Genomic DNA, 576,716 nt, shown 5'->3' with positions numbered 1-576,716 from the left:
CATCAGTGCTAAACATTAAAACCAAAATGAAATTAAATCGGATCAATTGAACTTATTGCAAACATGTGCAGTACGTATGTGTAGACCTACTTACTTCGTTCGGTTAACTACTTGTATCCATCGCCCCCTTCGGTCCACTTCTATCGCTCGTTTTGGAAAACAATAAAATTGTACTTCACTTCCTGTATTTGCGTAAGTATTGGAACATCCGGCAACACAACGATTGCGTTTACTTGATCTCCTTTTCTCTGCCATTTTCATCGGAGTAACTACACGCTCACTCATAACAGAACAGCTACTGCGAGTCTGGAGTCTGCCTCACTTGTTGTTCTCCGCCCGGCCGCTAGAGCGACACGCACGGTGCCTATAGGGAAGGAAAAGGTTACAATTGGATGTTACAGGTAACTAAAAAAGTAAGTATTAAGTCTACAACGCGAAAAGTCGGTTGGAACACTAAACACGAAACATTTAACGGCAGTTGGTAACCCGCATGAAGAAGCTTAGCTATGAATTCGCGACGTTGATGTTCATATGTCTGACACTGAAAAAAGATATGATTTACAGTACCTACTGCCCGACCGCATGGACATAAGTTACTTTCGATAAGATTAAGGCGATAGAGATGAGCAGGCGTACAGACATGATTTAAGCGGAGCCGTATGATTGTAGTAATATGACGTCGAGTGTAGTTACCAAAGGCGAACCACGGTTTATGAGGAATATCAGGCATAAGCGTGAATAAGTGCTTACCTTTCAACTGGGAAGTTCGGCGCCATTCTGCACACCACTGATCGTGGATGAAGTGACGACAGTGTTCCCATAAGTCTGTGTGTGGAACTGCGATATAGTAGTCTAATCCAGTACCCTGGGCGGCCTCTTTAGCTAGGATATCTGCTGTGACGTTACCGTGTATTCCAGAATGGCCCGGAATCCATGCGAATAATACATTAACATTACGGAGGGACAAGTCATAACTTAATTTGCGTAAATTTTGAATGTACCAATTATTGGTATGTTCGGGATTGTCTAAAGCCATCAAGGTGCTTAAGGAGTCAGTACAAATGAGAGCTTTTAAGATTCCAGAATATTTTATGTACAATAAAGCCTGGCGTATGGCGAAAATTTCGGCCGTGAAAGAAGAAGCGAGGTGTGGGAGAGTGTATTTTTTGTTCACATCCAGTTGGGGGGAGTAAAATGCAGCACCTACACCAGTTGGGGATAGATTCTTTGAACCTTCAGTGTAAAAAGTAATATATTGCTCTTGGTTATGCCTACTGAACGCAAATTGAAATAGACTGTTCGTGACATGACTATTTGTTCGTAGTATTGGAGGACTAGTTTCGAAGATAGTGTGAAGAATGTCGGGTTTAAATGTACTAGCTCGAAAAGGTATAGAGTATTTCGGGTGGTATAATGTTTGTACCATGCTAGTACGAAAGTGACCGAATTGGTTAAATGCCCATAATAGAGCCGGTTGATGTTCTTCATTAACATTCCGGTTTTGATAATATTCGTGTAACAGCTGTAGTTTCGGGGGGATTGGGTGGCGATATTTATTTAATTTGTTAAGAAGATATTTGCTAGCGAGTAGTCGTCGTCGAAATTTTAATGGCGGTTCCGATGCTTCAGCTAAAAGTGCGTTCGTTGGGGAGGAAGACATAGCTCCCATGATTAAGCGGAGTATTTTAAACTGAAAGGAATCAAGTTTGCGTAGTTGGCTATTAGATGCTATATCAAGAAAATGACAGCCATATTCGAATACTGACCGGATGATATATTTATACACCGTAAGAAGGACATATGGATCCGATCCCCAGGTGCGTTTAGTGAGAGATTTATTGATAAGGTATTTAGTTTCTAATTTGGAAATAATATATTCGATATGTTCTTTCCAGAGTAATTTGTTATCAATTTTAATGCCTAAATATTTGATCGAAGTTTTGATACGAATCTCATAGGAACCAAAGGCAATTGGCGTATGATCATAATTTCGTTTCTTCGTAAAAATCATTGCAGAGGATTTTTGAAATTCTGTTTCTAAATTATGATGTAGGAGCCATCTATGGAGGATCGTTAATGTACGTTCAATGGTAGTACGGGACTCAAGTGCCGATTCCTTAATGGAATAAATAACTATATCGTCAGCATATTGTAGGATTCTAGCCTGTTGAGAAATCACCCGCTCTAAGTCAAAGGTATATAACAGATATAAGATAGGGCTCAAAATATCACCTTGTGGGAGACCTTTAGAAGTGTACCTAGAATCGAGACTCTGGCCATTGGTCTTTAGAAAAATGTGACGATTGGTGAATAATTGCCGTATGATATTAATAAACGGAAGAGGAAATTGCCACTTATGTAATTTGGCAAGAAGTACTCCAATGTCCACATTATCATATGCTCCTTTTATATCGAGAAATATAGCCGTCAAAACGTCACCTCGACTTCGAGCGAGTAATAAATCTGTAAAAAATATATTAAGAGCGTCTGCCGTACTTCGGCCTTTCAAAAACCCAAACTGATACACTGGAAGTATATTATAATATTCTAAACACCATAGAAGACGGTGCAAGAGGATTCGTTGAAAAGTTTTACGAAGGCAGGAACCCAAAGCGATCCCTCTATACACGTTTGGGTCTTGAGGATGTTTACCTTGTTTTAATAGGGGTATAATTTTAAAATCGTTCCAATCGACAGGAATTGCATGGCTGTCGAGTATGGCGTTAAATGTATTTAGCAGCGTTTGCTTAGCGTGGAACGGTAGATATTTCAACATTTTATAGGTGATAGAATCTCTGCCCGGACTAGTATCTTTTCGGTGTTCAAGTGCCATATCTAGCTCATGGAGGGAGATATCCTGTAATAGACTAGAAAATTTTTTGGAGGAAGGTATTAAACTATATTCATAAGAATTTTCCACGTAATCTGGTGTTAGTTGGTGGTAAAATTGGGCAATTCCGTGAGGGTGCGAATGAGAAACAGAATTTGTATGAGTATTACTTAAATGTTGGATGGCTGCCCATATATCTTTGAGAGGAGTTTGTCGATTGATAGATGTGACAAATACTTTCCACGCTGTTCGTCGTTTTTCATTAAAAATAGTCTGTATAGAAGCGACTATTTTTTTATATTGGATATAGTGATCATAGGAGCCAGATGTTCTATAAGCTTTTAAGGCAGCTTGTCTGCGACGAACTAAAGACGCACATTCGGAATCCCACCAACGAATAGCATTTCTCTGCATTTTAAAAAACCGCTTGTGTTCAATAGGATGATAAGTATCTAAATAAGAATGAATAAAGGATAATAGTAGATCATAGTCAAGAATATGGGGAGCTGGAAGTGTAGAGCGGATTTTATCTGCAAGAAAGGTCGTGAATAGCGTAGAATCAAAAGAGCGGAGATTACGGGATGCAGTAAAGTGAGAGACATTCCTGATAACCTGTGGGCCTATATCTATTAGAATGGGAAAATGGTCGCTTTGATGGGTATCATAAATTACATTCCAATTTGTTTTATGTGCCAAATCTACTGTGCAAATAGTGAGATCTACTGCACTTTTATTAATGTTAGGAGCTGTTAAACGAGTAGGAGAACCGTCTTTGAGGATAACCAGTTCCTGTTTTACGGTGATTCTTCCAATATTCCGCCCTTTGGGGCAACTAGATATGCTCCCCCAAAGAGAATTGTGGGCATTAAAATAACCACCGATTAGGGTGTTGTTTTGTGAGAATTGTGAAAAAAATTTGTCCCATTGGACATAGTTACCTTTTATCCATGGCGGGCAGTATATTGAAACCACGGTCCAATCTTGAATTTTTACTACAAGGGCTTGAGTGCCCGGTATGATATAGTTTAATGGAGCTTCCTGAAAGTAGATGTCTTGTTTGAGTAAAATGCATGTACCTCCAGAGATGGGTGCATCATGCCGTATGACCGTAAAACCTTTCATACGAAAATGAAAATGAGATTTCAACCAAGTTTCGCTCAATAAAATTACCGCAGGATCAAAAGAATTTATCAAACTCACTAATTCATGTTTCTTATTTAATATGCTCCTACAATTCCATTGCAGTATCCGCATGTTTTACTTGGCAGTAGGGGAAGGTCCCACGTATAGAAGAAACTCATCATATACTGATTTTAACTTATGCTTCCATGGGACGTTTGGGCCCATTTCTTCGAGTATATCTGCAAATTTATTAAAGGCGTTTCGACATTGTTCATTAGAATTAACGTTTGATTTACAATGTAAAGCCATGACAGAGGGAGATGCCGATATTGGCGCGTGGGGATCCGAAGGTTGCCCTTGAGGACTTGGCTTCCGTGATGTAGATGCAGTCTCGGTAGGAGTAGCAGGTATCAAACGCACTATTGGAGTGCCAGAATGTTCTGGAAACGTTTTCGGATTACTTATTAAATTCAGATATGATGCACTGTCATAACCTGGTGTGACAGGTGGGCGGGGGGGTTACTAACTACCATAGTAAATTTACGCTTTCGAGGGAGAGTTTCTTCCGATTGGGAAGATCTAGTGGGTAAAGGAGGGAAATGTTGGGGCATCATAAGGGGGTTAGATATGGACTCTAATGGGGCAAAATAGTTTTTTACTTCGAAATATGATTTGTTTTCAACACTCATAATGCGTTTAATTTCTTTCTGTTGTTTGTGGATTTCACAACGTTCAGCCCCCGCAGGCTGATTTTCTGCACAATTAGCGCATTTAACTAGTTGGTGAGTGCAATCTTCGGTAGAGTGATTTAGTGAACATTTTCCACATCTCGGCTCCCTGGAACGACAATTAGTGGCGGTATGTCCATACCGCTGACATCGTTTGCATAATAAAGGAGAAAATATGAAGGCCTGAACCTCTAAAATGACCTTAAAAATGGACACACTTTTCGGAAGTTGTTGACTTTCAAATATAACCTTCACAGTACCTGTAGGAAGATATTCAGTTTTCCCTCTTTGGAGGATCGACGGTTTAGACGTTGTACTTTCACTACCGGATATGGCGATTCTAAATAGGTGAGAATGTCGGATTCGGAAATAGTAGTATCTACTCCCCGTGCTACTCCTACGCGATGAATATTCGATGACAGAATAAAAGCTTTCAATTTCTTTTCCTTCAGAATTGGATGAAAAAGAAAGGCGTTTGCAGCCTTGCTAGACATGAACGTAATTTGGATCCTATTTCGTCCATTCCTATGAATGGCCTTGACTTCCCCAATTTGCTTTTCATAGAAACTCCGACCCAGAGTCATAGGATGAATATGTCCGATTTTATTTTGAGATTCGGTCGATTCCACATAAACTATGTAGGGACCAATATGAGTGTTAGAATATTTAGATACAGGAACGTGCTGGCGCTGATCCATGTCACGTATTGTATCTTGAGTACTGTCTCGTTGGGTATCCGTGTTACTAGCGTCCATGTGTAAATCCTCACTTATGGCATCCTTGCCATTATCAGGTCTGCCTAAAGGGCCACCGCCACTATGTACAGACATAGTACCCCGAAAGATGATTACACTATACAAGCACCTATACAACTACAAGGGAAGAATTACTAGGATACAAAACACAAAGCACTCTACTTATCTAGAGACGTGAAAAGCCGCTGCACCAGTGACCGGAGAGAGACGTGTGCACTGCACAACAGCCGAACACCGAATCGTGACTTCTTCTGCTTCTTTGTTCTTGGACTCTGCGCAGCGCACTACGTCCAGTCTGTTCTGTTCTGTTCGTGAAGTTGATTTGGCTCGTTATTTCACCCAGACACAATACTGCATTATATTTGTACTAGTTCTACACGCGCACACATTTTCAATAAAGTAGTACACCAATGCAGTTTACAATGTTTTCTGAGTACGAAGTACTTGAAGATTGAGGGAAGTAGGCCATGCAGCGGACTCACAAAATGGGTTCAAAGCACTTGAAGTAGTTCAGGAAAAGACGTATCACCTAGACAACTGAGAGTGAGGAAATACGTATACAAGACTAGGAGATATAGGAAAAGCACAGGGACACAAGGTATACTAATCTTCACGCTAGAGTGGCCGTCTCAGCGACTTCTACAAAACATACACACCGGGCCAACATATAAGGGATAAGCAGGAGAGGGCAGTGGAACGACGGAGGGGTGGATATATGTGAGAGTGTAGGACTTTGGACAGATGGAAAGAAATATCTGAGCAACGTACATGGGGGATGTAGAGATCGCAAAGTGTCAGTGAAATCGTAAACAAAGGATGAAGAGGGGCGACAGTGTGTTGATATGAACATCAATGAAAATGTACACGCGATCGGTGGAGGGGAGATGTGAATAAACGGTAGCTATGTGTCTTGGTTGAAGAGGAGGCGTTAGGGAGGGCGGGAGGCAAATGAGAATATGATGAAATATGTAAGTTGTGTCAATGTATTGTGGGAAAGTGAGGTTAGAGTTGTAAATTAGAGTGATCTAAGAACTGATTTAAGATACGTATGATTGTGGGAGAGGGCTTGTATACGAGACATGCAATTGACGAGGGCAGTGGATAATTGTATTGTATTAAGCTGGAGTACAGGCATCGGCGAGGAGAGTTGTACGATGGGCATTGAAAAAAGAGATGATTGATATCAGCATCTACAGATCCACAATGACATAGGGGATGTGGTTGTAAGCGAAATCGATATTTATATAGAGGTGTAAGGGAATGATTAAAGCGAAGACGTATGATATTGATGATATGACGACGAGTGTAGGTGGCGATTTGATACCAGAAAGTAGTAGGTAGTATGGGTTGGAGACTATGATAGAATTTGCCCTTCTGACATGCAGATGTTGTCCATGTGTTTTGCCATATTTGTCGTTGTTGTGATTTGAGGAGAGATATGAAATCCGTGGCTGGAACAGAAAATGTAGCTGGGGTTGTAGATAAGAGGGAAGCCTCTTTCGCTAAGCGATCGGCTCGTTCATTGCCTGGTATGTTCTTATGTGCAGGTATCCAAATGAGGGTTATTTGGACACCTAACTGGTGTAAATTGAAGAGGATGTGTTTGACATTATAAACATACCAGTTCAGCGTAAACTTGTTAGATTTTAGTGTTTGGAGCACGGGGAGAGAGTCAGTGAATATATTAGCAGATTGTATGGATGAATGTTTGATGTACAGTAATGTTTGTCGTATAGCAAGGAGTTCAGCCGAAAAAATAGAAAAGTGGGACGATAAGTGAAACAATTCAGCATACTGAGTCTGTTCGCAATAAAAAGCAGCGCCGACACCACTAGAATTTTTGGATCCATCAGTATAAAAATTGGGACAGGCATTAGTGGATGAAATGCGAACTTTTTTAGAATGTAGAGGAAAAAATGAAAGCCGGTAAGGGAGCATAGCAAAAGAAGATTCTTTAGAATGAATAATAGTAGGAGTATATTGAATCACGTCGTATGCCACAGAATAGTAATGGTAGCACATGACTACGAATAATAGTAGATTTAAAAGGGGAGACAGACTCAAATGCCCAAATTAAGGCAGGGGCTCGGCAAGGATGTGTGATAGGTGTTGAGAATGATTGAGCGAGTAATTGTATTTTGGGTAGAAGGTTATTGGAGAGCACTAGAAGTCGTTTGAGGAGATACTTAGATGCTAGAAATCTGCGTCGAAGGAGAAGAGGAGGGTCACCAGTTTCAACTAATAAGGCATTAGTAGGTGTGGTAGACAACGCACCAAAACAAACTCGTAGTGCTAGATTTTGAATTGTGTTGAGGCATTGAAGGGCAGATGGTGATGCAAGATCAATTATATGTGCACAGTAGTCGAAACGAGCACGGATGGAAGAGCAGTAGACTAATTTTGCTGTAAGAGGATCAGCTCCCCAGGAACGACGTGTAATGGCTTTTAGGAGGTTAATATACGTGGCAGTACAGTTGCGTAGGTGTTGTGTATGTTGGGAAAATTGTAATTTACGGTCAAGGATAATGCCAAGATATTTATGGTGCGAACGTATGGGAATTTCATAAGTATCGAACAGTAAAGGCTCGGAGTTGTAAACCCGCTTGGTAGTAAAGATTACTGCAGAGCATTTATCGGGTGATAAAGAGAACCCATGAGTGTGTAACCAGGACTGAACTTGAATGAGCAGACGTGTTATGCATTTGCGAGCAACATCTACGTCTTTATGGGAAAAGTAGAGAACTATGTCGTCGGCATACATAAGAATTCGGGCAGACTGGAGGGCAAGTTGCGCGAGGCCGGATAAATATAAAGCAAACACTATTCCACTGAAGATATCACCTTGAGGGACGCCGACAGTAGCTTGACGAGGGGATGGCGTAGTGAGAGGAGGTTTGAAGATTAGAGTGCGAGACGTTAACAGATGACGTAGAAGAGTTATGAAAGTGGTTGGGATGCCTTTCTGTGATAACACATCTCACAACATATTCAGGGGGACGGAATCAAAGGCACCTCGTATATCGAGGAAGACAGCAATAGTGTGTTCTTTTCGAGATTTAGCTAATAAGATGTCTATTATAAGCATATTGATCGCATCCTGAGCATTTCGACCTTTACAGTAAGCATACTGATACTTGGGAAGGAGGGAATAATATTCTAAGTACCAGAGAAACCTTTGGAGCATGAGTTTAAGAAATAGTTTGCGTATACAAGATGGCAAAATTATTCCCCTAATATTGTGAGGGGAGGTCATTGGACGTCGAGGCTTTGGAACCGGGACTAGGAAAAAAGTGTTCCACTCGGGAGGAGGAGTCGTAGTATGTAACACGAAATTAAAGTACTGAACAAGCACGTGTAGGGCTTTGGTCGGCAACTGTTGTAACATAGCATAAGAGATATAATCAGGACCGGGAGTGGATGATTTGCAGGAGTTAAGAACGGACGTGAGCTCAGGGAGAGTGATGGGACGAGAAAGGACTGAACACTGACGAGTGGAAGCAGAGATAGCTGGAGTATAAGGTGGAAGTGCATGATCTGGAGTGAGGGACCTTAGAAAGTCATTCAGAATAGTCGGCGGGATTTGAGGGCGTGGGACGTGAGTGGAAGCCCGGGTGAGAGCACGGATAGCATTCCATAATTGAGATGCAGAAATATGGTTATGGAAAGAGGATATAAAAGTTTTCCAGGCCTGTCGTCGCTTTTGATTGAATACACGTCGGATATGAGCAAGATGATGTTTGAGGCGAAAGTAGTGTGAAGGGGTTAGAGTTTTACGATAAATTTTGAAGAGTCTCTTGCGTTTAAGGATTAATTGGTGACATTCACTGTCCCACCACTTTAATTTAGAGGCACCAGTTGTCATGGAGTTTGATGGTGGTGTAAAAGGATGGTATAGGTCCAGATACTGTGTTATTATTTTGAGAAGTGAGTGATAGGATAATTCTGTTACAGGGAAGGTCTCCAATTGGGTTACCATGTAAGAGTTAAAGCACGAAGCATTGAAATGTTTCATGGAACGTAGCGGAGCGATATAATGGTCGTTAAGTGGGTTTTAGTAATATACCCGTGGCCATAAGTAATGAGGATAGGAAAGTGATCACTTGTATGAGTGTCACTGAGGACCCGCCACGTGGTTATAGAGGCAATAGAGTTGCGGCAAAGTGATAGATCGACTGCACTAGGCAACGAACCAGGAGGAGTGAGCCTGGTAGGGGAACCATCGTTCAGAAGCAAGAGATTATGTTGAGTTACAGCATGTAAGAGGCCTTTGGAGGTGTTGAGCGGGGCTCCCCACTGAGTATGATGAATATTGACATCTCCCAAAAACAACAGTTGGGTATCAGGTGGAAACTGATTAAAAAATTTGAACCATTGGGCAAAAGAGATATAGTTATCAGGGGGATTATACAAGTTTATAACATATGTGTTCTGATATATAAGACCTAGGGAATAGGTATTTGGTATTATGTATTGTAGATGTAATGGAGTGTACGATAACGAAGTATGTATCATAAGTGCGACACCATCAAATCCTGGTCCGTCATGGCGTTCGATAGAATATCCTGGAAAATAAAAGTTAGTTGTGTGAGAAAACCATGTTTCTTGCAAAGCGACTATATGAGGAGATGTTTCGTGCATGATAATTTTGAATTCGTATTGTTTATTTTGTAGGCTCCTAGCATTCCATTGAAGGATGCGTACTACCATTATTAAAGATAAGGTGTCAACTGTCGCGAAGTTGACTAATAACTGGTAAGATATTGGGGTGATCTCCAATTAGTTGAGTAAGCTGCACGAGAAGATAAACTTCGCCAATCAATCACTCCCATCTTCTACTTCTCCTTGGTATTAGTTGTTGTTGGAGGGGTTATGGGCTCTATTATTTCACCCAGCCACAACACTTATTATAGTGATATAACACTTATAATGCGAAATCACACGCAATTATTCTCACTACGAAGGTCACACGCAATTAGTCTCACTACGAAGGTCATAAGAACAGAGTTCAGCATCATGTATATGTACACATCTTAAGTAGCGCGAAACATAGCAAGGGAAGTGCTTAGAAGCAAAAATCAGTGGAAGCAGGAGTATGTAACCGTGCGAACAATAAAAAGACAGTAATTTACAAATGAATATGAGAGTCATCCAAATATTGATTGATAGCATGTATTATAGCAGGAGACATATCGGTAAGCAAACAGGAGACATTGGTGGGGAGAGATTTCTGAAGACTGATAAGACGAGAAATAAAAGCCGGACGAAAAGAATCATACACAGGGCATTGGAATAATAAATGATTTACCTCAGCGCATAAACAGGAGGAGAGGGGGGAGAAGTTAAAGCGATGTTCATACAGAGGATTAAGGGCATGATTAAAGCGAAGACGAATAATATTTGTAATGTGACGGCGAGAATAGTTACCCTTCAAAAACCAAGGATAGGGAGGAATACAAGGCTGGATATTATAATAATAGCGACCTTTATAAGAAGCTGATCGAGTCCAATCTTCTTGCCACTCACGATAAGCGGAATGTTTAAGAACAGGGCAAAAATTGGGTAGAGGAACTGCAAGTTTAAGTAGGGATTTTCCATCACGAGCAGCTCGCTTAGCGAATAAATCCGCCTGTTCATTCCCATAGATACCTATATGACTAGGGATCCAGACGAAAGTGAGAACCACCCCAGATTGATGCAAGGTATAAATGAGACTTTTTACATGATACAAATATCAGTTAAAAGAAAGATGAGAGGACATGAGCGACTGAACGGCACTAAGAGGATCCGTATATATAGCTGCTTTAGGTATAGAATGATGCTTAATATACATGAGAGCTTGACGAATAGCAAAAAGTTCCGCAGTGTAAATAGAAAAGTCATTGGGTAAACGATAGAGTTCAGCAACATTGGTACTGACAATATAGAACGCTGCTCCAACGCCAGAAAAGTTTTTTGAGCCGTCTGTATATATGTTGACTCCTGAATCACTTAGAGCAAAACGTAGTGTTTTAAAAGGAGGGCCGGTCAACGAATAACAAGGAATAGAAGAGGAAAAGGAAGATGTAGGGAAGATAATGATAGAAGGGACAAAAATAAACAGTCAAAATGTACTGAATAAAAGGGAGAAGAAGGAGTGCGTAAGATAGTATTTTTATAGGAGAGAAGAAATTGATATGCATACAACAAAGCAGGCATCTTACGACGGCGGGCTTGTGAAAGAAGGGAGTATTCATCTAATAACTGCAATTTAGAAGCAATGGGTGTTGAGCCAGGGCAAATCTTTTAAGTAAATATTTAGATGTTATCAGTTTACGGCGAATGGGAAAAGGGAGTTCACCGGTCTCGACAAGGAGAGCATTAGTAGGGGTAGACAACAACGCTCCAACACAAGTTCTCAGGGCTTTAAATTGTATAGTATTTAAGTGGTTAAGAAACGAATCCGGCGCGGTATCTATAACATGCGCACAGTAGTCGAGTCGAGAGCGAATAGTAGCTGAATATAACAACTGAGCTGTGCCAGGGTCAGCACCCCATGATCGTCTAGTAACAGCTTGGAGAATTTTAATATGCATATCAGAAGAATTACGTAACTGAGTAATATGATGTTTCCAAGATAACGAGCGGTCTAGCATGACACCAAGGTATTTATGGGAGCAACAAAAAGGAATGATATGAGAATCGAAAACAAGTGGCTCAGAATTAAACCTACGCTTAGAGGTAAAAAACATTGCACAACATTTGGAGGTGGAAAGTTGAAGACCATGGAAAGTAAGCCATGTAATGACTTGCTCCATTAGCTGATATATATGGTGACGACACACATCAATATTACTATGGGAATAATAAAGAACTATATCATCAGCACAAAAGAGAATGCGAGCTTTTTGTGTATCCAATTGTTCAAGATTACTCATATACAGGACGAACAGCAGACCACTTAAAAATATCTCCCTGAGGAACCCCGACAGATGACAGACGACAAGGAAGTGTAGAATAAGCGGATTTAAGTGAAAGTTTCCGATGCATAAACAAATTACGCAATATGTGGAGAAAATGAGCAGGAAAACCTTTCTGTGCTCCTTGAAATTTGATTGGGCTCGGTATTTAACTAACACCCAGTTCCAATACTGTATGAATGAAACACTTCACAACACTCAGAGCCATTTATTTATGATGACTAATAAACACTTTATCTCACAGACTTTAAAGCTGGTAAAACTGTAAACTTCTTGGTTATTACGACGTAGGGATCGTACTTTAGTATGTGGAAGTAATACAACTATTCAGAAAGTACTTTAGGATTAGGACAATGATCACTAGCAGGAGAGAAAATAGACCTAGGAGTAAGCACGTGGACACGTGGTTCGTTTCAACCGTTGCCTACGCTATAATACAATGCCTGGAAATCTTAGATTGGATATATGATCGAAGCTGGAAATAGAACCCATGAAACGCTATCGAAGTGGTCACACAGTAGTTCATTGCTAGGATCACTTTCTTGCCCCCTGTTTACCAGGTTCGCGCCTTTAAACGTGTGCATTGAGTTGGTTGTGAATGTGTGTATTCGTGTGATAAAAAGCACTCGCAGTTTCAATCATGGTTTATTGCTGTGTTCCTTATTGTCTCTGACGAGAAATTAAAGGTAGTGGAATTTCATTTCACAAGTTTCCAGTGAATAGTGCTTTAAAAGAACGGTGGCTTGTTGCTATATCTCGCGGAGAAAGACAAACCGGGATCTCTGTAGGTTCCCACAGAAACATCGAGGATGTGCAGTAAACACTTCAGAGAAGAAGACTTTAGTATAAGTACATCTAAACAGACTCCAGCCTAATGAAGTCCCTTCAGTTTTTACAGAGTTTCCCAAACACAAACAAGTCTCTTTAACAAGTTTCCAGTGAATAGTGTTTTAAAAGAATGGTGGCTTGTTGCTTTATCTCGCGGAGGAGACAAACCGGGATCTCTGTAGGTTCCACAGAAACATCGAGGATGTGCAGTAAACACTTCAGAGAAGAAGTCTTTAGAATAAGTACATCTAAACAGACACCACTAACTAATAAAGTCCCTTCAGTTTTTACAGAATTTCCCGAACACAAGCAAGTCACTTTAAAATGTAGGAAAGCTCCCAGGAAAATACAGCTCGAAAAACCGGAAAGTGAAAATGAGTATATAAGAAATAAGAGAAAATGCGAGGAGCAATCGGATTCTCCTGTGCCTCATAATACTGGAGAAAATCTAGCCTGATAAATGTAGGCAACACAACAGAAGGTACACAGTTCTCTCCTGTCCTAAAACCAACAGTACCAAAATACATCACCAGGAAATTGAGGAAGGATATCAGAAGAAATAGAAAGCACGTTACCATAATTAAGAAGTTGCGCGTAAAAATCCGTGGATTGGAAGCAGAACTTAGACTCTTGCAAGTCGAGTTTATAAAATTCAGAAGGAAGCTGACGGAGGTAATATAAAAGCAAATTTTTTGTTAGAGCAGAGTTTTGGGAAAAAAGAAATGTAAATACCAGGAGACTACAGTTAAAATTTCTGTGCCGTTACTTTCAAGGTCGCCAACGGGTTATCGACTTTTCAGAACAGTCAATATTTTGCATCTTCCTCATCCAAAAACATTGAAATCGTATGTTGGATACACAAAAGGGGAAACGGGTATAACTTTGCTAACTAAAGCCCGATTACTGACAGAAAACTGTCGTTAGTGAACGATAACGAAAAACTTGGTTCCCTTATAATAGATGAAATGTCCATAAAGCCGTGATTAATGTATGACAGGCAATTAGTTCATTGGACTGACTGACATTGAAATTGAGGCTCTTGGAATCGAAGGTAGGTCGGCCAATAAACTACTCTGCATTTTGTTCAAGGGACTCTCTACATATTACAGAATGCCGGTGCCTTTCTATTTCACAACTTGCAAAATTAACTTTGGATGCGTTAAATGCTGTTGAAGAATGTGGTTTCGGAGTGATCAGAATTGAGACCGACAATTCCAAGATAAATGTTTTTATGGTCGAAATATTATGCGGAGGAAGCATTACGCATGAGATACAAAATCGAGCTGATGAAACTATGCCTCTTTGCCTAAGTTTTGATCCTAGTCACGTCATAAAAAACGTGCGATCCCAACATTTGTCACGAGACTTCTTTGTGTAAACAATGCTGCCGTGACCGGCATCATTTGAGAGATCTTTTCAAAATTCAGAAATCTTCAGTTATGAAGCTGGTGAGGAAACTAACCAGAAAAGTAGTTCACCCGACACATTTAGAGAAAATTAATGTAGCAAGAGACAAAATTGTATTTTTCCCTGACACGTTAGCTGTTTTGAAGTGTATGGCGGTGGTTTGCCCGAGAGCATTAAAGAAAGGGACAGTTTAAAGAAACAATTTTTATGGAGTATTTTATGAAGTGGTTCGATGAAGATGAACGACTCAGTTGGTTAATAAATAATTTCATGTCATATATCAAGAAAATTCAAATGCATCCAGAGAAAGAGAAATGATTCACGAGGGAAACGTATCAGGCGTTGGTCTTGACTACCTAATCCACTGTGGCCTGCGTAAAATACCTCATAAGTATACACTTTCATTATGTCTTGACGAGGAGCCTAACAGGCGATGATATCGAACATTTCTTTAGCCACCTACGACTCAAAGCGGGATACAATGACACAATGGACGCAAGGCCATATCTTAACGCAATCAAAACAACGTTCCCTACAGGAATTGTTGTGGCATCAAAACATGGCAATGTTGAGCTGAGGGATGAAGATAAGATCTGCTTGTACGAACCAGTTTACTACAATCAAGAATGTGCCAGATGGATTAAAAATATAGAAGGAATGAAATTCGCGAGGATGTGCAAATTCCGCAGCTTCCTGAACACATAATATCTACCATCACAAAACCCTTGCAAGTTAAATTACATGAGATCAGTGTGAAAAATTCTTTATTGTTAAGTGTTCGCTAGTGTATAAATATGATTAATTTGTTTCAGATTCAACAGCTACAATGCCTGTTATTTCTCTAGCTATGGTAGCAGTACACATACAGTAGTGCGTGTGGAAGAAGAACAAACAGAATGTGAAAGCTGTTCAGAACATATCTTTCTCCAGCTAGTAAAAGTCCAACATTGTTTCCTATTCACTTTCAAGATCGAGGAGCCCTCAAATACCCGAAATCATCGTTTGTGGCTCTTCTGCAGTACATGCCGGAATTTATTACCTCTGCTGTGCAGTATTTACCCCGACGACAGTTACTGAAAATGTGTACGTTTTTTCTGAAAGCCAAGTTCATCAGTAAAATTATGTGTAGAGAGTGTAAAGACGCCCAACTACATCTTTTTCTACTCCAAAAATTTCTGAGACCTCTATTGCTTCGAGCCACTCAAGTAGAAGTGAGAAACCTTTGAAACTTGATACGAAGCCACTGAATAGGAAAGTTTTAAAACTTTAGTCACCTATCTAAGCCTATGAAGCACAACTCAATAAATAAAGTACTGTGAATACTCAAAACAACTTTCAGCTTCCTTTATTTAGGGTATAATTTACTTATAGCAATACACGGCCATGCGAACACAAGGGGGCAAGAACGCGATCCTAGTGGCTGAATGGTGAACTAAAATGGCACCCGTTTTCATTAGTGCATTTCAAGGCCTTATATTATAGCGTAGGCAACTGTTCCAACACACGAGTTTCTGACGGTCACCGACGGGTTCATGCAACGCCCTGTGCGCATGCGCTTATTTGGGATTGGTCAGCGGCTGGTCCAAAACTTGATCGTATAAACAAACAGTTTAGCGCGTATCACCTTGCCCTGTTTAGTTGTATGTAGATTCGTGAGAAAAAGGAAGGGGTAAATTACTGAAATACTGACGAAATTCACTATACATATAGAATACGGTACAACAAGTATTTTAAAAATTAATAAAGAATGAAAGACACACACATGGTTCATATTCGTTTTAATTGGTTAGGGAGGGATACCTACCTCGAAGCCTTAGGCCTATATTTCACTGTTAAGGAAATATGATTGAAGTAAATTGGATCAAAGAACTTGGATGAAACATAAATGTTTATACATATCCAAATATTTGCGATTAAGGAAATACAGTGAGATACTGAATGATATTAAAGGAGATTGTGGTTGAGGATGTAAGGAAGAAAATAAACGTTTCCGGCTCCCAATACTCGACAGAAAATGCTGTGTGAGGGAACTGCTGATATTGCCACATTTTTGTTAGTCATCGTAAATCTCAAACTACAAACTTAAAAATAAATTTACAAGCCGCTTTACTTCGCACCGATACAGATAGGTCATGGCGACGATGGGATAGGAAAGGGCTAGGAGAGGGAAGAAAGCGGTTGCTGTCTTAATTAAGGTACAGCCCCAGCATTTGCTTGGTGTAAAAATGAGGAAAACACAGAAAACCATCTTCATGGCTCCCGACAGTGGGGTTTGAACCCACTATCTCCTGAATGCAAGCTCACAGCTGCGTGCCCAACTCGCTTGGTTTAAAATAAATACACTTGCACGTTCTTTATTATTTATCATCATAATTCACTGTTATCAAAGGTCATTGTCACAACCTTCGTTTCATAGAAGTCGCGGGTCCAATTCGTGGCCAGGTCCAGTTAATACCACGAACGCGGGATCTGGGTGTTCGTGTTCGTCTCAATACATGCTCATGCTCAATACATGACACACAACTTACTGCCAACCAACCAACCAACCAACCAACCAACCAACCAACCAACCAACCAACCAACCAACCAACCAACCAACCAACCAACCAACCAACCAACCAACCAACCAACCAACCAACCAACCAACCAACCAACCAACCAACCAACCAACCAACCAACCAATGGAGAAACACGTAATAGCAAATGCATCCCTCCACAACATGTACAACACAGTTCGCTTCCAGGCCCCACTTGGGTGAAAAGAAAGCAGCGGAACAAGTGGTAAGCAGGTTTAGGTTTTGATGTACCAGGATTACGTACAAGTTTTAAATAACTAATTATGTGGGGGTGACCCTGTCATTTTCTACCATTAGAAAATACAACAACTATAATAATCGCTACTGAGTTTGGACGATGAAATCAGAATGACGCGATTAGAAAGAACCTCGAGAATTCCAGTAGCAACAACAAAACTTACGCAAATAATTTTCTCGCTTCCTTGGCGCGTATAACTGCATATCCAACCAAATACAGTAGAGGCAATACGCGACACTTACGGATTTAGCCTTGATAAAATGGGTGACAATTCGACGGTGGCGCTCCTAGTGAATTGACCTTAAAAAAATCACGCTAAATTCAAATATCAATGGAAATGTATATACGGAAATGGATAAATAAATTACGTCTAGAAAGAAAGTGTTGAGATATTAACTTCGAAGTTGCTAAAGCAATTCTGGATAAATGAATGAAGAATTATTTAAAAGGTTATTATTCAAGTACTGAAAGTAGACATATAAACAAGATGAGAAATGGACTGCTGTGAAATTGCTTGATCCTTCATTTATGCATTACTTTTTTAGCTTTAGCATTCCTGCCTGAACTCTTACGGTTGGATTTGTCTTTTTGCTCATTTAAAAGCATTGTATCATCACATTAAGACACTTGTCAATAAAAATATCGGCACATTCCTTACACATATGATGCAATGAATTAACATTTAATAGCTGGACAATTTTCCTCTTAACATATAGCCTACTAACAGAAAGAAAATCTATAAAATCCATCCTTTAATCTGAGAAGAGGGATAAAATAAAGAAAAGTATGAAAATGTTGTCGATAGTGATGCTTTGAGGAATATTTACCTACAATTAGAGTAAAAATGTAACACACCCTTGGCTGTATAGTCGAGGATTCTTAAAGTCTCTGGCCTGGAATGATCTGAACAGATATTATAATTCTTATATAAGTGTAACGTCCCTTCTTTCTTGTACACCTTATCCTAATCACTTCTGTGACATTTCAATACCCACAGATCACACCTACAACAACACATCGGTATTGAAGGTCAACTGCTGAACTATACAATAAAATATGAGTATTACATTTTAAGCCAGTTAAAATATGGTTCGAGCAGGACAGAAGATTATGAAGTACTATAAAGATCTCTGTCAATGGAAGAATATATATGCAAACACAATATTACTTACATTTTCTTGTCACGAGGGAACCTGAAGAACGACCGCGCATTCTTCTCTACTTCATAGTTACGGCAGCCAAACACAGCACATACCTTTCCCCTCATGTTGAGAGGAGATATCAAGGAATGACACACGCTACTATTTAATTATGTCTACTCACGGAAAAAGCATAAATAACACCAAAAACTTCACACACAAATACACGTGCTCTTATGACAGAATCAGTAGTTTTCAGGTCTACTCGCTAGAGAGAGCCCCAATAGCTGTCCTTCGATATCTCGCTCAGTGTCGCGTATTGTCTCTACTGTATTTGATCCAACTCATCTCCACTGGATGAAGATTCAACGAAATCCCCGTACCTTTCAATTTTTATTTCGTACTTATTAATTCGTTATTTACTAATTATTACTAATTTATTATTTCTACTCCTTAGTTCACAAGTACCTTAACAGACTTCACTAACAGATTTAGAAATAATTATTACCGCTTAGAGGTTATGGCAATGTTAACAAACCACATGGGAGAAGAACAAGGAACAGAACAGGAGTGGAAACGCACGTGGTCTGTCCAGTGAGTTTCCTTTCACGCGCATGTATTGCATTGCGCATGTCCGTAATACCGGTTCATGCCACAGGCCTCCAACGAGTTCTGGCAGTCAATAACTGCAGTTTGAGGTATGTTGGAACGCCGCATTTGAGTACATGCATCAGTCCGGGATTGGTTTAGTGTGTGTTGGAACGCTTTCTCTCAATAGCGCATGCGTCGGACGGTCAGGGACTCGTGTTGGAACGAACCTTATATCTTCACGCTGAAGTAACCCATCTTGGCGTCTTGCTACTATGACATACTGGAACGGGTCTACAATTGGGAAAGACATAAAATATAACTTAACAACTAAAGGATTTCGTATTGTGAATGGGATAACACAAATGGGAGGATTGTAATTTAGATACTGCTCAATGTGTATATGAAAAGGACCAAGAACGTGTGTTATTACGAACGACGTGTTACCCTAAACCTTACCTACTGAATCTGGATCTTTCTAACAAGAGAACAACGCACTATGACACATGAGATAGAGTCGACAAATGACAGTAGCAGTTAGCGCGGTTAACGGAGCGGTTGTTTACGGAGCGGAGGCTCCGGGCGCTTTCAATCGGTGCCTCCGGAGAACCTCCTATTGAATTACAAGCGCGTGGTTTAAACTTGGTCCGGGAGAAATGAACTAGCATTTGTACAGGAATGTATAACTTGTCGCTATTAATGTAATATACTACGCACCTTCGTTAATACTTTAGTTATTTGGTGATATTACAGATAGCATTCTTACGTACAAACATGATCATTATGTAACAGAACCTCCAATTGAATGACAAGCGCGTAGTGTGAACTTGCTACGGGAGAAATGAACGAGCATTTTCTCAATAATTTATAACTTGTCGCTACTATTGTGCGAAACTAGGCCCCTCAGTTAATACCTTAATTATTTGGCGATATTACAGATAGCATTCTTACGTACAAACATTGAATGACAAGCGCATGGTGTGAACTTCGTACGGGAGAAATGAACGAGGATTTTCACAGGAATTTATAACTTGTCGCTATTATTGCGCGAAACTACGCTCCTCCTTCAACTTAATACTGGACCTACTTGGCGGTATTACACATAGCATTCTTACATACAAATATCATTATGTATTATCTTAAATATAAACATGGTATAATGTAGGCCTTGTCCGTGACTTTATTTTTCTGCTGGTGCCCTTACATCGCACCGACACAGATTGGCCTTATGGCGACGATGGGATAGGAAAGGGCTAGGAGTTGGAAGGAAGAGGCCGTGGCCTTAATTAAGGTACATCCCCAGCATTTGCCTGGTGTGAAAATGGTAAACCACGGAAAACCATCTTCAGGGCTGCCGACAGTGGGATTCGAACCCACTATCTCCCGGATGCAAGCACACAGCTGAGCGCCCATTACCGCGCGGCTAACTCGCCCGGTGTGACTAAATAAATTCGTTATGAAACAATTAATACTATTATCATTGCATGCCTAGCTGAGTGGCTCGGACGGTTGAGGCACTGGCCTTCTGACCCCAACTTGGCAGGTTCGATCCTAGCTCAGTCCGGTGATATTTGAAGGTGCTCAAATTCGTCAGCCTCGTGTCGGTAGATTTAATGACACGTAAAGGAACTCCTGCGGGACCAAATTCTGGCACCACGACGTCCCCGAAAACCGTATAAGTAGTTAGTAGAACGTAAAGCCAATATTATTATTATTATTATTATTATTATTATTATTATTATTATTATTATTATTATTATTATTATTATTATTATTATGTCCGACTCGTTGGCTGAATGGTCAGCGTAGTGGCTTTCGGTTCAGAGGGTCCCGGGTTAGATTCTCGGCAGGGTCGGGGATTTAAACCTTCATTGGTTAATTCCAATGGTTCGGGGGCGGGGTGTTTGTGCTGTTCCCAACATTCCTGCAACTCACACACCACACACAACACTATCTTCCACCACAATAACATGCAGTTACCTACACATAGCAGATGCCACCCACCCTAATCGGAGGGTCTGCCTTACAAGGGCTGCACCCGGCTAGACATAGCCACACGAAATAATAATAATAATAATAATAATAATAATAATAATAATTATTATTATTATTATTATTATTATTATTATTATTATTATTATTATTATTATTATTATTATTATTACATTTCACCATAAGACAAGCTCTAAAAATCGCGTTGTGGAATACAATTTAATAACAATTGTGACTGGTGACAGTATTAATTATTTCATAATTCATTATGCATCATCATCAACAACAACAACAACAACAACAACCGCCTTCCTTCACAAGTATTGTTTGTTTCCATGCATAAAGACAAGGACGCCAGCCTTTTCCGGCTGAAGAGAGTTTCTTTTCTCGGTTATAATTTCTCCAGCCTTAGAAAATGATCTCTCCGCCGGAACGGATGTTGCTGGTACAAGATACCATAAGGCTACATCACTAATGCCGGCACTTTTGTTTTCTTTGCTCCAATATGTCACTGGATTGGTAGTGGAGGCGCGGGAACATTCTCAATGTACTGACGGACACTTATCATAGCGTCAGTCGCTGCAATTGACACCCCCTCAGCGTTCTTCTGAAATAAAAAGTTCAGTAACCCACCACCGAATGAGCTGGTCCCTGCCGCGCCTTCCTCAGAAGGGCGATGCGCTAAGTAGTTTTGTTCATGCTTCTTAAGAAATGCAGCAATTTCCGATTCCGCTAGCTTTCGGGTCTCTTCAGCCTTTTCTGGTGATCGAAAAGCAGCTTTTTTGAAGCGTGGGTAAAAAAATGTTGCCAATTTGGAAACGGAACGAGGCTCGTAAAGGAAAAGACTCTCTTCTCTCGCCGAAAGGAGAGAAGCAGAGAACATTTTGGACACTTCATTGGTTAATATTCCCTGCTTCTTCCTCCCGTCCAGAAACAATCCATGAACCAGCGGAATGATCTGCGAGCAGGTGACATATTGATCTCCTGATAATACCTCCGTCATTGTCAGCAAAGGAGAGGCAACAAGGACCATATCGTGTAATATTCGCCACTCGTCCGCTAAAATAAATAAATAAATAAATAAATAAATAAATAAATAAATAAATAAATAAATAAATAAATAAATAAATAAATAAATAAATAAATAAATAAATAAATAAAAATAAATAAATAAATAAATAAATTATCAACACGTTAATTTCGTTAGTTAGGATTTCTTCTGCTCAGAGGAATGAATATCCGCCCTGAGCAGAAGCGGGAAGGGTATCATGGTAACCATGATATCAGAAGAGGGGGCTGTAGTGTTAGGGGAACGGGGGAGAACACTTTGCCCTGTGGAAAGGTGATCCGCCTGGGGCAAATTGTTGGAAAGCAGATAGAGAAGTAGTAGGATGGGAGGAGGTGATTGATTGATGACTTGAGGATTATGGGAGTAGATGTGTTTATGAGAAGAGTTGGTAACAAGGGAAGGCTGAGAAAATTAGGTAAGAGTTGATAAACGGGGAGGTTTAGTAGGCTTGAGGGTAGTGTAAATTGAAGAAGCTGGTATATAGTTTAAGTTTATCGTGGATAGATGAAATGAAGCTTAGGTGGAAGCAAAAAATACACTGACTGACAGAGCAAATGCAACACCAAGAAGGAGTGGTCAGAACTTTATGCCAATTGCAGGGTAGACTGACGTCACTGAGGTATGCTCATGATGTGAAATGCGCCGCTGTGCTGCGCACGTAGCGAACGATAAATGGGACACGGCGTTGGCGAATGGCCCACTTCGTACCGTGATTTCTCAGCCGACAGTCATTGTAGAACGTGTTGTCGTATGCCACAGGACACGTGTATAGCTAAGAATGCCAGGCCGCCGTCAACGGAGGCATTTCCAGCAGACAGACGACTTTACGAGGGGTATGGTGATCGGGCTGAGAAGGGCAGGTAGGTCGCTTCATCAAATCGCAGCCGATACCCATAGGGATGTGTCCACGGTGCAGCGCCTGTGGCGAAGATGGTTGGCGCAGGTACATGTGGCACGTGCGAGGGGTCCAGGCGCAGCCCGAGTGACGTCAGCACGCGAGGATCGGCGCATCGGCCGCCAAGCGGTGGCAGCCCCGCACGCCACGTCAACCGCCATTCTTCAGCATGTGCAAGACACCCTGGCTGTTCCAATATCGACCAGAACAATTTCCCGTCGATTGGTTGAAGGAGGCCTGCACTCCCGGCGTCCGCTCAGAAGACTACCATTGACTCCACAGCATAGACGTGCACGCCTGGCATGGTGCCGGGCTAGAGCGACTTGGATGACGGAATGGCGGAACGTCGTGTTCTCCGATGAGTCACGCTTCTGTTCTGTCAGTGATAGTCACCGCAGACGAGTGTGGCGTCGGCGTGGAGAAAGGTCAAATCCGGCAGTAACTGTGGAGCGCCCTACCGCTAGACAACGCGGCATCATGGTTTGGGGCGCTATTGCGTATGATTCCACGTCACCTCTAGTGCGTATTCAAGGCACGTTAAATGCCCACCGCTACGTGCAGCATGTGCTGCGGCTGGTGGCACTCCCGTACCTTCAGGGGCTGCCCAATGCTCTGTTTCAGCAGGATAATGCCCGCCCACACACTGCTCGCATCTCCCAACAGGCTCTACGAGGTTTACAGATGCTTCCGTGGCCAGCGTACTCTCCGGATCTCTCACCAATCGAACACGTGTGGGATCTCATTGGACGCCGTTTGCAAACACTGCCCCAGCCTCGTACGGACGACCAACTGTGGCAAATGGTTGACAGAGAATGGAGAACCATCCCTCAGGACACCATCCGCACTCTTGTTGACTCTGTACCTCGACGTGTTTCTGCGTGCATCGCCGCTCGCGGTGGTCCTACATCCTACTGAGTCGATGCCGTGCGCATTGTGTAACCTGCATATCGGTTTGAAATAAACATCAATTATTCGTCCGTGCCGTCTCTGTTTTTCCCCCAACTTTCATCCCTTTCTAACCACTCCTTCTTGGTGTTGCATTTGCTCAGTCAGTCAGTGTATATTGAAACGGGAATGCCCTGCGAGCATTCACGTTTCATTCATTTATTAAGAGGAACTCGCCAACACCCGGCCGTAAGCATTTAAAACTTGCGCCGAGCACACAGGCATTGTGGAATCTGCAAGCAAGCTCGCGCTGTTCCAGAACACCGGCCAAGGTCAATCGACGTCACGCAGAAGGTTCCTTCGTGTTCCATAGCATTGCAGGATGAACGAAATGTGATATCAATATTTCAATAACGTCACCTTGCAGGCAGGAATAAAGAACGCTGCTAGCCGAAATTTCATGTCAATCGGTGTAAAGATGGCCAAGATATAAAATTTTCTTGGGGTCCACATGTGTAGCCACGCCCACCGACCTTCGGAAATATAAGCGAATCGCCAGCCTGGTGTAAATCAGAGAGTGTGCAGTGTGGGCAGTGTGCAGCTGCAGTGTGCCGTAGGCAGAGAGAGTGAGAGGTGTCGGCAATAAGCCTAGAGTTCAGTGTGTGTGTGCAAGTAAGCACGTCGCGATATAATTCGTCACTCTGTCCGGCTGTGTACTTCATTCCGGAAACGTTAGTGTTGGAAGCCTTCTCCGTGGGCTTGAACTTTGTGCATGAACAAAAACGTAATTTCGTTTTTATCAGTCTGTACGACTGGGCGATTATATTTCGTTGTGGACTACGAATGTTTCTAGCATAAACTGTGCCAAAATGATTTCATTTAAAGACTGTGTTTCTAGCATAAACTGTGCCAACCTTGATTTCATTTAAAGACTGTGTTTCTAGCATAAACTGTGCCAACCTTGATTTCATTTAAAGACTGTGTGAAAACAGCGATAACGTTTCTAACATAAAACTGTGCCAGCCTTCATTTCATTTAAAGACTGTGTCTATCCATTGAACTGTGTTCGTAATAAAACTGTGCCAGCCTTCATTTCATTTAAAGACTGTGTCCATCCATTTTTCGGAACTGTGTTCGTAATAAAACTGTGCCAACATTCCCTGTTAAAGAAAGTATTAACTTGTGGAATACGGTATCGTCATTTCTTTCCGAGGGACCATGCCAGCTCCCATCATAACCTGTTCAGAATCACGTATGATCTTAAGTGCCAGTGATAATCTTCTGAAAATTACGACGTAACAGAACTTGGACTGTCGTTTATTTCAACAAGTGTGTGAATATTGTGCTCATGGTGTACAGTGCAGAGACTGTACCCGGTGAATTTAATTTTCTTTGTGAAGTGCTTAATCACTGCACCTCGGAAGGTCCTAGATTGTTTTCGTTTGTTTATTATTACTAATACGATAATTCCTTCCATCTTATTCTCATGGAACTGTGACTCTGACTTTATCCTTGCTGCTAAAGTGCGTTGAACATCATTGACTGTGGGAACTATTTCGGTGTGCTTCGCCTTAGAGAGGTGTCACACCAGAGTCCCATGACGTCCGATGCGGAAGCTCCACATTTCCCCGTTCCTGCCTCAGGTTCGAGTCGCCATCAACACTAATACAGAGAAAACACCAACGACGGAAGACAACGCCGACGCCGACCGCAAGACGACGCAGACGCCGCAGGACGACGTCCCCTCCACGTCTTCAAGGACAACTCCACGATTCAGCTGTAAATGGTGACATAATTCTTTGCATATCTATTGAATAAACTGAAGGATCCACTTAATCGTAAAATTTTTTCACTACCCTTCTCTCTCACTCTCTTAGCATGGGCCGTACACGCCTTGTCGTTTCTCATGCTCTCCGATAAACTGAAGTACGGGCGTTCCTGTTTCAGAGAGAAGGTAGTGAATAGTAAAGTGGCACCCGTGATGTTGGGGCCTGATTAAAGAGAGTAAAGTGATAAAAATTAACTTTGAAATCAGTGATATCTTAACTTTCCAATTCAAATAAAAGTGCATAGTACATACGTTAATTCCAGTTCAGTGAATGTGTTAAAATTTTACGAAGTTCAATTCAATGACTTTGGCGAAATTTTAAATTTTGGTACAGAACTCTGATTAAGTTTATGGCACAAGTGATTATTTTTTCCCTTTCTCTTTCTCTTGCTATGTAAAACATTTCAGGCACAATATTTATGCACAGTCTCATATAAATGTTTGGTATTTATGTCAGTGAAACATTGAACTTTACCATTGGACAATAATGGTGATATTTAATTTTATGCACAAGTGTTTGGTATTTTGTGTTGGTGAAATATTGAACTTTACCATTGGACAATAATGGTGATATTTAATTTTATGCACAAGTGTTTGATATTTTGTGTTGGTGAAACATTGAACTTTACCATTGGACAATAATGGTGATTTTACGTATGAAGTGAATGATTGTATTTTCTGCATTTTGTGAAAATAACGACATTAATATGGAAAATATACTAGCTGCTATTGAGGCTTTAAAAATCAGTCTAAATGACAGGATTACGGAAAGTAACACTAATCTCGGGCGTAGGATTGCTGAATCTAATAATACTTTAGGAGCTCAACTTAAAGAATCTAACGCGGCCTTGGAAAGTCGTATGGAAGACACTAAGGCTAGTATAGGTCAGCTTAGGGAGGCTAATGAAGTAATTAATCGTAATATCACTCTACTAAGGGAGGCTAATGATGCCAACATTGTAGAATTGACAGAATCTGTTGATCAAAAGTTTGCAGAAGTTAATAATAATTTGGAACGTAGGCTCAATAGTGCAGGTGCCGAAATTGAAAAACGATTTAAAGAATCTAACAAAAGAATGGATTCTAAGTTTACGGAAATAAATGAAAGATTAACACGTGACTTAAAAACCATTAAGCAAGACATAAAATCACAAGTGGCGGAGGACTTAAAACTTGCTTTCCCGTCTTCTTCTCAGGAAGTCCTTAAAGAAGTAGAAAGCTTAAAGGAAGAATTTCAAGAGTCCCATGCTCAATTATCTCTTGCGCAAACTAAAATCGCCTCTATTCAAGACAAACTTCATGAATCTGTTAAAAATAATTTCATGAAGTTGGGAAACGAAATTACTCTTCTGAAAAGTCAGCAAGAGGAGGCCGATACACGTGTCATGACTCAGTTAGATAATGCTCACACGAAGATTACTCGTATCTGTCGCGATGTAGCAGAAGTCAAGACCGACTTAGAAAAGGAGATCAAGGAAATTGAAAATTCCGTACAGGGGAAAATTAAAACCCTAAAACTTGAACTCGAAGGAGGTATAGAAGCTCTCAACAGCAAAGTATCGCAAATTGAACAGGATGTTTCAACATCTAGCCTTCACAACACTAGTGGAGAATCCATGATGTTTCCGCAGTTTTTAAAATGACTGAGGAAAAACCAGCCAAATTTTCTGGGAAGGAGGAGTACACTGCTAAGGAGTTTCTCCTCAACCTCGAAGAGTTCTTTCAAGAAAATCACGTTAAGACCGACCGCCGATTACGAATAGCATCTCGATTGTTAGAAGGCAAGGCGTTAATGTGGTTTACCGCTTTTAAATTCAGTATTAACACTTACGAAGAGTTTAAGGAATCCTTACTTAGATGATTTTGGAGTGCTGAGGCACAGCACCTGATAAAACTTCAATTATACTCCAGAAAGTATAACACTTCCGTTAATTCCTCGCGATATTCCGATTATCTAATATCTCAGCTTAAAAAGATGCAGTTTTCGACCCTCCTTTGCAGGAGCAAGAACTTATTCAGGTCATAACGCTGCAATTTCCACCAAATGTTCAGGAAATATTGGTGGCAGCAAACGCCCAGGACTTGGAGCAGCTCGATGATGTCCTGAGGAGAATCGATACTGCGCACACTCAGAGCGCCACAAAAGCAGGTCGAACCAAAGAAACTACGACCAACTTTACGGAAATGAAGACTCCGGTTCAAGTAAATCCAGAACCGCGAGAAGAAAGAGAAACTCGCCGAGATATTCCGTTTCGGTACAGGAGATCTAGGAATCGTCCCTACGAAGGGAGGGCTAAGTTTCAACCTGGAACTTCATGGAGACAGGCAGTTAACCAACCCAATGATAATAGGAACTCCCAGCGGAAAGAGTTAGAGAAACGTTGGAGAGAGACTACGGAATATGTAAGGAATAAGAACAGGGAAGAGGGCTTACCTGGAGCAGCTTCTTTGGAATATCAGGCAGAGATGCGGAGAAGAAATGAGAGAACGGAAATGGATCCCAAAACTACGCGTACAAAAAAACTTTGATGAACCAATAAAGAGATTGCCTGAAAACTCGGAGGGAGGAGAAGTAGTATGTAGCGCACTCATTAACCATTGGTATTTAGAGGATGCAGATTTACTATATGAGGATTCAACACCACGACAGCCTCGGATACAACGCTGCTTACCGATCATTATCATTAAGTTAAGCAATATGATTGTCCACTCTTTAGTAGACTCGGGATCACAAGCCTCCCTAATTTCGCAGAAATTAATAGATGTGGCGCAGGAGACGACCTACATCTCCATCTTGCCTGTTGCTCAAGTTAAGGTTAAAGGGATAGTTCCTGACAAGGCTATTAAATGTAAATTCCAAGCGTTTCTTGAATTAGAAATTGGTGGTGTTAAGTTCCAACATCTATTTTTGATTTTGACGCAAATGAAATTTGACTTAATCCTTGGAACAGACTTTCTCATTCAACATGGGGAAATCATCGATTATCCCGCTAATGTTATTAAATTTTTCCACGTGGAATCTGTAGAGCTACAGTTGGTTACTTATAATGACGTGAAGGATCCGGAATGTGAGACCCCGGTGGACATAGTAGAAGACAAGATGAGCGAGGCTCCGCCTGTCGAAGAAAGCGTCCACGACGAGGGGAGACCCGAGGAAGTGGGACCCGTAGAGGACCAGGTGGCGTCCATCATTGATGATGAGTTGAACGAGGACCACTACAACTTCACGCTTTACGCCAATGTAGCTGGAAGCCCAGATTACGATGATGATTAAGTAACAAAGGCAATCCAAGAGATTTTCAAGAAGTTTCCAGATGTATTTTCCGAGAAACCTGGAGTCATTAAGGGTTTCAAGCACCACTTAGATGTTACTGACACTTCACCTTATAAGAAACGGCCTTATCCAATACCCATGAAGTACTTGGAAGAAGCTCGGGTCATCATTAACCCATATGCATCCACCCGCCCTTTGCTCTGACATTGCTAGGAATCCGCCAACTTTCTAGTATGCAACCTGGGTGTTGCAAGCTTTCGGTTAAAACAGTATAGTGGGTGATCGACTGTGCGTATTATCAAGGGGCCTGTTGTATATTATTGAGAAATTCCACACTATTGCTCATGACACCAAAAACAGAACTTTACAGAAACATAACACATAAAAAGTCCCTTTGAAATATTAAAATTTTCATTACCTTATCTCACGTCGGAAGTTCTTTAGTGTGTGTTATGGCCTTAATTATACGGCACGAACCTAACATTTGCCGATTTGAAATAAGGAAATAATAGGAAACCAATACGACATGAGCCTAACATTTTCCTGATTTTGAAATAAGGAATTAATGGGAAACAAATCACGAGTAAGTGAATGAAGAGATTCGAACCTATATCCCAAATACGAACTTACAGCCGTATGTCTCTCTCGGTGTATTATTATTATTAGTATTATTAAGTCTGAGGATCAGTGGTAAAGTGTTCACATCCAGGTACCAAGATCGTAGGCTCAAATCCGGCAGTCGCAATCGGATCTTGAGGGGCGGGAGAAAGTTCATTCGGCATTCCATGTCGTACGATATTACTACGCGAAAGATCTCTGGTGATATATTTCGTTTTCATTCATGCACGGGATCACTAATAACTTCTTCCTCACTAATACTGCTGAAATCAGAGTGTAAAACATCAAATATGCTTTGAATTTCGCTATTACTGAGCATTTCGCACGAGCAAGCATCTCCCTTCTCAGTCAGCCATCTTGTCAACAACAGAATACAGATTTCTCGATCGATATTTTAATCACTTCTCTTTGCCAAAGTTGCATACCAGAGCACTCTGGTGACACTTCGAGACACCAAGAACAGATTTCAATTAGAAATGTCTCCGGAAAATGCCAACAGATGTCACAAATGTCTCCAATATGCGACCTTGCATCCCGGCTTACCAGTCCGCTTGTGGAGTCCTGGCCCAGGCGCTCGAGCGCGTACCAGTCCGCTTACGGGTGCATAGGGGTTAAACAGATGGAGAATGATGGAATCATATCAAAATGCGTCACACCTTACATTAATCCTCTGGCTATTGTGAGAAAACCAAATGGTAATCTGCGCATATGCCTCGATGCGAGGGATTTGAACGATAGGCTTGTGCTAGAATATGACCACCCTCCTCTACTCCGGGATGTAATTAGGAGATTTCATAACATGAAAGTATTTTCCGCTATGGACATGGCTTCTTCATATTTTCACATTTTATTGGATGAAGATAGTCGGAAATTTACCGGATTCATCTTTGATAATGTCACTTATGCCTTTAACAGACTCCCTTTTGGCATTAAGAACTCTGGTGCAGTTCTTATCAGAGCCTTAGGGGAACAACACTCCGATGAAGTAAAGGCAATCACCACCATTTATGTGGACGATATTATCATCGCGTCAAAGTCCCTGGAATAACATGTACGAGATGTTCATAAGGTATTGGAGGAATTACAAACCAAGAACCTTAAAATTAACGCCAAAAAAGCCAGTTTTTCAAAACTGAAGTTTTGTTTTTAGGCCATCTTATTGGAGGGAATGGGATCAAGCCCAATCCGGCTAAGATTCAATGTATTATAGAATTTCCCAAACCCACCAGAATGAAGCACATCAGGCAATTCTTAGGCCTCTGCCAGTTCTTCGCGCAGCATTGCCCTAATTTTACTGAAACGGTAGCACAACTGCAGCAATTATTGAAGAAGAACAACAGGTGGAAGTGGACTGATGTCTGCGATAAAGCATTTGTGGCGACAAAACAAATGTTGAAAGACAGTGTTCAACTGGCCTATCCTAATTATGAGCTACCCTTTTATACTGAATGTGACGCCAGCCGCATAGGGATCGGTGCAGCTCTTTTCCAAATTGATCCAAGGGAACCTGAAGTTTGCATCTTTCTCTCATTCATGAGCCGCAAGTTGAGACCCCATGAAAAAGGCTTATACGATAACAGAGTTAGAAGCCCTTGCCGTAGTATATTCTCTCATTTACTGGAAGAAGATAATCTTTGGATATCCGGTGATTATTTGTACAGATCATCAAGCACTGAAATTTATTCTCAAATCAGACATTACAAGCGAACGGATAACCCGATGGGCGCTGTTTATACAGCAATTTGATATCACTGTCGTTCACAGGCCCGGAAGGAAAAATATCCTATCCGACGCATTAAGTCGGAATCCGACAGATGAGGTTTCGATCCATGCGATTGAAGTCATGAATGATGAAGATGAAGAGTTCTTGCGAAGTCTAAAGTACCTAGCGCAAGCTCAAGGAAGAGATCCTCTAAGCCATGAGCTGATTCGTTTTTTAAAGGATTTATCCCTCAAGACGACGACGAGTATCCTCGTATATCTAGGATAGCTCAAAAATTTTGCTACCATGATGGCCTACTTCACAAGTACGTCGACCTCCCTAGAACAACAGATAGTATTTATGCTCCTCCTCGAATAAGGACCGCTATTATATGGCATTGCCATTCCATTTCTGGACACGCCTGTACGGACAAGGTCCTAAACCTGATTAGAAAAAGGTTTACGTGGAAATACTTACGTCGCGACATCCGTAACACCATTAGGACTTGTGATATTTGTCAAAGAATCAAGTCCAATAACAGGCTCATCCGGGAATACCCACGACCTTTAATACCTGAAAAACCTGGCCAGATCTTCGCAATGGACCAACATGGACCTTTGCCCAAGATACATTGTTGTCACCATAGATGTATTTTCTAAATACACTATGTTGATTTAAATTCAGAAAGCAAACACCGGGAACATTCTCCGCAGGATTCGTCGAAACATCATTCCCGAGATGGGCAAGCCGGAATTTCTCTTAACAGACCATGGAAGTCAGTTTACCTCCATGGAATTCCAAGTTGCACTGGAAGAACTTGAGATAAGGCATATCATGAACTCCATCCGACACCCGGAAGCCAACCCAGCCGAACGGGTTATGCGAGAAATTGCCAGATTCTGTAGATTGTATTGTGGCCAACAGCATTGGAAGTGGGTTGAAGTTCTCCCCATTATGCAAAGTCTATTCAGGACATCCCTTTGAGTGTACATAAAGGCCTCACTCCTGACAGACCTTGGGATTGTGGAAACTGCAAGCAAGCTCGCGCTGTTCCAGAACACCGGCCAAGGTCAATCGACGTCACGCAGAAGGTTCTTTCGTGTTCCATAGCATTGCAGCATGAACGAAATGTGATATCAGTATTTCAATAACGTCACCTTGCAGGCAGGAATAAAGAACGCTGCTAGCCGAAATTTCATGTCAATCGGTGTAAAGATGGCCAAGATATAAAATTTTCTTGGGGTCCACATGTGTAGTCACGCCCACCGACCTTCGGCAATATAAGCGAATCGCCAGGCTGGTGTAAATCAGAGAGTGTGCAGTGTGAGCAGTGTGCAGCTGCAGTGTGCCGTAGGCAGAGAGAGTGAGAGGAGTCGGCAGTAAGCCTTGAGTTCAGTGTGTGTGTGTGTGCAAGTAAGCACGTCGCGATATAATTCGTCACTCGGTCCGGCTGTGTACTTGAGTTCGGAAACGTTAGTATTGGAAGCCTTCTCCGTGGGCTTCAACTTTGTGCATGAACTAAAACGTAATTTCTTTTTTATCAGTCTGTACGACTGGGCGATTATATTTCTTTTGTGGACTATGAATGTTTCTAACATAAACTGTGCCAACCTTGATTTCATTTAAAGACTGTGTTTCTAGCATAAACTGTGCCAACCTTGATTTCATTTAAGGACTGTGTGAAAACAGCGATAACGTTTCTAACATAAAACTGTGCCAGCCTTCATTTCATTTAAAGACTGTGTCTATCCATTGAACTGTGTTCGTAATAGAACTGTGCCAGCCTTCATTTCATTTAAAGACTGTGTCCATCCATTTTTCGGAACTGTGTTCGTAATAAAACTGTGCCAACATTCCCTCTTAAAGAAAGTATTAACTTGTGGAATACGGTATCGTCATTTCTTTCCGAGGGACCATGCCAATTCCCATCATAACCTGTTCAGAATCACGTATGATCTTAAGTGCCAGTGATAATCTTCTGAAAATTACGACGTAACAGAACTTGGACTGTCGTTTATTTCAACAAGTGTGTGAATATTGTGCTCATGGTGTACAGTGCAGAGACTGTACCCGGTGAATTTAATTTTCTTTGTGAAGTGCTTAATCACTGCACCTCGGAAGGTCCTAGATTGTTTTCGTTTGTTTATTATTACAAATACGATAATTCCTTCCATCTTATTCTCATGGAACTGTGACTCTGACTTTATCCTTGCTGCTAAAGTGCGTTGAACATCATTGACTGTGGGAACTATTTCGGTGTGCTTCGCCTTAGAGAGTTGTCACACCAGAGTCCCATGACGTCCGATGCGGAAGCTTCACATTTCCCCGTTCCTGCCTCAGGTTCGAGTCGCCATCAACACTAATACAGAGAAAACACCAACGACGGAAGACAACGCCGACGCCGACCGCAAGACGACGCAGACGCCGCAGGACGACGTCCCCTCCACGTCTTCAAGGACAACTCCACGATTCAGCTGTAAATGGTGACATAATTCTTTGCATATCTATTGAATAAACTGAAGGATCCACTTAATCGTAAAAAAAAATTTTCACTACCCTTCTCCCTCACTCTCCTAGCATGGGCCGTACACGCCTTGTCGTTTCTCATGCTCTCCGATAAACTGAAGTACGGGCGTTCCTGTTTCAATATATATAGTGAAATGGCTGAGTGAACTAATGGACTTGGAATGGAGCACTGTCTGTTTGTGTGTAAATGAGGAGTGAAAAGAAAAATGGATTGTTTAAGTGTATATGTGGGAGGAGGGGGTATAAAGATGGTGTATGTAATAGAATTGAGATAGATTAAGTGGTACTGTAGTTAAGGAGAAAATGTTGGCAGAATGGAAATAATGAAAGTAGGTCATATGAAAAAAAGTTAAATGGTGTAGATGCCTTGAGGAGGGTTGTAAAACTGAGGGATTCTTCATGTTTAATGTACTAAGTTTAATAGGATTGAAGAAATGAGATAAGTCTAACAGTCTGACGTAAGTGTGGTCCTGTAGATTGAGAAGACTGAGTGAACTAATGGACTTGGAATGGAAACTGTTTGTGTGTAAAAAAAGTTAAATGGTTTTAAAGTAAGCTGTTATATAGTTTATCGTGGGTAGTTGAAATGAAGGTTAGGAGGAAGCAATATATATATATATATATATGTATATATATATGTATATAGTACCAGAAAAGCCTATGTCCTGGCCCATATCAATCGAAAGAAACGTTATTCCAGCATAAAATATCCGTCCGACGTACGAACATTTAAATAAAGGAATGTTCCAGCAGGTGCCAGACTTCACGATTGCACTAGGCGAAGTCAAGTGACGTCACCTGTCGCTCGAAGCTCACCTCCCCTAGAGATATTTCTCGAAAAGAATTTTCTTTTCGCAAGCTTTTCAACGCCTTAACCAATTTCAACGGGACAAATGTTGAATCGTAGCGGACGTCATAAAATTTAATCCGTGTGAATTTCGAATTAATCCATCCCATGGTTGTTGAGTTATAATAATTTAAAGTCTAAGAAAATTATACACTCACGGTCACATGGCCAAGAGAATCCACCCCTCCCAGCGCCGGCATATATATGTCAAGGCTAACAAGCAGAGCAGCGCAGTACAAGGACGAGTACACAGATGTGTGTGAGTGAGACAGAGGAGAGACCGACCCTCGTACAGTATGTCCGCGCAGTCACGGTGAAAGTACTTGCCGTCGCGCTTCCGGAACACGAAGTTATATCGCCGACAAAATTATAAAAAACGTCGCACTGTATTTAGTACATCGCGTCGCGACTACAGTCTAATTCTAAAGACATTTGAGAATATGATACGAATGAACTTATTGAAGTGTAAATACCAAATATTTAACGTTCACAGAATATATCATTACGTGTAGATTTAGTTTACTTCACATGATATTGAACTTCTACAGAAACAAACGTGTAGAATTACCAGAATTTCTTTTCGAGTATTGAACTGCATTTCTTTATTCACGCCATATTAGTATACGACTTACAGTGGTAATCTGGGTGAATATTAAGAACATTTTCTGAGGTAATATGACGTTATAATAACAAGATAATCAGAAAATAATCCTTAGTGACTTAATGACCGTGTTCAAAGACTGTGATTATAGACTATGATTTGCGTTTTCAAGTGTGAACTGTGTAATTATGGACGTTTCAGTAACGACTTTAAATAGTATTTCATACAGGAAGGACTGTCATTATTCATTTAACGTCTTAAAGTTCAATTACGCCATAAACTCTGTTCAACAGTAAATGACAGTGTCAGTGATAACTACTCGCACTAAGTGAATTTTTCGTGTGCAGAATATCACCTTAACAAGCTGCAATTCTACACGATCCAGTTCCAGCCGTCATCACCTCATCGGGGAACGTCAACATGGTGTGTTAAGGGAACACCGCCGACCCTGATTCTCCACGGAACATTCCAGATGTCTATCCTTCAACATTTGTAGCAACATTTCTTTCATTAAGTGAGTAGTAACAAACTGACTAAAATTTTCTCATTAATTTTGAACAGTGGAAACTTCAGTGCCGCGTGTGAATAAATATTTCAGAGTTCTCATAGTTTCTCAGAAGTGATTAATTTAATTTTCAAATTTAATTTTCATATCTCATAGAAAGACTTTAGGCTTTTCAAGTGTGCTATACATCAAGGTTTACAAACTGAAAAACTGAAAAACTTTTAACAGAAATTTAATTTCTCATGTCAATTTGCAATTACAAGTGTGTGCTCATATTTAGAAAGACTTTAGGTGGAAATCTAATACCTCGTCTTCTCACATATGAAAGATTTTGGAATCAGTGATATTCATTTAATTTTCATGAACAGAATTCAGGAAGATTACGTTCAAACTTTTAATTTCAATGCCAGATTTGAGTCCAATAATCATTTTGTAGTGTGAAGAATTAATAAATTGTTAAAAAAAATTTTTTACCATCTATTATTCGCTCTGCGAGTCTATCCTACTCTGTGTCGGCTCCAAAACCGAGTTCCACTCCCTGAGGTCCTACTCATGCCCTTTCCCCAAAAACTTTTCCTGGTACAATATATATATATATATAGTGAGATGACTGAGTGAACTAATGGACTTGGAATGGAGCACTGTCTGTTTGTGTGTAAACGAGTGAAAAAATGGATTGCTTAAGAATATTTGTGTGAGGAGGGAGTATAAAGAAGGTGTATGTAATAGAATTGAGATAGATTAAGTGGGACTGTAGTTAAGGAGAAAATGCTGGCAGTATGGAAATTACGAAAGTAGGTCATATGAAAAAAAAGTTAAATGGTGTAGATGCCTTGTTGAGGGGTGTAAAATCGAGGGATTCTTGATGTTTATGTACGTAGTTCAATAGGATGGAAGAAATGGGATACGTCTAACAGTTTGATGTAAGTGTGGTCCTGTATATTCAGAAGACTGAGGGAACTAATGGACTTGGAATGGAAACTCTTGGTGTGTAAGTGAAAAAAACGTTAAATGGTTTTAAGTGCGATGATGAGGGATGTAATACGGTTGTTAGTTGATGTTTAAGTCTTAAGCTTAATAAGGTGAGATGTAGTGGACGAGAATAGTGCGAGAAAAGAGAAGGTGACGTATCAAAGGGAGAGGGAGGGGATGGGCCTTGACCCACCCCAAAGAAGTTAGGCTGGAGCACGTCTGCACGGGAAGAAAAGGAGAGGGAAGAACATAGTAGGTGTGACGTACATAGCGGAAGTGTGTGGCAAGCCATGTGTTGGGTCTGGTTTCCGCCAAGCTGGCTTGTCACACATGGTAGGGAGGGAATACAATGTCAGCAAGTGTGGGTGAGATAGGAGATCAGTTCTCACATGGCGAGGCTGGTGGCTGCGATCAACGGATTGGTGGGCATGTATTCCATACCAGGGCTGACGCAGCGACCAGTCTACTAACAATTTTTTTTAGGTGGTATGTGGGAATAGGGGAATAGGGTAGTTTGTAGTCCGGTGATTCCTGCACGTATGCTGGCTATCCGCGTGCGTGTGGGAGGGCACTGAGTAGATGTAGAGGTAAATAATTTAGTTAAGTAGTTTTAGGAGAGATGTAGTGTCTATTGTTTGTTTGTTCGGTGTTTCGCTCTGCCTTTATTACCTGTAAGCCGATGGTGTTTACTAGGGTGGGTAATAAAGATATGTATGTATGTAGTTAGGATTTCAGAATAAAGTGACTGCAAACTAAATTACAGCAGACCTGTGAGTGATCGAGGCGCGTTGACTAGGTCCGATAGAGCTAGTCAATTTCGTCCTTAATATTGAAACGGGAATGCTCTGCGAGCATTCGCGTTCAGGTATTTATTGAGGAGAACTCGCTAACACCCGGCTGTATGGATTCAAAACGAGCGCCGAGCGCGCAGGCATTGTGGGGGACAGCATGCAAGCAAGCGCTGTTCCATCGTGCCAGCCAAGGCCAAGTGACGTCACACCGAAAGTTCTTTTCGATTCTATGGCATTTCATCGCGAACGGAAGGTTAAATCATAATTTCGAGAACGTCACCTTGTAGGCCTGGACAATAAATGCTACTATCCAAAATTTCATTAAAATCGGCGGAAGGATGGCCGAGATATGAATTTTTTAAGATGCTCACATTTACAGTCTCGCCGTCCGACCTTGGGCAATAAAAGAAGGTCGCCAGCCTTGAGTGGGTTAGTGTGTCACTGGATGTGTCAGTGTGTGTGCGAGTTAGCGCATCGTCGTGAACCAGTCGCCTCGCTATGTAATACGGTTTGTTACTTTGTTGGCTTAGGATTCGGGTTCGAAAGTACGTAATACTAGTGTTGAAAGAATTCTCCGTGGTCTCTAACTTCACGAGTAAGCGAAAGCTTATTCTTGTTAATATCAGTCTGTCGAGCTGTGTAACGTAATTTCGTTTTGTGAACCGTGTAATTGAAGAGACTGCACATTTTGAAACTGTGCTTAAAGGACTTAGAGCATAAAGACTGTGCTTTAGTTGTTTCCTCTACATGAGACTGTGTTAGACTATTTTGTAAGAATTGTGCCCTAGTGACGGAACAATTCTTTTATGGACAGTGTCACTTTATTTCGTAAAGAACAGTGCCTACTTCTCTTTCAAAGACTGTGTCAATCACTCCGTGAGAAAAACAGTGTCAACATTTTCTTTGCATAAATCTGTGCCAATTTTCATTTCTAAAAGACTGTGTCAATCCATTTCACAGAACTGTGCTAATATTTACTTTTATAAAACTGTGCCGATAATTCCTTTCAAGGACAGTGCTGATTCGTGGAATACGGTACCTTTATTTCTTTTCGAGGGACTATGTCAATTCCTATCATAAAGACTATGTCTAAATTTACCTGTAATATTGTGCCTCAGTGATAATTCTACATCTGAGAAGTTACGTGATTTTTGTTAAGACTGTGTCGTAACAGAACTTGGTTCTCTTTCACAAGACTGTGTTATAAACTGTTCCCTTCTGTCTTCGCAGAAACTTTAATTTATTTCTACGAGTGTGTGTGCTAGGACATTGCATGTACTCATTGCAAACAGCGCAGAGACTGTGCCCGAAGGACTCAATTTATTTTCTTTGGAGATTGAGTGAAGCGGTAAGCCATCGTATCTCAGAAAGTTCCAGATTATTTTCAATGCTCAGCATTTCAAGTTCGATAGTGAGTATTGCATTATTCTCACAGAACTGTGACTTTGAACTCATCTCTTTCTTTCTCAAAAGTGCGTCCAACAACATTTACAGTGGAACCTATTCGACCGGCAAACAGTGTCTCACCTTAATTCACAGTGCAGTGCGGTAGAGAAGTGTCGTATCAGATTCCATTGACATTCTGTGCGAAGGTTCTACATTTCTCTGCCCCTTTCATAGGACTTAGTGGAACACAAAACCCAATAACTATTCCACGCTGCACTAATATCAGACGACCGCCCCAGGATCGAGTCTCCGTCATCATCAAGGGCTGACAACAGCCGTGGGTCAACATCGACAACATGGGACGACTTCGAAGACGTGGGACGACGCCGACGCCGCAGAACTATGCCTTCTCCACATCTTTAAAAGCATTCAAACTATTCGTCTGTAAAAGGTGATATAATTTCTAGGCATTTTTTTAATAAACTGCAAGTTCCACTTTAAAAATTAACTTACTTCACTACCCTTCTCTCGTACTCTCTAAAGCATGAACCGTACACGCATTGGCGTTATCCATGCTCTCTGCAAAACTGAAGTACGGGCGTTCCTGTTTCAATATCCAGCAAAAGTTGGACCATCGTGAGTTTGTTGTTGCTTCACGCGCAGTTTTTGTTTATCAGCAGAGACCTGAATACTAGCCAGTTTTTCACTGGAAATATTACTATGCCTGAAAAAGGGATGGATAACAGTGGATATTGATATTTGCCTGTGTGATGTAACGTTTCTGTCATACAGAGATAACAGCACACAAATTATACTTTATACTTACTTGAAGTATGCGGCCATCTCTGCGCAGTGGTCTAATACTTGCGTTAAATCAGGCGTATTCCTTATGCTGTCCGAGAATACGAGATTTAACGTATGCACAAGGCAAGGCACGTGGCGAATTGACAAACTTTTGACGGCTGCAACCAGATTTTCAGCGTTGTCGGTTATTATGGCAGTCACTCTGCCCGTAATATTCCAGTGTGCAATTACCTCTTTCAATTTTCCCGCTATATTTTCAGTTGTGTGCTGTCCCTTGAATACAGAGCACTGAAGGCAAGCGGACGCCAGATCTGTGCCCTTTATGAAGTGAGCCGTCACAGCTAAATACGAGTCATGCCTGTTAGATGACCATGCATCAACAGTCAAGGAAACTGTGGCCGCTTGTGCGATATCTTGCACAACAATGTCTTTCCCTTCCGTATACGTGAGTTGTAATATGTCCTGTGGAAAGATACACAGTTAGGCAAAAAAACACATATACACCTTCATGAACAATCACGCTTCATATATGAAGAAAGTACGCAAACCACAAGTATTTACTAGGAAATTGTGCGTCGGAAACATATTCAGTTACCTCACGTGACATTTCTCCCCTTGAGAGACAAACATGAAGGGACGTGAACTAAATTTTGTGTGCAGTATGTTCCTAAAGGTTTCTAGTCTGTTTAAGTCTGTTAAATGGGTGAAAAACCTCATGGGACATGAATATTTCACCTAATAAGGAATATAAAGAATATTTCTTGATTTTGTTTCCACGCAAGTATCCTGCTCGAAAGTAACCTGAATAGATATATTTAACTTACATTGTTGATCGCTTGACGACATGATAATGGGTATCTCGGATGAAAAGCCTCAATAAAGGCCCGAAATGACTCCTCATCGACTATTGAAAAGGGCTGGCTATCAAAAACAATAAATTTTCTCAGAGCTTTGTCAATTTTCAGTTGTCAGCGTTCTCAGGGGTGTACTTTGGTACCGTCAAGTTAAAAGTGTTTACATCTCGACCGACGCAATCTTTAAGGAACTGCTTCAAATGTCATTGAGATTGGAGGTACCTCCACCCAAGGAGTGCGACCGGCCACACAAACCACATTTGGCTTTCTTTCCACCTTGGGGTTGAAGCTTAGACAAAGCTTTATTGAAGGAGGTATTCTCAGTCCACATGATTTTCTGGATCCGGAGCTGATGTTGTTCGGGACATGCGGCAGTACCAGTCAGATGGGGGCCTTGACAATGAACACACTTAAAGAATGTTTCTGTACAGTCTTCAGTAGAATGGGAGAGTGAGCAGCGTCCACATCTGGTGGTATTTGCTCGACAATTCTTGTCCCTGTGTCCATACCTTTGGCACTTTGGACAGAGAACAGGAACAAAAAAAAACGTTTCAACCTCCATATAAATACTATACAAGGAAACATATTGAGGTAGCGACTGTCCACGAAATACCACTTTAACGGAGCCCGTGGGTAGATATTCGGTGTCAACGTGTTGTGTGACACTACGGTTGAGGCGTTTGACAGATTTGACCGGTATCGTTGGTTTTAAGTTGTTTAGAATCTCGGAGTCGTTAATCATTTTCACAATATCACAGATGATACCCTCAAGCATAATATTGGAAATTGGTATAAATGCTTTAACTTGAAGAGTAGTTAGCAGAGGATTCTTTAAGAAGTCATTGGCCTGCACAGCATATGAGAATTCAATCTGAAGGCGGTTACGTCTTTTGCGAGTTATGGATTCAGCATATAATTTATTTTCATGATATTTGCGCCCCAAGGCCATCGGATGCAAATGAAGAAAAATGAAATGGCATATGGCTATTAGTGCCGGGAGTGTCCGAGGACATGTTCGGCTCGCCAGGTGCAGGTCTTTCGATTTGACTCCCTTAGGCGACCTGCGCATCATGGTGAGGATGAAATGATGATGAAGACGACACATACACCCAGCCCCGTGCCAGAGAAATTAACCAATGGTGGTTAAAATTCCCGACCCTGCCGGAAATCGAACCTGAGATCCCTGTGACCACAGGCCTGCACGCTAACCATTTAGCCATGGAGACGGACAAATGACTAATATTTTGTGGAGTGGTGGATTCTACATATATAATATATGGGCCATAGTGTGTACTTGGATACGTTTCCGATACAATAGGAGGAGTTGAATAAGAGAGGTTTGGATTGTTGGATCCTGCCATATTTTGAGCATTAGAATTGGATAATTGAGCTGGATTAGATAGTGAGTCATCATCATCCAAACGGATTTCTATTTCCTGTTCAACCTGTAGCTGTGGCGGATCAGGCGATTCGTCACTCCCACTATGCTCAGCCATGTCACACTCACTACACTGGTAGTTGAATTATAGTAACACGCTATGTAGCACACACCACACTACACTGCACTCTACTGTACGTCACCTGCAACCGCACGCACTATACATAGCAACCGTTCCGATGCGCTGTCAAGCAGCAACTCAACTGAAAGCTTGATTTGGGGATACATTTGGTGTAAGTAGTTGCTCACTGAGGAAGGATCTTTTTCTTCTCGATGTTTATGGGTTCTGTCAATTTTGCCCAGTGAAGTCTCTTGAGTTAAACTTAATACAATATTGATAATGCCAATGTATGGATATCACACACACACACACACACACACACACACACACACACACACACACACACACACACACACACACACACACACACACACACACACACGCACTCCTTGTACAGAAGTGGAGTAGTAAACACAAACGATTTTATCGTAAACACATGGGGAGTCAGGAGGGTACAGCACAACTTGTTGGAAAAAGAATAACAATGAGGATCATAAAGCGAGATTAAAATCGTCAAGAAATTTATTAATTGTAGTAATTACCTCAGGAATCGGGCTATAGAGCAAACTGGAATTACTGGTTGGCATCGAATATTTAAGTGAAACGAGTCGTTGCAAACATTTCGTTCGAGGCACATTGAAATAATAAATGATTGACTTCTCCGCCTAGGCCACCACATTCACAAGTACAGTACACGCACCTTTTAGTGTTACATGCACACCCTAGTGCTAAATCGGTAGACCTCAACAATCTTCGAGATTCGTATACGCAACCTTTGAAACACACACTATGCATCGCTGTGCGACATCTGGCGTACACTTTACGTACTAGTACTGTTGTTGTTTTCACAACACAGCCAAACTGTAGAATTCATGCTAGGAACTAGGTTCGCATCGAGAAATGTAATATAATATGTGTATGACACAGTTGTTAGCTTAAGATAAAGGTTTAAAAATTCATGTCGATCGATCATATTATCGATTCAAATCAGATTTCATTTCCATTCAGTTGGCAGTATTACCGGAACCGGGTGAGCACCCTCTTTACTCCTCACTCCAAAACAAAAATCTATTACTAAAAGATGCGCGAATAGTGGCTGATAAAACGATCGTCCCTTGTCTTTTGCAGTATCAATCAATCGGGATGTATCTCGCAAAACTTGTCCGCTAGGCAGAATAATGGTAATACCCGGTATGCGCTTTCCGCATCTCGATTGTTAAACATAGACTTATATGGAGAATTTCTAAATTTATGATAATCGAAACGAAACTGTTACTTTAAATGCATGAAAATGAAGTTACCATATTATGCTGATATTTTGAAAGAGATGGGAAATAATATACGTGCAATGACGATTGCTGTTTGAGAACGGAACTGATGAAAAATGTCGGAAAGTTATTCGGAAAGGAGAGAATTGACTGAAAGGGAATGACTAAAATAACAACGCTTTATTTTAGCGTTTTTGTTAAGACTGAAGTCTATAATCCTTTTGAAAACATGAGTTATATATGTTAGATGTGTACATAAAGCACGGTATTGGAACGACTGCAGCACCAGAGTAAATAGTAAATACTAAACCTTTATTTTTCTCCCGATCTTACAGTTTACACAACCTAATCGGTCTTGACGGAGAAAAAAGACAATCCTGAATTGGGAAAACAAGAAAAAAAACACGCAAATCTACGACAATTACAGCAAAGACAAAAAAACAGGAAACCTAGATGTCATATACAATATATTATAAAGATACAATGATACCCCATACTCGTGGGCATAACACCACAATATAACACAATGGAAAGTTAGTCCACTGGCCTCTCTGCCAGTTGAATTAAAAAAATTAAAAGGGCAATTAAAAATAAAATTTAAAGGGCAATAAAAATAAAGTTAAAAGGGCAAAGTACGGCAACCCCAGGTTAAAACCATCTCACATTCTGGATACGTGATTGCATGTGTCACCCGCCTGAACTAGGATCTACTGTATATGCTAGTAAGTCTCTCTGTGGTGGCACACGCCAACACCTCCCGTCCCCCTTCCCGCTACGAGTCAGCAGCTAGGAAGGTCGGCTACTCCACTCTGCTGATTCAGTACATTGCTTGTGTCATGACAAACCTCTACACTAACTTCCTTCTCATGGCACAACTGATACTTTACCTTTAAGGCTACTGAGCATCTGTTTCTAATCCTTGTAAAAACTTACACAAATTTCCAGCACTTTTCCATTCCTTCACTAACCACCTCAAAAGCTTGTCTTCATTGCAAGGATGAGAAATCCACTCCAACTGTTGTTTATTAAACAGCCGTCTCTCTTCCAGCGCTTCTTTACACTCTGTCAGCAAATGAAAGTCTTTCCTTTCTTCTCCACAAAATACACACAACGTATTTACTTTTAACTTAGTCCAACCCTTATTAACATATACACCTAACAACTACCAGATTAGCCCTCTTCTCACCCTCTATTTACATTTGTCACTCTCAGATTTAGCATCTCATTAACTCCCAGAAACATTTTTAGGGTACACTTCTCCCGGCATTCGGCCTCCAATTCTTGTTCAACAATATCTCCCGCCCTCTTATTCACGTGTTTCCAATGCGTTCCCTTACTCCCGCCCCTTTTAACGATATAAAACTCGTCCAACCCCAGTCTATCTAAAGTGTTTTTACCTTGTCCACCCACTAGTCGTCATAGTTATCTTACATTTGACTTTGGTAGGCCGACTGTAGGTTCTGGCCTCCTGTCCCTTCTCGTAATCTACACCAGTAACCAAGCACTCTTTTTAAAATATCTACATTAATATACTCTTTACATAACATCTTCGCACCTGCACTCGCAGTGCACAAGGCTAGGCCTGTAACAATCTTGCAGAACCTACTCTCTACCTGTTCTAATACCACACACTCTTTTTCTACACCCCAAACATCCGAAGCATATAACATTTTTCCCTTCATCACCGTGTTAAATACCATGCTTTGCATAGCATAGTTTACTCCCCTAAATTTATTTTCCAATATCCTATTTACTGAGAGTGCAGCTTGGCCTCTCCATTTGATACGCCTAATCTGCTCCATCCAACTGCCATTTCTACTCAGCATCACCCCCAGGTACTCCATCATTTCCACCACCTCAATCTCTTCCCCGTTTATTACCCACTTTATTCCCGGTTTCTTTTTATTTCCTTTCCTGCCTACCATCAAATTAGACTTCTCACCATTCATCTTCAATGACCATTTCTCCGCAAAACTCCCTACTTTATTCAAACTTTTTTGCAAACCTCCAGCTGGCAACGACAGCATCAACACATCATCCGCAAAGATTAATCCTGGAATTTCTTGTTTGCCTAGCACCGGGTAAGCCCAAATTCTCTCTACATAGCCACCTAGTAGGTCGTTTAAAAACAATAGGAAAAGGATTGGCCACAATTTACATCCCTGTTTCAACTCAACTTTCGACTCAATCACTCCACTCACCACCCCATCTTCCACCTTGATGCTAAAATAAACTTTCTCTTATACACTTCTGATCGCTCTTCTCATCTTCTCTCCCACCCCAACCCGCCCCAATCTTTCAAACAGGGCCTACCTACTCACTGTATCGAACGCCTTCTGGAAGTCAATTGCGGCGATAAATTCTTTGGCACCTGCTTTTCTCACATATTTATCAATTATGGTTCTCACGATCATTAAATTATCAGCCGTCATCCTCCCCTTCCCAAATCCATTTTGAAAGCACGATAGAATTGAGTAATCCTCTGCCCACTTCCTCAATCTATTTGCTAGAATACCCGTGTATACCTTGCTCGGGGATTGCTGGGATTAGTCCTGTCCCCTTTATTTTTATAAATAGGACATATAATCCCCTTCTGCTATTCTGTAGGGAATTTCGCCCCTTCAAATATCTTGTTGAAGAGTGTTGCCAGACACTCTAACATCTGCTTATTTTCTGCTACTTCCTTCCAATACATATTAGTTATCCCACTTTCCCCACCCGCAGTCCTGGTCGTCAATTTCTTTATCACTCCCATCACCTCTTCACCTGTTATTCTCTTTTCCATCTCTTGGCAGCCCCTCTCTAGCCTCTATCTACTTTATCACCTCCGTCGACCCGTATCCACCTTTCCTTTTCACCTAATAGTTCCCGGAAATACTCTACCCATGTTCCATATCCGATTTTCGGTTTCGTCACACTACTCGTCCCCCTATTAATTTTTTAACACTCGCCCACACCTTATCTCCTTCCCTGTTCTTGCACTCCCTATTTAGAGTTTCCGTTTGAGCCTCCAGCCAAACCTTCTTCTCTCTTATCATTTTTTGAATTCTTTCCTCATCCTGCAAAATTTTTCCCTTAACCCCCCTACCATATTTCCTGAACTCAGCCAACGCTCTCAACACTGCCTTCCTTTTTGCCTTATATTCCTTATCAAACCAACCCTCTCCCAACTCCCTATTCTTATTCCTGTATGATTTCTCCTCCGCTATTTTCCTCCCAGGATACTCCAAAAGCTCTACCGCCCTGTCTATTTTATTACCTTTAACTGCTACCTCAATCCCCGCCCTGATGATCTGAAATTCTTCCTCCTCCAGGTATTTGCTTAACATTGCTCTCCCCTCCTTTGGCCAGATATCCTTAGGAACTCTGCGACCTCTCACACTCCGCTCTCTTCCTGAACCCTTCTCCTCTGCACCCTCATCCCTATTTACGATTATATATACCGGGGAGTGGTGGGATTCCACCCAATCGACCACTTCCTTCCTATTAATTCTGTCCAACATATCATCCGAACGCATAATCAGATCAATAACACTGCCTCCTTCGTATGTAATATAAGTCATTTTCCTTTCCCTGTCGCCCTGCCGCCATCCAATTAGAATATACAAGTCACACGCCCCACATACTTCTAACAAATTCTGACCGTAAACATTTCTCACTTTATCTTCACTTTTCCTATCTCCTATCTTTCTCTCCTTTCCTCTTTACCATACTCTGGACAACAGCATCCTAATCTTGCATTTAAGTCCCCTAACAAAAACAGTCCCTCCTCTTCGTACTTTCCACTAATAATATTTATTTCCTCTGTCAGGCCATCAAAGAAGTAATCATTCGCATATATTGATCCCCATGGAGGGTTGTATATAAAACCCAAACACACATTCTTTCTTTCCGACCCCCCTATTTTAAACCTAACCCATAAAACCTCTTCTAGCTCATTTTCTATATCTATGACTTGATTACTTAGTCCCTCTTTAAATAATAATGAAATTCCACCCGAACTTCTCCCCTTCTTTCCCTGTTCTTTCTTCATTTTATTCCTTTTCACGAACCCATTCCAAGGTTAGATTCGTCCCTTCTTTTAGCCATGTCTCTAGGAGGGCCACTATATCAAAACTCTCCACCATATACAAACCTCTTCATTCCCCAACTTACTACCCCCCTTCAATATTTATCACGCCTATCTTACACCCTACCTAAATACTACCCTCCAATACCCCCTCCTTATCGCCCTTATTTTTATTTTCCTCAGCAACGTTATTTAACTTACTTCTAGTTCTACGAAGCCCTTCTGTTTCATCTCTGCTCTCTCCCTTCTTAAGCCCCTTTACAGACTCCTTGTTCCCCCTCTCCTTCTGATCTTTGTTTCCCTTCCCCCATAGATCTTTCAGACTTACACTTCTAGTCCTGGTCGTTACCTCTCTCCGGGTACTTGCCGCCTCTTCCACTCCAGCAATTTCCGTTGGTGCACGACAGTTTACGTCCTGCTCCACTCTCTTCTTCTTCCCGGCCATCTTCACTCTGGCCTACCCTTCCTTCTTCACGCTGGTCTTCCATCCCCATCTCGCCAACCACCGTTTCTCCCTCCTTCACCACCGAGCTCTCCTCTCCTCTTGTCACGCTTATCGCTCTCTTTTCTGTAATCGTCTCTATATAATTTTGGTCCATATGTTGCAGGCTTTCCATTGACCATTCTCTTATCAAGCGGCCATTTCCCACCACCAACTTGTTTCTCCTAATGAAAGCTCTCATTCCTTGTTTCCTCGCACGCCACATGTGTCTTCTTAGCACTTTCAACTCTCTGCTCGCTTCACTACCTATGTCCCGTCTCAACAATACTTTCTTTTCCTTTCAATTCCCTGCGTTCTTTAGGATAATGTCCGCCATCAGGGTAGACATCAGCGTGAGCTTAATTGGTCTCACACTTCCACATTTCACTCTTCCCACTCCCTAAGCCTCATCAATATCTACTTCACTAAAATTTATTTTCTTTCTTTCCCGTATCAAGTTCACTATCTTATAAACTAAAGCCACCTTACCTTCTTTCGCCGTTTCTTCAACTCCGTATATTAAAAAATGTCTTCATTCGTGCCTGGATCCCATTCTCCACTTCTCTCTTAAGTTTCGCCACCTCCCCCTCCTGCACCTGGACTTTCACTCACATTTTATCATTCTCCTTCAGCTCGTCCACCTCACTTTTAACTCACTGCCGCAAGTTCTTTAGCTCCTTGAAATGGTCACGTATCATCTCCTTCAGTTGGTCTATCTGACACGCCTCCTTCACCACTTCTTTTGCTCCTCTAAATCTTCCCACCCTAGGGCATCTATTAGGCCTGGCCCTGGGTTTAACTGCACTCCACCTATTATAAGCAGCGCTGATAGAACCACAGCCACCAGCAGCCCGCGCAACTTCCCTACTTCCTCACCCTTCATCCTCTTGCACAATTCCGTTCTCTTCTTCCTCCTGCATTGCCAACTCCCAATCCTCACTCGATAGAGCTTTAGCGCTATCCCCATACTTCAGCACAATCTCAGCACATCCATCCTCACTGCTTAATCGATTGAGTCTGAACAGCACCAGAGGCTACATCTAGTACTACTGAATTGAATTTCCCTTCAGTGCACGAGTTTCAAGACCTTGTTTCAGGTCATAAGACAGATATAAATATTTTAAATTTGGAACTGATGGATTATTTTCTGTTCAGGAAGTCTGGAATAGATGGTGCTCCAGTGTCAAATTATAGGTCACTCTGTTATTCATGGTACACCACCGCACACGATGTTATGGTTGCTTCCCTACTTCTAAATCTTCTTGCTCTCGCGATTACTTGTAAGGTGCTGGTGCAACTTCCTTAAAATATCGAAGGTACAGCGTTCTCCTTAAGTCTTATTCTTTCACCTAAATTATGGAATAATACTGGAAATGAATATCCTCAGCCTGTTTCCAGGCTCTATCTAGCGGCGAGGATAGACATCGTGCCGGCTGCAGAAGCGTGTCAAACTCTGGGACAATAAATAAGGGCTGGCAGATGAAATGAAATGAAATTTCAGAGTGTCACTGGAATGAACCATCACAGGGAAAACCGGAGTACACGGAGAAACCGAAGTGCCGGTATTTTGGTCCTCAGGAGTTCTTTTACGTGCCAGTAAATCTACCGACGTGAGGCTGACGTATTTGAGAACTTTCAAATACCACTGGACTGAGGCAGGATCAAACATACGAAGTTGTGCTCAGATGGCCAGCGCTCTACCGTCACTAACTTATTATAATATTATTTCTTAATTGGAATTAATTATCTCATTCACTCATTTCAGCAATGACAATGACAATTTCTTAGGTCCTATCTACGAAGCGCACGCAAGCACTTTTTACGGAAAGGCTCCCCCTTAGGAAATTGATGGTATGAATACGATTGGCCTTAAAATTGGAACATTGAAATAGTGCAAGATTCTGGCAAAACAGGGTTCTTAATTTATTTTCTGCCATTGCGATATATTAAAACTTTAACTTCATCAATTAACTAGACAAATTCCATTAAAAACACAGAGGAGCAAATGACGATCGACAAGCGCATTTCAGTACATCCCTATTCAGCATGCCACTCTTTTTTTCGGGAGGCCGCGTGGCAATCGACTCAATCTACATTGCCTCCAACATGCTATTATTTCTAAGTAAAAAGAGATAGTAGGGAAGAGTGGGAAGTGATACAAGAAGAATCTGCCTGTTTCCACGTCAAACATGCTACCAAGGACGGAGTTTGTGTTTATGTCGTGTTAAGGCGTGGTAGTAAGTATCAGGAGAAAGCCACATTGGCGGAAATAGAAAGAGCTTACGTGTAAAACCTGACAAATTGTGATAGCATATGCAAGGATGTGGTTTCTGCATAGGTCCAGGTGTTTGTGTTAGTAGAGAAAATGTATTATGCACCAGCGATGATCCATATTCTAGCCATTCCAGTTGTCATCGGATCACACTTCCTGTGCACTGCCGTGACGAGCGCGGGCCTTTCCGTTTAGGGAGCCATTTATCAAGTACGACTAGGGCCCACCGCACAGCGCCACCTCTTTGGTGTCCTTCGTACCCAGTCTCCGACCCCGAAGAATGATGCCAAGCCCGCCGGGGCGGGGGCCTCCAGGATGGGGGTGGGTCATGACGCGGGGCCTCCTTCCACTCTGCCCGCGCCATGGCCCGGTACACAGGGTAAATGCTCTAGGAGGCCGAGCGGGCCCCTCGTGCAGTTGGCGCACACCGGAGCATTTTAAGTGCCGCGCAGACCGTGTAGTGATGATCACCCCCACAACGGTTGCACCTCACTATGAGCCCACAACTCTCCTGCCGGTGGGCTCACCTCAAACAGTGGAAACACTGCATGAGCTGCTGATGGAGACGTTTGGATCTCACCTGATTGCCGCTACCCGCTGAGGACCTCTCCTGATTGGCTCCTCGGTTGACTGCTATTCTGGGAGAAGTCCTGGGTTACGCTTGGCGGCCCTCTCCTGGTGGGACGGCATCGTCTTGTTCTTCCTTGTCCGGGGGCGGCGTCTTCTTCCTGGCGGCGGTCTCTGCTCGACTGGGGAGGAGGCCTCGCCCTGGTGGCTGGATTCCTGACCTGGTGACCCTTGGGTAGCGGGTGGTCCATCTGCAGCGCCGGCTTCTCCCTCCTCCTGGTTGGTGGTGGCGGCGTCGGTCGTTGATGGCATGTCGTTACATTCCCTGTCCTGAGGGGCGTACATCGATGTGTGCATCGTGAACGAGGCTCTAGCAGGCCGAGCCTACGTGTCAGCATCTGAAGTCTTGGAGGCGTCCGTCTCCATGCCACTTTCCGCCGTCTGGGTCGTCTTCCCGGTCTGCGCCCGGGTGGTGGTCCTTCCCTGGGTGGCACGGCAGGTGGTGAACGTTCCTGGTTGTCGGTTTTGTCGGTCTGCGTGTACTTCTTCCTTGTCCTCTGCCTCCTGGCAGTCTGCGTCCCGACGGTAGACGTCCCATGTGATGTCTGGGTGGCTGCCTCCTGGCTGCATTTGTAGTCCGGCTGCTGTCTGAGTCCTGGCAGGCGGACAACCTGAAAGTGTTGGGACACCAGGCTCTCGTAGGCGCGGAGACGGCTTGGGTCCTTAGGGCGGATGATGACCGTCCAGCCAGGGATCACCTCGTGAACGAGCTGGATGATCTTCTCTCCTCCGATGTGCTCCTCAATCGCTGTAAGGAGATCTATTATGACAATCGTCTCCTTGTAGGTGTGTTTCCCCTACCGGCTGTACACCATCAGCGCCGGGAGTCTAAGGTCGGGGGGAGCTCCGAGACCAGCCTCACTTGGAGATCCTCTGTCGCCGCCCAGAAATCATAGTCGTCCGGTCTCGCTGGGATGGATAGCTGCTCCATCCTTGTCCTCTTGAAATAAAACCTGTAAAATAACTAGCACTGAGAAGTGCTTCCTGACAATGCTCGTTCTTCGTACTTAAAAGTACAAACAGTAGACATTGCTCATTTGGAAGATGCATTATGAAGTTCAGTTGCCTGGCTAGTACTTGGTAAGTACAGATCGCCTGGCGAGGAGAGTGACCCAGCGGGAAGTACGTACATATGCTCGCTGTGACCGCTAAACTCGTCCTCTTGCTTGTCAGTCATGATGGGCAGCATCTAAAGTGGAGAGTAATCTGGTGGGGGCATGTTCACGTGGATGGAAGGAGTTGGAAGTCTAGCCGCTCGCGTAGCATAAAGATCTGCCTGTTCAATTACGAAGATCCCAGCATGCGCAGGCCTCCAAACAAGGGTTGGATACACGCCTGATATATCTAATGTACGAATAAGATATTTAAAATTGTAAAGATACCAATTTGAGGATAAGGATGGTAAAGATAGCGAATGTAAGACTCTCATTGTGTCAGTATAAATGGTGGCTTTTTTGGTGGTGTGTTTTGATATAAATAAGGGCTTGACGCATAGTAAAATTTCTGCAGAATAAATGGAAAAATGTAGGGTAAGCGGTATTTTTCAAAGACCTGTGTTTGAGTGACATTAAAAGCCGCTCCAACTCCATGCTGTGTCTTAGAGCCATCTGTGTATATCAATAACACTTTCCAAGATGGTGAAACGTAAATTTTTTCTTGATCGGTTCTAGAGGTCTCTGGTTATGTTGTCCTAGAAGATATTTGCTACTACCACCAAGATCTGCACCGACGGCGGCTCCAGGCAGGTTCACGCCTAGACCCTACTGCGCTCACCGCCGCGACCCTCCTACTCGTCAGGGCTTCTCGGGGCGGGCCGCCGAAGCGAAATCGCGCACCCCTTATTGCCGAGATGACGGCAGAGTGTAGGCAAGACGCTTCAGCGCCATCCATTTTCAGGGCTAGTTGCTTCGGCAGGTAAGTTGTTACACACTCCTTTGCGGATTCCGACTTCCATGGCCACCGTCCTGCTGTCTTAAGCAACCAACGCCTTTCATGGTTTCCCATGAGCGTCTATTCGGGCGCCTTAACTCTGCGTTTGATTCATCCCGCAGCGCCAGTTCTGCTTACCAAACGTGGCCCACTTGGCACTCCGATCCAAGAAATAAATCCCTTGCGGCTTCAAAATTGTTTTAAGGAACTAAAACTTTACATGTTAGAGACGTGAAAATTATCTCACCCATTTAAAATTTGAGAATAGGTAGAAGATAATGTGAAGCGGCTGGAAGTATAATATTAGGCATATAAAAGAGGCAAGCGAAGGAACATGTATAGTAAGGTATAAGATGTGTTTTTAGGACAGAATCTCGGTATCCATGTAAAGACTCGTATGCATAGTAGAGCGCTGGCATTCTTTGCTTACTGTGTCGTGGCAATGTGTAATATTCATAAAGTTGTTGTTATTTCGGGATGAGTGGAGTAGCGACAAGTGCAAATTTCTTTAAAAGGAATTTTTAGTTATCATGTGTCTCCGTGTTTTCAATGGTGGTTCTCTAGACTCTATAAGTAAAGCATTGGTTCGTTGTTGTTGGAAGGGCGCCAAGGCAGATTCGAAGGGCTCGAAACTGTAGCGTAGTGAGGTGCCGCAAATTAGTGACTGAAGCCAAATCAATTATATGCGCACCATAATCCATATATGATTGGAGTGTGACTCTGTACAAGGAGAAAACTGTCACAGGTTCCGCTTCCCAATTGCGGCGTGTGACCCATTTTAGCACTTTTAAGTATACTTTTGCTTTATGACATAAATATTGAATATGATGAGTCCAAATTAAAATGTGGTCTAAGGTTAAGCCAAGATATTTATATTGTATGAAAATAGGAATAGCATACTCATCAAAAACAAGAAGGGATAAATTGTAACTACGCCGGTGTGTGAAAGTCATAGTTGAACACTTTGATGTTGCGAGTTGAAGGCCATGTGATTCTAGCTACGAGGCTTCTTCGCTCATGAGTTGCGACATACGTTCCCCACATATATCTATGTTGTCATGGGAAAAATACACAACAAAATCATCGGCAAAGGCGAGTATGCGGGCTGATTGTATAATTATTTTTTTCAAAATCACTCGTATATAGGGCGAAAAGAACTCCACTGAAAATGTCTCCCTGAGGAAGGCCATGCGAGGTTTAGTGGCTACAGATGAAATGTTGGGACGATTTAACTGTAAGGATACGATGCGTGAATAAGTGTCGTAAAATATAGATAAAGCCGTGTGAGAGAAGACTTGAAGAGAGGCGATCGCATAACATGTGGTGTGGGTTAGAGTCATATGCTCCTTTGATGTCTAAGAAAGTTGCTATAGTACCTTGGCGTCGGGTCTTTGCAAAAAGGATATCTATAAGAAGGTATTTACAGCATCTTGAGAGCCGTGCCCCTTAAAGGAGGCGTGTCCTTATTTTGGGACAAGATGATAGTACTCTAACACCCACATGAATCTCTGTAATATAGCTGGGGACAAAATATGACGACCTCAGTTCTTGGAAGGGACCTGGAAGCCAGCTGTAAATCCCACCCTGCACCCTGCTGAGTTAGTGAGCTCAATGTGATCCTTGCTTGGTATGGAGATGTTGCCAACCCACTCTCTTCAGTCTTGAATCTTTCTTCATGCCGAGTGCAGTGCAGTGACCTAGTGAGCATTATTAATAGTAAGATATGAAAAAACTGATATTTGTAATATTTATAAATTATCAGTTTAGCGCAAGAGCAGTAATATGTCGGTATTCTTCCGGCCGTGTGTAAATCAAGAATCACAGTGTAACGAAGCGGAATTAAATCAGCTGTTTAGACTTTCTTTTTCTTCTTCACCAAGAACTATAACTAAAAGTGACAAAAATGTAATTGGCAGAGGTGTTAAATTACGAAAACAAACCGTGATTTGGTGAGAAACATTAAAAATTTCTTACGAGGTGTTTTAGGAAATGGCGGTGTTACAACTGGTAAAAATTTAAATAATTTAGCATCGGAAGCGACAGGAATCTGTGTTACTACGGTAAAGAGAAGATACTACGACGCTTAGAAGGACCATCTGTAATAGTTATGGATAATGCCTCCTACCACAGTCGTGTATTTAACTCTAAACCCAATCAATCCTGAAAAAAAGATCGAATCCTTCAATATTGTTATTATCATTATTATTATGTCCGACTCGTTGGCTGAACGGTCGGCGTACTGGCCTTCGGTTCAGAGGGTCCGAGGTTCGATTCCCGGCCGGGTCGGGGATTTTAACCTTAATTGGTTAATTCCAATGGCACGGGGGCTGGGTGTATGTGTTGTCTTCATCATCATTTCATCCTCATCACGACGCGCAGGTCGCCTACGGGAGTCAAATAAAAGACCTTCACCTGGCGAACCGAACCCACCCTGGGATATCCCGGCACTAAAAGCCATACGACATTTCATTTTTCATTATTATTATTATTATTATTATTATTATTATTATTATTATTATTATTATTATTATTATTATTATTATTCATGTGGCTATTTCAGCCTTATAATGTTCCGGTATTTACGTGAAATGGAAAACTACATAAATCATTTCAAGAACAGCCGGTGGGATTTTAACCCACGGCAACTCCCAACTTCGGGTTACTAGCCCGTCGTATTATCGCTGAGCTAGTCCAGTTTATGGGTCGTTTAAGTTTACGTTTTAGTATTCAGGGGTCACCCTTCGTTACCTCATAACCTACTTTAGATCGCCATAATACAATATTAACATTATTTTTTTATGTCTAAATTCCCGACCTATAATAATAATAATAATAATAATAATAATAATAATAATAATAATAATAATAATAATAATAATAATAATAATAATAATAATAATAATAATAATAATAATAATAATAATAATAATAATAATAATAATTCAGTTTACATCGAAATGACAAATAGATTCTATAAACAGGTTTTATTCCTGCTCTGGCTCGTTTGGTGTCAATGAGGTAGACGATTTGGCAACTCTGACTACGGCAGACATAGTAAATCCTATTAGCCCCTAATATACACCGAGTTGCCGCTGGAGGGTAGTGGTGTGAGGCGAGGTCGTTATGTTTTGTCCCCAACTATAGTATTTAAGGAACGTTTTCTGAAGACACGATCCCAATAAAATTCCTCCGTAGATATGAAATTCAGAGGCTATATTATGTGGCTTAAGGACTAGTACGAGGGAAACGTCATTCCACTAATGGAGGATTTTTGGATATTTCATCGCTAAGGGGGTGAATAGGGGGGTTGAATTATTTGAATGATTATATCTATTTCTTAAAAACTTGACAGTGTACAGATGCAAAAGTTGGTATTTGGATTCTACTTCAAAAATAAAGAAACACGTATATTTTTGTCTTCAAAAGTCCCATTAAGGGTGAGGGTGAAGAAAGGTGAAAAAGGGGTCGAATACCTTTTATGAGGATATTTCTATCTCAAAACTGAATATGTAATAGACATGAAAATTAGTGTTTGGAATCTACTTAAAAAATAAAGAAACACTTATTATTTTGTTTTGTAAAATCCAATTAATGTTGGTAAACAGGAGTGAGAAAGGGGGCAATTTGTTAAAAATACTATACTACAGTATATATAATCTGAAACAATGTTACAGACATGAACATTAGTATTTGAAATATCCTGTAAAAGTAAAGAAACACAAATAATTTGTTTTCGGAAAATCCTATTATGGGGAACAGAAAAAACGTGCGAACTTTAAAAATGAGCATATCTACAGTATATCTCTAAAACTTTACATGTTAGGGACGTGAAAATTGGTATTATTAATCTCTTTTAAAAATAAAGAAACATGTTTTTGTTTTCGATAACACACATAAGTGGGGAAAACGGACTGAAAAGCGGGTTGAATTATCTTTATTAGGATACTGATATCTCAAAAACTGAAGGTGTTACAGACAAGAAAATTGGTCTTGGATTCACCTTTAAAAATAAAGAAACACGTCTTCTTTTGATTCGAAATTCCACTTAAGGGGGTGGTGAATGATTTGTGAAAGTAGTTGAATTATTTGTATGAGGATAGTAATTTCTCAAAAACTAAAGATGTTATAGACGTGATAATGGGTATCTGGAGTCTCCATTAAAAATAAAGAAATATGTCTTCTTTTGTTTTCGGAAAATCCACGTATGGGAGAGGGTGAATGAATTGAAATATGATTTGAATTCTTTGTAAGACGATACATATATCCGAAAAACTAAAGATGTTTCAGGCGAGAAATTTGTTTTCGGAAGATCCTTTATAAATAAAGAAACACGCGCTTTTTGGGAAATTCACTTAAGGGGAGGATGAAAGGTATGAAAAAAATTGAATCATGTTTATGGGGATGGTTATATCTTAAAAACTGAAGATTGCAGACGTTAAATATGGCATTTGGAATCTCCTCTAAAGGTAAAGGAACTCGTATATTGGGAGAGGGGGAAATAAACTTAACGTGCGGGGGAGGGTGAAAAAGAATTTGAATTAATTTTATGTGGATACTTATATCTCATAGACTGAAGATGTTACAGACCTGAAAATTTGTATTTGGAATCTTCTTTCGATTTAAGGAAAGACGTATTATATTTTTCGGAAAATCCACATAAGTGGGGGTTGAATTAATTGAAAATTTAGTTCAATTTTTGTATAAGGACACTTACATCTCAAAAACTAAAGATATTACAGACGTGAAAATTGGTATTTGGAATCCCCTTTAAAAATAAAAGAAATAAGAATGTTTTCGAAAAATCCACTTAAGGAGGGTGAAGGAATTAAAAATAAGTTGAATTATTTACATGAGGATACTTATATCTAAAAAACTAAATATGTTACAGACGGGAAAATTGGTATTCTCCTTTAAAAATACAGAAACACGTATTTTTTGTTTTCGGGAAGTCCACATAAAGGGGGTGGGGGACGGAAAGAATTGAAGAAAAAATGAATTTAATGACGATACTTATATCTATCAAACTGAAGATGTTTCAGACTTGAAAACTGGTATTTGGAGTCTCCTTTAAAAATAAAGAAACATGTATTTTTTGTTTTTGGGATATCTACTACGCTCGGGTTGGGGGTGGGATAAGGACTCATAAAGGGGTTGAAAGCTTTTTATGGAATGTTTATATCTCAAAAACTGAAGATGTTACAGACTTACAAATAGATATTTGGAATCTCCTTCAAAAATAAAGAAACATCTATTTTTATTTCATTCGACTTGATAGAAGACTGATTCTGACATGTACAAATACTGAGGATGTCACAGACATGAACATTTGCAATTGGAATTGTCATCTTAGCCCCAAAAGGCAATACCCAAACGTGGTTTTCAGATGGTATCTCGGATAAATGGAACTCAATTTTTCTGTGAGTTTTAATACTTCAGGGATTTTCAGGTAATGTTTTAGTACAATACAAAGAAACGATTACTTTTATCAAATAACCAAATCCAGGCGAGTGAAGCCGTGGGTAACTGCTAGTTGAATATAAATATTATCGACCATAAAGTACTTAATTGCAGTGACTACTTATATCATCATTTAAGAAATACTTACTATGTAGTGTTAATCATCAGGTTAGCACCTGAAGATAGCAATAACAAATAAAACTTCAAGAAATTAAACATCTAAGGACTGGCCACACAAACACTCTGGAATATGATCTTTGGTCCCCCATCTAAGGTCGGTTCCCATTCCCGTCTCTTAGAACATTTCTTTTCTTTTTTCCTTCTTCTTGATGTTTATGGGCTCCTATATTTTACCCGGTAAAATCTCGTGGGTTGTATACAAAAGCTCACAAAATATATACATTAAAACTTCTCCACATTCGGTGATCGTGTTTGGCACTCGAATATAGTACTAGAGAATGTGTATCGCATAAAGCCTTATTCAGAAATCACCAGTGGAAGCAGGAGTGTATCGGCACAGCAAAAGTTATAACACAAGGTTACAAACGTCAAAAAACTTATTGATCACAGAAATGTATAACAAACAAGAAATCCTTCTAGGAAAAGGTTGTTTGAGTTGTACGAGATGTTGCAGAAACTTCTGACGAAAGGAATGAGTCGATTGAGATTGAAAAACATATGATCGATGTCTCCATTACCCTCACCACAAGTGCAGTGGGCCGAGTCAGCAAGATGAAACCCATACTTATATTGGGGTTTAAGAGCATGATTGAAGCGTAAACGAATTATGTTAGTCATATGGCGACGAGAATAAGATCCTTTCATAATCAATGATTTCTGAGGAATACGAGCAGTGTTGCCAACACAAAACAAATTCCGCTAATTTTTAGTTAAAAATCAGCTAAATTCCACTAAATTTCGAAAGAAATCAAAATAGCATATACCGGCTTTCTTATATAGGAAATTAACTCGTTACTCACAAGTTTTAGAATAGTGTGTCATCATCTTCACCTCTCCTGTAGTTTCATATGAAGTTTCGAAATATCTGATGCCAATTCATGATCACTGCAACACTTGTTCACTCGTTTCAATCCTGCTCGTATGGTAAGCAATAGCTGTAGACATTCAAGATTGTTTACCTAATACCTACACTACCGCTCATTAATTTCAATACACCCAATAACTGACAACTACTTCTCTATAGATAAGATCTAATACCGTGGGTACGGTTGAGGAAGCAAAGGAATAGTACAATAGTTGTACACAGGTCATGATTTTTGTTTGTGGCCATCAAAATACAACAGTATCCAACAAACAACGTTGTGTACATAAACGTTATGTACCTATCGGGTATGTTTGTTTACCTATTTGCCGATGGACGCCGCATTTGGTGCACCTGTGTTGTTTCCTGTAGTGATGCGATATCTGCAGCGAACGGCAAGCATCGCCACGAAACATAACATGCGGTTCCTGCATGTCAGTTCCTTCGTGACAGTTAAAGTGTGCACATCGCTAGTATGGCTCCACGAGTGGAGATATCCATAGAAAAACGTGCTGCAATTGTAGGACTTAGCCAAGCAGGTTCATCTGTTCGCCAAATTGCGAAAGAGTGTAGTGTGTCTTTATAGGGAGTGCAATACACCCTTCACCGCCAGAAGACAACAGGAAGCAATAAGGACATTCCACGACCAGGACGGCCTCGTAAAACAACTAAAAACGATGATAAATATATCAGAATTACCAATAAGAGAAATAGATTCAAAACCGCGCCCCAAATTCGTGCAGAATTGTACATGACAACAATATATGTTGCAACAGTAAAAATGAGACTGATAGAAGCCGGCTTGAAATGAGGTGTCACAGCAAGAAAACCCCTTCTAAGGCCCATGAATAAACAGAAGAGACTTGAATGGGCTATAAATCATCGTAATTGGACATCGGAATAGTGGACGAAGGTGTTATTCACTGACGAATCGAAGTTCGAGATTTTTGGAACCAAAAGGAGAATATTTTTTTACCGATTTGTAGGGGAAAGGGTAGCCCAGCAGTATGTTCTACCTACAGTCTAACACGGTGGAGGTTCTATTATGGTTTGTGGATGTTTTGGCGGAGATAGAGTTGGCGACATTGTGAGAATAGAAGGATGTATGGATCCGAAGCAGTACCACCGCATACTCCAGTATCATGCAATACCAAGTGGATTGCGCTTAATGTGGAAAGGGTTCGCCTTACAACAGGATAATGATTTAGTATTAAAAACTTCATTTTTTGTCCGTATTGACTCAAGATTTTACAATGCTTGGTAAAGCTAAAGGTTCCACCTATTCAATACATTGTCATAATAGTCTGTTTAGAACATCACATATTTATTTAACTTATTGTAAAATACATCTTTGGGACCGGTTTCGGCAATCCACTCTGCCATCAACAGCCATTGAAAGTTTAATAGCAAGGAACATTCAAAAAAGTAAAAATATGCTATAGAATCAGTATAGAATGTATGCTTGGCATACTTTTAACAGCAAGTCCTATCCCACATGAAAAATATTAAAAATAGCTAGATAACATTGACCCATTGTACTATACAAATAACATGTCATTTTTGAAAAAATACAGTATTATTTGCTGCGTCTAAAATTATTTTGTATAAGATTGAAAAAGTCTATGATTTGGTGTAGCTTATGTACAAGAAATTCAAATGAAATTGATATGTGATTCTACAAAGCATTTGCCATTTTAAACCACAGTTTTTTAACAGCAAGTCCTATTCTACATGAAAAACATTAAAAATGGCTAGATAATATTGACCCATTGTATTATACAAGTCTTTTTTTAAATAGTATTATTTGGTGCGTCTAAAATACACAAAAACCGTGTTCCTATACGCCCTATAATAAACTTCAGACCTAGCCCTCTATACAAAAGAGCGCAGTTCATACAACAATTTCTAAGTAAGCATTATACATTTCAAGCCAACAAATCAATAAAATACACTTCAGAACTAATTAAACAACTAGAAAATTTCAAATTACAGGCACATCATACCATGCATTCATTCGATATCACCAATATGTACGCCAACATCAAACCTGAAAAAGTTATACCAATCGTTCTAAAAAATTTGCGCGCTCACAGCCAACTTAGTCAACTCGAAAAAGACGATTTCATACTAATCTTGAAGTTCCTAACAATAATTATTTCATTTTCAACAAAGTAATTTATAAACAAGACTGGCTATGGGTTCACCGGCATCAGGTGTCTTAGCTGACATTTATATAGATTTTCTGGAACACACTAAAATCATAAATAATAAGACATTCAATAATATAGCCTTATGGGGCAGATTTGTAGATGATACATTTATAATAATGGATAAACGCACTACCGATGCCCATTCCACCTTAATACATCTCAACAACATCGACAATGATATAAAATTTACAATAGAATCCGAAGGTAATAAAACCCTAAATTTTTTAGATCTAACCATTACCAGGCGCCCATTCTCTTTTGAATACAAAAAACAGAAAACCGACACACACAGCCACGACCATCAAACACGACTCTGAACATCCTCCTAGTCATAAAAGAGCTACATAAAATAATTTAATACAGAGGGCATTTAATGTACCCATGTCCAATATAGAACGTAAAAGAGAACTCAACACTATACGCACGATCGCATCTTATAATGGCTACAACAAATGTTTTATAGAACGCATAATTTATAAATTTAAACACCAACCCAAGACTAAATTACAAAAAGAAACACCCAAAACAAAAACATATGCTACTTTCAAATTTAACTCTGACATCTTCCGATTAACCAATATTTCTTTAAAAAGAAATGTCAATATTGCCTCCAAAGCTAACAATAGAAATTTAGATATTTTCTACAATTCCAAATCGGTTAATGTACAAGACCCATTTGATAGATCAGGTGTATATAGGTTTCATTGCAATGGCTGTACCAGTGTTTACTTTGGACAGACTGGGAGAACATTTAATATCAGATACAATGAACATGTCAATGCCATAAAATATAGAAAATTTTCGGCATTAGGCCAGCACATACAGGAATACATACACAATTTTTACGGTATCAACAAGGACTTGGACATCATCGAAACAATAAATAAAGGCCCACTCTTAGACCTAACGGAGCAATGTTACATTACTCTAGATCACTATTACAATCCCAATTACAATCTAAAGAATATTTCGGAAAAACCTACAATTTTATTTGACATGCTTATTTCATTGATTAATAGTTTAAAAATTCCTAAAAATCAATCAGTACAAAAAATATTACGTAGCGCGCTAGCTTACTATCCCCGACAAAGCCCACGCCCCCCTGACACACTTCCTACTTCCCCTTCCCCTTCCCCTACATAATACGTCACGCCTTACAGCTGAGCCAGCCGGCTGTCGTTCGACATTCAGCATTGTTCCTCACTCTCTCTACACGCTGTTACATTCAACCTGAGGTGAGTTTCATATCTTCAGTTCTTTCCTATAACACCGCGTTTCATTCTCAATAACTCATACTCAATTTACAATTTCCTTTTTAGGTCCGTGCTGGTTCGAGATTAATACTAATTACTGCCCACTTCCACCTGGCATATAAAATAATATTTAAGATCTCAAACATAGTTTTGGCCTCAGCCATACAGTTATTTATCTTGAAAAAGTATTACGAAGCAAGGTTCAAATACTAAAATAAGATTAAACATATCAGAAATCTGCTACTCCTTATATTAGTCAAACATAGACTGTTTTGTCAATAATTTTTAAGAAAGAAGAACCTGTGTATATTATCAAACAGTACAAGTCGCATATCATGACGAACCAAAAACTGTGCCTTAATAATGGCAGATGTTTTATAGAATCATTTATCAATTTTATATGAACTTCCTGTACATCAACTACACCAAATTTATAGATTTTTCAATCACCTAAAAACAATTTTAGATTCACCAAATAATATTGTATTTTTTAAAAAGACTTGTATAATACAATGGGTCAATGTTATCTAGCCATTTTTAATGTTTTTCTGTAAAATAGGACTTGCTGTTAAAAAAACTGTAGTTTAAAATGGCAAATGCTTTGTAGAATCACTTATCAATTTCATATGAATTTCTTGTACATAAGCTACACCAAATCATAGACTTTTTCAATCTTATACAAAATAATTTTAGACGCAGCAAATAATACTGTATTTTTCAAAAAAGACATGTTATTTGTATATTACAATGGGTCAATGTTATCTAGCTATTTTTAATGTTTTTCATGTAGAATAGGACTTGCTGTTAAAAGTATGCCAAGCATACATTCTATACTGATTCTATAGCATATTTTTACGTTTTTGAATGTTCCTTGCTATTAAACTTTCAATGGCTGATGATGGCAGAGTGGATTGCCGAAACCGGTCCCAAAGATGTATTTTACAATAAGTTAAATAAACATGTGATGTTCTAAACAGACCATTATGATAATGTATTGAATAGGTGGAACCTTTAGCTTTACCAAGCATTGTAAAAACAGGATAATAACCCAAAGCATCGGTCGACATACTGTACGAACTACATTGCATCAAAGGAAAAACAGAAATTACTGAAATATAATGTATGGCCGTCCCAAAGCCCCGATTGTAATCCCATTGAAATTGTCTGGGATGAAGTGGACAGACGTGTCAGGGAAGTTAATATATGCAGCAAGGAACATCTCTGGAATATTGGTAAGGATGTGTGGAATCATATAGTTTTACAATACCTACAAAAACTGATTGACCGCATGCCTCGAGTTTGTGAGGCAATCATTAAATCCAAAGGAGGATACTTTGAGGAAAGTAAAATATAATGTTTGTGATTGTATTATATATGTGTAAGTTAATATAATTATCTTTTGTGAAAAATAACGTTTGATTTGTCTTGTAAATATTAAATACCAGGGTGTATTGAAATTGATGAGCGGTAGTGTAGGTACAATTGGCTGAGAGCTCTTTCAATAACAGCATTAGACCAAAATCCTGACTCATTCAGAGCAGGCAAAAAAAAAAAAAACGTTCCGTCAACTTTGCAGCTCACCTGCAAAGTACATAAGGTGATTTTCGGATATATTTCGAAAGTTTCTTCACTTTCATCACAGATTTCATTGTTGTTATAGCCAAGATATGTTTAAGAAAATTTATATTTACTAATACCTACAGTCAAAACATCACCCTCGGAACAATTCTTCTTGCGATGTGGTCTCCAGCATTCGACTGGAATGATTTGTTGATTCTCCAACGTTTTGACAAAGAGTGTTATTACTGTTTCTCCTTACGATAAAGTACCGCTGAAAACTGTTAACAGAAGTTTAAAAATCCGTCAAAAATTCCGCTATTCGCTAAAAGGAAGTTTTATCCGCCGTTCCGTATAAAATTCCGCCAAATTTAGCGGAAATTTCACTGAGTTGGCTACACTGAATACGAGGTTGTATATTATAATAATATTGTCCTTTGGATTTGGCTGTATTTTGCCGCTCCTATTGGCGATCATGATTTGCCTCGTTGGGGGGAGTTGCAAAGTTAATGGGAGATGGACGAGAAGTCCTTGCAGTACTGGTTGCTAAGCGGTCTGCCTTTTCATTTTCGGGTATTCCAGCATGCCCAGGCACCCAAACCAAGGTGAGATAAACCCGATTGATCCAACCTGTACATAACTTGTTTAACATTATAGAGGTACAATTTCGGATAAAGGGACAGGGAGAAAAGGATTTTAAGGCACTTAAACATCTCTATAAGTGGTAACCTTATGATAAGCGCGGTCTTTAGCAAATGATGGGTTTAGAAGCAAAACTCACGTTGTCCACTTTTAATGATTTACGGTAAAGCTGAAAAAACTCTCAAATGTGCACATCTGGAAGAATGATGCTATATACGTTTCTATTTGCATCTTGATTGCGATAATAAAAGCCTGAGAGCATCTTTTCTTGTGGAAAGTAAACGTGAAGACGGCAAATTACATTTGAAGTTTGGAGAATGTGATTTTTGCTCCACGTATTTGGATAATGTGAGTTATGCATCACAAGACTGTTGATTATGTAAATTTCGGTACAAACAATCTTATGTTTAGTAGGCTATATGAAGCTGAGAAAAATGTTTCAGACAGTTAACAGAAGAAAATAAATAAAAGGAAAATGGACACTTGGAAGAGAATAATAATAAAAAATACACTTTATTAAACAGTAATGCATTGTTATAATATATATTTATTAAAATGGAAGGATAATACTGTACCTCAAGTCGTTAACATGAATGACCTACATTCCCACAATTCAAATCAGTTCGGAGTCACTTAATATCATAGCGGAATAAATACACTGAAAGTCCTTAAATTATTTAAATGATCAGATGCGGAGCTTCTACCTTTATCAGGCAATAAAGAACATTGTCTTCTTCTTCATCATCATTGACATCTGAATTTTCATATACAAGGACTATATAAAGCGTCAAAGTGTGAAAACTCCGCCATTCTTCATCATAGTGTTTTCCCAGAAGAGCGTTGACATCACGTTTTTTCCCATACTTAGACTGTTGGATTTCCGAATTTCTGGTGGATTCGTATTTAAAATAGCCTTAGTTGGTTTCATTATGGAAGAATATCCCTGTAGTCGTAAATTGTAAAAGCTCTCGTCTCGTATTACAGCTCTTGTGCCACGCTTTTTGACAAAGATGGGCTTACTTGCCTGTAAACGAAATTGCATTTATTTGGGGTTTTGTGAAGAGCTCCTTTTCACTTTTCCAGTCACAACATTGACAGCCTTCTTCTCCAAGTCTTACCACTGTTGCATAATTTCCTATCATGTCCATGCATTGGACTGATTATGTGTTCATGCTTGTGTACCTCTTTTCAATATTACCAAAGACACGGTCAGGTGGTATGAAGTTGTGTCCGGTAACAGGGAATACTAGTTGGTGTTCGTTGATATTTTGGGGGGAGAAATTTACGAGCCAGCAACTGACCATTGATATTACAATGGCATTCTTTTTTGTCCCCCACAACCGTCACACACAAAGCGCACAGTTGTTATGACTTCTGACAATTCTGTGTTGCGTAAAGCATGAAATAACCATGATAATACTTCATTCGCCCCTTTGCGGAATTCATTTTCAAGCAAAATATAAGATATAATATGTTCTCTGGTCAAGATGCTTTTGGAGTGATATTTTACGACTGTAAAATTGTACAAATAGATCTGCCTGCTATAGTACGTTGATTGGTCAGGTAATTTCGGAAGGGGTAAGTTCCTTTGACAATCAAACTTAATATCAGGAGGATTGGATCATCTTTTTCTCCAAGAGGTCCATACAAAGCCTCAGATCTTCTCTTATGGACGGTTTTCTCAGCCATCAATGTTAGTTTTTGTGCAGGATCGGTAACAGTTTTAATTTTCCCATTTAACTCTAAACATGTTGAACATACATCGACACGCGGAGTTCCAAACCCAAGATTGTACTTATTATTGAAAATGTTTCTAATAACCACTGTTTCACTTTCAAATGGTGCGCAGCATAATTATTGTACATCCGCCAAAATTTCTTGATACTGAGCTCGGATGAGAGGTAACACCTTCCTGAACGCCTAGAACAGTACATGTCAATGAATTAAGATATTTCATAACATTATTATTTCTGTATACTTAAAAAACTTACGCGGTCACCTCCTAGTTTTTCTTTAGACAAGCAGCCAGTATCACTAACATGTTTTAACACTATGTTAATGCGAAATCTTGAAACATTTATTACACCCATAAATGTCTTCAAACATACAGGAATTCTGTATCCCTTATGGTTTGGAATGCAATATTTTGTCCTGCAGGACTGGATATTGTACCTTCCTGTGGTGGGCTTTTTTTCTTTTCGTGTCTACTGACTGTAAATTTTAAAATATAGTTGTCATGGAAAACTTTGTCCTTATGAAAATAGAATCTCTCATGAAACCTGCGAAGGTCTTGAGCTCCAGTAGCACGATATAAGGCTGCCTGTCTGTGATTGCATTCTGGAAACTTTGGTAAACTCTTTGAAGAATATCTGAAAGAAAACAAATTCAAAACATGTAAATACGAAAACTTGGAATAATGAACCCTGCTCTTAATACTCCACCTCCAGAGCAAGAATGTGCACATCCACCTCACCTCTTTTGTTTAGCCTTGTTTCTTTTCCAGTTAAATTGTTCTCTATTCCTCTTCCGACCTCTTTCCTCTGGAGAACAGTGTTTCACATATTCTTCCATTTATAATCCTTACGTTGGGGAACTATTTAACTTAATTCAACAACTTATGTACTGATGATGCCTTCACCTAATAATACGACATAGCGTTAACCTAATGTAAACATGGAATACCCTCAATGCACCCGTAAACAAGTGTAGCAACTATAACGTGCTCCTAATTTTTCTACTATTCTACGTGATTCTACGTCTGCTACGCTCGACATGCTGCTACTAACCTCTGTGTGCGTGCTCTCTTCGCCCGTCCAGCTGGTACTGTTCGCACGCCTGCCCTCCCTCCTCTCCTCCCCTATCACCTCGCTGCGCAATGTGTACCTTCTGCTCTCGTCTTTTCTGGACGTTTCCATCGTAATATAAATAAGGCCTGCTCTGGGCTCTATCGGCGAGTTGGATGAAGAAGACGACTTGTGTGGAGGGAGGACTTTCTTTTATATGCGCTAGCGGCTGGTCCGTGTGCAATGTTTTTAAAATGGTGTTTGTTGTTCATGATTGAACCTCAAGGACTGCTGGACGGGTGAGCGAACTTTAAAACTATATTCTCTTCCCATACTTAATTTTCTCTTTAAAGCTGTATTCCCCTATTTCATCATGCCGAACTGGCTCCTAAAGACTGTTCACGCTACCAAATATCACTAGTCTGAGCTATTGACATTGGTGTTTGTCTTGGAACTACACTACGATTTTTTCCAAATTTCGCTTTCTACTACTTGAAAATTACTGTGATATGAACCATTGGATACTAAAAGACTGTATTCATATTAACGCCTAGCTTCTGTTCGAATTTCAGGATTGTATTAATATTTGTAGGTTCTATCTTTCCTAATCCCTGTTGCCAGCCTTAGGTACTGTTCTCTTCCTCGTCCTTCCTTTTTCCCCACGTTCCTGTCCCCGGGTTCTCTTTTCTTTTCCTTTTGCGATTGTACAGTGGCCTATATGCCTTTTCGAATTCTTTTAAAATTGTGTATTAATGGGTAATATCTGTTTAGCATTTGTAGGATATTCCTAATGAAAACTATTGTAAAATTCATCTCTTGTTTTGATTCTACCTGTTTTGGATAGAAAATTGTATTATTTAATGGTCGTCCCATTTATTTTAAAAATCCGAAGTATCTATTTTGAAAATATTGTTGTTCTCTTTAAACATCTGTTCACTTTCTTTGGCATGTAAATATCGTTTTTGGTATTTGTGGTAATATATTATTATTATGAAAAAAATAAAAAAGAGTAAGACACCACGTTACAAATGGTAGCAGACTTTTTTCTTTCATTATTACATTTCTCTTAGTAATTTTTCTATCATGGCATGCTTTTCAGATAATTTCCCTTTGGGTGAAGATAATTCTTCTCCACCTCCTACTTATCATACTCTTTCTTTGCCTAACCCTCCCATGAGTGACTTAATTTCTTTTTCTACCTCTACTCATCCGAGTTCCTTTTCTTATCCTTCTACTCCTACATCCCATGACCAGTTTTCTGATCGCAAATCTTTCCCATTTTTTCACCACCACAACATGGCTCCGGATCTAGGCCCCCATTCTTCTCCATCCATACCCCAACTTAATGCTGTTGACAGTTCTCTGAATGTTCATATTGTGAAACAATCTTTACTTCAGTTTCCGCAGTTACTAGCTACTGATCCCCGTAACCTTACTATGTGGCTTTTCACTGTTCGTAAATTTCTGAATCTCAATTTAGCTTCCTTTCCTCAAATGCTTGGTTTGTTATCCGCTAAGACTACGGGTTTTTTCTAAATTTTGGTTAGATAACATGTCTCATTTTTCCATCTGGTATGAGTTACGTAATGCTATTCATAATTATTTTTTGCCTTACGAGATACGTTTTAAATTCAGTACCGAGTTCATTCGTCGTCACCAACTTCCGACTGAATCCGCACATGACTACTTAGATTCTATCACTACTTATAGTGATGTACTAAATATTGCTCACAATGTTGCTGAGTTAATTTCGATTGTTCAGTTTTATGCTACTCCCTCTTTTCGACAAATTTTTAATGCAATGAACCCTCCAACCTCTATGCTTCAATTGTATAATCTGGCTCAATCTCATGCTTTGTCTGCGTTAAGCGATATTTCTTATTATTCTTCCGTTCCACCACTGCTCGTTTCTCCTTCCTCTTCCTCCACATCATCTTCTGCTCTTAGTCTTTCTAATGTTCGTTCCCCCACTGTTTGTTTTCGCTGTAAAGGACCGGGTCACATTTCTAAGTTTTGCACCAATCCGCCTGTGGGAAACGCCTTTCCACCTCGCCGCTAGGCAGTCGGCGTATTCATGGGGAAAACCTGCCTTCCCACACTCTTCCGACGCCTCGCCCTACCTCTGCGATTTCGCCCATTCCATTAACTTCTTCTTATTTTTCGCCTAGCTCTATCTCCTTCCCACCTCAGACCTCTCATGTTCTCGTCACCGTAAATAACCTACCCTCTGTTGCTTTGATAGATTCTGGTGCTGCCGTTTCTCTTATTAGTTTACCATTTTTTCAATCCCTGCAATCTCTATGTCCGCAGCTGTGTTATTCTCCCTCTACTGTTCGTTGTCTCTCTGCCTGCAATCAACCTTTAGAGATGCTTGGTGCTATTTCTTTGAATATTAAGATGCAATTATTTTCTTGGCCTTTTACCTTTTTGGTTGTTGAAAAATTATCATCACCGATTATTTTAGGTTTTGATTTTTTCCCATACTGGACTTATATTGGATTCGGTCAACTCTAAGGTCTCCTTTCATTTTTCTCCTATTCCATTGGTTCATAGTTTTGATTTCCCCCTTTTTCATCCCTCTATCTGCTTACCAATAAATTCTGTTCTGACCATGTTCAGTCCTTACTTGAAGAATTTTCTGATGTGATTACCCCCACCTTGGGCACCGTAAAAAATTTCTGCTCACATTGATCTTACTGATCCAACCCCGGTTCGTTCTTCTCCTTATTTCTTGAGTCCCCCCAGAATTAAAATTTTGAATGCATTAGTTGATCAAATGCTTAAAACTGATACTATTATTCCTTCATCTTCTAATTATGCCTCTCCCGCTTTCATCGTGGATAAACCCGATGGATCCTCTCGTTTTTAGTGGACTATAGGAAATTAAATTCTCGTATCCTGCATGATGCATACCCCATGCCCAAATTGCAATCTGCCTTTCAAAATTTTTCTAATGCTCAGTTTTTTACCGTCTTTGATTTAAATTCTGCCTATAATCAAATTCCTTTAGATGACATTAGTTCTCGTTATACGGCTTTTATTACCCCGAATGGACTATATCAATTCAAAAAAGTCCCCTTCGGTTTGAATCTTGGATCACAAATTATGCAGCGATTCGTGGATTCTTTGTTTGCTGATATAAAATATAAATTCTTATTTCCCTTTATTGATGATATTCTTATCTATTCTTCTGATATGGAAACCCATTTACTCCATGTTCGCGAAGTATTGACTCACCTTCGATCTGCCGGCTTAAATGTCAACCCTTCTAAGGTGCTTATCGCCCAGACATCTATTAAATTTTTGGGACACATTTTAAGTTCACAGGGTGTGGCCGTCGACCCCGAAAGAGTTTCTGCCATTCACAAAATACCTTCTCCCTCTAACCTCAAACAATTGCGTTCTTTTCTTGGTATGGTTGGCTTTTATGCTAAATATATTCCCAATTTTTCTCTACTTTCCGAACCCCTCAATCTGCTTAAACGTAAAGGCATCAAATTTCATTGGACTTCTCTTCAACAAACTGCCTTTGATACGTTAAAATCTAAGCTTTCTCAGGCTCCTCTTTTGCAAATTCCCGATTTTGATTTACAATTTGAACTTTCCACTGACGCTTCCGATGTTGCCATCGGTGCTGTTCTCCAGCAGACTAAGAACGATCAAACTCTACCTGTTGCTTATTTCAGTCGTATTCTTTCCCCCGTGGAACGTAAATATTCTGTGTATGAAAGAGAGGCTTTAGCTCTCATTCTTTCCATCGAGCATTTTGCGGCGTATTTAGACCATCGTGAATTTTTAGTAAGTACTGATAACCAAGCTCTTTCTTGGTTATTGCATAATGCCCCCAAAATTGGACGTACCGGTAGATGGTTGTTTCGCCTATCTCGCTTCAAATTTTCCCTTAAGTTTGTTTCCGGATATCATAATTCTGTTGCTGACGCATTATCTCGGCTTTTTGATGATACTTCATCTCATGTTTCTGAACTTAATCAACTTGCTATTAACTCTGTTACTTCCATTTCTTCTCTTACCAATTTTCCTCTTTCCTTTCAATCATGTGTTGATCATCAAAAACTTGATCCTGATTGTCAGCAAATTTGTCATGATCTTTCTTCTCCCGATTATTCTGGCCCCTTTCGTCTCCAAAATCGGCTTCTAATTTTCAAACCTACTCCGCGCACCACTCCTCGTCTTGTTCTCCCTTCCAGTCTACGACAAATGGTTTTTCAGTATTTCCATGGTTCCCCTATTTGGGGTCATTTCGGTATGCCTAAAACTTATGCTCGTCTTGCTTCTCAGTTATTTTGGCCTCAGATGAGGAAAGAGGTGAATTCGTGGGTCCGCTTATGTGACTTGTGCCAGAAACATAAGCCCCTCAACCATCAGCCCTATGGAAATTATGCTGCCTCCCCCCCCTACATACCCTGCTGAGAAATTCTATGTTGATATCGTTGGACCTATTGTAAAATCTTCCAAATCTAATTCCTATATTTTCACCTTGCTCGATGGTTTTTCCAAATTTCTCATTCTTCGTCCTTTACGTAGTGTTTCTTCCCAGATAATCATTAACTTATTATCTACCCAAATTTTCCCTATCACTGGTATTCCAAAAAATGTTAGTTTCTGATAATGCTACTGTTTTCACATCTAAACTCCTCTATAATTTTTGTTTTTCTAATGGTATTAAGAAAAATCAATATTTCTCCCTACCACCCTCAAGCCAACGTTGTTGAGCGTTATCATCGTAATGTAAAATCCCTTCTATCTATTTTTCATTCCCATGATCATCGGAATTGGGATGCTGAATTGCCTTATTTTGCCTTGGCATCAAACGCTATTCTTAATAATTCAACCTCTTACACTCCGGCTAAACTATTCTTAGGCCGTGAATTACACACCCCTCCCTCTTTGACATGGGATTTGTCTTCTTTGTTGGACACACCACCTCATCTTCTCACCGCTGATCATTTGCAAGATGCTCTCAAAAAGTTGTTTCAGGCTAGAAATCTCCATAAAAAACTTACAATTCCCGGGTTCGCTCTCCCACTTTCAAACCTTTGGGCTTAGTTCTCTTTAAAAACCACCCCATTAGTTCCTCCTCTCAACGCTTGTCTGCTAAGCTTTCTCCCCGTTGGCTTGGGCCCTTTCGCATTCTTTCCTTTCCGTCCCCTGTTACTGCTCTGCTGCAATCCTTGGATAATCCTAATGATAAGGCTCATTTTTCTCTCTTGAAAAAGTTCTCCGCTTAACCCTTTGGCTTGCCGCAGGGATGTAAAACAAATAATTCATTTCCCCTTTTTTCTTATTATACTATTGCTTTTTCTTTACTTGCGATTGTTCACACATGTCCCCCCTTTTTTCTCTTTCTTTCTGCGGTTCATATCTTTGCCCTTTTTTCTCGCTCACCCACTCATGCTCCCTCCACACGCTTCATCACTTCGTCTGGCTCCCCCATCAATCATTTTCCCCTTATGGGTTTGTTTTTCTTTATGGGACACCATGTTTATATTTAGATCTCTTGTCATTGTAAATTCATTTATTTATTTACATTTCCTAGCTATGTTTAATCCTTTTCAAGGCCACTTATATTTTATAATCATTGTCATTTATATTGAAATTTTTTTGTATTCCCTCCCCTCCTTTCTTCCTCTTATACCCCTTTTCGATCCGGATCGTTCTTCCTACTCTATCCCCCCTCTGTATTTTTTTCCTCTTTCTTGTAACTTATGCCTGTTCTTGCTTTTTTTCGCCTTCTCGACAACGACTCTCTCCATGTTCCGGAGTTTGGCGCCCCTCTGGAGCATCAATGGACTTTCGTCGCTTCAACACTCCATCCTTCGGATTTCTCCGGCTGCTGGGAGTATATAACGTGCTCCTAATTTTTCTACTATTCTACGTGATTCTACCTCTGCTACGCTCGACATGCTGCTACTAACCTCTGTGTGCGTGCTCTCTTCGCCCGTCCAGCTGGTACTGTTCGCACGCCTGCCCTCCCTCCTCTCCTCCCCTATCACCTCGCTGCGCAATGTGTACCTTCTGCTCTCGTCTTTTCTGGACGTTTCCATCGTAATATAAATAAGGCCTGCTCTGGGCTCTATCGGCGAGTTGGATGAAGAAGACGACTTGTGTGGAGGGAGGACTTTCTTTTATTTGCGCTAGCGGCCGGTCCGTGTGCAATGTTTTTAAAATGGTGTTTGTTGTTCATGATTGAACCTCAAGGACTGCTGGACGGGTGAGCGAACTTTAAAACTATATTCTCTTCCCATACTTAATTTTCTCTTTAAAGCTGTATTCCCCTATTTCATCATGCCGAACTGGCTCCTAAAGACTGTTCACGCTACCAAATATCACTAGTCTGAGCTATTGACATTGGTGTTTGTCTTGGAACTACACTACGATTTTTTCCAAATTTCGCTTTCTACTACTTGAAAATTACTGTGATATGAACCATTGGATACTAAAAGACTGTATTCATATTAACGCCTAGCTTCTGTTCGAATTTCAGGATTGTATTAATATTTGTAGGTTCTATCTTTCCTAATCCCTGTTGCCAGCCTTAGGTACTGTTCTCTTCCTCGTCCTTCCTTTTTCCCCACGTTCCTGTCCCCGGGTTCTCTTTTCTTTTCCTTTTGCGATTGTACAGTGGCCTATATGCCTTTTCGAATTCTTTTAAAATTTTGTATTAATGGGTAATATCTGTTTAGCATTTGTAGGATATTCCTAATGAAAACTATTGTAAAATTCATCTCTTGTTTTGATTCTACCTGTTTTGGATAGAAAATTGTATTATTTAATGGTCGTCCCATTTATTTTAAAAATCCGAAGTATCTATTTTGAAAATATTGTTGTTCTCTTTAATCATCTGTTCACTTTCTTTGGCACGTAAATATCGTTTTTGGTATTTGTGGTAATACATTATTATTATTATTATGAAAAAACAGTTCCTTCTCTTTCCCTGATTTTTATCACACGTATTTCCATGCCCTTTATTATCTGTACTTACCTCGGGTCCCTCTGGAAAATGGACACAGTAAAATGCTTCCTTCTGCGCTCTGCTAAAACGGTTCACTTTGAAACTGAAATCTGAGTACTTGTATATGCATGGATTTTGTGGAGAGCTGTAATCCTTTTCGTGGCGTGCCATACTTGGATGGACTGTTGCTTGTTTACGTTACCGCGTTAGTCGGACTAGTGTCCAAGTTCATGACTTAGTTATATTCTTTAATCAGCCCTGATTATTTGTGAGTGCATTACAATTTTGGCTGTATTTCATAGTTTTCATTATTGGTTTATTGATGTGCCATCTCTGTACTGCTATATTTCTATCATTCTCAGTGTACATGCTTACACCTATACAGACACGACACTAAAAGTTACCACGTTACACAACATGATTGGTGCAACCGGAGAGTGTGACTTTTGCTTCGTGTTGGGAAGTAGATAGTGTGAGTTTTGCAACTAACCCTGAATATTAGAATGATATTATACAAGTAGAATGTTAGTTCCGCTGCATTTGTTTAATTGGAAATGATGCCCATTAAGGTAGAGAACATGCCTTCACAGAGAACTCAATATGAAAAAAGGGAGAAGTTTTTCTTCTACATCCCTCAAATAATAGAGCCTGTCGTATAGCAAATAATTCTACATTGAAAATGGAGAACGGATTCGGTAACCTGTTTTGCTCAGTGAAGTTGATGTTAGACACAAATAATGGAGCTCCAACACCATTCTTGGTCTTGGATCCGTCCGTGTACATCTTTATACCTAGATACGAAATGGTGAACCTCATTTTTAGTAACCATCTATGTATGTACCGTAGAACTTCTAGCGCGGATATGATTATTAGCGGAAGGAATAGTGATGTGAGAAGTGTAAAAGAGTATGGGAAAAGAAAAAAGGTGTAATAATGTGTGAAACTTCTCAAAATTGAGTCCCGATACGAATGTAGCGAATCATACGCAAAGTATAATTCTGGCATTCGGCTTGTCGACGTTGGTGTGTGGAGGTATATTCAAGAAGTAACTGCCATTTGGGCACAAGCGTATTACAAGTAAGGGCTAAGTTTTAACAAGATATTTTTGGCCAATATTGTGCGCCGTATATATAACGGTTGTTCGCTCGTTTAGATCAATAGGAGGTGTGGGAGTGGTTTCCAGCGCTCCCAAACAGACGCGTAGGGCTTGGTACTGTACAGTATTTAGTTCAGCCAGATTGAATACTGAAGCTGCGTCGAAAATATGCGCCCCATAATCTAGGTATGAGCGAATTGTTGCTTGATACAGAGAGACGGAAACAACTGAATCCGTGCCCCATTGCCGTCGGATAAATATTTTAAGATATTTTTATATACTTCGGTTTTTTGATAAATATTTTGGAAGTGATTTTCCAATTTAATTTATTGTCAAGAAATAAACCTAGAAATTTATTGTGAGTACAAATCGGTATTTCGAAGTTACAAAATTGAATAGCAGAATAATTACAATGCCGATAATGGGTAAACATAATTGACGAGCATTTAAGAATCGAAAGTTGTAGACCAAGTGTATCTAACCACGCATATGCTTGACTCATTACGCTGGGAAGGTGTTGTCGACAGATATCTAGGCAGACATGAGAAAAATAAATGACAAAGTCATTCGCGTAAACAAGTAGACGGGTCGACCTGAGAATTAAGTGTTTGAAATCATGCATATACTCTGCGCAAATAAAATTCCACCTAGAATATCACCTTGTGGTAGACCTTGAGATGTTTGTGTACTTCTGTCGGTTTTAATATTAAAGTTCGATGCGTGTGCAGTTGACTAAAATATTTTAAAAACATTTGGGGATCTGTTTCAAATAGAGCCCTGCCCAAAGTAAATGTGGTGGGACTGAATCTTACGCACGTTTAATATCCAGGAAAATAATGACCGTACATTATTTACGATATTTCGCCAAGAGAACATCAATAATAAAAGTATTGAGAGCGTCGTGCGAGCTTCGCCCCGTAATGAAAGCATATTGATGTTTGGGAACTAGATTATAATATCCTAAACCCCACATTAAGCGTTGTAAAAGAAGTTTTCGGAATGTTTTCCGAAGACATGATCCTAAGACTATTCCTCGAATACTGTTTGGATCCCCAGGTAAACTGCGGGCCTTTGAAATGGGAAAAAGAAAAAAAATCATTCCAGCCGTGAGATATTTTCAAAGTTTTCAATATACTATTTTAGTAATATATAAGAATTTTTTTGCCACAGTCTGTTAAAACCTTCATGATCGGATACGTATTATAGTCCGGTCCCGGTGCTGAATGGGAAGTTGAAATTAAGGCAGCTTCCATTTTATTTATTATTAAAGGGTTGGATTAAAACAGAAAATGTTAAGTTAGAAAGTATCAGATTAAAAGTTAAATTTGGAATAAAATAATCCGGCGTTTACAAATTTAGAAAATTTTACAGGACCGCACGTGGTATGACTGCAGGGGAAGCATGTTGCGAACTCCTATTTAACGCTCGCATTACATTCCAAATATCTTCGGCAGGTTTGTGGGAGTTGAGAGGTTTTACAAATGTTTTCCAAGCTGTTAACCTTTCTGTATTAAAGACTTGTCGGGAGTAGGCTATGTGTTTTAAGCCTGATATAATTGGCTGGAGTGAGATTCTGTCTATAAGTTTTGAAAATATGTTTTCTAGTTTGTATTAACATATGGCATTCTCTGTGCCTTTGGTTGTGGTACCATACACAACTATTAACCAGAATCAAGAGAGATAGGGCCTCCTTCCCTATTCCCCACTTGAGTAACTCCTGCCTGGCGCATCCACGTTGCGGGGGGTGGGCTTCCTCTACTCCAGTAGGCCGGTGTACAAGAATGGCTAAGTTCAGGTGGGGACCAAGTCCCACGGGGTATAACGTGGAACCCATGCCTAGGGTTACGGGTGAAGAACTTAACGGCGGATCCATCGGAGAATGAGACCTTGAGAATGGTGGAAAAGGCGGATGAGGCAACCCATCATCACTGGGTTTAATTAGTTGAGGACATAAGACGGGGTAGACGGACTCCTTAGTCGTGGTGAAGACAACCTGTCTAAGAGTATGGTGTTCCAAAATCAATGTCCCCAGCCAGTGGATAGGTTTAAGCGTGGGGTTAACGGCTTCACCTTGTAAAAAGCATTGTTCAGAAGACTTCTACGAGAAAACCGGACGGAAATCAAAGACTACAAAAGTATAGGAAAAGGACACGAGTAAGGAAAACAGATATAAACATGGCGACATAGAATATAAGAACAATGTTGAAACCGGGAAAATGCAAGAAATAGTAAATGAAACAAAAATATTTGGATACGACTTAGTAGCGATTCAGGTAATAAGATGGAAAGGGCAAGGATGTATTACCGTGGGCCGGAAGAAAGAACAGGACAGTTCTGTGCGGGATTTATAGTACATGGGAAATTGAAGAAGAGTGTAATAGGATTTGAACCTATCACAGAGAGAATATGTATGCTTCGGATTAAGGGGAAACTTAGCAACATAACTGTTATATCAGCACCCGGAACAATTGAATATGTGGATGAGGAAAGGAAGGAACATTTTTATGATGAGTTAGTACAAACCGTTGAAGAGGGACCAAGATATGATATGATTATTACTTTAGGAGATTTTAATGACAAAGTGGGAAAGGAAGAGTGTATGAGACCAATAGCAGGGAAATATTAACTAAATGAAGAATCAAATGAGAATGGTTTTCATTTGGACAGTTTGCAACTACGAGTGTTCTTATAATTAAAAGCACCTGCTTTGATTATAAGGAAATACATAAAGTAACGTGGAAGATGCCAGGAAGCAAAGTGGTAAATCATATACATCATGTACTAGTGACTGCGAGGCATGCGGCATCCATTATTGACGTAAGGATATGCAGAGGGCCAAACTGTGATTCTGATCATTATTTAGTAAAAGCAATAGTAAGACAAAAATTGGCAACAGGAATGAGGAGACAACCTACAGAAAGAAGGAAATGGAATTTGAAAAAACTACAACCAGAAGGAAAACGAGAATTCCAGTAAAAATGAACAAACGTTTACAGACGATTGGACAAGTATCTGGAATAGAGGAAAGGTGGGCAAAATTCAAAGGTGCATACAAAATGCAGCACAAGAAACACTGGGTATAGCTAAAAAGTAAATAAATATTTGGTTTGATACGCAGTGTGATGAAGCGATTGGAAGGAAGAATGCAGCAAGGGCAAAAATGTTACATAGTGATATAAGGTCAAATAGGGAAAATTATGAGAAATGTAGACGTGAAGCTAATAACATCTGTAAGAAGAAGAAAAGAGAGATGCTTAAGAAGAAACTAGAGAGTATAGACACACAAAGGTTACAGAAGAGGACAAGGAATTCTATAATGAAATTATTACTTCAGGAAGGGGCATAAGGCTAGATTGAATGGCTGTAAGAATAAAGAATGTAAGCTACTACAGAATGAAGAGGAAATACGTGAATGATGGACGGAATACTTCCGAGAGCTCCTTAAGAAGGAAAGAGAAGAGGTGGAAGAAAATGAAAGGCATATGGAGCAGAGTGGGCCAGAACAATAGATAAATGCCCCGACATTGAAAGATGTAGAAAAAGCTATTGCAAAATTAAATACGCATAAAGCAGCAGGAGAAGACGGAATAACAAGTGAATTGATTAAAATTGTAGCAAAAAAATACTACAAATGATACATGAACTGATTATTAAGAATGGGGGGATACCTGATGAGTGGAATACAGGAATAATTTTCCCAATATATAAGAAGGGAAATAAATACGAATGTACTAATTATAGGGGAATTACATAACTGAATAGAATCTATAAAGTATTTTCGAATATCCTATTACAATATCTGACTCCATATGCTGAAGAGAGATTGGATGAAGCACAATGTGGATTCAGGCGAAATAGGAGCACGGTAGATCAAATATTCGTGGGACGTCAAACGAAGGAAAAATGCTATGAGCATGATATACGTAGATCTACGTATGTTGTTTGCAAATTTTAGACAAGCATTTGACAGTATATACAAGGATAAACTATATAAATATGTGGAGACAATAGGAATACCACAGAAACTGATCAGGATGTTCAGATTCACTTTGGGAGAAATAAGAGCAAAGGTGATGGTGGATGGAAGAATTTGAAATTTGCTCTTAATACAGGAGTCAGACAAGGTGATGCACTCTCAGTTACTTTGTTTAATCCGGCAATTAACCAAGTCCTTGAAATTATTATGGATAGCGGAAATATTGTATATAAATCTAAACAAATTTGTGCGTATGCAGATGATGTAGTGTTAATGGCCAGGAATGATAGATATTTGAAGGAAATATTTCATGAAATTGAGGAAGCAGGAACACGGATGGGATTGGAGGTGAATGGCAGTAAATCCAAGTATATGCACGTGACTGTTATAGAGGGAAGAATAAGGCAAGATAATTTGACAACAAATGGGCATAGTTTTGAGAATGTACGAAGGTTTGAGTATTTGGGAACCATGTTGACAAACAAAAATAGAATAAGTAAGGAGATACATCGCAGAATAATAGCTGGATACAGGGCCTATTATGCAAATCTTACATTATTTAATCTCATCTGTTGTTTAAACCTACAAAATTCAAAATACTGATAAGATCGTTTGGACCTGTAGTGACATATGGCTCAGAAGCCTGGAACCTTTTAGCTGATGATGCAAACAAATTAAGAATATTTGAAGGAAAGATTATTAGACGAATATATGACCCAATTCAAGACCAGAATGTTTGCAGGATAAGGACGAATGATCAAATACAGAGCATATTGGACCAGGAGGATATAGTTAGATTTATTAAGGCACAGAGACTGCAATGGCTTGGCCATGTGGAAAGAATGGAGGAAGATCGAATGCCAAGAAAAGTAGTTAAATTCCGAATAGATAAAAGACAGCGACAAGGAAGGCCCCGTGTTAGATGGAGCGATGAAGTTGAAGCCGACCAGAGGGCAATGAACATCCGTCCATGGAGACCAGCCGCTCAGGATCGAAGTAGATGGAGGACTATCGTAGAAGAGGCCAAGGCTCACACATAGCTGCAGCGCCGGATAAGTAAGTAAGTAAGTAAGTAAGTAAGTAGGTAAGTAAGTAAGTAAGTAAGTAAGTAAGTAAGTAAGTATTCTCTGTCCCACCAATGTAATTTTGTGGGTGGCTAGATAGTAGGGTAAAGGATTCTTTGAGGGGATGATACGTGTTGAGGTAGTCTTGAATTATCGTGTGTAAGGAGGAATACGTTAACATGTTTACAGGTAGGAGATTAATTTTGTTGGTAATATAACGACAATAATTTCGTACAGCAAAGTTTTGTAGCGATCGAACATTACTCTGGTAAGCCGGGACGATATTAGACAGGTTAGTCCTACCTACTCCAAAAGTAATTATTATTGGAAAATGATCACTTAAATATGTGTCAGATAATGTATATCAAGTATTAAGATGGGCTATATTTCTCCTACAACTGGTTAAATCGACAGCACTGGGTGGCGGGCTCCAGGCGAGTTAATCTAGTAGGTGAGCCGTAATTAAGGATGATCAAATTGTTATCATGTACAGTTGAAAGCAGATGAGAGTCTTTAACCGTGTCGGAATTACTTCCCCAAGTGGTATGGTGGACGTTACAATCTTCAAGGATAATGAGATACTGCGATGAATCAAATTGATAGAAAAAAGCGACCATTGATGTTTATTGATAAACACGTCAGGTGGGCAATGTATACCAATAAAGAGTACTGTATTCTGTCGGAAGAAATACCGATTGCAATGAGATTACGTATCTGATAAACAAGATTAAGCGTTTCGTAAGGAAACTTGTGGTGTGCTAAGAAAGCAACCCCTCCATGTCCCTGTCCATCGCATCTCTCCACAGTAAACCCATTAACATTAATGTATTGATTGGGATAAAATAATGTCCCTTGTAGAGCTACTATATGTGGATTACGTCATTAATAATTAAAGCTAATTCTTGTTTTTTAATTGATACAATCTTAGCGTTCCACTGAGTGACTCTGATCATACAATGACAGAACACTGTATACACTATCTCTTAAGTGATAATTCACGTTCGTCAATTGAGTGTTATCGCCCAAGAGTTGAATGAATATCCCTAATACGTTCTGGATTTCACCTTTAAAACGTGCCCTTTGGCATTGTAAGTCACAAGCAGATGGAGGTCTTGAAACACAGCCGGATATAACTGGTTCTTCATGAGGTGAATTAGAAGAATGAACGGAAATAGGTGATTGTGGGGGGTTAGGACTTGGAGTAGTTACAAGCAACTCCTGGAGGAGAGACAGGTCGTGGCGCCTGCGTAATAACTTGAGTAAATTTTCTTTTGCGAGGGTTTTCGATTGTGGAATGGGGTACCTCCCTTACAAGTGGCGGAAATCACTGAGGGTGCATGTCTGGTCGATATTCAGGAGAAAGTAGCTTACTAGCTGCTTACTAGTTTTTTTTAATCAAAGTTTGCGGCTGTTGCGCAGGGCATTTTAGGTATCACGTAACGCGGGGTCCTTGGCAGTGCACACACTTATGATACGTTTCGGAGCAATATGTCGTTAAATGTTATAACGAGCAAAGTCCACAGCGAGAAGCTTTGGCGCGACATTTTTTATCTGTATAGCCATACCGTTGGCATGTTTTGCATAGAATAAGGGAAAAGATGACGGGTTGTTCACCCAAAAACACACTATATAGTGAAACCTGTTGCGGTAAGCGTTGAGCTCTAAACACCACATTAATGGAACCCGTGTGCACATATTTTACACGGTCGTCAATAGATACTTTTCGATTTAACCTTTGAATAGATTTGATCGGAAATGGTGATTTAAGATTGTTGAGAATGTCAGTATCCGTTAGAGTTTTTTCAATTCCGAGAAAACTACCTAATCGGAACATATGGGAGCTGGGTGTAAAAGCTTTAAGTTGTAATGTTTTCAGAGTAGGGTGATTCTAAAACACGTTAGCTTTCACTGTGTAATGGAAATCTACCTGAACACTATTTCACCCTATACGTGCAATAGATTTGAGAGCAGCAATTTGCTGCTCAAAGAAGATTCGACCTAAGGCCATTGGATGAAGGTTACCAATATTTTTTAAATTAGTAGATTCTACATAAATGTTATAGGGCCCATAATGTGAACGGGGAAACGTCTTCTGTTCAACTTGTGAATTACGAGTAGCCATATTAACATCACTAGAGTCAACAGGAGGTTGAATCCCAAGATCTTTTGGTAAGTTTGGCTTGGAACTCGTACCCTCTCCCATTAGAACAATCTCCTCCCGTATAACGGGAAGGTTTTGAGGGAGTGTGTATTTGGAGAAACAGAGCACCCTATTCAAGTACGTTGTCTTCAGCTTCTCTATCATTTCGAGGTTTACCTTCTTCAGATGTGTTCATTTGTTTTCCAGTCCGTATGTTACGACAGGTTCAACCTTGATTCCGAACAGTCGTACGGCTGTTACCAGAGAGAGTTTACCTATTGACTTGATGTCAATTATGGCTCTCGTCGCGGCGCTAACTCTGTAGTTAATGTGACGTGTGGATACGGTTCACTGAGTCTGAAGGGTAACTCCCAGGAACGAGAAACTGGTGACTGATTTTAGCGGGGTCTCGCCAGTGTAGAAAGCGCCGCGTCTTCCCCCTCTCCTGGAGGTCATGGAGACTGTATTCCCTTCATTCAATGCCAGGTCGTTTTCTTGTGCTCAGTTCACCAACAGGTTGAAGGTTTTCTGAAAGTCGCCCTCTTAGTTTGAGGTCAAAGCCATGATGTCCGCATACATTGGAAGGTTTACATTGTCGTGTTTTATTGTCTCGACGATGTCTGCTGTAGCTACGATGAAGATAAAGGTGCTTAGTGGGTCTCCCTGCAGTACCCCAACAGTCCGTTGTATCAGGCTCGATTAATCTATGCCATCATGTATTTCCACCCAGTAATTAGTGAGAAGGTCTCTGATGATTGGCAGCAGGTAATGTATTGAACCTAAGTCAGTTTCCAGCTTCTTCATTAGAATGGATCTATTCATTGTGTCGAACGCCTTGGTGTAATCTATGAAGATTGCATGAAGATTTCCCCCACGGTTTGCTAAGGCCATTTCTATATCAGACAGTGTATAGATTTTGAAGTTGATCTCCCACATCTGAAACCGAACTGCGAATCGGGGAGTTTCTCATCGATAATATCTCAAAGACGCTTGCATAATAGTGTTGTAAGGATCTTGAATAAGGTGTTCTCCAGCGCAATGCCCCTATACGCATTTGGGCCAGCAGTGTTACATTTCCCTTGTACAGCATTATCACCTTTGAGTGTTTCCACTTATCCGGTACAGTTCCTCGTTTCAGGCACTCATAGAGGAGTGCTGTGAGTGGAGTCACTAGTGCAGGGAGCGTTGTTTACAGGTGCTCGTTGTAAATGTTGTCTGTTCCACATGCTTTATTGTTCTTTGTACTCATAATTGTGTTTATTATTTCATCTTCTGTGAAAAATTCGATTTCCTGCGTAGGGGGTTGGGTCAATGTGGGGCTTGCTGCCGGCGGGCTTTTGTCGTTAGCCTGAAGGATTGAGCTTAGACGTCTTTTCCAAACCTCCATTGGGATGTTCCCTGGGAATTTCGGTTGCTTTGGCTGAAGAGCCTTGTACGGTCGCTGCCTTGCAGTTTCTATTAATCGTTTTTCCTCTTCCTCACGGAATGTTCTTCGCGCTTCCTTAATCTTGATTTTGTACTCTCTCCTCAGCTTACTGTAGCGGTCCAAGTCATCCAATGATTGAGTTGCTCTAGCTTTATGCATGGCATTGATGGCGTTCCCTCTGGCTTCGTAACATTCCTTGTTAAAACATGGTTTAGCTGAGCGGTTTGTGTTGTCTACTGTTTGAGTGGTCTTTAGGATCAGTCCTTCTATCCATGATTCTGCTTCATTCCGTCTTTGTAGCAATGTTGTTATTGTGCTGGTGTCGACACTGCTGAGTACTGATATGTCTGCTTAGCTAAATAGGGGTTTTGGTCTCTTTTTACTGTGTTCCTTACTTGTAGCAATGTTTCTACTGGTAGGTGATTCCTTTCCACTTCCGGGATGATGTTTTTCTGTAGTTTAAGTTTGGAGTTCAGATATATGAGGTCAACGGTGCTTGTGCCGTTATGACAGAAGTAAGTGTGAGTTGCTTTGTTATTTACAAGTGCGAAGCCTTCCTCTTTCAGGCAGTTCAAGACATCTGTCGTTTTTCGCGAAGGGATGTCTACACGGCAGTTCAGGTTCATTGACAGTATACTGGGTCATCCTGGATGGCAGTATCCAAGCACTGACTTATGTCGTCCATGATATTTACTGCTGTGAGCTCCGGTTGAAAGTACACACATATAAGAATGCAGATGGTGGTCCTTTCTACTAGGGAGTATCGTGATTTGTGGGAAATTGAGAAGGGCGAGAAGCTTTGTGTGATGAGACATGTGATGGACCTTTTGGGCCTTGCTCCGCCATGGAATTGATCGCGAAATTAAACCAGTCATCACACTTTCTCCCACGGCCGGCTTGATGCGTCGCTCTAGCTACCGGCCTTGAAAATTGGGTCCACGCACTGTACTCGGAGTAGTTTCATAGCTCGACACGTGGCACTGGCGGTTTATGTTTTTGGTGTAGAATTGCATACTCCTCCGTGGAAAAGATATTGACTTTGAATGCCGATTTATCGTAATTTACTTCTATTTAATTATAATGCGCGTGTAATACTGTTTTATAGTATTGAATCAAAATATCAAAGGGCTATTATTACCGCAATTGTGTTGGTAAACTGTCATTCTTTACATCTCTGTCGAAATTCACCCAGAGAGCATCAAAAACTTTCCAATTTCCAGTTTTTAAAGTTTTGATTTATATACTCCCCCACGACTGCTACATCCCCCACAAACCCGGGTACTTTCTGTTGTATGTACACTTCTTAGCCCCCACGCATAATTGCCGATCGGCTCTACTGGGTCAAAGCAATAACAGCTATCACAAGTACTACTCCGCATGATACCACAGAAGCGATCGTGAACAAACTCAACCACATGGCAATAGCACCGTTAAAAGACATAAATTATTGCATCGTTGGGGTCGTTGTAATTGCAGCAAATCATTTTCGAGCAGAGTTGGTCAAATTTTTCTCGCTGTTAGCGACAAACATCAGATTCCAAATTTCGTGGCCTCGACCGGGTTGCGTTCAGAAAATACTACTCTCCAACTCCGAGTAAACTCAGAGTTCACATTATCCTTTCACGAAAAGCAAAGTGTTTATTCTAGAACATGTTCAGAAAATTCGATCAAGTTAACTCAGAGTTGAGTGAAGAAATGGAGAAAGTAATCGAAAGGCTATAATATTATAAGATTAGGAAATGATAATTTTCTACTGTGTTTACAATCGAATTCTTTTTTATTTATTCATGTTTCCTTTTCGGTATTGTTTCTTAATTGAAGTTTATGTCCGTTAATAAGTAGGCCTATAGTAGGACGCAATCTAAACATTATAGTTTTTCAAACTATACTTCAAAATCTCTTGCTAAGATGAAATTTCTCTATTAAAATAAAGCTGCTGTGCTAAATCTGTTCTCTTTTCATTCACATTTCGTACTCCATGGAGGCAACGATCACCATCTTCAATTTTAATCTTATAATTTCATTCCTGTCCTTCACGTATGTATTCCTCTACCAAGCGGCAAGAATCCTTACAGTAATTATATCCGTCCTATTTGTGTCTGAATCTACCTTTCTATCTCTTGCCTAGTTCTGTAAAGTTTTAGATTATAATTACATTCAGTTCTATTGATGTTACCTCTAGCAGTGTATGGTGGAATGAGCCAATTCAATTCAAGATATGCTTTGTCACCCTACAGGCATATCTTGTTATTCGGAAATAACTCATTATGTTTGGACACGATCTCTGTGTAAATGTCAATGTTACGAAGAATTCGGTTATCACTGCCAGAGCTCGTGTATCCCGCAAGACCGTCAATGAAATTCAAACTTTAGTGACAGATTCCGTGTGGCGTTGTTGTGTGAAAACATCTCCTGTTCAGCTAAAATCAAGATCATTCTTTGTGGCGTTAATGGGAATGTATGAACCATCAATAACCCCAGTGACGTTAGGTATCTATGTTTGATAATCTTTTGGATGCTTCACACGATTTCCGAATCACACTATCCTGCGGTCATTTAATTATATTATCAGAAACACCACACAGTGCATTTATAAGTCTCACGAAATAGACGAGACGGGTTCACTTGGCTATGCCAAACTTTTCTCGAACAGATCTGCACGAATCAAAATCAAATCAATCAATACTGATCTGCATCTAGGGCAGTCGCACAGGCGGCAGATTCCCTATCTGTTGTTTTCCTAGCCTTTTCCTAAATGATTTCAAAGAAATTGGGAATTTATTGAACTTCTCCCTTGGTAAGTTATTCCAATTCTTAACTCCCCTTCCTATAAATGAATATTTGCCCCAGTTTTTCCTCTTGAATTCCAACTTTAACTTCATATTGTGATCATTCCTATTTTTATATACGCCAATAAAACTTATTCGTCTGCTAATGTCATTCTACGCCATCTCTCCGCTGACAGCTCGGAACATACTACTTCTTCCTTCTCTCAATTCTTCAATTTTTCCCAGCCCAAACTTTGCAACATTTTTGTAACGCTACTCTTTTGTCGGAAATCACCCAGAACAAATCGAGCTGCTTTTCTTTGGATTTTTTCCAGTTCTTGAATGACGTAATCCTGGTGAGGGTCCGATACACTGGAACCATACTCTAGTTGGGGTCTTACCAGAGACTTATATGTCCTCCCCTTTACATCCTTACTACAACCCCTAAACACCTTCATAATTAACACCTAGATACTTACAACGATCCCCAAAAGGAACTTTCACCCCATCAACGCAGTAATTAAAACTGAGAGGACTTTTCCTATTTGTGAAACTCATAACCTGACTTTTAAACCCTTTTATCAACATACCATTGCCTGCTGTCCATCTCACAACATTTTCGAGGTCACGTTGCAGTTGCTCACAATCTTGTAACTTATTTATTACTCTATAGAGAATAACATCATCCGCAAAAAGCCTTACCTCCGATTCCACTCCCTTACTCATATCATTTATATATATAAGAAAACATAAAGGTCCGATAATACTGCCTTGAGGAATTCCTCTCTTAATTATTACAGGGTCAGATAAAGTTTCACATACTCTAATTCTTTGAGATCTATTTTCTAGAAAACCGGGCGAGTTGGGCGTGCCCGTAGAGGCGCGCGGCTGTGAGCTTGCATCCGGGAGATAGTAGGTTCGAATCCCACTATCGGCAGCCCTGAAGATGGTTTTCCGTGGTTTTCCGTTTTCACACCAGGCAAATCCTCGGGCTGTACCTTAATTAAGGCAACGGCCCCTTCCTTCCAACTCCTAGGCCTTTCCTATCCCATCGTCGCCATAAGACCTATCTGTGTCAGTGCGACGTAAAGCCCCTAGCAAAAACAATTCTAGAAATATAGCAACCCATTCAATCACTCTTTTGTCTAGTCCAATTGCACTCATTTTTGCCAGTAGTCTCCCATGATCCACCCTGTCAAATGCTTTAGACAGGTCAATGGCGATACAGTCCATTTGACCTCCAGAATCCAAGTTATCTGCTATATCTTGCTGGAATCCTACAAGTTGAGCTTCAGTGGAATAACCTTTCCTAAAACCGAACTGCCTTCTATCGAACCAGTTATTAATTTCACAAACATGTCTAATATAATTGGAAAGAATGCCTTCCCAAAGCTTACATACAATGCACGTCAAACTTACTGGCCTATAATTTTTCACGTTTATGTCTATCACGCTTTCCTTTATACACATGGGTTACTATAGCAACTCTCTATTCATCTGGTATAGCTCCTCCGACCAAACAATAATCAAATAAGTACTTCAGATATGGTACTATATCCCAACCCATTGTCTTTAGTATATCCCCAGAAATCTTATCAATTCCAACCGCTTTGCTTGTTTTCAACTTTTTTATCTTATTGTAAATGTCATTGTTATCATATGTAAAATTGAATATTCTTTGGCTTTAGTCTCCTCCTCTATATCGACATTATCCTAGTAACCAACAATCTTTACATACTGCTGACTGAATATTTCTGCCTTTTGGAGATCCTCACATACACACTCCCCTTGTTCATTAATTATTTCTGGAATGTCCTTCTTGGAACCTGTTTCTGCCTTAAAATACCTATACATACCCTTCCATTTTTCACTAAAATTTGTATGACTGCCAATTATGCTTGCCATCATGTTTTCCTTAGCTGCCTTCTTTGCTAGATTCAATTTTCTAGTAGGTTGCTTCAATTTCTCCTTACTTCCACAGCCATTTCTAACTCTATTTCTTTCCAGTCTGCACCTCCTTCTTAGTCTCTTTATTTCTCTATTATAATAAGGTGGGTCTTTACCATTCCTTACCACCCTTTAAAGGTACAAACCAGTTTTCGCATTGCACAAACAATTCCTTTAAACCCATCCCAGAGTCTGTTTACACTTTTATTTAACGTTTTCCACCGATCATAGTTAATGTTTAGAAACTGCCTCATGCCTGCTTTATCAGCCATATGGTACTGCGTAATAGTTCTACTTTTAAGACCTTCCTTTCTATCACATTTATTTTTAACTATGACAAAAACAGCTTCATGATCACTAGTACCATCTATTACTTCAGTTTCCCTATAGAGCTCATCTGATTTTATCAGCACCACATCCAGGATATTTTTCCCTCTGGTTGGTTCCATCACTTTCTGAATCAGCTGTCCTTCCCATATTAACTTATTTGCCATTAGTTGGTCATGCTTCCTGTCGTTCGCATTTCCTTCCCAATTGACATCTGGTAAATTCAGATCTCCCGCTACAATCGCATTTCTTTCCATGTCGTTTCCCACATAGCTGATTATCTTATCAAATAATTCTGAATCCGTGTCAGTGATACCCTTTCCCGGTCTGTACACTCCAAATATATCAAGTTGCATATTATCTTTAGAAATGGGCCTTACATCTAGAATTTCATGTGTCTCATTTTTAACTTTTTCGTAGCTTACAAATTCTTCTTTCACCAGAATGAATACTCCCCTCCCACCATTCCTATCCTACCTTTACGATACATACTCCAGTTCCGTGAGAAAATTTCTGCATCCATTATATCACTTCTCAGCCATGATTCAACTCCTATTACAATATCTGGTAAATATATATCTATTAAATTACTTAATTCTATTCCTTTCTTTACAATACTTCTACAGTTCAACACTAACAATTTTATGTCATCCCTACTTGATTTCCAGTTCCCTGTTCCCTTATCACCGCTCCCTAGGCCACCCCGTTTCCCCGAATGTACCTCCCTATTACCCTTCCAAACAAATTTCCTAACTTATATGTACCACTGCGGTTTAAGTGAAGGCCATCTGAGCGCAGATCCCTGTCTCCTATCCACCCATTAGGATCTAGAAATTTCACTCCCAGTTTCCTACGTACCCACTCCGTAGTCTCATTTAAATCCCCAATCATCCTCCAGTCAGTATCCCTCCTACACAGTATTCCACTAATAACAATCTCCGCTTTCTTCAACTTCACCCATGCTGCATTTACCAGATCCCACACATCTCCAACTATGTTGGTACCAGGGGCGATTTCTCCGAGCATGCTACGCTTGCTGCGCAAGCGCAATATTTTTCTAAAGCAGGCGAGTTAAAAACATTACAATATGTACCGTATCTGTAATAGATCTGCATTATACAAATCGCATGTTGCATATATCTTGCCAAGTCCAGCTAGGCTTGCTCGTGTCTTGGGAGCTTCAGCGGAGCTGTCGGCACAGCGAGAAATGTATGCGCGCGCAGGTTTCTTCTCTCCAAGGCCGGTTGCAAGCTGTCACATTTGTAATGTGTGGTTGGAAGCTCTGATCTAAGAGCTACAGACCTAGTGTGTTATGTCAGTGAGTAGTGTACTCTAAGTTCCTGATCATCTATTCTGAATGATTTGACGTGCTGCAATGGGTTCCGAACCGTGCATTATTGACAGCTTGTTATCAAATCCATTTTCTCGGAGGACTATCCAAGAGAAAACAGACATTATTAAGAATGGCAGGCCCTGTCCGGCGCTGCCATATTTAAAGACACAGCACAGGGAGAAAAATAGAGAATATGTACGTTCGTTCTCTGTATCTCAATATAATAATACGCACTGGTTGACAGGGTCCAAGAAACTGAATAGACTGTTTTGCTGGCCGTGTTTACTATTTTTCTGCTGATAACGGTGTATGGTGTAAAAGTGGCTTTGACATTTTGAACACCTTGACACTGTCCATTACAAGACATGAGAAATCTGCAAACCATTTGAAGTGCTTCTTGTAGTTAAATAGCTTTGGGCGTACAAGGATCGACCACCAGCTGAATGAACAGAAACCCATCAGTGACCAACTTCATAATGAAAAGGTAAAGAAAAATCGTGACATACTTAAACGACTGATCAATGCAGTGTGTTTTTTAGCAAAACAGGAACTACCATTTCGCGGACATGACTAGTCTGCAACTTCCGTAAACAGAGGGAATTACATCGAAGTTCTACAAATTATAAGTGAATATGATCCTCTTCTGGCAGCTCATCTGAAAGACTCCACCATTTTTAGAGGGACGTCGTCTGCAAACCAAAATGATTTAATGGCAGAAATAAGTTCAGTAATTGTGAGAAGAATAAAGGAGGGGCTTAAACTAGCAACTTTTATGGCAATAATGTTGGACGAAACGTCCGATATATTAATAAGTCACAACTCTCTACTTTACTCCGTTTTGTAGATGAAAGTGGTGAAATTCAAGAGAGGTTTCTTGTTTTTGCTGACGTTAATAAAGATCGCACTGCTGGAGCCCTCTTAAACCATGTTCATGCTATTTTAAAAGAGTTCAGTTGTGAGGAAAAGATCGTGGCTCAAACATATGACGGTACTGCTCTCTTAGCCGGTCATGTGAATGGGCTTACTAAACTACTTCAAGACCAGTATCCATATGTGACATTTGTGCATTGTTATAGTCATCTATTGAATTTAACACTACAGCAGTCTGCTACAAAAATCAAAGAATGTACAATTTTCTTCCAAACAATGTCAGGACTAGCTGCTTTTTTTTTTTTTTTTTTTTTCAAAGTCTACAAAGAGAACAGATGCTCTTCGAGATTTTGTTCAGAAGAAGTTGCCAACAGTAGCACCAACGAGATGGAATTTTGCTTCACGTCTTATTAATTATTATAAGAATATTATGATACGCTGGTGAAATTCTTTCAACATGTACAGGATACTTCAGACGACTGGGATGAAGACACTACGTTGAAAGCACAAGGATTTTTTTCTTCTTACTTAAGTTCAACACTAGATTTCTGCTGGCAGTGTTCTCCAAGATTTTTTCATTGTGTTCAATATTTTACAAACAAAAAGTTTGGATATTCAATACTGTGGCAAGAAGGTTGAGGAGCTCTTTTTAAATATCCATTCTATGAGAGATGAACATTATGATAGTTTGTATGGACATGTTGATACTGAAACTGATGTTTATGGAGGACAGCCGTGCTCTAAAAATCGAAGAATTAGTGATGAACCAGAAAAATCAAAATACAAACGTCCATTCAATGAAATTATTGACAATGTACTTGTCCAAATAGGAGAGGGTTTTAAATGCATAAAGAAATTTGTGTTCTTCTCGCTGTTGGATTGTGATTTGTTTGAGAAGCACAGAAATAGGTTTTCAGACAGTGAAGTTACTGCCCTTGAAAAGACCTATGGGTCATTTTTCGACATTGTTCACTTAAAAACCGAATTAAGTGGGATGTATTCATCTTCTGATTTTAAAGAGAAAAGTGTTTCAGACTTCAGGCAGTTTATGCATACTAATAAATTTTACGTGGGTATGCCAGAAATTTTCAAGCTCATCAAATTTGCAGCATAAATTCCCGCTACTACATCCTCTGCAGACGTTCTCTTTCAACACTGAGACGCATTAATACATATTGCAGATCGACTCAAGGTCAGGAGAGGCTATCATCATTAGCTATCTTGTCGATTGAAAGGGGATTGCTTACAAAAATTAGATTACAGTCATCTTTCAATGATGAAGTTATTGATGGTTTTGTAAAGAGAAGCCGCAGAGTAGAGTTTGTTTTCAAGTAGGAAGATCTAATAAATAGTTGCAGTTTTTCTGTATACATAGTTTGTCGTTTGCTTGTTTAAATTATATAATCACTGGCTTGTCATGATTTGTTAATAATTATAAAATGTGTCTGTTATTCTTTTGGCCATTCTTGAAGGTGTGACGTAACCAGTTTGAATGCATGTTCATGTAACCGATGATTAAAATGTTCATGTGATTTAGCGATTATTGGGTTTATAAATTTTATTCATTCAGACCTATGCATGTCCCGCCCCACCAACTTTCACGAATGAAGGAGCAAGCCTGACTTTCATGACCAGCATTCGCCCCTGCTTGGTACTTATATCAGGTTGTCTTACGTTGTTGGTACCAACGTGAAACACTACCTCCTTCTCCTTCTCCTTCCCCTCTTCCCTCTCCTCTTCTCTCGTCAACATCTGCCTCAACGTAATTCCTGGATAACATTCTACCCTGGCGTTGTTAAGAGCCAAATTACAGCCAGAAGTTGCTGTCTTGGGTTTTGCAATGGTTTTCCTCTTTCGCCGATTTTTAATTTTTATTTTTAATTTAGGAAGTTTAGGACCAACGTCTCTCAGCGGATGTTCGAATGCTGATCTTGGCCATAGAAAATGTTGTTGAAATTTAATTCATAGTAGTTGTTAACAACATAGTCTACATACGGTACCCAGTTTTTCTTATCAGCTTATCGTGCATCCGTGCAGAGAAGATATATTAGTGTTCATTATCGTCGTCATCAGATACTTCCTACGAGATAAGGAATAACTGCAACTATTCTGAAGACACAACTCAGTGAGGAAAGTAGTAGCAACTGACATATCACACTGCGATGAAGATACTTGAAAATTTCTCGCAAACGAGGTTGTTGTAAAACAAATTACTTTCCTAAATTGATTAGCAATTTTCCGTTACTCCATATTCACTCCAAACGTTCACAAAACAGGGTTATCCAGAGTTAACCTTGCTACTTACTCCGCGATACTGTAATCTACTCGGAGGCATATTTTGTGAACGCAGGCCGGAAATGTTTCTTCTTCGAACACGCTGCAGATGTGTCCTTGCTGTGACGTCACAAGCTGCGAGATGTTAGCGCGCGAAAGCGCTTGTCGCATCCCATCCAATCCCAGCCCAGTTACCGGTTAATACACAGCCCGGGGATTCACCTAAATTGGTTCATAGTGTTGCGCAACTTGAATCGCGGGAGTAAATAGGTGATGTTTAGACATAACTTCGAAACAAAACAAAAAAGAAAATTATTTGTACCCTGCATAATTTAATTTCGCTGGTTTAATTTTAAATGTTAACTAATAATTTATTCGGAGTTACTGTACTGTGTTCATATATACAAAATTGGAGTGCAGTTAAATTGTCACAAGAAATAAATAAAAAGAACGTTTTCTTTCTTTATATTCGTTGGCATGTAATGATCGAGTTCGTATATAGGTATTCTGAGGAATTGGTTGCATTTTTGTTAAGATCGACTAATCGACGTTTGGGAAAATTTAAGTAGGCACTCGGCGGTAATATTGATATTGGTCGCTGTTTTCGCAGCATCTGTTTTGCGTGGTGGAAGGTAGAGTATGAGATATATCTTTAACTATTTTAATCGTTTGCCTTTTTCAACTCGGTTGTGATTTGTAATTCTGTTCTCCTGTCCGTAACATTGCTTGAATAAGAGCTTGAGTTTTCTGAGTTTGGTGCGTCCTTTTCAAACCCTTTTGGTGGGATTGTATTAAAATTCGATCTTGGGGTATGTGTGTTTTCTCTAATTTGAGTGTTAAAAATGATTTATCTTACGGATTTCAATTGAAATTTCGATATGTGTCCCCTGTAAGGCGTGTGAAGTAAATAACGCACTTTTTATTTGCCGAGTTAGCATCTTTTAAATTACTGAATTTTTTGCTCATTTCTTGTTGAGAGTTAGTATGCCATTTATGGTAGGCTTTATAGTCCTTTTCTTAAAACTTATTCATTTCTGGCTTTATATAGCTATTTCGTATTCCGTTTTGTATAGGTCGATATTGCTATATGTTGAAAGTGACAGAAGTGTGTGCGACACTCCATGATGGTTGTCCTTTGTGATATTTTGAGTTGCGATTAAAATACGAGATTATTGTGTCATATATTGTCTCCTGTCGAATGTCAGCACGTAATCAACTATTTTACTCCTTAGTCTTCAGGAACCGTAAGTTAATTTTGTAAGGTTATTTAGACTGGGGAGAAGCTGACTCTTTGTACTCGTAGTTCATAAACGAGGCTTTATTTCATAATTCTGGAGGTTTTGCTGAGATATGTCAGATGTGGGCATAGAATGGTTTTGTTTGCAATATCCATAATTTCAGCAAAAGTGTTTGCCGTGTTCTATGTACTGTTTGTAATAAATGTAGGCTATATATCTCTGAAACGTATAGTAGTGACACTTGTTCGAAAGAAAATGTATATCACTATCCCATTATTTCATTATACACTGATTTATCTTAATAAAGCTTTACCTGCAGCAGTGCCAGTTGTATGTAGACTGTTATGCTGTAAATGGGTAAAGGTATGGGCCACGAAAAACTTGTATGGTGAACATGAAGTTCATTTTATAGGGCACGCTTTTGAATTGAAACCTTCTTATTATTTTTTCCCCTTTCAACACAATAAAATATTTTGAACTGAATCAAAACTACAGTTAAAAATAGAACTTCGGTAATGGTACAAGGCTAACTCTGCGAAAGAGCACTGCGGCAGGCACGGAGGCAGGGCTCTGTTTTCCTTAGCAGTTTACCGAGTTCATCAGACAGCATTATCAACTTATAACACAAACACATGTTGCAAAGAAGATAGTTTTAGTTGTGTGTGTTAATTTGTCACCGTTGCTTTATGTTTGCGAGGCATTAGGGGGTGAGACTTTGTTTAGGTGCCTGTGTATATTAAGTTATCACTGTTGGTTTAGGAGGTGTTTTTTCTTTTTCTATTTCTCTCATGGTTGGTAGTGATGTTTCTCTAAGTATCTGTATTGAATTATGACCATGATGCCTTATTGAATATTTTCAGCCAGTAGCAGCGTTCTGTCACCCAGTTACGTTGGAATGTGTTCTCAGTTTCATGCTGTTTTGCTGTAAAAAGAAATCTATTTAGGGTGGGTTGGTGGGTTCTCAGCAGTGGCACTGAACACTTCCATCCCTCCTACCTGTAATGACGTAAAATTTATATGGGTAAAGCATTACTTGCAGGGTTGCAAAGGAGAGGTTAGGAATCCAACACGACTTGCTACACAAGGCTGCCATTGGTCTGGGTAGATTTCACCATTGGTCTGGTGGTGTAAGCCTCCAGGTTAGATCCTCAAAGCAGTCTACATACCTCGTGTATCCCCTGCAACAGTATTTCTGGACTGGTCAGACCATTAGTTTGTGACACAAACATTGGTCTGGCTAAAAAAAATCTGAATTTCACTGCTCTACTAATTATATTCATATTCGGGATATATCGCTATGCCACTTTCAAACTTAACGGTTTTGTTACCCTCACTGTGTGGCAGCCCAGTGGCCTCACACGATGCAAGCTCTATCATACACAATAGTGAATTGAAAATCTATCTCTCTTCTCTGCTATTCCAGGTATCACTTCACATAAGTTTTGAATATTTTTCTTATTCCTAAATATGCACCCCATTAATAAATTATGATCTATGATTCCACCACTTAATTTATGTACTTTATCTCTTGTCCGTTAATGAAGTTTTACCCAATAAAACAGTGACACCACTATTTTGCACTTTGACAGGTTAAGAGTTTCATGCAGGCAATTGCCTGCATGTGAGAGTAGTTAAATAGTATTACTGAGTGTAGGATGTATTTTAGTGCCAACATTTTTTTCCATTTCTTACTGTTCTTAATGATTTAGAAACCACAGTCATTCAGGCATGTGGTAGGCCTATTGTATTATTATTATTATTATTATTATTGTGTGGTACAAAAATATTCTAAAGAATTTATAATTTGATTTATAATTTTGAGTCGGGATAATGGAATCCAACTTCTCTCCTCTGTAGGATCTTGTGTACGTTTTGAGTTACGTGCTTCACTATCTGACTATTGGTACCACGATCGTACTGTGGAGAGGGTAACGTGTTCCACTTGAACAAAGAATCTGAACATACACCAGAGTTGGTCCTAATATGATTTAGTTTGTACCATATATGGAGTAGGTCATATCCAGGATCCTTCGTTTTGATTGATGGCATGTCATGAAACTCTTCAAGAGTAAACATTTCCCAGTCATCAGGCCATTGTTATACTGGATCGAAGTTCTCAGAAACTAGCCTTTTGTTTAGATTTCAGTAGTGCATTTGATACTGTTGATTCATGGTTGCTTCTTTCCAAATTACAGACCTTAAATTTTAGTCAGAAATCGCTGGACATTTTCTATTCTTCTCATCTGCTGACAGTGTGTTGTTGTAAATAATAATAAACCAACATGGCGAACAAGATCTTAATGTCCTCCAGGGGGTCAGTTCTGTGTCCTCTCTTGCTTACTGTATATGTAAATATCAAATCGATTAAACACTGCTAGTATCATCTTTATGCTGATTTGCAAATTCATTATCACACTGGAACTGACAGTATGTCAATATATAATGTAAATGCTGACTTTGAGCTAATTAATGGCTAGGCAGTTAGAAACAACCTTAAATTAAACCCCCATCAAATACATGCCATTATCAGTAGGCCTACATCAAAGAATCTGCGCATCTTAAATAAAAAATTGCATTCCTCCCATAACTTTGAATAATACTGTTGTACATTATTGTGAATAATTTACTAACCTTGGAGTTATTTTAACGGAAACTCTAAATTGATCTGCGCATGTTACAAATATCTCTAAAAGGGTGTGACGTGGCTTGCACCCTTTAAAATGGTTCAGAAATGTATTCCCTCAATTATTAAAAATTAGGTTGTTCAGTCTTTATTTCCCATCTTCAATTATTGTGATGTAGTTTTTACAAATACAACAAATAAATTTCGTTTGAAAATGCAACGTACTCAGAATGCTTTCCATAGTTATGGTATGGAATTGCGGTATGATGCTTGAGTTTCTCCCTAATACAATCTAGCCTATCATGGCTGCGACTAAATGACGTGTAAACTACATTAAAGTATTCTTCTGTATGTACCATGTGCTTTCGGAAGGTATTCTTGCTTATTTCTCCAGGAATTATCATCATATTTGGTTTCCACAACTGCATAATACACGCTCAGTGTGCGTCCTAGAAATACCTGTCCATTGAACAACCACATAACGTCGATCATCAGTGTCACTGCCTCAGGATAGTGGAATGCTCTCCCTAAAGAGATAAAGGATCCTGCATCAAAAAGTACATTAGAACCTCCTGCCAGCAGTTCCTTATTGTGTGCTTCCAGCAAGGTATCTGAATGAGTGGAATGAATGAATCTGTGTGAAAATTATGCAGTCGGGCTGAGTTGTTCAGACAGTTGAGGCACTAATCTTCTGACCGCAACGTGACAGGTTTGATGCTGGCTCATTCTGGTGGTATTTGAAGGTGCTCAAATAAGTCAGTTTCGTGTCAGTAGATTTACCGGCACATAAAAGAACTTCTGCGGGACTAAACTCCAGCACCTTGGCATAACCAAAAACGTTTAAAAAATTAATTAGTGGGACGTAAAGCAAATATCATCATTGAAAATGATGCAAGATTAGTGTGTATAAGTTACCTCAAATCAAGTTTACTTCTCAGGTAATATTAAATTAGTTGAAATTTCTAACTTTCATCCTATACCTTGATCAAGCTCTTTTTCCCTCTTAATGTGTTTTAATTTGATTAAACAATTTTATCAGTAATGGCATTAAATTAAAACCATCAGTATTACCAATTGGAAGTAAACACAGTTTAAATTGCTGTAGTTAATCTTTATCTAGTACTCCAAAAATTAAATTTATTTAAAACTTTTGTGTTTCTTTGAGATATTGTAATGAAGTTAATATTTTCCAAATCACTAATGTAGGTAGTCCTCTGTGTGTGTGTGTGTGTGTGTGTGTGTGTGTGTGTGTGTGTGTGTGTGCGCGCACTTGTGCTTTTAAAGTTTTAGTTTTATAGTATTAATAAATAATGTGTATGTGGTTAAGTGTAAGAGAGTGCCAGGAGCCCTAATTTTACTACACCGGGCGAGTTGGCCGTGCGCATAGAGGCGCGCGGCTGTGAGCTTGCATCCGGGAGATAGTAGGTTCGAATCCCACTATCGGCAGCCCTGAAGATGGTTTTCCGTGGTTTCCCATTTTCACACCAGGCAAATGCTGGGGCTGTACCTTAAGTCCACGGCCGCTTCCTTCCAACTCCTAGGCCTTTCCTATCCCATCGTCACCATAAGACCTATCTGTGTCGGTGCGACGTAAAGCCCCTAGCAAAAAAAAAATTTTTACTACAGACAATAAAGGCTTTGATCTGTCTGTCTCTTAAATGTGTACAGTGGAGGATGTCTTGAATGTAGCCTGTTGAAGCATGCGTCAGGTACATCGGCGTGAATAGGAAGGACTGATTTAGATGTATCTTATAGTTCTTTTTAATCAAGCATTATACCTGCAAAGTTGTGGTGGAGGAATGACTTAAAACTGAAAGCAACTTAGTGGGGGTGGACGGAAAGGGAGTATGGCTTCACTTGCAGGGGCATTGACCCCTTCTCTCTCTCTCTCTCTCTCTCCCTCCCTCCCCCTCCCACATGTAATCTAAGATAACGTTTATAAGACTCCACTTCATTTATATACTTTATCTCGTATACTTTTGAAGTTATACCCAGTCAGTTGCTATTTAAGGGGGGATAATTGTGCAATACGGTACATCTGTTGGAAAATTTCGTGATACAGTCCTGTATCAGGTGTATCCTTATTCGTTGCAGACAGATTTCAGTTTCTCTGTCCTAGGCCTAGAGATACTTAGTTCGCTACAGATCAGATAGTGGTCTGTTTCGTCGAAAAATCCCCGAAAAACTCGTACATTCCTAACAGATTTCCTGAATTCGAAGTCGATTAAGATATAGTTTATTATGGATCTGGTACCCCTAGCCCCTGAGTGTAGCAATGAATAGCCTTATGCTTAAAGAATGTATTCGTAACTGCTAAACCCATACTAGCACAGAAGTCTAGCAGACGCTTCCCATTCTTATTAGCTTCCATATCTTCCCCACATTTACCAATCATCCGTTCGTATCCTTCAGTTCTATTTCCAACTCTCGTATTGAAATTGCCCATTAGCACTATCCTATCCTTGCTGTTGACCCTGACTACAATGTCACTCAATGCTTCATAAATTTCATCCACATCTGCACCCTCACATGGTGAATACACTGAGACAATTCTCGTCCTAATTCCTCCAACTGCCAAATCTACCCACATCATTCGCTCGTTTACGTGCCTAACAGAAACTATGTTGCGTGCAATAGTATTCCTGATGACCAGCACTACCCCAGACTCTGTCCTTCCCTTTTTAACAGCCATCAAGTACACTTTATAATCTGCTATCTCTTCCTCGTTATCCCCCCTTACCCGAATATTACTTACTCCTAGCACTCCAGATGCATCCTCTTTGCTGACTCAGCCAGTTCTACTTTCTTCCATAAGCCCCATAATGGCATTCCTGGGCAAAACTCTGCAAACGCACACGGCCTCACCACCCAAAAGCTATTCCAGAGATTTTTAATAATATTTGACTTTTATAGTTTGGATATCTTGCGTGTAGGATAGCAATATGCTGTGACCTGGCCAGCGAACTACTCTGATGTCTCCGCGCAAGTGTTCTGTGATAGTATCAACCAATAAACGCTAACATGAGCACGTGCACATGTTTACAGGAGAATAGTTTTCTCTATGACAACAGTTTAGCGGGTTCAAACCCCACTGTCACACAGCCTAGGAGATAGTTTTCTGTGGTTTCCCGCTGTAAGTTACTATGAAATTCTCAACTTATACACTGTTTGATGATGCTTCTTGTAGTAAATACAATGCAATAATTTCTTCTAACATGGCATCCAAATAACAGATGTATATTCTAATTTTGACTTCACAAATGAGTCCTGAGAGAACTTTAATGTTCCTTTCCATTTTGGATAACAATCTGTAGTTGTCAAAATTCAGCATTTACAATAATTTCAATATAGAAAGGTTGCCTATGGCATAAACAAGGAGTCATTACCTTCCTGATCCTCTAAGATAATCTCTGTGAACTTAGAGCTAGTCAGGATGAATTTCTGCCGGGCTGAGTGGCTCAGACGGTTAAGGCGCTGGCCTTCTGACCCCAACTTGGCAGGTTCGATCCTGGCTCAGTCCGGTGGTATTTGAAGGTGCTCAAATACGTCAGCCTCGTGTCGGTAGATTTACTGGCACGTAAAAGAACTCCTGCGGGACTAAATTCCGGCACCTCGGCGTCTCCAAAAACCGTAAAAGGGGATGGTATTTTATATGGTGTATGAGTCGTGCATTCATTCAGAACAGAAAAACAAATTTCGGTAAGAGGTAGAGTGGGTACTTTGATTTAAAAATTCAGTTTGAAACCACCAACATTTACTCTTGGTGTTCTTTGTTATCCTTTTACATAATGTTTTCCTTGTTTTGTAATGATCCTTAGAGACTGTACCATTGACATAGGGCAATTTAATTATATGAATCCATACAGGGAATTGGCTTATTTTAAGCAACTGATAGTACCTCTCTCTCTTTGTCTCATCTCTCTCTATAAACTTCCCCTTCCCTTCCTGTGATTCTTCTGTGGGTCCATGCTCTGTTTCAGGAACACCTGTGATCTGTCAGTCACTTTCAGTTGGGCTGCCTAGCTTTGCTACCTTTCCGAAGTGCCAAATAGATTTGAGGGAACAGTAACAGAATTGAAGGTGTGCTGGTTATTAGCTCACATCACTCATTCATGTTGGTGGGACTGCTTCTTAAGCCTCCTAGTAGGCTAATTTTCCATTAAGTTATTTTTTCCTATAGTCTCTGAGCATCCATCATCTCTCCAAGACAGCAGTTTTTCTCTCTATTTGCTCCAAGGGAGTGGAGTGCCTTTTCTGCCAACTACTGCATTCTGAAGCTCTCTTTTCTTCTTTGCCACAGCTTCCATTGAGGACTTTGCCATAACCCTGGCAAGGGATCTCATACAGGTGTAGTTTTTCGTTTAATCTGATACTTCATCCTTGACTGTGTTGGCTTGGGTGGACCTGCCAAGAGCCAAAGCTCCTGCTGGCATCGCTCTCTGGATAACTGAGACCTGGCAGCCTCTCCACTGCATCGGGGTATTGTCATTGGCTAATCTTTCTTCCTTCTGCTTCTGCTTTAGAAAACCTAAATTGAGGACCATTTTTGTGAAACTTACTTTCTGCAAAAAAAATGGAAATTGACCTTATATTGATACAGATTTATCTCCAAGTCCTCTATAAGATGGTGTAACCTGTTTTGCATATCCTGCTTTTTTGCTGCAGTAATAATCGGTAAAATTTTCCAAAACTAGCTTTCTACTACGCAAGAGTTACAGCAAAACTTGCTTTCTACAGGAATTATTTTTATATGTATTTGGTTTAAAATGAATATGACAATGGAACTATTGAGCATGCAATAATGTTTGATTGTTCTAATGTGGATTACACGCTTATAGTCTCGGATTCGGCAAGATTGCGCTTTTTGCTGGTGGACGACATAACTTACTCATTCCTGACGTGGCCTTTTTGCTTGCTTGCATGCTTGACATCTCACAGGTGATAAAGCAGTGTGTCATGTTTGTAGTAATAACTTGTGAACGAATCAGCGGATCATCATTATACAACTTTCTATGTACTGCAGAGAGATGTCTGTATACACCCACAGAGTTTGAATGATTTCTGATGTCAACATTGCGAATATTGCCTAGTAATAATCGGATGTATATTTCGCTCGTTGTTTTACGGGCGCAGCACAGCACATTGCGAGTGCAGCAATGTAAATGTTGTTAGTAGTTAGTCTTCTCTGATCAGCAAAAGAAGCTTTGTGATTCTTGTGCTGTAGAAGTTGTGCAGTCAATAATTAAATTGAACATGTTAGGAATATTCACGTCCTGTATCAACAGTTGAATGAGGTAGGAAAAGGAGAGGAAGTATTTCAAGAAGGCAGAAAAATATGAAGTATTCAGAGGAAAGTGCAGGAGATTTCAATGTTACTTGCAATCATTGTTCTCAAGAATCCTGAGAATGTGATTGACATTCCTCCCCCACTAACCCTGGAGAAAAAAAGAAGATAACAGCTTCAACGATAAAATTGATATTTTTAAACTCCATTGAAATTGAAACTGTATTCCGGATCCAAATGGTCACCCTCATTGGAGGACGGATGATTTATTTCTTTAATAAATCTCTCTCTCTGACTATGTGAGGTCCTCATGGTTGCTATGTTTCTTATCTTTCTTTTGAAGATATGGATGACTTTAGAAAACTTCTTTACCTCAATAAAGCAAAATGTGAACAAGATGCTTTTCTACTGAAGTATATAGAGGTTCGTCAGCCAAGAAGACAAACTTTAGATCCTGGTGCTGCTATAAATCCCAAAGTAGTATCAGTGAGGTATTATACAAGAAAAGGAAACACAATGATCAGTGTGTGTGCAAAGGCTTTTCAAGATATAACAGGTGTATCTCGCAGTAGACTTCATCTGATAGCAGGAAATTATTTTAACAACCGGTGTTCCTGTAAAAGAAAATCGTGGGGGATCTCACCTAATGAAGGAATAGGAGCAATTCACTGAAGATATAATAACACACAGTAAGGAGCACAAGTGCATGGAAACAGCCAAAATAAATGCAAGAGATTAAAATTTGTAGCCTGAACGTAACATCAACATCATGCATAGGGATTTCACTAGAGAGCAAGAACAAGAGGGAAGAATGAGATGGTCATTACCAAATTCAAAAGTGTATTTTATAAAAACATCAGCCTGGGTTTTGGCAATTCCCATTCCGATACTTGTTTGACCTGCAAGTCATTATTACTTACATCAAAATCCTGCAGCGATCAGGAAAGCAAGAAAAAGGTTCAAATTCAGTACCATTTAAAAAATTAAGAGCAAACGAATTTTTTCCAGATTATGAAGGAAACTACTGACCCTCATGTAGACATGGCATTCAGCGTGCAACAGAATCGACCCCTCTCGAAGCTAGCTATTGGAGAAGTTTTCTACTCTAGACAGGCTTTGCTCTACAATCTTTGTATCATGAGAAATAAAACACCCATAGATAAGTCTGAAGTGAATTTTTATACTTCGTTGGAAACACAGTTTGGTCAAGGTGCTAATGAGGTACCTTCAGCTCTACTAGGTTATGTAGAAGATCTTGAGAGAAAATTAAAGAAAGGGAGGAAAGTTTGATTCTTTGACTATTTTAGGACTCTTGTATGGGGCAAAGTTAAAATAGTATACCTTTGGCTACAGTACCAAGGTTTCTGGAAAAATCCAAAATATTCCTTGAGGTTCAGCACTACTTCCCTATTCAAGGACACAGTTTATGCCACCGGATAGGATATTTAGTAACCTAGAAAAGAAATTCAGAATAATAAAAAAATCTTATCTCCATGTGAGTACTATGAGATGATGAGAAACTATGGAGTTGTGAAAATATTGGGAGATAACTGGAAAGTCTATGGTTTTGTAACAATTTGATGAATACTAATAAATAAAATCATGAATAATATATAAATAAAATATGTAAATAAATATTACTAAAAAACTTCATAAAATACTTGAAATAAATTAAATTAATAAAAATAGTTAATCGAAATGTCCTTACTATGGGCGCCAGAGTTCACTAGAATGGATCCCTCGAATTTTGATAGAGCATGATAATTCTTTATATCCCAGGGCGTGTACATAATGCTGCGTACTGGTACATCTGCTGCAGGCCTTACCTAACCTCCTGAAAACGACTAAATAGGTAGGAATTGCACCTAGGTTCATCAATAACTCCACTGATTCTAAAATAGCTAACTATATTCTTAACAAAATCCATGCATGAGCACCTCATCAACACACAAAATTATACATATAATACACACACAAAAGATTGCTGGAAGACTCCATATTTACAACAACAATAATGAAAACAGTGGGAAAACAAAAACGAGAACTAAGCCAACATTTGTAGTTAGTTCGTTGAACAATGTACATATATGTAGAGAAGAACCCTTCACTGTCACTATATCAATACGACTTTCCGATTCTCATAATCGGTACTTATAACATCACACAGATACTTTACCTCGTAATACTGTGTTCACAGACTTTAACACTTGTCTAGATATTTACATTTGAGTAACACGCTTGTCGATCCTGAACATAAATTATGGAAAGTCTGAGATAGCTTTCACCAACATATACTGCCAGACCGCCACAAGTGCTACAATACAAAGTTGTATTTCAGTCACTTTCCATGAACATAACAAGACTACGTTCCACGAACGTTTGAAGTCCAGTCCAGTATATAGCAACAGCGTCACTCCAGCACCGCACATCATCACTACTTCCTTCCCGTACAGTGTGTTAGCACTGCTTCCTTCTCGCACAGCGTCAGCACTCCTTCTGCGTACCGAGTGTTTGTTGTAGTTCCCTTCTGCTGTGATGTCGCTATATATAAAGATCTCAGGTCTCACATAATTCGCCGAGATTGATCCTTGCCAGCCAATCATGAGTGATCCTCTTGTCAAGACCATGCCCTGAACTTCTTCTTGCTCCCAAGACATAAACAATCTATTGGGTGTTTTACATGAGTCATAGAACTTTCCTAGTACAACGACAAGCTCAACTCGTCAGACTGGGATGTCCGCATGAGTCATACAAATTACCAGAGTCCAACATAGCAATGTTTTCTCAGGGCGTGTTACAAAACAAATTACTGATACTACATTATGTGGATACCTTCCAGCTTACAAATATAAGTGACAAAATATACAAATGAAATACTGATAATAATAATAATAATAATAATAATAATAATAATAATAAATTGAATACTGTCAATAATATCTCTCACTTCTACATATAGTGCGAGGGTGTGATATGTACTGTACTATCACATAACGCCCCCTTGGTGAATCGATGATATCACATATTACGATTCACCATAAAATAATAACCCTAGAATGACATAACTGAACACTTAAATGACTGTAATAATGATATATACGTTGCGTCTACTGCATTGTATTTGCACACGCAAAATACAATTTCTCCAAACTATAATAATAATATGGCTATATACAAACAACTCCGATTGTTTCATATATCATAGAATACAATCCCTTCTTACTACTGAACACATAACTCATAATTGATAATATATACATCCAAGGTGCAGATCTCTTATATCTACGAAGGCTATAGATATTAAATGTACCAAGGACCTTGTTGTCAGCGGTTAGGAGCCTATAAGCACACTTGCCTATTCTACTGTCCACAGTATATGGACAGTGATACAATTGGAAAAAAATTTATGCACAGTTTTCTGATTGGTATTCGACAATTGAACTCTGAGAAGCACTTCGTCACCCACCACAAACTCGTCTTGTACTTTCCCCTCTTGTTGGCAAATTCTCCTATTACCTGCCTTAATTAAATTATCCCTAGCCAGCTGGATGCAAATATCCCTGGGTACCGCCTCTCCTGTAGCAAAACCTAGTATTCTAGCGAGTTCGTTGGTAGGCTTCCTACCTACATGAACCTCAATCGGAGAATGCCCAGTGCTGTCGTGCATCAGAGAATGCCCATTGCTGTCGTGCTTAGTGATATTAAACCACCGCTCAATATCGTCCAGGCGATTAAACCATGAGCTGTGTTTCTCACTCACATACGACCTGAACATCCTGCCGAGTTCTCTCATGACACCTTCAGACATATTCCCTTGCGGATATTGTATCGACGAATACATATGTTGGATCCCAATTTCCGCCAATTTGATTCTCCAGATTTTTTAGGAAAATTGTGATCCATGGTTTGATAGTATCCTGAGTGGCTTTCCAAACTCAGGCACATACTTGTCAATGATCTGGTTGACACACCCTCTCCCCGTGGCGTTTCTCAGGGGATACAACTTGACGTATTTGCTGAAGGCATCTAATACGACAAATATGAACTGGTATCCATACTGAGAAGACAGTAACGGTCCATACAGATTACGCATACAAGCTCTCCAGGCGCCTGCGTCAAAACTACCTGTCTAGGACCCTCTAAATGCCTGTTGGGGTGCTTGCAGCGCTGACACAAGTCACAAGTCGCTAGAATTTTCCAACCAGGCGAGTTGGCCATGCGCGTAGAGGCACACGGCTGTGAGCTTGCATCCGGGAGATAGTAGGTTCAAATCCTACTATCGGCAGCCCTGAAGATGGTTTTCCGTGGTTTCCCATTTTCACACCAGGCAAATGCTGGGGCTGTACGTTAAGGCCACGGCCGTTTCCTTCCAACTCCTAGGCCTTTCCTATCCCATCGTCGCCATAAGACCTATCTGTGTCGGTGCGATGTAAAGCCCCTAGCAAGAAAAAAAATAATTTTCCTAACGTCCCTTCCCATGTTCTTCCAGATGAAATTGTACTGAAGAGCACATAAAACCTTGTCCAGACCGAAATGTCCCAACTCCTTGTGATAAAAACAAACAATGTCTTCTATCAGAGACTTGGGAACTATTACACACCACACATCATTATAACACTTCTTAGCTAGTAAATCACCTTGTAATCGGTACCATGTATTACCTTTCTGATTCAGAGTCTCAGGCTCACTAGCCTCCAACTCCTCAATTATTTGAATGAGGTCAACCTCCTTCCTCTGTTCCACATTAATCTTACGCAAACATAACTTCTCCTCCTTACGATCATAAAATTTTGCAGTACATACCAAAATGCCTCCTGACTGTTCAGCGACAATGTCTTCACGAGATACCTGAGGGTTTCTACTCAAGAAATCTGCTAAGATATTGTCTGCCCCATCGACATGTTATATGTCAAAGTCGTACTCTTGTAAGGCAAGAATCCAACGAGACATACGATTAGATGTTAACTTACACGTCTACATAAAAATCAGAGCATTGTGATCCGTCATAATCTTAAATTTAGTTCCTAACACATACGTTCTAAATTTACCCAAGGTGTACACAATGGCAAGCAACCCTAATTCGGTAACGGTATACCTCTTCTCAGCTAAACTAAGTCCCCTACTAGCTAGAGACACAATCCCAAGGGTACCCTCATCATCCTCCTGAAATAACACCCCTGCAATCCCCTTATCGCTAGCATCAGTCATCACTAAGTATGCACGGTCTGATCTGGGATATTTTAGCATGACAGCTTTTCGAAAACCTAACTTAAGCTGTGTGAAAGCTGAATCATGCACCGGACCCCAATTCCACCTAGCATTACTCTTAAGGAGTTCCCTAAATGGCTCTACGAGAAATGAATACCTGATTACAAACCTCCTAAAAATAATTGCACACTCTCAAAAAGGACCGAAGTTGTCTGACGTTACGTGGTGTCCTGGAGTTGGAAATGTGTTCTAATTTCGTCTGTTCCGGAGTTACACCTTGCTGTGCGATAGTTTGACCTAGAAATGTTGTGTGTTGTGCACAAAATGTAGATTTATTCAACTTCAAGGTGAACCCCCATCCTTCAACTTACGAAAAACAATCCCTAAGTGTTTCGTGTTCCTCGAATGTATGTGACACAATGACCAGGTCATCAACATAACTGGTGGTGAAATCCTCCGTTTCATGTCCCAACACAATGTCTAATGCCCTGATAAGTGCAGCAGATGATGTTTTTGTGCCAAAAGGGACGCGTGTGAACTGAAGTGACTTATTCTTATAAAGAAATGCGGTGAATTGCCGATCTTCCTTCCTTAAGGGAACTTGCCAGAAACTAGAGCTTAAATCTACCGTCGTCAGCCATTTCCTACCATCGAAACGTTGGATCAGGTCTTCGGTAGTCTCAGGTTGTTGTTGATCGGGTGCAATGCGTTTGTTCATCTGTCTCGCATCTAAGCACACGCGAACACTCCCATCCTTTTCTTGGCTACAACCACTAAAGGGTTTACATATTGACTACTTGAAGGTTCCATGATCCCATCCTCCAACATTTTCGATATAACCTCATCTACAGCTCTGGCATGAACATGTGGGATAGGGTACCGCGGTCCCACAAAACTCGAGTGATCAGTGATGTCAAACTTATGTTCATAAAGGTGAGTTTTTCCAGGCTTACCACTAAAAACATTGCTATACTCTACTAACAAAGAAAATAAGCAATCCTTCTGCTTCTGTACTAAATTAGTTCTGTCCTCAGCCTCGAGGAACTGGTCATCCTGACCAGTCTCCACAGACATGTGACACAGATTTACCTGTGACTCTCTATCACAAACTTCATTTACTTCAACATCGTAAGCCACCTGGATACAACTCGACTCACAAACAAAAATTCCCTCGTCGATCTTGTGCTCCAATTTCATTAAATCACGAGAACTACCCCAAAAGAATCGAACCATCGCACTATCATAATCCAGCTTAACACCTTGACTACCCAACCAATCAGCCCCAAAAATCACCGGATATACTAAAATTAGGCACTAATAAACACACCTGAAAAACAGTCTCATTGCGTATCTTAACTGGAATAGCCACTTGACTCTTAATTCTATGTGATTTGCTGCCTACCGCAGACAAGATGAACGTGTTAGGAACAGGAATTTCCTCTATGATATGTCCTTTCCTCATAGCATCATCATAAAACTTAAGATTAATACAAGACTTCTCACTACCTGAATCTAATAAAGTCTTGACCTTGTTCTCCCATATCTCAACTTCAATCACAGGCGTGATCATAGTAGCTTCAGATTCCTCCTGATCACAAAACACTTGGTCATTCAATAATTCCTCTTTCACGTCTAAATCATAACTTAGCTGTTTCATCACATGAATAGGAATTTCGGTATTGGACTGCCTATCTGACCCAACTAAGAAGTTTGATTCCGGTTTAAATTACTTGACGTGGACTGTTCACTATTATCATGTCTCTGCACTTGATCTGGAGGTCTTTGATCCGTATGCCCCCATTTTTCTGATTCCCCTTGATTAGGTCTTCTGCCAAAATATTCCTGTGATTTACTCCCTGATTAGACTGTCTGTTTCCCCTTCCGGAATTACCACCCTGAATCCCTTGCCTAGAATGACTGAAATTCTGATTATTCCTATCTCCCCCTAGCTGATTACCTTGTCTCCCATTATCCCCGTAATTTCTACATTCACTTTGCCTAGTCCTCCCCTGCCCTTCCAAAGCATCAAACCTCTCTAACAGCTGCTCTAATTCCTTAATCGTAACAATATTCTGCATACATGCAGCTAATCCGACCTTCTCAGGAAAATGCCTCAACATCTGGCGGACTGTATCTCTCTCCGATGCTAGACTTGCAATATTCTGGCTGATCAGAACATGCGCCAAGAAATACTCCGTCATACACACACCTTCTTGAGCTCTATATTTGCCAAATAGCACGTGATCCCTTTCCCTTCCCTGAATGGCTTCACTCCAAAATTTAGAAATACATTTCTCCCTAAATTCCTCCAAACTCGAAATACCCTGTCTGTAAACTTGAAATCAAGATCTCGCTTCTCCAACAAATGCAGCATCCAACATCTCATCCACCATGCTCCACTCAATCAAACCATCGTCAAGATTCTTGGAAAACCGTTTCTCCACCGTTTTCAAGAATTCCATCGGATTAAACTGCCGACCATTAAATTTGGGTAATTCAGAGTCCTTCGTACAAGATACGTACCTATTACATATACTGCTACCTACTTGGATTTGACTGATCTCCTGCCTTAATTTCACATGACATGTTTTTAATTCCTTCTTCCACTACCATTCTGGCATTTGCTTCTACTGACTTGAGGTCATCTTTTACAGACTTAAGGTCTTTCTCCAATTTCTCATTCTTCTCATCTATACGCTTCACTAAAACGTTCTGATTGGATTTAATTCTGTCTATTTCTTCGACTTTATCCTCCACTATTTTTATTCTCTTATCACATTCCTTGCTGTTTTCCACAAATTCCTACCTAACTACATTAAATCGGCATTCGATTTTCTCAGTCAGTTCCAAGCATTGAGCTTCTACCTTATTATCGACTTCCTGAATTTCCCTGCTTTGATGGTCAAACTTCTGGTTTAATTCATCTATTCTACCATTCACAGCACTGCTTAAACTATCAATTTGACTAGACAATTCAACACTCACTGAAATTAATTCCTTACTCTGATTCTCAATCTTACTGGACAATTCCGTACTGACTGAATTTAATTCACTATTAATACTGTATATTTCATTACTTAACAAACTCAATTCACTCTTCAACTCTTTACTCTGACTATCAATCTTACTGGACAATTCAATATTATTATTATTGATTTTACTGGACAATTCATCACTCTTACTGTTTAATTCACCCTTCAATTCATTAAGTAGCGATTTAGGCATAATGAGCATTGAAGCCTCGCCTTGATCCCATACATTCTGAGTTTGAGATGGGTTACTCGGTTCCTCACCTATTGTTGTCAATTGATCGTCCCTACTATCAGCCATTTTGCTACTCTCGCTTAAATTAGATAAACTCAATGTGGTGGAATTCTTTTGCATTCTCTTCTCCTGATTCTTAGTACCAGCAACTTTAGAAACCTCTCTATTTCTCAGTTTTATAATACTCGACTCGCTACAACATTTCTTCATACTCCAACATATCACGTACATATAAAACACTTCACTGACATAGTTTGCAGAATTCCAACCACGCCTGACAAGTGCACCTACGCTTATAAGCCTAACAGATGTACCAATCATTCAGCCACACGTTGGGAAGCCAATTGTAACAATTTGATGAATACTAATAAATAAAATCATGAATAATATATAAAAATATGTAAATAACATTACTCAAAAACTTCATAAAATACTTGAAATAAATTAAATTAATAAAAATAGTTAATCGAAATGTCCTTACTATGGGTGCCAGAGTTCACCAGAATGGATCCCTCGAATTTTGATAGAGCATGATAATTCTTTATATCCCAGGGCGTGTACATAATGCTGCGTACTGGTACATCTCCAGCAGGCCTTACCTAACCTCCTGAAAACGACTAAATAGGTAGGAACTGCACCTAGGTTCATCAATAACTCCACTGATTCTAAAATAGCTAACTATATTCTTAACAAAATCCATGCATGAGCACCTCATCAACGCACAAAATTTACATATAATACACACACAAAAGATTGCTGGAAGACTCCATATTTACAACAACAACAACAACAACAACAACAACAATGAAAACAGTGGGAAGACGAAAGCGAGAACTAAGCCACCATTTGTAGTTAGTTCGTTGAACAATGTACGTATATGTAGAGAAGAACCCTTCACTGTCTCTATATCAATACGACTTTCCGATTCTCATAATCGGTACTTAAAACATCACACAGATACTTTACCTCGTTATACTGTGTTCACAGACTTTAACACTTGTTGTCTAGATATTTACATTTGAGTAACACACGCTTGTCAATCCTGAACATAAATTATGGAACGTCTGAGATAGCTTTCACCAACATATACTGCTAGACTGCCACAAGTACTACAATACAAAGTTGTATTTCAGTCACTTTCCATGAACATAACAAGACTACGTTCCACGAACGTTTGAAGTCCAGTCCAGTATATAGCAACAGCGTCACTCCAGCACCGCATATCAGCACTCATCCTTCTCTGTACCAAGTGTCTGTTGTAGTTCCCTTCCGCTTTTTTTATTTTATTATTTATTATTTCGGGGGAGCCCCGAAGCCCGCTCCCTCCCGCGTGACCATCGACTCAATCTACATGGCCTCCGACATGCTATTATTTCTAAGAAGAAGAAAGAGATAGCAGGGAGGAGTGGGAAGTGATACAAGGAGTATCTGCCGGTTTCCATGTCAGACACGCTACCACAGCAAAAGTTTGTGTTAGGTAAGGTGGTGTTTAAGTGTGGTATTGAAGGGTCGGGGAAAAACCGCATAGGCAGAAAGAAGAAAGAGCCTTCATGTAAAACCTGACATCTTTTGATAGCACATGCAAGGATGTGGGCTGGAAAAAGACCACAGGTTGTGTTAGTTAGGATCAGTCCGTCTGGGCACTGCTGTGAGTAGCGCGGTCCTTGCCAGCTGCGGAGCCATGCGTCGAGTACCACTAGGGCCTACAGCACGGCTCCACCTCCTTGGGGTACCTCATACCCAGTCTCCGATCCCGGAGAATGAGGCCAAGCCCGCTGAGGCGGGGGCCTCCTGGAAGGGGGTGGGTCATGATGCCGGGCCTCCTTCCTCTCTGACCGCGCCATGGCCCGGTAGACTGGGCAACTGCAGTGGGAGGCCGGGTGCCCCCCCCCCGAGCAGTTGGCGCACACTGGCGCCTCCTTAAGTGTAGCGCAGGCCGTGTAGTGGTGATCACCACCACAGTGGTTGCACCTCACTTGGAGCCCACAGCTGACCTGACGGTGGCCCCACCTCAGACAGCGGAAACACTGCAAGAGCTGCTGAGGGGGACGTTTTACTCTCACCTGACTGCCGCTACCCGCTGAGGTCCTCTCCTGATTGGCTCCTCGGTTGACTGCAGTCCTGGGTTGCGGCTGGGCGGCCCTCTCCTGTTGGGCCAGCGTCGCCTTCTGCTTCCTGGTCCAGCGTCGTCTTCTTCCCCCCGGGGGTTTCTTCTCGTCAGGGGAAGAGGCCTCCTCCTGGTGACCCCGGGGTAGTTGGTGGCTCCGCTGTATCGCCGTCTTCGTTTTCCTGGCTGGAGGCAGCGGCACTCGATTGTTCCCTGTCCTGTGGGGCGCACATCGAGGTCTGCAGCTCGACAGACTGGCTGGTAGGCTGGGCCTGGACAGCAGCCTCAGAGCGCCAGGGGGCGTCCTCCTCCACTACTGTGGTGCTGTCCGCCGTCGCGGGCGCTTTCTTGGATTGCGCCCGGGTAACAGGCCCTTTCTGGTAGGCCTGCGTCTGCGTCCACTTTGTGAAGGTGGTCCATGGAGGAGCAGTCTGTGTCCACTTCGCAGTACCGAGCCGCTCAGCCTGGGCTGCACATTCGCGGCGCCAGGGGGCAGCATGCTCGACCTCCGTGGTGGTGTCACTGGTCGACGGCTGGGTGGCCTGGACTAGGTCGGTGTTAACCGCCCTATGCTTTAGTCTCCTCGGCGTCTGGGTGACGGCCTCCCTGGTGCCCTGACTGCGCCGGCGTTCATCCCTGGCACTCCGTCCCTCCCTGGTAGACGGATGACTTGAAACAGAGTAGAAAGCTCTTTCTCTGCGTCGTGCATCTGCTCCTGGTCATGATGCCTGATGATGAGACCTCCTGGTAGGAAGCTCTCGACGGACATGGTTGTTGAGATGATGCTGCCTCCATGGCGAGGGCGCCGGATTCTGTCCAGGACAAGGCCCCGTTCAGAAGATACAGGGCACCCCAGCCTGTAGTACACGAGCAGTGCCTCGTACTCCGGGTCGGTGTAGCCTTCGGAGAAGAAGAAGCTGTTAGGGGGTATCTCACCCGCCCCTGTATGGCTCCGGCTCCTCCTCCTGCTGCAACTCTGGCTCGGGTGCTGTCGCCTCAGCTTCCGTGTTGATCTCCGGTGCTGGTGGCCCTCGGTTGAACAGGCCTCGGAGCATGAGCCCAAGCTCCGTTGCTATTTCCTCTGGCATCGTCTTCTGCTCCATCTGGTTGCCCGCCGTGGTCCTCCTGAAATAGAACTGAAAGAGAAGAGGAAGGCGAGCACTGAGAAGTGCTCAGCTCAGACGAAGCTCTTTCGAAGTCCTACTAATAAGTACCGCAGCCTGGTTAGCACTTAAGGAGTGCTGAACGCCTGGCAAGGAGAGAGAAAGCAGAGCAAGAGGCACGTACGTTTTTCCGCTACGACAGTCAGCTCGTCCTTAGTTCCCTTACGCTGTGATGTCGCCGTATGTAAAGATCTCAGGTCTCACATGATTCGCCGAGAGTGATCCTTGCCAGCCAATCATGAGAGATCCTCTTGTCAAGACCATGCTTTAAACTACTTCTTGCTCCCAAGACATAAACAAACTCTCGGGTGTTTTACATGAGTCACAGAACTTTCCTAGTACAACAACAAGCTCAACTCATCAGACTGGGATGTCCGCATGAGTCATACAAATTACCAGAGTCCAACATAGCAATGTTTTCCCAGGGCGTGTTACGAAACAAATTACTGATACTACATTATATGGATACCTTCCAGCTTACAAATATAAATGACAAAATATACAAATGAAATACTGATAATAATAATAATAAATTGAATACTGACAATAATATCTCTCACTTCTACATATACTGCGAGTGTGTGATATATGTACTATCACAGTTTGAAACAAAAAATCAACCAAGCTTTTGAAAAGGTTACCATTACAAATTTCGAAGGTTCTAGTAATAAAGTATAACAAAACGTGGTGGAGGACCGCGTCAATTTCAGTAAAAACTACATTCTCAGGGCTAGAAACAGAGGTAGATGTAACGAAGACAGGAAAGAAAAGCTTTTAACTCATGATTGGTGCCATTGTACAGAAAGAATCAAAGTGAATTAAAAGGAGGAAGAGACAGTAAAATTTATGTGATTATTTTTGAGGTTCCGAACAACGCCAAATCCTTCTATGAGGATATGATGAAAAGCAGTGAAGCAGGTGACAAAAACAGCGTTTCAGTTTTTCCTTGAAGACTCGGATGTGGAAGAAGTTGAATGAAAAAATGGATGAAGTGTTGGTTTGGATAAATATTATAAAAAAATATTATTTTCCTTTCTTTTTGGATTTCTATTATATTCATAAAGTGTGTATATGCCAAAGACAATGTTTTAAGTTATTTTGAAACTCTGATGAAGAGGAATTTTGAGTGAATGGTGGATGTTAATGTAAATACATTTCATAGAACAAGAATAACATTTTTTTTTTTCTGAATTAATTCATATTCATAGATAGTCTACATGCCAGAATTTTGTAGGAATGGTGTATTGTAATACTTTCATTGTGAATAAATACGTTTAATTGATGGAAAACCCAGAAACTCCTATTTTACTAAAAGTACTAAAAGAATTCTAATATGTTGTGTGAAAGGAAGTTTTGAATTAAGTGTTGAATTTTGAACCCTCATGCAGTGTACAATTCTTTAATTTAATAAAGTCTGAATATCACCCATTAATAAGCCATAATTATAAAATGGAATCAACAATAAAACGTTAATAACTATAAAGAACTTCTTGGAAAATAGTTTCTTGTCTCTCCTGAAAAATTTCATTTTTTTACAAATTGCAAAAAATGTCCAATTGTTTTCTCAGCTGACTTGGTAATAATCTTTTGCAGTGTGGCTCATTCTTGTTTCATGTCATTTGTGCTTGTTAGATTATTTTCCAGTCTGTCAGGGAATGTAGGTAGATCTGCAGCACTGAATTTATCATGAAATGTCAAATTTCCATTTAGACAGATTGGGGGATCTAACATGAAATGTAATCAGTGTGATCAAATATGTAGTGTGATGTCATTTTAGTAGCATTTCATACACAAGGAGCCATTGCCTATAAAGGGGCTTATACAAGGGCTGTAAATAAACTAGTGGCAATATTGATCGAACACATTATTTAATGAAATAACAAGTACAATTGCATTACATTCCTTCAATGTAGTCACCCGCAAAGTTTATTACCTTTTGCCATATGTCAGGAAGCCGTTGGGGACATTGGCAAGGCGTTCTCTAATGCCAGGTCAGGAAATCTGCGGCCTCGGAGGGGTTCCTTCAAATTCGGAAACAGGTCGAAGTCACAAAGACTCGTGTCTGGTGAGTACGGATGTTGTTCCAAGACCTCATTACGGCCCACACTAAACATCTTGACCCATCGTACTATACGGTAGGCAATGCATTCTCGCCAAAGGCTTCACATAATCCTCAATAACATTCTGATGCAGTTTTGTCACGGGCAATCTAGATTTTAATACACGAACGCGATAACCTTTTGAAAACATGCTTTAGAGCGATGAAATTGACACACTTCACTTCAACGCCACACAGCAACAACACTCCCAACTGGATGCCCGTCAAATGAACACTGCACCTCGACATCAGCACCACCTAACCACTTCCATATCCTATTTGCACATACCTGATCTCCAAGTGTCTGAACTACTTTGCCACTACTTTATTTTCAGTCCTTGTGTACCTGCAGTTTTGGCCTGTTTTGTGTGTCAAGTTTTTTACTGCTGCCCACCTCTCCCCGTTGAGTCAATGGCTTTACGATCCACTCCTCTACCATAGCAGAACGGCTCAGAAAGACTGCTGTGTGTTTTTCCCTCTCCTATCTATTTTGCTATTTTTAGCATATATTAAGGTAAATTGTGTTTTTATGCTTTCCTGAGTGGTAAATAGGTATTTTTCTGCAATGTTGATACCTTTAAAAATGTCTTCAGTTTTGATTAAATATTGTCTCTATTCTTTGAAGCAATTAGTAGCTGTTATTTTATTTCTGGAATATTTTCCTGCTGCATGTTGGTCTATACTGCACTTGCAGTTATACTTGACTGATGTTTAACTATTTGATTTAACTGTAGGTGGTGAAAACATGAAGCCAGCAAACGAGGCCAGTGTACCTCAGATGCCAGGTTTGTTACTTTGTATAATTTTTTAAATACAATTCTTAGGTGGAAACTCGTGTAGGTGCTTGACACCATGGTTTAGTGCATTTATTTGGTGGTGGTTAGGGTAACTACTGGTAGAATGCCTTAATGCCACAGTAATTATCATTTGAAAAGTCCTGGGCAAAAACCTGGTAAGTCTAAACAGAAATTAATAATATTAATTTTCTCTTTTCATCTCATTAAATAGCTCCTTTATTGTAGTTATGTATGATGTAACCATACAGGGGAACAACCTGACCAATCCAAGGAAGTTTGGATGTTTGTGCATGGTATATAGACAAAAAATTTGACAACTTCATGCGGAACTGCAGAATAGCCTGACAGGTCCAGGGAAGCTGTTGGGAAATGTATTGTCTTTATGATTCCTGTCCTTTGTAGCTATTATATACAGAAACAACACTGTTATTAAGTCACTGTTGTCTTGGTCATTGTAATGGTACATTTGTCTATTAGTGCATTGTCTCTGGAGGGCATTTCTAAAAGGAGTTCCATTTAATGCTGTCTGAAATAATTTAGAAGGTTTTGAGGGAGACCTTTGAAGAAGCTAAGGAGAGGATGAAGTTCAGTTGTGTTAGTGATGCTCTACAAAACATTTAAGATTGCAATCACATGAAACAGGGGAGCTATACACGTGCAAAAATAACTGCTTTGATATTGTGAGCAATGTAAACAAGAGGGAACTTATTAATAAGATGAATCACTTCCAAACTCAAAACCCCTATCTAAGTGGTGATCCATGTACAATGCACACTTCCTGGAAAAGAAGAACAGGAGGCACCTTTTCGAGATGCTTCTTATAAGTTTGGTGTTCATGTTACTGATAACAGTATTGTCCAAGCCAGGCTGAGTGGCTCAGACGGTTAAGGTGCTGGCCTTCTGACCCCAACTTGGCAGTTCGATCCTGGTTCAGTCCGGTGGTATTGGAAGGTGCTCAAATATGTCAGCCTCGTGTCGGTAGATTTACTGGCATGTAAAAGAACTCCTGCGTGACAAAATTCCGACATCTTGGCATCTCCAAAAACCGTCATAAGTAGTTATTGGTACATAAAAGCAATTACATTACTATCTTGGTCAATAATATTATGTGTAAATGGGCATGTATGTTCTTATTTGGAAAAAGAGAGAGGTGAATTATATTGTTTAATAAACTAAAATCTGAAGATAACCCTTGTGAGAAAGTTCAAAAAAACACACCACCTACCTTCAGGGTTTAAGGGATGATACCTTATGTATATCAAGTTATTTAAAGGCTGTAATAGCCACTACAGTTGAAGAAGATAGAGGAAAATTACCTCACTGAGTCCTTTAACATAAAGATAAAAATTATTCAGAATGTTTCAGGAGAAGTTTCCTGTCCAGAATGTATCATACGAGACATACCACAGAAATTTAAACTCTTATTACAATATAAGTTTTGTGTACCCTCGGAATGATACATGTGCTTCTTATGATGAATATCAGGTCAAAAACAAAATTTGAAAGAGCACCAGTCTTCAACAACATTGGCTGAAGCTAAAGTACAGCTCTATTCCAACATCCGAACCATTGAATTATGCCATGAGCTGCACCTTTTAGGAAGCAAAGTGTTTTCTATGATATGAAGTAGAAAGCAAAGACGGTATGTCAGAAAAATCCATCAAAGGTGGCAATAATCATGGTCTATTGCAACTTTTTATCCTGTCTAAATATAAAGACGAATGTTTGTATTAAAAGGTAGTAGTCTGTACCAATTTTTAATGTGCATGTCCTTGAAACTAGGATAGTCATTTTTTTTAAATGTATCTGGAGACTGTTGGACAAAAAGGAGCTGATGAAGTTTATTCATTGTCCATTATTTTGTACACAATTTTCTAACCCCAGAAGTCATATATTTGGAGATTTCTTTTCACTCTTGCGGAGTTCAGAACAATAACGTCAGTGTTCAGATTCCTCCATCATCTAGTACATATTGAAAAATGGTTGGGATCTGTGAAAATGATATTCCCCATAATAGGTCACTCATACCTTGAATGTAACAGAAATACTAGTATGATTAGCCAAGCTGAAGAGTGGCAAATGCCTAAGAACCGGTGTCAAGTCTTCCAAGAAGCATGCACATGTCCTTCACCCTTTGTTGTTATAGATGTTGAGGAGCAGCCAGAAATAATCAAAGGATGGACGCATCTGAATATTCTATACAAGAAAAATCTCAGTCTCCAATCCAGATCAATAAGAGAGCTGGTTATAACTCAAGATCATGCAGTCTTGAAATGAATGTATCAATCACATCTTGCAACTGTGTCCTGATGTGGAACGTGCAAGTCACGAGTTTCAGAGCGCTCTAGCGGACTTCCCTGAGTTAATGCCAATATAAATGGTCCGTTATTGGACATTATCGATTTTCCAGCTAACTCAGTGGCCTCAATGGCGCGGACATTCTGCGGAGTTGAATTTGTTACCGGCTGCCCGGAGCGTGCCGAATCACAAAGGTTCGCACGGCCCTCTTGGAAAAATGCACACTCCTGGAGACATTGCTACGGTGCAGACAGTCGTCCCCATACACGCCACGCATGTCCCACGCATGTGAATTTCACTCGGTATATGCCCTTTGGCCCACAAATATCGAACTACACTGTGCTTTTCTTCACACATGGATGACAGTAACATGCACGGCATGTTTGTTTCAGAGTTCAGGCTTCTCTTGCTAGATCTGCACATGAAAACAAAATACCCTCTGTAGCGCAAACTTCAGACTATATCGTCATGGTAGTTCAACATTCCAGTTGCAATACCAGGGGAGAAAAGAAGTATTGTGCATTACTTTCCAATCTTCCCTTTTATTATTATTATTATTATTATTATTATTATTATTATTATTATTATTATTATTATTATTATTATTATTAGCTGTCATTACTACACTCATGTTCATAATAAACAGAACACCTTTAAAGACTAGAGATAGGAAGCTCATATTCACAGGACATGTTCATTAGTATGTTCTGCAGAAACGATCAGCATTTCAGTCACCTAGGTTCAACATGTGTCCTGTAGCCTAGTAGGCACTGTGTCCTCCATGGGCACTGATAACTTGTTCCAGTATAAATGGTCCATTATTGGACATTATAATTTTTCCAGCTAACTCATTCCTGATTGCTAGCGTTTTGCCCCAGTGTGCTAAGTTGGGCTCATCAGTTGGTAAACAGCACAACCACCAAGACTCATGGCTAGTGCATACCGTGGAGACCACTGCTTAGGCTACTTGAAGCCACCGGCAGTGCCAATGCTCTATGAGAGGCTTTGTCTCATTACTAAAAATTGATGCCTGCCTGGCCATCAGATGATATACAGTAGATGTTGATTCCCATAGGCACCATGCAGATAGATCGAAATGCTACTACTAGCGCTACATAGTGGCCCGTTCTGAAACAAGAGGTGAGGCGCAGTGCGAGAGTCTCAGTACAACGTGTGTAACATTCGAACAAGTTGCGGGTTTAAAGCGATTCAATTCGGGGATCTAAGTGAATCATCATGCAATAAAGGAAGAAACCTTGTTGTCAGTGGCCACGCGAACGGCATTGAAGAGTTAAAATTTCGAATGGTTTCGGATACATCACAGGTAAAGTCACCCAACAAACGTCTGGCAATTTTCCGCCTTATATCGTGAAACTTGAGGTAGGCAAGGTGTAGTTAGGTAAAAATTTATATAGTTTATTTAGTAAGGATTAATTGATGCATGTTTGCTAAGTTGTACGCATTTTTAATTTGTGTTCAGGTTGACCAGAATCGTAATGTGTCTACCAGCAAATGTTCCTGTCCTGCCGACACCAGAAGAACTTGCAAACGCGTAGCTGCGGTACCGGCAGTGTATTATATAAATAATGAATGTGTTGTTTCCAAAACAGACCTTCCTCAACAGTGGGGAAAACCGAGCCTGAAAGTGTCAACAGAAAAATATAGAAAAGGCAAATGCATGAAGAACTGTTCAGTAAAAAGACTTTGAGGACATCTCTTCCCCCCTTCGAATTAACTGAGGATATTTTAAAACACATCCCTTGCAGTCTTCGTAAAAAGCATCGAGCAGAAGCAAGTACTGAAATCGAACAATCGTGCAGGGCCGTAGTCACCTTATTGATAGACAGAGTAGTGAATGATGTGGAGAGAGAAGAATGTGAAGAAATTGTGACACAGCTATTACATTTACAAGTCTCTAACGACGTGCGCTTGCCAGACAAATACACCTTTCGTACTGTGAGTGACGAAATGTTTTTTACCAGCAAAGTGCAGGTTGATACAGATCATATAATTAAAATCTCCCTGGACACTTATCTCAATCAGGAAGCCCTCGATGGTTTCAAGAAAAAAAGATAAGAATATCTGCTAGCACGAAAGCAAATCGGATCAAAACTAGGTGACATAACTTTTCATACTTTAGCTCTCGCATTTGTAAATGAATCTCCAATTGGGGGAGCTGCTTTGAACATTCTTACGGAAGTGAAATGGAAAGTGAAGCAATAGAATGCTATGGAAGTTCATTTGTTCGTGTTATTCGATGAGGTTGCAAATTCGTTAACATGCAACACACGGACGATGTCATCCACGCGTGGAAAAAGTTCTGTTGGCAATTTCTGTAATATATTGTATATTTTGATTCTTTGAATACACATTTCTACGTGTTTTCTAACACTTGCAATATCGTAAGTACTCTCAACTTCCTCAGCTGTTAATCTCCCGTCATGTAAGAACGGTGGTGTCACAATTATGATACCGCGGCCAGATAAGTTAGTTCTGATGCCTAAATCCTTTACCAGCCATGACATCACCAGGTTGAAGGAAAGTAAACCACTGACGGTTGTTATGAATGAGTCGCTAGCTCCTCCACCGTAACATTTAGATTTAAAGCGATCATACCATTAGGCGTGATTGCAATTAAAACTTTTCCAGTGTATCAACCCTTGTATTGAGAATAGAAATACAATCTCTTGATATACTTGGGGAGGCTGTTCAACTCTAAATTTCGTGCAGTCAATGACTCGACAATTACCGTAATTTCTTTTAAATGCTGGAGACATTGTTTCTTGAACACTTTCCTTACTAGGCCAGAATATGAAATGTTTCGTAAGCAGTGCCAGTTGCATAAGCACGGTCATAAAAATACGTGAAATTGTTGTCATGTGAACACTCTCAAAGTAGAATAGGACAGTCCGATTTTCATTAGGAAAATGAATAATCTGGTTTCTTTACATAATTTCGAAGCATTACTATTTGGTAATAACGCAAGGCAAGGACGTTGAAGTTCACACCTGTTAAATCACGCATTTGTGTATTGTTCCTTATGGAACTGTAGTCCTAGAAACGTGGACCCTTGATGTCTGCATGATCGTCTTTCATTCCACACATTTGATCATGTTTTGTAATGTCCCCTCCCAGACCGAAAATAAGTGGAATACATGCTTATGTATTTACGTCAGTTTCATTTTTTGAACAAGAAAACATGAAGTCTGAACAATTAAATTCAGATGCATCTGTTCCCATGGATGCATCCTTGGTTATGTTACTTGGGCAAAGTGTACTTGAAAATTTTCCGTCTGGTTCTTCCTTTTTTAACCCGTTAACGCCGTGCATGTCCATATGATCACGGCCTGCATTCCTTCATTTAAATTGCTCTGAGTGCTTTGTATAGCGCTGGAATTGATTTCTGACTGTGTAGATCAATTCAAGAAGCATGTGGCAACTGTGTGCGAGCATATTATTACGTGATACATATCGACTCATTGTTTCGGCGCACTTTCGTTTCGTGTCATTGTCACAGCAGCTGAATCATGATGGCGCGCTTCAAGTAATATTTCACATATATTTATGTTTAGATTACACAACTCATATGCTTAACAAGTTTGGGAGTGATCTATGTTCACATTATGATGCAGTTAATTTACATTTAACAGTAAATATTACTCCCGTAGGCACTTAAAACATTGCGTGATCGTATGATCATGCTAGGCGCTTGTGTTAGCTATTCACCCTGTGCGTGTATTTGATGGTGGACGTTATGCTACCTGTTACTATTACTGTTGTACATCAATTTTTATTGAACAACTTTATTCAATTTACGGTCATCTATTCTACATTTAAATAAATTGCGACTTGTTAACATATATGCAGCTACAAAACCTTGTTTCCCTTTTTACAGGGACATTACGCTCCAAGAAGTATTAGATATTCTTGAATCGGACGAACCAATTGGAGAGGTTAACAGCATTTTTATTGAACCTCCGGAAGCTAATATTCACTCCGATGAAGATTCAGGAGATGAAGATGTTGGTGGTTTGGTTGATAACCTCACAGGCCGCCAGCTTTCAAGTAAGGCAGAAATTGTACTCGCTGGCAACGATCGTATAGGAGGCGCAGACGATGATCTCGTTTCAGCAGGAACAGATAGGATGGACCAGAATGTGTCGTACTACAGAGTGGGCATACATGGAAAGAAATGGTGATGGTTGCTAATCACATGGCTCCTGGACGTATCCATTCACAATTCATGGTTACAGCTAAGGAGGTCTGGATGTGATTTGTCACATCTAGAATTTTGTCGCCACATTGTGCAAACATATCTACGTAAGTTCAAAATAACGCCAGTAGGAAGAGGCCTCCCTATCACCTCGAGATACAGTATCCAGCAGAGTAGTGTCACTGACGATGTACGACTTGACGGGATTGGGCACCTCGTAGCACCCTGTAATCGACGACGCTGTGCTGGAAAGGAATGCTCCAGTAATGTTCGCACCGAGTGCACAAAATGTAATGTTGGACTCTTTGTGTTCCATGCTTTGTCCTATTTCATACAGTGTGAAGCATACAGTTCTTATATTTGTTCCTATTCGGTAATTTCTGTGAATTAGATAACTTGAATGTAATATATTACGAATATCTTGAGACTTTTATTGCTTTATTCATGTATGTACATATTGTAATTAATGTATATTCTTCATAAATTATCATCTTTAGTTTATTTTAGTGTATTTTGTTCACAATTTATCAATATCAATACATAAAATCTATAAATACTAAAAAAATGCTATACAGAATGAAATGCTAACACATCCGCCTAGCGTGATCGTATGAACACGCCACCTAATGACGAAACCGTGAAAAGTATGAGCTTAATATTTTGTAGTTATGTTATACTATGGACCTGAAGTGATTTAGACGAATTTCAAAGAAAACGGACGAAAAAAAATAATTTCGGCGTTAAAGGGTTAATCGCTTGAGTTGCCGGTGAAAGCACTGTAAGCTGGATCCCGGCGACACATTCCTCTTCTTGGATTCATCCGGAAATATTGTCGGAACATAGGCTGGACTTGGTGGGTGTCCAGATCTTTTGTTTCCGATGAAATGTGCATTACATATTCTTGAGTAAGTCGTAGGTTGCCAAAGTGATCCATCAGTGCTAAAAATTAAATTAAATTGGATCAACTGAACTTATTGCAAACATGTGCAGTACGTATGTGTAGGCCTACTTACTGCGTTCGGTTAACTCCTTGTATTATCCATCGCCTCCTTCGGTCCACATCTATCGCTCGTTTTGGAAAACAATAAATTTGTACTTCCCATATTTGCGTAAGTATTGGAACATCTGACAACACAACAATTACGTTTACTTGATCTCCTTTTCTCTGCTATTATCATCTGAGTGACTACACGCTCAGTCATAACAGAACCGCTACTGCGAGTCTGGAGTCTGCGTCATGTGTTGTTCTCCGCCCGGCCGCTAGAGCGACGCGCACGGTGCCTATAGGGAACCTGAAATATTTGTCCCGAATGAGAAAATTTATAATTCCAATATAAATGGTCCATTATTGGACATTATAAATTTTCCAGATAACTTATTCGCATGCTTTATTTCGCAAGTGTTTCGTCCTTCACCTTCATGTATCATGTTTCCCGCTCACCACAGCAATGTGTGCGCTTTATACAGCTGGAGATTCGGGACGGCAGTCGTCCTGCAAGCAAGCAAGCAAGACTAGTGCGCGCTAGCGACGCAGTTAATCGGGATGAAAAAAATGAGTTCCTTATTGTGGTGTTCGCGCATTTTTGACATCATTTCTGTTCGTAGTTTCATCGGAGATGTAGGCCACATGTTTTTTCTTGCGTTTCTATGCTTTCCCCCTCTGTCAAAGCCGTATGTTAATAACGTATGGGACATATTGAATTGTTTTGTATGTGGTAGTTTCACATATTTAAGTACATAATTTCAATGAGTTGAAATTTTTTTAGAGGATTTTGTCGGTGCCAATTTCTGGTATTTTCTCTTCTCGTTATGGCCAAAAATATGACAAACGTTATCAATTATCAATCAATACTAATCTGCATTTAGGGCAGTCGCCCAGGTGGCAGATTCCCGATCTGTTGTTTTCCTAGCCTTTTCGTAAATGATTTCAATGACGTTGGAAATTTATTGAACATCTCCCTTGGTAAGTTATTCCAATCCCTAACTCCCCTTCTTATGAATGAATATTTGTCCTAATTTGTCCTCTTGAATTCCAACATTACCTTCATATTGTGATCTTTCCTACATTTATAAACACCACTCAAACTTATTCGTCTACTAATGCCATTCCACGCCATTTCTCCATTGACAGTTTGGAACATACCACTTAGTCGAGCAGCTTGTCTTCTTTCTCCCAGTTCTTTCCAGCCCAAACTTGCAACATTTTTGTTACGCTACACTTTTGTCGGAAATCACCCAAGTGTTCAGAGATATCTATAAATTTCCGTTCATTTTACCGTCTGATTAAGGAAACCACCTATTTTCTTGGATAATTAACGCCCCTGCATAATTTACGCATTCCAATGTTTTGGGTCCCAAAGTGGAGAAAAAGAAATGTTCACGCATTTGACGCACCCACAACTTCGAACATCCATCACGCAGCTCCGGATGCATTTCGAAATAAAGGTGTCAACTATTCAAAAAGCAGCCTTCCTGTTGTGAAAGCGGGCATTCCAAATACAGGGCAACGTGCTGTTATTAGCTGGCAGGAAATCCCACTGCACTAGTTCAGTGAGAGATTCAGCCCAGAAGCGACTAGTGACGCTCTATTCCAGCCTGATACAAACATATTTTACAAGTGTTTAGGGTACAGGACATTCTGTGATCTCAAAATTGTTAGTCCACAGTATTCGAGTAATACTGCATCATTCAAACTCGCAGTGATCAGTTACGCCGAAACATACAGGATTATGGCAGCGGACAGCAAGTATTCAGTGTCCAAATGCAACGTGCGCTACCGCGGTAACAGAAGTGCACTTCAAGCGACCAGCAAATCTTGCAAAGCATTTCGCGGACCAAAAAGCGGCATGTTTCCGCAAGTAGAGGAGATCTGCTTAAATATATGATTTTGTTCCGCAACGTTGGATGAGCAGATTCTCACGAAATGCTGTATTTTAAAGAATGAGAAATAGCCGCTGCACGTAGAATCAGTGTCTCGGATTTGAAGGTTATCCGAGGCTTGATTAATTATGTCAAGAGAAATGGACATTCTCTTCGACGAAGAACAACATTATGCCAAAAAATGACGAATGATTTCTGCTATTTTCATCGCTTTGTGATTGAGAAGCGTAAAGTGATCTCCCAAATAGGAACCGCAGGTCAGACGCCAATCGCTTTCCAAATGCCACGAAGTCGAACAGTCTATAAGAAAGGAATCCATCGAGTATTATGGTACGCACTACTGGAAGCGAGAAACAACGATGTACTGCATTGCTTGCTGTAACAGCTGATGGCAGAAAGCTTGCACCTTACATTGTTCTAAAATGATACACAATGCCTAAAGCAAAATTTTCGCGAGTGATCCACGTTCTTATTCAAGAAAAAGGGTGGATAGACACGTCACTAGTACAGGATTGGATAAGAACGGTTTGGGGTAATCTAGCAGGGTCCCTCCTTCGATGCCCGACCCTTTCGTGTTGGTCAGTTTTCTTTTTTTGCTGGTACCGATATGTTATTGTTATGACATTACATGAATTGTACTTTTATTAGTTCATGTTTATTTCACTTCAGGTCGTATTGTCAGCTCGTAACGGGAAGAATATTTTCCAGTGTCGGTACTTCAAACCTATGTGTCTAACTTATCTGATGTGCCCTTATTTGACTTTTCAGGAAAACTCTCACACTGTAATTTTACGCCAAATGACGATAACCGCAAATGAGTTGAACCAGTATATTTGATGTATCTTTTAAATGTAAATGAATTGTAAATGAATTTTAAATAGCATCTGAAGTTTTCGCCTGTATTTTTCGTCTAAAAAGTGTGTTAATTAGTGAGAAAATACGGTATTATAGATTAGATTGCATGTGTCGGTGTGACATAAATATTATCAATCGTATGTGTCATACTTGAGAATGATTAGGTACATTTTCTTGTAAACATTTTTATGTTTTCTTAGTTTAAGATTTAAAGTTTAATGGTCAATTCACATTGTAACTGTAGATATATATGCCTTTTATCCTTACCTTTTTCACCTAGACTGGTGGAACATATGTGATGAAATCCAAGAATTAAAAAATCTTCCCATTTTTAGCTTCTAAAAGTTGGCAGGTATGATATCATCTGATGGCCAGGCAGGCATCAATTTTTGGTAATGAGGCAAAGTCTCTCATAGTGCATTGGCACCGCCGGTGGCTTCAAGTAGCCTATGCAGTCGCTTTCACGGTATGCACTAGCAATGCGTCTTGGTGGGTGTGCTATTTACCAACTGATGAGGCCAACTTAGCACACTGGGGTGAAATGCTGGCAAACAGGAATGAGTTAGCTGAAAAATTTGTAATATAATGTCCAAAAAATTTACAATGTCCAATAATGGACCATTTATATTGGTATTATAAATTTACCCATTCGGGACAAATATTTCAGGTTTCCTATGGGAATCATCATCTATGACTTGTTCCATACGTGATGGCATCGATGCGTATAAGGCGCGAATGGCGTCCTGAGGTATAGTCATCCATGCTGCATTCACCTGGTTCCACAGTTCACCTTTCGTGGTTGTATTGGTTCACAGCTCCGCACCCATCGTTTCACCATATCGATTTTCAATTGGTGACAAGTCCGGTGATCAGGCGGGCCAGGGCAACATTCTGATATCCTGTGACAACAAGAAGGCATGTGTTCGCACAGCAACATGTGGTCACGTTTGGCCTGCTGAAATGTGGCGTCTGGGGTTTCGTGGAGAAGGGATACGGCTACAGGTTGCAGCATGTCATTGATGTAGGTGAAACTGGTCACAGTGTCCTGGACACTCACCAACTGTGATTTGTGGTTGTACCCAATAGCACCCCACACCATAAGGCCTTGAGTTGGCACTGTATATCTTGCGCTAATACAGTCAATGTGATGCCTCTCCCCGTCTGCGGCGAACCAGAATGCGGCCTTCATTTTCAAACAAACAGAACGTGGATTCGTCCGAAAAACTATCTGCTGCCATTCCTGTCTCCAGTGACGTCGTCCCATACTCTATTGCAGTCTAGTATGTTTATGCACATTATTCAAAGGTAGCCAGAGAAGTGGACAACACGTTGTTAATCCAGACCGCAATAATCGGCGACGGACTGTTACTTGATAGTGTACAATGTGTAACACTGTTCCACTGTTGCGCCAGAACCGAGGAGGACACAGATCTGTCCTGCAATGCCATTCGGATTAGGTGTCTATCTTCTCAGGGGATGGTCTGGGTGGTACGACCAGACCCATCTCATGTTCTACGGCCTTCTTTGAACCATTCTGTACACACCCGTTGCACTGCTGACACACTTTGTTGCACACGAGGTGCATTTACCCAGGTGGATGCATCATGTTCTCTCATGCCAATAATGCGCTCTCTTTCAAACTCGTTTAAAGATACAGTTCTCGCATACGTCTGCAAGGTATCCTACACATCTGCTCAAGTCACACTGATCCATTTCCTTCAGTTTATAATGATAACGAGAGTCACAGACACTATTGCGTACCACCGACTGGTGGTGGTGTGCCGAGGTATTGATGTGGATCTTGAACGTGGGGGCCGACATGGTCCGAATGCTAATCATTTTTTCATAACGTACAATGTACATGTCCCGTGAATAAGAAAACTTCCTATCTCTAGTCCTTCAAGTTGTTCTGGTTTTTATGAACATAAGTCTACTATTGTTGTAATTATTGTATCCTTATCTTTATACATCTTAAGACTGAATTTCTCCGTGTATGAGGGTCACAAGACTTAAACTTCCTTCTTCAGTTTTTCAAATTTTGAACATGTTTACATATGTAATTTCTGGAAAATAAAACTCCTAAATATTTGACAACTGAAGGGTTTGGTGCAAAAGAGGGGGGCGGGGGTTAACTCCAAAATTCACGAAAAACTGTTTATCCTTACCTATGTGTGCAGTGAAATTAGTTGCATCTTTGATGCAAGAATGAGGCACCTCCAGGATGTACCGCTCCCTTGCCCCAAAGTAGTTCAGCAATCGCTCGGTAGGGAGAAGCACTTTCCGCCTCTTGTGCATGTTGCTGTGCTTTTTCCAGCTGTTAGTTTGAGAAATGGCAGACGATAGTGATGTGAGTGAACCTTGTGGAGATTCACGCAGTGAATTTAATCCCAGCAATTATACAGGAGGTGAATCTTCACGGGAAAATATAAATGTGAGTCGTCAAAGCGGTCGGAAAGAATTGAGAAATCCAATGAAGTGGAAAAGGAATGTGAAGAAGTTGAAACGTGCTAAGGGTGAAGAATATACAGGTGCTACTGGAAAAGTTGTACCAAGCAAGAAGCCTGCTAAAGACTGCAAATGCAAGGGAAATTGCTTGTCGCTACTAACAGATTATGAGAAAAGTGATATCTTGAAATAATTCTGTAAAATAGCAAATCAAGAACAACAAGGTTCATCTCTACGTGGTTTAATAACTGTACGTAGCGTCGTGAGACGTAGACCAACAATGGGGACAAGGACTTGCCGAGCTTGCAGTTTCGAGTATAAGGTACGTGTGAAATGCAACACTTTCAGAAACGTATGTCTGTTTATATGATACTATGTAGAGTAGTGGAGTTTTAAACTATACTAGCAATTACCCGCGGCTTCGCTCCCATGGATTTCGTAATTTGACCAAAGTAATCGCTCCTCTGCATTTTCTGAAAATTCCTAAAGTATAAAAACTCACAAAAATTAGTTTCATTTACCCCAGAAATTCTTTGTAAACCATATTTTTGGTATTACCTTTTGGGGCTAAGACGACCATGCGACATACAACTGTACATGTGAGAAACAGTCTTCTCTCAAGTCGAAAAAAATAAATACATGTTTCTTCATTTTGAAAGGGGAATCCAATTACCCATTCCCACATCTGTAACATCTTCAATTTTTGAGATATACATAAGTATCCCCTTAAAAAAATTCAACCCCTTGATCAGTCCTTCCCCCGCAATTACCCCTATCTAAGTGTGTTTTCCGGAAACAAAAATACATATTTGTTTTTAAGGAAATTCCAAATACCAGTTTTCATGTCTTTACGTCTGTAACAGCTTCAGTTTTTGAGATAAATGTATACTCATAAAAATAATTCAAATTCCTCTTCTTCACTTCTCTCCACCCCTCTCCCGCCTTAAGTGGATATTCCGAAAATAAAAATTACGTATTTCTTTATTCTGAAAGGAAATTCAAAATATCAACTTTCACGTCTGTAACAGCTTCAGTTTTTTGAGATAAAGTATTATCATAAACATATTTCAACTCCTTATTTACTTATTTTCAACCCCACGTCGATTTTCCGAGAAAAACAAATGCGTGTTTCTTTCCTTTTAAAGAAGATTACAAATACTAATTTTCACGCCTGTAACATCTTCAGTTTTTGAGATATAATACTCATAAAAGTAATTCAACTCCTTTTTCAACCACCTTCCCCACACGTTGATTCTCCCCTCCCCCAAAGTGCATGTTCATTTTATTTTTAAAGGAGATTCCAAATACCAATTTTCACGTCTTTAACATCTTTAGTTTTTGAGATGTAAGTATCCCGATACAAAGAATTCACCTAATTTTTCAATTGACTCGCCCTCCTAAGTGGATTTTCCGAAGACAAAAGAACACGTCTTTCTTTACTTTGAATGAAGATTCCAAATACAAATGTGCATACATCTAACATCTCCAGCTTTGACAAAACCCATAAAAACTATTCAACTCCTTTTTCACCCCAGCCCATTAAGTTGATTCCCCTCCCTCCCCCCAAAGTTGATTTTCCCCCAGAAATGCGTGCATCTTTATTTTTAAAGGAGATTTCAAACAGTAATTTTCACGTCCGTAACATCTTTAGATTTTGAGGTATAAGTATCCTCATACAAAGTATTAAACTTATTTTTCAATTAGTTCACCCCCCCCCCCTTAAGTGTATTCTCCAAAGACAAAAGATTGTGTGTGTACTTACTTTGAAATAAAATTCCAAATACAAATTTTCGTGTCTGTAACATCTTCAGTTTTTGAGATATAAGTATCATCATGAAAATAATTCAACTTGTTTTCCACTCCAACCCCGCCTGTTAAGTTGGTTCCCCCCCAGCCAAAAAATGCATGTTTCTTTATTTTTAAAGGAGATTACAGATGCCAATTTCCACGTCTGTAACCTTCACTTTTGAGATATAAGTTTCTCTAGAAAAGAATTAGATTCTTTTACTTCTTTTCACACTCGCCACTCAAGTGAATTTTCCAAAAACAAACGGTACCCGTTTCTTTAAAAGAGCTTCGAAATACCAATTATCACGACTGTAACATCTTCGGTTTTTGAGATACGTGTATCCTCGTAAAATTAATTCATCTCCATTTTCATCCTCCCCCCCTTCCCTACCAAGTTCATTCCCCCATCAAATGCGTGTTTATTTTTAAAGGAGATTCCAAATACCAGTTTTCATGTTTGTAACATCTTTAGATTATTTTGGTATATATACATTCTCATACAAATAATTCAACTAAATTTCAATTCTTTCACATATCCCCTCTCCGTTAAGGGTTTTTTCTGAAAACCTAAGAATACGTGTTTCCTTACTTTTAAAGGAGATTCCAAATACTAATTTTCACGTCTGCAACATGTTAAGTTTTTTAGATATACTGTAGACATGCTCATTTTTAAAATTCACCCCCTCGTTCAGTTCCCTCTAAGTGGATTTTCTGAAAGGTACATTTATGTTTTGTTTACTTTTACAGGAAATTGCAAATACCAGTTTTCAAATCTGTAATATGTTACGTGTCAGAGATTATTTGCAGATATAGTCTTTTTAAAAATTCAGCCCGTTTGTCACTCCTGTTCACCCCCTATTCATCGGATTATCCAAAAACACAAAAATACATGTTTATTTTGAAAGGAGATTTCAAATATCAATTTTCATATCTGTAACATACAATTCACCGGTGGTCCATAAACCGTTAGAGGAGAGATCCTCACTTGGACTGTGTGCAAGTAGGGTAGCATCCTGCTTCGTGAATTTACCGAGCTCAGAACATTTTAAGCATGCCTCGGACCTATGGAAGTAATGGAGTCCCACTCCCATTTGACAGGCGAGGGACTCCTTGGAAACAACTTGGCGAACGAAATGGAATTTGATTGGGAGCTATCAATATTAATGGGGCTTATGGAAGAAAGAAGGTAGAACTGGCTGAGTCAGCAAAGAGGATGCATCTGGATGTGCTAGGAGTAAGTGATATTTGGGTAAGGGGAGATAACGAGGAAGAGATAGGAGATTATGAAGTACACTTCACGATGTTAGAAAGGGAAGGGCAGAGTCTGGGGTAGGGCTCTTTATAAGGAATACCATTGCATGCAACATAGTTTCTGTTAGGCACGTAAATGAGCGAATGATGTGGGTAGATTTGTCAGTTGGAGGAATTAGGACAAGAATTGTGTCCATGTATTCACCATGTGAGGGTGCAGATGAGGATGAAGTTGACAAGTTTTATGAAGCATTGACATCGTGGTCAGGGTCAACAGCAAGAACAGAATAGCGCTAATGGGCGATTTCAATGCGAGAGTTGGGAATAGAACTGAAGGATAAGAAAGGGTGATTGGTAAATGTGGGAAAGATATGGAAGCTAATGGGAATGGGAAGCGTTTGCTGGACTTTTGTGCTAGTATGGCTTTAGCTGTTACGAATACATTCTTCAAGCATAAGGCTATTCACCGCTACACATGGGAGGCTAGGGGTACCAGATCCATAATAGGCTATATCTAACGGACTTTGAATTCAGGAAATCTGTTAGGAATGTACGAGTTTTTTGCGGATTTTTTAATGATACAGACCACTATCTGATCTGTAGTGAACTAAGTATCTCTAGGCCTAGGGTAGAGAAAGTGAAATCTGTCTGCGAACGAATAAGGGTAGAAAATCTCCAGGACGAAGAAATTAGAAGAACATGGATATGATTAGTGAGAAGTTTCGAACAGTAGACAGTAAGCAGGTTCAGGATATAGAAAGAGAATGGGTGGCATACAGGGATGTTGTTGTAGGAACAGCAAGGGAATGCCTAGGAACAACTGTGTGTAAATATGGGAAAAGGCGAACATCTTGGTGGAATAATGAAGTGAGAGCAGCCTGTAAACGTAAAAAGAAGGCTTATCAGAAATGGCTCCAAACAAGGGCCGAGGCAGACAGGGATTTGTATGTAGATGAAAGAAACAGAGCGAAACAAATAGTTGTTTAATCCAAAAATAAGTCGTGGGAAGATTTTGGTAATAACCTAGAAAGGCTAGGTCAAGCAGCAGGGAAACCTTTCTGGACAGTAATAAAGAATCTTAGGAAGGGAGGGAAAAAGGAAATGAAATGAACAGTGTTTTGAGTAATTCAGATGAACTCATAATAGATCCAGGGAATCACTGGAGAGGTGGAGGGAATATTTTGAACATCTTCTCAACGTAAAAGGAAATCTTCCTGGTGGTGTTGTGAACAGCCAAGCTCATGAGGAGGAGGAAAATGATGTTGGTGAAATTACGCTTGAGGAAGTGGAAAGGAGGTAAATAAACTCCATTGTCATAAAGCAGCAGGAATAGACGAAATTAGACCTGGAATGGTGAAGTATAGTGGGAAGGCAGGGATGAAATGGCTTCATAGAGTAGTGAGATTAGCATGGAGTGTTGGTAAGGTACCTTCAGATTGGACAAAAGCAATAATAACTGCACCTTTTTATAATCAAACGAACAGGAAGGATTGCAACAGCTATCGAGGTATCTCATTGATTAGTATACCAGGCAAAGTATTCACTGGCATCTTGGAAGGGAGGGTGCGATCAGTCGTTGAGAGGAAGTTGAATGAAACCCAGTGTGGTTTCAGACCACAGAGAGGCTGTCAGGATCAAATTTTCAGTATGCGCCAGGTAACTGAAAAATGCTACGAGAGGAATAGGCAGTTGTGTTTATGTTTCGTAGATCTAGAGAAAGCATATGACAGGGTACCAAGGGTAAAGATGTTCGCCATACTGGGGGTCTATGGAATTAAAGGTAGATTATTAAAATCAATCAAAGGCATTTATGTTGACAATTGGGCTTCAGTGAGAATTGATGGTAGAATGAGTCTTGGTTCAGGGTACTTACAGGGGTTAGACAAGGCTGTAATCTTTCACCTTTGCTGTTTGTAGTTTACATGGATTATCTGCTGAAAGGTATAAAATGGCAGGGAGGGATTCAGTTAGGTGGAAATGTAGTAAGCAGTTTGGCATATGCTGACAACTTGATCTTAATGGCAGACTGTGCCAAAAGCCTGCAGTCTAATATCTTGGAACTTGAAAATAAGTGCAATGAGTATGGTATGAAAATTAGCCTTTCGAAGACTAAATTGATGTCAGTAGGTAAGAAATTAAACAGAATTGAATGTCAGATTGGTGATACAAAGCTAGGACAGGTTGATAATATCAAGTATTCAGGTTGTGTGTTCTCCCAGGATGGTAATACAGTAAGTGAGATAGAATCAAGGTGTAGTAAAGCTAATGCAGTGAGCTCGCAGTTGCTATCAGCAGTATTCTGTAAGAAGGATGTCAGCTCCCAGACGAAACCATCTTTACATCGGTCTGTTTTCAGACCAACTTTGCTTTATGGGAGCGAAAGCTGGGTGGACTCAGGATATCATATTCATAAGTTAGAAGTAACAGACATGAAAGTAGCAAGAATGATTGCTGGTGCAAACAGGTTGGAACAATGGCAGGAGGGTACTCGGAATGAGGAGATGAAGGCTAATTTAGGAATGAACTCGATGGATGAAGCTGTACGTATAAACCGGCTTTGGTGGTTGGGTCATGTGAGGCGAATGGAGGAGGATAGGTTACCTAGGATAATAATGGACTCTGCTATGGAGGGTAAGAGAAGTAGATGGAGACCAAGACGACGTTGGTTAGACTCGGGTTCTAACGATTTAAAGATAAGTGATATAGAACTAAATGAGGTCACAACACTTGCTGCAGATCTAGGATTGTGGCGATGGTTTTAAAATTCACTGAGGCTTGCAGACTGAACGCTGAAAGGCATAACAGTCTATAATGGCAATTAATGTATGTAACATCTCCAGTTTTTGAAATACAAGTCTCCTCATAAAACGTGTTCAACCGCTTTTCCCCCCCTTTTCCACCCCCCTTAATGGAATTTTGCGAAAACAAAAAAATATGTGTTTCTTTATTTTTAAAGGAGATTCCATATACCAAATTTTACGTCTGTAAACTTTTAAGTCTTTGAGATATAGATATCAATTGAAAAATTCACCCTGGTTTTCACCGCCATAATGACGGAATATCCAAAAATCCTTCCTTAGCGAGCACCTACATGTTATTATGAATGTATCCCCAAAATTTAGTTTCTTTATGTGCAGTAGTTTTTGCTCGGCAATGATGAATCAGTCAGGACAAGTTACTTTATTTATATAGACTGGCAAGATACCCGTGCTTCGCTACGGTATTATAATGAAATTTGTAATTGAATGCTTAACATTTTATAGATAATCCGCCGAAATTCGCGATCTAACTAATTTTCTGAGAGAATCCACCAAAATTCGTGATCTGACTCATTTTCTGAGAGATTACGGCAAAGTTCCATTTTTCAATCTTTCTTTCCAGCAATCGATTTCGTACTTCCCGGGCTAGGTCCAGGTATTCCACCTGGCCAGCTAGGTCCCTATATCTTTGCCATCTTTTCCTACAAGCATTTTAATATGGATCAAATCCTTGAGGAGACCTGGCGTGGTGTCGTCTTGGGTGCCTTGGCGGTACTGAACCCGCGGCCGGACTGCAATCGTCATTACCCAGCCAGGACTCGTTTCCAGCGCGGTCCGCACATTTTGACGACGGTCCAGAACATTATTATTATTATTATTATTATTATTATTATTATTATTAGGGTGGGTGATACTAGTTGACTTTAGGTTATTCTTCTACTTGTTGTTATTATTAATTGTTTGGAACCCACAGCAAGGTGCAAGACCGCTACTTGGCGGTAGATTACGTCCTCTTCCATTGTCATTGCTGACAATGTGACCAGCAACTTCGTCGCGCCTAGGCAAGTGCGCGAGATTTCTGGCGACGCAAATGATATTCCTCCGTGAATAATTTACCTTATTATAGAGGTGAACAATTGCAGGGTCAATATCATTCATATCGTTTATTTCAAATGTGTTTAAATTTTTATTTATATGCCAGGAGAATCTACTGTAATCTGACTTTATGTACTCCAAAGAAAAGATGGTTCTTGAAAACGAACCCAGGGAAGATTAAAAATGATCAGTTTATGATCAGAATAAGTACATTATGAACAGTAAAATCAATTGGTCTCAACTCCTTTTTCACCCCACAGCCGTAAATTTGATTTACCCCCTCCCAAAATAAGAAGGCGTGTTTCTTTATGTTTAAAGGAGATTCCAAATACCAATGTTTACATCTGTTACCTTCTGTTTTGAGATATAAGTATTCCTATAAAAATAATTCACTTTTTTCACTTCCTTTCACACTCTCCTCCCTTAAGTGAATTTTCAGGGAAGAAAATACTTGTTTCTTTATTATTAAAGGATCTTCTAAATACCAATTATCACAACTCTAACATCTTCAGTTTTGAGATAAGTGTCCACATAAAAGGAATTCAACTCCTTTTCACCCCCGCCCCCAAAATGATTTCGCCCAGAAACGCTTTTTTCTTTGTTTTTAAAGGAAATCCAAATATCAATTTTCACGTCTGTAGCAACGTAATTATCCTCATACAATTAATTTTTCAATTTTTTCACCTCCCCTCCCCTTTCATAGGATTCTCCAAGGATACGTGTTTGTTTACTTTTAAAGCAGATTCCAAATACCAATTTTGACGTCTGCGAAATCTTTCATTTTTGAGATAATAATATCCTTATACAAATAATTAAACTAATTTTTCTCCCCCCTTTGGGTGGATTTCCGAAAACAAAAAATACGTATTCCTTTATTTATAAAGGAAATTCCAAATACCAAATTTCACGTCGGTAACATCTTCAGCTTTTGAGATATCCGTATCCTAATTAAAAGAGTTCAACCCCATTTTCAGTCACTTTTACCCCTCCACCCAAGTGGTTTTTCAAAAAACAAAAAAATACATGTTTCTTTATTTTCAATAGAGATAAAAAATACTATTTTTCACTTTGGTAACATGTTAAGTTTTTGAGATATACTGTAGAAATGCTCATTTTAAAATTTCACCCCCTTTTTGGTTCCGCTTAAGTGGAGTTTCCAAAAACAAATCACCTATGTTTCTTTACATTTACAGGAGATTCCAAATACCAGTTTTTATGTGTGTAACATTTTACGTTTCTGAGATACACTGTAGATATAGTCTTTCTAAAATTTCACCCCAATTTATCACTCCTGTTTAACCCCCATTAATTAGATTTTCCAAAAACAAAAAATACGGGTTTCTTTATTTTCAAAGGAGATCCCAAATACCAGTTTTCACGTCTGTAATATCTTCTGTTTCTGAGATATAAGTATCATCATTTAAGGCATTCAACCCCTTTTTCACCCTTTTTAACCCCTCCTATTGGGATTTTCCAAAAACTAAAAAGTATGTGTTTATTTTTTAAAGGGGATTCTAAATACCTATTTTTACATGTGTACACTTTAAAAGTTTTGAGATATATATACACTCATTTTAAAAATTCACCCCCCCTTTTTAACCCCCCATTAATTGCATTTTGCAAAAACAAAAAATATGAGTTTATGTTTAAAGGGGATCCCAAATACCAATTTTCAGGTCTGTTATATCTTCAGTTTATGATGTAGAAGTATCCTCATTAAAGGCATTCAACCCCTTTTCACCCCTCCTATTGGGATTTTCCGAAAACAAAGAGATACGCGTTTCTTTATTTTTAAAGAAGATTCTAAATACCAATTTTTACATCTGTAAACTTTTAAGGTTTTGAGATATACTCATTTTAAAATTTCACCCCCCCCCCCCCCCCTTTTTCTTCCCCTTAGCGACAGAATATCCAAAAATCCTCTCTTAGTGAGCACCTACATCCTAATATGAATGTATCCCCAAAATTTCATTTCTTTATGTCCAGTAGTTTTGGCTCGGCGATGATGAATCAATCAGTCAGGACAAGTTATGTCAGGACGTGGAATGTAAGCTATGCTAGACAGGGTTCAGTCTATTACATGGGATCAGCAAATAGCGTGTAGAGCGCATTGCAAGTTACATAGCAGCACACATCACACCTCCACAGCACAACAGAGGAAAACATGAAACCAGGACCGATGCCATTCCAGATATCATTAGGCAACAGGTTGACTGTCACATTGAAAGTTTTCCAAAACGTTCATCCTACTACTGCAGGAAGCTGATTAATAAATATTATTTGTCTCCTGACTTAAATGTGAGCAAGATGTATGACATGTATTTGGAGAAATATGAGCGAGCAGCATATTTTGAAGGTAGAGGTTAAGAGCTGTAAACCTATTGTCTCATATGATTTCTACTACAGGTACTTTCAACAGAACTTTAATTATGCGTTTGGGAGCCTTCGAACGGACACGCAGAACCTGTGACACAATAGCAAATCAGATGAAAAGTACTGCATCTGAGGAAGAAAAGAAGAAACTTGCATCAGAGAAAGAGTTGCATCTTAGAAAAGCTGAATGTCAATGAACTGAGAGATAAATTTTTAGAGGCACAGGAGGAGGCTTGTGTTGAAACACTGTGTATTGACTACCAGCAGAACATGCCATTACCCAACGTACCATCTACTGATGCATTTTACAGTCGTCAAGTTTGGGTGTATAACTTCTGTGTCTATGGAGCCCAGAGTAAAACAGCACACTTTTATATGTATGATGAAACGACTGGAAAGAAAAGTGCAAATCAGCTTTCTGAATCACTACTTTCAGAATATACTGAGTGGAGATATTAGACATCTATACATATTCTCAGACTACTGATGTGCCCAAAATAAGAATACAGCACTGGTTGAGTTCTTATTTACGTATGTTAATGTTGGGAGACTGGAAACCATTACCCCACTGGTTTCCTGAGGCAGGTCATAGTTTTATGCCCCGCGATAGGTGTTTTGGTCTAATCGAGAACACGCACAGAACAGAGAGAATTTTTCTGCCACAGGAATATGAGAAATTAGTGGAAAACTAGTCACCATCAAAGTTCCATGTAATCAGTGTGAACACTGCTATGATAAGAGACTTTGTGAATCATCTAAAACCTTACTTCCTAAAAACCTTTAAAAGTGATACCAAAGATAGATTTCTAGTGTTTATCGAGTGTTTCGTTACATTCACAATAGTGATGTGGTAGAATGTAGTGTATCTGCAAGCATGCCTATCTTCTGCAAGTTCAGGCTGCTGATACAATCTCAGAATATTACTCTCACTGCTCCATGTGCATACCAAGGAAAGCTGCCATTAAAACCCGCGAAACTAAGACGCAATGGCTGAGCAGTACGTACCACGTTATGACGTGGTACTATGAAGCACTGAAGTGTACCTTTCGTGAGGCAAGTGAAGACTGTACTGACTCTCTTACAGAAGACGAAGACACCGCTTAAAGTGAACATTCCACATGCTATGGTGACTTTCTGTTTTATTTTGTTTATATATTTGGATTCAAAGAGCAAAAGTCTTTATTCTACGTTTGCTTTGTCAACTTCCATGCTAAGGATTTAAATAAAGAGCCATTCTCAAATATATAAACATATCTTTAGTATTTTGGTGCAAGGCAGAGGTAACTCCATTTTAAATTTATATTAATATAAATAGTACTAATCAGTCTTAACTTTCAAATTGTACCCACACATTACCGCCTTAAAGTAGGTGCTTTGAGGATATATCTCTCCGAATGATTCAAGCTATATGAAAAATGTTGATCAGTTTTATGTCTCTCCTGAATAAAAATGCTAAAATGGAGTTACCCCCCCTCTTGCACCAGACCCTTCAATTATTTTAATACACAAAACCGATATTCCTTTATCCAGTGAAACATTCAGATTTTCTGAAATCTATAGATATAAAATAAGAGTTTTGTATGTACATTGCTCAGAATGTAAAAAGAATGGTATTTCTGTATTGGTCATGCTCACAGTAACAAGAAAATGCACTTTTAAATTTTCAGTAATTTCTGTATGTACGTGCATCACGAGGAAATGGGTGAAGAGAATTTAATGAAAGTCGGGGAATTGGCCACTACAATCTAGGCTATAAATAATTTTATTCATGCTGAGTGAAATGCTAGTTTAGGGGGAGGCCTGAAATTTAATTCTCAAATATTTGTTATTAGTGTTCCTATTGATTAATACTGCTTAACAAAAGTTATAGAGAATTAAATTTCAGATCATTTATGTCTTATACACTTTTACCGTACCGGCGATGATAACAAAGATATTATTGAATTTGAATTTTTGATGCTAAGTCAATTATCAACGCCGAGCCATGAGGAAATAGCTGAGCAGAATTTAATGAAAATCAGTATGTAAAGTCGGGGAATAAGGAACAACAGTATAGGCTATAAATAATTTTATTCACAATGGATGATACGGTAGTTTAGGGGAAGGCACCTAAAATTTAATTTTTAAATACCTATGTTATTAGTCCTATCGAAAAGTACCACATAACAGAAGTGATAGAGAATACAATTTCCGATCATTTATGTCTTACTCAGTTTTACTGTCCCGACTATGATACGAATGGTGGTGGTAATGATTAAATATTTTAAGAGGAAGATGGGAGGATGTATAAAGGCAGATTGAGAGAGAGAGAGAGAGAGAGAGAGAGTGTGTGTGTGTGTGTGTGTGTGTGTGTGTGTGTGTGTGTGTGTGTGTGTGTGTGTGTGTGTGTGTGTGTGTGTGTCATTACAATGAAAGCTGCTCAACTTGATTGTGACTGATAGTGGGCAAGAGGGCCTGCCACTACAATGAAAATTCCCTAACCCAGTCTTCACACGAGAAAAGACGTATGGTGATTTCCCCCATCGTGTTTCTGGGTAACGTTGAGAGCTATGCAATACTTTATTTAATTCAATCTTACCCACAATGTGTACTCTGCTTAACCTAGAATTCTGTATTCAATATAGAATTACGTAGCAAAGCACGGGTACATCGGCTAGTCCTTAATATATTATCGGAGTAATATACCCCCAATTTGCATTCAATTCAATCAACTCTGGCTTTCAACTTCAAAGTTACATAACCTTATCAGTTTCTAAGCTAGACACTTCTGTTTTCATGAAAATGATAGCAAATTTACCTACTATAAAAATGTGAAATGAACCAAATGTGTGATTTTCCAACTTAACCCTTTCCTGCCCACATCTTCAGTCTGCTTATCCCCAGGTTTCAACCAATTATTTACGACAATTGAAGAAGAGCACATTGTTTCAGAAAATGTTAAATATAATAAAAACTATTGACCATGATGTATTGAAACTTTCAATAATATTAGAAAACATCCAATCACGTCCATATCTGTATTCCTGGAGTTATAAGGTTGTTGGTTCAAACCTCCAACCCCGTCTCTCGGTGATACTGGAGGAAGCATCCTACTGGACACAGAGGTAGGCTGCATTTGTTACATTTCCATGTTGTCTGAATCCCTCTTCCTGATGCTGCTTTTCTTCAACCATATGCACATACTTTCTTCCTCCCTGATATCTTAGTGATTTTGTGGAGATTTTTTGGGAGGAAAGGTTGACAATGGTAACAATTGTTTGCAGCCAAGACTCTTCCTTGATGAAAAATTACAGTCTGTCTGTACTGTAGTGCCATTCTAAAGTATCTTTGAATGTAGCCGTGTCTGGAAGGTGGTGGTTGATTAGTGTTGTCGTATGATATGAAATAGGGTTGGGCAGACCGGAACATTCACTTGTTCCGCAACATTAGGAGCTTGAGGTGGAGTGTTTCGGTACAGAGTGCCGGGACACAGGACTGTAACTGCGTCCTGGGGAGAACTTCGAGAGGCAGAATGACATGCTCCGCTTCAGCTGGAATGTGCCTGAACGGAACGTGCTGTGTCAAGGCCGCGCTAGATAAATTAGTTGGCATTGGCTTCGTCCGACTCTATACCGGCTGTGTGCCACCCTGTGCTGGAGTGTCAACATTTTTTCAACCAGTTATATCTTTAACTTCAAAGCAATGACCTATATTTTTTTTGGCTTAAAAGTTTCCTGAAAGTCCAAATTAATTTTTAACATCAATCTCCGAGAAGGTGTTGAGGGAAATTTTCGAGATGTTAAAGTAAATGGAAGTTGAGAGGGAAGGAATTCGAAGTGCAAATAGCATAACAGCACGAAAGTAATTCAACCGTACGAAAGACGGTAAACATTGCATAATGTCGCTCGGAGTCCTGTTCAGGACTTTCACTAGAAGAAAACCGGACAGAGTGAAATGCAATTTATGTTCTATTTTGTCTGCAAAGGGACCTTCAACGGCACAATGACAAGACATTTCAAACTTAAACATCCCACAGTTTTTATTTTCGTGTTCCGCTTGTATATTGTGTACGTGAATAGAGCACTGACGAATGTTTCTTCAACTGTGCGAGTATACTTTTAATTGGTGAAAATAACATTGTGACATTTGTAAACACCTGTACTGCCAGTGTAACCGTGACAGGTGTATTTCAGAATGAATGAAAACATTCTTATCCTAAAAAGAAAATTTAGACATGATTTTTTGGGTGAGTATTTCATTCAGAGTTCCGACTGCTTTCTGACGTGCCGTGAAGTTTTATCCTGGCATTAATTACTCACAATACAGGCCAATACATTCAACTGGTGAAAATATTCTTGAATTAGTTACTTTTAAACACCTGTAACTATGTAACTATGTAACTATGTTATGTGTATTTTATATTGACCGGAAAAATCTTAACCTAAAAGCAGCCTTTAAACGTGATTATTGGGCGCGAATTTCAGTGTTCCAACTGTTCGTTCACATTCCCTGCAGCTTTATGCTGGACCATGGCCATAACTGCACACAGGCACACGCCACACAGCACGTTCCGTACAGGCACATTCCCACTGGCGTGGAGCATGTAATGTTGCCTCTCGAAGTTCTCTCTACACTGCACAGTTACAGTCCCGTGTGCCCACTCCACAATTCAGCTAGTAGGCGAAGGGCAGTGCATAGTGGCGCTTCTGATGGGACAGCGAGTCAGTGTCCCCGGCTCGCTTGAGAATGTTTCGGAACAATTGACACGCGGTGTTCTGGAACAGCGGAACATAACTGTGCACCGGCACAGTGTGCGGAAACAGGGTCATAGTGCCCAACCCTAATATGAAACTATTCACTTTTGCAGTGTTCATTGCAAATCCAAAAATATATAGCTCCACCATTTCCCAGTTTTCCTTTCCAAACTATAGTAAGGCATTTATTTGATCTGATCAATCAATACACCCCATGTATTTTGTGTATCTGTCAACTGTTAAAGGGCATATAACAGTAATTTGTTCATTTCCCTTCCCAGTTTTTCTTTTTACTTCAACTGTGTCATTTGGATCACAGTTTAAGGAAACATCACAGATGTCCCTGTTTTCAAGGAAACCAAAGCAGTCCCATCACCCACTTGAACTACATTTTTTCCTCCCCTTTTCATTTTCAGAGATTTAGGATTACTTAGTTCAGCTGGCCAGTCTTTACGATTGGGTCTTGTAGTTGCACAAGCATATACTCCATTATCATGTAAGTGTTGTAGTAATGCCACAGATGAGAAAAAATTGTCAAAATGGACATGATGGTATGACCCTAACTTATCTTCTGATAAATTCGTGACAACCTGGTTTCCTAACAGCATGCCCTTGTTCCTGGTTTCCTTTTTACCATGATAGATATTGCTTTTGGGAACATAGCCGTTCGGAGTGGCAAGAATCCATGCTTTAAAACTACGCTTTACAAGTCTGTTTCATAACATTGCATCCGTTGAATGGGATCATTGCCTCATCAGTGGCTAATTTCCTGCCTGGATTATATTTTTACTTAGAGCTGTCCATTATTTGCAGGAGTGAGAGAACTCTTTGAAGCATATCGTAAGGGGGATCATTTCTGGCTTTTAGCTTTCTTAACTTCTGCAGCATGAAAATATTTTGTGGGAATCTTCTTTCTCCTAAGTCATACAGTTTATTACATGATACTCAATGTCTGGACTGTCTGTGATTCTGGAAGTGGAAAGATGCCCATGTGTATAAAAACTCCAATGTAAGCTTTTATTTCCTCTGAGCAAGTGTGTTCCCATTCTGTATCTATTTTGCTGGACAGTGCCTGTTTGAATGCTGCCTTGATATTTGTGTGGTTGGCTATGTCATTGAATAGTTTGTTTCCTCCCAACATATGTAAAAAAATAACTGTTTCTTGTGGTCCTCTTTCCTAATTATGGATAAGTCCAATATTGCCCATATAATAATTTGGCGTGAAACGAAATGTTTATTAGGTGAATTGTCAGGGCATTGCCATTAGGTCCGATTGCTTGATGTCAGTTTTCACTTATGTCACTAAAATTATCTTTGTGTTCTTTACTCAATAATAATTCACTTCCACCGCTTCTCAACGATTCTGTGTTACTTTTTTCGCTTGTATGGAACTCCGTTCCAATACATGCAGTACTCAATCCTGCAATGTTTACGAATGGAACTGCTGACCTGCGCTCACTGAAGTTCAAGACAGATTATACCTCTTTATTTCCTTACACTTGTGTGTTCATAAACGCCTTAAAAACACTCCACGGCTAAAGAAAAATACAAAACTCTCACATAGATCGCAGAGATTTGTAGATGCCGTGGCCGGGTGCTTTTAGGGTTAAGGACTGGTAGGCAAAGTGAACAGACAGGCACTAAGGGCAGTTAGAGTTATGATATGGTTTCCTGGAGTGTGTTGCATGTTATGGAGTATATACCTGTATGAATGATTTGTCGGTGGGAGCTCTAGTGCTCGGTGCCTCATTTTGATTTGCTTTCCCACAAAGCTGGCCATCAGTGAGTGTACCTTAGGGGAGCCTGATGTGACCAGGTTGGTTAAGGAGAGATGAATGGGGCCAGGGAGGAAAACCAGCAGCCAAAAGTCTGAGGCGAGCAGTAGTGGGATAGTATTGAGAAGTGGTAGCCCTACCAGGGTATCGTTTAAAATCGGACCCCAGGCAGTACCTTCTGTGCCAGGCTGATGTTGCCTGAGCTGCATGGTCAGCTTCAGAGGCCCCTAATCAGAAGGGGTTTTTGGACATGGCTTCCAAAGGACCAAATCCTGTCTGTGGTGATCCACCACACAAGTTTTTAACATTAAATTTCTTCAGGGTGCCAACCAACCGGGAATAAGCGCAGTGTGAAAGTTTAGGATCCTGCTTCCCTAGGTTCCTGGCTGCTACAAGGACTGATGGGAATACCTTCTACCCAGTCGAATCTACCCTGTTCAGTAGACACATCGAAGGTATATGTATGGTGAATTTGAAGACCTCAAAAAGATGCACAGTGCACACTGTAGTTTAGGCTGATTGGTTGCTCACGTACAACCACTTTAACAAAATCGGTGTCAGAGTGGAAGAGAACAAATCCTTGAATCTGGTTTGCAGAGTCATTTGCACAATAACCTGATCTTGAATACTGACAATGTGGTGGTGGAAGACATGAAGAACCGTGGTGTGATGTTCGTCCATCACATTATGCGCAGTCAGCGGTTAAGGCATTGCCACCGGTGCATTCATAGTCTCCTTCAAGTTATCAGTGATACTAGAGAAAGTCAAGACAATGTATCGTTGCAATCTGAGGCTGTACATCCCGCCTCCCATGCTGTGCTACTACTTCCTAAGGTGCGGACACAAGGTATCTTGTTTTTCAAATCGGTCTCTGTAGTTTTATGTTGTCCATATTCACTTGTTTACCACCAGGAATTTGTTTTGTTATTTCAGCCAACTTGGCTGCCATTATGTCACCTGTGAATCTATGGAAGACATCGTGATCATTTACATGGAATGGAACGAACTATATCTCACACTGTGTATGCTATGAAGTTTTACAACTATTGACAATTCATTTTTATTCTCTCTTCACAGACTTCATTTTCAATAGGAGAACGACCAGTGTAAGCCCACTGATCCTTACAAGTTTCAGCCAAGCTGGCTCCTCCCACTATTTACAGTTTACCAGCTGTGCTATAGAGTTTAGGGAAGATGAGACGACTTGAACACACCCAGTGCTATGTTGTGTCGCCTATGGTAGAGGGTGAAGCTTATGGAGTCTAAGCTCCAGTATACAAAACATCATAAGGAAAAGAAATAATTTCCTGGTTAATCTGCTACCAAATAATTGAGAGTTCACTGTATTGACACTTTCTTTCTTTCTTTCTTTCTTTCTTTCCTTCTTCATGGACTTCATTTTCATTACCACAAACCTACTACGCTGGCGTAGCAGGGGGAGAGGTGATACTCCCACGTAGTGCGTCCCAGGTGGCGTATAGGGGGTGGGGGTCCTAACCGGCTTGCCGGCGGACTTGAGGGAAATAAAATACCTCTGCCTGAAGATGGTTTTCCGTGGTTTCCCATTTTCACACCAGGCAAATGCCGGGGCTGTACCTTACTTAAGGCCACGGCCGCTTCCTTCCAATTCCTAGGCCTTTCCTATCCCATCGTCGCCGTAAGACATATCTGTGTCGGTGCGACGTAAAGCAAATAGAAAAAAAAAACCAAAAAATACCTCTCATGGAACAAACATACAAACCACTTCACGGGCCAAACATACAAACCACTGTGGGTGGGGGATGCAGACGAAGAATACACCCACTGTATCCCACGCCTGTCGTAAGAGGCGACCAAGGGATGATCAAATTAGAACCATGAGACTACTTGTAATTAGTACCATCACGCAGGGAACACCATGGGTCGCTTTTACTTGCGCGTAGTACCACTATGTTAGGTACAAAAATACGTTTGTGGTTAGTAGCGACAGTGTGTGGCTCAGGATGCATTTTACAGTACCTGTGATTCGTACCCCTATATGAGCAACACCATGGGATGAGCGACACCATGTTTCTGCCTTGCACATGCTTAGTACCTGCTGTGTGAGGAACACCACGGGATAGTGCGGGTCCCTGTGGTTAGTCCACTTATGTGAGGACTGCCATAGGTTTGCGTTGCCTGTATAGGTTTGCCTTGCCTGTAAATAGTGCCGCAGTGTGCAAAACACCATAGGTCTGTGTTACATGTGCTAATTTCATTGCCTGTGAGTAGTATCATAATGTGTGGAATACCGCGAGTCTACGCTACTTTTGATTAGTACCGCAACATGACAAATAGCATGGTTCTACTTTCCGAGTGATCTGTACCATTATGAGGGGCCGATGACCTGGATTTTGGACCCGTTTCAACTACAAGCATCATCAGTTCAGTATCATGCTTTAGAAGCAGTCCCTTGGTCAGTAATACTATTGTTTAACACTAGTTTCTGGGAATGTGTGGCATTGCAGGTCGGATCCACTGATTGTTTTAACTGCATGTCCATCCATTCATCCTTCGTCCTCATGTTTTCGAATTCTGGTCAGTGGAGGATTATGGATTTTTAAACTGTCGTAACATTTCGTCTCATTTCGTACCATTAAGGGCCCATGACTTAGATATTAGACCCCTTTGAACAAGCATCATTTTTATTTGGAGACAGTTCAGAATAAGGCTACTGATCCTTATAAAGTTTTAGCTAAGTTGGCCTCGTTTACCATCTACAGTCTATCAAATATGCTGTGGTATTGAGTTAAGATCTTCTGGATTTACGGTTCCAGCTACGTAATTCCTACAATTCGCATCAGAGAGGGTGCTTATTTCCTTCACTCAAGCAGCCACGAATGCCTTCCATGTATCTTTATCCAGCAAAGCACAGTCTGTTAATTCGTCCAATAATATGAGGATACTGTCAGTTCAAGCAAAGGCCCAGACCTCTCATTAATTATCCAAAATTAGACAGACTTTGTACAATATTCCCGTAACTCAAGTCTAGGGATTGTTGTGTTCTTCATGACAGCTATACGACTTAGCTTGTACAAGTTTCACATCCACCTCCAGATTATTTTCTGGTCACAGGAATACTCCAGCACTGCCGTCCAGCTAGCTTCGCAGAACATGTGCAGATTCCAAACAGCTTGTTTCATACAATTTGTAAACTGTCTAGGAATTTTTTTTTTTACTTCTGTCAACATCTCTAGGTCTTCCTTACTTCAGTTCCCCCCCCTTATTTCACTGCTCAACTCCACTTCACAGCTTGTCTTCATCTACCAACTTTCTTGTTGGCAAAACTCATCATATAATGAAGACGTTACCTTAATTCCGAAGCCCCTGTAACTTACCCACTTCATAAATTTCACCTGCACTCTCTAGTGAGTCAATTAAATATTTGTGGGATGGTATGCAGATCTTGGTACCATATTCTAACCCTGACCTAATATAGGAAATATATGGAGTTTTCAGGGTTCAAACAGAAACAAAATCCCTACAATTTCTCTTAGGAAAACCCAGTATCCTAAGAAATTTCCTTCTTATAAAATGAATATGGTCCTGGAAGGAGTGGCCATTTGCATTGCTTAATTTGATATCTAAATCATTGATCATATCTACATGGTTTTAATATACACCATTAAAAGCATATTCGACAAGGGATTTCTTATGTGTGAAGCTGATTACACTGATTACATTGCACTTCGAAACATTGACCTGCAACATCCACGTCTTACACCACTCACTCACACGAAGGGCATCTGATTCCAAAAGTTTGCAGTAGTTTTCAGACTCCACCTTAAAGATTTTTAAATCATCTGTGTATAAGACACACTTGCTCAACTGAAAGATAGAAGGCAAATCATTAATCACCAAAATGAATAGAAGGGGCCCTGGAATTGAACCTTCCAGATTTTACAAGACAAGTTCTACCGGATAGATAAGACCAGTCATTCTAGGATCCTTCCATGCACTCCATATGCTGATAAATTAAGCATCAATGTGCTGTGTTGTACTGTGTGTATATATATATATATGTGGAGTCTGTCTGTGAGCCATTGTCCAATGATTGAGAGATGTAGTTACAATATACACCAAGGTTTGACACCGTGGAACACTTATGTACAAAACCATGCTGTTCCTTCGAAAGGTATTGGTTCAAACAAGTGTAAAGCCTCCTATACACTATTCTCTCAGCTACCTTTGGCAACAGTGATAGGAAAACAACAAGCCTCTAGATATCAAATTTACGATTATCCCCTCTTCTAAACACTGGAACAATATAGGCTCTCTTCCACTCAGAGGTGAAATATCCATATATATATAGGGTTAACTGTACAGTTGTTGGGTTTTTTAGGTCACTAAGCAATTAAATGAATAACTTGAATAGAATATCTGCTGTTGTTTGTCTCCTTTATTTTTCTCTTACACTGCAAATTATGAATATTTATTATAAATATTAAGAAAATAAATATAGAGCACTAACTTATTATAAATCAGTTATGAAATTTAAGTGAACAAACAGAGAGTACTTGGCACCTAAATTCAGTTGTCGACACCTTGGTCATATATAGTTCTTGGGACCCTTCTTTCCTGTGGTGTGCTTCCTGAGGAAAATAAATATGTAGAAAGGAAGAAAATGAAATATAATGCTGTCCGGTACAAATAATACCCTATATAAAGGGTCTGTTCATCTTCAGTTTACCTTAATGAAGCCCGGAAAAAAAAAAAAAAAAAAAAAAATCATCAAGAATTGGATTATCAATCAGGAGACCAATATAAATTTCAATGAAAATTAAATTAGGTTATAGCAGATATAGTTATTAGCCTAATTCGTTCATTCTAGAACAGTTGCCTCTTGCCTTGTTCATAGAGTTCATCTTCAGAACTATCACATTCCCCACCTAACTCTTTAGTGGAACATGGTTTGCAAAGATACACATGAGGATCTTTTTGTTCAATGGAATGTTCATGCTGATCAGTAGTTACACAAGTTCTGTGGAACATTTCCCCACATAAAAAAAAACATTCTAAGGAATTATTCGTTAGGCCAACAACTGATTTGCAAACATGATAAACTTGTAGGCTGTTAGCACTGTTCATAGGAACGACACCTTCTATTGAAGTGGTTGCAATGGATTGCAGTGGTAAGAGGTTCAGAAGGCTGGGGATTTTTGTTGTTGCTGTCTGTAAATGCCGACATTCCTCCTATTCTCTGCCTCCTTCACTGCATTCTTTTCTATTTTCTCCTTTTCTTTTAGTGTTTCCTCTTCAAACCTTATCCTCTTACGATTTTGCTTTTTGTCTTCATCAGTTTGTTTCTTTTTGTGTTGACTCAGAAATTTCCAGTCTCTGCTCATGGTGACAAATAGCTTTCTCTCAGTTGATTTTACTCCTTTTCTTCTGGGTGATTCAGGCCAAAACACATCTGCTTATGGAGAAATGTTATCATGGTCTATTGAAGACATAGGCTTGACTGGAGTGGTTGTCAGAATAATTTCACCAGCACTGTCAGGGACATCATCCACAACAGGACACACCATGTCAATGAGCACATTCTCTTTGGTCATTTCCTGTCTATTAGTTACTTTGGAATTTCTGGCAGTACCTGTACTGAATGTTTTGTAGATTTCAAATAGTTTTCTCATTGGCTCACTTTCCTTTGCAATTGCTCCCTCAGAAATGTCATTGAAAACTTGAAGCATTTCAGGTCCTATTCTCTGGCTCCGTCACTGCATTCTTTTAAATTTTCTCCTTTTCTTTCAGTGTTTTCTTTTCTAGAGTGGCTCTATGCAACCTGACGCAGAAAATTAGAACATGACTCTGATGCTAGTTTTTGCTAGCCCTCTATTTCATATATGTTCATAGCCTCCTTTCTGCAAGCACATTTCCATTATTGGGTCATAACAGGAAATTAGTTTCATCCCCATTAAAGACACGTGTGGGATCCTGTAAAATTTGAAAACTACCTTCCTCAATAAGGCAAATTTCGATGGAAGAAAACATTTTCCTCACATCTCTTTTACTCGGGCAGCTACTTGCTGCAGTTACTGCCTCGCATGTTCGCAGACGTATTTGTGGGCGACGCTTTAGAAATGCTTTATACCAGCCATCACCAGGCATATTATCTTTAAAAGGGTTAGGTCTCTCACTGACTTATAAATTCAGACACTCAATAAATAAATAAAAAATAAAATATATATATATATATATATATTGCAAGTTGCTGTACGTCGCACCAACACAGATAGGTCTTATGGTGACGATGGGACAGGAAAGGGCTAGGAGTGGAAAGGAAGCATCCGTAGCCTTAAGGTACAGCCCCAGCATTTGCTTGGTGTGAAAATGGGAAACCACGGAAAACCATCTTCAGGGCTGCTGACAGTTGGGTTTGAATCCACTATCTCCCGAATACTGGATGCTGGCCGCACTTACGCGACTGCAGCTATCGAGCTCGGTGGCACTCACTTTAATATCATCTTTTCTTCTCGGAAATTCTTTCTTACCACACTCAAGTAACCATTTCACAAGCAAAGACTCTTCGTCACGAGTAAGAATACGGGCTGGCCCTCATTCTCTCTTTTGAAAGCGGTTACTTTGCATTGTCGCCCTAGGGCCCTGTATTTTCTAGCAGCGGCATTTTTCGAAACTCCATATTTGATGTCCAATACGACAGCTTGTAATGCGGCCTGAGTATAGCGAGAGCTTTTCACTCCCTTTCTAGGTGTCTTCTTCTCGTTCTTTTTCACCTTTCCTCTTATTTGGAGAAGAATTCACTGAAGCCATATCAACAAATCCTGGAAAGAACATATTCATTAGCTGAAAATCGTAGAGCCAGAGTGCAATTGTGCAAGAAGGTAATTACTATTTGGTAGGCTAATTTAATAGAAAAATTCCTAGATCAACTATGAAATAATTAGAACACCAAACATTAGTCCTGACAATGTTCATTCCTTGTCCAGTAATGATTTTTAAACCTGTCTCAACCACTGTATGAAGCTGCCCGTTTCTGATATTGGCACTTGTGCCAACTGCTGTTAGGAACGTTTTTTAATACAAATATTTAGAGAAGTATTCCCATTTAAAATGCACTGCTCAAGACCTTAAACATGGAGCAAAACTGTGAAAACCAAAATCACAGTTACTGGCACAGGGTGCCAAGTACTGTATTTTATGGTTATTAAATAATACAGTAATTGACCCCCCCCCCCATTACACAGAATAACATTGTTAGAGTGCTTCATAAACACTGAATTAATACATAAAGACCTATTCAACAAGTTTTCACACTTTCTCATAAAGAAGTTTGTATACTGAGCTGCGAACATCGAAGTTTCGAACTAGTATCCTTAACAAAACCGTAAGATTTCAACAAAATACCAGGAGTGATGAACAGCAGCAACTTGTTCCAACATTCACTTTGAAACTGTTCATCTTGTGGCAGTAAGATGAAGTATAGAGGTCAAGGAGTAATGGAATGGAAAGACAAAATGCTCTGTGACAGTGTTATTGTCATATAAATACTATTAAGTAAATGCAAGCAAGCAGTGCCAGTACCTGTCAGAATGCCATTGACTGTAGAGTTCGCCCTATATTCATTGTTTTTTACATCTACGTTTATCACACTGTATACACTATGGGGTATGTGCTATTGCAGGTGATTTGAGGAAGGGAGTCCTAGTGCTCATAGCCTTAGTCAAGCCCATATTAGGCACCGTGCAACATAGGACAATACCTGCTACGGTCATGTGGGTATTGCCTTGGCAGCTTGCTTCGGCTACAGAGGTCCCTGATCGGAGAGGGTGTCATTCGGGGAGGATGTTTCTGGGCATGGCTGGAAACAAACTTCTGCCCTTGGTGTTCCACCACCCAAGTCTTTAGTTTTTGATTCCCTCATGGCGGCAACCCCGTGCGAATAAGCGCAGCATGAAAGCATGGGATCCAGCTCTCCTAGTTTCCTGGTTTTAACCAAAATTGATGGACAAGATTTCAAGCTGGTGAATTCTGTTTGGTTCGGTAGGCACATTGATGGTGTGTACGGTGAACTGGAAGACTTAAAGAAAATGTGCAGTGGTAGTTTACTGCTTTTAACTTGCACTGAACTTCAAGCTGATCAGTTGCTCACTTGCGACCACTTCGCTATCAAAGTGGAAGAGCTCAAACCTTGAATCTGGTTCGTAGAGTTACCTCCCACCGTGCTCTCATCTTGAACACTGACGATGAGTTGGTGGAAGACATGAAGTCCTATGGTGTGGCACACATCCAGTGCATTATGTGCAAAGTCAATGGTGAAGACATTGCCACGTGTCTCCTTCACATTGTGTTGCCAGAGAAAGTCGAAGTTACAACTTATCATTGCAACAAGATAGAATCGAGTAACTACAATATTATTTCTTTCTATTTTATTTTAAAATGGGACATGTTTTGTCCCTTCCTTGTGAGACATCTTCAGCCTAAAAATATTATAATAAACACATGCTGGTATAAAAGTGATGGCATCCTTAAATTGTTTTAAGAGTCCAGACGACTCAGTCTATCAGATGTGAACACAGTTAAAACAACATGAAGCCCTGTGGCGTGAGACACATTCAGCGTATTATGCGCGAAGTCAATAGTATAGTCGTTGCCACGGGTATCCTTCACATTGTGTTGCCAGAGAAATTCAAGGTTACATCTTATCATTGCAACAAGATATTTCTTGTGGTTATCATTGCAGTGTGAGGTCATACATACTTCCTCCCATGCAGTGCTGTGAATGCCAAATATTATGATACATGATATCTCATTGTTCAAATAAATCTGAGTGTTGTGCATGTGGAAGAGAAGCTCATGGTGCAGAAGAGTGCACTCCCGAAGAAGTGCATTAACTGCCCTCGTCTTCATTCTCTTCGAGTTAAGAACTGTCTGGTACACGGGTATCTGAGTGAGTATATGATCCAGAAGATCAAGCCCTGGATGATCTTTCTTACCAGGACGCACACCATAAGTTCAAATCTATGAATGCACCTGCCAAGACACTGGCCTTCAGCATGATAGCACAGAGATTGCCAGGTTTGTTGTTTTCTTCAGCAACACCTCCGAACATCACTGCACCCAAGGCAGCTGTTTGTCCTGTGAGCAAAGCCGTGAAGAGTAAAAGCTCAAAGGTGGGGACCACCTAGCCTTCAACCACAAAGAGGTCTGTGCGGGGCGGCAATCTGGCACAGCAGGGGAAAGCAATAGGTCGGTGAATGGCGCACCTGAGCCGGCAGAGGCGGCATCGTCGATCGGGGCTGGGTGGAACGAAGAAATTGCAGCAGCTGTAAAAGAATGCGCGCTCATAAATGCTATCATAGACAGCCTGCTGTGGCCAACTTGGTAGTGTTTAATAAACTCCGCACTATAGCAAGAGTTCGTATTCGACAGAGTGAGGAAGCTTCATGGGAAAGATGTGTCTATGACGTCTCATACATCATCCCAAGTGTGAACTAATCTTTGACACATTTTGAAAGTACAAGGGCCATCCCTAGTACTGGGAATTTCCATTGTGGCAATATCATCACTGATCCACCGTCAGTTGCTAATCATCTAGCAAGTCATTTCGCAGATGTGTCTGGTTCTAGGAATTACCCTCCTGATTTTCTGGCTCCGATGTTTTGCCACTCAAGTTTCAGAGGATTACAATGAGCCCTTTACAAAGTGGGAAATCCGCAGTGCGTTGTTGCTTTGCAAGGATATGTCTCCCGAATCAAATAATGTCCATAACCGGATGTTGAAACACCTCAGTGAGGATATCCTCTTATACAGGTGCATCATAAATATACAGAAAAAAAAAATCAGGGATGCTCCTCGTGTTATGTTGAGAAGATTCAAATTGATGAACTCGCCGTATTTGCTATGCCAGAGCAAAAGACACTGCTGAACTTCAGGGAAAAGAAGCTGAGGGAGAGGAATTGGTGTATATGATGGAGGCAGAGGTAATGATCGGCATGTATGCTCAAGCTTCACAGTTCGACTTGCACAGGATGTTCCTTGTTTCTTACAGGCAATATCCATAGTTTATTAACTCCTTAAGCGGGGAGCTCGGTATATACCAGATTACTCCCAGGTGGGGAGCGATTTCCCTGATTGAAGAAAATATTTAATTACTTGATTAAAAACAATCTTAGACTACAATGAACTATTGACGGGCCCTCAGTATGATAGCACAGAGTTTACCAGGTTTGTCGTTTACTTCAGCAACACTTCTGAACATCACTGCACCCAAGGCGGCTGCTTGTCCTGTGAGCACAGCCGTGAAGTGTAAAAGCTCAAAGGTGGGGACTAGCCAGCCTTACTTGAATATAATGTATTCAATTGTTGGAAAATTCTATTTTATTTTTGAATACTTTGTGCAAGAAAGTACTGAGTGCTTTCACATTGCGATATTGAAGTTACTTCTTCCTAATTGCAAAGGTTTGGTTTTCGTTTATACAGTAGGCCTAACTTTTACCTGAATCTTTTAGGCAGTTTACTAACAATCTCTGCCTGCAAATAAATGTTTCTGTTAATGTAAATTGTAGATTTACAAAGTTCACATGTACTTAAAAGATTTACAATAGACTAAATTATAATACTCCCGAAATTTTCTGTTATGTTGGTTAGCGCTTTCGAGGGATCGAGTTTATATAGCCTACCTACAATTCATAACTGACACACACGGACGATATTACACTACAATACAGGCAATATTTACAGTATTCGCAGTCGTCACAGTGTTATGCCTTTTACAACTGTTCATTATGATACACACGGAAGCAGATCGTGTTATATAACCTGTCTCAGCGTCGCATAATTTATATGATTCTATTCTGAAACGCGATCGTTTTCTTGGTATGTAAACTTTCCACCCTAGCCACCCTTTCCATAGCAACATGTTCTCATCAATTGACACTTTGCCATCAGGGGTATAAGCTTCCGAAAATTTTGCTAACAGGTGGACAAATACTGGATTTATCTTACATATTTTGGGAGGAATTTGTCCATTATTCACCTCATTGTCAGAGATATGTAAAAAGCTGTGGAGGAAAATCTAATAATACTAATAATAATAATAATAATAATAATAATAACAACGTTATTGGCTTTACGTCTCACTACTTTTAGGGTTTTCGGAGACGCTGAGGTGCCAGAATTTAGTCCCGCAGGAGTTCTTTTGCATGCCAGTAAATCTGCTGACAAGAGGCGGATGTACTTGAGCACCTTCAAATACCACCGGTCTGAGCCTGAGTCGAAACTGCCAAGTTGGATCAAAAGGCCGGCCAGCGCCTCAACCGTCTAGGCCACATAGTCCGGCGAGAAAAAAACTCTTCTGTGTCACCAGCTCATAGAAAATAGGCGTAGTGAACAAGCGAATGCGAGAAATATAGTGTCCTAATTTACGTTTCTGTACAATCCCCTGCGGCAACACTATGGCGATAAGAAGCTTTATTTCGTCCTTATTTGTTTGGACCCGGTCTTGATATCGACTCCTTCATTTCATCTTACTAAACTGGGTTTTATGTGCTATTTCCTGTTAGGCATCTTTTGTCTGTTCAGCTATGTTCTGGCATATATCATAAAAAAGTGATTAAAATATTTCGCTCAATTTTGCTTTCCGTAAAAACTCTTCCTTTACATCACGATGGAATTTTGGATCGAAGCGGCACATTCTTTGTCCATTTTCAGTATAAGTTGGCGAAGAACTTCCACTGGTTGAATTGTAATCGGTATTACCGTCACCACTGCCACTGTCGTAGTCGCTACGTGAACTGGAATTGAACACGTGCTCTCTCTTTTGGGACTACTGAATATTTGTATCAGCTGGGCTCGAACCCTGTACATTCGAGCCTGCAGTACTTATTCCAGGTAAATTCTTGTCACTTACGAATTCCCCTTCGGCAGAACTTACTTCACTCATATAGGGTGACCAACTCTAAATTTTCAAATGGTGGACAGACTCTTAATAAAAGGACTTTTCATTAAAATGTTCTAAAAATGGAGGACAAATGGAATTTTAATATGTACATACAAAATTTAGTATTACATAATTTATAACTGTTATGTTGCTGAGGATGCTGAAGTTGTAGCTATTTTATGGTGATACTTATGGACTGCAACCACTTTCGACGGCAAGGATGAATTATTTTCTTGTAATTTATACTTCACTATTATAATACCCTTAACCGACTCGGTCAGCAGACGGTTTCTTTCTTCTGACCACTATGTATTAATCAGGGAAAACACGCTTTCAACGGTTGAATTGCAACCTGGAATAGCGAAATAAAACTGACAAATATTAAGCAGCTCACTAAATGTTTCAATGTCAGGGCGATATTTGAAAAACTCACACCAATGCTTATCTAATGTATGTTTATCAATTTCGGAACTTCTAGTGTAATTCTGAGCATTGCAAAATTGGTCAAAAATTTATAATCGTCTATCTCCACACCTTTAGATTGCAAATACTCGAGACAAGGAAGAATATATTCAGACTGAATGTCTTTCATACTATGAAGCTTCATCCATTGGAAACAAATTCTTCCATCATAGGGTTACATCACTTTAGCAGGTATTGAATGCACGTTTCATAAAAGCCAACAGCATGTTCTACAAATGAAATGCATTCTCTTTCGAAGCCATTTTCAGTGAGGGATTTCATAGACTTTTTGACTTTAAAAGGTATGAATTTATTTTCTATTCTATCTTTCAGTGTGGCCAGAGTTGAACCTAATATATCAAAAATTTCTGTTATAGAGAGCATTTCTTTTTCAATGTATGAAATTTTGTTACGAAAAATGTGCATAGTGGAATGAACAGACCACAGGTAAAGCTCAGAAAACTCGTTTAAAATGGACCTAATTATAGCAGGAACAGTATTTGAAAGCTAATAAAGAAAATACGACTTTAGAGCTCCAAACAGATTTAGCATTCTTTCTACTACAGGAAACAAACTTAACCACCTTGTTTTGCTGTGACACAAAAGTTGTTCATAACTTATTACAACAAACTCGCAGAATTCTTTGAGTTGTTCATTGCGAATTGTATAGATATGGAAATAATTGAAGACTTTTAAAATTATACTCTGAATTCGGGAGATTGTGGGTTCGAATCCCACTGTCGGAAGCCCTGAAGATGGTTTTCTGTGGTTTCCCATTTTCACACCAGGCAAATGCTGGGGCTGTACCTTAAGGCCACGGCCGCTTCCTTCCCACTCCTAGCCCTTCCCTGTCCCATCGTCGCCATAAGACCTATCTGTGTCGGTGCGACGTAAAGCAAGTAGCAAATATATATATATACTCTATACATCAACTGGCAGTACATCAGCACCTTTTTGCTAACAATTATGCAGTAGATGTGCTGGGCATCCAACCCCGATTATATATTCATTTAATTTACTTTTTTAAGTGCTGAAAATACGTTTTTGCCTCTACGATTAACCCCTCCAAAATTTATATTTGAATTGTTTCCACTATAAGCAACGCATTTAGCAGAAATATTATACTTCTTTAAGGTCTCGGAAACATGTTTGGATATTGTCTCTGAAGTTTAATTAGGACATGTTTGTAGTTCTAAGACGTTACTTTGAATATCGTTTCCTTTATAGTCGAAATATTGTACAACAATAGGAAAAGGTTTCAAAGCCCCATGGTTGCTAGCATCAGTATCCACTCCGAACAAAGGAATACAATACAAAGGAATTCAATGTTTTAGTGACAATGTCAATCGAATGACGGGCGATTACATTATTTATGATTGCTTCAGTTTTGGTTCCAGCGCATGATATTTTGTTAGCAATCGCAGAATCTGCAAACAGCACTTTATCCAACTTTGATGTGCAGTCCATAGACCTATAAGACCGATGGTAAACAACAATGTGATATGCCAATGTTGCCTCTGTTGCCCGAACTTTTCTGTCAACTGGGGAATGTTTAATCGGGAAAAGTGAAAATATATATTACTGCCAGAAGAACTGCTTCTAATAGTTTTTTATGCTTTTCACTAGCAATATGTCTCTCGAGATCACCTGCATCTTTGTTTCCAATAGTTACATAAGTCACATATATAACATTTCGCCTCACTTTCGTTACGTCTCTCCCTAAAACACGGGTACTTCTGTTTGCTTCTCCGAGAACTTACATTTCCTCTTTTGTGCCTCGCCACTTTTGAGTGATGACATACCGATGTTATTCAAATTTCATAATAAAATCACAAACAATCCACTCACTCAGAAGGTCCGAATCCAACTAGCACAAAAACAAAACTACGTATTACCTCAGCCAGCATTACTTGACTGGTGAATCCCCGCCGAGAATTCCCCGGCCCCGCCCGAGCACGTTCAGATCACGTCGGGCGGTGTCACCACTTTGGTGACAGGCCCTTCAGACAGCTCTAACTTAAGATATGATTTATTATTAAGCGAGTAAATGACGTAGTCTGATAGGGGTATCCAGAATATGGACTGAGATGGAGGAAGTGCAACCAAAATAGCCTTGCAACGGAGAAAACAATAGGAAACTGAATGAATAAGAATATAATATGCAAAAAGCCGGACATTTAATAGCAAATAAGAAATGCCTGCCGGACAGAGGACAAGCATGAAAAAAAGGACATATCCGCCAAATGACGGATGGTTGGTCACCCTACACTCATATCACTATTCTCTCCACTAAATTCCAACATTTCGTTTATCATGACCCGTAAATCGTCTTCCCCTAACGGTGAGGACCGGTAATTCCTTTTAGACATTTTAGCGGAAAAATATAAGAAAAAGGATCGAATAGAACCCTGATCTCTGCAGTTTCTACGGAAATCATGAATTGTGCCTGTATTAGGGATGCGTATGGTAATGAATGCGGTGTAACTTGTGGTAAACACACACTCCAGTCGTGAAGGAAGAACTTCAAGACGGGATAACAAATCAGGTCACAGTTGTAAAATGTCATCGGAGAGGTCTGTTCAGTATCATAATCTGTATAAATCCCTTCTACAGCAATATTATTACATCCAAGGGACGATTAGGCGATGAGCTAAGGCTTCAGCGCGAAGCTATTAGGCCTTAGGTCGTTCTTGTTCGGACGTAAGCTGCGTTCTTTATGATGCAACTCGTGGATGACACATTGGTATTGGGAGAACATAGTTGAAAAAATTCACGTTAGGGGGCAGACTCATCCAGAATACACTGCTGAAAAGGAAATAAACCTCTGCAGGCAGGCCATTGAGAAAAAAAAATGTAATTTGAATCGGCGGATATATCCGCGTTCCCCGCCGAGCAAGTGACTTGTAGCCGCGGATTTCGCCGCATCGCCCACCGAACGGGTTAAACAGACATAACTGCACACACAGAACAAAATTACACTGTACTTCAGACACTTGTCAGTTAAGGAATGCACCTAAGAGTCTATATAAAGTATTTGACAGAAGAGTTTCTAAGACTTGTGTGGTGTTTGAAGGATGAAGAATGAACCAGTGTTGTTTTCAAGCTGCCCACACCACCACTGACCACTTGGTACATCTGGAGAGTTCTATTTGGAACAAATTTCTTCGAAATCAGCACTTAGTGGCCGTTTTCTTTCATTTAGAAAGGTCTATGACACCACATGGCGATTATGGCATCCTTTCAACGCTGCATTAATGGGATTTCCGGGGTAACTTGCCGGTATTTCTTGAAAATTTTTTGTTTCTCCGTCTGTTCTGTGTGCGAGTAGGGAGGGCATATTCGCAGTATCATGTTCATGAAAATGGGAGTCCCATAGGGATTGGTTCTCATTGTCACTGTTCGCGATTGCCATAAACTGTATTTTATTACAAAGACAATCTTTCATAAAAACATAAACAGTATTATCGCTGCTGCTGGATCAGCCATAATACAGTCTCCATATGTAGACGATTTTGCTCAGCATTATAACTCACAAGGTATGGCATTCGCAGAGCGACAATTCCAGTAATGCCTTTATAAAGTGAATTCCAGCAAGCTATTAAGAGACTTGAACATTGGACCTTTGAACATGGCTTTCGGTTTGCAACTGCAAAAACCTCTGTTGTTCACTTCTGCCGGAAGCACACTCTTCACCTCCATCCTGAGTTTTATTTAGAGGGAGTTGCTCTTCCTGTAGTTGACACTTACCAATTCCTTGGGCTCTTATTCGATAGTAAATTACATGCGTCAGTTAAAAAGCCAAATGCGCTAAGAAGCGGAATATCTTGAAAAAATTTAGCAGCAATACTTGGGAGACGCCTACAATTTTATAAGGCACATATTTTATCGTTTCACTACGGCAGGGTAGCATATGGTTCTGCAAGGCAAAGCGTCCTTGTGAAATTGAGAATAGCATCTACCACGGTGGAGTTAGGTTGGTAATGGGAGCATTCTGTACAAGCCCATTGCTAGCCTGATCTCTGAATCTGGTGTGCCGCCTTTACACCTGAGGCGTCAACAAATAATATTGTCCAATGCTGCAAATTTGTGATAGATGCCACTTCACCGAGGCTATCCCTGCATATTCGACAATGCAAACTGTTGGCTGTACACTGCTTATCCATGAGCAATGCAGCCAGTTGGTATATGCTTAGGTATCATTTACAAATTGTTCGGCGTTCATTCAGTTCCTTTTTGTGTTAGACGACCAAGTAAGGTACCCCCGTGGTTAATACGATGACCTGATATAATCCTGGATCTGCACACTGGCCCAAAAGGTAACACAAACCCCTCCCATTTATCGGGGGATCTTTTCTGACCGTTGCTGGCCAGTATCCAGATTCAGTAGTTGTTTACACGGATGGTTCGAGGGCAGAAGTAAAAGTAGGCTGTACACTTCATTGTCGAGAAGGTTTCTTTTTCCTTTACCTGAAACCTGTAGAGTGTCCACACCTATAGTTGAAGTTCTACGGTACACGCTGTCCAATGAATGCCGGCACTTTGCTATGTACCAACTCCTTAAGCTCGTTAAAATCTGTTGATGCTTGTTACCCTCGGCACCCTATGGTGCAGCAGATCCAGAACCTGCTGGCCAGGTGTTGGGAGTGCTAGCTCTAGAATCACATTTTTGTGGCTTCCTAAACACATAGGTATAGCAGAAAACGAGTTAGCTGATACGGCTGCCAAGGAGTCACATTGCCCCCGGTGCCTCACAAGATACTAGCCAGTGGTATTCGTTCTCATGTGAGACATTTATGTCCCATTGGGAGATGGAGTGGCAGGCCACCCCTTTTCCAAATAAGCTGAGAATGATAAAAGGAACTACTAACGTACGGAAGACTCCCCTTCGGGTTTCTCGGAGAGAAGTAGTGGTATGTCGTCTTCAGATTAGCCACAGCATAGCAATGTAATCCTAAATACTGAAGGGAGAAGCCCCCTTCCGTTGTGTACTTGCGCTGGCCATTTTACCAAGGAACACATCCGTGCGGAGTGCGTGGACCTGGCCGATCTGCACCGTAATCTAAAACTTCTGAATACCATGTCCCTCTTCCTATGAGATGAGCAGTAAGCAGACCTCGTTATCTGATTTATGAGTGGTAGTGTCCTGTGTTACAGTGTGTAAACGTGAGTTTTCTGTTTTCAATTTTCATTTTATTGTTAACTATGTTTTACTCTATTGTTCTTGTATATTTTCTAGTGCGTTTTTAACTATTAATTTGAACGATACATATGATTTCACATCAGGGCAATGCTGCCTATTTCTATTTCAATCTATTTTTTCTATAATTTTATAAGAAAATAAGGCAATGCGAATTAGATCCACTGATTAATTTAAATGCATAATCATTTTTTCACATTTTTTAAACGGGAGTTTTAAAGTAAAAAAATGTGAATTTTTGACATTTTAATAAATATAAGAATACTGTTATTGGATTTAAGCCTCACTAACTAGTTATATGGTTTTCGGGGACGCCGAGGTGCCAGGTTTTAGTCCAACAGGAGTTCTTTTATGTGCCAGTAGATCTACCGACATGAGGCTGACATATTCGAGCACCTTCAAATACAACCAGACTGAGCCAGGGCCGAAACTGCCAAGTTGGGGTCAGAAGGCCAGCGCCTAAACTGTCTGATCCACTCAGCCCGGAATTTAAAAAAAATGTCTTACAATATTATTGAGTGTTTCCTGAGTAAAATGGTATATAATTTATTTCTGTGAGAATAGATGGAATTAGACTTGAAATGTTGAAGTACAGTGGGAAGGCAGGGATGAAATGGCTTCATAGAGTACTAAGATTACCACTGAGTGTTGGTAAGGTACCTTCAGATCGGACAAAAGCAGTAATTGCACCTATCTATAAGCAAGGGAACAGGAAGGATTGCAACAACTATCGAGGTATCTCATTGATTAGTATACCAAGCAAAGTATTCACTGGCATCTTGGAAGGGAGGGTGCGATCAGTGGTTGAGAAAAAGTTGGATGAAAACCAGTATGGTTTCAGACCACACACGGGCTGTCAAGGATCAGATTTTCAGTATACTCCAGGTAATTAAAAAATGTTATGAGAGGAATAGACAGCTGTGTTTATGTTTCGTAGATCTAGAGAAAGCATACGGCAGGGTACTGAGGGAAAAGTTGTTCGCCACACTGGGGGACTATGGAATTAAAAGTAGATTATTAAAATCAATCAAAGGCATTTATTTTGACAATTGGGCTTCAGTGAGAATTGGTGGTAGAATGAGTTCTTGGTTCTTGGTACTTACAGGGGTTAGACAAGGCTGTAATATTTCACCTTTGCTGTTCGTCGTTTACATGGATCATCTGCTGAAAGGTATAAAGTGGCAGGGAGAGATTCAGTTAGGTGGAAATGTAATAAGCAGTCTCGTCTATGCTGACGACTTGGTCTTTGTGGCAGATTGTGCCGAAAGCCTGCAGTCTAATATCTTGGAACTTGAAAATAGGTACAATGAGTATGGTATGAAAATTAGCCTTTCGAAGACTAAACTGATGTCAGTAGGTAAGAAATTCAACAGAATTGAATGTCAGACTGGTGATATAAAGCTAGAACAGGTCGATAATTTCAAGTATTTAGGTTGCGTGTTCTCCTAGGATGGTAATATAGCAAGTGAGATTGAATCAAGGTGTAGTAAAGCTAATGCAGTGAGCTCGCAGTTGCGATCAGCAGTATTCTGTAAGAAAGAAGTCAGCTCCCGGACGAAACTATCTTTACATCGGTCTGTTTTCAGACCAACTTTGCTTTTCGGGAGAGAAAGCTGGGTGGACTCGGTATATCTTATTCATAAGTTAGAAGTAACAGACATGAAAGTAGCGAGAATGATTGCTGTAAAAACAGGTGGGAACAATGGCACGAGGGTCGTCGGAATGAGGAGTTAAAAGCTAAGTTAGGAATGAACTCGATGGATGAAGCTGTACGCATAAATCGGCTGTGGTGGTGGGGTCATGTGAGGCGAATGGAGGAGGATAGGTTAGCTAGGAGAATAGTTGACTCTGTTATGGCTAGTAAGAGAAGTCGAGGGTGACCAAGACGATGTTTAGACTCGGTTTCTATCGATTTAAAGATAAGAGGTATAGAACTAAATGAGGCCACTGCACTAGTTGCAAATAGAGGATTGTGGCGACGTATAGTAAATTCACAGTGGCTTGCAGACTGACCGCTGAAAGTCATAATGGTCTCTAATGGTAATTTATGTATGTACTTTCTTTTGATATGGATATCTTTGAAACTACTCCGCGTAGAAGGCTGTGGTAGGCATCAGTAGAGTAGGGAATTTTGAACATAATTCTATTCGAAGCTGTTACGGAGGCCATTAAGCCAATCTACATAGACGTAGTTCACCTAGACCTCAGAATGTGTCTTAAGTGGGCACAGTACTCAGAATCGTAATGAGTCTAACAATATATGCTATATTAACATTTAACGATGGCAACGTGGGTGGAATAAGATTGATAATGCATCCCGCCACTGACCCTGGCTGCAACATTCAGGCAAATTAAGAATTGACGAAGCAAATCGCGCACCCATGTTAACCACCAAGAAAGCAAGATCAACCCGAAGGAAAATGTTTATGGAGATGGAGGTGTGCAAGGTTGAGAATCCTGTCTGTGTTGCTGAATAATTGAGTCTTCATATAAAATATGAGTGAATTATTGTCATGTTAAATTTTAAGCTTTGATTTTCTCAAAATGACTTTATTTTTTATTTTTACAATTAATGTTCCTGTAACTGTGAAACTACTTGATAGGTACATGAAACTTCATGAGCTGCTTTATTATATCTTGCTTCCCCTACTAAAGTATAATTATACCATAGATTTGCATAGACATTAAGTTAGGGGCTTAAGTTTACAAATATTTTGTGTAAAATATTGCATCTTTAAAAAAATATCTGCGTTTTCTTTGTATCTTTTTTAAAAATTCTGCTTCAGCACACACAAATAATTAAATTCAGTCTTTTCTTCATTGGTCCCAAATATAAAGGAGCATAAACTTGGCTTATTTAACTTTGGCTGGGGCCGATGACCTTCGATGTTAGGCCCCTTAAAACAAGCATCATTATCATCATCATAACTTTGGCTGGATAGGCCTTTCAATCTCCCCTTAAAAATTCTAGTCAGTGGATATACTTTAAAATTTTAATTGTTATAAGGCGTGAATAAAACGTTTCCGTGTTCGGGGCATTGTTGCAGCGGACATGCAACATAGCAGGACTCCAATGTGGATACATAAGCACGGACATGTAGGCAAAAGGATTAGGTTGGTAGTTCTGTCGTACCGAGGTGCGGGCATTAAATGCGGCCACATGAACTATGGGGACATTATTAACAAATGCATCCATACATGACCAACGTGCTTTTATTCTGTTCTTGGCTGCCGAAGGACAAACACAGTTTGACATTCATCGGAGAATGGAGACTGTCTATGTGGCAGCATGTCTATCGAAAACCACCGTTGTGGAATGGTGCACAAAGTTCCGTCCATGTCGCGTTTTGACACAATGCTGATCGACCTGGGATGCCAGCCTCATCCATTACGGACAAGAATCGGTGGATGAGGTGATTTAGGGCAGACCGGTGTATAACCATTCGTGCGCTAGCAATGGATCTGGACATCACTTTTGGTAGCGTGCAACACATTATCGGGCAGGGGTTAGGCTACAAGAAGGTCTGCAGCCAGCTGATACCCAGGCGTTGAATGCCGAACGAAAAGCTGTTTGCCTGCAGCACGTGGTGCATTTTAATGTGGAAGGCAACATGATCCTGCAGCACATTGTTTCAGGTGACGAAAGCTGGTGCCACCACTGGGAATGGGAATTGAAAGCGTCGACGATGCAGTGGTGTCATCCATCATCCCCTCGTCCCAAGAAGTTCATGAACCAGCCGTTGACGGGAAAGGTTATACCCGTTTGTTTTGATTACTGGGGCCCATTGTTGATTGATTACAAGGAACCTGGTGTCTCCATCACTGGGAATTGTTACTGCGCCACCCTGGAGTAATTACGGCAGGCAGTTAAGGTGACACGTTCGGGAAAATTGCGCCAAGGGGTCTTGCTACTTCATGATAACGCCCGTCCCCATGCCGCAAAGGTCGAACGCAGAAGGTACGCCAACTCAAGTGGGAGACACTCGAGCACCCGCCATATAGTCCTGATCTCTCCACATGCGATTATCATGCCTTCGGTCCCCTCAAAAAGGCCTTGAAGTATCGGCACTTCCTGTCAGAAGAGGATGTGCAGCAGGTGGTTACGGACTTCTTCACACAGAAGGACACGGTGTTTTACCTCAAGGGGATCTAAAGTGTGGTACTTCAGTGGGACGAGTGCCTCAATGCTTACTGTGATTTTGCCTAATTGGAATCCCGATTCAATACTCTATGGTCATCGAATGAAAACCTTTTGATCGTCCCATGTATAATTATATTTCGTTTCACCTCGTACCATTAGGATTCGATGACCTAGATAATAGGCATCTTTAAACAAGCATAAACATTTCTTTTATTCTTAGCCTGTACTTCTATCTCTGTACCGTCCATAGATCATTTTCTGGTCCTGCACATGCAACTCAGTTGTGTGATCATTTCCCAGCATGTTCAATATTATTTCATAAAGATAGTGTTTTCAGTGCTTATTTCTTTACCTCCAAAGAGTAAACTATAGTTTCACTTTGTAGAGTTTTGTACGTCATCTCAGTCGCAGTCTTCTATATAATATACCGGGTGGTCCACTAGCCCCTTGCGATCCAGTTTTATGCATCCCTTCACATTTACAATTCTGAAAGACATCGGTCACTCTCCCTAAACCGGGGTAATATAACGAGATGTGTGTTTACGGGCTAGAAGACAGCAGGAATCGTGAGCGTCACTATTGATTCATTATGGATACCTTGAATGAACCCGTAAAATGAGTACAAATACGCAGAACACGTACTTTTAAAAAAAGGAGGTGGATGCACAGACCGGAAGCACGGTTCTGTATAGGCTGGGAAGTGGGCTCCGTAGGTCAAGTTTCGCATTAGCTCACATGGCAAGCTGGCGAGGAGATATGTGATCGTGGACAGTGCTCCAGGTAGGAGGTTCGTATCCCACATAAGAATTTTTTAACAGCCAGTTGCCTGGGATGTGGTAAGTTTGCATACTTGATAGCTTCCAAAGACAGATTTGTTAATTAGACCCTGTAAAAGACCGCATGTATCGTTGCATTGGGTTTGGTGCTGGGTTGGACGAGGATGTGGAGATAATGGTCTGTGATCAGTATAGGCTGGGAAGTGGGCGCCGTAGGTCAAGTGTCTCAGTAGATCACGTGGGTAGCGTGGGGTAGGATGTGTGACAGTGCTCGAGGGTTAGAAGGTTCCATGCAAGTATTTTTTTTAAAGCCAGTTGCCTAGGATGTGGCAAAGTTGTATACTTAATAACAGTTTTTTTTTTCACAAACTGATTTGTTTATTTGACCCTGAAAAGGGCCGTTGGTGTGGAGCTGGGTTGATAGAGGCTAGGAAACGTGATGGAATTTCAGTTATTCACGTCCTTTAACGCAGCATGTGCTCGAACTGACGACCTCCGTGGTCAATCCAGAGCTGCGTGCGATGTTGTAAGGACCGTCTGGCCCGTTGCAACATCTCTGTCAAAACGGATCAGCATGTCTCGGTGATGAGCTGTCTAATGTGACAAGGACTGGCCGGCTCCTGTGCATACACAAGTCGTTTTACATGGCCCCACAGAAAAAAAGTCCAGGGGCGTAAGATTGGGCGATCTTGCGGGCTAGGGGACAGGACCTCCACTTCCTATCCATTTATCAGGATACGTCGCATGGAGATGGTTCCGGACGACCACCCCCGGGTGCGGTGGAGCTCCGTCAGTAGTATAATACAGGGATTCGGCGGCCGCCTCCGGCTCTCGGGAGAGGCCTGCGCCTCCCGCGGAAAATTTGAATTTTGGCGCGAGATTTGAATATGTAAACAAAGCCACGTGCTTTTTGATAGCTGTCATCGACAACAACGCATCGCTAACCTCACTGCTGCCATCTTGACGGGCTTAAACCTCAGTGGTACCAATTTAACCTAACTAGCGCGAGATTTGAATCGGTAAACAAATCCACGTGTTTTTGACAGCCACGTGCTTTTTGACAAACAACAACGTATCGCTAACCTCAGTGCAGCCATCTTGACGGACCTAAACCTTAGTGGTACCAACTTAACCTCACTAGCGCGAGATAAACAAATCCACGTGTTTTTTGACAGCCACGTGCTTTTCTGATAGCTATCATCCGCCATCTTTAATCTATAGAGCACAGTGCTGCCCTCTTTAGCTACCTACCTTTGAAATGTGGTGGCGGGTAATTTTTACGTCACAGCTGTCATCTTCCATCTTGCATCGCAAACCTCAGTGCTGCACTCTTTAGCTAGATACCTCTGAAATGTAGTGGCGGCAATTTGAAAAATTCTTTATGCTCTTGTTTGGAAACAAACCTATGCGCTTTTTTTGACAGCTATCATCCGCCATCTTTAATCCAGAGAGCACCGTGCCGCCCTCTTTAGCTACTTACCTTTGAAATGTGGTGGTGACAAATTCTACGCGCTCTTGTTCGGAAACAAACTCACATGCTTTTTTCTGACAGCTGTCATCTGCCATCTTGCATCACAAACCTCAGTGCTGTACTCTTTAGCTAGATACCTTTGAAATGTGGTGGCGGCAAATTCCACGTGCTCTTGTTTGGAAACAAAGCCACGTGCTTTTTTGACAGCTGTCATCCGCCATCTTTAATCAATAGAGCACTGTGCTGCTATCATGCGGGTAATTTCGTCAGCTGTCATCCGCCATCTTTAATCTACAGAGCACCGTGCTGCTCTCTGTAGTAGCGGGCAATTTGGAAAGTTCTGTTAGCTGTCATCCGCCATCTTTAATCAAGAGAGCACCGTGCTGCCATCTTTAGCTAGATACCTTTGAAAAGTGGTGGCGGCAAATTGAAAAATTCTACGTGCTCTTGTTTAGTAAACAAACTCACGCGCTTTTTGTCAGCTGTCATCCGCCATCTTACATCGCAAAACTCAGTGCTACACTCTTTAGGTTCATACCTTTGAAATATGGTGGCGGATAATTTAAAAAGAAAAATTCTACAGCAGCCATCTCTCGACGCTAATTGCACAATATGGTGGCTATACATGACTCCTTAAAGGTGCTTATGCAAGATGGCCGCTATACATAGGTTCTTATGAGACGCCCTTGGGATGCTTGCGCAAGATGGCGGTTATACAAGGCTCCTTATGAGACACCCTAGGGATGCTTGCGCAAGATGGCGGTTGCTCTTATGAGGCGGCTTAAGGGTCCTTGCACAACATGGCTAGAGACGCCCCTAAGGATGCTTGCACAAGATGGCGGCTATACACGACTCCTTATAAGACGCTTTAAGGGTGATTGCGCAAGATGGCTGCCGCTCGTAGCTTAGAGGCTAACGTACCATGCTAGTTCGATTCATTAAATTTGGGGCTTAAATGCAAAATTTTAAATATCTCGAAAACGGTGCATCGTAGAGCAAAACGGACAAAAAGTTTTCGCCTAATACGTAGGTTCGCAGTATCGGGAACAAGAAAAACATAGTCTAATGATGAGATCAACGGTTCGATTCCTACTTAAGCCCTTTGGCATTGGCAGCTATCTAATTCTACAAGATGGTGGCTGCTCTTATGAGACACAAGATGGCTTGAGACGTCCTAAGGATGCTTACGCGGGATGGCGGACACAAAATGGTGACTACATAGCTCCTTATGAGACAGCCTGGGGGTGTTCGCACAAGATAGCGGCTACTCTTATGAAGAAAGCTAGCTTAGAGGCTACTGCGCAAGATAACGGTTGCTGTTATGCATGCGGTGGAGAGCAAATTGAAATTCTATGTGCTTAATAAACAGAGCACCCTGCTGCCCTCTTTAGCTGAAATGTGGTGGTGGATAATTTGAAAAATTCTTTTGACAGGTGTCATCTTTAAACAATGGCGACTATACATAGGCTGTTAAGACCTTATCATTCTCCTCCTCCTCCGCCTCTTATGTCAAGGCATAGCTTTATATCGAACAAGTTTAAACCTGCATCGCGAAGGCAAGCGTGTGCAGCGATAACATTATTGTACCTGTTTAGACTTGCGAAACATAAGAAGAGTAGAATCAAACGCTGTACTCGATACAACATGTGATCAGAACATTGATTGATGTGTTCAGAACACAAAATAAGTGATCACGACTAGAATCGAACACTATACTCAATACATCATGTGTTTAGAACATGTCAGGGGATACCCTTGTTCTAAGATCAGATTGAAACATAACAAGACTAGAATCGAACACTGTACTCGATGTCGTTAACTTCAACACGTGATTAAAACATTGTTTGGTGTGTTCAGAACACTAAATAAGTAGAATCGAACGTTGTACTTAATACATATTAGGGGATACCTTTGTTCTAAGAAGATCAGATTGAAACATAACAAGACTAGAATTGAACACTGTACTCAATACAATACGTCAGGGGATAACTTTCTTCTAAGAAGATCAAATTGAAACATAACAAGACTAGAATCGAACACTGCACTCGATGTCGTTAACCTTAACATGTGATCAGAACATTGATTGATGTGTTCAGATCACTAAACAACTAGAATTGAACACTGTACTCAATACAACACGTCAGGGGATAACTTTGTTCTAAGAAGATCAAATTGAAACATAACAAGACTAGAATCGAACACTGCACTCGATACAACATGTGATCAGAACATTGATTGATGTGTTCACATCACTAAACAAGTAGAAACGAACACTGTACACGATACATGTCAGGGGATACCTTTGTTCTAAGAAAATTAGATTGAAACATAACAAGACTAGAATCGAACACTACACTCGATGTCGTTAACCTTAACATGTGATCCGATACAACATGTTAGGGGATACCTTTGTTCTGAGAACATTAGATTGAAACATAGCAAGACTAGAATCGAACACTGTACTCGATACAACCTGTGATTAGAACATTGTTTGATGTGTTCAGAGCAAAAGTACAACTTCAATGATTTACCTAGTATAAAACTCAAAAACACACTGTGCACATATCGCATAGCTAACTCGGCAAACACTTCAAATGATTTGCTTAGTGCGAAAATAAAAAAATCTATACCGCGTAGCTAACTCGTTCACCGCACTGCTAAGACGCTTAGTAATTGCAAATACACTGATATATGTCATGCGAAAATCAAGAAAGCGCACTGCGTAACCAACTCGCTCGGTCACACTGCAAATACATTACGATACGTTACTCTTTTTTCTCGAAACACACACACGGATAAGAATGTTGCGAGATACTACATACTTACATGTTAAAAAAATAGGGGGTGAAAAATCATAAATTATATGTACACATGTTATCTCCTCCAAGTTGTAGGACGAAATAGACGCAGTACTGCGAGTTTCCGCTATAGCTGGCGAACGGAAGTAGCATGATATCTCAGCAAAAAAATACGCGTGAGCTTGCATACACGCAAGTCAGACACAATGAAGGATACCGCGATTCAAATCCTGGCAACTTATGCCGTCAGGAAGGGCATCCGGCTAGATAATGTAATTACACGTTATGACGATCGCGCAGGTCCCTCGCCTAGCATTTGCTATCTTTTACGGCTTCCGACAGTAGGAGTTCGAACCCGCTATCTCCCGAAGTAGCGAGAATGATTGCGGGTACAAGAGTGTTGGTGATTCATTTGTCGGATGGAGGTGATAAGCCTTGTGCAGGCTTCTTCAGTAGGAGTAGGCTATGTGCCGGTACCGGGACATCTAGTTATAAAACCCGCTACAACAGATTTGTCGCGTATACTGCGATTTAAAATCCTAGTCCTTTAACGTCAGGAAGGGCAACCGGTCGTAAAACTATGGTGTATGATGTAAGAGGCGGGGTGTGCAAAAAGCCAGCATTAAGTAAGGACTGTTGATGGGGACGTTAAACCTTGTGCAGACTCCTTCGAAACTGATTGCGGTTACAAGATGTTGATGGTGATTCATCTGTCGGATGGAGGTAATAAGCCTTGTGCAGGCTTCTTCAGTAGGAGTAGGCTATGTGGCGGCACCGGGTTTTACCCTCTCCCTACTGTAGTATATTACATTCTTAGGCAGTTTCGAATAACCAGATGGTGTGCAAAAAGCCAACATTAAGTAAGGGCTGTTGATGGGGGTGTTAAACCTTGTACAGACTCCTTCAACAGGAGTAGCCTATGTGACGGCGCCGTGCAGGCTCTTTCGATAGGGGCAGGCTATGTGCAGGTACTGGGTTTTAACCTCACCGTACATAAGAACTTACACTAGAAGGAATTACCTACATGATTAAGAAAATGTTCCGTGAGTTACAAGTAGCTTATCAGCACGCAGTGTCCTCGTTCAAGGTTACTACAGCCGGAAGATGAGTGTACAATTGCAGTCAAGGCATGCATTCCGCACCTCGCTCTGACTGACTGCGCCGATACAACTTCAAAGATAGTGTTCTATGCGGTGGAACAAAAAATGTAACCCATAGCCTGTTCCTAAAGCCTAACACTGTAAATGTTTGGAGCTCCTGTTTTAACAGCTAGATGTGGTTCCTAACGTAACAGGGCCGGGATTAAAAATATATTTTACAGCCGAGTGCCCCCTTCCTAACATGAGATTTTAAATCGCAATAATCTGTTTTACGGCCGGTTGCCCTTCCTGACGCGAGATTTTAAATCACAAGAATCTGTTTTACAACTGGATGCCCTTCTAGGTTTTTAAAAAGCAGTATCTAGCCTCTTCCATCATACACTATTGTTTTACGGTACGGCCGGTTGCCCTTCCTGAAGCGAGATTTTAAATCACAAGAATCTGTTTTACAACTGGATGCCCGTCTAGGATTTTAAATAGCAATATGTAGCCTCTTTCATCATACACTATTGTTTTACGGTCGGTTGCCCTTCCTGACGTCAAAGAACTGGGATTAAGAATCTGTTTTACAACTAGATGCTCTTTTTAACACGAGAATCGAGGTTTTACAGCTAGATGCTCTTCTTAGATTTTAAATCACAGTATCTAGTGTTACACTTCACGAACTATTGTTTTACGACTGCTTGCCCTTCCTACACAAAACTAGCAGTATCTAGCCTCTTACATCATACACTATTGTTTTACGGTCGGTTGCCCTTCCTGACGTCAAAAAACTGGGATTAAGAGTCTGTTTTACATCTAGATGCTCTTTTTAACACGAGAATCGGGGTTTTACAGCTAGATGCACTTCTTAGATTTTAAATCGCAGTATCTAGTGTTACACTTCACGAACTATTGTTTTACGATTGGTTACCCTTCCTGACACAAAACTAGCAGTGTCTAGCCTCTTACATCATACACTATTGTTTTCGACCGGTTGCCCTTCCTGACATCAAAGAACTGGGATTAAGAATCTGTTTTACAACTAGTTGCCCTTTCTAACACGAGAATGAGGGTTTTACGGCTAGATGCTCTTCTTGGCGCAGGAACTAAGATTTTAAATCGCAAGAATTTGTTTTAAAACTAGTTACCCTTCGAGATGCAAGAAATAAGATTTTAAATTACAGTATCTAGCCTCTTACATCATACACCATAGTTTTACGGCTATTTACCCTCCTTGACGCGAGGTCTAAGATTTTAACTCGCGAGAATCTATTTTACTGCTCGATACCCTTCTTAACGCGAGAACTAAGATTTTAAATCGCAAGAATGAATTTTACAGCCGGGTGTTAGTTTTGATGAGAGAAACAAGATTTTTGAATTGCAGTATCTTGTGTCCCACACCACAAACTATTGTTTAATAGCTAGATGCCCTTCCTGACGCATAAACTATTAGTATCTAGCCTCTTACATCATACACCATAGTTTTACGACCGGTTACCCTTCCTGACGTTAAAAGACTAGGGTTTTAAATCGCAGTATACGCGACAAATCTGTTGTAGCAGGTTTTATAACTAGATGTCCCGTACCGGCACATAGCCTACTCCTACTGAAGAAGCCTGCACAAGGCTTATTACCTCCATCCGGCAGATGAATCACCATCAACATCTTGTACCCGCAATCAGTTTCGAAGGAGTCTGCACAACGTTTAACGTCCCCATCAACAGTCCTTACTTAATGCTGGCTTTTTGCACACCCCGCCTCTTACATCATACACCATAGTTTTACGACCGGTTGCCCTTCCTGACGTTAAAGGACTAGGATTTTAAATAGCAGTATACGCGACAAATCTGTTGTAGCGGGTTTTATAACTAGATGTCCCGGTACCGGCACATAGCCTACTCCTACCGAAGAAGCCTGCACAAGGCTCATCACCTCCATCCGACAAATGAATCACCATCAACACTCTTGTACCCGCAATCATTCTCGCTACTTCGGGAGATAGCGGGTTCGAACTCCTGTCGGAAGCCGTAAAAAATAGCAAATGCTAGGCGAGGGACCTGCGCGATCGTCATAACGTGTAATTACATGATCTAGCCGGATGCCCTTCCTGACGGCATAAGTTGCCAGGATTTGAATCGCGGTATCCATCATTGTGTCTGACTTGCGTGTATGCAAGCTCACTCGTATTTTTTTGCTGAGATATCATGCTACTTCCGTTCGCCAGCTATAGCGGAAACTCGCAGTACTGCGTCTATTTCGTCTTACAACTTGGAGGAGACAACATGTGTACATATAATTTATGATTTTTCACCCCCCTATTTTGTTAAATATGTAAGTATGTAGTATCTCGCAACATTCTTATCCGTGTGTGTGTGTGTGTGTGTGTGTGTGTGTGTGTGTGTCGAGAAAAAAGAGTAACGTATCGTAATGTATTTGCAGTGTGACCGAGCGAGTTGGCTACGCAGTGTGCTTTCTTGATTTTCGCATGACATATCAGTGTATTTGCAATTACTAAGCGTCTTAGCAGTGCGGTGAACGAGTTAGCTACGCGGTATAGATTTTTTATTTTCGCACTAAGCAAATCATTTGAAGTGTTTGCCGAGTTAGCTATGCGATATGTGCACAGTGTGTTTTTGATTTTCGTACTAGGCAAATCATTAAAGTTGTATCGTTTACTAAGCGAGATAGCTATGCGATATGTGCACAGTGTGTTTTTGATTTTTACACTAGGTAAATCATTGAAGTTGTACTTTTGCTCTGAACACATCAAACAATGTTCTAATCACATGTTATATCGAGTACAGTGTTCGATTCTAGTCTTGCTGTGTTTCAATCTAATGTTCTCAGAACAAAGGTATCCCCTAACATGTTGTATCGGAACACATGTTAAGGTTAACGACATCGAGTGTAGTGTTCGATTCTAGTCTTGTTATGTTTCAATCTAATTTTCTTAGAACAAAGGTATCCCCTGACATGTTGTATCGAGTACAGTGTTCGGTTTTACTTGTTTAGTGATCTGAACAAATCAGTCAATGTTCTGATCACATATTGTATCGAGTGCAGTGTTCGATTCTAGTCTTATGTTTCAATTTGATCTTCTTAGAGCAAAGTTATCCCCTGACGTGTTGTATTGAGTACAGTGTTCAATTCTAGTTGTTTAGTGATCTGAACACATCAGACAATGTTTTAATCACATGTTGAAGTTAACAACATCGAGAACAGTGTTCGATTCTAGTTGTTTAGTGATCTGAACACATCAATCAATGTTCTGATCACATGTTAAGGTTAAAGACATCGAGTGCAGTGTTCGATTCTAGTCTTGTTATGTTTCAATTTGATCTTCTTAGAACGAAGTTATCCCCTGACGTATTGTATTGAGTACAGTGTCCAATTCTAGTCTTGTTATGTTTCAATCTGATCTTAGAACAAGGGTATCCCCTGACATGTTCTAAACACATGATGCGGTTCAAGTTGTAATAAGTTTTGAACAGTAGTATATGTGTTCAAGTCTAAACATGCATCACTGTGGGTATGCGATATGTGTGTTGTCTTATGCATAAGATCGCGTTGTTTGCTCGATAAAGCTATGCCTTGACAGAGCAGGGAAAAAGGAGGTTATAACAATCGCTATCTTACGCAAGCCGTTCAGAGCTGTAGTCTTTTCTTTCAGAACAAAGGTATTCCTTGACATGTTTTAAATTGTCCGCCACAACAAATAGTGCGTCACGGTGCTCTGTAGATTAAAGATGGTAGATGTGGAATTCACCACGACAAAGATGGCAGCACGGTGCTCTGTTCATTAAAGATGGCGGATGACAACTGACGAAATTGCCCGCATGATAGCTGCACGGCGGTCTCTAGACTAAAGATGGCGGATGACAGCTGTCAAAAGAGCATGTGGCTTTGTTTTCAAACAATAGCACGTAGAATTTGCCACCGCAACAAAGAGGGCAGCACGGTCTTCTCTAGATTAAAGATGGCGGATGATAAAGGCACGTGAGTTTGTAAAGCACTTCGAATTTGCCGCCACCACATAGAGTGCAGCACGGCGCTCTGTTGATTAAAGATGGCGGATGACAGCTGTCAAAAAATTCACGTGGCTTTGTTTACCGATTCAAATCTCGCACTAGTGAGGTTAAGTTGGTAACACTAAGGTTTAGGCCCGTTAAGATGACAGCAGTGAGGTTAGCGATGTGTTGTTGTCGATGACAGCTGTCACAAAGCACGTGGCTTTGTTTACAAATTCAAATCTCCCGCTAGTAAGGTTAAGTTGGTACCACTGAGGTTTAGGCCCGTCAAGATTGCAGCAGTGAGGTTAGCGATGCGTTGTTGTCGATGACAGCTGTCAAAAGCACGTGGCTTTGTTTACAATTTCAAATCTCGCGCCAAAATTCAAATTTCCCGCCAAAATTCAAATTTCCCGCGGTAGGCGGAGGGGCCCCTGGGAGCCCGGAGGAGGAGGCGGCAGCAGAACCATCCAATTATACTACTGATGACAGCTGTCAAAAAGCACGTGGCGTTGTTTACAAATTCAAATCTCGCGCCAAAATTCAAATTTCCCGCGGGAGGCGGAGGCCTCTCCCGAGAGCCGGAGGCGGAGGCAGCCGCCGAATCCCTGTATTATACTACTTCCGTCATGTTGAAACCAATCCTGCAGCTGTCGAGGAGTGGCACATGTTCCAATAACGGTGGTAGTTCATCTTGGAGAAACCGCAGATAGTGTTGGCTGGTCAGATGGAGCTCAAAGAAATGGGGACCAATGAGGTGATCACCCATGATTCCGCACCATACATTCACGCCCCACTGTTCTTGAAAAGCTGTCTGTCGCATTCACTGGGGATTATCCACACTCCTGTATTGCATATTATGGCGATTAACAGTTGCATTGTTGTGAAACCGTGCTTTGTCCTGAAATATGAGAGTTGCTAGGAAAGCAGGATCAGTATCCACATGCTGTAGGATCCATTGACAGAAGGCCACTCGGGCATCGAAATCCTGACCGTGGAGTGTCTGGTGTAAGTGCAGATGGTACGGGTGAAATAGATGGGTATGCAACATCCGCATAACAAACTCTCGGGTGATGTTCTTTTCCTGTGCACTGGCCCGTGTGCTAGTATGAGGGTTACGCCGGATAGCGTCAAACACGACGTCTTCATTGTCAGCAGATCTCGAACAAGCCGTGTCCTTCCCAGGGATGCAGTATCCGGCAGGCGTCTTTCCACACTCCGAAATGTCATGCCCATCGGTTGTCGTCTATCTGGATAGTGTTCTTGGTACAGGCGTTGTGCCTGGTATGCATTCAGTCTAGCTTCTCCATAGATAAATAACATATCCACATACTCGTCGCTGGAATACATCTCGAAGCAGTGAATGAAGTTTGTGTTGTGAATTGCTTCGAAGGAGGGGAGTTTGTGCAGCTACATACTTACCTGCCATCGCATCTTGTAATGTATCCACAAAGACGCACACGAGACGCTGCCAATTGGTACAAGGATTTTATTCACATCTATTTACAAATTAACACACACACAACCTTAATAGCTGCTGTCACAAACAAAACGCTCACACCACAAAGTCGCTATATTAAAAACTGTCACTTCAATTTTGTAACGTGTTGGCAGTGTAGATAAATGAATAAATGCGTACAGAACCTGGTAGCGTCCTATTCTAAGATTTATTAACTAAGCACTACAATTACAGATTTACACACACACAGACGATAGCCGAGCCACAACTTACACATGCACAGGGTTACACACTTACACGGTTCGCGCGCTCTCTTAGTTTCTCATGTCCCATCTACAATGACACACAGTCATCGATTATTTACAGTACACTCTCTCAGCCACTCAGTCACACTCGTTAGCGCTGTTACGGTCCACAGCCTACACGTCAGTCTCGCAGGTCGGGATAGTATCCGCTGTTCACTCAATCCGTCGAACTCCGCGGTCTTCACACGTCGGCACCCATTGTTCCCTTCGCGCTACTCCAGAACACCCAAGGTTCTTCTCCAGCAGCCGGCCCCAAGAGATAGACATGCACGACGTCAACGAAACAGGAACGAGTCCTCGGCTCCAACAGGCTAACACCTCAGCCCAGGCTATCACTGACTGCGCTCTTCGCTGTCTCACACCAGCGAACTCAATCTCGCTCGCACTCACTCACTCACTCTAGGCAAGTCGCTCCTCTCTTATATAGCTGCCCCAGCCCTTCTGGAACAGTCCGGATGCTAGATGTATCCAGGAACCTCGCGAGATGGAAGACTCTAGATTGATAGTCAAGTAATTTCCGTCGTCCTCTGCTGTGGGACCGCGGACGGTGGCGAGTGGGCCGGCCTAGCACTTTTAAGTGTTGCTCGTGATTGGCGCGCTCGAGCGTAAGGGGGGTGGGGCCGATACAGTGGCGCCCCGGCGCGTAGCGAGTTGGCATGGCGGACGCCATAACCATTACATTGCCCACTCCTTAAGGCTGCTCGTCCCGAGCTGCTCCACGATACGCTGCAATACGGCTTGCTCCCACCACCTTCCCATGGGAGTTCCGCTGGGTCCGGTCGACGGTGTCATCGTTCCCGTTGATAACGATCAGCAAGTCTTCGCGTGGCAGTCGGAACGTCGGTAGTTTTCCTTTCCTCCACACCCGCGTCCACTTTCAGGGCTTGAGCACCTTCGTAGTCCTCTGGTGCGATGCCTGGGACTGGTTTGCTCGCCCCAGATTTAGCCCTGCTGAATTTCCTTTCCTTCCGGGGTGTGGAATTTGATGTTCGTACCGGCACGCAGCTTCGTGCCGGAACAAGTGTCCTGGTTAGGTGGCATCCTCGTTCGTTGGTCATCGGTTCGTCTTCCATTGCTGCTCCGTCTCCTGGTAGGGGTCCCTCCAGCCGTGCCGTTGCAGTCGCTGCCTCTGTCTCATGGGCCATCGTCAGAGCCTCTTCGTAGTTCTGTTTCCAGACGATCGTCCTCCCTGGACGGATCTCAGTGCCGCGTAGGTTATCACAGGCGTCAGCCGCCTCGAGTTTGGCGTCACCTCGGGATAACTCTTCCATAATCACGTCTCCTGGCCGCTCGATCTCGGCGTCGAATTCCCGCGGATTTATATCGGCGCGCTGAGTCCTCTCCTGCAGCTGGACTCGGTAGGTGGCGTTTGGATATTCGGCACTCTTCTTGGACGTTGATCCGGTCTCGAACTGGGTCCGGCATGTTCTCTTGGAAGTAATCCCGTCGTCCCGTAGGGTTTCCAACTTAACGATGGTGGAACCGCCGTCGCTGCTAGCAGGATTCATTCGCATCTCCACAGCCATCGTTTCCGCACGCAGGGCACTTACTTCCACCGCTGGGCCTCGAACTCCGGACTCCACAACCGTGAGCATCTCTTCGGACCGCTTCTCGTCCAGTTCGTTGTCATCCCGCACATCGTCATCGTCGATCTCGGTTTCGGGAGAAAGCACTTCGTTTTGTGACTTCAACTGCTCACTCTTCCGATCACTTAAGTCTGTTTCCAGCTGGTCCGGGATAGAACTCCGTTCAGATCTCATTTCATTAACGAGTCTGCCATAGGTAGATAAGATATTGTTTCAAGCTCACTAAACTTGCTTAGAAAAATCCGAAGCTGGTCGGAATTCATTTCGCTAGTAGAAATTTATGTCGACTACAAAATACGCTACCAGGTACTCGATTCTTACACCAGCTTTTTCGTAAGAGTTTATCCACTAGTTTATCACACTTGTCCATCCCACTTCTGACGCCAGTTGTAACGTGTTGGCGGGGTAGATAAATGAATGAATGCGTACAGAACCTGGTAGCGTCCTATTCTAGGATTTATTAACTAAGCACTACAATTACAGATTTACACACAGACGATAGCCCAGCCACAACTTACACAAGCACACGGTTACACACTTACACTGTTCACGCCCTCTCTTTTAGTTTCTCATGTCCCATCTACAATGACACACACACACACATAGTCATCGATTATTTACAGTACACTCTCTCAGCCACTCAGTCAAACTCGTTAGCGCTGTCACGGTCCACAGCCTACACGTCAGTCTCGCAGGTCGGGATAGTATCCGCTGTTCACTCAATCCGTCCAACTCCGCGGTCTTCACACGTCGGCACCCAACGTTCCCTTCGCGCTACTCAAGAACACCCAAGGTTCTTCTCCAGCAGCCGGCCCCAAGAGATACACATGCACGACGTCAACGAAACAGGAACGAGTACTCGGCTCCAACAGGCAGATACTCCATCAGGCTGACACCTCAGCCCAGGCTATCACTGACTGCGCTCTTCGCTAACTCACACCAGCGAACTCAATCTCGCTCTCACTCACTAACTCACGGCTTTTTTTTTTTTTTTTTTTTTTTTTTATACGGGGGGCCCCCGTAGCCCGCTCCCCCGCCGTGACCATCGACTCAATCTACATGGCCTCCGACATGCTATTAATTTCTAAGTAGAAAAGAGATAGCTGGGTAGAGTGGGGAAGTGATACAAGGAGTATCTGCCGGTTTCCGAGTCAGACTCGCTACCACGGCAAAGTTTGTATTGGTTGGATAGTGTTAAGGTATGGTATTGAAGGGTCAGGGAAAAACCACATAGGCGGAAAGAAGAAAGAGCCTACATGTAAAACCTGACATCTTTTGATAGCACATGCAAGGATGTGGGCTGGAAAAAGACCAGAGGTTATGTTAGTTAGGAACAGGTAACATGCACAAAACATAAACCAATTCCTTGCAATTTTTGTTATTATGGGGATCAGTCCTTCTTGTCACTGCCGGGTCGGCTCGGGTCTGCTAGCGTCTGGGCTTTGGGCCACAGGTTCGTCCCATTGTCCAGCAGCCAGCAGTCCCTGGTGCCAAGTCTCCTTTTGGAGAGGGGGGAATTAGAGCCAAGCCTTGCATGCAAGGGGCTATCTTCTTCCTCCTGTCGATGTCCCTCTATGCGGTGTTGTTTGAACACACTTGTCACTGCAGATCTAAAACTAAGATTATTAATAACATATGTATATACAATTTCTCATTGGAGTGCCGGCTGTTTGCCTGCTCTCATGTCCAGCTTACAACCTAGATAGGAAAGAGATAACAGATAGATATTAGTGCTGTTTATAGGGCGCGGGCTGGTGTTCCGCTCCCATGTCTCTGTAGGGGGGCGGGGGTGGATTGACACGTCCTTGGCCGTCTGGCTGCGTTGCCGTCGTCTTCTTAAGTTGTACTTTTTGTCAATCTTCCTCGCCTGGTCCCTGGGTCTAGGACAGCTGAAACATATTTACATATTTACATAGGAGTCTGCAGTGTGTGGGTGTATGTGTTATATAGGTGTCAGCTTGGCGGGAGTGGGTTGGCTATCGGCCCCTCGCCCACCCAACCCTGTGGCTGAACAGAATGTGCTTCGGTGTAGGATACTTTTTGTACAGATCAACGTCGTAGCGTCCGATCCCGCTTATTAACGGGTTGATCTTATTACTCCATGACTTTCTGTACATGTTTAGTGTCTGTTTACGTATTTGGTGCCTTATTGAGCTGACTTTCGCAATACTGCGTAGTTGGCGTATTGGCGTGTCGAAAGGGAGTCTGGTCGCTGCTCGTAGGCATTTATTTTGTATTAATTCCAGCTTATCCAGGTTCGTCATTGCAGTGTACCCCCACGCTGGGGCCGCGTACATGATTATTGGTCTGATTAAGGCCTTATACATGTTTATGGCTACTTCCGTTTTAATACTGGACTTTTTGTTCAGTATAGGATATAGCTGGTTAAGTCGTATGTGTGCTTTTCTTTGAATATCATTGATGTGGTGTAGCATGGTGAGCTTTCTGTCTAGGATTACTCCTAGGTATTTGACTTTGTCATGCCACACTATATCTTCGTTGAAAAGCTTTAGCGCTTTTATGTTGACTGGTTTGCGTGTGAGTCTGTTCTTCTTAGTGAACAGCACTGCTTGGCACTTGTCAACATTGACCTTGATGCGCCATTTCGTTAGCCAAGGCTCGAGAGTTCTTAGTGCTACTTGGAGCCTCTTTCGAGCGCACGCTAGCTGTGGATGTTGAACTGAGATAGCGGTGTCATCAGCGTAGAGGTGTGTGGTAGTGAGTTCTGTCGTAGGCATGTCGTTTGTATACAGGACGAAGAGGATTGGGCCGATAAGGGACCCTTGGGCTACGCCCGCTCTAATCCTGCGAGTACTTGACAGCGTGTTATGTACGTCTACTTTGAACTCTCGGCCCTCCAGATAAGATTTAATAAGTCTTATATAGCCTGGGTGGAATTCGTGGTCTATTAGTTTCGCTAGTAGGCCTTCGTGCCAGACTTTGTCAAATGCTTTCTGGATATCAAGGAAAACCGTTCCTGTGTCTCTTCGTTTGTTGAGACCTATGGTGGCTTGTTCTATGAATCGAGTGAGCAGTTGTGGGGCAGAATGTGCGTTCCTAAAGCCAAACTGCTCGTTGCGAATTATGCCTTTTTCCTTGATATGCCCTATTAACCTTTTCAGTAGTATTTTCTCGAATACTTTACTGAGGGCGTCCAGAAGGCTGATGGGTCTGTAGTTGTTGGGGTCTGACTTGTCTTTGCCTGGTTTTCCAAATACGAGGATCCTAGCCCTTTTCCATTGTTCAGGGTAGTATTGTAGTCTGAACATTGCATTGAAGATGCTGGTAAGTAGTGTTAGGGCTTTGTGAGTTAATTTCTTAATTATTATGTTCTGGATCTCGTCTGGGCCTGGCGCCTTCTTGGAGTTAAGATGACCTATAATCCACTTAATTTCGTGTATATTTGTCCTCTTAACCTCCGGCTTAGGTGCGTTTTCAAGGAATTCTGCTACCTTTGCCTCAGTTTGCCTGATGAAGGCTGGGTCAGATGGTATTTCGTTTGGGGTGAAAGCCGCCTCTATGGAGTCCGCTATGATTTCGGCTTTGTCACGGTTCTCGTATACCGGGCCGTTAGGTCCCTTGATGGTAGGGATGTTGTGTGGTTCTCGCGTGAAGTGTCTCGCTAAGTTCCACACTGGCCTGGTGTTGGTGTCGAAAAGTTTGAGGTGGTTGTTCCACTTTTCCGACCTGTATTCGAGTAGTTGCTTTTGTATTTCCGTGTTTAATTCGTTTTTCATCTCGCGGTCTTCGTCTCTGTGATGTCGAGCCCAGTTACGCCTGTGACTGTTGCGCCTGCGTATTAACTCTTTAATGTGCGCTGGAATCTCGAAAAGAGGTGTTTCTCTGTGTTTGCTTAGCGGTATGCTCGCAGTTGTGGCTGTTTGAATTGCTTCTACGAGGGTTTTGACTGCTTCGTCAATTTGGGCTGTGCTGTCTATTAGCATGCCTTCGCTTCCCTGTAGGAGTGTGTCTAGCTTGCGTTCGAATTTGCCCCAGTTGGCTGCTTTATAGTTGAGCCGGCGTCTGGGGTTTTTCTCATATTCCTCTGGGTTCGCATCTAGTGTAAATATCACTGGTTGGTGCCTCGACCCCAGGTCGTTCACTACCTTAATGCTATGCCTTTGAGGAATATGTCGCAATAGGGCTATGTCAAGTATGTCGGATACGTGATCGTTCGGTGCTAGGAACGTGGGCTCACTGGGGGCTGTTACCACATAGTCCTGGGATAGCATGTGGTCATACAGCCTTGTGCCTGCTGGGTTTGGTTTCAGGCATCCCCAGGTGGCGTGTTTCGAGTTTAAGTCGCCTCCTAGCACTGTGTTTCGATTTAGCCCTAGTACTGTTTCTATGTCTTGAGTGTTGAGGCTTGTCGGTCTGGAGTATGCTGCTATTACATTTATGAGTGTTCCTTGCACTGGTAGGGCTATTCCACATGCCTCTAGCGTGACCAGCTCTGGTATGTCTACCTCCATGTGCTTGATGTCCTTCCTTACCAGGACTGCCACTCCTCCAACTTTGTTAGCCTTATCGCTTCTGTGCATTTTGTAGCCTCTTATAGTGAACTTCCTCCCCGGAGGGAGGAAGGTCTCTGTTAGGAGAGCTACGTGTATTGAGTTCGCGGCTAGGAAGGCTTCGAGTTCATATTTCCTAGATCTGACGCCCTGGCAGTTCCATATTAGAACTCGAAGCTCCTGCGTGTTATTGTTATTATTATTATTATTATCTTCGTGGGGTTGTTCAGCCATCCGGGGTTAGGAGTTCGGAGATTGCATTAGCCAGGTCCCTTAGCCAGGGGTAGGGGAGCATGTTGGCCATCATAACCCCAGTGGTTATGGCTACCGACAGGTTCAGGTTCGGAAAGAAGGTTTTCAGGATTTCTTCTATCCTTTCCCTGAACGCCTTTACTGCCATGTTCCCCGCTGGCTGTTGTGCCTGTATCTGTGTTGGTGAGATTGGTGTGGTGAGAGGTAAGGGCGAGGGGGGTGGTGGTGCGGATGCCGGCTGACTATCGGCAGGTTCTCTGCGGGGGGTGGAGCTGGCCTGGGGTGGGCCTTCTAGTAGCTCGGGAAGAGCTGGCGTGGACTTAACCTGCCTTTGTTTGGTTTCCTGGGGCTGGGCCTTCTTGTTGATCTTACTTGAGGTCTTAGCTCGGACGGTGGTGGGGGCTGGTTGGGCTGAGGGCCCGTGGTTTTGCTTGCCTACCGTCCGTACGGGCTTGAAATTTAAAATGCCTCCGCCTGATGGGCGCTGGTTGTCTGAAGGACCTTGCTTTTGGCCCTTTGTGCCTGACGGGCCTGCGAGACCTGAAGGGTCCTTTGTACCTGATGGGCCTGGGTTCTTCTTGCGTGAAGCGCCTGTGCCTGAGGGGCCTGCTTGGGCCTTAGGGTTGCCACGCTTATTACCCTTTGGCCCTTTGCCTTGATGGGCGGCTTCGTAGTCCTTGCGGCTAGGACAGTCTTTAAAGTTGGCCGCGTGTTTTCCCCCGCAGTTAGCGCACTTAGAGTACGCGGGGTCGTTGCCGTGGGGGCAGTCGCGGGACAAGTGGGAGGCGGCGCATCTGCGGCATCTGGGCTCCAGTCGGCACGCCGCCCCTGGATGGCCATGCCTCTGACACACTCCACATTGGGGGCCAGTGGCTGGGGGGCGGTATGGCTCGACCGACACCAGCATGTTCGCGAGCATCCGCATTTTCCGCAGATTGTCCGCGTCTGGGGTGTCCGCCACTGCAACTAGGAATAGGTTGCCCTTGGCTGGCCTATTCCCTGCCCGCATCCGCACAACGGAGAATGCGGGGATATCCTGAGCTTTCAATGCAAGCTGGATTTCGTCCGCATTACTTCCGTTAACGGGGGTCCTCACTACGAACCGCTTCATAGTGCTATTGGGCAATATTCTTACAAATGTAATATTCAGCCTTTTTAGCACCTCGATAGCGGTTTCGTAGCTCTCAAAGCTCGTCATGTGCAGCCGAATCGCTATATGTGCGTCTACTCTCGGCCTAGAGAAATAATATTTTCTCTCTTCATGCGGCAGCTTTTTGAGGAGCTCCGTTTCGAGTGTCTTGGTGTTGGTGGTGTATACCGTAAGGGGCGGGGGGTTGACCCCTTACGGGTGATCTGTTTCTTTTGTTGTGGTGGTGGAGGTGGGCTCTGACGAGTCTGCCTCTTGTGTGTGGAGTGCTGGGGTTGGGTTGAGCCGATAGATGTTTCGGTGCTACTATCGACTCGGGTACTTGGCTTATTTCTCCCGCCTGCCTGGGCCTTGCGGCTCAGGGGCTGGGTTACTTTTCCTTTCCCCTTTCCCTTCCCCCTCTTCCTCCCTTTTGCCTCCCTGAAGCCGTCACCCTGGTTTCCCGGCTGGGTGGCTGGGACCTCGGGTTCGGTCACCCCGTGCTGGCTGGGTCCCTCTCCCTCGGAGCTCTCAGATTCGGCCTCCCGGGATGCGCCTGAAAGGTCGATCACCAGTGGGGCCTCGTCCGACTCCGAGTCCGAGTTTCCCGCTCGCCCGGGTGGGGGTTGGACTGTAGTTGGCGCCATCTGCCTAGTCCGTTTCCCCCTCTTATTCCTTCCCTTGTGCGCTGTTGTCTTCGCGCTCGGGTTTGCGGAACTGGGTCCCGCTTTCCCGGCGTCCGACTGGCTGACCACTGGGTTGGGTTCGAGGGTTCGGTTCGTGTTGGGGGGAGGAGTAGCCTCCATTTTGTTTTCGTGTTCCTCCTCAGCCGCTAGCTCAGTGGAGCCATACGACTGTTCCTTCCCGTGTTCGGGTTCCGGCACATCAGGGGCTAGCCCCGGTTCCCGGTCGCCCGAGCACAGCGTCACGCACTCCAGCTCCGCTTCCAGGCTTCGCCTGCTCTTATTTCGGGGGTCAGCCCTGTGGCTGGCCGGCCGATTGGGGAGCGGCTGCACTGGTATGTGCGAGCTGGCTTGTACTGACGGGGTGGTAATCGGAGATGTCGTGGTGTATGTAGTAGTGGTGGTGGTGGCGCACGCATAGTTACGCACAGCTTGCCCCGTCAGGTAAACGTTTCCCGTCAGGTTTATTTGCTGGGAGTCAGGGGTAAAGTCTGCTCCCAGCTCCTGCACATTTCGTTTCCTGCTCTCGGAGCACGCTAGGCGCTGAGTCACCTCCAGCTCCCGCTCGGCCGGGTCATTGACCCGAGCGAGGACTGGTAGCGACAAGCTATGCGCGCTTGTAGCATTCCACCCTGCAGACAAGTGCAATATATTATTATTAAACAATATATTGCCAGTTGGGGTATTTGGCGGGGGGCGGCGCTGTGATAACTGCGCTATGCCCTCCGCTGATGTACTGACGGCCGTAGAGTGGTCAGAGTGCCGTAATAACGACAGCTCCTCACTCTCCGTCATTTCTAGAAGTTCTCGGAGTTTTGTCTGTGTGGTTCCAGGCTTGCCGACAAATTGCTCTTTCCGAAGCGTGACATTGCTCTTTTCTGAAGTACAAGCCTGGTTCCGTGTGTGTAGCTGTTGGGACATACGAATTCGAGCTAGTAGACGCGGGATGATCCGTTGTTAAGCGGGTCCCTGGCCTACAGATTCCCTATCTAACCCTAGGTACCGAGAGGCGGTAACCGGCTGGGACAGGTAGTGTATTCTCTCGAAGTTCTCGGTGAAAGGAGAGAGAGAGCGCAGCGAGAGGCACGTACGTGCTTCCCCTACGGCAGTCAACTCGTCCTTACTAACTCACGGCAAGTCACTCCTCTCTTATATAGCTGCGCCGACCCTTCTGGAACAGTCCGGATGCTAGATGTATCCAGGAACCTCGCGAGATGGAAGACTCCAGATTGATAGTCGAGTAATTTCCGTCGTCCTCTGCTGTGGGACGGCGGACGGAGGCGAGAGGGACGGCCTAGCACTTTTAAGGCCGGCCGCACACTGGGACGCAGGCGAAGCAGCTAAGGCAGCGCAGCGCAGAGCAGATTTTTGTAATTCACACAAGTCATTGCACAATCGCAAGTTGACAGACAGGGCAGGACAGAGCAGAGCAGGCCGGTTCTGCACCTACTTCCGCCTACCACGCGCAGTCTTCGAAATACAGTTTCCTGCGCACGTGTCACGTAGTTAGTTAAGAAATGGAGGAGAAAATTACCACAGCCGTTCGGTCTCACCATGTTTTGTACTTTTGTAGGTACTATGCGAGTCATGTGGACTGCAATGCAGTATATACGTATGTATGTACACGCATCGTGAGAAAATGGCTGAACAGAATTGAATGAAAATCGGTATGTAAATTCGGGGAATAAGGCACTACAGTCTAGGCTATAAATCATTTTATTCACGCTGGGTAACAAGGTAGTTTAGAGGAAGGCCTAAAATGTAATCCACCGAGCAAGTGGCCGTGCGGTTAGGGTCGCGCAGCTGTGAGCTTGCATTCGGGAGATAGTGGGTTCGAACCCCACTGTCGGCAGCCCTGAAGATGGTTTTCCGTGGTTTCCCATTTTCACACTAGGCAAATGCTGGGGCTGTACCTTAAAGAAGGCCACGGCTGCGACGTTAAATAAACAGCAAAACAATATGTAATCCCCAAATATTTATGAAACAATCCGTGACCCATGTTCTCGCAACAGAGAGTACTTAAGACAAAGATCTAATGCTGATTATGGAGAGCATCATCGCCGACTCCGTCGCCGTCATCCATCATCACATTTATGTGAAGAGATTATGGAAAATAATTTATCATGTCTTGTCAAATATAAATGCAAACGCGTTCTCAACAGATTATCAATGTTGATTTTAGTATCTTGTGTCTTGTGGCAACTAGATGAAAATCTAGCAGTACATTTGTAAATACATATTTTCTCCCTCTCCCCCACTCTGATCCTATTAATGAATTTACCATGCAAGTTGGTGGTGCTGTTAGGATCGCCTTGCTATGAGCTTGCATTCTGGAGATAGTGGGTTCGAACCCCACTGTCGGCAACCCTTAAGATGGGTTTCCGTGGTTTCTCATTTTCACACCAGGCAAATGCTGGGGGGGGGGGACTGTACCCTAATTAAGGCCACGGTCGCTTCCTTCCCATTCCTAGTCTTTTCCTATTCCATAGTTGCCATAAGACATATATGTGTCGATGCGACGTAAAAAATATAAAAATAAACATGAATTCAAATTTTGTTGCTTAGTCCATATGAACGCCGAACATCGCTAACATAGAAATATTGTTCAGTCTTGTAAACTGACGAAGGTGGTTGTTTTTATTGCGATTGTCTTAAGGTGAATAACCGCGTTGCCATCAGCACAAGGGAAATTGTGAAGATGAGTATCATAGTGAGAAAAATCGCGAATGCTTGAAGAAAAAGGCAAAAAGAGCCTCTTTATACTGGATGCCCCAGTATCAGGGTCTAAAGAAAACATGTTCTTTCTGAAAACCGACGAGACCCTGCGTGGCAATGTGCGCTCACGTCCACTTCGCAGTCTTGTAAGCTTCGCGCTGTTCTGCTCTGCGGCCAACTGCTTCTCAATGTGCGCCCTGCCTAATTGTTGCTCGTGATTGGCGCGCTCGAGCGTAAGGAGGGTAGGGCCGATACGGTGACGCCCCCGGCGCGTAGCGAGTTGGCATGGCGGACGCCATAACCATTACAATAAGGAGACCGTAACTATAGCATGTCACACGAGATAAATATTCTTGCTACATCATAACTCTACCGAACAATAACTCTCCAACCAATAATTCGTCAACCAATAACTCTCTGTCACTGTCAAGATCGTCTCCTTATGTATGTCCTGGCCAGGTTTCCAGAAAGGTACATTACAAAATATAACTTCTCGAAAATTCAAGAGTGGCTAATACACGATTATAATGTACAGAATATTCTCCATCGTTCTCGTCTACCTCTGCCATTCTGGAAGTTACATTGTGTTTCACAATTATGATTACCAAATATATATACAGGTAAGAATGAATTATATACAGGTTCTTACGTTAATTGAACTGATATAAATGTTTATGTACAGCACATGTTTCATGAGATAACTTCACACACAATATGATCATTCGACTAAGTAAATAATAATAATAATAATAATAATAATAATAATAATAATAATAATAATAATAATAATAATAATATTACTAAATGGATGGGCATCACTTCGTAGCCATATATACAACAACAACAATAATAATAATAATAATAATAATAATAATAATCGTAAAATAATAATTCTAACTTGTTCTTGTATTATTTACCCATGGGTGAGTGAATATTGTTTTCAAGTTATATCCGTTTATAGCACTTGCGTCAATATCCCTCCTATAACTTGAAACAATTTCCACACACTCTTGGTCCTCACTGTTTAATCACGCACAGACTAGTTCACTCACACAGCCCTCCAGTTGGCACTGTCGAAGTCCACAATTCGCAGTCCGGCGGTTCCATCGGGGACCACAACCTTCCCATGGTGGGTCCGCTGGGTGTGGTTGACGGTGTCTTCGTTCCTGGTGATGGTGATCAGCAGGTCCTCGCGTGGCATTCGAAGCTCCGATGGCTTTCTCCTCGTTCGTACCTTTGTGTTCTGTCAGGTGGCACCCTCGTTTGTTGGTTGTCAGTTCGAAACCCATTGGTTCTCCGTGTCCTAGAGCGGTCCCACTGGCCGTGTTATTGCCATCGCTGCCTCCATCTCCTGGGACATCGTTTGAGCCTCCGCATAGTTCTGCTCCCCGCTGAACATCCTCCCTGAGCAGTGCACGGTGCCGTGGAGCTTACTGCGGCTGTCGAGCACTTCGATCTCGGTGTCATACTGGTATGCCCATTTACCGTCACGTCTTCTGGTTGTTCGGTCTCGGCGTCGAATACCCGCGGCGTTCTCTCAGTGGGCTGAGTCCTCTCTTGCAGCTGGACTCAGTAGTCGGCTCTCGGTTGGTGGACACAGCCGCGCCCACTGAATTCTCCCACAACTTCCTTGCAAGTCAAACATGGCTGCGGGCTGTGTCGTACTTCCATCTCCTTCCCACGGAGTCTAACGATCAGGTATTCGGCTCCCTCTTCTGACGTCAATCCAGTCTTGAACTGGGCCCCGATTTTCTCCTAGAGTTTTCTGAACTGGGCCTTGATGTTTCCCTTGAGTTTTCCGAACTGGGCCTTGTTCTCGATGTTTCTAGCCAAGGAAATTAACTGTTTTAACATAACCTCGGTCCTCTGGTCGTTCTTCATTTTCGATTCCAATAGATTCTAAGGCTGCTCGTCCACTGGAAGAGACTACAGACGATTACGAGATGAGGCGACTACAGGCAACTTTGATTCATGCGATTATACGTGACTGGGGTTGTCCACTGCAGGTGACTTCACGCGGTTGTCAGTTGGCATCTTACTTTGTACAGGTCTGTGTTTGTTTCCGTAGTAGACGTTGTCAAGTTATTAAACGTGTTGAATATTCTGAGATGGATGATAAGGATTTAGTTTAATTCTGGAGAGTCCCTACCTGACGAGGCGTTGGAGGAAAAATCGCAGATGAAGACATCGGTGCTGGGTAAAACCAATACTAGCTAAAAGGAAGCCAATGGGAGAAGTCCATCATCTGCACAATGATCCGGATAAAGACCCCCGGAAGTTCTTTGATTATTATCGCAATGCATCCAGAAACGTTTCACTATATTTTGAATGCAATAGAGCCAAACATAGCCAAAACGTCGAACTTCAGGGAGACAACACCTCTGGAACGTTTGACTGTGAGTCTAAGGTGAGTGATATGGATAGTTATTACAAATGTTGATATTTTATTTTATATTTATTTTTATTTGTTCTTATTTTTATTTAGATTTATCAAAGAATCAAAGATTGAACTAAGAACGCAATTTAATTTATCAATGTAACATACAAAAACGAGAGAAAAGTTCACAGTCCATAAGAATAAAAGTAAAACAGAAATTTAAAATCGTTAAAACTAATTTGAAAAGTCTCTAAATGTTGTTTTCAATCATACTCTCTTAGGTACTGTTTCCACTTAAATTTGCTTTTTTCATTTCCTTTTCATTTAACATTACAACAGGAACTGCATATGTTCCCGTATTGAAATTATAAAAAGAATATATTATAAATAATAATAGTTATTTGTTTTATGTACTGCTAAGTACATTTTTATGGTTTTTTGGAGACGCTGAGGTACGGGAATTTTGTCCTGCGCGAGTTCTTTACGTGCCAGTAAATCTACCAACACGAGACTGACGTATTTGAGCACCTTGAAATACCATAGGACTGAGCCAGAATCGAACCTGTCAAGATGGGCTCAGAAGGCCAGCGCTCTACCATCTGAACTACTCAGTCCGGCATATTACGTTACAGACGTGCCAAATCTCCCGATTTGAGCGGGAGACGCCCGATTTTTCATCGTTCCTCCCGATCTCCCGATCGCCGGGTCCGATCTCCCGATTTTCAGAGCAATATCCGTAATTTTCGTATTATTGTAAACTCCCGCGGATTTCCTCGTCCTATCGATATATAGCTGAGTACGGCTGGTCGATAGTAGTTCTAATGATGATACCAGATGACAGTACGGGGTACGGTGGCCAGTCATGTGCTGCTCTTTGGTCTATAATACAGTCATTCTCATAGCAAGCGTGTCAAGTAGTAACATTCTCTTTGGAGTAACCTAACCTCAGAAGTAGGACACCATAGTTGTTTTACCCGTAGAAGTGCTCGTGTTGTGCCTTAATATTTGTTTTAGCCAAAATGTCAAAAAAGAAATATGATGCAGTGTTTAAAAGTGCTTATAGGGAAGAGTTTCCGTGTTTAAGTGAATCCAGAAAGGGACCAACGTTCACATTTTGTACTATATGTAGGTGTGATTTTTCAGTTGCACATGGCGGGAAATGCGATATACTCAAGCATATGCAAGCGAAGAAACATAAGGAGAGTGTCCAGTGTGTAGAAAGAAACCAGAAACTGAACTTTTAATGTAAAAACCAAGATGTAAATCCTGTGACAAATGCCGAGGCGTTATTTACGTCATTTATAGTAGAACATAACCTGCCTGTAAGTTGTGCCGATCACGCCGGACCTTTGTTTCGCAAAAATGTTTCCTGATTCGGAAATCGCTAAACGATATGGGTGTGCTAGAACGAAAACAGCGGCTATCATTAGAGAAATGTGCATGGAAGAAAGGGCGAAAATTGTATCATATTTGCAGGTGAATGCATTTTCTGTTTCTACTGATGGTAGCAATAAAAGCGACTTAAAGATATATCCCATTGTTGTAACATTTTTTAGACCTGAACTCAATGAAATTCAGAGTTGTCTACTCTCTGTGCCTAATTTAGAAGGGGATGCTACTGGAGCTAACATTGGCAACATTTTGCTGTCAAGTTTTCGGGAATTCTGCATTCCATTAAAAAACTGCGTAGCTCTAGGTGCTGATAATGCTCCCGTAATGGTAGGATTAAAGAATGTTGTGGCAGGATGTTTGAAGCGGGAAAATAGTAACATAATCATCCTAGGCTGCTCTTGTCACCTAATTAATCTTGCTGCCGAGAAAGGTGCGGCGTGCTTGCCCGTAAATGTAGGTGAAAGTATAATTGATATATTTTATTATCTGGAAATGAGTGCAAAGAGGAAAGAAAAGTTCAAAAGATTTCAGACTTTACACAACACTGAGATCAGGAAAATTCTGAAGCATGTGCCTACTCGATGGTTATCACTAAGAAGTTGTTTAGACAGGATTTTGCTTCAGTGGGACCCTTTGGTTACATTATTCAGGAGCGAAATTGTGAGTAAGGATTCTCAGATGGGAACTTTGAAGACTTACAAAATTCCCAAGCACATTTTAATTGCAGATGTCTTGTTTGTCTGAAAACGTTAAGGATTGTCATAACATTTCACCTCACTCTTCAGTTAAAAGGAAAACCCAGTCATCAGTTTCACTTAAAAAAAATGAAACTACTGATGACACTAAGAGCCATGCATTGTCACGTGAAGGGCGACTTTTCCTTTCATCAAATTTACATAAATCTTTCTGCCTTTTTCTCTCAAGTTTTATGAATATCTTTGAGAATCCAAACGTAGCTCTTCAGTCAAGTATGCCGCACATCCACTTATTGAGATCAATTTTGGAGGAACTATTGAACATGTGATGGCAAGGTTTGTGAAACCAGACGTTATTAAAAGATCCTCCTCTCTCCTTGATGTAGATTATCATACTCCAGCAAATCACAAGGATGATTGTGATCTGATCATAGGGAACTCTGCGTTTGTTTTATTGAACACCTTGAAGTCTGAGGAAAAGTGCATATTCTTTAAGTCTGTTAAAAAGTGTTTCTCTTCATCGTGTGACTACTTGGTACACAAATTTCCGTTCAAAGATGAAGTTTTAATTAATGCAGAAGTTGCAAATATTTCTGCTATATGTAAGGCATCATTTTCTAGCCTTAGATTTTTCGTTAACAAGTGTCCGAACATTTTGACTAGTGAAGCGGAACATTTGGATAAAGAAACTGATATTCTGCACTCCCAGTTCTGTAACTTTCAGCTCGAAGAAAGAGACCTGGCAAAAGGAAGAATTGATGTTCAATGGGCATTGGTAGGTCAGATGAAATCAGCTGATGGTGTACTTAAATATGACAGACTCTCTAAGGTGATGCTTGCTATTTTATCAATTCCACATAACAATGCAGAATGTGAAAGGATTTTTAGCAGAGTCACAAAGACAAAAACACATTTCAGATTCTTGCTGTCTGAACAAACTTTGGAGAAACTTTTAACCTTGAAATCAGTTCAGCAAGGCAAGTGCTTTGAGCAAAAATTTAGTTCCGAGTTTCTGAAGAGGGCTAAGTCAGCTACTGGTGTGTTGAACAACAATTAGTCGTAATGTGATCACCATATTGAAGGATATGAAGTCACATGTTTCTACGGTACAGGTATGTCCAGTATTTAGTATTCACATGTAAATGACGAAAAATATATATATGGGCAAATAGAATTGTTAATGTATTGAATTATAATGAATGTGTACATGTTCTGCCATCAGTGATATGTTGTAATACGTCGCGATTCACTGCGAAATTTCTCCTGATTTTTCACTTTTGAAAATTGGCATGTCTGATGATTGAGGTTATATATCATTTTTTGTCTAGTACTATTTACGAGGATGCGCGTTTATATTCGTAATTAATGCCACTGATGCAGCGGAGGATCATTAATCTTATTATTAATTCAATTTATTGTGTGCTCATTGAATTAGTTAGTTTCTTTCTTTTCAATACAATGTGAGAATAGTAACTGGCAAGCATTTATTCCACTTTAGCGTAAATACTTTAGTAGCAAGTTTTTATGAAGTAAAAGAAATATAACCTCCTTTACACCCTCATTCGGTGGACGAATCGCCATGAACAATGTCGTATACCTTTACCCCATATCTGCGCCGCGGATGGATTTTGAATAGAACCCACGCTTTTGACACGCATTATAATGATAAGGAAATGTGTGCTATCACCTATAGTACCGTACCGAATAACATTTAGAAGGTTAAAAAAATGTCCCACTCATGGGACTCGAGCCGACGAAAAACTGCATAGCAGCAAACGATGATGACTAAACGACCATTGCTATCCATGAAGCTTGCTGTTAAATGCTTGTGTGCAACTCATATAGTCAGTAGCAACAATTTGCTAGCTTGGGAAATCTTTAATGAATTCTGTGATAGCTGGACAGGAAGCATGACATATTTTATAAATATATACAATGTATATACAGCATCTTGATGTGTAGCCATCTTGATTCTTTCCAGTAGCGTCCCCGATAGGAGCGAAGTCCCCACATAAGAGCGTTAACTGCCTCTACAACTCGTCCTCGAAGAGCCCGTAATATCCTCGATTGGGGCCATCTCTTCCCTAAACCAATGCCTAGCCATATCGACGGTGGCTCTATCGTTTCATTGGCTCGACGCATCGCGTACCTGACGCTTACTTCAAACATTTCTTATAAGTGACCCTAGCCTCTCGCCCGGGCATCCGAAATGTTGTCCATTGGAATTCTGTTGTTCCCTTGTTCGGCTTTGTGTGCGTCGTCGAAATTCCACCTTCCAAACTTAGCTGGTGAGCAAACAAATGCGAGCTCCAAGCTCCTTGCAGAAATTGCGACATGTGCTGCTGAATGTAGATGTTTCCTGCCAGTTACTAGTACTTAATAAAAATGGAATATTCACTGTACATTCGAATAAATGACTGATTAATTAAATGAGCACTTCAATAAGGGCTCACTATAGTGGTGTTCTTTTGCAAACTGCAACTACAACTTTTCACTGTCTACATCCATGATACATGTAGTAATGATAAAAATGTTGCATATGACGACGGCAGACAACCGGATGCTTGCAGGAACCGTGGAGTACAGGCTACTACACGCGGCAAATCCCATTCGAGTGGGATCTGTCGCCTATAATCGCGTGAAGTCACCTGCTCAAGGTCGCATGCAGTGGACGCGGTTCCGTTACAATCTTTGCTTTGGGATCAGTCACGCTAGTACGCACGTAGTCGCCGGATATCTTAATCGCACATAGTCGCTTCCAGTGGACGAGCAGCCTAAGACTCCTGTCCACGGTCGCCAGTTAACGTATCCACAAAGACGCACACGAGATGCTGTTAGTTGGTACAATTATTTTATTCACAGCTATTTACAAATTACACACAACTTTAATTACTGCTGTCACAAACAAAACACTCATCACAAAGTCACCGTTTAAAAAAATGCCAATCGTTGCACATGGGGATTGCAACCTTAACACACAGTTGAAACCCATTCTCTTTGGTTGAAACAGTTGAATGCTTAAAAGCATGTCACAACACGTGGTCACAAGTATAACCTTGCTACACCATAACTCTACTAAACAACTTGTTATAAGCAATAACTCTCTAACCAACAACTCTCTTGGCGCCGTTAAGATCGTCTCCTTATATATGTCCTGGTCAGGCTTCCAGAAAGATACATTACAAAATATACCTTCTTGAAAATTCGAGAGTGGCTAATACATAGATTATAATGTACAGAATATTCTTCATCGTTCTTGTCTACTTTTACCATTCTGGAAGTTACAGTGTGTTTCACAATTATGGATTACCAATTATATATTTAGGTAAGAGTAAATTATATACAGGTTCTTATATTAATTGAACTGATATAAATGTTTATGTACAGCACATGTTTCATGACATAACCTCACACAATACGATCATTCAACTACGTAAATGATGATGATAATAATAATAATAATAATAATAATTCAAATTCGTTCTTGTATTATTTACCTATTCGTGAGTGAATCTTGTTTTCAAGTTATATCCTTTTATCGCACTTGGCGTCAGTTGTTATCGTTCCAGTGGGGCATACTTCGCACTACTTGTGGCCTACGAAGCTTGGAACATGTACGACGTAGCTAACTGGCCACAGACCATCATCTCCTCATCCTTGCCCAACCCAGCACCATACCCATTGAAACGATATGTGCGGTCCTTTACAGGGTCAATTAAACAAATCAGTCCTTGGAAGTGATCAAGTATGCAACCTAACCACATCCCAGGCAACTGGCTGATAAAAGTTTGTGGGATTCGAACCTCCTACCTCGAGCACTGTCCACAATCACATATCTCCCCGCCTGCTTGCTGTGAGCTAATGCGACACTTGACCTACGGCGCCCACTTTCCAGCCTATACAGTACCATGCTCCTGGTCTGTGCGTCCACCTCCTGTTTTAAAGTACGTGTTCTGCGTATCTGTACTCATTTTACGGGTTAATTTGAGGTACCCATAATGAATTAATAGTGGCGCTCACGATTCTTGCTGTCTTGTAGCTCGTAAACACACATCTTGTTATATTACCCCGGTTTAGGGAGAGGGACTGATGTCTTTCAGAATTGTAGTAAATGTGAAGGAATGCATAAAACTGGATCGCCAGGGTCTGTTGGACCATCCGGTATATCTGGAACCCTCTGTCAATAAAAGACCTCACTAACACTTCTTGTACAATAATCGGAGAATTCATTACAATACTGCTCACTTCATTTTCCCTTTTCTGATCTGTAACAATGCCTTCATCCTTATCTCTGTTCAAGATTAGTACAGGACACACAACACTGACATGTTTTTTTCCACGTGAATAGCAGCGCAGATTAATCACGTCGTTTTTTGCCTCGTGACCTAACATGAGACCCGATTAGCAGCATTTTCTATCTGACTGTTCTCTTTTTATTAGTGAGAATCATCTGTTAAGCTTCAAAACATACCTTTCATGATCTTTTTTTTTTTTTTTTACAAAATACTGTGGCTATTTTTGTTATTTATTTCATATCTGGACGAGAAATGGGATGGTTGCTACCTTCGTTCCTTTCCTGGCATTGGATGGCCGTACTTACTCTCTATTTCTTACCTGTGAAAACAGAGTTGCTGTTCTAGCTACTCGGAGTGTGAGCTGACTGTGTCATGATACATTAGCCACACCCTAAGACTTCTTCAGGAAGACAAGAATCTACCGTTGGAAACAGCATTGATTTTACGTCCCACTAACTACTTTCACAGTTTTTGGAGATGACGAGGTGCCAAAATTTTGTCCCACAGGAGTTTTTTAATGTGCCAGTGAATCTACAGACACAAGGCTGACGTTTTTGAGCACCTTCACCTCCCACTCGACTAAGCCAGGATCGAACCTGCCAAGTTGGGCTCAGGAATCCAGTGTTCGACCATCTAAGCTACTTAGCCTGGCGACAAAAACAAATTGCCTGTTACAAATGTAATTTGATTTCCACACGTGTATGCTTAACCCTCGGCTGGGCACGTGGGGTCTTTCACATCTCTTTCACGACATGTGTTGACTGACATTTACTTGCTAGGGTCTAGACTTGCTGTGATATCTCTTATCTGATTCTGCTGACTACTATAGTAACAATGTCACATGTTGATTTACCAGATGTATGCATAAGTTTGTGCCTGTTTTTGTGGTAAAGAAAACACTTAATTTTCAAGAGAAATTCATTTTGTATTTATTCAAAATATTGGCCATTGGCTTCTACACACTTCGCCCATCTTTCAGGTAAGTTATGAATAGCATGCCAGAAAAACTGCTTGTCTTTTGTGGGAAACCATTCTTCGAGCCATTTTCCAACTTTCTCGAAATTGCTGCTGTGCGAGCGTGTGTCCCATTGATGTGAAGAGATGATAGTCGGATGGCGCCAGGTCAGGAGAGTATGGCGGGTGTGGAAGGATGTCCCATCCAAGCAATTTCAAAGTGTTTTTAACTGGTTTTGCTGTGTGAGACTGCGCATTGTCATGTAACAAAATCACTTTGCCATGTCTTCTGGCCCATTCTGGTCATCTTTTGATCAATACGTGATTTAAATTAATAATTTGTTGGAGATAGCGTTTTGTGTTAAGGGGGTCGCCTGCAATTGTTTGTCCTTGCACTTTTATGGTCTACCAGAGCTTGCACTGTCTTTCATATTGAAGTCGCCACGTTTAAATTGTCGAAGCCATGTCTTTCATGTTCTAATTGATGGAGCAAGTTCACATTGTTTCTACCAGCAAACGATGACTTTCCACAGCCTTTTTCTATTGATTAAATAAGAAAAGCTATCATGCCGTAAATGTTCTTTTTCAGGCACAAACGTAGACATGATCACTGAACGATACAACACAGACGCTAGTGTTTGGCGGACTCAACTTGTGTGTGTTGGTAGGTTAATGTCAGACGAACAAACTGACGTACTGTATGTGTCAAATTCATACGCTGTATACTGTTCGCCGGCCCGATCCCTGAAAACTGGAAAATACGCATACACCTGGTATTATATACTGTTGTCCAGAATACAGGATCTCCTATATAAAGCCAGACCGAATGCATGTTGTTTGTACTCTGCGCTATGGCAGCTGCCTCAGCTGAACTAATGTCGCGCGCGAAATCTTGCTTTATAAAAGATGCTGGAAGTATCGTCCTTTCTGGGTTATACAGGCATTGTATCTGGTTCTGGGTTATACAGGCATTGTATCTGGTAACCACATTCTGGCTGATGCGAATGAGTTCTGCCACTGTAATGTTTCTGATCTCATTCGTAACGTTTTCTTTCAGTTCCTCCAGTGTGTGAGGATTTGTTCAATACACTTTTCCTTTAAATTTATTCCACAAGTAAAAGTCACACAACCCCCTGTAGGTGGGTGATTCAGGCGAAGAATACACCCACAGTATTCCCTGCCTGTCATTAGAGGTGACTAAAAGGAGCAACCAAGGGATGATGAAATTAGAACCACGAGACTACTTATGAATAGTTCCGTTACATGAGTAACACCATGGTTTGATTTTACTGGTGATCAGCACCCCCATATGAGGAACATCATAGATCTACGTTACCTAGAGGTAGTACCCTTATGTTAGGAATACCTCGGGTTCTGGGCATTTGCTGTGGTCAGTACCATCCGTACGTTGCGCTGGAATTTGTCGGTTCCCCATGTTCGGAATAGGTCTGTGTTACCTATGTGTAGTACCACTTCCTGAGAAACACAGTGGGTATACGTTGCCCGTGATTAGTACCGCTGTGAGGAAAAGCATGAGTCTGCATTACCTGAGAGAGGTACCATTATGTGAGGAACATCATAGTTTTTTGTTGCCTTTGGGCATTACCATAATGTGTCATACATCATTGGTCTACATTGCCTATGATTAGTATCACTTTGTGAGCAACACCATGAGTCTACATTACCTGTGATTAGTACCACTATAGGAAGAACACAGTGGTTCTGCTTTACCAGTGATTAGTACCATTATGAGGGGCCAGTTATCTGGATTTTGGAACCTTTTGGATAATGAGCATCATCCCAGTAATTAAGGCATTGTGAATTGGATCTACTGATTGTTTTTATTTTGTGATCTTTTTTTCATTATAATTCGTTTTATATTCTAATCAGTGGATACATTTTAAAGTTTTAATTTTTATTTTGTTGCACCGCGTACCATTAGGGTAGATGATTTAGCTGTTAGGCCCCTTTAAACAACAATTATCATAATAATCATCAAAAATCACACACTGTTAGATCTGGAGAACAAGGGAGATATAGATCAGTGCTGATCTGTGATAACTCTGCGAACACTTCTGAGATTGTAAGAAGGGAATCTTCTGCTGTATGAACAGGGGCTGAATCTTGTTGAAACAAACCACACAATTTTTCTTTTTCCATTAACTGACGGAAGAACTGTGTCAAAATGTCAACTTAGTACCTCTCTGTATTTACTGCTGTCTTAAAAAAAGCAAGCCCAGTTATTCATCTTGTACTAACAGCACACTAAACCCCATTCTTCCTATCATAATGAGGGACTTCACAAACACCATTAAGATTTTCTGCACACCAACAGCGAGAATTATGACTGTTTACACGACCATTAAGATGAAACCAGAACTTTTACACACGAGAATACGGTGTTGCAATGATAACTGTCTCACCTAGTTAACAGCTGAGATTCAGACTGGCCACTCATGCTTGCCAAGTCGAACATGTGCAGGCTGCTTGCAAGGTCAAGAACTATGTGCGTGCCTCCCATACTGCAGCTACTGTAGCACAGAGTACGAACACCGTGCGTTTGGTCTGGGTTATTTTTGAAAGAAAGTGTGCCCCAACAACTATTAGCACTTAACTTCTAAAATTTATTGACTAACTACTTAATCTTACATGCGAACACACTGATTCATCAAGAACACAACTTACATGATACAGAATGCCCAATTACAATAGTCAGCGCTTCTGTCACATTTCTCAGTTCACAGCCTATGCACGACAGTCCTGCAGTATGATGTAAGCTGTTCGCTCACTCCTTACAGTTGACTTTATTCACTGTCTCCTGCTGATACCCAGTGCTGTCTTTCATACAGTTCCAAAACCCGACGTTCACTATATGGCGGCTGGCTCAAGAGACTCAACATAGCAGTAGCAGAACGGCAGAAAGAACACTTTGTTCCGTGGGCAGAACACTCAGACTGACTACATTCGTTCACCGACAGAGCACATCTGAACTCGCCATTCCAACAGAACTCGCACACTGGACCGAACTCCCGGTTGCAAGTCAAGTGTGTCTTACACAGCCAGGTGGCCCTTCAAGATAAATCGGGTGCTAGAAGCCCGTGGATGCCTTTAGAGATGGAAGGCCCTAGGTTCACAGTTTTCATTGTCTCTACACCCCCAGAGACCCAGCAATGTAACAGCCAATGGCAGTAACATCAGCAGGGTCTGACTGATGCGTGCCGGCTCTCTCCCGATTGGTTTGCTGTGTGGCGAATGATGGTAACCCGTGACATCTCTCATGATGGGTCCAAACTGGATTTCCCTCCCTCTGGTCTTGCTACTCAAAATGATGAACATACCTCACTGCTCTTGCCTTAGATAAAGTCGCCTGGAATTGCTCCATGATACGGCGCCAGACGATTTGATAGGGTGGAAATCGCCTCTGTATGGGGGATCCGCTGCTTCCAATGGGCGATAACCTCGTTCCTGGTGATGATGATTTGTGGGTCCTCGCACTGCGGCCGAATCTCCAGTGGCTTTCCCGTCGTCCATACCTCCGTCTACTTCTAGGGCCTGCACGCCTTCATAGTCCACTGGCATGATGCATGTTACTGGCTCACATCTCAGGCTTGGCCCTGCTGGGTTCCATCTTATTCCATGGTGTTGAACTGTGTGTTTGTACCGGCACCCAGTTTCGTGCCAGGACAAGCGTCCTGGTCAGGTGGCACCCTGGTTCATTGGTCGCCGGTTCGGACTCCATCTCCTAATGGGGGGTCACTCCATCCTTGCCATTACCTGCCTCCATTCTCCGGGCCATTGTCAGAGCCCTCTTCAGGTTCACCCCCTGTGGGTGGGGGGTGCAGACGAAGAATATACCCACAGTATCCCTTGTCTGTTGTCAGAGGCGACAAAAGGGGCGACCAAGGGATGATAACATTAGAACCATGGGAATACTTGTGATGAGTACCATTATGTGCGGAACACCACGGTCGACGTTACTTGCGACTAGTACCACCTTGCGAGAAAAACCATGGGTCTACATTACATAGGAGCAGTACCATTATGCGTGAAACACTATGGGTCCAAGCGTTGTTTGTGATAATGGTCATCATGCGCATTCCACCAGGTTCCACTGCATTTAGAATGGGTCTTCATTACTTATGAGTAGTACCACTTTGAGAAACACCATGGGCATACCTGCCAACCCTTCCAATTTATCCGGAAACTTTCCGTTTTTTAACTGTCTTCCGATTTTCCAATTTAATTTTACTTCTTCCTTTTTTTGACCAATATAACCTCCAGTACGGTCAATACTCTTCCCCTAGGATAAAATATAAATTCTTATGTGCTTGCGTAATTTATGCAATCTCATTTTCAAGCGTATTTATTTGATGTTTTATTTGCTAGTGTGTCATCCATTACCTTCGTATACCGTGTTTCCCGCTCACCACAGCAGCACACAGTGCGTAATTTCAGGAATCTAGCCGGCCAAAAATTGTATCTCAAAAACTAATGGACCGATTTACATAAAACTTAGTATGTAACTGCTATTATTGGAGGTAATTAAATGTGTGGTCAATCAAGTACAAAGAACAAGTTACTACGCCAGGAATAGAATGAGTAATCTTTGTAATTTTAATAATTTTTCGTTGTAGCTTAAAAAAATGAAATAGATGTTAATAGTTTATAATGTTTATAATGTTTAAAAGCAGATACAGGAATACATGTACTTGCCAAACAATTTATTCATTAGATGCAGTTACATCAGAATCGCTATCGTCACTTTCATTATCTCCTTCGGCAGAACCAGATACAGGAGGCTCAGACAGTAAGTTGAGCACATCTCGTGAAAGCGGAATCAACTTCCTCCTCTTTGATTTCCATAAGCTGGTAATATAAGGGTCCGATGATATAAGCAGCCTATGGAAAAGGTCAGTATTTGTGTCTTTCTGGAAGGTTTCCTATTATCTTTATTCCTGGTCTCCTGGGCTTCCTCGGAGAGGTGTCCAATAGGTATAATACAGTGCCATGACCCAAGAGTTTGTGCAAAGTTACAGGCATGACCCGATTTGTATTTTTTAAAGTATAATTGTATAGTTTCCTTTGCGTACATGCCAAATGTTACTTTATCAATGGCATACCCATACGAAAGAGTTTCTACGATGGCACATAGATGGTTTGTTAAATTTATATCTACTCCAGTAATATCCACAGAAGTGGAAGCCTCTCTGAAGAATCTTCTAGCGGTTTCCATAATTGGTATTGCCAACACTTTGCTCCGGATATCAACCAATAGACGCGTTTCCTCTCTGAACTTCTGTAGTGAAGTCATCTACAGTATTTATTTATTGCGTGTGTATTTTAGGCTTTAAATCAGTGCGTAAATGTATTGTGTTGAATGAGAGTTATGTGATAAGCCTACGTGTTTGATTTATTTCTTTAACATTAATACTGTGATCTTTTGTAGTCATCTGGAGTATTTATTTACTGCGTCTGTTTTCTAGCTTTTATTGTCTGGATAAATTTATTAAATGCAATTGAATACATCACCCGCCCCTCAAGTCCATAAAAATTGTCTATTATCTCTCGCAATTTGCCTTATATTTCAGTGCTGAGGGAGGTTTCTTATGTGCCGTAGTTTACCTCTGATTCTGTACGAACCGAAACTGGCCCCTGTAAACCCCACGTCCCCTTCAGTTCATAAAAGTAATTTTTAGCTTAGTTTCTTCAGCCTTTTGTGTTGAACGTACATACTGAATTTCACAAATTTATGGTCCGCCGTTTTTCCGTGATGGCGTTGAGCGGAGCCGTTCGATATGGCAACCCTGTTGTCATAAGAGCAATACTGTTTTCTTAACATGGAATGAGCTGTAGTAGGCTAATGGCAGGCTCATCCTGACATTGTTGTGATATACGTCCTTCTGCATGGCTCATTCTCTGCTCGAACCAACTTTTATTGTACTTCAGCAATTTGTCCCTTTTTCTACCATATTTTGTCCAGCGAGATCGAATTTTAGCACACAAAATAATGACATATTTCCTTATTGACTTGGATATATCCTCGGATCGATCCTCAAAGCCTAAATGTCAATTACAACATTTGCAATATCATCGTTCCGCTTATATTCCCTGCTGTTCCTCAACAGCTCGAAAACCGACCTCAGGGTTACAGAGTACATGGCTTCTGAAAAAAATTAATTACTCTCATGGTCGCGCCTGGTCACAGCAAAGTGTCAGTTTTATATTCTTTGAAGTATAGATAACTCATCTAAAAGACTTTCATTGCGGAAATCAAAGGCAATCCATTTTGAAAGTCAGCTCAAATTTGTATAATTAGATAGCGCTTGGACACGCATATTTCGGACAACAATATAGTAATTTTCAAAAAATGCTACATACTATATAAAAATACATACCTTCTTCTAATATAATCACATTGCAATCTAAAGAAATATTTAGTTCTGATTTCTTTACTGAACCCTCACAAAATAATAACTGCGCGCTCGCCTCACCAGAATATGATGCCCTAACGGAGGAGAGCCACTTTAGGCCTTCGGTGAGAATAGATAATCAGAAAGCGCAACTTTTCAATACTTAATCACTGTACCCAAAAGTCTTATAAACACGACTCACAGAAAATGCGCACCAAAGACAAGGGCTGAAAATATTATTTTTGGCCGGCTGGATGCTAGAAATTACCTGCTGTGCAGTGTGTGTGCTTTACAGCTGGGGATTCGGGATGGAAATCGTCCTGCAAGCAAGAGAGGCTCGCATGTGCTTGCGACTCAGTTAATTGGGATGAAAGAATGAGTTTGTTATTGTGTGGTTCGTGCAATGTTAAACATAGTTTCTGTGTGTAGTTTCGTTGGAGTTGCAGGCCACAGGTTTTTTCTTGCGTTTCTGTGTTTCCCCCCCCCCCCCCCCGCAAATTGTCAGTCGTATGTTAATAATGTATGAGACATATTGAATTGTTTTGCATGTTGGTAGTTTTCATTATTTCGGTGCACAGTTTTAAAGAGTTGAATGTATTTCAGGGAGTTGTGTTGGTGACAGTTTCTGGTATTTTCTCTTCACATTATGGCCAGAAAATACAACAAACATTATCTCCAAGTGTTCAGAGATTGCTATAAATTTCTGTTCATTTTACAGTCTAATAAAGGAAAATATTATGCATTTTGTTGCATGTGTCTGTGATATAAATATTATTTGTATGTAAGTGTCATAAATGAGAATGATTGGGTACATTTTCTTGTAACCATTTTTATGTTCTCTTAGTTTAAGATTTTAAATTTAATTGTCAATTCGCATTGTAACTGAAAATATGTATGTCTTTTACATTGTCCCCTTTTCACTGAGACCGTGTAGCAATATACGTGATGAAATCCAAGAATTAAATCTTTCTATTTTTCATTTTTAAAAGTTGGCAGGTATGCCGTGGGCCTATGTTGCCTGTGGTTAGTGCCACTAAGTGAGAAACACTACGGATTTGGCTGGCGCCCTTGATTAGTACCGCTATGTGAGTAAAACCATGGGTCTGCGTTGCCTGAGAGTAGTAGTACCATTATGTGAGGAACACCATAAGTTTGTGTTACCTGTGAGTGGTGCCAGTGTGTGTGACATGCAGTGTGTCTACATTTCACAAAAAAATTTTCATCACCATTCATTTTTTATTTTAGTCAGTGGATACATTTTGATGTTTTAATTTGATTTTCGTTACACCTCGTACCAATAGGGGCCGATGACCTAACTGTTAGGCCCCTTTAAACAACGGTCATCATCATCACCCTTGAGGTTCCCGCTCCCTGTCAAGCACCATCCCTGGACAGATTTCAGCACCAAGGTGGTTATTGCAGAAGTTATCGGCCGCCTCACCCTGGGTGTCATGTCCAGAGCGGCCCATCCAGTCATGTCTGCTGGTATCCCGACCATGACGACGAACTCTTACAGCATTCCATCGGCATGGAGTTCTTTCCTGCAGCTGGACATGGTAGGTGGCTCTCGGGCACTGCAGTGACCACCTGCCATCACGTACTCCCACAACCTTCTCGTAGGTCGAACCTGGCTGGGGGCTCCATAGTACCTCCGTCATCTATACACACAGCCTGGCGATCGGGTATTCTGCTATGTCCTCAGCCATCCATCTATTGTCCATGCAGACTGTCTCGAACTGGGTTTAGGAAGTGGTTCCTTTTTAATGTGGGATTTCCGCCTTCTTGGCACTGTAGCCGCCATCACTGGTGGTGAGCTCTAATCCGGTCTTCTTGGCCGTCGTCCTCTCGCGCAGGGCACTTGCTTCTGACATTGGGTCTCAAACTTCGGACTCCCTCCACAATCATGGGCGGCATTTCTTCGGACCGCTTCTTGTTCTGCACGACGTCACTCCTCAGCTCGGCCTCTAGAGAGCACACCTTGTGCCGTAACTTCAACTGTCCACTTTTCAGTTCGTTTAAATCCGATTTTGGTTGGTCCTGGATTTTCCGTTCAGTTTTCACTGATGAGTTCATCATAGCTAGACATAATTATGAACTGCCAGAGAGGAGTCTGAAATTGTTCCCTGTCCATTTGGCCCTTACTAGAGTTTTTTATGTGCTGTGAAATACATTACCAGTTTCTTGATTCTGACATCAATTCTAATATACTGGATTATCCTACTGGTTGATCCCACTTTTAATGCCATTGTTGGTGGGGTAGGGAAATAAAGGCAACAACTGGTAGCATTTAACTTCCTAAGTTCTTTGACTACCTACTTAATCTTACATACTAACACACAGACATAACAGGACCACAGCTTACATTCTTACAGCACACCCAGTTACACTAGCCAGTGCTCTCTCAGCACTCTCAATGTTCACATTAATTCACACTGTCTTTTTTGGCTAACACTTACAGTCTCACTCGCAGAGTTACTCATGCCGCTGCTGTCACAGTCCTTGGTTGACAGCCCACGCATGACTCTCTCACAGTTCGGTATGACATACGTTGTCCACTCGGTCCTTACAGTTGACTTTGTTCTCTGTCCCATGCCAATGCCCATTGTTCTCTTCCAAGTCGCTTGAGTACCTAACTTTCACTACGTAGTGGCTGGGCCAAGAGACTCAAATGCGTGACAACAGACAGGCAGAACGAACACTGAGTTTTACGGACTGAACATTCCACAGACTGCCTCCTCAAACTCAGTCTGTCAATGTCTACAGTTACTCACCTGGACTTCATTACACTTGATAAAGATGATGATTCCCAAAGGGAACCTGAAATACTTGTTCCAAATTGGTATTGGTATTATTAATTTACTCATTCGGAACAAGTATTTCAGGTTCCTTTGGGGATCATCATCATCATCATTATCATCTGATGGCCAAGCAGGCATCAATTTTTGAAAATGAGACAAAGTCTGTCTTAGTACATTGGCACTGCCAGTGGCTCCAAGTAGCCTACGCAATGGCCTCCATGGTATGCACTAGCCATGGTGTGCTATTTACCAACTGAGCACACTAGGGCGAAATGCTGGCAACCAGGAATGAGTTAGGAGGAAAATTTATAATGTCCAATAACGGACCAACTATTAATTACACTTATTCACTGACAGAGCACATCTGAACTCTCCACTCCAACTCAGCCCACACTGGGTTGATCTCCACATTAAGTCTTGCATGTCTTATATAGCCTGGTGGCCCTTCGAGATACATTGGACACAAGAAGCCTGTAGAAGCCTCTGGGGATGGAAGGCCCTAGCTTGATAGTTCTCATTCCTGCACAGTCCGAGACCTTCAGCGACATAACTGCAGCAGGGTCTGACCCATGCGCGCCGGCTCTCTCCCAACTGTTTTGCTATGTGGCGGATAACAAGGCTCCAATGCAGTGACGTTGCTCGTGGTGGGGCCAGGCTGGATCACTCTGCCTCCGGTCTTGCTGCTCAAAATGGCGGACATACTAGAATATTTAAAAACCTCCTTGTCTTACTCATCCACTCTTGTTGGCTCTTGGAAGGCATATAACTTGCCACAGCACTGGTTTGTTGCAGGTTCATTTTTAAATTCCATGTTTCACAATTATTTTCTTTCTCATTAAGGCTAGTTTGCATCCTGATGGGCATCAGTGTGAGTAACAGCCTGTGATAATCAACCCTGGAATATGCTGATTCATAAGATGTTAACAGGCCTCTTTACTAAGATTTTCGATTTCAAGATATCTGCAAGAAACAATGAAAATAGTGTGTAAATTGATAATTCCATGGCCCAGTATAAGATATATAATATTGATTACCAGGAAATGGATTTGTTTGTAAAAATACATCAATTTAGGAAACTAAAATTATATTTTGTATTATCTTTAAAAATCCTGACGTGTGGAGTTGAAAACTAGTGTTTATTATCCATATTTGGGAATTTAGCATGTACTGTAAGTTTCAAATTATTAGTCACTAAAACACAGTCCATGTTTAGGCTAAAAGGTAGAATACCTTTTAATTCCAGTGATCCTTACATACTAAATACAAGGGTACTTAAAGAATAATGCCTCAACTATTTGAAAAGCTGTTTTCTCAGCCATAGTCTATTTTGTGTACAGGAGTGATGAATATCTTTCTCTCTCTCTCTCTCTGAACAGATGACAGCATGTTGAATAAAATAATGTTTTTTTTAGGTCCCCAGAAAATATGAACCAATTTTAGAGAAGTTGAATTTAGTAAGCGGTGTGACCTCTCACAGAAAGGGAAGGGGGATATCCTTTGTCAACACCCTCCAGTCAATCAATGGGTAATGCAAGGATTATCTTACAGCGAATGGCGTGATGCCTTAAGAATGACAGGCAACGTAGTGGCTGTGCGTGCTATTCCAGGCAGAACCATTGACGATAACTGTTATCGGTGCTGCCACAACAAGGTTGAAATGCCTGCTTATATCCTCGGTTACTGCTCGCATGGGGAAGCTTTACGAAACACGAGGCATTATAACACCCCCGATGAAACTGAGTTCTCAAAACATGTAAAACATTGTATTTCTCAGTTCCTACTTAAGATATTGAGATAAAACCAAGTGCAGGGTAATTCTGGATGTGTCTACCTTGATTTTGGCAGGTTTCATGGAAAATGAATTAGAAGTTTTTGCATTTATTCAGTCCATGCCTAATGAGAGGGACAGAGCTTTCAAAATTTACGAATATTGTCCCCACATCCTGAATACTTGTCAACCCTTTCTAAAGTGTGACAAAATCCCCAACAAGTATGCTGACTTTGTTTTTATTGTTTCAGTAAAATATATGTATGTTTGTGTCAGTATTTAATCTATGCCTCTCACTACATTTATATTAGAGTTAATAATTTATTTCTCTCCTTTTTAATCTCTTACAGAAATGGTACCTGCAGCGAGTATATGCTCTTTCTGCTCAAGGTCAACAGACAATGAGTTATTATATGGAAAGCTGTGCAGTTTGAATGGGATTACTGTCCATCTGCACTGCTTGGTAAGTGATAGATATATATTGTGTGTTTGTGTGTGTTTCCATAATGGACTTCAACATTCATATAATTTGTCTTACTCATATCACACATGCATAATCATTGACAAGTTTACACAATATAAACAATATTGTACGTACATATGTTTATAAGTGTTTTGATAGAATCTGTGAATGTTCATTTAGAACAAAACGTGTCTCTCTGTTACCAATGTGTTGTTTCACATGTGTGTTATGGTGTTATTTTTTTGTGCTTCGACAGGCTGAAAACCTTAAAAGTTGTATTTTATTAGTTTAAACAGAATGAGAAAGGTTACATTACGGCATTATACTCGCCAAAATCATCCATTGTGATAATGGGAATCGGTGACAAAAAGCAGGTATAAAAATAAAGGACTTGAAAAATTTGTTAACCCGACAGCGTGGGGCGACATGTAGCACACGTCATGCAGTAGCCGTCTGGTGCTGTGGAGTGCCATGTCTGACACGCATTGCGCCGCATGTGCATTATCGTTCCATCTCGTGAGTTTCCTTCAAACTATGTCTAAGGTCTCTTCACGGCCATCTAGATAAAGCTTCGTTCTTTCGTTTCATGTATCTATCGATCCAGTTTAGTGATGTTTCGCCAAGGTATTGATGTATTGCAAGCAGACCACTTCATAACCGCATCGATGAGTGAAGTATCGATTAGGTGGTTTTTTTATATTTGTTGATTGATGGTATCGATGTGTAAAATTCATAGACTATTCTCGCAGTGGCATCGGTAAACAAGGGTAATTTTTCTAGCGATGCTATACAAGGCATGTTAAACAAGTGTTTTAGCGATTATGAGGATAGTATTGCCGAATTAGACCGTGATGACGATGAAATGATACAGAAGAGACTGTTGTTTCCGACATTATTTGTGCTAGATGTGGTAGTGCTGCGTGTAATTTTTACTGGGATGACATAGATAATGACGTAGGAAATAAACATTTTGTAAGGTTTGTTCACCTCAAGGTTTAGCTATAAATGTTGTGCAACAAGTAAAGTCTTCCAAACGTTTCTTTTTCACTTGAACTCGTCCAGCTGAGTGTAACGGAAACAAATCACTACACTTAGCGGTATGTGAATTCCCGAGGAATGTTATTTCCATTTTGATCTAGAGTAAGGGAGTTGATTCCTGTCAATGAAAATGAGAAGTATATTATCTTAGCCCTCTTCATGTTGATGGGAATAGTGCAGAAACTAAATTCTAGGTCTTTCTTCTCGAATAATTGTACCATTGTCACGCCCCTATTCGATTCATATCTTTAGACAAACTTGAATCCATATGCAAATCACCTCACTTTAACGACAATGAGACTAAATACATTATATGATAGACCGAAAAGCTATTTCCAAAATAATCAAAATTGGTTGGAAATTAACAGAGATATGGTATAAAAAAAACAGTTTGGTGCACATGTATGCTTGCCTTTAAATGCCCAGTGAAAGCTCCTTCCCCATCCAGTGAAGGCTAGATTTTTAAATGCTCCTGCTCAGAAGGGTTAACAAATTTACTGTACATCATTATTCAAAAAGTTTAACAATTATAGCAAAAAAATAAAAATAAAAGTAAATTAGTCTTACCTGGATGCATGAAGTGTTGTGATTCCATCATTCTTCACTTATGTGCATTGCAAAAGTCTTTCTAACAAGAATACTTCCCATACTTAACATTATTAAATTATAGAAATACTGTACTAACAGAAATATTACCAGACGTCAACAGATTAATTCAGGTTTCTTTATATGCTGTTCTTGATCTTGTCCAGCCACCTCAGCCTAGTTCTTTCTCTCGTTCTTCCTTCACCCTTGGTCTATCATCTCCTTTGGTATCCTTCCTTCTTCAATCCACTTGAGATGTCTAAACCAGGGCATGACAAATCCCGGGCGCCAGGTCGCCATGGCGTGTAAAATTCTTCCTTTGGTACCGTGCTTTTTCGATCTTTGTATAGTCACGCCCTTTATATATTTAATTCCTGGTTTGGTGTCGCTGAACTGTTGCAAAGTGCACCTAGTAATACTCAACCCCCGACACTCCGTACGATTTATCGAACTTGGTTGAACAAGATAGTGAAGCTGTGTAACGGTGGGGATCTTGGTAAATATGGGAGATTTCTGCTTTTATATGAATATTGTTACCATTTTAAATAATAATCAACAGAGCATCATATAAGTAATAGAAGAAGAAATAATCTAAAATATGAATGTTTGGGTGTCGAGAAAGCCTCTCGTAAAGAAAGTATTACGGACATAAAGGTAACTATATACTTCTCATGTAAACGACATGAATCGTATCGTGCAATGCTACTTTACGATCAAATAGAATATCTTTTTCTATTACGGACCGGTTCGACCATCTGCTGGTAATGTGGCTGGCAGCTGCCTGGGTGGTAAACTACCTGGGGGTGTAAATCAGCCGGTACTTTGGCTTGCGTGCAACCACCTCCGCGCAAGCACTAGGTAGCTACCTGGAGCTAGACACCGATATACGGAGCTGGCTAGACTGATTATCAGTGACCTCTTGCTTTTGAGTGTGGTGCTATCTATCGTCAGATGTATGAAGCTCATTTTAATTGTCTTAATTTCCTGTGCTTACATCTACTGATTATCACCAAAAAGCCTAATACGGGGAGTCTTAAGAGTTATGGACGATTAATGTCGGGCTTTCGTGATTTTAATCTATGAGCTTCAAAATCTATACCCAATTGGGATTAAAAATCTCGAGATTACATTACCTTATGCCAGTTATAACCTGTCTGCAGTGAAATTCTCAGTTCTTCAAACTTTTCTTATTACATTTTTGTGGTGCTTATGCCAACAGTGGAGAGAAAACAAAACAAGCAAATTTCTTTTCCGGCTGCACCAGCGCACTTTGTATCCAGGGAGGCTTCATTGAGTGAAAACTATGATGAATGTGAAGTGGGAGCAGAGAGTTTATGTAAAAATTCACTGGAAACAACCAGGAAAAGAAAATCCAAGAAAGAGTGGTGCCAGGAACTGACGTGGATTAAATGACAGAGGAACAGCATTTTGTGAATAGTGTGCTTATTTTCCTCATCTTTTTGACCAGAATTCAATAGTTGTGAAAGGATTTTGAAAGACCATTCAAGCTTGAAACTTTTAAGTAAAAACACGAGAAATCTCAGCATAAAAAATGTGTAACAGTATACTCTGCACAGTTGGGACCAGAAAATATTCCTGTGGCAACATGTGTAAAGAAAATGGATAGAAAGGTAATTTGATCATTTGGAAACACTGTTTAATTGGCTTATTATATTGCTATGAAAATTAAGTCATTTTAAGACTTTGAAGGCCTGTTGGAGTCAAATGTAAAATTGAGAATTGAAATACAAGGGGTGCGTTCCACTGACATGGAATGCTACTTGAAAAGTTCAATAGGATTGTTAAAATCATTCATGAATGTTCCAGGAGAAAATGAAGTAAGATTCATTTAAAATACACCCTTAAATGGAATATTTCAAGAAGTTCAGCTTTATGGGTTCAATGCTACTACAAGAGCTTCTGTTGAAACTGAAAGGGAGCCTGTTATCCATCAAGCAGTGATGTATTTAGAAAAGAGCAGTTAAAATCGGAAAGGTATTCAAAGGTTCATGTCAGTATTTGACTCTGGATGATACTTTGGAGTCAGTGAAGTAGCATCTCTAGTTTAACACTTCAAATGTCCATAATTTCTGTCCTTCTGGTGTCAACTGCATGTTGTGAAAGAAGCTTCAGTGAAATTAACCTAGTAAAAAATATTTTCACGTCATCATTGAAAGTTAAAAATGTAAAATGAATGGCCCATCGGTGAAGGAATTTGACCCAACAAAGACTGTGGATAGATGGTATTTCAATGAAAAAGCTCCTAGGCATGTATATGGATAGAAAAGGCACAATATGAATGTCTTCTAAGTTTGGGTTGTTTCTTGTATCATTTTGTTTAGATAGGTCTATAGATAATTTCTAATCTTTTAAGTTATGAATCCTTTAATGAGTCAGATTGATTTATGTAAAGGAATTGAACAATTCAAGTTTCTTAGAACAGTCTTAAGATATAATTATGTAAGAATTGACCAGTTTCATAAATTTGTATACATAGTGGCATGTCTTAATTAGTTCAGTGTTCTCAGAATATAGTTCTTGGAATTTCTTCTCTCATGTCGTCGGCATTCCATCAAAATTGTTTTAATCTCCTTTAAAAGATTGGTAGACTGGGTGGACTGAGTTTGATAGCTGCCGTCGCTTAAGTGCGGCCAGTATCCAGTATTCGGGAAACAGTAGGTTCGAACCCCCGCTGTCGGCAGTCCTGAAGATGGTTTTCCGTGGTTTCCCACTTTCACACCAGACAAATGCTGGGGCTGTACCTTAATTAAGGCCATGGCTGCTTCCTTCCCACTCCTAGCCCTTTCCTGTCCCATCGTCGTCATAAGGCCTATTATTATTTATAAGTTTCATTTTCCGTATTGATTGGATTCAATGTACAGACAAGAAAGGTGTTCCACCGATCAATACTTATTTATTGTGAATGGATTATTACACTAGTACCGGTTTCGGCCTTTCATGGCCATCATCAGCTAGTACACAACATTTATAGCCATTAGACAAAATTACAAAGATGTTACGTTAGAACATCCGGATGGCTAATAAAGAATGGAAATAAAATATATTGTAGTATTGTTATGTTAAAATATCTGTGATTAAAGGTGGTGGTGATGGTTACAATAAACTAAAACCTATTGAGTTGTACATGGATATGAGTACATTAAAAACATTTAAGACATATAGGCCACAGTATAAAACACTTGAATTTTTTTTTAACACATTAAAACGTAGTATATATTAAAAAAAAAAGTCTATTAAAATTTGAGTTCATGTTGTGTAGCATTCATTCTTCAATCTTCTTGCGGTTCTTGTGCTGATTTAGTTGTATTACGTGGTTATCGAGAATGTTCTATTTCTGATATACTTTATATTGATGTGTTGTAAGAACTCTTGTCATTAAAATTTTTGAAAATTGAGTACTGTGCAATTTAACTATTGATATACTCCAGTAAATTTCATATATACTGCGAGACAGGGTTTGGTTTTGGAGCAGTTGGTGGCAACACTTCTCTCGTCTATGCACGTTCTGTGGTTGTTATCTGTAAAGATAAGTTAATGTACCGGTAAGTATAGTGTGTGTATGAAGGAATGCCTGGTGTATGTATGAAAATGAAAAGAGTACTTACTATTGTTGTTGCGGAGGTTGTGTACCGATATGTTTGGAGACTTGCTGTGTTCTGCTACGAGTACGTCTGGGGCTCATGTTAGCTGTGGGGAGGGATATAGGTGGAGGGGAAGGAGGAGTGGCTATTGTTGTGGTAGGGGTGGGGTTAGGCTTGTGATTCGTCGGTTTGTTAGGACGTGTGTTTATTATTTTGAGATAGTCATTCTTTATTGCAGGAATGGCTTTATCAAAGATGCTGGTTTTCTCTGCAATGTCATTAATGTTATGATTGGGGTTAGCGTATTGGTCCAGAGAAATATAGAAATCTTCAGTTGTGTTGAGCAGGGGGCCCTTAGAGTTTATGTTTAATATCGTCATGTCATTATTGATGTCTGTGAAACTATGCTTAGATTCTTCTACATGTTGGCCTATTGATGAAAAATGGTTGTGTTTTACTGCATTTATGTGTTCATTGTAGCGGATGGTGAAGTTTCTGCCTGTACGTCCAATATAACTTGTGTCACAGTTGTTACATTTGATATGGTAGACACCTAATTGGTTGTATTTATTATTAAATAAAATTAAATTTTTTATTATAAAAAAATATACTATGTTTTAATGTGTTAAAAAAAATTTCAAGTGTTTTATACTGTGGCCTATATGTCTTAATGTTTTTAATGTACTCATATCCATGTACAACTCAATAGGTTTTAGTTTATTGTAACCATCACCACCACCTTTAATCACAGATATTTTAACATAACAATACTGCAACATATTTTACTTCCATTCTTTATTAGACATCCGGATGATCAAACGTAACATCTTTGTAATTTTGTCTAATGACTATAAATGTTATGTACTAGCTGATGATGGCCATGAAAGGTCAAAACCGGTACTACTGTAATAATCCATTCACAATAAATAAGTATTGATCGGTGGAACACCTTTCTTGTCTGCCATAAGACCTATCTGTGTCAGTGCGACGTAAATCAACTAAGGGAAAAAAAAAAAGTGGTAATCTGTTGTTGTATATAAAAGCACATTACTTAATGCTGTACGTATCCTTGCTGCTTCTGATGAAAGTGTGATGAACGGATGTAACTTGAAAATAATATTCTCTCACCCATGGGTAAATAATGCAAGTATCGAGCTAGAATTCTTCTTCTTCTTATTATTATTAATATTATTATCATTATTATTATGCGTGAATGGTCCCTTTCGGAACACACGAAGCTTTATTTATGATTTCGTTTGCGGAAGATCCAGGATGCTTTCATCTGTTGACTAAAGATCCTTTTCCTTTCTTCCGTCCACTTGGTACCTGCTCTTTTTGGTACTTCATTCTCTGGAGTAACTTCCCAATTGTCAATTTTCTTTCTATATATACACTGACTGACAGAGCAAATGCAACACCAAGAAGGAGTGGTCAGAACTTTATGCCAATTGCAGGGTAGACTGACGTCACTGAGGTATGCTCATGATGTGAAATGCGCCGCTGTGCTGCGCACGTAGCGAACGATAAATGGGACACGGCGTTGGCGAATGGCCCACTTCGTACCGTGATTTCTCAGCCGACAGTCATTGTAGAACGTGTTGTCGTGTGCCACAGGACACGTGTATAGTTAAGAATGCCAGGCCGCCGTCAACGGAGGCATTTCCAGCAGACAGACGACTTTACGAGGGGTATGGTGATCGGGCTGAGAAGGGCAGGTTGGTCGCTTCGTCAAATCGCAGCCGATACCCATAGGGATGTGTCCACGGTGCAGCGCCTGTGGCGAAGATGGTTGGCGCAGGGACATGTGGCACGTGCGAGGGGTCCAGGCGCAGCCCGAGTGACGTCAGCACGCGAGGATCGGCGCATCCGCCGCCAAGCAGTGGCAGCCCCGCACGCCACGTCAACCGCCATTCTTCAGCATGTGCAAGACACCCTGGCTGTTCCAATATCGACCAGAACAATTTCCCGTCGATTGCTTGAAGGAGGCCTGCACTCCCGTCGTCCGCTCAGAAGACTACCATTGACTCCACAGCATAGACGTGCACGCCTGGCATGGTGCCGGGCTAGAGCGACTTGGATGAGGGAATGGCGGAACGTCGTGTTCTCCGATGAGTCACGCTTCTGTTCTGTCAGTGATAGTCACCGCAGGCGAGTGTGGCGTCGGCGTGGAGAAAGGTCAAATCCGGCAGTAACTGTGGAGCGCCCTACCGCTAGACAACGCGGCATCATGGTTTGGGGCGCTATTGCGTATGATTCCACGTCACCTCTAGTGCGTATTCAAGGCACGTTAAATGCCCACCGCTACGTGCAGCATGTGGTGCGGCCGGTGGCACTCCCGTACCTTCAGGGGCTGCCCAGTGCTCTGTTTCAGCAGGATAATGCCCGCCCACACACTGCTCGCATCTCCCAACAGGCTCTACGAGGTGTACAGATGCTTCCGTGGCCAGCGTACTCTCCGGATCTCTCACCAATCGAACACGTGTGGGATCTCATTGGACGCCGTTTGCAAACTCTGCCCCAGCCTCGTACGGACGACCAACTGTGGCAAATGGTTGACAGAGAATGGAGAACCATCCCTCAGGACACCATCCGCACTCTTATTGACTCTGTACCTCAACGTGTTTCTGCGTGCATCGCCGCTCGCGGTGGTCCTACATCCTACTGAGTCGATGCCGTGCGCATTGTGTAACCTGCATATCGGTTTGAAATAAACATCAATTATTCGTCCGTGCCGTCTCTTGTTTTTTCCCCCACTTTCATCCCTTTGGAACCACTCCTTCTGGGTGTTGCATTTGCTCTGTCAGTCAGTGTATTTCGATTCAAAATGTCTTCACAGAGAATTTGTGCGTTCTTCATGTCCGCTTTTGTTTGATGTATCCAAGGAAAATTCTTCAGTTTGTCAACTCTTTCAAGAACTTGGTGGGTTAGTCTAGTTTCTGGAAGCCTCTTAACATGTCCATAAAATTTTAGCCTTTTTTCCCTGAGGTCTGCCGCAATATTAGATAATTTTTCTGTGGATTTCCGGGTTTGGAGGCGGTACCCTACCCTTCTCCCGTTTGTCTTGGTCCTAAAATTTTCCTCATGATTTTTCACTCTTCTTTTAGGATATTTTCCAGTTCCCCCTAGAGTTTCCCCTGCATATAAAGCCTCCGGTTTGATTACAGTATTGTAATGTTTAATCTTAATGTGGAGAGACATACATTTTTTGTTGTAGATTTCTCTTGTTCTCCCATAAGCTCTTCTGAGTTTTTGGACACGCTTTTTTTGGGCTATTTTCTCTTGTCCGGTTGGTTCGAGGATTTCGCCCAGATATTTGAAGTGAGGGACTCTGTTGGTTTGTCCGTATTTTGTATTGAGACTATGGATGTCTAGTTTTGCACAGAAAAATTCAGTTTTCTGGAAGGAGATACGAAGTCCGACCTTTCTGGCACATTCTTGGAGAATTTCAACTTGCTTTATTGCTGTGACTTCATCGCTGGACAAAAGGGCCAGGTCATCCGCGAAGGCTAAGCATGGAATTTCAAGCTTGTTTTTTTGTGTCCTGATGTTTACTGGGTTCCAGCTATTTTGTGCTTTCAGTTAGTTTTCCCATTCCCTCATCACCTTATCTAGTACGAGGTTGAAGAGGAGGGGTGATAGTCCATCTCCTTGCTGGACACCAGTTTTTATCAGGAATTCGTCTGAGATTTCTCCCATGAATTTCACTCTTCTTCTTCTTCTTCTTCTTCTTCTTCTTCTTCTTATTATTATTATTATTATTATTATTATTATTATTATTATTATTATTATTATTATTATTATTATTATTATTATGACTTGGCTATTAAGTGTTTACATCCGCTTATTATTATTATTATTATTATTATTATTATTATTATTATTATTATTATTACGTCATATGTACATACGATACGATCACGTTGTTTGTGAGGTTATGTCATGAAATTTGCTGTACATAAATATTTATATGAATTCAGTTAATGTAAATACTACCTGTAAATTAATATTATATAATTTATTATTACCTGTATATGATGCGTAATCCACTACAGAATTGTGAAACACACTGTAACACCAATATAATGGTCCGTTATTGGACATTGTAAATTTTCCAGCCAACTCATTCTTGGTTGCCTGCGTTTCGCCCTGGTGTGCTAAGTTAGGCTCGTCAATTGGGACTTAGCACACCACGCAAGACGCAAGGCTAGTGCATACCGAGGAGGCCACTGCATAGGCTACTTGAAGCCACCAGCAGTGCCAATGCACTATGAGAGCTATGTCTCATTTCCAAAAATTGATGCCTGCCTGGCCATCAAATGATGTACATGTTGATTCCCATAGACATAGCTCTCATAGTGCATTGGCACTGCTGGTGGCTTCAAGTAGCCTATGCAGTGGCCTCCACGGTATGCATTAGCCTTGCGTCTTGGGTGGTGTGCTAAATCCCAACTGACGAGCCTAACTTAGCACACGAGGGCGAAACGCAGGCAACCAAGAATGAGTTAGCTGGAAAATTTATGATGTCCAATAACGGACCATTATATCGGTATTATAAATTTACATCAACATCTACATCACACTGTAGCATCCAGAATGGCTCTATATCAGATGAAATTATGGTAGAATATTCTGTACTTTATAACCATGTTGTTAGGCACTCGAGAATTTACGAAAAGGTATTTTCGTAACATATCTTTCTAGAAGCCTGGCCAGGCACCTATACAAAGAGGTGGTCTTGATGGTAGAGACGTGTTCACCAGTGAACACGTGTTGTGAACACGTGAGGCTGACATGCTGATGTAGGCAGTCGGTAGTCAACTGTTCAACTGTGTTTTTAGGTTACAACCTCCAGGTGCTGTGATAGGCAGTTGTTCAAATGGTGGCTTGTTCATGTTCTCGGAGTGCAGTGTTTTGTTTCTGATACAGTGATTAACGTTATGTGTATTTCATTTGTAAATAATTGTAAATAAATCAGTGTACACAAATTGACATTTAGTGTGCGTCATTGTGGATACATCATTGGCGACCGTGGTACAGGACGAAAAATTTACGAGTAAATACGAGTGGAAGTGCAAAATGATCAAAATGAAAGTGATACTAGAAAATATGTTGGTGAAACAGCTCAAAGACGAACTCACCAAGAGAAATCTCCCGACGAATGGGAAGAAGAAATCGCTCCAGACGCGGTTACTGGAAGATCTCGCTGAAAAAGGAGATCCCGAAAAGGTTTTCATCAAAGTCGACGAAGATTCCGACGAAACATCGGAAGGTGAAGTAAATATTCCCAAAATGTGTTCTAACTTAATGACCATGATGTAGGCACTCAATGCCAAAATTTCAGACTTCAATTCCGGCCTAACAGGACAGATTGCAGATCAAATTTCGAAAGTAAAAGACAACATTTCAGATATAAATAACAAACTTTCAGGCAAAATTTCTCAAGCTAACTCAGTTTTAACCAGACAAATATCACAAGTGTACACACAGGTTTACACAGTTGAACTGGGCCTAGAATCGAAAATTTCAACCATAAATGACGATATTTCATCGCAAATTGGCGACGTCACCAATCGATTAATGCAGGAGATATCGGACATCAGGTCAAAACTGGGACAGGTTGACCAGATCGATAGTAGAGTAAGCTAGCTGGAAGGGGATATCTTGAACCTCAAGGAGGAAGTGGAAATACAGGTTTCCAGCATAAAGCAAAAGGTTGAGGAGAGAATTTCTACCGTTGAGGGAAATCTTGAAAGCCGTATCCTTGCTATCGACGGAAATCTTGGGAGCCATATTTCTGTTGTTGAAGGAAGGTTAGAAAACTGGATTTCGACCATCAAGGGAGATGTGCAGAATATAAGGAAAAGCACTCTTCACGCAGAAGAAAATAGATGAACTCAAACAGGACGTACATTACACCGAGACCCGAAGGTGATTATAGAGAGCCTTCCGGAATTCCACAGGCGACTGGAAGAGAACATGACTAGCTTCATTGAGGGATCGGTCAATCTGTTAGGACGCATTAACCTACGAGAGGACATCTCGTGCAACTCATCACACCGCGATTAAAGGGGCAAGCTGCTACTTGGTGGAATAATTTGAAGGGTCTAAATTTAAACTGGACGGATTTCAAGAGGGAATTCCTCGCTAGATTTAATTCCGAAGGGGTGAAGAGCTCAGTGAAAAGGAAGCTACTGACTGAGGCACAACCCACTGGCATGAGAGCTAGCGTCTTCATCCTACAGAAGTACCATATCTTCAAGAGTCTGAACCCGGAAGGAAGCGAAAATGAGATCTTACCAGACATCACCACGGTAAGATTCGACCCCTAGTGGAAGTATTAAAACAGAGATCCTTTGATCTACGCAGAATAATCGCCCAGCTGGAGATGAAACACATGAGCAAAGCTATGGAAGAGCCCAGCGCAGTAAGGAAGAGCGGGACACCTGAAGAACAAGTGCCCAGTCTTGACATTGGAAAACTAGGTCCAGCCCATTCTGGATTGAGGGGGGGGGGGGGGGGGGGGATGGGACGGGATCGGGAATGCACCTCAAGACCTGACAGACGAGTAACCCTTGTCAAGTAGGAGAGGGATTGGTCAGATTATGAGTAGAACAGACCAACCCTGCCCAGCTATCATCTTAAGGACTTGCAATGAGAATTTTTCAGCCATACTCGACAGCCAAGCAAGCCATTCATTCGTCAACAGGATTGTTGCCAGATTACTACCGCATGTGAAGTCTCACCATCTCGGAAGGGTAGTGGGAGCCGCAGACGGGGTAACTGTTCCATCCAAGGACAGACTAACCTAACCGCTAAATCTATGAGTATGCCTATTGTAATTGATGTTGCAGTGATTCAGAACCTGATACCTGACATACTAGATCATAATTTTCTGGTGGAATACAAGGTGATCCTAGACTATGCAGCTCATTAGGTGTTTTGGGGAAAAGACAAGATGTCTGTGGGTCGCCTGGTACGATGGATTTAAGATTCCCTATAGGAATCAACATCTATATCATACAATGGAAATCTCCGGGCTCGCACGGATACGGAAGTCGACATAGACCTGGGAGATATCCAGTTAACACAACTTCGACCAAGTGAAGAAGAGGAGCTGTGACATACCTTGAAGGACTTTACGGAAGTCATCACCAATAAAATAGGACGGACTATCACGGTGTAACACACACCATTGAATGCAACGCTTCCTCACCCATCCAGCAACACTCATATCCAATGAACCCGGATAAGCGCAACTTCTTCAGCCAGAAGATTCAAGAGATGGAAGGGCAAGGTCTCATCGAACCCTCTACATCCTGTTGGGCTTCACCTATCGTCCTACCGAAGAAGAGGAATAATAATAATAAGAAGAAGAAGAAGAAGAAGAAGAACGGGGAGTATCGACTGTGTGTGGACTTCCGCAGGTTGAATGAGAAGACTATTAGTGATGCCTACCCCATGCCTGACCTGAAAGACTCGCTGAAACAAGTAAGTGGGTCTAGAATTTTCAGCACGCTGGATCTCCACTCCGGATACTGGCAAGTGGAGGTCTAAAATTTCTAGACCACTGACCGCCTACATGACACAGAGAGGATTGTACCAGTTTGCAGTAATGCCCTTTGGATTGAAGAATGCTCCTGCCACCTTCATGCGACTGATGGACAAGGTATTATCAAGATATGTTGGAGATTTTTGTCAAGTGTATCTCGACATTTTAATTCACAGCAAGAATTTTCAAGAACACCTTGTACATCCGAGGAAAGTGCTGGATTGACTGAAGATTCATAGACTGACTTCCCCACTGGAGAACTGCCACTTCGCCCAGACCCGCGTAGAAACTCTTGGCCATGTCCTAACATCTGAAGGACCGAGCTCGATAGCTGCAGTCGCTTAAGTGCGGCCAGTGTCCAGTATTCGGGAGATAGTAGGTTCGAACCGCACTGTCGGCAGCCCTGAAAATGGTTTTCCGTGGTTTCCCATTTTCACACCAGGCAAATGCTGGGGCTGTACCTTAATTAAGGCCATGGCCGCTTCCTTCCCACTCCTACGCCTTTCCTGTCCCATCGTTGCCATAAGACCTATGTGTGTCGGTGCGACGTAAAGCAAGTAGCAAAAAAAAAAAATATATAAGAACGGTGGTGTCACGATTACGACACCGCGGTCAGATAAGTTAGTTCTGATGTCGGAAAATCCTTTATCAGCCATGACTTTATCGCCAGGTTGAAGGAAAGTTAATAAATCACTGTCGGTTATTATGAATGAATCGCTAGCTCTTCCACCATAACATTTAGATAAGGCGATCATACCACTAGGCGTGATTGCAATTAAAACGTTTGCAGTGTAGCAACCCTTGTATTGAGAATAAAAATACACTCTCTGATCTACTTGGGGAGGCTGTTCAACCCTAAATTCTGTGTAATCAATAATTACTCGACAATTACCGTAATTTCTCTTAAATGCTGGAGGCATTGTTTCTTGAACACTTTCCTTACTAGGCCAGAATATGAAATGCTTCTTACGCAGTGCCAGTTGCATAAGAACGGTCGTAAAAATACGTGTAATTGTTGTCCTGTGAACACCGAATAGCACTCTCAAAGCAGAATAGGACAGTCCGGTTTTCATTTTCACTAGGAAAATCAATAATCTGGTTTCTTTACATAATTTCGAAACGTTACAGTTTGGTAATAACGCAAGCAGCAAGGCAAAGTCGTTGAAGTTCACATGTGTTAAATCACGCATTTGTGTATTGTTCCTTATGGAACAGTAGCCTTGGAAACCTGGACCCTTGATGTCTGCATGATCGTCTTCTGTTCCACACATTTTATCACGTTTCGTAATGTCCCCTCCCAGACTGAAATTAAGTAGAATGCATGCTTGTGTATTTACGTCGTTTTCATTTATTGAACAAGAAAACATGAAGTCGGAACAATGAAAATCTGATGCATCTGTTCCTATGGATGCATCCTTGGTTATGTTACTTGGGCAAACTGTACTTGAAAATTTTCTGTCTGATTCTTCCTTTTTTAATCGCTTGAGTTGTCTGTGAAAGCGCTGTAAGCTGGGTCGCAGCGACACATTCCTCTTCTTGTATTAATCCAGAAATATTGTCGGAACATAGGCTGGACTTAGTGGGTGTCCAGATCTTCTGTTTCCGATGAAATGTGCACTACTTATTCTTGAGTAAGTCGTAGGTTGCCAAAGTGATCCATCAGTGCTAAAAATTAAATTAAATTGGATAAATATTGAACTTATTGCAAACTTGCGCAGTACGTACGTTCGCTTAACTGTTTGGATCCATCGCCTCCTTCGGTTCACTTCTATCGCTCACTTTGGAAAACAATAAAATTGTACTTCCCGTATTTGCGTTAGTATTGGAACATCCGACAGCGCAACAATTGCGTTTACTTGATCTCCTTTTCTCTGTCATTATCATCAGAGTGACTACACGCTCAGTTATAACAGAACAGCTACTGCGATTCTGGAGTCTACCTCACATGTTGTTCTCCGCCCGGCCGCTAGAGCGACACGCACGGTGCCTATAGGTGACCTGAACTAAGTCATTAATTTCAAAATTCTTAACTGTTCTGTGTTTCTCAGTATGCATGTGTGAATCTGCCTGTGGTTCAAGAATTAAGTAAATCCATGGTATTCTCTTACATTTTTAAGACCCTTTTTAAATGGCAGAGTGCTTTAGTCTGTCTCCATTTAGCGCTGTTGATATTGTAAAGCAAACTACACCCATAGAGGTTTAAGTATTGGAAAGGAACAAGTGACAACTCAAGTTAGAACTAGAAAAGAACACAAAAATAAGATGACCATAAAGGCAGGTCAGTGTGTAAAGAGGGAGCAACAGAAAGAGACAAGGAAAGTCTCCGTATCTTCATCCATATTGTCAACAAATACATAGGCTTTCTCCTCATCAATTCCAGTTTTGTTACATCCATCTTTTCTCAGACCCTGACAAGCTCGTTTCTCCTTCCCAGCTTCATCAGAAGGGTGTGTGTAAACACTTTTTAAAAGGCCATCTTCTCAGATCGTCTTCAGTCATGATGCAGGATGTGTAGGATAAGGGAAGGGAAGAAACATAAGTACAGGGTGTTTAATATTCTGATGTTCGGGTATCTATGACTTTGTGGGTCTCTTTTTCAATTTTCACCTCCCTGTGACTGTGAATCTGTCATCTCTTCTGTTTACCTGCCTTGGGATAACATTTTCTATTTTCAATGTTCTTTTGACCTTTTTCCTGGATTGTTAGGGATATTTCCTCTTTTTCTGTGGTAATCAACATCAGAAAATGTTAGCCTTATAGTTAGGCCCCCTTATCACAGTCATCAGGCCTCACAGACACCTATCTGGACCCATTTTATTCTTTCTGGATCTTATTTCTCTGTTTTGTCGGTTGTGTCAAGCTTGTGTTCATTTCCCCACTTTCTGTATATAACTAGGCAGCAGTTCCTTTCAGTACTTTTGATTGACTCCTAAATATAGATTTCATGGTATAACCTCCATTTGTAGACTGTGGTTTTGATAATAAATTGTGCTGTTTTTCACAATGGTCATTTGTGCTTAAATATTTCTTACCAGAGATTCTCACGAGAATGTCTATGGAAATTCAATTTTTCTGCTGATCAAGTTTTAGTTGTTGAATCTCGTTTCAATAAGCAAAACGAGATGATTAGCCAATAAATGTTCAGACATGAAAGTAAGCATTACTAGGGAGATCCCAATTTTATATTACACATCAATTTTTGTATTCGAAAGTGTTAATTTCTTTTTCTCATATGTTTAATTTTAGCTGTTATCATCTAACATGGAACAGCGGGGTGGAGATGAAGAGGGCATTATGGGGTTTCTTTTCGAAGATATACTAAAAGAAATTAAAAGAGGACGTCGACTGGTAAGTACACATGTGTTGAATAATTTTTCTTGCTGCTTTGCTATTCATTGCAATCTTGTGGCACAGCCAGTTGGTTAAGTCTGCTCTGAGTTAAGACTATGATTCCTTAATTTACGTACATTCAAGGTTCAAATCTTTGTAATAACACCAGGTACGTTCATTGTTGTTTCTCCTTGGGTTTTGTCAAGCTTGTTTTAGGAAAATGGTGATATTGTACCTTATTCTTATTACTAAAGCATATATCCCAATCCTAGATCTGAGTAATTACGTTTCCTACTGCTGACATCAGATAACCACTGGTTATCGAGTAGATTTTGTTCACAAAAATATAGAAGCTGACAAATTATATTCCAAATCCTCAAAACTGTATTTTCAAGTACGGAATTTTTAAGCGGCTCCTAAAAAACTGGCCACCATTCTAACTTAACCACTCTCTTGGTTGGTGTCCGGCTCCATGGCTAAATGGTTAGCGTGCTGGCCTTTGGCCACAGGGGTCCCGGGTTCGATTCCCGGCAGGGTCGGGAATTTTAGCCATAATTGGTTAATTTCGCTGGCACGGGGGCTGGGCGTATGTGTCGTCTTCATCATCATTTCATCTTCATCACGACACGCAGGTCGCCTACGGGAGTCAAATAAAAAGACCTGCATCTGGCGAGCCGAACATGTCCTCGGACACTCCCGGCACTAAAAGCCATACGCCATTTCATTTCATTTCATTTCATTTCTTGGTTGGTTGCATTTTTACAAAACCTTAATTACAAAAGCCTTGTTCTCTTCATATTGACTAGTTTTATATCTGGGATATTGGTGTTCATAAAATTCCACATTTTACTTCATTTTGACCTGGGTAAAATAAATTTTGAATCATTGATCATTCACTGCAATTTTTTTTTTTTCATCATCTCTCTTCATAACTGTGAGGAGGAAAGTTAGGAATTCCTAGTAACAGTGCATTGTATTGCTACTTAATATAAAGAACTTGGAATATCAATCATGGTCAGCAGCCTAGTTTATTTAGTGCCTGTAATTTCTGTCTGGAAATCTCTCTGGCTCTGGATATATATATCTGAAATCCTTCACTTGGTTTGTTGTACACTATTATACATCTGGCGTAGTGCAATACTTCAGCCTTCATATCACGTCAACCAGCTGTCCTAAGTATGCATTCTTTGTCTCATTTCAGTCTCTATAAAGTTATCGTTTTCCTGCCATACTTAGGTCATCACGTGAAGAGAGAGAAATGTGATTGATATCGATTATTGAATTTTTTTCGTAGTCTAGCCATATGTACATTCAGAGTGCATCTTCTTGCATATCCAGTGTATTAAACCACCGTAGTCGGCTACTCCCACCTACTGTATGAAGCGTAAACAGAATAAGCTTATCTAGGGCCATTTCCCATCGCCTACACAAGGGAATCCTGAAAATTTCCAATTACTAATCTATCCTGAGCTTATTAACCCTCAAGAGGGAGCGTGACATTTGGTCGCTCAAGGAGGCGCGCATGGTCTTTCGGACTGGGAAAGAGTAGAGCCTAAAGTTCAAACTATGGATGTAATTTTATCAACATGTTGATTTCCAGTTACATATCAAAGGAATTATTGTTTGAGATAAAAGAAATGTCCTTTATTGCCAAATTAATGCATTATTTTGTGCCTGTAATTTCTGTCTGGAAATCTCTCTGGCTATGGATATATATATCTGAAATCCTTCACTTAAATGTCATGATCAGGGAACGGATTTGTATGTAAATACATATTTCTTTAGGAAGCTAAAATTAATTATATTTTGCATTATCTTTACGAATCATGACGTGTGGAGTTAAAAAATGGAATATTCATTTTCCATATTTTGGAGTTTAGCACATATGTTCTATATTCTTCATTATTAAAATCAATATAGTCCATATTTTGGCTAAAAAGTATTAAATTATATTAAATTAGCAGTCCTCTCAATACTGGAGAAATAAATTAAAAATCTATATTCGAAAAATTAATATTTTAACTGGTGTGCAGGTCATTATCACGCCTGTCCATGTCTGGACTCATAAAATAAGCTGGTAAGCGGTGCGAAGAAAGAGAGAGGTTGAGCCCGGAAATGGTGGAGATCAGCCGGTCAGTACCGTGACTATCTCAATCACAGTTACAGCACGGATAAGCTGCATTACATAACATCGACGATGTGCTAGTGGTTTCTGGATTAGTTTATAATTTGGGCATTCCCTTTGATTGCTTTATAACTCCATCTAGTTCACTACCAGTCATTCAGTTTGAATTAGCAGCAAGACAGATCATAGTGTTCTTATACGTTCAGTGTGTGCAGTTGTGTATTGATATTCATTGAAGACATAAACGTTGTTACAATATGCCTAAAGTAGCTCAGTCAACCGGTTTAAAATTGAAAAGTTACGTATCAGAATTTAAAGAAGATGGTTTATCATTTGACAGTAAGATATTATTTTGTAATTTGTGTCATTGTACAGTGACATCTACTCAAAGGTTCCTTGTGCAACAGCACATTTCAACCAGTAAACACCAGGCTAACAAACAACGAGAATCCAAGCAGAGTCAATTGTTTTCTGACACAACCAGCAACTTCCACTGTAACGTCCGAGTTCAACACCGATCTCTGCCGTGCTCTCATCTCTGCTGACGTACCTCTCTTCAAACTGAATAATCAGTGCTTCAGGGAATTCCTCAAGAAATAAACTAAATGTTTCATCCCGGATGAGTCAACATTCAGAAATTCAGAGATTCCATTGCCGCCTAAGCCGATTCTAACTAGGTGTGGTACGTGGCTGCAAGCGGTTGAGTATTATGTTGAATATATAAACTGTATTAAGAACATTCTGCATGCCATGGACTCTGAAGATGCAGCCTCAATTGAAGCCGCAAAAACGGTTGTCTGCAATACAAGTGTGAGAAATGACTTGTGTTACATTCAGCATAATTTTTCATGCATCACAAAATCACAAAAATACTGAAAAGGCTCCAAAACACTGAAAAGGCTCCAAAACTCGCATCTCTCACTTTCTGAAAGTTGTGAAATTGTGAATAAAACTGTGGAACAACTAAATCGTGGTACAGGTAAAGTTGCAGATGTAGCAAACATGAAGATGGCTACTGTACTTTCAAAGAACCTTGGATACGAAGAAATGACAAAGGTTGCTGCAATGCTGTGTGGAGATTTAAGTGTAAAATTAACATTGGATTTAACCCCAGCAGATATTGTGAAGTTGAATTATGCCTCCATTACCTCTTCCGATATTGAACACAGTTTGTCAATATAAATCTGTCCTTAGAGATAATAGAAGATTCACTTTCCAGCACTTAAAGGAACATTTTGTAAATCCATTGTTTTGGTACAGAGAATAGAAGATTGTGCATTCTTCAAATATATTAAAATGAGAAGTGCAACATTATGTTGCATGTAGATGTACTTTGTTTAGCTTCTTTGAACTTTGATATTAAATGGAAATTAACGTTATATGTGTAATTTTAAGTCCATATATAATTCCATATTTCAATAAAAATAAATTTATATGTACATATTTCAGTAATTATTAGTACATATAAATCCGTTCCCTGGTCATGATTTACAGCGATTATCGCAATGAAACCTAGCAGTAACGTAATAATTAGTAGAAAATAAACACTTGCCCTCAATGTATGTCACAATTCAAGCTGAAAATTCTATGGTACATTACTTAACGTAAATATTGAACAGAAATTAAGTTACTAAAACGAAAGAGGAAGAATAAAATATAATACAAACTTACCTGAACTTTGGTCTGGGAACTTCAAAATGTACTGTAATAATGAAACGTTTGGTAATATTTACAATAACACAACACTAACTGGCAAAATAAAACCAAATTTATAAAAGATAAGACTACTGTAAAACATCTCCAATGGCTTCTGAAAATGTTTGCTCTCGAACTTGTGCTCTTTCAGTTACTCACAAGGGAGTTAGCACAAGTTGCAATTGCAAATAAATTTTGGTTTGCATGTAAGAGTTTTACTTGTACATTACAAATATGTGCACAATATTTGCCATTGACAATTACACTTCACTTTACAATGTTGCGCATGTTCAGTCACGGAGTTCAAAGAATGGGTTGTTGGTAGCTCTTGGCAAAAGATTTTGACGATGAACGTATCCACAGAGTATAAAGTGCCGGAAGAGTTGCTTATCACTAGAGCTCGGATGTTTACTCATCTTCAACTTATCAAATGCGAACTAGTGTTCACAAAACTTTTTCTCGGTATCGCATCTGCAGTTAATGCAAGTGGAATACCATTTGTATAGAATGAAGGCCACAGACTTCACTGCACTTTTTGGCATTATTTAAATATGCACCAATAACCTTGTGACGTAGAAAGGAGCTTCTCTTCTCACTAGAATGTGTTTAGTGATAATCGGAAGTTTTTCGTGCCTGATACACTTCTCATACACTTCATTTCCACCCGCGGAGAAGAATGAAAAAGGTACGTCAGTTTGCCCTATAGGCCCTGCTGCCCTACCATAATGTATTGAAAGACATTTACTTAATTCTTTTCATGCTGCTCAATTTAAACTTTAACGCATTTAATAATATTAAATGAAATCTGGGCTTGAACGTTCCAAAATATTTAAAAAAATAGATTGATTTCTAGTTTTCTCGTACTTCAAACCACCACTACAGCGTGAAAACATATTTCGACTTTTAAAATGTTGTGTGATCTGATAATCTTAGTACCGGTACTTTATAGCTATGTATTCACAAATGATCGATAAGTGAATCAAGGACAATAGACCGTGAATAACTGCTGAACATGTATATTCAGACCGGGCGAGTTGGTCGTGTGGTTAGGGGCGCGCGGCTGTGAACTTGCATCCGGGAGATAGTGGGTTTGAATCCCACTGTCGGCAACCGTGAACATGGTTTTCCGTGGTTTCCCATTTTCACACCAGGCAAATGCTGGGGCTGTACCTTAATTAAGGCTACGGCCGCTTCCTTCCAACTCCTAGGCCTTTCCTATTCTATCGTTGCCATAAGACCTATCTGTGTCGGTGCGACGTAAAGCCACTAGTGAGGGGGATGTATATTCAGAAAATTAGTCGAATATGAAAGTAAGAATAAAGAATTAAGTTAACAAATATGAGTCAAACGAATTGCCCTTTCGATTTATAATTTATTAAAAAATGTCCATATTTAGATTAGTCATTTACCGGTCATATTTTGTAATTTTCACGTCATATTTAATCACTTTTGAGGTAATATTTGCTTGCTTATTTGGGCTACTTTTAGGTCTTGAACATCCGAGCTCTACTTATCACAGTACGAGCACTTCATGAAAGTGTGCATTAAGCAGTTTTCCATGTCACACTGCTTTTGAGCATCAAAAATAAGTTGGGCGGTGGTTTAAACCTCTCTGGTCTTGTCTGAAGTCGTCATATCCAGCTACAGTCCAGGAGTACCGAACAAAGCCTGCGAAGACTGGAGAACAGAACTGTCTGTGTGCAATACACGTCAGCAAAAAAATTGAATCCCTTGACGATGGTGTGAACTGATAGTCGTTAAGGTTACTGGGATCTTCAATCCGCTTCAGCACTACCTTGAACTTTCGGAAGAATAGCACATCAAGTGTCTGAATGTAAGATGTGCACCCAGGAGGGATGGTCTTGACTGTATACACCATGCTTTGAGGTCAGATAACATTGATGTGAGTTCTGTAATGATATGTCCCGAGCGAGTCAACCTGAAGCAGAAACTCTCGCTTCGTATGGGAAGTAGACGTCTTGAAAGAATTTCATCAGGATTTGTTTCATGATTAGGCCGGACTTCGAGGCAACTTGAATAAGATTTTGCAGTTTCAGCGTGTGTTGCATTACTCGCACTCCAAACTGACCTATAGGTTCCTGGTAAATTACCAACATCTTTGGAAAGACGTATCAACTTGCTGACGAAACTGGTTGGATGGCGCAAGAATGAGTTGTTGCATGATAACTCCGCAGCAAACTTCTTACCAATTTCTCTCCCTTGAAATGAAATATTGAGTTCGTGATGAGTGAAGTTCTGTCTGTATACCACGTTGATTGGTATTATAAATCTGTATGCGCACCATGGTGTTCGTTAAGGACATTACTTCATTGCAAAACTTGTCACATCTTTCATTCACGACACCATGTGCATTCCAGGTTTTAGTGGTTACACATTTTGTATTTGCCCGTGAGCCAAGATGGTGTCTCTTTAAACCTTGCAACCCATCCATGGATAGATCTATTGAATCAAGTCAGTCCTATTTCTCAGGCCTTTTCAAAACCCCAAGCACTAACATCCCTGTCATGAACATTAGCGTCTAGAACAGTTCTCGTCAACCTGAATTTTTCAGCTAAATAATCGTCAAGCACATGAATTTTTGAACTCTAGCCATTCTTCCCTTTCTTTACCACGTGACATAAATATTGTAGATGATGTATGTCTTGCACCATACGATATCGTTTCTGTACTGTATTGAAGCTAAATCTTTTAGTTTTCCCATAATCCTGGAATGCAATCATCTCTTTTGCCTTTTCAAATTACATGTCACCCTACTTCTGGTGGGCTTGGCGGATAAGCAGACTGGCTTCCATTGCTTCTTAAGAACTCCTCTTCACTGTCAGGTTCTGGATCATCGATATTTTTTTTTCACAATCAGACCAGGAGCGGCTTTTCAAGTGCACTAACATTTCTAAAAATAATTGTCTATCATTTTCTGCATCCCTATAATTTCTTTTTAAAACCAGTTCATTTAGAAAAACCTAAAGAGTGCACCCTATATGTTGTAATTACTCAACAGGCATAGCGCTTGTAGTTAATTAAGCAAGCACGGCTGTTCGCTTCCTTTACGAATGCGCCTGGCAGTCTGAGTGCAGCCCTCTCAATGCTCGCAGCAGTGCGGGCTGACTTGTGATGTGTAACACAATGGTTGCCATGACAACGCGGTAGACCGCATATTGCAAAACTTTCCTAGTGCCCTTTGTATTATTATTATTATTATTATTATTATTATTATTATTATTATTATTATTATTATTATTATTATTATCATCATCATATTAATCATAATCATCATCATTATTATTATTATTATTATTATTATTTGGAGTATGGCATGGATTATGTGAGACACTATATAGCAAACAGGACACAGATTACAGAGTATAACAGGACAGGAATATTATTCATTGACTAAGGAAATGTACAGCAGTGTGCAATATTTCCTGAATAAATACATTTTCACGATTAACCGAAACTTTGGGACACGTACATTTACCGAAAGAAAATACGGTTTATGTGATTTGTACATATTCTTTGCACTCTCATTAACACACATTTCAATATTTGTATGGCCTTTATGATTATGACAACAAATTAAACACGTGAACTGAAACATATTACTGGTGTACTCCTCCTTCGCGGGACCTTTGGGCTTGTTTAGATAGTATTGTATCATTGTCCGGTACTATCGTTTGCGTACTGGCAAGTCGCAAAATACATTTCAAGTTTTCATTGGTGAGCCTACTGCTGTGTCTAGATTTACAAATCTTCATTAATGAAAACATCTGTTCATATAAATAAGTTGATCCGAATATACTTACAATATAAGCATTAAATGTGTACAATCTAGGAAATCTCTTCTGTGGAAAACGTACATAAAATTCAGTCAAACTGTTGGTGTTAGCAAACCTATCTTTCATTTGAGTATCACACTGTAAGTCAATCAGCTCTAGCTGCAGTTCTGGTCTAACAGTTTGCATATCCATTGAGAAGGGTATAGCGAACACCTGCAGATCATTTTTAAAGCGTGAATATCGTGTAACCTATTCTCAAAATCGTCATATAGTGATATTAAAACCTCTTTATATTCTTCTAATGTTTTTTAATGTGATTCAAGATTTTATTACATATTAAACATTTTTCTGTATTATTTTCTTGAACTATTAAATAATTTTCTTCCCACGAAGGTTTGAAACTTGATGGCGTCGATGGCCTACGCTGTCTGCAGCCTGGTCATTCTAGATCTGGAACTTCGAACTGCTAGTGATAAGCGATGAGAGCAGATCGCAGATTACGATTAACTCTTTCAGCATAATTTGGCCTCGGGTAATACAGGGTAGTGGTTACACGAGCAGTGGACAGATCAAAACAGAAATTTCGGAAATAGACAGAAGTAAAAGGTCTTGCATTATCACTCACCAAAAATTGACAGGGTCGAAATGAAGCAAAAATCTGTTTCAAGCACGAGATGATGGTGTTGGCATTAGACATACGAGTTGGGAATAGCCACGTAAAACGCGAGAAGATGTCAACACACACAAGTATGAAACGATGGCCGGTCCGTGATCTCGGGAAAGGACCATTGTAGTCTATGAACAATCTCTCCACTGGACGAGAAGCTTGCCCGGACGACAACAGACCTAGGCGAGTATTAGGGGCGGGTTTACTGATATTGCAAGTTTTACAAGATTTAAGAAGGGTACAGATTTTACCATCCATGGATTTCCAAAAGAAGTGCTTATGAATTTTCTCTCTAGTTTTGAAAACGCCAAGATGACCCCCCCCCCCCCCTACTGGAAATACATGAAAATACTTGAAGAGAGCCGGAACTAGGTTAGTTGGGACGACAATTTGGGGTCACTGCGACCGCGAGCAGGACAACACAAGACACCATTCTTAAGGACGTAAGGCTTAACATGTTCAACAGATTTAATCCTTTCCATAATAGCTTTTAATTCAGCGTCTTCCTCCTGATGTTCAGTTATATCTTTGAAAAGAAAGGGAGAGTCAGTGAGAACTACATTCACAAAGGCTGATACATGTTCTGAAGAGGGGTCTGCAGGCTCTGATTGAGGATCAGAGCTGCCTGGATTGAACATCCTACTGAGGCCATCAGCCACAACGTTTTCAGTGCCACGAATGTGGCGAGCTTCAAATTGGAAGCCTGAGATGCGTACTGCCCAACGTGCAAGACGACCGGTCCTTCTCGGTTTGGCCAGTACCCAACTCAACGCCTGATTATCAGTTTCTAGATCGAAAGAGAGATGTTCCAGGTATATTCTGAACTGTTCTAAAAAGAAGACAACAGCTAAAGCTTCCAACTCATAAAAGGAATAGTTTCGTTCAGCACGATTCAGAGCGCGAGAAGCATAAGAAATAGGCCAACGCCCCTCTTCAAATTCCTGAAGAACACCAGATATGCCTGTGGAAGAGGCGTCAGTCTGAAGGATGAAGCATTTAGAAAAGTCTGGCATAGCCAGCACAGGAGCGTTACATAAGGCAGATTTCAAGTTGCAAAAGGCTTCACATTGTGCATCACCACCACACAAATTCGGCATCCTTTCTTCTGAATGCATTTAATGGGGCTGCCCGTTCAGCAGAATTGGGAATGAATTTGCGAAAAAAAATTAACCATGTCAATGAATCTGGCTACAGCCTTGACGTCTTTGGGAGGGGGAAAATTTTGGTTGGCGGCAGTACGAGACTGATCGATAGACACCCTTCCCCGACACAATATGGCCAAAAAGGACATCTGGGGTTGTGCGACAGAAACCTTGCTAGCCTTATGGGTTAGACTTTGTTGAGATGGACAAGGTGTTCCTCGAAGGTTTCATTGAAAATTACCAAATTGTCAAGGTAGAACTTAATGTCTGACAAAACGTTATCCAGTAACCAAGTAAGCTCAGCAGCACCCGTCGTGAGCCCGAAGGGAACAGGTTCCAATTCATAGAGGTACCACTCACTAGCAAAAGCCGTGAGGTGCTAGGATTCCTCGGCAAGATGTATCTGGTAACATGCCTGATTTAAATCAAAGGTGGTATAAATGTTGGCGTTAGCAAACCAAGAAAAACAAGAGTGCAAATCAGGAAGGTGGAACAGATTGGAGGACTACTTTATGGTTCAACATCCGATAGTCAACTACAGGATGACAGGTGGTTTAGGGACCGGAAACGTGAGAAGAATAGGCTTACTTAAAAGGGCGTATCACTCCGTGAGTGAGCATTTGGTCAATAATAGCCTTGAGGGCTTTCATTTTGGGAGGTGACAACCGATACGGAGGAGAGCGAACAGGTATGTTATCCGTGACTTCAATTTTGTACACTAAAACATTGGCGACACCTAACTTGTTGGTAAAGACATCAGGAAACTTATCGCAGAGTTTCCTAAGTTCGTTGGCCTGCTCATCGGTTAAATGATTAAAATCAAAAGCTTTGGGTTCGCCAGTATCTTCAGGAACAGCATTAACGTGACAAGGCAGAATAGGGGAGTGATCACACAGCTCAAAGTTTCTTGCAGAAAATTTAAAATGGAATCTGTTGAATTGCAGGTCCAAAATCATGCCAGTTTTGGCAATACAATTGGCACCCAATATGAACTGACAGGATAAATCTTTTGCCACTAGTACTGGCATTTTCCGTGTGAAATCATGGACTCTTATCTTGACATCAAGGGATCCTACAATGTTCAATTTGTTGGAATTACCAGTATGGCAGGTGAAGGACACGAGTTCTAATGTAGGTAACTTGCAAACGGTTTTAATTGAATCGTACCAGGTCTCGCTCATCAAGGTGATACTACTCCCTACCGAGCTCGATAGCTGCAGTCGCTTAAGTGCGGCCAGTATCCACTATTCGGGAGATAGTAGGTTCGAACCCCACTGTTGGCAGACCTGATAATGGTTTTCCGTGGTTTCCCATTTTCACAGCAGGCAAATGCTGGGGCTGTACCTTAAGGCCACGGCCGCTTCCTTCCCAATCCTAGCCCTTTCCCGTCCCATCGTCGCCATAAGACCTATCTGTGTCGGTGCGACGTAAAGCAACTAGCAAAAAAAAAAACTTCTCCCAGAGTCTAGTAATGCACAGACAGTTTTGTCGTACGTACGACGCTGTAACTAGTGTAAAACCTTCAATGAGTATGTTTAATATATTCTAATTATAGTTTATTTAATGCTAAATTATCTTTTGTTAAGTGTTAAACATGACTAGTATATCGGTTCTCTGTAAATATGTAGTATAAAATTGCATAACCTCAAATACGTATTAACTTCAAAATCTATATGGTCGAAAGCGGTAGAAAATTCCATAATGTTCGTATGTTAGACTTATTGTACTATAATTTGGTGTATATGAAGGGTTCTGGAAACTTACTGTAAGGTTTTATTATCCAGATACATGTAGAGACATTACGAATGTTGTAGATAATAATTTTTTTTTTTTTTTTTTTTTTTTGCTAGGGGTTTTACGTCGCACCGACACAGATAGGTCTTATGGCGACGATGGGATAGGAATGGCCTAGGAGTTGGAAGGAAGCGGCCGTGGCCTTAATTAAGGTACAGCCCCAGCATTTGCCCGGTGTGAAAATGGGAAACCACGGAAAACCATCTTCAGGGCTGCCGATGTTGTAGATATTTCCAAGTACATTTTTAAATTCTGAAGGAAAGTTCGAGTACCCATTCGACTAGCTGGTCGATCGATGTTTTTAGCGTGTTTCATTAGAGCGTTGTAAGAACTCTTTCTGAAGTCGATCATTCTAGATGGTTGATCGAATAGTATAAATATCGAACTGTCAAGTCAGTGAGACAGTGAGTACTGGACTCAAGTGAGTCGGGCGGTGAATTCGAAAAAGAGTATGTTATAGTGCGTGCGTCAGTGTTGTTGATATCTGTACTTGTCAGAATCGACTTCAGGGTACTCCGCTATTGAGTGTTGTATATGAGGAGCATACTTACAAAACGTCCTTTCTCCACATTTTGAGGAAATTGACTTATGGGTACATTGATAATGTCCATCTCTTTCTCCGTGGAATGGTGATGAGTTTTTTAGGCAGAATGTCCTTTTTATAAGCACAAAACAGGTTAAATATGAGCCATGTTTCCAAAGAGTGTCTTCTCCACAGCAATAAAGCTGACTGGAGTGCATCACAATTATGTTTCAAAACTGTCTCTTATCCTCCAATACAACTAGATATAATGGCAATGCAAAACGAGCATTTTATGCAATTTCTTTGCAAATATGGTTATAATTGTGTAGTGGTAACATTGTTGCATGACTATGAGATTTAGGAAAACAACTGAACTACAGGTTATGGTGTAATAATACATTCAAGTCCTTGTACTTCGTGTGCGTTTTTTGCTAAGTTATTGTGCTTTTACGCATATTGTTTGGTATATTTAATAAGTTTGGACATACTTTTTGTCAGGTGTTTACCGTTACATTCGTTTCCACGCAAAACAATGGCAGAAAAACAGTCAAATGAAGGTAGTGTGATAAACAGTGTAGTAGTTCCTGCTCCCTTGAGAAAAGGGAAAAAACATATTAGGAATGAGAGGAGTGGAGGAAAAATAATAACCCTTTCGCACTCAGAGCGCCGATCTTTTGGCGCGAGAGGTTATGGCGAAAACGCTCACGGCGCCGATACATCGGCTCTGTCTTATTTACGGATTTTGGTCATTTGCGTAGCTGTTAAATCATAACAGTTGATCGTACGGTACATTAAAGCGTTGAATTTGCGTTTAACTCAACAGATATATCCACCAGCCCTACAAAATATTTTTATTTTGGACAAATGAAATCTGTTGACAGTGAATGTTTATGTTGTGGTTATTTGAAGTTGTTATTGCGTGGATCTGTTTTGATCGGCTTATGAATACAAGAAGTTGATCTTGCTATGAGTTTTGTTTATAGTTTATTTCGTTTCTTTGGTATATCGTGTGTTCGATGTACTCCGCAAACTAAAATTTTACTCCTTTTCATAACTCCGTTGTTTCACGTGCTTGTGTCATCTTTTTATAGTAATGGCTAGGCCATATTCAAGGCCGAATGAGGCCGATCTCCTTGAATTTTCAGATGATTTAGACAGTAATAATGACCTTCTTTTCCCGAAAGTGATTCCCGTTATGTGGGAAGTGACACGGTCGTTACTGCTCACCGTGCATCGGACCGCGAGGCCCTGACATCGATGACCGTTACATGTACACTGAATAACTTTGTGCAATGCTTCATGAGTGAATTGCAGCACACACATCATATTGATATCAAATTATTCAGAATTAAATGTTCTTTCATTCACGTCTAAGAGTAAAGAAGGAAGACGCAACAATGTCTAATTTTTCTATCATTGAAAACAATAATTTATTTTTAAAAATTTATTTTCGATATTTTATAATTTTTTTGGGCTTAACCAATAACAATACGTTCAAGGTATATTCATTTCTGAAATGCTCATAGTTTCCTGTATTAGTGTGATTAATTTTATTTTAATGTGTGTTAAACTCTTTACGTGTTGAATTTTTGTAATTTGCTTTGGAAAATCACAAAAATTAGTCTGAGTGTCTTCGAGCAAACACCTGTATATAGGCTGAGTGCCAAAGGGTTAAGAAACGAAAACTCTATGCTCAGGAGAGACTTTTTTTTTTGCTAGCTGTTTTACGTCGCACTGACACAGATAGGTCTTATGGCGACGATGGGATAGGAAAGGCCTAGGAGTTGTAAGGAAGCGGCCGTGGCCTTAATTAAGGTACAGCCCCAGCATTTGCCTGGTGTGAAAATGGGAAACTACGGAAAACCATTTTCAATGCTGCCGATAGTGGGATTCGAACCTACTATCTCCCGGATGCAAGCTCACAGCTGCGCGCCTCGACGCGCATGGCCAACTCGCCCGGTTCAGAAGAGACTACCACAGATGCCGAAATGTACGCATGTCAGCAGTGTTTTGAAGTGTAAAGAGTTATCTATGCAGGATGTTCAAATGTATTTCCAAAATGTCTCTTATCCTTTTTATATTTCCAAAATGTCCCTTCTCAAACTCATTTGTATTAATATCTAATTAACGGTTTGGTATTAAATGCATTCTTTGATTGTGGGGAATTATGGAATGTATAACAATTATCTAGAAGAATGTTTGTGAGAGTCAAACTCAAAATTACATTTTCTATTCGTTTTTTTCTCCGTTCTGTAAACTAGAAGCTGCTGGAGAAAGGACGTTCTGGAAATATGCTCCTCATATACTGTAGTGTCATTTGCTACTGTGTAAAATTGTGTGTTGTGGCGTACAGTGTAAATAAAGTAATTTATAAAAGGAAGTGAACGTGTTCTCGTGTGATATTTATTTACGTCAAATAAAATCGCAATGTACAACGATAGTTTCATTATTTACCTCTATAGATAAATAAGGTAACTTACAAGAAGGTATGGCAGAAATCCCACCAGATTTCAAAAAAATGGGCACTAGGTTTTAACTGGGACCAATCATTAGGCTCCGAATTAGGAAAATTATCCTCCAATGTACAGTTATGGCAGACAAAACAAGAAGCCACACGTTGGGGTTTACCATCAGAACTGGCGGTTAGTCGTCTAGAATTACTATTGCCCGGAGGTCCAGATCCTGAAGTATTATGTGGGCACTGCCTAGAGAAGTGCCTAGTTGACCCACAGTTACGGCAGGAGGTATTGGTGGAAGAGACTCTACCCATGGCAGGTGTTGTATTGCCTAAGGCCCCAAACTTAGGACAGTCCCGCTTGAAATGATCAGTAGAGCCACAATTGAAACATGAACGAGAATTACGCGACTTGGAAGCAGGTGAATGGGCGGTTTTAGTATCCTGAGGAGAGGGCATGCTCATAGGAGGGGGGGCTAATGCAACGCGTAACTGGTCGGCATATTGAACACCTTCTGCAGAAACCATGACAGCTTCCAACTGAGTGAACGTTCCTGGTCACTGTGAAAGAGCGAGATATGACCTGTAGTTCGGGGCAAGACCTTCAATAATGTTGGCAACCATTTGGGACCCAGAATAGTGGAGCCGGAAAGTCCTAGCCTGGAGCTTAATATCCTGAACATATTCAGATAATGACTCGTTGAAATGCTGCACTCTGAAATAGTGCTTCTGCACTAATGAAGACAAGGAATGAAAAGGAATGAAAAATTCAAGCACATGTGCGTGAAATTGATCTACAGTCCATCTTTCCAAAATGGCTCTAATGATATGCTCAGAAAGAGCTCCAGATACATGCGGGTATAGGATTTGAAACATGTGATCGTTACTGAGATTGTACACATATGCCTGATCCTTTAACTCGATTAAAAACCTAAGGAAAGAAATAACCTCATCCATGGAGTTAGCCAAAAGTTTAGAGACTCAAACACAGTAGTCAACGGGTGAGTAGGTTAGAGAAAATCTGGGGAATGCAGGTGTAGGAAGTGCCTGGGAAGGCTTAGAGTAGTCCTGAGGGGTTACAGCAGCATCGTACCCTTGATTTGGCTGCCCTTGCGGAAAGGATGGAGGACAGAAAGTTACGTTAGGACTACCTTTAGCCTGCAACATTACAGGTGCAGATAATCTCATCTGTGAAAGGTTCTCGCCAATCTGAGAGACCATTGGATCATTAACCACTTGTGTAGGGGTTATGCAACCTAAAGGAGCACTTGATGTCAGTGGCGCTAAGACAGAGGGATGGTTTTGCACCATAGCATAAGAACCAGGTTCTGTAACAATATAGGTCAGACACTGCACCACGGCTGAATTACCAGTTATGACAGGAAAATTCGTAGAGATACCGACATGCAAAGAAGATACATTATACGAAGGTTATGGCGAAAGTTTTTGGCAGCATGTAAACCGTAATTCTGAGGACAATGGGGTTATTTTCATTTGAAAGAGCGATGTTCTTAGACCTCGGAACATGCGCGCGCAACCCCTCCTAGCGGTAGTTCCTCCACAGCAAGGGAAGGAAGCACAGGGAGTGCCGAGTCAGACACGGTACAAGATGGATCTAGGCATAGATATCAAATGAGTTTTTATAATTATAAAAAGAAATTAAGTGCCGAAGAATGCCATTCTTCTTTGCTGCGTGTTTTTGGTGAGGCTGCCCCTTCTAGAGCCACACAGTTGGAAATTGGTTTCGTGATTTTTCAAGGGGTCGGCAGTCATTTGAAGATGAACCTCGTCTCGGTCGCCCTGCAACAGCTGACTCAAGAAAACATTGGTGCTGTGAGGGAAATGATCAAAGCAGATCTACATCTTACATTTTGTGACATTGAAGGGACCTTAAATATTTGGTCAAGAGCAGCGCAGACCATCGTTCACAATTATTTAGGCCTTACCAACAGATGTGCCCGTTGGGTGCCACATTCCCTGACAGAAAGCCAAAAGGAGGAGAGAGTGGACTGGTGTCATTTCATGCTGGAAGAATTCAATGGAGGGCAGTCCGAAGACACCTACAATATCATCACAGGTGATGAAACATGGGTCTACCATTATGACCCCGAAACTAAGAGACAGTCTTCTGTGTGGTGCTTTCCAGGGGAGGAACCACCCACAAAAGTTCGACGAAGCTCCGGAAAGAAGATGGTGGCAACTTTTTTTATGAAAATGGGGCATCTCACCTCTGTGACCTTGGACACACGTCGTACAGTCAATGCTGAATGGATGTGAATGACTGTCTTCCCAAAGTCCTCGCCACTTGGAGGTCGCAGTACCCAAAGTCCAAGAGTGGGCATCTTCTGCTGCATCACGACAATGCATCTGCACACAGGGCTGCCAGAACAATGGACTTTTTAGAAAGAAAAAAGTGCGAGTGTTACCTCAACCCCCCTATTCACCTGACCTGGCCCCATGTGACTTCTTTCTGTTCCCTAAGACCAAGAAAAAAATAACGTGCGCCGCGGTTTTCATGAGATGAATAGGCCATTGCAGCGTACGAGAGTGCACTAAGTGACATCCCGAAAGAAGCTTGAACTGAAATGTTTTCTAAGTGGTTTCAGAGAATGGAAAAATGTATACGTGCTAATGGAGAGTATTTTGAAAAGTTGTAATTCTTGTTTCGCAAATAAACCTTTTTTCTCACACTTTGCTAAAAACTTCCGGCGTAGCCCTTCTATGAATCGCTTACACATGTAATAGATCTCGACAGCAACAAAGCAGAAGATCCCAGGCGGGCATTACTCACATCAGACTCCTGAATAACACTAGCACTAGTTGCCAGAGTACACACTTGAGCAGCTACAGATGCCGAACCAGAGTTAACACTTTCACACGTTTCAGCAGGAGTGGACACTCTAACCTCAGAACTAGTGTTAGTCAACTCCTTCCCTTCAATCAAGCCTATGATTTTGTCCAATATTCTTGAAAACTGTACTAACAAGGATTCACACTCCTACCGCTCATTTGCCGGCAGTTTTAGAGACAGCAAATCCCTAATTCTGTCCAGGTAATGTAATAATTGTGCCTTAACCCGCACTAATTGGCCATGCGAGGGCTTAGATGCACCAAAGGACACAAGAATGGCATTAACACGTTCAGTGCGGATCACGCGCTGGGCGCGACACTACCTTTTAAGCACGTGCAGAGCACGCGCCTAGCGCGTCATGGGACAGTTGCTAAGAAATGTGAATCACAGGTTTACCGCATGATAAGAAAAGCTCTAATTGTCATCCAGCACATCGTGTAAGTCCAGTCTACTAGCAGATTAATCCATAGCCATATTCGCGCATGCATATTCAGTTTCCCGTGTATTTCCTCTCCAGAGTTGTCGTCGTACGTCGTCATTCATTTATGGGATCTTTGAGTTGTAAGATCACTTAAGTGCGAGGTAAGACACTGCATTTTCTGTTTATTAATTTCTCAAGAAAATTACGAGTGATTCCGCTTTTGAAATTAAATAATCCACTAGTGCAATATGTTCGGTAAAAGAACTGAACTTGAAATTGTCATTTATTCTTCCATCATATGTGTATAACATGAAAGAACTTCTAAATGGCATTTATTCCTGCATCACATTTATAATTAACTTGAAAGAACGTGCAGTAATCATATTTGACTGCATTGTGATGCTTATGTCATCATTTTATTTACATTCTTTTTCAGATGGCCGACAATGTGGTTCCTTCATCACGAGACCCACCCGATTAGCCAAAGTATTTCATTTTTGTTTGTCAAATTCTGTAATACAGAAGTGTAAATATGAATATATTTATGTCTGTAACACACTTTATGCATTTGTTTGCTATCTGCCGTAAATAATGCACACTAATCTACCAACGTGCATGGCGCGTGATCCGTCCGGTGACCAGTATTACTTCTCGATTTCAACCACCGTGCGGGTCACGCACCAGGCGTGTGAGTGGGTTAAGTCCACGAGTTCGATAGAATTCGTCCTACCAATGTACAAAACTTCGATAATTACAACTTTTAAAGAGTCCCACACAAATATTTTGCTCAGGTTGGCGGATATGTCACGCTCTGCTAATATGCAGTGAACGTGTTAAATTCTGCCAATTTATCTTTAACCACGGCCAAAGACTCGCGTAGCTCGTCCGTAGTTAACTCGGGAATGGTTACAGGTAAGTTAAGAGACTGTTTCAATAGGCTTGTGTCATCTCTGACATTGCCTGTAGAACTCGGTTTGCGGATACGAAGTTCGTAAATTAGTTCTGACTTTCTCCAATGGAAAGGATTAGGAACAGCACGAGCCATCCTGATGGCTAGAAACTAAATTTCAAGGCGATTTACGAATTTCAACTCTACCCTTTTTGTTAGGTTAGGTATGATCACCGTTCACTTTTCTTTCGTCCGCAATCAGCCACGCTTTGCTACCAATATGTAACCGGTTTCCAGCAGTTACACGGTACACAGTTAAGTAAAGAGGAAAATTAATCAAATTACACAGCACTGAAAAACCTTAACACAAATACATATCAGGTTGGGCAACGTGACGACTATAATTAAGTTATGTGGAATGGGTCTGGGAAACCTACCAAGGCCATAGAGATACGAAAGTTGCGGGTTTCCAGAAAAATCAACGGTGATCCCTTGATTCAAGATATTATTTTCCAGAATAAACATTACAAGGTAAATTCCAAACAAAATTCATCTATCCACACCATCCAGTTACACAATTTACGAAATACAAATTAGATGTACTTGCCAAGAGCTTTGCTATTAGGTCAAGAGGTTAACTAAATATATCTTAGCATAATCAAAGTTCTACAATACAATATTGAGGGTAGGAGGAAACACAAGATACAAAATACAATATTAAATGAAAGATAACGTGCTTTCTAAGACATCTGAGAAATTGAGTGGCGAGTCTGGGCGAGTAGAGCAAACTCCTATGTGGAAATACAAGCGAACATCAAAAGTGAATTAAAGTGGAACTAAAATCGACAGTGCTTACCCAAGGTAGTCCATCTCGGGAGCGAGGATTTGTCGACGTGCGCCTGATCGCTGGACTGACAAGAGAACGAAAGACCATGAAATCCTGCCTCGTTCACTTATAAAGGGAAGTCTGGCCTTGGTGTGATTACCGAGTGACCAATCAGAGCACAGGAGCTTGCTTATGGCCACCCAGATCCACCATTCATAACCCTTTATCCAGTCGTGATGTTTTCATTATGTTCCAGAACATAGACATTAATCGCGAACTTTCCATCTTCCAGAATTAGTAAGGACATACACTAGAGTCCTGTTGAACCGAACCCCCATAAATCCGAAAGTCCGGTTAATCCAAACTGAAATATTCAATTTAAAAAATTCTCCTTATTGAAATGAAAGAACATATTATAGAATGAAGATTTACTTGCTTTTAATTAGTCATATTTTACTAGTATAACTTAATGTAAACATCATTACTCATCATAAACTATTAATCACAGGTCATAAGTCTTTTAGTTTCTTTTGCCGTAGTGATTGGAACCTACTCGAAGATGCAGTGTTAGACCAGCGTCTCATAAACATCACCTCAGTGAGTCACTATACACGTTCTGCAGTGCTACAACTGTGGGAGCGGCAGAACTATTAAATAAACATCACAAGTAGCTCTTCGCATCCTGAGCACAATGCAAAAGTGTAACCCGTTACTGTATTTTAGCAGTTTTAGGAGACAAGTTTTAACCTAGTTTTAGTCTATTTCTCTACGGGTTCTTAACCACCCTACTGTATTTTATTTTATACAGTACTTTATTAAAGTAACCGCTAAAGAATGGACATTTCAAATTAGGTACAGTATGTACTGTACTGCATTGTAGAAACTATTTTCGTCGAGATGGTTGAGGCGCTGGCCTTCTGACTGCAACTTGGCAGGTTCAATCCTGGCTCAGTCCGGTGGTATTTGAAGGTGCTCAAATACGTCAGCCTCATGTAAGTAGATTTACTGGCAGTAATAGAACTCCTGCGGGAGAAAATCCCGGCACCTAAGCGTTTCCGTAAACCATAAAAGTAGTTAGCGGGGCGTAAAAACAATATCATTATTATTAGAAAATATTTTCCGTTTAATCCGAAAATTTTGTAATCCGAACTGACTCCGTCCCCAATTAGTTTGGATTAACGAGACTCCACTGTGCATGTAGCATTGACAGGGGCCAACACCCCCTTTTTCAAAAAGTCCTACCAAATATCACAGAACAATCTAGTGGTTGCTTAAGTAGATAAGGGGAGTACAATTAAAATATACTACAATAATCTTTTACACCATACAGGTTAGGTAGCTAAATGGAATACAAATAAAATATTCTACCACAACATTCCACATCATACGGTAAACATTCCCTAAAGAGATTCTGCACAGGTCTCAACGCTGAAGGACCAACAGTCGGTATTCAGCAGTGACGACTTGCACCTGCAGAAAAGGAAGCTGTTGATGAGCAAGTGAAGAAATGGCTAGAGGAAGGCATCATTGAACTGAGCTCTTCTGAATGTGCCAGCGCTGTGGTGATAGTGCGGAGGAAAGATGGCTATCTTTGCTTGTGTATCAACTATCGTAAGATAAAAACGATCATCCTGAAGGATCGACACCAGTTGCTGCTCAAAGAAGATATCTTCTTGATAAATTGCAAGTAGTAAGTAGTAGCACTTGGATGAAGTGAGCTGCTTTATACAAGGGACTTGGTCTAAAATTTACAATTGAGCGTATAGGGACACCAGTTATATGAATTTTAGGTTGTGCTTTAATAGTGGGTAGTCCAGGGTTCATGTTAATCAGTTTATTTTTTTCTGTGTCAGTCAGAAGAAAGGGTATGTTTTTGAGTGTCTGCTTGAACTGTTGTTGGATAACTTGGGTTGGGTCTTTCTTGATTATTGTAAAGGTACTCACTTCATCCAACAATTTCTTAAAAAACGTTATACTTTTCAGGCAAATAAATCCATTAAGAACACTATAAAACTCATAAAACAATTGGATGACTTTAAACTTCAACGATACCATTCTTTTCATTCGTTTGATATCACTAACATGTATACAAGCATCAAACCAGAAAAACTTTTGCATATTATCCCTTAAAATCTACACACCCACAGTCAACTAAGTCAGCTTGAAATTCTTGATTTTATGTCTATTTTGAAACTCTTAATCAATAATTACATTTGACAAGATAGTATACAAACAAGATGGACTAGCTATGGGGTCACCAGCTTCCGGTATTCTAGCAGAAATATATTTGGACTTTTTAGAAAACACAAAAATATACAAAGACCCAACATTCAATAATATACACCTGTGGTCCAGATATGTGGATGATGCATTTATTATTCTGGATCAATGCACCACAGATGCAGCTACCACCTTAATACACCTGAATAACATTGACACAGATATTAAATTTACACTTGAATCTGAAATCAACACTTCTACCAATTTTTGGCCCTTACTATCACCAGACTCCCTTCTTCATTCAAATATGTTTACAGAAAACCTACGCACATGGCAACAACAATCAAACACGACTCTGTACATCCTCACAACCACAAATGTGTCACCTACAATAGCCTAGTACACCGAGCATTTAATATTCCCATGTCGAAATCTAACCTTAATAAAGAACTAAACACTATATGTAACATCGCATTCCACAATGGTTACAATAAGATTTTTATTGAACGCATAATAAACAAGCACAGATACCACCCAAAATCTAATCTTAAAGAAACAACTAAACCAAAAATGTTTGCAACTTTTACCTACATCCACAATATTTATAAAGTTACAAACATATTTAAGAAGCAAAACATTAATATTTCTTTTAGAACTGATAATAAAAACTAGACATTTTGCATAACTCTAAATCAATTAACTCTTTTAACCCTTTTGAAAGTTCAGGTGTCTATAGATTCCATTGTAATGACTGTGACGGCACATCTCGGACAGACCGGTAGATCATTTAAAATTAGATACATGGAACATGTAAATGCAATCAAATACAGAAAATTCTCTGCGGTAGGTGAACATGTAGAATGACTTTAATCACAAATTTTATGGTACAGAGCATGACATAGATATTATTGAAGTAATAAATAAATGCCCCCTACTTGACATAACTGAACAATGTTACATTTCACTTGACCAATGCTATAATCCAAATTTCAATCTCAGTGACTTATCCGAAAGACCTACAATTGAATGGATGCACGCAAAAAAGGGTTAACCATCATTTTCTTAAACTGGAGGAAGTTCATCACTGATGGAAAAAATAAATGTTTGGAGGTTAAAATGAACATATTTTTTGTTTTCACCTGAAAGAAGCAGTTTTATTTTAATATTGCCAAACAAAAAATACATTAATTTTATCCTCCAAAAAGTTCTTTTTTTCATCGGTGAGGAACTTCTTCCAATTTGAGAAAATGATGGTTAGCCCGTTTTTGCATGCATCTATTCAGTTTTATTCGACACACTCATTTCAATATTAAATCATCTTAAATTACCCAAAAATCGATCAATATTTCAAATAATACATAATACGCTCGTATATTACCCCTATCGCTGTCCGCACCCGCCCGAGTATAGCCCCGCCTCTACCGCACCTTCCCCTCCTCCCACTTAGCTACCCCACCCCCTCCGCTCTTTCTCGCGATGTACTGAACCATTCCCATCCATCAATATCACATATGCCAGTCTAAGTCGGTAAGAGCTTCGTGTTTCATTCGGTCTATGGGCGAAAATTAAATCTAAATTCTATAAAATAAACAACATTGGTATATATGAATGGGAAACAGTTGCATTTATTGTGAATAAGAGGCAGATAAAGGGGGTAAAATGGATTTATTCAATAGAGCACATAATTAATATTCATACTAACGAAACTCCACAAAATACAATAAAACATGACGCAAACTGTCATAATAAAAAAATTATGTGCCGAGCACATTAGAAATAATTACAAATTACATCACTGAACCAGGTCGGTCCAAATGCCGAGCAAATAAATTTATAAAAACAACATATTAAATCTTGTCCTGATCTACATCTTTAGTTACAGGCAGACATGCCATGTCTCCCGATTTGAGCGGGAGACTCCCGATTTTCGCCGGGTCCATTCTCTGGATTTTCAGAGCAATATCCGTAATTTTCGTATTATTTTAAACTTCCGCGGAGTTCCTCGTTCTATCGATATATGGCTGAGTATGGCTGGTCGATAGTAGTTCTAATAATGATACCAGATGGCAGTACGGGGCACGGTGGCCAGTCATGTGCTGCTCTTTGGTCTATAATGCAGTCATTCTCTTTGCAAGCGAGTCAAGCGAGTAACATTCTCTTTGGAGTGCGAGTCAAGCGAGTAACATTCTCTTTGGAGTAACCTAAACTCAGAAGTAGCACACCATAGTAGTTTTACCCATAGCAGTGCTCGTGCTGTGCCTTAATATTTGTTTTAGCCAAAATGTCAAAAAATAAATATGATGCAGTGTTTAAAAGTGCTTATAGGGAAGAGTTTCCGTGTTTGAGTGAATCCAGAAAGGGACCAACGTTCACATTCTGTACTATATGTAGGTGTGATTTTTCAGTTGCACATGGCGGGAAATGCGATATACTCAAGCATATGCAAACGAAAAAACATAAGGAGATTGTCTAGTGTGTAGAAAGAAACCAGAAATTGAACTTTTCATCTAAAAACCAAGATGTAAATCCTGTGACGAATGCCCAGGTGTTATTTACGTCATTTATAGTAGAACATAACCTGCCTGTAAGTTGTGCCGATCACGCCGGACCTTTGTTTCACAAAATGTTTCCCGATTCGGAAATCGCTAAACGATATGGGTGTGCTAGAATGAGAACAGTGGCTATCATTACAGAAATGTGCATGGAAGAAAGGGCGAAAATTGTATCACATTTGCAGGTGAATTCATTTTCTGTTGCTACTGATGGTAGCAATAAAAGCGACTTGAGGATATATCCCATTGTTGTAACATTTTTTAGGCTTGAACTCAAAGAATTTCAGAGTAGTCTACTCTCTGTGCCTAATTTAGAAGGGGATGCTACTGGAGCTAACATTGCCAATCTTTTGCTCTCAACTTTTCGGGAATTCTGCATTCCATTAAAAAACTGCGTAGCTCTAGGTGCTGATAATGCTCTAGTAATGGTAGGATTAAAGAATGGCGTGGCAGGATGTTTGAAGCTGGAAAATAGTAACATAATCATCTTAGGCTGCTCTTGTCACCTAATTAATCTTGCTGCCGAGAAAGGTGCGGCGTGCTTGCCCGTAAATGTAGAAAGTATAATTGATACATTTTATTATCTGGAAAGGAATGCAAAGAGGAAAGAAAAGTTCAGAGAATTTCAGACTTTATACAACACAGAGATCAGGAAAATTCTGAAGCATGTGCCTACTCGATGGTTATCACTAAGAAGGTGTTTAGACAGGATTTTGCTTCAGTGGGACCTTTTGGTTACATTATTCAGGAGCGAAATTGTGAGTAAGGATTCTCAGATGGGAACTTTGAAGACTTACAAAATTCCTAAGCACAGTTTAAGTGCAGATGTGTCTTGTTTGTCTGAAAACGTTAAGGATTGTCATAACATTTCACCTCACTCCTCACTTAAAAGGAAAACCCAGTCATCAGTTTCACTTTAAAAAAAAAAAAAAAAAAAAAAAAAAAGAAACTACAGATGACACTAAGAGCCGTGCATTGTCACGTGAAGAACGACTTTTCTTGTTCCTTTCATCAAATTTACATAAATCTTTTTGCCTTTTTCTGTCAAGTTTTATGGATATCTTTGAGAATCCAAACGTAGCTCTTCAGTCAAGTATGCCGCACATCCACTTATTGAGGTCAGTTTTGGAGGAACTATTGAAGAATGTGATGGCAAGGTTTGTGAAACCAGACGTTATTAAAAGATCCTCCTCTCTCCTTGATGTAGATTATCATACTCCAGCAAATCAAAAGGATGATTGTGATCTGATCATAGGGAACTCTGCGTTTGTTTTATTGAACACCTTGAAGTCTGAGGAAAAGTGCATATTCTTTAAGTCTGTTAGAAAGTGTTTCTCTTCATCGTGTGACTACATGGTACACAAATTTCCATTCCTAAATGAAGTTTTAATTAATGCAGAAGTTGCAGATATTTCTGCTATAAGTAAGGCATCATTTTCTAGCCTTATTTTTCATTAACATGTGTCCGAACATTTTGACTAGTGAAACGGAACATTTGGATAAAGAAGCTGATATTCTGCACTCCCAGTTCTGTAACTTTCAGCTCAAAGAAAGAGACCTGGCAGAAGGAAGAATTGATGTTCAACGGGCATTGGTAGGTCAGATGAAATCAGCTGATGGTGTACTTAAATACAGACTCTCTAAGGTGATGCTTGCTATTTTATCAATTCCATATAGCTATGCAGAATGTGAAAGGATTTTTAGCAGAGTCACAAAGACAAAAACACATTTCAGATCCTTGCTGTCTGAACAAACTTTGGAGAAACTTTTAACCTTGAAATCAGTTCAGCAAGGCAAGTGCTTTGAGCAAAAATTTAGTTCCAAGTTTCTGAAGAGGGCTAAGTCAGCTACTGGTGTGTTGAACAACAATTAGTCGTAATGTGATCACCATGTTAAAGGATGAGAAGTCACATGTTGCTACAGTTCAGGTATGTCCAGTATTTAGTATTCACATGTAAATGATGAAATAAATATATATGGGCAAATAGAATTGTTAATGTATTGAATTATAATGAATTTGTACATGTACTGCCATCAGTGATATGTTGTAATACGTCGCGATTCGCTGCGAAATTTCTCCTGATTTTTCACTTTTGAAAGTTGGCTTGGCTGTATAGGCAACGCCACCAAGTGAATATGCCGATTACTGCGAGGAGAATTTCGATTACGACCGTCCATAAGCTATGCTTCGACAAGAGAAAGTCACGCCAGTTTCAATCCATAATACACCTATTTACATATGCAAAATTATTCATCACGCTAAGGGAAAATCCAGGGATCCTAACTTATATACTACACAGATTCTACTGACAGATCCAATCTGTCGCCAACAACCGGCCTGAAGCTGTATATCACAAGGGAAATTAGCTCCGGGCTAAATTTAAGAAACAACGATTAATTCGTCAAGACACAACACACTGACAACAAACACGACAAGGCACTCCGATACAAGGTACATAAATAAACGAACGCAACTCCTGTAAAATAACAGCACAATCACAATATAAAGAAAATATATACATGCAGTCGTAACGAAATAACGTCACCGTAGCACTTTGATATCGGACAAAGAAAAATGGCGATCTCGACTGGCGTGGAGACTACCTTCTGTACCACGGAGAACTCGCGAAAGAAAGGCCAAGCTTCCCCAAGCCACTGTTGGTTATATAGATCCACCCGTGTCATTCAAAAGAGGGGGTGGCCCTGTCGACTATCGCTCGAGGTCTCAACCGCTTTAATTAACTTCTATTAGCTTGGCACCTGAGGTGAATCTCATGTTTCATTAATACATATATCTTTTCCCGCCTCCTTTTCGTAATGCTAATCGCGTCTTATTCTTCTTGTAGATTCCGTCTTGGTTCAAGACCGTTCTAGACCCACCTATGTAACCATGGATTTTTCATATAAGATCCTTTTTTGACAACACTGTTTTAATAAGAGTGTTGGTCATTTTATATTAATCAACCTCATATCATAATTTATTATGACAATCTTGGACATAAAAGTGAAGCAAGCTGATATAAAAACTCTATATTTTAATACTTTGCTTTTAATGCCAAGACACCAGCGATCTATAAACTCAACCTGCCTACTTTGTTTAAATTGGCAATTACTCTATTTTGATCATTATTTCTGTTAATTACAAAGCTGTATTCCAATTGGAATGTTCTAACACCATCATTGTATATACTTTTGTGGAACGACTTATAATAGAGTACCTGTTTTGTAACCTCATGAAACTTTATTAAAATATATCCATCTGTTTTTAATAATGTATTAAATTGTGTGTAAACAAAAATATTACACTTATTTAGTACCGAAAAATTGGCAATTGTATACATTTTACTACAAAGCGTATTGTACAAAGATGTTTAACATATCTCTCAATTATAATTATTATGGTGTACACCTCATCATATAAAACATACACCAATGTAATATGATTACCAGTTCACGTTTGTGTAAACATTTTAGCCCTAATATGAATAATTTTGTAAATTATTGGTATAATTTTACTAGAGATGTAAATTTTAATTTATTTCTGATGTCTTTGTTTTCTTTTCTTGGCTGATGATGACATACAATTTTTGTCGAAACTGGTCCCATATGACTAAATAAATGAAATGTGAAGATTTAACAGACTTGTATATCTATCACATAATTTTCTTCAGTATTGAATAGGTGGACCTTATAATTCCCTTGTTTATTTGTGAATCTTGATTCAATATGGAACCAATAATGAAGTTTTTGACTTTAAATAATGCATGAGTAGTCACATTAATTTTAGTAATTGATCATACAAAATGATGTACATCGTGTTTTAAAATGTAAATGAATTCTAATACCTTTATACCTTTACTGACATTTCAGGAATGTTGTGGCCAAATAATTTAGATAAGGAAAGGATACTCCTACTGCTGAGTGATGCTGCGCCATATATGGTGAAGGCTGGAAAAGCCCTTAAAGTACTTTGCACCAATCTGAAGCAAGTTACATGCTTAGCCCGTGCACAGCATGTGGCGGAAACAATACGTCTGAAGTATAAATAAATGCATAAAATATAAATAGTGTTGAATATTAATTAAATTGTATATTGAAAACCGATAATTTAATATTATAAACCATATATTGACACAATATTTCCATATTAAAGATATTCCTGACAGCTCCTGCTTGTATTGCTGCGTACAGGGAGAGTTTGCCCAATTTGCCTTTGCCAGCACAGCTTATTCTGATGAGATGGGGTACCCAGATAAATGCTGCTATCTTTTACTGCAATAATTTCGAAGCAGTTAAGTTGGTAAGAAATCATTAATCTGGCTGTAGGTTAAGTAGAAGCGTAATGATTTTTTAAAATTTATCATCAATGAACTTAATGCCACTGATTAGGGGTAATATCACTTAACTGAATTATTTCTTTTCCGGTTTTACGTCATAGACAGTTTTCCAGTTGATGACGCTACTTGTATGAAAGATGCAAAAGTGGAATACGTGGCAAAAAGAATGTGCAGAAAGACTTAATGTAAATAAAATAAAATTTTGACAAATTGCCTGCTGCGATAACAAAGTTGGAAGCTACAGGTCACCTCTTGTCGAATATTTAGCTGTTATTGAAGACGTTCAAATGTGTCTGCAATCATCGCGTGAAAAAATAGCTGCGGCAGCTAGAGATAAGCTGAACAAAGTGATCCGGTCAAATCCTGATTTTGGATTCGTCAAGCTTATAAAAGATACATTGTGTGGTGAAAATGCAAAAAATGTACAATTTGACCTCACTTTGTCCCAAATGTCTTCATTTAAGTATGCACCTATCACTTCTTGTGACGTAGATAGATCATTTTCTGTGTTTAAGAATGTACTGACAGATAAATGGGTGAACTTAGGTCAAGACAATTTGGAGAAATTAGTTGTACAATGTTTCAAAAGGAACTGAAAATGTAACCATGTTGAACTGAACTTTGATAGTGCATATTTTCCACTTTATTGTGCATGTTTGGTTGTATGATAGTGCGTGAATGCATGCATATTTTGAGATTTGATAGTGCATGGAAATCCGGGCTGTGGTTATGACATATTTTAATGGAGTGTTCTAGTTTTTGTGTTATAACTTCGTGCTTCACAGTTTCCCATACTCGTTGGACTAATTACATTCATTCCAGTGGCTGGGTATACCGCTACTAGCAAAGCCCATTAAATTATAAAGAAGAAGAAGAATTACATTCGTTCCACGTGAATGTATGCTGTTTACCATGTGCATGTTCTTTGTTCCCGAGGTTGGTGTCATGTTCATTTAAGACTGTGTGCTATGACATGTTTTAATGAAGTGTTTGACTGCCTTGAATGTTTGTTATAATTTTTATGTGATGTTCAGTGATTCAGGTTACTTTCGATGTTTTGGAATAGATAGACATTTGTTCTCAGACATTTTCATACGCTATGTTCCGGGGTTACCTGTGGAACGCAGAGGTGAAAGAAGGTGCTGGGGTGAATGGGTCTAACTACAATGTCAAGAAAGAATTTAAAACTGAAATGGAAGGTTATATGTTTTGAAAAACAACAAGATAACAAATTCTCACTTAGTGAGATAACAATGACAAAAATAAAAAAAATCCAAGATTACAGTACTTCTATTCTCTTGGGCTACAAGCCCCTAGTTTTACAATTTTTTAGTTCCAAGCTCAAATTTACAAAGAGCATAAATTTACACAAGGGCAGAAATCCCTCAATACATCAAGTGCTTGCTCCCAACACAATATCAAGCCTCCCAGAGGCTCTTTTACAACACTAGAAAAGAGTGAACGTGCTCTCAGTTTTCCCAAGCCTACTCAAGGCAACATTACATGAAAATCTACTAATCCCAGGCCTTATAAGGCACTATTTACAAATTTGAAACAGGGGTATCTTGTACCCAACCTATTGGGCCATTGCAGAAAGAAACAGGTTAATTAAATGGCCCGAAACACAAATTGAATGGAGGCACTCCTAAATATGCATTCTTAAAACCTAAGGGGCACTAGGCCGATGAAACAGGGGCTATTCCCTAACTATGGAGGTGACTTGTATAAGAAAGTAATTTACCACATTACAGAATGAAAAATAGCAATAAACGTAGTCACCTCAAACCAAGATGAAGGGGAGCTCAGAGGGTACATCACTCTCTATCCCTGATTTACAGTTAAAGATTTTATGAATTAATTACATAAGCCAGCAGAGAATTAAATTTTTAGAAAAGGTTACATAGTTAACGATTCGGACCTTTCCCTCCGGTTAAACTGTGGAGCTAGCAAGAAATAAAGATGTTATGTGGCCATTACCTGGTCGAAGAACTGCTGCCTGGTGATAGAGGCCTCCCGCCTCCTGCTTGACACATGCACACTTAGTAAGCTGACAATGAATTGGCCAAGAGACGAGAAAATCCGCAGTTTATAAACCCTCGGGGAAGGTTCGAGACCTTTCACGAATAAACCAGCCACACCCTCTCAATTTATTGGTGAATTTAGAAATTACACTCAAAATCGAGGAAGGAGCCTGTGATAGCCGGAAAATTAATTACAGAAATTCGTGATTGGCTAAATTGAAAACTGGCGGAAAGAAAAGATAAATATTGCCAACCCAAAAATAAATGAACATCAATCAGTAAAAAAACCTTCAGAATACAAAACTTCTTCAAAAAAAACGTTCATTCACTTCACACCAGGGTGCATGGTCATAATTTTTATAGTGACATTTATGGAAGGATGTCCACACTTCTTGATGAAGGGCAAACAAAACAAGTAGAAATACAGTCAGTTCAGGAAACTTCAACATAACAAAATTTCATCAGATTTCTGTAGTGACATCTTCTGAGTAAAGGTTTAAGTAGGTCTAGTTTCAAGTTCACGGTTCCTCCAATACAGGAGTTCTTTTAGGCGCAAGATTTAAATGTGCGGCGTAGAGGTGTACCTCCCGGTACACGCTATATTCCTACTGTAGATTATCGTGAATAAATCCAATTACAAACAGTACTTCTAGACATTTAAAGACTCATATTCTGTTGATTTTCTGTGCATACTAAAATCAAGAAAGGGAGAAAAATTTGCCTTTTGCATGGTATGTGATATTAATACTGCACATGCTGGAAGAAACAATTTAAGTGATGAGGAGTTAGTTATTGGCATTCAGACTTCGAACATAGTGAATGATCTCCAGGATACAGATAAATCCCTTTTCTTTTCATCAGTGAGAAACTACTTTTGTACTGCCTGTGACTACATCATCAGCGAGTTTCCACTCAAGGATGATGTGTTAAAGCATGCTTAGGTTGCTAGGTTAGACAAAATTCCTGAAGATGCACAGTTTTCTTCCATTTGTTTTTTCTTGGAAAAATTTCCTATAATATTATGCAAGGAAGAGAATGAAACTACAGATGAGGTGATGAATGAGCTTCAGAGGCAGTTCACAGCACATCAGGTAGATGACACTTCGGCTGCAAATCAAGATGCTGCAAGTGATTCCAGGTGGGCACAAAAATCAAGAATTCATCGAACCGATGGACTTCTTAATTATAACCAAAATTCTAAAGTAATGCTCTCTATTCTCACCATACCCCATAGCAATGCAGAATGTGTGTTTTTTCAGCCTAGTGAAGAAAAATAGAACAGATTTCAGATTATCCATGTCCAGTGAATCTCTGTAGTCTATTTCTTCTGTTTTGAAGACCAGGAGTTCTGGTCCCCTGTTATGACAAAACATTTTCTCAAGACTTTTTGCAGGTTGCTAAGAAGGTCACAACTATGACTTTAAAATCAAACAAGCATGTGATTTGCAGTGTGTATAATATTATTTCTTGCCTGTGTTACATTAAACAAGGTTTATTGTGTAAAGCCTTTTTCAATTATCTCATATCTGCTTAATTTATCAAGGAAGTCCTGTCATGTATGTTCCTAACTAATATTCACCATGCCTGCTGATATTTCTTCTTCTTGATATGTTTTGGTCTTACCTGAGACCATGCCAGTCAAAATCAAAGTTAAGGCAAGACATGAATATAGATAAAATGAAGCAAGCATGAAATTCAATGTTAGGCAAGTAAAGATTTGAAAAACACTCATCACAAGCCATGCCCTGTGCAAGCTTTCAGCTTTCCTCCAATTTGAAGACTGCAGCTCACAGGAGACCAGGTGAAGTACTATAATACCAGCACTTGAGGAATCTTCTAGAACTCAGCTCAGCTGTAAAATGTGTGAACAGAATGATGATGGGAAAGTGTTGAGATGTTCATTTATTTCCAACATGGAAAAGAATGCCAAAGGTGGGGCTCAGGGATGTGGAATGGTGGGTGATTGCTTTAGTGAAAGAAGGGGGTTTAGTACTTAATTTCTTTTTATTGAAAATAGGAATTAATAGATCAAATAAAGGGTTTGTTTTTTCAGATATTTCAGATTCTGACTGATGATGGTTTTTGGTAAGACTGAAACTAGTTTCAATAAATATATGTAACTTTTTTTAAGGTTACAACAAAAAGTGGAAACCTTTATCTTTTATTTTACACTATAAATGCAAAATCTCCACTGCATGGAACTTATTGTGGCATAACTTCTATTTTATATTCATTGTGTTTGTAATGTTTTAATTGCTGGTTAAGAAAAATTTCAGTTCAACGTAGATTAGTTTGGTTTTAAAACTGAATGATAAGAACATGCAGTATGTCTTTTTTCAGTCATGTTTGGGAATTTTTATGTGCAGGCATGTAAAAGTCAGTCACTGGTCACCTTCTTTGCTATCGAGTTTTTAGGGGAGGGAGGGTTGGGGGGTTAAAGCGAGGCAAGTAGTCTTTGGATATCGTATCTGACAACTCTCTCGAATTTTTACATTACTGCTGGGCTGAGTGGCTCAAATGGTTGAGGTGCTGGCCTACTGACTCCAACTTCTCAGGTTTGATCCTTGCTCAGATATGTCAACCTCGTGTCTGTAGATTTACTGGCACGTAAAAGAACTCTTGCAGGACTACATTCTGGCACCTTGGCATCTCTGAAAACTGTAAAACTACAGTAGGTAGTGGGACATAATGCCAACAGTGGCGGCGCGTGGCTTTCATCACTGGGGGTTCAAAAGAAGAAAAAATTGCCTCCCCCCCAACCTCTCCTCTCCCCATCTCTGCCAGCTTCTCTTCCATCGTAGGCCGTAACCTCCTAAACTAAGATGACATAAGTTCTAGAAATGTGATCAAATACGAGAGGAGCAGAAAATACGGTAGGCCTGCATACCGAGTTTTACCACATGCAAAATAAGAAATAACTGCTTCATTGAAGTCCGCAGAGTCTCGAACAAAGTTCCTTTCAATTGACAACATAGCAAGAGCAATAAGTCTATCCTCGGTCATTGTGCTGCGCTAGAAAGTCTTTATTCTCTTCAGGGTAGAGAAACACCTTTCTGCTTCCGATGTCATGGGAATAGTATAATAACTATATTTGAGTCGCCTAAAAGCAAAACGTATAAAGTCCACTCCAGCACATTTTGAGAAAATGGCAAAAAACCACTACTGCCTTCCATTAAGGCAGTTGCTTACAAAAATTAAGCATAAAATCACAAAAAAATTCACTGATTATTAGAGCAAGTAATAATACTCGTAGTATTATTATTTAGACTGTTATTGTTGTTTTAAAAGTGGACTTTATTGATTTTGCTTCTAAGAAGTGGACTTTATTCATTTTGCATGTTAGCAGTATGGATTTTACTTGTTTTGCTATTATTTTTTAAAAGCACAAAATACAAGAAGACATAATATCCATGTTTCATTCACTATGGTTTAAGAATGCCCTGGGTAGATATTTAAACACACAGTTCAGGAGCTTCCTCTTTTGCACTGCAAAGTTCATTAGCAGCATTTTCGTTGATGACTGATGACACACCCAAGAGTCGAAGAAGTCAACATAGAATTTCAGTGATGGGTTCAACTTCCAGTCAGAGCCAAAGTGCAATTCAAGAAACCTTTTCACATCTGACACTTTATTCTTGTTGACTGAAGTAGTGTTCTTTATAACAGGTGAAGGGTTTATAGCCAACATATTCTTCTTACTTTTCATCAGGGATCTGTAGGTTCCAGTTCTATGATAGTAAAACGGCTCCCCATCCACAAGGACCATGCGATGAGACGTTTTTAATCGTCTGAAAAAGTAGCACTTGCAAGGCATGCATTTAAAGTGCCATTGTTGAATAGGTTTCATGTGCTCTGTTGCCTCTTGTTTCCAGTTAAATATATTCATGTCAATCCCTGGTTGACGAATGGTTAAAAATCTTTCAATGATGTTAATGTAGGTTTGTGAATCTTCGATTCTTCTCTCTTCTTGAATTTTTTTCAGAGAGACCTAATACCCGATCAGGGGGAATGAAGGAATGACCTCTTACTGGAAAAATTAACTGTACCTCCTCTACATCTCTTGGTGCTTACAAAAGCCACCTTCGGAGCATAGCTATCATCGCCCTATTGTCAACATAAGTGTGTTCTCTTGTACGAAAGCTCTCTTAGTCGCACTGAGATTGACTCTTTTCTTTCTCACCTTTGATGGAGACACTACAGAAGGTGATACTTCCATTTTCAAAAATGGAAATCAGGCAATCTCTGATATAAAACTAGGAATAAAGCACTAGTAGAAAGCATGCAGCTTTAGCATAATCGTAGCTATGTTATATGTTGTTGTCACATGCCATAGAAGTCAGGTTCTGGTTGGTTGAAGTGCCCTTTACTCATTTTGCTTTTAAAACGCAGTGGACTTTATCCCCTTTGCATCTAACCTGAGTTTTTAAAGGGGAAATACTTAAGGATGTTATGGATTTTGCTAGTATATTATTTCATGCTTCAGTAGACACATCTTTTACCGATATATTTCTACCATTATCTCATTTTTTGTAAAAAGTGGACTTTATCCGTTTTGCTTTTAGGCGACTCATTTAAAAGTTTTCATTTGTATTACCTTGCCGCTATTCTTTGCCTCAATGATTTTTAAGTTAAGTTTCTCTCCAAAAGGTAATTATTCCAAAGAAGGCAAATTAATAGGTGTTTAGTAAGTAATGATATATTTGGGACAAGATATTAATTGGAATTTGACAGTTTAATGTGACTTTTGGTAGTAACGATGCTTTTCAACACTAGCGCTAGTTAGGTGCACTATTCTCTGTTGCCTAGTCAAATTCCCGTAAGGCCAACAGATGGCAGGCACATACCCCAACCCCAACAACACGGCTAGCTAGTCTTGAGACAGTGGCCTATTGCGCATGCGTAAAGAACAGAGATCCGTTTCTGCGATATCCTGGTTTGCCTTAGTGCTGGCTTTCGTCCCCCCGCACCTCGCCACTCCCTTCGCCTATGTACGGACGGAGGGATCGCCTTTGCAAGGGGGTTCATTCCAGACAAGTATCCAGCCACAGACCTTGCGCAGCTCACATGAATAGAAAGCCAGTACGAGTATATTACGGATAGAGGGACTTAGCAAGAGCTTCGAGATTGACAAGGGAGTTATGAAAATTACATAGTTGAGTACAATTTGATATAAACTGGAGGTTCATTGCTCCATTGCGCTATACCAGAAACCGCCACTGAATGCCAATAACATTCTTCTTCTTCTTCCCGATGAGGCCTGCGAAGGACCTCGTGCCAATTTCAATTTAGTTCTTCATAGTTTGTTTTCTCTTCCACTTCTAATATTCTTTCATCCTTTCACTGTTGTTTCCTTCTGTCCTCAGACCACTTCGCATCAGGCTTCTTGTTCAATCTTCCTTGGAATCCTTCTACACTTACTACCCTCTTTCTAACAATTTCTCTGTCCATAGTTTTTCTTCTCTTATATTATTTCTTTCTAAATCTTTCTTTACTTCTTGAATCCAGGTAGTTGTTGCCTTCTTGTCCCAAAGGTACTTGAAAATCCGTTTTGTTAATCTGCAATCATTCATTCTGTAAATATGTCCAAAAATTTGCAATCTCCTTTTTCTTATGGTTTCTGTTATGTTTTCTATGTTCCTGTATATTTCAACATTAGATCTTAATTTCCATACTTCTGTTTTCACAGGGCCTAAGATTTTTCTCATGATTCTCCTTTCTAGTACCTCAAGTTTATCTAATCTTTAGTTTAGTACCAGGCATTCACTTGCATATACGCATTCCGGTTTCACCACTGTAGCATAGTGCCTTATTTTAAATTTTTTAGATAGACACCTTTTGTTATAAAAATTCTTTGTGATACCATATGCTCTTTCAATCTTGTGTACCCTTTCTTCTACTGCAGATTTGTGTAAATCATGTTCTTGAATTATTTCTCCCAGATATTTGAATTTTGTTACTCTTCCCACTGGACCAATATCTGTTGCCAAAAATTTTGGAGCATTCTTGATGTTTGTAATACATTTTATTTTCTTCTCATTATTATTATTATTATTATTATTATTATTATTATTATACCCCGACCCCCCGCCCCAATTAGTTAATTAGTTCTCCCGATTTTAAGGGACACTGATAGCCCTTTTCAAAAGTTGGCAGGTATGCATTAATTTCTTTAGTTATTATCCTATTTTAATATAATTTGGTATACTGCATGTGTGTGTGTTATTATATACCATACTACAAAGCTGTATACTCCTATCTTTAATAGCTTTTGAGATATTGATAAAATATTATTTCAAATTATGCAACTTTTCAAAATACCCCTTACACAATACTAAGAAAGTTAGTACAATTATTAAATTATTTTCTGATGTGTTGTTTCTGTACAAATTAATGTAAGCATTCATTTTAACAGTTTTATGTTACTTACTGTGATATAGTAAATTTTCTGATACAACTTGTTTTTCTCAAAATATTTCTTGATGTTTGAATGTTTTTTCTGAACAATCCACTTGTTCAACAGCAAAAATTATGCTTGAAGTTGTAGAACATGCATCAAAGGACATACATAAGAATTTACAGCTCATTTGCACTAAAACTGGTGTGCAAGGAAGAAATTTTATCTTCAAAAATAGAAATAGGAGAAAAGTGCATTTTTATGAAAACAAGCAGTTTTTACACTATGTCAGCTTACCTTATCAACTAGAAATGTCCTGCACCTTAAGTAACACCTTCCTTCTTCTTGTTTACAGCCTCCTTTTTCAGTTTCCGGACCTTTGTCTTGCGATGGGCTGCTTTTCTGTTTTGAGAGGCTGACCGGGCACTTTCATAAATCCTGCAACTGTCACGTCTCTTCACAATTTCTTGTGCTACATGAGGGACTTTTGCCGAAGACCTGAGTGCAGTTGCACCAGTGCATCCCATATTAAATTTTGCTACTACATTACAAACAGCAATACTCAGTCTTTTTTGCGAGATGAAAATCAGTTTCGGACACTTCAGCCAGATTAGAGAATACAAACACTCATTAGGATTTTGTGTTGCTTCTCAAACACATCGGGACAATAACTCATGAGATGCCAGCCTTTGATAGACAGGAATTATTTTTAGTACTAATGGTTCTGATAACTTGATGGACATTTTATCATGGCTCTGCAGCTGTATGCCTTGTGCCTTACTTTTATTATAGAAGCACCAGGAATCAGAGCCTTTTGGACATTTGGCATGCTGTGGTCTCAGATCTGTTGACATGTAATGACCGAGAGTGGCATATATCGTCCCCGCTCTGGCAAACTAGCGAAAGTGAAAAAATAGCGAATCTGCATTTAAGGTCTAAATTTTACTATTGGTATATGATCTACCCTCTGGCAAAGTATTGTATCTGTATCTTATTCCATATAGCCGCAATCAACTGTGTTGAATTCACTAATCTGTGTTATTAGTATTTTCCACTATACAGAAGTAGCGGATCTGCATTGTTGTTAGTTTGCCGTAGTCATCAAAGTTGAGGTTTGGAACAGTCACTGCGGCAAACTAGTGAAAGTGCCAGGTGTGCTGTGGAACAATACGCTGCTTCCCGCGTTTTATTTCTGCATGCGTAAGAATTGCTACTAATATACCAATATACAATTATATACAGTTTATTTAGAATTAAAAGCGTTTGTGTTCTACATAGTAGAATGTTTGATTACTAGTTCCAGACTTAACATTGCTGCTTTGTTCACTTGAATTTAGCAAGCCCTCACCAGAGTATGGATTAGGACAGTGTTCCTCTGTAGTAGCACTGTGCACTAGGTAGGAGATGAAAACCACCCACTACTTCCTGCTGCCACCCTCAACGAGACAGTCTGTAACACAGAGCGGTGACAGACAGCTGAGTAACGAAAGACAGACCTTGCACAAATGGATAGGTTCCCAAACACGAGGGAACGAACACTTCTTGATTTATGTGAAAATCCGTCAAATACCTTCTGCAGTAGCAACGCATCAAATGATTACGGTCAGCCACCAGGAAGTAGCCGATGTCCAAGTTCATCAAACTTAATTCTGGCAAGTTTCTATTAATATATTTGTTTAATTTCTTAGTTCCGTTACAAAGATCGAACTTCCAAAGTGTTGTATTTCTATCCTACATCAGATGGTGTCAAAAACTGTAAAATTAAAAATTCATGTATATAAATATTTCAGGAACATGGAAGTTACAATATTGAGGATCTAGTGACGGATATACCTCCTAGAACAAATAATGAGAATTATGAAGGTGACAAACTTTTACCTCTATTCGGAGATGACTCGGATAAGGATCCCTGTGCTGGCCGTGCATCAGACTTTCACGGGAATGAATCTGCAACCGCAATGTCCTCACTAGTCAGTCCTATGCTGGTTTTTATTGTAGGCAAGTAGGCCTAGACATATTGTTTCTCTTAATGAAAAAAAAAAAATGGGTAACCTTCCCGTTTTAAGAAACCATTTTATAAACTGTGTTTTTCCTCTTTTAACCCCCAAAATTCACAATTTTATTTATGCTTTATTAATATGCATGTATATAAAATATTAAAGCCAATTTCTATTCATTTCTGGCCACTTGAGCCACTCTAGTGAAAATTTCTGTTACAGTCACAACCAAATTCAACTGACTTTTTGGTTTGGTTTTTGTGTGTCTTGGTGTTAACTATATTTTCAATAGTTAGGTGATGACAAAGAACCTGTCTGTACTGAAAATATTTTCATTGATCAAAGTCATGGGATTTCACCTAATCCAGTACCCACCCAGAGAAACAATGAATGTGGAGAGGAGACAAATCCCACCTCAGGCACAGCTCTATTCAGAGAAAGTTCTCAACAGTCACCACTCAAGAAACCTAAGACATCAGATCCGGCCAACTGGAAGAGAAATATTCACAAGAAAAGTTGTCTCAAGGGAGAAAGTTACGAAACACTGAAAGGAAAACAAGTAGCGCCAAGGCCTACCAAAATTCCGAGGTGTATACACAAATACAGTAATACCTGTTTGAGTAATTTTTCAGAGGAAGAAGAGAAAAATCTACGAACATTTCCGGAACCTGCCAACACTTTTTGAACAACTCCAATTTTTCATTCGTCATATCACTGAACAGTTCAAAAAAGGGAAACAACTGATGGACCTTCAAGACGTTATTTCCCCAAAACTTACGCTCTCACCAAGGAAGGAGCGAAAGTTACTGTGTGCCGCGTGTTTTTCCGGGATGTTTTAAACATCTCTGAAGGTTTAGTCAGGGGAGCACTACGTAAAGTCAATGAACAAGGAATTTTACTTCCTGAGATGCGAGGGAAACACGAACCCAAGAACAAACTTACAATGGAAGATGAATCATTCTTCAGGGAACACATACTGTCTTTCCCGAGTGTAGAATCACACTACTGTCGGAAGAAAAGTGAGTATAGATTTCTAGAACCTAACCTGAACATTACAAAAATGTATGACCTATACAAAGAGAGATGCACTGAATCAGAAAGGAGATGTGCGAAATTTGAAAAGTACAGAAGAATTTTCCGTGAATACGAAATTGCCTTCCATGTTCCTAGGAAGGATCACTGCAAAACTTGTTCAAAATATGAAGAAAAAAGGAAAACGGCCAAATTAACTGGAGATGAGAAAGAATCATACAAGGAACATGTGGAGAGGAAAGAAGCCGCCCAAAATTTGAAATGTATTATTAAAGAGAAAGCAAAGATTGACAAGACAATGTTGGCATTTCAATTTGATTTGCAAGCTGTGCTGAGTACCCCCCAAAGGAGCTCAAGGCCCTTTTTTTCTGTGTACGGAAGCTGGCTGTTTATAATTTAATAGTTTACAATATAGGTGACGCCTCGGTGGAATGTTTTATTTGGGTATGATGTCAGACAGCTGTGGAGGACAGCAAAAGAACAGTAATTTAGTGTGTATATGTATAGCAGCAGTACAAAAACGTCCAAAAGTTCAGCAAATTGATCTTATTTTAATCGGGGCATAGTTTGATGGAATATGACTCCATCCACCAAAAATATTTGTCTGCAAAAAAAAAAAAAAAAAAAAAAAAATTCCCAGTATACACTCCAGAAGGGTGCGTTCAACAGATAAGAACTGCATGCAAAAATCCAGCACCCTACAATGTTTCTGCATTTGTGCAGAATGACTTAATTGATTTCGATCCAAAGAAGGCTAATTTAACAGCAGAGGGAGATAATACTTCTTTGCCTTTCCGACAAACGGTGTGGTTTCGTTACACGATAGGATGAACCATGTACAGTTCAGATAAAGACTGGGTATGAAGAAACCAACTTCAAAAAATTCACTTTCAAGCATCGAAAGGGCTGCCCATCAAAGTCTGAACCAGTGAAACCTTCAAGATTCCCCATTTCTAATGCCAAACGGAAGGATCTTCTAAAACTTTGTGATGACCTGCAAATCCCAAAGGCATACCATGGGTTTTATGAAAATTTTCCCACATTGGCAACAGCAAGAGATGCTCTACCTGAACCATAAATTTCAGAGGAGTCAGACTTTGAATAGATTGGAAAAGTATGTTTTTAGTAGAACAATAATTGTCAAATATTTACTTTAATTATTTTGTTTCTACTTGAAAGTGCCTTCAATTCCTAATGTAAAAATGTTGTAATTAAAACATTAATCAAATATCTTATTTTCTTCAAATTTGTCTTATTCTTAAGTGCAATAGCATCTACCTAATAGTTAATTACACTGACTGACAGAGCAAATGCAACACCAAGAAGGAGTGGTCAGAACTTTATGCCAATTGCAGGGTAGACTGACGTCACTGAAGTATGCTCATGATGTGAAATACGCCGCTGTGCTGTGCACGTAGCGAACGATAAATGGGACACGGCGTTGGCGAATGGCCCACTTCGTACCGTGATTTCTCAGTCGACAGTCATTGTAGGATGTGTTATCGTGTGCCACAGGACACGTGTATAGCTAAGAATGCCAGGCCGCCGTCAACGGAGGCATTTCCAGCAGACAGACGCGAGGATCGGCGCGTCCGCCGCCAAGCGGTGGCAGCCCCGCACGCCACGTCAGCCGCCATTCTTCAGCATGTGCAAGACACCCTGGCTGTTCCAATATCGACCAGAACAATTTCCTGTCGATTGGTTGAAGGAGGCCTGCACTCCCGGCGTCCGCTCAGAAGACTACCATTGACTCCACAGCATAGACGTGCACGCCTGGCATGGTGCCGGGCTAGAGCGACTTGGATGAGGGAATGGCAGAAGGTCGTGTTCTCCGATGAGTCACGCTTCTGTTCTGTCAGTGATATTCACCACAGACGAGTGTGGCGTCGGCGTGGAGAAAGGTCAAATCCGGCAGTAACTGTGGAGCGCCCTACCGCTAGACAACGCGGCATCATGGTTTGGGGTGCTATTGCTTATGATTCCACGTCACCTCTAGTGCGTATTCAAGGCACGTTAAATGCCCACCGCTACGTGCAGCATGTGCTGCGGCCGGTGGCACTCCCGTACCTTCAGGGGCTGCCCAATGCTCTGTTTCAGCAGGATAATGCCCGCCCACTCACTGCTCACATCTCCCAACAGGCTCTACGAGGTGTACAGATGCTTCCGTGGCCAGTGTACTCTCCGGATCTCTCACCAATCGAACACGTGTGGGATCTCATTGGACGCCGTTTGCAAACTCTGCCCCAGCCTCGTACAGACGACCAACTGTGGCAAATGGTTGACAGAGAATGGAGAACCATCCCTTAGGACACCATCCGCACTCTTATTGACTCTGTACCTCGACGTGTTTCTGCGTGCATCGCCGCTCGCGGTGGTCCTACATCCTACTGAGTCGATGCCGTGCGCATTGTGTAACCTGCATATCGGTTTGAAATAAACATCAATTATTCGTCCGTGCCGTCTCTGTTTTTTCCCCAACTTTCATCCCTTTAGAACCACTCCTTCTTGGTGTTGCATTTGCTCTGTCAGTCAGTGTATTAGTAAAAGCTGAACAGCTTTAGTGCACAGTGAACGCCTTACTACATGATAATCAACGAGAAGTTTAATAAACTCACTCAGGCAAAGTAACGAAACTGCTTTTTCTGCCCTAAAAATTAAGTAAAGCACAAAAGACAAAACTACCCTTAAGCATGATGGTAAATAAGATTCTTTTCACAAATAAACAAAATTTTAAGTACAAAAATAGATTTTACGTGAGCAGTCAAAGTTTCTTTTAGCTCTCCTGAAAAATGAACAATTTGCACATTCGCTAGTCTGCCAGAGTGGTGACGATATGGCTCTTCATGTCTGCTACACTAGGAATATGATTAACAACTGCATTTCTGTAGTAGCTGGTAAGTTTTGTAATGACACCATTGGCAAGAGCTCCTTTTCCATGACCATCTAGCTGTATCCCTTTTGCCTTCCATGACTGCACTACCTGTCCCAAGCCTGTACCCATTCTCTTTGCAACATGGTTGATACATTCCTCCTCCTTGAGTGTTACCTCACTACCATAAGCATTTTCACTCACAAGATGATTGAAAGTTAGAGTCACAGTCTGAGAGCATTGTAGTATAACACATCTTACAATGAGAAATGGAACGCTTCCAAAGAATATCTGCAACAAACATTTCCATGGCTGCAGAAGAACCATCGTAATTCTCATTGCATTCCCCACTAGATTTATGTCCCTCAAGCCATATGTGATATTCTGGGGATTGGATACCAAGTTCCAAAGCAGAAATGCTGTACAGTGCGCAATACTTGGACACAACCTCGTAATGTATCACCAGACCGGTTAATAAATTTATGACTATGCCTATACCATAAGCAGAAGTGTGCCCACGCTTATGCCTCATTCCATCATATGAGACAGAAACATCAATCACAGCCTCACTCTCCAAATTTGACTCAAGAGTTTCATATGGCCTTTGCACAATTGCAGTTGACTGTGACAATGCTTTCTCTTTTATAGAGCTACATTCCTTTGCCAAAGCACACAGATGACTTGTGAATGTCCGCGTCCATACCTGACATTCCTAGAGCAGCACAGAACTTTTCCATCCCCCTATGCCCTAAACCTAGGCCTAAAAATGCACCACAGTGCTCTTATTTATCTGAAATGGAGGTCTCTGTTTCAATATGAGGACTGGTATATGTCTGTGTTGGACTAAACCCACAATCTGTACATTTCACGCACAATTTCTGAGCTAGACCATGTCTGTCTCTCAGTTGAACAGTTAGAGAAGATTTTACCACATTCACCACAGTTTAGTTTATTTACCAACTGATCCAAAGCACTAGTATGTACCAAAATGTACTCACCACTACACATTTGGGTATTGGAAGAACTTGCAGGATTAGGCGTATTATCAAAATACATCATCTTCTCCTTTCAGTAGGAATAACATCCACTATTTCACTCGTATCACTTACTTCATGAAGGTTACTTGTGTTTTTTTGTAAATCACATTCCTGATTACCTATCCCATTTCGTGGCTCCCACTTAACAGCAGCTAGTTTTATTGCCATTTCTCGTTTCTTCTTATTCTTACTTTTTGGTTTACGCCGATGTGAACTAACGGAATGCATTTCAATAAACACAAAAACACTCACACAGATAGTAAACAAATGCACGTGTATTTGTCCTCAAACCAGAGTATGAAAACCATACGTGTATAGCGGAACATCATATATCAAAATCAGTATGAAATATTTCAGAACTAGAGGGTTATTGATATATTATTCTTATAGTAACGCATTACAATATGTAAGGTAAAAATATGCATGTATAAGGCACCATGCAGCAAACAAATCCGGAATTGATTTTTAAAATATTGTTTTATTTTAGTATTTAAATTCATTACGTAGTACTACTAGTAATGGTTTTCATCAGTGCTCATAGATAGCAGACCAATACAGTCTCCTGACACATGGCGGGAAGAAGTTTGACTTAAATAGCTTGAAAATTAGAGAAAATACACTTGCTGGGCAAATTTTATCAGAAGAGGGCGTTTAAAAGTCCACACACTGGACATTTAAAACCTGTGGTAGACCTTTAAAAATGGTGGAGTGCCGGGAAAAAAAATGCCGAAAAATATATCTCTAATCGTTCCACAAAGGTTAGAGGTGTATTTATAATGAAAAATTGGAAAATTGATTTTTGAACAATTTTGGGCTAAATTTCACTCCCCGTATCCCTTAGGTTATATATGTCAGATATGTTTTGAAACTCCCACCATTTCAGGATGTTGCTTTATTGGCTGAAGTTGGGGGCCGATGACCTAGATGTTTGGCTCCTTTGAACCAGCATTATCAAGCAGGCACATTATGGGCCGCTGTGAATGCCGAATGCCCTATTACCAGTCGCGAAGCCTAGCTAAAGTTGTCTCTCTTATTAGCTGATGTGTGACCAGAAGTCCTTCTCTTATTGGTTGTTTGGGTCGTCAGTCCATGCCACCCTATCCTGTGCTAACCTTTTCATTTCTACTTAATTACTACATCCAAAATCTACTCTAATCTGTTTTTTATATTCATACCTAGGTCTACCAATGCTGGTTTTACCACCTGCACTTCCCACGAGAACTAACTGAACAAGTCCTGGGTGTTTTAAAACGTGTCCCATCATTCTTTTTCTGGTCAAATTTTGCCAAATCATTCTCTTCTCACCAATTCATATCAATATAATTTCATTCGTGATTCGATCTACCCATCCCACCTTCAGCATTCTTCTGTAACACCACATTTCAAGGGCTTCTATTCTCTTTCTTTCTGAGCTAGTTATCGTCCATGTTTCACTTCCATTCAATGTTACATTTCATGTCCTCGTTACTTGTGCCAGCATTAGTTATTCTACTATTCAAGTAGGAATATTTGTGTACTTCCTTTAAGACTTAATTTCATAATCTGATATTTTCTGCATCACCTGACATTTCGACTGCACTACATTACTTTGGTTTTGGATTTATTTTATCTTGTACTCCTTCTCCAAGACTGTACCCATACCATTCAGCAGTTTCTCCAGATCTTCTACAGACTCGGATAAAGTGCGATGATTTAAATTAAGATTTAAATCAGTTGGCTTACTTATTCTCGTCTGATTACCTCTTGTCCATTGTTCATATTCATATAAAAATGAACTATTTAAAGATCAGTTTGCTTATTGCTTGTAATCTATTGGGTGGCGCTTTGGTACCCATCCCACATGTTTGGAATTGTAGAAAAATGATGTTTTATGATACCTGAAGTAGCAGAGATGAGATATCCTTACTTTATGCTCTTGCCAGGCACCCTCCAGCCCATCTTATGAAATCTGGTCCCAAGTCATAACATACAATGGAACTAATGAAAGAGCCAAAACGAAGAGAGTCGGCAGTAGAGAAAGGAAGGAGGCAGTCGAGGACAGACTCCACGCATTCATTTACTCATCCCCTTTGACATAGTATAACACCATACAATTTTTCTTTAATTCGTTTTAACCTACATTTTTTTAGTCGTTTCAGATTTTGGTGAAAAGTGTTTATAATAACAGAGGCTCTACTGTAGGTGTGTGTAGTTTTTTTGATCATTCAGTGTGCATTGTGCAAGTGTTTCAAAATGATATAACTGCAGGGAGACGACCACGTACAAGCAGTCACCGAATCAGGCAGGTGAGGAAAATTGTAGGTCTTGGTCATGCAGTCCTGTCTAGTTGAAGCCGGTTCACCCAAGGTCCACCTGACCTGAGAAATTTTCTGTTGCGCAGGTATTGTCCTTACACTGTGATACTGCTATTAAAGATGGATAGTGAGTGTGTTCAACATGATGTTTCTTTTGATCTCTTATCTAAAGAGTGCAAAATAAGTGCGAGAAAGGAACAAAAAAGCCCTGTGATACATTAACTGGAAGGGCTAAAGAAGAAGCAGCTGAATAAAATATGTTATTGTGAATGAATTGCAATATGTCCATAAGATGGGCAACCCTATCTGAGAAGTCTGGCACGCATTACCACTCGGAAATAAACCCAGTATCTTTAAAAAAATGGTTTTTAGAAGACCTGCTATTGAATCTGGAAGAACCTTCCATAATAATTATGGATAATGCTCCATATCATTCAGCTTTATTTGAAAAAGTTCTCCATTCAAGCTGGAAGAAGAGAGAAATTCAAGAGTGGTTGCTGAAGAGAGAGATCACGGTGAAAAAGAAAGTCGAGCCAAACTTTTGGAAAAAGTTGCTCCTTTCAGAAAGAAAAGCGATAGGTTGAAGTATTATCTCTGCCATAGGGCCATGAGGTAGTCAAGTTGCCACCCTAACACTGCTGTACAATCCTATTGAATTTATTTGGGCTGAATTCAAGAGAGAATAAGATCTTCAAAATGAAAGATTTAGAGAAACTGAACTTACAAGCCATTGAGCGTATGACTACCGCAGATTTGGAAAAGTGCTTCAACCGCACGGAAAATCTTCTAAGAGATGATTGGACCTAAGAAACAGTAGGGAATGAAAGACTGGAGCCATTTATCAGTGCAAATGACAGCTACAGGTAACGTGATGGGTGAAGACAGTGGCTAGGAAATCATTACTCTCTCTTTGCAGACAGAAAATCCAATTCTTGATGCAGTTTTTTAAAAAACAATTTGTTTTACGTTGCACCAACACACAAGTATTTTGGCGATGGTGGGATAGGAAAGGCCTAGGAGAGAGAAGGAAGCAGCCGTGGCCTTAATGTATAGCCTGGTGTGAAAATAAGAAACCACAGAGAAAGGGCTGCTGACAATGGGGTTCAAACTGTCTCCCTAATGCAAGATCACAGGTGTGCGACCCTAACCGCGCGCGGCCACTTGCTTGGCACAGTTGCATTGTAATTTAATGTAAACACATTTTATCAGCTATGCTTTATATTATGCAGTCCAGTACATAATATTTAAGTAAAATAAAAAGTCCTTTCAAAATAGGATGAGGCTTTCTTTATAGTGAAGTAGGAAGGATAACTCTGAAAGGCAAAATATATTAGCATAATGTTTTAAAACATTGAGTACATCATTTGATTTTACATATCTCAGTGTTGAAAGTTATATTGTAAACCAAAAACAAAGAAAAATATTTTAGTAAAACAGATTAATAATGTAATCAGCAAGTACTTGCTGTGTCCTGTGCTCTCACACGGGACTTGAGCAACCTCAGCAAAATTTATATGGCCACTTTCTGGCCCATTCTCCAGGGGAAACTAAAAGACCCGCAGTAAAATGATTAAGACAAAAAAAAAAAAAAAAAGTTGGTTTTCTACAATTTCCCCTTCAAACAAAATTTTATTTGCTAAAAAAATTTGTTGCTTCTGAAATTTTCAATACACTGTTTTACAGGTTTAGATTTACTTGGTGAGTTTTTTTTATTGAATAATTATGTTTGAAGTGATTTGTATGGAAAATAATTGCACCATTGAAATTAGCTGTCCTTTCTGTAGTATAATTAGTTTTGAAACAATTTTGGAGATATCTGGATCTTGGGAGAGAATGAACTGCCTTGTGCTTCGACATGTGTTCATTTAGACATTTCCACACCAATTACTAGATAACCTCGGCAACACTGTTATATCTGGGACCCGCTTACATTAATGGCATGTGATTATACAGGGTGTATCCATGATGATACAAACTTTCCGGGATGATGGAGGACGGCATCAGTTTGTGGTTAGGAACCGTAGTACGGAAACGTTCCAGTCAAAAGTTATTAATAATCCAAGTTGTTTAACGTTCGTCAATTCTTAACAGTCACCGAGGTGTCGGAAATGCGGCCTGCAGTACTTTAACGTGCTGGAAGCCAACGGCATGGGGTTGTCACCTTTAAGCACTGTTAAAAGCCACCAAACACCCTTAAAAGCCACCGACCTCAGTCGGGTTTGAACCCGTTAACTTGGGATTATTAGGCAAATGCTGTATCCACTACACCACTGCAGCCGGCAGTAAAAAGTTAATGCAAAAATTGGTCTGATACCTCCCACTGTACTGTACACTACATGTACGAAGAGTACAATAGGGAAGACAATCCCGATGAGCAGATGAGACTAGGAAATCACTCAGCGACTCAAAAGCAAATGGCATACTGTGTACTGACGTGATTGGTGTCTGATGTCTGTACTGTAGACTTCAGTCTGTGTTAACGGATTGAAGTGGTACGTTGATCAGCCCTATCCAAATGGAGTTGTACCCGGTTACGGATCTTGCAGAAATAGTGTTTGTGTATGGGCAAGCAAATGGAAGCGTCAGAGAAGCCAAACAGTTGTACAAGACCAAATATCCATGTAGGATACATCTGGCTTACACCATTTTTCCACGATTGTTCCAACAATTAAGTGAAACAGGGCAATTGGTACCACAGTACAATGACAGAGGACGACGACTACAAATTACACGGACTCCTGACTTGGGAGGATGCAGTGCTTGCTCATGTGGATGAGGCGCCTGCAATCACCACTTGAGCAGTTGGACATGAAATGAATGTTTTGCATTGGTTGTGTGGCGAGTATTATGTGAAATGCAGCTACACCTCTACCATCCACAGAAAGTGCAGGCTTTGAGTCATGCTGACTTCGCCCCGCAAGTCATGTTCAGCCAATGGGTCTTTCAGTGCCTTGCAGTCGATCCTCACTTTCCTGCGTATGTGCTTTTCATAGATGAAGCGTGTTTCACCAGAGACGGAATGCTAAATAGTTGCAATAGTCGTGTTTGGGCCGATGAGAAATCCACGCTACAGTTGTGAAGAGCCGTCAGCACAAACTTTCAGTCCGCATGTGGGCAGGCATAATCAATAATTACGTAGTTGGCCCGTTTCTTCATCCTCCTCGCCTAAATGCAGCAGTGTGCTCAGAGATGTACTACCCACGTTTGTGGAACACATCCAACTTGCCCTTCGTTAAAGGATCTGGTTCCAACATGATGGAGCCCCACCTCACTATGGAGGGTTCGTGAACACCTGGATCAGACATTTCCTGCAAAGTGAATAGGAAGAGGTCCTGTTTCATGGCCCCTGATCTCACCCCTCTTGGTTTATTCTTGTGGGGCCATGTAGAAAGCCTTGTGTATGAGACACCTGCCGAGACTGAAGAGGATCTCTTGCCAAGAATTCTCGCCGCCTGAGACGCTGTTCAAACAACACTGGGGATATTCGAATGGGTACGACAGAACTTTGTGCAATGATGCCATGCCTAAAACTTGTGCAAGTAAACCCTTAACTTGATCATTTCTGGAATATGGTTTCTGATCTCAAATTGATCCATTTACCATCCTCCATCATTCTTGAAAGTTTGTAACATCATCATCACGGATACAGCCTGTAGAAGGTAGTGCTGTCTAGAAATATAGACACACCCCCTGTGGGTGGGGGACACAGATGAAGAATACATTCGTGGTATACCCTGCCAGTCGTAAGAGGTGATTAAAAGTGGTGACAAAGGGATGGTTGAATTAGAACCATGAGACTCCTTGTAATTAGTACCATCATGCGAGGAACACAAAGTGTCACCTTTACTTGCGAGTAGTACCACTTATGTACACAATAGGTTTGTGATTAGTAGCAACAGAGGTTGAATCAGTATGAGTTTTGCAGTACCTTTGATTGTACCACTATGTGCGGAACACCACTGGCTCTTGTGGCCTGTGATTAGTACCATTGTGAGGAACCACGGAATAGTGTGAGTCCCTGTGATTAGTACACCTATGTGAGGAATACCATGGGTTTGCGATACCTACGAGTGGCACCGTAATGTGGGAAACGCCGTAGGTCTGCTTTACCTGTGCGTATGACTTTACTTTAGAGGAGTACCATTATGTGCGGAACACCGTAAGTGTACGTTAGTCATGATTAGTACTGCTACATGAGAAAAACCATGGTTCCTACTTTCCTAGCAATAAGTACCATTATGAGGGGCCGTTGACCTGGATTTTCGACCCCTTTGGACAACAAGCATCATTGATTCAGGATTGTGCTTTGGAAGCAGCCTCCTGGTCAGTATACACTTTTGTTTTAAGATAGTTTCTGGGAAGGTGGGGCATTGTGGATCGAATCCAGTGATTGTTTTAAGTTCAAAATCATTGTTCGTCTCTTTTTTTTTAAATTCTAGTGTGTGGATTAACTTCGAATTATTTTTAACTTTCAGTTTTGTGAGCTGGATCCGCTGATAGTTTTAAATTCATATTCATCCATTCATTCTTCATCATCACATTTTGAATTCTGGTCAGTGGATTTGTTTTTTACTTTTAAATTGTTATAACATTTTGTCTCATTTCATACCTTTAGGGGGCGATGCCCCTTTAAACAAGCATCATCAGCATCATCAAATATACAGCGATATACTTTCAGAAAGTAATTGTTATTGAGGCAGAGTGATATACTGTAGCTATTATGCAGTTTTCTGCTAAGCAGGTAAGAATTGTATTCACTCTGTGATGGAATTCTCCTAGATTTACAATGATAATATGGATGTTTAACATAGTGTTCGTCACAAAGCACTTCAGCTGAGCGTTAAAACAAAAATAATTAACTTAGATTCTGAAATAAAGCTAAGAAGATAATTGCCTTATGTCAAAGTAACTAACAATATTTTCATAAGGTTAATTAAAACTTATTTTCCATGTTACCTAAAAGACCCACGGAAAAATATTTCTGACAAAAATTAATTCAAGTCATTTTTCTACATTTTCCCCCACAGACAATTTTATTTGCTCGATAAAGAAAAAGGCCATCGCTTACTGAGAAGGCCTTTTTGCTTCCTGGAGGGGAACGTGGAACAATAAAATACTATTTATTCTTTTATAAAAGTTATTAGCAGTGTGCACTCTTTGCTATTGTTAGTTGTGCACTGCATGGTTTCGGCATCCTTCGCAATTCATTAATTGCATTTTCAGGTTCTGATTTTATCTTCTGTTACAGGCATGTTGTTATTGTAAAAGGACTGGTGCCACTCTGGGTTGCTGTTCTATTAAGTGCCGTAGAGTGTTTCACTTCCCATGTGGAATGGAGAGGGGATCGTTGAATCAGTATTATAATACTTTTAGGTGAGTGATGTGATCCCAATGTATTCATACTGCCTGGTGGCATGACTAGTCATAGAAAAGTTTCATTTTATTCTGGTGCAGTAAAGAACACCTTCTCAGGTCACTCCTTTTTAGAGCATTAGAGGTTATGGCGCACTGAATGCTTAATAATAATATAATGGAAATTTGTCACTGGAATAGTAATTGAATGCTGCTGAAATTTGCTGCATCCATGCTGAGAGATATTGTTTCAGCATAAGTGGCCAAAGATAATTTAGCCAAAAAAAATTAATTTTCCATGCCAAACAAAATATTGCATGATTTTATGCTTATAAAAGATGAAGTATGATGCTGTAAAAAAAAATGTGATCATTGATTATGTATATTTCAGGTATAGTTATGTGTATTTTCTGTTAACTAATGATAACATTTGTTGCTGCAAACCAGGTAGGATTGGTCTCGTTAATGTATGAAAATTGAATTATTTGTATTGAAAACAAATACTACAGGACAATAAATTGTTTGTAGTATAGTCCAGCGGCTGGTCTGCATTACTAATCTGCGAGAATATATACAAATTTCTCTGATGCAAACTGATGATGTTTGGAAATTCACATTGTTTTTTCACAATTGGCTGGAACACATTTCACAATGCTACTTTTATCAATGAAAACTGAAATTACTTTTATCAATGAAAACTGAAATTACTTTTTTAAAGAGTAAGTAAGCCGACCGAAGCTAGCCATATTTTTTAACCCTCTTGTTATTGCTATAGCATTCAACAGATGCAGTTCACCTGGGACTGCACATTCAAACGGTCTCTTTAATCATATTTGTACATATCCCATTTACATTTTCTTGAATGCTCTTTGTCCGAGAAATGCCCGGCTGTTACTCTTTGTTCAAGGCTAGCTTTATTTTTCCTCCTATCACATGTGTAACTCTTGCCCACATCGTACTTTCTTCCTGCGGTGTGGTTACAAACTTGCTCTTCGTCTTAAAGAATATAGAGTTCCTTTTTGGCCTTGAATGACCTATAATGAGAATTCTCACCTGCCACAATACTACTTAAACTGACATGGTATGTACACAGCACACTGTACCAACCTTGATGCATATAATACCCGCACCCCAACATTTTGCCTCAAACTTCTGAAATAAATATGTGGAAATTATTTGCGTATGTACAGTGTGCCCATATTAGTGGAACTGCGCATGTAAAATCAATCTAGTACACTAGTGTCCAAAAGTTAAGCGTAATATGCAAACTGGAACTTCACATGATCATTGTAAATATGTAGTACAGAGTGTAACTTTCTTCCTTGCATATGCAGACATGCCATCAGCTTTACATAGGTTTCTGGTTGGATGGTATACAAACCACCGTGCATTCGACCAAGTGTGTGTCGTTTTGTTTTTACCTCTCATTGTGTTCAGAAGTTACGCTTTGTACTGTGTTTTGAGAATTTGGCACAATAAACATCTGTTGGAGCTGGTTTTAAAAGGATGAATCATCAGACGCCTGGATACTGGTTAGACACAGACCGAAGTGTCAGCAACCCTGAATGTGCCACAAAGAATCATTTCCAGGCTTTGACAACAGTTCCAAGACATAGATTTTTTTGTTTGTGCCAATACAAGACCATCCAAGAGTTACAACTTCAAAACATGATTGATATGTCATTAACTGCACAGTGAAAACAGATGATGCCTGCAAGACAACACTCCACAGAACTTGCAGCTGCCTCAGGTGTTTGCGTTTTTGGGCAGACTGTGTACCGAAGACTCAGAAGAACTGGTCTCTTTGGCAGGTGTCCAGTAAGGCAATAATGTGTGTCCAGCTTACTTGAAACAACAGTCAGACCCGATTACTGTGAGCTCAAAATCATTACAATTGGATGCTGAATGAATGGAGGAATGTGCTCTTCATAGAAAAGTCCAGATTCAGATTGGACAAAGATTCTCATCGTATGTTCATGTGGAGAGAATGTAGCCACGAACGATTCAATCGTAGGACTATCGTGGAAAGAGTGTTTGGTGGTGGTGGTATACTGGTGTGGGCAGACTGCACGCTCATTGTATGTAAAGATCTCCACATGTTTGCTGGAGGTGCAGTTAATGGCCAGAGGTATAGAAACATGATACTCAAACAACATGTAAAAGAGATTTTAAACTATTGTACAAAAGTTCTATGTTATGTCTTGCATGCTCTATTTTAAATATTTTTAAGAATATTAACACATACAATATTCCTTTATTTCATTAATTTAACGTATGAAGACTGGCGCGAAAATGTGTAATGCCATGACTGGCGCTAGATCTTTTGTACTGATGATTTAATGTTGTGTTTTCCTAAATGTTGAGCACTTTTCTTTTAAAAAAACCAAGGTTGCATTGTATTCTTAATCTATCTAAGGTCAGAATATGTTGCGGTTGTTGATTTATTAGCTCCTTTTTAGCCCCTTCTTGCACCAAAGAATCAAACTAATCTGGATACAAAAATTAACTTTAGAGTTCATTCAGAGAGTAAATACCATTATTTCATGGAAAACTAGAAATGTGCCTTCCCGAAGATTGCAACCCACTTAAGAGTTATGAAGCAGTCGAGCATTCCCTTGTCAATGGGGAAATCGCTGGTTAATCCTTTCATAATGGAAACATGATCATGTTCTTTTTCAGTTAACCGTCATCTCGGTGAATATAGAAGGTATATCACAACCAAAAGAGGAACTGCTACAAGTTCTGTGCAAGAAAACCAAGTGTGATGTACTGTGCATAAAGGAGACTCATAGAAACTATGAAATGCATGGGCCAAGAATAAATGGAATGCGACTTGCTATCGAAAGACCCCATCACAAATATGGAAGTGTTATATTTGTCCAATTGGATATACGGGTTATATCAAAAGTCTTCACTGATGAAAATGATCTAGAAGTTCTAACTTGGGAAATCAAATGCTGTACAATCCATACACAAGCCGCTGGATACTGAATTCAATGCTGAGGTACCTCCTAACATTTACAATCAACACACGCAAATAGTAATTGATAACTTTAACTGCCACAGCACCACATGGAGATATAAACATGATGATAACGGAACATCATTGCAAGAATGGGTAAATGCAATCATCCTAGCCTTATCCATGATAGTAAGCAACCTACGTCATTTAACAGCAGCAGATGAAAACGTGGCTACAACACAGATCTCATATTCAGCAATGAAAATATCTCTCAACAATCTGTAACCCCATTCCAGTGTTGCACAACACAGTGTGTTGCACAACATTGCATTGGATTATACATCATATATACAGGTAATAGTAAATTATATACTGTTAATTACGTGTTCTTACATTAAATAAACTCAGACCTATCCTGTTAGGCCACAGAGAGTTCTGTTTTGAAGGAGGTTCAATTTCAGGAAAGCCAACTGGCCAAAGTTTACAGACATGCTGGATGCTGCAGTTCCCACCATAGAACCCACACTTGAATCGTACAATGCTTTGGTTGAGGCTGTGAAGATATGCTCCAGAACCGCCATACCTCGTGGTTTTCATACATCATATATCCTGGGTCTTACTTCTGAGCTTGCTACTCAGTTTAGAGAGTATAAGACTATTTGAAGAAGATCCACTGGGCGAGGCAACATTGGCGGCTGGGAGGAAGCTTCTCACATTGTTGACAGCATCAAGAAGAGAGAGCTGGATTAAAACTATAGAAGAACTTAATCTAACTAGAAACAGCCGCAAAGTGTGGAGACTACTAAGGTGTCTCGATAACAATGCAACCAGATCCACTGCACGTTCAACATCATTGCAGACAAGATAGCTCACGAACTGCTCGTGAATGGGAAAGTTTATCACAAAGTCAAAGTACCTAAAATTCATCATGGGTTTCAGGACAAGAGGAGTGAACCTACTATCCCATTCATGTTAGAAGTAAACAAGTCTATCAAGGAGAGCAAAACTGGGAAAGCAGCCAGTTTAGATGATATCCAAATTGGGTCACATTGGGGCTCTCATCCTCAAGCAATCCGAACTTCATCAATGGCACTATGTTTTCTCCTGCTGAATATGCTTTTTCCCCCTGGTCTTGAGAGATTAATAGCCCAAAGGATTTGTCGTGTTGACCACACGTCACCTCGTAATCTGTAGGCCTTTGGGGTGTGCAGCGGTCGCTTGGTAGGCCAAGGCCCTTCAAGGGCTGTTGCGCCATGGGGTTTGGTTTGGTTTGGAATATGCTTCTCCAGTCTGGTACAGTTAATCTCATTCCAGTGATACAAGGTGTGAATGTGGGCAAGAACAAACCACGAGCCGCATGCTTCAGTGCCTTCTGTGCCCAAGAGCTTGCTCGGAGGATGGTCTCCTACAAGCCATAGCAAGTGCATTGGACATTGCAAAATACTGAGCATTGTAATATAATCTCGCGTTACATTTTGTGTATTTGTAACTGACTTGTACTGTTGTCACCACGAAGACGCCCACACGAAATGCTTTCAATTGTGTACACTATTTTATTTACAAGTTATATATATACATATTCTACACACACGCACTAATAAACTGCCATCTTGAAACAAAACACTACTACGAAGGATAAGAAGAAGACTGGAGACTGCAACAATTGCATGTCATCCAACCTTCCACCATAACAAATTCACATACTCGATTAACGACTTGCACTCATAACTCTTGTTAAACAACAAGTCTCAACCTTTAAGACTGCCTCTTTATATACACTGCCTGGCCAGGCTTCTAAAAGAATGTGACACATGTTCTCTCGTAATTTTGAGAGTCTGCAATAGCCAATTTACAATGTAAGGTTTTTTCTACACAATTCCAGTCGCATATTGCATTGTTCTGGACTTATTACAGTGTGTTGCACAACATTGCATTGCATACGTCATATTTACAGGTAATAGTAAATTATATACTATTAATTATGTGTTTTTACATTAAATAAACTCATATTAATATATATTCAGTGGCTGTTTCAAACATAACCTCACAAATAATATGATCAAGATTATACCAAATAAAGTCCGGACATTACTACGTAAATAATAATAATAATAATAATAATAATAATAATAATAATAATAATAATAATAGATGCAAACAACTTCATAGCCACACCTCACAAGTCATAGTCATAATAATAATAATATTTATTTATTTTATTTATTTATTTATTTATTTATTTACATTTTATGGCCTTCTTTGGACCACTCTAGCCAACTTCATACAAATAATTTTTTAGTTTCCTGTCAGCCTAGTACTTCTTCATTTTCTCTGATCTTATCCTTCGTTCTTTATCGGAAATCACCCTTCCTATTGTTTGTTGATTCTGATTTGCAGCCTGGGTTGTTTGTCTGTGAGTTTCTTCATTTTGTTGGTTTTGTTTCTTAGGTCTTCCACTGTAATTTGTAGTTCATATCTTCCTTGATTTCTGTAATCCAATTAATGTTGCACTTACTGTTCCATAATTTTTCTATTATTCTGCTGATGATCCTGTTCACTGGTGTCCTGATTAGATGTCCAAAAAATGAAATGCGTTTCTTCCTGATTGAACTCATTACTGGTTCTATTTCCTTGTAGACTGTTTCATTAGAAGCTACTCTCCAGTGTCCATCTTTTTGGTATGATTTGTTGATGCATGTTCTAATGATTCTTCTCTCTATCTTGAGTATTTTGTCTATTTGTGCAGTGTTAGTTGTTTTGAAGATGGTTTCGCTTGCGTATGTTATTTCTGGTTGAATGAATGTTTTGTAATGTTTTAATTTTGTTGCTATTGACATGCCTTTTTTGTTGTAGGTATTCTTGGTGACATATTGTGCTCTGGTCAGTTTATTTATTCTGTTATGCCATGCTGGCTTTTCATTGAGGTTATATGTTATGATTTCTCCCCCAGATATTTAAATTTATCTACAATTTTGATTTCTTGGTTTCCTATGGCAATTTTGTTTATGAGTGGTGGGTCAGTAAACATGATTACTGTCTTTTCAAAAGATATTGCAAGACCAATTTTCTGTGCTGTTTCCTGTAGTGATATAACTTGTTGTCTGGTTTCCTGAATATTGTTGGACAAGAGAGCAAGGTCATCGGCAAAACCTAGGCATTTTAAACTTGTTATCTTTGGGTCTTCCAATTCGGATGTTCTTTGGGTTACCCTTGTACCATTCCCTCATTATATATTCCAAGGCACAGTTGAACAGCAGTGGTGACAAGCAATCTCCTTGTCTTAAGCCTGTTTTTATGATGAATGGCTCAGAGAATTCCCCTCTGAACTTGACTTTTGATTTAGTGCTGGTTAAGGTGAGTTCAATCAATTTGATTAATTTTGGATGGAGCCCAAAATTTCTTAATATTTTCAACATTGAAGGACTATGGATACAGTCGTAAGCTTTTTTAAAGTCCATGAAGGTTATTGCAAGAGGTTTGTTTCGCTTCTTGTAATATGCTATGGCTAATTTTAAAGTGATGATTTGTTCTGCACAGGTTCTCCAAGGTCTGAAGCCTCCTTAGTATTCACCTAATTCTTCCTCTAGTTGCTCTCTGATCCTCCTGTATAGGATTCTGGAGAAAATCTTGGATGTGCAGTAATTATCTGGATTGCTTTTATCTCCTTTTTTGTGGAGTGGGTGGATTATGGGTGTGGTCCAATGTTTGGGGAACTTTTCTGTTATCCAGATTTTTGTTTGGGCCATGTGTAAGGATGTTCGAACTGTATCACTGGCATATTTCCACATTTCTGTGAAAACTTGGTCTTCTCCGCATGCCTTATAATTTTTCAACTCTTTGAATGCTGTTTCCACCTCTTGGATTGTTGGGGGATTTATGAGTTCAGGCGGGGTTTTGATGGGCGTGTCTTTATTAATTGCTAAAAGTTCCTGGGGTTCTTTACAATTCAAAAGTTTAATGAATGCTTTTGCCATGATTTTGGCATTTTCCTTGTCGTTATGTGTCGTTTTTCCATCCTCACTTTTCAGCATTAATGTGGGAGGGGGCAAATGTTTGTACTTGTCTTCCAAACATTTTTTATAAGTCTCTGGAATTGGTTTTGTGGTAGTTTTCTTCTATTGAGTTGATTAGATCTTTCTGTGATTGTCTCTTGGTTTGCCTGATAATGTGTGCTTTTTCCTGATATTTTTGAGGTTTGTTGCACTTTCTTCTGTTTTGTGTGTTTGAAATTTTAACCATGCCTGATGTCTTTCTTCATGAATTTTGTCACATTCTGAGGTCCACCAGGCATGTCTTTTACATGTGTTCAGTGGGGCTAAATATTCAGCTTGTTGCCTGAGAAGTGGAACCAGTTCTTCTAAGTTATCTGTCAGTTTTATGTTCTGTGTGACTTCTCTATATTTATCATTCCCAATTAACTAGTGTGGATCAAAGTTTCCTCTTTCGTTTATTGCATTTTGGTTCCTTTTTTAGTGGTGTGAACTTAATTTTGATTTTGAATATGTAATGATCTGAACCTATATCTACTCTTCATAATACTTTAACATTGTAGATTTCTTTGTGGAAGGTTTTGTCCATAAATACATGATCCAGCTGCCATACCCCTTTTCTCCAATCAGGATTTTTCCATGTTTTAAGTTTGTTGGGCCTCCTTTTGAAGTAGGTGAACTTTGAGACTAGTTTGTGTTCTCTGCAGAGTTCAACAAGTCTTTGACCATTCTTATTCGTATGTTTATGTGGAGCCCATTTCCCAATGACATCTCGGTATTTCTTTTCTCTTCTGAGCTGGGCATTGAAGTCACCTAACAGGATCTTAACGTTGTTAATATTTATTTGGTTTACAGTTTGGTCAAGGAGATCCCAAAACTTTTCCACTTCTTTCCTAGTCTTTGTTAGAAAATTCTTTTCATTAGTAGGGGCATGGGCATTTATGATGGTATAAATTTTGTTGGATGCTTTTAAACTCAAAGTTGCAATTCTAGGTGAGATAGCTTGAAAATTGATTATAGAATCTATTATTTTCACATTGACTATAAACCCAGTTCCAAATTGGGGGCATTGTTTCATAACCCTTAGTACAGGTTTCCCATTGTAAATTCTGTAGCCTTGAGATTCAAATGGTTCTTCTGTAGTATTTCTCATCTCCTGGAGTCCTGCTACTAAAATTTTCTGTTTATCTAATTCGTCCGTCAAGTTCTTTAGTTTTTCTGCTTTAAGTAGAGAATTAAAATTATAAGTTGCAATGTAGTTGATCTGATCTTGTTTGATTCTGTTCGTATGTGCTGGCATAGGAATGGGTGATTGCCAACACTCCGACCCGTTGATGTCTTCAAGGTGGCTACCCACCGAATCCGATGTAGCCTTCTCCTGCTTTCTTGGGCAGGTCGGTGGAATTTTTTTCCTAAAAGACCTTTCCATGGTTGACTTCCGAAGGTAGTTAACCTTGGGTGGAGCAAGCTGCGATTTAAAACTACGGTTGTTAACCGCAGAAGGACAACCCCAAATGTTAAGGGTTCTGGGTTGGCATTTCCTCCTAACCCAATGAGGTATGGTTTTCCCGCCAATACTCGGGTGGCTGATTGCAGTGGTTTCCCACTGGGCGATGGGGTCGCCACGTCCCTACGCATAATAATAATACTAATAATAAATATTTCCATTATTGACCCATGGGTTAGAGAATTATTTCCAAGTTACACTAGTCCATTACACCTGCATCAGTACATTCACTGTAAATTTGTATGTTTTTGACCAGAGTATAATAATAATAATAATAATAATAATAGTGATTATGGAAACATCACTATATTTACAAACGGTACAGTAATTTATACTCATGGTACTGATTCAGGAAGCAGATATGGTTGTCAAAAGTTCACTGTGTCACTCATCATTTCCATTAGCGCGTTGTTCACATTAATGGTGTATAACAGTCGTGTGTTATTTACGGATCATATATTTACATGTTATGCCTTTGCTGGCAGGACCTAGTGTTTACAATGCACTATGTCCTGGTGTGGGCTTTGTTACATTCATTGATCTGTCTCTGTTTTATTCCTTGGTTTTGACAGTATGAAAGTGACTGAGGTATGAGTGGTGCTAATAATGCCATTCCTTCTCCAGCTAGTCCCTGCTATGAATGGTGTAAAAATGTTGCATTTCAGTGGGCTAGGCAGACTGATCTGTAATAGCAACTTCTGGCTGAGTGAGGAAAGCAACGGGGAACTACGTTGTTCCTCAGTGCCCTAGTACACCTCTTCAGTGATGCCTAGGCCATGTATGCCAGCTGATGGCGGAGCTGTTGATCCAATGACAGTTCTAGCTGGATCCATTACTGGAGTACTCCATTCGACTAGCTGGTCGATCGATGTTTCAAGTGTGTCCCATTAGATTGTTGTAAGAACCCTTTCAGAAATCAATAATTCTGGACGGTTGATCAAACAGTATACATAGGTTCTTTGAAAAGTTCTCGGAATGTACTAGAATTAAGTATCTTACCTCTGTGGAACTGCTTTTATTTTTCAACATAGTCTCCCTGTAGACTAATGCATTTGGTCCAGCGATGTTCCAATGCCTTGATCCCATCTCGAAAATGAGATTCCTCCAGGCCTGCAAAATACCTCTCCAATTTGGCTGTCAGTTCTTCCCTTGTAGAAAATCTCCGTCCACCGAGGAAAATTTTCAGCTTGGGGAATATGAAAGTCTGATGGTGCCAAATGAGGTGAATGGTGGATGTGGCAACAATTTGTACCCCAGTTCATGAAGTTTTGCCATGGCAATAACACTTGTGTGCGGCGGAGCGTTGTCCTGATGAAAGATGACCTTTTTCCTTGCCAAACCAGGCCTTGTTTCGCGTATCTTTTCCTGTAGTTAGTCTAGGAGGTTTGCATACTATTACCCCGTAATTGTTTGGCCAGTAGGAAGATAATCTACAGTATCAGCAAAATGCCTTTGCATCCCAGAAAACTGAGGCCATGACCTTTCCGCCCGAACGCACTGCCTTTGCATTCTTTGGTGGTGGTGAATCATCATGTTTCCACTGCTTTGACTGCTGTTTTGTCTCTGGGGTATAGTAGTGGACCCAAGTTTCATCTGTAGTCACAAACCGGTACAAAAAATCTTGTTGGTTGCACTGAAAACTGGCCAGACTTTGTTCGGACATTTCCAATCTGGTGCGTTTATTGTCCAATGTCAAGAGCCGCGGCACTCATCTGGTGGATAATTTTTTCTTACCCAATTCTTCGGTTAAAATATAATATACCCATTCAGAAGACATCCTACAGCTTCAGCAATCTCCCGCACTTTCAGTCGACAATCCCCCATGACCATTTTATGCACTTTTGCGATAAATTATGGGGTCGTAACACTTTTTGGCTGTCCACTACACGGATCATTATCCAAGCTCTCCCGACCAAACTTAAACTCGCTGGTCCACTTGGCAACAGTTGAAAATGAAGGAGCAGAGTCCCCCAGTGTGTTCTGAAAGTCGGCATGAATTTCCTTTGCTTTCATACCTTTCTTTACAGAGTATTTAATCACTGCTCGAATCTCATTTTTTTCCATTGTCACAGATCACTACGTGGGAACAACAACAAAGAATCGTCACTACCACACTCCTGCAGCTAGAGCACTGACATGCCACGTGTTCACTCACAATGGATGTGTGATTATTGCGTGGGAACCTCGTTGCTCTAGCACTGACATCTAGCGGTGATTCTGAGAAATTTTCAAACCGTCCTCGTATATATCGAGCCATTAGTCAGTGAGGCGGTGTGTTCAAGAGAGCGTATGTTATCGTGTGCGAGTCAGTGTTGTTGATATCTGTACTTGTCAGAATCGACTTCAGGGTACTCCGCTCTTAAGTGTTGTAGTGTCACTTGCTAGTTTGTATAATTGTGTGTTGTGACTTACAGTGACAATAAAGTGATTTACACAAGGAAGTGAATGTGTTCTCATGTGATATTTATTTCCGTCAAATAAAATCACGTTTGAGAACAATAAATTGGCGACTGGACAGGACACTTCAAGACTTGGCAGTGGAGATCGACCAAATGACCGTGGAGATTTTACGGAAAGTGCTGGCATCCCAAGGTTTACCGACGGCTGGAAGCAAAGCGGACTTACAAAGAGGGGCTGCGCCAGGATTTGATAGACGAGGAGGACCCAGGCATTATCGACTTCGAAGTCACCTCGGAGGAAGAAATCAATGACCGGGCAAACATTATGTTTGCACAACTAACTGCTTTGATTCAGGCCCGGTCTGAAAAAATCAAGGCCCATTCTAAAAACATTGAGGTCCAATCCGAAAAATTTGAGCGGAAAATTGAGGCCCAGTCTCAAGAAATAGAGCACTGAATCAATTCTTTGGTCAAAGATCTGAAAGAAGGTACTTAAAAAATTAACAAAATCAGCAGCTTAGTAAGTGATATGCACACCTTGGGAAACAAAGTCAAGGAAAAGATTTGAGAAATTGAGCGGGAATCCAACAATCTTAAAACCATAGTGGGCCAGAAATTTACGAAGTTTGAATCCAATTCAAAGTAATGAAGGTTTGAATTCAAGGTTAATGGAAAAATTTTATCCCTGGAGAAAATTTTTCTATAGGTAGTTGTCAACCTGGCAGAGATATGGACCTCCCCCTTGGGATACTAGTTGATCCCAGAGTTATCAAAGACAGCCTACTGGAATTTCATGGGAGGCTCGAGGAGTGTCCTAAAACATTTTTTAAGTTTTTGGAGTCTCTACTGTGTAGGACAAATATACCTACGTAAATATATTTGCAAATTGTCGGCCAGCAACTGAAAGCGTCAGCAGGGGCTTGCTGGTAGAACATTAAAGGACTCAGCCTCGACTGGGAGGAATTCAAGAAAGAATTCGTCAAGAGATTTGACTTGGAGGCTGTCCAAATTTCGGTACAAAAAAAGTTCCTAACTGAAGCACATCCCAGAAGAATGAGAGCAGGAGCTTTCGTAATTAAAAAACTCCAGCTCTTTGAGTCCGCAAAGGCGAAAATATTGACATGAGCGACCCTTATATAATTCAACTGCTACATGATAACGTTCCATCACTTTTTAAGGTGGCACATCCAAAAACATTTGAAGAGCTCTGTCACATTGTAGCAAAATTAGACGAAGAAAGAAGTTACCATGCCTCAAAAACGAAAACCTCAACAGTGGAGGAACCCTGGAAATGCTACCGATGTGAGCGGACCGGGCATCTAAAAGACCGCTGCCCGGAAAACTAGATTGGGACTGATAGAGTAAGGGCAAAGATGGTTCCAGAAGAATGAAGAAGCCCCAGAGACATTACACCTGGCTAGAAGGTGAACATATTGGTTCAATCTGTACTGCAAATGCAATAAAAACTTTTCAGTCTGTCAAACACATAGCACTTTCAGTATAAATTATAACACTATAAACATACATGTAAAATACACACTAATATACGAAGAATCTATCAAATCACTTAAAACATGCTTATATATGTACAGTATTGTTTACGTTGTGTAAACTTGTCAATGATAGAGAATTCAGTGATAACATGAATCAGTAATGACAAAAATGAAATAAATATACAAGTTTTAATATAATGGAAAACTTATGTTTGACAACGGACGTAGCATCGGCAGACTAGATAAGTACGTATTTTTTCCATTATATTAATACTTGTATATTTATTTTTGTCATTTCTGATTCATGTTATCACTAAACTCTATCATTGACAAATTTACACAACTTAAACAATACTATACATATATATGCATGTTTTAAGTGATCTGATAGATTCTTTGTATATTAGTGTGTATTTTACAGGTATGTTTATAGTGTTATAATTCATTTTGTAATTGCTGTGTGTTTGACAGACTGAAAAGTTTTTATTGCACTTAACTAAGTCATCACTGGAAATGGCTTCAATCTTAACAAACCAATCTATAGTGATAATGAACCTAATTCACCCCACCCAGCTCTTGACTTGACTATTAATAACAAGCCTTCCCTTGCTATCCTTGACACTCAAGCTTCACACTTTTTTGTAAACATGAATGTGGCAAAATTATTAAATCCTGTTCGTCCTGTGGCAACAGTCAAGGGGGCGACCCATGACATACATTACAAGATTGAGGGTTGTACCTTTCTTCAAACCAAGTGCTCTACTGAAGTCATAGATATACCAGTAAAGGTTGCCAAGGATTTGATACCTGACATAATATTAGGACATGACTTCTTAACTAAATATGGGGTAGTGATAAATTATACAGCCTATAAAATATTCTCTGGTAATAAAAACAGAATTAGGTTGGCATGGGTAGAAAATAAAGCCGTGGAGTCAGAAACATTAGAAGCCAATGTATCGGCTGAACTGAAAACAGGGTAGGGGAGAAGGAAGACCTTGAAGTTGCTGAATAAGTTCCCTGAGCTTATTTCTGATATAATTGGATTTACCACAACGGTAAAACATTAAATAATTTGTAAGGATAATGCCCCAGTTAAACAAAGGCCTTACTCACTTAACCCAGAGAAACTAAATTTTGTAATAGAAAAAGTGAAGGAAATGAAGAACCAACCGTCAGTATCGGGATGGGATGGGCTTCTCCAATAATACTACCTAAGAAGAAAAATTGTGATTACCGACTTTGTGTGGACCTACATCAAGTAAATAACAAGACTATATCAGATGCCTACCCCATGCCGGATCTCCGACATCTAATAAAGCAAGTGAGTAGGGGCAAAAGTCTTCAGTACCCTTGATTTGAACTCTGGCTACTGGCAAGTGGAAGTCGAAGAAGAATCTTGATCGACGACTGCTTTTTCCACCCCAAGTGGACTCTATCAATTCAGTCATGCCCTTTGGTCTTAAGAGTGCTCCAGCCACCTTTAGAACACCTAGCTAGAGCCTTAGAGAGGTTGAGGAATCACGGACTTACCTGCCAAGTCAAGAAATGTCGGTTCCCATCAAACTCAGTTGAGTACCTAGGTCCTGTATTGACAGACAAAGGCTTGGAGAGACAAAGTGAGAAGAATAGGGCCATTGGGGAACAGGAAAGGCCTCAGAAGAAATGCCACGTACATCCAATTTTAGGGCTCTGTGGGTGGTACAGTAGCTTTGTACCACACTTTGAAACAAAAGCTGCTCCGTTAACTGACCCCCTCAATAAAAAAAATACCATTTAAATGGACCCAGAGGGAAGAAACAGCCTCCCAGGAAATAAAAAGATCTTTTTGTGACGCTCCAAGTCTAGCTTATCTGGATGCAAGCCGGGAGTTCTGCTTGCAGACAGATGCGAGTGACATTGGTCTTGGAGCTGTACTGTTCCACAAGAGAGGAGGAGGAGGCAAGTGTGTAATTGAGTATGCCAGTAGGAAACACTCTGCTCCCGAGAGAAAATATTGTACATCCGAGGAGGAGGTATTAGCGATTGTATGGGTGTTTGGGAAGTTCAGAGGATATCTAGAAGGAAGAAAGTTCAGTTTCCTTACAGATGACTCTTCACTTCAGAAAATTGAATCGAGTTTCTGGAACTAAGTCAAAACTGATGCGATGGGCCTTGATCCTTGCCGATTTTGACTTTGAAATTTGTCATGTTCCAAGTGTAGCCAATCATGCTGCCGACAGTATATAAAAAATCCTGAGGATGGACAGAAATCAACCACGAACTTTCTCTGGGCCAACTAAGAAATCTCAAACCGACTCTGTGCTTCTCGCTATCCGGCGAGGAAATAATGAGATCAATGTAGATTTAATAAGGAAGTGGCAGACTGAGGACATATCCTGTAACAGAATGGCGTCCTGGATCAGCAAACGCAGTACTGATTGGCAAGCTGTCCCAGCTCAGTTTAAGATGTGCTACAAGAAGTATACTTCCCACCTGTCTGGATCTTCTCGGGTCATCGTCATTCCGAGGTCGCAGACTGCAAGGATTTTTAAAAAAGACCACGATAATCTAGAAGCCGTCTATTACAATCTAGAAGCCGGTCATCCTGGTCAAGAGGAAACCTACTCTTCGATTTGGCGATGTTTCTTCTGGGTTCACATGCGTCAGGACATCGAGAACTACTCCCAAGCCCGTGCAATCTGTGCTCGCACTAAGGCGAAGAACCAGAAGGCGAGTACCAGCATGAGAGGGCGCCGACCGTATCAGCCTTGGGAGGTATTCGCCCTTGATCTTATGGGACCCTACCCTAGGACATCTCGGGGAAAGATAGGGATCGTCGTGGTGACTGACCTATACACCAGATGGGTGGAAGCATTCGCCATCTCTGAAGCTACATCAGGACGTATCGTACAACTCTTAAGGACGGAAGTCTTCAGTCGGTATGGGTATCCTCGGTGTCTACTCACAGACAATGGCAGTCAGTTCACCTCGAGACAGTGGCTGCAAGCTCTGTCGGAGTGGGGAATTGAGCACTGGACTACACCGTTCTATCATCCGCAGGCAAAGTCCGCCGAACGGAGAAACCAGGAGTTGAAGAAGATGCTTTGGATTCGCTTGGTCGACAGAGAACATACCAAATGGGACCAACACCTACACGAGTCCCTTCTGGCCATCAGACAGCGGGTTAACCGCATCATGGGTTTCTCACCTGCAGAACTTTTCTTGGAAGTCCAATGAAGAGAACTGGCGGCTGGAATTTTGTTTATAGTTTAGTTTATAGTTTATTGCTTTCACCATCAGGTACAGGAAATGTACACTAGGTATTATCAGTATTAATAAGAATAATTTGAGGCGCTCTGGGCTAGATAATGGTAAGCCACACATTGAGCAATATTGAGATTTGAAAGCATTTCGTATCTGCTAGAGGATGGCAAGCCACTCGAGGAGTGGTATTTAAAGAAACCAAGAGATGGCAGCACACGCTCTTTTGTTATGTATTGCAGCAAGACACAGAACGTCATTTTTTTGCTTTAGTATGGTAAGCCACAGCAAGATGGCGTCTTGCAGAGGAAACAGTGTGAGCTGTTGTTCCAATGAAAAATGCATTTTGGAACCGAGACAGAAGCCGATTGTCTTGAGAGTGAATCCTCGTGCGATGACAGTGTTGTAGAGTGGATTATCAGCCAAATCCATGTGGTATCTAATGAACATCAGAGGTAAGCATCAACAAAATGTTATTATGTGGCATGCCATATTATAGCATGTGACAATGTGGCTTATCATGACAATGCATACATGTAGTACTGTAAGATAACGCTAATATTTAATGGAAGTATGAACTATGGGACTATTTCTAGGGTATTTATATGGAGCCAAGTAACCATAAACGACTGTTAAACTAAGATGGGCATCACTAGGTGACTGCTATAGGGGTTATTGTGGCTTGCCATTACATAGCTGTTAAATTGCTGTATTGTTCAGTGTAGTTTCATAGGTTCATGCTATTAGTTTTTTATTCTATTGATGGCAGTTTCTTAGATGACGGTGAGAGTGACGTGATCGGTGATCAGTAAAGCCAAATGTTGGCACTGAAACATTGGTGATAGACAATGACAAGCCACAAAATTATATGTATTCCTTGTACTTAATCTTTTTTTATACTATGTATATTAGTTAAAATGGTTCTATTTCATGTTACAAGAATACCTTACTGTATGTAGTACCTTATCATTCAATAAACGTACCTCTTATGTCCATCACCTGATTTATGGAATTTTTTGAACCTTCATATGTCTCTCCTGTAAAATTTCCTCGATGTGGCTTACCATTATGTAGCCCCGAGCGCCTCATTTATAGACAATATCTCAGCCATAATGCCTGAGTCATTAGAAAAACTATTTTAGCTATCTATATTAGGTCAGTTTTTGAAATACCACATTCTAGATCCTCTTCTACACTATAAAATGCCTTTTTCCTTAAAAAAAATTGTGACTACCCTATTAAATGCACCATTGTCTAATGTTCGAGTTGGTAGTGGAAGCTTATTGTACAACTTAATCTGTTGATAACAGTGGCTGTTTGTGCTCTTACTAAGCCTGGAGTGAGGAGTATCCAGATCATTCTTGTATCGTGCATATGAACTGTAGATTTTTCTTTAAATTCGGAAAGATTCTCTTTCACATGCACAATATTTGTAGAATATACAAGCAGGGAACTGTCATAATTTTTAGGCTCACAAAGGAAGTTTTACAGGAGTCTCTAAATTCTAATCCAGCAATTAGACGGACTGCCTTTTTCTGCCAAATAAATACATTATTTGATGTAGGACAATTGCCCCATAACCTGATCCCATACAGTATATGAGGGTGAAAGAAAGCATGATAGGAAGCAAGTAGCATATCCCGACTGACGCAGGTTTTCAGTTTACGCAACAGATACCACACCCTGGCTAATCTCTTACAGAGTTCTGATATATGTATTTCCCCGGTAAATCTTGTAGCTACATGTAGGCCTAATAATTTAACAGAATTACAGCAGCCATTATTTACAGCGTGATCCAAGATAAATAGGATATTTTCTGTTTTAGTGACATTAATAGTTAATTTATTGAGATGAAACCAGTTTCCGCGAACCTACTACGCTGGCATAGCAGGGGGAGAGGTGATACTCTCACGTGGCACGTCCCAGGTGGCGGATAGGGGGGTCCTAACCGTCTTGCCGGCGGACTTGAGGGAAATAAAATACCTCTCGTGGACCAAACACACTACCCCCTGTGCATGGGGGACGCAGACGAAGAATACACCCACGGTATCCCCTGCCTGCCGTAAGAGGCGACAAAAAGGGGCGACCAATGGATGATCAAATTAGAACCATGAGACTACTTGTGCTTTGTACCACCATGCGGGGAACACCATGAGTCGCTTTCACTTGTGCATAGTACCACTATGTTAGGTACCATATAAGTTTGTGATTAGTAGCAATAGAGTACGTTGGCGGCTTCTACAGTACCTGTGATTCGTACCCCTATATGAGCAACGCTATGGGATGAGCGACACCATGGTTCTGCCTTGCCTATGCTTAGTACCCACTATATGTGGAACACCCCGGGATAGCGCGGGTCCCTGTGGTTAGTCCAATTTTGTGAGGAACATCATAGGTTTGTGTTGCCTGTAAATAGCACCGCAGTGTGCGAAACACCATAGGTCTGTATTCCCTGTGCAAATTTCATTACCTGTGTTTAGTACCCTACTGTGTGGAATGCCGCGAGTCTAAGCTACTTTTGATTAGTACCGCAACATGACAAATGCCATGGTTCCACTTTCCTAACGTTAAGTACCATTATGAGGGGCCGATGACTTGGATTTTGGACCATTTTGGACTAACAGCATTGTCGATTTAGTATTATGCTATAGACGCAGTCCCTTGGTCAGTAATACTATTGTTTCATGTCAGTTTTTGTGAATGCGAGACTTTGCGTGCGGATCTACTGATTGTTTTAAATTCATCTCCATCCGTGCATTCCTCGCCCTCACGTTTTGAATTCTGGTCAGTGGAGGCTTTTGGACTTTTAATTTGTCATTTCATTTCATCTCATTTCGTACCATTAGGGGCCGATGATCTCGATGTTAGGCCCCTTTAAACAACAAGCATCATCATCATCATCATCATGAAACCAGTTTTCAGCAATTTTAACAGATGTGTTGACTTCGTTTTGTAGTGTTGTGATATCAACATTACTATTTAGAAAAGTTGTATCAGCAGCATATAGAACTTATGTGCAGGGAACATTACATGCTAGGTCGTTGATATAGACCAAAAACAGGAAAGGTCCCAAATCAGACCCTTGCGGGACACCTGCTTTAAACTTTTCCATACCAGATTTTTTATCACTTATTACCACCATCTGTTTCCTTTGATGAAGATAGGATGCCATTAATTTTAAGTTCATAACCCCTTACTCCATAATAACTGAGCTTATGAATTAAGATTTCATGCGAGACACAATCAAAAGCTTTTGTCAGGTCAATTAATGTAGCACCTGTGACTGTTTTATTCTCAAAATTATTTAATATGTCTTTGATGACACATTCAACTGCTTTTATTGTTGAATGGCCCTTTCTAATTCAAAACTGTTTGTTGTAAAGCAAATTATTTTTGAAAAAGTACTCTTCGAGTTGTATAAATATACAGGATTCAATAATTTTGCTCAGAATGGGTACTATTGTTATAGGGTGGTAATTTGATGGGCACATCCTATCCCCCTTTTAAAGATAGGTATCACTTTAGACATTTTTAAACACTCAGGTAAAACACCTTGTCTAAGCATTAAATTTATTAAAAATGTCAATGGCATTAATATCATGTCAATAACTGCTTTGATTGTATTGTTGAAGATGCCATAAATGTCTTGGGTGCTAGATATATTCAAATTTGTAACAATACTTCTGACTGCAGATTTACTTTCACATTCAATACATTTGAAGAAAAATCAAAGTTATGCCACCACTCTAAGAAATTATAATTACTTGGATCCCCATATGATGAAATGCTATTATCCCGATCACATGTGCTTTCATGTGCATTGATAAAATACCTATTACACTGATCAGGTTCTAGAGGAATCACATCTTTGTTATTTAAAGTTTGACTAGCACTTCTTATGATAAACCATGCAGCTTTGCAGTTATTGTTTGCACTTTGCATATACCTGTCATTTGCTGCAAGTTTAGCCTCATGTATATGTTTTTTATATAATTTCCTGTAGTTTTTTAATATTTCTTTATCCTCTAAATTATTATTTAGTTTATACTTATTATGATAAGCTAACATAATGCAACGCATTTTACCCAAATCAGGCGTAAACCAGTTTTTAACTCTATTTCTTGGTTTAGAGCTGTTGGCCTGAATAGTTACAACTTTTTCAGGGAAAGCTGAATTAAAATATGTAATTATCATGTTAATGAATTAAGAAAATGCAAAGTTGACATCACTCATGGCATAAAGGCTAGTCCAGTGTGTTCTTATTAATTTGTCTTGAAATTCATTAACCCCTTTAATTGATATTACACGTCTGATGCATTTGATTCTTTTGATGACTCGAACTCTTTTCTCTTACAGTTAATTGACTGGATGAAAACCATAACGGTGTAAGTGACATTTAAAAAAAAAAAAAAAAAAAAAGTTAAGTGCAGGATGTAACTCCAGGAGGATGTATCCTTTCACCAGCAAAGAGATACAAGTGATAGCGGTAATATTCTGCGCTCTAGTGATGGGTGCTATAACTACAAATAGCATGTTTTATATGAGTGTTGAAGATGTTTAAATGCCTTTTTCTCTGAATGACCAAAATGCTACTTATACCGTTATGGTTTTCATCCATTCAATTTTAAATTCAACCCAAATACCACCATGGTCAAACAATACATCTTGTCCTAGAAATGAAATAAAATGAACTGTGTTCATTGGTTACAACATTATCTATGCATGCATTATTTCTTGTGGGTTCACCATGTGTACAATATAAGTCATGCGATCTTAACATATTAAGGAAGTTTTGAGTATTTTGTGATACCTCTAAGATATTTATATTGAAATCACCAGCTATAGCAATCTTTTGATCATATTTACAATTTAAATAAGAAATCAACTTCTCTGACTGTGATAAAATAATTTTACATTGGTTTTTGTGGCACGATACACAGAAACTACAACAAAATCATATTCACACAATCTAGTAGCTACTGATTCACATAGGTTATTAATGCATAAGGAAGAAAGATCTATTACTTCAAATTTAAGTGATTTCTTAACATATATTGTAGCTCCACCATGTGTTAGTGGAAAGTCTCTAGTAAAAATACTTACTAATTTAAAATCGTGAGGTACATATAGATTGGTCTCATCTCTAGTCAGCCAGTGCTCATTTACACACAAAATATCAGTAGGCCTTTTATTGAGTATTACATCTAATTCATCCAGTTTATTTCTAATGGACTGTAAGTTAATATGAAAAATAACTATGTTGATCATGATTGTTTCTACAGATTCTTTGATTTTAGTGAACTGATGAGAACCTAACCTAGTCTGCCTACCTTGCACATTAACACTATTCCTCAATATAGTTTTAAAAGTACCTAACCTGTCTAGACTACCATAAGCATTAATATCATTCCTTGACTGTAACACAATAGACCGACCTACATCAGTCTCTTTCTCTAGTTTTTTAGAGGAATGGGAGAAGTTTTACACTCTACATCTTATATTGTATTAGCAAACTCTATTATACTATTTACAACATACGTTTTTCCCAACTTATTTAGGTGCAGACCATGCCAGTATAAAATCTTCTTCCTAAATTACTTATATCTACATATTTTACATTCTTCAAGTGCCTACATATTTTCAAAAGTTCTTCATTGACCTTGTTTACCTCCTTGTGAACACAATACCATGCCGGAAGATCGTGTCTATGAGGAACCGAAAATACCACAACATTGGTGTGATGCAACTCCTGTAGTCTTGCATTATTTCTTCCCATGTTGTTAGTCCCTGCTAGATAAACAGCAACCCTCATAGCTCCTAAATGTTTACAGTATTTTTGACTTTCTGAGGTTAGGTCATTAAAATTTCCACCATGCTTAATCGCAGCAGAAACATCGTGCTTACTGTTTCTAATTAGTTCTGTAGCAATATTCATCCCCTGACTATTGGCAAAAAGTCTTATCTTCACAGATTTCCGCGAGGTTTTGCAACTTGGTTTTACAAGATTCTTATTACTTTCACTTCGAACATCCAACAAATTTACTTCGGACTTGTTATCTACAGATACATGAGTGTCACTTGCAAGGGGTTCAAACTTATTCTTTAAAGCAGGAAAGTGACAATCGTCCTTCATCCGCTTTCTGAAGCCCGCGTGTTTTACCGGCACCAGCTCCCATCGTCTACAGTTTTTAGGCCTAATTGTTTCAGTTCGCACAGGTTCATAATTTGAATCCAACTCGCTCTAATCCACAGTTCAAATATTTACACTCCATCACATTAATCTTATCCTTAAGTGCGTCATTTTCAGCTTTAAGATCCTCAATGTCATTTCGCAAAATATTGATAATTTCCAATGCATTTTCATACTCTCTTTCTTTAGATTTCGAGCTGCCATCACCAATGACAACATTCGTAACTCACTGATCACAAAACCAGTCTTCAATTGCATTAATTTCTTCCTCCCTGGGCCTCTTCCAGCACTTAAAATGCCACCAACGATCGCACAATTTACACAGGATGCCAGTTTTAACTGTTTTACGGCATTTACCGCACTTAACATCAAGTTTTACACTTACTTTCTCGGGAGTAGACATAACCGTGTTCACAATACCGGACGCCATCTTTTGGCACCGTACCCTATACTGTCTATGGACAAAGAGAGGAACGGGAGGATCCTGATACCTGGCATACGCGGAACCAGTGGCAGATTCAACAGGTGCACTGCCAGGCCAAAAAGCTTTCAAGGAGAGAAGGCAAGAACAATGATGCACCAGAGGAAAGGGAGCTCAGACCTGGAACACTAGTTCTTGGTTGAAACCATTTCCTCAGCAACAGGCTTCAGAAGTTCCATGATGGGATGGCTCCAAAGTGGCTCGGACCTTTCGAGGTGGATAAGAAGTTGGGAAATGGTGTGTATCTCCTGAAGACTACACCACCGACGAAGGTGCATGCATCGGAATTGAAGGCATTACCTCGACCCCTACAGGAAGTCAAAGAGACCGAGGAGTCGACGCTCTCTATGGGGCCCCAGAAGAATGCGGACTTCGTGGAAGATCAACACACACCGATACCTACCTTGGAGGATAAGAAAGACTAAGACTTAGATATGAGAACACCTAGATATAATTTAAGACCTGGAGTAAGGAATATACGGGATAGATATTGAATTACCACCTTCAGTTATTGTGGTTGGTATATTTTGGTCATGTTTTATTAAATGCTAAATTATCTTCTATAAATGTTAAATATGACTAATACATGGTTTCCCTGTAAATATGTATTATAAAATTTGTATAACCTCAAATATATATTGCGTATAAGTTTAACCTAAAAATCTATATAGTTGAAAGCGGTATAACTCTATAGTGTTCGTATATTAAATTTATTCTACTATAATTTGGTATGTATGAAGCGTCCTGGAAACTTGCTGTAAGGTTTATTATCCAGATACATGTAGAGACATTAGGAATGTCGGAGAGATTTCCACGTGTATTAATAAACAGTAATGAGAGTTCTAGCTGGATCCATTACTGGAGTCCTCCATTCCACTAGCTGTTCGATCGATGTTTTAAGTGTATTCCATTAGATTGTTGTAAGAAGCCTTCCAGAAATCAATAATTCTAGACGATTGATCAAACGATATCGAACCGTTAGTGAGGTGGTGAGTTCAAGAGAGCGTATGTTATAGTGCGCGGGTCAGTGTTGTTGATATCTGTACTTGTCAGAATCGACTTCAGGATACTATGCTATTAACTGTTGTAGTGTCACTTGCTAGTGTGTATAATTGTGTGTTGTGACTTCAGTGACAATAAAGTAATTTACACAAGGAAGTGAACGTGTTCTCGTGTGATATTTATTTCCGTCAAATAAAATCGCATTTGAGAACGATATTTTTTAAAATGTTTCACATGCATATGTAATTTGTGGCTGGGTGACTGTTTTGTAGTGTTTCAATTTGGTTGCTATTGAGAGACACTTTTAATTATAAATATGTATTCTTGGTAACATACTGGGCTGTAACCAGCTTTTTTGCCATGCTGGTTTCTTGTTCAGGTTGTATGTGATTTCACCTAAATATTTAAATTTTTCTACAATTTTTATGTTTCCTCCCAGCTTAATTTTGTTTGCAAGCAGAAGACGAGTTAGCATAATTTCTGTTTTTTGTTTTTTCAAATGAAATTTTCTAAACAATATTTTGAGCTATTTCCTGTAAAGATTTTATTTGTTGCCTTGTTTCCTGAATATCATTGGCCAGAGGAGCTAGATCATCAGCAAATCCTAGACATTTCAAATAATGTTATTTTTCTGGGTTCCAATTTTTATATTTTTTGAGTTGTTCTTGTACCATTCCCTCATAACATACTCTAGTGCACAGTTAAAATGAAGAGGTGACAATCTGTCACCCTGTCTTAAACCAGTTGTTACCAAGAGTGGTTCAGACAGTTCTCCTCTGAACTTAATTTTAGAAATTGTATTAGTTAAAGTTCAGTCAATTTGATTAGCTTTTGGTGAAGTCCGAAATGTCTTAAAATTTTTAATAATGATGGTCTGTGGATGGAGTCGTAAGCTTTCTTGAAATCTATAAATGTTATTGAAAGGGGGTTGTCTCATTTTCTGTAATATGCATGACTAGCTTCAAAGTTATTATTTATTCAGAGCAGCTTCTCCAAGGTCTGAAGCCTCCCTGGTATTGACCTAACTCTTGATTGAGTTGTTCTTTAATCGATTGTATAGTATCTTAGAGAAAATCTTATACGTTCTGGCAAGGATGGAAATACCTCTATAGTTGTTTGGATTACTTCTTTCACCTTTCTTGTATATTGGAGTCTGGATTACTTCTTTCATCTTATATATTGGATTAATTGTGTGTGTGTTTTTTTAAAACACTACTACCGAATTCAGGCAAGAAACAACCCAGTCTTTCTATTTATGTTCTGCGTACTCATTGAGCATCATGGCATCTATCAGTAACATAGATAGCAAACGTAAATGTATCTTTTTCAGCAATTCAGACAATATTGATGCAGTTGAGAATTCTGACGGTGATATTATGTTTTCCTCGGATATTTCTGAAGAAGTTATGCGAAAATTGTTGGAAGAACTATTGGCCGAAAGAAGGTCTGTGTGAGTGTCAGCGAAGCACGGTCATCAATCAACTCACAGCATGTTGTGAAATGCTGAACGGGAAACCACATTTTATTTATTCCAATGAGAACAACAACACAAAGGAAAATCAAGGGTGGTCGATGGGATGTTGTGTACTTTTCTGCAATTTGTGTAAAATAATCTGGTCTGCATCCAGGCATTGGTTTTGTACTGTACCAGGCGAAAGCCGATTATAGGACTAAGGACTAAAGGTGTAGGTGTGAAACTAATTAGGAAAGCAGAATCAGTAGCAAAATCAGCCCTGTATATAAGGATTCAGCCCTGAATTTAAAGTTCAATAAATTAAAGCATTAGTGGAAACTTGTAAAACTCGCCCCTTTTAAATATGACCTTCTGAACAAACATTCTGAATTTAAATATGACTGCTGAAGGCAAATACTCAAGCGAACACTCACCGTTCATTGATCTTCACGGTCTGTGACAACCATAACGCTGCTATCACTATAGTGCACACACTGATCGTCGGCCGCCCACTTACATGCTATGTGCCTGTGGGACGTGAAGTTCAGTGTGAGCATCTCTGCTCTAGTGGTAGTGGTAAAGTGCCTTACAGAAATTGTAGATAAGGTACGCAAGTCATTGTATGGGTTAATACCACATATCCTATGAATATGTCTCCCAACGTCCCTGTCCAAACATAAATGGAAAATTGAACCTGGTGTTGGGAATGTCTGGTAACTTCGGGATTGTTCTCTGACCACACACGCTTGTTGTGGAAATTGGAGATGCACCTTCTCATGAATGAGCCCTCATCTATGAACAAAATAAGATTCTCAAAGTCTTCAGATTGAAGAACCCATTCGAGAAGGCCATGTGTGGTGTGTAATCACACTCCAATAGTGCTGAACATCCTGCAGGTGGTACGGACCTATCAATTACTAATGACTTTGTGTCACCAATCTATTGGGTACTTTCTTGTTTTGATATGAAGATTGTCTCAATACTAGGATGAGTCTCTTGCTTTAATTATTCTGTGTACTGATTTGGCCTTCAAAAAAACAATTACATGCGATGAATCAAGATGTCACTGTTTGGTTCACCCTGATCTTAAAGGCTGTTTTACATGTTAAAAGTTAGTTTTGTACATAAAATCTGTATTTGTTATTTTATATATTTCCTGCTACAGTAGTTCTGTAATCCTGTAGTCTGGCTAGGTTTCTAACACTTTGAGGAAGGTAACTTAAAAGGGAAAAAGTAACTTGTACTGTGACCTTTTTGAGTTTTGGGAATATATTTAGTAGTTGCAAGTGCATCTTGGCCTGTTGAGGAAAATCATCTTGCAAAGGACGATGGACACACACAAGCATAATATGTATGTTATTTTCATAGGTATTTCATTGCTGTTCGTGGCACCGATATGGTGAGTGGAAGAGACTGTGTGCTTAGTTTGTAGTAGTGTGTCTGCTAACTGCTGGGTGGGTTAGTCATTTAGCTGTAGTGCACTTACCTTTAACAAAGAAAACAGTCCAAGCACTGAGCACAAATATTAAAAATAGATTTTTTGCTGTACTGCTGGAGAAACCTTGCACTTCCCGAAAGGTAAAATAGTAATCTATATCCATTAGCATGTGGGATTTTAATTGCCTTCAGCTTTATCAGAAATGCTGCCTTGTAGTTGCTATATTAAAGGACTTGTGTCAGTAGTGTGTCAAGGTATTAATACTTCTATAAGTATTGATTAGGAAGTTACGACATTCATTACTAGATTATTTGGGAATGCCTATATTTTGTATGTGGATTTTCTGTAGTAGTTAGCCTTTTATCTACGTTACATTGTGTACAACCACCACCTGTTCTCGTAGTTAATAGTGCTGATTATTGAAGTATCGATCATGAGTTTGTTTCTTTCTTGGCTTTACCATAAGAATGTTTTTCATGACATGGGTCTGTAGATGAGTCTTATTCATGCTGTTAATACCGCATAATCCCGAATACCACCCGCCACCGAATAAGACCTGCACCCTAAATTTGAGACAGCAAAAAAAGGAAAAAAATAAAATAACTTACATTCCTATTTAATTTTCTTCAAATATACCATGAATATAAATTCAAACAGCTTACATTTAATAAAAATCATCAAAAAATCGTAAATGAAATAGGTCCAATGCTCAGATCATTCACAATTCACCGTCATCTGAGGTTTCACCGTAGGAAATTTCGTCACTGGCATCTTTCCACAAATAATCGTCCTCACTACCATCCACTGAATTTGAAATTCCGCATTTCTTAAAGCTTTTGGACAGTAGATCATTGGGAATGCGCGCCCATGCGGTCTTCATCCAGCTGCATATTAGTCCCACTTCAGACCTCTTCACTCGTCCGGTTGGTGTTAACGCGTGATCACCATCAGACATCCATTCGGTGCACAACTGCTTCATTGCAGCTTTGAAAGCCCAGTTCACGCACACATCCAGTGGCTGTAGAATGGAAGTGAATCCTCCTGGAATTATCGCAAGATTGGTTTTTCCTTTCCTCATCATATCTTTTACGGTGTCGTATGTCCTCAGTAACTGTCCAACACAAGCATATTTCGTTTTTGTAACAAAGCTCCCAGATGATGTTGCCAAACAAATTTCACCCAGTTCTCAACCAACGCACTTTCCTCCCAGCCGGACTAGTGTTCTAACAATAACACCGGACAGCAAGTTTCTTTTCGGAAGTGTTTTCCTCTTCAGAAGCACATATGGAGGGAGTTCGGTTCCATCCGCTTATACGCATAACATTACTGTGCATCGTTGTTTTTCGTTACCACCTCTTCTGATGCTTACACTGTTAGAACCCTTCATATACGCTGTATTTTCCAACGGCATTTCAAAATAGACAGGTGTCTGGTCAGCATTCCCAATTTGCGACAGCAAATAAAAATTTTCCTTCCTCAAATGAATAATGAGACGCTGAAAGGCTGTTAATTTTTCTTCATACGCCCAGGGAGACATTGTGAAATAGCCATACGTCTCTGAATGCACAATCCCTTTCTCTGATAAAAGTTTCGGATCCATCTGCAGCTTGCAGGAAAAAAATCTGTGTATTGAGTTCTTTTGAGATCTGCAGGGCTTTCAATTGACACATTTCACTAGAAACACCATATCCTAACTCACGTAATCCTATCATAAATTTGTGGAGTCGTTCTTCAATTTCAGGAAACACTGCACTCCGCTCACAGAACGCTCTGTGATCGCCGTTACATTTTAGAAGTTTTTCCTTCTGCCAATCGCGAATAGACGATTCATCAATATCGTACTTTCTGCGAACGGCACGATTTCCGTATATTTCAGCTTCACTTACAAGTTTGTTTCTTACGCACAGTAAATGACTGCAGACGTCGTTTTGAATCAGTCGCTTACTATCGAGACAGCACTTTCACGGGACAGACACGGAACTCGAATGTGAGCGAGGTAGATTTTTGTAACCAACAGTCTCGACTCAGAAAGTACGATATCCTGTGAGATCAGCTATTCGCGTACCCAGCATGCCAGCGATACTCGTGAAACAAATGACAATCGAGCATCCTCAGCAGCAGCTTTCATATTTACCGCATATTTACCGATATTTACCGATATTCTTTGATTTACCGTATTTCATTACCGTACATTCTGCTTTTACATGCCACAGTAACCGTATTGAGAAAAAATCGATCTTGTTTTTTAGAACACAACTAAAACACGATAAGACCTGAATTCCCATTTACATGTGGTATATTGAGTACGGTAACCATATTCAGATCTATTTCAATACTGCATGTAAACGTAGTAAATATTTACGAGAATGAACGGCTTGAATACGACCCGCACCCCAGATATAGAACCAATATTTTGGGGGAAAAAAGTGCAGGTGGTATTCAGGATTGTACGGTAATTATACTATTCGTGGTATCGGTAAAATATCTGACTTACTTAATATTGTTAATGAGATGACTCAGTCCACATGAATTATAATATCGGCTGCATCAGCTTATGAATAAAGGTATTTATTTTAAAATATGTCTGTATATACTGATTGGGATAATAACTTCTGACCTCCTGTGATCTGGTCTTCTCATGATCTCTGGTGCTCTGTGATATCATTAAGATGTTACTAGTTGTAAGAGCTTTGTTTCTGTTCATGTGTTATACCTGGAAGGGGTCGTGTCACAGTCTTGTAGACTGGGTGCATACTTGCTTCATTCTTCTGAAATAGTTTCTTGGTTTAATGCTTCTCCCACCAAGCTCAGCTGCAGTTGCTTAAGTGCGGCCAGTATCCAATATTCGGGAGATAGTGGGTCAACCCCCTTTGTCGGCAACCCTGAAGATGATTTTCTGTGGTTTCCCATTTCCACACCAGGCATATACTGAGGCTGTACCTTAAATAAGGCCACGGCTGTTTCCTTCCCGCTCCTAGCCCCTTCCTGTCCCATCAACGCAATAAGACCTATCTGTGTTGGTGCAGTGTAAAGCAACTTGTAAAAAAAAAATTCTCCCCACCTGCCCCTCCAGATCCTCCGTGGCTCAGGCGGCCTCTCACTGCTTGGTTCCGTGGTTCAAATCGCGGTCACTCCATGTGAGATTTGTGCTGGACAAAGCGGAGGCGGGACAGTTTTTACTCCGGGTACTCCGGTTTTCCCTGTCATATTTAATTCCAGCACCACACTCCAATATCATTTCATCTCCCATTTATTAATCATTGCTCCAGTGAAGTGTGACAGGCTTTGGCAGCCGGCACAATTCCTATCCTCGCCACTAGATTCATTCCGTTCCTGACATGGTGGAATGACTGGAAACAGGCTGTGCCTTTTTATTTCACTTTCAGTTTACTAACCAATGCACAGTAAAATTAAGTTGGAAATACAGTCATGACGATCTGATACTTCAAGTATGGAAATAGATGCCTTCAAAGGGCTTGTGTACGTATGGCTTCCTATTTGAATCTTTATGATTTGTGGTTGATTGACTGCACTGGTGTTGAATTGTTTTGGAATTGTATGACCCTAAGGAGATACAAGATTTTGATAAGAGTTCTCTGGTTTGACAATGCTGAGGCATTGCAGCAACGTATGAAATATGACAAGCTAGTGCCTATACACAAGTTTTTTTTTTGAAAAAGTTGCTGAACTTTGTACATCTCATTTTGCTGTTAGTGTATATCTAACAGTGGGGATATTTTGGACCATATCCATTTAGACAGTAAAAAAAAAAAAAAAAAAGCATGAATAATACAGCATAAATGTTTATGCTGTGATGTGCAAAAACATTCTGTATGAAGAACGTGGAAGCATATGCTGGTTGGCAGCATTGGGGGCCGTTTGCTATCGATGATTCAGGACTCGCTATAGTTTCAAGTCTTGTACATGGAGTTGAGAAATATCACAACCAATGATTGGTATACATCTGTACCAATGGCTCAAACTCTCTTGAATGACCACAACTCGACCTTAGTTGGAACATTCAAAGTTATGAATTTCATAATTGGTTCCGTATTGAATTAAGATTTACAAAGTTTATTCCACCTACTCACTACAGTACAATAATTGCAAAGTCTATAAATACATTACAATATGTTATCAAGGGTCTAGTTTTGACCCTATGAGGGTCATCATCAGCCTAAATAACATACACTTTGATTTGCTGAAGTCCTAAGACAAAATTACATTTTGGAATTAAAATTAAACGAGTGAACTGTGTATGTGGTGCGGTAATACACTTATAAAATGGTGGAGTGGATGAAATGTTGATGGATAAAATTATGTTGTACTAATCAATGAAGAGTAAAAATTTTCATGTTTACATATGTTGCAATTAGACTGTAGGAATAGTATCACAATGATTTTCAACATTGATGGTTAAAATTGTATGTTAAAAGTATAAAATGCCGGTCTGAATACAAAGTTCAGATGCTTCTATTCTATATTTCAAGTGCATCTTCAGATAGAAAACTGAATGTTTGCGTGTTGAACATTGGCGCAGAGGGTGTCTGTCTTGCTTAAGGTCCAATATTTCTGATACAGAAAATAAATGTAGGCAAAACCATGCGCATTCAAAATTGACACATCTAACTGCCTGGAATGAACCAGAGTTGCCTTCACACATCTCAGCAATGCATTTTACCGATGAGATTGTTCCTGAAGCGGAGAAAGTCAACACATTGACACACTATAATTCTATAAAGCATGGGGTGGACTTGGTGGATAAATACAATGTACGATACTCAGTATGGTATCCTGTATAAGTTGCAGGTGGCCACTAACTCGGTTTTTCACTTTGTTGAATATTACTGTCCTCAATAATTTCATTATTTATAAGTACAAACATGGAGATTTTGACATAGTCAGGTGAAAGTTTCTAAAACAAGTTAGCAGCGAGTTGTGCAGGAGTTGCATGCTTCAGCATAATGATCCGAAAAGGCACCCTCAGACACTGAAAAGGAGCATTCAACAGATGCTATGACTTAAATAAGGAAGTGTTCAAGTGTAACAGCAAAAAGTGGGTCCAGAAATGTGCAGTTGTTGTTATAATTATTATTATTATTATTATTATTATTATTATTATTATTATTATTATTATTATTATTATTATTATTATTATTGTACCTTCTCGCACAATTAACGCCCTTGCATAATTTACATATCCCAATATTTTGGGGTCCAAAGTGGAGAAAGGAAATGTTCGAACATCCATCACGCAGCTCCGGATGCGTTTCGAAATAAACATCTCAGCACTCGGGTAGCAGCCTTCCTATTGCGAAATCAAGCGTTCCAAATACTTGGCAATGTGCTATTATCAGACGGTAGGAAATACCACTGCACTAGTTCAGTGATGAATCAGAGCAGAGGTGACTAGTGATGTGCTATTCCAGTCTGGTACAAAAGTATTTGATGAGTGTTTTGGGAATGGGACATGCTTTTTCTGTGATCTCAAAATTGTTCGTTAGTCCACAGTGAGCAAAAATTCCAGTAATACTATGTGATATAAAGTCGCGGTGATCAGTTATGCTTTAACATGCGGTCATAGGGCATGGGCCGCGCAAGTGTTCACTGTCCAAATGCAACGTGCGCTACCGCAGTAACAGAGAAGTGCACTTCAAGTGACCAAGAAATCTCGCAAAGTGTTTCGCAAACCAAAAGGCAGCAAGTTTCCGAAAGTAGGGGAGGATCTGCTTAAATATATTTCATTTTGCAACATTGGTTATTCTGTTTCTCATAAAATTGTATTTTAAAGGACGAGATATAGCTGTTGCCCACGGAATCAATATCTCGGATTTGAAAGTTAGCCGAGGTGGGACGATTACTTTTATGAAGAGAAAAGGACTTTCTCTTTGACAAACACAAACTTAATGCCAAAAAATGCCGATTGATTTCAACCAAAAAGCAATTGATTTTCATTGCCTTGTCATTGAGAAGCATGAAGTGAAGGAATGTTTGCTCACCCAAATAGGAACCGCAGGTCAGATGCCATTCAGTTTCCTTGTGCCAAAAGTTAAACAGTCGATAAGAAGGGGACATAGAGTGTTATCGTACGCACTACCGGAAGGGGAAAGCAACGATGTACATACTGCAGTGTTTCCTGTAATAGGTGATGGCAGAAAGTTTGCACCTTAAGTTGTTCTAAAACAAAAAAACAATGCCTGAAGTAAAATTTCCGTGAGGATCCTCTTTCGTATACAAGTAAAATGGTGGATGGACATGTCGCTCATACAGGATTGGACACAAACGGTTTTTAGAAACCTATCAGGGTCCCTCCTTCGATGCCACACTCTTCAAGTGTTGGACAGTTTTCTTTTTTGCCTGAGTTTCATTATTACGCACTTACATGAATTGTATTTTCATGAGTTCATGTATATTTCACTTCAGGTCGTATTGCCAGCTCGTAATGGAAAGAATATTTTCCAATGTCGATACTTCAAACCCATGTGTCCAACTTACCTGATGTACCCTACTTTGCTTTTCAGAAAAAGCATCACGTCAGAATTTTGCACCAAATGATAACCGAAGTTGAGTTGAACCAATTGTGTGTATATTATGTTTTAAATGTAAATGAATCATGAATATTTTTTTAAATATTTGAAATCCTTGAATAATTATGCATCTGAATTTTTCGCCTGTATTTTTATCGTCAGTAATGCGCATTAATTACGCGAGAAAATATGTTATTATCATATGAGGAGAGAGATTTAATACAATATGTAAAATTATAATGATGTACTTTTGTCGGGAGACTGGAATGCAGTTGTAGGCCAAGAAACAGAAGGTAATGCAGTAGAAGAATAAGGACGGCGATGAAGGAATGAAGAAAGTCAGCTGGAAGAATTCTGCACCTATCATAATTTAGTCCTTGCTGATATTTGGTTCAAACACTACAAACGATTGCTGTGTATGTGGACAAGACTTGAAGTCAGTCGAAGGTATCAAATACACTTCATTGCGATTAGATTGGATTCCTTCCCACGTGCACGCACGGACTTCGACCACAACTTGGTGGTCATGAAATGCTGCCTTAATTTGAGGAATTTGAAGAAAGGAAGGAATACAAGGAGGTAGGATCTAGAAAATTTAAAGGAAAAATTAATTAGGGAATGTTTCAAGGACGCAGGGAACGCTAGACTAGATGGATAAGTGGCAAATGTACAAGAATGCAGAAAAAATACTAGTGATTGAAAAATGAATCAGAACATCCAGGACAGCTAAGAAAGTATGGCTGAAAGAGAAATGCAAGGATGTTGAAGATTGTATTATTGTAGGAAATTTAGATGCTGCATATAGGAAAATCAAGGAAACCCTTAGTGAAGGGAAAACTAGGTGTATGAATATTAAGAGCTCAGATGGAAGACAATTTAGGGAAAGATGACTTGGTGGAACGTATTCATCAGTTGTATCAAGGGAAAGAAGCAAATGGTAAGATTCTTGAACAAGAATCTGTTGATGCAGGTGAAATGGGAGACCCAGTATTGAGGTCAGAATTCAACTGAGCTTTGAGAGACATAAATAGGAACGAGGCACATGGAATTGATCGGTATACCTTCTGAATTAAGGACTTATTTAGGAGAAACTGGCATAGCGAGGTTATTGTTGTTAGTGTGCGTGATATATGATGCAGGAGAAGTGCCATCTGATTTGAAAAGGAAAGTCGTTATCTCTCTACCAGAGAAAGCAGGTGTTGATGAGCGTGAAAACTAGCGCTTGACATTAGTAGACGAATTAGTTCGAGTGTTGTCTTTAAAGGTACGAAAGATCACAATATCAAGATAAAGTTGGACATTTTTGGGCATATATTATTTTATAGAAAGGGGAGTTAGGGATTGGAATAACTTACCAAGGGAAATGTTCAATAAATTACCAATTTCTTTGCAATCATTCAAGAAAAGGCTAGGAAAACAACAGTTATGGAATCTGCCACCTGGGCAACTGCCCTAAATGCAGATCAGTAGTGATTGAAGTTAGTAGTTAAGTATCTCACACTCCCGTTTTCACACCAGGCAAATACTGAGGCTGTACCATAATGAAGGCCATGGCCACTTCCTTCCCTCTTCTAGACCTTTGCTATCCCATCGTCGCCATAAGACCTATCTATGTCAGTGTGACGTAAAGGAAATTCTGAAAAAAGAAAAAAAAGTATGTCACACTTGCAGAATTTGAATACATATTATTTACAGAAGAATGGAAAGACAATTAGAAGCTGAGTTGGGAGAAAATCAGTTTGGCTTCAGAAACAATGTAGGAACATGTGGAACAATCCTGACTTAACGATTGATCTTAGAGGATTGAATTTAAGACAAGCCCACATTAATGGCATTTGTAGATCTAAAACAGGCACTTTGATGATATTGATTGGACCAGTCTATTTGTCATTCTGAAGGTGATTGGGATCAGATACCAAGAAAGGTGGATTAACTGTTGTCTGTACAAAAATCAGCCTGCAGTGATAAGAATTGAGGGGTATAAAAAAGAAGCATCAATCCAAAAAGAAGTGAAGCAGGGTTGCAGTTTCTTCTCTCCTTTTCAGTGTTTAATAGAACAGTCAGTAAGGGAAATCAAAGACAAAATTGGGGAACAGAATTCCAATCCAAGGAGAGAAAATTGAAATTCCTGAGATTTGTCTATGTTACTGTTATTTTATCTGAATTTGCAGATGATCTGGAAAAATTGCTGAATTGTGTGGGTGCAGACTTGGAGGAGGAGTACAATATGAAAATAAATGAATCCAAAGCAAAAGTAATGGAGTGCAGTTTAACAAATTCTTGTGATGCAGGAAATATTAGATTAGAAAATGAAATCTCAAAGGCTGTAGATGAATATTGTTGCTTAGGTAGTAGATCAAATATAGTAGAAGTAGGACATAAAGTACAGACTAACACAAGCACTGAAGGCTTTTCTTATGAAATTTGATCACTTTCAACATGGATATAGAAATTAAGAAAATGTTTTGAACGATTTCATCTAGAGCTTTTCATTGTATGGAAGTGAAACATGGACAGTAACTATCTCAGAAAGAATGAGAGAATTGAAGCTTTTGGTATGTGGTTTTCCAGAAGAATGCTAAAGGTGAGATGGGTAGATCGAATCAAGAAGATATCGAATCGAATTGTTGAGATGGAATTGTTTGGCACAATTTGACCGGAGGAAGAGAGAGAATGATAGGACACATTTTATGACACCCAAAACTTGTTAGATTTTGAAGGACATGTAGGCAGTAAGAACAATAGAGGCATGAATAAGTCACACAGGTTGGAGTATATGTAGGACGTAGTAGTGATGTAGAAATTAAAATGTTAGCACAAGATAGGGGCGGCATTGAGAACTGCATCAAATCAGATTATGGACTGGTAACATCATCATCATATGCAGAATCAATCGGTCAAATTCAGGATGCATTCTATGTTGTATCACCATGTACTGGCAGACTAACTGATCAGTCGTGGATTTAATGCATTACAATAACGTATGGAAGAGAAAGTGTGTTCACGTAACGTTTTAGTGGTCCTGCTGTTGAGCTATATTAGCCGATCTCAGTATTGCCCTCTGCAATGTAGGATGCCACAAAAAAATTTATGTTTGCGAGAAATTTTTATGTAAACACACAGACTTTATTATGTAGAATCCTAGGAAGTTTCCTTAATAATGTAGTATATGCACGTAATTACATTCCATGATGTTAACTTCAGCTGTAGACACAGAAAATTACAATACCCTTTAGATACTATTATTTCCGCAATGAGCAGAGTTGGGCAGACAAGCACAAGCAGTTTTTACATAGTGGGAAATCTTTTTCAAAACAATGACCTAGGCTTAAAAGGTTCCTTTAGGCCTAAGTCACCTTTTAACCCTTTCCACTCATGTGTCGACCAGGTCAACAGCCGTCGCTTAGCGTTACAGCTCGTGTGTCGACTTGGGGTCGACACAGTGTTTTGCTGCTTGTTGCTAGGTTACCTGGCATGCTGGGGTTTTTATACTTCGTTTGGTAAGTGCTGGTCCCTTCGAGAAAATGAAAGAAACCAAATAGGAATGTTTTAGTTTCTCTTTGCTCGGCAAAATTACTCCGTATCCTTTCCTGTGGAAAGCAGTCGCAGGTGAAGCAACATGGCGGCGCACAGTCTTACTGAAGCTGAGATTCTTGCATCTATTTTGGCTGATTTGATGATAGTGACCATGAAAGTGATGAAAATTTTGAATCTGGCAATGAAAATGATATATCTGTGAGTGATTCAAGTGACGATATCAGCGCCGCAAGAAATCATGGAGGAGGCGATAATATTATGACTCGTGCCTGTCCCAGTCAAACAGTGCTGACTTCAAACATACCTTGGAGGTTGTGGAGAATGGGTGATGCAGGATTAACCAAATTTCCTTACAGGTTATTCAGTGGATTCATAAGTTTTAGCAATAGACCTAAAATAGAATTAGAGCACTGGCAGCTACTTCTTACTGATCAGTTGCTAACCTCTGTTGTCCATGAGACAGACAAATTTGCCAAAATACTCCACTTCAGAAGAGATCAATCTGGTTTTCTTAGAAAGCCTTGATTTTAGAAGAGTTGAAGGCATTTATTGGTGTAGTTATCAACATGGGAATGAACGTAACGCAGAAATGCAAGATTATTTTAGTGAAGACTGGTTATATAAGCAGGTGCTCTACAAAGATTTGTTCTCTAGAGATAGATTTCTACAGATATTCTGGAATATCTATCTTTCTTCCCCTGATGCTGATAAGGCAGGTCCACAATCTAGAAGTTCGAAGGTCAGAAATATAGTCTCTTACCTGGAGATGAAATTCAGGGAACACTTCATTCCAGGAAAGAATGCGAGTGTTGATGAAAGCACTGTAGGCTTCAAGGGCCATGTCGTGTTCAAGTGTTACAATAAGCAGAAATGAATGAAGTGGGGGCTCCGTATTTATGTACTGTGAGATTAGAGTACTGGATACGTATGTACGTGATTCAATAACCACACAATCACTTGTTAGGCCTGATTTACCTTTCACCTGCAGGATAGTTATTCATTTGGTTTACAAAAGTTTTGCAAGCCACTAACGAAACTGGGTTTCATGTCTTTACGGACCGGTTCTATACTAGTTATAACCTTGCAGCTGAGCTGCTGAAACTAAAGGTCCACATTACAGGCACATTAATGGTAAGTAGGAGAGGTCTGCGATTACAAGTGAGAAAAGCTGGAACAAGGAGAATGAAACATGACATAATTGCACTCCGAACAGACAACACTTCATGCTTGGTTTGGAAGGACAAGTGGATTATTGCTATGCTGTCCACTTTCTATGGTAATTCCACTCAGTCTGTGCAAAGAATAAGACATCAAGGTGCCGATGAAATTGTAGAGAAACCTACTACCATATGTGCTTCTAATGGGGGGCGTTGATCTTTCTGACCACTATGCTAGCTCTTACCCATTCACACACAAGTCAGTGAAGTTGTAACTGTTCGCTCTCCTCATCAAGACACTTGGGGAGATGAAAGTTATTACCTTGGGACACATGAATATCAAATAAACTATTTGTGGCTTGCCCGTAAATTGCCACGCAAATAGAAATAATTAACATTCCATGGTTTCCCATTTCTCTATGTGATGTTTGGGCACCAGGGTTGAACCAAAATTTATATTTACTAGCATAGAGACTTATACTTAAATCACAGGGGTAGGATTTTAAATAATTAACCATTAAGTATCGCTTAAGAAAGAAAATTAACGCAATATAAAATACAAATGAATTTATTATACAAAAAAAAAAGAGATGAATCGGAAAAGTTCCTTAAAGCGTGGAGGGATTTAGAATTTACTTTACTGAATTTCCTAATTGCTTGCTTTATCTAATTGAAGCTCACCAGTTGCAGTTTCCGTTGAAGTCATCGGGTTTCCGTGGTTACTCGTTCTCTTCTTCTCGATGTAGAATTGGCTCCATGGACATCCTTCCTTCCTTCTCTGATATGGTACGGCCTACCTGGACTAGCACTCCCTAATTGCCTAGTCTTTAAATTAGACATTGGCCCTATACTTGTAAAAACTGATCAGCGTTGATCGTATGGGGAGAAAATTCAGAGATATGAATTTTTCCATATTAGTAGAAATCTCAATCCAACTGAGCTATACTACTTATACGGTACAGACTTGTACCAAATTCCGTAGACTTAAACTAAACATAGTTCTTCGTCCAGAAGATTTACTGAATATAACACAAGCCGTAAGCTTGTTTCGTCTCGCGCAGATCCGATAACATAACCGCATCTAAGTACTGTATCAAAGCTAGCACATACCGTCTCAAAGTAACTATGTCTCGGAGAGACCACACTTTGTTTCAAAAATCAATGTCGTTCACAGTAGATGTTCTAATAGTAGTTAGGATCACAAGGGAAGTAGTTGTTAGGTGCCGTTCTCGTGGTGAGAATCTCTATATATCCGGGCTCACCCCCACTCTTGGTAACAGTTCAATCTCAAAACTCATATAAAACGAAGTATCTGATTCGATAGATCGAATTATCGACACCCCTTCTCTTCTTTCTTGACAAGTCCAGTAGGCGTGGCGATGATGTAGCTGTCCAGCTTGCAAGCCTCGCGCGTGGGTCGCTGTTTACTAGCCTTGGCTCGTGAGTTAAACCCAGTGAGTCATGCAAATTTCCACGCTCAAGAATAACCTTTCCGTATACACAAATATGAGATGAAATGACAACTGTATTTCAACATATTAACCAAATCCAATACATAATAAATTCCTATCTTTCATAATATAATAATAAATAATAAATGATGTTATAATATATACAATATGATTGCAAAAACCCCATTTACAAATGCTTGACGTAGAATAAATATGTTATTACGAATAATTGCCGATGGCGGATAAACTTGATATCAAATGATATTGCGTAAAATGATATTATATTAAATTAGTAGGGCTGGAGAAGCCTGGACGGTTACAAAGTGGTGGAGAAGAATGTTCTTCTGGCTTCTGGAGATCACAATAGTGAATGCCTTCCTACTCTTCAAAGAAGGTAATGGAATGATCCATCTGAAGTTCAGGAAAAACTTGGTAAGACAATTTGTGGGAAATGTACAGAATATACAGAAACAGGAAAACGGGAAGATCTTCCTCAACAGATAAAGAAGTGAGGCGGAATGGCAAGCTGCACCTGCTGTACCCCCATCCTGAAGGAAAAACTAAGGATTGCAAGGTTTGCCAGTGACAGGAAAGTTGTTGGAGCTAGGCGAGAGACAGTTCACTTCTGAAAAACCTGTGAGAAGCAACCAGGGCTCCATCCAGGCATTTGCTTTGAACGCTTGCACACACACTCGAGACATATCATTAAGAAAGTGAAAAACATTATTTTGTGTTGTGTAAATACCATATATTCATTAATTTTGTAGTTCCTTCCTGTAAATATTGTTACAACCAATACTTAATACCAGGTTTTAAAATATGAAGAACGCTGACAGAAGTAAATTTGAGTTGGGAGAAATCAGAACTTATAAGTCAAGTGGAAAGAGTTAAGATCAATCCCAGCAAAGGTGTGCAGAAAATTTTTGGAGATACTGACTTTACTGCATGAACTTCTGCTCCAGTCCCACTCCTACTCCCACTGCGTAGATAACATGATTGTATACATTCGTTCAGTTTCTGTACTTGCCCTCACTAGAAGTTTGTCGTTAAATTTTATCCTTATGATCCATGACAGTCATCTCAGTCGCATAATGCAAGTTTCTTTCCGTTAATCTCTCATTTATCAGCCTTGGTAATATACTTCTTATGAAAATGAACATCACACGCAGAACTCTTGAGAGTTTTCTGTCATACTGGGAAATAGCATTTATCCACTTCTAAACCATGTCACTCTTTTTTTTTGGGGGGGGGGCATAAAGAAATGTCTTGCCTCATTGTCTTTGTAACGTGATCTACAACCTGTTCCAAAATAACAAGGCATGTGTCTGTCACAGCAGTAAGAATGTATGCACAAAATCTAGAAAGTAAAATGCCGCGCTGACTAACAATGAAAGAGCAAACTGCACAAAATAATCATTATGCTGCCAAATCACCATACACAGTGTTGTCACCGTGAACGACATGTTGCAAAATTGCCTTTTAGAAGAGGTTCATAGAGGTTATTAACCCTTAGCCCTCCCTTCTTTCTGAACACTCCTGCCTCTCCAGCTCCATTTAAGAATCTGCTTGCAAAGGGATGTGACAGTACAAATATATTGACAGCATATTTATAAAAATCAACTAAATCAAACACACAATAAATATAATACAAGTACAATACAGTATCCATATGCAATGTTCAGCATTTTCAAACCTGAAATTATCTCAGACAGTCACTTTTGTCTGCAATAGTGCATTGTGTGGAACTCCCATAACATTCGCCGGGATGCAATCCAGGCTTTTTTCTACAAGTATTGCTGAAAAACACAGTCTCATGTCTTAATTCAGGCTTATTGTTCATTGCCATTTTTAGGATTAAGCCTAAAAATGCTTTGAATTCAGGAAGATTAACATCTATCCACGACCTCCTAATAGACTCACGTGTGAGGGGCGTAACCTTTTGAATGTTTACACTAGCATACCGGTTAGTCTCACGCAAAATTTCTGACAATAACTCATCAGTAATGAATAATTGGAAAAAGTCATGTTCACTCAACCTTGCGGTGGTTTATAATCTGACGTACCTGTGAATGGGCTTTTGAAGTCCAAGTCAGTGTCGCGGTACTCTTCCAGCCATCAGTAGAGGCACCAGTACTGCTATTTAGCAAATTTTTCTCATTATCGGGATTTTCATCACTCAACTCACCAACACAATATCGTTCCGCAATATCTTCCTCACCACTTACTTGTAAATCACTCTCACAATTGCTGAAATCAACCTAAAAGTCCGGCTATTTCTTTCTCGTGCTGCTCGAATGATGCCATGTTGCTAAGCAATGTCTGTCTGCAAACTCACATGGTCTAGAAAGCCTGATTTCAAAGAGATTATAGCTATACATGGCTTCAAATTGTCGTTGAAGGATGGCAGTAGCTTACTGTACCTGTAATTCATGCACGCGTAACCCGACAAAGGAGTTACATAGGGAAGATCTATGCGGGATATTCTCGTTGTCGGGCATGGCCTGCCGCACGAGTGCTAAGGGTTGATCACCATTTATTATTGAAAGATCTTGAAGTTTTTGACTGGTGGGCTGGTGTTAGTAATGGATTCAGCTGTTCAAAATGCATAAACAATACAACAATGACACTTGGATTGCCTTCAGTGTAATTGTGTGGAGGTGTGAAGCATTATTTTCGATCAAGAAAATGAACATCTCAGACCAACAAATGTTAAAAATAAACCGCAAATTCACTAATGGTACTAGATAATGGATTAGCAACTAAATTAGCTAGCAACTGCCACGCCAAAGTTTCGGCCAAATGCCATTTTGTCTGCTGCGGACCATTGAAAGTGCGTGGGTGCATGAAGTTCTCACTTTCATGTGTATGTTCTGGCACTACTGTACCAGATGACAGACAACTTCGATGTAAACAAGTAGTAGTTTCTGGCATGGCTGACAAGGGGGGGGGGGTGATGATGTCTGCATTACTGATTTTCTTCAAACTTTGTAGGTTGGTAGTACTAAATCACTGACAAATTAGTAGCGTGCAGCTCTCAAAAATTTCAAAAAAAAAAAAAATATATATTGAAAATGTCAAGAAAAGTTACATGAGATTTAGCTTGCCTGGTACCACCAAGCAAGAGACTGTGGCGCAGTAGTCGAGTGGTTAAGTTTCTCCACTTCAGTTATGAAGATGGCAAGTTCGAGTCACGCTCGTCTCAACTTTCTTTCTGGCATTTCCTGATCCCCTTTTTCCTCGTGTTGCGAATGAGAGCAGCAGTTAGTCACTGTCTGATCGCGTTGTGTCGTGTAACAGTTGTGTGCTTTGTAACCAGACGTGCTCATCCTAAGTTCGATCGGTATGTTCAGTTATGTTTGAACGGAAATGTTTTTGAATGTGAAGCTACGCAAAGTGCAGATGAGTTCCCGGGAGAGCAAACAACAAATAAATGGTTGAAAAGGGCCATGGACGAGCACCTTCTTTGTATAAATCGCTCACTGGATCCCGGTGACTCCATAGAGATTACAAGAGAGTCCGAATTATTAGGAAATACAATTTTTAAATCTACTTTGACTGTATTAGAAGAAAATAAATTTGTAATAGATTGGAGAATTGTAGAGTCGTCAGATGAAAAAAGGGGGGAAAGGGGTGGGGTGAAAAGCTGGTAGTAGCGTGACTCGAATTCACCATAATCTTAACTGAAATGTAGAACCTTAACCACTCGACCACCTCGCCACAGTCTCTCGCGTGATGGTACCTGGCATGCTAAACTTCTCGTAACTTTTTTCAACATTTTCAAAATCACTTTTCGAACATTTTTGAGAGTTGCGCACTACTACTTTGCCAGTGTGTTTTAGTGTAGGATAAATGCAGCATGGATGATAAGGAGGAAGTCACAGGCGTACTCTGCGAGAGGATGATTCCACTACATCTGAAGTACAAAATATACCACATGATAGTATCTCCTGTTGCTTTATATGGTGCTGATTATTGATCAGCTGAAATAAAGCTACTGAGCACCAATAAAACAACATGGAAATGCGTTTGCTCTATTGGTCAATGAGCATCGCACTTCTGCTTCACGTCAAAAATGACAGTTCGCCATCAAATGGGCATTGCACCCATACTGAGGAGGCAAAGGAAACGAACAGTTTCCAATTTCGGCCAATCTTTTGAAATTATTGGGCACTGTCCACGTGGACGTCCAAAGCAGTGTTGGCATGACACATTAAATGCTTATATGAAGTGTCTCAACTGAAGACCACATGATGCGCTGGATTGGCAAGCCAAAATCCTGCACCAGTGGGAAGAAACTAGGAAGTAGTAGTCAAAGAATTTCAGTTAAAGCTTTTAGTATTTTATAGGTTGTCAAAAATGTCATGTGCTGAACACCAATCTAGTGTTGGCTACTGAATCCATGATTTGAAGCAGTGTATTAATTCATTCAAGTGTCCGAGTGAATCGATTCACAGGATCGGCGAGCTCATGGCACACAATTCAGCATACTCCCAGCGGACAGTGCTGAATGGCGCACTCCCGGCAGGGTCGGGAATTTTAACCATAATTGGTTAATTTCGCTGGTACCGGGATCCAATTCACAGCACATTGGAGTCACCGCTCCTATTGCATCTGTGTATTATGTACTGGTAAGACAGCAGCAACAGCATTCAGTCCTCGCTGCTGTTATCTGGTCTTCATACTATGTGTCGTCTTCATCATCATTTCACCCTCATCACAACGCGCAGGTCGCCTACGGGCGTGAAATCAAAAGACGTGCATCTGGCGAGCCAAACTTGTCTTCGGACATTCCCGGCACTAAAAGCCATATGCCCTTTTTCTCTTGTTCTGATATGATGTCAGTGATGAATTTTTCTCTTATTTCTAATAATTTTATTTTGAAAATAATCATGATGACCTTAATATTCTTTCATCCTATACAGTGTCGTATTTGAGCCTCGCTGATTTATAGCAGGAGTTGCTGCTGATTGGTGTAGTGATGGGACATTCGATTCATTTTACTGAATCGATTCATTTGATTCTTTTCACGTTACTGAATCGATACAGTGATCCAATTCACGGCACATTAAAGTCGCCGCTCCTACTGCATCTGTGTAGTATGTACTGGTAAGACAGCAGCAACAGCATTCAGTCCTCGCTGCTGTCATCTGGTCTTCATACTATGAACTCCTTTCTTAGAAAAAAATGCTAGTTACTCTAATGCATTAAAGGTTTCAGGCGACGCAGGGTGGGAAAGGTCTGGGATTAGGAAGCTAGCAGCCATGGCCTTAAGTAAGGTACAGTCCCAGCATTTCCTGGTGTGAAAATAGGGAATATACAGGAAACCTTCTTAATGGCTGCCGATGGTGGGATTCGAGCCCACCATCCCCCAAATGCAAGCGCATAGCTACGCGATACTAACCGTACGTCCAACTCGCTCAGTCATTTTTGAAAATAAGTATTTTTTCTATTAGCAGAGGATTTTTTTTAATTGTCATATTTTGTATAGGCTACCTGAGATGTACAGTAGCCCACTGGTTTTCTGATTCAACATACTGTTGGTTAAGTTATTGTGTCATTCGGCTTACTTACTGTCCACATATGATTGAAGTCTTCTGCAATGATGTGACATACGAACTGAGAAAATACTGAGCCGTTCTTCCTAATATAAAACAGGTACTTTTGAGTGGTCATGAGCATGACTCGTAGTCATAGGGCAGGCTAGAGTAGAGTTTAATTAATTGTCAAATGTCAGCTAAGTTATAACAGTAAGATTTATTAAACTAATAAATAGTGTAACCTAATAGTGTAACCTAATAGCTACTTTTGAATTATGTTTTGACTGCAAATAAATCCATCTTATTATTTAAACCTCTCTGTAATCAGAGGACAGTGAATGCAATTAGGTATTATTTTCAAATGAGCTGAGCTTCAGAGTCCATTATAGCGTACAATTCTTTCAGTGTACCATGGCTCTGTATGAATTGCTTCGGAGGAAGTTTGGCTCCCTGCCAATGTCCAGTGTACCGATAATGAACCGTGTGTGTGTTGTGTTTCACTGATCCGTGACTGCGTACGATTCTTTCGGTGTGCGATGGCTCACTGTATGTCTCGCTGCAACAGAAGCTCGGCTCTCCACCAGTGTCCAGTGTCTCACTAAGTTTACAAAAGGAGTATTTTTATTACCCCACCTATTCAGAGAGGATATTTTGGACATGGCTTCAAGGAGAACTAACCATGTCCAAGGTGGTCCTCCACCCAAGTCATTAACATTTAATATTTGAACGCTTCACCCTTTAATGGGAGTGAATAATGACTCGGACAGTAACAGTAGTGAGGTTATGGCAGGGACTGCGCAAGTAAGTGCTGCGAATATATCTGAGATCTTGGAGAATTCCGAACTTAGTGACGGAGCAAATGATGGTCCTGAGAATGAGCTATGGACAGTCCGTCATAGTCATTCTCTTAATGTAAAGTAGTGGTTATGTCGATAAAGAATTATCTCCATTGCCAGTACCTCCTCTGAAGAAAAGCCGGACAAGATGTGGGTATTGCCCTTTCAGTGCGGACAGAAAATCAAGCGCTGAATGTCGCTGCAGTGGAACAATGATTTGCTGCCAGTGCACCACCGTGTATTGTCAGGGTACAGAGTGCGTTAGCAGTGATGGTGAATTAAATGATCAAATTGGGACATCCTTCCCTGGTTTCTAATCATATATCTCTATCTGTGTTTCGTAGCTTTCCTATTTTGAAAACAGTGGTGACTTTTTAAATGTATCAATATCTAGTGTCTGAAATTCAAGTTTAATTTATTGCTCGTTTTTATCGTATGGGATTTTTTTGTCCTCTACCTAGCAAAGACAATAAACAGAAAATGAACTTATGATTGTAAAACAGCTGATAAATAAAACCAGTCTTTTTCTTTTCAGTTCAGGCTATTTAGAATTGGAGAATTGTAGAGTCGTCGGTCAAAATGACCCAGCCCCAGTCCTTGTTTTAAGTGTTTTCATGCTATTGTTTGAAGTTTAATCGTTTCCAGTTTTAATACCAAAATAACCTGTATGGCTTCTGTCTTGAAGTTGGATGGATGAATGAAGATGTACCATATTTAGTCTAATATTAGCCACCATCACATATCAACTGCATCCCTAATTGTTGACCAAAATATTTGCATAAACTTTTGTCCCGATTAAGAGCTGCACATCCAATTATTGGCTTACCTCACAAATGTGTGTCTTCAGAAACAAAAGGAAAAGGGCCACTAACGAATAGTCTGAAGTTAACTATTGTCTAACATGTTAGTAAATATGTGTCGTGGGAAAACTTAACAGCTACACAGCTTCATTGAAGCTAATAGTGGTGAAATTTGCAGAAGAAAATGGTAACAGACCAGCAGCCTGTGAGTTTTCTGTTAACGAAAAACAAGTGAGGAATTGGAGAGAGCAGCAAGTAGAATTAAAAACTACTAGTTCATCCGGACATGCTTATCGTGGCCCAAACACAGAGCAGATTGCTAGGTATTAAGGAAGCAATACTGGAATAAGTGAGAGAAAAGTGGAACAATGTTTGCAGTGTATCCCACAGTGTTACAACAAAAGCACTGGAAATTGCGCATTCCAGTAGTGACATTCTGGGAAATTTATTCAAGGCAGGTGTGGTCGGATGTGTGTTCAAGCAACATAATATCCTGTTATTGCATCAGAAAACGTCTTTGTGCCAGAAACTGCTTAAAGACTCCACTGATGAAGTTACAGAGTTTCAGAAGCCTGTATCAGGTTAAGGCAGCAGAATTCGTACCTCCACTCACAGATCACCAATGCTGACCAAAGCCCTGTGTATTTTGACATGCCAAGGAACGCTGCTGTTTAAGTGTTCTAATAAAAACTACCCGCAACAGGAAATCACATTGTACAATACTGATTATTACTACTGATGACAGTAAACTACCCCCTTACGTTATAATTGAAGGCAATGCATTACCAAAGAACATCACATTCCCGACAGGTATCCATGTACGTGCTCACATTAAAGGCTGTATGGCTGGATACATTTGGTATGGTAGCAAAGACCTGGCACACTGCTATGAAAGGCAGTCCTTAGCTTGGCTCGACAGCTCTAGAGCCCACCATGTTGATGCTGTGAAGCAAGCTCAGAGTAATTCTGGGTGGTATTCTGACTGGAGGGTTGCTGGAAACCGTATTATCTACTATGGTGCGACCAAGCTTGCAGTGGTGTGGCGACAGCAGATACTGGAATCTTCCCCTCTGTGCTGGCTGTTTTGACTGTGTGATGTGTGGTGTAACACTTCAACCGCACCATATCATTTTATGGTAGGTTTGCCTTTTCTGAAGTCTTTACGTTCCTAGCGAATGTTTGTATCTATGCACTATTACTCTTTCCCATCATGTGTTGTTACCACTATGTAATCTTTCCTTATTCTGGTAGATGGCATCTCATACGATAGCATAGGTCAAAGCGTTTCTTTTCTGCCCTGTCTTGTTGGGTTATCTTTCTGGTTGGTAGTGTGGAGATTTTTTGACTTGAGAAGATGGAAGGATTGGATTTCCAAGTTGCCTTTGTGGCATATAAAAGATATTTTAACAGATTCAAGATGTCTTTGTACATATCTCGGCCTTTCGAGAATGTTAATTGCTTATATAATCGAGGTATTTATTTTTCTTTAATGTTCTTTTGTTTGGGTTAGAAAGGCTTCCCTCATTACGTGTTCTTGTAATTTATTTGTGTGTTAACTTTGATTTTCCTTTACTGATCCACTATGTTTATTTTGAGAATAGAAGGTAACACGGATTCACGTGTGTGTGTATGTGATTGCTGTGTGCCGGCAGAGACCTTTTTATCTCATGTCGCTTCATTAACATTCTGCTTGAGCTCATGTTGTATTATTTTATTGCGTGTTCTGTATAATTCATGTCCACTTCATTGACCTTGTATGAATTCAAGCTAACTACGCGATTTGCCTGCTTCTCTGTGTTTTGGTGTTGGAGACACTCCGTCTCTTTTGATGGACCACTTTCTGGTTCGTATTGTCAGAGCTCGAGAGCGGTTGTTTATTTTGTTATGTGCTGTGCGTTGACGTTCTTATACGTCCCTTTATTTTGGCGACCTAACCCCTTGGTCTCTGTGAGAGCGTGGGTGGTTCTGACGCTTGATTCATGATACCTTTGGTGCCTAATTTACTTATTTATTGTTCGTTTCACATTACCATCATTGGCTTTCTTTACCTATTTTCTAGTTTAATATGTTTTATTCTTTTCGGGTTACATTTCCATATTTTTTTTTTTGTTGTTGTTCGGCGTGAAACCGTGGTAACTTCCCCTTTTCTCTTTGCATTTATTTTATGAGCTAGGTGCACCCTTCCCTCTTCTCCCGTTTTAAGCTCTTTTACTTACGGATATTATATTCTCGGGGGACGTGATTTTTTATTGTTGAGAGTTTTATGTCTTATCTGGGGAATTGTAAGGGTGAATGTTATGATTAGGTGCTGTTACTCCCTAAACTTATGACTGTTTAGACCCGATGTGCTACAAAGAAATGTTTTGTATCCACCTGAATTCATATTCTTCAATTAATTGATATAGATGCCAAGTCCTTATTCCAAACTTTTCGTCACGTCTTTTATGAAGGTAAGCGTGTGTGAAGGTGCTGTAATCAATGAGTCTGGTGTATTTTGATTATGGGCCACATATTATTAATGTTAGCTATCTGATTTTTGGCCCCCTTGTTTTACCTATGCAACTTTTATTTACTTTTTTTCCATAAATTTAAGTTCTTGCCCTTATTACTGTTATATTTTCATTTCTTTGTGTCTCTTATATGTTTGTTGTCTGTAAGAGGCCCGGGTCCAGTTCCTGGCAGGTTTTTTTTTTTTTTTTCCTCTAGTTTTGACCAAATCCACCGCACTGGGTCTTCGCCGTGTTCCTAGTGTCAGTTCACACACTACCAGCCAGTTGAGTCTCGCGACAAGGTGAAGATCAAATCACAGACCAGGCACATACAAACCAGCATATGCACACACATCTCTAAAAGTTTATCAAACTCGGTGCAAATTTGATGTCAGATTTGCAGTTTAGAAAAATGAATCTATAGTTAAAGTTAATTACACTCCCTTTTGTCAACGTGCAAGTCGGCTAGTCAAAATATGTTGTTCTTTGATCTTGCTCCCTGAGTAACATTTTATGTTTCAACTATTATCTTGGCATGTAGTGCAGTCACTTGTTTAAAGTGCACCATTAAATTTCATCATGGATTTCAGTGAAGTTGTACTGAAATCACTGCTAGTATTAATTCTGTTTTTGCACAATATTTACCATGCTTAATGTGGCAGTGGATGTACGGTACCGGCCTTGGCCCCTGTTGTAATATTGTACTAGTCCAAACAGTACTGGCAGTAGCAAGGCAGCTCTTTGTTATTATATAACTAACTCTATAAAAATAGTTTAAGTGGGTACACTATGTCCCCACATCTTTAAAGAAAAATGGGTTACCACTTTTCCCATAATAGTCGCACCGTGTATTTTGAGGCCGTAAAATTTGCAGAAAAAGTGCAGCCAATATGCTACAAAGTACAGTACTCTTGGGAAAATGGAAATTGCAACTCAAAGAAGGGTGTGCCTACAGCACCCCAAATGTTCATGATGGATGGGGTGTGAGGCAGTGGTGCAATGATAACATATTCAGGTGCCTCTATATGCGTACATGCACACAGGTCAGCCTACGATTTGCTCTCCCTGAGCTGCAATACATAGCCGAATCCTGTGCAGTATAGAGAGAGTCAGGCCTTGGATCACAAGTTGTTGAATTGCGGCCCATGCTTGCTTCACCACGAAGGAAAGTGAGGGGTGTATCAGAAGTACCTGATAACTTCTACAATAATTTCATAAAGTTAATTATGGTATTTTTTACTTCTTCTAAGTGTGTTACTTGGTTCGAGTATTTTGTTCTCATGGACTACGTTTTAATGGAGTCTGTTATTTCTTGCCATAAAGTTCTGTTTCCTGCCATCCTCATGCATTGCTGAAGTGGAGCATTTATAATAATCATTTGTATACTAAAGAGCTGTAACATTCCACTCCATTAAATATCTGTCATTTCTGTGTGTATAGTATGAAGTTAGCTAAGAACTTCTTTTGCCAGATAGATGTGAACTTGCCAGGCTGGCTCAAATGGTTCTGGTGCTGCCTTTCTGAGCCCATGTAGGCAGGTTCAATCATGGTTCAGTCCGGTGGTATTTGAAAGTGCTCGCATACATCAGCCCCATATCGGCACATTTGTTGCCATGTAAAATCTCCCGTGGGACAAAATTCTATCACCTTGGGAGTCCCTGAAAACCATAAAAGTACTTAGTGGGACATAAAACCATTATAATTCCATTTGAAACCTATTATTTGGATAAACATTCTCTGCTGATTACTTCTTTCATCATTTTATGCCATTTTTTGATAGAGGAGTCAATTTTGTGTTTGACTGCAATGCGGAAATGTCTTAAACAGTTGACGAGTAATTTTGAGACTTCGTAGTATTCAAGCTACTTCATCGTATATTTTATTGAAATACAATATGTTACATTGATGTATACTTTTTATTTTTTTAAGGTCGTACTGTTCCCAGCACCGACCAAATCAAGTCATCCCTGTTGGTCAGGCATTGGCTGTTGATGAAGACTGCATATGCGCAATTTGTCAAGAAGAAGTTGATCGAGAACCAAACTTTAATGTAATATGGGCTCCCTGCTGTAGTAAGAATTTCCATAAATTATGTCTGCAGGTAAGAATAAATTTATGTATATAAACGAATAAAATTTTTACATCTCCCTTCAAAACTTGTGTGAAAATATCAACATTTCTGGATGAATGCTGCATTTTCAAATCTTTCTTAATTTGTCAGTTAAGTACTGAAGTATCAACAGTTGGCATTTAAAAAAATGATAATTACAGATAAATTAAATATTAGATTTCCAAGTGCAGTTTCTTCCATTTCATCACCAGAAGACTACTCCATACTAAGAGTACATTTTTTGTTCCATGAAGTCTGCATCTTCTGAAATCACAGTCGATTTCATGATGCTGGAGTACTTCCAATAATCAACCTCTCCATTAAAATTTTTGCTATATTTCTATGTGAACACACTAAGCTGAAAACTTATTCTGTGCCAGAAGTCCTGCCAAGTCATCCTTGCGCTTGGTTATTTGTAAACTACTTAAAAAATTATAACATTTTCAAAATATGAAGAATGGTGAACAGTCTTTCTTCTTTTTGGGAATATTCGTGGCACTTTTTTATTATTTTTATGGAATTGCCTGTCACTCACGGGTCCTTTCCAAATCTAGATGTGATCTTTAGGTTTCGTCGTCTCTGTAAATGTTGATTAAGCCTATCTTGCAATTGAGTCTAATATTGCCTTAATGATTACTGTGGGTTGATTGGTATCTAAGATTCTACAGTCCATTCCTTTGGGTGACCCTATGTTGATAGCCCTTGAAGAATAAAACTTTGAATAATATGAATATTATTTTGTTCAGTAATGGTCAGCAAAGACATCATTTCCAATTAAATTTAAGGATCAAATTATAAATTTACATTAATATCAACCAAAGTTATATTCATATTTGAAAGAAGTTACTAACTTATCCTGTTAACAGTGCACCAGTATTGCAAATTGGTGTCTTGAAATTTCTGCCCGGGTCCGATGACCTAGATGTTAGGCCCTTTTAAACAGCAAGCATCATCACCACAAATTTCTGCCCCTCAGTCATTTCCGCTGCTAGTTCAGCAGATCTTTGTCTTTTAAGTTACACATGTCTCAATGCTTGGCACGTTTCACTGAATCATAGCTTGAGCAATGTCCGTTCTACTCCATAATTAAGTGGCAAAAATGTCTACTATGCTTCATCATAGAGATCTGTGCTGTATTTTCCTGTGTTGAGAATTTGATAAGGTATCTTAAATGCGGCAATATTACTTCTCTATTTCTTGTGTTCTTTGTACCAGGAAAACTTTACACTCATTCTCTGCTATATGTATGCCCATGGAGCTCTCTGTCAATGGAAATAGGTGTCCATATGACAAAACTTGAAATTAAAGTTAAAAACTTTTTATTACCACCTAATCAATACAAAAATTACAGTTTTTAATACATTATCTTCAATACGGTCTAATTATGAGATTTATCACATGTAAAAACTTGAAATGTCGCAGGTTTATCTAATATTGTGACAATTACATTTTAGGCCCAAATATAAGGCTTTGTGATTTTTTTAATTTTATAATCTATTTGTAAAAACCATAGTCATATTATATGCACAACCCAATATTTAAGGGGACTCATTTTTGTGAAGGTCTACTTATTTGTATCATTCTCGAACTGTATTGGTTTTTGCAATGGGAGTTGCTACGCGCATCACAGGTAAACCTAACTTTCTTGAGCTATGGCGACATTTTTTTTCCAATCTGCAGCACTTTTTTTAGCAATGGTTAGAATCTAACACTTTCAAGAATCTATTGCAATGTATTCGATAGAAAATTTGAGTCAGCTTAATGGTAAGTGGCGCGATACAAGACTTTAATAATCCATTCACCATTGCCCATTTAAATCTCCCATTGGCACTAGCACGCTGCCCAATAGGCATTGTGATTTCACTCATGCATTTAATTAGAAAATTCATATCTTCGGTCATTTTAATGATACAGTAGAAGTCCGCTGTAGCGAGTACGACACATAGCGAGAAGTCCATTATAACGACAGCCTTTTTCTGTCCCTTTAAAATCCCTATATTAAACCGTGTATCATTCTTTGGTAATAGCAAGAACCCGATCACTTATGAAACCGCTATTACGAGGGGTTAAGCATGCGTAATTTTTCCCATTATCATACCTGCCAAGTATTCCAGCTTTTCCGTAAAATGTATGGATTTTGAATGTGTTTTATGGTTGTTATTGTATGGATTTTGAATATCCCACGCTTGGTTTTGCTTTCTGCGGTCAAATCGGATTTGTTTGACTTTCGATAGTAGCTGGTAATACGAGATGAGTGTTTGAAATTCGACGGGTAAATGTATCGATAATCACATTATAGATTATCACCGTGCTTTTGTCACCTGTTTGAACTGAACTGCTACTTCATTCAGTGAGATGTTTCCAAACAAGTAGCAGGCTGCGATTTTGAAGGATAGAAATCCGTAAAAAGTAGCAGGCTGTGAATTTATATAAAACAACTTTAGTAACTGCGTCGTGCTTCATAGCAGCTGAAAGGCTTTGTTTGTGTGCATGTGTAACATCGGCGGTAGTCTCAAACTCGTGGAATTGTGTGACAAATTTCTAAGCGATTTAGTATTTTTAGTGGGTTCATAATGAGTTCAACTAAGAAACGATATTATCAGTCTTTTTTGGGGACATATTCTGCTTAATTTCCTTGTTTTATACGATCACGGAAAGTGTCCCCCGTGTTAAGTGGAAACAGATGAGCACTCAACAAGATTTAACTTTGTGTAAGTATTTAATTTCAGGGGTGATCATAACATGTACACTAAAACCTCGATGCATCGTTTTTCAGGGGGCAGGGAGAAATTGATGGTGGATGCGGGGAAAACTATAAACGTGGGAAACATAAAACATAGGGGGAAAGCAAAATAATAAAATAAGGGTACTGTATTGGGACATTTTTCATTATGTAAATATTATTATTATTATTATTATTATTATTATTATTATTATTATTATTATTATTATTATTATTATTATTATTATTATTATTAAAAAACAATAATGGCGCGTGGTCTCCAGAGCCATGTGCAGGTCTTTCGAGTCGTCGCGTGATGGGCGATCTACGTGCATATGAATACGTGGCCCTACTTAAGATCAATTGTAATGTTTAATTCGGCAAAAAGACAGCCCCCAAACCGTTGGAATTAACCAAGGAAAGTTAAAATCCTCGACCCAGTCGAGACCCCTTGAACCAAAGGCCAACACATGCTAACCATTTAGCTCATAACGGTATCAAAATATTGCAACCATGATATAGGTCTACGAGATGAAAATAAAAGGCGTGACTTTTACGCTGTTTCGTTTCACATTTTGTAATAATTGAAAACCTTTATGTTCAGTTCTCGTATTGCAAATTAAAGATATACATGGATATTATGGCGAAAATCTGTATTTAGGTAAAGATTCCGCATACCCTTTGCGAACAATAGATTAGATACCCAACACAGCGCTCAGACGATGTCACAGAGGTTTGAAATTCAAATTCTTGAACGATGTTGCAACGGCTTGTGCGAAACTGCCAACTTAGGAACTTGTTACAAGAGTAGGCTATGAGATACGAATATTGGTCTGGCTTGGTTAGGTCCAGCTTGTAACAAGACTATTGGGCAGAAGGCAACAAAGCGGTCAACAGGCCTCTAGCATCCCACACACTCCACAATGTACGACGTGATTAATCACCCTGTGACTAAGTAAAACATATCTGGCGCACTTTGCGATTTTCTCTTTTTTTTTTTTTTCAACAAAGTTGGCAGCCCTAGCCAGGCTATACCAACACAGAAAATGGTGGCAAATTTGCATTTTACGCTGTCTACATTTTAATTCTTGTAAATAAGAATACTTCTAGGGGTCGGTTAGTAGGCCGAGGAGAAGCGTTGGCACCAGGAGGCTGGTAGTGAGGTTGCGCGTGAATAACCTGCGCACGGCACTCCAGCCTACAAGGCCCTTGTTCAAGACTAGCAACTCCGAATCGCTCGTACATTCTCGCGTAACAGGTTGCCGCTATTACGTGCTAAGAGTATTGAGCAGTCCTTCTAAATTCAAAAAATTTTTGCGTATATTTTTCTTATGTACGATCGATCAATGCGGGAAAATTGTGACAGAGGAGAAATAATTTTCGACGATCGATGCGATAAACGAAACGATAGATAGGTTTAGGGAAATTTAACATTGGTTTAATATGGAACAATTTTGGGACCGAATAAATGCAACGATGAATACGAGAAAACGGCAGGAATGATGCACTGAGATTCTACTGTATTGACTCGTATTAGTATTGTTTATAATCCCCTCCCCCCCAATTGCCGTCCTTTTTTCATTATGTCTCAAGACTGTTACGCATGCGCGTGTTAAAAATTTTCCACGTTAGGATCTTCCGGATTTCTATTTTTGAAAGTTGGCAGGTATGTATTATCAATATTTATGCACTCCAGCAATTATATCGAATGTGATCGATCATCTTTGGTATAGATTTTTCGCAACGTGCACTATTGAGCTCTCTCATCGACATTTGAACTCGAAGGCAATATCAGAGTTGATTAGTAATACTCATCGACTGATGTTCTATAACACAAGTATGAAGGATGTTCTACAATCACAATTCACAATGGAAGAGAACATGTTTTCATAATAAATGCATAAATAGCATGGCCCATAGCAGTAGTTAACTCATTAGATATAAACCCCAGTGTTAATCATTTAATGTGACGAATTTGATACCAATACGGCTAACAGTCATGTATGACATGACAACAAAAATGAAGTCGCGTGGAGCTGACTGTGATTAACAGCTGTTTTCTTGTTCAAATATATGCTTGTATATTTTCAGTTACTGATTTATTACTAGTTGAATAGTTTGAAATGAATAAGCACCTGTCCCAAATTATATTTTGTAAATAGATTTTTATTAGCTGGAAGTTGTACTGCAATGGCTGATTTTTCATAATGGTATCTTCTGCTTTTATAACTGGTTACACTGACAACACTGCTGCAAATAGCCTGAAATTCTCACTTCCACACCAAGTGAGACGCTTAACATATCTCACTTAACAAGGTAAGAAACCACAACATTCTGAAGTCTCAGATTAGAGTGGTCAAGCTGCCACCTTTGAAAAATCATTGAATCTCTTATAGGCACGTATTACTTAACATCAGACATAGGCCCTACTAAAAAAAATTGTCCTTTGCACCAACACAGAAGTTGGGAGTGTTTACAGGGAGAAGGGAAACCAAGATATGCTGGAATAAATGTTACAGCGTTGAACTTGGAGGGTTGACTGGGCTACTCATTACTCTAGGTCAGGTCATTTGTAAAGTAACTAACGTCAGAATTTTATGGAGTGAAATGTATAGACCACCAATGTTTCATGCAACAATTAGTTGTCAGAGATTTGAGGAACAGTTGATGTTTTTGCATTGATGACATGTTCACAAGAAGCGAAAGGATGATAAATTTGCTGCATTTGGAGACATGCAGGAAGTCAAAAATCCTAGTCTTGGCAAACATTACCTCCTAGGCAAATATCAAGTGGATGAACAGTTTTTTTTGCTAGGGGCTTTATGTCGCACCGACACAGATAGGTCTTATGGCGACGATAGTTTCCTTTTTTAGGGTGTTCTGGATTTCAGCAATATGAGCTCAAAGCTGGATAAATACAGAAACAATTTTTGTTTGTTTTTTATGTAAAAAATATCCTCTGAGAGGTTTGCATTACTTAGGGAAGGTAGGGGACAAGAAAAGTACAAATGCCAGTTTCACTGTCACCCAGCTTACCCCAGACATTCTTGGAAGTCATAGGAATCTCTCAGATGATAATTTTTTTATGTCAGTGGAGTTTGCAGTGGTCTAACAATTGTAGGTACAGTCAGCAGAATAAGGCCTTCAAATCTAAAGAATTTTTTCCACTTACAAGCTGAGAGGAGAAAAGCTTCTTACTTGAATTCACTGGTAGCCAATCTTTGGTATCATATGTACCTAAGAAGCAAAAATGCATTGTACTTCTTTCTACAATGCATCACACAGCATACATCTTCATGCAAAAAGATGAAAAGCCTGAAACCATTCTTTATTCCAGTGAGACCAGTGGGGACTTGGATTTACTTGATCAAATATTGCATACATGCACATGCATACAAGGTGACCTATTGCAGTGATGTGTGTGGAATTTCATCATATGAACTTTCCTTGAAGAAAAACCCCACCTGGAATACCAAAAACACGAAATGTATGTGTCAGGTGTTTCTTGCTGATCTGCCTCAGAATTTGATGGAACCATATATCGGCAGATGTCCGTAGTTAGGTCTTCATAAAAAACAGTTCATTGCATTGAAAGTGTTGAAAAAGACCCTCATAGTTTAGTTACTGTGGTGCCATTAGTCACAAAGAAGTAACTATGCTTCCTATGTTATTACAGGAAAGGAAGAATGAAGAAAACTTGTGTTTTGCAAATGTGACAGAAATGTATGTGCTAAACATTCAGAATCCACCGGAAAGTGTCAAAAATTTACAGTAATGTGTGACGGATTCTGTACTAAATATGTAGAAAATTTCCTTACATTTTTCTTAAGCCTCAGATTTTTTCAAGCTGGGCATTTCGTCACACATGCATGCTGCACTGTAATCAGGCGGGCAGGCAGGTGATTAGCGTATGCTACTCAGTGACAGTGATGTTGTAACGTCACAGGCTATGACAGTTGGGCGAGGTTCTCCCGGTCACTCTTGATCACTGTGGCAATACCGGAGTCTATATGTTTTAAGAAATAAGTTATTTATGTTCATTGCAGTTAATGTATTTTGACCGATACAATAAAGTGTTAGGCCAACAACCCCGAATATTTTTATACTGTATTTAATGAATTCCAATTTTCAATATTGTCTTGTAAGAGGTGCTTTAGAATTATTTTTAATATAATACTGAATTAACATGGATAAGCTGTGGCTTGTTGTTGCTTGGGTTAAAATTATCTGATAAACTCGCCAATAATCCAGTCGTGCTTACTGGTAATAACATCAGTTTGGTTATTTACTTGAAGGCATACTGTATACAATTGTCCCAGGAGGAATGATCGGTATTCAGGGATATGACAGGAATTATCACTTGAAGCAAAAATTCATATGACCAGGCGAGTTGGCCATGCGGATAGGGCCGCGCAGCTGTAAGCTTGCATCCGGGATATAGTGGGTTCGAGCCCCACTGTCTGCAGCCCTGAAGATGGTTTTCCATGGTTTCCCATTTTCACACCAGGCAAATGCTGGAGCTGTACCTTAATTAAGGCCACGGCCGCTTCCTTCCCATCCCTAGGCCTTTCTTAACCCATTGTCGCCATAAGACCTATCTGTGTCGTCTACGTATGCCCTATTCCAAATAGTTACAGAGAGAAAACACATTTAATGTAAATATGTTTTTGGGCTAGAAACATGCATGTAGTGTCTTACACACTCACCCTCTTTGACGTTTTGAAATGGGTACAGTTTTCCACATTGAATGTTCGCAATACACGTGTTCATGGGACATCGATACCTGCAGAAAGTCGCCGTGTATTGGTAGTAGGACTACGCTGCTTCTTTTCAACAGTGTGTTGCTGTTTCTGCACAGGCTGTTGAACTACATGTTCAGAAAAAGAATGGGAACTTGGAAGAATACTTGTTTAACGCATTGTGCTGAAAACTGGTAAACCTCTACGATCAGGAATTTGACGTGTCGGAAAGCGCCGATGGTAACCCTCGACAGCAGTGGGAGCACTACCATCGCAGAACCTGTAAACATACACCCTATCTGGATATTCTACATTACTGTTTGTAGATGTGTGGCATTTTTGTCAGTACATGTGCAAACACAGTTAACTGATGCTTCTGTCTGATGCACTCTAATCCCTCGCATTACTTCACTCACAACACACCCTGGACAACTGTGTGATCAATGGGCCAGTTTAATGGTAGAAAAACATCCCGAGCAAAGAGGTTGAAAGTAACAAGGTAAGTTGGGTGAGAATAAAACATCAAAGAGGTTGGATGGATAAGAAATATATGTGCATGCCACTAGCCCAAACACAAATGTACATTAACCCATTCGCCTCACATTTAAATACCATAGGAGTTCACTAAGAAATCACATTTAAATACCGCTCTACGGCCGTCGTCATCACACTATTATTTAGAAAATCATACAAAACCAACCAGTATATATTCCCTTCTGAAAATTTGCATGCATGATTACGAAGTAATAAACTTACCAATGCCGCTATTTTAGTACGTCTGCTGGGTGTGGTACACCTCAAAACATTCTTCTAAGTGAAGAGCTACGCCACATTTTTTGCACTGCCAGCAACTTTCGCTTCTTTTACCCCGGCTGTAGCACACAACACACCTTCTTGTGACTTTTGATTTCTTTTCCGTAGGGGGAATACGCATGGGAAAGTGGGCCCATGATTTAGCTTGTAATCTGGTTGGGGTGGTGCTCGCTGAAGGTCGACCTCGAACCGAGTACTCCGGCAACTGAACAGTCTCTAGTAGCTGCTGTGCAATGCTAGTTCGGAAGTCCGTATAGCTCGTCTTTCTGTTAGCAGCGATCCTGTGATGCACAGTGAAGGAATTGAAAATACACATATCTAGGAGGTAAAAGAATATTTTGCTATATCTTTTCACTGTGCGTCGCATGACGGGGAACAGAGCTGTAACCTGATCCTGAAGGTCAACACCACCCATCCCCTTCTGATACTCAAGGCCACACTTGGGCTTTATCATTTCTTCCCTCGGGGTTTGTCCTCTCTTTCGTCTGAGTTTGCCTGTCCCTGTCATGTCAGCTGATTTGTGTTTAGTGGTGAGAAAGCAAACATCATTGTTATCTTTCCACTTCACACACAACATACTGTTGGCTGCCCACGTCTCATACTCTCCACGTTTTAGTTTCGTCTTACCGATATCGCGAGGCATGTCTTTCCGGTTCTGTCTGACAGTTCCAATTACATTCATCTGATTGTCGTGTAGCCTTTTGAATAAATCTGGGGAAGAATACCAGTTATCTAAAAACAATGTATGTCCTCGGCCTAACAAGGGTTCACACATGTTGAGCACAACGTTCGTACTTGCTGGCAGAGTTGGATCCAATACATCGTCACCTACATAATTTTTGAAAGACAGACAGTAGCCAGAACTTGATTCACAAATTTTGTAAATTTTTATTCCAAACCTAGAACGTTTAGACCTATTACACTGGACGTATGAAAGGCGGCCTCTGAATTTCATTAGACTTATATCTAGAGCAATGTCTTGGGAAGGTAAATATAATTCTGAAAATTTGGAGCAGAAATGTTGTATTATAGGCCTAATCTTTCTTAGTTTGTCACTACTATCGACTTGTTCATCATCAACAAAATGTAAAAATCGTGAAATTATAATAAATCTTCCCCTGCTCATGGTTTCACGGAAAATAGGAGTGTTTATACACCTGTTTTTACTCCAGTATAACTGTATTCTTGACTTTCGCACTTGTGACATTAGTATAACGCAAAATATGCCCTAACTTCGTCGGGTGTAGTCTAAACCATTTGTCATCGTCTTTCAACTTTTTTCTGTCAGGATTGCTCAACTGTTTTGCTGCATATGAATTTGTCTTGACAGATATTTTGTCAAACAAGGGGTTCATGTATTCACAAAAAAACGAGAGTTCAGTTAGTAGCTGCGTTTCAAACTTTTTCAATAAGTTTTCACTAACCCCACTGTATTCACTAAACTTATGTTTAACAGGTTTATTGTCACTTTTTGTCCAGTTCCAGTCAGTCAAGTTAGTCTGTGCCGAGGTACAAGCTCGTTTCGAAAGACTCGGCACACCATCGTTATTTGCATCACTTTCCGTGTCATCAGAACGATTATACGCATCGCTAGTATTCGAACTAAGTACTTCAGGGTCTGTTTCGTCGTCGCAAACATCACTGCCTTCAATATCACTCTCTAAAACACTATCTATTAGCTTCCGTATTCCTTCTTCATCAATACCAGCACATCTGCTTGACGCCATGATGGCAACTGACAAGAGCGAAATTACATGAAAAAAGATTCTCTTATCTCTTGTTCCGGAAGTGTGCGAAAATCTGGTGAAAGGGAAAAAACCGAAGCCACATGTGTAAACTTCAGCTCAGAATGCATACAAGTTGCGTCTGTGGGGTAGTGACTGAACTACATGGATTGATGTACAGCTGTGCATCGCCGCGAGCAGAGCTCATCATTTGATTCCTATGCCACGAATAACTATGATGAGCTAGGGTCGTCAAATGATGCGATTGGGTTAAATTTGTTCTGTCTCAGAAACCATTCAGAATAGGGCATATGTCCATATGAAGCTTTTTTGCTTCAAATGATCGTTCCTGTCATATCCCTAAATATTGACTGTTACTCCTGTACCATCCTGTAAATATTTGTTAGATGCATTTACATTGTTGTTGTTGTTGTTGTTGTACTTTAATCTTCGATGGTAAATATCTATGTCCTCACTCGTTATGAAACTCCCTTGCCATTTAGAAGCTAGCTATTATCATCGGATGCCTGATAGATATGTTTTAAATACTTTTTCCAGAAATTCACTGATCAGGGAAAGTCACATAATGCTAAAAACACTGTGCAAAATCAAGCAATAAACCCTCTTTGGAGGCACCCCTACCCAGGGAGTGGCGCCCCTGCCTATGAGAGTCCCAGAGCACACTGACCCGGTGTGTAACATCTGCTATGGGTCCCAGCTAAGGGTTAAGAGTGAAGACCTCAACGGCATCTACGGCGGAGAAGGTGGACTTCGGTACGGTGAGATGGCAGAAGGGGCAAACCCGTAGCGTCTGTACTCCAGAGGAGCAGCTACGAAAGGAGTCTTTCTCCATGTTGGGGCGAACTAATTTTGAACATAGCAGTAGGTTTAAAATGCCTTTGGGTGTGCGAGCCCATCGTAAGAATAGCCTCAATGGACAATGCAGATATAGTGCCGCGGAAAGGTTAGGGCGTCCCCTGATAAAAGCGACGCGCAGCTCTTCAGGTGCTGGGGAAACTGTGAGAAATGGACAACCAGCACCAAACTACATCAAGATTGCAACAGTAAATGTCCTTACACTGACAGGAAAGACAGAAGAACTGGTTGACTTAATGAAAGAAAAAGATATAGCCATACTTGGGCTGTGTGAGACCAAGAAGTGGGGTACGGGGGAGATTGCTCTGAGAGAAGGATACAGGCTGTATTACAGCGGAGGATCTGAAGCAAAAATTGGAGTGGCCATTATACTTAGAAAAGAAATCCAAGAATATGTGGAATATACAAAATACGTCAGCGATAGGATGATGGTGATGAGACTCCAGTTTGAAAATGGCGTGAAAGATCAGTTTCAGTTGTATGCCCCATGAACTGGTTACATAGATGAATATCTAGAGGACTTCTTCGAGGGAGTGGAGAGACAGATAGAAGATAAGGAAGTGCTATTGATGGGAGATCTAAATGTACAAGTTGGAATGGAAGATGTTGTAGGGCCCTTTGGATATGGAAATTTAAATCCAGAAGGCAAGTTGTTGGTGGATTTTTGCATGAGGAACCAAATGATTGTTGGAAACACCTGGTTGGGAAGAAGAACAGTCAGAAGATTACAAGGTATGGTTGGGGAGACAGACGAACAAAGACCATGACTGATTATATAATCATAGAGAAAGAACACTGGAAGAACCTTTTAGATGTAACAGCCAAGCCTGAAGAAGCCTTTGGTGGAGATCATAGAGTTGTGATAGGAAAATTGAAAGTGGGAAAGATTGAAAAATCTCCATTAAGAAGAGAGGAAAGAATTAAAGTATGGAAGTTGAAGGAGAAAAGCAAACAAAAAGAATTTCAGAGGGAAATAATACTCTTGGTACCCAGGGCGGAGGTGGGGAATGTTGAAGATGAATGAGAAAGATCTAAGGAAGCACTGGTTGGATGTGCAGAAAAGATATGTGGTAGAACATCAGGAAATGTGAAAGACAAAGACACACTGGTGGAATTATAGGGTAAAGATTAAAGTGAAGGAAAAGAAAATGGCATGGAAAACATCTAAGACTGAAGAAAGTAGAAGAAAATATGTGGAAGCAAAGAATTTGGCCAAGAAAGTAGTGGAGGAAGAAAAGAGAAAAAGCTGGGCCTTATTCACACAGAAATTGAGAGATGATATGCAGGGCAGCAAGAAATGACTGTGTGGTATCTTAACAAAAAGAGAGATCAAGTAAACACCAGATTTCTGAAGGATAAAGGTGGCATAATATTAACAAAGCCAGGGGAAACAAGAAATAGATGGAGAGAGTATTTTCAGAAGTTGCTGAACGTAAGAACTGATGAGTTATTCAATGGACGACCAGGAAAGGTAATTAGTTGATGAAGAAATGGATAAAGAAATTACAGTGAATGAAATTGAATTGGCAGTAAGAGAAATGAAGAATGGAAAAACTGCTGGAATAGATGAAATTTCAGTGGAGATGATAAAGGCAGCTGGAGCTGTAGGCCTGCAGTGGACATATCAGGTTCTCAGGAATGTCTGGGAGAATAAGGAGGTCCCTGAGGATTGCCAAAAAGGAATAATCATCCCAATTTTCAAGAAAGGCGATAAGAAAGGTTTGAAGAACTACAGGGGAATTACTCTAATATCCCATGTTGCTAAGATAATGGAAAGGATACTGGAAAGTAGAATAAGGTTGAGGGTTGAGAATCAGATACAGGAAAATCGTTTTGGTTTTAGAAGTGGAAGGTCAACAGTAGAGCCCATTTTCATTATGAGACAACTAATGGAAAAGCAATGGGAGTACAGGAATGATAGGGTAATGACATTTATTGACATTGAAAAGGCATATGACAGTGTCCCCAGGACTAAAGTTTGGGACAGTCTGGTAAAAAAAAGGAATTGGACAGGTATTTAAAAAATGATCATGGCAGTGTACAAGGAATGTTGTAGTTGCGTGCAAACACAAGTTGGCAGGACAAGTTGGTTCAAAATAACTAGTGGGCTGAGACAGGGAAGTGTTCTATCAACAATCCTGTTTACAATAGTAATGGATGACATCATAAGAACAGCAAAAGCAGCATATGGAGGAAGAGAAATGAACATGTTGTTATTTGCAGATGATATAGTGATTTGTGGAGAAGACAGGAAGGTTCAAGAACAGTTGAATGTGGTGAACGGGAAGATTGAAGAATGTGGATTGAAAATAAGTGTAGAAAAGAGTAAAACTGTTTCTTAGAAGTGAAGATTCCACGGTGTGAAGAATTATTTAATTTAATTTCCGGGTTGAACCATGTTGTAGTTGTCTGTACAACCTTTACGGGGTGGATATTCTCAAAGCTACTAGGCAGTTAGACAACCTTCGAAAGAAAATAGTAACTACCTGACTCGACTTGCCTTTCTGAAACGCTGCATGGACAACAGCATTATACCAGCATGTGTGAGACTGAAATATCACACCAAGAGCCGACGGACAGACCGTATTCTTCACGAAACTAGCATAAAACTCCTCAGAGAACGGATCAGTGACACCAGACAGACTCTGGACCACCTCAACAATAAATTGTTTCACCTCCACCTGCAACTTGCCAGCACTCTTTGTCTCTCAGTGACTGGACCACGTTAGACAGCATTAGCAACACACAATCCCAGCGTACACTGGAACTAGCCACTGCCAAACAAAACTAGAAATTCAACCACCTCCTACAAAAACAGAAACAGGAACCACCTGTTCCACTGCAGAGAATGTAATAGTTAACCTCACAGACAAGCCACTCAGTGAACCTACTACTTCGGTCTTGAAAAAAGGACTCAACTACGCAGTAGCTCCGAATAGTATACCGGTGGAAGAAATAATTAGCAAAGTTGAAATTGCAATCCGACACCTTCCTAACGAATCTGCAGAGGAAATCAGATAGGATATATCATGTTTTCTGAGAACTGCAAAGCCGCCACCATCCAATTGGACCAAAGAAGAAATTCATGTCCTAAAAACACTATGTCAAGATACGGAAACAATTATCCTACCCGCAGATAAAAGCAATGCTACGGTGATAATGACACGCACCGACTGCACTCGGAAAATAGAACAATTACTCACCGATTCTACATACAGGAAAATAAGAAACCCTACCAACCGCATTAAGAACAAACTCCACATACTAGTAAAAAATTCCAGTATCCCAGCCTAAATACAGAAGAAGCTGATATCCTCAGACCTGATACCTCCTAAATTGTATGGCCTTCCTAAAATTCATAAAGAATGCATACCTCTGCGACCTATCATGAGCGCTATAGGATCTCCGACGCACGATATCGTCCGTTACCTAGCCGGACTACTTCAGGCACATACAGGACATACTGAATCCTACGTGAAGGACTCCCGACATTTCATCCAGCTCCTTAAGGACCAATCAATTGAAAGTACGGACTTACTAGTAAGTTTTGAAGTCACGTCACTTTTTACCAAGGTGCCGCTAACAGAAGTATTTCCGCTATTAGACCTGAAACTTCCAGATGACCTGTCAACACTAGCTAAAGAATGCCTTAACGCCACTTATTTCTATTTCAACGGGGAGTTGTACAAACAGACAGAAGGGGCCGCGATGGGGTCGCCACTCTCTCCAGTAATAGCAAACATGTATATGGAACACTTTGAACAGAAAGCCTTAGCCACATCTACCCTGAAACCGAAATGTTTTCTCCGTTTTGTGGACGACACATTCGTAATCTGGCTTCACGGGAGCAATAACCTACAGTTATTTCTCGACCATCTCAACTCTATTCACATAAATATTCAGTTCACCATGGAAATAGAAGTAGAAAGAAAACTACCGTTCCTGGATGTCCTAGTAAAATGCAACTTCAAAGGAACTCTGGGTCATGCAGTATACAGGAAACCCACTCGCACAGACAGGTACCTACACGCCTCGTCTCATCATCACCCATCACAAAAGCAGGCTGTCCTAACATCACTGGTGAACAGGGCCATAGCAATATCAGACGCAGAGCACCTCGAGGAAGAGAAAGAACACCTCACGAGAACCCTCAGGTAAAATGGCTACTCGCTCAATAACATCCGACGAGTCTTTAAAATATCAGAAGAAAACAAAGAAAAGCCCTCCGTAGGAGAAAACGGGAAAGGAGAACTGACCCGCCCAAAAACAGCAATACTGCCATACATTAAAAATACTACAGACAGGATCGGCAAGATACTGGACAAATACGACATAAAAACCATCTATAAACCTCGCCGGAAACTAGCCCGTTATCTACCACCAGTAAAAGACAATAGAATTACAGGCTCCTGGAGTATATCACATTGAATGTAGCTGCAGAGCTTGTTATGTTGGTGAAACAAAACGTCTGATCTCCACCCGCCTAAAAGAACATATCCGTCACACCAAGAACTAAAACACAGATATTTCAGCGGTAGTCAAGCATTCCTACGATACAAGGCATGGAATATCATTTGACAAGACCAAGATCCTAGCAGCTATCCCTTGGAATCTGGAAAGGAAAATCCGCGAGATTATCGAAATAAAGAAACATCCGAACAACATAAATTTAGAAGAGGGATATAAAATCAGTAATTCTTGTATGCCTATCATTCATAGTTTAAGGCATACAGACCACAACATAAACACACGGGCCGAAACCCCATTACATAACAGCGCAGGCAAGCCCCCACTACCTGGCTGTGACACACTACTTCCAGAATGCTCACGAGACAGCCAGAAAGGCTAGGATATAAAAAGGCCAAGGTCAGGGCCAAGTGCTGCCTGGGAGACTGATTACCTCGGATTGAGTAGGGGTATTTCAGTCGCCTTGACAAAGAATACTGCAATGTATTCGAAACGTCGGCAAACTGTACATGATGTACAGACAACTACAACACAGTTCAACCTGGAAATTAAATTAGAGTAAAACTGTTGTTATGACTAGAGGGGAGGAAGAAGAGAAAGGTCAGATTAGACTTGCAGGCAAGCCTCTGGAAGTAGTGGAAACGTTCAAATACCTGGGGAGTGAATTAATGGAGAATGCTAGACTGGAGGCTGAGATTAGTGAGAGGATTCAAGCTGGAAGTTGTTTCTATCATAGTGTAAGAAACATGTTATGGGACAAAGATGTGCCAATAGAAGCGAAGGAAACTATGTACAAGATGTATTACGTACCCATAACAACTTACGGAGCAGAAACTTGGACAGTGACAAAGAAGGATGAGAGTTGAACACAGGCAGCCAAAATGAAGTTCTTGAGGAGTATGATACAGAAGAGTAGAAGAGACAAAATAAGGAATGAGAAAATCCGGGAAGTAATTGGAGTGGAAAAAATGAATGATAGAATAGAGAAGAGCTGACTAAGATGGTTTGGGCACATAAAGCGAATGAGTGACGAAAGAATGCCAAAAAAGGTGATGGAAATGCAAGGAAGGAGAGGCTGTGGACGACCATGATTGAGATGGAAGCATACAATCCAACGCAGTATTACGGAAAGAAACCTGGACTCGGGTACAGTGTTGGAGGAGAAGTGGTGGAAAGACCGAAGAAAGTGGAGAGGAACTATATTTGCCTCTACCCGGCTACAGCTGGATAAAGGGAAATGATGATGATTATGATTGAGTTTAGCTGAATGAATAGCTGGAATTTTACTCTTAATGGAAGTACTGTCATTCCTAGCCAAGGAATTGTAGATCATAGGTTTTATGCTTAAACCCTGGGTATGTATGTATGTTGGGTATTCAGCCAGAAGGCTGGTTTGATCCTTTGGAGCTCCGCCAACAGCTGTCATAAACAGCCTAGGCGTCACTGAAGAGGCATACTAGGGAAATGAGGAGTGAGGTAGTTTCCTGTTGCTTTCCTCACTGAGCCAGCCGCTGCTATTACATATCAGTTTGCCAAGCCCACTGAAATGCATGCACCAACCGACCCTATGAGCGATATTTTCACACCATTCATAACAGGGACTGGCTGCATAAGCAATGGTATTACTAGCATCACTCATACCTCAGTCACTTTCATATTGTCAAAGCCAAGGATGAGACTGAGACCGGTCAATGAAAGTAACAAATTTTGATATAGCCCATACCAGAAGACATAGTGCACTGTAAACACTACATCTCGCCAGCAAAGGCAAAAACCCTGGGTATCTTCAAAAAATTAACCGGTCAGTTTTCTTTGAATGCAGTAAAACCTCGTTAATTCAAAGTCGTTGGGGCACAAAAATTGGACATGAATTTGAATTAACCGCCGCTAACTCGAAATTCAGAAATGCCAACTCCTGCTGCATCACAGAATATTCCAAGATCCCTTATATCATGCAATCACCTTGATTGACAGTGAAACCTTTCAAATGCCGTGGGGAAAAAATAAATTCCTAAATGCATCCAACAAGGTGCATTTATTGAAATAATGTTCATGGATAATGCCATACACTGTGAAACGTAACCTCATACCCGGGAAAAATAAAACACGATTCAAAGACAAAGGGTACGGTAATCTACTTTATATGCATGACACAATTTAAGCAAATTGGTTGTAACCTACTGGGTATAAGGGCAGTATAATGCACTTGCACAGGCGAGCCAACAAGACTGTACAAATTGGAAACTCATGACACCAACAAAGCAAACAAAGCAAAAACCCAGACACACATTTAACACAGATCTCAAGAATAATAAATAACTTTGTACAGTATAGTACCTGAATAGTTGGCAAATGTTTAATGGTCCAGTAGGGCTTTTTTTTTTTTTTTTTTTTTTTTTTTGTCACACATTAGGCTTATTGCCTTTTAAAGAAAGAATGTGTGAGAGGTTGCTTCATCTTTTTTTTATATAAACACTAGCTACGAACTGCTCCATATGGGCCATAGCCTTAATTGAAGCGGCGTCAGCATCACTTGCACTTATCACAGAATCCAACGCGGCTAGAGTGGCAAGTACATCCTTTTTTGATGGAATAGTTGCCGTCTGCGGCGTATCTTCGTCGTGTTCAACCATAGCTGTGGCTGCATCTCCCTCTTACGTCACACGATCACAGGTGATAATCACGGCGGGATCCCACTCTTCTGAAGTAGTCTCCGCATGGTCTATGGCGATGTATTCAGAGAAAGTCATACCGACATCGGACTTTTGCCGTAACTCGTCCCATTAATCTTCATTGTCTTCTTCTTCTACTACTTAATTTAACAAACCAAAACCACACTTCACGAAGCAGTTCTTGATTGCCGATGAAGGAATAGTGTCCCAGGCAACTGTCACACACCGCATTGCAGCGATCACGTTCCACTTGCGTATTTCTCCCGCCGGAATATTTCTAGCTACTTCACGGAGAAAGTAACGCACCAGTCGCTTTCTGTAGGCACGTTTCACAGATTAAATTATACCTTGATCTAAGGGCTGCAAGTAGCTCGTAGTGTTGGCCGGCAGAAAAAGAAGGCGCACATGTTTTAAAATTAAATTATGTTTCTAGGTTTATAGGTATCTCTAAACACTTGGAGATAAGTGAGAGTAGCACATTGATCCAACAATAGAAGTAGAAACTGCCAACCCTTCAGATTTACCCGGAAACTTTCCATTTTTTAACTCATCTTCCAGTTTTCCGATTAATTTTAATTCCTATTTTTTACCAATATAACCAATATAACCTCCAGTACGGTATCCCTTAGGATAAAGGATAAATTCTTATGTGTTTGTGTAATTTACCCAACCTCATTTTCAAGCGTATTGATTTGATGCTTTATTTCGTGAGTGTGCCGTCTGTCGCCTTCGTGTATCGTGTTTCCTGCTCGCTACAGCAGCATGTGTGCTTTATGGCTGGGGATTTCTAACGGCAATCGTCCTACAACCAAGAGAGGCGAGTGCGCTGGCAAGTGAGTTAATCGGGACAAAAGAATGACTTTCTTATTGTGTGGTTCGCGCACTATTAACATCATTTCTGTACGTTATTTCCTTGGAGTTGTAGTCCATGTGGTTTTTCTAGCGGTTCTGTGCTTTTCCCCATGGCAAAGTCGTGTGTTAATGTATGAGACATACCGATATGTGTTGTATGTGGTTGTTTCGCGTATTTTGATGCAATGTTGTTCATTCTTGCTTCATAATTTTAATGAGTTGAATGTATTTCAGGGAGTTGTGTCGGTGACAGTTTCTGGTATATTCTCTTCACGTTATGGCCAAAAAACATAAAATGTTCTCACTTATCTCCAAGTGTTTAGAGATACCTATAAAATTAAATTTCTTTTCATTCTACAGTCGAGTAAAGGAAACTATTATGCGTTTTGTTGCGTGTGACTACTGGACCAGTGGGATCCGTTTCTTTCTTTAAGGAGGAAGTAATGTTATGTACCCAAAATATTTCCACAGAATACCTAGAGTTGAACAAAGTAGATCCAAAGAGTATCAGAAGAAGAGAATTCTTGATTCTGCTTCTGCACATGCCCCTAGAAGAATAGCGTATTATTCCAAATGTGACAGACTCATCCAAGAAAGTAAGACTTCTGCTACAACTTGCGAGGAATGTTTAAATGTTCCTGTCCTCAAACTTGAACAAGGCCTTTTGCATTTTCCTTCATGTGACTATTCTTTTATTTGACAAATTCAATGTTGCCCTTTAGACTTCTTCTCCACAAGTTCACTTTTTATTAGAACTTCTAATGGTTTTGCTAAAGCAGTTGTTCACCAAGTTTGTTAAGCTCAGAATTGTCAAAAGTTCCTCGCTTGAAGTTCAATACAACTTGATTCAAAATCAAAGAAGTGATAATGAGTTATTTATTGGCATTCAGACTTTGAACATAGTGAATGATCTCCAGAATACTGATAAATCCCTTTTCTTTCCATCAGTGAGAAATTACGTTTGTACTTCCTGTGACTACATCATCAGCAAGTTTCCACTCAAGGATGATGTGTTAAAGCATGCTCAGGTTGCTAGGTTAGACAGTTTTCTTCCATTCGTTTTTTCTAATTCGTTTATTTGTTATGCATGGAAAAGAGTGAAACTACACAGGAGGTGGTGAATGAGCTTCAGAGGCAGTTCACAACTCTTCAGGTAGATGACACTTAGGCTGCAAATCAAGATGCTGCAAGTGATTCCAGTTGGGCACAAATATTAAGAATTCATGGAGCCGATGAACTTCTTAAGTATAACGGATTTTCTAGAGTAATGCTCTCTATTCTCACCATGCCCTATAGCAATGCAGAATGTAAACATGTTTTCAGCCTTGTGAAGAAAAGTAGAACAGAGTTCAGATCATCCATGTCCAGTGAATCTCTGGAGACTATTTCTGTTTTAAAGACCGGGAGTTCTGGTCCTTTTTTATTTATTTATTCATTTATTTATTTATTTATTTATTTATTTATTTATTTATTTATTTATTTAATGATGAACATAACAGGCTATTGCCCAATTACAATTATGACACATTTTTTCAAGACTTTTTGCAGGAAGCAAAAAAGGCCACAACTTTGCCTTCAAAGTCGAACTAGCATGTGATTTGCTGTGTGTTATATTATTTCTTGCCTGTTATACATTAAAGAAGTGTTATTGTGTAAAGCCATTTTCAGTTATCGTATATCTGCTTAATTTATGAAGGAAGTCCCGTTATGTGTGCTTCAAACCAAGATTCACCATGCCTGCTACTGTTTAACATGGATTTCTTGTTGATTGTTTTGTTCATCTACAAATCACTGGCCTATGATATACGTAGGTATAATTTCATTGAAGTATCCTGTTTAAAGCATGAATTATTGTATTTTGTAGCCCAGAAGTATTATTATGTTGAAAATCGTTTGATTTTTTGTCGCGCGTGAGTTTTACTGATGGCCCTTTTCAAAAGTTGGCAGGTATGCTTGTTGAATGTTGTAAAATAAGTAAAAATATGCCAATAAGGACTGAAATGTTAACAAAAAAGGGAAATGAGAGGGATAATTTGGTAGTTGATGGTAGTCTATAAGAATAAAGCTATAAGAACCCACCCACCCTCCCTCCAAAAAAAAACAAAAAGAGAGAGAAAATCGGTACATTTTATGCAACAAAGATATGGAAGTGTGGCTAAAAGGCTGTAAGGAAACAAGAAAGGTCAGAGAGAAATGTTTAGATGGGAAGAAGATGGGTTAAATCGAAAAAGAAACTGAATTTACAGTCTCTTTAAGTTATTAAACAGAACATGGAAGACACCCAGGACAGTAGTAAAGCTATGTAATATTTAAGAGGAATGTGGGAAAAGATTTTAAAGAGGGTGAAAACAGAAAAGATCCATGTAGCTAGTAGTAAGGATATGCATGCGGGGAGGTGTCCTAGATTCATTGACAGAGTTCAAGTCTACGAAGTATCTGAAATGCTAAGTTTATGTAATTATTAATTGGACATGCAAATACTATTTATGTACTTAAATATTTTTTGACATTTTTCTTTGTTGGATTATCTTGAATGTTGTGCTTGATGAAAAACTGCATGTACATTCGAACCTCAATTCCCGAACCTCCATTACTCAGATTTTCAGTATCTCAAAATAACTTAAATTTCCCGGCCATTTGTCCTATTCATGTATATTTATTTCTCTATTACTCGAAATTCAGTTACACAAATTTCTCGATTTCTCAAAGCAAACATTTCCTCCCTTGATGCAAAAAATACTCTGTAACTCTTAATTTTTTTGCAGCATTAACTGTGCAGTATGGCATTTGTGGTTTGTGAGGAGCAGTTAACAATAAGGAAAGGGTTACAGTGATACTGGGGGGGGGGCTAATATGATGAGAACCAAAAAAATTAAACTTCTTTTGATCGGAAAATTAGTGAAGCCTCGCTGTTTCTCGGTTGTGAATTAATTACCAATCATACGAAAGCAACCCCCGAACTCGCGGATGACAAGCTCCATTTTGCAAATCTCGGCTGCGTGGTATTAACGAGAAATTTTCACGTGAAGGGAGGAATGTTTTACAGTAACAGAAGAGACTAACGGATTTTTTCCAAAGGTGTTAACGGAGGTATGTTTTTTTTTCACTTCTGTATGTATTAAGTTACTATAATAAGTGTTATAATTAAAGTGATGCCGTAAAATAGTTAGTTTGTATACTTTTAAATACTGTCAAAAATAGTGTATTCAATATAATCCCATAGATACATACGATTCATTTATGTGCTATATATGCTCAAAAACGGTATTCTCTATATCTCGAAATTTATATAACTTGTGATAGTACATATATCACATCCTCGCACTATATGTAGAAGTAAGAGATATTATTGTCAGTATTTCATTTTTTATTATTATTATTATTATTATTATTATTATTATTATTATTATTATTATTATTATTATTATTATTATTATCTGTATTTCAGTTCTATATTTTGTCTTGTACAACGGCTGGGAAAACATTACTATATTGAACTTGGAAACTTTGCATGAGTCATGTGTATATCCCAGTGTTTGATGTGATGGACTTCTTGTTGTAGTCAGCAAGTTCTCTGAATCATGTGAATAGCCCAGAATCACATGAGCTGTTGATGTTGTAGTCGGAAATCTCCGATGAGTCATGTGCAACACCCTAGAGTTTGTTGAGCTTGTGATTGCCTTGTGACACTGGAAGAAGTTCATGGCGTGGTGTTGACTAGAGGATAGACACATGATTGGCTGGCCAGGATCAATCTAGGCGTATCATGTTAGAGGAAGGGGAATGCTGATGTCTGTTTAGGTTGATCATACGGCGGGAAATGACACACACTGTTTGGGAAGGATGTAGTGCTAACACACACTGTACGGGAAGGATGTAGTGCTAACACACACTGTACGGGAAGGATGTAGTGCTAACACACACTGTTTAGGAAGGATGTAGTGCCAACACACACTGTACCGGAATGATGTAGTGCTAACAACACGGGAGTGAAACTGGATATACGGTACTGGAGTGACATGGCTGCACTCTACTGGACTGGACTTCAAACGTCCGCGGAACGTAGTCTTTTTATGTTCGTGGAAAGTGGCTGATCTACAACTGTGGAGTGCTTGCACACTTGGTATTGTATCACTTGTGGTGGTTTGGTATTACATGTTGTTGAAATCAGGGAGGTGCTCTCTCTCAGACTTTCCGTAATTTATGTTCAGGAACGACAAGCGTGTGTTAGACTCAGTGAACACAGTCTTATGAGGTACAGTATCTGTGTGATATAAGTGCCGATTATGACAATCGGCAAGTCATGTTGATACAGAGACAGTAAAGGGTACTTATCTACATATATGTACATTATTCAGCGGACTATCCGCAAAAGGTGGCTTAGTTCTCGCTTTCATTTTCCCACTGTGTTCATCATTGTTGTTGTAAATATGGAGTCTTCCAGCAATATTTTGTGTGTATATTATATGTATATTTTTATGTGTTGATGAGGTGCTCATGCACGGATTTTATTGAGAATACAGTTAGTTATTTTAGTATCAGTGGAGTTATTGATGAACCTAGGTGCAGTTCCTACCTATTCAGTTTTTTTCAGAAGGTTAGGTAAGGCCTGAAGCAGATGTACCAGTACGCAGCTTTTATGTACACGCCCTGGGAGATAAAGAATTATCATGCTCTATCTAAATTCGAGGGATCCGTTCTGGTGAACTCTGGCGCCCATACTACGGACATTTCGATTAATTATTTTTATTAATTTAATTTATTTCAAGTAATCTTATTTATTCAGTCATTTATTTTATTATTATTATTATTATTATTATTATTATTATTATTATTATTATTATTATTATTATTATTATTATTATTATTAACAGTAAAGTTACAAATTGCACCCAAGCGTAGGGCAATGGTTATAGTTAATTATTCAGTTATTTATTTATTGCTATTTATCAAACAGTTACAAACTTGAAATAATAATTTAGGGTCGTATTCAGGAACGAGACTTTGACTTCGACTTACGTGAGTTCACTTAGTTGAGTTTCGTGGAAGTCTGTTTCATAGGCGCAACTTTTACAAAGTAGACTCTGGCGTAAGTAGACTTTGGTAAGTTACGATGTGAAGAATTCGATATGAAGTTGGCAATGAAAACAATGGAAGAGCAGTGTAGCATCTCCCATCACTCAATGTTTTTTCTTAATAAAGAGGCAGAAGAAGAAGAAATTCAGCTGTTTCCTGCGTTATAGATCGCGTTATAGATTCTAAACTCAATCCAATCCAGTTAATACAGTTAATTTTTATTTCTCGACGATGGATGGAAGGAAAAAATTGCCAGCCTTCAACAACTATGAAAGGCTAACAACTATGTTACTAGAACTAGTGAAAGAGAAGAAAGATAGCCTATAGTGGAAATCGAAATCAATAAACTTCATCTCGTGGTTGACTATGCCCTGATAATTGAAACTAAAAATCCCTTTCCTATTACGGAAAACCTCAGCATGGTTGCCACCTGGGCTTATTATTGGTACATGGGTGCAATCAATAGCTCCAACCACTCCAGGGAAACGGGGTCTTTCATACACACGTCGCGCATTAGTTCGACATTCAGCTTCATTTGGGAACGAAACAAACTGTGGTCTCTTTCGGGCAGTCAGGATCGATATTCTTCTGATTATTCTACATACTGAGGGCTGGCTTACTCCTCGTAAATCAGCGGAATCAATTTGGAATTTACCTGAAAACCATGGAAGTGTGAAAGGCTGTTGTATTTACCATAAGAATGCATTAATCTGTACCGTTACTGATCATCCCTTAACCTAACTAGATAACATGATTAGTAGAAAGTGCAAAAACTGTGCGCTAAAGTAACAATAATTTTACTCTTACCTGTAGCATAATATCTTAACGACCGGGCGATTTGTCCGTGCGGTTAGGGGCGCGCGGCTGTGAGCTTGCATTCGGGACATAGTAGGTTCGAACCCCACTGTCGGGAGCCCTGAAGATTGTTTCCCGTGGTTTCCCATTTTCAAACCAGGCAATTGCTGGAGGGCTGTACCTTTATTAAGGCCACGGCCGCTTCCTACTCATTCCTTGGTCTTTCCTATCCCATCGTCGCCGTAAGACTTATCTGTATCGATGTGACGTAAAGCAAAAAAAATCTTAACGAAATTAGCAACTGTATCATTGGAGGTAATGGTGATCCTCGATTATTATGTTTCTATAATTCGTCTTCAAACATCGTTAGTACATCTAATACTGTACGTTTGTCGAATCTATATCGTTTTCTGAACTCATTTTCTGTATAAAATTGAACTGGGTTCCGTGCATCTCTTATAATACGCCGAGGATTCGGCACAACGTACTGAATAATTTCCTGGATCTCTTCAATTTCATCTACAAAATTAACTACATCGGCAATATCTGCCATTTTATTATTTTTCTTATCTCGGAGTCTACTTAAGTACGGAACATCGGCGATTTACCGCCTTCTAAGTCTAAGTTTAAGTCAAAGTCTCGTTCATGAATACGACCCTTAGTTCCCAAGGTGATTCGAGATATCGAGGTTCCACTGTATTAATTACAACAACAAATGAATACTCTCTCCCCAGTAGGTGGTTATCTGTGAATGGGAGAGAAGAGCATTCATTCATACATTCATCCATTCATCTGTCCATATTTGACAGATTCAGATTTTAACATTAAAATGCATCTGTGGCATTACATTGAATGAGAGGAAAATAGTATTTCTAAACTCTGCAGATAAAACAGAACCATACCTGCCAACTTTCCCGATTTAGGTGGGAGACTCCCGATTTTCAACATTTTATCCCGCCTCCCGATTATTCCATTATTTCTTCTGATTTTAGCTTATTTTTTGGTGAATTTCAAACATTTGTTTTCAAATCCCACACTTTCAGCTTTTTTATGCCAGTGGCAGGAAGTCCTTCGGACATTGGCCGCTTTCAAACGAAATATCGACGTTTATTAATGCCAGAAATGTGCGCGTATGTGCGATGTTTATTGAAACCTTTATATCGCGATGCATATATAGATTCTCAGTCTCTCATTCTCGCGTTATGTTCGTGTTCATTTATAGTTCACATCCGTCTAGTCAATTCTAGAGACTAGTCGATAGATATGCAGTCTTTTTTAGTAATTTAGTGACAGAATTTCAAATATAACGGCTAGTGACTTTTCTAGGGATTTTGAGAGCCATTTGGAGACAATTCTGACTAATTTTAATTTATCTCAATATATATATAAAATAAGAGTTTTGTCTGTACAGTGCTCAGAATGTATGAAGAATGATATTTCTGCACCGGTCATGACCACGATAACAAGAGGAAGTGCAAGATTTAATTTTCCGTAATTTCTGTCTGTATGTATGTATATACACTCATCACGAGAAAACGGCTGAAGAGAATTTGATGAAAATCAGTATATAAAGTCGGGGAATAAGTCGCTACAATCTGGGCCATAAATAATTTTATTCACGCCGAGTGAAATGGTAGTTTAGAGGAAGGCCTAAAATTTAATTCTCAAATATGTTGTTATTGGCCCTATCGATAAATACTACATAACTTAAGTTATATATTATTAAATTTCCTATCCTTTATGTCTTATACATCATTACCATACCGGCTATAACAGATATTCATGAATTTTGATTTTTGTTGTAAATCCATATCAACACCGAACCACGAGAAAATGGGTGAACAGAATTTAATGAAAATCGGTACATAAAGTCGGGGAATAAGGAACTACAGTCTATGCTATAAATAATTTTATTTGCCTTGTTTGATATGGTAGTGTAGGGGAAGGTGCCAAAAATTGAATTGCCTATTTTATTGGTCATATCGAAAAGTACGACATAACAAAAGTTATAAAGAATACAATTTCTGATTATTTATGTTTTATTTAGTTTTATCGTACCTACTCTATTAAAATAAAGAAACATGTATTTTTTGTTTTCAGAAAAACCACTTGAGTGGGGTGGGGGGTAAAAATGACTGAAAATGTTGAATTCTTTTTATTAGGATACTGATATCTCAGAATCTGAAGCTGTTACAGATGTGAAATTTGGTATTTGGAATCTCTTTTAAAAATAAAGAAATACATATTTTTTTGTTTTCAGAAAACCACTTAAAGGGGGTGATGGTGATAAAATTGTGAAGATGATAATAAGAATGAGGAAAAAGCCATGACTGGAATGATCGCTTGAATAATAACACAAGAGGGAGTCATGAAAGTAAGGATGACTCACTTTACATTAGGTGCTCTAATATCACAGAGTCGGAAGAAAACTAAATGCGAAGGACTGCAATATGAAAAGCTCATAAAATGGATCAACAATAACGTTATATTGACCATTGTTTGTTGTGATGTGCTTTGTGTATTCTGCTGCCATTTATCTCCGATCGAGTATAACAGCCTGCCTGAATATTGACGGGAAGTAGCTGGGGAGTTCGATCTCTCTCTTCTTTAGCATGCCATTCTTCTGGTTCATAAATTTTATTTATATTACTGGTACGTAACACGCTGGATCATCATAGTATTCCAGCTATTCGATCCCTACTCTGAGGCAGTGATTGGAATGAGCAGTGTGCACTCTTAAACAGAATAATTACTTAATTACACAGGAGTGTTCACAGCTGTCTGCGGCCTGGTCTTTCTAGCTCTGGAACTTTGAATTGTTAGATAGACACCATAGTACTTTTCGTTAAAAGTGAGAAAATGTGCTGTTTTTCTTTTTATCGGATATTTCATATGACAGTATTGCTTTTAATCGTGACATTCATGCTCACGTCATTGTAATGACTGATGTTGACTTCAGTTGGGTAAACTATAAGGACAGTCTTTCTGAGAATTCCGTAGCGAAACACGGGTACATCGGCTAGTTATTTGATACAAAGAGCATTGCGCTTCACATAATCGCGCGGGCGCTTGATGCAATATATTAATTTATGTATTTGCTAAGTGGTGGCATCTAAGTGCATGACTAATTCATAGTGTTGAGTATGAGTTCATACTATTTTCGGAAGGCTTATCAGAAACCGATCATCTCAATCACATACTTCCTGTGAGGGAATAGAGATGTGTAATTTTTAGCTTTGTAGCCTTGTATAGCAACAGTCGGGCTTTGAGACAACAGGTCTTATAAATATATCATAGTACTGTATTGCGCATGACATGCAGAATAAGCTGTTTAGGCCACTTGTATCTCCTGATTTTTCCTGATTTTCATATCAAAATCTTCCGATTTTTGGCGGTGTGTAGAACAGATGAAACCTTATTACGTCAGCAGAGTAATGCATTGCAATTTCAATAGACCTAACACTTAATGTGAACATTAAGTTTGCCACAGTTCAAGGGCAGTTGATTGTACCGAAATTGCCAAGCAGCCCAATTGATGAGAAGTGAGAGGATTTATGTACGTATGTGGGTTGAAACTTCAAAAGTGGCAACATTGCTGTGGATGTGGAACGAAATTGAATTATTGTCACTTCTACCACATGTTACTCTGTGTCTAACCTACCTCACTGTAAATGTAATGCCCACCCCTTGAAACATGACAATGCTGTGGCGAGAAAAATCCAGTCTTATAGGAGTTGATGCTCTTAAACTATTGTGTGTTGTGTATTCACCATGGTTATGAAACAGGAACAGTGATGATGACTAAAAATTCAATTTGCCCATTGCCATACCTTAAGACAATGTCATGAAAGTCTTCGTGAAGCATTTGGTGAAACGGCGTTACAATACAGAACAGTGGCAAGGTGGGTGGGAACTTTCAATGAGGATCTTAAAAATGTGGTGGACGTGGCTTGGCAAGGTCACCTAGTTTCAGTGAAGAGGAAGTACAGGCTCTTTGCATGCCATTGGGTACAGGTAGGCATCAGACGATTTGTGAGTTAAGTCACGAGATGCGATTATCGCATAAGACGGTGCTGCATATTCTAGAGATGTGCCTGTTCCCTTGCAAAATTACAAATTAGTGGGTTTCCTATAAGTTAACAGAAGCACAGCGATCTTTCCGGTATGGCGTCCTGCAACTTGCTTGGAGTGCTATGATGGTACACATTATTGTGCTTTATGAGACTTAGGGCTGGCCCCGTGGTGTAGGGGTAGCGTGCTTGCCTCTTACCATTAGGCTCCGGGTTCGATTTCCGGCCAGGTCAGGGATTTTTACCTGGACCTGAGGGCTGGTTCGAGGTCCACTCGGCCTGCGTGATTAGAATTGAGGAGCTATCTGATGGTGAGATAGCGGCCCCAGTCTAGAAAGCCAAGAATAACAGCCGAGATGATTCGTTGTGCTGACCACACAACACCTCGTAATCTGCAGGCCTTCGGGCTGAGCAGCGGTCGCTTGGTATGCTAAGGCCATTCAAGGGCTGTTGTGCCATGAGGATTGGTTTGGGTTTTTTTTTTTTTTTATGAGACTTAGGGCAGATCATACGAACCTGAATGTAAGCTCCAATCCAACTACTGGTGTCATTACAGGTCACCACGGAAAACAAAAATTTGTTGAACCTCTACAAGTGTGAAATTTCCATCCACCCTATTCACCAGATTTCAGCCCCTGTGATTATGACTTGACCCCAAAGATGAAGGAACCACATTTTAGCATTCTCTTCCGGACTGTTCCTGAGATTCTGTAGGTGATTCTTGGCTACGACTGCGATGCTTTCATCCTAACACATGCCATACCACATGGACAGACTGTTAATGCACAGTATTTCTGTAATTTTGTGGAGCATCACCTGAGACCAGAATTGCGAATAAAGTGGCAATATGCAGAACCCTCCCATTGTGTTGCAGGGTAATGTGCAGGCCCATGTGACACACCCTGTTGTAGTTTGTACGGTCGCTGGGGTTGGGATGTGCTTTTCCATCCACCTTATTCGCTGGATTTAAGCCCCTGTGATTATGACTTAATCCAAAGATGAAGGAACCACTTTGTAATATTTGCTTGTGGACTGTTCCTGAGATTTTACAGGCAGTAGATCACTCCATTAGAGACATCAACAGAACAGATGCTGCTACAGGGATTCTACAACGTCCACATTGCTGACAAGATTCAGACACTGTTGGTGACTACATTGAAGGACTGTAAATGCGAGTGTTGGGGCAAAAGTCATGGCAACTAATTTTTTTTTTTTTTTTTCCCTTGAAGATACCAGTCTGGTTGGAAAATGTGACTTATACAGACGAAAAGACAAGGTGTTAACTACATGCGTGGACAATGAATAGCACTGAAATATTGTAACACACTAATTTATTATGGTAGTATAGAGGGCAATATTGCCTTCTCGGTGCAGAAGAATGACAACACTGTACGCATAAAGTTTACATGACAAACCTGACTGAAGGGGATTCAAAGACCTTGCTACTGGACCAACAAAAGTATACCTTCAAATAATGAAAAATAAGCTATTACTTAAAGCAATATGCTACTATGTCAGTTAAGTCTTGTATTCCGTATGTAAGATACTGTGTTATAAGGGCCATCAATATCTTAAAGAACCTTTTGAATTTTATACACACTATGATTTCTAGGTTCAGTTATTTGTAGGCCTGCTATAGCCAGTCCCAATAAGTTTGGATAATAGATGTTCCACTATATAATCATTATTATTACTAAATTGGGAAAAAGATGGAATTCAGGCACCCATTTTATTTAAATCCCGGGCAAGAAAGCCAAGAGTAATGGCCGAGAGGACTTGTCGTATTAACCACGCGACACCTCGTAATCTGCAGGCCTTTGGGTTGAGCAGCAGTCGCTTGGTAGGCCAAGGCACTTCAGGGCTGTAGTGCCGTGGTGTAAGGTTAGTTATTGTATTTAAATAGTTTCCATGTTTTATAGGGGCAGATCAAATGAAAACAGAACAGGGGCCATGAAACTAGATCAAAGTTTATTTCAAAAGCAATCCCTAAAGTTACACAAGCACAGTGCTTCACCAAGCACCACTCATAAAAAACCTTTGGATAAGATTTCAAACAACTGCAATTGCTGTCCACAACTACATTGTCCATGTAGAAGCACAGACCCTTCAATGCCCTTTTTTTTTTTTTTTTTTTTTTTTTTTTTTTTTTTTTTTTTTTTTTTTTTTTTTTCAATGGATCACCTACTTTATAGCCCTGATCCAAAGTCACGCGAGCTCATATTTTTGGTGAGACAAGCGTTTTTGTAACTTTAGAGATTAGTTTTGAAATAAACCTTGTTAATTTCATTCTGCGGTCCCTGTTCCGTTTTGACATTTGTTCTGCTTTTTTATTTTTAAGAAACCTAATTTAGTATTTCACAGGAATATATGGAAAATATGTAACTGTTCGTTGGAAGGCCCACCAGCTCAAGGTAATGGCAAACATCTTTTAATCATGTGATAGTCTCAGAAAGCTGAAGGTTTAAAAATTCTTTCGTGACTTTATAAACTTTTCTGTGTAAATTTTCAAACAAGTCTAAGGAATTTATTCTAACTTAGGGAATAAAGAGTGTGAACCCTCTTGTAATTCCCATTCAATTTGGTATTAGGGTGACTATGATTTTGTAAACTTCAAAATTTCTCTCTTCTTTTTTAGTTCGAAGGAAAGAAATTAACACTGTCCAACAAATAAACGACACAGTCGTTGGAAATTATAATGATACAGTTTGTTGCGAAAGGCTGACATGAGGCATATGGTCTCGTTTTTAATGGAACGATCACTTCCCTGAATATGTACAATAACATGACGATAAACTAGTATGTGACGAGTCCGCCCAGTTTATGCAAGTTGATAATAATTTATGATTATTCGCTCGGAGAATTTTGTCACGTTCTCAAGAATGTTAATTACTCAAACTGTTCAAGTTTTAATACTCAACTCTATCAGCTGTTGATGACTCAAAATATTATATCACTTCCTATCTCGCACAAAATTAGAGTTCAAAGTTTCTACCTTCAACACTTAGAAATTTGTAAGTCCACAGATGCGAACACTTGTACTTTCCGTAAACACAACTACCGTTGGCAGTCTGCCAAACAGAGTTATGATCTCTGACCGATATCTTCCACAGCTGGCCTGCACACCGTGGCAGTTGAAAGAAACACAGATACTGATTTAACCCTTTCCCATGGACTATCTTTGACTCACTGTCTGGTGAAACCTAGAGTAATAATTTGCTTGTCAGGTATAGTTGTGGAGTACCTTCACTAAATTATGTATTCTGTAAAAACCACTTATGATATCACTTTCAAATTTTGCAACAATGTGGAAAATACAGTATAGTTATTCTAAAATGATACAATGAGATCACCAAATTACATGCCAGAACCCTCCTCCCCCCTGTTCAGAATGGTACATCAAAAAGCATCCAATATGGTGCATAATGTTAAATTGCTTGTTCTTGAAGTCAGTCTAATGTGCTGGACCTGATGGGGCCCTTATTTTCTTGGTAATGCAGAGAACTCAGGAATTCACCCTGTTCTCCCAATTTATTTTATTTTCGGGATCAGTCCGATGAAGGTATTTAGATAGCAAATCGTACTTCCTCTCGAACGTGCAAATTATAAACAATTTTTTCACTGAATGGGATTGGAAGATAAATTGACATTAGTTGGAATATTATGTAATTAAGTACAGGCTCATAGTCCGAAACAGAATTAACTGAAGAATTAAAACTGATAATTATGTTTTTTTACAAGTAGGCCTAATATTTTAAAAGGAGACAGTACCTGAATGAACATTTCCTGTCCTGTGCCGTATTTCGATTTCCCTCAGATCATGTCCTGTTCCAACTGCTTCCCATACCATTTTTATTATCATACCTACAACTCCAAACTCACTACCATTGCATTAGTCAACATATTGATCTAATTTGTAACAAATATCCTTCGTACTCAACAATCAATCAGTCAATACTGATCTGCATTTAGGGCAGTCGCCCAGGTGACAGGTTCCCTATCTGTTGTTTTCCTAGCCTTACAATATTTAAAAATTAAGAAGGTTCCTCCTATTCAATACAAAGAGATTTTTATTAATGTGAAAGAGTCACATATCGTTCAAATGAGGTACTAGTTTCGGCACCAGATATGTGCCATCATCAGCCACAAAGTCAAATCAGGCAAACACAGTAAAACCCTAAAACAACTTTACACACACTATAACATCTGCATGGATGAATATGAAATATGACTTTAAAACAACTTTAAAAACACACTATAACATTTGCACAGATGCATATAAAATAAAATATGGTAGATGATGTTGCATTCCATTTTAAAATCCATTAAAATGATGATTCCGTTGTTGTATACCCATGGCAGTTTGTCCAGCTTATATATAACTTTAGTTTTCTAAAACTGTTAAATTATGCTGTGAGGTTTATTGTCATATGAAGTTGACACTATGTGTGTTCTATAGTTGGTTCCAGAAAATAAACGTAAACATGAACTTGGTAAGATCCAAAGAATTAATTCCCACTTCAATATGGGTTGAGGAACCTGGGGAAGAAATTAGAAGTCGAATTAAGCAAAAGATCGGAAGGAAAGATCAAAAAGAAAAGTCTAGAAAAACCCAGAAAATACTAGAAACGAACTCGCCTTGAGCAGCCTGAGTGATAAATATTGTAATCCCACTTCAATACGGATCATGAAATTTCTAAATATTAATGAAAATGCCTACCAGGCAAAAAGAAAAGCCTATCAGTATATGGGTTTAAAAATTAGTCGCCAAATTGGGCAAAGACATTACCTTCTTGTAGCAATGTATTATGCACAATTTAACACCGAACTTTCTGAAAGGAACGCTCAAAAAACATCGTACAGCACCACATTCCGTCCAAGCCCAACAAAAAAACGAACAAAATTTGGTTGAAACACGAACTTTGTTTTTTATATAAGAAAAAATCGTTTTTAAACAGTAAACTTTAAGAGACTCACCTTGAAGCAGCCAATCTGCTTCCTGGCATTCAATGGAATTTATTTCTAAATCAGGTTAATAATAAAATGTTTGACATACTCTCACAAAAACAGTTTAAGTTAGAGAAGAAATTAGCTGCATTAAAAATGAACAGAAATTCATCAAAAACTCAGCCCAAAGAAATTAGTTTGCAAAGAAACTCACTCGAGAACTTCCGTCCTCCTGTTGTCAATCTTTCGAACGTAATTTTAACCACGGAAGAAACTGCCATTTTAGCGAAGGGTCCGAAGCATAATTGGCCTAATATGAACGAAATAAACGCAGTCACTAACTTAATGATTGAGTCGGAAGCTACAATCAATAAAATGCCGCTAGAAGATCAAGACGAAATTAGATTTGAAGTAAAAAGAAAATTAGATAAGATGTTCAGTTCTAATAAAGGAAATAAAAAGAAATTCCTCTATGAATTCTAATGCCAATAATTTTACTTCCGAACATAAACAAATCGTGGAACTCAAAAAGAAAATTAAAAATAATGATCTGATTGTCACAAAAGCGGATAAAGGAAATACTACAGTTATCATGGACAAAACTAATTACATATCTAAAACCAAAGAATTTTTTAACAACAGCACGTTTACAATAATCAATAAAGATCCTACACAGAAAATACAGCGACAGTTAAAACAAACATTAAAGAATATATCTTTTCTTTTTACAGATCAAGAAAAATCAAAACTATTAAATATGAATCCAGGTCTACCCTCAGTTAAAGCCCTCCCTAAAATACATAAAATTGACGTCCCTATCCGGCCTATTATTAACTATAAACCCAGCCCCCTATATAAAATTGCGCAATTTGTTCAACGATTTTTAACTAAGAACTATCAATTTCTCTCTAAAAAAATCCATCAAGAATACTACTGAACTAGTTGAAAAAATGAAGTCATTTAATGTACAACCCAACCATACCCTTCATTCTTTCGACATAGTAAATATGTATCCAAGCATACCCACAACCAAACTTTTCTCCATTATTGAAGATAACTTTAACAAACAGAGCTCTCTCAGCAAATTAGAAATACAAGATTTTATTTCTCTTCTGAAACTGGTCATCAACAATAATTTCTTTAAATTCGATGAAACCATCTATCAACAAAATGGACTGGCTATGGGATCACCCGCTTCGGGAATTCTAGCGGACATTTATTTAGATTTTCTGGAATATACAAAAATAAATAGCAATACTTTTCCAAACATCCTCATGTGGGCCAGATATGTTGATGACACATTTGTTATAATGGATGAAGAAATCAAGAATGCGACCTCTACCCTGCAAGAACTAAACAATATTGACCCCCACATCAAATTTACACTTGAGTCCGAAAATAATCAAGTAATTAATTTTCTGGATTTAACTCTTCTCAGAAATCCATCTGCTCTTTCATATAGAATTTTCAGAAAACAGACACAAACTGCCAATACTATTCGTCAAGATTCCATACACCCTCAAACACACAAACGTGCAGCGTATAATAGCATGGTTCATCGTGCATTCACGATACCTATGTCTAAAAAAGACCTCAGTAGCGAACTCAACACTATAAGAGCAATCGCCAAATTCAACGGTTACAGCAGATCTTTTATAGAACAGATAATCAATAAATTTAGACACCGGCCCAAGACTACTCTCACTAAAGAAAAACCTATAACTAACGTTTCATCTACTTTTACATTCAACAACGGTATCCATCAAATCACCAATGTTTTTCGAAAACATAACGTAAAAATCTTCTTCAGAACTAATAATAGGACCTCAGAAATTATACATAATTCAACATCAGTCAACACCTCTAACAGATTTTCCAAATCTGGAATCTATAGATTCAAGTGTATTGACTGCAGCGCCCCCTACGTGGGACAAACAGGACGCAACTTCATAATCAGATATTCAGAGCATGTCAACGCAGTAAGATATAACAAGTTTTCTGCTATAGGCCAACACATTCACGACTCTAATCATAAGTTTACTGATATAGAACATGATTTTGAAATACTTCAACTAGCAAACAAAGGGCCAATTACGAACATCGTTGAAAATTGTTTCATTCATTGCGATCAATATTTCAACCCTAACTATAATTTAAATGAAATTTCCGAGAAAACTAATATTCTTTACGATCTCTTAATTAAATGGCTAAGAAATATCAGACCACCTAAAAACAAGTCGATCTTTCAAACCATACGCAGTACATATCCACATCATTTACCCCCACTACCACATCCTTCCGCTCCACCTTAGCTCCGTGACAGTTGCTCCGCCTCTACCCCTCCCCTCTCCTCCCTTACGCCTCGCCCCTTAACCTTATAATTTCATCCATCAGTCCAGCTCTGTCCGCCGATCACTCAGGCTGCTCAAGGTGAGTTCGTTTCTAGTATTTTCTGGGTTTTTCTAGACTTTTCTTTTTGATCTTTCCTTCCGATCTTTTGCTTAATTCGACTTCTAATTTCTTCCCCAGGTTCCTCAACCCATATTGAAGTGGGAATTATTTCTTTGGATCTTACCAAGTTCATGTTTGTTTATTTTCCGGAACCAACTACAGAACACACATAGTGTCAACTTCATATGACAATAAACCTCACAGCATAATTTAACAGTTTTACAAAACTAAAGTTATATATAAGCTGGACAAACTGCCATGGGTATACAACAACGGAATCATCATTTTAATGGATTTTAAAATGGAATGCAACATCATCTACCATATTTTATTTTATATGCATCTGTGCAAATGTTATAGTGTGTTTTTAAAGTTGTTTTAAAGTCATATTTCACATTCATTCATGCAGATGTTATAGTATGTGTAAAGTTGTTTTAGGGTTTTACTGTGTTTGCCCGATTTGAGTTTGTGGCTGATGAATCACATATCTGGTGCCGAAACTAGTACCTCATTTGAACGATATGTGATTCTTTCACATTAATAAAAATCTCTTTGTATTGAATAGGCGGAACCTTCTTAATTTCTAAATATTGTAATCCCACTTCAATACGGATCATGAAATTTCTAAATATTCCTAGCCTTTTCCTAAATGATTTCAAAGAAATTGGAAATTTATTGAACATCTCCCTTGGTAAGTTATTCCAATCCCTAACTCCCCTTCCTATAAATGAATATTTGCCCCAGTTTGTCCTTTTGAATTCCAACTTTATCTTCATATTGTGATCTTTCCTACTTTTAGAAATGCCACTCAAAATTATTCGTCTACTAATGTCATTCCACACAATCTCTCCGCTGACAGCTCGGAACATACCACTTAGTCGAGCAGCTCTTCTTCTTTCTCTCATTTCTTCCCAGCCCAAACTTTGCAACATTTTTGTAACACTACTCTTTTGTCGGAAATCACCCAGAATAAATCGAGCTGCTTTTCTTTGGATTTTTTCCAGTTCCTGAATCAGGTAATCGTGGTGAGGGTCCCATACACTGGAACCATACTCTAGTTGGGGTCTTACTAAAGACTTGTATGCCCTCTCCTTTACATCCTTACTACAACCCCTAAACACCCTCATAACCATGTGCAGAGATCTGTACCCTTTATTTACAATCCCATTTATGTGATTACCCCAATGAAGATTTTCCTTATACACTGACTGACAGAGCAAATGCAACACCAAGAAGGAGTGGTTCGAAAGGGATGAAAGTTGGGGAAAAAACAGAGACGGCACGGACGAATAATTGATGTTTATTTCAAACCGATATGCAGGTTACACAATGCGCACGGCATCGACTCAGTAGGATGTAGGACCACCGCGAGCGGCGATGCACGCAGAAACACGTCGAGGTTCAGAGTCAATAAGAGTGCGGATGGTGTCCTGAGGGATGGTTCTCCATTCTCTGTCAACCATTTGCCACAGTTGGTCGTCCGTACGAGGCTGGGGCAGAGTTTGCAAACGGCGTCCAATGAGATCTCACACGTGTTCGATTGGTGAGAGATCCGGAGAGTACGCTGGCCACGGAAGCATCTGTACACCTCGTAGAGCCTGTTGGGAGATGCGAGCAGTGTGTGGGCGGGCATTATCCTGCTGAAACAGAGCATTGGGCAGCCCCTGAAGGTACGGGAGTGCCACCGGCCGCAGCACATGCTGCACGTAGCGGTGGGCATTTAACGTGCCTTGAATACGCACTAGAGGTGACGTGGAATCATACGCAATAGCGCCCCAAACCATGATGCCGCGTTGTCTAGCGGTAGGGCGCTCCACAGTTACTGCCGGATTTGACCTTTCTCCACGCCGACGCCACACTCGTCTGCGGTGACTATCACTGACAGAACAGAAGCGTGACTCATCGGAGAACACGGCGTTCCGCCATTCCCTCATCCAAGTCGCTCTAGCCCGGCACCATGCCAGGCGTGCACGTCTATGCTGTGGAGTCAATGGTAGTCTTCTGAGCGGGCGCCGGGAGTGCAGGCCTCCTTCAACCAATTGACGGGAAATTGTTCTGGTCGATATTGGAACAGCCAGGGTGTCTTGCACGTGCTGAAGAATGGCGGTTGACGTGGCGTGCGGGGCTACCACCGCTTAGCGGCGGATGCGCCGATCCTCGCGTGCTGACGTCACTCGGGCTGCGCCTGGACCCCTCGCACGTGCCACATGTCCCTGCGCCAACCATCTTCGCCACAGGCGCTGCACCGTGGACACATCCCTATGGGTATCGGCTGCGATTTGACGAAGCGACCAACCTGCCCTTCTCAGCCCGATCACCATACCCCTCGTAAAGTCGTCTGTCTGCTGGAAATGCCTCCGTTGACGGCGGCCTGGCATTCTTAGCTATACACGTGTCCTGTGGCACACGACAACACGTTCTACAATGACTGTCGGCTGAGAAATCACGGTACGAAGTGGGCCATTCGCCAACGCTGTGTCCCATTTATCGTTCGCTACGTGCGCAATACAGCGGCGCATTTCACATCATGAGCATACCTCAGTGACGTCAGTCTACCCTGCAATTGGCATAAAGTTCTGACCACTCCTTCTTGGTGTTGCATTTGCTCTGTCAGTCAGTGTATTAACCCCTAGATACTTACAATGATCCCCAAAAGGAATTTTCACCCCATCAATGCAGTAATTAAAAGTGAGAGGACTTTTCCTATTTGTGAAACTCTCAACCTGACTTTTAACCCCGTTTATCAACATACCATTATGGCCTGCTGACCATCTCACAACATTTTCGAGGTTATTTTGCAGTTGCTCACAATATTGTAACTTATTTATTACTCTATAGAGAATAACATCATCCGCAAAAGGCCTTACCTCGGTTCCACTCCTTTACTCTTATCATTTATAGATATAAGAAAACATAAAGGTCTGATAATACTACCTTGAGGAATTCCCCTCTTAATTATTACAGGGTCAGATAAAGCTTCACCTACTCTAATTCTCTGAGATCTATTTTCTAGAAATATAGCAACCCATTCAGTCACTCTTTTGTCTAGCCCAATTGCACTCATTTTTGCCAGTAGTCTCCCATGATCCACCCTGTCAAATGCTTTAGACAGGTCAATCATGATACAATCCATTTGACCTCCTGAATCCAAGATATCTGCTATATCTTGCTGGAATCCTATAAGGTGAGCTTCAGTGGAATAACCTTTCCTAAAACTGAACTGCCTTCTATCAAACCAGTTATTAATTTCACAAACATGTCTAATATAATCAGAAAGAATGCCTTCCCAAAGCTTACATACAATGCATGTCAAACTTACTGGCCTGTAATTTTCAGCTTTATGTCTATCACCCTTTCCTTTATACACAGGGGCTACTATAGCAACTCTCCATTCATCTGGTATAGCTCCTCTGACCAAACAATAATAAAATATGTACTTCAGATATGGTACTATATCCCAACCCATTGTCTTTAGTATGTCCCCTGGTTATGAGCAGCCATGTTGCTGCCATGTGTTTACATTCAGTCAGCTGTCTATTCTATCTAAGAAAACATATATAAGAAAGCTTTATTTTATGATTCCGTGCATGCCAGTTGTATCCAGGAAGCATAGGGAATTCATTGGTTCCAAAAAGTTACATGTTTAGCAGACAGATGGCAGAGGAAGTCAGTTTTAAAGTCGAGTATACTTTACTACACAGCTCGCGGGAGACAATGTGCGACTCCAGTACGCTTTACTACGCAATCCACGGGAAAGAGTTAATCTAACTCAACTTCCTCCTTTTATACCCGTAGTCTGGGCTATCTTCAATTTCTCGGTTATCCCACCACTAATTTTAATGAAATTTGGTATTCTACCCTCTGTTGTTATGGGCTACACGATGATGTTATTGAAATTTTTGTATCACACGCGGTACTGGAAATCATGAGATGGAAGGAATCGAATGTTCGATGGCTTTCCATCGGCAAGCAGGTTGTGTGCACAACTGCTACATCCACCACGTGCGGGCACAGTGGTATTTTCAAATCTCTTGTACACCTGTTGTTATGAGTTACGCTCATATGCATCAGAAATACTTTGGTAATGAATGTCGCTTTGACATTCCTGTTTCAGAGCATTGAATCGCCCCAAAATATTTTTGCCAACTTTGTTTGTGTGTATTTTGAACTGGCATGACAGGTTTAGGAAAATAAAAAATGTAAATTGATTTGTTTTCCAAGGCCATTGGCTTAATCTTTTCTTTTTTTTCTTCTTTATTTTGCGAGAGGTAATTAAAAATGTATTAGCAAAAGCAATTATATGAAAGCTCCTAACTATGAAACGGAGCACCTCCAGGCATGGGTTTGTGTGTGAAAATTGTTCATACTCAATCCCTCAATCATCCCTGAAAGTTTGCAGCATATTCACATGTACACCATTTGCATTCGATATTTTTTCATTCCATTTTCTGTAATTCAGCTCATAATTTTTCCCAGTAAGCTTTAAGGTTTACATAAATTGAGTCATGTCATCTCAAGTTATAGAACCAACAGTTTTACATGGAATCTCTGCCTGAAGGGTGTGGTTTTCCATTTAAAGATTCTGCTGTCTAAAGACAGATTCGGGCCGATGACCTTCGATGTTAGGCCCCTCTAAACAACAAGCAAAGACAGATTCAAAACATGATCCACCTTGATGAGAATGCAGCATAGGGTATCAACTTCATGGTTTTGATCCGTAATGAATTGTGATCACAATAATAACTAAACTTATGTCGTAATGGTCCACCTTTTCACTACTTATATTATGCATTGTTTACATTATATTTCTAATCTGGGAACTGGTTTCAGCCTTGGCTGGCCATCATCAGCCTTAATGCAAAACTGTACAAACACATCCAATAACTAGAAAAATGTACAAACACACACAAATGACATTAGGAAGTGTTTAGAACATCTGGGATGAACTGTGTGCACAACACGTAAAGTATGACTAAATTAAAACCAGGCTCTAAAAATTCTTAGATGCATTGCATCATGTAAAAATGTTCCATTAGTGCTTGTTAAAATATCAGGAAATGCTGAAAAGTTCCTCTGGACAATTCCCTTTGACCGCTGAGATGTTAACTTATGTTGAGGGCGTTAGGGCAACTGGCACTGCACACTTGGCTACCCACCGATTGACAACAACATTCCCTTTCGACTGGTACGCTCACCTCAACAACAAACTCTTCCCACAAATACTACATTAAAGAAGATGACCTAATGATGTCTACACAAACTTCAATATAGCCTATGGCACCAGCATTCCAACTAATATTATCTCAAAAAGAAATGGGCCATATGAAAATTCTTCAAATTTACAACCATATAAATGAAAATCAATACTTATTAACTTCAAGAACCAACGACCATTACTAATGCTCAACTTTCCTAAAGTTTTTAACACGTCATTTGACAATTATATGGAATGTACTTTCTGATTTTTATCTTTATTGTAACATCTTTTAATATCAAGAACCAACCACCTATGTTGTATATTTTTAGACTTAAATATTAACACAAATATTGTTAAGTAATAATATACTGTACCCTATAGGGCACATTAATACTGCAGGATGATACCTACCTGCTCTTCTTGTTCTTGCATACGGGCTCCAGCTCAGCTACAATCGGCAGAAAGGGTCGTTAATTTTGGGTTCTATGACGAGAGGATCATGGGTGACTCAATACTACATTAAACTACGAAATGAGGAACACAAACGCACCTACTGACATTTTGAGCACAAGTTGTGTATTCTTAACTCAACATTTCTTTTCCTTTATATTACAATTTATTGCACCAATCGTGCTAAAATGGATGCCCAACAGGCTCATATCATGAATAAGATAAACATCAAACAAAGAAAATTATTCGCTATCTGGTTGGTTTGTCGTGTGGAGACTATATAAGTGAACTCAAGAAACAAATGTGCTCTTATACGGAACAGCCACGCTGTACTTGCACATGAAGTATATGATGCTAGGGTGAGAACTTGTCATGCAGAAATAACGCCACTAAAAGATCCCCACATATATTTGAGAAAATGCCCACACAAGATAATAAGTTTGAACCTACGACTACAGACATAATCATTCTAATCTCGCATGAAATATCACTCCTTTGTGGATATGAACCAAGGTCCATTCAAACAAACATTATATTTACAAAATTTACGGCATAAACAAGTTTTCTTAGTGCCTCGTTTCCATCTACCGCCCTACCATTATAAACAAAGTTAAATAAAGTATGAGAGAAAGAGGGGATGAATGAATGTACCCTCGCACATGCTTGTCTCGCCTGCGGGAAGGAATTCCAGCCCTCGTCTTGTATTTTAGAAATGGCTGCGAGCCTCCCCACTGTGCCGGCAAGGTAAACGACCTCCAAGGCCTGGGCCGTGAAGCACCCTCACACAAACAAAACAAAAACATAACCCAGTTTCAAACATGCAGAGCTCTACTCTACCTTAACCTTGTCTCAACACATGACGAAAATCGCCACGATAAATGAGTGAGGAAATCAACATACGTGTCTGCACTATCCAACGTCCGTGACAGACCGCCCTGGGTCTCGATTCGACCACCTGGAGTATTACACATGTTATACATATCCATCTCGCCGTCCGCCTAAGCGACGTGTTCCAGTTAACCCTCAAGTCATGGGTTCAAGCCCTAACTTGACATAGTACAAAGGGTCGCAAATATATGTGACATCGCCTACGGGTTATACCCATTACCCTCACATTCAATCCAACACCATATAAACATGGAGTAAACAATTAAATCCAGGCCGCATACGTGCTCTACATTGTGCAGACGTATTCCCCTCCCAGCATATGGGTACTCTATCATGATTAACCTATAAATACAAGCAGATATCGACAGATGCCGGGCACTAAGAAACATTGATCTAAGCTCGTGCCTAAGCTTCCCTACGACTACTATCATATGCTACCTTAATCCTTGCTTACCTATAGACAATAAAACATACAATTGTGTATACCTAACCTAAATTATATAAAGGAAATATCTTAATAAATGGCCTAATGGGCCGTAATCCTACTCCTTACTATTTTTACAAATTAATCACCGTATTTCTGCATAACAACCCCCCAACCCTACACATATATATTAATTATTGTTCACTTATCTATCATCTTGGAGACCTCTTTCTTCCTCCGTCAGGGTTAAGCAATGCCTGCTCAGCCCATCATGGTAGCGATGTGGTCCTGGGTCGATCCTCTGCGTCCAGTCTCCATGGGTTGCTCGTTCATGAAGCCGTCTTCTTGAGGGATGACTCGTTCATGAGGCCTTCTTCTTGAGGTTGTGGTCGGCAGGTCTCGTATCACACGTCTCTCGAAACACAGCACGAGTCTTCACTGGAATGAAATGCCTAATTTATTAACAGCACAGCATTCCCGGTACTTTTCTTTAATTTTCGATGCAAAAATCAGTACTGGCGATCCGCGACGTTAAAGTCATCGTTCCCCTTCAACTACGTAATCGCGCACGAATGTATATAGGCAATCTACTATCTGAAATCAACAACTTAATCAGTCAAACAAATTGTCACTATCTCATGCTTGACTGATTCATACCCATACGTATAGCAGGAATAGCATAAATGACTTTAGTTTATACTTGCACTTCTTCTGCACCTCACACTATATTTGCGTGGTTACCCGTACCTCTTCATGATGAAGTCTACACGTACGGCATCGTCTACAGTCAGTTAATTAGGCACTTGCGACCTCACTTGTAAAGCGTCTAAATACAATCATGCGATTGAATAGTTACTGGAAAGTTTATGAATCACCGATTCACTGAATAAACATTAGCACAACCGTATTAAAGTAATCACCATCTTTGTCATAAACAAAGGTTTCTGGCGCGAGCATCAGCAGAACGCGACACACACGGACAGCGATCTTATCATGGACTGATCACCTCCTTCCACCTTCCTTGCTCTTATAGAATCCAGGAACCCACGCGACTCGCTGGGAAGTCCCGGGAAACAACTTGAGATTGGCATGTGGCCTCGAAACATTTTCTCACGGCAGTCGGCCTCCCACGTAGTTCTTTATTCAACTATATATTGATAGACTTTGAGGTGTCTATGGCTTCAGAAAATTCTGTCACCGATTCCCAACCTATTACTTTCTTGTAAAACCTTCAAATATAGGAGTTATGCCTCAATTTCCATAGCGTGGTGAGCCTGTCGGTTCCCGCTGAAATTCTCTGTTAAGGTGGCACGTCTCTCCCCCAGACAACACCCATCTCTCTTTCTTTCTTCCTCCTATATTCTTTCTTTATCGCACACGACCACGCCTTGCCTCGGGAATCCCCTTCTCGATTCCCGCTCTCCATATAGCATCACGCCCTCACAGTTAGCGTCCTGTTGCGCATTCTTTTATCAGCGTTAAATATCCATTCTTATAACCAACAGAATGGTACATTTGCTTCCCCACACACTAAAGAAAAATATGAAAAAATCATATTTTTTTGTATTTTTCTTTGCGTCTGATATTTAACGCTCGCGTGGGTATTTCTTTCATTCAGAGCCATCCTGTGGCATTTTCCGAACTTGTTCCAGTAGCTCCTCACGCTCCTTTCGAATTCTATAGTATGTATCCAACAAAGCCAAGAATTTACTATGATTCCCTGAACATTCATTACATTCCATAGCAGCCCTTCCTGTTATTGCGCTGCTCTGCGGTGAAACATTTTCTATCTTTCCTACGTTTAGGGATACTTCATTCGGATTGTGGTCAAGGGTTTCATTTTCATCGTCGTGTGTCTCCGGTACTTCGTCTGCGCATACCACGTCTTCTTCTTCTTCTTCTTCATCATCTTCTAGCAGTCTCGTGTTGAAGTAATTTCTAAGTTTCTTGCATCCAATTATAAAGTATTTACAGGTAATTATGTCTATGGTAAAATTTCCTTTATATATGATACAGCTTAGCCTCGACGCCAGCCCTCTTGGTCTAATCTGTCTCCGATTCAACCTGTAGCAATGAGGGTCCATTAGGTGAGATACACTTTACTATCTCCAGCTCCGTTTTCTTGAACTTAGAGTTCAAGGTTCCCCTTTTCTTCTTCCGCTTTCTACCGGAATTCCTATAATAATATCGGCCTTTCTTGTTCCGTAATTTGGTCCTATGTTTCGCGCACGGTACCAGTAACCATCTCCTTCTTCTTCTATAGAGCCGCCTTTCTCTTCTTTGCCGTCTCATCTTCTTACTCGACCCTCGGTATGATTTAGAGTAACATCCTTTCAACGTAAGTTGCAGACCTTTCTTCCTTTTCTTCCGTCGGCTGGCATTTTTGTGTAGTGTGGGTCGACTTGGATTCGCTTTCACTTCTGCCGTCATTTGTTGGGTACGCTGGTCAGCTGGACTTCTTTCACGCCTCAAATTAACTCTGTCGGCCTTGAACTTCCCTTCCAACTCTGCTCCGTGGAGGCTGTCACCTTCATCTGTCATCGTTGCAGCATTAGTCGCCTCAGACATACTGGCGCTGTTCTCCCCCTCGTTGGTTATCTGAGAAGCTAGGGTCGCTTCGCCTTGCCTTTCTACCTCCACTGTGTCCTCAACATTCCTCACACTTGCTATGTAGCTGGGGTGTGTATTTTCAACTTTCTGACCTGCTTCTACCATACTAACGAGTGTCTGCTGATTACCGACCGTTATCGAGTCTAATTGTTCTACCCGAGCTTTCAAACTATCCACCTCTGCTTTAGTCCCTTCAGTTGCACTTTCATTATTCACCGTCCTTTCTTCTAACACTTTAACTGCCTTCTTCAGTGCAACGACTTGCTCTCCAGTTTCCTCTTTCAAGTTTGACACTTGCCTTTTCAACTCCTCTGTATTTTTCCGACAGCAAATGCGTACATTCTCTAATTTCTCATTCAATTTTCTGAGCCGCGTCTGCGTCTGCTGATTGTCCGCCATTAACCGGTCCAATTTAGCATTCGTGTGCTCTTCTAAAGCCGTTAATTGTTCTTTCGTACGAGCTTCTAGTCCTATTAACTGCTCCTCAGTTTTATTTATCTGTTTTTCACTTACGTCAATAACCTGTGATTTTATCGCAGCTACCTGAGTCTCTAACTCGACTTTCTGCTCCTCAATTTTACTCATCTGTTTTTCACTTACATCATTAACCTGTGATTTTACGGCAGCTATCTGAGTCTCTAACTCGACTTTTTGCTCCTCAATTTTACTCATCTGTTTTTCACTTACATCATTAACCTGTGATTTTACAGCAGCTATCTGCGCCCTGATTTCGGACATCTGTGTCTCTAATCCTGCCTTCAATAGCTCGCTTATCTCCTCTAATGTCAACGACATTTTATTACAATGAAAATATGCCAACCCTTCCGGAGAGAAATCTGAGGTCTTTCTCCGCACGACACCATAACACCAAGTTTCATTAAATTTCTATCCATCAACTTATGCTCTGTCACTATACATATGAACCACAAAATTGACAAATTTTGACCAAATGCAAATAATATGTTGTTTACTTTGACCGAAATAAAGGTGTAATCTGATAAAAATGGTTTATCTGAAAGAAAATCATCCTCACAAAGACCAATAAAACCTATCATTTTTTGACAACAATCTCCTGTACCTATATTCGCCATTATTACATATGCGCTAAGATTCGGACAGATTCAATGCCAAACTCTAGCTTCTCTGTCCTGGTTCCTCATTTACCAAAGAAAACTCATAATTAATGATCTACTCATTCAGCCACGTTTTGTATCCTAACTTGGATATTCGTAGCGTCAGCATCTTATACACTCATCACACACAACTAAAGCAAATTAGTACATTATCGGCGATATTGTTAACCTCCCTCATGATACTCTCGCCACACGCCTTTGGGGGCCATTTTATATGTACCCTATAGGGCACATTAATACTGCAGGATGATACCTACCTGCTCTTCTTGTTCTTGCATACGGGCTCCAGCTCAGCTACAATCGGCAGAAAGGGTCGTTAATTTTGGGTTCTATGACGAGAGGATCATGGGTGACTCAATACTACATTAAACTACGAAATGAGGAACACAAACGCACCTACTGACATTTTGAGCACAAGTTGTGTATTCTTAACTCAACATTTCTTTTCCTTTATATTACAATTTATTGCACCAATCGTGCTAAAATGGATGCCCAACAGGCTCATATCATGAATAAGATAAACATCAAACAAAGAAAATTATTCGCTATCTGGTTGGTTTGTCGTGTGGAGACTATATAAGTGAACTCAAGAAACAAATGTGCTCTTATACGGAACAGCCACGCTGTACTTGCACATGAAGTATATGATGCTAGGGTGAGAACTTGTCATGCAGAAATAACGCCACTAAAAGATCCCCACATATATTTGAGAAAATGCCCACACAAGATAATAAGTTTGAACCTACGACTACAGACATAATCATTCTAATCTCGCATGAAATATCACTCCTTTGTGGATATGAACCAAGGTCCATTCAAACAAACATTATATTTACAAAATTTACGGCATAAACAAGTTTTCTTAGTGCCTCGTTTCCATCTACCGCCCTACCATTATAAACAAAGTTAAATAAAGTATGAGAGAAAGAGGGGATGAATGAATGTACCCTCGCACATGCTTGTCTCGCCTGCGGGAAGGAATTCCAGCCCTCGTCTTGTATTTTAGAAATGGCTGCGAGCCTCCCCACTGTGCCGGCAAGGTAAACGACCTCCAAGGCCTGGGCCGTGAAGCACCCTCACACAAACAAAACAAAAACATAACCCAGTTTCAAACATGCAGAGCTCTACTCTACCTTAACCTTGTCTCAACACATGACGAAAATCGCCACGATAAATGAGTGAGGAAATCAACATACGTGTCTGCACTATCCAACGTCCGTGACAGACCGCCCTGGGTCTCGATTCGACCACCTGGAGTATTACACATGTTATACATATCCATCTCGCCGTCCGCCTAAGCGACGTGTTCCAGTTAACCCTCAAGTCATGGGTTCAAGCCCTAACTTGACATAGTACAAAGGGTCGCAAATATATGTGACATCGCCTACGGGTTATACCCATTACCCTCACATTCAATCCAACACCATATAAACATGGAGTAAACAATTAAATCCAGGCCGCATACGTGCTCTACATTGTGCAGACGTATTCCCCTCCCAGCATATGGGTACTCTATCATGATTAACCTATAAATACAAGCAGATATCGACAGATGCCGGGCACTAAGAAACATTGATCTAAGCTCGTGCCTAAGCTTCCCTACGACTACTATCATATGCTACCTTAATCCTTGCTTACCTATAGACAATAAAACATACAATTGTGTATACCTAACCTAAATTATATAAAGGAAATATCTTAATAAATGGCCTAATGGGCCGTAATCCTACTCCTTACTATTTTTACAAATTAATCACCGTATTTCTGCATAACAACCCCCCAACCCTACACATATATATTAATTATTGTTCACTTATCTATCATCTTGGAGACCTCTTTCTTCCTCCGTCAGGGTTAAGCAATGCCTGCTCAGCCCATCATGGTAGCGATGTGGTCCTGGGTCGATCCTCTGCGTCCAGTCTCCATGGGTTGCTCGTTCATGAAGCCGTCTTCTTGAGGGATGACTCGTTCATGAGGCCTTCTTCTTGAGGTTGTGGTCGGCAGGTCTCGTATCACACGTCTCTCGAAACACAGCACGAGTCTTCACTGGAATGAAATGCCTAATTTATTAACAGCACAGCATTCCCGGTACTTTTCTTTAATTTTCGATGCAAAAATCAGTACTGGCGATCCGCGACGTTAAAGTCATCGTTCCCCTTCAACTACGTAATCGCGCACGAATGTATATAGGCAATCTACTATCTGAAATCAACAACTTAATCAGTCAAACAAATTGTCACTATCTCATGCTTGACTGATTCATACCCATACGTATAGCAGGAATAGCATAAATGACTTTAGTTTATACTTGCACTTCTTCTGCACCTCACACTATATTTGCGTGGTTACCCGTACCTCTTCATGATGAAGTCTACACGTACGGCATCGTCTACAGTCAGTTAATTAGGCACTTGCGACCTCACTTGTAAAGCGTCTAAATACAATCATGCGATTGAATAGTTACTGGAAAGTTTATGAATCACCGATTCACTGAATAAACATTAGCACAACCGTATTAAAGTAATCACCATCTTTGTCATAAACAAAGGTTTCTGGCGCGAGCATCAGCAGAACGCGACACACACGGACAGCGATCTTATCATGGACTGATCACCTCCTTCCACCTTCCTTGCTCTTATAGAATCCAGGAACCCACGCGACTCGCTGGGAAGTCCCGGGAAACAACTTGAGATTGGCATGTGGCCTCGAAACATTTTCTCACGGCAGTCGGCCTCCCACGTAGTTCTTTATTCAACTATATATTGATAGACTTTGAGGTGTCTATGGCTTCAGAAAATTCTGTCACCGATTCCCAACCTATTACTTTCTTGTAAAACCTTCAAATATAGGAGTTATGCCTCAATTTCCATAGCGTGGTGAGCCTGTCGGTTCCCGCTGAAATTCTCTGTTAAGGTGGCACGTCTCTCCCCCAGACAACACCCATCTCTCTTTCTTTCTTCCTCCTATATTCTTTCTTTATCGCACACGACCACGCCTTGCCTCGGGAATCCCCTTCTCGATTCCCGCTCTCCATATAGCATCACGCCCTCACAGTTAGCGTCCTGTTGCGCATTCTTTTATCAGCGTTAAATATCCATTCTTATAACCAACAGAATGGTACATTTGCTTCCCCACACACTAAAGAAAAATATGAAAAAATCATATTTTTTTGTATTTTTCTTTGCGTCTGATATTTAACGCTCGCGTGGGTATTTCTTTCATTCAGAGCCATCCTGTGGCATTTTCCGAACTTGTTCCAGTAGCTCCTCACGCTCCTTTCGAATTCTATAGTATGTATCCAACAAAGCCAAGAATTTACTATGATTCCCTGAACATTCATTACATTCCATAGCAGCCCTTCCTGTTATTGCGCTGCTCTGCGGTGAAACATTTTCTATCTTTCCTACGTTTAGGGATACTTCATTCGGATTGTGGTCAAGGGTTTCATTTTCATCGTCGTGTGTCTCCGGTACTTCGTCTGCGCATACCACGTCTTCTTCTTCTTCTTCTTCATCATCTTCTAGCAGTCTCGTGTTGAAGTAATTTCTAAGTTTCTTGCATCCAATTATAAAGTATTTACAGGTAATTATGTCTATGGTAAAATTTCCTTTATATATGATACAGCTTAGCCTCGACGCCAGCCCTCTTGGTCTAATCTGTCTCCGATTCAACCTGTAGCAATGAGGGTCCATTAGGTGAGATACACTTTACTATCTCCAGCTCCGTTTTCTTGAACTTAGAGTTCAAGGTTCCCCTTTTCTTCTTCCGCTTTCTACCGGAATTCCTATAATAATATCGGCCTTTCTTGTTCCGTAATTTGGTCCTATGTTTCGCGCACGGTACCAGTAACCATCTCCTTCTTCTTCTATAGAGCCGCCTTTCTCTTCTTTGCCGTCTCATCTTCTTACTCGACCCTCGGTATGATTTAGAGTAACATCCTTTCAACGTAAGTTGCAGACCTTTCTTCCTTTTCTTCCGTCGGCTGGCATTTTTGTGTAGTGTGGGTCGACTTGGATTCGCTTTCACTTCTGCCGTCATTTGTTGGGTACGCTGGTCAGCTGGACTTCTTTCACGCCTCAAATTAACTCTGTCGGCCTTGAACTTCCCTTCCAACTCTGCTCCGTGGAGGCTGTCACCTTCATCTGTCATCGTTGCAGCATTAGTCGCCTCAGACATACTGGCGCTGTTCTCCCCCTCGTTGGTTATCTGAGAAGCTAGGGTCGCTTCGCCTTGCCTTTCTACCTCCACTGTGTCCTCAACATTCCTCACACTTGCTATGTAGCTGGGGTGTGTATTTTCAACTTTCTGACCTGCTTCTACCATACTAACGAGTGTCTGCTGATTACCGACCGTTATCGAGTCTAATTGTTCTACCCGAGCTTTCAAACTATCCACCTCTGCTTTAGTCCCTTCAGTTGCACTTTCATTATTCACCGTCCTTTCTTCTAACACTTTAACTGCCTTCTTCAGTGCAACGACTTGCTCTCCAGTTTCCTCTTTCAAGTTTGACACTTGCCTTTTCAACTCCTCTGTATTTTTCCGACAGCAAATGCGTACATTCTCTAATTTCTCATTCAATTTTCTGAGCCGCGTCTGCGTCTGCTGATTGTCCGCCATTAACCGGTCCAATTTAGCATTCGTGTGCTCTTCTAAAGCCGTTAATTGTTCTTTCGTACGAGCTTCTAGTCCTATTAACTGCTCCTCAGTTTTATTTATCTGTTTTTCACTTACGTCAATAACCTGTGATTTTATCGCAGCTACCTGAGTCTCTAACTCGACTTTCTGCTCCTCAATTTTACTCATCTGTTTTTCACTTACATCATTAACCTGTGATTTTACGGCAGCTATCTGAGTCTCTAACTCGACTTTTTGCTCCTCAATTTTACTCATCTGTTTTTCACTTACATCATTAACCTGTGATTTTACAGCAGCTATCTGCGCCCTGATTTCGGACATCTGTGTCTCTAATCCTGCCTTCAATAGCTCGCTTATCTCCTCTAATGTCAACGACATTTTATTACAATGAAAATATGCCAACCCTTCCGGAGAGAAATCTGAGGTCTTTCTCCGCACGACACCATAACACCAAGTTTCATTAAATTTCTATCCATCAACTTATGCTCTGTCACTATACATATGAACCACAAAATTGACAAATTTTGACCAAATGCAAATAATATGTTGTTTACTTTGACCGAAATAAAGGTGTAATCTGATAAAAATGGTTTATCTGAAAGAAAATCATCCTCACAAAGACCAATAAAACCTATCATTTTTTGACAACAATCTCCTGTACCTATATTCGCCATTATTACATATGCGCTAAGATTCGGACAGATTCAATGCCAAACTCTAGCTTCTCTGTCCTGGTTCCTCATTTACCAAAGAAAACTCATAATTAATGATCTACTCATTCAGCCACGTTTTGTATCCTAACTTGGATATTCGTAGCGTCAGCATCTTATACACTCATCACACACAACTAAAGCAAATTAGTACATTATCGGCGATATTGTTAACCTCCCTCATGATACTCTCGCCACACGCCTTTGGGGGCCATTTTATATGTACCCTATAGGGCACATTAATACTGCAGGATGATACCTACCTGCTCTTCTTGTTCTTGCATACGGGCTCCAGCTCAGCTACAATCGGCAGAAAGGGTCGTTAATTTTGGGTTCTATGACGAGAGGATCATGGGTGACTCAATACTACATTAAACTACGAAATGAGGAACACAAACGCACCTACTGACATTTTGAGCACAAGTTGTGTATTCTTAACTCAACATTTCTTTTCCTTTATATTACAATTTATTGCACCAATCGTGCTAAAATGGATGCCCAACAGGCTCATATCATGAATAAGATAAACATCAAACAAAGAAAATTATTCGCTATCTGGTTGGTTTGTCGTGTGGAGACTATATAAGTGAACTCAAGAAACAAATGTGCTCTTATACGGAACAGCCACGCTGTACTTGCACATGAAGTATATGATGCTAGGGTGAGAACTTGTCATGCAGAAATAACGCCACTAAAAGATCCCCACATATATTTGAGAAAATGCCCACACAAGATAATAAGTTTGAACCTACGACTACAGACATAATCATTCTAATCTCGCATGAAATATCACTCCTTTGTGGATATGAACCAAGGTCCATTCAAACAAACATTATATTTACAAAATTTACGGCATAAACAAGTTTTCTTAGTGCCTCGTTTCCATCTACCGCCCTACCATTATAAACAAAGTTAAATAAAGTATGAGAGAAAGAGGGGATGAATGAATGTACCCTCGCACATGCTTGTCTCGCCTGCGGGAAGGAATTCCAGCCCTCGTCTTGTATTTTAGAAATGGCTGCGAGCCTCCCCACTGTGCCGGCAAGGTAAACGACCTCCAAGGCCTGGGCCGTGAAGCACCCTCACACAAACAAAACAAAAACATAACCCAGTTTCAAACATGCAGAGCTCTACTCTACCTTAACCTTGTCTCAACACATGACGAAAATCGCCACGATAAATGAGTGAGGAAATCAACATACGTGTCTGCACTATCCAACGTCCGTGACAGACCGCCCTGGGTCTCGATTCGACCACCTGGAGTATTACACATGTTATACATATCCATCTCGCCGTCCGCCTAAGCGACGTGTTCCAGTTAACCCTCAAGTCATGGGTTCAAGCCCTAACTTGACATAGTACAAAGGGTCGCAAATATATGTGACATCGCCTACGGGTTATACCCATTACCCTCACATTCAATCCAACACCATATAAACATGGAGTAAACAATTAAATCCAGGCCGCATACGTGCTCTACATTGTGCAGACGTATTCCCCTCCCAGCATATGGGTACTCTATCATGATTAACCTATAAATACAAGCAGATATCGACAGATGCCGGGCACTAAGAAACATTGATCTAAGCTCGTGCCTAAGCTTCCCTACGACTACTATCATATGCTACCTTAATCCTTGCTTACCTGTAGACAATAAAACATACAATTGTGTATACCTAACCTAAATTATATAGAGGAAATATCTTAATAAATGGCCTAATGGGCCGTAATCCTACTCCTTACTATTTTTACAAATTAATCACCGTATTTCTGCATAACAACCCCCCAACCCTACACATATATATTAATTATTGTTCACTTATCTATCATCTTGGAGACCTCTTTCTTCCTCCGTCAGGGTTAAGCAATGCCTGCTCAGCCCATCATGGTAGCGATGTGGTCCTGGGTCGATCCTCTGCGTCCAGTCTCCATGGGTTGCTCGTTCATGAAGCCGTCTTCTTGAGGGATGACTCGTTCATGAGGCCTTCTTCTTGAGGTTGTGGTCGGCAGGTCTCGTATCACACGTCTCTCGAAACACAGCACGAGTCTTCACTGGAATGAAATGCCTAATTTATTAACAGCACAGCATTCCCGGTACTTTTCTTTAATTTTCGATGCAAAAATCAGTACTGGCGATCCGCGACGTTAAAGTCATCGTTCCCCTTCAACTACGTAATCGCGCACGAATGTATATAGGCAATCTACTATCTGAAATCAACAACTTAATCAGTCAAACAAATTGTCACTATCTCATGCTTGACTGATTCATACCCATACGTATAGCAGGAATAGCATAAATGACTTTAGTTTATACTTGCACTTCTTCTGCACCTCACACTATATTTGCGTGGTTACCCGTACCTCTTCATGATGAAGTCTACACGTACGGCATCGTCTACAGTCAGTTAATTAGGCACTTGCGACCTCACTTGTAAAGCGTCTAAATACAATCATGCGATTGAATAGTTACTGGAAAGTTTATGAATCACCGATTCACTGAATAAACATTAGCACAACCGTATTAAAGTAATCACCATCTTTGTCATAAACAAAGGTTTCTGGCGCGAGCATCAGCAGAACGCGACACACACAGACAGCGATCTTATCATGGACTGATCACCTCCTTCCACCTTCCTTGCTCTTATAGAATCCAGGAACCCACGCGACTCGCTGGGAAGTCCCGGGAAACAACTTGAGATTGGCATGTGGCCTCGAAACATTTTCTCACGGCAGTCGGCCTCCCACGTAGTTCTTTATTCAACTATATATTGATAGACTTTGAGGTGTCTATGGCTTCAGAAAATTCTGTCACCGATTCCCAACCTATTACTTTCTTGTAAAACCTTCAAATATAGGAGTTATGCCTCAATTTCCATAGCGTGGTGAGCCTGTCGGTTCCCGCTGAAATTCTCTGTTAAGGTGGCACGTCTCTCCCCCAGACAACACCCATCTCTCTTTCTTTCTTCCTCCTATATTCTTTCTTTATCGCACACGACCACGCCTTGCCTCGGGAATCCCCTTCTCGATTCCCGCTCTCCATATAGCATCACGCCCTCACAGTTAGCGTCCTGTTGCGCATTCTTTTATCAGCGTTAAATATCCATTCTTATAACCAACAGAATGGTACAATACCATTAGCTGCCACCCCCGGAGGCCCGGGTTCGATTCCCGGCTCTGCCACGAAATTTTTGAAAAGTGGTACGAGGGCTGGAACGGGGTCCACTCAGCCTCGGGAGGTCAACTGAGTAGAGGTGGGTTCGATTCCCACCTCAGCCATCCTGGAAGTGGTTTTCCGTGGTTTCCTACTTCTCCTCCAGGCAAATGCTGGGATAGTACCTACCTTAAGGCCACGGCCGCTTCCTTCCCTCTTCCTTGTCTATCCCTTCCAATCTTCCCATCCCCCACCAAGGCCCCTGTTCAGTATAGCAGGTGAGGCCACCTGGGCGAGGCACTGATCATTCTCCCCAGTTGTATCCCCCGATCCGATGTCTGAAGCTCCAGGACACTGCCCTTGAGGCGGTAGAGGTGGGATCCCTCGCTAAGTCCGAGGGAAAAGCCAACCCTGGACAATAAACAGATTAAGAAAGAAATAATATACCACATTTTTTTATATTGTAATAGTTATTTCACGATCTCTATTCCATTTTACAAGACATAGTTTTTAACAGTATTCATAAGTCATTCCCAATCAGGTACCTGTCTATTCCTAAGGTAAAAATGGCTGATGCCTACTATTGATAGGCGAAACAAGTACCATCTAATGTATTAATTTTATGTTAACAATTTGATAGGGACAAAATCCTAACTTTTAAGATTGTATTGTATTGAATAGGTGGGAGAACAATAAAAACATACTAGTGTTGTTTATATTTCAACAACGATCATAAATTCCCATAATTTTGGTCTAGTTCTTCTAGGCTTATTCATCCAGAGTCACGATGACCCCTCAGAGCTATTTGCTGCCTCCCGCAAAGTCGTATTGTTTGTATTGTAGGGATTAGCTGTTTTCTATTATTCTTAATATCCAGTCTTCTTTGGGCATTTACTTGATTGATAATACTTTCAGCCTTTTCCTTAACTATACCTTTTGTATTTTCAGCAATCAAAACATATTTCTTACGATGGGATAAGTTTTCATGTTTGCTAAACATTTCCCTGGCTTTTTTAAGATTGGTAAAAGCCTGACTGACCAACACCCCTGCCACTTGGTAATCTCCCTTCCCTACATTTTCGGTTGGGAAAATAACACCCAGTACTTGCAAAAAGATTCAGATTTTTCCTCTGAATAAGCTAACGATGGAAATTCTTCTAGCCACTTCATTTGAAAAGATCTAGTATGATTTGAACTAGTAATGGAGGGAAATTTGTGTCGAGGCTGAGGTTTCCAAACATTTTCTAACATAACATTTTTCTTTTCGTTTGTGAAAGACTGAACGGAATTGTTGTGACTGGTTTCCAATATCATAGATATTTTTCCTTATTTGGTTAGGCCTACTATCCTCCATAACCGGAACTATATTAATATAGCTCGAAGTAGCGACATCACAAGAAGCAGTTCTACCAACGCAGCCAACTTCAGCATTGTCACCTACCGGGCGAGTTGGCCGTGCGCGTAGAGGCGCGCGGCTGTGAGCTTGCATCCGGGAGATAGTAGGTTCGAATCCCACTATCGGCAGCCCTGAAAATGGTTTTCCGTGGTTTCCCATTTTCACACCAGGCAAATGCTGGGGCTGTACCTTACTTAAGGCCACAGCCGCTTCCTACCAACTCCTTGGCCTTTCCCATCCCATCGTCGCCATAAGACCTACCTGTGTCGGTGCGACGTAAAGCCCCTAGCAAAAAAAGCATTGTCACCGTCACGCCCATTTGCACTTTGTCCATTCGTAACACTACCGACATCAGGACTATCGCCAACAGTACTTACGGCCAACTTCAGTATACTGTTAAAGTACATAAACATTAACACTTAAAAGAGCACCATACTTAAGTACAACAGATGTCAAACAAACGTAAACAACAACCAATGATTGCCACTGAACTGTTTATCACAACCCTGGTGCCCGGTTGTTGTGCTGGCCTCTGGCGGCAACTGGTGTAGTTCATTTGTCCGCGCACACGCAGATAGCCGGGCTGGGGCGGGAGCTTCCGGTGTTCAGAAAAATCAAATTGTCAGTGATCACTGAGAACAACTTCACACCACTTCTACTCCACTCCCCTACCTACATGGGCGTTTATTCATTATTCATTAAAATGATAAAATGATTCGTTAAAATAATTCAGATTACGGTACTTATTTTTTTCTTTATATTTATTATTTCGGGGGGGGGGGGGCAGGCCAGATTCTTCACACCCTCAAATTCACAAACGAGCGGCATACAACAGCATGGTATACAGAGCCTTCAGTGTTCCAATGTCAAAAAGATACCTCAAAGATGAGTTGAACACTATTCGTAATATAGCTAAATCTAATGGATACAATAGTTTCTTTATTGAAAGAATAATCAATAAATATAAGTATCGCCCCTCAACCACTTTGAAAAACGATAAACAAAACAACTCCTCTTTTTCTACCTTTACGTTCAACGAACAAATTTAGTCACCAACATCTTTCAAAAGCACTATATAAAAGTAGTTTTCAAAACCAATAACAGGAATGCAGAAGTCTTACATAAATGCTACATCCATAAACAAGTTCAATAGTTTTTCAAAATCAGGAGTGTACAGCATTATTTGCAACAGTTGTAATTCTTCTTACGTTGGATAGACTGGGAGGATCTTTAATACAAGATACTCAGAACATGTTAATGCCCTGAAGTCCAACAAGTTTTCGGCTGTAGGACAGCATATGCATGACTATAATCACAAATTCACAGACATAAAAATAGATATGGAAATTCTTGAAATAATCAACGAAGGACCCCTCCTTAACTTTATAAAAAGCTGCTTCATACATAGGGAGGAATATTTTAACCTGAATTATAATCTTAATGACATTTCAGAAAAGCCAAATATCCTGTTTGACCTTCTAATTCCCATTTTTAGAACCGTCAAACCAAGAAGTCGTATTTCAGTTTTTCTTATTATTCACAGCACCTTTCCTCAGCAGCCATCTGTTTTCCTACATCCTTAGGCCCAGCTTTAATTCCCTTTCCTTTACCCGTCCTCCCTCCTTGCCCTGCCCTCTCCCTTTTCTTAAAATTTTACAACTGTTAGTATGAGGCTCTCCTTTAGTTTATTAATTTTGACTATCATTTATTCAGGTTAACTTTGTGGACACCGCATTGAATTGCGAATTTCTACCAGCTGCAGTCTAAAAATGTGCCAGTTATTTAATCATATCTTCGTGTGCCGTCCTTGATTCAACCATTGACAATGTCCAACAGAGGAACTTTTCAACATTTTCCTTATATTTTAACAAGCACTAATGGAACATTTTTACATGTTGCAACACATGTAATGACCGAGTGCACCAACCTCGGTAAAGAGAATACTGCAGTAAACTGAACAATTTTACCAGGGTAAAGTCGTATTTCTGTTGCACCAAGCTCGGTTTCGAGTTTACCGACATTTTACCGCGGTATAATGTTAACCGCGCGTGAGCGAGTGGTTAACTAAGAAAACAGCGGTAAAGTTGTATTTGTGCTCTGTGGTTAAAGATTCCAAGATGGAGCTTAACAACTAAAGGTTATATCTCCAGTATCTTAATCAGTTTGAAAGAAATGAAGGGAGAATTATAGAAGAGAGACGCGATTTATTTGAAGAATTAAGCGATGTTTCATTCCAGAGAAGATTTAAATGGTGAACAATTGGAATGCCCGACAGAGAAACTGTCCTATATCGCCTAGAAATCGTTTTTTAATAGCGCTGCGGTTCTATGCAACTGGAACATTTCAAGGAGTGATCGGTGACGTCTGTGATGTTGACAGAACAACTGTATGCCGCATAATACACAAGGTTTCTGATCTACTTGCGTCGTTATCGCCACAGTTCATTCAACTTCCACTTACGCAGCAGGAACAAAGGGAGGTTATGGAAGGGTTTCATACAATAGGTGGGTTCCCTGGTGTGTTGGGTGCGCTGGACTGCACTCATATGCGAATACAGTCTCCCAGAGTTGAAAATGGGGAGGTATTTAGAAATAGGAAAGGTTATTTCTCGCTAAACGTGCAAACTGTGAGCGATTCGAACCTCATGATACAAGATATTGTAGCAAGATGGCCAGGGTCGACTCATGATAGCACAATATTTCACAATTCTCGGCTGAGAGCGCGTCTTGAGACGAGAGAAATAGCTAATGGCTATCTTTTGGGTGGTGGAGGTTACCCATGTAAATCCTTCCTCCTTACTCCTGTTCAGAATCCCATCTCCCCAGCAGAACAACGATATAACAGAGCCCGTATTGCCACAAGGAATGTTGTCGAGAGACAATATGGTGTGTGGAAAAGGAGGTTCCCTTCCATGTCTTTAGGACTTCGATGCAACATTCAAAACATGTCGAACATTATTGTTGCCACGGCTGTGCTGCACAACATTGCCATTGCAGCTCGAGAAATAGATCCTCCCAATGACCCTGAAATTAATCTTCAATTACTTGATCAAGAAGAAGAAGAAGAAGGCAATTTACCAATACCTGCTGTGCATCTGCATCTCAGGAATGATGATAATCCAGGACAAGTTACCAGACGTGCTGTAATTAAGACATTTTACATAAATTCAAACAAAGTGAAGGTGAGATTTTATTTTAAAACATTTCTTTTACAATGGTTCAGTATTTTTTCCTTTCCAGTAGGCAATTTTTTCTTTTAATAATTCCTTTTTTAATTTAAAAATTTCTAATTCCTCCTTAATATTTTCTTTCTTCAGCGCCATGTCCAACAGAAGTGCTTCTCGCTGCACTTCTGCAGCACTTGATATGGACTCCGTTGCTGTCAGCTTCCTCTTTTTTTGTACCTCCGGGTGTCTTCCTCGATTGGTGCTGCAAAGAAAAATATACACCCATTCTTTTAGTGAAGAGAGAAAAAATGCAGTGCCATGTAAATTGAAAAGGAATATTTAATAGTTTGGCCTCGGTGTTATAAATATTGGTGATTTTTAAATTTAGTTTTACTATCTAAACTCTACCTCCAGTGCAGTGCAGTACAGTGCAGTGCAGTGCAGTGAAGTTTTTCTAAAACTAAATTAAAACAGAAAATTTTCACCTTTAGGCCTACACCACTTGAAGGTCTTGTTGGTGTATGTAGTGGAGTTTGCCCATAATCATGAGAACACTGGCCTAAGTTGTCACCCTCATCATCATCATTGTTAACACCAAAGTCCCCCTAAAACAATATATATATATATGTATTATTACATAAACACAGTCTGTACCTCTGTGGTCTGCGGTTACTTGTGTGTAGTTTTGTGCATTGTGATATATGGTGAACATATTAACATACCGTACTCACATTAGCAATATCTCGTAGTGTGTCCAGAGGGTTGGAAGTACTGGGAGGTCTTTTCAGACTGTCTTCAGGTTCTGGAAGTTATATTACAGTTTATTATTTTAAGTGATCTACTATATGCTATTGTTAAATTAAATTTACAAGCAAGATATATATATGAGTTTACTACCATATAAGTATCCTATTTAGGCCAACCTTTGTTTTCTGCATAACCCGCATCCGAGTCATGAGTGCTTGGAATACACACACTGCTTTCCGCAATAATCCCAAGCACCCTTTTGTCAATATCCTGCACTTTCGACGGTACGCCAGGTCCACCCCCTGTCTTGTACATTTCTACCTTTTCATTGGCAGAGGCTCTTCTAGCCCTTCTTTTAAGGTTTTCATACACACCTTTTAAGTTGGTGTGTGACCTAGGTGTGGTACCTAAATAATATGTACAGAAAAATATAATGGAACATGTTGCAACAGGATAATAAAACATATATACAAATGCCTGAACCCCAGAGACAAAGTACACTACTGTATGTGCAATTACAATCTTCAGGTCTGTACAGTTGTTGTTCAGTAAAATACTGAGCACATAGTACTGTATAAGATCCTCATGGGTACACTTTTCTCAGAAACAAGTGAACCTATAAGTATAATATTTGTTATGGGTATCCAGAGTATTTGTTCTATTTGGGAGCTGAATTATACTTTAATAACAATTTAAAATTACTTTAATAAAATATAATTGCAACAAACATAGAATGCCATAAATATAACATTGCAGGATTATCCTCCTAATCAATACAAGTTCAAATTAGTAAGCAGTTTCTGTCTAACATATCAACAACATGAATTACACAATATCAACATCGAGCTCTACACCATAAGTGACCTGCATTGGAAGAATTTAAGCATGTGCAAACTATTTTAATGTTATCAATATAAGCACAGATTCATCAAGCACTAATGTAACAAACTGACAAAAAATACTGAAGTAGGCTATATGCCATTTTAATGTTAACAAAATAAGTACAGACTCTTTTCATCATGCACTAGTGTAACAAAGTGACAAGATTTTAAGTGTATATTACTTTCAGAAATAATTCTATGCATAAGCTAATTAGTTTTTAGGATATCTTACAGTTATATGGCTGAAGATGGCCCAAAATGTAGGGCTGAAACTAGAACCATGTAATAAAATGTGTACTAATCTGAAATTGTATTTATTAGGAGGAACATCCTTCAATATTATATTTAGGCCTATACAATATACATACCATCAATACAGAACATGAAACTCATTAGTTTACAAAGAATACAGTACTATGCGTTCATTCTTTTTCTGAGTGACTACATATGATGCTAACCTACACATTCTGCCCTTTCTAGTGGCATGTAGTCCTAAAAATGCTTTATGGTTCCCACATAACCTGCATCATTGATGGCTCATTGAGCACCGTGTGACAGCTGTTATGCAGTGTCTTTCGGACTGTTCAGCAGTTTGCTGCAGTGTTCTAATAGCATGAAGTTATTGAATTCTTTGGAGAAACTGAAGTGATGAGGACGTGCTCTCTGGAGGAAAAAAGTTAATAAGGATATTTTTCACAATAGAAATCATAACACTTGTCCAGGTAAGCAATAAGGTTAAACTGGCATGGGGTCATTGCAATCTTCCCATGGTGAAATCTATAAGAATTTACAGTAAGTTTCTCCATTTGTGTGATCAGCAGATCCCCATTAGTTTTTGTAAATTTATTATAGCAGAACAAGTACTCTTACAGAGCTTACCATTTGTTGGAGTTACACATACATCACCCATAACCAATAACCACATCTGAGCATACTGACATACGAAGCAAAATTACTTCAGTAGATTATAACATTAACCAATCTTGTGCTTCATTACACCACAGTAGCATGCAATATCAAAGCAGCCTTTGTGTTCCACTTCAGTGAGCAAGATATTGAATGATTATTTACTATTAAGCTGCAGTGAACCTCATGACTGAAAATGATAAAAATTATGAGGCTTTTCTTTACGAAGAGTTCCAGAATGGAGTCAGATACTGGTCCCTACACAGACCAGTCGCACTGCTGACAGTATTTTGGATAATCCTGTTAGGTTGTGAATAGTACAGCAGGCAATGAAGCCACAACTGGAAAGATTACATACAGTCACAACAGCAATCAGTCAGAAAGGAAGGAAACGTGTCCTGAATCCAAGTAAGTGGGTAAGTAACAAGCCCAATGCAAGCTATGTAGCCAGGAAATCTTACATGGATAAAATGGGTCAGAATGTAAAGTACAGAGCAATGAAATCACCATGATTCTGCAGGATGCATTACCATAAAAAAATAAGGGAACAGAAAGATTGGAAATATTCTGTTCATATTACTGTTATGCCCATCATAAAAAGTAATGATACCGAAAGGCATTTTATTCGTTCGTCCACAGATTTCACATTCTAGGAGCAGGTAGTTTTAATCAAAAGACAGTTCTCTGACATGCAAACTTATAGTGAATAAAACGGTGGCAACACCTCTTTCGTCTACGTTTGTTTACAGACTACAACAAAAAACGTAGACGAGAGAGGTGTTGCCACCAACTACTTCTAAATACAAGCTCGAGACCTGCTGTTTGCTATATTGAAACTTGCCATAGTATATCACAAGTTGGGATATATAACACAACAAAATTTCTTCATGACAAAGGCCCATATCAATAAGACGTACACCAGTTTCAGAATGTTCTCGAAGATTACCTTACGCAGCTAAAATCAACATAATTTAGAAGCAAAGGAACTGCACAGAGGACAGAAGAATGGAATCTATGTAGCATGAATTGAAAATTTTAACAAGTGTCTACCTATACGTACCATTTTAATGTGTTGAAACTTTTTAAATGTTATATATTGTGGCCTGTGTGTTTTAATATGTTTTACATACTCATGTTCTAATTTGTAACTTTTTACCCTGACTACTGATATTTTAATTATATGCTATTGTATACATTTCCATCCCCCATTAGACATCCGGATGCCTAATACAATAACAACGTGTGAAATGTCTAATGGCTAAAACAAATCTTGTACTAGCTGATGATGGCCGTTAAAGAGCCGAAACCGGTACTAGTTTAATCTATTAAAATAAATTGTGTATTGAATGGTGGAAAAACACAAGGTGTACCATTACGACATACGTTTATTTATTATTGAGAATGCAGCATGGATATTTTCTGAGTCATTGCATATACTGACAGGAGGAAAATATTTAAGAATTTTAGAATTGAATTTGTAGTTGAGATACTTGTATATTCATTTTCTAATGAAAAAATATCTCTTTCACATTCAAAATGGGATATTTTGTTCCAGCAATGTGCGCTGAGTTCCGGCTACTACTACTTCAAATGTCCACTGTGTAACAACAAACCAGTGTTCCAGGATGCCATGCTTGAAAATGGAATTTATATTCCGGAGAGGTGAAGTGGTATAACTTAATCATAATTCCTTAGATTTAGAAATGTTAGTAGAATGTATAGATTATCTTTCTCTTTTATTATGAGATTACAAATCTTATGATCATTAGTTAGCTCAGCTTTTCTTTCATATTCCTTAAAGATTAGTGATGAAAAGTCCAACTACTACTACTACTACTACTACTACTACTACTACTACTACTACTACTACTACTACTACTACTACTACTACTACTACTACTACTACCACTACCAATGGGGGATTATTTATGTTCAAGTTTACATCATGTCGTTATTTTATCACGGAGTAATGTTGAAAGGTTTGAAAATGCAAAATTGGAGATAAGTTGGAAGTTAGTGGAGATGGTGAACTTTATAGTAGTGATCCAGGAAGGAGAGTATTCATTCTGGTGAAAGAAGAATTTGTAAGCTATGAAAAAGTTTAAGATGAGAAACGTAAAATTCTAGATGTAAAGCTCATTATAACGATAATAGGTATTGTGATGTCTTTGTAGTATACAGGCCGGGAAAGGTTAGTGCTGACGCTGATTCTGAATTATTTGAGAAGATAATTAGCTATGTGGGAAAGGATACGGAAAAGAATGTGATTGTAGCGGGAGATCACAATTTACAAAATGACAATTGGGAAGGTAATGCAAACGACAGGAAGCATGACCAACAAATGGCAAATGAGTTAATATGAGAAGTACAGCTGGTTCAGACAGTGATCGAACCAACCAGAGGGAAGAATATTCTGGATGTGGTACTGGTAAAACCAGATGGAACTCTACAGAGAAACTGAAGTAATAGATGGGATCAGCGATCACAAAGCTGTTTTTGTTGTAGTTAAAAATAAATGTGATAAAAAGGAAGGTCTTAAAACTAGGACTGTTAAACAGTACCATATGGCTGATAAAACAGGCATGGGGGACTTTTTAAAAAGTAACTATGATCCGTGGAAAAATGTGAATAAAAATGTGAAACAGGCTCTGGGCAGGGTTTAAAGCAATTGTTGAGAAATGTGAAAACAGGTTTGTACCTTTTAAGGTAGTAATGAATGGTAAAGACCCACTATACTATAACAGAGACATAAGGAGACTAAGGAGGAGGTGCAGGTTGGAAAGAAAGATAGTTAGAAATGGCTGTGGAAGTAAGAAGAGATTGAAGGAACTTAATAGGAAAATGAATCTAGCAAAGAAGTCAGCTAAAGGATAACATGATAACAAGCATAATTGGCAGTCATGCAAATTTTAGTGAAACAGGTTCCAAGAAGGACATTCCAGGAATGGTTGATAAGCAAGGGGAGTGTGTATGCGAGGATCTTCAGAACGCAGAAGTATTCATTTGGCAGTATGTAAAGATTGTTGGTTACAGGGATAATGTCCAGTTAGAGGAGGTGACTAATACTAAAGAAGTATTAAAATTTACATATGGTAACAACATTTACCATATGATACCAAAGTTGAAAACTAGAAATGCAGCTGGAATTGATAAGATTTCGGGGGATATACTGAAGACGGGTTGGCATATAGTACCATATCAGAAGTACCTATTTGATTATTGTTCGAATGAAGGAGCTATACCAAATGAATGGAGAGTTACTACAGTAGCCCCTGTGTATAAAGGAAAGTGTCATAGACATAAAGCTGAAAATTACAGGCCAGTCAGTTTGACATTCATTGCATGTAAGCATTGGGAAAGTATTCTTTCTGATTATATTAGACATGTTTGCAAAATTAATAACTGGTTAGATAGAAAGCAGTTCAGGTTTAGGGAATGTATTCCAGCAAGATATAGCAGATATCTTGGATTCAAGAGGTCAAGTGGATTGTATGGTGATTGACCTGTCTAAGGCATTTGATAGTGTGGATCATGGGAGACTACTGGCAAAAATGAGTGTAATAGTACTAGACAAAAGAGTGACTGAACGGGTGGCTATATTTCTAGAAAATAGATCTCGGAGAATTACAGTAGGCAAATCTTTATCTGACCCTAATTATAAGAGGAATTCCTCAAGGCAGTATTATTGGACCTTTATAGTTTCTTATATATATATCAATGATATGAGTAAAGAAGTGGAATCAGAGATAAGGCTTTTTGTGGATGATGTTACTCTGTATAGAGTAATAAGTTACAAGATTGTGAGCAACTGCAAAATGATCTCTGTAATGTTGTGAGATGGACAGTACGCAGTGGTATGATGATAAACTGGGTTAAAAGTCGGGTTAGAAGTTTCACAAATAGGAAATGTCCTCGATTTTAATTACTGCGTTGATGGGGTGAAAGTTCCTTATGGGAATCATTGTAAGTACCTAGGTGTTAATCTAAAGAAAGATCTTCATTGGGGTAATCACATAAATGGGATTGTAAATAAAGGGTACAAATCTCTGCACATGGCTATGAGGGTGTTCAGGGGTTATAGGAAGGATAAAAGGGAGAAGGCATATACGTCTCCGGTAAAACCCCAACTAGAGTATGGTTCCAGTGTATGGGACCCTCGCCAGAATTACTTGATTCGATAACTGGAAAAAATCCAAAGAACAGCAGCTTAATTTGTTCTGGGTGATTTCCGACAAAAGAGTAGCGTTACAAAAATGTTGCAGTGTTTGGGGTGGGAAGACTTGGGGGAAAGGAGACAAGCTGTTCGACTAAGTGGTATGCGAGAAAAGAAACTAAGAAACAATGTTAGGCTTTGGTCCACCCAATCAATACACATCACTTTACATGTGAACTGTTAAATTAAAAAACATATTAAATATATTTTGGGACATGTTTCATCTCTATTTGAGACTTCATCAGCCATAAAATCACGTGGTAGATTGAGAAATGCAAAAAATATAAATACTGTACAAATACATTATTTACACAAATTGACCTCACTTCTTGCAAAAACTTTTGTTGTCTTCAATGTTAAAAAATGAAATATAACTTGAAATATGACAAACCTGCCATAACGTCTCGTACGGAATAAATGTCCATTTTTTCTGTCTGTATTTATTCTTTTTGATCTGTTGAGAAAACATCGGAGAACAAATATACACACATTTAATGAGGTAGTTGAAGACTTCTTGCAAACAATATTTCTGCAAAGTTAAATATGAACGACCTTACTTGAAAAACGTTGCAAGCATTGTTGGAATCTGGTATTTCAGTGTGTTGACTGGGGAGATTGAAATTCTGGCCTCGGAAAGAAAGATAATTCTACAAGTTAATGCTTTTAAATGTTCTAATATGGATTTAGTATCAATCCTTTTCTGAGAGTTATAAAACCTGCAGTCTTTTTTTTGTGCACGTTACATTTTAAATCTTTGTATCATTTCGCATTCGTACCGACTTGTGCAGCGAGCGCACTTTCCAGCTGAGTCAAAGTCGCGAATAACCGTAATTTTGGCGGTGTTCATGATATTTTTTTCTCTTTCCAATTTGATTGGGATTAGTGATGGGCAGAATTGAATATAATGCATTTGAGAACTTAAGGATCGATACTTACATTCAAAACCATATTCTTGAGTTCAACATAATCTATAAAAGTCGATGTAGGCCTAATTTACACGGTACGAGATTTCCATGAACTCACTACGAACAGTATACCGGTGACCACATTACAACGGAAAAATTTAAAAAAAAGGATATTGCCGTCATGTTGGGCGCTTTGGTATCTAATATGCTTTATTTTATTAGATTAGATTAGAGAATTAAAAACCAGTTGTAGTCGGACGTTGTTTGGCTTGGCGTTACGGGTATTAGCTTTTTCAAAGTTGTTATCCGTGAAAACTGGCGATGGTTGACATTTCTGAATTACAGGATGGCTGTTAATTCGTAATCACGTAATTGGAAGGTTGATTTCTGTATTACAAAGACTTTGAATGAACAAGGTTCTACTGTATCGCAAAACTAACATCAGATTTTGTCGGTGTGTCTATTTCAAGTGTTTACATTGCACGAAAAGAATTATCCACCACCAGTCGTGTTACTGTCCAGTAAAAAGAGACAACATATTAGAAGTGTTTTACACATGGAGTGTGACGAACTTGTAAGTAAGTTAGGAGAGGATTCTAGTGATGCAAGAGACAACGAATCTTCCCATCTACAGGGAATCGAGCCTATTGCAAGTTCTGATTAATGAAATACCTGTCACGTAAGTAGGCCTACTTGCTCCTTTTCATGAAAAATATATTTAATTGCAGTGATAATGTATTTTTATCATCTCAGGCAAACCATACATCCGTAAATTTACATGTTCATATTTGCATAAAGACCATGCAGACCTCGTGGAATGATACAGAATGTTATGCCTACGTTACTCTTTCGATGGAAGGAATTTTAGTTCATTTCATTTTTTCCCAAAATGAGGGTGCGGGCATTATTCGACGGCAGGGAATATTCGGGTAAATACGGTATGTTAGTGGAGTTAGTGCAGATGGAGAACTTTATAGTAATGGTCCAGAATCTTTTTCTGATGAATGTAGTCGTGATAATGATTCAATGAATCTTGAAAATGGTGAACAACTTTTGTGTGAAGTCCGAGGGACAGGGGTACAGAGGAATGTTCCTATTAATAAGTGGAGTCGTGATATTTGTTTAGATGATTTGGGAATACAGGGAAACAATGCTGTTTCAGATCACTTATCTACTGTATCTTCTTGGCGTACAGAAAAATATATTTGTTTGAATTATTTGAGGCGGTCCGTTCCAAAACTCGTCTTGTCCATCATAAGTTATTTTTCAGGAAAAGCGAAAAACCTGTAATTTTTGTAATATAAGTCTCACTTGTTTAAATGTATTACAACGCGTTCAAGTCCAATGTCATAGGGTCGTCTTACTGAAGAATTATAAATATAATTAATAGAACGTCCATAAATTACATTTGTATTTTGGATAAGACAAGTTTTGGAGCACCCAAAAAATTCAAAATATATTACCTCACACAACTTATTTTTAAACAAGAAAAATGAAAGGATTGAGAATATAATCTTGTAATAAAACTCACCAGTACACTCATGCACCTTTTTGCTATCAGTATAATGATATTCACAAATAAATTAAACACAGCAGCGTGATTTATCATATTTACATCCTATCCATAGTATTTGGAGAGAATTCTTCCTTTATAGGCTACACTGTACTCACAATAGAAGTAACATGAACAATAAAACATGACTTTGTTGTTAATCAAACTCTCAAATCTGTTCCCTCCTCTTGAGATCCATCACAAAGAACTTCTGTTTCTTCAACACGATTGTTTTCGTCTACAGAAATTGTGGTGAACAGATTCTTATAAAAAGAAAGCAACTCATTCCTATCCCAATCCATTCCAAAATGCTTTTCAAGCAAACTTTTTACGTCCTTTACTTTGGCGGGATTCAAGTTTACTCCTGGCAATAATTCAGGTGGCATTAGCATATCTCGCAGGCGTTTTCCCTTTTTCTTTACGGATTTTCCTAAACCGATGTCTGAGTTGTAATGAGGTTCTCCCCATAAGGGTGACATTTCCCGGTGAGTCTCTGCTAATAACAAATCGTTTCACTGAAGAAAATTCAAAGTGCCAAGATGCAGGCATTTTCATCATATTTTCAGAAACCATTTTCCAATTGTTCACCGAGCAGTCTCTGCCAAACTTGAAGACTTCAGTTTGCTAAAGATGTCTTCATATTCTTCTGGATTACAGATTATAGGGCATTTCTGTATCTCTCTCTCTTGACTTGAGCAAATACCTTGTCAGAGGGCAGAAATAAGTGGCCTGTCATAGGAAAGACCAATTCAACACTTTCTATATTAGGCGGAGCTGTGTGTGTCAAGAAATATGAGCACATTGCAATCATTGTAGATTAGCGGTTCTGTCCTCCGCAGCCATCCGCTCGAATTCGTATAGTAGTGAAGTTTGACAAATCAGTTTGTGATAATCGATGGTAAACTGCAGATGACGTTTCATTAGACCCCTTGTTGAATTCATGATCCATCCATGTGTATGTAAAAACATTCTCCTTTGTCAACTTGGCAAGTGAGGTACCCCTCACAATGGTAAAATTATAGGTGTACAATTGGCGACTGTAATAGGCAATTTGATCTGGAACTTTTGGATTCACAAGATTCTTTTGGCAGTCAAATGAAAATATTGCCATGCTGTCCCTTTCTCTTGGGGCTTTTTGAAAAAAGCTGCAGCCCTTAGTTTGTGTATTCTAAGTTCCAAGATTAAATCATTCTTCAGTGATACGTTCGAACTTTCAAGTTTAATTTTCTCCTTGAGCTCTATGCACTTTGAGCAAGCGTCAGTAACTGGTGTTCCGAATCCTATGTTGTAGCAACGCGTAAAAATTTCACGGAAGAACCACCGCTTCACCCTCACTTCTTCAGGTGATTTCTTGTTATACATTTTGTAAAGCTTAGCGATGCTTAAATTTCCGGGTAGATACTGTCTGACCGGTGACTTTCAGCGGCAATAGCGACTTTCACAACACTGCAAACTTTCAATGAAACGTTTCAGGGAGTGCCTCTTTTCAGTGTACTCTGGTGTGATCCTAGCTCCTCCCCTCTTTTCTGTTGGAAGTTTCCCTGTTGTGAAGTGATTTCTGGCAATCCTCTGAACCCAATCTTTGCTGACATGCAATACATTCAAGAATGTCTTTTGGCAGAACTGAATGTGAAACTGTTCTGTATTAGCAAGTTTCATATACCTTCCACAACAAGAGCAATATTTTCGGTCATCTTAATACACTCTATTCACAGCACAAAACTGCATGAAAGACTAACACAGTTCAAGAGCAACTCAAAGAGTGGAAAGACTGGCATAAAACGCGGGTATATTGTAGCGTGAGTCGCGTGCTGAAATTATCCATTCTTATTGGTTGATTGTATATGGCGAGTTTTGGAACGACAAGCGCCGTGGATAAGGCGAGTTATGGAACAATAGCCTAAGTTTGGTGACATTTTTCTATGGGAAAAGGCGAGTTTTGGTGCTTAATTTTGTGTTAGAACTATCACAAGCATCACCAAGAAGGCAATGCTACCTCTAACTCTTTTTTTTTTTTAATGGATAATACGAGTTTTGGAACGGACCGCCTCATTTGTGGGTTGGGAATTTTGAGCTAGTAGCAAAGCAGACTGGTATTCATCCTGAATATTTACAAAGAAAAACTGGCACTGTTGGTACCATCTGCCAGGATACTAATGTTGACAAAATAAGGGTATATGTGTATACCCCTAGGGGTATACCCATAATTTATGTGGGTTTTTTTGTTTTACCTGAAATTCACAATTACTTCTTAGGAGACTTTTGTATGTGCCCGGTAGCAAGGCAGGCAGTGACATGAAACAGTTTAGGAAACTTGGGCAAAACTTATATTTTTTGAGTAGCCATGAAAGACGAACACCACAAGATGAACATTATGACTATAGACTGGATTTTTGAAAATGCATATTTTGCGGGTTTATTGGATTTATTGCATATCCAAACATAGCGGCATATTTCAACATATACATTTGAAATGAAGTATAATTTAAAACATCTCTTACAAAATTGGTTTCGCCTGTGTGTTGGCCATCCCTTGTAAGCAACTTTCTGAGTAACAGATATCGAGGTAACAGTATTTTTCGCAAGCACGCTGCCTGGATATTTCAAGAAAGGGACGGGGTGGGACATTATTTGCACCATCTGTGCATTATCCCTTGTAAGCAACTTTCTGAGAAATAATGAGATAGCAGTGTTTAACGAAAGCATGATGCCTGGCTATTTCAAGAAAGGGATGGGGTGAGGCATTCCTTTCACCATCTTGGCATCCACTAGCCCGGAGTTAATTTTGTGACTTCTTCAGTTAATGTGTCTCTTTCGTCTGAGTCTACAAATCCCTTACATCTAAATACTTAAAGAGAAGAGCAGCAGAAAGTATTTATTAAATCAGTGGTTGTCAGGTAATAGTGATTATTGAACTGATGGCATTGTCTATTGTCAAGTATTCCTGAAGGGAGTCAAATGTGAAAAGAAATTTTAACTTGAACTACATGCAAAAACAACTGCAGATATTACAACAAAGAAGGGAAACAACAACAAACTACATACAACTACTTATTACACATGTAAAACCGAAGTCTCCACTTAATACATTTTCAGCCAATCTTTATAAGGCTATAATATGCAGCAAAGTTCTATGGAATAAATTAAACATTCCAGCTCTACAATCATTCTTCAAGAAATATTGTGTAAAACAAAAAAATTATCTACCTCCTCTGTATGAATCGTCCATGGAATTGATCCATTCCGACATTCGAGGACACTGTATTTGGATATCGGTGGATGAAACAACCGATAAATGTGGCCAGTACGTAGCGAATTTCACAGTTGGTAATCTACATCCGGACTAACGTGGCAAACCTCATCTTCTTGCATGTAAGTGCTGGAGAAAACTAATAATAGTACAGTAACAAGATTTGTAAATGTTTTCCCTGTGACTACTGTGGCCAACTGAAATTGAAAGTAATTGCTGCAAGGTGCTTGTAATGGTCACAGACACTGCTGCTTACATGTTGAAGGCAGCATGTCGTGACCCTAAGGGATGTACAACAGGCTGAGGACTTGGGTTCGGAGTTCTGGGAGCGTATAGTCAGATTGGCAAGGTTTAAACACGAATTATATTCTACACCCAGGATATTCACACATCAATATATACAATAATACATACAATATAAAATCTCTGACACCATTTACTCTCAATCCCTTCTCAACTTCAGATCTATGAGAATGTCTTTAAGTCTTGTTCCTAGTACACACAAGAATACTTATAATGCATATATTTACTGTTGAATACTTAACTATGGAGTATAGCTGATTCTTGTACAGCTGACGTCTTCACTCTTCTCTTCTTGTCTTCTCCTCTTCTGCGTAGGTATCCCTGGAACTCGTTAATCTTCGCGGCGACGTGAATTATCCCAATTACAATTAAGCTGCTAGTCTATAAGCTGATATTCCAACACCTACTTTGACAATCGGTGTGGAGAATCTTTGTGATTGTTCAGCAACAAGTCACACTCAGTTCAAGGGCCTGATACCCCTCTATCTTACTATCACTTTACTGCGTCTGCGACTGAATGCTAAGTCTACCAGTACTCCAACAGTTCTCCCTGATTAACTATTCACTCTTCTGCGCGATACTGCCTACCGTCGAAAAGCCTCCTTTGAGGTCTACTAGTCCAAAAGCCTTCTTCGAGTGTCGTGAGTCAAAAAGCCCTCTTGTTTACAAGTTACCCAGTTATATAGTTTCTTCTATTCTTTCTCAAATAATCCTACTGATTCATATACCACCACCACAAGTCACTAGTTCACGTCACAACTGCACTGTTCTCCGATTGGTTGTTGCGCACGGAACCACCCTGTCACGATGCATTACACACATTGTTCCAGAACACTTTGGAAACTGTTTCTACGACTCTTACATGTGACTCTGTATATTTCCAACCCAAAAGAAGTGCGTATTTTAACTTACACAATGTTTCATAATATTGAGACACAAGCTCTTGGCTTACGAGCTCCCAAAGCAACATAGAATATTCTAAATCCTTCTTTGAAATATTCTGTTATTTCTCTTATTATTATTGCTGTCATTTATGAATTATGAGTTATGAATATACACAAACTCTCCTATCATTTCCCTTCATATATACATGCGTTCATATGCCTGCTACTTTTAAATCACAGGCTTTCTACCCTGGAGTTCGCGGATTCGAATCCCATTCAAACCCGTTCGCTCTCTCGTTAATACGCGGAAGGCGCGTCGTGAGCCGCCGTTCACGACACCTCCCCCGCCTGGGAAGAAGTGCTTTGCGTCCTCTTGACGCAAACACTTCTGTCAGACACTCGTGTTTGCTTACAATTTCCCTGGATGTGGAATGTCTCCCCTGTGTGGCATTATTATCTTTAAACTCTACCTTTCTCTTTATATCTCAAGCTACTGGGTGTTTGTACTGTTGCTGTGTCTTCATTTGCAACTACACTGACTTCTGAATCATGTATACTGACGCGACTACTCGCTAACCTTGGTCTCTCAAAATGGACCACTAAGTCATCATCTGATGACCTCTCTTTAACCCTATTCTCATTAATGATTTTCTGCTTAAAGCAAATTCGAGTACAGAAGGCAGTAGCATGATCCCAGTGCTTTTTCTTAAAAATTCCCGAAAAGCAAGGACAGCACTTGCAACATGTTAACAAAAGTACTAGAGCCACAATAACCATTATCGTCCACACTATGATTTTATACACATTGATATCAGCATGCAATTGCTTTGTATACAACTCTTTTTCCTTTTCCAATATTAAATTTTCCACATCCTCAATTTTTATTCCTGAATTTTTAACATCGTCTATATGTGTTAGTAGACTGTGTAGTGGTACCTCTTTTAACTCAGGTAAGTCATTTAGTTTTATATCACTATTAAGATATTCACAACATTCATATTCTAATAAAATGTCAGGAATTATATCCTTCGTATAAGTTGTGTTAACACTACCTGTGGACCGTATCTTACTATCTGGTCCGTAAATTGTACAAGGTTGATACATTGTAATTATACCCACATTTACTAAATTTACATTATGTGTTTCCTCACAAACTACTGTTATCCTTGTAAGTGATGGAGTCAAATATAAATATTTATTGTCACTTACAGGTAACCATACAAGCTGACTAACTTTGAATATGTTTTTATTACACTCATTTGGCATTATTGTTGTCCCTTTCAATAAAGTTAAAATGCAGTCTTTTTGTCCATGTACCAATTTTAACACAATACTAGATGTACATACTCTGTGAATTTCATCTACTTGTCTGCAGTCTTTCACTTGTTCTTTACTTAAATATGCATATAACTGCTGCTCTGAATCAATAACAGTCTTTATCTACCCTGATATGAACCTATTCTTTTACAATATTTACATTAGCATGATTTGCATTATCATCACTGTCTTTCATTAGCGTAGGGAAAGGAATTATCTTATATAACTGAAAGTTTTTCTTGTCACTTAGAGGCATTTCAATTACATACACCAACATATTCTTATTTATGAATGCATTTACAGTTGCAATCCTGTAAATTAAATAATCTCGAGCCATATCCAACTCTAAAGGGAGGGTCATCCCTTGTGGAAACTGGTCTTGGGATTTCCTATAAGCTTTTAAAATCTCAGAAGGGCTCAAAATTTGCATATTAATAATCCCTAATTGTGCATACATTATTCCATCTGATATTACCTTATATTGATCATACACCTGTGAAAGGAGGTCCTCTATCTCTATCAAATGTCGGTTAATGGCAATCCCAATATCTAATTGAGTGAACTCGCGTTTTAATAGGCTTGTTTCATTTCCCAAAAACTCTTTTATCTGTTCTAAATTCTTGTTTAATTTTAGCTCATTAGCTGTTACATCATATAAAGTATTGTTCAATGATTGTAATGTAGATCGTGTGACCGTAAGTTGTTCCTTCGCAAGTTTAAGTGTTGAAAGCTGTTCTTTCTCTAATTCTGAAATTTTATTCTGGTACATCTCAGCATCATCGCCATCAAGCGTCCCCAACAATGTTTTCGATAATGTGCCTATAAAATTAAATAAACCTCTTTTTTCACGTTTCACTGTATTCTTAGTAAATTGTTTCAAAGTGTCCTTTAATTCCTGTACTCTCTGTAAGTGATTAATCTCCATCTGCACTTCGTGTTGGCAGGTAAAATTCAATTCACTCTGTAATTGATAACATAACACTTGTGTTTTCTGTATGTTCTTCCTAATTACTGTGTATGCCTCTGCTAATTTACTTAAATTGACATAAGTGATCAATCTCCATTCTATAGTAGACAATTGTACGTTTCCCTCATCTTTAAAATATATCCCTGGGGTTTTCTCATACGGAGTTATCTGAAAATCTATCCCATTTCCAACTACTTTTCCCTGAAAGTATACTACAAGCACTACATAAATTATCCAATACATCTTGAATGTAGTGTGTGTCTTCTTGTTTCCTTACGGGTGACCTGCAAAGAAAAGTCTCTGTTGTACCGTACTGTAGGAGTACTATATTTGTGCAAGAATTTGCAATTACGTATGTTTCAAACACTGTTATAATAATTCATAGTAACTCATTTCTAATGCAAGTTATGTTCATCATGTCATGTGGTATGCACATGGTATCACCCTAATGAATGTTTCCCGTGTTGGGGTTCGTATCCCGTATGTGGTTTTGTTAAGTGTAGCCACCACCATATTTCGTACAGCTCTCCCAATTTGTGTACCCCTGTTTAGTTATTAGATCATTTTTACTTCCGTATATGCAACTACTGAAGGACACTTTCGCTCAAGGTTCATTAGACTCACTTTCCTGTTATCTGTAGCGGCCTGGCTCCCGTGTTTCTAACAATGTCTCTTGCTAAGTGCTTTGTTATCTGATGAGTGCCGTGAAGTAAGCTTGAGCTGGTCAAGTCCAAACATCCCTTCGCTCTACTCAACACTGTATTCTGTTATTATTATTATTATTATTATTATTATTATTATTATTATTATTATTATTATTATTATTATTATTATTATACTTTTAGTTAAACTGGATCTCTCTGTTCACGTTGTCGCATGCACATATTATATCAATATATCTCCTCGTTTATCTCTAACGTCACTCTATAAGATCAGACTCTCGGTTCGAATCCCGATGTGTGAGATGACAACTAGGTTAGGCTCTCACGGACCATAACCTTTCTGAAGGGTTTCACGATAACACACAATGTGTTCCGCTCCACCAATTATTTCTTAGCCCCTGGGTAATCTAGGTTTGAATCTCTAAAAAACTTCTCATGAAATTTAGGACGTGATTTGGCAGGATATTTCAAACTAATCCTACCAGCAATCATCGATACTTCCAAAGCGCCGTCGGAGTAAGGAGAAGTGCCATCTTACCGCGGCCTAAATCGGGGCGATCCTCCATTCTGTGGTCTGTGCTTCGACCCTCTACACATAAAGTTTTAGGCGGTTTTTGTGTATTTTAATTAGCTTACCTTTCTTGTTGATTTTCAACAAGCAGTTTACACCATCGATTCGCTCTATTTCGTAAGGTCCTCTGTATGGTGGTTCAAATTTTGATGACCTCCCTCGTCTCAAGGTTTCATCTCTTAATAATACCTTATCGCCTACCTGAAAATCTATTTCCCGTTGTTTTCTGTCATAATTTTGTTTCTCCCGCTCCTTGCTCTGAATCAGAGTTTTGCGTGCGATCTCATGGTTTTCCTGTAATCTACGGGTTAGGCCTTCGATTACATTCTGATACTCGTTATAAGTAGACTCTGGTTTTCTCTGCAAAATTCCCGGTATATTAGCCTTTCGCCCGAATATAAATTCATATGGTGTGAACCCTGTGTTACTGTGTTTAGAAGTGTTATACACAAAAGTAGCTGTTGGTAGATAATCATCCCAGTCATTCTGCTCTTTACATACGTAATGACGCAAATATTCTATGACCACGCGGTGTGATCGCTCGATACTCCCGTTTGATTGCGGCCTGAATGCCGTTGTATGAATCTTTTCGATTCTCAAAATTTTACATAATCTCTTAAAAGTGTGACTCATGAAATTACTTCCCATGTCTGTCAGAATTTTACTTGGAATCCCGAATATGGCAATTACATTCATTACTAGTGTTTTCGCTACCGTCTCAGCTTCTTGATTGACCATTGGACTGGCAATTAAATATTTTGACAGCTGGTCTTGACAGGTAAGTATATATTTGTGTTGTCTCTCTGTAACCGGCAGGGGTCCTACGACGTCGATTGCTACTTTCTCAAATACTTGACTCGGTGTGTCTGTTAAAATCATGGGCATTCTAACCTCTGGACCCGTAATTTTGTTTTTCTGACACGAAGGACAAGAGCGTACAAATGTTTCTACATCTTTCTTCATATTTGGCCACCGTATAACATCTTTAATACGTGCTAGTGTTCTTGTGATCCCTTGGTGTCCGCCTACAAGGGACGTATGGGCATCACGCGATATTGCTAACTTTTCCTCCTCAGTTAAGTCTTTTCGCTCTTTAACAGGTGTTTCGCCTTCATCTTCGGACTCACTCTCCTCTGCTATTGCGTCCTCGGAGTTGGAGTCTTCGATTCGTACCTCTTTTCCTGACCTCTCTGCTTTCGCGTCCGCGAGACCATTCCGTTCAATATCTACTCTTTCGGTTTCACCTGTTTCACCTGTCCCTTGGGGAGTAGTTCCCTCTGAACTCACCACTTGTACCGTTCTCTCAGGTACAATGGGAATTCTACTCAATGCATCCGCATTCTTATTTGTTTTGCCCGTCTTGTACACTATCGTGAAATCATATTCGGCTAACTTTAATCTGAATTTTATTAACCTGGATGATGGGTCTTGCACATTAAATACCCACTTCAGTGGCTTGTGATCTGTTACTACTGTGAAGTGTTTCCCAAATAAGTATGGCCTACCGGGCGAGTTGGCCGTGCGTGTAGAGGCGCACGGCTGTGAGCTTGCATCCGGGAGATAGTAGGTTCGAATCCCACTATCGGCAGCCCTGAAAATGGTTTTCCGTGGTTTCCCATTTTCATACCAGGCAAATGCTGGGGCTGTACCTTAATTAAGGCCACGGCCGCTTCCTTCCAACTCCTAGGCCTTTCCTATCCCATCGTCGCCATAAGACCTATCTGTGTCGGCGCGACGTAAAGCCCCTAGCAAAAAAAAAAAGTATGGCCTGAAATACTTTACACCCCATACAATTGCAAGTAATTCTTTCTCTGTGACTGAGTAGTTTCTCTCCGCTTTATTCAGAGTTCTGCTTGCATATGCCACTGGTAAATCTTTCCCTAATTCTCCCTGTGATAATATAGCGCCTAAGGTTTCATCACTTGCATCCGTAGTGAGAATGAATGGCTTCTCAAAATCTGGGTACTGTAATATGGGTTTCTCCGTTAACTTCTGCTTCAAAACATTGAAAGCTGCCTCCTGCTTGTCTGTCCATACATAAGGGACATCATTCTTCAGGAGTTCGTACAGAGGTTTTGCGATTTTACTGTATTCAGGAATAAATCTCCGATAGTACCCGCTTAAGCCTAGAAATCCCTTCAATTGTTTTGTGGTTTGAGGCCTAGGAAATTTCTTTACCGCCTCAATCTTTCGCTCATCTGGTTGCACTCCATGCTCGGTAATGATATGACCTAGGAATGCTACCTCTGTTCGCAAAAATTCGCACTTATCTGGCTGTAATTTTAGCCTGTGCTCCCTGAGTCTTTGAAATACTTCTCGTAGTCTGTGATTATGGTCTTCTATGGAACTAGCATAGACCAAAATGTCGTCCATATAAATGAGACATTTAACGCCATTTAGGCCCGACATGGCGGTTGTCATGAGCCTCATAAAAGTACTCGGCGAATCCTTCAATCCCATGGGCAAACGTAAATACTCGTAATGTTTCCCTAAAGCTGAGAATGCCGTCTTCTCGCGGTCCTCTGGCCTTATTAGCACCTGATGATACCCTGACGCCAAATCCATGGTAGAAAAGTACCGTGCTTTCCCTAAAGCATCTAAGAGCTCTTATATGAGAGGTATTGGGAATACTGTCCCTGTTGTCACCTTGTTTAAAGCACGAAAATCAATGCACACCCTGTATTTCTGTTTCCCTGAAGCGTCCAATTTCTTGGACGAGAAGTAATGGCGCTAACCATGCACTTTTACTAGGTACGATTATTTCATTCGCCAACATGTCGTCAATTTGCCTTTGAATTTCCTCCTTTTGAGCCTCAGGTAACCTGTAAGGTCTCACATTAATTGGAGGTTGGTCTTCCCTGACTCTAATCTCGTGTTGTAACAGATCGGTGTACGTTAGTTTATCCCCTTCTAAATGAAAAATATCATTATATGCTGCACAGATAGCATACAACTCTTCTCGGTCTTTAGGTGCCAAATGGTCGACCCTTAATTGTTCTATCACTCTCTGTTCTCGAGATTTCGTGTTTCCCTGTTCTACTTGTATTACCTGGTTCACTCTCTTTTGTTTGGTTCGCTCTGAGATTGTCATAGGTTCAAGCTCTTGTATAGGGAGTATGGGGCTTTCGAAGTTTACTTCGGTTTCCCTCGTATTAAGCACACTCACTATTGCTTTGTGATTGCGTGCCTTTGTTAAGCAACTCGCTATGTATACTCCTGGAAAAATTTCCTTTTTGTCAATCACACCTTCTGCTACTTTTTTGTCCGTTCTCACTTCAATAATCGTCTCTGTTCTAGGCTTGAGACAGATTGTGTGGAGCTGAGCAGTTTTCATCGTTATGTGATGTTGCTCACCCTTTAATATGACATAACCTTCTCTGAAATTTATTATACTATCTTTGAGTATGTTTCTGCCTACAATCCCGTCATACTTGAGCTGTACGTTGTCACCCGCTATATGAAAATCTGCGTTTGACTCCCCTATTGGAAGTCGTACGGTGCCCTTGGTTCGGATTCTCTCTGAATCTACGTCTTTTAATTTAGAGGCAGGTTCCCTAGCGATCATGGCTTCCCTTGGCACTACCTGTCTCTTTATAAGGGATACTTCACTCCCAGTATCTAATAAGAATCGAAGCAGGTTCTCCTGACCTCGTATTCCAATTTCGACAGTGCCTTCTAATGCACTCAAATTATCCTGGTTGGTGACACTTATTTGGCATATTTCATGTACACTTAAACCCATTGGGTATCTTCGATCGAAAATTTCTACATATCCATCTCTGTAATTAATTATACTCTGTTGTAAAAGGTCTCTCCCTATGAGGCCATATGACGAAAGTCGAAATTCATCTCCGACAACATGAAATTCAGGGGAAGAATCCCCTATGTGCAGTATAACACATCCCCGAGTGCGTGAAGTCTTCCCAGTTACGCCTGAGAGCTCTACTACCGGTTTACGATAGTGAATCTCTTTCTTTGGTATACTCTTTTCCCGGATTAGGCTAATGTCAGCCCCTGTATCTATCAAAAATTTGAAAGGTCTATCCCGTTCTTTAGCGTGCACGAGTATCGAACCTGATCTATCATGTTCCCTTCGTGATTGATCCCTTTCTGTAACGGACTGGTTTCTACTAATCTGTCACGGGGAATTGCGCGACTTATCTGCGCATTTCTGAGTTGCGCTCCTACATGGGCCTTTGCTTTGCTGGGACTCATCCTTAGGCCCGTTGTGGTGGTCCCTGTTTAGTTTAAATCTTTATTATGAAGACTTTTTCCTTTCGCATACTGTTTCGGCCCGTCTACGTACTGTTTATCCCTTTCATGTCCCCTTCTCGCGTACTCATGAGGTTTGGATTTTGCACTATTCTCTTTTTGGTCTTTGAACCAACAGATTCTTTGTAAATGACCCTTTCGTCCGCAAATGAAACATTTTCTTTCCCTGAGTTGCTTTGGCCTTTCGCGACAATGGGACTGTTTGTGTCCCGTCCTGCCACAATTATAACAACGGATTATTGCACAAATGTGTATTTCTCGTGACTTATCCTCATCTTTTTCCCTAGTTTTCTTTCTACAGTCTTTTTCTATATGGCCTACCTTCTGACAATATTGGCAGGTAGGTGGACCTTTCTTGGTGGCTTTCTGTTTTCGACAGTCCCTAGCTATATGCCCCTCACAATTACAATTATAGCATATCACTCTAATGTTCGCCCTCTTATTTGTTAATTTACGGGGTGTTTGCCCGGTCATTCGCGGTGACTGTCTGTCTGAGTACGTGTGTGCTTTCACTCTCATTTCGGCTGGTTTCCTTATCTGACCCATGAGCTGTTGCCTAGCCTGAGCGGAAACTATCGCTGTTTCCTCTTCTGTGGTAATGTTGACCACCTGTTCTAATGTTTGTGCGTCTCGGCTCTTAATGAGAGATTGTATTCTCTCGTCTCTAATACCCTGTACAAAGCTAGCCTTTACTAACTTACGTACCGCCCGTATTTGGTATTCTCTGGCAACTAATGGTTCACCCTGGACCATTGCGTTCCGGAGTTCGGTTCCCATGCGGTCAACTCGATGGGCCCACTCTGTGATACTCTCGTTCTTACCCTGTCTGGCGGCAAACAACTGACATGCATAGAAGTCTACAGTTCGTCTCTCGGAATAGTATTCGTGTAAAGCTCCCTTTATATCATTCCACGTTTCAATATCGGCTCTCACGAGTAGTTTGCTACGCGCATCTTTCGTGATTTTAGTGAGTATTAATTTGTCAAATAGTTCGTGCTCTTCTGGCTTAACTAACCCTATTGCCATTTCAACATTTTCACAAAATTCTTGCAATCTTTCTTTGTGTAAGCCATCAAATTCAGCCCCTATGAGTTTTAAAGCCTCTGTTACTGTTAAAAAGTGGGCATGCAACACTCCACTTGCATCATGCATTATTTCTGCATTACTAGGGGTAGGACTAGCATTTCTATCTGAACCCTCCATTATGAGTTGGCTTTTGACTCACCCTCTCTGGTTAGTCGCTGGACTCCGAGCTGGATTGACTGTTCCCGAATAACTGCTACTGTCTGCTTTCTGCATCCAAGCGACTCGAACGACTTGAATTCCTTTCCCGTTGCCTTCCTCTTAATGTACCTGAAACAGTGTTCAAATACAATTACAAATTTATTCACCTTTATTCCCGATCACTAAGCAGCGCTTTAAGTGATCGTAATTATACTTATATATATTCACAACAAATGAACACCCGAATTTTCTATTAATTTCCCGTAAATTAATTGTTACCCCACATCTGCACACCAAATATTTTAAGTCCACCTGTCGTGACACTAAGGGATGTACAACAGGCTGAGGACTTGGGTTCGGAGTTCTGGGAGCGTATAGTCAGATTGGCAAGGTTTAAACACGAATTATATTCTACACCCAGGATATTCACACATCAATATATACAATAATACATACAATATAAAATCTCTGACACCATTTACTCTCAATCCCTTCTCAACTTCAGATCTATGAGAATGTCTTTAAGTCTTTTTCCTAGTACACACAAGAATACTTATAATGCATATATTTACTGTTGAATACTTAACTACGGAGTATAGCTGATTCTTGTACAGCTGACGTCTTCACTCTTCTCTTCTTGTCTTCTCCTCTTCTGCGTAGGTATCCCTGGAACTCGTTAATCTTCGCGGCGACGTGAATTATCCCAATTACAATTAAGCTGCTAGTCTATAAGCTGATATTCCAACACCTACTTTGACAATCGGTGTGGAGAATCTTTGTGATTGTTCAGCAACAAGTCACACTCAGTTCAAGGGCCTGATACCCCTCTATCTTACTATCACTTTACTGCGTCTGCGACTGAATGCTAAGTCTACCAGTACTCCAACAGTTCTCCCTGATTAACTATTCACTCTTCTGCGCGATACTGCCTACCGTCGAAAAGCCTCCTTTGAGGTCTACTAGTCCAAAAGCCTTCTTAGAGTGTCGTGAGTCAAAAAGCCCTCTTGTTTACAAGTTACCCAGTTATATAGTTTCTTCTATTCTTTCTTGAATAATCCTACTGATTCATATACCACCACCACAAGTCACTAGTTCACGTCACAACTGCACTGTTCTCCGGTTGGTTGTTGCGCACGGAACCACCCTGTCACGTTGCATTACACACATTGTTCCAGAACACTTTGGAAACTGTTTCTACGACTCTTACACGTGACTCTGTATATTTCCAACCCAAAAGAAGTGCGTATTTTAACTTACACAGTGTTTCATAATATTGAGGAGTTATGAATATACACAAACTCTCCTATCATTTCCCTTCATATATACATGCGTTCATATGCCTGCTACTTTTAAATCACAGGCTTTCTACCCTGGAGTTCGCGGATTCGAATCCCATTCGAACCCGTTCGCTCTCTCGTTAATACGCGGAAGGCGCGTCGTGAGCCACCGTTCACGACAAGCAAAAGCCCTGCAAGTATTTTACCCCAACCTTATACACATTACCTGCTTAGCACACATATTGCATTGTATTGTGGAAGAAATAACAGAGTTTCCAGCTGTTAACAATTTAATTGAAAGTGAAAAGAAAGTTTCTAAAATCAGTTCTACAAAGATTGCCTGCCTTAAGCTACTTTGCCACTGGAATCTGTCCTAACTAGGTAGGGAACATGGTTATCTGCACTTTCATTTTATCAGGAGAATTTCAGTAAAGTAAAAGAAGTAGTTACAAAAGACTATAGTGCGTGTGTTCGCGAAGCAAAAGTGGTATTTGAAAGCGATTCTGTCTTAGCAATATGTGAATTTCACCCATACGCATTATTCTTCACTTACGAGAACAACTGAGAGCTTAGAATTTACTGGTGGTGCACTTCTCCATGACTCACTTGAACTCATTCAAAAAGCAACTTCTCAGTGAATTCCATTCCAGGTGAAATTGGAAGAAAAATTAAATGCAAGTTAGATAAGGTGATAAACTCGAACCTAGCACTAAAGAAGATTCAAACAGGTCAGTGCTTGAGTGGAATCAAGGTGTGTATGTCAGATGAATGTTCGAAACCTTAAGTGCCAGTGTATAAATTTTGTCCCATCCCTTCAGTTGATGTAGAAAGGTGATTCTTGGCCTATAAACTTATTCTTCCAGAAAATAGACATAATTAATCTATTGAAAAACTAGTAGTTATCTATTATAATGCTTCTTTCTTCCAGTGAATGATACATGTATAAAGTGAATTAATAAAATTGGCTTATTCTTAAGTGCATATTTTTCAACTTTCATGCATATTTTGTACATTTTTAGTGCATTAAGATCCAGTCCTTAATTATGACATTCTGTACAAGGCAAGACCAGCTTTGCAACTTACAAAAAAATAAATTTGTAATTTTATATGCACCTGGCCGGGAACTCGCAGTAGATGAAACTGTGATAGGTAACAAGGGAAGATTTATCTTGAAATAGTGTCGCCTAAGGAGACCCAAATGGCGTATCGAGGCATGGGGTATTGCTGACGATGGAAATGGCTACCTTGTGAAATGATTATTAGGAGAGCAGATGGTTTTATAACTATCAAAGCCATACAGAGGATAATTGCATCACGTTTCCTTTGATAATTTTTTCAGATCTTCAAAACTGATAAAATTATTGCTAACACAACACCTCCAGGTGTGTGACAAGGATAAATAAAATAGAAACTAAAGAGGGGAGAATGTAGGAAAGTGCAATATGAGGGTGTAACAGCAACAGTTTGGCAGATAAACTTGCTGTTCTTATACCGTCAACAAATTCATATTCTGTGAATGACAAAAACTGGTAAAGGCAGGGAAGAGAAATAGAAATTGCATGTCATTGTACTGTTATAAATTACACAAAATATACGGGTGGCGTGAACAGCAGTGATCAGAAAAGAGATGCTATGGAGTTGGGTGATTATCTAAAAAATTATTGAAATATATTGTTCATTTTGTGATCAATGCATGCATTGTGAACAGTTACATTCTTTACGATATGAGTAACCGATCAACTCTCGGCTCATGGAAACACACATCTGAACATCTGATGCAAGTTGGTGCAACAGCTCATCAGGAACTTCGCGTCACGCATACATACCAGCAGCAGAAGAAGTTTACCCATCAGCAATCCATCTCATAAATGTTTTCATTATCTTTTGAAGATACCTGGTCATGCCGAAGTGTGCAAGTAAGCAGTGCATTCTACCACTCTGCAGGAAGGGGTGCTTTTTAGAATACCATCAGGGTTAAAATGCAGAGATTCACAATTAGGTTGAATACAAATTTATGTGCATTGATCATTTAGAAATGAAATGCAAAAGAAATTAGATTTATATCTTTATTCGTCTGACTTGTATGTTACTTTCCTTAAATGGTGGTATTTATGCGGCTGTGTCTGTTGGGATTTAAATTACCCTGTCATAGACCGCAATAATTCAGGCCGGATAGCCGCCTCTAAATAGGAAATGGCAAAGGATTAAGGGACTCCTAGAGCTTGTCTAATGACCCTCAGGTCATTCCATTGCATGGTCATCCTTTAATGCACCCCAAATTGCAGGAAATCTTGAAGTTACTTCTGTTTGAAATAGGCAAACATTGCTGCAACTATGCATCTATGCATTAAACACACCTCAGTGAAACAAATAAGTTATGCCTTTTTTTTGCTTAGAATCTGCTATTTTTCTATGATTTGTGTACTATATTTTGTTTGTATTATCATGTTAGTGTTGATAATAGAAGTAGTACGGATGACACTTCAGTTTTCTTCAACTTAATGCAAATGAATTGGACAATGGTTTTAAATCTGTAATATCCTGTTATATTAGCATCTTTCATGAACTATAAAGGGGACTTCTAAAGGCCTGCTCTCACGCCTCACGGAAGGAAGATGCAGCGCGCAGGCTGGAAAATATTATTTTACTGTATACTAGGTGTAGTGGCTCACACTTGCGCCTATTGGAGGGAAATGCATCGTGCTATAAAAGAAGTTGCTTGGCGATAATATTTCTTCCACTCCTCCCATCGGAATCTAATGTCGCTAACGTTTGTAAAGTATTTGTGTTTTAGCAAACGCATTGAGTCCATGTGGTACATGGTGTTTGCTTCGTGTACAGATGTTCACATTCCTGGGAAACGTTTGAACTGTTCAGTTCAGTGGCTTGGGGCCGATGACCTAGCTAGAAGTTTGCCCCTTTAAACAAGCAACAGAGCGCTACAAGCAGTGTAGTGGCAATGGCTAAAGTTAATTTAGATTTGATAAGTTATTATCTCTAGTTATAAATTGCATTGTTATTAGTAGTTATTTAAAATTATATGTAATAACAATAACAAAACCACTTAAGTAAATAAGACTAGACATTGTTAATTCTAATAATTATTTAAAATATATTTTTGTGTAGTTCTAGTTATGTTTATTATTTACGTAAGCAACTAGGGTTTTGTAATGAATGCAACATATAATATGAACTATTCCAGTATTCCAAATAATTAACTCACCTTAAACATACAACCGTTCGTAGGGTCGCTGATGTGGGTTCACGAAATCTCTTAAAATGCCTATTTCAATGTTTATAAAGTTGTAGTAGCTGTTGAAATTTCACAATGCTTATTCGAAAATGCATTTTGTATTTCTCTTCATGCCACGATGATGATTGAAACAATGCAGAAAATTCACTATTAAAATTTCTAGATAAATTAACTTTGTGAATCCAAAATCTTCGATTTTGCCTTTGTTCTTCCCTTTCAGCGTCTTCAGCCAACAGAGCAATAGCTAACAAGTGATCTATTAGTTGTGTTTGGCTGGCCAACACTTCATGCGCAACTGACTTACAGGTTTTGATAAACAGCTGTCCAAATGACGAGCTGCACAGTACTGGCCATGAAACGGATGAATAATGTGACTGTATCCACCATTTTATTGTAAGGCCTCAGGAGGAGCAAGCTAGCCTGGCTACAGATGCAAGTGGCATCACAGAGTTAGGGCCCCATCCACTCACTGCTGCAGCTACCACTCAGAAACAAGCCAGGTGCGCAAAGCCAGCTCCCTCCGCCACCATTTATTTGTCTCACTGCAGGCCTGCCTAACGGCACAATAAAAAAATAAAAGCTTCCAGATTCCAGAGGTCTTTTGAGACTTCTCTTTTCATGAAGTATCTGGAAGGGCCAACCTGTCTATTTGTAAGGCAGACCTGTAACCGTACACAAGTACAATCTCCCGATTTTGGGTTAGTAAATGTTTGTAAAATAATTTGGAATGTTAAGTAGTTAAAATCCTTTGAGTTTGTTAAGATGTTGTAGGTCTACCCCTACCGTTCTTACTGCCCACACCTCCCTCAAAAACCAACTGCACAAGTCCTGGGTGTCTTAAGATGTGTCCTGTCATTCTATCTCTTCTTCTGATCAAATTTAGCCAAATCGATCTCCTCTCACCAATTTGATTCAGTATCTCTTCATTCCTGATTCGATCTATCCACCTCACCTTCAGCATTCTTTTGTAATAACACATTTCAAAAGATTCCATTCTCTTTCTTTCTGAGCTAGTTACTGTTCATATTTCACTTCCATACAATGCCATGCTCCAGGCGAAAGTCTTCAGAAACATCTTTCTAATTACTATATCAACGTTCGAGATGAGCAAATTTCTTTTCTTAAAAAAAGCCTTCTTTGCTTGTACTAGTCTGCATTTTGTCCTCCTTACATCAGCCATCATTACACTGCTACTCTAGTAACAATATTCATCTACTTCCTTTAAGACCTGATTTCCTAATCGAATATTTCCTACATCACTTGACTTTGTTCGACTGCATTCCATTACTTTTGTTTTGGACTTATTTTCAGCTTGTACTCCTTACCCAAGACTATCTATACCATTCAGTAATTTGACCAGATCTCCTGCAGTCTCAGATAAAATAACAATATCATCGGCAAATCTCAGGGTTTTGGTTTCTTCTCCTTGGATTGTGATTCCCATCCTAAATTCCCCTTTGATTTCCTTTACTGCCTGTTCTATATAAAAACTGAGGAGAGGGGGACAAACTGCAACCTTGCCTCACTCCCTTCTGGATTGCTGCCTCTTTTCCAAAACTTTTGATTCTTAGTACTGCAGACTGATTTTTATACAGATTGTAGATAATTCTTTATTCTCGGTACCTGATCCTAATCACCTTCAGATTCCAAAATAGCTTGGTCCAATCAACATTATCAAATGCCTTTTCAGAATCTATGAACGCCATGTATATGGTCTTGTCCTTCTTAATTCGATCCTCTTAAGTTCAGACGTGAAGTCAGAATTCAGGAAATGTTCCAACATTTTTCTGAAGCCAAATTGATCTCCTCCCAACTCAGTTTCAACTTGTCTTTCTATTCTTCTGTAAATTACATATGTTAAAATTTTGCAGATGTGAGATACTAAACTATTGATGCAGTATTTTTCACACCTTCAGCACTGGCTTTCTTGGGAATAGGTAAAACAACATTCTGCCGAAAATCTGATGGCACTTCTTGTGTCTCATACATCTTGGGAATAACCTCGTCATCCTGGTTTCTCCTAAGGCAGTCAGTATTTCAGAAGGAATGTCATCAATTCCAGGTGTCTTGGTCCTATTTAGGTCTCTCAAAGTTCTCTCAAATTCTGTCCTCAAAATTTGGTCTCCCATTTCACATCAACAGCCTCTTCTTGTTACAGTACAGTATCATCTACTGTAAGTCTTTACCTTGATTCAACTGTTGGATATGTTCCTGCCATCTCTCTGCTTTATCTTCTTTCCCTCTAAGTGGTTTTCCTTATGAGCTCTGAATATTCATATACAGAGTTTTACTTTCTCAAAAGGTTCCCTTGATTTTGCTGTATGCATTATCTACTTTTCCTAGGACCATACAACCTTCTGACATCCTTGCACTTCTCCTTCAGCCATTCTTCCTTAGCTACCTTGCACTTTCTATCCACTTCATTCTTTGATCACTTGTATTCTTTTCTGCCCTCTTCATTTTTTGCATTCTTGTACTTTTGTCGTTCATCAATCAGGTCTAGTGTCTCCTGAGTTATCCATTGAGTCTTAGGTGATCTTTCCTTTCTTCCTAATATTTCTTCAGCAGCCCTACTGACCTCATTCTTCATGACTGTCCATTCTTCCTCTATTGTGTTTCCTTCAGTCTTTTCATTTAGTCTTTGCACAACATGTTCCTTGAAACAGTCCCTCGCACACCTTTCTTTCAACTTGTCCAGATCCCATCACATTGCCTTCCTTCCTTCCTTCCTTCCTTCCTTCCTTCCTTCCTTCCTTCCTTCCTTCCTTCCTTCCTTCCTTCCTTCCTTCCTTCCTGCCTTCAATTTCTTCAACTTCAGATGGCATTTCATGACCAACAAGTTGTGGTCCAGAGGCCACGTCGGCTGCTGGGAATGTTTTGCAATCCAACACATGGTTTCTGATCCTCTGCCTAATCATAATGAAGTCTGTTTGATATCTTCCAGTGTGTCCTGTTCTCATCCACATATACAGTAGTCGTTTGTAGCGTTTGAACCTAGTATTAGCAAGGTGCAGAATTCAACCTGCCAACTTCTTCTTTCATTCCTTTGTCCCAGTCCATATTCTGCTGTATTACCTTCTCTTCCTTGGCCTACCACTGCATTCCAGTCTCCCATCACAATTAAATTCTCGTCATCTTTTGCATACTGTATTAAATCTTCTATCTCTTTGTATATTCTTTTGATTTCTTCATCATCTGCTTAACTAGTAGGCTTTATGGACCTGCACTATTGTGGTGGACATTGGTTTGGTGTCTTATCATGACAAAAATATAATCCTTTTGCTATGCTGGTAGTAGCTTACCTGTTGCCCAATTTTCTTATTCATTATTAAACCAACTACTGCATTTTTCCTGTTCGATTTTGTATTGATAATTCTCTAGTCACCTGACAAAAAATCCTGCTCTTCCTGCCAACGCACCTCACTCATACCAACTACATCTAACTTTAGTCTATCCGTCTCCCTTTTTCAGATTCTCTAACCTACCACAACAGTTCAAACTAACAGTCCACGCTCCGACTTGCAGAATATCAGTATCTATCTCCCTGATGATTGCCGCCTCTTGTGTAGTCCCCACCTGGAGATTGGAATGGAGTACTACTTTACCTCCAGAATATTTTACCCGGGAGGAAGTCATCATCAGTACATCATTCATACAGAGAGAGCTGCAAATATATTCCTTAAATGCTGATTTCAACAAACGAGATTTACTGCGATAATTCAAAAGATAATATAAAACTCTGAAATAACAACTGAAAGAAACTTTAAGCATTAAATTTGAAATCCTCTTGACTGGGCATTTTAAAGTTGTACAAGAAATTGATCCCTCACTGGTTCACTTTACAGTACCTTAAACACTTTGTATTATTATGACGTATTCCTTTGAATTGGTATCAGCTATAGGTAACTCAAGCCTAATTTGGTGATGTATCCTTTTAGTTTCACAAACGAGATATAATATGGCATGAAATTATATTCGCACTTCACAATCAACTTTACAAGTAATTCACTGATAACTGTTAATCTGCATTACGACGACTTAGTATTTGGCTGTCACTGAACTGACACAATAACTCGACTGAACAGATGCACGATATACACTCCAAACTTATAATCCATTTGGTCACCGACGATTACGTATCCATATCGCTGTTCCCCATTCATCTCCTTCCAATTGACTTCATGGCATGTCTCTCCATTTATCTCCTTCCAACCAACTGCTTCCAACCAACTGAACTATCCAACTGACTTCTCCAACTGAACTCGCTGACCATCTGTGGCCTCACTCTCCTTCCAACTGCTTTGCCGCTATAGGATACAGCCCTTTATATAACCATTAGTTGCTTCATGGTATAACACCCATGTCATCTCTAAAAACAGCATGACATCACTCCCACCCAGCTACAAATGTTACATATTGTGTTGAAATAGCCTCAGGCAAACTTGGGTCTCCCTAAATACTATCTAATCGCTCAAAGCATACAATGACAGAACGATGACTCGTTACGGTAGCGGTATTACACCATATGTTGCAATATCAAAAGGTTTCACAAAACCTATCTATATGTGATATTAGACAGCAACTCTCACTCTACATGATTTTGATGCTAACGTACACACATATATATATGAAGGGTACACGGGGGGAAAAAAAGGAGAATGTCAGTGTAAAACAAAAAATGAATCAACACTACCCAGATATACTTAATGGTCAGGAGAATAGTTTAAGACAATGTACAACCAAGTAAAGGGAATTGTCTTGCAAATATAACAAGTTTAAGAAGTTTAGATCGCTAAGCGATATGGGTGTGCAAGAATGAAACCAGCGGCTATCATTACAGAAATGTGCATGGAAGAAAGGGCGAAAATTGAATCACATTTGTAGGTGAATGCATTTTCTGTTGCTACTGTTTGTAGCAATAAAAGCGACTTGAATATGTATCCAATTGTTGTAACATTTTTTAGGCCTGAACTCAATGAAATTCAGAGTCGTCAATTCTCTGACCCTAATTTAGAAGGGGATGCTACTGGAGCTAACTTTGCCAATCTTTTGCTCTCAGCTTTTTGGGAATTCCGCATTCCATTAAAAACTGCCTAGCTCTTGGTGCTGATAATGATCCAGTAATGGTAGGATTAAAGAATGGTGTGGCAGGATGTTTGAAGTGGGAACATAGTAACATAATCATCATAGGCTGCTCTTGTCACCTAATTAATCTTGCTGCAGAGAAGGGTGCAGCATGCTTGCCCGTAAATGTAGATGAAAGTATAATTGATATATAAGTATAATTGATATATTTTATTTTCTGGAAAAGAGTGCAAAGAGGAAAGAAAAATTCAGAGAATTTCAGACTTTACACAACACAGAGATTGTGATGTTTGGGACATCACTGCATGTTTTTAATTATTGAACTATATATTTAATTGATAAGATGTATATATTTAATCACTGATAGGTCATGTTTAAATTAATATGTATATATATAGGGTTTTTATCATCCATTTCAATCATTATTTCATTTCTTTGTATCGCGGCTATAATGTATTCTGAACGAACAAATTATTGGGTAAAGTATTTCAACATCATGCATATTTATAACTTGCAGTAAATTTTCCAATAGCCGTTGTGAGGTGACCAGAGTCAGCAGGCTAATTCCAGCCCAATTCCAGGAAAAGTACGTCATCTAGATTACGAGAGACCTACCCTCTCCACCTCGTGAAGAGACAGTTGATACATTATTAACACCCACTTTTCAAACTCTGCTTGGGGACGCTTTATTTCAGCGGGAAAGTTCAGCCTATGTGAATGAACGTAATGAAGCAACGTGATGGATGCACAGCTATACATCGGAGAAGGGATGAGACCTCGAATCTTACTGGACCATGTGATAGGGCTGATGGAAGGAGACTTTTGAACCAATATATACCACCGACAAGGGCTGGAGAGGACACTCACATTCAGATTCACATTCAGATTCACATTCAGATTTAGATTCTGATTCTGATTCTCACGCTTGGAAGATACTCTTACTACGATTCTACGTCTACTCATCGGAGAAGATTTTAACTTAGTTCACTTCGCATCTGAGTATATTCTATTCAAAAGTTACTCTCATTGGGACTTGTTATCTCAATGACGAGAGGTAGTCAACGGGAGACCGGTTCTGACTGGTATAGGGGAGGAGAGCTTTTATTATGAATTTAGCTACGCTACTGTTCCGTAATACGGAAGAATACGAATGTATTCTCTCCATGAACATAACCCATGGTGGTTTTGCACTTAAAATTAGGACTCATTACGACTTTATGTAAGGAGTACAATAGGAAGTGTTAAAGACAGGAAATGTGGATGTAGGACTGGAATCCAACAACAGATGAGGCAGCCTGTACGAGAGATCCACCCATCTTCAGCTTCAAGACAACAGAGTCTACATTTGGTGAGCTTATGGCATAAGTTACTGCAAGTCTTCGCGCAACAGTTCATTTTTAAAATTAATTTCATTCAATTTTTATTTTGCTTACGTAAGTTCAGATGTCGTTAAAACGCCGTTACGTCACGTTTTTCATCTTAATAAATAGCTATTTTAATTTGTATTTTATGAAATGATTTTTAATGATCCTTAAATTCCAAGTTAGTGTACTTCATGATTTGTGTTCCGTTCACCTCACCCCTGGGAGTTTTTTGAGTCTCATTACGTATTATTATTATTATTATTAATTATCTACTTTTGTTTTCAAGCCATAAGCTTGAAGACTGGCGCCCTTAGCATACTGTTTATGGAGAAACAATGATATATCATTTATTTATTTTAATATTAAAGTGACCCGTCACGTTATAATTTTGTCATTCATCTGTGGGCCAAGTGGGTACGTCACAAGATCAGGAAAATTCTGAACTATGTGCCTACTCGATGGTTATCGCTAAGAAGGTGTTTAGATAGGATTTTGCTGCAGTGGGACCATTTGATTACTTTATTCAGGAGTGAAATTGTGAGTAAGGATTGTCAGATGGGAACTTTGAAGACTTACAAAATTCTAAAGCACAGTTTAAGTGCAGATGTGTCTTGTTTGTCTGAAAAGGTGAAGGGTTGTCATAACATTTCACCACACTCCTCACTTAAAAGGAAAACCCAGTCATCAGTTTCACTTAAAAGAAGAAGAAAAAACTACTGATGACACTAAGAGCATGCATTGTCACGTGAAGAACAACTGTTCATGTTCCTTTCATCAAATTTACACAAATCTGTTTGCCTTTTTCTCTCAATTTTTATGGATATCTTTGAGAATCCAAACGTAGCTCTTCAGTCAAGTATGCTGCACATCCACTTATTGAGGTCAGTTTTGGAGGAACTATTGAGGAATGTGATGGCAAGGTTTGTGAAACCACACGTTATTAAAAGCTCTTCCTCTCTCCTTGATATAGATTATCATACTCCAGCAAATCAAAAGGATGATTGTGATCTGATGATAGGGAACTTTGTGTTTGTTTTAGTGAACACTTTAAGTCTGAAGAAAAATGCATATTCTTTAAGTCTGTTAGAAAGTGTTTCTCTTCATCATGTGACTACATGGTACACAAATTTCCGTTCAAAGATGAAATTTTAATTAATGCAGGAGTTGCAAATATTTCTGCTGTAAGTAAGGCATCATTTTCTAGTCTTAGATTTTTTCATTAACAAGTTTTCGAGCATTCTGACTAGTGAAACAGAACATTTAGATAAAGAAACTGATATTCTGCACTCCCAGTTCGGTAACTTTCAGCTCGAAGAAAGAGACCTGGCAAAAGGAAGAACTGATGTTCAATGGGCATTGGTAGGTCAGATGAAATCAGCTGATGGTGAACTTACACATGACAGACTCTCTAAGGTGGTGCTTGCTATTTTATCAATTCTACATAGCACTCCAGAATGGGAAAGGATTTTTGGCAGAGTACAAAGACAAAAACACAGTTCAAATCCTTGCTGTCTGAACAAGCTTTGGAAAAAATTTAACCTTGAAATCAGTTCAGCAAGGCAAGTACTTTGAGCAAAATTTTAGTTCCGAGTTTCTGAAGAGGGTTAAGTCAGCTACGGGTGTGTTGAACAACAATTAGTCATAATGTGATCACCATATTGAAGGATAAGTCACATGTTACTACAGTTCAGGCATGTCCAGTGTTTAGTAGTCGCATATAAATGATGAAAAATATATATATATAGGCCAAATAGAATTGTTAATGTATTGAATTATAATGAATTAGTATATATACTGCCATCTGTGATGTGTCGTAATACGTTGCGATTCGCTGCCAAATTTCTCCTGATTTTTTACTTTTGAAATTAAATTTTAGGTGCCTTCCCTTAAACTACCATTTCATCCAGGCTGAATAAAATTATTTATGAAGGGTACCCAGAAATAACTGGAATAACATTGCCGTGAGTGAAGTTTGTGTAGTACACATTTCTGCTGCTAGGCATGTATAGCGCAACTCATTGCCAGTTCAGTGCCGCCTGTGTTGTCAACCTGGCTTGTTCTGTTCATTTGCAGTGATTGGTTTTGTTAGTGCTGTTTTGTTATTGTTTAGTTTTTTATTTTGGCAAGTTTAAGTGAACAACATGCAAACCTTTTATTGGGAAGTTTTAGGAAGATTGTGCAACAGTGTTCGTCAAAAAAAGATTTAAAAAAATAAAATAAAAATAAAAAGAGATCCTATTTGTGGCAGACAGGAGACTGGTTTGAGCACCACGACAACACACCTGCACGTACAGCCATCTCTGTTGGACAGTTTTTAGCTAAAAATGGCATGGTTCCGCTGCCCCTCGCCTGACCTGCCTCCATGCAACTTTTTCTTATTTCCACGCATGAAAAGTGGCATGAAAGGACACCGATTTGACAGCAATGAAGAGGTCAAGAAAAAATGAGGGAGGAGCTGTCAGCCATTTCTAAAGATGACTACAAAAAATATTTCGAACAGTGGAAGCACCGGTGGGACAAATGTATTAGTGAAGGGGATAAAGTTGTTTTGTAAAAAATTTGAAAATATATAGCTTTTAAAAAATAATTATGTTTCTTTTTTTGGGGGGGGATACCCCTTCGTATAGCCTAGATGGTAGTTTCTTATTCCCCGACTCTACATTTTGATTTTCATGCAGTTCTGTTTACCCATTTTCTCATGGCTCAGCGTTGACATGGACTTAGCAACAAAAATACAAATTCATGAATATCTCTGTTATCATAGCCTGTACAGAAAAAAATGTATAAAATATAAATGATCAGAAATTTAATTCTATATGACTTTAGTTATGTGGTATTTATCTATAGGACCACTGATAACATAAACATTTGAGAGTTAAATTTCATACCCTCCCCTAAACTACAATTTCACTCAGTGTGAATAATATGATTTATAGTCTAGATTGTAGTGGCTCATTCCCCAACTTAGCATACCAATTTTCATTAAATTCTCTTCAACCATTTTCTCGTGATGCGCGTACGTATGTACATACAGACAGAGATGACAGAAAATTAATAAGTGCATTTCCTTGTGGCTGTGGATACCTGATACAGAAAAAAATATTGTTTTTAAATCCCAAGCATTGTACAGACAAAACTCTTTGTGTATATATTTCGCACGTTGGTATTACATTAACATCCGGGCCAGTACTAATCACATTTTCCTAACTAAACACAATTATCATTAGCTTGCAAGAAGAGCTTCTTTCACACTACCCTTGTAATCGTATATTTATTTATTTATTTATTTATTTATTTATTTATTTATCATAAGTCTGTACAGAGTTCTCCATTTTCACAGACACTATACATGGGTGTACATAAATGCATGAATGAGGTTTTTTTTTTAATTATGATTCCATGACCGAGTAATATTGTCATGCATGCATGAATAAATGAATAAACACTTCTCTCCCAGTCACGGATAGCCACCAACTGAGGAGAGAGCATTCGGTTGGCAGGATAAATGCATGGATGGGATTATGTATGACTACTGCCCGGTCGTGTTATCCACCCCTGGTGAGAAAAAGGAGCCACCTTCCCAAGGATAACACGTCCGGCCCTTTCCCTTGAGGCCCAAACGGAAGACCCCACCTGATCTAATAGCCGTCAAACACTAATTTCTCACCATTCCCTAATTTCTGCGAGGCACACGTAAACGGAAATCCCGCACCCCATGTGCCCCCCTCCCTATTCTTCTTTCTCTGTTGCATTTAGATCACTCTACATATTCGATTGGGATAGGCCCGTCCTATCCCGTCCTACTTCGGTTATAGCCTTACATAAGTGTATGAATTAATGAATGAATTAATTAATTGGCTATGATTCCCTATCTAAAATAGTGCCCTTTGCACAGGCGGATCACCATTCCACATGCAAGGGCCATGCCTACGATTGTAATCGTATATCTCGACTAGATCAGGATATGGTAATGCATCGCAGCACAATATCAGGATGTTAATTTTTGGATGAAGTATTTTTCCATATTCTTCAATCCAATGTCTGTTTTATTTGAGAATTTAGATTTATCTAATGTTTTCTGTATCTACATTCCAGAGATGCTTCTTGGGAATTGGAGCCAGGGGCCTTTCAAGATCTGTTGGTTCGCTACAATCGCTGTGATGCTCAGAGGTGCCTCTGCTCGAGAGGAAGGGAATATCACTGTGAAATGACGTATGTATCCTTCATACTCTATTTTAAGCCTGATAAGTCTGTAAAATACTCTGTGTTGATCGATGAAGTTGTGCCTTATACACACGTACATATCCCAACACTGTCAGCGAAAGAAGCCCATCAACTAAATTCTTATCTGGTTATTTCTCTATCAAAGTTACTTTGTTGTATTTTCTCTTATGTTTTAATATCTCAGCTGTGGTCATTCTCTGGGTCAACAATCTTCTTGTTGCAACTTAAACACTTCCTTTCTCTTCACTTATTCTTAATCTGTGCCTGTACCATGTCAATCTCTGTATGTTTGATTTTCCTGAAGTCAGCAACATGTAGCAAACTTTTGGCCAAGTCTACATTTTTGTTGCTTATTCTGTCTTGTCTAGTTTTGCTGATTATACTTCTCACAAATCTTATTTCATCTGCTGCGATCCTACTAGTTTTCTCTCTTTTTTTCCCCCTTATGGTTCATGTGTCACCTATAATTCAACCTAAGTATGCAGTACGTTTGGTAGATGATTTACAGTATTTACATTTCAGCGACTCTTTTCTGTTCCATATAAGTTCTCATACACCTCTGGAAAAATTTGCTGTAGCTTGGTTTTAGTTGGTCATTTTGTTATCAATGTAACCTTTTGCTGATATATTACTTCCTAAATACTTAATCTGTTATTTTTAGTTATTCTCCTTTTATTTTAGTTGGGCCTGTGGAGAACCACTACACTTTTTTCTTTACTAACCATGATACCATATTTCCTTGCTGTCTTCGTCCAATAATTGATCTTTTCTTGTACTTCCTTGGAGTCACCCCATATACATATTGGCAGCAAAAATCATAACTTCCATTTTATCACTACTAACAACAAAACTTACTCGAATCTCAATAAGAAGACAGCCCTCCACCTTCCCTTAGAACAGTTTCTGTTCCATAGCTGCTTATTATTCCTATAAGTGGATATTCTGTCCTTTCCATTCTGTCAATGCATATTCCAAAGTTCCTCGACACAAACCTAACTATTCATCTGATCAGAGAGTCGAATATCGTCCAAAGTCCTTGTTAGTAGTAGGTGTTTTAATATTATGACTGTTAGGTTCTTCAGTCTGTTGAAATTTATGAATACATAAAATTTAGAAAATACCTGAAAAGGAAAACTTAATAACAGATTACAGTAAAACCTCGTTAATTCAGAGTCGTTGGGATGCTAAAATCGGACTTCCAATTATGTGATTTTGAATTAACCACCGCCAACTCGAAATTCAGAAATGCCTACCCTTGCTGCATCACAAAATATTCTAAGATCCTTTAATGCATGCAATCACCTTGATTCACAGTTAAACCTTTCTAATTCCATGGAAAGTTATATTTCCGAAATGTATCCAACGAGGTGCATTTATTCAAATAATGCTCTTGGATAATGCCATACACTGTCAAACGTAACTTCACACCAAAACGAAACACGGTTCAAAGACAGAGTAATCTACTATATACGCACAACGCAATACAAACACAGGGGAGCCAACAAGATGTCCAATTGGAAACATATGACACCAAAAAACAAATTTTTAAAGCCCAGACACATATTTAACACAAATATCAAGATTAATAGATAACTTTGTACAGTACCGGAAATGTTCGCAAATGTTTAATGGTCCAGTAGGGTATTTTATCACACATTAGGCTTAATGCCTTTAAAGAAAGAATGTGTGAGAGGTTGCTTAGTCTTTTTTTTTATATAAACACTAGCTACAAACTGCTCCATGTGGGCCATAGTCTTAATTGTAGCGTCATCAGCATCACTTGCACTTACCAGGGAATCCAACGCGACAAGAGCGGCAAGTACATCATTTTTCGACAGAATACTTGCCGCCTGAGCCGTATCTTCGTCGTGTTCAACCTCGGCTGCTGCTGCCGCTCCCTTTGGTGTCACGTGATCACAGCTGATAATCACGGTGGGATCCCACTCTTCTGAAGTAGTCTCCGCATTGTCTATGGCGAGGTATTCGGTGAAAGTTATTCCAACATCGGACATTTGCCGTAACTCCTCCCATTCATCTTCATTGTCTCCTTCTTCTAATTCATTTAACCCTTTCCCGCCCGCATTTTCACTCCGCTTATCCCCAGGTTTCAACCTATTATATAGCAAAAACTGAAAGAGACCCTATTGTTTCAGAAAAAGTTAAATACAGTAAAAACTATTGATCACAATGAATTCAAATTTTCAATAACATCAGAAAATATACCATCACATCGATTTCTCTGTTTATTGAGTCATAATGTGTGTCCCCCCCACTCCTCCTCGTGATACTCAACACAGAGACAGTCTGCATTTGTCACATTCCCATGTTGTCTGAATCCCTCAAAACCAATAATCACGTGATTTTGGAAGTGGGATGATACCCATGTATATAAGATTTTATTTCATCTGGGCAAGGGTCTTCCCAATCTGTTTTTATCTTATCGGAATGCGACTGTTTGAAGGCTGCATTGTTATATGCGCAATAGGCTATGTCACTAAATAGTTTTTCTCCTCCTAACATACGTAAAAAACAATCTCTTTCCCCTAATACTCTTTCCGAATTATGCGCAGGTTCAACATCATCCATTTAATCATTCGGAGTAACGAAACGTAATATTTGTGTTACCTGAATTGCCGTGGCATCGCCATCAGGTCCGATTTACCGATATTCGTTTTCATTCATATCACTGTTATCACTAAAATTATCTTCGTTGATACATTATTCACTCATTAAAAATTCACACGCACCCCTACTCAAGGATTCTGTGTCACTTTTTTCGCCCATATACAGCTCAGTTTCAATATACGCGATATTCAATCCCGCCATGTTTATGAACGAAACAGCTGACCCGCGCTCGCGGAAGTTCAAGACCGTTGCCTAGGCAACGTCAAGACAGATTATCTCTCTTCCTTTATTCCCTAAGACTTGTAGATTGCACTGCATGTTCATAAATGCCTTATAAACACTTCACTGATGAGAGAAATAAAAAAACTATTGCACAGATCGCAGACGAATGCAGATAATGCAGACGGGCGCTTTCGGGCGTTAAGGCCCGGAAGGCTAAATGAACAGTCGGGCGCTAAGGGCCGGAAAGGGTTAATGAACCAAAACCACACTTGACGAGGCATTCTTCATTGTCGATGAAGGAATTAGCGTCCCAAGCAACTGTCGCACTCCGCATTGCATCCATCACATTCCACTTACGTACTTCTCTTGCCGGAATATTTCTAGTGGCTTCACAGAGAAAGTAACGCACTAGTTGCTTTCTGTAGGCACGTTTCAGAGATGAAATTATACCTTGATCTAGGGGCTGCAAGTAGCTCGTAGTGTTGGCCGGCAGAAAAAAAAAAGACGTACATGTTTTAAATCATCATCATTTTACAGTTGCAGTTTCCCGGGTACTGTTCGACAGCCTCTTCCATTCTGTCTTATTGAGATATATTCTGTTGTTAATGACGTCCTCCAGTGTCCTTCCCCGATCTGCAATGTCCATCCAGTGTGTTCTTGGTCTTCCCACCATCTGTTTCCTTGCCACATGTATCTCCAAGTTAACAGATGCTGTCCTTGTTGGCTCCATCCTCATTTCATGCCCAAACCACCTCAGCCTGGACATGCTGACCCGATCTAACAATGATGTCGTCTCAATCTCGGCTTCCTTCCTAACCACATCATTCCTTAAATTGTCCAGTTTGGTTTTTTCGAATTGTGGACGTAACGAACTTCATCTTGGATACCTGCAACCTTGATGAGTTCTTCTTATTGAGGGTACAGGTTTCAATACCATAGGTTAAGATTGGTATGAAGTACTGATTGAACATCACCAGCTTTGATTTTATTGGTACTTTGGGATCCCAGAAGAGTGTTCGTACTTGCTGGTAAAAGTGAGAGCTCTTATGCACTCTATTTGCCACCTCCTTTGTGGCTAGTGTATCTCGAGATATTACACTGCCGAGGTATGTAAAGCTTTCCAACCTTTCTAGTGGGTGGTTTCCTAGCATGATGTTTGCTGGTCGTCCCTCTCTGTTTATTGCTATCACTACTATTTTGAGTGCGCTTATCTTGAGATTGAACTCCTGGAACTTAACATTCGATTCATGGAGTATCGACTGTACTTGTTCCTCAGTTTCTCCCCAGATCATAACATCATCAGCGAAGGCCATTGTATTTAGTTCACCAGAGGTTTTCTTGATGTTCTTCGTTATGTCATCCATGATGGTGATAAACAATAATGGGGATAGTGCACTGCCTTGCTGGACTCCACTTTCGGTCTTGAACCAGGATGAATGTCCATCACCTAATCACACACAGCTGGTACAGTTCTCGTGCAGCATCTGAACTTTCCTCACCAGTCCCTCTGGCACATTCCTTTTTCTCAGGCAATCTCATATCTTCTCTCGTGCAATGCTGACATATGCCTTCTCATTGTCGAGGAAAACCATAAACAGATCTTTGCCTTTTTCCTAATATTTTTCCATTAACGTACGGACACTGAAGATTAGGTCTGTTGTGGACCTGTTATGCCTGAAGCCATACTGTTCCTCTTCAAACTGTGGCTCTAAGATGACTCGCAATCTGCTCTCGTAAGATTTTCTCAAGATACTTAAGCCCTGGAGAAAGGAGTGTTATTCCCCGGTAGTTGGAGCATTTTCGGCGATTTCCTTTCTTAAACAGGGGGATAATGACACCCTTGCTCCAATCAGTGGGTATCTTGCCATCTTTCCAAACTGCATTGAGCACTCTATGTAGCCAATGTAAACCCTGGATTCCTTCTGCTTTAATCAAGTCCGTGCTGACTTCATCGATTCCTGGGGATTTCCCTTGTGGCATCTTCTTAAGGGCTGCTTCTGTTTCTGCCCATGTAATGGGAGGTTCCTCTGTGCAGATTTTAACAGCTGGTTCTTTTGCTCTCTGATCTGCTTCTGTCCTGTTCAATAGGTGATCAAAATGATTCCTCAGAACCTCTCTGATGTCACTATTCTACTTCTTTCTTTATCTGTAATGACATGGTCAATTACCATCCTGCTCTTTCCATCCCAGCTGTAACGGGTAATCTTGTGACTGACCCTTTTGTTGAACCAAGGGTTTTTTACTACCAAACATGTTTTAAAATGAAATTATATTTGTGCACAGTACACTGATCCAACAACAGAAGTATTTTTCTGTTCTGGCATGCCATTTTGTGCTCAAGGCATACCAGCCACTCCTCAAAAATTCTGCCTGTCATCCAGGAATTTTTAGATGCCTTGTATTTGCACAGGAAGTGCCTGATGGCCTTAAAACATCATGGGTACACGAACTTGCCTATGACGAGGGGAGGAAATCTCTCACTTCCGTCCGAATCACAACACAGGAGGACTGTGACCCTATCCTTGTAAGATCTCTCGCCATGGCACTTCTCTCCTAGTACTGCTGTAGGATTTTACCTCAAATGCTGAGGGTAAAATTCCTGGATTACAGACACTTCTCTTTAAAAAATTTATGGCCACAAACAAATCATAATGTACATGTATTGTATATCATTTTAAAGCATAGAAATAGCACTAAATGTTGATGCAAGAAACAAAAAAGATAAAATTAATAATAATGGGTAATACTGAGAAAAATATATAAACAAGTTTGAACAATCACAAAAAAAATTTAAATCCTGGCCTAAAAGTGGCTGAAATCATTTGTTGATATGACTGAAAGTATTATTTATATAATTTGTGCACTATTAGCTTATGATGGAGATCCATAACATTAATTTTAAGCCATTAGTTCCCTTTTGAAAGAAAATAAGTTTTACCTCAACATTTTCAGGAATACCAGCATGGTGGACTAATGTCTTCACACCCTCCTCTTTTTGGTGTTGTGATCCAAGTCCTTGTAGCAGTTCACACATACACCATCACATCACATCCAAAGCAGCCATAGTAGGACCTTTTCACTTTTTTTTTTTTCCAGGAGAATTGCATACAACACACCTGCATTGACGATTACTGGAAAGTTTCTCTATAGTGTGAGAGATGCTGCAGGAAGCTGGCAAGTTTTGAACTTCCTCAGCACCACAGAGATGCTCCACAATGTTCACAAAAAAGTCATACCTTGATATTAGTTTATCTTCATCTGTATTCTGTGTATGTAGAATATAGCCTAGGCCTTGAGAATGGACATGCCGACAATATGAAAAAAATGTTTGTACTCGTTCCTATGGCTAGCTCGTTCAGCTGACACGTGATCAATTTTCTGATCAGACACATCAATACCCCTCGTCCCCTTCGTATACTGTCACTACAACTGGCATAACAATTTCCCTCCCCTTTGAAGATTTACGTTTCACCTTGTGATTTATAGCTGCACATGCAGTAGAGAGAACTGGTAACGTTTTCTGAGATTTTTTCTCTCCCCACGCAGTGAACAGCATTGGGCCACTTTTATATACAGTTTGTTCAGGCTCTAACTTTAAAGAGTTTGTTCCTGGAGGAAGATTTTTTCTATTATTGCGAACAGTACCAGTGAAAACAGTGTTCTTTTCCCAAAGGGCTAATGCCAGGTCAACAGAAGTATACCAGTTGTCCACAACAATATGGTACCCCGTCCCAAATATACTTCCAATACCATTCAGTAAACTGGAAACTACATCAAACCCCAATCCTTTACCACTTGGTGTAGAACCCCCAGACCTTGCAGGTGAATAAACACTGAATGGCATTGTATATTGGGAACCTGGTTCACACACCTTGAAATGTTTAATTCCCCACTGGTGGTGTTGCTTATTTGGCAGACACTGAATCGGATCGGTTCTGTTTTTAGTACAATAGAGTCTCGATTATCTGTCCTAAACAGACCTGGAGTATGTCGGATCACCGAAAATGTCAGATGATACAGAATAACTTTGAAAATGAACTAAAACAAACAGGAAGGCTATACTGTATTAATATGTTTTATGGCATTCTATTTATTGACTTATCGATTCAATTGTACAGTAGATGCAGTATTGAACAAAACATTCCAAATGTCTTACGAAAAGAAACTTGTCATTAATTTCTGCTTGCCTGCTGATTCACGTTTTCATGCTGCGAAATCTTGCCATCGACGATAATCCTTCACTGTGAGTCATCGTTTTCTCCTTTTGTTCTGCAATGCGTTGTTCTTCTTCTTCATCATCCTCATTTTCGTTAGCATTCACAAAACCAATAATATTAGGGTCAGTTAGTTCAAACAGCTCATCTTGTGCACACCACTTACATCTTGAGTCGTAGCATCCTCACGGCCAGGAATGCAGTTCAGTAAGGGAACAATGTTGTCCATGTCTTCTTGTCCCACCTCCTCTCGGTGTTCAACCTCACTCAACAATATGTTCCAAGACTTTCTAATGTCGTGTTTTCAACTTCTTCCCATGACTGCGCTATTCCAGTATTCCACGTCTTTCATGTTGATTCGTTTTAACTTTTCTATCATGTCGTTGCCATTGTCCATTTTCTCTATCAGATCTGAAAGGAGTTTCTGCCGATATTTCCTCTTCAGTGTTTCCAGCACACCTTGTTCCATTGGTGGCAGCATAATGACGTCACGTTAGGAGGGAGTAACATGACTTTGATATCGCCACTTCAAAGTTGCTCTTCATTTGGGTGTGATGGAGCGTAATGTAGTAGAAGAGCTTTTCTAGGGAGGTTGTTTGAAGCTAGAAATTTTTCTACATCTGGAATAAACTGTGTAAAGAAAGTCTTTTAAGATGTCAGCAGACATCCAGGCAGCCTTCTGATTCGTGTAATGGACTGGAAGAGCACTAACAGAAATGTTTTTATATGACCTAGACTTCTTTGCTTTACCGATCATAAGCAATTTTGCTTTTAAGTTCCCAGTAATATTACTACAGACAGGAATAGTAACTCTTGTCTTACTACACTTGTAGCCAGGTACAGATGTCTTGGCTTGGGCTGCGAGAGTTTTGACAGCAGCATCTTGAAATTCAGCCCAGTCTCATTACAATTAAAAATCTGATCCCTGATTAATCCTTCAGCCAGAATTATTTCTTGAAATTCCCTTTTAAATTTCACGACCTCATCGGATTTATCTGACAGTTTTTCTCCACAAATATTAAGCTGCCTAATGCTGTACCGTTTTTCCCACCGATCAAGCCACCCAGCACTGGCAGTAAAATTATGGTAATTCATAGCTGGTTGCATATATTCCGGAAAAAATAGGGGCAGCTGTACCACCCGATATAGCGTATACGTGCAACCTTCTTCTGCTGTGAAGGAGTTGGAAAATCCAGAATTTTTTTCTTTTGGCTAGGTAAGTGTATTTAACTCTCTAAATGATTAAATATGATAAAAATAAATAGCATTTGGATTATGGTGGTTAATTTGATTACCGGACGAGTTGGCCGTGCGATTAGGGGCGCGCAGCTGTGAGCTTGTATCTGGGAGATAGCGAGTTCGAACCCCGCTGTCGTTGGCCCTGAAGATGGTTTTCTGTGGTTTCCAGTTTTTACACCAGGTAAATGCTGGGTCTGTATCTTAATTAAGGCCACAGCCACTTCCTTCACACTCCTAGCCCTTCCCTAACCCATCGTCGCCATAAGACCTATCTCTGTCGGTGCAACGTAAAAGCAACTAGCAGGAAAAAAAAAAAAATGTTGAGATTTAGTGGCTTTAAATGTTGAATTTGGTGACCTTTGGCTAACACTACAGTATAACGCCGATTTTGCATGACCTCAAACTAGCGTAAACACACATTTGACGGAAGATATTTCTGGTCCTCGAAATGTGATGCAATTTTATATTCGATTTAACGTAATTCGCAATAGGGCAAAACCCGCATTTAGTGTTAAGGAAATGTTAAAATTCTCAAATATTTATTTCTATTTCTTCTGGTTATGGGACATTAGGAACCTATGAAAAAGACGTCATAAGCTCTCTAAGGATGATTCAAGGGAGAACAGGAATTTACAGCACGGGCGCTTAGGGCTAAAGTGAGATGTCACACTCAGATACACATCCGACCGCGGCAGCTGTCTTATAGCTCACTGAGTGACATCTACTGATGCATACTGGTCGAAAATGTCATAAATTCTCTGACTTAGGCCCGGTTTCATCAACACATGTTAAATATATACTTACAAGTAGTTAGTTAATACGGAGTTAAAAATTTAACATCTTGTTAGGTTTCTTGTGTTTCATCAAACTTTTCTTGTGAAATGTTAACTAATCGACTGTTAACTCGCCCAATATTGCGAACTGGTGTGAATCAAGGAGGCAGTGGTACGAACATGCTGTTTTACAGCGCGCTCCGATGCGCTTTTGTTTGAGTACAGTTGTAAAATATGGCGTGTGAAGTGAAGCGGAATCGTAGTTCTAATTTTTCCTCCTTCGAAAAAGAGTTGTTAATTGAATTAGTTAGTAAATATATATAAGTTACTGAGTGCCAGCGCGCAGATGGCTTGACAATAAAAGAAAAGGACGAGGCGTGGGAGGAAGTCCGCGAGGGTTTCAATGGGGTTAACAGATACTTTCTTGGCAGGTATCCACTGTCACCTAACGAAATCACTTCGTTAATTGTCCCCATTTCAAACTGTGCTCCGATATGGGAGTTATAAATATTGTATTGTCTTGTGCAGAACCAGACTACCTAGCAACTATATCCCTGATTTGGAGGTTAGAACCACTAATTACCTGAACATTAACAGAGAAATACAGTGACAGTCAGAATTTTTCGGACAGAATAATCTATACATGTAATACTCTGCTATTAAAGAAAGAACAGGTAATAAATTTGAAATTACTAAACTCTGAATTGAATGCACTTCGTAGGTACTGTAATTATCCAATTGCGATTTGTAGATCAGTTTACAACGTAATAATACCTTTTACTTATTTGAAATACGAAAATTTGCTGGTCAATATTTTTCGGACAGGAAATGTTTAGCTACTCACTTGCACTTATGCTCTGTGCAGGTAGGTCTCAGTCAGTACCTTCCTCTTGCACAAAGCAGACGCAGCGATTCTTGAGTGAAATGGGACACTGAGGATAGAACAATACATCTGATCAAAGGCAATTAGTAATTTTCCATCATCCAAAAGGGAAAACATGTCGACAAATCGCACATTTGCTGAAAATGAAGAAAAATACTGTTAACGATATTATCTGCCAATACATATTTCAAGATTGGATTGAAAATATGCCACAGACAGGTCGCCCGAGGGTCCTTACTAGGAGAGAAGAGAGGGCAGTAGAAAGAAAAGTGAAAAGAAATCCACGTCTTACTACAACCACTATCGCTGCTGCAGCTGAGAGCGAGTTTGGAAAGAAGATCAGTGTACCGTGGAGTATTGCAGAGCTCCTCAAGCTTTAAGTTGCAAACTACAACAAAACTGGAAGAACAAGGGCTGAAGTCGAGAACATTTCCTTGACTTACTTTCTGCCACCAGATGATTGCAGCATAGGCCATCAATGGTCTAATGATCATTGTGTGTATCCACATTACCATTGATGGTCTTAGGCCCCATGTCTTCCCAACAGCTCTTTTACATGCATACAGCAAGTTCTTGGCCCAGGTTATGTTCCTTTCTATATGTGTATTCCAGGTTAGAATTTTATCTAACACTACACCTAGGTGCAGTGCCTGTTCTATATATATATATATATATATATTATCTTGCCCAAAGACCTTCAGTAATCTCTTTCCCTCTAATTTTCTCCTTCTTGTAAAAGGGACCAGAGTTATCTTGTTCGGGTTGACTGATAGTTGTTCTTCCCGACACCAGTTCTCCACAAGGTTGAGTGATCTTTGCACGAGGTCCTGGATAACACTCATCACCTTACCTCGTACCACAATCACTAGGTCATCTGCGTATCCTTCTGTATAGAAACCCTGTTCGTTAAGCACAGCTATGATTTTGTTCACCACGAGGTTCCACAGCAGAGATGAAAGACCTCCTTCCTGAGCACAGCCTCGGGTGGCCTTAACCGTCAGCGGTTCTTCAAACGGGGTTGCATTCATCTTCCCTCCGTCTAACATGGATTTTATCCATTTGACGACTGTTACTCTCCTTGCTCTTTTTCATTGCTTTGTTCATAGAGCAGAGCCTCTCAAACGCCCAAAATCTCGCGCGTGCAAATTGAGGCGCAGAGTTCCTGTGCACAGTGCATCGGTCCCATTCGGCTCGGCATGGACCAACGCTTCGTCTCTGGGCTACTCGGCTCTTATTTGCAGCGCTACGGAGCAAGTGAGGAAGAGGGAGATAAGCGGAGCCAGCGAGACAGGTGTGGGAAGAGAGGGAGACAGCGCTATTGCTCCAAATCGAGGAGTGGGGGTCTGCACTCTGGTCAACGAAGCGGTCGTCTTTTGCACCGTGCACAGTGCATGCACTCTGAGAGGCCCTGGCAGAGTCATAGGTTGTATTGTTGAAGGCTCCTGCTATATATCTAGAAATGCCGCCAGTGCAATGTCTTTATATTCTAGGCTTTCCTCTAGTTTACAAACCAACTGGTTGAGTGCTACTTCAGTGGAACTGCCAGGTCTATATGCAAACTGATTGTCATGTAACGTTGAGTTCAGTTGCACCGTTCTTCTGATATATTTATCCACAATTTTCTCCATTGCTTTCAGCATGAAGGAGCTTAAACATAATGGTCTGTATGCTGTGGCTTAGGCATAATTTGCCCTCCAGGCTTATATATGAATACTGCTTTAGTTTCAGACCATGATTTTGGCATGTACCCTAAAGCTAGACTAGCTCTGAAGAGCTCTGTTAGGGCATTGACGAGTATCTCCCGTCCTTCCTGTAGGAGTATCGGAAGTATCTTATCTGGCCCCAGATCCTTTATAGAGTGAAACGTGTCGATTGCCCACTTTACATGGTTATGTTTTATTATTCTGTTGGCATAGTTCTAGTCCGCTCTTCGAGCTCCGGTCTCTGTTCCAACAGTTTCTTCTTCTGTCATCTCCTCAGCCTCAGGAAAGTGAACGCCATTAGCATCTCCAATGTGTCCTTCTCCACCTGAGTAAACTACCCATCAGGTTTCTCCAGTGTCCCCACCTGATTTATATGGGTTGCTTTAAGAACCTCCTGGAGCCTTGCTGTTTCAGTGTGTGATTCCACTTTCTCACAGAAGTCTCCAAGATTTTCTTTTTGCTTTCCGTATCTCTAGGTTATACTTAGTGAGTTTCCTATGATATACGTCCCACATACCCTTTCTAGATGATAGTCTATACAACATCCTAACCTCTTTTTTGATTTTGTCTAATTTGTTATTCCACCACCTTACTTTTTTGGTGTTTTTCTTTGAGAGGACAGTTGTCATGGAATGAGTCTATAATGGCCTCTTCTAATAGTTCCACTGCCTCATCCGATTCTTTCTGTCCTCTCACATTAGTTGGAATTTTTTGTACAGCCTTCCCTATAACTTCTCTGTATCTATCCCAGTTAGTTCTTTTTGGGCCTCTGTACATCTCAATCCCACATAGTCTCGCACCTATTGCAAATTGGATGTGGTGGTGGTCTGCCAATGATGGTTCCTCTAGCACCTTCCAGTCTTTAATAAAGTTTGCAAAATGCGTAGTGCTTCGTGTAATGTCTTACCTCCTAGGTTTAGTATCGTCAACTCAGTTCCAATACTAGAGACTCACCTCTTGCATTGCAGTTCTTGCTGCCCAATGCCATGTGGTGTGAATTTGCATCTGCTCCAAGGACTGTGTGTTTGCCTTTCCTCTTTTCGTTGCAAATTATGTTCTGAACTTTTTCTTATGGGGGCAGATTAGTTGAGTCATATGGAAGGTGTGCAGAGCCTATGGTTATTTCTCTAGGACCTTCCCAATTTCCAAGTTTCATCTTGGCTGCCTCCGAGTCCTTTGAACAATGTTCCTCTAACAGAAGGCATTTTAGTTTTTTGCTCACAAGTGAACATGTTCTAGGCATATTCGATGTAGTATCATACGTTTGCTTACCTCCAGATTCTGCCAGTCCTGCTACTCTGCCCTTAACTACCCATGGCTCTTGTACAAGAGCCACGATAGCCTCGGGCTTGAACTTCCTGACAAAATTGGCCACAGCTGATTTTTTATGTTGTAGGTTGGCCAGTAGAACTTTCAGTACCCTCCTTGCCAATGCTAGGTTTTGTTTTTCCCTTATAACTTGAAATTTGATCTGCCCAAGTCCAAGCTTGGCCTTAAGGCCTCTCTTCTTGAGCTCTTCAAAATCTCTTTCATCAACGGCCAAAACAGTTGTCCTTCCTATGTCATCAGTAGTTGTTGCATTCAGCACTCTCCACTCTTTCATCGGAAGTTTGGTGGCATGCTGATGTATCCTGACAAGCACATCATCAACCTTCATCTCGTCAAATGGAGGAGGAAGCTTGGTGATGACCTTTGCAGTATTCAGATGTTAAACATTATTATTATTATTATTATTATTATTATTATTATTATTATACTCAGCCTTCAGTGTGTCCATAGCAAAGTTATTCCTTTATTGTGCTGTCATTGTTGTTAACATGCATAAAAAAACGTTTTTGTGATTGTAAAAAGATGCATATTCACATATTTGTAAACTTCTGTGTAATTTACAATTACTAACACTCACAAAATCATTCATACGTTTGTAATATATCTAGGAAATAATCTGGTCATTACATCTTGCTTCATTTTTCAAATACTTCTTCTGGCAATCATCAAAGTGGAATATGTGAAAAATAATTCCTTTGTTAACGTGAGATAGGTCACGTACCTTTTCTTATCCTTTCAAGTTCTCCTGCTTCTTTGTTTTTCTCGAAACCATGTTAAAACATCTAGGGAATTTCAGACTTCCTTTCAGTTAAGAATTAATGCAAAGATTTTATGGTTCTGCTAAATTATCATTATCTAGACCCTAATCTGGTCGCTATTGACAGCTGATTGTGGCATTGAAAAATTTAATTATAATTCTTGCTTTTTATGCATCTAGCTTATTTGCTCACCCTGAAGAGCATGACTGCTTAGTAATGCTTTTCATGTTACCTTTTGCAACTCAAGCTATAATACCCATCTGTAAATTAATCAGAAGCTCTCTCACAGGGATATGTGGATAACATGGCATATGTTGGTGCAATAAATTATCTGCATTTTGTGCACAATTCTAGACTACATGCTGTAAAAATAGCTCTTATATAAAACTTTTACAAAATTTTCAGGAATTGGGACCTTGTTGTGTGTGGCATCTGCGGTTCTCATGCGATCCATGTGACATGTGGAGGGCTCAGAAGCCATGAGAGTTACTGGGAGTGTCCTGAATGCCGGAGCATATTACATGGTGGAGGTAAGCTGCAGATTAATATTCTTATTATTGAAAGTAGTACAGTATTCTTCTTTCTTATCTATCTCATCAGGATTAACCCACTCCTAAGCTTTCCTGTATGTTCCCTTGTTTCCTCTGAGCAGAAATACAGTTTTACAGATAATTCTTCACTTGGTCTCTCACTTTGTTCTTGAAAAGCATTACAAAAACACCCATGGTATCCTATTATGAAAGTAATTTCATTGGCATTTGTATAGCAATGATGCATTCTCATAGTAGCCTCTGCCTTCATATCTTGTATGTATCATAATACAACAAAATTTTGACTTTAAATTTCCCCCAAACTTATGTTATTAAAATGTAGGTCCATTCTGAAAATCTGTGTGATTAGCATTAAAGTTTCTTTCAACAGAAACATTTTTTTTGTTTTGTGCTTTTCTCGACAATACACTCAGATTTTCAAGTCCTGTAACAAAAAATGGCCTCAAGCTGTAGAAAACATGACAGTTGGTTGAAGCGATGGTTTCTTTTTATGTTGGTTTTCTTAGCAAAGGTGTGTTATGTACTCTGCTATTGGTGAAGAAAGTGGTCTTGATGTATTGACAGCCTCTTAATAATACATTATGCATATTCTTGTTGGTAGATAAAATTTGATTGTGGAAAGCAATATTGCAGTTGGTCGGGTTGAGTGGCTCAGGCGGTTGAGGTGCTGGCCTTCTGGCCCCAACGTGGAAGGTTCGATCCTGGCTCAGTCCGGTTGTATTTGAAGGTGCTCAGATACGTCAGCCTCGTGTCGGTAGATTTACTGGCACGTAAAAGAACTCCTGCGGAACAAAATTCCGGCACCTCGGCATCTCCGAAAACCATAAGAGTAGTTAGTGAGACCTAAAAGGCAATAACATTGTTGTTGTTGTTGTTGTTATTATTATTATTATTATTATTATTATTATATTGCAGTTGAGGCTTTCATTGACAGCAGTATGAACATGAACAATATTGATGATCACTCAAGAGTGAGGAACATCATTGTAGCATGTAATGAATGTCACAATTTGGTCCACATTGACTTGCACTAAAGTTACGTAAAATTTTAGAATTGAAGAAATTTTAGGCCAAATAACTGAAAGTGAAGCAACCCTTGGATCTCTTACTTAGTCCCTCATTCTTTTGGCAGGTGTATTTACTATTTCCAGTAGAATGGTCAACACAAAGGAGTTCACTCCACCAAGCAAGTTAGCTGCACAATGAGGAATGTATAGATTTAATCTTGCATTTGGGAGATGGTTGGTTCGAACTAGAGATTGGCAGCGGTCCGGGAGTCTTAACCTGATGCACGAGTTTGAGAGCTTCATGCTGATTATGCAGAACTTCTATGTCGGTACTTTCGAGCTCGGATGAATGGAAGTCAGGAGTGGCTCTCCCAGTGTTCATCTTGTCGTCATGGATATGGCAAATCAGTAATTATGTTTCAAATGTAAGCTGTGCGAAGAGTATTCTACAAAGTCATGAAATGGCACTGGAATACAAAGAACAAACTAAATGAAAATATTATTATTTTACTAAATGTTTCAAATAGTTAAAATTCAGTTCGGACAGAATTTACCCAGAGTGGATCCTCTGATAAATAAATGCATTGGTTGTGTTCATTTTCATCAATGTTTTGCCATATTAACATATAAAGGTAGTTCCATTGCGTCTCTCACAAGATACACTTGTGTCAAATCCAGGCCTAAGACTGTATCCAAAGAAGTTGTAAACAACATTTTAAAGGCATGTTTACTTTCTTTTGCCCTAAATTTAAAAACCTTTGAGATTGTGGAGGGGAAGGGCTTCGTTAATGTGGCAAATGGCCTTCTCAGACTGGGAACAATGTACAGAGTTGTAGTTGCTGAGGACATACTACCGTCAAAAAGTATAGTTTTGCAGCCAATGCATAACTTTTCTGACCATGTCATGGGCCAGTTTTCACCTGGAGTAAAGGAGGCTGTTCTTAAGAAACAGTGCTATCTTACAGCAGATAATGTGGAGTGACAGACAGTATAATTATTTGGCAGTTACTTCCCACTACATACAGGTCGCTTGGACCCCCCCCCCCCCAAAAAAAAGTGCATATCACGGTTTAATGTCTGGAAGACATAGTTAAAACTGAGTTAAATATTAGAGAGGAATTAGAAACCAGCAAGGCGGGGCTCAATTTTCATAATAATGAACTGGAGCATATAACATTTGTCTGACTAAGGGACAGATATTAAGTCAGCACACTCCAATTACAGAAGACTAGCCTGTTCTGCCCATTGCATAGATAACATTCTACAGTACGTATTTGCACCAAAGAGAGAAAGAAAGGAATGAACTAGATTGTGAGAGCCTTAGAGAGGTGTATTTGACCAAGGAAGCGTCCAAATGCACTATAACTTGTTTGAAAAAGAGTGGTTTGGTTACAAATACAAAATCGACGTACCAAACCCCGAAGTAATAGCAGTGTTAAAAGATTAAAGGGTCCGGTAATGATAAATATGATATACAAATGTTACTTGCCAGCAAAAAAGAAAAAGTCCATAATGGAAGACTTCAACCAAAGCCTTGCTCATCAGGTGATTTCTTTTCTGATACATTTTAAAGTAGTGGCAGAGGGGCTGAAAAGATAGGATTTTCCCTACACTTCATTTGGTTCTCCTTTACGACCAAAAGCTGTAGAAACATTCTGAGGAATCAGAAGGCAATTGTCAGGTAGGTCTCCGCTTAACCTTCTTAGTACCAGACCTGAAGTGCGAAAATTACCAAGCATATTTATGCCCGAGTGCACCAAGCTCGGTAATTATCAGCCTTTATGAAACCGTGGTAAAACTTTTACCGTGGTATTGTCGTAAAAGCAGTGCACCATTACTATCGCCCGGTTTCGTTACCGCAGGTTCTTGACGCTTCATTTTCTCGCTATTATTCCCCTCGGAAGGAATTTGAAGTAGTATTCAGGAAGCAGTGATCATTTCGATAGTCGCTTGTTTTTAGTTTATCCAGCCGGCAGTGATCGTTTCGACAGTCACTTGTCCCTCGTGTTTACATTTTGTGACAGCGCAAGCAAGTTATCGACTCCTTAAAATGGAAAATAATGTTCGACATGTTTTGAATGTTACATCGAAGTCCTAAAGACATGGAAGGGGACCTCCTTTTCCACACACAATATTGTCTCTTGACAACATTCCTTGTGGCAATATGGGCTCTGTTATATCGTTGTTCTGCTGGGGAGGTAGGATTCTGAACAGGTGTTTTAAGGAGGAAGGATTTACATGGGTAACCTCCATCACCCAAAATATAGCCATTAGCTATTTCTCTCGTCTCGAGACGCGCTCTCAGCCGAGAATTGTGAAATATTGTGCTATCATGAGTCGACCCTGGCCATCTTGCTACAATATCTCGTATCGTGAGGTTCGAATCGCTCACAGTTTGCACGTTTAGCGAGAAATAACCTTTCCTATTTCTAAATACCTCCCCATTTTCACCTCCGGGAGACTGTATTCGCACATGAGTGCAGTCCAGCGCACCCAATACACCAAGGAACCCAGCTGTTGTATGAAACCCTTCCATAACCTCTCTTTGTTCTCGCTGCGTAAGTGGAAGTTGAATGAACTGTGGTGATAACGACGCAAGTAGATCAGAAACCTTGTGTATTATGCGGCATACAGTTGTTCTGTCAACATCACAGACGTCGCCAATCACTCCTTGAAATGTTCCAGTTGCATAGAACCGCAGCGCTATTAAAAGACGATTTCTAGGCGATATAGGACAGTTTCTCTGTCGGGCATTCCAATTGTTCACCATTTAAATCTTCTCTGGAATGAAACATCGCTTAATTCTTCAAATAAATCGCGTCTCTCTTCTATAATTCTCCCTTCATTTCTTTCAAACTGATTAAGATACTGGAGATATAACCTATAGTTGTTAAGCTCCATCTTGGAATCTTTAACCGCAGAGCACAAATACAACTTAACCGCTGTTTTCTTAGTTAACCACTCGCTCACGCGCGGTAAACATTATACTGCGGTAAAATGTCGGTAAACTCGAAACCGAGCTTGGTGCAACAGAAATACGACTTTACCCTGGTAAAATTGTGAAGTTTACCGCGGTATTCTCTTGACCGAGGTTGGTGCACTCGGGCATTAATGCCATTTACTTACTTATACTAAAATATTCGTAGGAATTGAAAACTGTTGGGCCGATGACCTGCGATGTTAGGCCCTTTTAAACAACAAGTAGGCAGCAGGAATTGAACTGTCGGTCATAGCATACTGAAATTTGCTCCGTTTATAACTATTATATTGGTACAAATGCTACAGTTGATATAAAAATCCTGAACTTAAAAATGCATATGATAATCATTTTTATAGGCTGCTAGAAGTTAATAAAACAAAATCCAAATTCTGCATGCCATTTTCTAAAATGTATTTAAGAAATTTAAATACAAGTTATACCGTGTATTCATCCACCCCTTCCAATGTAGTTTTATGCAACCCGCAATATTAATTCTGTCCTGAAAACGTCTGCCCTGCCGGCATGCCCAGAAAATACAACATTTACCGTCTCGCCGCGATAGGACTCCGTAATGTTATAATCGTATTAAACCCTAGAAGGCATGCGGGGTGCCTTCTAGATCATATGAACCTGACACACCAGCGAAACACAATTCATATTGTGACCTTAGTAAACCTAATACATGTTATAAGCTGCTCAGTGTGCCATACTGAACCGTAGCGTAATTGGTAAAGGCGTGGCAGAGAGGGATTACGTGTGAGGTGGGAGGTTCAAATCCGGGGCGAAGGTTCCCTATTTTATAAATATTTGTTTAATACATACCGCACATAACGTAAGTTCAATACCTGCTTTCATGTAAATTGTGTGCGAATGAATGTGTTTGTGGCCCTAAAAAGGACTGATTGGTTAGCAGGCTGGACACATACGGACTGGAATAATAGGAACACAACGGCCCTGACAATGTTTTATTGCAGGAAATGCTCGATGCAAAGACCGTTCTGGTTTATGCACATTCAGACCTGGTGTCCAATAGATCGTCTTGTGCACTGAAGCATTCCAGGTGTAATTACTCAGTGTTCATCCGTGGTAAATTTGCCAGAGCTGGTAGGGGTTTTCTGGTGTTTGAGTGTAAATTATGTTCTTCAAATGCCCCCCAAAAAGAAGTCTAACAGCGTTAAATCTGGTGATCTGTTGGGCCTATCCATTTCCAGTGCAGTTCTTCGTTCAGATGGTTACAAGCGGGTAAAGTCAAATGTGGCGGAGCTCCATCCTGTTGCAACCACATCGTCAAACGATTGTGCAAGGGCACATCTACCAGCAGCAGTGTGGGAGTTCCTGTTTCAGAAAGTGCAGGTAGCATGGGCCCGTCCAAAGACCCTTAAAGAAATAAGGTCCAATCAGGCAATCCCCCAAGATTCCATACCACACATTCACTCCCTTAGTTGATGGGTCGTCTGTCGCACCCAGTGAGAATTGTCCAGACTCCAATAGTACATGTTGTGGCGATTGACGTTCCCATTGTTGTGGAAATGTGATTCGTTCGAGAACAAGATGTGCGATACGAATGCTGCATCAGTATCTAGCCTGCCAAATAGCCAAGGACAGAACTCCATTCATGCTCCTAAGTCCTGTCCATGGAGCTCTTGGTGTAGCTTAACATAGTACGGAGAAATTTATATTCATGCAGTATTCGCCAGACAGACAGGCAGACGGCTGGCTGGTGTTCACCTGTTGTGTCATCTCCCTCGTACTGATGTGTTGATTATTACGAGCTGCCTCCAGGAAGGCCTCTCTTATTTCACCTGATGTAACGGGCCTGTCACGGACTGGTGGCTGCTTTGAAATCACGCCTGTCGTCCTTAGGTGTCTTTCAGCGTGGCGGAATGATGTAGCAGCCAGGTGTTGCCTGTCAGTTTACCGTTCTTGGTACAGACGTAGTGCCTTGCACACGTTTTGTCTTGCTTCCCCATAAATGAGGAGCATCAATGTATTCCTCTGTGGAAAATGCGCTGAATGACAGCAGAGACTACATTCAGGCCCTAGCCAGAGGAGTATGCGCAGGGCGCAAGATGAATAACAGCATTCTTCTACTGTTTGAATGTGGCAAAAGTGGGCCTGCGTTTACATATTCAAGCATCATGTTGTTGTTTGAGTCATCAGTCCATAAACTGGTTTGATGCAGCTCTCCATGCCACCCTATCCTGTGCTAACCTTTTCATTTCTACGTAACTATTGCATCCTACATCTGCTCTAATCTGCTTGTCATATTCATACCTTGGTCGACGCCTATAGTTCTTACCACCTACACTTCCTTCAAAAACCAATTGAACAAGTCCTTGGTGTCTTAAGATGTGTCCTATCATTCTATCTCCTCTCGCCAAATTTAGCCAAATCGATCTCCTCTTGCCAATTTGATTCAGTATCTCTTCATTTGTGATTCAATCTATCCATCTCACCTTCAGCATTCTTCCGTAACACCACATTTCAAAAGCTTCTATTCTCTTTCTTTCTGAGCTAGTTATCGTCCATGTTTCACTTCCATACAATGCCACGCTCCACACGAAAATCTTCAAAAACATCTTTCTAATTCCTGTATCAGTGTTTGAAGTGAGCAAATTTCTTTTCTTAAGAAAGTTCTTCCTGGCTTGTGCTAATCTGCATTTAATGTCCTCCTTACTTCTGCCATCGTTAGTTATTTTACTACCCAAGTTACAATATTCATCTGCTTCCTTTAAAACTTCATTTCCTAATTTAATATTTCCTGCATCACCTGCCTTCGTTCGACTGCACTCCGTTACTTTTTTTTTTTTACTTATTTATTTTCATCTTGTACTCCTTACCCAAGACTTCATCCATACCATCCAGCAGCTTCTCAAGATCTTGTGCAGTCTCAGATAAAATAACAATATCATTGGCAAATCTCAAGGTTTTGATTTCCTCTCCTCGGATTGTGATTCCCTTTCCAAATTCCTCTTTGATTTCCTTTACTGCCTGCTCTACGTAAACATTGAAAGGGGGGGGGGGGACAAACTGCAGCCTTGCCCCACTCCTTTCTGGATTGCTGCTTCTTTTTGAAAGCCTTCGATTCTTATCACTGCAGACTGATTTTTATACAGATTGTAGATAATTCTTCGTTCTCGGTATCTGATCCCAATCACCTTCAGAATCTTAAATAGCTTGGTCCAATCAACATTATCGAATGCCTTTTCTAGATCTATGAATGCCATGTACGTGTGCTTGTCGTTCTTGATTCGATCCTCTAAGATCAGATGTAAAGTCAGGATTGCTTCACGTGTTCCTACATTTCTTCTGAAGCCAAACTGATCTTCTCCCAACTCAGTTTCAGCTTGTTTTTCCATTCTTCTGTAAACAATACATGTTAAAATTTTGCAGGCATGAAATCTAAACTAATGGTGGGATAGTTTTCACACCTGTCAGCACCGGCTTTCTTGGGAATAGGTATAACCCCATTCTGCCGAAAATCGGATGGGACTTCTGTCTCATACATCTTACACACTAAATGGAATAACCTTGCCATCCTGGTTTCTCCTAAGGCAGTCAGTAATTCAGAAGGAATGTCATCAATTCCAGGTGCCTTGTTCCTATTTAGGTCGCTCACAGCTCTATCAAACTCTGACCTCAAAATTGGGTCTCCCATTTCATGAGCATCAACAACCTCTTCTTGTTCCAGAACCAAGTTATCTACATCTTGACATTGATACAACTGTTCGATATGTTCTTGCCATCTTTCCGCTTTGTCTTCTTTCCCTAGAAGTGGCTTTCCATCTGAGCTCTTAATATTCATACACCTAGATTTCCTTTCTCCAAAGGTTTCCTTGATTTTCCTGTATGCAGCATGTACCTTTCCTAGGACCATACAACCTTCGACATCCTTGCACTTCTCCTTCAGCCAGTCTTCCTTAGCTACCTTGCACTTTCTATCCACTTGATTCTTTAATCGCCTGAATTCTTTTCTGCCCTCTTCATTTCTAGCGTTCTTATATTTTTGTCGTTCATCAATCAGGTCTAGTATCCTTAGTTATCCACTGATTCTTAGTTGATCTTTTCTTCCTTCCTAACATTTCTTCAGCAGCCCTACTGACTTCATTTTTCATGACTGTCCACTCTTCCCCTATTGTGTTTCCTTCAGCCTTTTCATTTAGTCCTTTTGCAACATGTTCCTTGTAACAGTCCCTCACACTCTTTTCTTTCAACTTGTCTAGATTCCATCTTTTTGCATTCTTTCCTCTCTTCGATTTCTTCAGCTTCAGATGGCATTTCATGACCAACAAGTTATGGTCAGAGTCCACATCTGCTTCTGGGGAAAGTTTTGCAATCCAACACCTGGTTTCTGAATCTCTGCCTTATCATGATGAAGTCTATTTGATACCATCCAGTGTCTCCAGGTCTCGTCCACGTATAAAGCCATCGTTTGTGGTCTTTGAACCAAGTATTGACAAGGACTAAATTATGATCAGTGCAGAATTCAACCAGCCGACTTCCTCTTTCGTTCCTTTGTCCAAATCCGAATTCTTCTACTGTATTACCTTCTCTTCCTTGGCCTACCACTGCATTCCAGTCTCCCATCACAATTAGATTCCCGTCACCTTTTACATATTGTATTAAATCTTCTATCTCTTCATATATTCTTTTGATTTCCTCATCATCCACTGAGCTAGTAGGCATATAGACATGCACTGTTGTGGTGTGCATTGGTTTGGTGTCTGTTTTGACGACAATAATTCTTTCACTATGCTGGTCGGAGTAGCTTACCCGCTGCCCTATTTTCTTATTCATTATCAAACCAACTCCTGCATTTCCTCTGTTTGATTTTGTGTTGATAATTCGGTAGTCACCTGACCAAAAATCCTGTTCTTCCTGCCAGCGTACTTCACTTATACAAACTACATCTAACTTTAGTCTATCCATCTCCCTTTTCAGATTCTCTAATCTACCACAATGATTCAAACTTCTAACATTCCACGCTCCGACTTGCAGAATGTCAGTATCCATCTTCCTGATGATCGCCCTCTCTCGTGTAGTCCCCACCTGGAGATCCGAATGGGGGACTAGTTTACCTCCGGAATATTTTACCCTGGAAGAAGCCATCATCAGTACATCATTTATACAGAGAGAGCTGCATGTCCTCGGGAGTTAGTTACGGCTGTAGTTTCCCGTTGATTTCAGTCATGTAGCAGTATCAACACAGCTAAGCCATGTTGAGTATTATTACAAGGCCATATCAGTCAATCATCCAGACTACCGCCCTTGCAACTTCCGATAGGCTGCTACCCGCCTTTCGATGAACCATTCCTTAGCCTGGTCTCTCAACAGATACCCATCCGATGTGGTTGCACCTGCGGCTCAGCTATCTGCTTCATTGGGACACGCAAGCCTCCCCACCGCGGCAAGGTCACATGGTTCGCAGGGGAGGTCAAACATCATACCAATGGAAAAATATTTGAACAATGCAGTATTCAAACCACCGATAGCACACATTCCGGCTATTGCTAGACTAACGGCTAACCACATCTGCTGCGCTACACTGCTGGTGACAGGTTGGTAGAATGACGAGTGTAGAGTACACGCGCAATCCGTTTCGGTGTTTAAGACATTAATTACTGCACTGCTACCTAGTTTTATGCATTGATTCCCTTCTTCTTTACACCCAGTCACGAGGCACGTCACATTTACAGTGAATCCTCGTTAAGACGTTTCTGCAGGGGACAAGGAAAAAAGAACCTGCTAAGCGAGAAAACGAACTAATGAATATACAGGTATAAATAATCCAACAGGGATATGTAAACACTGATACTATTTTTTCCGACGTGAGGTCATTTTTACGTTGTGTACCCTTGGGTACAGTGAAAATTATAGGCCTGTCTACCATTTCTAATAATGAAAGGAAAGTATTAAAATGTGTAAAAAAAAACACGAGAGAACAAATTTGAAAACCTTTTCTGCTGGGGATTATAAAATAACAAATACTGGAACACTGAAAGGTGTGGAAAACACTAGACAACAGATAAGAAAATATGTGCCCAGGAGCCAACAATAATATCAAAGTATTATTGCACATCACTCTCTTTCTAAAGCAAATGTTAGTAGAGGCCTTTTATTTCAGAACAGTGGGTTATTAAACATTATTTTCTGGTCACACTCTTAGACGATGATTTGGAGGTTAAACTCTATATGTGCAACTGCGAGGAATGACTTTGGCCACGATTTTGAATCGAACAAAACTTCGACCAATTTGAGTGATCGAGTTGAACATTAAAGGTGTGAGCTTCAACATTCGTGATTTCTGCATGCTTATGCCAGTCCACTTCCTGACAGATTTTAATTTTGTCTTCATTATTAAGGAATTTTACAACATTTTCCATATCCATAACTAGGCCATCACAAGACAAATATGCGCCACGCTGGTCTAATTCACTCTTATGTTCCCAATCCAGGTATAGGCTACCGTATCACGTGACAAATATTAGCTGCACTTCACTGTACCACTCAACACAAAATAATTTTCTACCTTCTGAATTGAATGCGAAATCGCAAACAGGTTCACTCAGTTAACGTAAGAAATTTCATTTATTTTGTACGTATTGAACTGAGAATTACAATAAATAAACTTTTTAATGTCCACCTTTTCAATACAATAATAATGTTGAACAGTTCTCAAGTTGATTGATGTCCCAGTGGACATACAGTAGAGAGTTCATTAAATTTGGTGAGCTGTTTACAATAATAAAACATTGCCCCTCCCTTGTTCCGTCCAGATTAAGTGGAATTTCTGAAATTAAAAAAATATGCGTTTCTTTTATTTTGAAAGGAAATTCAAAATACCAACTTTCACATCTGTAACAGCTTCCAGTGTTTCAGATAAAGTATCCTCATAAACATATATAAACTCCTTATTTACCTATTTCCAACCCCACACCCCTTATGTTGATTTTCCAGAAAAAAAACAAATGCATGTTTCTTCATTTTTAAAGGAGATTCCAAATACTAATTTTTACGTCTGTAACATCTTCAGTTTTTGAGATATAAGTATACCCATGAAAGTAATTCAACACCTTTTTCACCCCCCCCCCCCCCTTTCCTACCCTTTAAGTTGATTCCCCTTCCCAAAAGTGCTCGTTTCTTTATTTTTAAAGGATATTCCAAATACTAATTTTCACGTCTAACATCTTAGTTTTTGAGATATGTAAGTATCCTCATACGAAGTATTCAACTAATTTTTCAATTAATTCACCCCCTTAAGTGGATTTTCCAAAGACAAAAGATAACGTGTTTCTTTTCTTTGAAAGAAAATTCCAAATACAAATTTTCATGTCTGTAACATCTTCAGTTTTTGAGATATGTCTCCTCATAAAAGGTGTTCAACCCGTTTTCCCCCCTTTTTTCACCCCCGTTAATGGGATTTTCTGAAAACAAAAAATTCTGTGTTTCTTTTTTTTTTTTAAGGAGATTCCAAGTACCAATTTTTACGTCTGTAAACTTTTTTTTTTTTTTTTGAGATATAGGTATCCTCATTTCTAAATTCACTCCCCTTTTCACCCCCTTAGCAACAGAATATCCAAAAATCCTCCCTTAGTGAGCACCTACATGTTAATATGAATGTATTCCCAAAATTTCATTTCTTTATATCCAGTAGTTTTGGCTGGCAATGATGAATCAGTCAAGACAAGTTATTTTATATATATATATATATATATAAATAATTCATGTCTTGCCTTAACTTTGATTTTGACTGATAATGGTTTTTAGCAAGACCGAAACTAGTTTCAAATACAGTGAAGCCTCGCTAGTACGTTCCTCATTAACACATTTCCCCCCTTAGCACGTCGTAAATTCGTTGTCCCGATTCTCATTGTATTAACCCGTAGAGCGGGGCTTGCGTCTCCATCCGCACTTCAAACTCTGCGCTAGGGTGGGCGATGCGGCTCCAGACGCGGGACTGTTTTTATTTTTTTCTTATCTTCAATATTAGGCGCGAGCCTTGAAACTTTCCTCACATGCTTTGGAAGGTGCTGCCATCTTGACGATTTTTTTCGAACTACGTAGTAAGAACGGTATTGCGACAGGGAATCCCCTTTCTGTTTCGTTCGTATTTGTTCAGTGCAAAAATCGCTTAAGCGCCGCATCATATTCAGCCCGTGCATTCGTCAGTAGGCCGCATGACTGGCCCTGCGCTGTACTAAGTTCAGGATAAATAGAAGCTTCAGTGTGTTCCTTTTGCGTTTTTGAAATGTTTATTTTGTTTTATATCATAATACAATATGTTTAAAAGGGCGGGGGATATTCCAAGTGATTGTACTATTCGTGATATCCTTGAAAATAGCGAAGATGAAAGTTGTAGTGACTTCAGCTCGGAAAGTGACGATGAATCTCCGTTATTAGTAAATATTCCAGGAAGTAGCTTTTCTAGTAGTGTTCCAAGACCGGTTCAATCGGTGCGGAGTTCGAGTTCCAGTGAAAGCAGTGAAACTGAAACTGCGAATGACGGTAATCCTGCTGCTGTACAGGGTGAATAGGATGTGCGGGGTTGTAAGCGAGCAAGATTTCCAACAAATTACAATGCTGGAATTCAGGGTGAACTTTTGGATAAGAAACAGCCCGAAGAAATTTACGAATTTTTTATAGATGACGGACTTTGTGATCTTATTGCACAGCAAACAAATCTGTATGCTCAGCAAATAATTACCTCAAATTCGTTGATGGCAAAAGTGAAAAGAAGAAGTCGTGAGAGAGACTGGGTACCCACTAACAAAAATGAAATAAAACTCTTTTTAGGAATCTTATTACTGCAGGGTATTGTTCAGAAGCCAAAATTAGTCCATTACTTTTCTCGTAATAAACTGTTAGCTACTCCTGTATTTTATGAAATTATGTCTGAGAAACGATTTTTCCTTTTACTTAAATTTTTGCATTTTGCGGACAATGAAGCATATAATAGACAGGTTCACCCCAAATTGTATAAAGTGAAGCCAGTTCTAGACGACCTATTATAAAAATTCAGAACTGCATATACTCCAGACGATCGCCTATCTATCGATGAGAGCCTGTTATTGTGGAAAGGTAGACTGGGATGGAAGGTATACATACCGAAGAAACGGTCGCGCTTTGGTATGGAATCTTATAAGTTATGTGAAGCTAAATCTGGGTATGTGTGGAACCTCCTATGGTATACGGGGAAGGAAACTGATCTGGTAAACGAAGTTTGTGGAATAGATATTTCTGAGTACACTAAGCCTTCCAAAGTTGTATTTACACTGGCCGAAGGTCTGCTGAATAAAGGTTATCTAATAGCTGTGGATAATTACTACAGTAGTCCGGAGCTATTTGACCTGCTCAATGACCTTCAGACAGATGCTGTAGGCACCGTAAGACCGAACAGGAAAAATCTCCCAAAAGATGTTATGGGGAAGAAACTAAAAAAGGGGGAAGTTGCGTTTGCTTATCGTAACAAACTCATTGCTCTCAAGTGGAGAGACAAGAGAGATGTGTGTATGCTAAGTAGCATACATGATGCCGAAATGCACACTGTGAAAAACAGGAAAGGGGACACAGTAGAAAAGCCTGTCATGTGTATAGCTTACAATGACTCAATGGGTGGGGTCGATTTATCTGATCAGTGTATGGTCCCGTACAGTACAGCCCGAAAGCGAATCAAGAAATTCTACCAAAAGATTTTCAGGCACTTGTTGGACATAACAATGTTCAATTCCTTCGTTATTTATCAAAAACATGGAGGAAAATTCACTCACTTACAATTTCGTATGCACGTTATCCAGAAGCTTTTTGACAAGTATGATAAATCAATCCCTGCTGAAGCCCAGCCAGTCAGATCAGTAGTGTCACTGTCAAATGACCCTTCGGATCGATTCTCGGGAAGGCACTTCCCGGATTTCAATGCCCCTTCAAAGACGAAACCCATTGCAAGCAAGAGATGTGTTGTTTGCAATGCAAATAATAAAAGAAAGGAGACACAGCACTGCTGCAAAATCTGCGATGTAGCACTGTGCCCGGCTCCTTGTTTCGGAGTGTACCACACAGCTAAAATGTGAACTGAGAGGCGTCCATTGAACGTGTATTGTGAATAGTGTCCCTAATTGTGTAAACTCGTGTGTGTGCGTGCGTGTAGACAGTGACGGCGACTGGGGGATAAGGAAATTAGAAACAAAAGGGTAGGACCTACATTTGAACTGCGAATTTAATTTCTTTTTTATATGGCTAAAATGCAATAAAAATGTTATTTTTCCCCAAAATGTGGAGGAGCACTACCCCTAACCGCTAACCCCCTCCCCCCCCCCCCATTGTCACCGCCACTGCGTGTGTGGATATATAGACTAGTTAAAACCTATGAGTGAAATTAGTGACTCGGCAGTTTCATATCCAGAACAAGAGAAGAAAGTAGATATTCGGTGAGTACATTTTTCTCTGATCATTTTTATATTCTTCAATAGTGTAATAATAGTAAAGTATAACAATATATTATAGTGCTTGTGGGACTACAATGACAGTTTGATTCGTAAATGTTTACTGCTTATGTACAAGTTTCAGAAAGTAATTATTACAATGCCCATAAGAGAAAAAACGGGAAATATGAGACTTATGCGTTTGTTGCACTAAAAAACGTAGTGCTTAAAAATCATTCTTTATCGTGAATATGCGGTGCAGTATCGAAATTAATGTGTCTTATTGTCACAATATACAAGTAATATTAGATAGATACATGTCGGGTTGCATAAATCCAAGTATTTAAAAAAATAAATGATGAAAACACCTCCCCACCGTAGTGTGTAAAGAGGAAGAGCTCGCTCCCCACTTAACGGGTTAAATCTATATAAAAGTACCTCACTTATCACATCACGAATTTTGTTCATTACCGCTTAGTACGATCACATTTTTCATAGCCCTGAAATTGTTGCTTGTCATCCCTTGTGGAAGGAACGTGATTTCCAACTCTGGTGAGAGGCCCCGCCGCACTTGAGTGATAGCGGGATATTGCACCTTCGAGAAGTAATCCATTAACCTCATAAATGCTCAGTTTTGCTTGCTGGTTAGCAGTGAAACTTTAGAATAACATAATGAGCTTGTTTGTGCTTGTATTTCGCATTCCATTCAGAAGTTAAAAAAGTACTTCGTGTTTAGTTGTACAGTGAAGGGTAGCGAATATTTGTCGCTCGATAGCGTACGTCTGGAACATAATCGTGTGTAGTTGACCAGCGTGGTGCATATTTGTCTTGTGGTAGCCTAATTATGGATACGGAAAAGGTCGTGAAATTCCTTACTAATGAATTAAAAATTAAAGTCTGTCAGCAAGTCGACTGGCATCCACATCTTTAAGCGCGCAGAGTTGGCGTGAATGTTGAAACTTGCACCTTCAATTTTGACTCACTCACTCGAATCGGTCTTGGTAGGTCAAAGTTTTGTTTGATTGAAAATGGCGGCCAAATTCATTCTGTTGCAGTCGCACATGGCCGTGTATAACGTCCAATACATTTGTCTAAGTGTGTGACCAGAAAAATAATGTTTAATAATGAATTAGCCCGAAATAAAAGGCTTCTACTAACATTTGTTTTAGAACGAGTGTGATCTGCAATAATACTTGATATTTTTATGGGATCCGTTCAAACGTTTTCTTTTTTGTATGTGTGTTTTTTTAACACTTTCCAATGCACTATTATATTATAAGCCCCAGCAGAATAAATTTTCATATTTGTTCTCTCGTGCTTTTCACATCTGTTAATACTCTCTTTTTGTATCTGTACACGCAGATATGACTTAAAATTCCATTATGTTGGAAAAATCGTATCTAGTGTTTCCATATCCCTGTTGGATAGTTTTTAATTGTGTATTCATTAGTATGTTTTCTCACTTAACACATTATTTTTCCTTGTCCCCTGTAGAAACTTCTTAACGAGGTTTTTACTGTATATGTAAATTTTTTAGGTTACAATAATAGAGTATTGAATAGGTGGAAACCTTTTAGCTCCTGTTTTACATTATATTGCTCTTCAATACAGAAAAACATGAAATTTATTGCTTAAGATCGGACCTTTGCGCTTAGTGGGTTAAACAGCGAGATTCTGATATATTTGTAGAAGTTAAGCCTAGATAAGATATAAATGACTGCAAAACTATAATCATATTAGTATTACTCGTACATTAACTGTAATTTTCAGAAAATGACACAGAGGAACTGTCAGAGAAAAGAAGTCTAATTGGATCTGACTTTGATAGTTGGCTGCTATAGGAAGCGATGACGTTAGCATATATTTCTATAGCCATTGATATTAATATTGCAGAAAATGCAGTTCCTCTCTGGTGGGGAAAATATGAACATGGGTAGCCTATCCAAAATTAGCAATCCTGGCCTAAACAGTTCTTTGTATTCCAACCACAAGTACTCCCAGAGAACCAAACTTAAGGCCAGTATTACTGTACAAGAGAGATCAATGCGATAATATCTGGAAACCATGGATGCCATTCTCATTGTGCACAATAATGCAAATGGCCGAGTTCTGTACAAAATATTGTATAATTCTATTTCCTGTATTTGCCAACGATGCGCAGTGCTAGTAAATTTGTTTACCTCCTCAGGTTTATATTTCAGAGTCGGTTTTATATGTTTATGCGTGAAGCTGCAAAAAATAATGCTAAATTTCTTTGCTAATGTCAAATGTAATTCATTTTGGGAAAATGTCTATTTGAATGAATACCTTCCTTTTGTTATTTCATTTTGTATTTTGTAATATATTGAGAGTAATGTAATGTGGTTTCTCCCCTACTCCCCTTCAGTTTACGCATTCACATGTTCGTCTTAGATATTTGTGTATACAGTTGCATAGAATAATATGTAATTTATGACTTCTGGTCTTATTTGTAATTCCTTCTGAAGAAGAGGGAGCAGAATTGTGCTTTAGGAATTTGCAAGAATATCATCTCATGATCATGAACTCAACTGCAACTGATGCCATTACCACTCTATCCAACCTTAATCACATTGACCCACATATCAAGTTAACACTAGAATCAGAGAATGATAAAAAAACTCAATTATTTAGATCTAACGATCATCAGACAACCTGGTTCATTGAGCTACAAGATTTTTAGAAAACCAGTGCAAACCGCTAACACAATCCATCAAGATTCCATACACCCACATGCCCATAACTGTGCAGCATACCATAGTATGGTACACCGCGCTTTTAGCATCCCGCTGTCTTAAAAAGAACATAAAAACGAATCAAACACTATTCGCAGTATAACTAAATTTAATGGCTACAACAGCTCTTTTATAGAGAAAATCACTAATAAGTGCAAACACCAACCTTCAACCACCTTAACAAAAGAAAAAACTCACAATTTTTTATCTACTTTTACGTTTAATAATAAACAAGTCTACCAGATCGCAAACATGTTTAAAAAGCATGACGTCAAAATAGCCTTCAAAACTTGTAACAGAAACACAGATATTTTACACAATACCTATTCTATTATCCATAGCAATAAGTTCACCAAATCAGGTGTTTATAGACTCAGTTGTAATAATTGTAACGCATCTTATGACAGTCAAACAGGTAGGAGCTTCCATACAAAATACTTGGAGCATGTTAACACCCTGAAATATAACAGATTTTCAGCCATGGGACAGCACATGGGTGATACTAACCATAAATTCACTAATATCAACCAAGACATGAAAATTCTCAAAGTTATAAAAAAAAGGCCCCTTGCTCAATATTACAGAAAATTGTTTTATCCATCTGGAACAGTTTTTCAATCCTAACTTCAATCTGAATGAAATTTCAGAGAAATCAAACATTTTATTTGACCTTTTCATTCCTATCTTTAGTAATCATGTCTGAGATTGAAAGAATTCTTTCTTTTATAATCTCTTTAAATTCCCCTATCAGCAGCAGTCTTTCTTTCCTCATCCTTCAGCCCCACCTTTGACACCCCTTCTCTCCTTCACCCTTCCTCTCTCTATCTATTCCTTTGTTTACATTGCCTGCTTCCTACAGCAAGTGAGTGCTTTTTCCTGATCCACTCCTTTGTTTACATGGCCTGCCTTCTTCCTTCAGCAAGTCAGTGCTTGTTCTACATCAGACATTAGAGGTGAATCTCATAAATAATTCTTCTCCTTTTTAATTCCTTTTCTGTATACTTATTCATTCGTAATCCTGGCTATCATTTCCAGATTTACTTCTTTGCCTGAGGAGGTCCTAAGTCAACTTAAAGACATCATATTAGGCCTATGACAAGAAGATCATAACCTTTATTTTTGTTATTATATGTATTTTAATGTTATAATTATTCCTGCAACATTGTCTGTGTATGGTATACATGTTTTAGTTATCAGATAATGTTTGGTTTTTATTTGGCTGAAGATGGCTACTAAGTGGCTGAAACTAGTCCCAAGACTGATGTAATATCATTTACTATATATATTGTATTGAAAAGGTAGGAACCTCTTATCAATTTATTTCTTGCAATTTCTTCGTGTCTGCGGCATTCTTGTTTGCAATGTTGAACTGAGGCACAGGCAGTTTGCCACCAAAGTAAACTGCCCTCGACAAGTGTTTCCCTGGTTTGTGGATTTATTTTTGTCATCTTTAAGGTTTATTTCAATTGCTACCGCAAAAAATAAATTTCATTTTCATAATAACTCTGTATTGTCGGCCTCAATAAGAAATAAGGTCTAGTTGATTTACTCCACCTTTACAATACAGTACAATATTCTCTTTTATTTTATTTTAAGATAAGGGACATGTTTTGTCTCTTCTATTGTGAGACATCTTCAGCCTAAGCTGTTATGGTAAAAGCACATGATAATCTTAATACTAGAAAACAATGATATATACTGTATTATAATGTTGAAGATTCAAGTTGACTCAATTTGTCTCATTTAAGCACAGATTTTTAAAAACACAGTTTGCGTAAGTCTTAAAACCAATTATTGAATGATAAAAAGTCGCATTCAGTTTTAATGTACAAAATGAACTTAAGCGTGCTAAAATCAGACGTCAAACTTGAATAATGTCGATGTGATCTCATGTTGGAAGCCTTGAGTACGTGAATATCTGATCAAACAGAGCTTGTTTATAGGTGGAATAACTCGGTGTTGAATTGTATTATGTGGCCAGACAATTCTTATTGTCATATACTCAAATGACCTGCAACTGGCGAGCCGAACATCTCCTCGGACACTCCCGGCACTAAAACCCATACGCCATTTAATTATCGTGGGCCAGTTCACTCTTATGAATAGTTCTGGCAGCGATTCTGACCAACACCCCAATGTCTTCTAGCACTTATTATACAATGACTTTTTCTGAACATATTATGATAACTTAATCCATATCGTCTTCCGATTATGCATTTTTAACCCTTACGTTTTTTGAAAACCGATCTCGCCTTCAACATGCACGTTTTGTCATACTAATCCTATCCATTGATACCTTGGGTTCGATACTCTGGTCCCCAAGTGTTGCTTATTGTTCAAGCATTTTATGAAGAGGATCCACTTCAGATTCAGATATGAATTATAAGAAATAATGTGACACAAAATTCTTTTAGACAAACATTTTAATCGTTTTTAAAGTGGTTTTAATGTGTGTGTATATATGTTTTTTTCAAGTATCTTCATATTGTAAATATTATGAACCACAGTGTCAATACTATTAAGAATTCTCAACAGTATAGTTCATATAAATTGGATAAAGTCCTCAGACCAATATTTGTTTGAGGATTGAATAAGGCTGATGATGCCCAGTAAAAGAGGGGCAAAACATGTACCTTAAAATTTTGTAGTTTCTATGTTCATTTAACCATGCAGCAGTGGATTGTATTGAATAGGTGGTGTAATAAAATACTCCTTGTGTAAACTTAGTGATAAAGCCATCTTTAGTATGGAACAATGATGAGAATAATGGTTTGTAACGTAGTACCACTATGTTAGGTACACAATAGGTTTGTGGTTAGTACTGAGAGTGTGTTAATCAGGGTAGGTTTTACAGTACCCGTGATTAGTACCACTATATGAGCAACACCGTGGGTGAGCAAAACCATGGCTCTGTCTTGCCTGTGATTATTACCCACTGTGTGAGGAACACCGTAGGTTTGCGTTGCCTGTAAATGGTGCTGCAATATGAGAAACACCATAGGTCTGTGTTACATGTGCGCCTTACATTACCTGTGAGTAGTACCATAATGTGTGGAATACTGCCAGCCTACGCTACTTTTGATTAGTACTGCATCATGACAAGTACCATGGTTCTACTTTCCTAGCGATAAGTATCATTATGAGGGGCCGACGGCCTGGATTTTGGACCCCTTTAGACTTCAAGCATCATCAATTCAGTATTTTGCTTTAGAAGCAGTGCCTTGGTCAGTAATACTATTGCATACCTGCCAAGTATTCCGGTTTTTCCATAAAATGTACGGATTTTGAGTGTGTTTTACGGTTGTACGGATGAACGTTATTGTACGGATTCATTATGAGTTAAAAACTTCATTTTCCCGTATTGAACTTAGATTCACAATTAAAATATCAAGGAAGGTTCAACCTTTTCAATACAAAACGTGTTGCATAAGATGTTCACAACATATTATTTATTAAATAATTAGAACCGGTTTCGACACTTGTTGCGTCATCATCAGCTACAAAAATCACAAAAGGGCAAAGTACATATCATAAAAATTGCATTAATAACTCTTGCATGGCTGAATACAAATGATAGACTGCTTTTTCTTAAAAGCTAGAAGAACTTGAGTAAAATATGATGATGTGATGTGACACATAAAAGCGTAGAAGTTTGATGGGTAAGTATTGTGCATAAAACTGAACTGATGCTTTAAACAAAAAAGTCTGAATATGATGATAAAACGATGTGGTAATAACAAAGTAGTAAAATTGTCCACTCTTCTGATGTTCAATTCAGGCACATAAGTCCAGGTCCGATGTTATATGGCAATACCAACAAAAAGATTTTGTCGAGGCCGGGACACCTGATGTTGGGCGATTGAATAAAGTTGATCTTCAAATTAGTCTCAGCTCAACAAGGGTGGTAAGTCTTAAAAGAAAGGAAAGAAAAACTAAGTTAGTGAAATGGAAGTCTAAATGGAGTCGCGGCCAAGGATGATAGGATATGAGACTTGCCTTGTTTAGCGTGCTGAGTGTGTAGTGTGAGAAGAGTTGTGGACAAGTGAGATGGGTGTGACTGAGTGGCGAAGGTAGAGTGAGAGGGGTGGAAAGGGGGGGGGGGGGGGGGAGAGAGAGGAGAGGGTTAGGGAGGCGGAGTTTAAGGCGGGTCAGGAGGGCGGAGTGGCAGTGGTGTGGGACGTAAAAGAGTGCTGTGGAGAGCGTGAAAGATCGATTTTCCTCCCGTGGTTTTTATACCTCTAAAGACTTCGATTAGGAAGTCGAAAAGGATGTTGGATTTTTCTGAGATTTCGTTAAGATTTAAGTTAGGGTTAAAAAATTGGTCTAGGTGAATAAAACAGTTCTCCGTAACGTCGAGTAAAGGGCCTTTATTTATGTTTTTGAGAATTTCTAGGTCTTGTTCTATGGTAGTAAAATTATGCTTTAAGTCATGTATATGTTGGCCTATTGCAGAAAATCTATTATATCTGATGGCATTGACATGTTCTAAGTATCTAACTTTGAAGCTGCGTCCGGTCTGTCCGATGTATGAGGAAAAACGGTTATTGCATTGAAAACGGTAAACGCCTGACATAGCGTAAATGTCGGACCTGTTAACTGATTTGGAATTGTGAACTATATCTATGTTTCTATTGCTGGTTCTGTAAGAAATTTTAATATTATGCTTTTTGAAAACGTTCGTTACACTGTGGATGTTTTCGTTAAAGGTGAAGGTGGCGAATAGGGCAGGGTTAGGTCTTTCTTTGGTTAATGTTGTCTTTAGTCTATGTTTACATTTGTTAATGATGCGTTCTATGAATGAGGTGTTATAACCGTTGAATTTAGCAATGGCACGAATGGTGTTCAATTCATTCTTTAGGTTTTCCTTGGATAACGGTATTTTTAGTGCACGGTCTACCCTACTATAGTAAGTGGCGCATTTATGTGCGTGTGGATGTGTGGAATCATTTCTGATAGTAGTCGCTGTTTGGGTTGGTTTTCTGTAGATATTGTATTCTAAAGAAGAAGGATGTCGTTTAATTGTAAGGTCTAAAAAATTGATCGAGTTATTGGACTCGGATTCTAATGTGAATTTTATATTAGAATCAATCTTGTTTAAGTTATTAAGGGTGGTAGCTGCATTAACCGTTCTGCCATCTAGAATAACCAGAGTGTCATCGACATATCTAGACCAGAAGTGTATATTTGAAAAAGTGTTATTGGAATTAATTGCAGTGTCTTCTAGGAAATCTGAGTAAATTTCAGCCAAAATTCCTGAGGCCGGCGACCCCATAGCCAGTCCATCTTGTTGGTAAATGCATTTGTCAAATGCAAAATAGTTATGTATTACGAGTTTTAGGACCTGCATAAAGTCTTGGATCTCTAGTTTACTTAGCCCACTATATGTTTTTAGGTTTTTTTTTTTATGGGAAGGAGTTTTTTGGTGTTGATACTGGGATACATATTATTAATATCGAATGAGTGAAGGGTGTGAAATGGTAGTATTTCAAATTTATTCAGTTTTTCGATTAGTTCGATGGTGTTTTTTACGGATTTTTTCGACTGAAATTTATAGTTTTTACTAAGAAATTTTTGTATGAATTGGGCCAATTTATATAATGGGCTAGGTCTATAGTTGATGATGGGACGTATGGGGACGCCGGTCTTATGGATTTTGGGGAGAGCTTTAGCGGTAGGCAGGCCGGGGTTCATATTAATTAATCTCGTTTTTTCTTGTTCTGTAAAAAAGGAATGATGTATTTTTTAAAGTTTGTTTTAGGAGACGTTGGATTTGCTGTGTCGGATCTTTGACTAAAGAGAAAGAACCAGTATTGAAAAAACTTTGTTTTTTCGATATAATCATTTTTATCCATGATGACCGTTGTATTGCCCTTATCAGCTTTTGTGATGATAAGGTTATGAACTTTAATTTTTTTTTTTTTTTTTTTCGCGAGTTTTGTAATGTGTTCTCGTTCTGCGAAGGTTTGTTTATGTGAACTAATATTAGTGGGAGTTGTTTTGTTTTTTAGGTTATTGATTTTGTTTAAAGTTCGTTTGACATCCAATCTAACCTCATCTTGAGCATCTAAAGGTAATTTATTTATGGCTGTTTCGGATTCTATGACTAGTGTGGTAGCGATGTTAACTTTATTTGGATTAGGCCAATTGTGTTTTGGTCCTTTTTCGAGGATCTCGTTTTCCTTGTCTGAAAGTGTTATTTCTGTTAAGTTAGCTACTGGGGGATGGAAATGTTCTATTAAAGACTCTAGGTTACGGGTACTCGATTCGTTAGGAAATGTTGTAGTTGGACTATTCAGCCTTGCGTTATTTTTAAGGTTATTAAGTTTCTTCTCATGTGTTGCTTGTTTTTGTTCAAGTATATGGAACAGTTTATCCGCAATTTTATTTTGGAATATATTCCATTGAGCTTTAGAAAGTAAATGTGCTGTCTCAAGGTGCGTCTCATATAGTTTGTTATTTAAGAAAGATTTTTTCTTGTATAAAAATCTTATTTCATTCTTTAGCCAGATTTTATTTACCTTGGTTTGGGTTTTCGAGTGTTGAGGAGATTTTCGTTGTATTTTTTTCGAGTTATTTTTAAGAAAGTTCGGAGTTAAATTGTATAATAAACATTGTTTTAAGAAACGAATGACCTTGCCCAGTTTTGCGATCTTTATTCTTAAGCCCATGTATCGGTGGGCTTTGAATTTTGCTTGGTTAGCTTTGTCATTATGAGTTAAAAACTTCATTTTCCCGTATTGAACTGAGATTCACAATTAAAATATCAAGGAAGGTTCAACCTTTTCAATACAAAACGTGTTGCATAAGATGTTCAAACATATTATTTATTAAATAATTAGAACCGGTTTCGACGCTTGTTGCGTCGTCATCAGCTACAAAAATCACAAAAGGGCAAAGTACATATCATAAACATTCATATCATAGAAATTCTCAAAAACATAAATAAAAGGCCCTTTACTCGACGTTACGGAGAACTGTTTTATTCACCTAGACCAATTTTTTAACCCTAACTTAAATCTTAATGAAATCTCAGAAAAATCCAACATCCTTTTCGACTTCCTAATCGAAGTCTTTAGAGGTATAAAAACCACGGGAGGAAAATCGATCTTTCACGCTCTCCACAGCACTCTTTTACGTCCCACACCACTGCCACTCCGCCCTCCTGACCCGCCTTAAACTCCGCCTCCCTAACCCTCTCCTCTCTCTCTCCCCCCCCCCCTTTCCACCCCTCTCACTCTACCTTCGCCACTCAGTCACACCCATCTCACTTGTCCACAACTCTTCTCACACTACACACTCAGCACGCTAAACAAGGCGAGTTTCATATCCTATCATCCTTGGCCGCGACTCCATTTAGACTTCCATTTCACTAACTTAGTTTTTCTTTCCTTTCTTTTAAGACTCACCACCCTTGTTGAGCTGAGACTAATTTGAAGATCAACCTTATTCAATCGCCCAACATCAGGTGTCCCGGCCTCGACAAAATCTTTTTGTTGGTATTGCCATATAACATCGGACCTGGACTTATGTGCCTGAATTGAACATCAGAAGAGTGGACAATTTTACTACTTTGTTTTTACCACATCGTTTTATCATATTCAGACTTTTTTGTTTAAAGCATCAGTTCAGTTTTATGCACAATACTTACCCATCCAACTACTACTCTTTTATGTGTCTCATCACATCATATTTTACTCAAGTTCTTCTAGCTTTTAAGAAAAAGCAGTCTATCATTTGTATTCAGCCATGCAAGAGTTATTAATGCAATTTTTATGATATGTACTTTGCCCTTTTGTGATTTTTGTAGCTGATGATGACGCAGCAAGCGTCGAAACCGGTTCTAATTACTTAATAAATAATATGTTGTGAACATCTTATGCAGCACCTTTTTGTATTGAAAAGGTTGAACCTTCCTTGATATTTTAATTGTGATTGTACGGATTCGGTCAAATCGGATTTGTTTGACTTTCGATAGTAGCTGGTAATACGAGATGCAGTGTTCGAACAAGACCAACTACAATATTATATTATTATAGGTTGTAGTTGGTCTTGGTTCGAAATTCGACCGGTAAATGTATCGATAATCACATCATCGATTTTCAACGTGCTTTTGTCACCTGTTCGACCGCAACTGCTACTTCATGACAAGACCGACTCCAGATGTTCCCAAATAAGTAGCAGGCTGCGATTTTGAAGAAAAGAAATCCGTAAAAAGTAGCAGGCTGTGAATTTATGTTAAAGAACCTTTAGTAACTGCGTCGTGCTTCGTAGCAGCTGAAAGGCTTTGATTGTGTGCGTGTGTAACATTGGCGGTAGTTCTGAAACTCCTGGAATTGTGTGACGAATTTCTAAGCGATCTAGTAATGTACGTAACGAGTTCAACTAAGAAACGATATCAGTCTTTTCTTGAGGCATATTCTGCTTAATTTCCTTGTTTTATACGACCACGGAAAGTGTTCCCAGTGTAAAGTGAAAACAGATGAGCACTCATCAAGATGTAACTTCGTGTATTTAATTTCAGAGTTGATCATAACATATACAGTAAAACCTCGATGCATCGTTTTTCAGGGCGCAGGGGGAAAATGACGACGGATGTGGGGAAAACTATAAATGCGGGCAACATAAAAATAGGGGGAAAGTAAAATAATAAAATACGGGTACTGTATTGGGACATTTTTGTTTTGTAATTATTATTATTATTATTATTATTATAACAATAATGGCATGTGGCCTCCGGAGCCGGGTGCATGTCTTTCGAGTTGTCGCGTGATAGGCGGTCTACGCGCATATTAAAATGCGGCCCTACCTTAGATGAAGTCTAAACAGACAGCCCCGAACCTTTGGAATTAATCAAGGAAAGTTAAAATCCTCGATCCACTCGAGACCCCTTGAACCAAAGGCCAACACGTGCTAACCATTTAGCTCATACTATACATAACCATAAGGCCCCATTCACAATGCAAACGTAACCGTAAACTTAACGACGTAACGTAACCGTAAAATTAACGTAAAATTTGAGGTATTCACAATGGAGGAACGTAAGAGTACACAGCAGCCAATCAAAATACTGCCATGTTATTTAGCACGGAAGTTTTGGGCTATCTCGCAGTTTTATATTTTAATACCTCGATGGAATCAAACAACGTGGTAGTGGAATTCTTATTACTTCAAACATCTCTTGCTTTGCTTCTGGGAGCTGTGTACATGAAAAGACGAACTAAGCAACGGTGCAGAAAATGGTTTCATCCTTTGAATCAAAAAAGGTTATCTCAGAACGATTTCTGTAATCTACTGTATGAAATGACCATCAGTTCGTTTTGTACATGTGGATGAAACCTGAACTTCTTGACACTATCTTACAATTTGATTCCCCTTTTATAATAAAAAGAAGTATAAGGTCTCCTGTGCCCCTAGCTATCACACCCCGATGAGATGTTTGTATCTGTTTGGATGATATCGTTTTCGTAAACTAGTAGTCCGTCATAATGTTAAGAAATATACAAGGACACTGTTTTATCTATGAGAGGGAATGTCTCTCGTCCTTTCGCCAGCTCTGACAGCATGTCTCCCATTTACCGTCAGATATAATTGCTACAGGATATTTATTTCCATGTATTTTTTGGTACAGCGTCTTTGTCATTCTTTTTCCTTTTATCATACATACACACAAAGATTATTTTGAAAGAGAATTACAAGTATTTCATCGAAAGAAGTCATATCGTGCACAAAATACAATGTTTACATCTGCTCTGATTGGCTGGTTCTTAAAGCTAACGTAAAATTAACCGCAAGAGCTTGGAGTTTGCAATCCCTTAACTTTCCGGACTCGCTGTTACGTTTACATCGGCGCATTGTGAATGGTTCCATTAGATAACATGGCCGCTAACTTCTAAGTTAACGTTAATTTTAAGTTTACGTTACGTTTGCATTGTGAATGGGGCTTAACGGTATCAAAATATTGCAACCATGATATAGGCCTACGAGGTGTAAATAAAAAAGCGTGCCTTTTACGCCGTTTCGTTTCACTTTTCTTTATACATTTCGTAATAATTGAAAACCTTTTTCAGTTGTCTTATTGCAAATTAAATATATACGTGGATATTACAGCGATAACCTGTATTTAGGAAAAGATTCCGTAGACTCTTTGCGAACGATAGGTTAGATGCCCAACATGGCGCGGCTCCCACAGCTCAGCCAAGGCCGCACGCTCAGCTCAGCTCAGACGATGTCACAGAGGATAGAAATTCAACGCCGCGCGTGTCGAATGATGTCACAGCGGCTTGTGCGAAGCTGCTAACTTAGGAAATAGTTACAAGACTAGGCTATGAGAAAAGAATTGGGCAGAGGGCAACAAAGCGCTCAACAGGTCTCTAGCATCCCACACACTCCACAAGGTGACGCGATTAATCACCCTGTGATAGAGGTGGGGACGGAGCGAGTAATACCAAATACAGTAGAGACAATACACGACACTGAGCGAGATATCGAGGGACAGTTATTGGAGCACACTCTAGCGGATAGACCTGGACGGTACTGATTCTGTCATAAGAGCACGTGTATTTTTGTGTGAAGTTTTTGGTGTTAATTGTGCGTTTTCAGTGAGTTGACATAATTAAATAGTAGCGTGTGCCATTCCTTGATATCTCCTGTCAACATGAGGGGAAAGGTATGTGCTGTGTTTGGCTGCAATAATTACGAAGTAGAGAAAAATGCGCGCTCGTTCTTCAGGTTCCCTCGTGACAAGAACATGTAAGTAATATTGTGTTTGCATATATATTCTTCCAGTGACAGAGATTTTTATAGTACCGTACTTCATAATCTTCTGACCTGCTCGACCCATGTTTTAACGGGCTTAAAATATAATACGCATATTTTATTGTATAGTGCAGCAGTTAACCTTCAATACCGATGTGTTGTTGTAGGTGTGATCTGTGGGTTTTGAAATGTCACAGAAGCGATTTGGATGAAGTGTACAAGAAAGAAGGGACGTTACGCTTGTATAAGAATTATAAGATCTGTTCAGATCATTTCCAGGCCAGCGACTTTAAAAATCCTCGACTGTACAGCCAAGGGTATGTTACATTTTTACTCTAATTGTACGTAAATATTCCTCAAAGCATCACTATCGACAACATTTGCAAACTTTTCTTTCTTTTATCCCTCTTCTCAGATTAAAGCCGGGATTTTATAGATTTTCTTTCTGTTAGTAGGCTTCATGTTAAGAGGAAAATTGTCCAGCTATTAAATGTTAATTCATTGCATCATATGTGTACGGAATGTGCCGATATTTTTATTGACAAATGTCTTAATATGATGATACATTGTTTTTAAATGAGGAAAAAAGACAAATCGAACCGTAAGATTTCAGGCAGGTATGCTAAAGCTAAAAAAGTAATGCATAAATGAAAGATCAAGCCATTTCACAACAGTCCATTTCACACCTTGTTTATATGTCTAATTTCAGTCTTTGAATAATAACCTTTTAAATAATTCTTCATTCATTTATCCAGAATTGCTTTAGCAACTTCGAAGTTAATATCTCAATACCACTTTCTTTCTAGACGTAATTTATTTATCCATTTCCGTATATACATTTCCATTGATATTTGAATTTAGCGCGATTTGTTCAGGTCAAGTCACTAGGAGCGCCACCGTGGAATTGTCTCCCATTTTAGCAAGGCGAAATCCGTAAGTGTCGTGTATTGTCTCTACTGTATTTGGTAATACCGATGAGTAATCCGATGGTAGCGGTAGAGCGCACCACCGATCCCCTCCGCTTACAACTGCGAGTACTCGCGGAGGACGTAAGCAAAGTGTAGCGCACAACACACGTCGAAAGTACCTGTATTCAATCTGTGTGTTTCGAATGTACGTATATATTTCCTACGCTTGTTATGTTTTGTAGATATTGTAAGGTTTGTTAGATTATATTTGTGGTGTTAGTGTGATATTTAAACATATTCGTAGATAGTAGTTATATTTTTAGAACATTTAAAGGAATTTAAATAAATTTTTTACAGAACGTTGTTCCACAAATGCCACGAAAACCGTCGGATACCTGGCAGTTTTTTGACATCACTGATAATAGGAAACACGCAAAATGCAAATTTTGTGGCCGCGCATACGCGACGGGTGGTGGCACATCAAATATAATATAATATAATATAATATAATATAATAACTGTATTTATAGAAGCATTCTACTGATAGCTGTTTGGCATTGGGACGTGTAGTAGTATGTTGTCAGATATGTTTTGTAATCACATTTGCAAAGGACATTCCAGTCAACGTTCATTTACGTAATTACTTTTGTCATTCTGTAGAAGAAATTATGTCAGTGTTTTTCGTTATATTCTGACAAGATTCTTTATATTCAGGTTATCCTTCTCATTAACAGTGTACCGTATCACATGAACTTACGAAATAATTGTTAATACATTACTTTTCTGTTAACTTCCAATCCCCTTGTATACAAAACCTTTCGGTAGGTATGCGCCATACTTTGTTTCACTATTCGAATGAGTTAACTATACGAGTTACTAACATTTATTCCACATACTACCTCCTACTCCCTAGCAGTTACGTATATAACAATTATAGTGAATATATATGCAGTTATTTACAGTTGTTACGTTGTGAGAGAAGGGTATTAATAGGGAGATGCAATACCTTCGCAGTGCCATACCTATAACGTGTTTAAACGTCCCGCGTCAGGACATTCACTCGGTAGTTCACTCGGTACTACCGGGTGATGACGTCACAACAACTGCTCCGCTCCGCTCCGTCCCCAGCACTACCCTGTGAGTAATTAAAACGAATCTGGCGCACTGCGCGATTTTCTCTTTTCTTCAACGAAGTTGGCAGCCCTAGCCAGCCTATAACAACACAAAATGGTGGCAAATTTGAGTTTTACGCTGTCTACGTTTTAATTCTTGTAAATAAGACTACTTCTAGGGGTCGGCTAGTGGGTCGAGGAGAAGCGTTGGCACCGAGGTTCGTAGTGAGGTTGCGCATGAATAACCTGCGCACAGCACTCCAGCCTACAATATCCTTGTTCAAGACTAGCAACTCCGAATCGCTCGTACATTCTCTCAACAGGCTGCCGCTATTATATGCTTAAGAGTATTGAGCAGTCCCTCTGAATTCAAAGAAATGTTGCGTTTTATGTACGTACGATCGATCAACACGGGAAAATTGTGTCCGAGGACAAATAATTTTTCGACGATCGATGCGATAAAACGATAGTTCGAGAAACGATGGATGCGGGGAAATTTAACACTGGTTTATATGGAACATTCTTTGGACCGAATAAATTCCATGATGAATACGGGAAAACGACAGTTCCGGCATCGCCCTCTACTATGACTGCGCTAATACGCCTTCTCATTCGCCCAGTCACACATGTAGACGAGCGAACACGGCGTAGTTACAAGTTCAGGCGCTAGGAGCGCTGAGAAGCTGACATTAGTCTGCTTGACGAGACGCACTCAGTGATCATTGCTAATAGTGCTGGTGTAATTTGAGCCAGTGTTTTCATTATTTGGCTTGTTTCTTTGGTCGTGAACCGTTTTAATGTTTATGTTCATAATATTATTTACTACTGTGTGCCTTAATGTAAGATGAAAAGCAGATCGGCAAGTGGGATTTGGTTTCATGAATTTACTTTCAATGAGTAATGTCATAAATGGCTGTTACTTCAAAACAGAATTTCTCGTCGAATTTCAATTCAAGGTCACCGAAATGATATGTTTGGCACACCGAATAAATCCACACTTTCACGCTACGTAGGAGATATAAACTGCGAGACTGGAATAACACGCTCGGTAAAGGAGCGCCTCTTAGCAGAAAGTCAGCGCCTAAATGAAGCAGAGAGTTTGTGTTTGTTGGTAGTCCATCGAACAGCAGTTGTTATATGACAAGAAACTCGACACCTTCTTTCAACAGCAAGACGCTTCATTCTATGTTGAGCGAATAAATACTACTCAAGATGATTGACGTGCAAGCGAAAGTAGAAATCGAATTACCCTAGTCAATAACCTTTTCTGTTTTATAATTTCTGCTGTGACTACAAAATAAAGGTTACAGCAGCATTTTTCTTGTTTAGGAGGGTTTTAGGTACAGAGCTATATATTAACACTCAAAACAATAAAGGAATTCAAAGCTTGCTGTTTTTTCGTGTTGCGCATTGTGAGTGACAATTGTAAGACTAATGTTAGCAGGATAAGAAGAAAGTCTTCTCAAAACACATTAAACCGAAGACCTGTTATCCTGTTGATAGTGAAATGCCTTTTGCTTTTGACAAATGGCACATTCTGAAAAGTAAGAAATCCCCCCCCCCACACACACACACACACACACACACAAAAATCTATGCTCGATGTTTCCCAGGATATAAATGGTGATTTTATCAAGAAACTATATCAGATGCAATCAAATTGAACTGTGAAACAGGTTCATTTTTCTTACATGCAAAAACATCGAGCCGCCTAAGTTTAAGAAAATGAATGTGCTGCGCCCGAAAGATATTTTCGCGACTGAAGTAATAACAGCCTTATAATATTTAAAAGACCATTCGTATACATATATTCACGATTTTTAATGCAGGTACCACTGTCAAATACAAGTTATCGATAAAAAATTGATTCGACATACGTGTCCGTAGCACAAATGTAGCAACATTGCAGCCGGACAAGATGCTTGATTCTTTTGACAAGACCAAGGTGCTCAACAGTGCTAATGGACTTAATTTATAAAAGAGATTAAAACAGCAGGCTGCAGTACACATCTGATTTGCCACTGTGGAGTTTGAAAGTTATTCATGATTTTGTATTGAAAGCATAAAAATCCTCTTGCATCTATGAGTGGCTATTTAGTGCCTGTGTTGCGTGATTTTCCTCACTTCAGTTCTTCTGAAATCGGACATTCATAGTTATTGAGTGAAGTTATTTTTATTTTTGCTGGTTGCTTTACGTCGCACCAACGCAGATAGGTCTTATGGCGACGAAGGGACAGGAAAGGCCTAGGAATTGGAAGGAAGCGGCTGTGGCCTTAATTAAGGTACAGATCCAGCATTTGCCTGGTGTGAAAATCGGAAACCACGGAAAACCATCTGCAGGACTGCCGACAGTGGGGTTCGAACCCACTATCTCCCGGATGCGAGCTCACAGCTGTGCGTTCCTAACCGCACGGCCAACTCGTCCGGTAGCGAAGTTATTTGCGAGTGTGCTATTCCTGTATTCTTAAATAATATAGTCACATAAATAAGAGATCTTTGAAAGATTTGAACGCGAGAACGCGAAACACTTCAACAGAAAATTGTGTGAATATAATTCTCTACAGTATTTACTACCAACCGTTATTATTTTGTACAGCTTTTCCGCTGCGGAGGGGTACGTTCTTCACTGAATTTCTTTATTAAGGTGTAAGGTGTGATTCATACATGTTTTTTGAGTGATTGGTTATATATTTGAACAGAAATATACTAAACACTTAACGTGTGCTGTAATGAACAATCGTGTTTCAATGCCAGCGAAGCAGCGCTCGGTGGTAGGAATGGGAACTAGGCCCATATCGCTCATATTGCTATATTGGGAAGGCGTATTAGCGCAGTCATAGTAGAGGGCGATGGTTCCGGGAACAATGAATCGAGGTTGTACTGTATTTGTCTTGTATTAGCATTGTTTATAATTCCCCCCCCCCCCCTGCCGTCCTTTTTCATTATGTCTCAAGACTGTTACGCATGCGCGTGCTGTTAAAAATTTTCCGCTTAAGTATCTTCCGGATTTCTCTTTTCGAAAGTTGGCAGGTATGCTATTGTTTAATGCTAGTTTCTGGGAATGTGGGGCATTGTGTGTCAGATCCACTGATTGTTTTAAATTCATATCCATCCCTTCATTCTTCGTCATCACGTATTGAATTCTGGTCAGTGGATGATATTGGACTTTTAAATTGTCAATACATTTTGTCGCATTTCGTACCATTAGGGGCCGATGACCTAAATATTAGACTCCCTTAAACAAGCATCATCATCAAGTACAGTAGACTATCCTGGATGGTGCAGTACCGGAAGTTTGTATGTGTGATTTATTAAAATGACTTAAATCTTATCATTTTTTGGTATAGTACTCTTAATAAATTTAGTGTGTGTTTCAGAAACTATAATTGAACCTTAATAGGGAAGGCTTTTAGAAATTATTTTTGGGGAATGCAAGGTATCTTACTAACAAGTGTCATACTATAATAATTAAAAGCTTAATATTTCTTTGTTCCTCAAATAATGCTTATAAACTGGTTATTCTTATTTCTTGTATTTTCTGCTGCCCTTATCCTATTTGTAATTATAAATTATAGTATCCCACATCAAGTGATAAGTGTTCACTAGAAACCTGTGGTAAACTGCCCCTCTTCTTTACCACCTAACACCAAGTAGCATCCGTCGAAGTTCAGACCCTTCTCAGTGTTGTTTAACTGAGAGGTATTGCAGGATTTACCAGTAGTGTTTGGTTGCAGTTAAGCCACAGGACTTGATTTTCTTAACGTTACATAATTTCTCTTATTACTTGTTAAAACTTTTGAAATATTTGTGCTGTTTCGTCGTTTAATAGTATTATAGTGTAGTACAGTTCATTGAATGTATGATGTATAAAACTAATGAATGCTAGAATTTTATTCTTTGGTTTTCTCTTAAACTGCTATCATGTTGCACATTATACTTGAAATATTGGTGGTGATATAATAAGAGTTGCAAGAATATTGTCACGCCAATGTTCCTTTGTGTACTGATACAAGTGCATATCATTAATAACACTTGGAATGCCACTGAGATCTTTCAGGATCATAAAACAGCTTCTGTGTTCTTTCTAATTGTTTCTTATGCTTTCATCATACACAGGTTCTTTACCACTTCAGCGAACGTCTCGTAGGCTTCGCCGTAATGGACATCATGCAGACCGGTTGCACACACCTCATGTTTCATAAACCTAGTCTTCACTTCTTCCCATACCACTTTTGACATGATATTTGATGTTGGTGTGGCAAATTGTCTGTTAATGTAATAAAAATATGTTGATAAAAAAAGTGTCAAATTGTCTCTTTTTATATATGTATATATTAATTGTAAATATATTCCACTGAGAATATGAAAGTGTGTAGAATTTTATTCTTTGGAATTCTTTTACTTTGCTATCATGTCTCACATTATTCTTGAAATGTTGGTGGTGATATAATAATAGAGATGCAAAAATATTGTCACGCCAATGTTTCTTTGTGTACTAATATAAGTGCATATCATTATCAAATTATACATCCTTCTTAGCCATTGTTTTTGTAAACATTCCAAAATTTCTGATAATCTTACTGGAAGCTTTATATTTATTTACAAAGGAATATATTATAGGTATAGGTAATAATCAGAGAAAAGAAGGGGAAAGAATGAATAACGATGCAGGCCACTTTGTAAATTCATATAAATAACCTTCTACATATGACCCTAAGTTTCAGTTACGATAAACAAAGTATATCAATGAAATTCTGTGCTGTAATTTTGAATGCAGGCATGAAATATTTTGCTCATCTATTACTGTATTCTCTGGAATGTTTCAAACAATTCCTTAGGGGAAAGAAAACCAAATTCAACACCTTTACTTAAGAAATCCTTATTCATGTAGACAGTACTTTTGTCCTGTGCTTTTAGTCTAGCTGGCTTAGAAGGAAGGAAGTCATTGAAATATTACTTTCACAGCATTAAGTCGGTTGCCTTGGTGGATCAGAAGTAATGTGACTTGTTCATTATCCTGTGTTCATGGATTCATCTTCGGAAACCATAAAGCCTGTAACAATGTCAATCCTGGCTGAAGTAAATGATGTTTGATAGGTGGTAAAAATCTTGGCTCTTCATATAATTGCTCACATGTTGAAGACGACTTGTGTTGCATTCTGCATCCAATTATTAGTAGTAGTACAGTAAAACTGTTAAATTTTCAAGGGAACACAAAAAAAATTCTGAAGCAGTGAACTTGTTTTTTTACCCTGAAATACACGTCAAACACACAGCCAACAGATTTTGTTTGTGAATGATACCAAAATACTGTAGGTTGATATATAAGGGCTGCTTAAAAAAAACCAAAGTATTAAAATTTGATTGCCATCGCGTGTATGTTTCGAGATAAAGTAAAATAATTGGACATACTGTATTATGAGGGCAGATTGGAAAGTAACGCAATATAATTTTCTCTCCCCTGATATTGCAGCTCAAATGTTGAAATTTAACGACAATATAGTTCAAAGTTTGCGCTACAGAAGGTATTTTGTTAGACGTGCAGCTCTAGCGAGAAAAGCCTGAATTAGCAAAGAAACATGGCACCCCTGTTACTGTCATCCACGTGTGAAGAGCAGTGATGTCTAGTTCGATATTTGTGGGCCAATGGGTATACACCAAGTGAAATTCACAGGGACATGCATGGCTTGTATGGGGACCATAGCAATTTCTCCAGGTGGTGTGCATTATTCTAAGAGGACCGTGTGAACATTAGTGATTTGCTGCGCTCCGGTCAGCCGGTAACAGCTTCAACTCTGCAGAATGTCCATGCCATTAAGGCAGCAATTTTGAACGACTGGCGTGTGCACCTGCGAACCTTACCGCAGACGTTCAACATTTCCTATGGTGTGGTGTATGACATTGTTCATGACACATTGAAATTCCATAAAGGTAGTGCTCGCTGGGGGTCTAAGAACCTGACAGACAACCACAAGGGCCAGCAAATGATGCCAGGCATGGATCACTTAACGCGTTACACCTCAGAAGGGCATGATTTTCTGAAAGGTATTGTCACTGGTGATGAGTCGTGGGCGTAACACCACATGCCCGAAACCAAGCAGGCCTAATAATAGATGTGCTGGACAGATTATGGTGTAATAATGTCTTTCAGCCGTAGTGATTTGCTTATGATATCGAAAAATTGTGCATTGGTTAAAACCGCATATTGTAATTTGTGGAGTATGAGTTACTTACTAAAGTCTAACAGATAACAGAAGTTACACATTATCTATTTGCATAGATAATTGGCACTATGTTATGCTCATAGAATAGTGTACTAATTTGGACCTGCATTCATAACAAATGTCTTAACCAGCTCAGGCTTGCAGTTTATTAATATCAACATGATGAGGGCGCACTATGTAGTCCTAAGCTTCATTCTGTGCAGGTACTGTTAAATTCCGTCAACAGACTTTGCTTAGTGTGCAGAAGAACAGAGTATTGGTGCAAAATATTTATTTTAGGTGGCAGAGATTCGTTATGAATGCAGGTGCAAGTTAGTACATCATTCTATGAGCATAACATAGTACCAATTATCTATGACAAATAGGTAATGTGTAAATGGCAAGGTAAAGAGCATTTTTCAAGGTAATCAAGTAGGCAGTGCAAGTTATTTAATTTAATAACATCTACAATCAAATCATGAACTTATAAATGATCAATCAGGTCATAAAAATTGCTTAGTAAACCACAAGGAGATTTTATGTTCTATGCCTGGTGTGAAAATGGGAAACCACAGAAAACCATTTTCAGGGCTGCCGATAGTGGGGTTCGAACCTACTATCTCCCGAATACTGGATACTGGCCGCACTTAAGCGACTGCAGCTATCGAGCTCGGTATGATGTAGAGTGTACATCATCAATTAAAGATACATCATATGGAATACCAGTTCAGGAAGCAAGACAACCGCTCAGGTTTGCTGTTGGTTAATATCAACATGATGAGCTGCTGAGCAGTTACTTAGGCTTATCTCTGGATGCGGGCATGACTCCTTCACGAGGACACTAACCGTACATGTGAGTAGCTCTATATAGGCTGGTCGGAAACAATGTGAACCGGGTATATGAGCGTTAAAGGTTTGGTCATGCTGATGAATAATTTGATATCTCGCACTATGGTCATTTTATTACCTGCTGAATTTGGCCAATCAGATCACTTTCCGGGTGAATTCGAATGGGCTTTTTGCGGTACTGTAGCTAAATATGTACATGACTTATGAACAGCTTGAGAACCATGCCAAGAAATCAGCATCAAACACACACACGTCGTTGGTTTCTGCCAGTATCACCGTAGCTTAGTTGCTTTGGCGCGAACCTGTTAGCTCAGTGTTGTGTATTCAAACCCCTTGCCTGGCGATATTTTATTCTTTGACTGGTGCTCTCATGCCAGTCTTAAGCCATGTACAGATTTACCAACACCGCCACGCAAAGCATATTTTAATTCACCTGCGGTGTGATCTGATTGGCTAGCTTCTGCAGCTGGTAAAATAACGGTGTAAGATATTTCATTATTTCTTGCGAATGATTTATCAGCCCGACCAACCCTCTAACGCTGACTTACTCTGCTCACATTGTTTCAGACCACCCTGTCTAATAAATATCTGCTATGTGAAGGGCAATATTTCTTTGTACATGTTGGTTTAATTTTAGAAATGCCATATAATGGGCTATAGGAGGTATTTTTGTGTGTGATGTAGGGCTTGTGTATAATAATGAACCTTCACCTAATACAGCATTGTGTGTTAAACTTTTACCTAAACATTGTTTTAAAATGAGAAACATGTAACTTAAACATTTGCATTAAGCAAAACGGCAAGTGCATGATAGGTATGTTATAATTTTGACTGTCAATGAGCGAATCTTAGTTAATTAACGATGGATGTAAAGTCATCATCCCAGCCATATTTTGAAATCCAGGCTATTTATATTGTGCTTAATGATTTTCATAACAAGATCTCTAAAGAATGTGAATAATATGGGATGTTATATATGGTCACTAGCTGATGTACCCGTGCTTCGCTACAGAATTCTACATTGTATACGGAATTCTAGTGTACATTTTGAGAGCAAGATTGTATTAAATTGCTATTGGCATTGTCGCACCCACACAGATTGGTCTTATGGTGATGATGGAACAGGAAAGGGATAGGACTGGGAAGGAAGCGTCCTTGGCCTTATTTAAAGTACAGCCCCAGCATTTTCGTGCGTGAAAATGGGAAATCACGGGAAAACCATCTTCAGGGCTGCCGACAGTGGGGTTCGAACCCACTATCTCCAGAATACTGGATACTGGACGCACTTACGCGACTGCAGCTATCGAGCTCGGTTGTATTAAATTGCATAGCCCTTAACGTTACCCTAGAAACGCGACGGGGAAGTCGCCAAACATTTTTTTTTTTTTTTTTTTTTCATATGAAGACTGAGTTAGGGAATATTGACCGTAATGGTAGACCTGCTTGCATACCATCAGTCACAATCAGGTTGGGGAGTTTTCATTATAATGGTAGACACTCACTCTCCACCTGCCTTTTTACATCCTCAGAAAGACTGTCTTAATGGTTTTCCCAACTGAAATGAACATACATTACAATGACCTCAGTACGAATGGCGCGATTAAAGCAATGCTTTCATATGAAATACTTGATCAAATGTAACACCACACATTTTGTCACTTTTAACGAACAGGACTAAACTGCCGATCTAACAGTCCAAAGTACCAGAGCTGGAATGACCAAACTGCAGACAGCCGTGATTCGTGAACACACTTCGTCTTTTTTCGGCGGGGAGAGGGTCGAATACTGGAGACTCCCAGGGCAAAAACTATGCCCTTTTACTAATCTGTTTCGTAGGAGTACCTGATGAGTCGGATAATATAAATTCACTGCACGGGCGGCGGAAAAATCTGTCTGACTTGGAGGCAAATTTTTCCTCCAAGCCAGAGGAGAAACCCCCTCTTCACTGATAATTTGGAATATAATGAATGTAGAATAATAAAAGTCAAGAGGAAGAAGCTTTCCTTAAGAAACGGCTCTTTTCATGGTTGAATTTTGAGTTATTTAGTGAATTGTGGTGCTATAATTTGGAATAGACCTAAATTATTCTAGACCAGCCTATACTACTACTACTACTACTACTACTACTACTACTACTACTACTAAGTCAGCCCCTGCCTTGAGTATTCACACTGCTCATTCAAAACAGCGTGTCAGATTGGGGATCGAATAACTGGAATACTATGAAGAACTTGTGTGTTATGTTCCAGCTGTATCAGAAAACGTGTGAACCAGAGGAATGTCATGGTAAAGAAGAAAGTTTTCTAACTCCCCGCCTATTTCCCGCCAATATTCAGTAGGCTATTATACTCGGTACGCAGCAGTAATCCCATCTATCGGAGTTGAGAGGCAGCATAAGAGACAAATAACATCACAACAAACAATGGTCAATGTAATGTTATTGTTGATCAATGTTATGCGCTTTCGATGTTGTAGGCCTTCACATTTAGTTTTCTTCCGACTTTGAAACACCACTCATCATAGTCAGTACGGTAAAACTGAATAAAACGTAAATGATCGGAAATTGTATTCTCTGTAACGTTTGTTATGTAGTACTTTTCGATAGGAGCAAAAACATAGGTACCGGTATTTAAAAATTAAATTTTAGGCGGCTTCCACTATACTACAATTTCATCCAGAGTGAATAAAATTGTTTATAGCTTAGACTGTAGTTTCTTATTCCCTGAATCTATATACCGATTTTCATTCAATTCTGTTAACGCATTTTCTCGTGGCCCGGCGTCCATATGGAATTAGCAATAAAAATACAAATTCATGAATATCTGTTATCATAGCCGGTACGGTTAAAATGTATGACAAATGGTTGGAAATTTAATTCTATATAACTTCGCTTATTTAGTATTTATCGATACGACCGCTAATAATATAAATATTTGAGACTTAAATTCTACGCTTTCCCCTCAACTACCATTTCATTCAGCGTGAAGAAAATGATTTATAGACTAGATTGTAGTGGCTCATTCTCCGACTTTGTATACCAGTTTTCAATGAGATAGGACCACTAATGATGTAAATATTTAAGAATTAAATTTTAGGTCTTTCCTTAACTACCGTTTCACTCAGTGTGAATAAAATTATTTATATCCTAGATTGTAGCGACGTATTCCCTGACTTTTCATACCCATTTTTATTAAGATAGGACCACTAGTAACATAAATATTTGAAAGTTATTTTTTAAACCTTCCCCTAAACTACCATTTCTATCAGTGTGAATAAAATTATTTATCACTTAGATTGTAGCGACTTATTCCCCGAATTTGCATACCCATTTTCATTAAATTCTCTTTAGCCGTTTTCTAGTGATGCGTGTACATACATACATACATACAGACAGACAGAAATTACGGAAAAGTAAAAAGTGCATTTCCCTGTTACTGTGGACATGACCGATATAGAAATACCATTCTTTTCAAATTCTGAACAATGTACAGACAAAACTCTTATTTTATATATATAGATGTGCTTGTTGGTCAGTCATCATATAGTGTTGGAGAGGTAGAATCTCTGTATCAGAGTGCCCAGTATAAATATAACCTGGTAGGGTAGCCTTGTGAATATCTCCATGTGATTAATGTCCAGTGTGTGTGATAATTTGCTGTAGGGTATCTTCAATAAATGAATTATTATAACCACTGTTTGAAGTGGCACGTGGCAGTGCTCAAGACAGCACCTCAGCATATGTTTGGGCCGATGACCTGGCTGTTAAGCCCCTTTAAACACCAAACATACATTGTTATTGTGAGTTCAAATAATGATTGTGTTTAGGCAAATAAGTGTATAAGCAACCATACATTACCCCATATCATTCCTTCATGTCAATTAAACTCATTAGGCAAGTTGTGGTCGTGGTACCCTTCTATCTACTCGTAGTTAAATCTGATGGTTTTAAATGCAAGAAGATATCTGGCATTATTTGTTTTCCCTGTAATGTCATTAAATGGGAGCCACTCATATGCACTGTGTTGTAATCTTCTAAATTAATCAATTTACTGTTAGGTACCTCGCTTTGATAAATATTTCAAGATTTTTCAGTTGACATTGTGGTTGTGGTATGATAGTGCATGTTATAAATGACCTAGGAGTTCAAATCTTCTCAGTTTTAAACAAGCATTTTGCTTAAGTGCAGTGAGTATCCAGTATTCTGGAGATAGTGGGTTTGAATCCCACTGTTGGCAGCCCTGAAGATGGTTTTCTGTGGTTTCCCATTTTCACACCAGGCAAATGCTTTGGCTGTACGTTAAGGCCATGGATGCTTCCTTCCCACCCCTAGCCCTTTCCTGTCCCATCATCACCTAAAGACCTGTCTGTGTCAGTGCGACGTAAAGCCAATTTAAAAAAAATTAAATGAACCCTTCTCTGAGATTGTTTTAAAACTTGTTTACAGGGGCTTTATGTTGATTAGTCTGACCACCTGTTATCTGTGTGAAGGTACTGTATTTTCAGTGAAAGTTTGTGTGTAAATATGTGTCCATGCTTAAGGTACCAGGTTCAGGTCTGGACATGGTAATTTGTTCATTGATCAGATATTTACATGAGGTTAACCTCTTAACATAAAAGCCCGAGTATACTCGGGAACGTCGCTCATTGATTGGTACCTAATTTAAAAGCCCGAATATACTCGTTTCTTGTTGTTTCTCAATATTTCCGCCAGATGTTTAGGAAATTATTACTTTAGGGTCCTATTTTTGCCAACAGATGTCTCTGACTCAACCGTTGTGGATGTCGGTGACTCAGGCAGTTCGTTTTCACGGCGTTCCCATATTTGTTGCTATCTAAGTGTACTTTGTCTGTTAGGTGAAAATGGAGAGTGAAGAAGAGTTTGACTTTGAGTTCAGTGAGTCTGATAGTTCTGAAGAAGTTTTTGAGGACAGTTCAGAAGAAGAAAGTGGTAGTTCTAGTTCATCTGATTGTGATATTGTAAGTGCCAGACCGTGGTGTGAAATTGATACTTCCGGAACACTACCACCTGCCGCACCACGTTTTCCTTTCAAGGCTAATCCTGAAATACATTTCCAGCCATGTTGTGAGGGTGTTATGCACTATATTAGTCAGTTCATTGACGGTGATTTTATAGATATTTTGTGACCGAGACTAACAGGTATGCAAGACAGACTAATGCTCCGGAATGGAAGGACACAACAATTGATGAAATGTATATTTTTATCGCGCTGACAATACTGCAAAGCATTGTAAAGAAACCTACATATCAAATGTATTGGTCCACAAATGTATTGGTCCAAGGCACCTATATTAGCTACACCCATATTTTGTCAACTTCTTCCTTTTTGAAGATTTCTTAACTTGAAGAGGTACCTACATTTTTTGGACAATAGTGCATGTGTTGCAGAAAATCATCCACAACCTAAACTAAACAAAATATGGCCTGTCCTGAATCACAAGTCTATTAAATTTGGAACTGTGTGTACCCCGGAAAGGGATGTGACAATTGACGAAAGCTTGCTGCTGTATAAAGGACGATTGGGCTGTGTAATTCAGCTACAGGTTATGTTTGGTCCCTGATCATATACACGGGCAAGGGCTCTAAATTTGATGATAACTACAAACATCTACCCATGTCATCACAAGTTGTTATGACACTGATGGAACCCCTGCTGAATAAGGGGTACTGTCTAACTATGGGTAACTATTACAGTTCTCCCCAACTGGCCGACATTCTGATTATCAATCGCACAGATATGTTAGGCACTGTGCGTCCCAGTAGAGCAGATATGCCTCCAAATTTCCGGAGCACGAAACTCAAGAAGGGCGAAATTGATGCATTCCAGCGAGGTAAACTGACTGCAATAAAATGGAAAGACAAGAGAGATGTCTGCATCCTATCCACCATCCATAATGCAGAAATGGAAAGACGTGGAGGACAGAAAAAGGAAGTTGTGAAACCTAAATCTGTGTTCACAGATAACGAAACAATGGGGGGTGTTGATAAAGTAGATGAACGCACTGCTACTAACGCCCTGCCACGGAAGAGAGGAAAAAAGTTTTATAAGAAGATATTTTTTCACCTCTTGGAACTAGCAGTATGGAATGCTTTTGTCCTCTTCAAAATACATGGAGGAAGGGCGAATGCCCTTGACTTTCGTTTGGCTGTCGTTGAGAAAATTATTGCACAACATCATAGAGAGGAATTTTCTCCGAAAGCAGCAGGTCGTCCTTCAACAAAAGCAACCCCAATGCGACTTATTGGCCGCCATTTTCCTTCGGTGATTCCTGCAACGAATAAGAAGAAAAGCCCAACAAGGATGTGCAGGATGTGTAGCAGTGTGCACGATGCTAGAGGGAAGAAGGCACGGAGGGAATCCAGGTACATGTGTAAGGAGTGCGATGTAGCCTTGTGTGTTGATCCTTGTTTAAGGGCATTTCACACAGCCACAAACATATGAACAGTATTGAGTGTTATGTTGTATTACTTGCCATCTGTTTAGTGCTGTGTTATTTATTTTAGAACCCGTAAAAAATATCACGAGTATACTCGGGATTTTAAAACAGGAACTTTTTGGTGGCTTATATTTCATTGTTAAGTTCGAAAAATGTGTTTTCGTTGTTACCACTGTCATTAGTTTTCAATAAATAGCCTATTTTTACAATTAAAAAATTAGGTAAAAAAGATCACGATTTTGTAAATAATTGGTATGTTTAGAGGTTAACTCAAGATAATTGGTCACATAACTTTACATTCATTGTGAAAATGAGTTGTGATGTAAATAAAAATAATGACTAGTAAAGGGAAGTGATATATAGCTATAGCTGAACATAGTTTCAAGTAATGATTCTGTCAGAATAATTAAAATAAGTATGTGTAATGAATTAAATGGTTTAATATGAATTTATTAATTTTTTTTGTGGATTTTCTTGATACAGCTATGTAATTATTGGTGGACATTTGCAGGCATGCCTCAGCACATCATAGCGTGCTGACCATGTAACTGGACTATTGTGGTTGGTGGTCGAGGTGAATGTTATCATAGTTGAGTCTGCCATTTGTTATTGATGTTTTATGTAATATAGTGTAAATAAATATGGAAACAGATTGCATATAAGTGTTTCCAATTACCGTTCACATAGTATGATGCACATGTAAGGTTAGTGTTCCACATAGAGGTTAGCTTGGGAGAGATTATGATTTGAGTTTTGATGGTTTATGAAACTAATGGTAGGAAGTTCTACTAACTAATTGCATAATTTGTCATTTCTTTAGTCCTTAAGCTTCCATGTGAAATAAATTAGGATTTTATTGCAGGATCTCTGTTTCGATATTTGTTTGAACTCAGTCAGGCAATAGCCCTTAGAATTTTCCTCCCATGTCTCGAATCAGTTCGTGAAGCTAGAAGAGTATTTCAGTATAATGGATTCCTAGAACCCATTTTCCATTAAGGCAGACTATATAAGCAACTGGAACATTGAGGTCCAGATTAACTTAAATAATATTGTGGTTCATGTTTGTGGGTTACTGTAGTCACGTCCTAGTTCGTGAACCATGGGCAACGGCTGAGTGGCCTAGTAAGTGGTCCTGAGAGTCGGGATACCAGTTGCTATGGAATGGGAGTGGGCATCTCGGACATATTCTGAGCCCTGGTCCTCCTTGTGTTCAGGCGGCTAGGACTATACAATCCACCGGTGGTCCATAACCCATTAGAGGAGAGATCCTCACTTGGACTATGTGCAAGTAGGGTAGCATTCTGCTTCATGAATCGACCGAGCTCAGAACATTTTAAGCAAGCCTCGGACCTATGGGGGTAACGGAGTCCCACTCCCATTTGACAGGCGAGGGACTCCTTGGAAACAACTTGGCGAACGAAATGGAATTCGATGGGGAGCTATCAATATTAATGGGGCTTATGGAAGAAAGAAAGTAGAACTGGCTGAGTCAGCAAAGAGGGTGCATCTGGATGTGCTAGGAGTAAGTGATATTCGGGTAAGGGGAGATAACGAGGAAGAGATAGGAGATTATAAAGTGTACTTGACGGGTGTTAGAAAGGGAAGGGCAGAGTATGGGGTAGTGCTCTTTATCAGGAATACCATTGCACGGAACATAGTTTCTGTTAGGCACGTAAATGAGTGAATGATGTGGGTAGATTTGTCAGTTGGAGGAATTAGGACTAGAATTGTGTCCGTGTATTCACCATGTGAGGGTGCAGATGAGGATGAAGTTGACAAGTTTTATGAAGCATTGAGTGACATCGTGGTCAGGGTCAACAGCAAGGATAGAATAGTGCTAATGGGCGATTTCAATGCGAGAGTTGGGAATAGAACTGAAGGATACGAAAGGGTGATTGGTAAATGTGGGGAAGATATGGAAGCTAATGGGAATGGGAAGCGTTTGCTGGACTTCTGTGCTAGTATGGGTTTAGCTGTTACGAATACATTCTTCAAGCATAAGGCTATTCACCGCTACACATGGGAGGCTAGGGGTACCCAATCCATAGTAGACTATATCTTAACAGACTTCTAATTCAGGAAATCTGTTAGGAATGTATGAGTTTTCCGGGGATTTTTCGATGATACAGACCACTATCTGATCTGTAGTGAACTAAGTATCTCTAGGCCTAAGGTAGAGGAAGTGAAATCTGTCTGCAAACGAATAAGGGTAGAAAATCTCCAGGACGAGGAAATTAGACGGAAGTACATGGATATGATTAGTGAGAAGTTTCGAACAGTAGACGGTAAGCAGGTTCAGGATATAGAAAGTGATGGGTGGCATAAAGGGATGCTGTAGTAGAAACAGCAAGGGAATGCCTAGGAACAACTGTGTGTAAAAATGGGAAAAGGCGAACATCTTGGTGGAATGGTGAAGTGAGAGCAGCTTGTAAACGTTAAAAGAAGGCTTATCAGAAATGGCTCCAAACAAGGGACAAGGCAGACAGGGAGTTGTATGTAGATGAAAGAAACAGAGCGAAACAAATATTTGTTGAATCCAAAAAGAAGTCATGGGAAGATTTTGGTAACGACCTGGAAAGGCTAAGTCAAGCAGCAGGGAAACCTTTCTGGACAGTAATAAAGAATCTTAGGAAGGGAGGGAAAAAGGGAATGAACAGTGTTTTGAGTAATTTAGGTGAACTCATAATAGATCCCAGGGAATCACTGGAGAGGTGGAGGGAATATTTTGAACATCTTCTCAATGTAAAAGGAAATCATCCTGGTGGTGTTGCGAATAGCCAAGCTCTTGGGGAGGAGGAAAATGATGTTGGTGAAACTATGCTTGAGGAAGTGGAAAGGATGGTAAATAAACTCCATTGTCATAAGGCAGCAGGAATAGATGAAATTAGACCTGAAATGGTTAAGTACAGTGGGAAGGCAGGGTTGAAATGGCTTCATAGAGTAGTAAAATTAGCATGGAGTGTTGGTAAGGTACCTTCATATTGGGCAAAAGCAGTAATTTTACCTATCTATAAGCAAGGGAACAGGAAGGATTGCAACAACTATCGAGGTATCTCACTGATTAGTATACCAGGCAAAGTATTCACTGGCATCTTGGAAGGGAGAGTGCGATCAGTCGTTGAGAGGAAGCTGGATGAAAACCAATTTGGTTTCAGACCACAGAGAGGCTGTCAGGATCAGATTTTTAGTACGCGCCAGGTAATTGAAAAATGCTACGAGAGGAATAGGCAGTTGTGTTTGTTTCGTAGATCTAGAGAAAGCATATGACAGGGTACCGAGGGAAAAGATGTTCGCCATACTGGGGGACTATGGAATTAAAGGCAGATTATTAAAAGCAATCAAAGGCATTTATGTTGACAATTGGGCTTCAGTGAGAATTGATGGTAGAATGAGTTCTTGGTTCAGGGTACTTACAGGGAGTAGACAAGGCTGTAATCTTTCACCTTTGCTGTTTGTAGTTTACATGGATCATCTGCTGAAAGGTATAAAATGGCATGGAGGGATTCAGTTAGGTGGAAATGTAGTAAGCAGTCTGGCCTATGCTGACGACTTGGTCTTAATGGCAGATTGTGCCGAAAGCCTACAGTCTAATATTGTGGAACTTGAAAATAGGTGCAATGAGTATGGTATGAAAATTAGCCTCTCGAAGACTAAATTGATGTCAGTAGGTAAGAAATTCAACAGAACTGAATGTCAGATTGGTGATACAAAGCTAGAACAGGTGGATAATTTCAAGTATTTAGGTTGTGTGTTCTCCCAGGATGGTAATATAGTAAGTGAGATTGAATCAAGGTGTCGTAAAGCTAATGCAGTGAGCTCGCAGCTGCGATCAACAGTATTCTGTAAGAAGGAAGTCAGCTCCCAGACGAAACTATCTTTAAATCGGTCTGTTTTCAGACCAACTTTGCTTTACGGGAGCGAAAGCTGGGTGGACTCAAGATATCTTATTCATAAGTTAGAAGTAACAGACATGAAAGTAGCAAGAATGATTGCTGGTACAAACAGGTGGGAATAATGGCAGGAGGGTGCTCGGAATGAGGAGATAAAGGCTAATTTAGGAATGAACTCAGTGGATGAAGCTGTACGCGTAAACCGGCTTCGGTGGTGGGGTCATGTGAGGCGAATGGAGGAGGGTAGGTTACCTAGGAGAATATTGGACTCTGCTATGGAGGGTAAGAGAAGTAGAGGTAGACCAAGACGACGATGGTTAGACTCAGTTTCTAACGATTTAAAGATAAGAGGTCTAGAACTAAATGAGGCCACATCACTAGTTGCAAATTGAGGATTGTGGCGATGTTTAGTAAATTCACAGAGGTTTGCAGACTGAACGCTGAAAGGCATAACAGTCTATAATGATAATGTATGTATTTATGTATGTATGTATGTATGTATTAGATCATTTTTCAATATCAGCGTTGCTTGCCAGTTGGATAACACGACTGATGTTTTGATGTTAAACTCGAGCCATTAAACTTATCTTAGCCTACTTTCCTCTTTTATTTTTAAATTTAAGTTCATTTCACGCCTCTTCACCCTCACATAAACCCTTGCTGACAAGCTTGCTGGTGGGTATCTCCACAAGGGTGCAATAGATGGCAGTATCTCAGTTTTCTGCAAAATGTGGCATACAACCATCTTATTTTAAACCCTGTAGTTGTAAAATGGAATATTTCAGGAAATTACTTGTAAAAGAGATATTTCTTCAATATTCAGGTGCTTGAAACTTGCTTTTATATTCCTATTGTGTCCACAACACAGCAAATGTTGGACAAGTTCTTGAAGAAACCCAACGGATAATGATAACACCCCGCCCAACACAGCATATGAGCTTAATCCCCTGGATGAATATTTTTTCCCGTTATACAGATACACGATAGGTACGTGAGCTTTCACATAACGTTGATATTGAACAGTCGGCTGATACTCTGCTTGAATTAAATAACATCCTCGGATTACAGGTACAGACTTACGAACACTTTCCCTCAACACGATTTCAGCACCTACATCAGTACGCTTGGATGTTAGCCGAATTGACTGCAAGAAGCCAAGGTAATTTTCAAAACACAAGTGACTTCTGTTTCAAAAATGTGAAACCCATTGCAGTAAATATGAAATGCTGCAGTCATTAAATGTGGACAGTGTTCGAAAAAGTTATGCTTTACACATTCATCCATTGTGGACTAACATTACTACAATGGAGATTTCTTACAAATACTATGAAACATAAATACAGGTAAGAACTCTTGATTTCTTCTCATTAACATAAAAATCTCACTCTTGTCACACCATTCTGAAAGTCTATTTATCTCCCAAATTTATTGTGTTCAAGTGGTCAAAATTTGTACTAATACATTTTCTAAATGAGTTGAAATAATAATTACAATTTTTATCTGCCTGGTTAGAATATATGTATGTTAGCCCACTGGTAGGATCGCACACTACCTTATACTCTTGATTTTTTCCCAGTGCTTGCTGTCTTTCCCTGTATAAAACTTGTGCTTTCAATGCGTATAGTGTTTCACTGTCATAAAATATCCATATCTGTATTCCATATTTTGATGGTTTCCTTGGAATGTACACCAGGAAGGAAGAGCGACCAATGAAATCCTACCAACTCTTAAACAGTCACATTTTCTGTAGGACTGTGCATTTTAGGACAGACTTTCATTCTTTTTCCGAAAATATGGTAGCAACAAAAAAAAACATATTTCATTCAGTTTCCTTACCTCACAAGGATTTTGTGGAATCCTCACAAGATCCATATTACCCCAGCTAAAAACTTGCTGTCCTAAGTTCATGCCACTCTATCCTGTTCTAACATTTTCATTTCTACGTTCACTATTACATCTTACATCTGCTGTAGTCTGCTTGTCATATTCATACCTTGGTCTACCCCTACCATTTTTACCACCTACACTTCTCTCAAAAGCTATCCGAACAAGACGTGGATGTCTTCAGATGTGCCCTATCATTCCGTCTCTTCTTCTTGTCAAATTTAGCCAAATCGATCTCTCACCAATTCGATTCAGTATCTCTTCATTTGTGATTTGATCTATCCACCTCACCTTCAGCATTCTTCTGTAATAACACACCTCAAAAGATCTCATTCTCTTTCTTTCTGAGCTAGTTATCGTCATTGTTTCACTTCCATACAACGCCACACTCCAGACGAAAGTCTTCAAAAACATCTTTCAAATTCCTATATCAGTGTTCGAATTGAGCAAATTTCTTTTCTTAAGAAAGGCTTTCCTTGCTTGTGCTAGTCTGCATTTTATATCCTCCTTACTTCTGCCATTGTTAGTTATTTTACTACCCAAGTAACAAAAGACTTCATTTCCTAATATAATATTACCTGCATCACCTGACTTTGATCGACTACACTCCATTACTTTTTGTTTTTTGACTTATTTTCATCTTGTACCTCATACCCAAGACTTCGTCCATACCATTCAGCAATTTCTCTAGATCTTCTGGAGTCTCAGATAAAATAATATCGTCAGCATATCTCAGGGTTTTGATTTCCTCTCCTTGGGATTTTGATTCCCTTTCCAAATTCCTCTTTGATTTCCTTTATGGTCTTTTCTGTATAAGCATTGAAAAAGAGGTGGGACAAACTGCAACCTTGCCTCACACCTTTCTAGACTGCTGCTGATTTTTCAAAGCCCTCGGTTCTTATCACTGCAAACTGATTTTTATACAGGTTGTAGATAAATCTTCGTTCTCGGTATCTGATCCCCTACAAAATCTCAAATAGCTTGGCCCAATCAACATTATCGAATGCCTTTTCTAGATCTACGAACGCCATGTACGAGGGCTTGTCCTTCTTAATTTGATCCTTTAAGTTAATACATAAGGCCAGGATTGCTTCACGTGTTCCTACAATTCTTCTTAAGCCAAATTGATCTCCCAATTCAGTTTCAACTTGTCTTTCCATTCTTCCGTAAATAATACGTCTTAAAATTTTGTAGGCGTGATATACTAAACTAATGGTGCAGTAGTTTTCACGCTTGTCAGCACCGACTTTCTTGGGAATAGGTATCATGACATTCTGCCAAAAATCGAATGGCACTTCTCCTGTCTCATACATCTGACAGACTAAACGGAATAACCTCCTCATGCTGGTTTCTCCTAAGACAGTAATTCAGAGGGAATGTTAACAATTCCGGGTGCCTTGTTCTTATTTAGGTCCCTCAAAGCTCTGTCAAATCTGACCTCAAAATTGGGTCCCCCATTTCATCAGCATCAACAGTTTCTTCTAGTTCCAGAACCATATCATCTATATTTTTATTTTGGTACCGTATAACTGTTGGTTATCTTTCTGCCTTGTCTTCTTTCCCTAGAAGTGGTTTACCATCTGAGCTCTTAATATCCATACACCTAGTTTTCCTTTCTCCTAATGTTTCCTTGATTTTCCTGTATGCATTATCTACCGTTCCTAGGGCCATAAAAACCTTCAAGATTCTTGCACTTCTCTTTCAGCCATTCTTCCTTAGCGTCCTGTACTTTCTGTCTACTTCATTCTTTAATCGCCTGTATTCTTTTCTGTCCTTTTCATTTCTTGCATTCTTGGATTTTCGTCGTTCGTCAACCATGTCTATTATCTCCAGAGTTATCCGTTGACTCTTAGGCGATCTTTCCTTTCTTCCTAACATTTCTTCAGCAACCCTACTGACCTCATTCTTCACGACTCCATTCTTCTTCTGTTGTGTTTCCTTCAATCTTTTCATTTAGTCTTCGCGCATCATGTTCCTTGAAACAATCCCTCACACTCCTTTCTTTCAACTTGGCCTAGATCCCATCTCCGTGCATTCCTTCCTTTCTTCAACTTCAGATGGCATTTCATGACCAACAAGTTGTGGTCAGAGTCCACGTCTGCTCCTGGGAAAGTTTAGCAATCCAATGCATAGTTTCTGAACATCTGCCTAATCATCTATTTGATATCTTCCAGTGTCTCCAGGTCCCATCCACATATACAGGCGCCCAGTGGCGGCTCGTGATGACAAAAGTGGGTGGGGCACATTCAACATATTAGGAACACTAGGAATCAATTTAATTAATCTTACCTTTTTATATCTTGTATACAGAACTGCGATTGTAGGTTCTATTTTTATCTTTGAACGATTTATGCTAAGTTCTGGTCTTGGTCGGCCCATTTCTTTAGCTAATAATCTGTTTTCGTAATTAAGAGATTTTGTTTGTAAGTAGCTCACTTGATTCATTTTAAAAACACTTATGGTCGCACAGGAATACACTCAGATACATCACACTAATCTTCACACACTTTTCAGACTTACGATGTGCATTCAAGTTCTAAGGCCTCCGATTTTTTTTCTCCAGACTGGAAAGAAATAGAAACATGTTTTAAAAGGAGCCCGCGTTCGTTGTCAAAACGTCACAGAGATGGCAGCACTATACGACAGATGGATTTTTAGCGCCAGCCGCGAGAATGAGAACTGTTTTAGATACTTAAAATGGCGACGTTTTCCTTACGTGAACAGCGTGCAATCATTCGTTTTTTGTATTTGCGTGGTGTGACACCAATTGAAATTCATCGACAGTTGAAGGAGACATGTGGTGATGGAGTTACGGATGTGTCGAAGGTGCGTTCGTGGGTGCGACAGTTTAATGAAGGCAGAACATCGTGTGACAACAAGCCGAAACAACCTCGGGCTCGCACAAGCCGGTCTGACGACATGATCGAGAAAGTGGAGAGAATTGTTTTGGGGGATCGCCGAATGACTGTTGAACAGATCGCCTCCAGTGTTGGCATTTCCGTGGGTTCTGTGCACACAATCCTGCATGACGACCTGAAAATGCGAAAAGTGTCATCCAGGTGGGTGCCACGAATGCTGACGGACGACCACAAGGTTGCCCGTGTGGCATGTTGCCAAGCAATGTTGACGCGCAACGACAGCATGAATGAGACTTTCTTTTCGTCGATTGTGACAATGGATGAGACGTGGATGCCATTTTTCAATCCAGAAACAAAGCGCCAGTCAGCTCAATGGAAGCACACAGATTCACCGCCACCAAAAAAATTTCGGGTAACCGCCAGTGCTGAAAAAATGATGGTGCCCATGTTCTGGGACAGCGAGGGCGTAATCCTTACCCATTGCGTTCCAAAGGGCACTACGGTAACAGGTGCATCGTACGAAAATGTTTTGAAGAACAAGTTCCTTCCTGCATTGCAACAAAAACGTCCGGGAAAGGCTGCGCGTGTGCTGTTTCACCAAGACAACGCACCCGCACATCGAGCTAACGTTACGCAAACGTTTCTTCGTGAAAACAACTTTGAAGTGATCCCTCATGCTCCCTACTCACCTGACCTGGCTCCTAGTGACTTTTGGCTTTTTCCAACAATCAAAGACACTCTCCGTGGCCGCACATTCACCAGCCGTGCTGCTATTGCCTCAGCGATTTTCCAGTGGTCAAAACATACTCCTAAAGAAGCCTTCGCCGCTGCCATGGAATCATGGCGTCGACGTTGTGAAAAATGTGTACGTCTGCAGGGTGATTACGTCGAGAAGTAACGCCAGTTTCATCGTTTTCGGGTGAGTAGTTGGTTAGAAAAAAAATCGGAGGCCTTAGAATTTGAATGCACCTCGTACAATTAACATCGACACCGATGGACACGATTAATCTAACAAACACTACTTTTGCGCGCGTTAATAATACATATGCCGACAAGAAAGTGTAGTTGGGTGCTATCTAGTAGGCTGTAGGAGAAGTGCAAAATACGAACTAGCGCTGAAGTGTCACGTCGTAGAAATACTGTGACCGGGCCAATGGAATTTGCCATAACCCCCTTTACCCCTCACAGCTCACAGAATGAGGGGATGATGTTCAGGTATAAGAACGAGTCGGTCCCATCCAGGATCAGACCTTTACTATGTTGCCTAGTTTAGTCCAGGGCTGCTAGAACAAGAACAACCATAGAGAATCATAGCCTCTTGAACTCACTGAAGGTGCTCGTGACAGTAATCGTGCATAATGTTGTTCTGATTTTTATAATAGTTTTAATCGATGGAGGGGCACGTGACCATGTGACCTAAAAGGCAGAACCGCGCCTGCAGGCGCCGTTTGTGGTGTTTGAAGCAAGTATTAGCAAGGACTACATTATGATTGGTGCAGAATTCAACTAGCCGACTTCTTCGTTCATTCCATATTCTCCAGATTCCTACCACTGCATTGTAGTCTCCCATCACAATTACATTCTCGTCACCTTTTACATAATGTATTAAATCTTCTATCTTTTATATTCTTTTGATTTCTTCATCTGCTGAACTAGTAGGCATTGAGACCTGCACTATTGTAGTGGGCATTGGTTTGGTATCTATCTTGACAACAATAATCCTTTCACTATGCTGGTCGTAATAGCTTACCCGCTGCCCTATTTTCTTATTCATTACACTGGCCAACATGATTTTGCGGTAAAATAGAAAATATGTAATTCTTATGAAAATCGCTGCCCTGATTTTTTTCTATCACGTCCAGTTTTGACGCAATTCAGTGTTTTATTATCTGCATGAATTCGTAAGATGTAATGTTGAGAGATGTTCTCGCGCAACGTTTTTTTAGAATACAATTATTTGATTTGTTATTGTTTGCATTTTATTACAGGTTTATTGCTGTCTGAATTTTCATTTTGTAGTCGGGGTTTCCTGGTAAATTAATAATAAAACTCCCCCAGATACGCAATAGACCGCGAAGTATGTAGGATTAAAGATAAGACAGTTGAGCGTTTGTCTTTCATCTTAGACCACTTGAATAAACAGACGTGTTAAAAGCCCCAGCCCTTCTGCAATGTTTATGATGGTTTGATAAAGCAGTTTCCTTGCAAGGATAACAGTCCGAAAGTATTACACTCACGAAGATGAGCTTGTATTTTGTACGGATGTTTCAAATCTTCTACGTCAATTGGGAGAAAAAGAGTATGATCCTAGTAAATGGAGTGTTTTATTGACTCTTCCAAAGGAAGTTTAAAGGCTGCTTTGCTTCATAATACAAATGATCTGGCATCCGTACTACTTGCACACTCCACAAAAATGTCCGAAACATACGAGACCTTCAAGTTGGCGCTTGAAAAAATTAAATATCACGAGCATGCGTGGCAAATTTGCGGTGATTGGAAGATCATTGGATTGTTGCTGGGACAACAAAAAGGCTATACAAAATTTCCTTGTTTCTTATGCGAACGGGCGCAGGGCATGTGATAACCATTGGGATACAGTGAATTGGCCAGAAAGGAAACAACTACAACCAGGATCCAAAAATGTCTTGAGTGTAAGTCTTATTGATCGTGAAAAAATTCTACTTCCACCCTTGCACATCAAATTAGGATTGATGAAACACTATGTCGGGGCATTAGATAAAAGTAGCCTATGCTTCCAGTATTTACCCACTAAATTTTCCTCATTATCAGATGCAAACATCAAAGAAGGCGTATTTGATGGACCACAGATTCGTAAACTGATGAAGGAAAATAATTTCACGGACACGACGACCAAAATTCAGAAAGAGGCATGGAACGCATTCAAAAATGTTCGTAAAGCTTAAGGAACTCAGTTGTTATATGAGCCTTAAGCTTCATTTCTTAGCTTCGCATCTCGATTATTTCCGTCCAAATTTAGGACCTGTCAGTGAAGAACAAGATGAAAGGTTTCACCAGGATCTCAAAGATACAGAACGACGCTATCAGAGACGTTGGGATGTGAATATGATGGCCGATTACTGTTGGTCGATTGCACGAGACGACCCTTCTAGAGATCATTCGGGAACTTCAAAAACTCGGAAATTCCACGGCAAACGGAAAAAAACGGAGGTGTGAATCTACCTGCACATAATATAAGTAGAAAAAACTATGTATGTTTAACCATGTAATTTTTATTCAAAGTACGGTTATATTAATTTAAAAGCAACTGTACAGCCGAAACTAAATATGCGCTTTATGTTTCAGTTTCACGAATTTCAATATATATTAAAAATATAATACAAACCATCTACTTGCTTACAAAGCAGCATTTATGTGTATTTAATGCATGCAAAATATGCTTACGTTTTGCAAGCTGAAATTTACATTAATATATCAAATTTAATCAGTACTAAGTATCAACAATTTTACGTAAGAACAAAATAACATTTTGTAAAGTTGCCACTTCTCGAATTTGCGTTAAGAAATTCATAAAACCCACCTGTTTTCGTTTTTACCGCACAAAAATGTTTTTTATTGCAGGCTAGTGTATTATTAAACGAGCTCCATTTCCCCCCGTTTGATTTTGTGTTGATAATTCTGTATTCGCCTGACCAAAAATCCTGCTCTTCTTGCCAACGTACTAAACAACTACGTCTAACTTTATTAGTCTCCCTTTTTCGGATTTTCTAACTTACCACAACGATCCGAACTTCCAACATTCCACGCTCCAATTCGCAGGATGTAGGGATCCATCTTTGTTGTATGTCCGGCGCTCCCTTCTCGCTCCGCCTGCCAGCTGCACGCGCGCCTGTGTATCATTCTGCTAGCTTCGACGCGCAGCCCTCAGTGCGCGTGCCTGACCATCGAGTGTACTATAAATAGGAGCTCCCTGTCTGCTCACTTGCCCACTTGCCCCGGTGTCCAGCTCCAGAATACACCCTACGTCGAGCACGGAGGCTACTCCTCTTGAAAATGTGCTTCGACCAGGTGGACTGAATTTCTGGCAGTACGAGGTTTCACCTCTGGTCACCGCTCCCTTACCTGTTTCCGCTGCCTATGTCCCGTAATTCTTTTACAAGCCATTTTCATTCCCTAAGTTATGCAAGCTCCCTTAGTTTCGCTAGGTGGAATTTCTTCAATCAATTGAACTTGCTTTTTAGGAATTCAGGCACTTCAACAAACAAGGACTCTCATGAACATTTATGTTAGTGTGCCAGATAGTTCTCGACTATCAACGTGTCAATTCACAAAGACTATCTTTTCAAGATAGAAGTGTATATAAAGACTGCAAACCTGTACATATTGTATAAAGACAGACTTTTCTCAAGATTCAATATTCCTTTTTTGCTTCAAAATAAATTTCAGTTATTTGTGTAAATATTATAAAGTGAAGCAAATAAAAGTTGTGTTTTGTAAACTTCAACCTTGGTTACAACACAACTCTATGGCGACGAGGTAAAAAAGCGACACTGCACTTCATCGGCCCCAGTCGCCAACTCTATGGCGACGAGGTAAAAAAGCAACAAACTACAATTCTTCGGCCCCAGTTGCCAACTCTATAGCGACGAGGTACACACGAAACCAACACTACAATTCAACGGGCCCAGTTGTCGACTCTACGGCGACGTGCTAACCAACAACGACACTACAACCAGTTCTGACACTCAGCTTACCTTACTCTTTCTTGCACGCATCTCGCAATGGCTACTGCGGAACAACTCGCTACGATCTTCCAAGCCTTACAGCAGCAACAACAACAATTTATGCAACAACAACAGGCAGCATTAATTCAGGCTATTCAAGCTATTTCTGTATCTACACAGCCATCAGCTATTCCTCCGTTCTCTGCTTTTGATCCGGCTAAGGAAGAATGGTCAGTTTATTTAGCCCGCTTGCAACAGCATTTCATCTGCCATTCTGTCACGGATGATCAACGCCGCCGCGCACTATTTCTTAGTTCGGTTGGCAATGCTACGTGTGAATTACTACGTAAATTAAGTCCAGAAGAACACTTATCTGAGGTACCCTTCACGCAGCTCTTAGCCCGTCTCACGGACCACTATGCCAAAGCTCCTCACATAGTGGCTGCTCGCTATAAATTTTTTCAGAGCAGAAAGCAACCCCATCAGACACATACTGAATGGATAACTGAATTGCGTGGTCTAGCTAAACCCTGCCAGTTCATCTGCTCCAAGGACGGTTGTGGTTCATCCTACACTGATTCTCTCATTCGGGACATGATAATTTTACATACTCCTGAAGACAAAATACGTTTTGACGCTGTCAAGCAGAGTAACCCTTCTTTAGAAGACGTCCAGCGTATTGCTACGGTTTATGAGCTTACTACCAAGACTGCCGCAGCCATAGCTTCTCCACACGAAGTTGCACAAGTCTCGCCTCAAGCCCGCAAGTCCTCTGCTACAGTGAACCGTACGGATAAGGCGCCCTCCACCAAGCATTCTCGCCAGGTTCCCTCTCGTAATGCTACACGGAAGCCCAATTCTAAAAGCACCTCGAAACTCCTGCCTTCCTGCCGAGGTTGTTTCAAGCATCATGAACGTCGTGACTGTCGTTTTTTCAAAGCTACTTGTCAACGATGTAATAAACTTGGACACATTCAGACTGTCTGTCAAGGTTCGCTCCGCCCTGCTAAGACTACTGCAGCGCGCCGGAAACATATACAGCCCCGCCAAGACATGGAAGTTGATCAGATCAATCTTATTCTTCCCACAAAGGATTCTCACAAAATCATCATTCCTCTCTCATTCTCTGATCGATCTGTCGATTTTCAATTAGACACTGGATCTCCTGTCTCTATTATTAACCTGACTACCTACCACGACTTAGGTTCACCTTCATGCTCTCCAGCTGACATCCAGCTCGTGACATTTAACAAGAAGAAAATTGACATCAAAGGTCAAATTAAGCTTCAGGCTAGTTATAAAGGAATTCAGAAGGCCATTCCTCTTCTCGTAGTTAACAACTACACTGCATCAAACATTATGGGCATGGATCTATTTAACTTATTTGGTTTCCAGATACATGACAACATTAACGTCGTATCTACATTGCATCCTACTTCTGACGTTACCGCTCTCCTAGCGCAGTTTCCTGAAGTCTTCGACTCTCAGCTCGGAACAGCAAAAGACTATACAGCTCACATACAGCTGAAATCCGGAGCTCAGCCTCGCTTCCTCAAAGCACGTCCAGTACCCCTAGCACTTCAAGACCAGGTCACGAAAGAATTAGAAAGATGGATACAAACTGGAATTGTAGTACCAGTTACTTCTAGTCAATGGGCTACTCCACTCGTGGTAATCAAGAAACCTGATGGTAATGTTCGACTTTGTGGCGATTTTCGATCTACAGTCAACGCACAACTCGAAACCGATATCTTTCCTATTCCACGTCCAGAAGACTTATTCCGTCGTCTCTCTGGTGGACAATTCTTCTCTCGAGTTGATCTTAAAGAAGCATATCTCCAGCTACTTTTAGACGAAGAATCTAAGAAATTTCTCACACTCAACACTCCTCTAGGACTGCTCCAGCTCCAGCGACTCCCATTTGGTGTTTCATCCTCAGCGGCTATTTTTCAGCGCTATTTGGCTCAACTCACCGCCTCCATTCCCGGTTGTGCTAACTACCTGGATGATATTATTGTTACTGGAAAAGATCATCAGGAACATCTCACCAATCTCCGCCTTCTTCTCCAGAAATTGAAAGACAATGGCCTACGAGCGAATCTCGCTAAATGTACCTTCTTTCAGCCTCAAGTTCACTACCTCGGACATATACTTGATAAGAATGGAATTCGTCCTAGTATGCAGAATGTCTCAGCGATAGTAAACATGCCAGCACCTCAGAACCTCAAGCAGCTTCAGTCCTTCATAGGCAAAGCGAACTATTATAATAAGTTCATTCCACACTTCGCTACAGTAGCAGCTCCATTAAACGCTCTACGTAAAAAAGGTGTTAAGTTTCAGTGGACTCCGCAATGCCAACAGGCATGGAAAACAATCAACAACGCCTTAATCCAAGCTATACAACTCACTCATTTTCAGCCCGACAAGATCATCACGCTAGCTACTGACGCTTCAGACTATGGTGTCGGTGCCGTTCTCTCCCAGAAGGATCGTCATGGACAAGAACGCCCCATCGCCTTCGCTTCGAAAACACTTAATGACCATCAACGTCGATACTCACAGATAGAGAAAGAAGCTTTAGCCATCATCTTTGGTATTCGCCGTTTCAATGAATATCTTTATGGCAACCATTTCCTGATCATTACCGATCATAAGCCTCTCGTACACTTATTCCATCCTGGTAATAAGATCCCAGAGAATTCCCTCAGAAAGCTTCAAAGATGGTCCATGTTCCTTTCTGATTATTCCTATCAGATTGTATATCGAGCCACATCCCAGCATTGTAATGCTGATGCCCTCTCCCGCTTACCCGTTGGTCCTGATACTGCATTCGATTCTCAAGAATCTGAATGTCTTCAGTTGGACATAGAACTTGAAGATACTGTATCCAGTTTTCCTATTGATGCTACCTGCATAGCTAAAGCTACGGATAAGGACAGTACCCTTGCTACTGTACGTACTTACATCCGCAACGGTTGGCCTCTTCAGAGCACACTTCCTGCCCACCTGGCACCTTATCATCGTATGCAGCATCGTCTCACGACTCGTGCCGGAGTTGTACTACTAGAAGCAGGCACCATCTTCCGAGTGGTTATCCCACTTAGCCTACAGAAACAAGTTCTCGAGTTATTACACCAAAGCCATTGGGGTATCTCCAGAACAAAGCAACTCGCCCGTCAACACTGCTACTGGCCCGGTATTGATGCCGCCATCGAAAAGCTAATACGTCATTGTGAGCAATGTCAAACGAATCAGAACGCCCCGTCTTCTGATCTTGCTTCATGGCCTCCTGCTACTACTCCATGGGAAAGAGTTCACATCGATTTCGCAGGTCCTTTCCTCAATTCCATGTGGTTAATAGTCATCGATTCACTGTCAAACTTTCCATATGTCGTGGATATGCATTCGACTACTACAACCGAAGCTACCATTCGTGCTCTCCAGAAAATCTTTACTACAGAAGGTTTACCGCAAGTACTCATTTCGGACAACGGACCTCAATTTACAGCTACTGCTTTTCAGAACTTTTGTACACATAATGGCATTCGTCATATCCTAGCACCACCTTTTCACCCTCAATCTAATGGTGAAGCTGAACGCTTCGTACAAACATTTAAAAGAAGTATGAAGAAAGCTGTCTCTTCAGGCTTAACCAAAGACCAAGCCTTGCTCCAACTCTTAAACAACTACAGAACTCTACCAGGCGCTGATAATATCACTCCTGCACAGAAGCTCCATGGACGACCTCACAGAACTTTACTTTCTCTGTTACAGCCTCTTCCGGCCCAGCATAAGACCTCACCAACAAAGTTCTCCCTCAACGACAAGGTCTACACCAGGACATTCAAATCCAACCCACTCTGGATACCTGGAGTCATCTGCAGATCTTTGGGTCATCGTCTCTACGAGATACAGACTACGGAGAAACGTATCTGCCGCCATCAAGATCAGATACGTCTGCGCTACCGCCCCTGTCCAGCTATTGATGCTATTGCTAAACCAGATAAATCTATTGCTGAACGCGCTTTAGATCATTTAATAACAATGGGTTCCTTTCAGGACGAGACAGCGCCACTCCGCCCAGTTCCAGCTCCGGACAATACAACAGAGATATCAGCAGCTCCGCCCCAGCATCGCAGTCGCCGCCAGCGCCGCCGCCGTTTCACGCCGTACCGGCGTATTTAGGAGGGGAGGGTGTTGTATGTCCGGCGCTCCCTTCTCGCTCCGCCTGCCAGCTGCACGCGCGCCTGTGTATCATTCTGCTAGCTTCGACGCGCAGCCCTCAGTGCGCGTGCCTGACCATCGAGTGTACTATAAATAGGAGCTCCCTGTCTGCTCACTTGCCCACTTGCCCCGGTGTCCAGCTCCAGAATACACCCTACGTCGAGCACGGAGGCTACTCCTCTTGAAAATGTGCTTCGACCAGGTGGACTGAATTTCTGGCAGTACGAGGTTTCACCTCTGGTCACCGCTCCCTTACCTGTTTCCGCTGCCTATGTCCCGTAATTCTTTTACAAGCCATTTTCATTCCCTAAGTTATGCAAGCTCCCTTAGTTTCGCTAGGTGGAATTTCTTCAATCAATTGAACTTGCTTTTTAGGAATTCAGGCACTTCAACAAACAAGGACTCTCATGAACATTTATGTTAGTGTGCCAGATAGTTCTCGACTATCAACGTGTCAATTCACAAAGACTATCTTTTCAAGATAGAAGTGTATATAAAGACTGCAAACCTGTACATATTGTATAAAGACAGACTTTTCTCAAGATTCAATATTCCTTTTTTGCTTCAAAATAAATTTCAGTTATTTGTGTAAATATTATAAAGTGAAGCAAATAAAAGTTGTGTTTTGTAAACTTCAACCTTGGTTACAACAATCTTCTTAATGATTGCCCCTTCTCGTGTAATCCCTGCCCGGAGATCCGAATTGGGGAGTATTTTACCTCCGGAATACTTTACCCTTGAGAAAGCCATCATTCGTACAGGAAGAACTGCATATCCTCGGGAATTAGTTACGTCTGCAGTTTCCCGTTGCTTTCAGCCGTGTAGCAGTATCAACACAACTAAGCCATGTTAAACATTATGAAAAGGCCATATCAAACAATCGTCTAGTCTGCCGCCCTTGCAACATTCTAAAGGCTGCTACCCCCCCTTTCGATGAACCATTCGTTAATCTGGTCTCTCGACAGATATCCATCCGATATGGTTGCACCTGCGACTCGGCTTCATTGGGACAACGCAAGCCTCCTCACCGTGGTAAGGTCACATGGTTCACAGGGAAGGGTGAAATAGTGTATTACTTGGTGTTTGTGAAGTAACACTGCTTTGAACTGCTCCTTTGTTAATTAGTTGGTTTTTGTAATTGTAAATGATGTGTGTGCGATTGTCTTAAATGCACGCGCGGAATTAGCTCAGTTTACCTCAGTGTGGAGTGGATGGTGTTAAAATACTAGTTTTTTAAGTGTTGCAATGTAGTATTCTTTCCATTGTCATAGTATAATCATTTATATGTGAAGGTTCGTAGAAGTTTTTAATAATGACAAATTGTGCTGTGTCTGCGTGTGAAAATTACAACCAACGAACGAAATTTACAAGCATCACGTATCGCATATTTCCGAAAGATCCAGCTGTTTGTAAACAATGGATTCATGCTTGCAAACGGGGAGATGAAATTAACGTGAAACCTCCAACGGTGTGCAGTGCCCACTTTAGTGATTACATGCATGACCTGGAATCGAAACGTCTAGGATTACAGGCGAGGAAGTTGCTTATGCCTGGTGCAGTGCCTAGTTTAAATTTAATTTCAGGACGTACACCTGTACCCGTAGAACACGGATATTCCCAAGATACTCTAGACCGCCCCCTAGTGGACACTGACTGAACTTGAACCCCGAAAATAAGCGATCTTCACCGAAGGAGAAAGGCGGCGGTGAAAAAAAAAGCAATGATGTAGTGAGCTGTTTTTTTATATTTGTGTATAACGATAATTGTGATGCAAAATTAAAGTGTGGCTATGGTGGGTTCAGTGTGTTGTGTACTTCACTACATAACACTGGTCAATAATGATTTTGTTAAATGTATAAATTATGGTGATTCTTATGCACTTCTGTGTGCTGATTACGAATATGAAGCCAGAAACTTCCCATCACCCACAGTTTTTTTCTAATTTCAAATCTTTGTTTTCATATTTACGGGTTAACATGCTACATTAACAAAGATTAATAAACTGTTATAATTGTTGGTTTATCATACTCTTACTATATATTTTCTTTTTTACTTTTTATTCTCTTAAGAATGTACAGAATTCCATATTATTCACTGTTGCCACAACAATTAGAAACTTTAAAACATTGCAGTTGTCAGTTGAATTAGAGATTTCTTTCATGCGACTGTCTGCATAGAGTTGTGCTTCCAAAGTCTATTGAAAGGAGATAGTTTGTGTTCAATATACAGTAGTGTTTTATTTTGTTGTGTGAAAAATGCCTCGCAACTGTAAAAATAAACCAGTTAGTTTCTGTAATATATGTGGCGAGTTAACCCTTAAAGCGCAGAGGCGAAGTGTTACTTCTTTATTTAAGGAAGCTTATGAGTTGTATTTTGATTGCAAGATGGATCTGAATCAGAATTGGGCCCGTAACATATGTTGTGCTTCATGTGTAACTCTACTGACTGGATGAATGAAGGGGACTCGCCATATGCCTTTTGGAATTCCGATGCAGTGGAGGGAACCTACGGGTCATTTGACCGATTGCTATTTTTGTGTGACTAATATCTCTGGTATATCTTCAAAGTCAAAACATACAGTTGTATATCCGTCTCTGAAATCAGCAACCAGACCGGTTCTACATGGTCCAGGGCTTCCTATACCTTCTCCACCAGATAGATCGTTGATGCATGGAGACGAAGAAGTTAATGTTGGTGAAGAGTTGTGATGATAAAATGGATGATGACCAACCCTTTGTAGAAAGTTCTGCTGCTTCTTCTGAGCCTCATTTACTTACACAATCAGATCTAAATGATTTGGTTCGTGATCTTAATTTGTCTAAAGCCAAATCAGAATTACTCGCTTCAAGACTAAAAGGCTGGAACCTTATAGAGAAAGATACCAAAGTCTGCTTCTTCCGCCAACGTCAAAAGGAATTTGAGCATCGTTTTTCTAAAAAGGAAGAAATAGTTTTCTGCAATGATGTTACAGGTCTCTTCGAGTTACTAGGGCAGCAGCATAATCCAGAAGAATGGCGTTTATTCATTGATTCTTCAAAAAGAAGTTTGAAAGCGGTACTGCTTAACAATGGAAATACATTTCCATCAGTTCCTGTAGCCCATGCAGCTAACTTACAGGAATCATATGAGAACATGAAAATGGTACTATCCCCTATCCAATATGAAAAGTATTCCTGGCAGATATGTTCAGATTTGAAAGTTGTAGCTCTCTTACTTGGTTTGCAGTTAGGATATACGAAATTTTGCTGCTTTTTATGAAAGTGGGATAGTCGAGATAGAAATAATCACTATATAAAAAAGAACTGGCCAAAAAGACAGTCATTAACTCCAGGACAGGAAAATGTCGTTCATCAGCCTCTTGTGGCATCTGACAAAATCATACTGCCCCCATTACACATAAAACTAGGTTTGATTAAGAATTTTGTAAAAGCACTTGATCATAGTACGGATGCATTTCAATTTCTCCAAACCAAAATTCCAAAAATATCTGTAGCTAAACTAAAGGAAGGCATATTTGTTGGTCCTCAGATCAAAGAACTGACGAAAGATACAGTGTTTGAAAGCAAGTTAAAAACATACGAACTAGCTGCATGGTCATCATTTAAGAAGGTGGTCACAAACTTTCTAGGAAACTACAGGTCAGAGAATTACAGGGAACATATTAGTGAAGTTCTACAAAATTATAAACACATGTCTCTTAAAATACACTTCTTGGACTCGCATCTTGACTTTTTCCCTGAAAATCTTGGCACTGTCTCAGACGAACACGGGGAACGTTTCCATCAAGACATCGTCGAATTTGAAAGCCGTTACCAGGGAAAATGGGGTCCAAATATGCTGGCTGACTACTGCTGGTCACTCAAAAGGGATGTTCCTCAAGCTAAGTTCAGCCGAAAATCTACCTCTCATACTTTTTAGGTATGTAAATGAAATTTAAGTTTAGATAATAAATTTTAGTAGGAACATTTTTTCATTTTTTTGAAAATTACTCAAAAACTGTGAGTGATGGAAAAATTCTAAAAACGGATTTGAAATCAGCAGAAAAAAGTGTATGTAAATTAAAATGCATGTAAATTCAATTTAAGTTAAGATAATAAATTTTAGTAGGAATAAAAAATTTAACATTTTTTTAATTTTTTGAAAATTACTCAAACTGTGCGTGATAGAAAAATTCTAAAAACAGATTTGAAATCACCAGAAAAAAGTGTACCAGAAACACCCTTTCACTTCCATTTAACAAACAAAAATTTAAATCTTGTTGCCCAGTGTAATTGGTGACCCCGACGTGATTCAGAGACGGAACATCGCGAAGTCCATAAGTGTAGTTTAAGCATGAAGAACAATGGATGATGGAAACAACACAGCGGGTACCGGTACGTCGACGGCAAATTAATCTCATTCAGGACACATGATGGCTGAAGCTAACAACGTAAGCATCAAGATCGCTCCTTTCTGGACAGAAAAACCGGAAATATGGTTCTTTCAAGTGGAAGCTCTGTTTTCAATCTCAAGAATTACCGAAGAGGACTAAATTTAAGTACCTCGTGTATCAGCTCGAACCTAAATATCTCGAGAACATTTGGGGCATTGTTATTAAAAGTTCGGAACTGAATAAATATTCCGCGGCTAAGGAACGCCTTCTAAATATCTTCAAGAAAGCAAAGATAAACAACTAAAAGGGGCGACCAAGGGATGATCAAATTAGAATTATGAAACTACTTGATTAGTACCACCACGCGGGGAACACAGTGGGTCGCTTTTACTTGCGCGTAGTACCACTATGTTGAGTACCAAATAGGTTTGTGATTAGTAGCAAACGAGAGCGCGACGGCTTTTACAGTACCTGTGATTAGTAGCAATATATGAGCGACACCATGGAATGAGGGAACCCATGGTTCTGGCTTGCCTATGACTTGTACCCGCTGTATGATGAACACCACGGGATAGTACGAGTCCCTGTGGTTAGTGCCGTTATGTGATGAACACCATAGGTTTGCGTTGCCTGTAAATGGCACCGCAATGTGCGAAACAGCGTAGGTCTGTTATACATGTGCGAATTTTGTTACCTGTGAGTAGTACCATAATGTGTGGAATACCGCAAGTCTACGCTACTCTTGATTAGTACCGCAACATGACAAATACCATGCTTCTACTTTCCCAGCAATAAGTACCATTGTGAGGGGCCACTGACTTGGATTTTGGACCCCTTTCGACTACAAGTATCATCGATTCAGTAGTGTGCTATAGAATCAGTCCCTTGGTCAGTAATACTATTGTTCCACGTCAGCTTCTGTGCATGGGAGGCACTCTGGGTCGGTTCCACTGATCGTTTTAAATTCAAATCCATCCATTCATTCCTCGTCCTCACGTTTTGAATTGTGGTCAGTGGATGCTTTTGGGCTTTTAATTTGTCATTTCATTTCGTACCATTAGGGGCGATGACCTAGATGTTAGGCCCCTTTAAACAACAACCATCATCATCACAAAGATAAATAAAACGGTTGATAACAGGCCTAGAATTAGGCGATCTGACACCTAGTCAGCTTTTAAGGAAAATGCAGTCCTTAGCAGGCGTGAATGTTTCCGAAAAAGTGCTTCGTACCTTGTGGCTTGAGAAATTACCGGGCTCTATCAAACATGTTGTAATCGTATCTGACGAAAACTCGGAAAGAATCGCAAGTATGGCCGACAAAATCATTGAAATGAATCCTTGCAGTAAACTTTACAGTGTAGAAAATAGCGGTACTGATGCATCCGTAAGAACAACACTATCACGAAACTCTGCACAGATAGCCACCCTAGAGCAGCAGATAGTTTCAACGCGCTCTTTTAGGCCCCGCAGTCGAAGCTCGAAGCAAAAAGAACTACGATCCAAACGGAAAGTACTGTTACTACCACTTCAGATTTGGTAATAAGTGCTTCCTGACAAATGCAAGCCTCCATGCTCGTGGGAAAATTTGGAAAATTCCAAACGGTAGTAGAGTTGCCAGCAAGCTCCACTGCTCCACTACTGGAAATAGTAAGGATTGCTGTAAGCCCCGTTTATTTGTACGTGACAAAAACACTGGTTTGCACTTCCTAGTGGATAGTGGAGCCGATGTTTCAATAATCGCTTTCACGTCCAGTAACAAGCTGTGACCAGATTTTAAATTATTTGCAGCTAATTGACTTTTAAAAAAAGCAGTTAATTGATGGCGAGACCAAACGCTCTGTCATGGATGAAGTAACAGCCATCACAGCTGATAAAGCCCAAAAATTTGCCGATCTGTTATCCAGTTACCCAGATATATCGAAACCAAATTTACTACCTACTCAAATCGAACACAATATTCAACACTTCATCCCAACCGAAGTCCAACCAGTATATTACAAGCCCAGGCAGCTGGATCCTCGGAAGCTACACATCGCTAAACAGGAATTCCAGTTTATGCAAAACAGTGGAATTATTCGACCATCAAAGTCTCAATGGTCTATTCCTCTCCAACTGGTCCTAAAAAGGGATTGAACTTTTCGACTATGTGGTGATTACAGACGACTGAACGGACAAACTATCCCAGTCCGTTATCCGATTCTTCGGATTGAAGATTTTCAACATATTTTGAGGGGTAAGAAAATATTCAGCAAGCTCGACCTCTTCAAGACATATTTCCAAATCCCTGTAACAGAGGAAAACAAACCTAAAACCGCTATTATTGATGATGATGATGATGATGCTTGTTGTATAAAGGGGCCTAACATCTATGGTCATCGGCCCCCTAAAAACCGCCATTATTACTCCGTTTGGCTTATAAGAATTTAATGTGATGCCATTTGGACTTCGTAATGCACCAAGCAGTTTCCAGCGTTTCATTAATGAGGTATTTAGAGGCCTATACTTTATTTTTCCATCTCTCAACGACTGCCTAATTGCTTCAGCATTAGTAGAGGAACATCGTGATCATCTGAAGATTGTGTATGAGAAGCTACACGAATTTGGCCTTCGAATTAATATTCCCAAGTCTACTTGATTTAGAGCAATTGGAATTTTTTGGACACTTAATCACCACAGAAGGCTCCAGACCCTTACCGGATAAAGTGAAAGCGATTGTTGGCTACAAACTACCCCAGACAGTTCATGACCTTCGTGTATTCTTAGGTACAGTTAATTTCTAAGAGACGATACCTCAAGGATGCAGCAGAAAGGCACTCTTTTGCATGCTTGTTTGAAAGGTGCTAAGAAGAAAGATAAGCGACAAATTAACTTGAGCCCAGAAGATATGAGGGGTTCAGAGCGCAAGCGGCGTAACTCCAGTTTTCAACAACGAATTACATATACATTTGTTAACGGAGAGACGTGTACAATTCCGAGCTATGAGTACGTATCTCCATCTGTGCATAGTGTGCTGCACTGTGTTGTGCTTTAACTGTTTTTCGCTTTTGTTCAGAGCACAAAGTACGTATATCCACGCGCATTAGGAGAAGATAGAATGTGAGGGTTCTTGTAGTGATAATATTATCGAGTGTTGTTTGGAATATCTACCAGACAGAGAAGAAAATGTTCCTATTAATAATACTATCCCGATCGACGATACCTCAGCCAAGACCTCACAGTGAGAAAAATGTTTTATACTGAATGGTGTAGGGAGACTGGCAAAATACTGGTGAAGGAAATATATTACTATCATGTTTTCAGTTCAAATTTTAATCTACACTTCAAACATCTATCCAAAGGTACTTGAAAAACGTGCGATGAACTACAGTTGAAGATTGCAACAGAGGAATATGCACAAAAGAGAAGTGGGTTCCAAAGAAATGGACGAACACCTAGTACAGCCTAAACGAGCAAGAGAGTCGATGCAACAAGACAGAAACTCAGTATATAGTGACCACTACATGTTTAATTTTGATTTACAAAAGGCACTGCCCTTTCCAAAACTGGAGACATCTGTTGCCTACTATAAGAGAAATGTATGTGTGTATGATCTGGGATGCCATTCTTTTCATGATGGAAACGGGTCCATGTACATGTGGGATGAAACAGGAGGTCGAGGTTCCCAAGATGATGTGTCCTGTGTTGTGAAACATCTTAAGGAATATGCAAAAACTTACAAAGTAATAACTGCATATTCTGATTCGTGTACAGATCAGAGCCAGAATTGTAACGTGTGTGTTTCCTTGATGAAATTAGTGCAGTACCCAGACATGAAAGAGAAAGTAATAAACCACAAATTTATGATACCTGGTCATAGCTACCTGCCTAATGATGCAGACTTTGGTCTGATTGAATTAGCCAGTCGCAAAAAATAATATATTTACTCAGATATTGTCCAAGAGTGTAAAAAGAAATGGCTTTTCATTGTTCGCAGAATGAAGAGAGAGACATTGTGTCAACGAAGGAGCTACTAGACAGCACAGTGATCAAGAAAAGGGCTACTTATGGGCATCCGTTACATTGGCTGCAAGTTAGATGGATGCAATTTGAACGGGCAGTGCCATTTTTCATGAGATTTAAATCAAGTTTCAGTCGAAGCGACGAATTTCATGAAGTATACTTTTGTAAGCACACGTTAGGCAGACCTCTTCATAGCCTTGCAACAGTGACACAAGGGAGACTCTACAAGACCAGGCGGACTGTGACAACCGACAAGGAGGAAATGCTTTATCTTCTAAAATGTATTCCTCCTATGTATCATGTACTCCTCAAGAACTTGCCTACGAAGGCGTTTGCTCATCGTTCAGATTCCCAGGATCAGATTTCGGACAAGTACAACGACGAACAATTAATCACGCAATGTACTTGAATTTACAGTGGATGAATGATACAAGTATTCAGTGCACAAACTAAGTAACTCCTATCTCTTCTCTTTAACGAGTCATTTCGTACACATTATCTGTGTGTGTGTGTATATATATATATATATATATACACACACCGACTGACAGTGACAATGCAACACCAAGGAGGAGTGGTTCGAAAGGGATGAAAGTTGGGGAAAAACAGAGACGGCACGGATGAATAATTGATGTTTATTTCAAACCGATATGCAGGTTACACAATGCGCACGGCATCGACTCAGTAGGATGTAGGACCACCGCGATCGGCGATGCACGCAGAAACACGTCGAGGTACAGAGTCAATAAGAGTGCGGATGGTGTCCTGAGGGATGGTTCTCCATTCTCTGTCAACCATTTGCCACAGTTGGTCGTCCGTACGAGGCTGGGGCAGAGTTTGCAAACGGCGTCCAATGAGATCCCACACGTGTTCGATTGGTGAGAGATCCGGAGAGTACGCTGGCCACGGAAGCATCTGTACACCTCGTAGAGCCTGTTGGGATATGTGAGCAGTGTGTGGGCGGGCATTATCCTGCTGAAACAGAGCATTGGGCAGCCCCTGAAGGTACGGGAGTACCACCGGCCGCAGCACATGCTGCACGTAGCGGTGGGCATTTAACGTGCCTTGAATACGCACTAGAGGTGACGTGGAATCATACGCAATAGCGCCCCAAACCATGATGCCGCGTTGTCTAGCGGTAGGGCGCTCCACAGTTACTGCCGGATTTGACCTTTCTCCACGCCGACGCCACACTCGTCTGCGGTGACTATCACTGACAGAACAGAAGCGTGACTCATCGGAGAACACGACGTTCCGCCATTCCCTCATCCAAGTCGCTCTAGCCCGGCACCATGCCAGGCGTGCACGTCTATGCTGTGGAGTCAATGGTAGTCTTCTGAGCGGACGCCGGGAGTGCAGGCCTCCTTCAACCAATCGACGGGAAATTGTTCTGGTCGATATTGGAACAGCCAGGGTGTCTTGCACATGCTGAAGAATGGCGGTTGACGTGGCGTGCGGGGCTGCCACCGCTTGGCAGCGGATGCGCCGATCCTCGCGTGCTGACGTCACTCGGGCTGCGCCTGGACCCCTCGCACGTGCCGCATGTCCCTGCGCCAACCATCTTCGCCACATTCGCTGCACCGTGGACACATCCCTATGGGTATCGGCTGCGATTTGACGAAGCGACCAACCTGCCCTTCTCAGCCCGATCACCATACCCCTCGTAAAGTTGTCTGTCTGCTGGAAATGCCTCCGTTGACGGCGGCCTGGCATTCTTAGCTATACACGTGTCCTGTGGCAGACGACAACACGTTCTACAATGACTGTCGGCTGAGAAATCACGGTACCAAGTGGGCCATTCACCAACGCCGTGTCCCATTTATCGTTCGCTACGTGCGCAGCACAGCGGCGCATTTCACATCATGAGCATACCTCAGTGACGTCAGTCTACCCTGCAATTGGCATAAAGTCCTGACCACTCCTTCTTGGTGTTGCATTTGCTCTGTCAGTCAGTGTATATAGAAAGACTTTAGTGCCTATTATTCTGTATTCATAAATACACATTTGTTATTAACGGCAATAATTTTTACACACTTCTTAATGAATGCTCCTTTACTCAAAACGATCCTAAGTGGAGTTACACCACTTGTGCTCTGAACCCCTCATATCACAAAATTTGAAAAATGTAAGCAGGACTTGACAAATGCAGCACTGCTTACATTCCCAGACTCAGCATACCAGCTGGCCTTGGCAGTAGATGCAAGTGACTTTGCAGTAGGAAGTTTCCTGCAACAGTATGAAGAAAAAGGATGGAAATATATCGGATTCTTTTCGAAGAAGCTAAGCGAAACACAGAGAGCGTATAGCACCTATGACCGTAAACTGTTAGGAATCTACCCCTCTATCAAACAGTTCAAACATTTTCTCGAAGGAAGAGACTTCATAATATATACGGACCACAAATCACGCATTTTTGCATTTAATCAGAAAAATGAGAATCTCCCAGTTTACAACAAACATCCAACACATTAGTGGCAAGGACAATATCGTTGCTGATAACCTGTCACGGACTGTATCTATGACTTTCATTGATTACGACACAGTCGCTGACAGCCAACGTCCAGACAGTGAACTTAACTTGAAGATGAAAATCAGTCACTCGTCTTCAAGAGCTACCTACTGCCTTCTGAAGAGTTACTGTGGTGTGTTACCTCAACAAACAACGTGAGGCCATACATTCCAAAAGAATTTCGCAAACAATCCTTTCTTTAGATCCACAACATGGTGCATCCAGGGATAAAGACTACTGTTAGGCTGATGAATTCCAAGTTGATCTGGCCTGGTATCAAGAATGACGTCAGAAAATGGACTCAAGCCTGCATGGGATGTAACAAACAAGACTTACAAAATCGCCAGTCAGCCACTTTCAAGAACCTAATGAGAGGTTCGGCACTGTTCACATAGATATTGTTGGCCCTCTTTCAGCTTCTGATGGCTAGCTCTACTGCCTCAAATGTATAGATCGTTTCACCAACTGGATGAAAGCAATACCAGTGCAAATAAAACAACGGAGACTGTAGCAAAATCATTTTATGACCATTGGGAGACGCGGTTTGGAGTCCCAGCAAATCTAGTAACTGACCAAGGCCGACAATTCGAAAGTCAGCTCTTTAAGAATGTGTCCGAATTTTGTGGTGTAAAGCTTAAATGTACGACACCCTATCATCCGCAAGAGTAATGGTAAAGTTGAACGTCTGTATCGAACAATAAAAACTGCTATCAAAGCCCACAACTCTATAAAGTGGACAGACACCCTTCCGACTGTGTTACTAGGTCTACGCGCGTCACTCCTGGAGGAATCGAACAGTTCAGTTGCGCAAATGGTGTATGGCACGCATATTAGGCTTCCAGGTGAATTCTTCGATAACCCTCCATCTCATATCGAACCAGAAACTTTTGTCTCCAAACTTCAGCAGCACATGCAGCAACTCAGACCTGTGGAAGTTAAGCACAAAACTGTGTTCATCCATAAAGACTTCAGTAAATGTACTCGTGTATTTTTCTGAGAATCGATAGGGTAAAAAACCTTTGCAGCCCCCATATGAGGGTCTTTCCAGGTAACTGCCAAAACTGATAAATATTTCACGGTTACCATAAAAAGTAAATCTATGAATTCTCCAATGATCGTCTGAAATCAGCCTACTTCATAGCAGCAGATGATGAGATCTAAAGCTCGTCATGGAGAACGATCAGGTGTCTTGAAAGACCCTGCTCCCCTTATAGATCAACGACGGATTCCTGGGACAAACCCAGCAAGGAGAAAATGGGAACAAGATCACGTTAGTGGAAGGACAGTCAGGTTTCCCACTCGCTATCTAGATGATGTATATATTTTTGTAATTATGGTATATTTTGTTTATGTTTATATTGTCTGTGTATCGTAACTTGGTTACTGGAGGGGGAAAGGTGTGGGCCGCCCCCTAGTGGACATTGACTGAACTGAAAACCAAAAATAAGCGATCTTTACCGAAGGGGAAAGGCGGCGGAGAAAAAAGCAAAGATGCAGTAAGCTGCTGTATATTTGTGCATAGCGATAATTGTGGTGCAAACTTAAAGTGTAGCTAAGGTGAATTCAGTGTGTTGTGTACTTCACTATGTAATTTGTGTACTTCACAATACTAATAACGAACAGGCCGTCACCAGAAAAATTCGGACCGAGCTCGATAGCTGCAGTCGCTTAAGTGCGGCCAGTAACCAGTATTCGGGAGATAGTGGGTTCGAACTCCACTGTCGGCAGCCCTGAAGATGGTTTTCCGTGGTTTCCCACATTCACACCAGGCAAATGCTGAGGATGTACCTTAATTAAGACCACGGGCGCTTCCTTTCCACTCCTAGCGCTCTCCTGTCCCATCGTCACCATAAGACCTATCTGTGTCGGTGCGACGTAAAGCAGCTAGCAAAAAAAAGTTCGGTATCGAAAGCGTACTATTAATAGACCTCCCTCTCTCTGTCATAAAGACATAAAAAGACGCCGAAACCGTAATTGAACCAATTAATGAATTTTCGCTGGAACAAAAACTACGATAATAGGTAAGTCTCTTAAAACGTAAAAATAAACGCTTAGAGAATTAATTGACAGTGCTTATGGCTAAAACCAGATCACTTCAGTCAGCCTTGAACACTAAAGATAAACAAATAACCGATTTGAAAACTTCTATGCAACAAACCATTAAATTACACATCAGCAGAATGCTAGGGAAAGTACAGTATTTACAGAAACGCGAATCAACTGACTCTTCGATATTTATCAAAGAAAATATGTATTTTTACGAAATTGTGAAACTTTGAGGAGATGTGTTTCGAACTCGTTTCAGCGTCGTGCGGGGATTTTGCTAGACGACCTACTTTTAATGAAATCCCAGGCAAAGAGTTTAAATACTATGACGGTCTTGTGTATACTGAGTTTTGACGAAATGAATGTTGATTCTCGCATCTGTTATGATCAAGATGAGGACAAAATTCTCGGACCCCACAGTCAGGTACAGGTTGTGAGGGTTTGTCGACTCTGTGCAGCCTGTAAACAGCCCATATTTTATTACTTTGATACTCTAATGACCGGTGTGCCTTTGAAAAAAAATTATTGTTGAAGTACAGGCGGTAGGATTCATAGTTGTGGGCGTAGCTTCAGACTTGGGTGGGAAGAACGCGAAAGTATGAAAGTATGTTGGAGTAGACGATAAAAACACGTGTCTTAGTAATCCTTCAGAATACAGTTCGCATATTTGAGTGTTTTGTGACATACCACGTCTATAAAACTATTGACAAACCATTTCTTAGATGAAATGAAATGTATGGCTTTTAGTGCCAGGATATCCCAGGAAGGGCTCGGCTCGCCAGGTGCAGGTCTTTCTATTTGACACCTGTAGGCGACCTGCACGTCGTGATGAGATGAAATGATGATGAAGACAACACATACACCCAGCCCCCGTGCCATTGGAATTAACCAATTAAGGTTAAAATCCCCGACCTGGCCGGGAATCGAACATTTCTTAGATGACTGTATTGCACTACCGGGAGGGAAGGTTGTTTATAAACGTGTTGTACAACAGCTCCTGTCACTGGATTGTGGGGAAATCCAACTCTGTCCTATGATACTAAAATTGGCTTACACCTCATCACTGGCCTGTTTCATGTAGAGACCGTCAGCGTGTTTATCTTGCATGCCAGCTGTTGTCTGATAATTTCGCACAAGCTGTCTCTTACCTTCTCCCAGACGGAGAAGAAGCTGCTGAGTTTAAAAAAGTAGTAAGTGACACTTTTGTTGTACTGAATTCAAGAATTTCTATTTTAGAAGGCCGTCCACTCGAAAGTGCCTTTTGGTTGTACATGGAGGTTCAGGAGGGGGTCCTGCGCAAATTTTACTCTGTGTGTGAAGATTTAAATATAGAGCTTTACTTCCATTCCAGAAAGGCTTACTTACAACCATTCGATCTGTGCTGTGTTGTTTTACGGACTTGAAAAATGCTCGACAACTTGAAATATTTGCTGGCGTGTAGACTTAAGATTGTCTGAAATCCTTTTTTCTCATATTAGAGCAATTGGGCGTACTTACGACTATCCTCTACCGGTAGAATTCAAGAATAGTTTGCGTCTTATACTCATGAGCAGAAACCTGGCAGATATGTCCGTAAACAGCTCCTCTTCCGTAGAAATAAAGGATAACACCAGTGATTACCTCACATCTCATATTTTCAGGGGGTTTCAGCCTAGTATGGGAGATGCACTCTCGTTGATTGAAGGGGAAACGGAGTTGAGAGATTTCACTCTCGATGATTTGCCTTTGACACCTACGATGCCAAGTCTGAATGTTCTATTCAAGGCCTACGCTACTTAGCGGATTATGTTGCTTCTAAGCTTGGGTCCGTAGATCGATCCCTGGGTCATCCTATCAGTGAAAAAGTGAGTATCTCCAGATGACAGTGACAACGACTGGATTGTCAAACTTTCTCTAGGGGGTTAATAATTCCATCAGATGATTGGTACGATGCTGTTAAAGAGTTTGAAGTTATTTTTTCCACTTCTTCCTGACGCCAACCCTATATGGAGGGATGTAAGCACTATTGCGTGTTCATAATACCACTTTTTCGAAGAGACCGAAAGTGATGACTAGGGCTTAGAAGTTGAAAGAACTGTAAATTGTCTTTAAAAAAAGGACCTGTAAAAGACATCAAAATATCAACAACAACAACAACACAAAGGACCTTCAATCTGGCAAAAAGTACGTAAAATGCGATCCAAATTCATTCATAACTTTAGTTTTAATTACATTTATTTAATGGCGAAATATGTTTTAAAATGCAAAATTCTGATGGTCTGCAATATACAGTGCAAAGATATAAGTGCAATACTTTCTAGATTAACATAATTTTAAAAACGGAATTCCGCGTTTGTTAAAATGTACTTGCAGAATTTAGAATTAAAGTTTTTTTGTTCCACCTAGAATGAATAAAGCGAACCCGCAATGGACATCCTGAAGAAATAAATTGAAATTAGTATAACTGGAATCATATTTGGCTTAACTACACTCGGGTTACACAAATTGGAATTCGGAAACCTTGGCTTTGGGGTATGTCACAATAGTCATCTCCAGGTTCTTAGGTGTTAAAGATCGTCGGTTTTCAGGTAGCACGTTGCAAAACGACAAACTTCTCTCCATATCAATGGATGTTAAGAATTCATACTTGAAGCAAGTGAAACCTCCCTCTTCAAAAACGCCCGCATCAAAGTTTTCGCCTTTCAATATTGAACTTTTCTTGCAAATAATTTGATGCCTCTGTTTTGTTTTCAAGAGTTAGTTCCAATTTTTATTTCATTTTCTCTCTGGCTACAGAAGAGATGTGTAAGAAGTGTTGGATAAACTAATTATGATTCGAATTGAGAATGGGCAGTACAAATGTAGTCGAAAGAAGGTGAAGTTGCAAAAAAAAGGCGGTTAAGACCTAAACAAGGACCTTTAAGCCAAAAATCGCTGAAAAAGGCCAAATAAAACCATCCATTTTCTGGCCTACAATGGCCCAGAATGAACAAAATTTATGTTGGGCCTCGTCCTCGGACTTTCGAGAAAGAAAGGACTTTTACTCACATTTCGAGCCCTAGTGATGACAAATTTGTGGAAAGTCAAATTTGAGAAATACCCCAGCTTACACGCTCAGAGCAGTCCTTCATAGGAGGGCAGATCGGAAGGTAATTCACAATAATTTTTTTCTCACCTGGTATTGCAGCTGGATTGTTGAAATTCCACGATGATATAGTTTGAAGTTTGCTCTACCGAGGGTCTTGAATTCTCATTGGTTCTACGATTGTCAGTCACTATTTTAAGCACATGAAAACCTGTTTCTTCAACGGCATGAATCACTTTCTGGACTGAAAGGTATAGTTCGGAGCCTTGTAAGCCTGTAATGAGGAAGTAGGCAACAGGAATAGTGAACATTTTTAAAGTCCATTTACAACCAAACACAACAGTTTATTCTTGAAAGCAGGAGATTTTCTGTTATCTGTGTCATGTATAACCTGGACATTGACCACGCCCACGAACTTGTCTCTGGTTTATTCGTAGAGGAACCATTTCTTAACTCAGGTATGTCCTAACATCTTTGTTATTTTTTTACATAAATTTGACTATTGAAGCCTAACAACTCATGTAAATATTAACTTAAACATTTTTGTCCGATATATTCAGGAAATGGTGGTGGGGAAGTGGAGTGTGATTCCTATTGGAAATACTCAACATGCTGAAACGAAATAAAATTACTATTTTCATTCAAAAATGTACCAATGTTTATTTAATTGACAAAAATAATTTAATAAGGAAATAAGTATAAAAATCATGAACTGGGTCACATAGCGTTACATACATGCTGTGATACATAACGAAACATTTTACATGCAAAGTCACATTGAATTGTGTACATTTAATATTTGGTTTCTAGTGTCAGATTCTGCATGTGATCTGTTTTCCTTACGATTGTGTGGTATTGTCCCCGTATATTATCAAAATCTGATATTGCTCCGACTAAACTTGCGACCTCAGGCGGGTGCGGTTCAATCTTTAACTTAAGAATGTAGCAAATATAACAGTGGCAAAGATTTTGGGGAACGTACACTTCAACAGGCAGACAAGGAAAACGGTGAAGCTAACCTATGAATGATGGGCAACAATCGGTTAAAATAATACTAATTTATTCAAACAGACAAACTAACCACTGAAAACATATTTACAGAAATAAAATCCAACTGACACAAACAAAATTGAATAACTTCACTTCATTAATCTGACCCACTTTACCGTTCCAGTGTTTTATCACTTTGTGAGGAATGAATACATTTATCCCAATTCTGCGCACACATGGCAGTGGAATCCTAACCTAACTTGCGTAAAAGTTTGGGGGAAATGATGTCTAATTATCTAATTCATGAGTGTTTTCTTCTAAATTCCCGGCCCCGCGGTATAGGGGAAGCGCGTCTGCCTCTTACCTGGAGGCTTTTACCTGGATCTGAGGGCCGGTTCGAGGTCCACTCTGCCTGCATGACTACTCTCTGTCGGCGAGATGGCGGCCTTGGTCTGGAAAGCCAAGAACAACGGCCGAGAGGATTCGTCATGCTGACAACACGACACCTAAAATTAAATTACGGGAAAAATCCGATATTTTCAAATTAAACTACCGGCAGGAAGAGATATTGGGACCGCTGTAGAGAACAAGCGAGAGGGCAAGATTTCGTACTTCAGGCAATTAAGTACACAGAAGAGAAACTGTATTACCAATTGAAATTTATATTAGCCGGGAAAGTTGTCTTTAATAACAAGAAGCTGTATCCAGATATTTATAGAAACGCAATTTCAAGTGGCACCAGTATTAACATTAAGAGGCTAAATGAGCAATTTAAATATGTATTCTGTCAATCCAATATTGATTTTTACTTTCACGAACAACTGTAACACCATGGAGTTAGCCTTAGCTGTGGGAATAGATTGTCCAGGATGCCATAACGATGCACAGCAGCATCAATGCATTGGGACTAGAGATGACGTTTGGAGAGGCAGTAACCGGCCGCATAGAACACATGTAACATCCGAGAAGAAGGAGGCAGTTTAGGAGGAGTGACGAGATAAGTTCCTTGTTTAAAGGTATTTATATCATTAGGTAGAAATATTGTCTTTCAACAAAATTCTCAGTCAGATTTATTGTATGTGCTCAATCTTGACCAACAGTAGCAGATCTTGGTCATAAAAAACACGAATATTATGTACTTTAATTGATATGTATACTGACACTGGAAGTGATACGGTTATGTTGATGCCTTATTGAGTGTATTACATTTCGATATTTGATACCGGTCGACTTGGAAAGGCTATTCAGTTATGATTCAGAAAGTACTTGGAAGAATGCATGTTTTTATATGAGACGTAGAGGAGCTCTAGGAAGCAATTATATTGACAAACATAACCATGCCTATAAGAATAAAATTAAAGGAAGAGATGGATCCTACCTGAATTATATGAGTATCGCAGAAGCAATATCGTCAAGGGAGATTAATATTGTAACAAATGAGAGGTTATGAAGAAGATTAATGAAAGGAGAAGAATGATGACTAAGAAGAGATAGATTCGAATTGTATATTAGTGGAAATACTGAGATGTAAGTGTTCATGTTTCGAGAGGTTGTATGTGAGAAGAAGATATTGCGAAGTTATATGATATATCGATAGAGGATCGTATTGAGTTACTATTATAGCGTTAGGCTGATCTTGAGAAGAGTGTATTAGTAAGAGAACAGCTGATTTTATGTCAATTTGAAACACATAGTGACATATTATGAGTAATTGTTAGCCACCGAAGATGTAAGGTATGTAGTAAGAGTAATCGACGTGTTTAGAGTCTTTATTTCTCAAACGATCTGTAGATTGAAATCACGAGCTAACTCAACGTATGGCACGACTGAATACCGGTATCTAATGAGGTTAGACTGATTGACTGTGGAATAATATATGACAGATTGGCACATACTTGTTGCATTATGCTAGTTGATAATTACTGAAAGGTATATTTAGCTTGTTTATATTTGCTAATATCACTGACGAATTTTAATATATAGGAGAAATATATAAATATTTCATTTCCAGCAACATTTTGAAGGTATGGCAACAATTTGTGGCCATATTAATGAACTTTTCAAATATCTCGTATCTCACAAGTAAAATAGTCATAATAAGAATCCCAGATAGAAATACGTGAAATAATAAAGGTCCATAAGATAAAATTGGACATGATAGTGTTCCAATTATGAAAATTCCCATATAATAAAGATAACGAAGATGGAGGTTTTGTGTAGGAACGTCAAGATGATCAAATATGAATGAAGTTAGATGAAAACTAACGAAACTACATAAATTATATTTTTAGTAGGGCATCTTGATGTCGTTAAACTTAATTTTTCCCGACAGAGGAGTCGATTTGTGATTTAGATGCTACAAGTTGGTTTTATGTATTTGAATATCATGAAGTACAGTACTGGGCGGATCAGTTGATTTCTTTAAAAACACCATTTCAATTATGAGTCATCGTCAGAGAGAAAAATTTGTAAATAAGAAAGATTATTCCACGAATGATTACTAGAGATTTTGACTTTGTACAGAAGCACATTGTTCTTTTCTCGTATTTATCAATATTTGTTTAACTTTTCTTCAGATTAGCATGCTAATAACTTAGTATAAATATTAAATTAGATTTATTATTTATGTAGGTTTAGGATAAGACATATGTAGAGCCAAGGACACATATTCATTTGCGTTGAGACTTGTTGCCACTGAATGTCGAATGGAGACGTCCACCGACAGGAATATGAGAGGACTGGAAGGCGATCTTTCTCGGAACCTACGATAAATAAATAAATAAATAAATAAATAAATAAATAAATAAATAAATAAATAAATAAATAAATAATACCTGAATTGTTTCTGAGATGCTACCGGGATTATCTTCACTCCGACTTGGACGCAGGTGGGGTAGAATACTAAACTCTTTGGGTCTGTAGCTGTAAAGTGAGGTTAAGTATGACGTAACATATAGCGAAACAAGGCGGTGAGTTTTATTTTAGTTAATCTCTGCTATCATGGTGTTACGTTTTGGTCTACTATTATGTTGTTACGAACTGTTACTATGTTATTGATGATGGTGCTTGTTGTTTTAAGTGGCCTAACATCGAAGGTAATCGGCCCCGTCTACTTACTATGTTATTACAGTACTCTGTCAGCATGTGGTGACGGTATGTTAGGCTGAGGTTAGTTCAATGGTCGAGTACTGGCGTAACTTCAATATTACTGATAATAATAATAATAATAATAATAATAATAATAATAATAATAATAATAATAACTAAACACTTTTGTGCGCAGTGGAATATAGCCCGGAGGGATCCGGGACGTAGAGGATGGTATTAAGATATACAATGAAACGAAAAAAAAATTTCGATAATGATAACGACAACCTTTTACTAGAATAGATATAAGTATGTGTACACAACCGACCAGCTGGTACAAAGGATAACAAATATAATTCGATAGGTAACAGACAAATATTGAAAGTGATATAAAAGTGTGTCCAGATCCTTAGACGTGCAAACACTTATGCCAAATCGTTAACAAATCTCGTACATTTAACTGAATGAGTAACCCAATTCAAAAGAATCAACAGTGTGTTTGATCGAAACGGCTGTTAAGTTATTTACAAATTAGTCATAAATTTTAAATACCTAATATCAAACAATCGTACACAATTCCAAACAAGATGGGTGGAGACGGGTCGGGAATGAGGGAACCGGGAGACACGACTGACGCGTAAAGAGTTCTAATAGGAGTAACGGCCGACACATGAAGATTGAATTTACTAGAAGAGTGAAGTGGTTCAAAATACGGTAAAGCATATGAGTCCCAGGTTGCTTCAAGGATCAGTAGCCAAAACACAGATGAATTTTAGTGCCATGTAATTGCTCGACTCTCCCAACTCCGTCATTACTTAGCAAGATGAATGCGACGACATTTTACATGACTTGTTCTCTATGTCTCACCTGAAAACAAAACAGAAGCAGTCGAAGGGATTAGATAACCAGCTCTGTCCAGTGTAGTGTGCTCGCACATTCAGCGGGGAACGGCCTCTCGTTCAACGTGCCCAGCTGGGCGAGGTGCGGCATGTTTATATGATCGAGAGTTCATTCTAGAATGTGTGAGACATTAGAGCGACGTCAGGTGAGCGGGAGAGTCAGCTGATCGTTCAAAATAGCAGTCAGTCTGTGGAAAACAAGACCGGCGGATGAAGGGCCGGGACATAAGCTATGTTCGAGGAACAACAGCACACAAGGCGCGGATATGGATTGCGGTTTGGTATCGTGTGCTGGACCCCTGTGGATGGGAGGGGCTGAATACATTCACAGGTAATCTCTACCTGTCCTAGAAGGCGACTAAAAGGGTCATCTGGCCATTGGTTCCCTCTATTTTTTCTTTTTCTTTTTGAGGGTTAATTGTAGATCCATTCAAAATCCTTGATGTGCGTGCTGCTAGGAGATGGGCCTTTTACGTGTGCGATTACGCCCGAAAGGCCGCTCGTGACCACCCAGGAAACCTGAGGGTGGGAACACCATGTACACGTGCAGTAGTGTCCGCCTGACAACACAGGTCCTCGCATAGCCAAATGCCAGAACGGCATAGTATTATTAATTGGATTTTTTTATTTTTCCTCTATATTTATTACTCTGTGCACGCTATGGGGTACATGATATTGCGGGTGATTGGAGGTAGGGAGTCCTAGTACTCATTCCTTAAGTCACTCCGTATTAGGCATCGTCCAACAACGGACCCCGCGCAATACCGGCTACGACCAGGTGGGTATTGCCTTGGCTGCTTTGTTCGGCTACAGAGGCCCCTGATCGGACTGGATGGTATACGGGGAGGATGATTTCGGGCATGGCTTCGAAAGGTCTTCGACCTGCCCAAGGTGGTCCCCTACCGAAGTCTTAACTTTTGACTCCTTGAGGGGTTCAACCACGTGGGAACATGCGCAGCGTAAAGAAATGGGATCCAGCTTCCCTAGGTTTCTGGTTGCTACCAGAACCGGTGGGCACGATTTTAAGTTTTTTTGCTAGTGGCTTTATGTCGCACCGACACAGATAGGTCTTATGGCGACGATGGGACAGGAAAGGCCTAGGAGTTGGAAGGAAGCGGCCGTGGTCTTAATTAAAGTACATCCCCAGCATTTTCCTGGTGTGAAAGTGGGAAATTACGGAAAACCATCTTCAGGGCTGCCGAAAGTGGGATTCGAACCCACTATCTCCTGGATGCAAGCGCCCTTCTTAGTAGACACATTGAAAGCGTCTACGGCGAACTTGAGGATCTCAAGAAAATCCGCAACGGAAGTTTGCTTTTGAAGACTCGCATAGCACAGCAAGCCGATCAGTTGCTCTGTCGAAATCTCCGTCAAATTGGAGGAGCACAAATCCTTGAATATGGTTCGCGGAGCCATCTTCCACTGTGACCTTGTTATGGACACTGACGGTGAGTTTATGGAAGACATGAAGAACCGTGGCGTGAAGCGTCCGGCGCATTACGCACAAAGTCAACGGTGAAGACGTTGCCACTGGTGCCTTCATTGTCTCTTTCAAGTTGTCAGTGTTACCAGAAAAGTCAAGGTAACAACTTATCGCGCGATGTGAGGACGTACATCCCGCCTCCTATGGAATGCCAGAGATTCTGAGATATGGTATCTCGTTGTTCGAATCAGTTTGTGTGTGGTACAGGTGGAAGAGCAGCTCACGGCACGGAAGAGTGCAGAACACCGTACAGGTGCACTAACTGCTCTGGTCTTCATTCTCTTCGAGATTGGAACAGTCCGACATATCTGAGTGAGAAGAATATCCAGGAGATAAAGACCCTGGATGGTCTATCCTACCAGGAAGCGTGCCGTAAGTTTAATTCCACGAATATACCTGCCTATACACTAGACTACAGCATGATAGCTCAGTCTCCCAGGTTCGTCATTCACGACATCATTACACATGAAAATCGCTGCGCCCAAGGCGGCTGTAGCTCCTGAGAGTAAAGTCGCAAAGAATGAAATCCCGAAGAGGGATCACCCAACCTTCGATCATCAAGAAGTCTGGGCCGGCTGGAAGTCCTAAGCCGGCACAGCAGGCGGGGTAGGAGTTGGCGGAAGGCCAAGTCTCTACGTACCAACAATTCGGCGAAAGCCGTGCCCAAGCCGGCGGAGGCGGCATCTTCGACCAGGGCTGGGGAAATGATCTTCCAACCCTTCTAAAAGAGAAAAAGAATGTGGAGGGGAAATCATGTCCTCCATCTGGAGGGTATGAGTCAGCGCCAGCAGGCACGCCTGATCCTAAACCGAGCGCTCCCCTTGTAGGAAGAAATCCCGCCCCCAAGGTACGTCGAAGTTCTGGGCGTCAGTCCCACCGTCAGTTGGTGACGGGATGGACGTCGAGCTGTCATCTACATCCATGGAGCTACATGTTGATATTGACAGTGTTGAGGTTTAAGAGCATCTTGTCGCTCATAACCTTACACTCTCTCTTTTAGTCCACACTATGGCACTGTTACAGTGGAATTGTAACGGTTATGAAAGGCATCTTGCTGAGCTGCGCCAGCTCGTTAGTGAGTTCGTGGCGAGTGTAGTCTGTATTCAGGAAACCAATCTCAGACCAGGCCAGCATATTGTCTTGAGAAATGTTAGACAATACTCGGCAGAACGATATGCTCACCGGGCGTCCGGTGGCGTTGGTATTTTTGTTCGTTCTGATACCTATAGCGAAGAGGTTCCTTTAAGAACCCCACTCACGGGCGAGTTGGCCGTGCGGTTAGGGGCGCGCAGCTGTGAGCTTGCATCCGGGAGATAGTGGGTTCAAACCCCACTGTCGGCAGCCCTGAAGATGGTTTTCCGTGGTTTCCTATTTTCACACCAGTCAAATGCTGGGGCTGTACCTTAATTAACGCCACGGCCGCTTCCTTCCCATTTCTAGGCCTATCCTATCCCATCGTCTTCATAAGACCTATCTGTGTCGGTGCGACGTAAAGCAAATAGCAGAGGAGAACCGCACTGGAAGCAGTTGCGGCGCGGATACCGCTGCCCGTCATAGCAACAGTGTGTAATGTTTATTTTCCACCAGGCCAGCCTCTAAATATAAATGATGTAACTGACCTTATAGATCAGCTTCCACCTCCATCTTATTGAGTGATTTTAACGCCCATCACCCTACATGGGGATCTGATACGCTTGGCGCAGGGAAGGGTGTTGGAAATATTACTAGGAGAGCTGGATTTATGCATTTTCAATACAGGTGAATCAACTCATTTCAGCGTACGTTACGGCACACACACTCGCATACACCTTAGATTATGTAGCCGTGCGCTGGTTCCCGTACTTCGGTGGAATGTGCACGCTGATGTCTGTGACGGTGACCATTTCTCTATCATTCTTACTTTGTTGAAACAAAAAACTATCGAGGCTCCTCCTCGATGGATTCCTAAACGCGCTGATTGGCCAAAGTTCACAGCACTAGCTACCTTTACCGACGCAACTGGCCGAAGCGTAGACGGTGATATAACCTAAACAACACTAGTTATTCTTGCTGCTGCTACTGTGGAGTCCATTCCATCCTTTTCAGGGACTGCTCGCCGAGAAATCGTTCCTTGGTGGAACGAAGAAATTGCAGCAGCAATAAAAGAACACCGTCGCGCTCATAAACGCTATCGTAGGTAGCCTACTGTCGCCAACTTGGAAGCATTAAAAAACTCCGAACTAAGGATAGAGTTCTTATTTGACAGAGTAAGAAAGCTTCGTGGGAGAGATGTGTGTCTATGACGTCACACACACACCGTCATCCCAAGTGTGGACTAAACTTCGACGTATTTCAGGTATACAGGGATCATTTTTCGTACCGGGAATTTCCGTTTCAGGCAGTATCGTCACTGAACCACTCTCGATGGGTAATCACCTAGCTAGTCACTTCGCGGATGTGTGTGGCTCCGGGAATTACCATCGTGATTTCCTCATTCAGAAACGTGAATCAGAACGTCATCAGCTCAGTTTTGCCACTCATGCTTCAGAGGACTATAACGTGCCCCATACGGAGTGAGAACTCCGCTGCGCCTTAGCGTTTGCAAGGACAGGTAATGTCCATAACCAAATGATGAAACAGCTTAGTGAGGATAGTCTTTTGTATCTCCTCCGTGTGTTCAACCGAATCTGAGTAGAGGGTGAGTCTCCATCACAGTGGGAATAGAACATAGTAATTCCTGTCCTCAAGCCTGACAAAAATCCTAAGTATCCAGGAAGCTACAGACCTATTTGTCTTAGAAATTTCTTGTGTAAGCCTTTTGAGAGGATATTGAATCGCCGACTTGTGTGGTGCCTGGAGAGAAGACTTTTGTCCTAACACCAGTGTGGTTTTCGAGCCGCTCGCTCGACCACTGACCACTTGGTACGCCTGGAGAGTTCTATCCAGGACGCATTTGGTGGCTGTTTTCTTTGACTTAGAAAAGGCCTATGACACAACAGTGGTATAATTGGATGGTTCGGGCGCCGCCTCCGCCTCGGGGCTCCCAGGGGCCCCTCCGCCTCCGCCTCACGGGGGGCCCTCCCAGAGGCCTCCTCCGCCTCCGCCTCCCGAGGGGCCTTCCCAGAGGCCTCCTCCGCCTCCCGCGGGAAATTTGAATTTGTAAACAAAGCCACGTGCGTTTTGACAGCTGTCATCGACAACAACGCATCGCTAACCTCACTGCTGCCATCTTGACGGGCCTAAACCTCAGTGGTACCAACTTAACCTAACTAGCGCGAGATTTGAATTGGTAAACAAATGCACGTGCTTTTGACAGACAACAACGCATCGCTAACCTCAGTACTGCCATCTTGACGGGCCTAAACCTCAATAGTACCAACTTAACGTAACTAGCGCGAGATTTGAATAGGTAAACAAATCCACGTGTTTTTTGACAGCTGTCATCCGCCATCTTTAAACCACAGAGCACTGTGCTGCCCTCTTTATCGCAGTAGCTGCAAATTCGTCACCTGTCATCCGCAGTGCTGCCATCTTAACGGGCCTAAACCTTAGTGCTACCAACTTAACCTCACTAGCGCGAGATAAAAAAATCCACGTGCTTTTTTGACAGCTGTCATCCGCCATCTTTAATCTATAGAGCACAGTGCTGTCTCTTTAGCTACTTACCTTTGAAATGTGGTGGCGGATAATTTGAAAAATGCTTTTTGACAGCAGCCATCTTTGAGCACCGTGCTGCCCTCTTTAGCTAGATACCTGTGGTGGCAGGCAATTCCACATGACAGCAGCCATCTTTGAGCACCGTGCTGCCCTCTATGTGGTGGCGGCAATTTGAAAAATTCTACATGCTCTTGTTTGGAAACAAACTCACGCGCTTTTTTGACAGCCGTCATCCGCCATCGTTAATCAACAGAGCACAGTGCTGTCCTCTTTAGCTAGATACCTTTGAAATGTGGTGGCGGCAAATTCCACGTGCTCTTGTTTGGCTACGTGCTTTTTTTGACAGCTGTCATCCGCCATCTTTAATCAATAGAGCACTGTGTTGCTATCATGCGGGCAATTTCGTCAGCTGTCATCCGCCATCTTTAATCCACAGAGCACCGTGCTGCCCTCTTTATGACATGTAGTAGCGGGCAATTTGAAAAGTTCTGTTAGCTGTCATCCGCCATCTTTAATCAAGAGAGCACCGTGCTGCCATCTTTAGCTAGATACCTTTGAAATGTGGTGGCGGCAATTTAAAAAATTCTATGTGCTCTTGTTTAGTAAATAAAGCCACGTGCTTTTTTGACAGCTGTCATCCGCCATCTTTAATCAATAGAGCACTGTGCTGCTATCATGCGGGCAATTTCGTCAGCTGTCATCCGCCGTCTTTAATCCACAGAGCACCGTGCTGCCCTCTTTATGACATGTAGTAGCGGGCAATTTGAAAAGTTCTGTTAGCTGTCATCCGCCATCTTTAATCAAGAGAGCACCGTGCTGCCATCTTTAGCTATATACCTTTGAAATGTGGTGGCGGCAAATTGAAAAATTCCACGTGCTCTTGTTTAGTAAACAAACTCACCCGCTTTTTAGTCAGCTGTCATCCGCCATCTTACATCGCAAACCTCAGTGCTACATTCTTTAGGTACATACCTTTGAAATATGGTGGCGGATAATTTAAAAAGAAAAATTCCACAGCAGGCATCTCTCGACGCTAATTGCACAAGATGGTGGCTATACATGACTCTATAAAGGTGCTTATGCAAGATGGCCGCTATACAGAGGTTCTTATGAGACACCCTTGGGATGCTTGCGCAAGATGGCGGTCATACAAGGCTCCTTATGAGACTCCCTAGGGATGCTTGTGCAAGATGGCGGTTGCTCTTATGAGGCGGCTTAAGGGTCCTTGCACAAGATGGCTAGAGACGCCCTAAGGATGCTTGAGCAAGATGGCGGCCGCAAGATGGCGGCTATACACGACTCCTTATGAGACGTCTTAAGGGTGCTTGCGCAAGATGGATGCTGCTCTTATGAAAAAAGCTAGCTTAGAGGCTAACAGGTCGTGCTAGTTCGATTAATTAAATTTGGTGGCTTAAATGCAAAATGTTAAATATCTCGAAAACGGTGCATCGTAGAGCAAACCGGATAAAATTTTTCCACCTGATACCTAGGTTTGCAGTATCAGGAACATGATAGCATAAGAAAAACATAGTCTAATGATGAGATCGACGGTTCGATCCCTACTTAGGCCCTTTGGCATTGGCAGCTATCTAATTCTACAAGATGACAGCTATACATAGCTTCTTATGAGACAGCTTAAGAGCGCTTGCACAAGATGGCTGCTGCTCTTATGAGACGCCCTAGGGGTGCTTGCGCAAGGTAGCAGCGACAAGACGGTGACTATACACAGCTCCTTATGATACGGCCTAGAGGTGCTCACACAAGATGGTGGCTGCTCTGATGAAGAAAGCTAGCTTTGCATCGTGTAGGTATCTTTCCAGCACTAAACCTCATACCTTTGAAATGTGGTGGCGAGTAATTTGAAAAATTCTACGTGCTTTTCTCTTAACAGCAGCTATCTTTAAACAATAGCGGCTATACATAAGCTGTTAAGGCCTCCTCTTATGTCAAGGCATAGCTCTATCGAACATGTTTAAACCTGCATCGGGATAGCTAGAGTAAGCACGTGCTGCAGTGATGACGTCATTATGAATGTTTAGACTTGCAAATCACTAAAGAAACATAACAAGACTAGAATCGAACACTGCACTCTATGCCGTTAACTTTATCATGTGATCGGAACATTGATTGAAGTGTTTAGAACACTAAATAAGTAGAACCGAACACTGTACTCGATACAACATGTGTTTAGAACATGTCAGGGGATACCTTTGTTCTAAGAAGATTAGGTTACCGCACATTCCTTGTAGGGCTAATAGGCTAAAGGGCAAAAGGGCTAATGGGCTAAAGGGCTAGGGTGCCTCTCCTCTCTTTATCCGGGCTTGAGACCGGCTCTACAACAAGAGGCGGAGTTAACACCCTAAGGAAGGAAGAATGTTGGGAAAGAATCTATACGAATATAGCTTTTCTTGCTAGCGGCTTTACGTCGCACCGACACAGATAGGTCTTATGGCGACGATGGGATAGGAAAGGCCTAGGAGTTGGAAGGAAGCGGCCGTGGCCTTAATTGAGGTACAGCCCCAGCATTTGCCTGGTGTGAAAATGGGAAACCACGGAAAACCATCTTCAGGGCTGCCGATAGTGGGATTCGAACCTACTATCTCCCGGATGCAAGCTCACAGCCGCGCGCCTCTACGCTCACGGCCAACTCGCCCGGTACGAATATAGCTACTCGATCGACTATATACTACAGATGGATGACTTAGGTGAGGGTAAGCGCTTACTTAATAATACCTATACGACGTAATTCATGCTCTATTTCAAAAATATCTTCTTTGTACTGTGTGTAACCAGCATCATGATAGGCTCTTAGCAGTTGTAAACGTTTCACGAGTACGTTGGGGTCTTTACAGTATCTTATATCTACATAGGGTAACAGAGGCTTGTTGTGAACTTTGAGTCTATATGCAGACGGTTGATGTGTAGGGAATTGTTTTGATGTAATACGTGCTTCAGCAGTAGCGTTTCTAGGTACAAACTTAACTTGTTTCGATAGCGATGAAGCGTTGAAATTTCCTTCTTCTTTACCTTGCATCTCTTCTTGAGATGTTTGCACTGCGACAGAACGTGTAGTAGGCTTAGGAAATGAAGTAAAATCATCAAGCTGTAATGGCAATGAAACATTAAGATTTTCTCCTTCTTCTTCTTCTTCTACTTTCCCTTTACTACTGTTTCGATCAACATCATTATCCTTATTATCATAATCATGATCTTGCCTCTCTGTATCTTGAAGTTTGTGCTTAGTAACAGAACTTGCAGCAGGTCTAGACAACAAGGGAGAATTAAAAATCTCTCGCAGAGGTGTGCTTTTTAAACATAAATCAGTGTTCGCTGGAATATGGTTGAGCTCTTTGTATTTTGTTCCCGATGAAGCTACATTACACGCGGCTTCATGACGTTGAGCGTTGTATGCGTTCTTGAACTCTCTTCTATAATGTTTGCATTGAAAAATTGTCCTACATGATATCTCATGACGTCTCCTGTGATAGCTTCGGGAAAATGCTTTTCCACACTCTTCGCAAATATACCTAGAAATAGGTTTTTCCATGACGGACTTTTATCTTCTGCTAACAGATTCTTCTTTAAATCTACTTGACATTTGTTACTCTCTACTTCGATGATGCGAACAGCTTAGCGATTAACAGTAAACTAACACAAAAGCGTATAACCAAGGTAGCTACAGTAAGGTTTAAGCCCATCAAGATGGCAAGAGTGAGGTTAGCGACGTTCTATTGTTGGATTTTAAATTCCGCGCTATAACATGCATAAGGTGGCAGCCTTGAGGTTTACCGCCGTAAAGATGGCAGCAGTGAGGTTAGCGACGCTCTATTGTCCTTCAATGTGAGGTTAGGGTCCGTCAAGAAGACAGCTGTCAAAAAAGCACGTGGCTTGGTATACTAAACAAGAGCACGTGGCAGTGACGTCACGGTCATGTAATCAATCCTTAGCTCTACGTCGTTAAGAGCAGCATTAGGATTAGTTATGTTAAAAATCTTGGGAACAGAGCAGCAGTATGAATAGCCATGTTTCAAAGCGTGTACACATCACCTAACGATTTTACATGCTTTGACCCTCGTACTAAACTTCTTCCGCTAGATCGTGCCGCTATCTTAGCATAACCTATACGTATGAACTTACAGTACAAAGAATAGACATGTTTCAAAGCGTGTACACATCACCTAACGATTTTACATGCATCGACCCTCGTACTAAACTTCTTCTGCTAGATCGTGCTGCTATCTTAGCATAACCTATACGCATGACCTTAAAGTACAAAGAATAGCCATGTTTCAAAGCGTGTACACATTACCTATCGATTTTACATGCATCGACTCTCGTACTAAACATTTTCCTCTAGATTGTGCTGCTATCTTAGCATAATTGTATACACATGAACTTACAGTACAAAAAATGTCCATGTTTCAAAGCGTGTACACATTACCTATCGATTTCACATGCATCAAATATCGCACTAAACTTCATCCGCTAGATTCTGCTGCTATCTTAGCATAACTTATACGCATGAACTTAAAGTACAAAGAATAGCCGTGTTTCAAAGCGTGTACACATTACTTATTGATTTTGCATGCGTCGAATCTCGTATTAAACTTCTTCCGCTAGATTGTGCTGCTATCTTAGCATAACTTATACCCATAAATTTAAAGTGCAAAGAATAGCCATGTTTCAAAGCGTGTACACATCACCTATCGATTTCGCATGCATCGACTCTCGTACTAAAACTTCTTCCGCTAGATTATGCTGCTTTCTTAGCATAACCTATGTGCATGAACTTAGAATGCAAAGAATAGCCATGTTTCAAAGCGTGTACACATCACCCTGAACTTCTTCCGCTAGATTGCACTGCTATCTTAGCATAACCTATACGCGGGAACTTAAAGCACAACAAATAACGATGTTTAACAGCGTGTACACATCACCTATTGATTTTGCATGCATCGACTATTTTTTACCGCCAGAGTGTACAACGATCGCATATGTGTATTGCTAACGTATGTGTATAAAGCTAAAGCACAAAGAATAGCTATATTACAAAGCGCGTACACATCACCTATCGATTTTGCATACATCAACTATCGTACTAAACTTCTCCCGCTAGAGTGTACAACGATCGCAATTGTGTGCTGCTACCTATGTGCGTGAATTTAAAGAATAAAGAATAGCGTGTACACATCACGTATTGATGATGCATGCGTCGACTATCGTACTTCCGCTAGAGCATGTAGCAATCGCTTTTGTGTATCCCTAACCCATGTGCACGAACTTAAAGCACAAGGAAGAGCTATGTTCCAAAGCGCGTTCACATCACCTATCGATGATGTATGCATCGACTATCGTACTAAACTTCTTCCACAACAGCGTGCGATCATCGCTTGTGTGTGCTGCAATCTTAACATAACCTATGTGCACGAAGTTAAAGCACAAAGAATACCCAAGTTCAAAGCGTGTACACATCACCTATCGATTTTGCATGCATCGACTTTCGTTTTAAACTTCTTCCACTAGAGTGTGCGACAACCTTATAAGTATGCTGCTAACTTAGTATAACTTATACACATGAACTTAAAGCATAAAGAATAGCGATGTATAAAAATCTTGTGAACATAGCAGCAGCAGTGAGAGTAGCAAAGTTTTAAAAGCGTGTACGCATAATAAGGGACGATACAATGGAGCCATTCATCATCAGTGTAAATGACGACTCGACAGGTAGTGAGATGAGTGATGGCAGTGACTAAGAAATCTTAGACTGCTTTTTATCTAGAAACCGATTCTTAATTCATTGTAAATTAATGTAAACCTATTCTTTAAAGTAGTTCTTTTTCTATATTATTCAGTCCAATATACATTATTCAAATATTTAAAATTATCAAGTAATAAAAGTATTTACGGCGTCCTGCAGCCTGTGCTGGCGCGCGCGCCCCGAACTGCCTCAGCTAGCGTCATTGACATGATCGCTTTCCGGGCAGTTTTCCAGAAAACTACAAGACTCACGGAAATATGTTTCAGATAAAAAATGTAAGTCAGGCGATTTTTTACATTTTTCCCGCAGACAAAATTTTATTGGCTGAAGAAATAAAAACTTGGCGGCTTACTGAAATTTTCAATCCATGATTCTACAGATTTAAATGTATTCGTTCAAGATTTTAGTTTTAATAATTATTTAAAGTGGTTTATGTGGAAAATAGTTATACCGCTGGAATCAGCAGTCTTTTCTGAAGCTTGTAATATAATTTGTTTCGAAACATTGTATGAAGTAACATCAGGAGCTTGAGAGAGAACAACCTGCCTCGCGCTCCGAAATGATGTGTTCAGTTAGACATTTCTTCGCCAGTTGCTACATAACCTTGGCAACAGCGTAATTTCTCTGACCCGCCTAATTTCGTGGCCGCGACAATAGGTACTTACAATGGTCCCCGAAAGGAACTTTCACCCCATCAACACAGTCATTAAAACTGAGAGGACTTTTCCTATTTGTGAAACTCACAACCTGACTTTTAACCCCGTTTATCATCATACCATTGCCTACTGTCCATCTCAACATTATCGAGGTCATTTTGCAGTTGCTCACAATCTTGTAACTTATTCATTAATCTGTACAGAATAACATCATCCGCAAAAAGCCTTATCCCTGATTCCACTTCTTTACACATTTCATTGATATACAGGATGAAGCGAAATTCGCGCACTCGGGTGTCGAAGTGCGACTCCTTACATGCAAGCAATAAAAAAGTGTTTCTCACAAAAGTTCGTCCTTCGAGTATATCCGGCAGAAAAAGGACGTTGAAGAGTGGCAATCTGGCAACACTGTATAACAACCTCTGTCAGCACATGTTATTCGTGCTGTACAGTTGGTGCAGTGGATAGAGTTTTGGGTTAGCGTGCATGAGGTCGAGGGGCGGTCTGGGTTGAAGCGTATGTTTCTTATTTCGTAAATGTAGTCCAGGCGGTATGGTATCTGGCATCTTAATCGTCAACAGCGATTGCAATGGATCCTCTAGAAACCATTTGCACTTACATTCTACGTTCCTAGAAATGGACGAACAATCCAACATTGGTCAGCTTTGAAAGACGCCCTTTCCACGTCGTGGGCGTGAATTTATTCGCAACACTTCATATACTAGATGCGAAACCTGCTTTCATTGTACCCTCTTCCAATGGTCTCATAGATTAGTCATCATCATCATCATCATCATCATCATCATCTGTTTACCCTCCAGGTTCGGTTTTTCCCTCGGACTCAGCGAGGGATACCACCTCTACCGCCTCAAGGGCAGTGTCCTGGAGCTTCAGACTCTTGGTCGGGGGATACAACTGGGGAGAATGACCAGTACCTCGCCCAGGTGGCCTCACCTGCTCTGCTGAACAGGGGCCTTGCGGGAGATGGGGATGATTGGAAGGGATAGACAAGGAAGAGGGAAGGAAGCGGCCGTGGCCTTAAGTTAGGTACCATCCCGGCATTTGCCTGGAGGAGAAGTGGGAAACCACGGAAAACCACTTCCAGGATGGCTGAGGTGGGAATCGAACCCACCTCTACTCAGTTGACCTCCCGAGGCTCGTACCACTTTTCAAATTTCGTGGCAGAGCCGGGAATCGAACCCAGACCTCCGGGGGTGGCAGCTAATCACGCTAACCACTACACCACAGAGGCGGACCTCATAGATTAGTACCAACTATTATTCTTGCCTCGTTCAGGTCCATTGCATTTCGTTAAGGCCTTACGTTACCAAGTAGGCCTAGCAAAGTATTTGTTGTGTTCAGCGTTACAGAATGTTGTAAATGTAGGATACATGTGACCTAAGATACAGTGTCTTACCGTATTACAGTATGCAATGTCCGATGGAAATTGGCAATTTAAAAATGCGCCTCAACCCAGGATCGAACCCTCGACCTCCTGTATGCCAACCCAAAACTCTGTCCACTGCACCAGCTGAACAGCACAGATAATATTAGCTGACAGGTTCTTACCGTACATGTGGTTAAAGTGTTGCCGTATTGCCACTCTTCAACGTCCTTTTCTGCCTGATATACTCGCAGGACGAACTTTTGTAAGAGACATTTTTTATTGCTGGCATGTGAGGAGTCGCACTGCGATGCCCGAGTGCGCGAATTTCGCTTCACCCTGCATATAGGAATGTATGAAGATCTAATAATACTGTCTTGAGGAATTCCCCTCTTAATTATTACAAGGTCAGATAAAGCTTTGCCTACTGTAATTCTCTGAGTTCTGTTTTCTAGAAATATAGCCACCCATTCAGTCACTCTTTTTTCTAGTCCAATTGCACTCGTCTTTGCCAGTTGTCTCCCATGATGTACCTTATCAAATGCCTTAGATAGGTCAATCGAAATACAGTCAATTTGACCTGCTGAATCCAGGATATCTGCTGTATCTTGCTGGAATCCTACAAGAGAATGGAGTAGAGAGCGTTGATTTGATGTAATCTGGTCAGCATATGAATATATTTGACATGTAGATTAATTATCTCTCTCTCTCTCTCTCTCTCTCTCTCTCTCTCTGATGAGGCTGATGGTAGTGATGATAATGATTATTTTCTGTAAAAAGAAAAATCATTAAAAAATGAAAATTTAGTATTATAATTCATTTACTTTTAAAATGAATATATATTGTTTCTTTCACACACACGTATCTGCTTGCCTTCAGAAAAGCTGCACTGTTGTAAGCTGCTCTGCTTGGCAATGAGAAGGAAGAGTATCGATCACAGTTTGAACACTGCTGACCGCAGACATAAAATAGATTACTGGCTTTCTATTTTATTTTGTCTTACGAGTTGAAAGCTGTGACTAATCTTTATATATGCGTGTCTCTGCTTTTTTAAATTTTCTTCTACTGTTTATTTTTCTGTGTATATGTTTATGTTCCTATACCGTAAACGTTAATTTTAAAAAAGAAATTAATATTTTGAATTATCATTACTAACTTATATGTTAATTAAATCGACATCGATCGTGCACATGCGGCTTCACGGGACAACCATCTTGCAGCTACTGCGGTCTTTATTCTATCACGCACTGATAACCCTCTTCTATACGCAGTAACGATGAACGGGCTGTACATATCACACTAAAAGCTGGGAACAGTCGTGCTGAGTTGCTCAGGCAAATGAGACGGGGACCTTCTGTCGCAAACTTTTCAGTTCTGGCTCAGTTCGGTAGTATTTAAAGGTAGTCAAATACATCAGCATTGTGTTAATTTTTTAAAATGTGAAACCACAGAAAAATTTGCATTATGAGTAACAGCAGTAGGGTTCGAACCCGCTATCTCCTAGATGCAAGCTTACAGACGTGTACATCCAACCGCACGATGAACTCCGTCTTAGAGTGGAATGGAGTCCTTCTGACCTCAATGGTTCAGTCCCGTAGTATGTAAATGCGGTCAAATACATCAGCCTTGTGTCGATAGATTTACTGATATATACATGAACTCGTGCGGGATTAAATTCCGGCACCTCGGTGTCTCTGAAAAGCGTCAAATGTAGATACTGCGATGAAAATCTAATAATATTCTCATCATCATTATTATTATTATTATTATTATTATTATTATTATTATTATTATTATTATTATTATTATTACCGGGGCTGGTGGATCAGCAGAGGTGAAAGAAGGTGCCGGGGTGAATGGGTCTAACTACCAAATCAAAGTTAATTTAAAACTTTAACAAGGTTATATTTTCTGAGTTTTAACAATCAATAACAACAAAATATAACAGGATCCAAGAATTTTAAATCTCTTGGGCTACAAGCCCATAGTCTTACAATTTCGAGCTCCTAGCTCCACGCCCAAATTTGTTCAAGGGCAGAAATCCCCTAATAACATGGAGCACTTGCTCCCACTTTACAATGTCAAGCCACCCAGAGGCATTCCAACAACACTAGAAAAGAGCTGACACGCTCTCATTTTTTCAAGCCTATTCAAGGCAATATCAGAAACTTACAATTACTGGCCATCAAGGCACAACATACAAAAATGAAAGAGGGGTATCTCGTACCCCGCCTACAGGGCCTTCGTGTAGAAGAAATAACAGATAAATAAATGGCCCGAAAACAAAATGAAAGGAGGCGAATACTAGCACTCCTCGATGTAACTTCTTAAAACCTAACGGGCACTAGGCCGATGAAACAGGGCGTATTCCCAAACTATGGAGGTGAATCGTATAATGAGGAAATTTAAATCATTACTTAAGTGAGAAAATCGGTTACAAAACGTAGTCACCTCAAACCAAAATGAAGGGGAGCTCAAGAGGGTGAATCACTCTCTATCCCCAAATTACAGTTACAGTTTTTATGAGATTTTCACATTAGCCGGCAGAACTTACATTTTAGAGACGTTGGTTACATATTAAGGTTTCGGACCTTTCTCGCGGGTTAAACTGCTGAGCTAGCAAGAAATAAAGATGTTAAATGGCCATTACCTTGCTGAAGACCTGCTGCCTGACGAAAGAGGCACAACCCGCCTCCTGCTTCACATCCACACACTTAGATAGATGTTGATCAAATGGCCAAGAGACGTGAAAATCCGCAGTTTATAAACCCTCGGGGAAAGTTCGAGACCTTTCATGAATAATCAAGCCACACCCTCTCACTTTTATTGGTAGATGAAAAAGTTACACACAAAATCGAAGAAGAAAGCTTTGATAGGCTAAAAATTAATTACAGAAATTAGGGATTGGCTGAATTGAAAACTGGGGGAAAGAAAAGGTTAATATTGCCAACCCAAAATGAATGAACATAATTTAGTAAAGGACAAACTTATGAATAAAAAATTTCTTCAAAAAAGTTCCTTAACTTCGCACTAGGGTGCATGATCATAGTTTTTTAGCAGAGACATCTATGAGAGAATGTCCACACTTCATGAAGAACAGAAAACAAAAACAAGTTGAAATGCACACAGTTCAGAAAACTTCACCATAAAAAACTTGACCCCGTAGACGACCTGCGCGTCGTGATAAGGATGAAATGATGATGAAGACAACACATACACCCATTACGGTAGTGACATCTTCTGAGGAAACGTTTAAGTAAGTCAAGTTCCAAGTTCGGCGTTTCTCCTGCAGAGGAGGTTTTACTGGCGCAAGATTTAATAGTGCGGCGTAGGGGTGTACCGCGCGGTACAGACCTCCCCCCCCCCCCCAAATATCCTTCCAAGGGGTGACACAGAGGAATTTAAAAACATATAATTATTATTTAACTTTGAAGAGAACAAACATTCTATTTTTTTTTTTTTTTTAGTAGTTGGGTAGCAATTAGTTGAACTTCAGTTTTAGAGAGTCTTTGTTGCTGTATACTTTGAAATACATGCTGCTAATTTTGACGGCAAGGCCTGCCGCCGCTGCCGATATCCAGTTGAGGTCGCCCGGACTCCTCAAGTACCCTCCGATACACCTCTCCCGCTACTATGAGAGGGGTAGTCGTGGTGAAGGACGCCGCAAATCAAAGACATATGTACAGTCCCCAGATGAGTTCGGGGTTGGTGCGCCGCACTTCAGCCTTTGCTGGGAGATGGACTCGGGTGCGCCGTACACAAGAAGACATCACGGAAGTGGAGTGGGCACGTACCCCACCTCGGTGGCGGTACGGCGACGAACGACTGCGGTGCACTGAAACAGTAAGATCTCGGCGACAGAAAAGTGTTGTTGGAGACTTGAGAAGATGGGCTACGATCTTTATTGGGTGAGGCTGAGAGGTCAGCGGCGTGGAGGAAGGCAATTTGCCACTAGTGTGGATTTGTAGGAGACGGGGGCTTGGTAATGGCCACTCAGGAATTGACAGCAGGAAAACCCTAGGAAAAGATCGTACATGACAAAATCTATATCTATAATAAAATCAACTAGTTTGGGAGAGAAGGCCACCCAAAAAACATAACCTTTCGATTGCTGTTAAATGTTGAAAGCTAACAATGACGTTACACAGGTCTTACCTGAGAGATATGGTCCCTAAAGATCCTCTCGGTTGCTGGATTGCTCACCAACAATGTAACAGGAATCAGGAAATCTAAAATGATGCACGGCCCATGAAATCTGGGGGCAAGCTTGCCCGCGGGAACAAAGTTTTTTACCATGACTTGATCTCCTACTTTTAGATTGGTGGGCCTCCACCCACGATCATATCTTTCCCTAACCTTTTCATGAGAAACTTTTAGATTGGCCGTAGCCTTCTTCCAAAATCTCTAATATTATCGGGATCTATTGTCTCTGGTAGAATATCACTAAGAGACCAAAGGTTAGAGAACGGCGTGTTAGGCACAAATTTAAACATCAAAGAAGCTGGAGTGAACTTATGGAACTCATGAACCGCCGAATTCAAAGCAAAGGCTAACCAATGCAGAGACGGATCCCACGTGGAATGATCATCTCAGATTACGATTGACTCGTTCAGCCAGAGATGGTTGAGGATAATACGCCGAAGTAGTTACATGAGAGATGGACAGATCAAAACAGAATTTACGGAAACGATTGGAGGTAAAGGTTTTAGCATTAGGCTATCAGAAACAATATATTGACATGGACCAAAAGAAGCAAAGATGGTATTTAAACAAGCAATGGTGGACTGAGCGGTAGCCAGCTTAGTCGGAAATAACCAGGAAAATCTAGTGAAACCATATACACACACAAGAAAGAATTTCTTGGCATTCCCCTTTGATAGGGTGAAGGGTCATACGTAGTCGATATAGAGGCGTTCCTTGGGGTGCGACGCTGGATGAGAAGATAATAGCCCTAGTTTAGTGGACATGGGGGGTTTACTAAGTAAACAAGATTTACAAGCTTTTACCAATTCGCGAATTTCACCGTTCATACCATTCCAAATGAACATCTCTCGGATCTTTTCTCGGGTTTTGAAGATGCCTAAATGTCCCCCTAATGGGATCTCATGTAGTACTTGAAGATCATAGGTACGAGAACAGCTGGAACCACAGCTTTCATCTTCTGATCATGCCTCGACGGGCAACATAATACCCCATTCCTCAACACATAAGGGACGACATGTTCCCCAGAAGAAAGGGTTTCCATAATGGGAGCCAGCATTGGATCTTCACGTTGATATTTTCCAATATCCCTAAACAAAATGGGGACATCAGTTAGAATGGCATTTACACCAGGAGGTATGGACTCGGGAAGAGAAGAACTGTCTTCCTCTTCAGAGGTCTCCACATCATTGGAAAACATACGGCTTAGTCCGTCCGCCACAACATTTTCAGATCCTCTTATATGCCTAACATCAAATTGGAACGCAGAAATCCTGATGGCCCAGCGGGCTACGCGACCAGTACGACGCGGCCTAGCTAAGACCAAATACAGTAGAGACAATACGCGACACTGAGCGAGATATCGAGGGACAGCTATTGGAGCTCTCTCTAGCGAGTAGACCTGAAAACTACTGATTCTGTCATAAGAACACGTGTATTTGTGTGTGAAGCTTTTGGTGTTATTTATACGTTTTCAGTGAGTTGACATAATTAAATAGTTGCGTGTGTCATTCCTTGATATCTCCTTTCAACATGAGGGGAAAGGTATGTGCTGTGTTTGGCTGCAGTAACTATGAAGTAGAGAAGAATGCGCTGTCTTTCTTTCGCTACCCTCGTGACAAGAAAATGTAAGTAATATTGTGTTTGCATATAGATTCATCCGGTGGCAAAGAGATTTTTATAGTAATTCATAATCTTCTGACCTGCTCAACCGATATTTTAACTGACTTAAAATATAATACGCACATTTTATTGTATAGTGCAGCAGTTAACCTTCAATACCGATGTGTTGTTGTAGGTGAGATCTGTGAGTTTTGAGATGACACAGAAGTGATTTGTTTAAGGTGTACGAGAAAGAAGGGGCTTTACACTTATATAAGAATTATAAGATCTGTTCAGATCATTTCCAGGCCAACGACTTTAAAAATCCTCGACTATACCAAGATTATGTTACATTTTTTACTCTAATTGTACGTAAGTATTCCTCAAAGCATCACTAACGACAACATTTTCATACTTTTCTTTCTTTTATCCCTCTTCTCAGATTAAAGCCGGGATTTTATAGATTTTCTTTCTGTTAGTAGGCTTCATGATAAGAGGAAAATTGTCCAGCTTTTAAATGTTAATTCATTGCATCATGTATGTAAGGAATGTGCCGGTATTTTTATTGACAAGTGTCTTAACGCGATGATGAGTAGTATAATGGGAGAGTTCTGGCGCCTCCTCCGCCGCACGCCTCCGCCCGCCTCCTCCTCCGCCGCCGCCTCCGCCGCCGCCGCCGCCCGCGGGAAATTTGAATTTTGGCGGGAAATTTGAATTTCGGCGGGAGATTTGAATTTGTAAACAAAGCCACGTGCTTTTTGACAGCTGTCATCGACAACAACGCATCGCTAACCTCACTGCTGCCATCTTGACGGGCCTAAACCTCACTAGTACCAACTTAACCTAACTTGCGTGAGGTAAACAAAGCCACGTGTTTTTTGACAGCCACGTGCTTTTTGACAGACAACAACGCATCGCTAACCTCAGTACTGCCATCTTGACGGGCCTAAACCTCAGTAGTGCCAACTTAACCTCACTAGCGCGAGGTAAACAAAGCCACGTGCTTTTTGACAGCCACGTGCTTTTTGACAGATTTGTAAACAAAGCCACGTGCTTTTTGACAGACAACAACGCATCGCAAACCTCAGTACTACCATCTTGACGGGCCTAAACCTGAGTAGTGCCAACTTAACCTAACTAGCATGAGGTAAACAAAGCCACGTGTTTTTTGACAGCCACGTGCTTTTTGACAGATTTGTAAACAAAGCCACGTGCTTTTTGACAGCTCTCATCAACAACAACGCATCGCAAACCTCAGTACTACCATCTTGACGGGCCTAAACCTTAGTGGTACCAACTTAACCTAACTAGCATGAGGTAAACAAAGCCACGTGTTTTTTGACAGCCACGTGCTTTTTGACAGATTTGTAAACAAAGCCACGTGCTTTTTGACAGCTGTCATCGACAACAACGCATCGCTAACCTCAGTACTGCCATCTTGACGGGCCTAAACCTTAGTGGTACCAACTTAACCTAACTAGCGCGAGATAAACAAAGCCACGTGCTTTTTGACAGCCACGTGCTTTTTTGACAGCTGTCATCCGCCATCTTTAAACTACAGAGCACCGTGCTGCCCTCTTTCGTCACCTGTCATCGGCAGTGCTGCCATCTTGACGGGCCTAAACCTTAGTGCTACCAACTTAACCTCACTAGCTCGAGATAAACAAATCCACGTGCTTTTTGACAGCTACGTGCTTTTTTGATAGCTGTCATCCGCCATCTTTAATCTATAGAGTACAGTGCTGCCCTCTTTAGCTACTTACCTTTGAAATGTGGTGGCGGATAATTTGAAAAATGCTTTTCGACAAGCAGCCATCTTTAATCCAGAGAGAACAGTGCTGCCCTCTATGTGGTGGCGGCAAATTGAAAAATTCCACATGCTCTTGTTTGAAAACAAACTCACGTGCTTTTTTGACAGCTGTCATCTGCCATCTTTAATCTATAGAGCACAGTGCTGCCCTCTTTAGTTTGAAATGTGGTGGTGGTAAATTCCACGTGCTCTTGTTTGGAAACAAAGCCACGTGCAGCTGTCATCCGCCATCTTTAATCAACAGAGCACTGTGCTACTATCATGCGGGCAATTTCATCACCTGTCATCCGCCATCTTTAATCCACAGAACACCGTGCTGCCCTCTTTATGGCTACTACCTTAAGCACGTAGTAGCGGACAATTTGAAAAGTTCTGTTAGCTATCATCCGCCATCTTTAATCAAGAGAGCACCGTGCTGCCATCTTTAGCTAGATACCTTTGAAATGTGGTGGCGGCAAATTGAAAAATTCCACGTGCTCTTGTTTGGAAACAAACTCACGTGCTTTTTCGACAGCTACCATCCGCCACCTTTAATCAACAGAGCATAGTGCTGCCCTCTTTAGTTTGAAATGTGATGGCGGCAAATTCCACGTGCTCTTGTTTGGTAAACATAGCCATGTGCTTTTTTGACAGCTGTCATCCGCCATCTTTAATACAGAGAGCACCGTGCTGCCCTCTTTATCGTAGTAGATGTAAATTCGTCACCTGTCATCCGCAGTGCTGCCATCTTTAGCTAGATACCTTTGAAATGTGGTGGCGGATAATTTAAAAAGGAAAATTCTACAGCAGCCCTCTCTCGACGCTAATTGCATAAGATGGCGGCTATACATGACTCCTTAAGGGTGCTTACGCAAGATGGCTGCTATACACAGGTTCGTATGAGACGCCCTTGGGATGCTTGCGCAAGATGGCAGTTATACATGGCTCCTTATGAGATACCCTAGGGATGCTTGCGCAAGATAGCGGCTGATCTTATGGGACGGCTTAAGGGTCCTTGGACAAGATGGCTTGAGACGCCCTAAGGATGCTTGCGCAAGATGGCGGACACAAGATGGCAGCTATACATAACTCCTTATGAGACGCTTTAAGGGTGCTTGCGCAAGATAGTTGCTACTCTTAGCTTAGAGGCTAACGTGTCATGCTAGTTCGATTCATTAAATTTGGGGCTTAAATGCAAAATGTTAAATATATCGAAAACGGTGCACCGTAGAGCAAAACGGACAAAATTTTTCTGCCTAATACCTCGGTTCGCAGTATGAGGAACAAGAAAAACATAGTCTAATGATGAGATCAACGGTTCGGTTCCTACTTAGGCCCTTTGGCATTCACTCTGTTTTAGCTTGTATTGAAGCGAGTCTTCGTAACATGATCAGGTTTAGCTATGGTAGAGAGTATAACGTGCCGTGCAGGTTCGATTCATTAAATTTGGGGCTTAAATGCAAAATGTTAAATATCTCGAAAACGATGCATCGTAGAGCAAAACGGACAAAATTTTTCCGCCTAATACGTAGGTTCGTAGTATCAGGAACAAGAAAAAACATAGTCTAATGATGAGATCAACGGTTCGATTCCTACTTAAGCCCTTTGGCATTCGCAGCTATCTATTTCCACAAGATGGTGGCTGCTCTTATGAGAAACAAGATGCCTTGAGACGTCCTAGGGATGCTTACGCAAGATGGCAGACACAAAATGGTGACTATACATAGCTCCTTATGAGACGGCCTAGGGGTGCTCGCACAAGATGGTGGCTACTCTTATGAAGAAAGCTAGCTTAGAGGCTACTGCGCAAGATAACAGCTGCTGTTATGCATGTGGTGGAGGGCAATTTGAAATTCTATGTGCTTAATCAACAGAGCACCCTGCTGCCCTCTTTAGCTGAAATGTGGTGGTGGATAATTTGAAAAATTCTTTTGACAGCTATCATCTTTAAAAACAATGGCGACTATACATAGGCTGTTAAGGCCTTATCATTCTCCTCCTCCTCCTCCTCCTCCTCCTCCCACTTCTCTACCTCCTCCTCCGCCTCTTATGTCAAGGCATAGCTTTATATCGAACAAGTTTAAACCTGCATCGCGAAGGCAAGCGTGTGCAGCGATAACATTATTGTGCATGTTTAGACTTTCGAAACATAAGAAGAGTAGAATCAAACGCTGTACTCGATACGACATGTGATCAGAACATTGATTGATGCGTTCAGAAAACAAAATAAGTGATCAAGACTAGAATCGAACGATGTACTCAATACATCATGTGTTTAGAATATGTCAGGGGATACGCTTGTTCTAAGAAGATCAGATTGAAACATAACAAGACTAGAATAGAACACTGTAATCGATGTTGTTAACTTCAAAATGTGATCAGAACATTGATTGATGTGTTCAGAACACAAAATAAGTGATCATGACTAGAATCGAACACTGTACTCGATACAACATGTGATCAGAACATTGATCGACGTGTTCAGAACACGAAATAAGTGATCAAGACTAGAATCGAACACTGTACTCAATACAACATGTGTTTAGAACATGTTAGGGGGTACCCTTGTTATAAGAAGATCAGAATGAAACATAACAAGACTAGAATCGAACACTGTAATCGATGTTGTTAACCTCAACATATGATCAGAACATTGTTTGATGTGTTCAGAGCAAAAGTACAATTTTGATGATTTGCTTAGTGTAAAATCAAAAACTATGGAAACACACTGTGCACATATCGCGTAGCTAACTCGCTCAGTAAGCAATATCGCAAAACTACAACTTCAATGATTTGCATAGTGAAAACATCAAAAACACACTGTACCCATACTGCGCAGCTAACTCGCTCGGTAAACGATATAGCCAAAGTATAACTTCAAATTATTTACCTTCCATCATTCGTCTTGTGTGTAAAAATCAGTCGAACAAGTTATCGCATAAACATGGCTGAAAAAAAATCGTGATAGGGTATGGAACCCAGGGGTTACATCTTATCAGAAGGGCAAAAAGGATGAAAGGACTCTTCCTCCTCCTTACCGCACATTCCTTGAAGGGCTAATTGGCTAAAGGGCTAATGGGCAAAAGGGCTAAAGGGCTAATGGGCTAAAGGGCTAATGGGCTAAAGGGCTAAAGGAGCAACAACCTCGTCGATCGCTATCAACAAGAACGCTTGTACTTTGTTAAGTGTAGAAAATTAATCTTTATTTGTAAATGGTTTCATGTTCAGAACAAGGAATGGAAAATCCCCGAGGTGCGATGAGTTACGTTTTTCGAACTAGTGTTTGGAACACTGAACTTTTCAAGATGATAGCAGAGAGTTTAGCAATGTTCTGTTGTTGGATTTTAAATTCCGCGCTACAACATGCATAAGGTGGTAGCCTTGAGGTTTACCGCCGTAAAGATGGCAAGAGTGAGGTTAACAATGTTCCGGTGTTGGATTTTAAATTCCGCGCTACAACATGCATAAGGTGGCAGCCTTGAGGTTTACCGCCGTAAAGATGGCAGCAGTGAGGTTAGCGATGCTCTATTGTCCTTCAAAGTGAGGTTAGGGTTCGTCAAGAAGACAGCTGTCAAAAAAGCACGTGGCTATGTTTACCAAACAAGAGCACGTGGTCGTGACGTCACGGTCACGTAGTATGTTGCCTCAGCATGTAAAGTTCAATGTCTACACCTACGTAGTTAACACTCTGCTATGTTCACAAGATTTTTTACACAACTATTCTTTATGCTTTAAGTTCATGCACATAGGCTATGCTAAGATAGCAGTACAAACACATGCGAACTTTGTACATTCTAATGGAATAAGTTTAGTACTGTGTGCGTCATGGATACATGATGTGTGCACGCATTTAATCTTGACTATACGTAATGCTGCTGCTTTGTTTACAAGATTTTTATACATTGCTATTCTTTATGCTTTAAGTTCATGCACGCACAAGCGATACTCGTACGCTCTAGCAGGAGAAGTTTAGTATGATATTCGATACATTATCGATAGGTGATGTGTACACGCTTTAGAACATAGCTCATCTTTATGCTTTAAGTTCGTGCACATGGGTTAGGGATACACAAAAGCGATTGCTACATGCTCTAGCGGAAGAAGTCTAGTACGATAGTCGATGCATGTAAAATCGATAGGTTATGCTAAGATAGCAGCACACTTACATGATTTTAGCACAATCTAGTGGAAAAAGTTTAGCATGATAGTCGTTTCGTGCAAAATCATTAGGTAATGTGTAAACGCTTTGAAACAAGGCTATTCTTTGTACTTTAAGTTCATGCGTACAGGTTATGCTAAGATAGCAGCACAATCTAGCGGAAGAAGTTTAGTACGATATTTGATGCATGCAAAATCGATAGGTGACGTGTACACGCTTTGAAGCATGGCTATTCTTTGTACTTTAATTTCATGGGTATAAGTTATGCTAAGATACCAGCACAATCTAGCGAAGAAGTTTAGTACGAGATTCGATGCATGCAAAATCGATAGGTGTTGTGTACACACTTTGAAACATAGCTATTCTTTGTACTTTAAGTTCATGTGTATGAGTTATGCTAAGATAGCAGCACAACCTAGCGGAAGAAGTTTTGTACGAGAGTCGATACATGCAAAGTCGATAGGTAATGTGTACACGCTTTGAAACATAGCTATTCTTTGTACCTTAAAGTCATGCGTATAGGTTATGCTAAGATAGCAGCACAATCTAGCGGAAGAAGTTTAGTACGATATTCGATACGTACATTATCGATAGGTAATGTGTACACGCTTTGAAACAAGGCCATTCTTTGTACTTTAAGTTCATGCGTCTTAGTTATGCTTGCGATAGTCGATGCATGTAAAATCGATAGGTTATGCTAAGATAGCAGCACGCTTACACGATTTTAGCACAATCTAGTGGAAGAAGTTTAGTACGAGAGTCGATGCTTGCAAAATCATTAGGTAATGTGTACACGCTTTGAAACAAAGCTATTCTTTGTACTTTAAGTTCATGCGTCTTAGTTATGCTAAGATAGCAGCACAATCTACCTGAAGAAGTTTTGTACGAGAGTCGATACATGCAAAATCGATAGTTGATGCGTACACGCTTTGAAACATGACTATTCATTGTACTTTAAGTTCATGGGTATAGGTTATGCTAAGATAGCAGCACAATCTAGCGGAAGAAATTTAGTACGAGATTCGATGAATGCAAAATCAATAAGTAATGTGTACACGCTTTGAAACATGGCTATTCTTCGTACTTTAAGTTCATGTGTATAAGTTATGCTAAGATAGCAGCACAACCTAGCGGAAGAAGTTTAGTACGATATTTGTTGCATGCAAAGTCGATAGGTAATGTGTACACGCTTTGAAACATGGCTATTCATTATACCTTGAGGTCATGCATATAGGTTACGCTAAGATAGCAGCACAATCTAGCGGAAGAAGTTTAGTACGAGAGTCGATGCTTGCAAAATCGATAGGTAATGAGTACACGTTTTGAGATATAGCTATTCTTTGTTCTTTAAGTTCATGCGTCTTAGTTATGCTGAAATAGCAGCACAATCTACCTGCAGAAGTTTAGTATGAGAGTCGATACATGCAAATTCGGTAGTTGATGTGTACACGCTTTGAAACATGACTATTCATTGTACTTTAAGTTCATGGGTATAGGTTATGCTAAGATAGCAGCACAATCTAGCGGAAGAAATTTAGTACGATATTTGATGCATGCAAAATCAATAAGTAATGTGTACACGCTTTGAAACATGACTATTCTTTGTACTTTAAGTTCATGTGTATAAGTTATGCTAAGATAGCAGTACAACCTAGCGGAAGAAGTATTAGTACGATATTTGTTGCATGCAAAGTCGATAGGTAATGGGTACACGCTTTAAAACATGGCTATTCTTTGTACCTTAAGGTCACGCGTATAGGTTATGCTAAGATAGCAGCACAATCTAGCGGAAGAAGTTTAGTACGAGAGTCGATGTGTGCAAAATCGATAGGTGATGTGTACACGCTTTGAAACATGGCTATGCATTGTACTTTAATTTTATGGGTATAGGTTATGCTAAGATAGCAGCACGATCTAGCGGATGAAGTTTAGTTCGATGGTCGATGCATGTAAAATCGATAGGTCATGTGTACACGCTTTGAAACATAGCAATTCATACTGCTGCTCTGTTCCCAAGACTTTTAAGCATAGCTAACCCCAATACTGCTCTTAACGACGTCGAGCTAAGGATTGATTACGTGACCGTGACGTCACAGCCACGTGCTCTTGTTTGGTAAACATAGCCACGTGCTTTTTTGACAGCTGTCTTCTTGACGAACCCTAACCTCACTTTGAAGGACAATAGAGCGTCGCTAACCTCACTGCTGCCATCTTTACGGCGGTAAACTTCAAGGCTGCCACCTTATGCATGTTGTAGCGCGGAATTTAAAATCCAACAACAGAACATTGTTAACCTCACTCTTGCCATCTTTACGGCGGTAAACCTCAAGGCTACCACCTTATGCATGTTGTAGCGCGGAATTTAAAATCCAACAACAGAACATTGCTAAACTCTCTGCTATCATCTTGAAAAGTTCAGTGTTCCAAACACTAGTTCGAAAAACGTAACTCATCGCACCTCGGGGATTTTCCATTCCTTGTTCTGAACATGAAACCATTTACAAATAAAGATTAATTTTCTACACTTAACAAAGTACAAGCGTTCTTGTTGATAGCGATCGACGAGGTTGTTGCTCCTTTAGCCCTTTAGCCCATTAGCCCTTTAGCCCTTTAGCCGTTTAGCCCTTTTGCCCATTAGCCCTTCAGCCAATTAGCCCTTCAAGGAATGTGCGGTAAGGAGGAGGAAGAGTCCTTTCATCCTTTTTGCCCTTCTGATAAGATGTAACCCCTGGGTTCCATACCCTATCACGATTTTTTTTCAGCCATGTTTATGCGATAACTTGTTCGACTGATTTTTACACACAAGACGAATGATGGAAGGTAAATAATTTGAAGTTATACTTTGGCTATATCGTTTACCGAGCGAGTTAGCTGCGCAGTATGGGTACAGTGTGTTTTTGATGTTTTCACTATGCAAATCATTGAAGTTGTAGTTTTGCGATATTGCTTACTGAGCGAGTTAGCTACGCGATATGTGCACAGTGTGTTTCCATAGTTTTTGATTTTACACTAAGCAATCATCAAAATTGTACTTTTGCTCTGAACACATCAAACAATGTTCTGATCATATGTTGAGGTTAACAACATCGATTACAGTGTTCGATTCTAGTCTTGTTATGTTTCATTCTGATCTTCTTATAACAAGGGTACCCCCTAACATGTTCTAAACACATGTTGTATTGAGTACAGTGTTCGATTCTAGTCTTGATCACTTATTTCGTGTTCTGAACACGTCGATCAATGTTCTGATCACATGTTGTATCGAGTACAGTGTTCGATTCTAGTCATGATCACTTATTTTGTGTTCTGAACACATCAATCAATGTTCTGATCACATGTTGAAGTTAACAACATCGATTACAGTGTTCTATTCTAGTCTTGTTATGTTATGTTTCAATCTGATCTTCTTAGAACAAGCGTATCCCCTGACATATTCTAAACACATGATGTATTGAGTACATCGTTCGATTCTAGTCTTGATCACTTATTTTGTTTTCTGAACGCATCAATCAATGTTCTGATCACATGTCGTATCGAGTACAGCGTTTGATTCTACTCTTCTTATGTTTCGAAAGTCTAAACATGCACAATAATGTTATCGCTGCACACGCTTGCCTTCGCGATGCAGGTTTAAACTTGTTCGATATAAAGCTATGCCTTGACATAAGAGGCGGAGGAGGAGGTAGAGAAGGGGGAGGAGGAGGGGGAGGAGGAGGAGGAGGAGGAGGAGAATGATAAGGCCTTAACAGCCTATGTATAGTCGCCATTGTTTTTAAAGATGATAGCTGTCAAAAGAATTTTTCAAATTATCCACCACCACATTTCAGCTAAAGAGGGCAGCAGGGTGCTCTGTTGATTAAGCACATAGAATTTCAAATTGCCCTCCACCACATGCATAACAGCAGCTGTTATCTTGCGCAGTAGCCTCTAAGCTAGCTTTCTTCATAAGAGTAGCCACCATCTTGTGCGAGCACCCCTAGGCCGTCTCATAAGGAGCTATGTATAGTCACCATTTTGTGTCTGCCATCTTGCGTAAGCGTCCCTAGGACGTCTCAAGGCATCTTGTTTCTCATAAGAGCAGCCACCATCTTGTGGAAATAGATAGCTGCGAATGCCAAAGGGCTTAAGTAGGAATCGAACCGTTGATCTCATCATTAGACTATGTTTTTTCTTGTTCCTGATACTACGAACCTACGTATTAGGCGGAAAAATTTTGTCCGTTTTGCTCTACGATGCATCGTTTTCGAGATATTTAACATTTTGCATTTAAGCCCCAAATTTAATGAATCGAACCTGCACGGCACGTTATACTCTCTACCATAGCTAAACCTGATCATGTTACGAAGACTCGCTTCAATACAAGCTAAAACAGAGTGAATGCCAAAGGGCCTAAGTAGGAACCGAACCGTTGATCTCATCATTAGACTATGTTTTTCTTGTTCCTCATACTGCGAACCGAGGTATTAGGCAGAAAAATTTTGTCCGTTTTGCTCTGCGGTGCACCGTTTTCGATATATTTAACATTTTGCATTTAAGCCCCAAATTTAATGAATCGAACTAGCATGACACGTTAGCCTCTAAGCTAAGAGTAGCAACTATCTTGCGCAAGCACCCTTAAAGCGTCTCATAAGGAGTTATGTATAGCTGCCATCTTGTGTCCGCCATCTTGCGCAAGCATCCTTAGGGTGTCTCAAGCCATCTTGTCCAAGGACCCTTAAGCCGTCCCATAAGATCAGCCGCTATCTTGCGCAAGCATCCCTAGGGTATCTCATAAGGAGCCATGTATAACTGCCATCTTGCGCAAGCATCCCAAGGGCGTCTCATAAGAACCTGTGTATAGCAGCCATCTTGCGTAAGCACCCTTAAGGAGTCATGTATAGCCGCCATCTTATGCAATTAGCGTCGAGAGAGGGCTGCTGTAGAATTTTCCTTTTTAAATTATCCGCCACCACATTTCAAAGGTATCTAGCTAAAGATGGCAGCACTGCGGATGACAGGTGACGAATTTACATCTACTACGATAAAGAGGGCAGCACGGTGCTCTCTGTATTAAAGATGGCGGATGACAGCTGTCAAAAAAGCACATGGCTATGTTTACCAAACAAGAGCACGTGGAATTTGCCGCCATCACATTTCAAACTAAAGAGGGCAGCACTATGCTCTGTTGATTAAAGGTGGCGGATGGTAGCTGTCGAAAAAGCACGTGAGTTTGTTTCCAAACAAGAGCACGTGGAATTTTTCAATTTGCCGCCACCACATTTCAAAGGTATCTAGCTAAAGATGGCAGCACGGTGCTCTCTTGATTAAAGATGGCGGATGATAGCTAACAGAACTTTTCAAATTGTCCGCTACTACGTGCTTAAGGTAGTAGCCATAAAGAGGGCAGCACGGTGTTCTGTGGATTAAAGATGGCGGATGACAGGTGATGAAATTGCCCGCATGATAGTAGCACAGTGCTCTGTTGATTAAAGATGGCGGATGACAGCTGCACGTGGCTTTGTTTCCAAACAAGAGCACGTGGAATTTACCACCACCACATTTCAAACTAAAGAGGGCAGCACTGTGCTCTATAGATTAAAGATGGCAGATGACAGCTGTCAAAAAAGCACGTGAGTTTGTTTTCAAACAAGAGCATGTGGAATTTTTCAATTTGCCGCCACCACATAGAGGGCAGCACTGTTCTCTCTGGATTAAAGATGGCTGCTTGTCGAAAAGCATTTTTCAAATTATCCGCCACCACATTTCAAAGGTAAGTAGCTAAAGAGGGCAGCACTGTACTCTATGGATTAAAGATGGCGGATGACAGCTATCAAAAAAGCACGTAGCTGTCAAAAAGCACGTGGATTTGTTTATCTCGAGCTAGTGAGGTTAAGTTGGTAGCACTAAGGTTTAGGCCCGTCAAGATGGCAGCACTGCCGATGACAGGTGACGAAAGAGGGCAGCACGGTGCTCTGTAGTTTAAAGATGGCGGATGACAGCTGTCAAAAAAGCACGTGGCTGTCAAAAAGCACGTGGCTTTGTTTATCTCGCGCTAGTTAGGTTAAGTTGGTACCACTAAGGTTTAGGCCCGTCAAGATGGCAGTACTGAGGTTAGCGATGCGTTGTTGTCGATGACAGCTATCAAAAAGCACGTGGCTTTGTTTACAAATCTGTCAAAAAGCACGTGGCTGTCAAAAAACACGTGGCTTTGTTTACCTCATGCTAGTTAGGTTAAGTTGGTACCACTAAGGTTTAGGCCCGTCAAGATGGTAGTACTGAAGTTTGCGATGCGTTGTTGTTGATGAGAGCTGTCAAAAAGCACGTGGCTTTGTTTACAAATCTGTCAAAAAGCACGTGGCTGTCAAAAAACACGTGGCTTTGTTTACCTCATACTAGTTAGGTTAAGTTGGCACTACTGAGGTTTAGGCCCGTCAAGATGGTAGTACTGAGGTTTGCGATGCGTTGTTGTCTGTCAAAAAGCACGTGGCTTTGTTTACAAATCTGTCAAAAAGCACGTGGCTGTCAAAAAGCACGTGGCTTTGTTTACCTCGCGCTAGTGAGGTTAAGTTGGCACTACTGAGGTTTAGGCCCGTCAAGATGGCAGTACTGAGGTTAGCGATGCGTTGTTGTCTGTCAAAAAGCACGTGGCTGTCAAAAAACACGTGGCTTTGTTTACCTCGCGCTAGTTAGGTTAAGTTGGTACTAGTGAGGTTTAGGCCCGTCAAGATGGCAGCAGTGAGGTTAGCGATGCGTTGTTGTCGATGACAGCTGTCAAAAAGCACGTGGCTTTGTTTACAAATTCAAATCTCCCGCCAAAATTCAAATTTCCCGCCAAAATTCAAATTTCCCGCGGGCGGCGGCGGCGGCGGAGGAGGAGGCGGGCGGAGGCGTGCGGCGGAAGAGGCGCCAGAACTCTCCCATTATACTACTATGATGCAATGTTTCTTAAACGAGAAGGAAGACAAATCTAACCGTAAAAGTTCAGGCAGGAATGCTAGAGCAAAAAAAGTAATGCATAAATGAAAGATCAACCCATTTCGCAGCAGTCCATTTCACATCTTGTTTATATGTCTAATTTCATTCCTTAAATAATAACCTTTTAAATAATTCTTCATTCATTTATCCAGAATTGCTTTAGCAACTTCGAAGTTAATATCTCAATAATACTTTCTTTCTAGACGTAATTTACACTGACTGACAGTGACAATGCAACACCAAGGAGGAGTGGATAGAAAGGGATGAAAGTTGGGGAAAAAACAGAGACGGCACGGATGAATAATTGATGTTTATTTCAAACCGATATGCAGGTTACACAATGCGCACGGCATCGACTCAGTAGGATGTAGGACCACCGCGAGCGGCGATGCACACAGAAACACGTCGAGGTACAGAGTCAATAAGAGTACGGATGGTGTCCTGAGGGATGGTTCTCCATTCTCTGTCAACCCTTTGCCACAGTTGGTCGTCCGTACGAGGCTGGGGCAGAGTTTTCAAACAGCGTCCAATGAGATCCCACACGTGTTCGATTGGTGAGAGATCCGGAGAGTACGCTGGCCACGGAAGCATCTGTACACCTCGTAGAGCCTGTTGGGAGATGCGAGCAGTGTGTGGGCGGGCATTATCCTGCTGAAACAGAGCATTGGGCAGCCCCTGAATGTACGGGAGTGCCACCGGCCGCAGCACATGCTGCACGTAGCGGTGGGCATTTAACGTGCCTTGAATACGCACTAGAGGTGACGTGGAATCATACGCAATAGCGCCCCAAACCATGATGCCGCGTTGTCTAGCGGTAGGGCGCTCCACAGTTACTGCCGGATTTGACCTTTCTCCACGCCAACGCCACACTCGTCTGCGGTGACAGAACAGAAGCGTGACTCATCGGAGAACACGACGTTCCGCCATTCCCTCATCCAAGTCGCTCTAGCCCGGCACCATGCCAGGCGTGCACGTCTATGCTGTGGAGTCAATGGTAGTCTTCTGAGCGGACGCCGGAAGTGCAGGCCTCCTTCAACCAATCGACGGGAAATTGTTCTGGTCGATATTGGAACAGCCAGGGTGTCTTGCACATGCTGAAGAATGGCGGTTGACGTGGCGTGCGGGGCTGCCACCGCTTGGCGGCGGATGCGCCGATCCTCGCGTGCTGACGTCACTCGGGCTGCGCCTGGACCCCTCGCACGTGCCACATGTCCCTGCGCCAACCATCTTCGCCACAGGCGCTGCACCGTGGACACATCCCTATGGGTATCGGCTGCGATTTGACGAAGCGACCAACCTGCCCTTCTCAGCCCGATCACCATACCCCTCGTAAAGTCGTCTGTCTGCTGGAAATGCCTCCGTTGACGGCGGCCTGGCATTCTTAGCTATACACGTGTCCTGTGGCACACGACAACACGTTCTACAATGACTGTCGGCTGAGAAATCACGGTACGAAGTGGGCCATTCGCCAACGCCGTGTCCCATTTATCGTTCGCTACGTGCGCAGCACAGCGGCGCATTTCACATTATGAGCATACCTCAGTGACGTCAGTCTACCCTGCAATTGGCATAAAGTTCTGACCACTCCTTCTTGGTGTTGCATTTGCTCTGTCAGTCAGTGTATTTATCCATTTTCGTATATGCATTTCCATTGATATTTGAATTTAGCGCGAGTTTTCAGGTCAAGTCACCAGGATCGCCACCGTCGAATTGTCTCCCACTTTATCAAGGCTAAATCCGTAAGTGTCGCGTATTGTCTCTACTGTATTTGCTAAGACCCAGCTTAAGGCTTGGTTATCTGTTTCAAAGTCAAACTTGACATGTTCCCGATAGAGGCGGAACTTCTCTAGTGCAAATAAGACTGCCAAACCCTCAAGTTCATAGATGGAATACTTGGCTTCTTGAGCCGATAGTGTCCTAGATGCATAGGCGATGGGTCGCCTTCCGAGTTCGGTCTCTTGAAGAAGCACAGCAGCCACCACCGACGACGGCGCGTCGGTTTGAACGATTAATTTCTTCGAGAAATCCGGCATAGCAAGACAGGGGCATTACAAAGGGCTAATTTCAGGTCTTCGAAAGCGGCTTGTTGAGAAGGCCCCCACTCAAATTTGACGTCTTTCCTACGAAGTAAGTTCAAGGGCGCCGCTCTGTTTGCGGAGTTAGGAATAAATTTCCTGAAGAAATTCACCATGCCAATGAACCTGGCAATACCTTTGATGTCCTTAGGAGGTTTGAATTACGGATGGCCTGCGTTCTAGAATGATCAACAGCAACACCATCGGGCGACACAATATGCCCTAGGAAGGACATGGAAGGCTTAGCGAAAGTAACCTTGGACAATTTCACAGTTAACCCTGCCTTACGAAGGCGATTAAGGACCTCTTTCAGAAGATCTAGATGTTCTTCAAAGGTCTCAGAAAATACGACGACATCATCAAGATAATGGTATAAGTATTCAAACTTGATGTCGGAGAAGACCCTATCTAGCAGTCTGGTAAGCACGGCTGCTCCCGTGGGGAGCACGAAAGGCACGCGGTTGTACTCATACAAGTTCCAGTCCGTGGCAAATGCTGTGAAATATTTGGATTCCTCAGCTAGAGGGATTTGATTATACGCCTGATTAAGGTCTAAGATGGTAAAGAACTTAGCTTTCCGAAACCATGAAAAACACGAGTGTAGGTCGGGAAGGGGCACAGATTGTAACACCACCTTCCGATTTAAAGCTCTATAGTCAATCACAGGCCTGAAGCCGCCTTGGGGTTTCGGAACTATGAAAATAGGCGAGGAATATGCCGACTTAGAGGGCCGAATTATACCATCTTTTAGCATTTGATCTATGATCTCCTTGAGAGCCTTCATTTTAGGTGGAGAAAACCTATAAGGTAGAAACCTAACCTCAATCTTGTATTCGATAATGTCAATAACACCAAGAGTATTGGAGAAAACATCTGGAAACGACTGACACAACTTACGAATACTCTCAGCCTGCTCCTAAGGTAGATGTCTAAGGACTAACAACATCTCATCCTGGGTAGGCGAAACAGATGAACATGACACAGAATTACATTTAAGCAGAGGAATTTTACAATTACTAGCAAATTTGAAAGTGCACGACTTGCTCTGAATGTCGAGCACTAATCCAGTAAAAGACATGAAATCCGCTATCAATATAATGGGGCAAGACAAATGCTAAGCCACAAACGGTTTAACTTTCCAAGTAAATTTAACAGTCCTAATTTTGGCAAAGATGAAACCTAAAATTTCTAATGGAGATGAGTTAGCCGAAACGCATTGAAACGAAGACGAACAATAATCAGGAAATTTACAGACATACTTTAATTTAGAGTACCATTAAGCCGAAATAATAGAAGAAACGCTCCCAGAGTCTAATAGAGCAGTTAGCGGTTCATGATTCAACTCAATTTTGAGAAAAGATACCAATGCGGGGGTCTCCGCCGCAATCCTAAGACATTCTTTGGGACCTTCGAATGATAAATTAGAAGAGCTCTGACTTAACAGCCTTGGGATGACCCTGCTCCATTCTTTGTCGCGCTCGATTTTATTACTGGGCACTTGTTACGCAGATGATCTGCCGACCCACATGCATAGCACTCACGGATGGTGATGGTTCGGCGTGGTTGAGGCCGAAAATTACTCGAGGACGTAGGGGGCTCCTTAGCGACATGTAATGTGTCAGCATACCTAACTCCTTCGGCTGAGACAGCCATAGCCTCTAATTCGGCAAAAATTTGAGGAACGACGCAAAACACAGATATCACCGGTAGGGTGGTGAAACCCCTTCCACAACGGCCTGCACAATTTGACCTTCTGAGAAATTAAAAGCAAATACCCTTGTGTAAAATTTAATATACTGGATGAAGTCGGCAAGATTTTCATCCAGTCGCTGTACTCTGTAATAATACTTTTGTATTAATGAAGACATTGTTCGGGGAAGAATGAAGTTTGCCAGAAGGTATACATGGAAGTCTTCAATAGAACAGTGCTCAGCGATGGCTCCAACGATCTTGTCCGAGAGGACACCTATGGAGTAAGGGTAAATAATCTGAAGAATTTGGGAAGCGGAAAGAGAAAATACAAGAGCGTGATCCTGAAACTCAACCAAAAATCTTAAAAATTAAATGACATCTCTAGTAGAATTGATCGAAAATTTAGAAATTCCCCTAAGTAACATCGCTAAAGGATGAGGCAAACTACTGAACCCAGGTGACATAGTAGGTAAAGGCCTAGGGGGCGAAGGAGCTGGTTCAGAGATTGCATTATTCAAAAAGTATGGTGGAATGGATGTACGACGCTCAGATTCATTTCCTAATGGGGCAGAAGTTTATTGAGTAGCTACCGATCTTCTACCTTCTTCACCCTTGGAAGAATCCTCCTCATTAGCTATGTTTACCACAGTGGGCTGGACCCAGTTAACAATTGACTAACTTTACTGTACATTTTAGAAAGGTGTTCAACAAGATTACTTGCCTCCTTACCCTGAACTTCGTTTAACTTAAGAGACAATAGATCGCTAACTCTATGGTAAAAATAGAACAGTCTAGCTTGCACCCGTTTAAGTTGATTGGGCAATGGATCACTTACTTCAAAAAACTAACTACAGATGCTAGTTCAGTAGTGTTGTCCGTGATTATAGAGAGAGCCTCATCAATATATTTCTCTCCCAAAGTTGGGATACTAATAGGTAACCCTAATGATTCTTTGAGCTTAGTAGTACCTGCCGCAACCGTGCCTCCAGACTGAACATTTCTAATACCTAATTCATAGATCAATTCCTCCTTACGCAAGTAGCCGGGATGGAGAACTTCGCGAGGGCCGGACATGATGACAGAAATTTAGAAATTTAGAAATTTGGAAAAATTCCGGGGACTGAGAGAATAGTTAGAGTACAGATCAAATCCTATGTTTAGCCGCCAAAGGGGCTTAATAGAGACCAATTCAATCACGCTCTGCTACCACTTGATACCGTGGTTGGTGGATCAGCAGAGATGAAAGAAGGTGCCGGGGTGAATGGGTCTAACTACCAAATCAAAGTTAATTTAAAACTTTAACACGGTCATATTTTCTGAGTTTTAACAATCAATAACAACACAGAATCCAAGAATTTTAACTCTCTTGGGCTACAAGCCCATAGTCTTACAATTTCGAGCTCCTAGCTCCACGCCCAAATTTGTTCAAGGGCAGAAATCCCCTAATTACATGGAGCACTTGCTCCCACTTTACAATATCAAGCCTCCCAGAGGCATTCCAACAACACTAGAAAAGAGCTGACACGCTCTCATTTTTTCAAGCCTATTCAAGGCAATATCAGAAACTTACAATTACTGGCCATCAAGGCACAACATACAAAAATGAAAGAGGGGTATCTCGTACCCCGCCTACAGGGCCTTCGTGTAGAAGAAATAACAGATAAATAAATGGCCCGAAAACAAAATGAAAGGAGGCGAATACTAGCACTCCTCGATGTAACTTCTTAAAATCTAACGGGCACTAGGCCGATGAAACAGGGGCTATTCCCAAACTACGGAGTTAACTCGTATAATGAGGAAAAATAAAACATTACGGAAGTGAGAAAATCAGTTACAAAACGTAGTCACCTCAAACCAAAATGAAGGGGAGCTCAAGAGGGTGAATCACTCTCTATCCCCGAATTACAGTTACAGTTTTTATGAGATTTTCACATTAGCCGGCAGAACTTACATTTTAGAGACGTTGGTTACATATTAAGGTTTCGGACCTTTCCCGCGGGTAAAACTGCTGAGCCAGCAAGAAATAAAGATGTTAAATGGCCATTACCTTGCTGAAGACCTGCTGCCTGACGAAAGAGGCACAACCCGCCTCCTGCTTCACATCCACACACTTAGATAGATGTTGATCAAATGGCCAAGAGACGTGAAAATCCGCAGTTTATAAACCCTCGGGGAAAGTTCGAGACCTTTCATGAATAATCAAGCCACACCCTCTCACTTTTATTGGTAGATGAAAAAGTTACACACAAAATCGAAGAAGAAATCTGTGATAGGCTAAAAATTAATTACAGAAATTAGGGATTTGCTGAATTCAAAACTGGCGGAAAGAAAAGGTCAATATTCACAACCCAAAAATGAATGAACATAATTTAGTAAAGGACAAATTTATGAATACAAAATTTCTTCAAAAAAGTTCCTTAACTTCGCACCAGGGTGCATGATCACAGTTTTTTAGCAGAGACATCTATGAGAGAATGTCCACACTTCTTGAAGAACGGAAAACAAAAACAAGTTGAAATGCACACAGTTCAGGAAATTTCACCATAAAAATACTTACGGTAGTGACACCTTCTGAGGAAAAGTTTAAGTAAGTCAAGTTCCAAGTTCGGTGTTTCTCCTGTAGAGGAGGTTTTACTGGCGCAAGATTTAAAAGTGCGGCGTAGGGGTGTACCGCCCGGTATAATTATTATGGCTGACGTCAGTAGGGTTCGAATACTATCTCACGGATAGAAGCTTACAGCTGCCGACATCAATTTGTCAGGTTCGATCGTGGCTCAGTCGCGAGTTATGTAAATGCGGGTCAAAAACATCAGTTTTGTGTCGATAGATTTAGTGATATACAGTGTGATTCAGCAGCCCCTTCCAATATCGTTTGGTGCAGCCCAATAGCGTGCACATGGTTATAGGTGTGCTATTCCCCTGCAGGCATTCTGTATGGTACTAACGTTCAGTGAGCACATTTTGTACACGATTCTGAACCCTAGCGAAATGTTATATCATCCCTTCGCAAAAACATGATGCCTTGAAATCATATATACCGAGCTCGATAGCTGCAGTCGCTTAAGTGCGTCCAGTATTCGGGAGATAGTAGGTTCGAACCCCACTGTCGGCAGCCCTGAAAATGTTTTTCCATGGTTTCCCATTTTCACACCAGGCAAATGCTGGGGCTGTACCTTAATTAAGGCCACGGCCGCTTCCTTCCCACTCCTAGCCCTTTCCTCTCCCATCGTCGCCATAAGACGTATCTGTGTCGGTGCGACGTAAAGCAACTAGCAAAAAAAAATGAAATCATATAGCAACGTCCTTTTACTATGTAACTATGTTAATGTGTCGTACCCCGTGACCGAGTGTAACGAAGAGGGAAATCAATGCATAAAACTAGGTAATAAAAAACCAAACCCCATGGCACTACAGCCCTTGAAGGGCCTTGGCGTACCAAGCGACCGCTGCTCAGCCCGAAGGCCTGCAGATTACGAGGTGTCGTGTGGTCAACACGACGAATACTCTCGGCCGTTATTTTGGCTTCCTAGACCGGGGAAAACTAGGTAATAGTGCAGTAATAAATGTCGTTTAACACCGAACAGGGTGGCGTATATACTCTGCTCTCGTCGTACTACCAGCATATTTCCAGCGGCCCGGCGTAGCGTAGCGAAGCGAATGCTGTAAGGCGTGCGCCTAGCAATCGACGAAATGTGCCAGCGGCGGTTCGAATCCTTCATCGTTCAAATATTTTTGCATCGGTATGATATTTGAATGCGCAAATGCAGGCCCACGTTTGCCACATTCAAGCAGTAGAATGACGCTCTTCATCTTGTGCCCTGCGCATACTCCGCTCGTTAGGTCCTGAATGTACTGTAATCTCTGCTGTCATTCGGCATGTTTTCTACAGAGGAATACGTTGACATGCTCCTCATTTATGGGGAAGCTAGACAAAACGCGTGCGAGGCAGTACGTCTCTACCAGGAGCGGTATCCTGACAGGCGACACCCGGCTGCTACGACATTCCGCCGTGTTGAAAGACGCCAAAGGACAACGGGCGTAATTTCCAACCAGCCACCAGTCCGCGATAGGTCCGTTACATCGGGTGAAACAGAAGTGGCTAATTCTGCATGAACATAAATTTCACCCATACCATCTTGAGCTACACCAACAGCTCCATGGGCGGGAATTCGACGCTCGAATGGAGTTCTGTCGGTGGCTATTATGCAGGCTGGACAATGATGCAGCATTCGTATCGCATATCTTGTTGTCGGACGAATCGCGCTTCCACACTAATGGGAATGTCAATCGCCACAACATGCGCTATTGGTGTTCGGACAATCCTCACTGGGTGTGACAGGCGACTCATTAAGTACGATGGGGAGTGAATGTTTAGTGTGGAATCTTTGTGGATCGCCCGATTGGACCTTATTTCTTTGAGGGCCATTGGACGGGCCCACGCTACCTGCTTTTTCTGCGTCAGGAATTTCCACTGCTGCTGGGGGATGTGCCCCTTGCACGATCGTTTGACGATGTGGTTGCAGCAGGATGGAGCTCCACCACATTCGACTTTGCCCGTTCGTAACCATCTGAATAAGGAACTACCAGTAAAACTGATAGGACGAGGAGGCCCTGCTCCTCGGCCCGCCAGATAACCGGATTTAACGCCGTTAAACTAATTCTTGTGGGGACATTTGAAGAACGTGGTTTACACTCAAGCGTCAGAAAACCCCGACCAGCTCCGGCAACTCATCACGGACGCCTGCCGAGCAATTACACCTGGAATGCTTCACCGTGCAGGACGATCTATTGGACACCGGGCCCGAATGTGCATAAACCAAAACGGTCATCACATCGACCATTTGCTGCGATAAAACATTGTCAGGTCAGTTGTGTTCCTATCATTTCCGGTCTGTGTGTGTCCGGCCTGCTAACTAATCGACCCATCCTAGGGCCATAAACACATTCATCCACACACAATTTGCAAGGAAGCGGACATTGAACTTACATTCCGTGCGGTACGTATTAAACAAATATTTCAATATTTCGTAATCGCCCCGGACTCGACCCGCCCACCTGCCATGAAGGCCCGCTCCGCCACGCCTTTACCAACTACACTACGGTTCTGTACGGCACACTGCTTAGCCAAGTAGCCCAGAGACGAAGCGTTGGTCCGAGGCGAGCCGAGCTCTTGCGCCTCGATTTGCACGCGTGAGATTTTGGACGTTTGAGAGGCCCTGCTCTATACTACCATTCAATACAGAACATGCATTAGTGATTAAATCCCTCAATATAGGGTTGCGACAGGAAGGTCATCTGGCCGTAAGATAAGGCCAAATATACATGTGCTATGCAGTTCGCGCCTGCGACCCTGCATATGTACGGAAAAGCAATATAATTATAATTATGGAACCACCGGTGGTCCATGTGGCCTTCGGTTCAGAGGACCCGGGTTCGATTCGTCCCCGAGTCGAGGATTTTAACCGTATCGGATTAAGTCTTCTGACTCAGAGGAGACTGTTTGTGTGTTTGTCGCATTACTTTCCTCTTCATTTTTCAAACAATACACTATACTACCAATCAATACAGAAACACACAATACTAAGTACATCTCTCCATATACAGTAGGACTGCTGTCAGAAAGGGCACCTGGCCGTAAAGCGGGATCAAATCCACACATGACCCTCAGGTATGGGAGAATTATTATTGTTCCGGGGTATCTGTGGAACAGCAGAGGTGAAAGAAGATGCCGGGATGAATGGGTCTAACTACCAAATCAAAGTTAATTTTGAAACTTTAACAACGGTTATATTTTCTGAGTTCCAAGAATTAACAACAAAATCTAACAATTTTCGATTAGGTGAAGAAACAAGTCTAAGAAGGATCCAAGATTTCAGAATTTAAACACCCTTGTGCTACAAGGCCCTAGTTTTTACAAGTTTGAGCTCCTAGCTCCGCATTACCAAATACAAATTTGTTCAAAGGGCAGTAATCCCCTAAAACATGGAGCATCAGCTCCGTCATTTAAATATCAAGCCTCCTGGAGGCACTTTTACAACACATAAAAGAGCTGACCTGCTCTCAGATTTTCAAGCCTATTAAAGGCCATATCAGACTTTACAATTAATTGCCATCGAGGCACAACTTACAAACATGACCCGGGGGTAACTTGTACCTAATCTACTGGGCCTTAGCAGAAAAAGAACAGGTTAGGAAACTGGGCCGAAAAACCAAAAGGAATGGAGGCGAGTATTTGCGCTCCTACACGTGCATTCTTAAACCTAAAAGGCACTAGGCCGATGACACAGGGGCTATTCCCAACCTATGGAGGTGACTCGTATAAGAAGGAAATTTAAACATTACGGAAGAGAAAATTTCAGTCACCAAAACATAGTCACCTCGAACCAAAATGAAGGGGAGCTCGAGAGGGTAAATCACTCTCTATCCCCGAATTACAGTTATAATTTAATTAAGTTTCTACATAAGCCGGCAGAAAATTACATATTTAGGAAATTAGGTTACATTGTAAAGGTTTCGGTCCTTTCCAGCGGGTTAAACTGCTGAGCTAGCAAGAAATAAAGATGTTAAACGGCCATTACCTTACTGAAGACCTGGTGCCTGATGAAGGAGGCGCCTTCCGCCTCCTGCTTTACGTCCACACACTTAAATGTTGATCGAGTGGCCGAGAGACGAGAACATCCGCAGTTTATAAACCCTCAGGGAAGGTTCGAGACCTTTCATGAATAAAGACACACCCCCAGGTTTTATTGGCTACATTAAACAGTTACACACAAAATCGAAGAAGAAATACGGGATTGGCTGAAAATTTATTACAGAAATTATTGATTGGCTAACTTCAAAACTGGCGGAAGGAAAAGCTAAATATTGCCAACCCACAAAATAATGAACAAAATTTAGTAAAGAAACAAACTTATGAGTACAAAATTTCTTCAAAAAAGTTCCTTCACTTCGCACCAGGGTGCATGATCATAGTTTTTCGGCAGTGACATCTATGGGAGAATGTCCAATTATTATTATTATTATTATTATTATTATTATTATTATTATTATTATTATTCAACTACTTTGCTAAATGTTTAGCCCAGGCTCGACTCGCAGCCGAGTCGGGTAGTCATCCCGTCTGCTATCTCCCATCTGGATAGAGAGGTAGAATAATACCCACGGTATACCGTGCCTATCGTAAGAGACGTCTTAAAGGGCGGCAGGGGCTCTCAACTTGGGAGCGTGAGTTGTAACCACGGGGCCCTTAACTGTGTTCTGGCATTGCTTCCAAATACTTGTCAGGCTTCTTCCTTTTATCTATCCTATATAATCTCTCATGGTCAACTCTTGTTCTTTTCCGACCCCGACGGTATTAGAGCAATCGAGGCCTAGAGAGTTTTACATTTTCATGCCCCTCATGGCCCTTTTCTTCCTTTGGCAGATACCTTCATTTTTTGAAATGTTGGATCCCTCCCATTTTTTCTCTTTCTGATTAGTGTTATATAGAGGACGGCTGCCCAGTTGTGCTCCTTCTTAAAACATTAATTACGACCACCACTCACAACTGCTCCGACTCCTTTGCGAATAGTTAACGTTGTGACCTTCGGTTCAGAGGGTGACCCAGGGCTCGAATCGCAGCAAAACAGTAAACTAACGGTTAGTGTTCGATCCGTTAGCCATTTTACCAACTAGCTGCTAGGCGGCTCAACCTCTGCTTTTTTTCTTAGGCGCGAGAGTGGACTGTTATGTCTCTAGCGGGATCTGATTGTCATTTGCTTACAGCAACTCACGAAAGTCGACACAATAGTACGCTGTTACCTCTTAACGGGATATTTGTAGCAACTCACGAAGACGCTACGAGAGCGCGCTAATGTCTCTCCTCACCCGCACACATAGTAACTTGCCAAGTCGCCGCGAGACTGCACTGTATTCTCCCCTCTCCACACAGCGCAGGCACACTAGAATTCCCCTGCTCCTCCCACATCCTCCACCCGAACGACCACGCTGTAAAGTTGGGAGCGGACGAGAGCTCCCCTGGCTAGTGATGGGCAACGCTCTCGCTCGAGACTCTCGAGACTGACGTCGCAAATCTCGAGACTCTCGCGAGAATCTCGAGCCCGATCCTCCTGTAGTGCAAGCTGTGCGACGTACCAGTAACCACGACTGTCAACTTGATAGGATATCATTGGCAGTCATTGCGTGAAATAACGTTCTCATATGAAAACGTGAGAGCCAATACATTTTGTCAAAAGCATGGAAAAGTACTGCATGTTCAACTATGAACCCCTTAATACCATTAACGAAAGTGAAAACAGAATGTCAGTATCTTAAACTATTCAGGACTTATTTGTGGTGGGCGTCTTAGCTGAATAACCAAACGGCCATTACCTTACTGAAGACCTGGTGCCTGATGAAAGAGGCGCTTCCCGCCTCCTGCTTTACGTCCACACACTTAGTTAGATGTTGATCGAGTGGCCGAGAGACGAGAAAATCTGCAGTTTATAAACCATCGGGAAGGTTCGAGACCTTTCATGAATAATCAAGATACACCCCCAGGTTTTATTGGCTACATTAAACAGTTACACACAAAATATTTGTAGATAGGATGTACACCTACTCGGATACTAGAGACGTGCATTGTTCGAAACTGAGACGGGGAAGGTATGCCTTGCTACATATGCAACCCAAATTACACATGCGTGGAACGTGTAATCTAAAATGCCCGACTTTGCTCCAATTCTTTCAGCAGGGGTGATGGGCTACGCTCTCGTGATCGATCCCCGTGTGCTGCGAGCTGTGCGACGTCCCAGTAACTACGAGTATAAACTTGATAGTTATCATCAGCTGTTCTCATATGGAAACGTGTGTGACGATAAATTTTGACAAAAGTTTTGACATTAACGAAAGTGAAGACAGAATGCCAGTATCTTAAACTGTTCACGAGTTATATCAGGTGGACTTCTTAGCTGAATAACCCGTATCATTTGTTAATAACTGTTATTAGGATGCCTCACAATCGTTGTCGGCAGGGTAGCTTCTTGTGATTCAGACCGAGCCGGAGGTATTCTGTGACTATTCCTCTTCACTTATATTATGTGCTTTTAAGTGTCGGATCATCTCAGAAGTTTTTCTGCCGACGTATTTTACGTCTTTTGAATAAGCAACACAGTGGGCAGTGCTATGTGATATCTCTTCAAAATAACAGACATCCACGACTTACGTTGCGCTTCGGATATCGTATACAACTAGACACAATTTCACATTGCACCGTCATATATCGAATTACTTAATTAAGACGCGAATACTCTATAACATTGTAAGGGATTATTTCATTAGTCACCAAAATATCGGTAAACGCAAGCAGTGGTCATATGTTATTGAATGTGAGGTGTGATATCGATGTACACCTACCTGTCGAAAGAATTGGAGCAAACTGAATCATTTTAGACTACACATTCCGCTCATGCATAATGGTGGTTGCATATGTAGCAAGGCATATCTTGCCTCGTCTCGAGTTTGAATAATGCACGCCTCTAGTATCCAGGTACGTGTACCTACAGTAGCCGTCAGGTTCTGTACTTAAACCACTCATTCGTGTACCTACCAGTGTATACAATGCCAGAATGCGTATCCTTTATAATTATGTTATACTGCGTCAAAATAGACCTGGGTAGAAATGAACGCCCTAGTCGCTAGTTGACACGAATTTACGAAATTGAGAAGGCCCGCGGTTGGCTATTCGCATACTCGACACGAACAACATCCAGCTCCGACTAGCTGTGGGGCCTACGACATACTGCTCGCCGCACAACGCGGGGAAAACGCTCTCGAGATCTCTCGAAATTTTTCGCGAGAAATAGTGCCTGCGCTAGTCCCGAGAAATACCGAGAAATCTCGAGACTTCGTCTCAGACTGCCCATCACTACACCTGGCCATGGAGAGGGCGACAACCTCTAGGTGGCCCCACGCCTTCAGGGTGAGGAATGACAGCGTCCGAGCGAGAGCTCCGCGCCAGTCTTCTCGCGAGGGAAGGCGGCCATGCCCGGCTAAGAAGCCAGCAACATTTTTGGTTGAGGGCCAGGAGGTGGTCCTCTGGGAGAGAGAAATATCTCTCTCACCCTTCCCTCATTTTGGTAAGGGCTGTGGTCGAGGACCAGGAGATGGTCCTCCGGGAGAGAGAAATATCTCTCTCACCCTTCCCCCATTTTTGATAGGGGCTGGGAGGTAACCGAAACCTCGGTCCCTAACCTAACCCAATGAGGTTAGGTTAGCGTCTGTGGTTGCAGGTTAGGTTAATACGTCATCGTGACGTCGTAACCTTACCTACGTGATGTTAGGCCTGCTCACGTAGGTAAGGTTTGACATCAAAATGACATAATTGACTAGGAGTTGGCAACGGGAGCCTTTCGTATAAGCCCCATTGCTAGCCTGCTCCCGGAAACTGGTGTGCCGCCTTTACACCTGAGGTGCCTTGCAAGTGCTTCTATCCTATGCTGCAAATTTGCGACACATGCTACATCACCCAATCTATTCTCGCGTATTCCACTGTGGATACTATCGGCTATACGCTGCTTTCCCTGGAGCAATGCGGCCGTTTGTAATACGCTTGCATAGCAGTCACAGATTATTTGATGTACCTTCGGTTCCTTGACTTGTCAGACGACCAAGTAGGGTACCTCCTTGGATAATACAACGACCTGAAATCATTTTAGATTTGTACTTCGGCCCGAAGGAAAACACGGACCGATCTCCGGACCCCTCCATTTATCGGAGACTCTTCCTGTCCGTTGTTGGCCGGTACTCTGGTTCGGTCGTTGTTTTCAGGGATGGTTCGAGGGCAGAGGAGGGAGTAGGCTGTGCGTTCGTTCTTGACAACATCAGGTTGTTTTTTCCTCTACCTAAAATCTGTAGTGTGTACACAGCAGAGCTCTATGCAATCTGTAAAGCTGTGTGGTACACACTGTCCGATGAGTGCCGACAATTTCTGCCGTGTACGGACTCCTTGAGCGCGTTACTATCTGTACATGCTTCCCTCAGCACCCTCTGGTGCAGCTTATCCAGGACCTGCTGGACGGGTGTTCGGATGCCAGCGACCTCAATTAATGTTATCAAATACTCTATTGGTACAAAGAAAGTAACAATGGTTGTATCCCATTATCCTAATCTCCTCCCATCACACAAAATATGTTAACTAATTAAAAAGAAAGTATAAACAATATATTTTGTACAATCAAGTGTTCCGAACACGATTTTTATAAATTTTGATTAACGTACCTACTGTAGACCAACTTGGTTGTATGAAGCAAGGAAATATGTGATGACACGTCTTTATCATGGTGTGTTATATAAGTACACGGCTAGAAAACAGCTATTCAAGGACACCTCTCTTTCCGCCATTGCACAGCACAAGCCAAAAATTTCATCGCAAGATGCCGCGGCGATCGCAGCCGTCCTGTCCACACCGCTTCCTTTTCAACCCTATGAAGTCATTGACATCATTAAAGTTATAAAGTGTGTTGAACGATTGAAATAGTAAAATAATGAAAAAAGTAATTTTTTTGCTTCAGTTTGGTTTAAATGAACAGTGTGGTGGTTAGAAACAGAAGCAATCTGATATTGATTTTAAGGTTTATCGTGTTAGTTTTGGGAAATTTCTCCTGTTCATTGTGGTGGATGGACTCTAATAGTAGACAGATTGCTTCTTATAAAAATGTCAATGTGGAACGCTGGGTGTGGTGAATATCATTTGTGAGTAGTACAGTATTGTGGCTCTTTCTATGTTGATGGAGAAGTCTAAAAAAGGAAAAATTTAACTAAGTATGCTAATAAAGAAAAGGATAAAAATACTAAAGAAAACAAATTAAAAATACTTACTTCCCTGCAGATCGTGTTGGGTGTGCGGTTAGGGTTGCGTAACTGTGAGCTTGCATTCGGGAGATGGTAGGTTCGAATCCCACCTCCCAGACAAATGATACGGCTGTACTTTAAGGCCACATCCGCTGCCTTCCCAATCCTAGCCCTTTCTATCTCCGTCGCCGAAATCTTTGATGTGTCAGTGCGACTTTAAACCACTAGCAAAAAGAAGGAAACTTACTCCCCTTTCCCTTGGTCTCGGCAAGCGGGAACTTTGTCATGTCACGTCTCATCACGTTTTAGAGCGGAATCTATAGAGCTATTAATATCCCATTATCTAAACAAATTACAAACTAAGAAGACTTAAGAAGATATATATACTATAGCATTTAATAACGGCTACAATAGAAACTTTGTTGTCAAAATTACAATGAGTCAAAAGTTTAAGGACAGCATGAGAAAATACAAAAGTCAGATTTTCTATTAACACATTTACTGAAAATGTTAACAAAAAATCCTGAAACATGCTAACCTTGTTAGTACTCAGGAGGTCATACTGCAGGAGAATTTTTCAAAAAGGGCGGTTTTCCTCTCCGGATGAAGAAGAATTCTAAATTAGAATGTGTTAAATAGCCTTCACAGCTGTTAAAAATAAAGTGATAAGTGAACAGGAATCTTCATAGGTATGTCGATACCATTCCAAAATGTATTGGCACAGCTGCACTTATTCTAGAGTAACTTACTTTTTCCAACAAAACTATCATTTTAAAGGTTTTTTCATGAAAGAAATGTCATAGTATCAGCCACAATTTTAAAGACTGAGGTTTGGATTTTTGGCACACACAAAAACCGTTCACTTCTAAGCATTTGATCGATATAGGAACACTATGGGATTCTGCATTACCTTAAGGACAAGAGAGAATATTCGGTTTCCAAGGGGTGTCCTTAAAATTTTGACAGACATCATTAAAGTTATAAAGTATGTTAAACGAGTGAAATAGTAAAATAATGAAAAGAAGTAATATTTTTGCTTCAGTTTGGTTTAAATGAACAGTGTGGTTGTTAGAAACAGAAGTTATCTGATATTGATTTAAAGGTTTATCGTGTTAGTTTTGGGAAATTTCTCCTGTTCATTGCGGTGGATGGACTCTAATAGTAGACAGATTGCTTCGTATAAAAATGTCAATGCGGAACGCTGGGTGTGGTGAAGAAGTCTAAATAACAGGAAAAATTTAACTAAGTATGCTAATAAAGAAAAGGATAAAAATACTAAAGAAAACAAATTAAACATACTTACTTCCCTGCAGATCGTGTTGGGTGTGCGGCCGTGGGGAAAGTGTGTGGAGGAAAGGGAACCAGGTAGAGTGTTATCCAGGAATTAGGTTGAGGCAGAAGGTGAGGAAAGTAGAAGAGAGGGAGGAGGGGAAGGAGAAGGTGGTAGTGTTTCATGTTGGTACCAACAACGTAAGACAAGCTGATATAAGTACCAACATAGCAGAATAAAAAGAGCCAAACACCACGCTGAAAAATAAGCCTACGAAAATGAATGGTTTCACATTCATTAACAGCAGTTACTATCAGATAACGAACATATTCAATAAATGTCAACATTGCATTCAGGACAAACGACGCTATTTCGAAGATTTTCTGCAAAACACACACACACACACATTAAACAACAACAATAAACATCTAAATTCCAGCGTTTACAAACTTAAATTCTCCCAATATGACAGTGACATAGGGCCTAGGTCAAACAGGACAAAATGTCTTCTTTACCTTCCATTGCCGGTTTTTCCCTCGGACTCAGCGAGGGATCCCACCTCTACAGCCTAAAGGCCAGTGTCCTGGAGCTTCAGACTCTGGGTCGGAGGATACAACTGGGGAGAATGACCAGTACCTCGCCAAGGGGCCTCACCTGCTATGCTGAACAGGGGCCTTGGTGTGGGATGGGAAGATTGGAAGGGATAGGCAATGAAGAGGGAAGGAAGCGGCCGTGGCCTTAAGTTAGGTACCATCCCGGCATTTGCCTGGAGGAGAAGTGGGAAACCACGGAAAAAACTTTCAGGATGGCTGAGGTGGGAATCGAGCCCACCTCTACTCAGTTGACCTCCCGAGGCTGAGTAGACCCCATTCCAGTCCTCGCGACACTTTTCAAATTTCGTGGCAGAGCCTGGAATCGAACCAGGGCCTCCGGAGGTGGCAGCTAATCACACTAACCACTACACCACAGAGGCGAACAAAAAAAATTCCCTTACAAAGTACACGTTGACGCCATAAAACACAATTTTTCTGCTATGAGGGTTCATATAACTGAGTTTACTCATTTTCATCCATAGAATGGGATTTGGATATCATTCACGTAGATATAGAAGGTAATTTTCTCAGTATACTGGAGAATATTTACATACACTTCAAACAAAGAAACAATCCTATTTATTTCTGAAAAACTAGCTTTCTCTTCCGTCAAATAATAAAAATTTATTCAGAATAGAAAACTACTAAAGCAAGTACAGCACGGGATCAGCAAGCTACTACTTCCCTTACTTTCCCCCACTCCCGTACCACTCCTCAACAACAATAGTTCCCGGCCACGGCCTGCTAGTGTTTCTTCTAACGTCAATGTGATGTGACATGACAGAGCCCGCTTTTTTGCAAATAAGTTATTTATTTTTCCTTTTCTTTTCATTTTTTTCGTGAAGAATGGCTAAGGAGTGCAAGTGTACGAAATGTGGGTGTGGCGGGGCATTGAGGGGTATGAGGGAGGAGTTGGAGAGTTTGAGGGAGATAATTAGGATTCTCACAGAAGACAGGAAGGAAGATAGGACTCCCTTAAACAATGTACAGGTTATAGTAGGTGTACTAGAGGGAGGGGAAGGAAAGAGGGGAGTTATACAAGATAGGTGGTCTAATGTTCTAAGGGGAAGGAGATTTCAGGCTAAGGGCTCTATTCAGGATCAAAATTCAGGACAGGTGTCTGTGCGAAATCGGTACGAGTCACTCCAGGTAGAACAACATAGGGAAGATGAGGGACAGGGAACTGTTGCTGAGATGTGTGGAAGTAGGAGGAAGGAAAAAGGTAGGAAGGGGAAACGTAGAGTAGAGGATAGGAAAAGACTGGTGGAACAGGGCCATTGGAAGGAGAAAAGGGAGGAGGAAGTAGATTCTGCAGCTATCAGGAAAGATAGGGCTGACCAGGAGGGGAGGGGATCAAATGAATTGGGTAGGGTTAAGGCTCTGGTCATAGGGGATTCCATCGTTAGGAACGTGGGGAAAGTGTGTGGAGGAAAGGGAATCAGGTAGAGTGTTATCCAGGAATTAGGTTGAGGCAGATGGTGAGGAAAGTAGAAGAGAGGGAGGAGGGGAAGGAGAAGGTGGTAGTGTTTCACGTTGGTACCAACAACGTAAGACAAGCTGATATAAGTACCAACATAGTTAGGGACGTGTGGGATCTGGTAAATGCAGCACGGTTCAAGTTTAAGAAAGCGGAGATTGTTATCAGTGGAATACTGTGTAGGAGGGATACTGACTAGAGGATGATTGGGGATTTAAATGAGACTATGGAGTGGGTATGTGGGAAACTGGGTGTGAAATTTCTAGATCTTAATGGGTGGGTAGGAGATAGGGATCTGCGCTCAGATGGCCTTCACTTAACCCGCAGTGGTACGTATGAGTTAGGAAATTTGTTTGGACGGGTAATAGGGAGGTACATTCAGGGAAACGGGGTTGTCTAGGGAGCGGTGATAAGGGAACAGGGTACAGGAAATCAAGTAATTTAATAAATATACAGTATATTGACCAGATATTGTAACAGGAGTTGAATCATGGCTGAGAAATGATATACTGGATGCAGAAATTTTCTCACGGAACTGGAGTGTGTATCGTAGAGATATGATAGGAATGGTGGGAGTGGGAGTATTCATTCTGGTGATAGACGAATTTGTAAGCTACGAAAAAGTTAAAGATGAGGAACATGAAATTCTAGGTGTAAGGCTCATTTCTATAGAAAAAAGGCAACTTGATATATAAGAAGTGTACAGACCGGGAAAGGGTAGCGCTGACACGGATTCAGAATTATTTGATGTGGGGAAACGACATGGAAAGGAATGTGATTGTAGGGGGAGATCTGAATTTACCAGATGTCAATTAGGAAGGAAATGCGAACGATAGAAAGCATGACCAACAAATGGCAAATAAGTTAATATGGGAAGGGCAGCTGATTCAGAAAGTGATGGAACCAACGAGAGGGAAAAATATCCTGGATGTGGTGCTGGTAAAACCAGATGAGCTCTATTGAGAAACCGAAGTAATGGATGGTATTAGTGATCACGAAGCTGTTTTTGTCGTAGTTAAAAATAAATGTAATATAAAGGAAGGTCTTAAAAGTAGGACAGTTATGCAGTACCATATGGCTGATAAAGCAGGCATGAGGCAGTTTTTTAAAAGTAACTATGATAGGTGGAAAACGGTAAATAAAAATGTAAACAGACTCTGGGAATGGTTTAAAGCAATAATTGAGGAATGTGAAAACAGGTTTGTACCTTTAAGAGTGGTAAGGAATGGTTGAGACCCACCTTATTATAATAGAGAAATAAACAGACTAAGAAGGAGGTGCAGACTGGAAAGAAATATATTTAGAAATGGCTGTGGAAGTAAGGGGAAATCGAAGGAACTTACTGGAGAATTGAATCTAGCAAATAAGGCAGCTAAGGATAACATGATGGCAAGCATCATTGGCAGTCATACAAATTTTAATTAAAAATGGAAGGGTATATATAGGTATTTTAAGGCAGAAACAGGTTCCAAGAAGGACATTCCAGGAATAATTAATGAACAAGGTGAGTGTGTATGTGAGGATCTTCAAAAGGCAGAAGTATTCAGTCAGCGGTATGTAAAGATTGTTGGTTACAAGGATAATGTCCGGATAGAGCAGGATACTAATGCTAAAGAAGTATTAAAATTTACATATGATAACAATAACGTTTACAATAAGATACAAAAGTTGAAAACTAGAAAAGCAGCTGGAATTGATAAGTTTCTGGGGATATACTAAAGAAAATGGGTTGGAATATAGTACCATATCTGAAGTACTTAATTGATTATTGTTTGGTCAAAAGAGCTATACCAGATGAACGGAGAGTTACTATAGTAGCCCCTTTGTATAAAGGAAAGGGTGATAGACATAAAGCTGAAAATTACAGGCCAGTATGTTTGACGTGCATTGTATGCTAGTTTTGGGAAGGCATTCCTTCTGATTACATTAGACATGTTTGCGAAATTAATAACTGGTTCGATAGAAGGCAGTTTGGGTTTAGGGAAGGTTATTCCACTGAAGCCCAACTTGTAGGATTCCAGAAAGATACGGTATAGCAGATATCTTGGATTCAGGAGGTCAAATGGACTGTATCGCAATTCACCTGTCTAAAGCATTTGATAGGGTGGATCATGGGAGACTACTGGCAAAAATGAGTGCAATTGGACTAGACAAAGGAGTGACCGAATGGGTTGCTATATTTCTAGAAAATAGATCTCAG

At 40.2% G+C, this 576,716-nt stretch overlaps 1 protein-coding gene across 1 annotated transcript; it reads left to right on the top strand.

Annotated features, from left to right (window-relative positions):
* The first annotated feature begins 94,750 nt into the window (after nucleotides 1-94,750).
* Nucleotides 94,751-476,279, top strand: LOC136863153 (G2/M phase-specific E3 ubiquitin-protein ligase). The gene is made up of 10 exons (XM_067139496.2): nucleotides 94,751-94,808; nucleotides 117,719-117,769; nucleotides 211,774-211,886; nucleotides 227,907-228,008; nucleotides 279,174-279,298; nucleotides 329,698-329,869; nucleotides 393,929-394,035; nucleotides 427,568-427,684; nucleotides 441,848-441,972; nucleotides 476,043-476,279. The coding sequence occupies exons 2-10, from the start codon at nucleotides 117,730-117,732 to the stop codon at nucleotides 476,126-476,128; spliced, it is 987 nt and encodes a 328-aa protein (XP_066995597.2). The 5' UTR covers nucleotides 94,751-94,808; nucleotides 117,719-117,729; the 3' UTR covers nucleotides 476,129-476,279.
* The last annotated feature ends 100,437 nt before the right edge of the window (nucleotides 476,280-576,716 follow it).

This window comes from Anabrus simplex, chromosome 2 (genome assembly GCF_040414725.1).
Source record: "Anabrus simplex isolate iqAnaSimp1 chromosome 2, ASM4041472v1, whole genome shotgun sequence".
Classification (NCBI taxonomy): Eukaryota; Metazoa; Arthropoda; class Insecta; order Orthoptera; family Tettigoniidae; genus Anabrus; species Anabrus simplex.
Note: the sequence above shows the minus strand (reverse complement) of the source record. Positions and strands in the feature narration are given on the sequence as shown.

Coding starts and splice junctions, on each gene's coding strand:
- LOC136863153 (XM_067139496.2), top strand. CDS start 117,730: ATGAAGCCAGCAAACGAGGCCAGTGTACCTCAGATGCCAG. Junction 228,009..279,173: donor TTAAAAGAGGACGTCGACTG/GTAAGTACACAT, acceptor CTTCTGTTACAG/GCATGTTGTTATTGTAAAAG. Junction 394,036..427,567: donor GGAATTTATATTCCGGAGAG/GTGAAGTGGTAT, acceptor TCTACATTCCAG/AGATGCTTCTTGGGAATTGG.